The sequence below is a fragment of the Hemiscyllium ocellatum genome, chromosome 9 (genome assembly GCF_020745735.1).
Source record: "Hemiscyllium ocellatum isolate sHemOce1 chromosome 9, sHemOce1.pat.X.cur, whole genome shotgun sequence".
In the NCBI taxonomy this organism is placed as follows: domain Eukaryota; kingdom Metazoa; phylum Chordata; class Chondrichthyes; order Orectolobiformes; family Hemiscylliidae; genus Hemiscyllium; species Hemiscyllium ocellatum.
This window is the reverse complement of record NC_083409.1, coordinates 26,797,088-27,373,803: the sequence shown is the minus strand read 5'-3', so window position 1 is coordinate 27,373,803 and position 576,716 is coordinate 26,797,088. Positions and strand designations below refer to the sequence as shown.

Here is a 576,716-nt window from a genome sequence, read left to right as displayed (position 1 = left end):
ATTCAACATGAGCAAGTGCGAGGTCTTGCACTTTGGAAAAAAGAATACAGGCATGGACTATTTTCAAAGTACAAAGGGATCTGGGAGTGCTAGTCCAGGATTCTTTAAAGGTTAACTTGCAGATTGAGTCCATGATTAAGAAAGCAAATGTAACGTTGTCACTTATCTCAAGAGGGTTGGAATATAAAAGTAGTGATGTGCTTCTGAGACTTTATAAAGTTCTAGTTAGGCCCTATTTAGAATACTGTGTCCAACTTTGGGGCCCATACCTCAGGAAGGATATACCAGCACTGGAGCGTGTCCAGCGGAGATTCACACGGATGATCCCTGGACTGGTAGGCCTAACATACGAATACCGGCTGATTGTATTCATTAGAGTTTAGAAGGTTGAAGGCAGATCTAATAAAAAGTTACAATGCATGGCTTAGAAAAGGTGGATGCTGGGAATTTGTTTCCTTTAGATGGGGAGACTTGGACCCGTGGGCACAGCCTTAAAATTAGAGGGGGTCAATTTAGAACAGAAATGAGGAAACATTTCTTCAGCCAAAGAATGGTGGGCCTGTGGAATTCAATGAGAACATGAGGACTGCAGATGCTGGAGATCAGAGCTGAAAATGTGTTACTGGAAAAGTGCAGATCAGGCAGCATCCAAGGAACAGGGGAATCGACATTTCGGGCATGAGCCCTTCTTCAGGAGTGAGGAAAGTGTGTCCAGCAGGCTAAGATAAAAGGTAGGGAGGAGGGTATTGGGGGAGGGGCGTTGGAAATGTGATAGTTGGAAGGAGATCAAGGTGAGGGTGATAGGCCGGAGTGGGGGTGGGGGCGGAGAGGTCAGGAAGAAGATTGCAGGTTAGAAAGGCAGTGCTGAGTTTGAGGGATTTGACTGAGACCAAGTGGGGGAGGGGAAATGAAACTTGAGAAATCTGAGTTCATCCCTTGTGGTTGGAGGGTTCCTAGGCGGCAGATAAGGCGCTCTTCCTCTAGCCGTCGTGTTGCTATGGTCTGGCGATGGAGGAGCCCAAGGACCGGCATGTCCTTGGAGTGGGAGGGGGAGTTGAAGTTTGAGCCACAGCTGCCTCTATATTGGGGATACAGGCCGCCTACTTGTGGAACGTTTCAGAGAACACCTCTGGGACACCTGGACCACCCAACCCAACCACCTCGTGGCTCCTTGGATGCTGCCTGACCTGCCGCGCTTTTCCAGCAACACATTTTCAGCTGTGAAATTCAATGCCACTAAGTGCAGGGATTAAGGGCTGCGGGGAGAGTGTGGGTAAGTGGCATTGAAATGCCCATCAGCCATGATTAAATGGCAGCGTGAACTTGATGGGCCAAATGGCCTTGCTTCCACTCCTATGTCTTATGGTCAAAATCTTCAACCTGAAAATTCCACTGAACTTTGAAGACTGAGGAAAACTGTCTATGTCCAAGATATGAACTGTTAGCATCCATGGAGTTATAGGCATTTATAACCAACCTGTTCAAAGATGTTAGGGCACATCTCTGGAGTAAGTTGGGCTGGGCCAAAGGTAAGGACACTACAACCACACCACAAAACTCCTATGTCGATCACAGCAGGACCCACGGAGCTATCTCATGGCCTGAATTCCTAGTTTAATTAGTAGAAAATTAAATTGATAGTTATTATTGTTATATCTTTAATATGTTTTAATTTTTTTTGAAAGCAATAATTATCCCAATATTGTAATCAGAGTTGTTTTTGTAATATTAGCCCAGGTATTCTGGACACGCAGTTCCCTTTTGAATCTGAAGGTTGTAGATTCAAACTCCACTCAGACTTGTATATATAATCTGGGATGACACCTCAGTGTGCAGTACTGAGAGTATGCAGTCCTCCCTTTAGATAGGATTCTAAACCAAGGCTCCATCTGTCCACTCTGGTGGTTAAAAACATTTCTAGTCCTTTTTTTTCCCTCAGAGAACCAGTGGAGCTTTCCTGTCTTCCTGGCCTATATTTATCCGTAAGCAGATACCATTAAAACAGTTCAGCTGCCTATTCATTTTATTGCTGTTTGTCGGATTTTGCTCGCTGCCATGTTTTCAATGTTACAGTAGTGACAGCCCTCAAAAGTGTTCATTGCCTGTGAAGCAGTTTAGAAGTATTTTGAGGTCATTGAAGGTACTTATACAATATTTATCAACTTTGAAACCAAGAATTAGTCTACCAAGCTAGGTGAGCCCTGATTTCAATGCATCAAGCATTTGGAGGGAGGATGAGCAATATGTAGGTAACAAGAGAATTGCAAAGAATGCCTGTGGTGAAACATCCATTCGAGGAGTGTGATAGGTTGTTACACGATTCTTTCTAGATAAGGGAGCAGTATTAAAGCCATGGGTGTTGTTGGGCTTCAGAGAATGTTGAGGAGAAACACAAAGCCCGATAGAGAATTGAGTGAGACAGTTGATTAAGATTGATATTTAAATGCACACTAACAGATAAAGTTATGCTATGATATGGGTAAACCCTCCTGCTTAATTTAAACCAGCAACACAGAAAAGGTTTATCCCATGCAGTAATCTGTGAAAATTCGAGAGGCCAAAAATTATTTAAAGTAAAAATTATTTATTTCTTGAAGTATAACAGAGAATAATTAACTAAAAACTATCTTTTACTTTCTTTTCATAATACTAGTCCGATAAAACTCCCAAATAAGATTTACTGAAAAATTCAAATTTCAAAACCAGCTGGCTATGGAATCTTCACTTTATCTTCCTCTGTAGATTTGTTCTCCAGGTCAGTGTTGATGTTTTTTCTCTGTGCAAACCTCCTCCTCTAGACAGGTACCCCTCAGAGAGTTCTGACCACCAGCCGACATCTGTTGATCTTTTGGCAGTTCTCCTCTCAACTGTTCAATTTTTCCCAGTCTTATACACCCAAAACATCAGATTGTGTCATTTGCTTTTAATATTGTCAATATTTAAAGTGTTGTATACCTAAGCTATCCATAACCATCTTAAAAACCCAGCAGTAAAGTTTGACCCTTGGTCCGACTGAATCTCTCTGGGTAGCCCATACTGTGTGAAGAAAGCTACTAACTCCTGTACTACCCTTTTTGCCTTGATACTCCATGATGAAATTACCTCAGGAAATCTGGTAGACACATCCATTATGGTAAGTACTGGTTTCCAATTTTAGTTTTCAGAAGGGGACCTACACAATCAATTATAACCCACGTGAAAGGTTCTTCAAATGTGGGAATTGGTAACAAAAGTGCTGGCTTTATTATCGCCTGTGGCTTACCTACCATTTGGCATGTAAAACATGTAAGGCAAGAGTTAGCCACATCCTTGTGCATTCCAGGGCAATGAAAATGTTTTTGTACCTTATCCTGAGTTTTTCATACCCCTGGGTGACCTCCTACAGGTAATTCATGTGCTACCATATCACCTCCTGTCAGTATGCTATCGGCAACATAATCTGGTGCACTTCGGCCCATTTCTCCTCTGCACTAACCTGCCATGGTCTCCATTTCTGGCTTAGGAATTTATCTTTAAGATAATAGCCCTCCGGAATATTCTCTGCCACCTTTTCGGAGTGTGCACCCACGTGTATATCTTTTATCATCTTGTCTTGTTGCAAGCCTCTTAGCTTTTCAGGACTAAACACTTCTGTCTGACCCTCTGCCTGGTCAGGTTTTTCCTGCACCATTATGTCAAAGAGAGTACCCGCTAACTGAACCTCAACTCCATCTTTTTCTTCACTTTTCGCTTCGTGCTGTGACTTCTGATAGTGGGATCTGGTTACTATACAGTCTGGGAAAATACCAGGATATTTCTGTTTTAATTCCTCCATTTCCTGGTCTTCTTTGGGCTTCTCCACAACAAAGGGTGTCATTCCCACTTTGGACCCTGCCAAATCATTCCCAAGAACAAACTGAATTCCTGGAACTGACAGTCTGTCAATCACTCCCACTGTAACTTCCCCAGTCTTGAGTTAGCACTCCAACTAGATCTTACATAGGGGAATGCTACATTTCTGTCCATCTATCCCACAAATTACCACACTCTCGGGTAACAGATCAGAAAGAGTGCATATTCACTCATCCCTTGCTATCAGTGACTGGTTAGATCCTGTATCTCTCAAACTTATAATTTCTTGTCCTTCTCCTCCTGTTCTTTCTGAGTAAACTTTACACACAGAGTAAATTCTTTGTGGAGATCAGGTACTAACTCCATACCCAGCCCCTGCCTAAGCTGTGTATTCTCCTGCAGCACGTCGGCTCTTCTTGGGGTCACCCTTCCTACCTTCACAAATGCCACTGGCTTAGCCTCTTCCACCACATCTTTTCCCACAATGCCTTTCTTTAACGACCAGCAGTGTGACTTTACCACAGTGGAAACACCTAAGGCCTTTCGCCTCCTTTCCACACTCTTAGGCTTCTTTTTTATCCTGTGGTAAATTCTTACCAGTGTTCTCTACTCTTGGTTTCAGAGTGTAGGATCTAACCTTCTTCCAACTTCTATTCCTCACAGGACGAAATTCTGGTCAGAAGCTTGTCTAATGCACCAGCATGTACTCACCTGCTAGTTCTGCTGCCCTTCTCACTTACTGAATTTTCTGTTCCTCCACATGAATTCTTACCATCTCTGGAAGTGAGTTTTTAAACTCGTCTAGTAGAATGATCTCTCGTAGATCCTCAAAGATCCTATCTATTTTCAAAGCACCCACCCATCGATCAAAATGACTATGTTTAATTCTTTCGCATTCAATATAAGCCTGACCTGGTTACTTCTTTATGTTTCTGAACCACTGTCTATATGCTTCTGGTACTAATTCATAAGCCCTTAAATCGTATGTTTAACCTCTTCATAATCTCTTGGCCCCTCACCTGGCAGCGTGGCAAATACCTGGACTGGCTCTGCCTACCATTTAGTCTGAACTAGCATCACGCATAAATTCTCGGACCATTCCATCTGCCTAGCCAATTTTTCAAATGAAATAAAGAAGGCTTCAATAGCTTCCTCATCAAAATGTGGCAGAGTTTTGAGATTTATATATAAGACAGAGGAGTGGAAGTAAGGCCATTCGGCCCATCGAGTCCACACCGCCATTCAATCATGGCTGATGGGCATTTCAACTCCACTTACCAGCGTTCTCCCCGTAGCCCTTAATTCCTTGAGACAACAAGAATCTATCAATCTCTGCCTTGAAGACATTTAGCGTCCCGGCCTCCACTGTACTCCGCAGCAATGAATTCCACAGGCCCACCACTCTCTGGCTGAAGAAATGTCTCCGCATTTCTGTTCTGAATTGACCCCCTCTAATTCTAAGGCTGTGTCCACGGGTCCTAGTCTCCTCGCCTAATGGAAACAATTTCCTAGCGTCCACCCTTTCCAAGCCATGTATTATCTTGTACATCTCTATTAAGTCTCCCCTTAATCTTCTAAATTCCAATGAATACAATCCCAGGATCCTCAGCTGTTCCTCATATGTTAGACCTACCATTCCAGGGATCATCTGTGCGAATCTCCGCTGGACACGTTCCAGTGCCAGTATGTCCTTCCTGAGGTGTGGGGACCAAAACTGGACACAGTACTCCAAATGGGGCCTAACCAGAGCTTTATGAAGTCTCAGTAGCACATCTCTGCTTTTATATTCCAACCCTCTTGAGATAAGTGACAACATTGCATTCGCTTTCTTAATCACGGACTCAACCTGCATGTTTAACTTTAGAGAATCCTCGACTAGCACTCCCAGATCCCTTTGTACTTTGGCTTTATGAATTTTCTCACCATTTAGAAAGTAGTCTATGCTTTTATTCTTTTTGCCAAAGTGCAAGACCTCGCATATATCACTACCTTCTCTTTTAATCTCCATCCTGTTAAGTTGACGTTGCTAAGTTGCAATTTCTCAAATTCAAATTCGCTTTTTTTTTGTCTCTCCTTTTTTTTTCTCTATCTTTACTCAGGTAAGAGCCTTCTCTCTTTTTCCTCTCTCTCTTCTCTCTCCTCTTTCTCCCTCTGCTCTCTCTTTCTTTTTTAACTTCTAACTCCATTTTCCTCAAATGTAATTGAAGTTTTTTTAATCTCTACTGCACTTGTCTATATCTCTGATACACGAAGTGTCTGAGTAATTCCCTTACAACTTCAGCTTTACTTTTGTCCTTGGTTAAACCCAAATCTAATTTATTTGTTAATTCTAAAAGTATGGCCTTTTTTCTTTCCTTCTAAACTTTCTTGGCAAATTTGAGAATCATCTTCAAATCCCAGAACCTCTTTAGCAATTTTGAGAGCCATTTCTCTCAATTTAATTTAATCAATCACAAGTCACCAAAGTTAAACAAATTGTCACACCGGCATTTTATTTAAGGATCTAAGGGCGGCACGGTGGCACAGTGGTTAGCACTGCTGCCTCACAGCGCCTGTAGACCTGGGTTCAATTCCCGACTCAGGCGACTGACTGTGTGGAGTTTGCACGTTCTCCCCGTGTCTGCGTGGGTTTCCTCCGGGTGCTCCGGTTTCCTCCCACAGTCCAAAGATGTGCGGGTCAGGTGAATTGGCCAAGCTAAATTGCCCGTAGTGTTAGGTAAGGGGTAAATGTAGGGGTATGGGTGGGTTGCGCTTCGGCGGGTCGGTGTGGACTTGTTGGGCCGAAGGGCCTGTTTCCACACTGTAAGTCTAATCTAGGACACTACCCAGCAAGTGTTTAAATCTGCTGGGATTTTTTGTAACCCAAATCTGTCTAAACCAGTTCAAATCCCGAGCCCCCAAACTGTTATAACATGGGTAAACCCTTCTTCTTAATTTAAATCAGGAACATAGAAAAGATTTATCCCATGCAGTAATCTGTGAAAATTTGAGAGGCCAAGTGCTATTTAAAGTAAAAATTAGCAACTTTATTTCTTAAAGTATAACAGAGAATAATTAACTAACAACTATTTATAACTCCTTCCTCTAACCTATCTTTTACTTACCCTTCTATAGTACTAATCCAATAAAACCCCCGATTAAGATTTACTGAACAATTTAAATTTCAAAACCAGCCAGCTGTTGAATCTTCTCTTTGTATCTTCCTCTGTAGATTTTCTCTCCAGCTTGATATTGATGTTTTCCTCTGTGCAACTCCTTCTCTCGACAGTGCCTCTCAGAGAGTTCTGACTAGCAGCCTACATCTGTTGGTCTTTTGGCAGTTCTCCCTCAACTGTACAATTTTTCCTGGTCTTATATCCCCAAAGCATTGGATTGTGTTATTGGCTTTTAATATTGTCAATATACTAAATTCAAACTTGATTGAAGTTGCGTATTTTTTTGGGGTATAATTCAAACTGATTGGCCTAATTCAAATTTATTTTTGTCTCCAGGCAACCAGCTACACTAGCTGCTGGACCAAAAGGTTACATTGTATCTTGTTCAGAACACTTGGTGCTATATGAGGTAGTTGTGCTAGCTTTTAACTTTCTTAAAGGTACAGTACGCCCACATCTTCATAATACTGAGCACTTATTCTAAGCATGATAGGAAATGTAGCTAATATTGTAGGCAGGATGAGATATATGGTTAATCCTGTGGGAACCTTGCTAAGAGTGGAAGTTGTTAAAATTTAAAGATTGTCAAAGAAATGAATAAAAGCCTTAAATTAATAGGAAAGCTGACAAGTGGGAGATGAAGAGTGACAGTGATAATGCTTCATTGGGATAATGGGAACATGAAAGGGGCAATTGTATGACTGATATAGCTTTGTTTATTAGGAAGGGTATATGATATTAATGCTAACATTAGGTTGACATACTTTTACAAGGAAGGCAACGTTGTGTTCTGTAGTCACATTGGAACATAGGGCTGTTTTCTCAGAGAGAGAGAGAGAGAGAGATGGTGGTGGTTTAACCTAAGAGTCACTACACCTTAGTCAAGAGGAGTGCACTTCAGAAGTCAGTGCTGGCATCACTCTGCAAAGCAAACCAGTCATCTAGCCGAGTGAGCTAATGAATCCCAGAAAGGAAGGAGTTGGGAAGTGCAACTCCAATGGAATTCTCCAGCTCACAAAATGTGCAGCCAAACTGTTGGGTGATACACACACTGTTTCACCGAAATGGCAAGTTCTTGGAGGCATGCACAATCAGAGTTCTGACACATGATCAACTAAGTCGTCATTCGATCCCAAGACCAAAGAATGTCATCATTACCAAAATGATGGACAGTACAGACAACTGGACTAACTATGGACTGATCCACTTCTCGATGTCCATTAAAAGCCACCAGAACAGCTGAAGACAAATATACGGTTCAGAAAAAAGCTCAATGCGAGCAGCTTCAAGAGCCAGGCAGACTAGTGAACGTGAAACCTCCTAAATGGACAGTTATACTGGCTAGTGAGTTGGTGCTGACAATGATTTGTGGGGAGACCTTAGTGGACTTCCACCATATGTGAATCCAAGTGTATGCTTGTATAAAGCTTTCAATAACTGTACAACAATTCAAAAGTGGTTGTTTTAAAATCACCAGAATGTTCAAAATGTAGAACTTGGAAACAAAGAACAAAGAAAATTTACAGCCCAGGAACAGACCCTTTGGCCCTCCAAGCCTGAGCCAATCCAAATCCACTGTCTAAACCTATCGCCCAATTCCTAAGCATGTGTATCCCTCTGCTCCCCACCTACTCATGCGTCTGTCCAGACATACCTTAAATGAATCCACCGTGCCCGTCTCTACTACCTCTGCTGGCAATGCATTCCAGGCACCTATCACCCTCTGTGTAAAGTACTTGCTGCGTGTATCCCCCTGAAACTTTTCACCTCTCATCTTGAATGCTTGACATCTTGTTTTTGAATCCCTCACTCTGGGAAAAAGCTTAACTCTATCCACCCTGTCTATACCCTTCATGATTTTGTAGACCTCAATCAGCTGCCCCCTCAATCTTTTTTTCTAATGAAAACAATCCTAACCTACTCAACCTCTCTTCATAGCTAGCACCTTCCATACCAGGCAACATCCTTGTAAACCTTCTCTGCACCCTCTCCAAAGCGTCTACATCCTTTTGGTAATATGGCAACAAGAACTGTACACAGTATTCTAAATGCAGCCGAACCAATGTTTTGTACAATTTTAACATGACCTGCCAGCTCTTATATTCAATAACTCATCCGCTGAAGGCAAGCATACCATATGCCTTTTTGACCACTCTATCCACTTGTGCAGCAACTGTCAGGGTATAATGGACCTGAACTCCCAGATCTCTCTACCCATCAACTTTTCCCAAGGTTCTTCCATTTACAGTATAGTTCACTCTAGAATTAGACTTCCCAAGATGCATCACCTCACATTTACCTGGATTGAACTCCACCTACCACATCTCCACCCAACTCTCCAGTCTATCTATATTCTCCTGTATTCTTTGACAGTCCCCTATGCTTTCTGCTACTCCACCAATCTTCATGTCATCTGCAAACTTACTGATCAGACCAACAGTGCCCTCTTCCAGATCATTTATGTATATCACAAACAACAGTGGTCCCAATACTAACCTCTGTGGAACACCACTGGTCACCTTTTTCCATTTCAAGAAACTCCCTTCAACTACTACTCTCTGTCTCCTGTTGGTCAACCAGTTCTTTATCCACCTAGCTAGAACGCCCTGCACACCATGTGACTTCACTTTCTCCATTAGTTTACCATGGGGAGCCTTACTGAAGTCCATGCATATGACACCTCCAACCCTTCTTTCATCTATCAACTTGGTCACTTGCTCAAATAACTCTATTAAGTTGGTAAGGCACAATCTCCCCTACTCAAAACCATGTTCCCTATCACTGATAAGCCCATTCTTTTCCAAATAAAAAAATTTTTATCCCTCAGTACATTCTCCAGCAACTTTCCCACCTCTGAAGTCAGGCTCACTGGTGTGTAGTTACCGGGGGTATCCTACTACCCTTCTTATACAAGGGTCAACATGAGCAACCCTCCAATCCTTCGGCACTTCACTGTTTAAGGATGCTACAAAGATATATGTCAGGGCCCCAGCTATTTCCTCTCTCACCTCCCTCAGCAACCTGGGATAGATCCCATCCGGTCCTGGGGATTTGTCCATCTTAATATCCTTTAGCCTACCCAACACACCTTCCCTCCTTATGTCAACGTGATCCAGACTAATCAAACTTCTATCTCTAATCTCAACATTCATCATGTCTCTCTCCTCAGTGAACATTGATGCGAAGTAGTCATTGAGAATCTCACCCATTTTCTCAGGTTTGACACACAACTTTCCTTCCTTATCCTTTAGTAGACCAACCCTTTCTCTAGTTACCCTCTTGCTGCTTATATATGAATAAAAGGACTTGAGATTCTCCTTAATTCTGCTCACTAAAGTTATTTCATGACCCCTTTTAGTCAGCTTTATTCCTCATTTAAGGTTGGTCCTACTCTGATATTCCTGCAAGGCCTGTTCTGTTCTTAGCTGCCTGGACCTTATGTATGCTTCCCTGTTCCTCTTAGCTAGTTGCACGGTTTCTCCTGTCATCCACAGTTCACTAATCTTGCCTTTCCTATCCCTTGTTTTCAAAGGGACATGCCTATCCTGCCCTATCTTCAAACTATCTTTGAAAGCCTCCCACATATCAAATATGGACTTTCTTTCAAAAAGCTGTGTCCAATGGACCTTTCCCAGCTCCAGCCTAATTTTGATATAATTGGCCTTGGCCCAATTTAGTTCTCTTCCCTTAGGACCACTCTCATCTTTGTCTACGAGTTTTCTAAAACTTACAGAATTATGGTCACTATTTCCAAAGAAATCCCCCACTGCAAGTTCTACCACCTGGCCTGGCTCATTCCCCAGCACCAGGTCCAATATGGCTCCTTCCTTCATCGGACTATTGACCTACTGCTCTAGAAAACTTTCCTGGTCGCTCCTTACATATTCTGCCCCACTCAGACCTCTGATACTAAATGTATCCCAGTCAATGCTGGGAAAATTAAAACCTCCCATCACCACCACCCTGTTGCCTCCACATCTTTCCATACTCTGTTTACCTATTTGTTCTTCTACTTCGCGGTCATTGTTGGGAGGCCTGTAATACATCCCCAACAATGTAACTACACCCTTCTTATTTTTCAGCTCTAGCCATAATGCCACACTGCTCAAGCCCTCAATAGTGTCTTCCTTTAGCACAACCGTGATATCATCCCTGACCAGCAATGCAACTCCTCCCCCCCTTTTACATCCCTCCCTGTCCTGTCCGAAGCGTTTATATTCTGGAACATTTAGTTGCCAATCATGCCCTTCCTACAACCAAGTCTCTGTGACTGCAATAATGTCATACTCCCAGGTACCAATCCAAGCCCTACCCACTATATTCCTTGCATTAAAGTATATGCACTTCAGGCTGCCAGTTCTTTTGCGTTCATCTGCTCTTGCATACTCTTCCCCTTGGTAATGCTATCTTCATGGTCTTTACAGTCTCTAGTCTCCACCTCACTGTCTACTTGTCTTCTCTTCTGGTTCCCAGCCCCTGCCACAATAGTTTAAACCTCCCCAACAGCAGTAGTAAAAACTCCCCCAAGGACATTAGTTCCAGTCTGGTTCAAGTGTAGACCATCCAATTTGTAATAGTCCCACCTTCCCCAGAACTAGTCTCAATGTCCCACAAATCTGAGCACCTCCCTCCTACACCATCCCTCAAGCCACATGTACATCCTGCCTATTCTTTCACTTCTACCCTGGCTAGCATGTGGCACTGTAGCAATCCCGAGATCACTCTCTTTGATGTCCTCCTCTTTAACTTCTCTCCTAGCTCCCCAAATTGTGCTTTCAGGACCTCATCTCATTTTTTACTTATATCGTTGGTGCCTATATGCACCATGACAGCTGGATGTTCACCCTCCCCTTTCAGAATGCTAAACATCCGATTGGTGACATCCCTGACCCGAGCACCTGGGAGGCAACATACCATCTGGGAGTCTCATTTTCGGCCACAAAACCGCCTATCTACTCGCCTTACAATAGAATCCCCTAGGACTATTGCCTTACGAGTCTTTTTCCTGTCCTCTGAACAGCAGTGCCCACCACGGTACCATGACCTTGGCAACTGCTGCCCTCCCCTGGTGAGACATCTCCCCCAACAATGGTATGCCTGTTTTGGAGGGAGATGACCGCAGGGGACACCTGCACTGCCTTCCTACTCCTTCTCTGCCTTTTGGTCACCTATTCACTGTCTCCCTCAGCAATTTTAATCTGCAGCATCACCAATTCACTAAACGTGCTACCCACGACCTCCTCAGCATCGCGGATGCTCCATAGTGAATCCATCCGCAGTTCCAGAGCTGTCATGTGGTCAAACAAGAGCTGCAGCTGGACACGCTTCTTGCAAGTGTGAGAGGGACGTCGGCCACGTCCCTGAGCTCCTACATCAAGCAAGAGGCACATGCCATAGGTCTGAGGTCCCCTGCCATGGTAAGCCTTAGCTTTATATCAATGAACTAAACTCACACCAAAACGGGAACAGACTATTCAGATTTTACAGTCTGCTCCATTGTTCAATAAAGTCATGGTTCGATCATGGTCTCAGGTCTGCTTTACTGTCCACTCCCAATTATCCCTGATTCACTTGTCTATCAGTATCTGACTCAACCTCAAGTAAATTCAATGACCTTGACTCCATGGCTTTCTGAGGAAGTGAATCCCACAGACTAAAAACCTAGTTTCCATCTTAAAAGGGAGAACTTTTATTTATAAACTGTGTGTCTTGTTCTAGTCTCCCCACAAGAGGGCATCCTTCTGGAATCCACCCTATCTAGTCCCCTTTGGATCTTGTGCATTTCCATAAGAACACAACCTGTTCAACCTCTATAGCCCTTCATCCCAGGAATGAGTGGAGTTGACCTTCCCTGAACTGCTTTTAGCACAATACTGTTCCTTTTCAAATAAGGAGACCAAAATTATGCATAGTACTCCAGACGTGGTCTCATCGAGGTCCTCTGTAACTACAGTAAAACATTCCTACTTCCACATTCCATTCTCCCTGCATTAAATTACAGCATTACCTTTGCCTTCCAAATCACTTAAAGTGCCCAACACACTAAGCTTTTGTGATTCCTATAGTAAGACATCCAGGTCTCTCTACTTCAAATTTTGTAATTTCTGACTATTTAAGTCGTATATTATTTTTCTATTCTTCCTGTTAGAGTGTACAAATTCAGATATTTCTACGTTGTAAAAATGCTCCATCTGACAAACTTCTTCCCACTCACTCAGCCTCTCTCTTATCCTTTTTAGAGTGTTTGCCTCCATTTTTGTTCTTCATTTGATGCCATCAGCAAATTTAGCGACTGTACATTCAACCTCTTCGTCCAAATCATTTATATAGATGATAAATAAATGGTCATTCAGCTGTTGCGCTGTCAGAGTAAGACAGTATGAAGAGAATTGGCATGGAAATCACAATCCTTTTTTGCAGCAGTCGCTGTGTCCATTCTACGATTTAAATGCCCAGTTGCATAACCAACCCACATTGACATCTGCTGTGAAGAAATAGATAAGGAAGATGAATGGTTGGGGTGGGGTTTGGTTAGTGGGTTAGGTTTCCAGGTGAGTAGGGTATCAGGGTGCTAGGTAAGTGATGGAGTGCTTAGGGTAGGTGGGTGTGGGGAAGTGGGTAATGTAGGGACCTCTGACAGGGAATGTCAGGCTAACAACAGGGGTATAGGTCGAGGCTGACCAGGCCAGTGGCCAGGAGGTATCAAGCCTGGGAAGTTGAGCTGGGGGCAGATCCCGGTCTGGGAGTGTGGGGCCATCAGAGTGGTTAGGCATGGAACTGTGTCCTGTGTCCTAGTGCGTTCTGGTTGGGATGGTTGTCAGAGATTCTGGGGGATGTAGTTGGGATAAGGTGGGATGTGTGGTGAACAGTTAATCTGGCATTCAATTTAATAGTTAGGAGTGAGACGAGGTTTCTTTGATTCTCCAACATTTTCTAAATAATTAGGGACCCTTAAAAATTCTCCAATTTTAACACCTTGAACACCCTTCAGAGTGTTCCAGATGCGGGTGATTTGCCTATCAGAATTATTAATTTCCTGGGAAATTTGCAGGAATCTGTTGCATCTGGGATTCCACATGATCTCAATATGCCATTCCTTCCTATATTGCTCCAGTGATTCTCTGGCTATTGGAATATCTGGGCCATTAGTTCAGAATTGAAAGAACCATCTTAAACAAACAGCAAAATTATTGATTTATTATAAAAAAGATTCATTGCGCAGAGATTCAAAGCTAACTAAAACCATTTCAAATATGGTAATATACATATTTATTCTTTTAAACAATACAATAAAGATGCGCACACACACACACACACGCCTGTTAAAATGAAGAAAATTTCTCTGCATAGATACTTTGGAAAAGAAACAGTTTGGCTAAATATCTTTTAATTCTCAGAAAATAAAAGAATGAAGTTGAAAATATTCCAGATGGTTTTGTCCTTGCCCTTGTAGACTGGTGTCACGAGATGCATGGAATTTGCAGAAATAATACATTCACATGTCAAAAGGAAGTCTTACAGAAACCACTCGGGTAAAATAGTTGTTTTAGTTTTATTTTTAAGACCTTTTGCATGAGATCCCAGAGAGGGTTTGTCAGAAAGGTGACAAATAATAAGTTGGGGTCTTACCTTTCCACAGCTTATATCCCAACTGAACTCCAAAACAATATCAGATAATAACAGCTCCTCAGAGTCTTAACATTTAGACATGTGAATTCTGGTAATTCTAAATAGTTTCACAGTCTATCAACCTTGATGGCTCACTTATCTTAAGGCATTTTAGATTAGATTTCCTACAGTGTGAAAACAGGCCAATTCATCTAACCTGCGCGTTTTTGGACTGTGGGAGGAAACCAGAGCAAGCCCACGCAGACACAGGGAGAATGTGCAAACTCCACACGGACAGTTGCCTGAGGCTGGAATCAATCCCGGGTCCCTGGTGCTGTGAGGCAGCAGTGCTAACCACTGAGCCATCGTGCCACTGTGTGCCTTCCAAGAAAAAAAGTATCCTTTCAGTGACCATTTAAACGTCTCCAGTCCAGGTACCTCCTCAGTGCCTCAAATGAAGTAATTCTCACCATCCTTGAGACAGGGGTCCTTAAAAATATCAATAATGCAAACGTCTTTGTAACACTGTCACTGAATTAAGATCCTAGAGCTCTTTCGCTGAGAGGACTATGGGTGCATCCAACTCAGACTGGAAGTTCAAGAAGGCAACTCCCCTCCATCTTCTAAAGAACAATTAAGGATGACCCACAAAACTGAGACCATACCAGCAACATCCCTATCCCATGAGAGAATAAAGCAAAATTCTCACATAAAGCATAGAGCCTTGGGATTAGGTTTGACAAAAGTCTCTGAAACTCTACCATAGCAAAAAGCTTCGGTCTTCCAGAGTTGAGATGTAAATTAGCTGCAAAGGGAAAATAATTAATTATTCCCTTCACCCAAAGGCCTGATTCTTTGCAGGTCTTGGTCCTGTGTTACACAAACAGGCGACTAGAAATTTATTTGAAAGGACATTTGGGCAGCTCTGGTAAAGTCATGGAGTTTAGTTGAAAGGGCAAATAACTTGACAAAGGGGGAAATAAACATTTAATTTTTCTCCACATTTATGAAGGAATTTAGAGCTTCAGTGAAAGACCTCACAGCGCCAGAGACCCGGGTTCAATTCCCGCCTCAGGAGACCGACTGTGTGGAGTTTGCACATTCTCCCCGTGTCTGCGTGGGTTTCCTCCAGGTACTCCAGTTTCCTCCCACAGTCCAAAAATGTGCAGGTCAGGTGAATTGGCCATGCTAAATTGTCCGTAGTGTTAGGTGAAAGGGATAAATGTAGGGGAATGGATCTGGGTGGGTTGCGCTTCGGCGTGTTGGTGTGGACTTGTTGGGCCAAAGGGCCTGTTTCCACAATGTAAGTAATCTAATCTAATGTAATCTAATCTAATCTAAAAAAAACCTTTGTTCAAGCAGGCACACAGATTGCCATGAATATAGATCTCAATAGACAAATATCCAGTACTCATTGCTTCAGTATGAGGTAGTGAAGGGACTGCATAGAATAGGGAAAAAAATGGAGTTGGAGAGAGAGAAATTGTAGCCAAAGGAATAGTAATTTCAGTCAAAATGGTTTTACGGAAACTAAGTTATTCTGACCATCGTCAATGAGTAAGGATAATCAAGGCACAATTGAACTACATGCTAACACCATTATTTTCAGAGATCACAGCACTTTTTGGGTCAATTATAGAGTGCAGCTATTTAACGATTAAAGACATTCATGGATGTGCGAACAACATTGACTACTGAACATATCACCACCATAAGACTGTAAAGCAAAAATATTTGTAGGTCAGACTGAAGCACAAACTGTTTGGTGCTAAAGTTTGCTGATGTGATGTATGATATATTACAACTGGTTTAGGCACTGTAACCAGTCTGTTAGTAAGATCACTGTGGTCATTATTCAGACCCTTCATCATATAGCCTAACATCATAGCTCCAATGAATTTATAGCTCTGAACCTGATTTTTGGCAAAGCAAGATCTTTTTCCTTCCTTCCCATTCCTCAAATTTAAGATACCTGCTTTTTTTCTCCCATAATTATCAACAAGAATAACTTTGTGAATTAATCAGCAGAATTTGTTAAATCAAACCTGATTATTAGTTTAATGTTTCAGGTGCAGCCTAAGGCATCCACTCAACTTTACCCTCCCTGATAATGTCAACCTGTGGGTTTTTTTTCTGTTTTTAATAAAGATTTTCAGCTTTTGTATTTAACTCCACCAGATGGATTAGATTTCTGCTGCAATGTAACTCCATGATTGGCAACATCTTTTCAGAAATTTTCTCTTTACAAACTGCTCATTTTCCATGTGTGATCTCAGATGTAGCATTAACTAGAGCCAAGATATTCCCCTGATAATATTTTCACTGCCTCATATACAGTTTGACCCATACTAACTAAATTGGTCATAGTCATAGAGTCATACAGCACGGAAACAGACCTTTTAGTTCAACTTGGTCGTGCCAACCTGACGTTCCATTCTGACCTAGTACCATTTCCCAGCATTGACCCATATCCCTCTGAACCTTCCTATTCATACACCCATCAAGTTGCCTTGTAATTGTACCTGCCTCCACCACTTCCTCTGGCAACCCGTTCCATGCACTCACCACCCTCTGCGTGAAAAAGTCACCCCACAGATCCTTCTTAAATCTTTCCCCTCTCACCTTAATGCTCTCCAGTTTTGGGCTCCCCCACCCAAGGAAAATGACATTGGCCCTGTTCACCCTAACCATGCCCCCCATGATTTTACAAACCTCCAAAAGGCCACTCCTCGGCCTCCGACACTTCAGGGAGAAATGTCCCAGCCTAGTCAGCCTCTCCCTGTAACTCAAACCCTCCAGTCCTGGCAATCTCCTCTTAGATTTGAATCTCCATGATGGGTTTTCTGATATCAGCCAGGGCAGAGGCATGGGCACTATATTTGGTCTCTATGCCTCAGAGTTGGAAAGCAGGGGTGGGGAGAGTGGGATTGTAGATGTTGCAAAGGGAAAAAAGAAGAGTCAGGAATGCTGAGTGAGTATTTGACTGATGGAGACATATGTCAATTCTGTTTCCACTTTCTAAAATCTGTCTGTTGTCTTGGGTGTACATAAAGTTTTGAGAAGAACAGAGGCATTCTTAGTGTCCTGGCCAACATTCATTCCTCAACCAATAGCTGCAGACAGAATATGTAATCATGCTCTGAAGAAGAATCACCCAAAACATTGACTGTAATTTCTCCCCACCAACGCTGACAGACCAACTGCGATTTTCCAGTCATTTCCGTTTCTGGTTTCTAGTGTCCGCAGTTCTTTGGGTTTTTGGATCATGTTTTTCTTTGCTGCTGTGGGACTTTACCGCGCATGAATTGGTCACCACAACTCCCTACACAGACAAGTCCGCTACTCGTGACGATACATGTCTGGAAAACCTCAAATGGTAATTTTCAGAAATGCTGAACATAGCATTCAGTGCATATGTGCTTCATACGAAACAGATTCAATGCACACTTCCTTCTCCTGAAAGGAAGCTTTTTTTTTCAGTTTTTCTTTCATATCGTGGGATGTGATCATTTGGCCCAAATTTGGAGAAAAGGTATACTTTTAAGTTTTTGCACAAGTAGGTGAATTTACAAAGGAATAATACGTCTTGACTGCTACGACAGTAAATAATCTTAAAACATACTTTACTGCCTATAAAGTTCTTTGGGTCATGAGGAACAACATATAAATATAAGTTCTGTCTAAGTACTGCAATATATTGTTCACTAGCTGTGCTCCTGGGCCATTTCCTATCATATACTGTGGAAGAAGTGGCGGTATGATAAGAACAGTTCTAACTCCAGCTGGTGCCAGATTAGCTTTCACTTCAAAGAAACCCTCTGACACATGTTAAGTAGTACTTGACCTGCTTGTTTGTAAATCGGCTTGAATTTAATTTATTACGTTTGTGTTAAAAGGTTGGTATGGTTATGGTTAATAATATCAAAGGCCTTCTTGGGTCCAGATGAGGGTCACTGGGAGAGTCATATGTTCGAATTAGTGGCACCAGACCTATTTGTCCTGGTTCAGTTGAGAGTCTAAGTAGATGAGCCAATATGAGCTCGGAACTGAAGTCTTCTTTACAATGCTTTTTAATGAATGATTTGCTTTAGATGTTTGTTCTTAAAATTTGCTGCGTTATCTGTCTGCTGCTTTTAAAAAATAACTCACGGCTGCTATACATTGTACTCCTGGGGTGTAGCTGTTAATCGCAACAAATAATGCTTTTATCATGTGAACGTTTTGAGTTGGAAACAAAGCTTTCTTGTATCTTGTAGAAGCTTGATGTTGACGGACGGTACATTAAGACAAATGCTATAAATAGGAAGGTTTAGATGTACGCTGGGGTATCTAGGCAGGGGTGTGGTTGTTAAGAGGAGGGCTGAGAGACCTGTGAGATAGGCAGCAGTGGGACAGGGGAGTGAAGCTGTACGCTGCACAAGTTTTGAAGTAAAAAGCTCTAATCTAGATTCCCTATTATCAAGTCAGAGAGGTCTACAGTGCAGAAAAAAGCCATTCGAGTCTGCTGCAATCATAAACAAATATCTAACTTTCTAGTCCTGTTTTCTAGCATTTTTCCCACAGCCTTGTATGCTGAGGCATCACAAGTGCATATCTAAATGCTACTTAAATATTATAAGGATTTCTGTGTCTATGACCCTTACAGGCAGTGAGTTTCAGATTCCCACCAGCTTGTAGGCAAAAAGAAATTCTTCCTCACATCCACTATATTCCCTGGTGTCACAAAAATGGTACTTTTCTCTAAAAGCTGTTCCTTTTCTCAAGGATACTGTGTCTCTGTTTGTTTTCGGAGGGATAATAAAATGCTCCCGGCTCTGATTAGACTGATTTGGTCCAGAGATTAGAGGATATTGAGAGGCCTTTTTGCTTATATGTGAACAGATGGGACTTGAGGCCAAAGTGGTCATGGTTTAGAAGTAACCTGTATAATGAAAGGGGAGTGGTCAGCTCTCTAGCTGAGCAGTGCAGTCCAGAACTAGTTAGGAGTACAACAGTGGACTGTGTGAACAGGCTTTCTTTGTTTCTACCCTTCTAACTTCAACCTGTAAACATCTGTTCCATTGTTTTTACTGAGTACTAAGGAGGTTTGCTTAGTGGGACTATTGTGTATATTCAGAACAGTATAATTAAGTCTAGTTTGGGTAGACTGAGTTCTGTAGGGGTTCTTTATTCTGTTCTTTGTGTTTCATTGTGTCATTTTTTGAATAAGTTTTCGTCTGTTTTAAAATCTGGTAGTCAACCTTGCTAACTTTGTACTTTGTAATTTGCAGTGTGCACTTACCAAAACTAGTTGCAAAGTTATGGTCTGGGCTGCCTGCTTAAGAATGTTTTGAGTGATCTGGCCTAGTCCATAACCCAGGCCATCTATCCCTTCCTCTTGTCTATCCAGTTGACGCCCTTCATAATTTTACATCTCAATCACATCCCCTCTTTACCCCCCCTTTGACCACACAATGAAACAAACTCGCTACTACAGCCACATAACGTTCCTCAGCTGCTGTCTTCATAACCATCTTATTGCTCAAGTCCTACAGGTCCACTATGCTAAACCAACACCCCCCCACCCCCAATGCAATAAAGACAGTCCCCCTGGTCTTCACCTACTACTCCACCAGCCTTCGCATCCAACGTATCATTCTTAAACACTTCCGCCAACTCCAACTGGATCCCACCACCTAGAATATCTTCCCCCCCCACCGGCCTTCCGCAAGGACCATTTCCTTCGACAGTCCTTGTTTAGCGCCACACTCCCCACCAACAACCCTTGCCCCTCCTCCCCACCACCTCCCCACCCTGAACCCCCAGGTACCTTCCCCTGCAACCAGAAAAGATGCAAAACCTGCTGGTACACCACCACCCCCCCCCTCACTCACCTCCATCCAGGACCCCGAACAGCCCTTCCAGGTGAGACAGAGGTTCACCTGCCTCTCTTCCAAGTAGTTTACTGTATCTGGTACTCCCAATGTGGTATTCTCTCCACTAGGAGACCAAATGTAAACTTAGGGAATAGTTTGCCTAGTATCTTAACCTGGTCCGCAGGGCCGACCGGACTTTCCAGTCACCACCCATTTTAATTTCCCTTCTCATTCCCTTTCCAACATGACCATCCTTGGTCTCCTCCATTGCCACAATGAACCAAACCACAAATTGGAGGAACGACATCTCATTTTCCGCCTGGGCAGCCTACAGCCTGGAGGACTCAACACTGAGTTGTCCAATTTCAAATAACTTCCATCCCCATCCTCTGACTCCCTTCCCAGCTCCTCCCCCTCCCTTCCACTCCATCCCTGCCACCAACTAGATTCATTTCTCCCATTGACCAACCAGGTCATGCCCTCTACCTGTCATCACCTATCCCCACTTCACCACCCTGCTCCCACCACTCCCTTTATCTGCAGCTCCCCCAACACCCACCCCCAGTCCTGGAGAAGGGTTACACCCAAAACAACGACTTCTCTACCTCCTGACACTGCCTGGCTTGTGGTGTTCTTCCAGCCTCCTGCCTGTCTACTTTAGATTCCAGCATCTGCCTTTGTTTTGTCTCTCACCAGGAAAAACAACCCAGTCTATCTAATCCTTCTTCAAAATTAAGTTCTAGCCCAGGCAGCATCTTGATAAATTTTCTCTGCACCCTCTCCAGTGCAATCACATCCCTCTAATAATGTAGATTCCAGAACCGCACATAAGACTCTAGCTGTGACTTAACAAACTGTTTTATACAGTTGGAGAATAGGTCATATCCCTGCTTTTATTCTCCTTGCCTTGGCTGATAAAGGCAAGTATCCCATCTGCATTTTTCATCACTTGTCCTGATACCTTAAAAGACCAATGTACATGCAGATCAAGTTACCAATGATCCTCAGTGCTTCCCAGTGTTCATCATGCCTTCCCTTGCCTTGTTTGTCCTGCCCAAGTATGTTACCTCACATTTATCATGATTGAATTCCATTTGCCATTGATCAGCCCATTTGACCAGCTCATCTATGTCCTCCTATAATCTCAGACATATCCTCCTCCCTATTTGTCAACTTACAAATATTTGTATCATCCACAAACTCACCGATCAGCCCTCCTACATTCAAGTCTAAACTTTTATATAAACAGCAAAGGCCCCAACGCTGATCCCCGTGCAATCTGACTGGATGCAGGCTTCCAGTCACAAAATCACCCCTCTTCCGTCATCCTCTGCTTCCTACTTACACAGGCATTTCCAATTATCCAGATTTCCTTGGATCCCATGGATCCTTACTTAGCTATCAGTTTCTTTTGTGGGACCTTATCAAAAGCCTTGCTGAAGTCCAAGAAGACTGTCAAATGCATTACCCTCACCTGCACACCTGGTCACCTCTTCAAACAACTCAATCAAATTGGTCAGATATAACCTCCCTTGCCAAAACCGTGCTGACTCTTATTGATTGATCCCTACGTCTCCAAGTGCAGATTAAATCTCAGACTTGCCTCCGATAGTTTTCCTGCCAGAGGTTAAACCGATTGGAATGTAGTTTCATGGTTTATCTGTTGCTCCCTTCTTGAATAGTGGTACCACAATGTCTGTCCTCCAGTCCTTTGGCACCTCTCCTGTGGCCAGAAAGGAAATTAAAATCATTGCTAGTGTCCCTGCTTTATCGTCTCTTGCCTCACTTGATAGCCTGGGATACATCTCATCTATCCCTGGAGATCCATCTTTTAAGCCTTCCAGGCTACTAAGAATCACCTCTCTCTATACTAATGTCTTTAATTACATCACAGTTCTTCTCCCTAACTTCTCTACTCATGTCATCCCTCTCACTAGTGAATATCAATGCTAATTATTTATTTTGAATCTTACCTACATTCACCAGCTACACGGACAAATTATCACTGTGGTGTCCACTTAAATCTGTATTACCTCAGCGTTCATATTTCCTGTGTAGCATGAGACCTCATCTAACACGAATGTCATGTTAGTAAGTTGGCTTCCACAAATGTAAACAAATCTCTCTATGAAAACAGAGAGGTCATAAGAATCATCAAATTCTTAACTCACGGCATCCAATTCCTGTATCGATCAGCCTATTGGAAAATAAGACGGTTTTGGCCTTGGAAAGAAGGGAAAATAGCTTTCAAATGGAGGTGGGCAAGGGGACATTGGTCATCTGACTCATGATTGGGTATCTTACAGCCACTGGCCAATAGGGATTAGACAAGTGATTAGACAAGGTGGCACAATGGCTCAGTGGTTAGCACTGCTGCCTCACAGTGCCAGAGACCAAGGTTCAATTCCTGCCTCTGTGTGGAGTTTGCACATTTTCCCCGTGTCTGTGTGGGTTTCCTCTGGGTTCTCCACAGTCCAAAGATGTGCAGGTTAGGTGAATTGGCCATGCTACATTGCCCGTACTGTTTGGTGGATTAGTCAGGGGTAAATGTTGGGGAATGGGTCTGGATGGGTTGCTCTTCGGAGGGTCACTGTGGACTTGTTGGGTGGAAGGGCCTGTTTCCACACTGTAGGGAATCTAATCTAATCTTAACCTGTCTTAGATGGACCGAGACACTGAAAATTACTATGGCACAAATAGCCCTGTCAGCTTTGCAAAGTCCTCCTTCCTAACATCTGGAACTAGTGCCAAAATGGGGAGAGCTGTCTCACAGACTAGTTAAGCTATAGCCTGATGCAATCGTACTCACAAAATCATACCTTACTGTGTCCCAGACATCAAGATCACCATCAAACCTGGATATGTCCTGTCCCATCAACCAGACAGACTCAGTAGAGGTGGAAACACGGTGATGTACAAGTTGGGAAAGAGTTGCCCTGGGAGTCCGGACACCATTATGTTTCATGGCACCACATTAAACATGGGAAAGGAAGCTTCCTGCTGATTACTATGTACCGAGCTCCCTCAGCTGAGGAAACAGTATTCCACTATGCTGAACAATACTTGGAGGAAGCACTGAGGGTGGCAAGGGTACAGATGGACACTGGTTGAGGGATTCCACACCTAAAGATCAAAATGATTGGACCCTTGAAGACAAAGCTGCTAAACTGGGGCTGGTGGTGAGGGAACCAATAAAGGGCAAAACATGCTTGATATTATTCTCACCAATCTGTCTGAAGCAGAAATGTCTGTCCATGATTATATTGGTAAGAGTAAGCACTGCATAGTCCTAGTGGAGACAAAGTCCCATTTTCACATTAAGAATGCACTCCATAATGTTGTATGGCACTATCGCTGTGCTAAATGGGACTAACTCCAAACAGATCTAGCAACTCAAGACTGGGCACCCATGAGATACTGTGAGCCATCAACAGCACCAGGCCCATACTCTAATTCAATCTTCATGGCCCAGCATATCCTGATGAACAGCGTATGCTTGAAATGTTGACACATTCCTGATGAAGGGCTCATACTCAAAACATCGATTCTCCTGCTTCCCGGATGCTGCCTGACTGGCTGTGCTTTTCCAGCGCCGCACATTTTGACTCTGATCTCCAACATCTGCAGTCCTCACTTTCTCCCAGCATATCCCCCACTCAATCATGATCATCAAGTTAGGGGATCAAGCCTGGTTTGATTGTGCAGGAGGGCAAACCTAAAACTGAGGGGGTCAGCCCGGTGAAGTGACCAAACAGTACGACTCCTGTGTTAATCAGCTCAAGCAGAAAATGGTCAAGAAAACTCAGTAATCCCGCAGCCATAAGGTCAGATCCTGCCACATCAGTCATGAATGGTGGTGGAGGACAATGACACAACTCACTCATGGAGGGGGCACCACAAATATCCCCATCCACAATGAGCCTGGCTTATCAGCGCAAAAACATAAGGCTGAAGCATTTGCAACAAACTTCAGCCAGAAGCGTCAAGGGAAAGACCCATCTTAGCCTCCTCTAGAGGTGCCAGCATCACAGATGACAGTCTTTAGCCAATTCAAAGCACCCTATATGATTTCAAGAAACGGTTAGAAGCAATGGATACTACCTAGGCTATGGGCTCTGACAATATTCCAGCAATAACATTGAGGACTTGTGTTCCAGAACTTGCCGTTCCCTTAGCCAAGCTGCTCCAGTACAGGCCCAACACCGGTGTCTACCTGAAAATTGCTAAGGTATGCCCCATACACAAAAAAAATTAGGGTAAAGCCAACTTAGTAAATTACCTCCCCATTAGTTGACTCTGAATCATCAGTGAAGTGGCAAAAGGTGTCAGCAACAGTACCATCAAGCAGTACCTGCTTAGCAGTAACCTACTAAGTGATGCCCAATTTGGGTTCCACCAGGGCCACTCTGCTCCTGACCTCATTACAGCCTTCATCAAACATGGACAAAAGAGCTGAATGCCACAGGTGAGGTGAGAGTGACAACTTTTGACATCAAGGCCACATCTTACTGAGTATGGCATGAAGGAGCCCTAGCAAAACTGGAATCAATGGGTATTGGAAGGAACCTCTCAACTGCTTGGAGTCATACTAGCACATTGGAAGGTGGACGTGGCTGTTGGAGGTCAGTCATCCCAACTCACGGGCATCTCTGCGTGAGTTCCTCGGGATTGTGTCCTAGGCTTACACATCTTCAGCTGCTTCATCATTGACCTTCCCTCCTAACTGATCAGAAGTGATGATGTTCACTGATGATTACACAGTGCTCAGCAGCATTTGTGACGCCTCAGGTACTGAAGCAGTCCATGTTCAAATGCAATATCCAGACTTGAGCTGACAAGTGGCAGATGTAATTTGTGCCATATGAATGCCAGGCAATGACCAACTCCAATAATAGACAATCTAACCACCACCCTTTGATTTTCAATGGCATTACCATCACTGAATCAAAGATCCTGGGGATAAGCATTGATCAGAAATTTAACTGGGCATAAATACAGTGGCTACAGAACAGGTCAGAGACTAGGAATACCATGGTGACTAACTCACCTTTTGACTCTCCATGGTCCATCTACCATCTACAAGCCACAGGTCAGGAGTGTAATGGAATACTCCCACTCCCCTGGATGAGTGCAGCTCCAACAACACTCAAAAACAATCCAGGTCAAAGCAGCCCACTTGATTGATACCACATCCACAAGGATCCACTCCCTCCACCACTGACACTGAAAGTACACCAGTGTGTACTATCTACACGATGTGCTGCAGAAATTCACCAAAGATGTTTAGACAGCACCTACCAAACCCACAAACACTTCCATCTAGAAGAATAAGGGTAGCAGATGCATGGGAGCACTACCACCTGCAAGTTCCCCTCCAAGCCACTCACCATCCTAACTTGGAAATATATCATCATTCCTTCACTGTCGCTGGGTCAAAATCTTGGAATTCCCTCCTTAGTGGCATTGTGGGTCTACCTACTTGGAGGTATCTCATCACTTTCTGGAGGGCAACAAGGGAAGGGCAAGAAAACTGAAGACCACCTGGTGACGCTTGCATCCCACAAGCGTATTTTTAAAAAATTATGGCCAGCAATTAAAATGAGGTATTAACAGCAACAAGAAAATCCAGGAAGACAAACCACACCATCTCCCTGCAGGATGACCAGGAGTTCCCAAAGACTGTTGCTTCGGAGACCACCAAAGGCATCCAGAGACAATCACAAAAGGGCGTATTACCACTGGGACATGGGAGTGCACTTGTCCCTTTCTCTACAGAATGACTCTGGGATTGGTACAGTGTTCCTATCTCGCACGGGTTGTATATTTCCTTCCATTGCCGAATTAACTAATGCACCATTTCTAAACTGTTGCTTCTCAATAAACTACTGAGAATATTGCAATAAAACATTGGCTTCCTACATTAGGTAACTGTGATTATGAATTCCCTAAAATCAATAATTGTCAAGAATGAGATAATTCACAGAAGTTGGGGCTTAATTGGCTTTAAGTTTGAGAAGCTTGTAAGTAACAATTTTAGATTGTAATAAACATGTGTTGAGTAACTCAAAGTAAACCAATAGCTTTTGCACATATTAAACAGCAGTTGCTCAAAAGATAATGAAAACTGGGCAGCTGAGACAAAAGATGTATAAGGGAATAAGGAAGATTGCAAAGGGATGAATGTGATTCTATTTTTGATAGATTTTTGAGGAAAGTGCTGAAAGATAAGATAAAGATAAAAATGTTTGGAATAAACTGGCCTATAGCGTCTAGTTGTGCATCTGAAAAGAAAATATAAAGTGTCTAGGGAACATTAGAAAGGGAAAGTAACAGATTATGCATTCAATTAAGGTGGGAGATGGTGCAAAATGAGGCATGCCTCAAAAATATTAGAATAACACAGTGAGTTACAAGTAGAGAATGCAAGATGGGACATCCCGGGAGATTTAATTTGACAAAAAGAGTATTGCCACCCTGAAGCAGACTACACCCTTTGAATTGATTAAATTAAAAAAAATCCGGACAGTACTTCACCAAAAGAATGTAATGAAAGCTGTGTTTTCTGCTAAAGGGATGGAGTGACCTTGATACAAGCCGGGGAAGAAACACCCTTCTGCCCTGCCTCCCCTTTTGCAGTGAGGTGAAGCCCGTCTGTGTAGTCAGGCAACACCTGAGCAACAAGGAGATGAGGAGGGAACGACCTGTCACCAACTGAGGCGAGGGCTTGAAGGCAAATTGGATATTACAATAAGCATGAGTTCTGATATCCCCATACTGAAATGTATACTGTTTAGAATCTCTCTCCTTGAATTAGAGAGTGATGAATTTAAACAAATCCTCCTAGCTGCCAGCTCCCTAGGTTTAAAAAGAGAACTGAACGGGAATATTATTGCAAAGGGTTGCCTTGGGAATTACAGGAGGACATTGGAAAGGTGCTGAGGGAAGCAGGTTTTGATTCCACTAAGTATTAGTTAGTGTTAAACAGTCCCCCACTGGAAGTCTCAATTGTTTGCAGAGAGTCCTCTTGGCTGCTACTGAAAGACCCGGTTAGAGGAGGGAGTGGACTCAAACTTGAGCGACTTCCTTTGCAACAGTACAACAGTGCTCTGGCTTGAAATGATCCACTATGCCAATACAGCCTTTATAGGTGTTTGGGAAATACTAATAGGAGCTGTGAAGGGATGCTTCACAGCAGAGGTAGGAGCCACTTTTAACCCTTCGCAAGGAACAAGGATCTGCATTTGCTATTTCCACTGCAGTAGGCTGTGTCACCATACCCATGAATACTGAGGCAAATGTAATGGGGAAGGGCCTGGCAAAGATGCAAGTTCTGTGTCTCTTGCCCAATGTCTCTTTACAGAAAGGCCCTGACCCAATCGAACAGTGTCTACAGAGAATTCAGGCAGTGGTAATGATCGGCTATATCCACTAGAATCTGGTTCAGTGATCACCTCAGGAGAGGGAGGAAGAGAAATGGATGAGGCAGGTGCACAACAACATTTTGGTCAGATTGCCCATGAACACCTATTTCACCTTACGATCTTACAATCCCACACTGCACCCTCTGTCAAATTCCTGAAATAAAAGATATCACAAAATGTACATTTAATACCAAATCTACCAAGCAGACCTTCCCATATCCCATAGAAAACTGAACTAATCATCCTTGTGTATTCCCTTAGTACCTACCTTCCGTATGCCTTTGTCTGGAGCAATGCCACCTGTTGGGCTACCCCAGTAACTGCTGGTGCACTGTATCTTTCTCTCGAGAAGACTGCAAATGGTCTTGCAGGATGCCTTGGAGCTCTGGATTGTGAAGGCTTGACTTCAGACCGTGCCATCTTGACATGAGAAACAGCAGCTTGGACTGATATGCTGACAGGCAGCAACGAGTTCATTGTTGGGATCGCAGACGCTGTCTTCCTGGGGTACAGCATCAGGTTAATTTCCCAAACAGTCACTGTCAGTTCCTTGGTTATTGATTTAATAATCCCAGTAATATCCTGTGAGAGCTTGTAGAACTCTTTGGACACACCCAGTGTCCAACAGCCATGATGGCAGTACACTGATACCATGCTGAAGCGTAGTGAACTTAGGCTGAGCTGAACTCAGATATGGGGTTAAGGTATGCCTGTGTTATAGTTGAGAGTAAGACTAGATGCCTTTTGATGCTCCATCCTGGTTGGGTCTGCAAGTTTTCCCATGAGGTTGGTCACCATTTCCGTGATATAACTGACATGATCAAGCTCTGTTGCTCCATGAGATTGCCAACAATGTCGCGAGCATGGCAGCGAATGGCACCAGGCATCCTGTGTACATGCTCATCCGCCTTCTCATGTACATACTCATCTGCCTTCTCACGTGAACGCTCAGCAGCATTCTCATGTACATACACATCAGCCTTCTCATGTACATGTTCATCAGCCTTCTCATGTACATACTCATCAGCCTTCTCATGTACATACTCATCAGTCTTCTCATGTACATACTCATCTGACTTCTCATGTGCATGTTCATCAGTCTTCTCATGTACAAACTCATCAGCCTTCTCATGTACATACTCATCAGACTTCTCATGTACAAACTCATCAGCCTTCTCATGTACATACTCATCAGACTTCTCATGTACAAACTCATCAGCCTTCTCATGTACATACACATCAGGTTTCCCACGTACGTGCTCATCAGCCTCCTCATGTACATGCAGATCAGCCATCTCATGTACATGCTCATCAGCCTTCTCATGTACGTGCTCATACGCCTTCTCATGTACATGCTCATCAGCCTTCTCATGTACACACTCATAAGCCTTCTCACGTGCACGCTCATCAGCCTTCTCATGTACATGCTCATCAGCCTTCTCATGTACACACTCATAAGCCTTCTCACGTGCACGCTCATCAGCCTTCTCATGTACAAGCTCATCAGCCTTCTCATGTACATGTTCATCAGCCTTCTCATGTACACACTCATAAGCCTTCTCACATGCATGCTCATCAGCCTTCTCATGTACATACACATCAGCCTTCTCATGTACATGTTCATCAGCCTTCTCATGTACATACACATCAGCCTTCTCACGTGTATGTTCATCAGCCTTCTTGTGTACTTGCTCAGCAGCCTTCTCACGTACATGGTCATCAGACTTCTCACGTGCACGCTCATCAGCCTTCTCATGTACATACTCATCTGTCTTCTCACGTGCACGCTCATCAGTCTTCTCATGTACGTACTCATCAGCCTTCTCACATACATGCTCATCTACCTTCTCACGTGCACGTTCAGCAGCCATCTCATGTACATACTCATCAGCCTTCTTGTGTACATGCTCAGCAGCCTTCTCACGTACATGGTCATCAGACTTCTCACGTGCACGCTCATCTGCCTTCTCACGTGCACGCGCATCAACCTTCTCATGTACATGTAGATCAGCCATCTCATGTACATGCTCATCTGCTTTCTCACGTGCACGCTCATCAGCCTTCTCATGTACATACTCATCAGCCTTCTCATGTACATGCTCATCAGCCTTCTCACGTGCATGCTCATCAGCCTTCTCATGTCCATGCTCATCAGCCTTCTCATGTACATACTCATCAGCCTTCTCATGTACGTACACATCGGGTTTCTCATGTACATACACATCTGCCTTCTCATGTACATGTTCATCAGCCTTCTCATGTACATACTCATCAGCCTTCTCATGTACATACTCATCAGCCTTCTCACGTGCATGCTCATCAGCCTTCTCATGTCCATGCTCATCAGCCTTCTCATGTACATACTCATCAGCCTTCTCATGTACGTACACATTGGGTTTCTCATGTACATACACATCAGCCTTCTCATGTAAAAGCTCATCAGCGTTCTCATGTACATGCTCATCAGCCTTCTCATGTACATACACATCAGCCTTCTCATGTACATGTTCATCAGCCTTCTCATGTACATGCTCATCAGCCTTCTCATGTACATACTCATCAGCCTTCTCATGTACATACACATCAGCCTTCTCATGTACATACTCATCAGCCTTCTCATGTACATGCTCATCAGCCTTCTCACGTGCATGCTCATCAGCCTTCTCATGTCCATGCTCATCAGCCTTCTCATGTACATACTCATCAGCCTTCTCATGTACGTACACATCGGGTTTCTCATGTACATACACATCTGCCTTCTCATGTACATGTTCATCAGCCTTCTCATGTACATACTCATCAGCCTTCTCATGTACATACTCATCAGCCTTCTCACGTGCATGCTCATCAGCCTTCTCATGTCCATGCTCATCAGCCTTCTCATGTACATACTCATCAGCCTTCTCATGTACGTACACATTGGGTTTCTCATGTACATACACATCAGCCTTCTCATGTAAAAGCTCATCAGCGTTCTCATGTACATGCTCATCAGCCTTCTCATGTACATACACATCAGCCTTCTCATGTACATGTTCATCAGCCTTCTCATGTACATGGTCATCAGCCTTCTCATGTACATGGGCATCAGCCTTCTCATGTACATTACTCATCAGCCTTCTCATGTACATGTTCATCAGCCTTCTCATGTACACACTCTTCAGCCCTCTTATGTACATGTTCATCAGCCTTCTCATGTACATACTCATCAGCCTTCTCATGTACATTCTCATCAGCCTTCTCATGTGCATACTCATCAGCGTTCTCATGTACATACTCATCAGCCTTCTCATGTACATACACATCAGCCTTCTCATGTACATGCTCATCAGCCTTCTCATGTACATACTCATCAGCCTTTTCATGTACATACACATCAGGTTTCTCATGTACATACTCATCAACCTTCTCACGTGTACAGTCATCAGCCTTCTCATGTACGTGCTCATCAGCCTTCTCATGTACATGTTCATCAGTCTTCTCATGTACATGCTCATCTGCCTTCTCATGTACAAGTTAATCAGCCTTCTCATGTACATGCTAATCAGCCTTCTCACATGCATGCTCATCAGCCTTCTCATGTACATACACATCAGCCTTCTCGTGTACATGTTCATCAGCCTTCTCATGTACATACACATCAGCCTTCTCATGTACATGTTCATCAGCCTTCTCATGTACATACACATCAGCCTTCTCGTGTACATGTTCATCAGCCTTCTCATGTACATACACATCAGCCTTCTCATGTACATGTTCATCAGCATTCTCATGTACATACACATCAGCCTTCTCACGTGTATGTTCATCAGCCTTCTTGTGTACTTGCTCAGCAGCCTTCTCACGTACATGGTCATCAGACTTCTCACGTGCACGCTCATCTGTCTTCTCACATGCACGCTCATCAGCCTTCTCATGTACATACTCATCTGCCTTCTCACGTGCACGCTCATCAGTCTTCTCATGTACGTACTCATCAGCCTTCTCACATACATGCTCATCTGCCTTCTCACGTGCACGCTCAGCAGCATTCTCATGTACATACTCATCAGCCTTCTCATGTACATGCTTATTAGCCTTCTCATGTACATGCTCATCCGCCTTCTCATGTACATGTTCATCAGTCTTCTCATGTACATGCTCATCAGCCTTCTCATGTACATGTTCATCAGCCTTCTCATGTACATACTCATCAGCCTTCTCATGTACATACTCATCAGCCTTCTCACGTGTATGTTAATCAGCCTTCTTGTGTACATGCTCAGCAGCCTTCTCACGTACATGGTCATCAGACTTCTCACGTGCACGCTCATCTGCCTTCTCACGTGCACGCTCATCAGCCTTCTCATGTACATACTCATCTGCCTTCTCACGTGCACGCTCATCAGCCTTCTCATGTACATACTCATCAGCCTTCTCATGTACGTACACATCGGGTTTCTCATGTACATACACATCAGCCTTCTCATGTACATACTCATCAGTCTTCTCATGTACATACGCATCTGACTTCTCATGTACATGCTCATCAGCCATCTCATGTACATACTCATCAGCCTTCTCATGTACGTACACATCGGGTTTCTCATGTACATACACATCAGCCTTCTCATGTACATACTCATCAGTCTTCTCATGTACATACGCATCTGACTTCTCATGTACATGCTCATCTGCCTTCTCATGTACGTACACATCGGGTTTCTCATGTACATACACATCAGCCTTCTCATGTACATACTCATCAGTCTTCTCATGTACATACGCATCTGACTTCTCATGTACATGCTCATCTGCCTTCTCATGTACAAGTTAATCAGCCATCTCATGTACATACACATCAGCCTTCTCATGTACATGTTCATCAGCCTTCTCATGTACATACACATCAGCCTTCTCATGTACATGTTCATCAGCCATCTCATGTACATACACATCAGCCTTCTCATGTACATGTTCATCAGCCTTCTCATGTACATACACATCAGCCTTCTCATGTACATACACATCAGCCTTCTCATGTACATGTTCATCAGCCTTCTCATGTACATACACATCAGCCTTCTCACGTGTATGTTCATCAGCCTTCTTGTGTACATGCTCAGCAGCCTTCTCACGTACATGGTCATCAGACTTCTCATGTGCACGCTCATCTGCCTTCTCACGTGCACGCTCATCAGCCTTCTCATGTACATACTCATCTGCCTTCTCACGTGCACGCTCATCAGTCTTCTCATGTACGTACTCATCAGCCTTCTCACATACATGCTCATCAGCCTTCTCATGTACATGCTTATTAGCCTTCTCATGTACATGCTCATCTGCCTTCTCACGTGCACGCTCAGCAGCATTCTCATGTACATACACATCAGCCTTCTCATGTACATGCTCATCAGCCTTCTCATGAACTTGATCATCAGCCTTCTCATGTACGTGCTCATCCACCTTCACATGTACATGCAGATCAGCCATCTCATGTACAAGCTCATCAGCCTTCTCATGTACATACTCATCTGACTTCTCATGTGCACGCTAATCAGCGTTCTCATGTACGTGCAGATCAGCCATCTCATGTACAAGTTTATCAGCCTTCTCATGTACGTGCTTATTAGCCTTCTCATGTGCATGCAGATCAGCCATCTCATGTACATGTTCATCAGCCTTCTCATGTACAAGCTCATCAGCCTTCTCATGTACATGCTAATCGGCCTTCTCACATGCATGCTCATCAGCCTTCTCATGTACATACACATCAGCCTTCTCATGTACATGTTCATCAGCATTCTCATGTACATACACATCAGCCTTCTCACGTGTATGTTCATCAGCCTTCTTGTGTACATGCTCAGCAGCCTTCTCACGTGCACGCTCATCAGCCTTCTCATGTACATACTCATCTGCCTTCTCACGTGCACGCTCATCAGCCTTCTCATGTACATACTCATCAGCCTTCTCATGTACGTACACATCGGGTTTCTCATGTACATACACATCAGCCTTCTCATGTACATACTCATCAGCCTTCTCATGTACATACACATCAGTCTTCTCATGTACATACGCATCTGACTTCTCATGTACATGCTCATCTGCCTTCTCATGTACAAGTTAATCAGCCATCTCATGTACATACACATCAGCCTTCTCATGTACATGTTCATCCGCCTTCTCATGTACATACACATCAGCCTTCTCATGTACATACAAATCAGCCTTCTCATGTACATGTTCATCAGCCATCTCATGTACATACACATCAGCCTTCTCATGTATATGTTCATCAGCCTTCTCATGTACATGTTCATCAGCCTTCTCATGTACATACACATCAGCCTTCTCACGTGTTTGTTCATCAGCCTTCTTGTGTACATGCTCAGCAGCCTTCTCACATACATGGTCATCAGACTTCTCATGTGCACGCTCATCTGCCTTCTCACGTGCACGCTCATTAGCCTTCTCATGTACATACTCATCTGCCTTCTCACGTGCGCGCTCATCAGTCTTCTCATGTACGTACTCATCAGCCTTCTCACATACATGCTCATCAGCCTTCTCATGTACATGCTTATTAGCCTTCTCATGTACATGCTCATCTGCCTTCTCACGTGCACGCTCAGCAGCATTCTCATGTACATACACATTAGTCTTCTCATGTACGTACTCATCAGCCTTCTCATGTACATGCTCATCCACCTTCACATGTACATGCAGATCAGCCATCTCATGTACAAGCTCATCAGCCTTCTCATGTACATGCTCATCAGCCTTCTCATGTACATACTCAGAAGCCTTTTCATGTACATACACATCAGGTTTCTCATGTACATACACATCAGCCTTTTCACGTACATGCTCATCTGCCTTCTCATGTACACACTCATCAACCTTCTCACGTGTACAGTCATCAGCCTTCTCACATGCATGCTCATCTGCCTTCTCACGTGCACGCTCATCAGCCTTCTCATGTACATACTCAGCAACCTTCTCACGTGTACAGTCATCAGCCTTCTCACATGCATGCTCATCTGCCTTCTCACGTGCACGCTCATCAGCCTTCTCATGTACATACTCATCAGCCTTCTCATGTACATACAGATCACCCTTCTCATGTGCATACACATCAGCCTTCTCATGTATATACTCATCAGCCTTCTCATGTACATTCTCATCAGCCTTCTAACGTACATACTCATTAGCCTACTCACGTACATACTTGTCCGCATTTTTGCGTACATGTTCTTCAGCCTTCTCACTTACACACTCATTAGCCTTCTAATGTACTTGCTCATCATCCTTTTCATGTACATGCTCACCAGCCTTCTCATGTATATACTCATCAGCCTTCTCATGTACATTGTTCATCAGCCTTCTCATGTGCACGCTCATCAGCCTTCTCATGTACTTACTCATCAGCCTTCTCATGTACATACACATCAGGTTTCTCATGTACATACTCATCAGCCTTCTCATGTACATGCTCATCAGCCTTCTCATGTACATGCAAATCAGTCTTCTCATGTACATGCTTATCAGCCATCTCATGTACAAGCTCATCCGCCTTCTCATGTCCATGTTCATCAGCCTTCTCATGTACATGCTCATCCGCCTTCTCATGTACATGCTCATCAGTCTTCTCATGTACATTCTCATCAGCCTTCTCATGTGCATACTCATCAGCGTTCTCATGTACATACTCATCAGCGTTCTCATGTACATACACATCAGGTTTCTCATGTACATACACATCAGCCTTCTCACATACATACTCATCAGCCTTCTCATGTACATACTCATCAGCCTTCTCATGTACATGCAAATCAGTCTTCTCATGTACATGCTTATCAGCCATCTCATGTACAAGCTCATCCGCCTTCTCATGTCCATGTTCATCAGCCTTGTCATGTTCAAGCTCATCCGCCTTCTCATGTCCATGTTCATCAGCCTTCTCATGTGCACGCGCATCAGCCTTCTCGTGTACGTGCTCATCAGCGTTCTCATGTACATGCAGATCAGCCATCTCATGTACAAGCTCGTCCGCCTTCTCATGTACATGTTCATCAGTCTTCTCATGTACATGCTCATCAGCGTTCTCATGTACATGCTCATCAGCGTTCTCATGTCCATGTTCATCAGCCTTCTCATATACATTCTCATCAGCCTTCTCACGTGTATGTTCATCAGCCTTCTTGTGTACATGCTCAGCAGCCTTCTCACGTACATGGTCATCAGACTTCTCATGTACATACTCATCTGCCTTCTCACGTGCACGCTCATCAGCCTTCTCACATACATTCTCATCAGCCTTCTCATGTACCTACTCATCTGCCTTCTCACGTGCACGCTCAGCAGCATTCTCATCTAATATACACATTAGCCTTCTCATGTACATACTCATCAGCCTTCCCATGTGCATGCTCATCAGCCTTCTCATGTACGTGCTCATCCGCCTTCACATGTACATGCAGATCAGCCATCTCATGTACATGCTTATTAGCCTTCTCATGCACATGCTCATCCGCCTTCTCATGTACATGTTCATCAGTCTTCTCATGTACATACTCATCGGCCTTCTCATGTGCACGCTCATCAGCCTTCTCATGTACATGCAGATCAGCCATCTCATGTACAAGCTTATCAGCCTTCTCATGTACGTGCTTATTAGCCTTCTCATGTGCATGCAGATCAGCCTTCTCATGTACATGCTCATCGGCCTTCTCACGTGCACGCTCATCAGTCTTCTCATGTACATACTCACCAGCCTTCTCACGTGCACGCTCATCTGCCTTCTCACGTGCACGCGCATCAGCCTTCTCACATACATTCTCATCAGCCTTCTCATGTACATGCAGATCAGCCTTCTCATGTACATTCTCATCAGCCGTCTCATGTACATACGCATCAGGTTTGTCATGTACATACACATCAGCCTTCTCACATACGTACTCACCAGCCTTCTCATGTACATGCTCATCAGCCTTCTCATGTACATACTCAGAAGCCTTTTCATGTACATACACATCAGGTTTCTCATGTACATACTCATCAGCCTTTTCACGTACATGCTCATCTGCCTTCTCATGTACATACTCATCAACCTTCTCACGTGTACAGTCATCAGCCTTCTCACATGCATGCTCATCTGCCTTCTCACGTGCACGCTCATCAGCCTTCTCATGTACATACTCATCAGCCTTCTCATGTACATACTCATCAGCCTTCTCATGTACGTGCTCATCAGCCTTCTCATGTACAAGATCATCAGCCTTCTCATGTACGTGCTTATCGGCCTTCTCATTTACATACTCATCCGCCATGTCATGTATATGCTCATCGGCCTTCTCACGTACATACACATCAGCCTTTTCCTGTACATACTCATCACCCTTCTCATGTACATACAGATCACCCTTCTCATGTGCATACACATCATCCTTCTCATGCACATACTCATCAGACTTCTCATGTACATACTCATCTGACGTCTCATGCACATGCTCATCAGCGTTCTCATGTACATACTCATCTGCCTTCTCAGGTACATACTCATCAACCTTCTCACGTGTACAGTCATCAGCCTTCTCACATGCATGCTCATCTGCCTTCTCACGTGCATGCTTATCAGCCTTCTCATGTACGTGCTCATCAGCCTTCTCATGTACATGCAGATCAGCCATCTCATGTACAAGGTCATCCGCCTTCTCATGTACATGTTCATCAGTCTTCTCATGTACATGTTCATCAGTCTTCTCATGTACATGCTCATCAGCGTTCTCATGTACATGCTCATCAGCGTTCTCATGTCCATGTTCATCAGCCTTCTCATGTACATACTCATCAGTCTTCTCATGTACATACACATCAGGTTTCTCATGTACATACACATCAGCCTTCTCACGTACCTACACATCAGCCTTCTCACATACATACTCATCAGCCCTCTCATGTACATGCTCATCAGCCTTCTCATGTACATGCAAATCAGTCTTCTCATGTACATGCTTATCAGCCATCTCATGTACAAGCTCATCCGCCTTCTCATGTCCATGTTCATCAGCCTTCTCATGTACAAGCTCATCCGCCTTCTCATGTCCATGTTCATCAGCCTTCTCATGTGCACGCGCATCAGCCTTCTCGTGTACGTGCTCATCAGCCTTCTCATGTACATGCAGATCAGCCATCTCATGTACAAGCTCGTCCGCCTTCTCATGTACATGTTCATCAGTCTTCTCATATACATGCTCATCAGCGTTCTCATGTACATGCTCATCAGCGTTCTCATGTCCATGTTCATCAGCCTTCTCATATACATTCTCATCAGCCTTCTCACGTGTATGTTCATCAGCCTTCTTGTGTACATGCTCAGCAGCCTTCTCACGTACATGGTCATCAGACTTCTCATGTACATACTCATCTGCCTTCTCACGTGCACGCTCATCAGCCTTCTCACATACATTCTCATCAGCCTTCTCATGTACCTACTCATCTGCCTTCTCACGTGCACGCTCAGCAGCATTCTCATCTAATATACACATTAGCCTTCTCATGTACATACTCATCAGCCTTCCCATGTACATGCTCATCAGCCTTCTCATGTACGTGCTCATCCGCCTTCACATGTATATGCAGATCAGCCATCTCATGTACATGCTTATTAGCCTTCTCATGCACATGCTCATCCGCCTTCTCATGTACATGTTCATCAGTCTTCTCATGTACATACTCATCGGCCTTCTCATGTGCACGCTCATCAGCCTTCTCATGTACATGCAGATCAGCCATCTCATGTACAAGCTTATCAGCCTTCTCATGTACGTGCTTATTAGCCTTCTCATGTGCATGCAGATCAGCCTTCTCATGTACATGCTCATCGGCCTTCTCATGTGCACGCTCATCAGCCTTCTCATGTACATGCAGATCAGCCATCTCATGTACAAGCTTATCAGCCTTCTCATGTACATGCTCATCTGCCTTCTCATGTACAAGCTCATCAGCCTTCTCATGTACATGCTAATCGGCCTTCTCACATGCATGCTCATCAGCCCTCTCATGTACATACACATCAGCCGTCTCATGTACATACACATCAGGTTTCTCTTGTACATACACATCAGCCTTCTCATGTGTATGTTCATCAGCCTTCTTGTGTACATGCTCAACAGCCTTCTCACGTACATGGTCATCAGGCTTCTCATGTGCACGCTCATCTGCCTTCTCACGTGCACGCTCATCAGCCTTCTCATGTACATGTTCATCAGCCTTCTCATGTACATGTTCATCAGTCTTCTCATGTACATACTCATCGGCCTTCTCATGTGCACGCTCATCAGCCTTCTCATGTACATGCAGATCAGCCATCTCATGTACAAGCTTATCAGCCTTCTCATGTACGTGCTTATTAGCCTTCTCATGTGCATGCAGATCAGCCTTCTCATGTACATGCTCATCGGCCTTCTCATGTGCACGCTCATCAGCCTTCTCATGTACATGCAGATCAGCCATCTCATGTACAAGCTTATCAGCCTTCTCATGTACGTGCTTATTAGCCTTCTCATGTGCATGCAGATCAGCCTTCTCATGTACATGCTCATCGGCCTTCTCATGTGCACGCTCATCAGCCTTCTCATGTACATGCAGATCAGCCATCTCATGTACAAGCTTTTCAGCCTTCTCATGTACATGCTCATCTGCCTTCTCATGTACAAGCTCATCAGCCTTCTCATGTACATGCTAATCGGCCTTCTCACATGCATGCTCATCAGCCCTCTCATGTACATACACATCAGCCGTCTCATGTACATACACATCAGGTTTCTCTTGTACATACACATCAGCCTTCTCACGTGTATGTTCATCAGCCTTCTTGTGTACATGCTCAACAGCCTTCTCACGTACATGGTCATCAGGCTTCTCACGTGCACGCTCATCTGCCTTCTCACGTGCACGCTCATCAGCCTTCTCATGTACATGTTCATCAGCCTTCTCATGTATATACTCATCAGCCGTCTCATGTACATACACATCAGGTTTCTCTTGTACATACACATCAGCCTTCTCATGTACATATTCATCAGCCTTCTCATGTGCATACACATCAGGTTTCTCTTGTACATACACATCAGCCTTCTCATGAACATGTTCATCAGCCTTCTCATGTACATGTTCATCAGCCTTCTCATGTATATACTCATCAGCCGTCTCATGTACATACACATCAGGTTTCTCTTGTACATACACATCAGCCTTCTCATGTACATATTCATCAGCCTTCTCATGTGCATACACATCAGGTTTCTCTTGTACATACACATCAGCCTTCTCATGAACATGTTCATCAGCCTTCTCATGTGCATACACATCAGGTTTCTCTTGTACATACACATCAGCCTTCTCATGTACATACTCATCAGCCTTCTCATGTACATGCTCATCAGCCTTTCCATGTACATACACATCTGCCTTCTCATGTACATACTCATCAACCTTCTCACGTGTACAGTCATCAGCCTTCTCACATGCATGCTCATCTGCCTTCTCACGTGCACGCTCATCAGCCTTCTCATGTACATACTCATCAGCCTTCTCATGTACGTGCTCATCAGCCTTCTGATGTACAAGATCATCAGCCTTCTCATGTACGTGCTTATCGGCCTTCTCATTTACATACTCATCCGCGTGTCATGTATATGCTCATCGGCCTTCTCACGTACTTACACATCAGCCTTTTCCTGTACATACTCATCACCCTTTTCATGTACATACACATCATCCTACTCATGTACAAGCTCATCAGCGTTCTCATGTACATACTCATTAGCCTACTCACGTACATACTCGTCAGCATTTTTGCGTACATGTTCTTCAGCCTTCTCACTTACACACTCATTAGCCTTCTAATGTGTACAGTCATCAGCCTTCTCACATGCATGCTCATCTGCCTTCTCACGTGCACGCTCATCAGCCTTCTCATGTACATACTCATCAGCCTTCTCATGTACGTTCTCATCAGCCTTCTCATGTACAAGATCATCAGCCTTCTCATGTACGTGCTTATCCGCCTTCTCATTTACATACTCATCCGCGTGTCATGTATATGCTCATCGGCCTTCTCACGTACTTACACATCAGCCTTTTCCTGTACATACTCATCACCCTTTTCATGTACATACACATCATCCTACTCATGTACAAGCTCATCAGCGTTCTCATGTACATACAGATCACCCTTCTCATGTGCATACACATCATCCATCTCATGCACATACTCATCAGACATCTCATGTACTTGTTCATCAGCCTTCTCATGTACATGCTCATCAGCCTTCTCATGTACATGTTCATCAGCCTTCTCATGTACACACTCTTCAGCCTTTTCATTTACATACTCATGATCCTTCTCATGTACATGCTCATCTGCCTTCTCCTTTGCATAGTCATCGGCCTTTTCATGTACATGTTCGTCAGCCTTCTCATTTATATACTCATCAGCCTTCTCATGTACATACTCATCAGCATTTTTGCGTACATGTTCATCAGCCTTCTCACACACTCATTAGCCTTCTAATGTACATGCTCATCATCCTTTTCATGTACATACACATCAGGTTTCTCATGTACATTCTCATCAGCCTTCTCATGTACATACACATCAGGTTTCTCATATACATGCTCATCAGCCTTCTCATGTACATGCAGATCAGCCATCTCATGTACAAGCTCATCAGCCTTCTCATGTACATGCACTTCAGCGTTCTCATGTACATACTCATCAGCCTTCTCATCTACATACTCATCATCCTTCGCATGTACATACTCATCTGCCTTCTCATGTACATGTTCATCTGCCTTCTCATGTACATGTTCATCAGCCTTCTCATGTACAAGCTCATCAGCCTTCTCATGTACATGCTAATCGGCCTTCTCACATGCATGCTCATCAGCCCTCTCATGTACATACACATCAGCCTTCTCATGTACGTGCTCATCAGCCTTCTCATGTACATGCAGATCAGCCATCTTATGTACAAGGTCATCCGCCTTCTCATGTACATGTTCATCAGTCTTCTCATGTACATGTTCATCAGTCTTCTCATGTACATGCTCATCAGCGTTCTCATGTCCATGTTCATCAGCCTTCTCATGTACATACTCATCAGTCTTCTCATGTACATACACATCAGGTTTCTCATGTACATACACATCAGCCTTCTCACGTACCTACACATCAGCCTTCTCACATACATACTCATCAGCCCTCTCATGTACATGCTCATCAGCCTTCTCATGTACATGCAAATCAGTCTTCTCATGTACATGCTTATCAGCCATCTCATGTACAAGCTCATCCGCCTTCTCATGTCCATGTTCATCAGCCTTCTCATGTACAAGCTCATCCGCCTTCTCATGTCCATGTTCATCAGCCTTCTCATGTGCACGCGCATCAGCCTTCTCGTGTACGTGCTCATCAGCCTTCTCATGTACATGCAGATCAGCCATCTCATGTACAAGCTCGTCCGCCTTCTCATGTACATGTTCATCAGTCTTCTCATATACATGCTCATCAGCGTTCTCATGTACATGCTCATCAGTGTTCTCATGTCCATGTTCATCAGCCTTCTCATATACATTCTCATCAGCCTTCTCACGTGTATGTTCATCAGCCTTCTTGTGTACATGCTCAGCAGCCTTCTCACGTACATGGTCATCAGACTTCTCATGTACATACTCATCTGCCTTCTCACGTGCACGCTCATCAGCCTTCTCACATACATTCTCATCAGCCTTCTCATGTACCTACTCATCTGCCTTCTCACGTGCACGCTCAGCAGCATTCTCATCTAATATACACATTAGCCTTCTCATGTACATACTCATCAGCCTTCCCATGTACATGCTCATCAGCCTTCTCATGTACGTGCTCATCCGCCTTCACATGTATATGCAGATCAGCCATCTCATGTACATGCTTATTAGCCTTCTCATGCACATGCTCATCCGCCTTCTCATGTACATGTTCATCAGTCTTCTCATGTACATACTCATCGGCCTTCTCATGTGCATGCTCATCAGCCTTCTCATGTACATGCAGATCAGCCATCTCATGTACAAGCTTATCAGCCTTCTCATGTACGTGCTTATTAGCCTTCTCATGTGCATGCAGATCAGCCTTCTCATGTACATGCTCATCGGCCTTCTCATGTGCACGCTCATCAGCCTTCTCATGTACATGCAGATCAGCCATCTCATGTACAAGCTTATCAGCCTTCTCATGTACATGCTCATCTGCCTTCTCATGTACAAGCTCATCAGCCTTCTCATGTACATGCTAATCGGCCTTCTCACATGCATGCTCATCAGCCCTCTCATGTACATACACATCAGCCGTCTCATGTACATACACATCAGGTTTCTCTTGTACATACACATCAGCCTTCTCACGTGTATGTTCATCAGCCTTCTTGTGTACATGCTCAACAGCCTTCTCACGTACATGGTCATCAGGCTTCTCACGTGCACGCTCATCTGCCTTCTCACGTGCACGCTCATCAGCCTTCTCATGTACATGTTCATCAGCCTTCTCATGTATATACTCATCAGCCGTCTCATGTACATACACATCAGGTTTCTCTTGTACATACACATCAGCCTTCTCATGTACATATTCATCAGCCTTCTCATGTGCATACACATCAGGTTTCTCTTGTACATACACATCAGCCTTCTCATGAACATGTTCATCAGCCTTCTCATGTGCATACACATCAGGTTTCTCTTGTACATACACATCAGCCTTCTCATGTACATACTCATCAGCCTTCTCATGTACATGCTCATCAGCCTTTCCATGTACATACACATCTGCCTTCTCATGTACATACTCATCAACCTTCTCACGTGTACAGTCATCAGCCTTCTCACATGCATGCTCATCTGCCTTCTCACGTGCACGCTCATCAGCCTTCTCATGTACATACTCATCAGCCTTCTCATGTACGTGCTCATCAGCCTTCTGATGTACAAGATCATCAGCCTTCTCATGTACGTGCTTATCGGCCTTCTCATTTACATACTCATCCGCGTGTCATGTATATGCTCATCGGCCTTCTCACGTACTTACACATCAGCCTTTTCCTGTACATACTCATCACCCTTTTCATGTACATACACATCATCCTACTCATGTACAAGCTCATCAGCGTTCTCATGTACATACTCATTAGCCTACTCACGTACATACTCGTCAGCATTTTTGCGTACATGTTCTTCAGCCTTCTCACTTACACACTCATTAGCCTTCTAATGTGTACAGTCATCAGCCTTCTCACATGCATGCTCATCTGCCTTCTCACGTGCACGCTCATCAGCCTTCTCATGTACATACTCATCAGCCTTCTCATGTACGTTCTCATCAGCCTTCTCATGTACAAGATCATCAGCCTTCTCATGTACGTGCTTATCCGCCTTCTCATTTACATACTCATCCGCGTGTCATGTATATGCTCATCGGCCTTCTCACGTACTTACACATCAGCCTTTTCCTGTACATACTCATCACCCTTTTCATGTACATACACATCATCCTACTCATGTACAAGCTCATCAGCCTTCTCATGTACATACAGATCACCCTTCTCATGTGCATACACATCATCCTTCTCATGCACATACTCATCAGACTTCTCATGTACTTGTTCATCAGCCTTCTCATGTACATGCTCATCAGCCTTCTCATGTACATGTTCATCAGCCTTCTCATGTACACACTCTTCAGCCTTTTCATTTACATACTCATGATCCTTCTCATGTACATGCTCATCTGCCTTCTCCTTTGCATAGTCATCGGCCTTTTCATGTACATGTTCGTCAGCCTTCTCATTTATATACTCATCAGCCTTCTCATGTACATACTCATCAGCATTTTTGCGTACATGTTCATCAGCCTTCTCACACACTCATTAGCCTTCTAATGTACATGCTCATCATCCTTTTCATGTACATACACATCAGGTTTCTCATGTACATTCTCATCAGCCTTCTCATGTACATACACATCAGGTTTCTCATATACATGCTCATCAGCCTTCTCATGTACATGCAGATCAGCCATCTCATGTACAAGCTCATCAGCCTTCTCATGTACATGCACTTCAGCGTTCTCATGTACATACTCATCAGCCTTCTCATCTACATACTCATCATCCTTCGCATGTACATACTCATTTGCCTTCTCATGTACATGCTCATCTGCCTTCTCATGTACATGTTCATCTGCCTTCTCATGTACATGTTCATCAGCCTTCTCATGTACAAGCTCATCAGCCTTCTCATGTACATGCTAATCGGCCTTCTCACATGCATGCTCATCAGCCCTCTCATGTACATACACATCAGCCTTCTCATGTACGTGCTCATCAGCCTTCTCATGTACATGCAGATCAGCCATCTCATGTACAAGGTCATCCGCCTTCTCATGTACATGTTCATCAGTCTTCTCATGTACATGTTCATCAGTCTTCTCATGTACATGCTCATCAGCGTTCTCATGTACATGCTCATCAGCGTTCTCATGTCCATGTTCATCAGCCTTCTCATGTACATACTCATCAGTCTTCTCATGTACATACACATCAGGTTTCTCATGTACATACACATCAGCCTTCTCACGTACCTACACATCAGCCTTCTCACATACATACTCATCAGCCCTCTCATGTACATGCTCATCAGCCTTCTCATGTACATGCAAATCAGTCTTCTCATGTACATGCTTATCAGCCATCTCATGTACAAGCTCATCCGCCTTCTCATGTCCATGTTCATCAGCCTTCTCATGTACAAGCTCATCCGCCTTCTCATGTCCATGTTCATCAGCCTTCTCATGTGCACGCGCATCAGCCTTCTCGTGTACGTGCTCATCAGCCTTCTCATGTACATGCAGATCAGCCATCTCATGTACAAGCTCGTCCGCCTTCTCATGTACATGTTCATCAGTCTTCTCATTTACATGCTCATCAGCGTTCTCATGTACATGCTCATCAGCATTCTCATGTCCATGTTCATCAGCCTTCTCATATACATTCTCATCAGCCTTCTCACGTGTATGTTCATCAGCCTTCTTGTGTACATGCTCAGCAGCCTTCTCACGTACATGGTCATCAGACTTCTCATGTACATACTCATCTGCCTTCTCACGTGCACGCTCATCAGCCTTCTCACATACATTCTCATCAGCCTTCTCATGTACCTACTCATCTGCCTTCTCACGTGCACGCTCAGCAGCATTCTCATCTAATATACACATTAGCCTTCTCATGTACATACTCATCAGCCTTCCCATGTACATGCTCATCAGCCTTCTCATGTACGTGCTCATCCGCCTTCACATGTATATGCAGATCAGCCATCTCATGTACATGCTTATTAGCCTTCTCATGCACATGCTCATCCGCCTTCTCATGTACATGTTCATCAGTCTTCTCATGTACATACTCATCGGCCTTCTCATGTGCACGCTCATCAGCCTTCTCATGTACATGCAGATCAGCCATCTCATGTACAAGCTTATCAGCCTTCTCATGTACGTGCTTATTAGCCTTCTCATGTGCATGCAGATCAGCCTTCTCATGTACATGCTCATCGGCCTTCTCATGTGCACGCTCATCAGCCTTCTCATGTACATGCAGATCAGCCATCTCATGTACAAGCTTATCAGCCTTCTCATGTACATGCTCATCTGCCTTCTCATGTACAAGCTCATCAGCCTTCTCATGTACATGCTAATCGGCCTTCTCACATGCATGCTCATCAGCCCTCTCATGTACATACACATCAGCCGTCTCATGTACATACACATCAGGTTTCTCTTGTACATACACATCAGCCTTCTCATGTGTATGTTCATCAGCCTTCTTGTGTACATGCTCAACAGCCTTCTCACGTACATGGTCATCAGGCTTCTCACGTGCACGCTCATCTGCCTTCTCACGTGCACGCTCATCAGCCTTCTCATGTACATGTTCATCAGCCTTCTCATGTACATGTTCATCAGTCTTCTCATGTACATACTCATCGGCCTTCTCATGTGCACGCTCATCAGCCTTCTCATGTACAAGCTTATCAGCCTTCTCATGTACGTGCTTATTAGCCTTCTCATGTGCATGCAGATCAGCCTTCTCATGTACATGCTCATCGGCCTTCTCATGTGCACGCTCATCAGCCTTCTCATGTACGTGCAGATCAGCCATCTCATGTACAAGCTTATCAGCCTTCTCATGTACATGCTCATCTGCCTTCTCATGTACAAGCTCATCAGCCTTCTCATGTACATGCTAATCGGCCTTCTCACATGCATGCTCATCAGCCCTCTAATGTACATACACATCAGCCGTCTCATGTACATACACATCAGGTTTCTCTTGTACATACACATCAGCCTTCTCACGTGTATGTTCATCAGCCTTCTTGTGTACATGCTCAACAGCCTTCTCACGTACATGGTCATCAGGCTTCTCACGTGCACGCTCATCTGCCTTCTCACGTGCACGCTCATCAGCCTTCTCATGTACATGTTCATCAGCCTTCTCATGTATATACTCATCAGCCGTCTCATGTACATACACATCAGGTTTCTCTTGTACATACACATCAGCCTTCTCATGTACATATTCATCAGCCTTCTCATGTGCATACACATCAGGTTTCTCTTGTACATACACATCAGCCTTCTCATGAACATGTTCATCAGCCTTCTCATGTACATGTTCATCAGCCTTCTCATGTATATACTCATCAGCCGTCTCATGTACATACACATCAGGTTTCTCTTGTACATACACATCAGCCTTCTCATGTACATATTCATCAGCCTTCTCATGTGCATACACATCAGGTTTCTCTTGTACATACACATCAGCCTTCTCATGTACATATTCATCAGCCTTCTCATGTACATGCTCATCAGCCTTCTCATGTACATACTCATCAGCCTTTCCATGTACATACACATCTGCCTTCTCATGTACATACTCATCAACCTTCTCACGTGTACAGTCATCAGCCTTCTCACATGCATGCTCATCTGCCTTCTCACGTGCACGCTCATCAGCCTTCTCATGTACATACTCATCAGCCTTCTCATGTACGTGCTCATCAGCCTTCTGATGTACAAGATCATCAGCCTTCTCATGTACGTGCTTATCGGCCTTCTCATTTACATACTCATCCGCGTGTCATGTATATGCTCATCGGCCTTCTCACGTACTTACACATCAGCCTTTTCCTGTACATACTCATCACCCTTTTCATGTACATACACATCATCCTACTCATGTACAAGCTCATCAGCGTTCTCATGTACATACTCATTAGCCTACTCACGTACATACTCGTCAGCATTTTTGCGTACATGTTCTTCAGCCTTCTCACTTACACACTCATTAGCCTTCTAATGTGTACAGTCATCAGCCTTCTCACATGCATGCTCATCTGCCTTCTCACGTGCACGCTCATCAGCCTTCTCATGTACATACTCATCAGCCTTCTCATGTACGTTCTCATCAGCCTTCTCATGTACAAGATCATCAGCCTTCTCATGTACGTGCTTATCCGCCTTCTCATTTACATACTCATCCGCGTGTCATGTATATGCTCATCGGCCTTCTCACGTACTTACACATCAGCCTTTTCCTGTACATACTCATCACCCTTTTCATGTACATACACATCATCCTACTCATGTACAAGCTCATCAGCCTTCTCATGTACATACAGATCACCCTTCTCATGTGCATACACATCATCCTTCTCATGCACATACTCATCAGACTTCTCATGTACTTGTTCATCAGCCTTCTCATGTACATGCTCATCAGCCTTCTCATGTACATGTTCATCAGCCTTCTCATGTACACACTCTTCAGCCTTTTCATTTACATACTCATGATCCTTCTCATGTACATGCTCATCTGCCTTCTCCTTTGCATAGTCATCGGCCTTTTCATGTACATGTTCGTCAGCCTTCTCATTTATATACTCATCAGCCTTCTCATGTACATACTCATCAGCATTTTTGCGTACATGTTCATCAGCCTTCTCACACACTCATTAGCCTTCTAATGTACATGCTCATCATCCTTTTCATGTACATACACATCAGGTTTCTCATGTACATTCTCATCAGCCTTCTCATGTACATACACATCAGGTTTCTCATATACATGCTCATCAGCCTTCTCATGTACATGCAGATCAGCCATCTCATGTACAAGCTCATCAGCCTTCTCATGTACATGCACTTCAGCGTTCTCATGTACATACTCATCAGCCTTCTCATCTACATACTCATCATCCTTCGCATGTACATACTCATTTGCCTTCTCATGTACATGCTCATCTGCCTTCTCATGTACATGTTCATCTGCCTTCTCATGTACATGTTCATCTGCCTTCTCATGTACATGTTCATCAGCCTTCTCATGTACAAGCTCATCAGCCTTCTCATGTACATGCTAATCGGCCTTCTCACATGCATGCTCATCAGCCCTCTCATGTACATACACATCAGCCTTCTCATGTACATGTTCATCAGCCTTCTCATGTACATACTCATCAGCCTTCTCACGTGTATGTTCATCAGCCTTCTTGTGTACATGTTCATCAGCCTTCTCATGTACATACTCATCAGCCGTCTCATGTACATACACATCAGGTTTCTCTTGTACATACACATCAGCCTTCTCATGAACGTGTTCATCAGCCTTCTCATGTACATATTCATCAGCCTTCTCATGTGCATACACATCAGGTTTCTCTTGTACATACACATTAGCCTTCTCACATACATACTCATCAGCCCTCTCATGTACATGCTCATCAGCCTTCTCATGTACACACTCATCAGCCTTTCCATGTACATACACATCTGCCTTCTCATGTACATACTCATCAATCTTCTCACGTGTACAGTCATCAGCCTTCTCACATGCATGCTCATCTGCCTTCTCACGTGCACGCTCATCAGCCTTCTCATGTACATACTCATCAGCCTTCTCATGTACGTGCTCATCAGCCTTCTCATGTACGTGCTCATCAGCCTTCTCATGTACAAGATCATCAGCCTTCTCATGTACGTGCTTATCGGCCTTCTCATTTACATACTCATCCGCGTGTCATGTATATGCTCATCGGCCTTCTCACGTACATACACATCAGCCTTTTCCTGTACATACTCATCACCCTTTTCGTGTACATACACATCATCCTACTCATGTACATACTCATCAGACTTCTCATGTGCATGCTCATCAGCCTTCTCATGTACATACTCATCAGACTTCTCATGTACATACTCATCAGCCTTCTAATGTACATGTTCATCAGCCTTCTCATGTACATGCTCATCAGCCTTCTCATGTACATGCAGATCAGCCATCTCATGTACATGCTCATCAGCCTTCTCATGTACATGTTCATCAGCCTTCTCATGTACACACTCTTCAGCCTTTTCATTTACATACTCATGATCCTTCTCATGTACATGCTCATCTGCCTTCTCCTTTGCATAGTCATCAGCCTTTTCATGTACATGTTCGTCAGCCTTCTCATTTATATACTCATCAGCCTTCTCATGTACATACTCATCAGCATTTTTGCGTACATGTTCATCAGCCTTCTCACAAACTCATTAGCCTTCTAATGTACATGCTCATCATCCTTTTCATGTACATACACATCAGGTTTCTCATGTACATTCTCATCAGCCTTCTCATGTACATGCAGATCAGCCATCTCATGTACAAGCTCATCAGCCTTCTCATGTACATACTCATCAGCCTTCTCATGTACATGCAGATCAGCCATCTCATGTACAAGCTCATCAGCCTTCTCATCTACATACTCATCATCCTTCGCATGTACATACTCATTTGCCTTCTCATGTACATGCTCATCAGCCTTCTCATGTACATACTATTTAGCCTACTCATATCCATACACATCAGGTTTCTCATGTACGTGCTCATCAGCCTTCTCATGTACATGCAGATCAGCCATCTCATGTACAAGCTCATCAGCCTTCTCATCTACATACTCATCATCCTTCGCATGTACATACTCATCTGCCTTCTCACGTGCACGCTCAGCAGCATTCTCATGTACATACACATCAGCCTTCTCATGTACGTACTCATCAGCCTTCTCATGTACATGCTCATCAGCCTTCTCATGTACATACTCATCAGCCTTCTCATGTACATGCTCATCAGCCTTCTCATGTACATACTCATCAGCCTTCTCATGTACATACTCATCAGCCTTCTCAAGTACATACTCATCAGCCTTCTCATGTACATACTCATCATCCTTCTCATGTACATACTCATCAGTCTTCTCACGTCCATGTTCATCAGCCTTCTCATGTACATACTCATCAGCCTTCTCAAGTACATACTCATCAGCCTTCTCATGCACATACTCATCAGCCTTCTCATGTACACTGTTCATCAGCCTGCTCACGTGCACGCTCATCAGCCTTCTCATGTCCATGTTCATCAGCCTTCTCATGTACATGCTCATCAGCCTTCTCATGTACACACTCTTCAGCCCTCTTATGTACATGCTCACCAGCCTTCTCATGTACATACTCATCAGCCTTCTCAAGTACATACTCATCAGCCTTCTCATGTACATGCTCTTCAGCCTTCTCACGTACATGGTCATCAGCCTTCTCATGTACATACTCATCAGCCTTCTCATATACATGTTCATCAGCCTTCTCAAGAAAATACTCCTCTGTCTTCTCACGTACATTGTTCATCAGCCTTCTCACGTGCACGCTCATCAGCCTTCTCATGTACACACTCTTCAGCCCTCTTATGTACATACTCATCAGCCTTCTCATGTACATGCTCATCAGCCTTCTCATGTACATACTCATCAGCCTTCTCATGTACATACTCATCAGCCTTCTCATGTCCATGCTCATCAGCCTTCTCATGTACATACTCATCAGCCTTCTCAAGTACATACTCATCAGCCTTTTCATGTACATGCTCATCAGCCTTCTCATGTACATACTCATCAGCCTTCTCATGTACATGCTCATCAGCCTTCTCATGTACATACTCATCAGCCTTCTCATGTGCATTCGCATCAGCCTTCTCATGTACATGGTCATCAGCCTTCTCATGTACATGGGCATCAGCCTTCTCATGTACATTACTCATCAGCCTTCTCATGTACATGTTCATCAGCCTTCTCATGTACACACTCTTCAGCCCTCTTATGTACATGTTCATCAGCCTTCTCATGTACATACTCATCAGCCTTCTCATGTACATTCTCATCAGCCTTCTCATGTACATGCTCATCAGCCTTCTCAAGTACATACTCATCAGCCTTCTCATGTACATACTCATCAGCCTTCTCATGTACATGCACATCAACCTTCTCATGTACATGCTCATCAGCCTTCTCATGTACACACTCTTCAGCGTTCTCATGTACATACTCATCAGCCTTTTGACGTACATACTCATCAGCCTTCTCATGTAAATACTCATCAACCTTCTCACATCCATGCTCATCAGCCTTCTCATGTACATACTCATCAGCCTTCTGATGAGTATGTAAGAGAGCAAGCTACCATTTCGAGTCTAGATGACTCTTCGTCTGAGCTCCTTCTTATATTTACTGTTTCTACTTCTGTTAGCATTTTATACATTTCTGTGAGATCCCACTCTTTCTTCTAAAAGTGTGAAGATATTCTCCTCATATCTCACCGCCTCTCGCAACATTCCACTTTCCCCTGCCCCACACACTCTCTCCTGCTTTACAAGCTGCAGTGACTTACTCACGCATTCTTACATCGATCTCCCATTAACCGCAATGTGTTCAGGCAGTGGTGGAAGAGCAGTAAACAGCATCGAAGAAGAAGTGCCATCATACACGTTCCCACTTGCAGTCATCAATCATTGACATTGTGACCTCTTTAGGTCGGTGATGATCACTGACTGCCCAGGAAACGGGGCACGGGTCATAGGTGCAAGCTCGCCACAGGGTGAAGTTATCCATGAGCTCTGTGCAGAACATTTGGATGAGGACTTGATCGAGGGCAGCTTAAAGAAGAAGACTGGTGAGTTCATGCAATGTCGTGTTTGGTGCATAGACGTGAAGCGTACTGTTACTTGTCAGCGTGTTACCAACTTGACAAAAGATGATGTACACGTCTTGGAACCTATCCCTTAGGAATGGAGGTGGTGGCCAACTCTGTTCCCGGACCCAGTCTTGATGCACCATTCAGCGGCTGATGTCTCAACACAAGCATCATGCACCAAATGTGTGAACTCAGACTGAGAAACCACAGCTTGCCACCTCAGCCTTCTGTTCTTATGGATTCCAGTGCTCAAAAGGGCTTGCGGGATCCCACAGCAGTCCAGCAGTTGTCCCCCCATATATCACCAGGACTGCACAGGGCCAACCCCAGGTTATTGACGGTGATCAAAACTGCTGCTCCACCAGAATCCTGATAGTTGCCCCTTAGTCATTCAGCCAGTCCAGATTACTCCTGCCCTCCGCAGCCTGAAGCTGGGAATTCAAGAATCCAGAGCTCCGAAGTCATCTGCAGTCTCCCCAGCTGAAAGTCAACAGCTTTCCACCAGTCATGTTGCAGCCGCAGAAAAGGACTCACCCAAATAAGGCCCAAGTGTGCCCTCACCAAAATGGCATCAGTCATGTATGCACTTGAAGTGCAGACACAAACCTTTGCAGATGAAGCAGCACTCCTTGACTTAAAAAATCGGGTGCTCTGAACCTGAATCTCATTGTGTCTGTAAATCACATTCATGACGGAGAGTTTATAAGTTCTCATGCACCAGATGGCACATACTTGAGAAATGTAGTAAGGTCATTCATCTTCATTTTTAAACAATCCAGTTAGCATTAGGGCCAAGAAGTAAAGGAAATGAGCAGGAGTGATTACTTATTCAAATGCAATGGTTTGATTAATAACTTTTGGAATATTTATTTTATAGTAGCATTTATTTCATGACTGTAGCTGAACAGATGCTGGGATGGTCAGTAACAGAGGAAGCATAAAGTGTGGTACTCTCAAAGAATGAGATTTTGGGGTTGCAGCTAGACCAGGTACAAAAATGGAGATGTTCTCTCATCCCTTCCCCTTCTTTTCCTTTTACTCTTCTTTCACCTCCCCAGCTGGTTGCCTTTAACTAGTAGCAGGGTCAGCCTTCTCTGGTTGGTGAAACTGTGCAACATACAGTGAGCTACAATAAAACTTGACACAGATACAACTCGGTGACACTAGAGCTGAGGGCTGCTTCCCAGTGGTTCAGGCAGCAGAAACATTGTTAAGGCAACTAACTGATGAGCATTATATGGGGCCGCTTTTTTTAAATATATGCTTGCTGTCATGGGTTAGTCACCAGAGTCATGAGGATTGTCTGCAGCACCAAAGGATAGACTTGGTCATCTGTTGTCATTCTTTGTTGTACTGTGGTGGCTCGCATACAGAAAGCACAACAGACTGCGACAGTCACTGACATCCTGACTCTTGCCATGATATCAGGTATTCACCCACGTTCTAACCTACTGGGTGCTGAGGGAGTGGAATCCCTTCCAGTTGCAACAGTGTGGTGCCTGCAAGGTGTTATCTACATAGTCAGTGACACACACTGCACAATGGGGAAGCCACAATCCTTGCAATCTGACATGTGCCTCCATCTGCTTCTAACTGGCAAGACCGCAAAAGAATGTACAGTATGTGTTTGTTTGCAGTGCAGAGCCTTATGCGACAATGAGTGGTGAACTCGGAGATGTTGCAAACACCACATGGTCCAGCAGAGAGGGAGACAGGTTCATAAAGGTTCATGGTCATCTTCACTGCCACTGGCAGTGCTCGGAGGCTGCAGTAGGTGGTATATTTCAGGGGCATGTTCTTAGTAAAGTAGAGTATGTGACATACTGTTCTCAGTGAGGCTCAGCTGGGAGAATTACTTCCTGAGCACCCTGGGCAGATACATTATTACCTCCGTCTGAGAACCCTACTCCCTCTGCTTCTCCTCCCTCATCCAGCAGCCTGTCCTCTCTCCCCTCCCCCCCCCAGCTCATTCTCGCTGTCTGCCAAGAGGAATGCAAATTACTCCACCATCTTTGGGTGCAAATGTTTTGTGAAGGAATCTTGAAATCAGGAGAGGGTTCGACAGCATGGGAGCTGGGGAGGCTGGGCATGGGACCCAGAAGCAGACTGACTGACAGCCGAGTTGCTGCAGTGGTGTTAAAAGGAGCAGCAACAGCGAAGAGGTTTGAGCAGCAGACAGACAAGTGGGGAACCTGCGTGGGACTCAGAGCGGGGACAGTAAGTGGAAAGACAGAATTAGACTGGGAAGGGGAATTCTCTGTGGAACTTGGGAGCGGGGTTTGTGAGATGAAGAGGACAATGAGAGTGGAGAGATCCCGGAGGCAGACAAAATCAATGTCAGAAAAGAACAGGTAGATAATTCATGGGAGGCTTATAAAGTGTACTGAAGAAGTGTCACTGAACTCGAGACATCAATTCTGTTTTCTTGCCTCACATCTTGCGAGATCTACTGAGTTTCTCCAGCAATTCCTTGGGGGGTGGGTAAGTTGTGGACATTTCTTATGACTGGATATTGGTTTCAGTTACAACTGTAAGTACAGCCTAAAGTCTTCACATAGATTGTTAATATTTTAGAACTTCAAAACTAAATTTTATCACTTGATAAAGTTAGGCCACTCATTGTTTGTCAGGATTAACAAAAATAAGATATTTCTAGTTTACACTTAATTAAGGAGTAAGGATAAAATAAAACCAAGGGTCCATATTCCATTGAGTTAAGAGACGTCTAAGGAGCTCAGGGCCATGATTTACACACCCTGCCCGATGTGAGGAATCCATCTGTTCCTGTTGGCTGGATGACCATGTCAAGGAGGTGACACTGGCTGGAGCAGCTTGCGCTCAGGAGTTTGGAGCTTGAGCAGCTGCTGGGGGCACAACAGTGCATTCACAAAGTTGTCAATTCCACTTTTCAGGAAGTGCAGACAGAGAGTGAATGGGTGACCACTGGACAGAAAAAGGGGACTGGACAGATAATCAGGCAAACCCCTGAGTGCATCTCAGTCACAAACTGCTTATTGACCTCGGAAACCGGTGAGACCAATGATCATCTGTGGAGGCTGGTACTCTGCGTATTCCAGCTGCTCAGGAAGTGGCGAAGAAGTGTGGAAGTGGGAGGGGATTCATTGGTGAGGGGATTAGACAGGTACGTCTGTGGCCATGGATGTGACTTTGGATGCTATATTGCCTCTTGGGTGTCAGAGTCAAGGACATCATGGAACAGCTACAGGACATTCTGAAGTGGGTGGGTGAACAAGTAGAGGTTGTGGTCCACGTTGGGTCCAGTGAGAGAGGAAGAAAGAGAATTGAGAGCTTATCAGCAGGCCTTAGGGAGTCAGGTGAGAATTTGATAAGCAGGAAATCAAAGGTAGTATTCTCTGAAGTATGCCTAGTGCCACACAGCAATGAGTGTAGGAATAAATGGATTTGTGGGAAGTTTGGCTGAGGAGATGGTGCAAGAGGGAGGACTTTAGATTCCTCAGGCATTAGGTCTATTTCTGGGGGAAGGTGGGAACTGTTCAACTGTTCACATTTGAACAGGAATGGAATCTACACGCTCCAGGGAACATGCGCGAATGCTGCTGGGGTGAATTTAAATTTGATTGACTGGGGCTGGCAGAGGGGAGAGGAACTGAGATGGATTGAGGAGGTTAAATGCTGTTAAGTGAGTTTTGAAGGCAAAGGAAATTTGGACTGGATAAGAAAGAAGTGAGTTCAGCAAGAGAAATACAAAATATTTTAATACAAGGTGGGCTTGTGGACGTATGACATCATACAACTATGACCACAACTTGTTTGAAAGACAGACAGAATTGGCAGAATTCCTGGTTAGAGGGTATTCAGGTGAGAGATAGAGAGGGGTTTGGTTGGAGCTTTGCAACTTTGATTAAGAAATCAATTATAGCAGTGAAGAGGATTGGTAACTGGGAAGGGTTATTCAATTAGGCTACGTGGGTAGAAGTTTTAAAATAAAAGCTAAACCCTCTGCTGGATGTGTACTATCGGCACCCAAACATTGTGGAGTCCCCAGAGGTGTATAATAAGTGCAGTGGGGAACTTCAAAATGAAATTGGGTGAAACTGAGAAAACGTTGGCTTGTCCTTGCATGCGAAAATTTTGTTTTGTCAAATAATAGAAATCCAAAGGGATTTGTAAAGCATATGGGGCAAGACAGTAACGAGAGAAACAATCGGCACGACAGAGGTGTGTGCACCTGGAGGTTGTGGACACAGTCCTGAATGAACACTTTCTGTCAGTCTTCACAACAGCATGCAGATACAGGCATCAAGGGGTAGGACTGAAAACATAGAAGAAATTAACATCAATAGAGGGAAGATTATTGACTTCACAAACTGTAAACAATTCTCAAGCAACCAAACACTCCTGTATTGCTTGTAGCAGGTAACAGAACCCATGACCTACCCTGCACGTTGGTGCTGATCCATCCTGTAGCTGATTCTTTTAAATAGAACTTCCTGCAGTTGAACCTATGTTCAGCCATGCAAGGTTAACGGAGGGTGTTAGCTGGAGTGTTGAGTACAGTGCTTGAACCAAACCATCAGCCTTCCCGTTCCATAGATTTCCAGTGAACTTTGCTGTGTGCAGTCTTTGAAATTACTTCTGATCTGTACACTGTTTTTCAGGCAATTCAGCATTAATAGCATTGAAAGATAGGGTCATCTTGAGCTGAATTTCGACGTATCAGGAAATCCCATACGTGACACAAACATAACAAGTGCAAAGGAACCATACTATATGTAATATGGAAATATTGCAAGGTGATTTTCAAATAGTCAATCAGCATGACATCGAAAGGTAAAGATCTAAACTTCTCCAATCTTTTGTGCCTTGTAAAACAACATAATGCAGACACTGTGATGTGTAAAACCCTGGTCGCAGTAGACAAACTTTTTAACTCTAGATGGAGCCAGAACCACAATAACAAAAACCAGCAGCTTATTATTTGAAAACACAGCTGTTGCTGGTCATCTCCCCCACTCAACACGCCAGCTAACACCCTCCCTTAACCTTGCATAGGTTCAACTGTAGGAAATTCTATTTAATCCTCCATACAGCCACGCAAACACACAAATCCCACCTATACAATACAGATTGAATATTGGCTTTCAGTGCATGTGATGTCTTATGTATGGTCAATAAGAATTTGTCAGTCAGATAGTCTGTATCAGTCTTTATTCATTTGGAATCGAGAACCAATTTTCTTGATGAGCTTCCTGAAAGACCCTGCTGTAACCACAGTGCCAATCACCCACTCTCCCCATCGGCATACCCTTGGTTGCTTTGTAGCATCATGCACAGTGTTCATAAATATTTGAGTTTTATCCTTACTTTCCTTTGGAGGTTGTGGAAACTGATGTCCAAGGGGCCTCAATATCACATTATCATTCTCTCGAGAATGATGTATTTTCTTCACAACCTGAGTTTTGGTTTTGCATAGCTTGAGACTGGGTGTCGAAGATTTGAAATTCTTGGACCTTGCGATGTTAATGTTTCATGTGGCTTTCTTGACCTGAATTTTAAGCAGTGATCAGGTAGGAACATGTCAACTTTGCCAAGGTGTGGTTTTGGATTTCTGGTGTCAATAATGGAGCAAGGATGAGCCTTTGGACTACAATGATCCATGGATGTCAATGTTACGAAAGATTTGATTTTGTGTGATTTGAACTCCTTTGGACTTTTTGAAGCAATACCTTAATATTTCAGGCCTGTTTTGATGAAGCAAGGTGAACGTACATTTGAAATTCAAATCTAATGAAACCTCCACGAGCTCATTAACTATAAGGCCACTCAAGTGTTCATTATTATTTGATTATCAGAGGTCTAAAGATTATCACTGGATGCAGTGCAGGAGGGCATTTGCAGAAATGTCAGCTATTAGCTTCAGACTTTGTGACCCATATTCATGTCCGCCAAAGATAGAACATCACACTATCCAGCTTCTAATATACCTTGAGGCTGGTTAGCCAGTTTGACATGGTATGTTCTGCTCTGTTTGGGTTTAAGATACCCCTTCTATTTTATAATCAAGTCCCAGTCACATAGCGTAGCACGCAAACCCAGCTGCCTGACAGGTCTACGACCAATATTTCTGCCATATCCTTTGTTAAAGTCAGCTCCCTTAACCCAACCACTCAATTGTAGACCCCACTTACAATTCCAGAAATTCCTCAAACATTGCAGCGTTTATATTAAACCGTTCAGTTGACATCGAGGTAACTACATAAACTCAACTTGACATTTCATTGACACTAGTTCACCCCATGATGATGGTGTTTTGTTTTGTTGCCCTCAGCTGCCACTGTCATCTCAAGATGCTGTCCATAATGCACACACAGACCTGCCCTCCCCCCACATTGAAAGTCATCTTGATGAGGCCATTAGAGTGGGAGTTAAAAGTGTGCACTGAACTAATGGACAAGGTAAATTATGTCAGTCTCAGTAGTCAGCGTGTAACACTGCTTGACATTTTCTTCAAACCTCACTTCTCGAGTCAGCAGCCTCTTGTAGACCCATACACCTGATCATATATTCAACAACATGAAGGAATACACCCTGCCTTCCCTATCTCCCCAATACCGCACCGTTTAAAGGCATCATTAACAACTTACAGGTTTGCATTGAAAAATCTCTACCGAGTCTGCTTTGGTTTCTGGGAGTGTTGCATGACTGTGAAGTTGGTTACAGTTGGTGAAGCCTGCAGGGAGTGTGCTGCATGTTGGGAAGGCCATTTGTTGTGACTGTAGGCGTTCTGATCAGACTGTCTGCTTTCAGTCAGAGGTGGTGTACCTGCTATTCCCCTTAGGCTGCAGCATGAGAGAGCAGTTGTGCATTGGTAGAAAATGAAACGATAAAAGGATGCTTACAGAAAGCAGAGGAAAGGAAGAAAAGCTCTCAGCATCTACGAAATTGTATCCACCCAGGATCTCCCCCACCTAAGTAAGGACCTGTCTGTGCTTCATGAAAGCAAATTAGGAACCTCAAAAGATGGTGAGGGTGGCACTGCCACATTTAAATCTCAAATCCATACTCCTGCCTTCCCTGATAACCTTTCTACCCCCTTGCTTAACAAGATTAGATTACTTACAGTGTGGAAACAGGCCCTTCGGCCCAACAAGTCCACACTGACCCTCCAAAGAACAGCCCACCCAGACCCATTCCCCTACACCTAACACTACAGGCAATTTAGCACGGCCAATTCACCTAACCTGCACATCTTTGGACTGTGGGAGGAAACTGGAGCACCTGGAGGGAACCCACACAGAAACAGGGAGAATGTGCAAACTCCACACAGACAGTTACCTGAGGTGGGAATTGAACCTGGGTCCCTGGTGCTGTGAGGCAGCAGTGCTAACCACCGTGCCGCCCTATCTATGTCTTTGTTCAAGAATTCTGCTTCCACCACATTTTCAGGAAGGAAGAAGACCCAGCCTCACGACCCTCTGAGACAAAAACAAAATCACCTGATCATTGCCCCTGATTTTTAAACAGTCACTCCTGTTCTTGATCCGAGAGGAAATATCCTTCCCGCATCTAGCCTGTCAAGACCCCTCAGAATTTCATCAAATTGCCTTTTACTCTTCCAAACTTCAGCAGGTACAAACCTAGCCTGTTTGACCTCTGCTCTTAAGGCAATCTACCCACTCCAGTTATTAATTGAGCAAACCATCTCTGAACTGCCTCAAACACATTGCATCCCATCTTAAATAAGGAAAACAATACTGAGCACACTACTCTAGATTAGGCCTCACCAATGCCCTGTATAGCTGAAACATAAACTTCCTACTTTTGTATTCAATTCTTCGAATGATAAATGAGAACATACTGTTAGCTCTCCTGGTTACTTGCCGTAGCTGCATACTAACGTTTGTGATTCATGAATGAGGACATTCAACTCCCTCAGCATCTCAGAGCTCAGCAATCTCTAATGCATTTATATAATAAGCTTCTTTTTTCTATTATACCTGCCAAACTGGATAATTTCATACTTTCCCACATCATATTCTCTTTGCCACATCTTTGCTCAATCACTTAGCCAGTCAGTATCCTGTTGTAATCTCCTAGTGCTCTCTTCACAACATACTTTCCTACTTATCATTGTGCCATCAACACATTTGGCCACCATACCTTCTATTCCTTCATTGACATCATTGATATAAAATCCATGCGGTTGAGATCCCAGCGCCCAACCCTGTGACACACCATATGTTGCCAACCTAAGAAAAGAGAATTTTATGCCTACTCTATGCTTCATGTTTGCCTGTCTCTCTCCCTTTCATTTTCTGATTGATTGCTGCTTCTGGAATGTTACTTACATCCTCTATAGGGATCATGGAATACTAATACAAAATGCCTGTTCAATTCATCTGCCATTTCAGTTTTAGTTCTCCAGCTTGAGTCTCTATAGGATCAGTACTCACTTTCTTAATTATTTTCTTCTTTAAATATTTGTAGAAACTCTTACTCTCTGTTTTATATTTCTGACTAGCTTTCTCTTGTACTCCCCACCATATGAGTTTTTTGTTCATTCTTCACTGTTACTTATACTTCATCCAATCTTCTGACCTGCCACTTGTCTTTACACAATTACATGTTTTTTTTCCTTCAATTTGATTTTGCCTTGCATATATTTCTAGTTAACCACGATGGTGGGTCTCTCCCTTGGAATTTTTCTTACTCTTTGAAATGTATCCATTCCATGTATCTTTATTGATATATTCTTTAACCTAATTTGCCAGTTCACTTTAATCGGCTCTACTCTCATTCGCTCAAAATTGCCCTTATTTAAATATAGTCGTTGGCCTATTCTTCTTCCACCCAAACTGATGACTCTATGAATGTAGAATTCAATTGTCTTATTATCACTGTTTTGATGAAGGTGTCACTGGCTAGGCCAACCTTTGTTGCCCATCGCTAATTGCCCAGAGGGCAGTTAAGAGTCAACCACATTGCACAGGGTCTGGAGTCACATGTAGGCCACTCTGAGTAAGGACAGCAGTTTCCTTTCCTAAAAGGCATTATTGAGCCAGGTAGGTTTTCTCCTGACAATGGATTCATGGTTGGCATGAGACTCTTAATTCCAGATGTTCGTTGAATTCAAATTCCACCATCTGCCAGGACAGAATTCGAGCCCCTGACCCACAATCTTACCTGGGACTCTCTAGATTAACAGATAATATCACCAGGCCCTCGCCTTCCTTCCCTGCTCCTCAGGATGCCTTCGCTGTGAGATCAATAATTAATCCTACCTCATTGCTCAATGCTGGGCTTGATATAGACTTTTCTCTGGTAAGCTGCAGAACATGATGTTCTCAGAAACACTCAATCATCAATTAAACATCACATTTTCAATACAGGCAACATGTCTAATAACATCCAGTTTGTTGTCCAATGCAAATTTAGAGAAGTGGTATTACCTTTTATGCCTGGCCTGGGGAGTTGGTTGTAATTCTCACTTAACTGAAAGAAGCAGGTTGAGCTCACATGGGACTTCTCAGAAGCCATTGACTGCACACACTTGATCTTGCAGGTGTATTGTCTCAGCGCTAAGGTGGACCACTTTTACAAAGGTTATGACTCACTCAACCTGCAGTTGCAGTGAATCAAAGTTTGATACCCCATGCCTAAATCCTGACAGCATTCACGTTTCATTTGTCCTGCGCCAGTCCACTGCACTCTCAACCTTTCTGCAATCATGTTAATCCAGAGGTTTGCCAACTGGACAATGGGCACTTTTTCACCTGCACCATGACTTCCTCTCTGTAACCCAACCACATTAGGACAGAATGCATTATAACGTGAGCTATCTTTTCACTTGGACTGTCATGGAGCAGATGATTGGGCTGCTATGTGTCCACTCCAGTACTCTCCAGAATGGATGTCCGAATTGGTGACAGTTCCCGTATCCTCTACTGTCTGACCAATGTGAAGGCTTGGCTTATGATGGTATGGAGACACAGAGAGTACTTGAAAAGGAGTAAAGGATGTGGCTCATACATTCCACCTGGCCTGTCCCTCTCCTGACTCCAGTTCTTGTGGACTCAACCTCAAACTCCAATTAACAGCAAAGTTCTGAGGATGCAGGAAATCTGAAATAAAACAGAATTGCTGGAGAAACAGGGATGGCAACTTCTCTGGTAAGAAAAACAAAGTCCAATACGACTCTTCTTTGTATCTGCCCAAAACCCATCTCTCTGTTATGGTGCATGACCAGCATTCACTTATTGAAATAAAAGTCATTGCATAACAATAATTCCATTCCAACTTTATCTATCGAAAGGTCTAACATTACTGCATGACTGACAGCCTATCTTTGCTGTGCATTCCCTTAATAGCTGGCCTAGAGCTTATAGGCAGCATGATCCCAGTGGCTGCACTGTGTGGTGCCAGGTTGCTGCCTTTCACTGGGAGGGATTTTAGATGGGGGCCTTGCAGGGTACTCTGGGACATTTCTGAACCAATAAAGGCTGCTTTCTGCTTTGCTGGGGATGGTGACAGTCTGGGCTGGCTGAAAGACAAGATAATGTTGGGAGATTGCATCCTGAACAGGGTCAGCCGGTTTGGGCTCCATGAGGACAATGCTAACCTGGTGATTGTGCCTCAAAAATTCCAGTAAAGTGTTAGAGGGGGGACGGATTACTTGGCTGCTGTTGCAATGGAAGCTGGGACATTGACCCCGCACGCTGCATCATGGCTGGGTCCACCTGTGTTTATATTGAATTGGCCACCATTTTCACACTGGGAAGAATAAGCTTTCCACTAAGCTATATGCAAAGTCCTGTGCCAGGTTGGAGCCTGACTTTTCCATGTTTCTTGATAGTGATAGGAAGCTTTCCATCAGGCCTGTTAAAGGCACCAAACATTTCAGTGTGCGTGCTCGTTGGCTTTCTTTTGTGATCTGCCACCCCATCAAAGTCCTCTACAATTTTACGTCACCACCCTGGGCATTGCAGCTGCCTTATCCTTTTCCCACTTGGGCCTGGGTTTGAGTTGGCCCAGTGCCTGATCACATATAGATCCCCACTTCTGTGCTCCTCCCTTAAGTACTTACAATTGCAATACCTGAGCTGGTGGTTGTGTGTGACATCAAATGATGGTATCTGTTCATCAATAGCACCCTGTTTCTGTTGGCATCCCTGTCTTTGCAACACTGCCTGATCACATTTCACATTGTTTTTTTACAAAATTTCTTCCAGGGGATGTGGAGAATCCCTGACAAAGCCAACATATGTTTCCCATCACTAACTGCATCCTGAAAAGTGATGGTGAGGCTGCCTTCTTGAGCCACTATAGTTCGACTGCTGCTGGTACACCCACAGAGCTGTTAGAAAAGGCCTACCAGGATTTTGACCCAGCAACAGTGGAGGAACGGCGACCTGGTTCCCAGGCTGCATGGTGTGCCGTTTTCCCATGTATCTGCTGTCCTTGTTTTTCTAGTTTTTGGAAATAGTGAAAGGTGCTATTAAAGGAGGTTTGGCAAGTTGCTGCAGTACATCTTGTGTAAGGCACAGCATCTTGCATAAGGCACACTTTGCTGCTCTATGCATTAGTGGTGAGGGAGTGAATATTTAAGATGGTGGATGGAGTGCCAATACGGTGGGGGGTAGTGGGGGGGGGGGGAAGGGTGGGGGAGGGAGGCTTCAAAGTGTTTTGATTTATAGAGTTGGTTTGTAATGTTTCCTTTGTGTTGATGTTTGAGATGATCAGTGGCAGAGGGAAGGTGAACTGTGGAACTGTTGGGAAATGGGGTTGCAGTTACTATCAAATTTCTATCACTGTTGAATTAGCTGTATGTGCACAGCTCAGGCAGAAAGGAGCCGTCCAGGTTATCACCTCCCCCTCTGCATTCTCCTCACCTTCACATCTGCCTGCTGTGAAGCTGGTGGTAAGAGCTGTCAATCACCTCAGAGTCCCTCCAGAATGTTCTGGAAAACGGAAGTATCGTTTCAGCATCCCGGTGGCTTGCTCCATTGTATTTTATGTGGTAGCAAAATTGTTCATATTCTGTCCCAATGTACAAGGATTACCCACTAGCCTTTGGTTCAGGATTGTTCAAGTGCAACCTGCATAGTGACTAATGCAGAAATAATCAGGGAAGCTTTCCTCCACTGTGAGTTACACCCTACCGACTCCCATGAAAATTCGGTGATGGCACAAAACAGGTGCACACAACCACTTTGTCGTGTTGGCTTATCTTGAACAGGACTGATTGCTGTCTCTGAATACTGACGCGGGAGAGATTCTGAAAGGGTTCTGAAAAGTTTGAAAGAAGCATTTTGTATGTTCCATCACTATAATCAACAGCATTAATGCTGAGATCAGCTTGGCCACCAGGGAATCCGTGAGTGGAAATAAGACCAAGAGGAAGTGATTCTTAATTGTCTGGAACCAATTGCTTTAACAAATGCTTTTGGCAAGACTTGCCATTAATGTACTCTTTATTTCAATAATACTTTTGTGAAATGAGAAATCCTGATTGTTGACTAATTTTGATTGTCAGGGGGAATTTCCAGATTTTTGTTATTACCCTTATTGGCCTTTCCTCCATCTTTGGCCTCTCCCAGGAGATTACATCACTGTAGTATGGGTTGGGGTTAGTAAGGGGTAGTGAAATGAGAGGGAATGGGCAAGTGTTTAGCTGTGATGCTCCGTACATTATAGTATGTCGGGAAAGCTGCATGGAACAGCAGTCACTTTCATTTTGTGCTATTGATGTATTCCAATAAATGAGGTTGCAAGAAAAAGAATTTTGATGTAGATGAAAAAGTGGAAAGTTCGCTTCATGCAGAGCCCATATCCTTCACTGAAATAAATGGAAGTACATCTGTCTTGCCATTTGCAAATCCTTACCTGGAAAAAGGTACCCAAATTGTTTGAACAAAATGGGGAGTTTCGGGAAGGCGATTAAGAATTGTTCCATACATTTCAGAATGAATTAGAACATTGTAAATGGTTACAGCAGAGAAGGAGGTAATTCAGTCAGTATGCCTGTGCTACTCTCTGTTAGATAAATTCAGCTAGTCTGGTTGCTTTTCCCTCCCCCTACAATCCTGCAATTTTTTTCTCAACAGATAGAATCATAGAGATGTACAGCATGGAAACAGACCCTTCGATCCAATTTGTCCATGCCGACCAGATATCCCAACCCAATGTAGTCCCACCTGCCAGCACCCGGCCCATATCCCTCCAAATCCTTCCTATTCATATACCCATCCAGATGCCTTTTAAATATTGCAATTGTACCAGCCTCCACCACTACCTCTGGCAGCTCATTCCATACAAGTACCACCCTCTGAGTGAAAAAGGTGCCCCTTGGATCTGTTTTATATCTTTCCCCTCTCACCCTAAACCTATGCCCTCTAGTTCTGGACTCTCCCATCCTAGGGAAGAGACTTTGTCTATTTATCCTATCCATGTCCCTCATGATTTTATAAACCTCTATAAGGTCACCCCTCAGCCTCCGACACTCTAGGGAAAACTGTCCCAGCCTGTTCAGCCTCTCCCTATAGCTCAAATCCTCCAACCCTGGCAACATCCTTATAAATCTTTTCTGAAGCCTTTCAAGTTTCACAACATCCTTCTGATGGGAAGGAGACCAGAATTACACACTGTATTCCAAAACTGGCCTAACCAACGTCCTGTACAGCTGCTACATGACCTCCCAACCCCTGTACTCAATACTCTGACCAATATAGGAATGCATACCAAATGCGTTCTTCACTATCCTATCTTCCTGCAACTCCACTTTCAAGGAGTTATGGACCAGCACTACAAGGTCCACTTGTTCAGCAACTACCTTATCATTAATTGTATAAGTCCTGCTCTGATTTGCTTTCCCAAAATACAGCACCTCACATTCATCCAAATTAAACTCCATCTGCCACTTCTCAGCCCATTGGCCCATCTGATTAAGATCCTGTTGTAATCTGAGCTAACTTTCTTTGCTATCCACTACACCTCCAAGTTTGGTGTCATCTGCAAACTTACTAACTATATCTCTTATGCTCACATCCAATTCATTTATATAAGTGATGCTACTTATCAAATCCTCGTTTCAAAGACAGAATTAAATCCACCAAAGTGTCAGGTCGTGTATTATAGATTTTAATCACATGTCATCGTTGATTTTCTTTTGCCAGCCACCATAAATCAGTGTCATTTGATTCTTGACCCTTTCACCAATGGAAACCATTTCTCTCCACCTACTGTATCTAGACCCTTCACGAGTTTGATCACCTCATCAAATTTCGTCTCAACATCTTCTCTGAGATTTGCTCCACCAATTGCCGCTATACCAGGAACTGCAACCCTGCAACTTTGCCATTCGAAAAGGAAAGTGCAGACGCCAAGTCCTCTGCCATTGCCGTCCCAGCCCCTGCTTTCCGCTCCCTGGGAGATGTGATCTTGTGTGATGTGACAACTGGGGAGGAGGGCTGCAGCTGCTAAATAAGCTTCAAGAACCTGTGCATATCTGCACACTGCTAAGGGCATTATTTAACTTAAATAGTGTATTGGGAGGTGGGGGGAAGGATGTTGGCTGCAGATCCGGAAGAAATGAAAAGAATATCTTCATGAGTGGACCGATACTAGTACTCCTTAGCAAGGTTAGCCATGGTCAGCCCACAAGTGGAAACATTGCATAGCTTATCTGTGCTTCAGGGTCTTTACTGTGTGTCATTGTGAACATTCAGCAGTAATTAACCAGATATAATTTAGTGTGCTACATCAAAGGCACATGAGATGCTTCTTTCAAAAGCAGGAGCTACTGCCTGTGGGAAAGTTCTTTCTTTGACTCAAAGTTCCTTGAAAGCTATGAACAATAGTTATTACACAAGTGTCAAAATATAGAAGATATTTCCATTTAATGACTATCTGTCAGTGCGCTAAACAATATTGGATAAGATAAATGGTGCAAGTCGGATTTGGTTTTAATAAGTAGGGTTGCTAACTGCACGGTTAATGTTTCAATGGCTCTCACCAAATCCAATTTCTGCAAATTTGAATCAGATCAAAACCTAGACCAGGCCATAGAATTAATGCTTTTCAAATTATTTAATTGGACAACCATTGTGATGGTTGCTCTTGCTGATCCAGGAGGAAGCTGGAATGATTCCCCTAGCAGTAATTCTCTGGTGGTTTTCACACTGGAGATATCTCAGGTGCACTTCATGGATGGTAACACTGCATGTATTTCACTCAGTGTCTGTTTCAGTTATATAATGGTAATAAAACAGCATGCTTTAATTTGGCAGAATTATTCCACATTCACACTGGAGTAGCTGCGTGTTTTTTAATTGTTCTACACTTCATAGGTTAGGCAGTTCGTAGGTACATAGGGAAGCTACAGCAGAGATAGATGATCTGCTATATTTTATTGGCCTTCACTGGCCTACACCTGGTCCTGTCTGCTCATTTCTTAGGGTCATTATGGAGCTCTCTATTGATAGTGTTAACTGTGCTGTTCTTCATTGGAATAACTGTGTGGTTTTTCAATGGGATATCTTGGCTCTCCTTACAAGAGTACAAAATATTAGACAGAATTTACAATGCAAAGGCCATTTGGTCCAATGGATCTATGCCAGATTTATGCTTCCCGTGAGCATTCTCCCACCTCTTTTGACCAAACCACATCAATATATCCTTCTATTTCTTTATTTAGTGTTTATCTAGCTGACCCTTAAATACCCCCTTGCTATTTAGGACTTGCTGTGATAGGAAATGTGATTCATTTAGCAATTCTCTTGCTAAAATAGTTATTCCTGAGTCTTGTACTGGATTTATTAATTACTTCTTAAATCCTGCATCAGATCATCCCTCAGTTTTCTTTCTTTCAGAGAAGAGAAATATGGATATAACCTCTCAGTTCTCTTAAAATTTTAATAAGTCTTTTTTTTTGCAACTATGCCAATGTCCTTTTTACAATATAGAAACCAGAACTGTTTGCAGCTCTCCATGTTTAGTTTAGCTAATGATATCTCTGCTTTCTCAATCTATCCTTCTAAAAATGTAACCCACTGCTTTGTTTGCCTTTTAATAGCCTTATCAATCTTGCAAACTACTTCCTCTTGCATTTGTGTCCATACATTCGAGTAAAAAATGAGGTCTGCAGATGCTGGAGATCACAGCTGAAAATGTGTTGCTGGTTAAAGCACAGCAGGCCAGGCAGCATCTCAGGAATAGGGAATTCGACTTTTCGAGCATAAGCCCTTCCTGATGAAGGGCTTATGCTCGAAACGTCGAATTCCCTATTCCTGAGATGCTGCCTGGCCTGCTGTGCTTTAACCAGCAACACATTTTCAGCTGTGTCCATACATTCCACTGTTTCGTCAACCCTTGTGGTGTTGGTGATATATTACAGTCAATGCAGGGGGTCCAAGTTGCTGTGCTAACACACAATCTTATGAAGCAGTCGTAGTGATTGTAACAAGGTCAGCCAGATGCACCATGTGGGATATGAGTTCACTGATTGCAGCTGTTACTCTGGGCCAGTCAGGGAGCCCTGGCTAACAGTAAACAGCAGGAATGTCAGAGATCCTGTCACTTTGAAAGTGGGTTCTGCTGGAGCTGGATCAATGTCCAGGACTCTCCACATGTAAATAAAGGGTGACTTGGTGACAGAATATCAGCTTATGTGGAGCTGTTTCCTATGTCAGAATCTGGACATCTGGATAGGGATGATAGAAGTTTGAACTTTCTTTTCATCCCTTAGCTAATCAGAAATCTCTTGCTGATACTTTCTGCTGTTGGTATGCGTTGGAAAGCTTTGCATATTACAATACATCTTATTTGGCTGTGCTATGAACAGATCTTACTTGGCAAACAAGCCCTGGCATGGGATTTGAACTTGGAACTTCTGGCTTAGAAGCAGGGACACACAAGAGCTGCATTTTAACTACGCAAGTACTCATTTTCCAAGAAATCAATATCTTTGAACCAAACTGCACTATGTCACACTGATCTATACAGAAGTTAATTTGCCAGTTATGTGTGCAATCTACAAGTTTAATAAGGTCTTCCATATTTCTTTTTGTCACAGTCTTGGCCTGTCTTATGATTCTCAAACACACATCTTTTATTTAAATGGTGAACAATGTGATCCTTGTGGAATATCACTTGCTGCCTTTATCCAGTCTGGGTAAATGTTAACTTCGACACTGTGCCCTCTGTTTTGTTGTCAGCGTGCTGTCAGTTCTGCTAATTGTCTAATGATTCCCACATGTTCTAACTTTAGTTATGAATCTAATATACTTCTTTAAAATGCCTACTATATTATGTCCATTTCATTTCTCTTGTCTAACTTCAACTGTTGCTACATCAATGAATTTAATAAAGTTGGTCAAAATTAACATTTTTTAGAATCTATGCTCACCGCTTCTTATTATATTGTCAGATTATAGATGTTTTTCTATAGCATCATTGAGTAAGTATTCCATTTCTTTTCTATTACTGACCTTAAGTTAATTGGTCTATGGTTTCATTGATTTGTACAATCTCCCTTTTTATATGTAGAAATTGCATTAGCTTTCTGATTCTTCACCAGGTGCTGCCTCTGTTCCTTCGCCAGGTGCTATTTGTTCTCTCACCACGTGCTACCTCTTGTCCCAAACAGATGCTGTCGCTGTTTCCCCTCAGCATACACCATCTCCGCAGTCCCCTCACCAGCTGCTATTTCTGCTCCCTCACCAAGTGGTGTCCCTGTATGGCACTTTTGAAAATGTGTGTGCTGTACCTACTACAGGTTAGTTTCCATTTGATCGCCCCTGGGTTTTTCAAACCAGCAATTTCTCATCTGTAATAAGAATCGGCTTAAGCAAAATACCAAATGAAGCTCTGCCATTAGCTGATTTCCTTATAATATGCTGTATTAGTGTGAATGGAAGAATAACTAATATCAATGTCTAATTGCTCCCTTGATACAGATTGTGAATATTTAAGATTCAAAAGAGCAGAAAATGCAACAGTTAAACTCGATATTGAATTATAGACAAACACGTGACAGTATTGTGCCCAATATTGAACTGGAGTAAATAATCATCTTGGTTCCTTCCTGAGGGACAAACTGGGGGAATTTCGTCCGTGATAGCATTCCATCCTGAATACTTCATGCAAAGGAATGATGACTGGTGGGGGGGCATTCTCTGAGAGCTGAAAGGGTTAATGTCACTTATTAAACTTTTACTCAGTGTTTGTCCCTAAACAATTCTGCCAAACTACTAAATTAACATTGTTGTTTGCTAATCTGTAACCAGGATAGAGACCTTTTGCTTAAATATGTTTTTAAAAATTACGAAGATTATGCATACTGCAAATGTTACTCAGCATTGAACAGCTTGATATAATGTGGAAATCATGGACATTATACAGCTGTGCCAATGATCTGCATCAGATGTTCTACTGGTTAATGGTACCAGTGTTTCTGCCAAAACACTGCAGTGTTTGATTTTCTTTAATTAAAAAATTTATTGATTCATGAATACTTCATTGGATTTAAAATACATTTAAGCGTAATGGTTATGAGTGATGAACAGCTGAAGTGAATTGTCCAGAAGGGAGATTGAGGCTACGTCATTGAGTCATTTAAGGAACTGAGCAATGCTGAAACAGCAAGCAGGGAGGTTTCATGTTCAGGAATGATGAGATCTCAATTAGGATAAGTACATATTTCATCTAAATTTAATCTCATGTTGATGGTATAAGTTGTTTGCGTAGATGTCAGGATTCATAAAACACAATTACAATCAAGTTGTTAATGCCTTAGCTGAGGATGTCATAGCCTTGAAGAAGATGTGGAGGAGATTCACAGGCGCTGTATTGGGGCTGATGGATTTTGGTTTGGCAAAGTTGGGATTGCTCTCCTTCCAGCAGTGGATTAAAATAGAGGCTTTCAAAATGTTTCTTTGTTCATGTTGGTGCATTATCTGGTTGGTTGGTTGGTGCTTCTCCCTGAGCCATTTTCTTGGCTTCCTTCAGTGGAGCCGTGCCATTGTCGCCCATACTTAGGAAGCATAGCACAGACACGGGGCCTGTGCTTACCGCAGTTGGGATGGAAGTCAAACCTGTGCTATTGGCATTAGTCTGCACTGTACATTATTAGCCATCTAAGCAACTGAACTAACCTGTCCCCTTTCATAATCTGTGGGATTTTAATAAACCTGGTGCAGAGAAACCATTTCTGCTGGGAGAAGGTCATCAACCAGAGGATATAAGATGTAAAATAATTGACCAAACAAATGGAGGACAGATGACAATTCTTTTAAACTGTGAGTTGGAATGCAATGCCTAAAAAGATGGTAGAAGCAAATTCCAAAGTAACTTCCAAAAACAAATTGAATATTGTATGTACTTGAATACTGTAATAGTCAGAGCTGAAAATGTGTTGCTGGAAAAGCACAGCAGGTCAGGCAGCATCCAAGGAACAGGAAATTCGACGTTTCGGGCATAAGCCCTTCATTCCTGATGAACGGCTTATGCCCGAAACGTCAAATTTCCTGTTCCTTGGATGCTGCCTGACCTGCTGTGCTTTTCCAGCAACACATTTTCAGCTCTGATCTCCAGCATCAGCAGACCTCACTTTCTCCTACTATAAGAGTCAATCTTGTTTTTATGTTGACTTCCTTACCTTTAGCTGAAAGGTCCTCTTTCTACTTATCACCTACTAGTTGCCTCTTCAATAGGCCAACAACCTCCCTCTCACTGACTCTTCTAATTGATGCTTCTCCTGCAGGCCAACTATCTCCCTCTCGCCAGTTCTCCCGGTCAATGTCTTTCCCTTAGGCTGATACCATCTCTCTCTCTTCCATGTGTCCCACTCACCTCTATCTCTCCCGGACATTCATTGTAAGTGAAGGCTCAGGAGAGCGGCAGTGAGAGCGAGTGGATGAGTGAAAGAACCTGCAGGCAAGTGGAGTCAGGCAAGGAAGGATGATCCAGCGAGGGAGGTGGGGAGTGGAAGAGAATCTTGGGCAGAGGAACAGGCTTCTCCCCTTTGTTGGCCTTGATGTGAAACAACGGGAATGAAGAAGACCTGAGGTGCAATGTTGTTCCCAAGTTTGCAACCCGTTACAAAACTTGCTTTTACCCAAAGACTCATGTTGATAAGAGTTGACTTTTACACACGCAGATGTGTTAAACACTTAAGAAGGAGCACTTTGTGGGGAAAGAGTAAGGGAGTAGGACTAAATGGAAAGCTCAAATTAACTGTGGTGCCAGCCCGGATGTTGCTAGATCCATTAGCCTAAGTGCTTCAGTGACCTGCTGCACGACAATGAGGTGAGTAGAATGTCTTTATTACATGTGCAGTCTGACCTTAAGTGAATGGGGCTGGCCTCAGGCCAAGCCAGAGTGTATGATGCTTAGCAGTGTTGCTGCAAATGCAGGTGTCCATGGCTGAGGTGGAGCATGTAATAAGCCTATGAATGAAGGCCGAGATATTTGAAATACCTTGGGGGCTTCTCTAAGTGCCATTAAAATGGAAAGAACTGCGCTTGCTGTAAATCAGAAGGAGAAACAGAAGTTGCTGGAAAAGGTCTGGCAGCTGAGAAATCAGAGTTAACGTTTTGGGTTCTGAGCAAGGGTCACCTGACCCGAAACGTTAACTCAGATTTCGGTACACAGATGCTGCCACAAATGCTGAGCTTCTCCAGCAATGTCTATTTTTGTCTCTAAGGGCTACGCCTTGATGAGCCTACACATGAGCCATCCCTTTCCAGTAGCTGGAGTCTAGCCAAGGAGGATGAGATTCCGACTTTGAGAGGGGTCAGAGAGGCAATGGCCAGAGGACATATTCCACCATCAGTATGTGTGGGTGACGATGGGTCCCCACTCCCCGGTCCACGTGGTTATCTGATTGGATGGAACTGAGCCAGCAGCAGCTGGTTGGGGGCCTTTGCAGAGTTGCAGTTATTGCAGTCACTGAGTGGCCAGGAACCACAATCCTCATGGCTGTAAATCCTGGAACGTGAGCAGCCTGCCTCCGCTTCCCCTGAGGCAACCAAGCAAAACACGATGTCGGAGTGTCTGACAGCAGAGGACACTGCACCAGGTAGGACACTGTGATATTTAGCAAAGTAAGATATTAGACATAAATAAGTTGAAGACTGTACCTTTAACTGTCCAAAATGATAACTACAAGTATCTGTACAAGTATCAATGTGGTCAAAAGGCTTTAATAGCTCATCCAACTTTTAAGCACAGTGTTCACACAGGTTTCCTCAATCTTTGTTTCCAAAGTGCCTCCACTCCGTGAATCCATGCTCCTCCTCTGCCTTCCAGATCAGCCTTTGAATGCAACGTATGGTGCCATCAGCTGAAGTTTTACAGCATCAGAAATTCTCTGGTTACCATGGTGTCCTGCATAGGCTCCTCATTGCAGCTATGGTAATGTCACCTCCCGCACCTCTACAGTACCTCCTGCTGGTTTTCACCCTCACTCCCCTCGTCTGTGTAGAATTTCTCCTCTTGCTCCTTTACTTCTCATCCTTCTGGGGAGGGGCTCACTTCCTGAGCCTCCTCTAGGCCCAGTACCAAATCCCTTCTCAGTGCAAAGTTGTGGACAGACTACAGAGTTTCTCAGTTCTCTGTGAGGGGCAAACCGTTGTGCCCCCTTTTTCACCTGCTATAACCTCTGAGTAGTGAAGGCATCTGAACCTCAGCCTCTTTAAAAAGCCAACAGGTTGTTCACATTCACATGAATGTCCAAAGGGATAGACTGGGCCAAAAGGACCTAATGGTCATACCTATTTATTACTGACTGAGAGATCCTATAGGGGCTGGCTGAGGAGAAAGAACAAATTGGAAGCAAGAATATCGAGGGTTATTGGAACTAGAAGGGTCAATGCTGCCGATCATCTTGTCTATGGTTTCAATGCTCAGATCAGACATAGTCTCTTTTCCTTTCAGTCGTGTACCCTCCTGAGTGGCTACTGCCTCACCATTCTGGCACTTGGCATTGTGGATCCCCCATCCCTTGGTATTTTGTGCAAGGTGACAAGAGTATTTCAAATTTCTGCTGACCTACCTAATTGTATTGTAGGTGGCCTGGAGCTGCTGCACATTGAATGAAAGGGTTGCTTTACTGCTAAAGAGACCCTCAATGCAGGAATGCTGCTTGCTGGTCTGCAGTTCTGCTCAATGTGGCCAATAGAAATGCTGCCTTCAATCCTCTTTTCCCTGGCAGACAGTCCCAAGCCTCCAGTCAGACTTTGCTGAGAAAAGCAATAGTTCCACTCCTAACACAAACCCTTGCCCACCTTACAGAAATAGTCACATCTCCAATATGTTGGCATGGTTTATTATGGGAGAAAGTGAGGACTGCAGATGCTGAAGAGCAGAGTTGAAAAATGTGGCGCTGGAAAAACACAGCAGACCAGGCAGCATCCGAGGAGCAGGAGAATCGATGTTTTGGGCATAAGCCCTTCTTTTAGTTTATTACGGTTTGTATAATGTGCAGTTCCAGATGAAAATGTTGATGATTAGGAAAAACACTGTTTTTCTCACCCTACAGAATAGTGAATCTGATGTTAGCAGAGGTGCAAGTGCTTTCTGTTCTCAAACTTCGAGAAAGACCACATGAAAATATTTCCTGACTGAAACAATTCAAAGTTCAATGTCTTGCATTTTCAATGACAAGGCAAAAATCCAGCCCGTGTGGATGGTTACCACATCACAATGGGCCCCAATTTTCAGGCTCTCTGCCTGTATTCCTGATGAAGGGCTTTTGCCCGAAACATCGTTTTTACTGCTCCTCGGATGCTGCCTGAACTGCTGTGCTTTTCCAGCACCACTGATCCAGAATCCTTAAGAGAGAGGAACCAATCAGCTGGTGTTCCCACCCTCAATTGTTACTCAAATGATTTATACTGGAAAGTGAATATGATCTGATGATCAGGACCAATGACCCTGAGACATCAACTTTATTTCTGTCTCTACAGATCCTGCCATATCTCCTGGGTTTTTTTTTACCTCAGCCAGATCATTGGTCCATAGTTGGAATCTGCCCAACATCACTGCTTTCGTCAATGTATTCAAAAAAACTCTGAGGAGAGGTACTGGAGAGAATGCACCAGTGAAACTGTGAACTGGGCAAATGAAAGGGAGACGCGGAATGGTTGCCACACTGAGGAGAAGAGTCTGGAAGTACTGGGTTGTCAACAGAACTTGCTGGATGAAGATTTACTTGCCATGTCTGTTTTGAAATATTGAAGATATGTTTCCAGCCATTGTGGAAATTTTGTATTTGAGAGTGACATATATCAGGCAGAATTAGATACCTCCCCCTGCTGAAAATGTACACCAAGATTGCAAACAGACTGGTCCAGCCTCAGATCAGGGAGAGGGATACAGTCGATAGCTTGGGAACAGAGGTTGTGGCAAAATTTCAGTCTTAACAACGTTTGATTGGAAGAAACACTTGCTCATCCATGGCTGAATCTAGTCACCATGTTATAAGAAGAATGTAGAGGCTTTGGAAAGGGTGCGGAAGAGGTATCAGAATGCTGCCTGGATTAGCGGGTATGGGCAATAAGGAGAGTCTAGAAAAGCTCAGATTGTTTTTTTTTCTGCTGAGGGGAGACTTGATAGAAATCTATAAAATTATAAGATGCGTAGATAGAATTGATGGTCAGAATCCCTTTTTTCCCTTAAAAGTCTAATACTAGGGGGCATGCATTTAAGGTGAGGGGGGACAGTTCAATGGAGATGTGAGGGGCAAACTTTTTACATGGAGCATGGTTGGGGTCTGGATTGAGCTGCCTGGGGTAGTTGTGAAGACAGATACAATAGAGGCATTTAAGAGACTTTTAGATAGGCACATTAATATGCAAGGAATGGAAGGATATGGACCAAGGGCATGCAGAAGGGATTGGTTTAACTTGGCATCATGTTCGGCATAACATTATGTACCATTGCATGTTCTACGAATGTCAGATAAGCAGTCTGATCATTTAGAAAGACTGAAGGATTCAAAACAGAGGTGATTGTCAGGTGTCATCTGTATATGACTGAAAGCTGATGCTATTTGTTATGATGATGTCTGTCACCAAGAGACAGCATCCAGATGAGATGTAGATGAGAGACTAGGATAAATCCAACCAAACATGTTTCATTAATCTTACTGATGCATTTTCTTCTACTTTATAGGACAAGTGGTAGCATTAGACAGCTTACCAACACAGGATGCTAACCAGCTGACCAGATACAGGGAAAGATATCTTTATCCATGTGAAGGAGTCAATACTGTGCAAACTGAAGAGATTGTGACTGAAGAAAGTGGTCAGCGATGGAACTGAGACCCATTGAAGGTGACAGTATCCTCATACTGCTAACATCCCACTTCCCTCTTATTCCATCCTTTCATCGACATGGTGGCACAGTGGTTAGCACTGCTGCCTCACAGCGCTAGAGACCCGGGTTCAATTCCCGCCTCAGGTGACTCTCTGTGTGGAGTTTGCACATTCTCCCCGTGTCTGCGTGGGTTTCCTCCGGGTGCTCCGGTTTCCTCCCACAGTCACAAAGATGTGCAGGTTAGGTGAATTGGCCATGCTAAATTGCCCGTAGTGTTAGGTGAAGGGGTAAATGTAGGAGTATGGGTCTGGGTGGTATGTGGGTCGGTGTGGACTTGTTGGGCCGAAGGGCTTGTTTCCACACTGTAAGTAATCTAATCTAATCTGAGTTGCGGGCTGCATATGGTATAAGCACATACTTCTTAACTTCCACCAACTCCCCTCAACACTAACCTTGCACCCTACTCATGTCAGACATTTGTGACAGTGATGGGAGGGGAACCATTAGAAGACCATTGATGACAGTGATGATCTCATTTTTGCAGTCCCAGTTCAGATAATAATTCAGAGGATAGCATAGGGGTGAGGTCTGAATATAGTGGGATGAAGTCCTGAGGAATCTTAGATCAAGAAAGAAATGAAGGAGAGTGAAGCCACACCCAGCTTCTACTGCAGATGACTCGGGTGAGGGCTTTGATGGTGCTAACGTACAGAAATGACCTGATTTGAATGCACACTGAAATGCTTCATAGATTTATCGTCATGGGAATACTATGGTCCCAAACATTGTGCAGCATAGTATGCTGACCTCATGACAACTGATGTCTCAGCTTCCATTAAGATAGAGGGCGTAGAAGCAGAAATATATCATTCAACCCATAGAGTTTGCTCCACCATTCAACAAGATCAAGGTTGATCTGATAATCCTCAACTCCACATTCCTGCCTTTTCCTCACAACTGTCAATTCCCTTTCTGATGAAAAGTGTGTCTATTTCAGCCTTGAATGTATCGAGTGACCCAGCCTCGACAGTGCTCTGAGGTAAATACTTTCACATTTTCATGACCGTCTACAAGAAAAATTGCTCCTGACCTCTGTCTGAAAAGTTATTCCGAGGTTATGCTCTGTGGTTTTAGACTTTATTACAAGTCGAAACAACATTTCTGCATCGACCTGTCAAGTTGATTTAAGAACCTTGTATGTTATAATAAAGTTACCTTTCATTCTTCTAAACTCCATTGGGTAGAGGTCCAAGCTACTCAACTTGCTGCTGAGCCAGGACACAGCTCCATGGAAGAGGCTGTTCCATGCTGCCTTCTCTCTCTCTCTCCTGTAAGACCCTGTGTTTGATTTTACCTTTTGCGCCAAGGGGTGTTTATGGGGATTGTTGCAAGTATTGGGAACAGCATTAATCTGTTGGGTTTTCGGATAGATCAAGTCTGTATTCTGTTCTCTTTTGTTTGTGTTTCATTACCTTGTAAATTAATAAAATTTATGTTTAAAACTAAATGGTTTGACCAGCTGCATCCCTCCTGGAATATCCGCTTTACACCTGCTTAAACAACTAATTAGATTCCTTAGTGTGGAAACAGGCCCTTTGGCCCAACCAGTCCACACTGACCCTCCCAAGAGTAACCCCCCCAGACCCATTTCCTTCTGACTAATGCACCTAACACTATCGGCAATTTAGCATGGCCAATTCATCTGATCTGCACATCTTTGGACTGTGGGAGGAAACTGGAGCACCTGGAGGAAACCCACGCAGACACGTGGAGAATGTGCAAACTCCACACAGACAGTCCCCGAGGCTGGAATCGAACTTAGGGAATGAGCTCCTTTCTTGAAATGATTTGAAGGGGTCAGGCCTGGTCCATAACAGATTAAGGGATTTTTCCGAGATTTTGTTCTACAGTTCTGATTTGGGGTGAGGGTTGTTGGATTCGAAGGCAGCAAGCGGTAGGCGTTAATGTCTTTTGGTCGGGGTTTTGAATTTGGTTGGTTGGGATAGCAATGGCTCTTTCAGACACCATGGGTTTTCTGGGGGTGGAAGGAGTGACTTTGTGGGTTTGCAAAAGGTGATTAAGGCCAAGCTTCTGGCATTAGCAGATGGGCTGGGGTTGGAGCTGTCTCCTTCTGTGGGGAAAGGAGAGAGAGAGAGAATTACACCAATAGCTCGGCATTTAAATTTGCTGGAAACACCATCAGAATCTTTAGAAATTGTTAAAATCCAATTGAAAATGAAGCCGCTTAAGTGAGAGGCAAAAGACAAGCAAAGGGCAACAGAAATGAAACAGTTTGAATTAAAAGCACAGGAAAGAGAAAAAGAATGAATTGCTTTAGCAGAACAAAAAGGAAAAAAGAGAGAGAGAGTTTGAATTTCAAAAATTGGCATTTAGACAGGAAAGCTGAAAATGTGTTGCTGGAAAAGCGCAGCAGGTCAGGCAGCATCCAAGGAACAGGAGAATCAACGTTTCGGGCATAAGCCCTTCTTCAGGAAAGGGCTGATGAAGGGCTTATGCCCGAAACGTCGAATTTCCTGTTCCTTGGATGCTGCCTGACCTGCTGCGCTTTTCCAGCAACACATTTTTCAGCTCTGATCTCCAGCATCTGCAGACCTCACTTTCTCCATGTAGACAGGAAAGTCAGCTTAAAAGGCTGGAGATAAAGGCTGAAGGGTCAGTTTAGTTAGGAAGAGCAAGCCCATGGTGACCAAAGGCCTAATGAGAAGCTGTTCAAATATATTCAAGCATTGCCTACATTTGACGAGAAGGATGTGGAAGCCTTTTTCATCTCATTTGAAAAGGTGGCTAAACAAATGCAGTGGCCAGTGACCATGTGGGTTTTGTTGATCCAAACAAAACCGATAGCTAGAGCAAGTGAGGTATCTTGGGCGTATGAGGAGGTGAAGAAGGCATCTTAAGTGCATATGAGCTTGTGCCAGATGCCTACAGACAACGTTTCAGAACCTACATTGAGTTTGAAAGGATCATGCAAAGTAATTTTGACAGGTGGATAAAGGCATTAAAAATAGAGCAAACGTATGATGCTCTGAGATAGAGAATTATCTGGGAAGATTTCAAAACTTCACTTCCTGAAGTAGTGAGAACTCATGGAAGAGCAGAGAGATAAAACAGCAAGATTAGTAGTTGAAATGGCTGATGATTATGAGTTGGTCCCTAAGTCAAAATTTGGCTTCCAAAATCAATTTCACTCAGTGAGGGATAGAAATAGGGGAAAAAGAGAAATCCTCACGTGGCAAGAGAAAGATCATAAGGATAATTTACCAGCAGGGTGGAAAGAAAACCCTAGAAAAGGACAGTGAAGTTAAAAAGCTCCAGTGTTTTCACCTCAATAAAGTAGTCAATATGAAATCACAGTGTTGGTGTGTTAGGAAAAGCACTGGGAAGCCAGGAAAACAGGATAAGTCAGTGAATTTTGTTGGAGTGGTGACAGAAAGCGCAGTGGAGGTTAAAACGCAGCACCAGAATGTATAAGCTGGTCGGACGGTGGTCAAGGAGGAAGTGCCAGATCTTAAAGCAGATACCTGCAAAGGTAAAGTTTACTTGCATACCAGGAGCAGCAGGTTAAAAAAAAAGGTTACAGTGTTAAGAGATAGAGGATCCTCTCGATCTGTGATGTCGAAAGATGAGGAGATATATACCTCTGAAGGACTGTTGCCAGGAAAGGTACTAGTAAAGGGAATTCACAGTGAGACAGGAAGCACTCAGTTATGTGAAGTGAGGTTAGAGTCTAGTGAAGAGTAGAGTAGTCGGGGTAGAAGTACTGGACAAACTCTCAGCTCCAGTAATACAATTTGTCCTTGCTAATGATAGAGCCTGACCACAGGTAGGAGTGCTGCCTACTGTAGTTGAAAAGCCAGTGGAAACTCAGGCAACTGAACTATTGCAGGATACATATCCTGGACGTTTTCCTGACTGTTTGGTGATGAGGTCGCAATGTTACCAGTTGAAACAGAAGAGATCAAAGAGTACAGATAAGGATATTGAAGTGGAATTAGCAGACAACTTGTTTGATCAGAATGGTGGAGACAAACCAGGAGCAGATGGATGACAAAGTACACATCTTTAGCTCAGATAAATTAACTGAGTTGCAGCAGAAAAATGAAAATTAAAAGTAATTTTATCAAAAGGCATAAACAGGAAAGAATCGGAATGTATCCCTGAATGTTATTATCTTAAAAGTGATGTCTTAATGAGGAAATGGAGACCACACATTCAGGCAGATGAGAAATGGGCAGAAGTTCATCAAGTTGTATTGCCAGTGGGTTACAGAAGGGGGAGGTGTTGCAAATGGTGTTTGAGCTACCATTAACGGGTCATTTAGGAGTGAGAAAAATTCAAGCTAAAATACAAAATATTTTTACTGGCCTAGACTGCACAAGGATGTAGTTGAGTTTTGCCAGACATGTCATATGTGTCAGGTAATTGGAAAACCACAGGCAGTAATAAAATCCACACCTTTAATACCTATTCCTGCATTTGGGGAACCTTTCACGAGAGTTTTAATTGATTGTGTAGGACCCCGACCTAAAACAAAAAGTGGGAATCAGTATTTGTTAACAATAATGGATGTGTCCACTAGATTTCCAGAGGCTGTTCCATTACAAAATACCACAGGTTGTGGAGGATTTACTCAAAATTTTCACTAAATACGGACTACCACAGAGATACAAAGGTCAAACTTCACATCAAAGTTATTCAAGGAGGTTATGGACAGCATAGAAATAAAACAATTCAAATATACAGCGTACCATCCAGGATTGTGGGGACCGCTAGAAGGATGGCATCAGACATTAAAGGCCATCTTGAGGGCCTTTACTCAAGACTGTCCAGATGATTTGGATAAAGGAATTCCATTTGTACTTTTTGTGATCAGAAATGAATCGACCAAAGTCAGTCCATTTGAAACGCTGTTCAGCCTGAAGTGAGAGGACCACTAAAATTAAGGACAAATTGATAAGTCATAATTCAGACACTACATGTTTGGATTATGTATCATTTTTGGAACGATTAAATAGAGTGGGGCAGTTGGCTTGACGGCATTTATAAGTATCTCAGCCTACAATGAAACAGGAAGCAGGCAAGAAATCAAAAACTCAAAGTTTTGCTTTCAGAGATAAGGTGTTAATTTTACTTCCAGTGATGGGTGAACCTTTAAAAGCAAGGTTTAGCGGACCTTATCAAGTCAAAAGGAAATTAAGTGAGGTGAACTATTTGATAAGGACTCCAGACAGGAAGAAATCTCACAGACTGTGTCATGTGAATATGCTCAAAAGTTATTTTGACAGGGAAGGAAAGCCAAAGGAGACCATGTTAATGGTCACAACACAAAGGGAAGAACCACGTTCAGAGGATTCTGAATTGGACATTCTCAGATTAAATTGGATTATGAGGAAGTTGTTAAAAATTGAGATAAATTATTGAGTTACCTTCCAGAGGAAAATTGAAATGTCCTGAAAGAGTTATTACTATCACATGGGGAGATATGTAGAAATAAGCTGGGTAGTACTAACCTAATTGTGCATGATGTAGATATAGGAGATGCTGTACCAATTGAGCAACATCCTTATAGGCATAACCCTCTAAAGTTGGCACAGCTTCAAAAGGAGGTTGAACACATGCTCCAAGATGACATAATTGAAGTGAGTTACAGTGACTGAAGCTCACCCGAGTAATGGTGCCAAAATCAGATGGTACCCAACACTTATTGCAAATTCAATACAGTTACAAAGATTGATGCATATCTGATTCTGCATTTGGAAGACTGTGTTGAGAACGCAGAGACAATTTATGTTTCTAAATTGGACTTGTTCAGTGAATACTGGCAGGTACCTTAGTCAGAGAGAGTTAAGGCAGTTTCGGCTTTCATAAAGTCATGCCATTTGGAATGAAAAATGTGTCAGCCACATTTCAGAGACTAACCAATAAGGTCATTGCTGGATTACCCAACTGTGTTGTATACATTGATGACCTGGTGATTTTTAGTCACACCTGGAAGGAACATTTGGAACATTTATCAGACCTGTTTGATGACTTTGGAAGGCAGACTTGGTGATAAACCTGGCTAAAAGTGAATTTGCTAAAGCCCAACTCACCTTCCTGGGCCGTGTTATTGGACATGGACAAATGGCCCCACAGAATGCAAAAACATAGGTCGTTGGAGAGTTGCCCATACCGTTGACAAAACTAGCAGTACTATGATTGCTGGGATGGAGTGGATTTTATTGAAAATTCATCCCAAATTTTAGGAATGTGGCTGCTCCACTCACAGAATTGCTCAAGAAAAACAAGAGATTTCAGTGGACAGCAGACTGTCTTTCGACAGCCTAAAAGCAGCTTAACCACTCCCCTAGTATTAGCCACATCTAATTATGCAAAGCTTACTGATGTAAGTGATGTGAGTGTCAGTGCTGTGATCTTGCAAGAAGACGAGGAGAAGATAGAAAGACCTATTGGATATTTCTCCAGGATATTGAACATTCATCAGCAGAAATATTCGACCATTGAGAAGGAGAATTTGAGCTTGATGTTGAGTTTCAACATTTCAATGCTTATGTTGCCAGTAACATATCTAAGACAATCATAAACAATGATCATAATCCATTGAAATTTGTGGAGAAATTTAAGGACAACAAAGCCAGAGTCTTTATATGGAACTTGTTGTTACAGCCATTCAGTTTGAAAGTTGTGCATGTGACAGGATGAAAAAAAGTGATTGCTGATGCATTGTCGAGACTTGAATGAGAAACAGAGGCATTCAGTAGCAGCAGTATAACAGACTGAAACAAAATGTAGTTGTGCATGTTTGCATGTTTATAGTCAATGTCATGTATGTGTGTGTTATAGCATTCTAACAGTTTAAAATTAAGCCATCTTTGGATATTGATGGTTCATATTTTTTCAGGGGGGAGGGGAGGTGTGATGATGCTGCTCCTTTAACAAGGTTGTGCTGTCCTTGGCTTTTTTTCAGAGAGATCGTAAAAGACACAGACTTGGAAAAGTCTAAGATGAAGGGTTTTTGGGCCTGTTTGATTGTAGCAACAGATACTGCCTCATGCAACAGGCTTTCCAGTTATTAAAAAAAACTTGTACAATGAAAGGGGAGTGGCCAGTTCTCCCAGCTCAGCTTGTCTCTGGTTTGGTTTGGTTTGGTTTTGGAGTCTAGCTCTTCACTGAAAGCAGTCAGGCAGTTTGAGGCTCCTGAGGCAGGAAACAACTACATGGAAGAAGGTGTTCCATGCTGCCTTCTCTCTCCCTCTCCCTCTCTCTCTCTCTCTATACTGTAATACCCTGTGTTTGATTTTACCTTTTGTGCCAATGGTGTTTATGGGGATTGTTGCCAGTATTGAGAACAGCATCATTAAGTTGGTATAATCTATTGGGTTTTCAGATAGGTTAAGTTAATCTGTAGTAAAAAATGAGGTCTGCAGATGCTGGAGATCACAGCTGCAAATGTGTTGCTGGTCAAAGCACAGCAGGCCAGGCAGCATCTCAGGAACAGAGAATTCGACGTTTCGAGCATGAGCCCTTCATCCTGATGAAGGGCTCATGCTCGAAACGTCGAATTCTCTGTTCCTGAGATGCTGCCTGGCCTGCTGTGCTTTGACCAGCAACACATTTGCAGCCGTAAGTTAATCTGTACTCTGTTCTCATTTGTTTGTGCTCATTCAGTAATCTTGTAAACAAATTCTGTTATGTTTAAAACTAAGCGGTTTGACCAGCTGCATCCCTCCTGGAATATGCTTGAAGCAACAGGCAAAGTTAGGGTCTGGGCTACTTTCTTGAAATGTTTGAGGGCGTCTGGCCTGGGCAATAACGGGTGCAATATGTAACATATCTCGCTCCATCATGGTGCTCTGGTAGGTACAGTAGAGCTCCTTCAGCACATTCCAGACAGTGGTATCATTATGTAGTCCATGATTCAAACGCTAGTCTTTTATTTCAGCAGCACCAAACACATTAGGGTTAATAATAAAACTTTGCAAAGACTGGTTTGACATCTGACACATGGAAGAAAACCATTGGCAGCTCAAGCCCTGCTCATGAGCACCATCTTTCAGAGTTGAGAAGTGGTTGCAGAGCAGTGGGAACGTGGAATGCCTTGCTTCCAACAAAAGCAGTGGCTCGTGATCACAGCCAAGGAACTAAGTGGGAGCCAGTGCTTGTGACACTCCTACTGCTCATTACCCTTGACTGTCTGAGCCAGATTACTTTGTCATTCAGATCTCACTGGGTATCCTCATCACCTTGGGGCTTCTCAGACACTAGAGGCTGCTGTGCTGCCCCCGACACCCTCTTTGATCACTCGCTGTATGCCCACTCCAACTTCCTTCACTGATTCTCCAGACACTGACAGAGGGTTCAGTGTTCTCCCTTTGTTGCTCTTGCTGCTACTGGATTGCAGCTCACTTTTCAAGGGCACCAGCTTCATCAGCTCACTGCTGTTGACCTCTTACTCCCTCTTCCTGCCTTCTCACTTCAACACCCCTCAAAGCTCTGGATTGCCCACAAAATACACCAACTCTGCTGTTGTGGTGGCAACTTGATCAATCACCAAGTGACTAAGGCACAGGTTACAATTGTCTAATAAAGTGTCCGCAGGAAGAGCCAGCCTTGGTCAGTCTAAAACTATACTCTTAAAAAGCCACAAATGATCATTTGTTCGTATAGTCACATATACATACCTGTTACTCAACTCTGCAACTTACAGTCAACTGCTAAACTGATGTCCTGGCTTCAATGTCTTGTTCCTGTGTGTCCATACATCAAGCATTGTTCTCATCCATTCAAAGCTGCCCACACCTTGCTGATTGTGGATTAGATTAGATTACTAATGTGGAAACAGGCCCTTCGGCCCAACAAGTCCACACCGAACAGCCGAAGTGCAACCCACCCATACCCCTACATTTACCTCTTACCTAACACTACGGGCAATTTAGCATGGCCAATTCACCTGACCCACACATCTTTGGACTGTGGGAGGAAACCGGAGCACCCGGAGGAAACCCACGCAGACATGGGGAGAACGTGCAAACTCCACACAGTCAATCGACTGAGGCGGGAATTGAACCCGGGTCTCTGGCGCAGTGAGGCAGCAGTGCTAACCACTGTGCCACTGTGCCACCCATTGTGCAGTGTAGGCTGTCTCCTTGTCTCCATCACTCACTCCCTGCACCCCTTGGCCTTCTACTTGCTTTAGTAGCTTGATTGTTTCATTCCATATCCTGAAATTGAATCATGAATATTGAAAAGAGGCCGATGATTAAATAAGGAGCTGTGATGGCATTAGCATTATTTTAGAGCCAACCGATGTTTCCTATGAAGTATAGCTCCCAATTTCCTCCATTGTTTCTGAGCCCACTAAAATATCAAGATCCACATGTTTGTGGAATGTCTCAGATTTTATTTCTGGTAATGCATTAATCAAGGTAGACAAACCACTTGGAAGCTCTTGATTAGATTCCAGACCTTAACCAACACCTGGTTAACTCATATTCTGTACATACATAATCCGAGCCACTTGATTAGATTCTTGTATGTAATTCCCTCTGGGGTAACTGTTCTTTTTTATGCAAACACCTGAATCATTCAATTAGATTCCATAAGACCATAAAACATAGTAGCCCTTCAGCCCCTGGAGTCTGCTCCACCTTTCAACAAAATCATGGCTGATCTGATAATCCTCAACTCGACCTTCCTGCCTTTTTCCCATAACCTTTGATTCTCTTCCTGGTCAAACAACTGTCTTTCTCAGTCTTGAATAATATACTTAATGAGTCGGCCTTGACAGCCCTTTTCAGTAAAAAAAAATCCTCAGATTCACTGCCCTCTGAGAGAAGAATTCCTCCTCCTCTTTTATTCTGAGATTATGATCTCACGTCCTAACTCTCCCATGAGGGACGATAACCTGTCTGCATCCACCCTGTCAAGTCCCTTCAGAATCTTGTATTCTTCAATAAAGTTGCCTGTCATTTTCTGAAATTCCAATGAGCCCAACTTACTCAACCTCTCCTCATAAGTCAGTCCATCCATACACCCCATAAGAGGACCAAGACTGTTCATAGTATCCTAATTGTGCTTTGACTTGTGCATTATGTAGTTATAGTAAAACCTCTCTGTTTTATATTTCATTCCCTTGGAATTACAGGTAGATATTTGATTTGCCATCTGTAGTATCCACTGAAGTTAGATGCTTGATTTTTCATGCATAAAGGCTCCCAATTTACTCTGTCACTTTCTGCAGTCTCCTTCCATTTAAATAATATTTAGCTTCTTTATTCCTCCTGCCTTGTATTTTCTTACTTACATTTCATCTTCCAAATTTTTGCCCACTGCTTAAATTGTCTACAGTATATCCCTCTGCAGACTCTTTGTGTCATCCTCACCTCTTGTCTTCCCACCTATTTCTATGTTGTCGACAAGCTTGGCTGTAGTACTATCCTCATCCAAGTCATTCACTTTCCTCATCCAAGTCATTAATAGATATCGTAAATAATTGCAGCCTCAGCACTGATTCCTGTGATACTTCATTAGTTACAAGTTACCATCCTGAAAATCTTTCACTTGTCCCAACTCTATGTCTTCTATCAGTTGGCCAATCCTCAATCTATGCTAATTTTCTGCTTCCAACATCATAAGTTCTTGCCTTAATAAATAGTCTAATGTCTGGAATCTTCTCAAATGCCTTCTGAAAATCCAAATATACCACATCCTTTATCTATCCTGTCTATTACCACATAGAGTCACAGAGTCATGGGGATGTACAGCACAGAAACAGACCATTCGGGCCAACTCGTATCCAACCCAATCTAGTCCCACTTGCCAGCACCTGGCCCATATCCCTCCAGACCCTTCCTATTCATATACCCATCCAAATGTCTCTAAATGTTGCAATCGTACCAGCCTCCACCACTTCCTCTGGTAGCTTGTTCCATACATATACCACCCTCTGTGTGAAAAAGTTACCTCCTCAAAAAAGTTGAGTAAATTGGTCAGGCATGATTTCCTCTTCATGAAGCCATGCTGACTCTGCTTGACCTTGTGTATTTCTCTATGCTGTGCTGCTGCATCTATTATAGTGGATTGCAGTTGAAAATGTGTTGCTGGTTAAAGCACAGCAGGTCAGGCAGCATCCAAGGAATAGAAAATTCGACGTTTCGGGCATAAGCAGTGGAGTCTAATATTTCCCATTCACAAAGTTAAGATATTGGCCTTCACCTATCTGTTTTTATTCTCCTTCCCATTTTAACTAAAGGTGTTCCATTGTCAGTTTTCCAACCCTCTGGTACTTTTCCAGAATCCAAGGATTGTTGAAAGATTACTACCACTAGATTCACTACTTCTGTAACTACTTCCTTTAATATCCTGGGATGCATCCCATCAGGTCCAATCTGTAACTCACTCCCATGTATCTGTTTCATATAAACGGTCTGTCCACCCAATTATACTCTCTTCTGGAACCTGCTTACAGGTATCAGTTGTTTGACATATAAACCATCTGAACCCATCAATTAGATTCCAGTCTGTCACCCACTCCTAGATATTTATTATCCCAAATGTAACCCCTCTGAATCCCCCAATTAGATTCTAGCCTCTAACCCATTCCTGATATCTGGTATTCTCTGTATAAATGTGCCAAAACCTTGAGATTAGATCCCAGCTTGTAACTTACTTCTGACTATCTGCTGTGGGGATTTAAACCATCCTAATCCCTTGATTACATTGTAGGCTCTCTCTCCCTGGGAACTGTTAGTTTATGTATAAACTCCATTAGCCCTTCGATTAGATCCCAGGTTGTAACTCGCTCCCAGGAATCTGTTATTCTAAATATAACCTCTCCCCACCCCCAACCCCTCGTTTAGATCCTAGGCTGTAGTTCTGTTATTCTATTGCAATCAAAAGATAATTATTGCAGAAGTATATCAACTTGTTTGTTAGAATTGGTTCAATCGCCAGATCTTTTTTGTTACCACATGGGGGCAGGCTGTGCCAAAGGACTGTGATCTTGTTCTGAACCTATATATCCACCCAGCTTTAGCGTTACAGTAATTCAAAAAATTGTAACCGTTGTGTTTGTGGGTGGGGGAGGTGGCGGCTAAGTGCACTTTTTACCTTCTGTTGTCCTCCATTGTAATGGCCACTTGCTTGCCATGAACAAACTTCACTTTGCAATTGTTTCATTTTAACACTAAACTTTAGAAATTGCAGGGAAGTGAGACAGGTTCCAAAATATTAAGGTAATAATTACTTTAAATGTAAAATTGGTGAACTTAATTTCGAAGTACAGTAGAGAGGGTGACGGAATCTGGTGTTTATTTCTTGTTATGACTTGGAGGTGCCTGTGTTGGACTGGAGTGGACAAAGTTAAAAATCACACAACACCGGGAACAGGTTTAGTCGGAAGCACTAGCTTGCGGAACGCCGCTCCTTCATCAGTTGGCTGTGGAGAATAAGATCATCTCACAGAATTTATAGTCAAAGGAGTCCAATTTGTTGTGTGATTTTTAACTTATTTCTTGCTCTGTGCCCCATGAGTGACACAGGGCAACATTGTAGGCTGTCTCTCCCGGGCAACTGTTAGTCTACATATGAACCGTATTCAGTCCTCATATGTTCTCACCTGGGACTGGGTGTGATTAAAATTATCCTACAATGTTGTTTATGTTTTTATATCAGAAGTATTTATTGCATTTACTAATGATGTGGGAGAGTGTTGTTTTTTGCTTATGGCGAATACAGATGTTCATATAATTCGAGTGTGAATTAGCAAGAGGCGTGAGACTTGATCAAAATTATTCTGTGCAAGATGTCCTCTGAATCACTGATTTTTCAGTTCCAACTGATGATCACCAGCTCTGTGTGTTGACGGGATTTTTTTTCCCACTAACCGCGTTTATAAAGCTTTGTTTTATGATCTCGCCCAAATGACATGCGTTCGATGGCAACTTGAACGCTCTACAGACTCAGCAAGTGCTTTAAACATAGAACAGGGAGATTGAATTCAGTGGAACCAGAGTTAGTGAAACAAAGGATGTGTTGGAGAGATAGGTTGCCCTCCAGGCGGTTCGATGAGATGATCGTGAGTGAGCTGTAACTGAACCCCATTTACCCGCCCCAGCTCCAGATCCTGCTATTCCGTTTGCGAACGTAATCCTACTGGTGTTTGGAGCAGAGGGGTGTTTGTATGGACAGGAGCCAATAAATGGAAGGACTTTTAGATTTAAAAAAAGCCTTTGGCGTAACTTTTGCCAAATTGCGAAGTTCAAGAAAAGAAAAACTATGTTAGCAATGTATAATTTGCGATGCAAAATGATGTTCAGATAGTACAAGGTCATTTTATTTTACTCTACTCCAGACGCTATTAAGCATGACACGTCATCGTTGACTGTGGCTGTCAGGCAGAGATGTCAATTATTATTAAAAGTGGAAGAACTCATTAAAACTTTCAAGGACAGCCACAGCTCAGTGAAAAGGAGAAAGGGAGTACAGTATGAACACAGCACTGACATCAGATCTGAAAGGTGAAGCCTAATTTAAATCACTAGGGTATTTTTTTTTCAAAATTCTCTCTCTTTCTGTTTTTCAAATCGCCACAATCCTCAGGAAATACTTGTTGGTGCCTTGTATCATTGATATTCGTTGCAATCTATGCCCGGGCTACGGAATGTATACCGAATATATTGTTATTTTAGAAATTATATTGCAGGTGTATAATAAGAAAACATATCTGTATTCGCTCCTGCTCCCATGATCAGAATGCATCCTTTACTAACTCTATGTCAGCCTATTCATCCAAAATAAATTTGCATTTCGACAAAATAAAGAACAACAACACCCCCGCCCGCCCCCCAAAAATAATTTAATCATAAACCTAACTTGGGGAGATTTCAAACAGTCTGGGCTGTATTTTGCAATCACCAGTGGTTTGGGGGGGAGGGAGAGATGGGTTTTTGCACGCGGGCCACGTGCACACCTAAACCTGTCCATTCCTATAAGAATGGTCCCAAGGATGAAACACATCAAGTGCATGGAATGGTTGGGGAACCATGTGGCTGTTTTCTTATAGAGAAGAAAAAGAGATTTGATAGAGACAGGGAACTGAGCCCAATGTTGGGAGGAGCGAGAGTCAGAGGGCATTGATTTAAGGCGAGCATTGCTAAAGCGTTTTGTCTTGTCCTCATCGGAACAACGTGAAAGAAATACTGCACCAAAATAAAGAGATAACAACGTTCATTCTTCATGGGAGCACAGTGCTGGTTGAGAGCGGAGAATGCACCAACTAAACATGACTGATAGTTCAACATTATATGTAATTACATAATTATAGACAGAAGCTTCTCAATGATCCTGCGTGTTCAAAGGATTACATTGACCAGGAATTTAGGGTTGTCAGCCAGACTGGTACAAATGTATATACTGGAAACTACTTATATGAATACACATGCTCTGCCTTTCACAGAAAGAGAAAAAAATATACACACACTGCTTTTGTTTCAACTCAACAAAACGGGCGATAGCCATTGTCTGGGTCATTCCTCAAGGTGATGCCTTGACCAATAACAGTCAACCTGCCTAGTTCAAGATGTAAGTAGTGATTGGCAGTTAACTATTTTTCATCATTAACTGGTACATTCAACACTCTTCTTTCTCAGCAAAATCGTTGTTTTCTCTTTTGTTTTGATATTTCTTGTCCGTTGACCTGATGAATGCAAGGTGAAAAGCTTCAAGAAAATGTACCATTTTTCACCAACACTCAAGTTTTATTTCACCAGACAATAATTTAACATGATTGACAAAAGGAGGAGAGGCAACAGCAGGATAAATGTTTTGCTTTGCACAGCAATGATTGGGAATCTGGAATGCACTGTCTGAGAGTGGTGGAGGCAAATTCAATTGAGACTTTCAAAAGAAAATTAATAAGTATCTAAAGAGAAAACAAATTGCCAAGCTGATGAGAAAAGGTGGGGGGAGTGTAAGTAAGAGAATTATGTTTGCAGTGTTGGCATGGCATGGACAGTCACCTCCTATGCGGTAACATGCTAGGACTGAATGATCCTGCGGATCTACCCAGATATGGGGAAAGATTCAGGATCAAAGCATCAGCTTTAGAAGGAATGTTTATTTGTAGCAAAACGACGTGCAGGCGGGATAGCCAGGATGTTGCTGAATGCAAACACTTACAAAAGAGGCATGATTCCTTGTGATTTAACAACTGGTAGAAGCAGATTTTTCTGTTATTCATTACTGCCACTGCAACTTGCTTTCCTTCAAATCACCTACATAGGGACAGTTTAATTTTCGGATAAAACCTTCTCACTCCATTTGGCTTGTACTTATGCTAACAGTGTTTGTTTTCTTAATGTTGTGAACGTCTTTTAAATATACTTGTTTTTCCCCCCCATAGTTGTGAAACAAAGGAGATTTCAGTGAAACCTATTGGAATGATCACTTTTATACTTTTACCCTTTGTACATTGTGTCATGTAAAATATATATTTTGGAACAATTTCTGAGGTCAAACCATCTCAAATATGCTGTTAATCTGTCTACAGATTACTTTGTAGAACTTTCAGGTACATCCTCGACAGTGGCTGATTCGGTTAGGATGAGAGTGTTGCTGGAAAAGCACAGCAGGTCAGGCAGCATCCAAGGAGCTGGAGAATCGACTTTCCGAGCGAAAGCCCTCCGGGTGAGTATACATAATCAGTTTTCCTGTTGAACCTGCATTATGAATGTTGCAGTGATTTTGTGTCACAGTTTTCAGTGCATAGACTATGACCTGCGTTCTGATCGTTATATTTGGCATAAAGCGAATCGGAATTATATCACACCGTAAGATTAATATAACGAGCACATACATTTGGCTTAGTGGCAGCAATTTTGCCTGAGCCAGAAAGCTGTGACTTGAAGTCCTTCTCCAGCGATTTCAACAATAAACCTAACCCAACATTTCAGTGCAGTATGCAGAGAGTAATGCAGAGTGAGGTGTGCCGCCTTCCAGCAGAGACTTTTGTCTTTTCAGTTGAGTGTAAATTAGACGATTAGAGGATTCTACCCCAATCCCTTTCCAACATTATTTCCTCACCCAAAACAGATTATCTGGTTGTTTACATCATTGTAAATAGGGGGACTATGATGAGCACAAAACAGCAGTAACTATTGTACACAAAGCAGGGAGGGGGTGAACCTTTTAAAAATGTAATTGGCTGTGAAGGTGTGAAAGGAATTACACTGGGGCAAATTCTTTTTTCCCCTTATGGCGGGTGTCTAGTAGTAAACAGTTCACTCCGGAGACACCATAAGGCAGTAAATTTATGTTGGGGACCACTTGGCCGCTGTGTGTAAATAACCTCGAATTGCAGCCTCCTCCCTCAGTCGTTATGGGGGGAAAAAAGAGAAACTAACGACGGATGTCATTTTTTGAGGGGGCCGTCCTATTGTCAAATGGTGTTATCCAAACCGCCAATCTCATGAACCGTGGTTTAATTGATTGAAGGTTCGGGTTTAATGTGTTCAGGGTGCCCCCTCAATGGCTGTAAGTTGCATTTTAAAACAAGTCCAGGTATGGAACATTCTGTAGTTGTTAGAGCCCCCCCTCTGCGTCCATTCCGAAAGCGAATATGACCGATGTTGGGGATGAGGCTGCTTTCTGCTCACTGAAGCCGCCCAGCATCAATGTGCGCGGGGACATTGCTGTCCCTCGCCGTTCACAATGCCATTGTCGGTTAACACCAGTTCTCAGACCCAGGAGTACAACATGTGCCGGCGATTGGTCATTCCACGTGGTTGTGATAGCCTGACAACGTACCTATGATTGGATTGGCCTGATGGGGGATGTCCCACTGAAGAAATGGGAACGTGAACTCGGATCCTCCCTCCCCTGAGGCTGCCAATCCTACTGAGTTTCTCCATCCAGCACTTTCTGTCCTCCCCCACACCCCCCCCCCCCACTAAATTTCAGGTTTCAACCACCCTCAGAATTTTGCGGGCCTAGGCGCAGCGTGAGAACATAGCTCTGGGTCTCAGGTTCTAACCTACCACCAAATCCGCTGCCCATCGGTCAGATCTTTCGCTATTAACTCTCTGACACCCTACCCTTCTCTCTGACACTTGCGTCTGCAAATCATTTTGGGTGTCGGTGCTGCATTATGACCCTTCAGTGGATTCCAGTCTGTAACTCTCCCGCCGGTCCACAGAGAGACCACTCACTTGTCCCCAGCAAGGCGACTCGTGCTCTAGGACGGCAATGTGATTCATATTCAAAAAGTCAAGTTTCCACCCCCCCCCCCCCCCCCGGTTTCCAGCCCCTTACAACTGTGAGTCAGCCTCACCTCCTTCCATCCAGCTGTCTACTGTGTACAAATCCGGTTCTCGGAGTTGGTCAGACGGGGACAGGCGACGCGCGTTTGCAAAACAGAAAATACCGTTTTGCGCCTGGCACAGACATGAGGGAACGGTGGGATTTGCTAAGGGAAGGTAGGAGAGGTGGTGAGAGGGAAATAAACGTTGGAAAGGGACCGGTTTCCTGAGCCGGCGCAGTTATAAACACTGTGCAGTGGACAGAGCTACAGATCCTGCGGAGTTGTGTGTCTGGGGAGCTGGAGCGGGGAGACAAGACCACGTTGACCTTGAAATCTGCAAAACAGCCTGCCTTTCTATTTCCCCACCCCAGTTCCCAAATACTGTGACCACCGCTTATAGTCCAAAGACTGGCGAGTTCCCATTGCACTGTGCCCCTTTCTAATTCTCTTGTAGAAGTTGTTTCTAGTCTGTCTGAGTGAGTAGGCTGTCTCTTGACAGTTCCCGCTCGGTGAAAGGGTTGAAGTCTGTTTTACTAAGCGGGGAGTGTGTGTTTGTTTTAACTGAACGACAGCTAGGCCACTCGCCTTTTGAGCTGAACCTAAATGTGAATGAACCCGACCTCTCAGTTTGTAAACGGGTCCCGGTTCGAAGGAGCTGCAGACTTCCCTCTCCCGGTACAGTGGAAAGAGAATTCAGCAGCTCCAGCCCGAATCCTCCATCATACCGGGTCCGCACTGAACTCCCAGTCACTCCTATAACCAGACTCAGACTAACTACCTACATCTCTCCCCTCTGCCTTTCTTTCTCCTTTTGCATTCAACTATTCTTCATTTTCACAAGCCTACATGCTGGTGTTCAGTAGCAGAATTAGTGGCATGCCTTATATATAGCTGGTATCAGTTTATAATAGTCATTTTAGTGGTATATTGCTACTACCAGTTGTATATCGTTGTATATTTTTCATATCAGTTGTACTATTTCAGGTATTAGTTATTATTAGTTGTACTCATTAACTCGAATCCCTGACCCAGGGCACCTTAAGTGACACTATTTGTAAAGACATATTTCAATTGACGACCATATTCATCAAGCCAGAAATGTTATCTCAACGTGTTTGCATTTCTGTGTTCGGGAGAGATGACATGCATTTTGAGTTCGAGAGACACTGGCGTGTTTTGGTGTGAGGGTTCTTTGTCTGCATCCGTGTGTCAGAGCCTGTGAGAGTCCTGTCCCTCTCATCTCGGACTCCCGGCTGGACAACGGAAGAAATTAGAGATGATCATCTTCTCTCCACCACCCTCCCCACACCCCCCCCCCCCCCCTCCACTCCCCGAACCATCACTCCCCCATCTCTGAGGCCAGTTAACAGAAGGGACTAAATACAGATTCACTTCTCCGCCCAGACTCGAGAAAGGAGAGCCCGCTGCCCTCTGTGAACACCCCGCGTTTCTTGAAGCAAGCAAACCATTTCTCAGGCTGTTTTAACAAAACATGAATAGTCCATCCACTTTGAAACGACCCGGCAACGAAGCAAGAGGCGAAACGCGATGTGACTGGACATCCCCTGAATGATGCTGTTAGTCCGCTCTCGCCTAAATATAATTGTAAATGCAGACTTGTGTGTGTGTGTGTGTGTACATCTCTTAAATTCTGAAAACTTAACACGCGTTTGAGATTTAAAGGAACTCCGCTAAGTTAATAGCAATAGGGCTTTGTATTTAACCAGTTTTCCAGTTAAATTTAAAACAACAACAGTAAAATAAAAACGAATTTTAATTCTTCCTTCTCTCTCCCCTTCTCAAAATCCAGGTGATTTATGTTGGAAAAGTAAACCCCATTGCACTTTTAAATTTGAGAGCAAGGCTCCCGATTCCTTTTGTAAATCTCTTTTGGTGAATTCGTTTCATAAGCAGATCCCTCGTTGAGTGAGAGTTGTAATAAAGGGTGCCCCCGAGCGAAGTCAGCGCTAATGAGCTCTTATCAAATTATTGTCGAAAAGGGGGCCCGCTGATTCCTTCAAGATAACAAGAAAGATAATTATATTCAGAAGGAAAAATCGATAAGGAGATATTAATCCTCTTCGAAGAGCTCTTAAAGAGATGACGGTAATAACGCGCTGGGATGTAGACTGGGGAACATTAAACAAACGCAGGTTATTTCAGCTTTCCCGGATTCTCGGTTTTAACCCTTGTGTGTTTTCCTTACCCCCCCAAATAAAAATTGCACATTATTAAAATTCCAAACGGAATTAAAAGCAAAACATTCCACTCAGCCAGACCGACCGGGGGAGGTTTCAATTTAACTCAGTAACAAAATCCAACAGCTTTCAATATTTTTCGAATCGGTCTGGAGTAAACTGGAGGTGTCCAACTTTGTGTTTAAAATATTGGTGTTCCCGTGCATTCAATGCGTGTAAAGATGCCATTTAAAAATCAACATCATAATTATATTTGTGACAGACAATGGTGGTCCAATAATGCGTGTAGAAAATGTCACTTTCTCCGAATATAGGTGTCATAACAGTGTTCCCTCCTCACGAGCTATTGTAGCCTTGGATATGTTAATATACCACCTGAGAAGCTCTGTATTTACATATTAAATACCCATATGCTCTCCAGTTGACAGCGACATTACAGCCCTACCATTCCATGTTCGCCTCAGAGTGCTGCTCATGAATCACACACGCAGCTTTGAACAATTCCAGAGTCCTTTGGCCCTGAAATCGGTCTGAAGTGAGCCAGATCGTGAGGCCCAGAGAGCGGTCTGTGAAACACGTGTACCTAACACTGGAGGCCAGGCGGTGAACGGAGCCTCCCTGGCCGTGTCCGCTGGCTATAATGGGGGAGAGTTACACTAACCGGGCCCCGAACTCAGTGTCGCTTTAGACGCCGGGTTAGAATCATTCCGGCAATCTCCGCGCCCACCCAGCAATCACAGGTACTCAGACTGACTACAGAAACACAGTGGTGTCGTGTGATTTATATTTCCTTTCTGGGGTCAAAGACTTGGCAATTGCTGTGAATTGCACACTTATTTTCCCCCCCAATATCCGGCGCTATGTGAAGTCCCTAACATTTGAATAAGCAGTCCCGAGTTGGAGAGGCAGGCCGGGGGTGGGGGAGAATGGCTCTCTGTCTCTCACATTTATACAGCTAACAGCCCACAGGAGAGAAGGAACGCGCAAAGTGCGGGCTCTGGCCTGGAAGTTGGGAAGGGGCAAGCCGAAGGACACTGGAAATACTGTTCAGGCCGCCTGTGGTGTGACAGAAAATTGGGCCAAGGTGTCGCATTCAACTCTTCCGAGGTTTTGTGAGCTTGCAGACTTTCTTGCAGGGTTTTAAGGACTTATTAAACTCCACTTGCCATCGCCTGCCTTCGCTTTCTGACCCGGTTTGAAACACAATTAATCAGGGCCGCGTGGTGGTTTGGAGCCTGTCTGTATTTCTGTAAGTATCTGTGTGTCTGTGGATTGGGGCTTATTTGTCTGTGTCTCTGCGTTGTCTCTGTGTCTATCAATGTGTGTGATTTTATTTATCCGTGTGTGTGTGCGTATGTGTGTGTTTAACAATGTGTGTTTTTTTTATTTATCTGAGTGTCTCTGCGTGTTTAACAATGTGTGGGTGTCAATGTGTGTTTTTACCTTTGCGTATTTACACCTGTCTCTGTGTGTGTTTAACTGTGCTTGTCTTATGTATCTGTGTGTCTATGTGTATTTTTATTTATCTGTGTGTGTATTTACATCTGTCTGTGTGTCCGTGTGTGTGTTTAACAATGTGTGTGTGTACTTGTCTTGTGTATCCGTGTCTATTTATGTGTATTTTTATTTATCTGTGTGTGTATTTACACCTGTCTGTGAGTGTCCGTGTGTGTTTAACAATGTGTGTGTACTTGTCTTATGTATCTGTGTGTCTATGTGTATTTTTATTTATCTGTGTGTGTATTTACATCTGTCTGTGTGTCCGTGTGTGTGTTTAACAATGTGTGTGCGTGCTTGACTTGTGTATCCGTGTGTCTATTTGTGTGTGTTTTTATTTATCTGTGTGTGTAGTTACACCTGTCTGTGTGAATGTCCGTCTGTATGTTTAACACTGTGTGTGTACTTGTCTTGTGTATCCGTGTGTCTATTTGTGTGTGTTTTTATTTATCTGTGTGTGTAGTTACACCTGTCTGTGTGTGTCTGTGTGTTTAACAACGTGTGTGTGTGTGCTTGCTTGTGTATTTGTATGACAGGGCTGGTCGCTACAGAGAGGGAGACCATAGTTTCTGTGACCCAGGATCTCGTTCACAACTGAAGTGGGGCTGATATCTCACTGTCGAAAGAGGCTCTCCTTATGTCACATTGAGATTGTACTCCCGGACAAAAAAAAGAGTAAAGCTGAGGGGGCGGGCCAGGTATAAAATTAGGAAGAGTCCGAATCTTAAGAAGTGAACACGGAGCGGGTCAGCAGCCCAGTCCTTGCACTGAACTACATTCAAAACTCCCTGAGTTCACTCAGTTCTGAAACTGCCCAGTTTCTCTCTCCGACCTGCCATTCAGTGTTAAGGCTGGCACCGGTGAACTGAACGCACAAAAATCAACCGACAGGGACTCAGTGAGTGTCGTTCCCGGGGAAGGTGTGACACGGCTCGGTCAGTGCAGAAATGTAGACTCCGCCGGTTAATGAGCATGGAGAAACCCGCGGGCAAGAGGCAGGGCGGTATAACCCAGGCAGCACTCAGCACTCCCAGTGTAAACGGAAAATAGAAAGGCGGCAGAGAATTTTTATTAAATCCTGTAAGAGAGCGAAGGGAGCGGAGTATGAAACTAATGAAACGACAAATGGAGTTGTTTAAATGTGCAATCCAGACAGACAGGAAGGGACCTGTCCCTGAACCAGAGACTGTTGTTCACGGGGAACCTTGAGATTAATCTGCTTTCAATGAAAAAGGGGGAATGGAAAGTTCCAGGAAGATAGAAAAGACAACGAACAGGCAAATTGTCCTCTTCTGCCGGCCAAAGGCTGGTGAGAATTTAATATATCCCCTCAGCCCGTCTCAGTGACCCTGCCCGCCCCCGATGAGTACACATTTATTTGTACTTATTTGCAGATAAATTTCCATCAATGAACCGTGTCTTACACGCTGCGTCTCTTCAAGAAAGCCTTGAATGACAGTGCTTAATATTTTTGGATGTACTCTTGGAGGGGGAAAGACATCGACTGTAGGAAAATAATCGCATCCTGAAATATCTTCGGGGGGGGGTGGGAAATGTGTTCAGACACACACGAGGCAACACATAGAGAGATGTGTGTACGATGTACGCTAGAAAGTCCATGTTGTGTGCCCGTATAATGTGGGGGCACAGGATATCACATAGTCTGTGTGTGTCGGTAGTTGATAGTGAGGGCGGATTTATTTTTGACTTCCCTTCACTGTCGTTTCTTGTTGTGATTTGAGGTCTCCTTTGCCGAGACCAACGGGTCCTTTTGTAGACAGCGCCTGCTGCCTCCGCCCAGTGTCCTGTGAGTGGCGCGGAGTAGTCGCAGGGGTTGGCTCCCAGGGGTCGAGGTGTTCGTGACAAACAAGGGAGAGAGAGTGTGTCTGTGTGTCTGTGTCAGTGTGACTGCCTGGGAAGAAAGTTTGGGATTAGGAAACTCGTAGAGAGAGAGAGAGAGACAGACACACAGAAAGGGGAGCAACAGCCTGGACTGTGTGAGTTGGGACTTCGGGCGTTGGACGGGAAAAAAGGAATTCTGTGGGACGGACTGTCGATGAGCTTTTGGGACGCAGGTACTTGCGCAGAGACTCTGACTGGGCACAGACAGGGGTTGGGGGGAATGCTGTCAGCATCCTCTGCCCGTTCGTTAGGAGTAGCTCTCCTGAATCATAAATTAAATCCGTTCCCCGGAAAGAGAATCTGGGTACCCTGAAATTGCGGTGAGTCGCATGCCTAATAAGCAGAACCAGCCAGCACTGTCGAAGTGATGTGTGTGCGTGCATTTTCTGATCGAAATTGCAAAGTAAAATCAGAACAGCATATTCAGTGCAACTTTTAATGTATATTTAAAATATTTCAGTTAGAACTGAAGTGCACGGTTTTTTTTCCTTTGCATTATTGGTGCTGGAAGAGCACAGCAGTTCAGGTAGCATCCAAGGAGCAGTAAAATCGACGTTTAGGGCAAAAGCCCTTCATCAGGAATAAAGGCAGAGAGCCTGAAGCATGGGTTTTTTTTCTCTATAAACCGAGTATCTGCGCGGTTATAATCATTGCAAATCCTTTCTCTGTGCTTTCCATCCATACAAAAGAGACAGTAACAATTTTCTCCCCCCAAAACAAACCAATTTACTAGTTATACTTTCAGTGATCATTTTTTTTTGCTCGAGTATATTTGATTCCTGAATAATATTCCTCGTCTCGTCGAGCGTGAAATACTTACAAACCCGTTTTAGACTCAATTCACTTTTCAACCTTTTATTTTGCTCGGTGTAATGTATAACCCCGCTCTCCATCTGATCACGTTTTGTTCATTTACTGTTCCATCATATTTTTTTAAAAAAAACTGACTTCAAATTTCCAAATCTCGATTTTAAAAAAATACATTATTTCTTATCCGTGAATATTCGGAGTTTGTGTTGAGGGCCGACGCTGCTTTTGTAACAAACTGCAGTTTTGAAATGTCTGAATCCGCATAAATACATAGGTATAACTTAATAACCTCGCATGTATATGTTTAAATGCAAATATTAAATTCATCCGTAAACACCCCCCTCAAAAAAACCCCCCTTAAAGCATTAAGCTTTACAATGTGGCGCATGTCTGTCTGAACGTCGAATGCAATTAATGGCGTGAAATGTTATATCCTTGAAAATAAGATTAAAATAAATGACGAGTCTTTTTAAAATAGTGTAGTTAATGTTTGGGAGAAGATTTGTAGTTCTGTTTCCCGCAGCCACCCCAACACACACAAAAGAGGCGAACAGACCCACCACAGTTGTAATTAATTTATTTTTTCTTTTATAATATCTATTTATAGTATATAATGTATAGTATCTTTCGCAATTTATCTTTCGTAATATATATTATGAAAGGAAACAAAACCGAATTGGGTTACACACGGAGGTGCCGGGGATTTTGGGGGAGATTCCCCGGCAGAAGGTGGAAATTGTATCGGGCGCCTCTGAGTTGTGTGTATAAGGCGAAATGTTAAACTTGATGGGGTTAGACGGCTCCTTCACTCTCACTTTCCCTGCCCCGTCCCACACTCATCAGCTTTCATAATTCCCCGCTCGGGAGATTAATCCTCTGATGGGCCCGAGCTTCAGAAAGTCATTAGCTGCTTCTGCCTCCTTGACCGTCCTGGGTCCCATCAATGAGATGCAGAGGATTGACAGGGAGAATTATTCAATTCATTCCAGTACGAGGGAGGTGGACTTTGCCATTAGCTGGGGCGAGAAAAAAAAAGTCCAAGTCAATTAAAATAAAAACAATCACAGCATTTTACTATGTCAAACCTGGGCGTATGATTTTCGTTGTTATTTTGTTTTAAAGTACGGTTTGACTCTGTAATTCCGAGCAGAAACTGCGGGGGAAAACGTTGAGATTTTGGATCAAGTCCCGGCGGACAATTTGCGATCGGATTCCCGCCCAGTCCACGGCTCTCCCTGTTTGTAGAGCGTGTGGATGTCGAAGGGGTCGTGGGTCCCCCTCCTTCACTTTCCGCTGCCCGCTGGCGGGGGTCGGCGAGCTGACGGAAGGGGGGGTGGGAGACGAGGAGAGTAGGAGGTCCCCAGGCGCTTCCTAAGTCTCCCCACCCCACCCCCCCCTCCCCACGCCCGAACACGCCGAGTGTGCGCTTGCGATGGGACCGGGCGTCGCTTTCGGGATCCCGAGTTCTCCCTGAGTCTGTGTCTGTGTGTGTCTGTGTGCAAGAGCTGATCCGAACTGACGAGGTCCGCTCTCTTCGCTTTTTAGGTTGACGCTTTGCAGCAGCAATCGCACCCACTTCACCTCCTCAACCTCCCCTCCAACCCCCTGACCCCTCTCTCACCTCCACCCCCACACATCTCCCCCCCCAAAAAAAATCCCGACACCATGCTGGACGGATTGAAAATGGAAGCAAGTTTGCAGCATCCGCCGGAGAACACGGCGTCGCTTCTCGGTGAGTTCGGAGTTCTCTCTGTTCCCATTCCAGAGAGATAGACTGCCCAGTGTTAATTTACCTCGTCCCCTTTATTTCTTCTTAAGCTGGTATTTTTTTTAAAATGAGAAATGTGAACAGATCGCTTGCATGTCAACTCAGTTACTCACAACTGACGTGTCGACGCTTGTGCAGCTCTGGGCAACGTCTTGGGGAATAAGTTGCAACAGTGTATAGAGTCAGAATGTGCAGACTACAACACTGGGGAGTGTAACGCCATACTATCTGAAAAGACATATCCTGAAGAAACCCGGGTGTGTGTCAAGTGTAATTCTAACACATAATGTGCACACCGAACAGACGTGTAGGTATCCAGAAAATAATAAGCACATGCACCTCTCCTCTGTCATTCATTCACACACTTCGATAGTTATAAATCTATCACACTTCCCCAGGTTATAAATACATTAATACAGAAGTTCTAACAATTAAACAAAAACATGTATCTATATTTTAGATAAGCTGCCTGTGCACATACTACATTTCAATGCAGAGCCGACATATGCATTCATTCCTGTCGGTCTGTGAGTTCGATCAACACTTCTAAAGAAAACGGCTTCACTTCCGAAGTTTTCGCTGCATCCATTGCCGGTAAATCGGCGGTTTGCAAACCCAGTCTGACCCTTCGCCGGCCCCTCCAACCGATGGGCGATTTTCTCCCCCAGCTTCTGAAAAGTGTCAGCTCCCCCTTTTGAGTTCCCAGAGCAAAATGAGAGTGTCCGCACTCTCTGACACACACACACACACATTCCGCGGGGCCGTAATAGCGATATGGAAATCTAACTCTACCCCGTGCGTGAGAATTCACCGACGGTGACCGATTTGCCCCGAGATTCGGAATTTTCCATCGAATTCCGAACTCAGGGCGTTGAGTTTTTTTTTCTTAAAAACTACCCTTTCTCCTTTTTAATTAAAAAGAAACTTTCCTCACAGATGGACATCTTTGCACGGTCCCTCTGAGATTAATAAGGACATGTCGGTTACCTCTCGCCTTTGTCCCATCGCCCCTCGAGCTAATTGCAAAATGAAGCCAGTAGCCGGTGGCGTGCCGGAGTTTGGGCCCGCTCTCTGGGAACCACATTAATTAAAAAAGTTGGCCCACTTTGGAAGGTGTGGGGGAAGGACGTTATAATCATCTACGGAAGGAGCTCAGGCCGGCAACCCAACTATTTCTGACAGGCAGGGAACTCTCAGTCAGAGAGGCTAACATCCGCGCTTCTAGGGTTTACCCTTAACTCGGAGAGTGGACAACTTTTAAACCGGCTGAAGCAAAACCAGGCAGCTTTAAACTCACCGCATATGGGGGTTTCCGATCAGCCTGCACTGCTGATGGCTTTTTTTTGTTAGCTGGTTATGCATCTTGATGCTCTGGCAGTGTTTTCCAAGCGATTTAACGCGTGTCCCTGTGTGTGTCTCTATGTGTGGGGCTTGTCAGTAACAGGAGCCGGTCAGACCTGCACTGGAGTGGGCCTTATTGACTGGCTACAGTTTAGCTAATGGAGAATGCGTTCCTCATGGAAAGAGAGAGTTCGAGCCTGTGTGGACCCAGGTAGCAAGTGTTGGAGACATTGGGTGCAGTGATCGAGGCAGAGAACCCAGCTTGTGCGTGTGCTTTGCTGAGACTGTTAGATGGCGGGTAAGACAGACTTTTCCCAATCCTTTCCTTTGAGTCGACTTGCACCTTCAAAAAGAAACAGGGGATATCAAGATTGGTTATATTGTGCAGCCTCCGAATGTAACACCATTCCTTCAGTGAGACCGGGAATAGTGGCCCCGAATATTCCAGTGCCCGGCCACCGCTGTAGACGGGGACCAGAAAGAGTTCAAGAGGATTGTTGTAATGTAGATGGTATAACGATAAAAAAAATGCAATTATTATTAATTGTGAGGCCTGGTAATGTAAGCAGCGTAATTATTTACACACTTTCAGGAAAGTTAGGCTCTCCGGTCAGCTAAAAGGTGGGTTTTGAGTTCGGGGTGTGATCTGCATGAGTGTGCATTACAGACATGGACTCAGCCATACTCATATACAGATATGGACACGGCCATACACATATACAGACATGGACACGGCCATACACACATACAGACATGGACTCAGCCATACACATATACAGACATGGACTCAGCCATACAGACATACAGACATGGACACGGCCATACACATATACAGACATGGACTCAGCCATACACACATACAGACATGGACACGGCCATACACACATACAGACTTGGACACAGCCATACACACGTACAGACATGGACACGGCCATACACACATAGAGACATGGACAGGGCCATACAGACATACAGACATAGACTCGGCCATACACACAGACATGGCCATACACACATTCAGACATGGACATAGCCATACACACATGCAGACATGGACAGGGCCATACAGACATACAGACATGGACAGGGCCATACACACATACAGACAGACACGGCCATACACACATACAGACAGACACGGCCATACACACATACAGACATGGACAGGACCATACACACATACAGACATGGACACGGCCACACACACATACAGACAGACACGGCCATACACACATACAGACATGGACACGGCCATACAGACATACAGACATGGACAGGGCCATACACACATACAGACATGGACACAGCCATACAGACATACAGACATGGACAAGGCAATACAGACATGGACACGGCCATACACGCATACAGACATGGACACGGCCATACAGACATACAGACATGGACACGGCCATACACACATACAGACATGGACATACAGACAGACACGAACATACACACATACAGACACGGGCATACAGACATACAGATAGACACGGTCTCACACACACACACATGGTCATACACACACAGACGGACACGGCCAAACACACACACAGACACTGACACACACACATACAGACATTTACGGATATACAGACAGCCACAGTCATACACACACATTCATACAGGCAGGATAATACAGACATGGTCAAACATACGGACACGGGATGCATACGTATAGGCAATGGATTGTACAGACATGGACATACTGGTACATGCAAACACACAGGATACATACAAACGTACAGGAACAGACATACACACAGGAAAGGACACTGGGCACAAGCCCACACACAAGGGCACTTAAAGACATGGGCAAACCTACAGTCACACACACATATGTACAGGCAAAGACACAGACCCGGGACACCTACATACAGACGAGGAACAGACGGACATGGAGAAACATACAGACAACGGACACATCGATACAGGCAAGAACACAGACACACAGACACGGGACCCACTGACACACATATGCAAATATATGACATACTAACTTTGATTTCCGCCTTTTAACTCACATTTAATTGAGACGGGCCAACTGAGAGCGCGGCTGAAGTTACATGAGCGGCTGTTTATCGATATTCTCCAAACACCATTCCCGACCCTTCCTGTTCCTATTTAATCAGCAGCTTAACCCCCACCCCATCCCTCCCCCTCCATAACAGACAGGGCGGGCATGGTCACAGATTATTTGAACTGTTGAAAATGAACCTTCAAAATTATTTCCAAGCAAATTGCAAATTCCTCCCACTCCCCTCCCACCCCAGACAACAAATACACACGAACAGGTTTGGTTAGATGGGGTTGTTGGGAACTGTTGTGAAGACAATGCTGATTGTCACGGTGTTTGATACTTAATGACTACGCCTTTTTCAATGTCTGTGGATTTTGCATTTACCGTTGGGGGTGGGGGAGTGGGGTGGGGGTGGGGGGCTCTCAGTGTGGTGGGAAATGTGAACGTGGCCCTTTCCCTAACGCAAGGCGCAGACAGAAAACATCATTCTGGGGCAGGCAACGATTTTTTTCCCGAGGGTTGCAATCCACATACGGCTCGGCAGTTCACCAGAGACCGTTCAGAACCGAAGCGAGCGATTTTCAAATTGTGCCACAGATTCTTCCACACCCTGGGTGTTGACACATCGCGCCGAGCTGTCCCTGGCCAGTTTGTGGGTTCACGTTCGTATTTTCAGTGGGAAGGGATGGGTGAGGAAGCAGTCAGCATGAACGCACAGGAGGCCCAGCACCATCTCCGTGTACAGAGAGGATCTGGTTTGTAGTCACATGTACCCAATTACAGTGAGAAGCGTTGTTTTGGGAGCAGTACAGGCAGATCATTGCAAACAATGACACAGGGTGTTCAGACAGACCGAGGCATACAGGGTTATGGCTGTTCGACTGGGGAGTGCACACCAACTTTAGCAAGATCAACATCATTTGAAGTTTAGAGAGGCGCATTCATCAGGCAGAAGTGAGGACTGCAGATGCTGGAGATTAGAGTCAAGATTAGAGTGGTGCTGGAAAAGCACAGCAGGTCAGGCAGCATCCGGGGAGCAGGGGAAAAAAAAATCGACATTGCCCTTCATTGGGAATCCAGTCTGATAATGGCAGGGAAGGAGCTGTTCCTGAACTTGTTGGGGCGTCTGTTCGAGCTTCTGCATCTTCTCCCTGCCCGGAGGTTGGAAGAGCGTGTCACCGGAGTGAGAATGGGGTTTTTCCTCCAAGGAGGAGTCCATGGGTGGGAGGTTGGCTTCCGTGATAGTCCCATAGGCGATGACCCACGGCTCTCAGTTAATCTACAAACACCTCAGCTCAGATGCCCCAGGTATATATACACACACACACACACACACTGTGTTAGATAGGGACACACACACTGGTTTCTGACCGAACATGCCTCCAACTAAATTACACATACACAGACTTGGGGAACATTGCCCCCAAATATTTGCAGCAGCAGTTTCTTGCCAGAGACTCAGTGTGACAGCTGATTTTCTATATTCGTTTGGAGCTTTATCTGTTTACATCCCGAAACACGCACGCAGATTTACACATGGACGCTGCTCGCTCCCAACATGTACTCCTTGACTACCTGTTTCACTCTGGGCAGAGTGCAGTCCATCCTCCTGGACACAGATGGATCTTCACATGCCCCTTGTGATCCTTGATCTTCAACAAACACCTTTCCTCCCCCGACTCCTCACTAGGAGCGAAACGCCACATTCTCAGCCCATCCTCAGCTCTCTCTGAGAAAGTCCCAGCACACGATTCTTTGTACCGTTCACTGGGTTTTACGGTTCTGTGGAAGGGTGAACTCTTACCTTTCTCTGCAGATTCGGCCAGACCTGCCGAGTTTTTCCCAGCAATTTCTGCTTTTGTTTGGGTTTGACGGTAGTTTTGGGCGACAGTGTTTACTATATTATCCATGTCAGTGAGTTAGCCATGGGAAATGTAAGCCAAGGGAAATGGCGCAGGGGGTGGGTGGAATGCTGCTTAGAGGGTCGGTGTGGGATCGATGGGCCGAATGGCCTCGCTTCCACATTGTCTACGATTCCTGGGCGAGATGGAGACCTGTCCTGAACTGGGATCCGGATACGGGGGAAAGGGAAATCGTCCGAGTTCACTTCAAGGGAGGGTTGTTGTAGAGTGTGGGCTTTTGCGAGGGGCTCCTGATCGGCGGGTCTGCTGTGAGCAGACGTGTCTGTGTCGGCAGAGATGGAAGGAAGTTAACTTTTGACTCAACTGGGCGGGCAGGGGTCTGGTAGTGAAAGGTGGAGTCGGTGAGAGATCACTCACTCTGCGTTAACTCTGTCTCACCGAGCTCCTGATTTAGCCATTGGGGTCTGCCTAAGATGCACAGCAGCGTGTGTTTAAAGATAACCGCAAAACAACCAGACGGTGGGATTGGAGAGTGTCACAGACTTGAATTGACGTGCACAGGGACGGTCAGAAGAATCCGGAACAAAAGCAGACATTGCTGGTAAAACTCAGTATCTGTAAGAAGAAAGCAGCGTTAACAAGTCTGGCGGCCCTTCCTCACAAGATTCCGGTTTTGTTTCAGATTCCCAGCACCCGCAGGTCTGTGCTTTATTATATAAGAATGAGGAGTCCGCCCCCTCCAGCCAGATACACCATTGCACAAGTTCACGGTGGTCTGACTGTGGTCTTAGCGCCACTTTCCCGACTCTCTCCATAATCCCGAGCTCCCCTGTCAATCACAACTCTGTGCATAAAGCACTCTTGAATACACACTCATCAACCAGTCTGCACTGTGCACTTGAGGGAGACATTACTCAGCTAATGACGGGAGAATTCCTCCTCATACCCATCTTAAAGTCAGCGTCGTGGAGTCCTAGAGCACGGAAATAGGCCCTTTAGTCACCCCGAACATAATCTCAATTTAAACTAGTCCCACCTGCCTGCTTCTAGCCCATATCCCTCCAAATCTTTCCTATTCATGTATCTATCCAAATGTCTTTTAAACGTTTTAAAGCAGAGATCCCATATTTTGAAATGGTGACTCCCAATTCTCATCCCTAACTCCACCCCCCCTCACCCCCTTCCATACAGACAGAGGGAAACAGCATTTACTCGATCCTCAGGATCTTATACTTTTTTAAAAAATCCACTGAGTGTTGGTTCAATTTGCTCAATCCGCCCATCATTCCAGAAATCAGCTGCTCTAAACTGCTTCCATTAGACGTGTATCCCTCCTTCAATAAGACCACATTTGTATCCAGTGATCTACATGCAGTGCACTATCCTGCAGCAGCAAGAACTCCCCACATTTACACTCAATTCCTTTCTCATCATGGTAAGCTTTCCAATCATCTTCCTGTTTGTTTGCTCTACATGTCTGCCAACATGTTGTGATTTATCTACATAGCATTGTTTAGTCTCTTTTCACCTAAATAGTATTCTATTTTTCTAATCCTCTTGCTAAAATGGACTGACTCCCACTTTCCTCCAATATACCATCTATAATTTTATTGCGCACCCAACTGAGGAGGGTTACATCAATTCTTTTCTAGCCCCACTCATCCACTAGTCATAAAAAGTATTGAGTAAAAGGCTTAGCCTGTGTGAGGGTAGATATGATTATATTCTAACATTCCAAGCATAACATGAAACAAATATGGGTAACAGACATCGTTGAACACTCTAACAGAACACATCAGATAACAAATGCAGCCAAGAAAGTTTCCATGGATTTCTCAGCAAAAGAAATAGGGAATCTCTGGGTCACTCCTCAAGACCTGACAAGGGAGAAGGACCCTTCACTTTTGACGATCTGGTCTTGAACCTCCCTCAAAAGCCTCTCTACTATGAACTTCCTCAATGACTGCACATATTCTGGCAGTTCGCCTTCCTGTCCTCAGACTATGTCTCCCTAGATTCTTGGAAACTGTGGCAGAGTACTTAGTCACAGGTACAACACCATAGGTACAACATTACAGGTACAACACCACGTGGACAACTACCTGACGAAGAGATAGTGCCTCAAAAGCTATCGCTTCTAGATAAACCTGTTGGGCTATAACCTGTGTGATTGTGGGCTATAATTGTGTGATTTTTAACTTTTTCCACACCAGTCCAACACTGGCACCTCCACATCATGACTACAAATGTCTAGATTTTATTCCCCTCAATTCTAAAGAACAGAGTAATCCAACTACACTTGACTCTTCACTGAGTCACAAACTACACAAGCTCAGTTAAATCTACTTGCTTTTTCAACATTATAACTTAACAGTTTTTTTTCCACATGGTGTTTGCTTCTACTCCTGTCTTACTCCATCTTCACCTCCAACTAACTGTCACTCTGGAACTAATCTTCAATGACCCCAGACTGTTTTGAGTGACCTTCCTGAGAACATTGCTACAAGCCTGGTTCTTGATCCTGGGCAGCATTGATTGTAACTATAATTTGAGAATGGTTAAATGTAAAAATTAATCAGGGGCAGGACCTGAATATAATAACCTCTTGAAACTGTCTATCCACTGAATGTAACAATGTTCATTTGGCAGCACAAAATTGCTTACAAGAATTTATTTTTAAAAAATCATACCCATCCCTTGGATAAAAGGAAACTTTACCACAGTGACAGTTCTTTACAACAGCTTTGAAAATGCAGCCAGTTTCTATCATCATAAACATTGAACAGCTTATTAAAAATATACCGGTTACTCTTTCATTTACATACTTGCATATATCACATTTACAGAACCGTGAAAACTTAACTCAAACACATGTAACAAGAACAATTAACAGGGTTTGAACTTCCTTGTATAAGCAAAACTCAATGCGTTTTTTTTGTGCTTTGCTTTTAACTGCAAAGAATGCCTAGTTAAGTCTACAGCCTAATTGTAACTCTTCTTGTCAGCTGTCAATGTGACCCTGTCTTTAAGTTCAGTTTCTGAATTCAAATGCAGGCAAGTTTTTTTTCCAGTCAGTAATATCAAAACAGCTTCTTCGTGTGCCAACAGTTCATCTCTGTTCTGATCAAAATTCCTTCTTGTTATTTGAGTTGTTCAAATAAAAGTAATTTGTGTTCCTGTTGGCTTTAATCATCTACCCACTTTAACTTCTTCATCTTCTCCAGATCCCTTTTCAATTACACCTTATTCAGTTCTTTCCTAGTGATGTCAATAGCTTTCTCATTCTGAGTCTTCATTATTCTTTCTGATATTTATAGACTTCCATATAATTCACATCCAAACCTCTTGCTTTTTCTCTTCTTATTTATCCGTTAATAGGAAAATGTTTCCAAATGGTCCTTTAAATTGGCGAAGGAAATCATAATTTTTTCTGATTGACAATCCAGTTCAAAAGGCATCTTCTTTAAGAACTTTCCCCATCACAGTGTTGTTGTTTCATTATTTTGATTCATACCAAATAAGGAAAAAGCTTACACAAAAAGTGTATTGCTCTCTTTAGTTGCTTTTAAAATCTCTATCTTTTTCTGGGTTTGAAACTTAAATTGATTTTCTCAAAATGAGGCTGCACAGTTAATCCGGCTTGATTTTCGATTCTACACTCAACCAACTGTTCTAATCCATCACTGATTGTTGAGGTTCATCAAGTGTGAACCAAACTCTCAAAGATAGTGGAATCAAGGGTTATGGAGATAAGGCAGGGAGCGGATACTGATTAGGAATGATCAGCCATGATCATATTGAATGGCGGTGCAGGCTCGAAGGGCTGAATGGCCTACTCCTGCACCTATTGTCTATTGTCAAACAAGATCTCTCCTCATTGAATTTGCCTACAGGAGTTTATAATTTAGATGGTTCAATAGTCCATTCAAGTATTTTACTCCCCGAGACAAGTGTTCAAGTTGTTCTCATCAGTTCATATCTCTCATTAGCAAACTTTTCTTTTTTTTCTTCTTTTTTTTAATCCCCCACACTACAGCCTAATTGCGATAGTGCTTATTTTTTCCCCAGCACCCATGGTGTGTGTGTGTGTGCAGGTGTGAGACACAGTGAGAGACACAAGGTGCACGAATCTTTATTCAATTTCCACCACCAGGAAGATAGGAAAACACCCGAGTGGCCAGTGACCAGCAGTGCCCTTCACCTCAAAGGGCAATGCTGTGTGATCAAACAGTGAAGGGGAGGGCAGGGACTAAATCAAAATAGAGTTGGAGGGGGAAAGCAAACTTTTCTTATCTGCATGCAAATTGATTCCTCACATTGAGTCCTTTAATTGCTCATTATAAGCAGTAAGCTTTTTGTCTTTGCTCTTAGTACAATCATAGAATCCCTACAGTGTGGAAACAGGCCATTTGGCCCAACAAGTTCACACCAACCCTCTGAAGAGTAACCCATTCCCCAACCCTATTATTTTACATTTACCCATGACTAATGCCCCTAACCTACATATCCATGAACACTATGGACAATTTAGCATGACCAATTCATCTAACCTGCACATCTTTGGGTTGTGGGAGAAAATCGGAGCACCCAGCGGAAACCCACACAGACACAGGGAGAATGTGCAAACTCCACACAGACGGGCACCCGAAGTTGGAATTGAAGCTGGTTCTGCTGAGTCAGCAGTGCTAACCACTGAGCCACCATGCCACTCTGAATTCTGGAGAACTTGACAAGATCAAGCATTTGCTCCAACTCAGTTACTATGACATTGCTAGCTGTGTTGACCAAGTTATTCCCTGATATAAGACAGACCTGTAAATGAGGAGCTATTCTCAGGATAACAACACAATTTGGTAGGTCACTTTCTGACTTAACTTTGTACAAAGGAACAAGTGAGTGAGTCTGAAATGATGCATTATATTCATAAATCCTTAAATACTTTTTTCTTTTATCAAACCATTTGGAACACAGCCACTATCATTGACTGCACTGCCCCACTGTCTCTCAAAATATTAATTGGTTTACTGGTCTGATGGAGGAGTCAGTGAATATTTCTCCTTTATGCCTTTCAGTGATTTAACAAGATGAGAATGTAATTGAGCAATTTTCGGTACTACAGCCTGAATTCTTCAAATCCAATTAGAGTTATATAGTAAAACTTCAAATAAGACACAAATTATGGCATTGGCGAAGGTCACTAGGTTGAACAAGAGGATATAATCAGAGACAGAGAGGAGGCAGAATTTCTCCACTCAGAGGGCAGTGAATCTGTGGAAGTCGTTACTGCCGATGACTGTTGAGGCTGTATTATGAAGTATATTTATGGCTGAGATAAGCAGATCTTTAATCAGTAAGGGAATCGAGGGTTATGTGCGACAATGGAGTTGAGGATTATCAGCCATGATCTAATTGAATGGAGGAACAGACTCGATGGGCCGAACGGCCTAATTTTCTACCTATGGTCTTACTTACTCACTTTAGCAGCAATCCAAAACAAAATTAATCACACTGTGTATCTCCCTTTGTAGAGACATAGCAACCTCCTCACAACAATAAGAATGGTCTGCCCTCAAATTACACATTCAACCGATATTTAGGCCTTCAATGATTTATTTGCATTTTGACAGCCTGATCATTTGAAGACCTCAAGGGTTGTTTCATTGTTTTGATTCAAGCCAAAGAAAAAAATAAGTATAAAAGCTCATTCAATGACATTCTCATTTTGTCAAATGAAGCACCTATTATTTCTTACTCAAATAATTCGGAAAACGTCTTTTTTGAAAATTGCAGGGATATCTTTGATGCTGTTCTGGGGTTTGGGTCACAATCCCTTTAACATCGTCGAATATTGAAAAGTACCCGGTTCCTCATAGAATAGAACCCCTTCAGTGTGGGAACAGGCCATTCCCTCCGAAGAGAATCCCGCCCAGAGCCATTTCCCCCATACCTTATCACTCTACATTTCCCCCTGACTAATGCACTTAACCTACACATCCCTGAACACTATGGGCAATTTAGCATGGGCCAATTCACTTAACCTCAATTCCTCTCAATTATGATCCTGTAAGTTATGTGTAGAATACTAAGTTATATAATTCACTTTAAAAATCAGTACGAAATATCAAGTAGCGAAACGAGACGTGCAGGGATTATTATATCGCGGTGTTAATATTGCATGTTACCATCAGTTTATACTTGGAAAGCTAGTTTGGACAAAACGGGCGCCTTTGACTTTCAATAAGACCCCACAAACAATGGGATAACTGATTGGATAATCTTATTTTGGAGTGATTATTGAGAATTGGCAATTCAAACTGTCACGGCTCCTGAAAAAAGACAAACTGGACCCGCTTCCCCAGAAGGAGTTTTCTTATTATTGGTGCGCCCCCTTCGCATTGCACTGGATTGCCAGGTTACAGGGTAAACCTCAATCACTGCGGGGCGCAAGGCACAGATACTGGAATTCCTCGCTGACCGGCAAAACCTGACACTCGGTGATTTGTGGCTGAGTTGCTGGTGGCTGAAGTAAAATAAATCGTCCCTCATTGCCGACCACCTTCACCAGAAAGGCAGGCAGTAGCCAAGTTATAATTCGCGGATAGATTAAAAGATAAGGCCCGTGCTTGATCATCTCAGATGCTCGAAGTGCAGTGAAACTAAAGGATCAGCCACTCAGGATGTAACAAGTATTACATCAGTTATATGTCCTGCTTAGAATACTTGAAGATAAATAATAATGTATAATGTGCAGAAAGCATTTCGAAAACAGGTTTCCCCTGTCCTGAACTAATATCTGAAATATCTCTTTATAGCTTATTCATATAATCGTACAAATCTCCCGTCTCCACAACATTATGTTCTTTATGTTTATACACACTTGTGTGTGTCAGTTGTTTCCGAGCTCGCCATTTACAGTAGGAATGATCCTGTAATTACACAGTATAGCCACTGGATGGGTTAGTATCAAAAAAAAATCCCAACGTGCTCGCCAAATATTTTCCAGCAGATTTTGATCTTCTTTCCTCATAGTAAAATGTGTAACCTCCAAACAGGTCAGAACTAAAGCATTTCAAAACAAAGAAGGCTAACACCTTTCATATTTTAAATACTTCCGGCGCCTTCTGAAACTTCCATTCATTTCATCTGGTTGTGTGTTACAAGTCCCCTGTACAGAGTATCCAAGGAGCAGGAGATGCTGCCTGACCTGCTGCGCTTTTCCAGCAACACATTTCCAGCTCTGATCTCCAGCATCTGCAGTCCTCACTTTCTCCTCTGTATAGAGTATACTTGTTGCAAGGGCTCCATGTACTTCCTGTGATGCTTTGCTCAGTCGCTGCCTGAGTATTGTCACCTGTTAAGCAACGTGAGGTCAGATTTTTTCCCAGTGGATCCAATACAATTCTGTAGTCCTTGCCTCAGTTTGACAAAGTTCAAAGATTTCAAACACGTCCAAGTGTTTTAGGGTTGGATTCTGAGTTTCTTGTGGTGGTGGTGTCGATCAAGTTTGCACTGGGCAGTGACAGGAATTATGGGCCAGGCACAGCATTTATTCTGCCGTCTTGGTGGAATGTTTCTCTTCAGGTGAATGCAGTTGATATTCAGTTTTATTTTCAAACTAATTTGGAAAAAAGGCTTCATAGCTAAAACTTATCCACGGGCGTTTCGTTCAGCAGAAAGGCTAATCAAGTGTATGCATATTTCAGTCAAAATATGCAAATTGCTGCATATTTTGCTTCATTCTTTGTCTATAAAGGAAAGCATACTAAACGAAAGGAGAGAGCAGGAGAGGCAAAGGTTGAGAGAGTGCCTTGGTTTTAAAAGATCGCCAGATGACTTTGAAGTAATTTATTTCAGTTCTGCCTTGACTGTAGAAGATGTACTTTGAGAAAGTACTTTAATAGCTACGAGTGCGCGGGAGGGCATGGATCGTCATTTTAATTTGATTTTTCTTTTAAAAAAGGTAAGATACATTTTCATTTCGTACAAATGCATTTTAGAGAAACAGATGACTAATCTCGACACTGGTCTTGGTATGAAAAAGTATGCATCGACGGGAGGATTAAAAATTCTCTGAGTGATAGTGGAGGAGAGGTCATTGAGGATAAATGGCAGTTCTGAGAAGGAGAGGATAGTAAGAAATTAAAGTGGTGGGTCCACCAAGACAGGGGTAAGCAGGGTTGGTAGAAGAGGGGACTGGAACGGATGTTCGTGGGAACCAAACCTCGGCAATTTAAAGGCAGCCAGTAGTCTGACAGTACATCAAAACACTGCGCCACTCAAAAGGAAAAGAAAGAGACATTTTGCAGATGACAAAGGCAGAATCAAAACATAGAGACTGAAACAGATGATTAAAGGTGGACGATAAATAAACATCACAAAGACAGTTAATTCTGGTAAAGGAGACCATCGTCTGCAACATGGGAATGGACATAGTAATATTTTAAACGTCATATATAGCACATATTTCCTCATAGCCATCTTTGCTCCCTACCATCATCGTCATTTTGTTTATAAAGTTAAAAATCACACAACACCAGGTTATAGACCAATAAGTTTATTTGGAAACTCAAGCTTTCGGAGCGCGTTTCGTATATAGCGTACAGTTTTGAAGCAGTGACTCACAGTGACCAATACCACGCTATAACTCTGGTTGTGTGTTCTGTATAGAGTGTCCAAGAAGCAGGAAAATCGACGTTTCGGGCATAAGCCCTTCTTCAGGCTTATGCCCGAAACATCGAATTTCCTGTTCCTTGGATGCTGCCTGACCTGCTGCGCTTTAACCAGCAACACATTTCCAGCTCTGATCTCCAGTATCTGCAGTCCTCACTTTTTCCTCTGTATAGAGTATACTTGTTGCAAGGGCTCCATGTACTTCCTGTGATGCTTTGCTCAGTCGCTGCCTGAGTATTGTCACCTGTTAAGCAACGTGAGGTCAGATTTTTTTTCCAATAGATCCAATACAATTCTGTAGTCCTTGCCTCAGTTTGACAAAGTTCTTAACATTGAAAGACTCTAAATATAAATGTGTGTAAATCATAAACTATCTAGATGAATGCACTCGACTGTCTGGCTAAGAACATAAGTTTAAAAAAAAATCCAACCATTTCTGTATAAGGACAGGGAAACATTAAATTGCAGGCACAAAATACAAATTAATGATCAAATATTTGAAAGGAAGCAGAATGAATTTGAACACACAATACAAATTAAAGTTCGCTTTCACAAACTTTTGCTCCCTGGATCAAGGAACAATTAAATCTTTAAAGAAGCTAGCTAGCCTCGAAGTAGATCACCACTGAACAGTAACAGATTTTGGAAGAGGATTTTGGAACGGATGTTGGTGGGAACCAAACCTCGGCAATGTAAAGGCAGCCAGTAGTTTGACAGTACATCAAAACACTGCGCCGCTCAAAAGGAAAAGAGACATTTTGCAGATGACAAAGGCAGAATCAAAACATAGAGACTGAAACAGATGATTAAAGGTGGACGATAAATAAACATCACAAAGACAGTTAATTCTGGTAAAGGAGACCATCATCTGTAACATGGGAATGAAAATAGTGGTATTTTAAATGTCATATATAGCACATATTTCCTCATAGCCATCTTTGCTCCCTACCATCATCGTCATTTTGTTTATAAAGTTAAAAATCACACTAAATAGAGAGGTCATAATTATCAGCAGTAAATACATGGAGTGAAAAGCAAGATACTTCATGCTCATTTTGTCACTGTTGATCAACAACAAGTGAAAGTTGCCATTTTATTTTTATTAATGTTATCCATTGCAGTCTTTTAGTGTGTTTTAGAATGTAGCCCTTTTACTGGAATGACTTAATATGTCATCAGTGATCCTCCAGGAATGAAGTAAGGGTTGAAACATTGTGAGGTATTTGCAGCAGGTATGGTTTAGCCTGTCTCTGTTAGATTTAATGGAACATGTTGAACTAACTAAAGGTCAGAGAGCAGCCAAGTGGGTCAGATTTTTGTCACATTAACTCAACATAAATTAAGATGATTTTGTTCAAATGAGTTTTTTTTTCTATTAGCATGAGACAGTAATATGACATTGTATAAATATACAAAAACAACATCTTAATAACAGCAAGTATAGATTCATGGCTAACAATGACGTTAGTTGGAAGGTATTTGTGAGTACAGACAAAATGAAATCCGACAAATGAATTAAACTGTAATGTTCAAACTAATACATTCAAGTCAAGCCTTAGTTGGCAATTTGGATTAGAGTGGTGCTGGAAAAGCACAGCAGTTCAGGCAGTATCCGAGGAGCAGGAAAATCGACGTTTCGGGCAAAAGCCCTTCATCAGAAATACATTTGCATAATCATCCAGGAATCTTGCATACCCAGAAGTAGGAAGTAGAAGTAGACCACTCTACCCTTCAAGGTTTCTCCACCATACCATAATGATTTGAGGGATATGGGCCAAGTGCAGGCAGGTGGTGCTAGTACACAGTACTTTGGGAACAATGATTGGTATGGACTGGTTGGACTGAAGAGCCTGTTTCCGTGCTGTATGACTCTATGACTGATCTGACCTCAACTCCACTTTCCTGCCTGTCCCCCATAACCCTTCATTCCTTTGTTGGTTAAAAATCTATTTAACAGCCTTGGATAAATTCAAAAACCCAGCTCGATCTTGGGAAATCAATTTCACAGATTAACTAACCTCTGAGAGAGAGAGAGAAAAAAATCTTCTCTCAACCTTTTGTGAAAACCCCTTAATTTTATACTGAGTTCCCCCTCCTGTACAAGTGGAAACATCCTTTCAGAAACCACATCTGTCAAGTCCCTTCTCGATCTTGTGTCTTTCCATAAAACAACTTCATTCTTCTAAACTAAAATGGACTTGGGTCCAATCTGCTCAGCCTTTCCTCATACGATAAATCTTCACACCAGGAATCAATTGAGTGAACCTAGTTATATCATTTTTTGAGTAAGGTGACGACAAATTGTAAGCAGGATTTCAGGTGCAGACTCACCAAGTTCCTGTGTAGCTACAACAATGCTTCCCTCCTTTACAACTCAATCTCACTGCCATTAAATGCCAACATTAATTTAATGAATGCCTTCCTAACCTCTCATTCCACCTCCATTCACACCATTATTTTGTGATGAATGCACCGGGACACTCAGGTTCCTCTGCAATTTTTAAATATCGTGTTGCTTTTCTATTCTTCCTGCCAAAGTGGACGACTTCACATTTTCCCATATTTTACTTAATTTTAAAAATTTTGCTCAGCCATATCAGCTTTCTAAATCCTCTGCAATCTCCTTGTGTCTTCTTTGATAACTTATATTTCTACCCATCCTTCATGTCATTAGCAAAGATTACTACCATGCAGTCAATCCCTTCATTCAAAACATTGATAAGGATTGTAACTAGTTTTTCTTAGTACTCTGATGAAGGCCTTATGCCTGAAATGTCAACTCTTCTGCTTCTCAGATGCTACCTGATCTGCTGTCCTTTTTCCAGCACCACACTTTTTGACATTAATAATAATTTACCAATCCAAAACAAAAAGCTCACATGTCCCTATTTGCTACATCCTGTGAGTTAACCAATCTTCTGTTCATGCTAATATGTTACCCCTAACACCATGACTTCTTATATTCTGAAGTAACCTTTGATGTAGCATCTTGACAATACCTTTTGCAAATCCAAGTGCATTACATCTACAAGTTCCCCTTTATTCATCTTGCTTTTTATTTCTTCAAAGAAACCTAATAAATTAGGCAAACACAATTTCTCTTTCAGAAAAGCTTGTTGATCAGCCTGATTTTCTAAAGGTCCTACCATAACTTCTTTGATAATGGATTCTGGCATTTTCTTAATAGCAGACATTACGTTAATTGGCCTATAATTTCCAACTTTCTATGCTCCTTCTTTCTCAAATATAGCTTATTACATTAACAATTTTCCAATCTGCTAGGACCTTGCCAGAACCTAGGGAATTTTGGAAGAGCACTCCAAAGCATGTACTATCTCTGTTATGACCCCAGGATGAAAACTATCAAGTCCTAAGAATTTACCACCATTTCATCTAATAATTTTTTTCAATATCACTTTTCTCAAGATTTTGATTACATTTTTCACTCCTGTTTACCTCTTGGTTTTCAAATATTGTCATGATTTTTTTCTGTCTTCCACAGTGAAGATAAGCTCAAAATACCTGTCCAATGCTTTGGTAATTTCCGTGTTTTCCATTACGAATTCACCACATTCACCTTCTAAGAGATCTAATGCTTATTTTAGCTATATTTACTTCTTTCAAAATCTTGTAAAAACTCTTACTATTAATTTTTATATATCTAGCTAGCTTTCTCTCATACCCTCCATTTCTTTAATCCTTCTTTACTGGTTTCAAAAAGTTGTTCAATTTTTGTCCTTAAATTAACCTTTGTGATATTGCATCCTTTTTCTTTCAACTGAATTTCTGTCAATCCTTGATTTTTTGTTTAGTTAGCCACGGACATGTATGCTTCTTACAGCATCTTTTCCTCTCTGTGGAATATGCGTAATGAGATTTCTGAATTATTTCTTTAAATGACTGACACGGTTTCTCTACAGCCCTACCTTTATACCTATTACCCTATTAATTTAAGTCAACTTGGTCCTCAACTTTTATAATTGCCTTTACTTAAATTTAATACACTAACCATACACCCACATCTTTTACCCTCAAACTGAATATGAAATTCAAATTATGACCAACATCACCGAGAAGCTCCTTCACTATGAGTCATTACATACTCCTGTTTAATTGCACATTAACAAGTCTAAAATAGCTTGCTAACCTAAAACAAAGAACTGCAAGTGCTGGATATCTGAACAAAAACAGTAAGTGCTGAGAAACTCAGCAGATCTGGCAGCAACTGCACAGAGAAAAACAAAATTGCCTGCAATGATTATAGCCTTTTTGTAGAAGTGTCCATATTCTTCTTCTATATTCAGTCCTTCAATGTTGCAACTGGTAAGGGACTTTCAAATTGCTCCCCGAAGTGAACATAGAACATTACATTACAGTGCAGTACAGGCCCTTCGGCCCTCGATGTTGCGCCAAAGACTTCTTACAGTTGCTGCTGCTAATCTCTATGAAACTGATCCCTCATCTTGATATTTAGAAGTATGCCATCCGTCACTTCTTTACTAATATAGGCTTTAATTATAGAGCTCCTTAACATATTTTCCTGGTTTCCTCTATTTCATAAATGTGAAAGACAATCAAATATTTAAGTCTCAATCTTGATCACCTCATTACCACAACTCTGAAATGACTCATAGTCATACCTAAGCGAAAGATTAGAGTCTGGTTGTGGAATTGGAAAAGCACAGCAGGTCAGGCAGCATCTGAGGAGCAGGAAACTCAAAGTTTCAGGCAAAAGCCCTTCATCAGAGTTATCTTTGCAACTGGAATTCTGCTTAAAACCATTTACAAATTCTGCAACAGAGCGTTGGATGAAATAAACGGATGAAAACTGTTACAACAACAGATAGTAATCATTGAGGCAAAATAATTGAGGTAAAACATCAAAATCAGTTTGCGATGCATGGTAAAAGTGTTGTAATATTGTGGGCAGGAAGCACAAGGTTCAGGTGATGATAACATTTCCTCAGGTCAGGCTCAACTGATCACTCATAACAATATAAGAAATGAGAGTACAACTCTGCCAGTCTGTAGGACCATGCCTCATCTATCTCAGGTGCATCTTCCTGTGCCAACCCTGTACTGTCAATTCCCTCAGCATACAGCAATCCATCAACCTTTTTTTTAGGCACTTAACAACCAAATATCTGTGACATTCTGAGATAGGGAATTCCAAAGATTTACAATATCCGCCCCCACCCCCACTCCGGCCTATCACCCTCACCTTAACCTCCTTCCACCTTTCGCATTTCCAACGCCCCTCCCCCAAGTCCCTCCTCCCTACCTTTTATCTTAGCCTGCTTGGCACACTTTCCTCATTCCTGAAGAAGGGCCTATGTCCGAAACGTCGATTCTCCTGCTCCTTGGATGCTCGCTGACCTGCTGCACTTTTCCAGCAACACATTTTCAGCTCTGATCTCCAGCATCTGCAGTCCTCACTTTCTCCACCAATTCCAAAGATTTACAATATTTTCAGTCAGGAAGGGAATCAAGGGTTATCAGAAAAGACAGGAGAGTAGAGTTGAGGATTATCAGAACGACAACAATCTCATTGAATAGTGAAGCAGACTTGATGGGTTGATTGGTCTGTGTCCTATGATCTTATGATTTTTCTTTTCCTCACCTGACCCCCTCAATGATGAACCCCTTACTTTGAGACCGTAAGCCTGTATTTGCCATTCCCTTGGCAAAGAAATTATATTTTTTTCAGCTGAAACTTCTTCCATATTTTATATTTTTCAATATAATCACCTGTCATTCTTCTAATTTCTAAGAAATACAGGCATAGTCTACTCAATCTCTGATAGGTCAATTCTAGGAATAAATTTAGTGAACCATTGTTGCAGTGATTCTTGGACCAGTATATCCTTTCCTATGTAAGGAAACTAAAACTACACACAGTACTGCCTGTGCCCTCTCGTTCTGGACTCCCCCACACTAGGGAAAAGACCTTGTCTATTACATAGATAAGCTGCAGAGCGGGGCTGAGAGGTGGCAAATGGAGTTTAATTCGGACAAGTGTGAGGTGATTCACTTTGGTCGGAGTAACCGGAATGCAAAGTACTGGACTAATGTAGTGTAGATGAGCAGAGAGATCTCAAGTGTCCAGGTACACAGATCCTTGAAAGTTGCCACCCAGGTTGACAGGGTTGTTCAGAAGGCATTCAGTGTTTTAGCTTTTATTAATAGAGGGATCGAGTTCTGGAACCATAAGGTTATGCTACAGCTGTACAAAACATCCTGTGCGGCCGCACTTGGAGTATTGTGTACAGTTCTGGTCATTACATTATAAGAAGGATGCGGAAACTTTGGAAAGGGTGCAGAGGAGATTTATTAGGATGTTGCCTGGTATGGAGGGAAGGTCTTACGAGGAAAAGCTGAGGGACTTGAGGTTGTTTTCGTTAGAGAGAAGGTGGAAAGGTGACTTAATAGAGACATATAAGATAATCAGAGGGTTAGATAGGGTGGACAGGGAGAGCCATTTTCCAAGTATGGTGACAGCGAGCACGAGGGGGCATAGCTTTAAATTGAGAGCTGATAGTTATAGGACAGATGTCAGAGGTAGTTTCTTTACTCAGAGAGTAATAAGGGTATGGAATGCTTTGCCTGCAACGGTAGTAGATTCGCCAACTTTAAGTATATTTAAGTCATCATTGGACAAGCATATGACATACATGGAATAGTGTAGGTTAGATGGGCTTCAGATTGGTATGACAGGTCGGCGCAACATCGAGGGCCGAAGGGCCTGTACTGCACTGTAATGTTCTATGTTCTATGTTCTACTCCAGGTGTGGCCCCATCAATGTCCTGTAACTTTAATAAGACATATTTACTCTGATATTCCAACTCTTTGTAACAAATGCTAACATATCATTTGCCTTTTTAATTGCTCGCTGTAGCTGCTTATTAGCGTTCTGTCATTCATGTATACAGACACTCAAATCTCTCTGAATGTAAATATTTCCCAGTGTCTCAATGTTCTGCTTTTTAAATTTTTTTTCCTACCAAAGTGGATAACTACACACTTCACTCCATAATATTCTACCACTGGACTGGTAATCCAGAGATCTAGGCACTGTCAACATCTGTTTAAATTCTACCATGGCACCTGGTGGAATTTAAAATCAATTAATATATCTAGAATAGATAGCTATTCTCAGTAGTGGTTATCATAAACATGTGACTCCAGACGCACAGTAATTAAATTAGATTAGATATCGAATGTTAAAAATCAGGCCCTTCAGGAAAGGAAATCTGTCATCCTGACCAGGTCTGGCCTACACAGCAGTGTGGTTAGATCTTAACTGCCCAGGAAGTGGTAACTCACTCAGTTAAAGTGGCTCTAGGGACGGAAAACAAAAGTTGAAGTGGAGGATTATCAAATGAGTTGTGATCTCGCAGAACGGCAGAACTGATGGGCTGAGTGGTCTACTCCTGCTGCTTTTCTGGACTTGTTCATGCTCATTTGTGGACTTGTTGAGCCGAAGGGCCTGTTTCCACACTGTAGGTAATCTAATCTAGTCTAATCTAATCTAATCATTGGTTGTGAATGCTGGTGAAACCGTATCCCTTGAAAGATTTTTTTAAAATGCCTTGTTCTTGCTCACTAATCCAGAATGTCTGGCCTTAATTTGCATTCTTCTCACAGCTTAAATTACCACCTAACTTAATATTATCACAAATGTTGATACATTATTCTTAGCCCCCTCATCAAAGTCATTATATGGATTGCAAGTAGCTGAAACACAAATACTTATCCTTATGGCACCCTGCTAGCTATAACACACCAACCCAATGTTCCTATTTATTCCTACTCTCTGATTCCTGTCCATTAGCCAATTTCCATTCTATGCTAATTTATTACCCTGAATCCCATAAGTCCTAATTTTGTGTGTAACAATCTTATTCATGATATACTATGAAATGATTTTTGAAAGTCCAAATCAAATTCATCCACTGGTTCCTCCTCAACCATCTTTCTAGTTACATGCTCCATCAACTTTAACAGTTTGCCAAATGCAATCTCCCTTTTATCAATGGATGTCCAATCTGCCTAATCATATGATGATTTTTCTCAGCTTATTATCATATCTTAAAAGTAAGAATCAAATCTCACAAATAGATTCTAGCTTTTTTGCCTATTACTGATGTTAGGCTATCCGACCCTTCATTCCTCGTTTCCTTTCTTCTTCCTGAAATAGCATTGTTAGGTTCATTACATTCCAATCCCTGGGAACTGTTCCAGAAACGAAGGAATTCGAGAAGATCAAAACCAATACATCCACTATTTCAGCAGCTCCTTAATTTGAAACCCTAAGGTGCAGCTTGTCTAGTCTATTATTTTTGTCACTACATTGTCCATTAATTTCTCCAGAACCATTCCTTCACTTGTACTGTTTGTTAAAAGTCCTCTGTTCTCAGTCTGCACTCGGTTCCTCATTATTTGGTTTTTGTGTCTACTGCCATGATGATAGGTACAAAGTCTCTGCCATTTCCTTATTCCCCATTGTGATTTTTCGATCTTATTTGATTTGATTTATTATTGTCATGTGTACCGAGGTTCAGTGAAAAGCTTTGTTTTGCATGCAGTACTGGCAGATCATTCCATATGAAGTACATTAAGGTAATAGATCAGAGCAAAGAATACAAATGGTATGCCTGCAGAGAAGGTGTACAGAGAGCAAGATCAACATTAAATTTAAATTTTGAGAGGTCCATTCAGAAGTCTAATAACAGCAAGGAAGAAACTGTTCTTGAATCTATTTGTACATGAATACAAACCTTTATATTTTCTGCCCAACAGAAGATTATGACTTCACCTGCTGTTTGTTGCTAATGGGCCAATATTTACTTTCACTAATTTATGCACCTTTAGCAACAACACAATCTATTTTCATCTCTTGCTAGTTTACTCTCGCGTTCTCTTTTCTCTTTCTGTATCCTTTTCTGAATCTCCTTTGCTGAATTCTAAAATTTGCTTTAACGTTATGTATTAATTCTTTAAATATTAGAGGAGAAAGTGAGGACTGCAGATGCTGGAGATCAGAGCTGAAAATGTGTTGCTGGAAAAGCGCAGCAGGTCAGGCAGCATCCAAGGAGCAGGAGAGTCGACGTTTTGGGCATTAGCCCTTCTTCAGGCTGATGCCTGAAACATCGAGTCTCCTGTTCCTTGGATGCTGCCTGACCTGCTGCGCTTTTCCAGCAACACATTTTCAGCTTCTTTAAATATTAGACAATTTTTGTCTACTATTATATTTTTTAAATAAAATACCCCCAACTACTTTGGCTGACTCATCACTGATACCCATATAGTTGGTTTAATTTAGATTTAAGATGCTAGTTTTGGCTCGGACTCTCTCCCCAAAGAACTAGTTTCAAAACTGAGATGGATTTTTTGAAGCAAGGTATGGACAGAATTAAAATGCAAAACATCCACATTCTGATTGAATGGTGGAACAGACTTGAGGGGTCAAATGAATTACTTCTGTTCTACTCACTGTTCCAATGAATTCGCAAAGAATTTGTAAATGAAGCATGTAAAAGGCCACTGTAAAAGTACAGAGAAATGACATTTTAAGAGCATGTTGGGATGAATGTGTTCTCCTGTGCTGCAGTTTCTGTGATTTTTGGTATATGAGTCTTTTCTGCCCATACTTCTCTCTGGATTCTTTGGTGTTGAGAATCTCTTAGAGGTGGGAACATGATGGCTTGCCAATCCAATCTAACCTGCATTTGTGCTTCCAGTCTCCCCTTCAAGCTGCCTCCACTGGATTGGAAAGCTTCTGCCCACTGTGAGCAGTAGCCATGTCAAATGCATTCAAATGTATCTGCATTTCTACATTCGTGTGGGCTACTACCTGCGATAAAGGGGAGGTGATGGCCTAGTGGTATTATCACTGGACTGTTAATCCAGAAATCCATGTAATGTTCTGGGGACCTGGGCTTGAATCCTGCTTTGGCAGATGGTGGAATTTGAATTCAACAAAAAGCTGGAATTAAGAGTCTAATGATGACCATGCATTGATTTTTGGAAAAACTCATCTGGGTCATTAATATCCTTTGGGGGAAGGAAAGTGCCATCCTTACCTGGTCTGGCCCACATGTGACTCCAGACTCACAGTAATTAAATTAGATTAGATTAGATTTCCTACAGTATGGAAACAGGCCCTTCGGCCCAACTTGTCCACACACCGGCCTTCCAAAGAGTAACACACCCAGATCCATTTCCCTCTGACTAATGCACCTAGCACCATGAGCAATTTAATGTGGTTGACTCTTAATTGCCCTCTGGGCTATCCAGTGATGTCCTCATCCAATGAATAAAGAAACACCTTATCTACGTTTACTTATTGAGCTATTCAATTGTTTGTAATGCAGAACAAATATGATGGAATTTTCAGCTCTGAAACCTGACATGCCAATTGAGAGAAATCGCCCCTTTGCTTGATTCATCTAAAAATGGAACTAAAGCAGAAGAACCTGGAGAAACTTGGCAGCACCTGTGGAGAGATGGTGTTAATGTTGTGATTCCAATATGATCCCTCTTTGGAACTAAACATGGTTGGAAATGTGATGGGTTTTATGCTTTTGGAAAAGAGTAAAGTGCTGAAGTGGAAATCAAAGTCCTCCTTCTTCCAAGTTTGCCTCCTTAGGCAATTTAAGACTTTCAGAATGCAACATTGAGTTTAACAATTTCAGGCCATGAACTCTCTTGTCCATTTTTACTATAACCCTCTCTAACAGTGTCTTGTTTACATAGATTTGCTGTCAGCAGAACTGATCTATTTTCTGCTATTAACACCTAACATTAACACCTACTATTCATCTGTACCTATTTTCTACAACCTTTAGCACTCCATTTGCCATTTTGTTTGGGCATCTTGCTCACCAATTCCACTTTTCCTTCTCCCCTGCTTTCTGATCGCATAATGACCATGACATTTCAATCCTGTTCAATTCCAGGCAAGAGTCATAAAAGACTTGAAACATCAATTCTGTTTCTCTCCTCACAGGTGCTGCCAGATTTGCTGAGTTTCCTCCAGGACTTCCAGCTTTATTTCAGATTTTCAGGATCTGCATTGTTTTGATTTTGCTTTGATCACTGAAGCTGGATATTCACCTCATAGTGGAATCTTGCTGTTTGCAATTTTGCTGTTGTTACAACAATGATTACACTTCCACAGGTGTTTCTTTAGGTGTGAAGCTCTTTAGAATTTTCTGAGTGGTTTTCGTGCTTTATAAATACGATTCTGATGCCTCTTAGTCATTTAGTAGTCATTTGGTATTGCTGAAAATAAAAAAAGAGACATTTTATGTTGTAGCAACATGTTGTTTTCCCTTTTGTTTGGTATTTCTCGTGAATTATCCTGAGCAGTACAAGAATGAAAGGCTTTGACAAAATGTGTTGTTTTTAAAGCAAGACTCACATTTATTTCTTTAGTTGACAAGCTCATTTAAATCATCAATGTGTTCGGCTGCTGCAGGGCATTACATTTGCAGTGGAAGGTCATTTTCTAATGGAAAGAATTAAGAAGGATTTTCATTTCTTTGTATCAAACTGTGCTTTTGTCTGTAGTACATTTCAATGCATATCAGATACAATCAGTTTTTATAATGATGCAAATAGTAAATCTTTGCAATATGAGGTCCAATTAATACAGTGTTTAGTTGATAATGCATATTTAATATGTCATATATTCATCCTCTTCAACAATGAAATATGCACTCACCACTTTATTCAGAACTTCTTCCATTCATTCCTTCATGTCCATATGTATCTATCACTTCACTATTTCTTATTGCCTATTCATGTCTTTAACTCTCTACTTTCATTTATACATTCATTGCAATCTCTACTCCTGTGTTCTTCTAGCTCTCTTTCTCCTTAACCTTTCACATATCTATCCATCCACCCAAATATTTACCTGTCTGTCTATTTGACTCTCTCTGTTCATATCCAAGCCTTTATCCAGCCCACACTTTCCATCTCTCCAACTCATGCTTTTTCATTACTGTATTTGACACTATCTGCGTATAGACCGGCTTCTTCCAAGTTCTGATACCAGTGGAAATGGTCTCGCGGAGGTGTCACCTGGCAGATGGCTGAGCTTGTGGCATTAACAACTTCACGGATTCCTCCTGTCTTTTGTCTCCAGGGCCCAGTGGAAAGGAGAGGGCGGTATGTGAAGGCTGTGACAGGGTGATCGTAGACCGCTTTCTGTTGAGGGTGAATGACAGCTTTTGGCACGAGCAGTGTGTGCAATGTGCTGGGTGCAGGGAGCCCCTCACCACCACTTGCTACTACAGAGACAAGAAGCTTTACTGCAAACATGACTATGAGAAGTAAGTGAGGAACAAACATCTCATTAACTAATGTTAAGATGTACGATCCCACCTCCCCCTCCCCATTAAAGTTGGTTTCTGGTCCAATGATTCTCTGCACCCCATCTCCACATACTGTTCACCAGATCAAGAAGAACAGGCAGACCATCTGTTGCTTGGTCTCTGTCAGTGCCTCACTTGAACCACGGCTGACAGAAGCCTCAAAGGGAGTGACTTTGCCTCTATTGTCCCTCTCTCTGGGAGGGAAGTGGATGACACTTCAGCATATACTGTATCCTACCTACTTCTCCCTGTGGTTCCACACTAAGCACTTCACACGGTCAATATCCCAGTCAATCCTGTAAAATATAATAGAAGTAATTACCGTGATGGATACTGTACAGTGTTAAAGCTGACCATGTGAAGGAATTGGTAACCTTGAGTATAGGTTTAAAAATTAAGAGAGTGGGAGTCTTAACAGGAGTCGTAACTTCTTCATGTTTGATGCTGTGTTATTTATGCAGTTTGAGAAATGTTATGGTTAACCTGATTCTGAAGTATCCAATTTAAAAGAAATGTGTGGAGTCTGCAACTGTGGGTATGATGGTCAAACACCAACATAGCTACACATTGGTGAATTAGAAAGTTGTTGTCAAATAATCATATGTCTTGTTCATTGGCAGTGCTGAGCACAGCTACAAAGCTGAAACAGTGCTAATGTTGGTAAATTTTATTTGCTAATGATATCTTGATCAGAATCATATGAATTGCAATTGATGCATAATTCACTCTTGGAATATGTGTACCGTTTAGATATTTGTTAGAATGATGCATTTAGTTGGTAATGACAGTAGAACAACTATGCAGCACGTGAAATTTTAACACATGAACATGAATAATAAGGGGAATGTGAAACAAAGCTATAATTCACAGGGGTTATACAAAATGTTGTGGAAACATATTCAATGAATGTGTCATGAAATGGCACAGTTAACACAGAGAACTCCTATGGAGTAGAGATAATGTACCTACCTCTAAGCTAGAGGATCTGAGTCAACTCTTGTCTGCTCCAGAGGTGTGTTACCACATCTCGGAACATGCTGATTTAAAAAAAAACTTGAGTAAGTTTCGGTACTCCTTTTGTGTAATTGTAATGTCCATACCTCTGAGCCAGAAATCCCAGGTTCAAGTCCCACCAGTTCCAGTTTTGTTTTAATGGCTACCTGTAAATTCCTAACATTATGTCACAATAAAACAGTGGCTTTTTTTCCTCTTCCATTTGTACTGCTTAAAAACACCACTTGGTGGATTCCCTGTTGTGATTTGTTACTTCTTTAAGAATATGATATTTGGAACCAATGGTGGTGGAAGGGTACTTTTCGGACTGGAGGTCTGTGACTAGTGGTGTACCACAAGGATCAGTGCTGGGTCCACTGCTTTTCATCATTTATATAAAAGATTTGGATGCGATCATTGCAGGTATAGTTAGTCAGTTTGTAGATGACACCAAAATTGGAGGTGTAGTGGACGGTGAAGAGTGTTACCTCAGAGTACAACAGGATCCTGAGCAGATAGGCCAATGGGCTGAGAGGTGGCAGATGGAGTTTAATTCAGATAAATGTGAGGTGCTGCATTTTGGAATGGCAAATCAGATCAGGACTTATACATTTAATGGTAGGGATCAACGAGGCGAAAGTGAGGACAGCAGATTCTGGAGGTTAGAGTCAAGAGTGTGGTGCTGGAAAAGCACAGCAGGTCAGGCAGTATCCGAGTAGCAGGATAATCGACATTTTGGGCAAATTCCTGAGGAAGGGCTTTTGCCTGAAACATCAATTCTCCTGCTCCTCGGATGCTGCCTGACCTGTTGTGTTTTTCCAGCACAACGCTCTTGACTTAATGGTAAGGTATTGGGGAGTGTTGCTGAATAAAGAGACCTCAGAGCACAGGTCCATATTTCCTTGAAGGAGTTGCAGGTAGATATGATAGTGAAGAAGGTGTTTGGTATGCGTTCCTTTACTGGACATAGCATTGAGTATAGGAGTTGGGAGGTCATGTTGTGGTTGTACAGGACATTGGTTCGGCCACTTTTGGAATATTGTGTGGAATTCTGGTCTCCCTCCTATCAGAATGATATTGCAAAACTTTAAAAGGTTCAAAAAGATATATAAGGATGTTGCTTTGGATATGAGTGACAGGGAGAGGCTGAATAGGCTGAGCTGTTTTCCCTGGAGCGTCGGATGCTGAGGGGTGACCTTATAGAGGTTTATAAAATCATGTGGGCATCGATAGGGTAAATAGACAAGGTCTTTTCCTTGGGGTGGGGGAGATCATAACTAGAGGGCTTAGGTTTATGGCGAGAGGGGAAAAATTTAACAAGGACCTAAGGGACAACTTCGTCACGCAAAAGGTGATGTGTGTATGGAATGAGCTGCCAGAAGAAATGGTGGAAGCTGGTACAATTACAACATTTAAAAGGCATCTGGATGGGTATATGAATAGGAAGGGCTTTGAGGGATATGGGCCAAGTGCTGGCAAATGGGACGAGGTGAGATTGGGATGTCTGGTCAGTGTGGTCGAGTTGGACCTCAGAGTCTGTTTCTGTTCTGTGCATCTCTATGACTCAAAATTACCACTGTTTGAAATGTGAGAGTTTGTGTTGGAGTGAAACTGATCTGGGAATTTGGGACATTATTAACACCTCCACTTCCCTAAACCTTCATTTCCATTAACTTCGGTGGTGTTTCATTTTCATTTTACACTGATGACTGGGGTTAATTTCATCCTCAAAAGTTTTACATGAAATGTAGATAACTGGTTCCGGTATTAAATTGGAAATGTTTACTCACCCTTCTGCCTCAGTAATATATCACCTCACAGTTGGAATGTCATAGAATAGTGTGGGTCAATCCATTCCCACATAAAGGATGCTGCCAATTCCATCTGATTTATTTTCTTCAGCCAATCTTTCTCTAATGGGGATCTCAGCTCAATAAGAAATCAAAATGAATTGGTAATTTTATAGAATTTACTGCATTAAAGTGACCATTCAGTTCTATTTCTTTATGCTGGTCTCCCAGATGCTTTATCCAATCTCATGAGCATGTCCTTTCTCTCTCAACCACTTCTCTATGCACACATCTAAAGAACCATCATCATTTCTCTTTCTGAGAGAGAGACAAGATTATGTCTAGATTGAGGATAACCACTTCTGAAACATGAAGAGGTAGGCTTTCATGAAATACCCCACAGTCAGGATGGGGATTGAACCTGTGACACTAGTTATAACCCAGCACCACAGCCTAACCAATTGAGCTAACCAACCCCTTGTACTTGTCTAGGTGGACATTAGTTTCATCAATGAACTCTTGGACCTGTTGCCTGAAATTAAAGAGCATTTCAATTAGGTTCTTATTGTGCATGGTTTTGGAAAGTAAGTTAGTCTAAAAAACAATAGGAATAGGAGGATCCAAGAGCTGCAGTTAAAAATATTAATTGCTTGATTTACTTTGTAGAATTACTCCATTCACCTCAGATTGGGAATGTGATACAAAAAGAGCATTAGCAAATCTTCACTGGTGTGGTGATGGGATACTGACCTAGGGAGCAGAAGACGATCAGACTGAAGCATAGTCACCCTGGTGAAAACTTGACAAAAAACAGCGTTGAACATGAAAAGCTGCTCTACAACAAGATGGACTATGCAAACCAATCTGCAAGAGTTTATATACAACTCAATGTAAATTTCAGTAACAATGGGATCAGTTATTGCTGGTTATGGTGTGTGCAATAGTAAACACTTGAAGTTGTTATGATCACAGACCAGACCACTGAATTTGATTTACAATCTGACTAGCAACTAGTAATGTTCCTTTTTAATTCAGCAAAGTGTGAGATTCAGGTGCTTACTAAGACAATAAAGCCTCAAAGCTTCTTGGTTTTGAACTGATGACAATTAACTTCACTATGCAAATAGAATTTACAATATGTATATAACTTATATCTTAACACCCAGAATTAACATGACGTAAATATTGGTAGTTGAATCCTCTACAGAGCAGATCGAATGGTAGATGTGGTCAAGTGAGGTCTCATGGATTTCTCAGCAACTCTCAGGCAGTGGTGATGCAATGCATGGTCACGACTCATCAAAACTTTATAGGGATTCCAGTTCTTATCTTTCACAAGCCTAGCTTTGGAGCTCCCTCAAATGTCACTCTGCCAAGGACTATCTCAATGACTCCTCAAGTGCTGGGTAGTTCACTCTCCCAATTGGGTCTGCATTCCCTGTATCCTGGAAGTTACATTTCAGCACCTATTCAATGGCACAATTTCAGCTTGTCTGCAGACAGGTATCTTCACCAAGTTAGTACTGCCCGTTCATTTCTCTAATCTTTCTCAGTTGCATCAAGAAAATCTTAGAATTGGTGAATTAGATGATTTTCCTTTTCCCAATTCTTTGCATAACTGAATTATTAATGGAACAACTTTCTCCCAAGGCCTTAGACCCCCCCAAAAGCTTTTCTGAACCACGTTTCCATACTGGTTGGACCTATTGGCTCCCAGCTCTTCTCCTGAGTCCTAATTGCTTGGCCTGCTCCAACAGCATCATTTTTTGGGATGCAGCCTGCTCTCCCTGCTCCTGATAACACCCAGGGTAGGAGCTTCGTACTCTGACTGCTTCCAGCTAATTGATTGTTCAAGGATTGCTGAACAATCTCAAGTGACCTACTGAGACACTCACAATAAGCCCAGTTCTCTATTGCTAGGTAGAATTGGATGTAGTAATTAGGAATAGAACTCAAATGTAACTAATATTGGTTTGTCAAGTTTCTAAAATGTTACAACATTGACAGATTGTTGGCTTACACAATACAAATGTATAGGATCAAAATAGGATATCATCATACGGTAAAGTAAGGGAAGAATTTAAAGGCCACATGAAAAGGTTGGATTTGAATATGACGAAATGAAGTTTGTGGCAGAACCCGCAGGAATAGGATGAGCTCAAAGGCCTCCTCTAATACAGTAAGTTTTGTAATTCCAGGTAAGACATTTTCTTGCCTGCAGGATATTTTCAAAACATACCTTCACTTTTTAAATCAAAGTTGGGGCAATAGAATTGGAACAGAACACAGTGAGCATTTCAAAGAATACTGCGTGTCAAACACATACTCCTCTGTTTATCTCTTGCTGTACACTTCTGTATATCTATACTTCAGTAGACCATTGTCTGAGGTTAATATACATATGTTGAACTATATTAAGACCCTTAGGCATTTGTATGGCAGAATAATCATGATTGATTTTTGTTTGAAAGCAGCTACCCCATTTTTGTCCCTTGGTTTTAGTTGGTGTTTTCAAAAGTATGCTGCTGATTCTCAGGTAGTGTGTGCATTGTGTGGGTTTCAATTAATACCCAAATGTAGAAGGTTTTGCATTTATCAGGAGAGAAAGGTATTAGTTCTTCTTGACAGAGCTGTACTGGGAGGAAGCCAGGTGTGACTCTGTGAAACCAAGAATATAATGATTTTTAGATGTCAGCACTTGGAACTGGCATGGGCTCCTTCCACTGTACCTTTGACAGCTTACACCCATTCGCTGGCATTTCGGCCAAAGTTATCAGGAAGACCTTTACCCCATCATGTGTTCTGACAAAAACATTAGCTATAAATTTCTCTTGCACCTTTCAACCATTTCTGCAACAGTTTGGTGATGTTATCTACTCCAGAGTTGCATTTTCAGTGCCTAGTATTTCTGCTTAGTTTCCACCCAGTTAGCAGCATCATCTGAACAGACTTGAATCAAATAATGTTAAAGATTGCAGAATTTAGTATGTTGTACAACATAGTATGTTGTGGCCATAAGCATGTTAGGTCTAGGTATCTACCATCTGCAAAACCGATATTCCTAGAGCAGATAAAATTATACAGCACTGAAACAGACCCTTTTGTCCAACTCCTCCATGCTGAACAGATATCTTAGATTAATCTGGTCCCATTTGCAAACATTCGGCCCATATCCCTCTAAATCTTTCCTATTCATTAGATTAGATTACTTACAGTGTGGAAACAGGCCCTTCGGCCCAACAAGTCCACACCGACCCGCCGAAGCGCAACCCACCCATACCCCTACATTTACCCCTTACCTAACACTACGGGCAATTTAGCATGGCCAATTCACCTGACCCGCACATCTTTGGACTGTGGGAGGAAACCGGAGCACCCGGAGGAAACCCACGCAGACACAGGGAGAACGTGCAAACTCCACACAGTCAGTCGCCTGAGTCGGGAATTGAACCCAGGTCCCTGGCGCTGTGACCCACCCTAATGCCCACCCTAATGCCCACCCTAATGCCTTTTAAATGTTGTAATTCTACCCATCTTCACCACTTCCTCTGGCAGCTCATTCCATACATGTACTACCCTCTGCATGAAAAAGTTGCCCATGAGGTCCCTTCTAAATCCTTCCCCTCTCACCTTAAACCTGTGCCATATAACTTTGGACTCCCCCTACCTTGGGGAAAAGACCTTGGGCTAGTCACCCCGCTTATGCCCCTTAAGATCACTCTATAAGATCACCCTTCTGCCTCCAATGCTCCAGGGAAAATAGCTGCAGCCTTTCCCTGCAGTTCAACCTCTGCGCCCCCCCCCCCCACCAACTTGGCAACATCCTTGTAAATCTTTTCTGAACTCTTTGAAGTTTCACGACATCTTCCCTACAGCAGATCCATTCATAAAACCAGACAGCCTTCCAAATTGAAATGGTGTAATTTGCCCTGCCCTATACAGCTGTGGGTGGGGTATTCACCCAGATACTTCAGAGCACAAACCCCTTAGTCACAGCACTTCGAATTTAACTCCCCCAAACTTGCAGTGACCAGAGGCCAGTGGAAGACTGGTCTTGTTTCGGTTTCTCTTGTTCTTGTTGCAATGGCTTTAAATTATCTAAAATTAAGTCCAAATGAGTTTGAATTCAGTCAATTATGGCAGCACAGGACGCACCTTCATGGCTTCAATTGACTGCTGTTCACAGGTCTTCTATACCTAGGGCAGATTGAGGCAGTCAATTGAATCCAATTATAAAAGCCAGACCAAGAGCTTAAATCCATCAACTGAAGATTGGCTCATTTCTTTGCAACCCCACTCTTCCATGTAATGCTGCAGGAAAACCTGTTCCAGTTACAAGTTGAGTACAATTCTTAATTGCACTGGATCATGGCAAATAACACATTGAGGATCATGTTAGTGAGTTTGCACAGAAGCCTGAAGTCACTCAGCCAAATAGGCCTGGCACAGTTCAGGCCTGGTTTATTGGTTGTACCCCAAGCTAAAAATGCACGGTGGTTTTATAGAAGCGTGCAATGGGCTGAAAAATGTGGCAGATTGTGCAGTTTTCATTTGCTTTTGGAGGAATAACATGTAATGAGGAGATAAGAAATGCCAGCAATAATTTCCTGATCTGTGCAGGGGAGAAGATGGGGCATCAATGTGGTAGTTTGGATACCAGGCTAGAGGTTTTAAAACCTCGCTAATAGTTGGGGGAAGGGAAGGTGAAGGAGGGAGCAGCCCCTTGTTCTGAGGTACTGGGCAAAGTGTGTGTCAGTGTTGATGACATTGCAATGAGGGCTAGTACCAACACAATAAGAAAGAAGAGCACATGATGAGTCTGAACGAAAGGCCAGCTTACTGAATAGATCCAAACTTCATTACTGTCAGCGTGAGTAAAGTTGGAAATGGAGTCAAAAAGAGGAAGAGGACTTGTCTTGCACTCACACCATGCCTCAGATTTCTTTACAGCTAATTCTGAAGGATAGTATCTACTGTAATGTCGAAAATGCCACATCTGATTTGCATACAGCAAGATCCCATTGGCAACAATGTGATGATAACGATCCATTAGAGGTGAAGGTTGAGGGACAATATTAACACCCAGACGTGTGTATGCGCTCTTACAACCACCCGAGAGAGCCTGGGTGTACTGTTAAATTAAAAGGTGGCCCTCGGGAAGTGTAGCAATACCTCAAGTGCTGCAAATTTGGAATCTAGGAAGGAATGTGAGCAAGCAGATCCAATTGTTTTAAAGCAGTGAGAGAGAGAGGGACTGAAGGCGAGAGAATAATCTTGTGAAATGCCACAATGCTCTGGTCAGGTAGCAGTGTAAAATTGGAGGACAATGTGTAAAATACAACAAATCACTGTAAATTTTCTCCAGCCAGTCACCACTTCCTAATGACAAATCTTTTAAAAACAAATCTCAAAACGCACATTGTACTGTTTTTAAATAAAAAGTATTGTTCATTCTCTTTTTTTTGATGGTCTTTGGATATTAGAATTATCTTGGTAGCTGTGTTTGTTTTAATGGAAATGCATTGAAAAGAAAAGAACAAAACTTTTATCCATGTAACACTTTTCTAAATGTTGGAGCTGTCCTCAAACACCTTAGAGTCAAGGGAGTCGTTGCTAACTCTCAATGGGCAGTATTAAGGCTGGGTTACTAAGCTATATTTATAGGCCATTGAGTACGTTTAATGTGAAGAGCTCAGATTCCTGCCACGTGTCGGCTGTGCAGACCTTTTTCAGCTGTTCACAACCTGTGCAGAGAATGAGTTGGAAAAGTTGCTTACAGAAGTCCAGCAGCTCCTGTCTGTCGGTTGTTAACGATGGTATCAGCTTGAGTGTGAGAATTTATAGACCCTCCCTCAAGAGCAATAAACTCCGCATTAATGCTGCAATTAAGCAACCCATTGAAGCAAGCCTGGAGAAGCTAGAGGTTTTGTAATCAGAACGTGAGCTCCTCTGAAAGTGAGGTGATTTAAAACCGAATTATGGCTGGTTTTCTTTTTTTTGTTATTTAATGCTGCATTATTAAAAATCTTCGCTCAAACTTTGGCCCTGCTGAAATAGAAACCAAATATGGATGGGGAACAATCATTGTAAATGAAGGAAGGTATAAAGCCACATACAGCAAACTTAAAAAAAAAAGCAAAATTGGAATTTTGCAAAGGTAGATGGAATGGTTTGTTTTTCAATCAAATGGGAAAGCAAATAAAAAAGCAGCTGTTCTCTGTATGTTATTGGCAGAGAAGCATTAAATATTTATTGTAATTTCACCTTCAATGAAGGGAAGGACCTGGTGCTGGATGTAATAATAAGTTGGAGATACACCACAAATCTAAACAGAAGCCCCACTTCTTTGATCAAGAAAACAGAAGCGACCCACCGATTCTCCGAGGAGTGTCAATCACAAAGATTGCTACACTGCTCCTTTTTGTTCTAAACCAAGCGAGAAAGCTCTGCACTTCTGACAGGAGATTCCAGTCAGAGCTCCTTCAGGAATGTGGAGCCACACTTCCATTCTGATGGGGTCCCGTGTAGAATCACTGGGAATAGGCAAGCACGGTCCTTTCGCTGTTGCATTCTGAAAAACTAAGGTCCACACTCGCAACCACTACCCAACTGTAACAGTGTTAGGATGTTGGGAGGGTGGGGCGCCTGGTGGGGTACAGGGGCAGCTTCAAGTCAGACAGCCGGGTGTCCAGAGCACTGGGCAGGGGTTTGGGTCTTAGGTGAAGCTTCAGTCCACATTCGGGGTGGGAAAAGAGACGGGGTTCAGGGGAACATCCTGCCACGTGCCGGGGTGGTCAGGAGAAGGGAAAGCTAGGGTTTGATGGCAGAGAGGGGTCCATTTAGTGGGAACGTGTTAGTGGGTGTTGGGTCATGCTACAGGGGAAGTGTAATTGGGAATCGGTTCAATTGTTACTCAGGATCAAACTAGATATTCGATTGTTCAGCCTTTCCTCAGTTACCATTTACTTCAGTGGAATCCTCCAAATTCTCCCATTTGAAGGAATGCTTTTGGACTGTTGGGGAATTGCCCTGCAGAATCTCCCGTTTCTGGAGCTTTTCCCTCAAAGTCTGTTTTGTCGGGAATTCCATGTGGTCCCCTTGCACAATATCCAGCTGCACTGGGAAAATTATTATTTGGCCATGGGAAAATTCAGAACCACTGCCAACGTTGATGTTTAGGAGAATTTGGGTGCACACAAAGTTGACGCACAGGTTAAGGCAGCATTCAGGGAGAAAAAAATGGTTAACTGGTCTGTATTGGAGGTAATCTTAAATGCGCCTGTTCAGAAATGTCATGACACAAGCTTGCGGAAGGATCTTCTGAGTCAGAGCTAGAAATATTACCACTGCGCCACACACCCTGAATGTTCTGTATTATATACTTGCATTGGAGGTGGGGTAAGGAAGACTAACTAGATTAATCACTGGGTGAGTGAGGGGATTGTCCTGTGATGAGTGTTTTGAGCCTGTACTTGCTCTGAAGTTTTAAGGAATGAGATATGATCTTATTGAGACTTCTAAATGGACCTGATGAGGTCTATACTGAGTGATTGTTTCCCCTGGGTGGGGAATCTCAGATATAGTCTCAGTCATACAGAACAGAGATGAGGAAAATTAACTTCACTCAAGGGGATGTAACTGTTTGGAAATCTCTTCTACAGAGGGTAATGGGTGTCTTTAAGGCTGAGGAAGCTGATTTTTGGTCTCAGACAATCAAGGAATTTGGTCGCTCCGTAAAGGACTCAGGGTCTGAAAGGGAATCAGAAAATGCTGAGGTGTGCCTTAAGCCCACCCACTTTGATGTCATCTCTGGTAAGAGAACAGCTTTGGGTTATAAAGAAGCAAGTTCTACCAGCTGGTTCTTCCTCATAGACCCCATAACAATGTCTGTCGCATGAGTGCAACTTGTGCATAGCTGCTTTCACAGGATAAACTACATCTTATGTAAAGCGAGAGTCTCTTTTCATTAGGCTACCAAGTAGTTTTCTTCTGCCATACTAGACAAAGCAGTCCCGGTAGATTCTTAGCAGTGGTACAGGGAGCTTGTACACTTGACACAAGAAGTGACACAGACTGCTCACAGAATAAGACCATAAGACATAGAAATGGAAGTAAGGCCATTTGGCCCAACAAGTCCACTCTGCCATTCAATCATAGCTGTTAGACATTTCAACACCACTTATCTGCACTCTCCCTGTATCCCTTAAATCCTTGCAAGATTAAGAACTTATTAATCTCTGCCTTGAAGATATTTAATGTCCCATCCTCCAATGCGCTCCATGGCAGTGAATTCCACAGGTCCCACCACTCTCTGGCTAAGAAATGTCTCCTCATTTCCATTCTAAATTGACCCCCCCCCCCCCAATTCTAAGGCTGTGCCCATGAGTCCTAGCCTCCTTGCCTGACAGAAACAATTTCCCAGCGTCCACCCTTTTTAAGCCATGCATTATCTTGTAAGTTTCTATTAGATCTCCCCTCAACCTTCTGAACTCTAACGAATACAATCCCAGGATCCTCAGCCATTCATTGTATGTTAGGCCTATCATTCCGGGGATCATCCGTGTGAATCTCCACTGGACACGCTCCAGTGCCAATATGCCCTTCCTGAGGTATGGGGCCCAAAACTGGACACGGTATTCTAAATGGGGCCTCACCAGAGCTTTATGAAGTCTTAGTAGCACCTCACTGCTTTTACATTCCAACCCTCTTGAAATAAATGACAACATTACATTTGCTTTCTTAACCACAGACTCAACCTGCAAGTCAACCTTTAGAGAATCCAATACTAGCACTCCCAAATCCCTTTGTACTTTGGCTTTGTGAATTTTCTCCCCATTTATACAATAGTCCTTGCCTGCGTTCTTTTTTGATGAGGACTTTGCAGGAAAATTATGTGGAAGTCCGAGGTCAGTCATGATGATGATGAATGGTGGAACAGGTTTGATGGGCCGAACAGTTCCTCCTTGTGTTCTATGGGAGATGGACAAACCTCTTGCCAGGTTACGTATGTTGTCCTGCAGGGAGGGAAGGCGGGCGGCTGTGAGTGTTTGCAAACGCTTGTGTAGAGAGGAGGCTGGGATGACAAACTGGGAGGGTGAACTGTGAGGGCACTGGGGCAGAGGGAGATAGACTGTGTGTATGTTGGTGGTTCAGGTGTCTGCAGAGAAAGCGATGAACACAGCTGCAAGGTGTGTTATTTTGTGGAGCACTCAGCAGGAGAATGCTGGGCACCGGAAAATGTTATATGCCATTTGCCCACCTCAGGCTCTCAACTCTCTTGGTGCACTGTCTCCAGATTGTTAGAATGCTTTTTCAACACCATTAAACCCCATAACATCCTAATCCCACCTCTCTCACTCATTCTGAAAGGGAATCACTTTGAAACTTTAACCAGATTTTTTATCTCTGTATGTGCTGACACGTGTTGAGTTTCTCCAGGACTTTGTGTTTTTATTTTCAGAACTCTAATATTTTGCTTTTATTTTGATTGAATCACAGACCTGGTGCTGACATGTACGGCCACCTCCATTCCTGGCTGCTTGGATTGAGAGATTGTGTCCCCTGGTCTAGATTCCCCAATCAGGGAAATGCCTTACCCACATCACTCCAGTATGTGCCTTTTAGTATCTTGTAGGTTTCAATGCAATAACCTTCTATTTGTTTAAACTCTAGTTAGTACTGGCTCGGTTTGTCTAAACAAATCTTCTCAAAACTCGCTGAACTCTCATCATAGGACAGTCCTCCACCCTGGGAACAAGTCTGATTTGTTGCACTTCCTCATTGACAATAATATCTTTCCTGAGATAAGGAGGCCAAAACTGCACACAATATGGTCTAACTAATCTTCTTTAGAATTGAAGCAAGACTTCACTACTCCTATATTCAAATCCTCTTGTGATGAAGGTTAACATTCCATCAGCCTTCCAATTATCTTCATTGACCTGAATGTTAACCTTCAGTGACTTATTGACAAGAACATCCAAGTCCCTTTGCACATTTGCCCTTCCCAACCTCTTCCCTTTGAGAAATACTCTGCATCTGTTTCTCCCACCAAAGTAGAAAACCTCACCTTTTTCAATATATTCCATTTGCCTGTTCTTGCTCAATCGCTAAGTCTGTCCAAATCCTCCTGAAGTGACTTTACATCTCCCTTACAATACACTTAGCTTCGTATCGTCTGCAAATTCGGAAATAATACATTTGATAGCACCTCCAAATCATTGATATTAAACTGTAAATGCTGGGTCCCAAGCATCTTGAGGTACCCCACTAGTCACAGCCTGTTGACGTCAGAATGACCCAGTTATTCCTACTTCCTATTTTGTCTGTTAGCCAATCATTAATCCATGCCAGGCCAGTACCTCCTGTCGCATGCGCTTTAATCTTGCTAACTAACCTTCAACTTCAGTTAATTATATTTGTTATTAAAAAGACTTTTAGTGGTGCATGATTATGCTGAGGTGATGACAAAAGTAAATTTTGCCAAGTGAGACTCCCAGGCATAGAGAAAAAAAGAACTTGCATTTGTATAGCATCAGTAACAGCCTCAGGATGTCCCAAAGTCTTTTACAGCCAATCAGTACTTTTGAAGTATTGTCACTATTGTGCGATAAGAGTAATTGGTTGTGACTTCCTGTTGGTGTACAAATCTACTGCCTCACAGAGTATTACGTAGATGGCTTGTGACTGTTATCCATCCATAATTTCCTGATCTACATCTTATTCCCAAGGACAAAATGCACTAGCCTCCCAACTGAAAGAGAAGAAGCGAATGACTGCAGGTGGATTATCCCTGGGCCTCTCATGCACCTTTTCAAAGCTAATAAAAAGAAAGGGTTTCGATGTGAGATTGTGGATCAGGGCGGATAACACAAATAGTGGGAAAGAGTCAGCAAGGAAGCTATACATTCATGACCCACGATAAAAGAGGGAACAAAGAGTAAGGAAGGAGGTTTTATGTTCAAGACCCATGATAAAAGAGGGAGCAAACTAGAAGAACATCTGTAGATTAGATTAGATTATTTACGGTGTGGAAACAGGCCCTTCGGCCCAACAAGTCCACACCGACCCGCCGAAGCACACCCACCCAGACCCATTCCCCTACATCTAACACAGCTGGCAATTTAGCATGGCCAATTCAACTAACCTGCATATTTTTGGAGGAAACCAGAGCACCCGGAGGAAACCCACACAGACACGGCGAGAATGTGCAAACTCCACACAGTCTCCCTGAGGCAGGAACTGAACCCGGGTCTCTGGCGCTGTGAGGCAGCAGTGCTAACCACTGTGCCACCGTGCCACCCATAATCTAATCTAATCTAATCTAATCTAATCTAATCTAATCTAATCTGTGATTTCATCTCAATCAGACAGAAAGTCTACGTGAAACTAGCATCTTATTTTTATTCTTTCATTGGATGTCGGCATAATTGGCAGGGCCAGTATTTGTTGCTCACATCCTTAATTGCCCTTGACCTGAATGGCTTGCTAGGTCATTTCAGAGGGCAGTTAAAGGTCATTGCTGTTGGTCTGGAGTCCCTTGTAGGCCGGACCAGGTAAGGGTGGCAGAGTTTCTTCTCTAAAGGACTTTACTGAAGCAGATGGGTTTTTGGAGTTTAATGGTCGTTGTCAATAATCCCAGCTTTATTTATTGACTTTAGATTTCACACAGTGCCACAGAGAGATTCAAACCCATGCCCCAGAACACTTGCCTGAGCCTCTCGATTTCTGAGCTTGCCACTTTCCAGGTCTATTGAAAAAACATCTTAATGCAAAGCTTACGATTACTCCAAATGGTCTGTTAATGAATTCAAGAAAAGACACAAGAGTATCAGTGACCAAGGTCCTACACACAGAACTTGTTTGTACGAACAACCCAACCTTCATCCCTCCCTCCCTTCCTCAGGTCTATGAAACAGGTGACAGAGGAGACCAGCTATGACCAGACAATGCACTCGGTACATAAGAGCGACAACTCTGCTGAGCAGCGGCATTAAAAAGTAACAAGCGACAGCGTCATTTGAGCCGGGCAGGTTTGTTTAAGCAGGGTCTGTATTGTCTTTCTGAAGTCTGTGGCATACAGCTGAGCTTCAGTGAGCATGTTCAGCCTCAAGTTTCACTCTCCACAATGCACCTATTGTCCAGTTTCCCCAAAGAAATACCCCAGCACAATTCCACTTGAGAATCTGTAAACAAGCAAATATTGTTCTGATCAAACCTAATTCACAATTTCTTTGGGGAAACAATGTTGTTTTTTTGTTGTTGGGGTGGTGGTGGTGGTGTGTTGCAGGAAAGGTAGGTGTTGGTAAGCATGCTTTGAAAATATATTTGCCTTTTTCTTATACAACACCTACTCTGCGCTGAAGCACGTCAAGAGAGGTGAGGTTTTGAAGAATTTATTTGAAACATACCCAACTACTCTGGGACCTTTGGCATGAATCCAGGCTCAACGTTCGACCCAGAGGGAATGAATAACTTTAAGCACATAGCAGTTTTACCTGCCCATCTAAGGTTTCACAAAAGATATATTTAACACATGCTTCTCAAGAGCTAAAAGTGCCTGACAAAGAAACATACAATCCAATATACGTTTTCTGGAAATTCTGAGGGTACCATTGTGAACCTCCGAGAACTCCTTTCTCTTTAGTGCAGACTATTAGCAGCTACACTGCAGCTGATTTATAAAGCTACAAACTGAAGAAGCGATGCCTCTTAAAATAAGAAGCATGGAGGAGCAGGTTAGGGTTGTCAAATTTCTCAGCTTGGCTTGGATTCTGCCGGAGCCGAAGATTAATCTTCGGTACGCTGCTGTGAGCAAGCCTGGAGAAAACGAATTAGAGATCTTAAAAAAGAAACTGTGTTCTTTTTATCGTGTTTCAAGTCAGCTCACTTCCACTTTCTCAAGGGCAATTAGAGATGGACAACCAATGCCAGCCTTGCCAACACTGACCATAAGCCAATGAATGAAAAAGCCTTCTGTTCATTAGAGAAAAATATTGGTGAGAGGCGGCAGGAGGGAGAGGCTGTTTGACTGGAAGTCAAGAATCAATTACTTGATTAATCATGATTTGGAAATGCCGGTGTTGGACTGGGGTATACAATGTTAAAAATCACACAGTACCAGGTTATAGTCCAACAGGTTTAATTGGAAGCTCTAGCTTTCCCATCATCACTTTTGCTAATTCACACTCGAATTATATGAACGCCTGTATTCGCCATAAGCAAACGAAAAACTCTCTCCCACACCACTAGTAAATACTGTGGATGCTTCTGATATAAAAAGAAACAAAATTGGAGGATAATTTTAATCCTACTCAGTCCCAGGTGGGAAACTGTGAGGATTGAACACAATGTTGCCCTGCAGCTTGCCCACTGTCACTCAAGGGACGCAGAACAAGAAATAAGGTAAAGATCACACAACAAACAGGACTCCTTTGGCTATAAATTCTGTGAGCATAACCTTAACCTGCAGAACCTGAAGGAGCGTCGCTCCGAAAGCTAGTGTGCTTCCAAATAAACCTGTTGGACTATAACCTGGCGTTGTGTGATTTTTAACTTACTCAGGTAATGATGGGATTTTGTAGACGTTGGGACAGTGTGGAAATATGGCTATTAACAACGGATGTGCGGGGCGTCCAGCAATGTGAGTATGAGGGAGAGCAGATCAGAGACCTTCAAGGGACACAACCACTAGGAGTCGGCACCCCTATAGAATGTGCAATGTTAATTATGTTCATTCAGTGGTTACTCTGTGTTCCAGTTTAAAAGAACCCGCAATGTCACACTCGCTTCCCAAAAGAAATGTCAGGTTTCCTTTTACTTGCCGCATGTTGAGACCCAGGGCGTCTAGTGAAGCAAAGGCCCTATCACGCACTATACTGGGGAAAGTAAAGGATAATGTTGTCTCGGTCTACTTGGGTTTAACCTGGGTTGAAACACAAAAGGTCTCATTCTTCCTGCCAAACTGTCAACAGAATGCAAATGGATTCAAACGGGAACTGTATGGAGACGGGGGGGGGGGGGGGGGGGGGAGCGGATAAGGGACATCATGGAATATGTGACGGTGGTCTGTTTTTCAAGAAAATGTCAAAGGCTGGCTTCTTTTGATCCTAACAATAAACGTGTGTGTCCTGGGTCTTGGAGCATCGAACATTGATCACAGTGGGAGGCACAGGAAATAATAAAGGACTGAACTTGTGTTTATAGGTGATTTGATTTAAATTGTCTATACTTACATAGAACATAGAACAGTACAGGTCCGTCAGCCCTTGATGTTGTGCTGACTTACTCTAAGATCAAATTAACCTACATATCCTTCATTTTACTGTCATCCAAGAGTCACTTAAACGTTCCTAATGTATTTGACTCTAACACCACCGCTGGCAGTGCATTCTGTGCACCTACCACTCTCTGTGTAAAGAACCAACCTCTGCTATCTCCCCTAAATCTTCCTTCAATCACCTTATAATTATGCCCCCTTGTGATAGCCATTTCAGCCCTGGGGAAAAAGTCTCTGAATATTCACTCTATCTATGCCTCTCATCATCTTGTACACCTCTATCAAGTCACCAATGAGAAAAGCCTCAGCTCCCTCAACCTTTCTTCATAAGATATGCCCTTCAGTCCAGGCAGCATCCTGGTAAATCTCCTCAGTTTAATGGTCATTCTCTCATTTTGCCTCACCTCAAGGTAAAGTGTTGACAGGGGTAGAGCTCTCGGATCTGGGTGAAGTGGAGGGAAGGGATAGGTAGGTGATGGGGGAAAATAACCAGCCTTTACTGCAATCCTTCACATGTGAACTGAGACAGGAGCAACGTCCTGCATTTACAAAGAGCCTTTAGTGCTGGAATGCCCTAGTGGTGGCAGGGGAGGGTTTGTTGTGCAATATCGAATGGAAATTTCATACCGAGCCTCATAAGGAAATGTTGAGGAAGATGGATGAAAGATTTTACAGTGCAATTTTTAGAGATGAGAGGGTAAGAGAGGACGGGGTGGTGATTTAGAGAAAGGATGACTCACAACTGATGGCTAACACTAGAAGAATTAACAAAATTGCGAAAGCACAATTTGGCAGAATCAAAGGGCTGCCTGAATTTTGGAGGATTTAAAACACTGGAGAAATTTTGACCAGGGAAAGGATGGTGGAGACATGGAGGAAATGGGTGAAACAATATTGAGCCTGTTTTTTTTTGGCTCAGCTGGTGTCCATGCATCTGTAGCCCCAGATTAAGTAGCCTTAGAGTAAGTCAGCACAATATCAAGGGCTGAAGGACCTGTACTGTTCTATGTAAGTATAGACAACTTAAATCAAATCACCCAATAAACACAAGTTCAGTCCATTTATTATTTCCTCAGCTGGTGTCCATGCATCTGTCAGCAGTTGGAGCCTGAACTGACCATTCTCCTTACTTGCATGTGGAAAGTGAGGCCGGGTGAGTGCCTCAAATGTTGTCCACTTTGAGATTATACAGCTCCAACAGGAAAAGCGATTAAACCAGGCATCTTCTCCGGTCAATGGGTTAACATTATACTTGTGTTGCATTTACCCAAGGAGACATTGGTGGAATTCATTCCATGTGTAATGATCATTGACTGTAAATACAGACAACTTAAGTCCCCTGGTTCCTGGCTGTCAGCTTACCAGGGTAGTGTGCTAGAAATCAAGACCCACTATTCCTGTAGTTGTCAAAACCTCGATTAAAACACTTAAATATCCCAATAGAACCTGACTGTCTAATTCAGATTAAGAGTACGTGCACACTAGGTATTTTTTTCATCAAAAAGAAAATAATTATATTTTGCAATCAGACTGTTTCTAACCAATGGCAAAAAAATCGACAAGGTGATTTGCTAATCTATAACCGTTTGACTTAAACTTTATCCTTTTGAAAAATTCCCGTTCCCACATACAGGCAAATACAGAGACAGATAAAATATTTATGTTGTTGGTGGACAGTGAAAATTGGGAAGCACAGTTCAATGGCACCAGTTCAGACCACATTTGTCGATGAGTTATTTTCTTTTGATTCCTTCCAACACTTTGCTGAAGACATGAGATTGTGGGTACACCGGCTTTTATCTGCAGGTCCGAGACTTTGCATTTTCAGTGTCACTGAAGTTTGTTTTCCCCTCTGTCCTTTCAATAGGATTCGCAGTGAGAGGAAAGGTGAGGGAGAATAGCTGGCAGCTAGGAATTTTCTTTTATTTATTTTATACGCAGGAGGAAGAAAAGAGAAATGGGTGCTTCCCCTCAGCAGGTTCAAAGTTTCTGCTGTATTGTCTACACACAAGGCTATAGTCACCTGCCCATGAATAAATCAGGGGGTTGTTATTATTAGCAAGTTTTGAGAAGATTTGTAGCTTAGGCTGAGATTCTGGATATAAGTTTCCTCACTGAGCAGGAAGGTTTGTTTACAGGTGTTTCATCACCATACCAGGTAACACCATCAGTGAGCATCCAGTGAAGCACTGGAGGTGCTGGTGGTATGGCCCACTTTTTATTTATGTGTTTAGGTTTCCTTGGGCTGGTGATGTCATTTCCTGTGGTGATTCATTTCCTGTTCTTTTTCTCAGGGGAAAATTACATTACCACAGGAAATGACATCACCAGCCCAAGGAAACCTAAAAACATAAATAAAAAGCAGGCCATACCACTAGTGCTTCACTGGAGGCTCACTGATAATGTCACCTAGTGTGGTGATGAAACATCTGAAGACGAAACTTCCAGCTCAGCGAACAAACTTACATCCAGGTTGTTATTATACTGAACTGTCCTGATTCCACAATTAGTATTGATTTGTCTAGAATTTACCCTCTCTGCTGAGATAAGGCAACATAGGGTATATAACTCAGTTTTTAAAACTGCAAGCATCTTCTTACACAGACTCCTTTGTTTAAAGCAGTATCTGTTTCCCATTTTTACTCCAAAGTTCAAAAGCAAGTAAGTGTTTGTAACTTGTCTGGAATATTTAAAATCCATTGTGGCACGTCACAGGAGTGTAACTGAGTAAAATACTAACTGAGGCATATAAGGAAATAACAGGTCAGATGGTTTTTGAGAAATCTGTTAACTGAAGAAAGCCAATTAGAAAGAGTAGGCTTGTAGGGAGGGGGTTTCAGGCCTAAAGGCCTATACAGTTTAAATGTCACAACCACCTATGGTGTGGTGATTAAAATTGGTAATGTTCAAGAAACTGGAATTAGAAGAAGATAGATATCCTGTAATATGACAGGATATTATAGAGATTATAGAGAAGATCCAGAGGGGGTTGAAAACAATGATCAGAATTTTAACATCGAGGAGCTGCGTACCTGGGATCCAGTGAAGGTCACTGAACACAGGGGTGGTAAATGAGCAGGATTTGACTTTGATTAGTGTTTAGGCTAATCTCAAGTCTATGAAGGATAGAATATAGGAGTTGGGTTGCGAGTGTGTTGCAATAGTCAAGTCTGCCATGAATGAGGGTTTCAGGCATGGATGAGACAAGGCAGAGCTGAAATTGTGGAAAGAGGCAGTATTAATGAGGGTGCAGATGTGTGGTTTAAATTTCATCTTGGCATCAGATATAACACTGAGGTTGGGTAGAGACTGACTAAGTCTCAGAGAAGGCATAGATGGTGAAGCTCTCGACTAATGCCTGACTTAGGCGCTTCTCTTTGGAACACTGGAATTCACTGAATGGTGAGGCGATAGGTCCTAGCTCCATGCACACTTTCTTTGATAAGTGGTCACACCACAACAGACAGTTTAACCGTGAGAGTGAGAGATGTACCCACTGGAAGGTGCAGCCATTGGGTTATCTATATCCTATCCATTTTATTCAGGAATCTGACTTCTACTCACATTCTTTTGTCACTCTTGTTAACTAAGAAGAAATGGCAAAGGAATAGCAAAGACTACCAGGATCACAGCTCAGCTAACGTACCTTAGCTGGGCAAGTTGTGAATAGACAGTGCCAGAGGAACAGGGGAAGTGTCCGTGGAGGGTGACAAATGAAGGGTTCGAGCTGTGCTTTAAATGGCTGTGTCTTAACTGTAAACGTTAATCAGCCTCACAGTCAGGCCTCTCAGGGTGAAAGCATTTCATTTAAGTACATGATCCTGCTGTCCATTTACTCCGAAGCACCAAGCCATTCTTTCTTTCAATGCTGTTTGTTTAGTACAGGAATAGCATTCTTTTTAAGGAAAGGTGAACAGGGTCAAAAGGCCACTCTGTAAACTCTGAGCTCATAAAGATACGAATGTTAAGGTTGTTAACTTGCCTATAGAATCTCCACAGATGCATTGTCGCTTTGTCAGGTTTTCTGAACCACTCAGAGGACCATTATCCTGTGGCATTTCTATCATAATTCTGACAAACACTGCACAGGTGCATGCAGCACAAAGAGACGTTTGTGTAGGATAATGGTGCGTGCTTGTATATTGTATCCACCTCCCCCCAGCACCATCACTGTGCCTCTTGAATTAGTTAAGGCATCTATTACTGATGTGTTTTAACTGATGTGGAAATACTTATATTATCTACTGCTACATAAGGAACTGGATACGGCTACTGTGGTATTGAAAAATCCAACAGATGTTTTCTACAACTAACAACTACGTATTAACATTATATTCCTTAGGCACATCAGTGTCTGGGATAATATTAAGTTATTAATTTACAACAGAGGAACATACTTCCAGTTGAGAACAATGTTTCAAATGATCTGAGATAAAATGGATTAAGATTGCTTTTCATCCGCAAGTCACATGATATCATGGGTAGCACGGTGGCTCAGTGGTTAGCACTGCTGTCTTACCATACCAGGGTCCCAGGTTCAATTCCAGCCTCACATGACTGACTGTGTGGAGTTTGCACATTCTCCCTGTGTCTGCGTGGGTTTCCTCCGGGTGCTCCGGTTTCCTCCCACAGTCCAAAGATGTGCAGGTCAGGTGAATTGCCCATGCTAAATTGCTCATAGTGTTAGGTGCATTAGTCAGAGGGAAATGGATCTGAGTGGGTTACTCTTCGGAGGGTCGGTATGGACTTGTTGGGCTGAAGGGCCTGTTTCCACACTGTAGCGGAATCTATTCATGAGCATGTCACATGAAGGTACGCTGACTGTGAGACACAAATTGATGTCTCTTCAATCCAAATGTTAAAGCTTATCCCCAATAGATAAATCTGGCTCTGTATAAGCCTATGTTGTCAATTTGGTAATGATATAACCATGTAAAACATTGGTCATTAGATTAACATTTCCAAGTTTAGTAGAATGATTTTGAGGTTTGGTGATCATATACCCATCTGGGGAGATGGGTGTTGCTCCCCGTTGCAGTTGCTGGATGACCTAGTTATCTTGTAGGCTGCTGCCATTCAACATCACCGAACATTCAACATCACCAGGGTTCTTCCTCCCTCCCTTTTTGCATGAGTATTGGGCCATACATAGGCCTGAGCTGGGATTTGTTAACTCATGATCAGTAATGGCTTGGTATGATCGGCCCCTCGCATGTTCTGACCCTGACCCCTGACTAGATCCTATGTGGTGCAGCTGTCTCTGGGTACACAGAATCTCAGGAACAGGAGAATTGACGTTTCAGGCATGAGCCCTTCTTCAGGAATCTTCATTCCTGAAGAAGGGCTCATGCCCGAAACGTCAATTCTCCTGCTCCTTGAATGCTGCCTGACCTGCTGCGCTTTTCCAGCAACACATTTTCAGCTCTGATCTCAAGCATCTGCAGTCCTCACTTTCTCCCACATAGGACCTTCAATCCAAGTTAGTGGATTGTGGGTGGCACGGTGGCACAGTGGTTAGCACTGCTGCCTCACAGCGCCCGAGACCTGGGTTCAATTCCCGACTCAGGCGACTAACTGTGTGGAGTTTGCACATTCCCCCCGTGTCTGCGTGGGTTTCCTCCAGGTGCTCCGGTTTCCTCCCACAGTCCAAAGATGTGCAGGTCAGGTGAATTGGCATGCTAAATTGCCCGTAGTGTTAGGTAAGGGGTAAATGTAGAGGTATGGGTGGGTTGCGCTTTGGCGGGTCGTTGTGGACTTGTTGGGCTGAAGGGCCTGTTTCCACACTGTAAGTAATCTAATCTAATCTAATCTAATCTAAAGAACCTCAGTAGCTTTCCCCATTCTTGGAACACCATAGCACCTGGAGTTTAGCTTCCAGCTTACAAACTGAGAGCCGAGCTGCTCAAATGTCAAACATTTACTGCAGGCATGTTTGCCCTTGGTCACAGCAGTATCCCAGAGTTCTCATTTGCTGAAACATTGACACATCACTCAAATGGCTATTCTTAATGAGTTTTAATGGTTTAATTATATTATTCACTTACATTTTATTAACTTTGCTACCAATTATATACACTGTTGAAATATAAAAATAGAAAAGATCATAACCACTTATCAAAGACTTATCAAACAGTGAAGTAAAGTGAGATCCGATTCAAAGAGCACCAAAGAATCAAGCTCTATCTCTGTCTACCAGAGTCCTCTCCTTAGTTGCTCATCTCAGTGATGCCTATCTTGAGGTCCTTACCTTGCTCTCTCCTCTAGGTGATGCTGACTGCCTATTTCAGGGTCCTATTAATTTTACTATGGTTAGCTTCTGTCCGTCTGTCCTTCCACTGGGGCAAGGAACACTGCTGGTGATATATTGAGATGTAGCCAAAGACCCCTGAAGACAGAAAAACAAAAGTTAGACAATACTTTAGTCATGCCGAGAATTCTTTTTATTGGATGTGGGTGTTGCCGGATGGGCCAACACTTACAGTCATTTACAATTGCCCCTAGAGAAGCTGTGTCCTTGCAGCAGTCCATGTGGTGCAGATCATAGAGTCATAGAAATGTACAGCATGGAAACAGAACCTTTGATCCAACTCAGATACCCCAAATTAATCCAGTCCAATTTGCCAGCACTTGGCCCATATCCCTCCAAACCCTTCCTATTCATATACCCATCCAGATGCCTTTTAAATGCTGTAATTGTACCAGCCTCCACCACTTCCTCTGGTAGCTCATTCCATACATGTACCACCCTCTGTGTGAAAAAGTTGCTCCTTAGGTCCCTTTTAAATCTTTCCCCTCTCACCCTAAACTTACACCATCTAGTTTGCACACCATCTAGTTTGCTGTGGAAAAGACCTCAGCTATTCATCCTATCCATGCCCCTCATGATCTTCCAAACCTCTCCAAGGTCACCCCTCAGCCTCTGACGTTCTGGAAAAAAATAGCCCCAGCCTATTCAGTCTCTCCCTATTCACCCCTCAACCTCCAACTTTGGCAATCTTGTAAATCTTTTCTGAATCCTCTCAAGTTTCACAACATCCTTCCTATAGCAGGGAGATCAGAACTGAACACAATATTCCAAACGTGGCCTAACCAATGTCATGTTCAGCTGCAACATGACCTCCCAACTCCTGTACTCAATGCACTGACCAATAAAGGAAAGCATACCAAACGCCATCTTCACTATCCTGTCTACCTGCAACTCTACTTTCAAGGAGCTATGAACCTGCACTCCAAGGTCTCTTTGTTCAGCAACACTCCCCAAAATCTTACTATTAGACATGTAAGTCCTGCCCTGATTTGTCTTTCCAAATACAGCATCTCACATTTATCTAACTTAAACTCCTTGGCCCATTTGCCCATCAGATCAAGGTCCTGTTGTACTGTGAGGTAACCTTCTTCGCTGTTCACTACACCTCCAATTTTGGTGTTATCTGCAAATTTACTAACCATATCTCCAATGTTCACATCCAAATCATTTATATAAATGACAAAAAAACAGTGGACCCAACACTGATCCTTGTGGCACACTGCTGGTCACTGGCATCTAGTCTGAAAAACAAACCTCTACTACCAGGTCTTCTACCTTCGAGCTAGTCCTGTATTTAACCAGTTAGTTCACTGTATTCCATGAGACCTAACCTTGCTAACAAGTCTGCCATGAGGAACCTTGTCGAATACCTTACTAAAGCCCGTATAGATCACGTCCACCACTCTGCCATCATTATCCTTTTCGTTACTTCTTCAAAACACTGAAGCAGGTTGGTGAGACATGATTTGCCATGCATAAAGCAGATACAGCCACAGTACTGTTGGGGAGGGAATTCCTGGACTTTGACTCAATGATAATGAAGGAATGGTACTGTATTCCCAGCTCGGAATGTTGTATGACTTGGTAGGGAAGTTGTAGCATTTCCTTGAGGGATGGGGACATAGATCAGGACGCTGCATCATTGAGCTGTTTGGATAGACATAGGGGCTGCACTAGAGTTGGCAGCATTTGAACACAACACACCAGTGGCCTTTATACATGACAATCCTATTTCCTCAGTGAGGCTGTTGCTGGTGCAACACTGTGACCTCCACTCGTGATGCTACTGGCCATAGGTTTTTTTAGATTAGATTACCTACAGTATAGAAACAGGCCCTTCGGCCCAACCAGTCCACACCGACCCTCCGAAGAGTAACCCACCCAGACCCATTTCCCTCTGACTAATGCACGTAATACTATAGACAATTTAGCACGGCCAATTCACCTGACCTGCACATCTTTGTGACTGTGGCAGGAAACCGGAGCACCCGGAGGAAACCCACACAGACACGGGGGAATGTGCAAACTCCACGCAGACAGTCACCCGAGGCAGGAATCGAACCTGGGACACTGGTGCTGTGAGGCAGCAGTGCGAACCACTGAGCCACCGTGCCACCCTAGTTCTTCTTGATGTCAGAAATAGATTGGATATGGAGACGCAAACCAAATTGCAGTGAAGGATTTTCTTTTCACATAGGCCACATTTTAATTGTACCAATCTTGTCAAATCATTTATTTGGTTAGACACGGTACTCAGTTCTGAGCCTGAATATCATTAGAGCAGAGATTAAGCTCAGCTCTGTAAAAGCTGACATTAGGGAAATTCTATGCTGTGACTGTGGTGTTCATCCTGCAGGATAAGGAGATGTCTACCTGCAATTAAATTAAAAAATGAACTTGTGTCTATAAACTGTATTGTCTTTCACAACATCTGAATGTCCAGAAGAGCTGAACAAATGATGGTTCCTTTAAAGTGTAGTCACTATTCGTAGTGTGGGAAATCTATGATGTGCTGTACAATGTTCACTACCGCAAACATTGCCCTTTGCCCAATTATTGCCGTAACTCTGCCATATTCAGATGTTTTGACTGCACTCTATGAACAACCAGACACCAATGAGGGCAGAGACATCAGAAAGCTCACTCCTGGTCTGACTGTTGACAATTGGCTGTTTCTCTGTGGCAGTTCAGCATTCACTGGAGGACATTAAGGTCCTGTCCCACCAGGGCCCCAGGCCTGCTGTGGGCTAGCAATGATGATGGGAAGGAGGCTAAGCTTCCAAGCCTCTACCAATGACTTAACTATCCAGCCTTGTGATAGCATCTGTTAAGTGTCCCCCCCCACCCTCCTCCAGCTTAGCTTGCCCCAGATTGGGAACTGAGCGAAATGGAAGGGAGGGTCAATCATGTGACCCATACTCCATGGGCCCACTCGTTATTTATGCCAATGCCAGGCCTGAGAATCAGCTTTACAAAGTCAAAGAAGTAAAAACTTAATATTACTCAGTGCCTCAGGATGAATGGAGAAACATCTGGGACCCAGACGGCTACACTTATTTAGTGCTCAATCCTTGTTCAAGAGACTTCAGAACAAATAGTAAGAGGCAGCTCACATGAGACACCAGGGAACACTAAAGCAGCATGCACCCTCTTATTAAAACTTAGAACATAGATTTGCTTTGGTTATTTTATTTGAAAGACCACTAACCCTGCTTCTGTTGTCTAAACAGAGCACACAACAGGAAGCAATAAGCCTCATGTGATTGAGAAGCAGGAAACACTTGCCTCTGATCCAGTCTTTCCCCATCATCAAGCTGTTCCCACGTACTTTTCCCTGAGTTTACAAATCCCAAGTTTTCTACCATCAGGTGAAAACACTGACTCTTGCGTGGATACAATTTCACCTTCTGATTGCAGGGACATTAGTAGTAAGTTACAGCAAGACGTTTTACACATGCCGCACTCTACCTTCCCCCAACATCCATTCAGGAAGGACCGTAAGATTACAAAACAGAGCAAGATCCCTAATGATTTATATTTCCTTCCTAATGTGGACCATCCCTTACCATATATCACCAATTACTAAACCAGCCAGGACTTGGAATTAATGCACTAAGCACCATTGTGAAAAATGACTTCACCCATTTGGCCTTTCATTATCGATTTGCTTTATCTGTAAGTTTCTTGTACATGTGCAGATCTAAATTGTGGGACAATTATTACCATTTTTACAAAGATACTGCAGAGAGAAGAGATCATTCAAACCCAGCCAGCTAAACGCCAATGTTTATACTTTGTCTAACTAGCTCAGTGAATAATTCCAGAGGTTTTCCCTGTCTTAACCTTGCACATTTTAGGAACCGGTATGCATGAAAAGAAATGAGTCTGAATACCACTCCTGAACTTCTCTTTTTCCAGTTTGTATCTGTGCCCTGATAGCCTGTGGTTGTGGTTCATGGTTAAATTGTACTCTGGGTTAAACCTGCCTATACATCACAATCAATTTGTCTACCAGTTGCCTCTCTAATGTACCACTCTTGATGGCTGAGGAAGCCAAGTTTTTACAGCCTTGTATCTTTTAAACATTAATTGCACAATATTCAGGCTATTTCACTCGTTCTTTTGTGTCAGTGGTGGGTGGAAGTTGAGAACATGAGAAAAGTTTGATTGTATCCGCTCACCTTAAAAGAGATTAGTGATTTTCTAACACTTGAATCTCTGTTTTCTCCTGAGCTGGTGTTTTTGGGCTTAAATGATAAGGATATTGTTTTATTGATATTGTTTGCATACATGCACAGACAGTATATCCAAGGGTGTACATCCAGTTGGATCTGAACACATGTTCTTGAACTCCAATAGTAACTATACTGGATATTCCCATTGCCCTTCCTCTAAATATGAGAACGCAACCTGTGACTGTCCCTTTATTTCAGAATTGGCTAATCAGATTGACAATTCACAAAGTGAACACTGTACTACATCTCCTTTTACCTCATGGTTACTCTCTCTGTCATCCTCCATTATTCCCACCACCTGGGTACTAACTCACTCTCATCTTTCTCTGTCTGATTATTTTTAAACATGTTCATGTGGCAAAATTGATTCTTCTTGCTCACTCTCATCTTTCTCTGTACGTTTTTTTAAAATATGTTCATGTGGCAAAACTGATTTTTTTTTACTGCAATCTGAGATATATAAAATCATTCTCTTTATTAACCCTCTTTAATTACTTCATTTGGTTCACTCTGCAAAAAGACAGCAACTCTAACACTTCATCTCATGTTTGAAATGTTCAGGTTTCAGCGTGTTGGCCTGCTTCTTCTTTCATCCTGCCCAATGAAGGTTTCAATGTCCCTACTATATTTTGCATGATCCTGTGAGACTCTAGAAACATGGATGCAACCCAGCATGGAGGATTCATTTTTCAGTCTTAGACTTTTTCCTCGATGAAGTTTGATGGAGCTTCTTCCTCCTGACCATAGATTAAATCAAATGGACTAAAACCAGTAGATTATTCTGGGGGATCTCTGGTCGGAAATTATTAAAAATTGAAACCTTTGTCGCAATGATGAGGATATTCATGACGATCTGTTTTCATTGTTCTCTTGAAGGTCTGACGGTATCTTTCAAAACCTTCCCTGTTTGTGGATGATATGCATGAACCTCACCTGTTTCATACCCTGGCCTGCTTCCACACTATATGTATCCCATGATTCAATGATTACGTATGATATCCTGAGAAGTTCTAGATATAAAGTTGGAACCTTGGTCTTAATTTGATTCTGTTGGTGGTCCATAATGAGTAAAAACTTAAGTTAAATTTTCCATCACTACTTCAGCTGTACTTGTCCTCAAAGAGCAAGATTCTGAAAATTAAATTGTTATTATTCATAATTGTAAGAATTCGGTACTATCACGTTTTCAGTTTCGGTGATGGTCTTACACAGAACACTTGACTGAATTGTTAGCTGGAAATGAGAAGCTGGAGTCGGTATTAATGGTGCAACTTTGATTTAGTGCTGAGATTTTTCCGATAACCTGACACGTATGGCATATTTGACAGAATTGCGCTCTGCCCTTTAGAAGTCCTGTTCAGGGAAGTGCCTGTTTATCAATGCCTCACGTTTTCTATAGTCTGGTTCTACCATGGCAATTTGACGTGCTACGCACAATATCTCATCGCAATATCTGGGCAATATCACAAACTGATGAACAGGTCCGTGGGAATGCCTTCATTTCCTCATCTACATTTCCTTTAAAGCATAATAGCACTCAGAACACCTTCATCCTCAGCTTGTGTGTGGGCTCATTGTGTTAACTTGTTTAACAGTTTGCTGATGCTCAATTAACGAAGGCTTACTGATTGTGTCTTTTGAATTATCTCCATCCTTCTTTGAAAAAACTCAGCTACTCTGCTTGCAGTATCACTTTGACCTCAGGTGATAGATTTTGTTTAGCCATTGTTTAGATCAGAGTGGTGCTGGAAAAGCACAGCAGGTCAGGCAGCATCCGAGGAGCAGGAACATCGACGTTTCGGGCAAAAGCCCTACATCAGGAATACAGGCAGGTAGCCTTCAGACTGGAGAGATAATTGGTGGGGGGGTGGGGTGAGGGGCTGGGATAGAAGATTGTAAAGAGTACAATAGGTGAATGGGGGGTTGGGGATGGAGGTGATAGGTCAGAGGGGAGGGTGGGAGAAGGTAGCAAAGAGTATAATAGGTGAAAGGGGGTGGGGATGGAGGTGATAGGCCAGAGATGAGGGTGGAGGAAGGTAGCAAAGAACACAATAGGTGTTGTGGTTCTGTTTGCCGAGCTGGAAGTTTTTGTTGCAAACGTTTCGTCCCCTGGCTAGGCGACATCATCATCGCCTAGCCAGGGGACGAAACGTTTGCAACAAAAACTTCCAGCTCGGCGAACAGAACCACAACAACGAGCACCCGAACTACAAATCTTCGCACAAACCTTGAATACAATAGGTGAATGGAGGTGATAGGTCAGAGAGGAGGGTGGGGGAAGGTAGCAAAGAGTACAATAGGTGATGGGGGTGGGGATGGAGCACCACTCTGATCTAAACTCTGGTTTCCAGCATCTGCAGTCCTCACTTTTTCTTATACTTGTAACTGTTCAGCCTTTTTAACCTCACCCAGGCTCTACTGTCCACTTATTCCATTTGTTAAAACTTTGGCTTTCAATGCATTCTCTGGGGAAAAAAAAATATGTCTTTCTCCAGTAAAAAGAGTTTGACTAGCTCCTGTATCCCTTAACATAGTTGTTGGCTTCACCTTCTCATTTGAAGAGACAGGAACTAACTTTTGATGAAAACCCTTATGTACAGTCATAAAGTCATACAGCACAGAAATAGACCCTTCGGTCCAACCAGTCTATGCCGAATGTAATCCCAAACTAAATTAGTCCCACCTGCCTGTTCCTGACCCATGTCCCTGAAAGCCTTTCCCATTCCTACTTAAATGCTGTAGCTCTACCCAAATCCATCACTTCCTCAGAAAGTTCATTCCATGAGAAGCATTCCCTGTGGAAAGAAAATTGCCCACACGTCTTTTTAAAAAATCTCTCTCCTCTCACTTAAAAATGTGTCCCCTAGTCTTGAAATCTCCCATTCTAGAAAGAAAGACAACTACCATTAACTCTATCTATACTCCTCAATATTTTATAAACTTCTGGAAGGTCGCCTCTGATCCTCCTATGTTCCAGTGAAAAAAAGTCCCAGCCTTTCCAGCCTTTATTTACAACTCAAAACTGTCCGCTCCCAGCAACATCCTGGTAAATCTCTTCTGAACCCTCTCAGGTTAATGATATCCTTCCTATAACTGGGTGACCAGAACTGGACACAATATTCCAGAAGTGGCCTCACCAATGTCCTGTACAACCCAACATGACGTCCCATTTTGTATCCCCAAAAGACTGAGCAATGAAGGCAAGTGTGCCAAACACCTTTTCAACCACCTTGTATCTTTCATCTAATCAAGCAGAGTCAGCATGATGTCACAAAAGGGAAATTGGGTCTAAATAATTTATTCAAGTTTTTCAAGGAAGTCTAAATTTGACTGGATAGAGGAGATGCCGTAGATTTGATGTATTTGGTGTTCAGAAAGCATTCGGCAATCTCATAGAGTCATAGAATCATAGAGATGTACAGCACGGAAACAGACCCTTTGGTCCAACCTGTCCATGCTGACCAGATATCCCAACCCAATCTAGTCCCACCTGCCAGCACCCAGCCCATATCCCTCCAATCCCTTCCTATTCATATACCCATCCAGATGCCTCTTAAATGTTGCAATTGTACCAGCCTCCACCACTTCCTTTGGCAGCTCATTCCATACACGTACCACCCTCTGCATGAAAACGTTGCCCCTTAGGTTCTTTTATATCTTTCCCCCTTACCCTAAACCTATGCTTTCTACTTCAGGACTCCCCCACCCCAGGGAAAAGACCTTGTCTATTTATCCTAACCATGCCCCTCATGATTTTGTAAACGTCTATAAGGCCACCTCCTCAGCCTCTGATGCTCCAGGGAAAACAGCCCCGCCTGTTCAGCCTCTCCCTATAGTTCAAATCCTCCAACCCTGGCAACATCCTTGTAAATCTTTTCTGAACCCTTTCAAGTTTCATAACATCTTAGTCATAAGGTAAGAACCCATAGTGTTGGAGGTAGCATATTGACATGGATAGAGAATTGACTAATTGGCAGGAAATAGGGAGTGAGGATAAGGGGTTCTTTTTCATGTTGGTAACCTGCAACCAATGGTGTTCCACAGGCAGTCAGACTGTTCCCAATATATAATAAAGACTTGGAGATTAGATTCCCTAAAGTGTGGAAATAGGCCCTTTGGCCCAACAAGTCCACACTGACCTTCCAAAGACTAACCCATCCAGATCAATTTCCCTCTTACTAATGCACCTAACACTATGGGCAACTTAGCATGGCCGATTCACCTGACCTGCACATCTTTGGGCTGTGGGAGGAAACCCCCCAGACACGGGGAAACTCCACACAAACAGTCATCCAAGGCTGGAATCGAACCTGGAGACCCTGGTGCTGTGAGGCTGCAGTGTTAAACACTGAGCCACCCTGCCACCCCTATTTTGTTTCCCTTTTTTTTCTTCTTAAGCAGCAGCTTAAGAGGAAAGAAGTGAATGCACTGTACCTAAATTTCTGATGACAAAAATAGGTGGAAAGGCAGGTTGCCAGAGGGATGCAAATAGTTTACAGAGAGGAATTGATAGGTTAAGTAAGTGGACAAAACACTAATAAATGGAGTATAATGTGGGAAAACAGGAAGTTGTTCATTTCTGAATGGAGAACATTAAAAAGGAACATTATTTAAATGGAGAAAAGTAGCAGAAAGCTGCAACACAAAGGGACCTGGGGATACTTGTGCATGAAATGTAAATAGCTAGTACATCAGTGTAGCAGGTAATCAGCAAGGCTAATGGATGTTGGCTCTTTGTTCAAGGTGGTTAGTGTCTAAGAGTAGGGAAGTCTTACTGCCACTGTACAAGGTGTTGCTCAGACCACATCTGGAGTACTGTGAGCAGTTTTGATCCCATTTATTTGAGGATTGATATTATTTCATTGGAAGCAGTTCAGAGAAGGTTCACTAGGATGATTCCTGCAATGTAGCAGGTTGAAACTACTCATTGGAGTTTAGAAGCACGAGAGATGATCTCATTGAAACCTATCTGATCCTTAAGGATCAGAGTAAATACTGAGAGGATATTTCCTCTCATGGTAGAGTCTAGGACCAGAGGGCATGGTGTCAGAATACAGAACTACCAATATGAGTCAGACATGAGGAGAATTTATTCTCTCAGAGGGTTAAGAGTCTTTGGAACTCCTTGCCATAGAGAGCTGTCGGAGCAGAGAGCTTGTGTATGTTTTAAGACTGAGATTATTGATCAGGGGAAAATCGATGTTTATGAGGAAGGTAGATATGAGGAATGTTGGATCAGCTGTGATCCTGTTGAATGGCGGAGCAGGCTTGAGGGCCAAATGGCCTACTCCTCTTCCTGTTCCTTTTGCTCGAATCCATGCCTCCCTCCTGCACCCTCACCAATGATTAACTTCAATTTTATAATTGTGGTTAAAGCTGAAATTTGATCTGTTGTACTTTCCTTTTGAGCTGCTTTTTCAGACTCAGTCTTATGAACCACGAGACGTCGTATGGGCTTCCCATGTTATTTCCTGCATTCTGAACAAAGCCTTGTTACAATGGAAATGCTCAGATCTTTGAATCATATTCCCACTCTCAGTTACCTTCCTTTCCAGTTTGAGGAAGAATTCCCAGTATTGCCACCCAGCCCTTACTAACACTGGCTATTAGCCTTCCTCTCACTCTTCCACCTTTTATTCTTCATGGCTTGATGAGGGTGATGGGAACAATGCTCAATCTTACGTATCAGCTCATAATCATAGAATCCTTACAGTGTGGAAAGCAAGCTATTCAGCCGACTGAGGCTGAACCGGCTTTCTGAAGGGCATCTCACCCAGACCCATCCCCTCATCCTATCCCTGTAACCCCACAATTCCCGTGCCTAATCTACCTGCACATCACTGTGACACTATAATCATTTAGCATGGCCAATCCACCGAACATGTACATCTTTGGACTGTGGGAGGAAACTGGACTACTCAGAGGAAACCCAGACAAACATGAGAAGAGCATGTGCAAACTCCACACATGCAGTTGCCCGCGGCTGCAATTGAACCTGTGACCCTGGTGCTGTGAGGCAGCAGTGCTAACCACTGAGCCACTGTGCCATCCCAAATCATCAGTGGGCAGTGATGCCTTTTGAGCTGTTTCAATCTCCTAGTTTTCAACATGGGTTCGAACTATTGGTCATAGTAAATTTTTAAGTTGTTTTACTTTGCCTTTGCTTCACCTTATCAGGTTCAACGTCAGTCTTCCCAGGCTGTTTCCTTAAGATTTCAATGCTTTTGCCTGTGTCCTTTAAGAGCTAACTCATTTACAGCCAGAAAAGCCTTTTTTCATAGCCACAGCCCCTGCAAGTTCCTACCCAAGCAACTGGCACCATCCTGACTTGGAAATATATCATTGTTCCTTGGCTCCCTCCACAACAACATTGCACATTCACCTGCAGCACATAGACTGCAGCAGTTCAAGAAGGCAGCTCACCACCACTTTCTCAAGGGCAACTAGGGATGGACAGTAAATCTTGGCCCAGCCAGCAATGTTCATGTCTCATTAATTAACAAAAACATAAACCTTTTCTGACAGTGATGTATAAGTTTAATGTGCTATATATTTCAACTGCTCTGGATGACACTGTCCAGCTTTCCTTTGGCCACTTCACTTATTTTGCAATTTGTTCAAATGACATGAAGAATGCCTCCATGTCTTTTTCCTGAAAGTTTGGTAGGGTCTTTGCAAATTTAAACATTTCCTTCCTGGGCGTCAGGTTATGGCTAGGTTTCTTGTCATCAGAACCTTCCTCTTTTTCAAATGTCAGTCCTCTCTGCCAGTATTCTTGTTACAATTCCCTCTTTTTATCCTTTTCTCTCTCCTGATACTTGAATTCATGCCTCTTAAGTGTTCTCTCTTTACCTCTGTCCTCTCTCTGAAGTTCTAACTCATTTTCCCATTCCTTACGTACAAATTCACACATATATTCCCTTTCCAGATTTCCCAATTCTGGAGTCCTTGGCCTTTCCCTCTGCTTTTTTGGAATGCCATTTCTGATGATCGACTTAATTTCATTTCAACATTCAAGCTACTTTAACTATGACTCATTCATAACTCATTCAGTCCTGGTCGCTGTGCTAAAGGAATTATATTATTAAATTGGAGAGGGTGCATAAAAGATTTACAAGGACGTTACCCGGGGCGGGAGAGTTTGAGCTATAAGGAGAAGCTGCATAGGCTGGGACGTTTTTCACTGGAACATAGGAGGTGACTTGATAGAGCTAGAAGTTTATGAAATCATGAGGCGCATAGATAAGGTGAATAGCAAAGGTCTTTTTCTGAGGGTGGGAGAGTTCGAAACTAGGAGGAGTTTTTTTTCAGGTGATAGAGGAAAGGTTTAAAGGGACCTGAATGGTTTGTGTGTGGAATGAGCTGCCAGAGGAAGTGGTAGATGCAGGTACAGTTACAACACTTAAAAGACATAAGGACAGGTATATGAACAGGAAAGGTTTAGAGGAATATGGACCAATTGTAGGCAAATGGGACTAGTTAAGTTTGGGAAGCCTAGTGGCATGAACTGCAGAGTCTGTTTCCATGCTGTATGACTCTATGACTAAGAGCTGAAAATGTGTTGCTGGAAAAGCGCAGCAGGTCAGGCAGCATCCAAGGAGCAGGAGAGTCGACGTTTCTGCTCCTTGGATGCTGCCTGACCTGCTGCGCTTTTCCAGCAACACATTTTCAGCTCTGATCTCCAGCATCTGCAGTCCTCACTTTCTCCTGACTCCATGACTAACTCTGAGAACTGACTACTTGGAATATCTGACCTCTTTTGTATTTCCATCAATACCAGATGCAGTGCTGGAATGTTAATTTATCTCTGCTTTCTTAGCTTCTGCAGGAAATTCCAATCATAACTCCATTGGCAATTCTATTTGCTTAGCCTTAGTTAAACCTTGTAACCCAGTCAAGAATTTGTCTGCCATCTTTAAAAAGGGTTCTGGCTGCTTCCAATGCCATTCTATTTTTATAATGCGCAAAACCTGGTATTTTTCCTTTAATTCTTTGCTGATTATTATCACTCCACAACCCATCTCATTATCTACATCCAAAATTCCACTCCAAGTCCCCAAACTTTGTTATCTCCTCAGAGAGGAGAACGATGGAACTCAAGCCTCACTACTCCAAGAACAGTACCCAATGTGTGAATGTTTTATTCAGTCAACAAAAACTGATCATTTTGTCTCTCTTTATTCCTGTTTATAAGAGCAAAAATGACTTTGGCTAGGTTTTTCAATAACCTCAAAATAACGTTTCTTACAAGAAAACATATTCTTCAAACAAATGGCAAACTAGTCATCAACTACAATACTCTATAAATCAAACTATATCCCCCTTAATCCCAAACACATACGCATCTAGTTGAAAGGATGTATCTCACAGGCACTTGAGCGTGTGCGTGCACACACGCTTATACACACACACGTATACACACAAACACACACAGAGTTCTGTACAGCAATTATGAATGAAAAAAGAGGAGTCTCAACTAAATGTAGGATAAGATTATTTTCTCTCATTCCTTTTGGTTTATTGTCAATGAACTCACATTGCTGTCAGTAACAGAATGATAGTAAACTTCAGAACAGATTTCAGCTTTAGAAGAAAAACCGTAGGGAGTCCTATTATTGGAAACTTTATCAGGTTTGTTCAATCTACTTTGTTGAGAGTAAGATGGAGAATGCTGCTCTTGGCCCCAAGCTTTAACTTGGACAGACTGGGAGAGACAGCACTGAACTCTTACAAAACCACTCCATCAACTGCCCACAACTTCCAGGTGTATACCTATAAAGCACCTAGTACCTCAGTCCAGAGGCTGTTGCTAGGTGACAGCAACATCGATCCATTAGGGATTTTCATGTCTGTTTGCTCAACAGTTAAGGCAGTAAAAAGCCACAATTCTCTCTTTCCAGAATTTTGTTGGACACTACTTTATTTGAGAGCAAAGAATTGATCATAATCTCTTTTAACCTTTTGATATTCCATTTTCAAATAATATGATAATTTTTTTGAACTCAGTAAGATACAGATATCCATTTTAGAATAGATTACTTACAGTGTGGAAACAGGCCCTTCAGCCCAACCCGACTCTCCAAAGAGCAATCCACCCAGACCCATTTCCCTAACACAACGGGCAATTTAGCATGGCCAATTCACCTAACCTGCACATTTTTGTGCGTGTGGGAGGAAACCAGACCACCCGGAGGAAACCCACGTTGACAATGTGCAGACACCACACAGACAGTTGCCTGAGGCAGGAATTGAACCCAGGTCTCTGGCGCTGTGAGGCAGCAGTGCTAACCACTGTGCCACCGTGCCGAATTTTCGAATTCTTACAATCCATAAATATATGTACTCTTAACAAAGTACCTTTTTGGAAACCCGTGTACACAAATCCAGCAAATCTCTCTATTCCTCTTTAAAAAACGCCAACAAATTAGTTAACTATAAACATATACTGAACATATCCAAATTGTCTTTCTTTAATTATATTTACCCAAGTGAGTATTAACATTGTTCCAAATTATAGTTTCTATTAGCTTCCCCACCACTGTCTAGTCTGCAGTTGCTGGGCTTATTGTTACACCCTGTATGAACAAACGTATAAAATCTGCAACTCTAGTCCTCTGGTGTTATCCCTGAGTCTAAGGAAAGCAGGGAAATTGTGGCCATGTCTCTGAAATTTCCAGTCCCGTCTCTGTGTCCTTGTTTGAATTTCATCTGGTTCTGGTGTCGTATCATATTTAAGCGCGGACAGCCAATCTAATATCAGCTGCTTGTTAATCTTTTTCAAGGGTCTGAATTACCACCTTTATCACCATGACTTGGGCACTGTCTTTTTTCTTGGAAAATACAGATGCAAATCATTCACTTAATACCTTAGCCATTCACCCTGATTATATTTAACTCAGTTTATGGACCATTATTGGCCCCACTCTTCCTTTTGCCCACCTATTACTGCTTATATGCCCATTAAGAATCTTTAGCATTCTCTTGTGTTTGCTGCCAGTTTTGTTCATGTCACTCTTAATGTCCCTTATTTGCTTTTGCATTTTCCCTCTGAGCTTTCTATGTTCAGCCAAATTCTTGGTTATATGACCCATCTGACATCTATCATAGGTATAGTCTCTCTGCTTTATCTACATTTTGCTCTTTTGTCATTCAGGAAATCCTGGCTTTCTTTGTTCTACCTTTCCCCTTTGTGGGCATGTACCTTGATTGTGTCTAAACTATACATTTAAAAATAGCCCATTGTTAGTTACCATTTTTCTGCCAAGCTAAACCTTACAATACAATAGCCCTCAATGTTCGCCTACTGACACTTGATCTACTGGTCACCTCATTCCCAAGAGCCAGACTAGGAGGTGTCTCCTTTCCTGTTGAACTGGAAACATGTCACTGCAGAAAGATTCTCCTGAGCACACTCAGAATTCTTTTGGCCTTTACAATATTACTGTACCAGTCTATATTTGGATAAGTAAAGGACCCCGTTATAATTACTCTATAATACTTGCAACTCTCCAGAACTGCAAAAAGAGGAAGAAGAACACCTCTACAATGTATTCGCCAAAAACAGATACCCCCACAATTTCATCAACAGACGCCTAAGGGAAAGACAATGGAATGAGGACATGCCATAACCCAAAGGACTGGCCACACTCCCATACATCAAGAACATTTCTGAACTGACAGCCAGACTGCTGCGACCACTAGGACCCATAACGCACACAAACCAACAGCCACTCTCAGACACAACTCACCAGAACGAAGGACCCGATACCCAGCATGAGCAAAACCAACGTAGTGTAAAAAAATCCCACGCAAGGACTGCACAAAACACTACATAGGACAAACAGGAAGACAGCTAACGATCCGCATCCATGAACACTAACTAGGCATGAAACGACACGACCAGCTATCCTTAGTAGCCACACACGCAGATGACAGGCAACATGAGTTTGACTAGGACAACACTACTATTATAGGGCAAGCCAAACAGAGAACAGCCAGGGAATTCCTAGAGGCATGGCACTCATCCACAACTTCTATCAACAAACACATCGACCTGGACCCAATATACCGGCCACTGCAGCGGACAGCAACTGACAATCGGAAGCGGCAGAGACAAACCACTATAAATGCCGGAGGAAACACCACAGTAGCGCTTCACAGGAGGCTCTCAATCACTGAGGATGTCACCTAGACAGGGGATGAAACGTCTGCAATACAAATTCCCAGCTCAGCGAACAGAACCACAACAACGAGCACCTGAGCTACAAATCTTCTCCCAAACTTTGAACTTGCAACTCTGTAATTTCCTGTTCCTTTACATCTTTCCCAATACGTAGTGGCATATGGAAAACCCCGGTCAACGAAATTGTACCTTCTCTTTTGTTCTGTAGCCCAAAGCAAATTAATTGAGCCCTTGACCCTTCTGAGACATTACCTCTCAACGCTCTCCTTAATCTTCTCAACATCTTCCCTTTTTACTTCCTTTTCTATCCTTCCTCACCACCTCATAGCCAGGAATATTAACCATGTAGTCCTGCTTCCTCTTGATCCAAGTCTCTGTTATAGCCACAACATCATATTTCCATATGATAACTTGTACCTGTAACACACTAGTCCTTTTTACTACACTCAGAACATCCATACACTTGCACAGTAATACTGATTTAGACTCTCTCCCTTATTCTGAATGCACCTTATAACTTACTATTCTGATCATAGTCAAGTCTATCTTTCACGTGATTCTGTGCATCTCTAGTTTTACCTCTTAGTTTCCACAACACTGTCAAGATAATTTAAATTCTTGCCAATAACATAAACAAACCTCTTGACAGGCACTTTAGCAATCCTCAACCCTAGACCATCCCAGAAATTAAAAGCTCTCTTTCTTGCACCACAAAATCATCTGCTTATTCTTTTATTTCTGTTGCATTGAGAGTAAACTGGAGATACTTACTTTTGAGACCTTGGTTACCAATTTCCCAGCTAGCTCCCTAAATACTGGCTGCAGGGTCACATTCCTTTTGCTGACTATCATTTGTATAAGTATGGGGCAGGACTGCTGGCTGTTCCCCCTGCCCCCTCAGGGTGCTCTGCAGCCTCTGAGTAACATCTTTGACCCTGGCACCAGGGAGATAACACACCATCTTGGATTCCCATCTGTAGCTTCAGCAATGTCTATCTGTTCTTCCATTATTAAGTTGTGTCATTATTGCAAATGTTGCCTCTGATTCTGTGCTGTACAGTTTTAGACACTGTGCATAGGATATGACTGTGTGGTCCCTGATTCTCAGATTGTTTGTGAATACAGTGTTTTCCCTGAATCTTGTGGAACTATGTCACAGTGCTGTCACTAATTCTCATGATGCTGTATAATAGTGTTATAATAGGGGTGGCACGGTGGCTTAGTGGTTAGCACTGCTGCCTCACAGCACTAGGGACCTCAGTTCAATTCCCACCTCGGGCAACTGTCTGTGTGGAGTTTGCTTGTTCTCCCTGTGTCTGCGTGGGTTTCCTCTGGGTGCTCTGCTTTCCTCCCACTGTCCAAAGATGTGCAGGTTAGGTGAATTGGCCATGTTAAATTGCCTGTAGTGTTAGGTGCATTAGTCAGGGGTAAATGTAGGGGAATGGGTCTGGGTGGGTTGCTCGTTCATGTGGACTTGTTGGGCCGAAGAGCCTGTTTCCACACTGTAGGGGATCTAATCAAACTAACTTTATAGTTGTGGAATTGTTCACAAAGTGCAGTATGACCTTGTGTACCACTGATTATCATGGTGCTCTACAGCAATAACTCTGATTCTCATTGTACTACCTGACATTATTGTTCCTAAATCTCATGGGGCTGTAAGACTGTTGTGTCCCTAATTCCAATGTGCTCTATGTCAATATTGTCTCTGATTCTTATAGTGATGTGTCACAATATTGATCATGTTCTCATGGTGCTGTAGCACAATGTTGCTTCTGAATCTTGCTGCAGGACAGTGTTGAGTCCTTGAGAGGTAGCGGTAACAGTACAATGACATTCAAGGACAACACTCATATAACACCATTAGAAACTCAGAAAAAAAACATCGCACCTTGAACATCAGAGATAACACTCCTTCAACACCATGAGAATCAGGGCCACCAGTGTCAGAAAGCACAAAGATGAACAGGGACAGCAGTATTGCATAGCAAAATCAGAACGTCAGACAAAATTGTAGTACAGCTCAATCAGAATCTGAGGCTACACTGTCAAACAACACCCTGAGAATCAGAGACAACAGTGCGCTGCAACATCATCAGATTCAGAGATAATACTGTCACACAACATCATGGAAATCCGGGACAACACTGTCATTATGGTTTTTGTTTGAAACTGTTGCTTCTGATTCCCATTTTGCTACATGATAGTCATAGTCATAGAGATGTACAGCACGGAAACAGACCCTTCGGTCCACCTCGTGTCCATGCCGACCAGATATCCCAACCTAACCTAGTTCCACTTGCCAGCACCCGGCCCAAATCCCTCCAAATCCTTCCTATTCATATCTGCAAATGTGTTGCTGGTCAAAGCACAGCAGGCCAGGCAGCATCTCAGGAATAGAGAATTCGACGTTTCGAGCATAAGCCCTTCATCAGGAATAAGAGAGAGAGCCAAGCAGGCTAAGATAAAAGGTAGGGAGGAGGGACTAGGGGGAGGGGCGATGGAGGTGGGATAGGTGGAAGGAGGTCAAGGTGAGGGTGATAGGCCGGAGTGGGGTGGGGGCGGAGAGGTCAGGAAGAGGATTGCAGGTTAGGAGGGCGGTGCTGAGTTGAGGGAACCGACTGAGACAAGGTGGGGGGAGGGGAAATGAGGAAACTGGAGAAATCTGAATTCATACCTTGTGGTTGGAGGGTTCCCAGGCGGAAGATGAGGCGCTCCTCCTCCAGCCGTCGTGTTGTTGTGTTCTGCCGGTGGAGGAGTCCAAGGACCTGCATGTCCTCGGTGGAGTGGGAGGGAGAGTTAAAGTGTTGAGCCACGGGGTGATTGGGTTGGTTGGTTCGGGCGGCCCGGAGGTGTTCTCTGAAGCGTTCTGCAAGTAAGCGGCCTGTCTCACCAATATAGAGGAGGCCACATCGGGTGCAGCGGATGCAATAGATGATGTGTGTGGAGGTACAGGTGAACTTGTGGCGGATATGGAAGGATCCCTTGGGGCCTTGGAGGGAAGTGAGTGTGGAGGTGTGGGCGCAAGTTTTACATTTCCTGCGGTTGCAGGGGAAGGTGCCGGGGGTGGAGGTTGGGTTGGTGGGGGGTGTGGATCTGACGAGGGAGTCACGAAGGGAGTGGTCCTTGCGGAATGCTGATAGGGGAGGGGAGGGAAATATATCCTTGGTGGTGGGGTCCTGATTGTAATGGTGCTGTGTGACAGTGTTGTCCCTGATTGTAATAGTGCCTTGTGACAGTGTTGTTCCTGTTTGTAATGGTGTTTTATGACAGTGTTGTCCATGATTGTAATGGTGCTGTATGATAGTGTTGTCCCTGATTGTAATGGTGATGGGCGACAGTGTTGTCTCTGTTTGTAATGGTGTTATGTGACAGTGTTGTCCCTGATTGTAATGGTGCTGTGTGACAGTGTTGTTCCTGTTTGTAATGGTGCTGTGTGACAGTGTTGTCCCTGTTTGTAATGGTGCTTTATGACAGTGTTATCCCTGATGGTAATGGTGCTGTATGACAGTGTTATCCTTGATTGTAATGGTGCTGTGTGACAGCATTATCCCTGTTTGTAATGGTGTTGTGTGACAGTGTTGTCCCTGACTGTAATGATACTGTGTGACAGTGTTGTTCCGATTTGTAATGGTGCTGTGTGATAATGTTGTCACTGTTTGTAATGGTGTTTTATGACAGTGTTATCTCTGATTGTAATGGTGCTGTGTGACAGTGTTGTCCCTGATTGTAATAGTGCCTTGTGACAGTGTTGTTCCTGTTTGTAATGGTGTTGTATGACAGTGTTGTCCATGATTGTAATGGTGCTGTATGATAGTGTTGTCCCTGTTTGTAATGGTGCTTTATGACAGTGTTATCCCTGATGGTAATGGTGCTGTATGACAGTGTTGTCCCTGATTGTAATGGTGCTGTGTGACAGTGTTGTCCCTGATTGTGATGGTGATGGGCGACAGTGTTGTCTCTGTCTGTAATGGTGTTGTGTGACAGTGTTGTCCCTGATTGTAATGGTGCTGTGTGACAGTGTTTTTCCTGATTGTAATGGTGCTGTGTCACAGTGTTGTCCCTGATTGTAATGGTGTTGTGTGACAGTGTTGTCCCTGATTGTAATGGTGCTGTGTGACAGTGTTGTTCCTGATTGTAATGGTGTTGTATGACAGTGTTGTCCATGATTGTAATGGCGCTGTATGATAGTGTTGTCCCTGATTGTAATGGTGCTGTGTGACAGTGTTGTCCCTGTTTGTAATGGTGCTTTATGACAGTGTTATCCCTGATGGTAATGGTGCTGTATGACAGTGTTGTCCCTGATTGTAATGGTGCTGTATGATAGTGTTGTCCCTGATTGTAATGGTGATGGGCGACAGTGTTGTCTCTGTTTGTAATGGTGTTATGTGACAGTGATGTCCCTGATTGTAATGGTGCTGTGTGACAGTGTTGTCCCTGATTGTAATGGTGCTGTGTGACAGTGTTGTTCCTGTTTGTAATGGTGCTGTGTGACAGTGTTGTCCCTGTTTGTAATGGTGCTTTATGACAGTGTTATCCCTGATGGTAATGGTGCTGTATGACAGTGTTATCCTTGATTGTAATGGTGCTGTGTGACAGCATTATCCCTGTTTGTAATGGTGTTGTGTGACAGTGTTGTCCCTGACTGTAATGATACTGTGTGACAGTGTTGTTCCGATTTGTAATGGTGCTGTGTGATAATGTTGTCACTGTTTGTAATGGTGTTGTATGACAGTGTTATCTCTGATTGTAATGGTGCTGTGTGACAGTGTTGTCCCTGTTTGTAATGGTGTTTTATGACAGTGTTATCCCTGATGGTAATGGTGCTGTATGACAGTGTTGTCCCTGATTGTAATGGTGCTGTGTGACAGTGTTGTCCCTGTTTGTAATGGTGATGGGCGACAGTGTTGTCTCTGTTTGTAATGGTGTTATGTGACAGTGTTGTCCCTGATTGTAATGGTGCTGTGTGACAGTGTTGTTCCTGATTGTAATGGTGTTGTATGACAGTGTTGTCCATGATTGTAATGGCGCTGTATGATAGTGTTGTCCCTGATTGTAATGGTGCTGTGTGACAGTGTTGTCCCTGTTTGTAATGGTGCTTTATGACAGTGTTATCCCTGATGGTAATGGTGCTGTATGACAGTGTTGTCCCTGATTGTAATGGTGCTGTGTGACAGTGTTGTCCCTGATTGTGATGGTGATGGGCGACAGTGTTGTCTCTGTCTGTAATGGTGTTGTGTGACAGTGTTGTCCCTGATTGTAATGGTGCTGTGTGACAGTGTTTTTCCTGATTGTAATGGTGCTGTGTGACAGTGTTGTCCCTGTATGTAATAGTGCTTTGTGACAATGTGGCCTATGATACTCATAGTGCAGTTTGACAAGGCTCTTACTGATTCTCATGGTGCTCTACAATAATGTTGATGCTGACACTCAGGTGATTTTTGACTATGTTGTCCCTGATTCCCCTGGTGCCTTATAACAGTGTTGCTTCATATTCTCATAGCATCATAGAACCATTGAACAGGACAGTGCAGAAAGGGCCTTTCCATCCAACTTGACCTGACCTACCCAAAGACACCCATTGCTTATTCTAATCCCACGTTCCTGCACATGGCCCTTAGCCCTGCAGCTTACAATATGCAGTTCAGCCTACCTTTTAAAAGAATTTCATGCCTCTCCCTCCACCACCAACTCAGGCAGTGAATTCCAGACACCCACCACCCTCTGTGTAAAACATTTCTTGTCACATTCCCCTAATCCTTCTGACACTTAGTTTGAATTGGTGACCCCTGGATTTTGAACTCTGTCAAGGAAACAGGTTTCTTCTGTTTGCTCTATCTCTCCCCCTCACAATTTTGTATATCTCAATTATGTCACCCCTCAGCCATCTCTGTTTCAAAGGTAAACAACCCCAACCTCTCCAATCTCTCCTCGTAGCTCCAATTCCCCAGCCCTGGAAATACTACAGTAAATCCTCTCTGCAATGTCTGCAGAACAATTACATCCTTCCTATAATGTGGTGACCAGAATTACACACAATACACACAATACTCCAGTTGTGGCCTCACTAGTGTCTTATGCAGTTTCATCATTATATCCTTACTTTTATTTTCTATACCTCTGTCAATGAAGGAGAGCATTCCATAGGCTTTTCTTTTAGAACCTTATCTACTTGCACTGCTACCTTTTTAGGGATGTGTGCACTTGCATGCCAAGATCTCACACTCCACCAACCGCTCTCAGTATATTTCCATTACTGTGTATTCCCATTTAATGTTTGACCTAGCTAAATGCATTACCTCACACCTATCAGAATTGAACTTCATCTGCCACTTTCCTGCCCACTCCACCGACCCATTTTTGTCGTTTTGGAGCTCTCAGCTGTCCTGTACACAGCCAGGTTTTGAATTGTTGACATGCTTCCCCAATGTAGCCCCCCCACATTCAAGTCCAAATTGTTAAGTGTGACACCAAACAGCTGGGGTACCAGCACCAAGCCCTGCAGAATCCCACTTGAAACAGCTATCCATTTGCAAGGTAAGGCGTCAACTATTACCCTTCAGTTCCTGTTACTTAGTTAACTTTGGATCCAATTCAACACATTATTCTGTATACCCTGAGCTTTTACCTTTTTGACCAGTCTGCCATGTGGGACCGTGTCAAATGCTTTGCTGAATCCTTTACACTACCACCATCGATTCTCCTAATCACTTCTTCAAAGAATTCAATAAATTTGTAAGTCATGACCTTCCCTAAACAAAACCAAGCTCACTATCCCTAACTAGTCCATGCCTTTCTAAGTGACCATTTATCCAATATCTCAAGATTGATTCTAACAATTTGCCCACCATCAAAGTAAGACTAACTGCCTATAATTGTTTGCCAATTTCTTTGTACCTTTTTCAAACAATGGAACCACATCTCCAATCCTCCAATATTTCGGCACTTCACCTGTATCTAGTGAATATTGAGAAAAAAATCCTCAGAGGATCTGCTATTTTCTCCCTGATTTCCTTTAACATCTTAAGGAACAATCTAGCTCGCCCTTGTGACTTATCCACTTCAAGGATTTCAACTCCTCCAACACCTCCCCTCTCGTTATGATTATTTTGGCCAATGTTTCACACTGCTCTTGGATTACTATATCCACATCGTCCATTTCCATTGTGAATACAATGACAAAAAGTTCATTTAAAATTCTTCCCAAATCCTCTGCATCTTCACACAAGTTACTTTCTTCATCTCTGATAGGTCCCACTTTTTCTGTAACAATCCTTTTGTTCTTTATATACTGGTAAAACATCTTCAGGATGGCCTTTGTCTTGCTTGTTAATATTTTCTCCTGATATCTCTTTGATTCTCATTGTTTTTGAAACTTGATCGTTGGACTTTCTAAACTCCTCGAGGCTATCTGCGATGTTGAGTTTTTTTGTGGCCATCACAAGCTGTCTTTTTCTGTTTAATTTTCCCCTGTATTTTTCTAGACAACCATGGGGATCTAGATTTGGCAGTACCATTCTAAGATTTAGAGGGGACATGTCTGCTTTGTGACCTTTTATTGTTTGTTTATTTATTGTATCACTTTTTTAGTGCTTGCCACTGGTTCACCACTGATTTATCCTTCAGGAGACTACCTCAGCCAAATCACTTCTCAGTTTTGTAAATTTTTCCCTCCCCCAGTTAGAAACTTTTATTCCTCATTGATCTTTGTCCTTTTCCATAACAATACTAAATTTAACCAAATTGTAATAAATATGCCTGATATGGCCTGTCCTTTCACCCACTTGCTCGCCTTCATTTCCCAACACTAAATCCAATATTGCATCTCCTGTTGTTTGACTTGTCACGAATCATTTGAAATTTTTTTTTCCTGTGCACTAAAAATGAAATTGTCACCTCCACGCTCCTGATACTGTTTGAAACTCAATTGATATTGGGACAGCTAAAGTCTCCTACTATTATTGCCCTTTTATTACTACAGGCAGAGGTTTGTCTCATAGGTTTATTTGGAAGTGCAAGCTTTCAGAGCGCTGCTCCTTCATCAAGACATAGGAACAGAAGTAGGCCATTCAGTCCATTGTGTCTACTGTGCCATTTAATGAGCTCCTGTCATTTCAGTATTCCCCATTATTGTTTTTCCAGTCTCATTCTCGAAGGGGTCTATGTTCATTTTGGGTTCTCTCTTCCTTTTTATATATCTCAAGATGCTCTTCCTGTCCTTCTTAATACTACTTGTAAGCTTCCTCTCAATGTTTATTTTCTCCCCTTTATAGAGGCTTATAAAATCATGATGGGCATGGATAGGGTAATTAGACAAGGTCTCTTCCCTGGGGTGGGGGAGTCCAGAACTAGAGGTTTAGGGTGAGAGGGGAAAGATATAGAAGAGACCTAAGGGATAACTTTTTCATGCAGAGGGTGGTGCGTGTATGGAATGAGCTGCCAGAGGAAGTGGTGGAGGCTGGTACAATTGCAACATTTAAGAGGCATCTGGATGGGTATATGATTAGGAATTGGAGGGATATGGGCCGGGTGCTGGCAGGTGGGACTAGATTGGGTTGGGATATCTGGTCAGCATGGACGGATTGGACCGAAGGGTCTGTTTCTGTGCTGTCAACATCTCTATGACTCTATGACTCTATGTATTCTTCTATCCCCCTCTCAACAATTGGCAGTCTGTAGTTTACTCATAGTAGTGTGCCTCCCTTTTTTATTTCTAAGCTCTACCCATAAAGCCTCATTTGTTAATCTGTTTAGTATATCATTCCTTCTCACAACTGTAGGTGATTTCTTCAAATAATTCTACTACCTCACCCCCACTCTATCTTTTTTCATCTATTTTATCATAGAGTCATAGAGTCCCACAGCAGGGAGACAGGTGCTTTTGGCCTAAGCTGGTCCATGTCGATCAAAAGGTCCATCCACGCTAACCCCATTTTCCTGCACTTGGCCCATATCCTTCAAAACCTTTCCAAGTAATTGTCCAAATACCTTTTACATGTTGTTAATGTACCCACCTCAACCACTTCCACTGGCGGTTCATTCCAAATGCATACCATCCTCTGTGTAAAAAAGTTGCCCCTCAGGTTCCCTTTTATTCTTTGCTCTCTGACCTTAAACTGATGCCCTGTCGTCCTCAATTCCCTAACCCTGGGAAAAAGTCTATCCTACCTGAAATCTCTATGTACGGGGATATTGAGTTGCCAACTAGGCAACTCTTCTTCAACTAGGTTGTGCTGCCATGTGTCTATCTGTGCCCTTAGTTCACCTATCTTGTTTGTAATGCACCTTGCATTGATATATAAACCGTGCAACTCATCAATTTCCTTTACTGGACACTTTTTAATCCTCATTTCATTTGTCTTTCCAAGTAACTGACTACATCACTAACTAATGTCCTACCTCGCATTTCCTGATCTGAATCTGACCTACCTAAGCCTCCATTTGGTCCACATCCTCATGCCAGACTAGTTTAAAACCTCACCCACTGAACTAGCAATAGCCCCCATGAGGATATTTGTCCCAACTCTGCCCGGATATGACCCCTGAGGCTTGTACACATCCCGCCTTCCCCAGAAACAGTCCCTATGCCTCAAGAAACCTGGCACATCATTTCTCCAACCACATATTCATCTGATCTCTCCTCTTATTCCCACTCTCGTGATCACTGGGAGTAACCCTGTGATTACTACATTTTGTGGTCCCGAATTTGAATCTAACTTTGAACTTCCTGTGTTCAGCTTTCAGGTCCTCATTCTTTTGTTTGCTTACGTTTTTGTTACTTATATGCACCTGGACCACACGCTGCTCCCCCTCCCCCTCCAGAATGTCTTGCAGTCACTCTGTGACATCCCTGATGCTGGCAACGGGGAGGCAACATATGATCCTGGATTCACGTCAGTAGCCGCAGAAGCACCTGCCCGAACCCCTTACTATTGAATCCCCTATCAGTATAGTCCTGCCAATCATTTTCCTCCCCTTCTGTGCAGCAAAGCCACCCATGGTACCATGGAATTGGCTGTTGCTGCTTTCCCCTGAGAGTCCACAACCCCCAGCACCATTCAAAACAGTGAATCTGTTTGGAAGGGGGATGACCATAACAGACTCCTGCATTGACTTTGTGAATCTTTTATCTTGTCCGATGGCTTCCCATTCCCTTTCTACCTGTGTCGACCTCATCTCGCTAAACTTGCTATCCACAACATTCTCAGTGTTGCAGATGCTCCACAGTAGTGCCCCCCCCCCCCCCGCACTGCTGAAAGGCAGTGAGCTAATAACTGCGGCTGGATACATTTCTTGCACTTATCGTTGTCCCTTATTTTGCACATTGCACAAGAGGAGGTGTGAGGTCTCCTGTCATAACTACTTAAGCAAATTATCCCTTAAATAAAATTAATTAAGCTAGGGACCTTCCTTTGTTTCAAACACTTATAATTGTAAATCCCTATCTTTATTTATGCTAATATATTATATACTTTAAAAAACTTTAACAAAAGAAATTACTGTGCAGTTATCACTTATGGTCCCCAGTGGAAACAGCCAATTGGTGTCACTCTCTGAACTCCCAGACTGAGACTGAGTGCCGCACTCAGTCTTTCAACTTGACCTCTCCCTGTCTCACCTCTCTCCCTGTTTTCACCCAACTCTCCTTTAGCCAAGCAGCACTGAGGATATAGCCTTTTTAAGGCTCCTCAAAACAATGCTTCAGAACCGGATCAAACCAGTTATTCAGATAACCAGCTTCACCTGAGAGTGACTGGGAGCCCAGGCACTAAGAGTGAGTATCTGGCTGCCCTTCAGCCTCTCCCACTGCTGCTGGCAATGTCCAGGTCACTCACTCAGACTGGATACTTCAACTGCATCATCAGTGCCTCAAATGTAAACACATGTAAAGAGTGTTCTGCGTAAGTAAGAAGTGCCTCTGGCTTTTGCAACCAGAGGGAATATCAGATCCAAGGTTTGTTTTTCTTCATATGCAAAGACTGTACAGAACTGTTCTCGCACCTGTGTATGTGCATAAAGATATTTTTATGAATAAAGTATGTTTTGCAACGCAAAATTCTAAAGCTACACTGAATCAAAGAAAGCAGCTTTTAGTGACAAGGTTAAAGAACTAATTTAGCTTGAACATTAGCTCTGAAAGTAAGTTTAATTACCACTTTACTCCTTGCAATTTACCTCTGCTTTCACCTGATTCCAAAGCAATTGAGTTTAACCAAAAGCACTTAATGTCTTTGATTCTTAAGATGCCGTCTCTGATACCCATAGTACTGTCCGACAGTGTTATCCCTGGTTCTGTTGCTGGTGTATGACAGTGCTGTCCCTGATTCTCTTAGTGGTGTTATACATTATTCTGATGGTGTTCTATGACAGTGTTGTCCCTGGGAATCGTTGTGCTGAACCACAACACAATGCCATCCCTGATTCTGATGATGCTATAAAGCACTGTTGTCTTTCATTGTCATATATGACAGTGCTGCCTCTGATTCTCATAGTGCTGTTTGACAGTGTTTCCTGTGTGTCTCATAGTGCCTTACAAGTGTGGCGTCCCTGATTCTCTGGATAACATCGCTGTCCCTGATTGCAGTGGTGCTGTACAACAGTGTTGCCTGCTGTAATCCCTGAACCTCATGGAGCTGTAGTATAGCATTGTCCCTGATTATCATGATCCTGTTTGACAGTGTTGCCTCTGATCTTTATTGAGGTGGACAATAACTTTGACTAAGATTCTGATGGCGCTATTTGACAGTCCTTAACAGATTCTTGGATCTGATTCGGAGGAAAGGTCACTTGACCTGAAACATGAACTCTACTTTTCCCCACAGATGTTGCCAGACCTGCTCAGCTGTTCTGTTTCTGTTCCGTGGTGCTGTATGTCAGTGCTCTCCTTGATCCTCATCATGCTATCTGACCGTGTGGCCTATGACTCTGATGGTGTTGTATGAGAGTGTTGTCTCTGATTCTAATGGCTGTTTGACATTGTCTCCTCTGAGATTCAGAGTGCTTTACGGCTGTATTATCTCTGATTGTAATGATGTTGTTTGACTATGTTAAACCTGATTCTCACGGAGCTGTCCAATGGTATTGTCTGTGATTCTGATGATGCTGTGTGGTGGTGTTGTGCCTGAGGCCTACTGGTATTATCTTTGGACTATTAATTCAGAGTCTCAGGTAATGCCCTTAGGACCTGGGTTTAAATCCTGCATGGCAGATGTATAATTTGAATTTTAAAAATCTGGAGTTGAGACTGTATCAATGACCATGAATTCTGGTTCACCAATGTCCAATTGGGAAGGAAACTACCATCTCTATCATCCGTCTGGCCTACACGTGACTTTTAACTGTTCTCTGGGCAATCAGGATGGGTAATAAATGCTGGCATAGTCAGTGACACCCTCATCCTGTGAATGAATATTAGAAAAAGGTTATCTTTGTGTTGCCTCTGACACTCATGGTGTTGTACAATAGTGTTATCCCTTTGTAACGAAGCTGTATGTCAGTGTTGTCCTTGATCCTCATGGTACTGTTTCACAATGTTGCCTTTTGGTTCTTATTGAGGTATACAACAACTTTGTCTACGATTCTGATGGTATTTGAGAGTGTTGTCCCTGATTCTCATGGTGCTATACAACAGTGTTGCCCCGATTGTATTGGTGTTGTCCATCTGTGTTGCTCCTGATTGTATTGGTGTTGTCTGTCTGTGTTGTCCTGATTGTATTGGTGTTCTCTGTCTGTGTTGCCCCTGATTGTACTGGTGTTATCTGTCTGTGTTGCCCCTGATTGTATTGGTGTTGTCTGTCTGTGTTGCCCCTGATTGTATTGGTGTTGTCTGTCTGTGTTGCTTCTGATTGTATTGGTGTTGTCCGTCTGTGTTGCTTCTGATTGTATTGGTGTTGTCTGTCTGTGTTGCTTCTGACTGTATTGGTGTTGTCTGTCTATGTTGCTTCTGATTGTATTGGTGTTGTCCGTCTGTGTTGCTTCTGATTGTATTGGTGTTGTCTCTGTCTGTGTTGCTCCTGATTGTATTGGTGTTGTCTCTGTCTGTGTTGCCCCGATTGTATTGGTGTTGTCTCTGTCTGTGTTGCCCCTGATTGTATTGGTGTTGTCTGTCTGTGTTGCTTCTGATTGTATTGGTGTTGTCCGTCTGTGTTGCTTCTGATTGTATTGGTGTTGTCTGTCTGTGTTGCTTCTGACTGTATTGGTGTTGTCTGTCTATGTTGCTTCTGATTGTATTGGTGTTGTCCGTCTGTGTTGCTTCTGATTGTATTGGTGTTGTCTCTGTCTGTGTTGCTCCTGATTGTATTGGTGTTGTCTCTGTCTGTGTTGCCCCGATTGTATTGGTGTTGACTCTGTCTGTGTTGCCCCGATTGTATTGGTGTTGTCTGTCTGTATTGCCCCGATTGTATTGGTGTTGTCTTTGTCTGTGTTGTCCCGATTGTATTGGTGTTGTCTTTGTCTGTGTTGTCCCGATTGTATTGGCGTTGTCTCTGTCTGTGTTGCCCCGATTGTATTGGTGTTGTCTCTGTCTGTGTTGTCCCGATTGTATTGGTGTTGTCTGTCTGTGTTCCCTGTGATTGTATTGGAGTCGGCTTTGTCTGTGTTGCTCCTGATTGTATTGGTGTCGGCTTTGTCTGTGTTGCTCCTGATTGTATTGGTGTTGTCCGTCTGTGTTGCACTGATTGTATTGGTGCTGGCTCTGTCTGTGTTGCTCCTGATTGTATTGGTGTTGTCTGTGTTGCTCCTGATTGCATTGGTGTTGTCTGTCTGTGTTGCACCGATTGTATTGGTGTTGTCCGTCTGTGTTGCTTCTGATTGTGTTGGATGTTGTCTGTCTGTGTTGCTCATGATTGTATTGGTGTTGGCTCTGTCTGTGTTGCTCCTGACTGTATTGGTGTTGTCCGTCTGTGTTGCCCCTGACTGTATTGGTGTTGGCTGTCTGTGTTGCTCCTGATTGTAAAGTGTTGTCTCTGTCTGTGTTGCTCCTGATTATATTGGTGTTGTCTGTCTGTGTTGCCCCGTTTATATTGGTGTTGTGTCTGTCTGTGTTGTCCCGATTGTATTGGTGTTGTCTCTGTCTGTGTTGTCCTGATTGTATTGGTGTTGTCTGTCTGTGTTGCTCCTGACTGTATTGGTGTTGTCTGTCTGTGTTGCTTCTGATTGTGTTGGTGTTGTCTGTCTGTGTTGCTCCTGACTGTATTGGTGTTGTCTCTGTCTGTGTTGCTCATGATTGTATTGGTGTTGGCTCTGTCTGTGTTGCTCCTGACTGTATTGGTGTTGTCTGTCTGTGTTGCCCCGATTGTATTGGTGTGGTGTCTATCTGTGTTGTCTCGATTGTATTGGTGTTGTCTGTCTGTGTTGCTCCTGACTGTATTGGTGTTGTCCGCCTGTGTTGCACCGATTGTATTGGTGTTGGCTCTGTCTGTGTTACTTCTGATTGTATTGGTGTTGTCTGTTTGTGTTGCTCCTGATTGTATTGGTGTTGTCCGTCTGTGTTGCTTCTGATTGTATTGGTGTTGTCTGTCTGTGTTGCTCGTGATTGTATTGGTGTTGGCTCTGTCTGTGTTGCTCCTGACTGTATTGGTGTTGTCTGTCTGTGTTGCTCCTGATTGTAAAGTGTTGTCTCTGTCTGTGTTGCTCCTGATTGTATTGCTGTTGTCTGTCTGTGTTGCCCCGTTTGTATTGGTGTTGTGTCTGTCTGTGTTGTCCCAATTGTATTGGTGTTGTCTCTGTCTGTGTTGTCCTGATTGTATTGGTGTTGTCCGTCTGTGTTGCTCCTGATTGTATTGGTGTTGTCTCTGTCTGTGTTGTCCCGATTGTATTGGTGTTGTCTGTCTGTGTTGCTCCTGACTGTATTGGTGTTGTCTGTCTGTGTTGCTTCTGATTGTGTTGGTGTTGTCTGTCTGTGTTGCTCATGATTGTATTGGTGTTGGCTCTGTCTGTGTTGCTCATGATTGTATTGGTGTTGGCTCTGTCTGTGTTGCTCCTGACTGTATTGGTGTTGTCTGTCTGTGTTGCCCTGATTGTATTGGTGTTGTGTCTGTCTGTGTTGTCCCGATTGTATTGGTGTTGTGTCTGTCTGTGTTGTCCCGATTGTATTGGTGTTGTCTGTCTGTGTTGCCCCGATTGTATTGGTGTGGTTTCTGTCTGTGTTGTCTCAATTGTATTGGTGTTGTCTATCTGTGTTGCTCCTGACTGTATTGGTGTTGTCCGTCTGTGTTGCACCGATTGTATTGGTGTTGGCTCTGTCTGTGTTACTTCTGATTGTATTGGTGTTGTCTGTTTGTGTTGCTCCTGATTGTATTGGTGTTGTCTGTCTGTGTTGCTTCTGATTATATTGGTGTTGTCTGTCTGTGTTGCTCCTGACTGTATTGGTATTGTCTGTCTGTGTTGCACCGATTGTATTGGTGTTGGCTCTGTCTGTGTTGCTCCTGATTGTATTGGTGTTGTCCGTCTGTGTTGCTTCTGATTGTATTGGTGTTGGCTCTGTCTGTGTTGCCCTGACTGTATTGGTGTTGTCCGTCTGTGTTGCTTCTGATTATATTGGTGTTGTCTGTCTGTGTTGCTCCTGACTGTATTGGTATTGTCTGTCTGTGTTGCACCGATTGTATTGGTGTTGGCTCTGTCTGTGTTGCTCCTGATTGTATTGGTGTTGTCCGTCTGTGTTGCTTCTGATTGTATTGGTGTTGGCTCTGTCTGTGTTGCCCTGACTGTATTGGTGTTGTCTGTCTGTATTGCTCCTGATTGTATTGGTGTTGTCCATCTGTGTTGCTCCTAATTGTATTGGTGTTGTCTGTATTGCATTGCCCTGACTGTATTAGTGTTGTCCGTTTGTGTTGCTCCTGATTGTATTGGTGTTGTCCGTCTGTGTTGCTTCTGATTATATTGGTGTTGTCTGTCTGTGTTGCTCCTGACTGTATTGGTATTGTCTGTCTGTGTTGCACCGATTGTATTGGTGTTGGCTTAGACTTAGACTTAGACTTACAGTGTGGAAACAGGCCCTTCGGCCCAACAAGTCCACACCGACCCGCCGAAGCGCAACCCACCCATACCCCTACATTTACCCCTTACCTATCACTACGGGCAATTTAGCTTGGCCAATTCACCTGACCCGCACATCTTTGGACTGTGGGAGGAAACCGGAGCACCCGGAGGAAACCCACGCAGACACGGGGAGAACGTGCAAACTCCACACAGTCAGTCGCCTGAGTCGGGAATTGAACCCAGGTCTACAGGCGCTGTGAGGCAGCAGTGCTAACCACTGTGCCACCGTGCCGCCCTTGTGTCTGTGTCTGTCTGTGTTGCTCCTGATTGTATTGGTGTTGTCCGTCTGTGTTGCTTCTGATTGTATTGGTGTTGGCTCTGTCTGTGTTGCCCTGATTGTATTGGTGTTGGCTCTGTCTGTGTTGCCCTGACTGTATTGGTGTTGTCTGTCTGTATTGCTCCTGATTGTATTGGTGTTGTCCATCTGTGTTGCTCCTAATTGTATTGGTGTTGTCTGTATTGCATTGCCCTGACTGTATTAGTGTTGTCCGTTTGTGTTGCCCCTGATTGTATTGGTGTTGGCTCTGTCTGTGTTGCCCCGATTGTATTGGTGTTGTCTGTCTGTGTTGCTTCTGATTGTATTGGTGTTGGCTCTGTCTGTGTTGCTCCTGACTGTATTGGTGTTGTCTGTCTGTGTTGCCCCGATTGTATTGGTGTGGTGTCTATCTGTGTTGTCTCGATTGTATTGGTGTTGTCTGTCTGTGTTGCTCCTGACTGTATTGGTGTTGTCCGCCTGTGTTGCACCGATTGTATTGGTGTTGGCTCTGTCTGTGTTACTTCTGATTGTATTGGTGTTGTCCGTTTGTGTTGCCCCTGATTGTATTGGTGTTGGCTCTGTCTGTGTTGCCCTGACTGTATTGGTGTTGTCTGTCTGTGTTGCCCCTGATTGTATTGGTGTTGTCCGTCTGTGTTGCCCCTGATTGTATTGGTGTTGTCTGTCTGTGTTGCCCCGATTGCATTGGCGTTGTCCATCTGTGTTGCCCTGACTGTATTGGTGTTGGCCGTCTGTGTTCCCCCGATTATATTGGTGTTGGCTCTGTCTGTGTTGCTCCTGATTGTATTGGTGTTGTCCATCTGTGTTGCCCCTGATTGTATTGGTGTTGTCCGTCTGTGTTGCCCTTGACTGTGCTGGTGTTGTCTCTGTCTGTGTTGGGCCCAGATTATCATGGTGCTGTTTGACAGTGATGTCTCTGATCCTCGTGGTATGTTTGACAATGTTAATCCCGATACTTGCAATGCTTTGTGATACAGATGTCCATGCTTTTGTTGAAAATGTTAAACAATGTTGTCCATGATTCTAATAGCACTATACAACTGTGGTCCCTGATTCTCATGTTGCTGCATAAGAGTACTCTCACCGATATTCATCATGCTGTCTGACATTGTTGCCTGTCATTCTCATAGGGCTCCATGACATTGTTTCCCTTGATCATCATTGTGTTGCAAGACAGTGTTCCCATAGATTCTCATGGTATTGCATAATAGTGTTGTCATAGCGCTGTCTGACACTTGTGTCTCTGACTATGATTGAGCTGCATAATAGCTTCATTTGAGATTCTGGTGCTATTAGATAGTGTTGTCCCTCATTGTGGTGGTGCTGTTTGACTGTGTGTCTATGATTTTAATGATGCTGTTTGACAGGGTTAAATCTGACTATCATTGAGTTGTACAGTAGTCCTTTCTGTGATTCTGATGGTGATATATGACAGCATCATTCCTGATTGTAATGGTGCTGCATGACACTGTTGTCCCTGATTGTAATGGTGCTATATGACAGTATTGTTCCTGATTGTCACACAGCACCACTACAATGTTGACTCTGATTGCAATGGTGCTCTGCGACAGTATTGTCCCTGATTGTAATGGAGCTATATGACATTGTTATCCCTGATTGTAATGGTGCCATGCGACAGTATTGTCCCTGATTGTAACGGTGCTCTGTGACAGTGTTGTCCCTGATTGTAACGGTGCTCTGTGACAGTGTTGTTCCTGACTGTTATGGTGCTGTGTGAATGTGTTGTCCCTGACTGTAAAGGTGCTATTTGACAGTATTGTCCTTGATTCTTGTATTACTCTATGATAACATGGTGTTCTCCGGTAGCGTTCTTTTTGATTTTAATGCTGTTGTTTGACAGTGTTCTCTCTGATTTTCATTGTGCTTCAGACAGTCTTGTCCGAGAATCTGATGGTGCTACGTCACCGTATTCTCCCTGATTGTCATCCTGTTGTATGATAGTATTGCCTTTGCTACTGATGGTGCTGTATGACAGTTCTGTCCCAGACTCTTATGATCCTAATGACTATTGCAAATGATTCTCGTGGTGCTTTATGTCAGTGATACCCTCTTATTCTGAGGTTGCTGCTCGCCAGTGGTGCATTTGATTCATTTGGTACTGTACAAGTGTTTTCTCTTTGTCTCCTGGTGCTAGACGAGTGTTGTGTCTGATTTTCATGACAGTGTTTGACAGTGTTGCCTCTAATTCTCATGATTCTGAAGGGGAGCACCATGCTTCATTCTCATAGTGTTGTACAACAGCGTGGCATCTCAATGAGGTGTACAACTGTTTGTATAAGATTCTTGTCGTGCTACGTGACAGTATTATCCCTGATCCTCATGGCGCCGTACAACTGCTTTGTTTCTCATTCTCATGTTACTGATTCTCGTGGTGCTATACCTTGGTGTTGCCTCTGGTTTTCATGGTGCTTTATGTTCATGTTGCCTCTTGTGGTGCGACACGCCAGTGGGGGATTCGCTTCCCATGGTGCTGCTATCTCTGATTCTCATAGTGATGCATGACAGTGTTGTCCTGGATGGCCATGATGCTTTTTGGCATTGTTACCTCTCATTCCCAGGTTGCCTTAGATCAGTGTTTCTTGATTCTCAGGGGCAACAGTGTAGAGTTTGACTCTCATTGGGCTGTACCTCAGTTTTGTCTGTGATTCTGCTGATGATGTGTGTCAATGCTGTCTGTGATTGTCACGATGTTGTATTACAGTGAAGTCTCTGATTCTCATAGAGCTTTGTTGTGGTGCTGACTGTGATTGTCTTATTGCTGGACGAACTGTTTTCACTGATTTTTGTACCACAGTGCAGTCTCTGATTCACATCGTGTTTTCTCTGAATAACCTGGTGCTGCATTTAAAAAGTTACCCTTGATGCTTATGTTTGTGCATGACTTTTTCATGGATATTGGTGGTGCTGTCTTACAGTCTTGTCCCTTTCTCATTCGTTCTTTATGGCAGTATTGTCCCTGATTCTAATGCTTTTCTTAAGGCATTGTTATTTTCTGATGTTGATGGTTTTATATGTTGGTCTTTGCTTTCTGATTCACGTGGCAGTTTTCTCTTTGATCCTCCTGGTGATGTGATAGCTAATGCAATGTAAACATGTTTTCTACTGCACCGTCATTTTCATCCTCTCCCCCTGGGAAAAGATGAATATATTCTGAACTGTAAACAGCCTGTGTTTAACCAGCTTCATTTACACCTTTCTAACAAGCAGAATAGAAATGAGGACACCGTATCTGAGTGTTCATCTCTTACGATTTATTTTTGCAGTATCCCATTAGAAAGCACAGAGTGGGCAGCAGGAGATTCAGTTCTTACAGGGAATTATCCTCCAGAAGGGGACTCCTGAAGCTGGGAGATATCACATCAGGGAAACTGTCCCAAAAGTTCTGGGCACTCTGAAGGTGTTAGCAATTGAAGGGAAATGTCACACAGTAGTCGAGGAATGTAAGAGAATGGATTCCACCTTGAACCACATTCCATGGCAGAGATTAAACAAGCACAATTTTAAATGGGTTGAAGTGGTACTCATGGGATCCAGATCGAGGGCATTATTCCTTCTCCATGGAACTTCGTCAAAGGGTCCCCTATATATCTGTGAGTTCCAAACCCTCACCGAAAAGTACATGATGGAAGAAATCATGGGAAAGTTCCCAAAGTAGATTATGGTCAGGTTTCACTTGGATATTCCAGCTATATTGACAAAGCGGTAACAAACTCCAAGCCACAGTGCGGAACATTGGAGACCAGGTGATGGCAGCAAGCAATGTGACAGCCAATGTGATTGAACTACTGCAAGCAGTAGTAGGTAGGGTAGCTCCTGCGATAAATAGAATTTGATCTCTGAAAACAGTCAGTCAGATTCATTTTTTACCAAATGAGGCCTGAGCCAACTGGAGGTGAAGCTGCCTAGTAGCTTTGGTTAGGTTTGTGCTGTGGATCTTGGAGGACCAGGCACAAAGTACAGCAGGTATTCTTATATCAAGAGGGTGTCAGGGTAGCAGGTCACTGCTGTCCATCCCTCTAATCTGGATTCAATAGTGCAGAATGTCCTGATGCCTCAGGAAACAAAAGAGGCAAGTCCCACCTATAGCTGAGCTTCCTTTCTAGTAAAGTGCAGCCAGGTGCAAAGGTGTAAACTAGGTGGGAACGCCATTTCACCTCTGACCACGGTTCTTCTTGTGTTTTGCAGGCGCAATGAAGAAGTGCTGGTCGTTGATAGTGGTGGTTGAGCTATTCACCAATAGCAGGTGAAGGATTCACTGGTCCCATTTCAATAACCCGAAGGGACGGAACAGAGGATCCTTTTGTGAGAATTCACACAGTCACAAAGTGGAGGATGGAAGGCAAATCAGCATGATTTTGGGAGTAATCAGACTTCAAGGCGTTTAGCGAAGAGTCCATTTGCTTATCGTAACGGGTGTGAAAGAAGGTAAAGGATTCACTGTTGAATATGTCTCAAACAATAAAACAACCCTAATGAAGGATTTCAGCAATAAAACACAAATTAATTTAAATATAATTCCGGGTGGCCACTTGCACAAGAGAAGTGAACCAAATTTTCCACCAAATGTTTGGTAAAAGGCTGTGAGAACTTGATAGGCCGAATGGCCTGCTTCCATACTATAGGGGTTTGATGATTCTAGGAAGGATTGAAGGTAGAGATTAAAACCAAAGAAAGTATCCCTGAATGTCTGTATTCTCCAGATAGTCCCTGCCCTGCACGTCAACCAACTCATAATACCATCTACCACAGGGTAGTGCCCATAATCAATCTGTGTTGCATCTTCGTGAGATCTCACCTGGAGGACTGAGTACAGCTTTCATCTCCTTACTGAAGGAAGGGCATGTTTGTCATAGAGGGAGTGCAGCGGAGTTTGACCAGAGTAGTGAGATTGAGGAGATTGGGCCTGTGTTCCCCAGTTTAGAAGAATGAAAGGTGATCACATTGAAAGTTGCAAAATTCTTTAAGGACAAAACAGGTTTAGCTGCAGGAAGGATGTTCTTCCTGCCTAGATGTTGGGGGCTTAGAACCAGGGGATGCAGTCTCAGACCAAGAGGTGAGCCATTTAGAACAGAAAATAACAGGAATTTCTTCACACATGCAGGAGTGAATGTTTGGAATTCTGTAACAGGGAGCTGTGACAGCTCAGTTACCATGTGTGTTCGAGACAGATTACTCGATTTCTGATTACTAATGACATAGGGATAAAGTGGGAAAATAATGTTACTGTAGATGAACAGCCATGATCTGAAATGGCAGAACAGGCTTAATATCCTGAAAGACCTCTTCCTGACCTGATGTTCCTATGTTGGCAAATATGCAAGACTGGAATTTTGTAAATCAAAGTTCATCCTCTTGTTTGGAAACCTGTTGTACTGGAGTGATGGTGATTTCTGGGCTACAGTTAGATCCATCATGAGGAATATATACATGGGAACCTGACAGGTATAAAACCCTATGGCAGAGGGAGGTGATACTTAGTCAATAATATAACAACCATCTTTCATATACAGAGCATCACTTGTAAGTAGCTTAGATTTAGCTGTTTGCAATAAACAAAGCGAAGGTACAACCCAGAGCTCAAGAATATTTCTCAAAACGTGAACGGGATTGAGACCTTGGTGAAGATCACATGATGAGATCGTGCGGTCACACAGTTGGAATTTCTCACCACAACACGACATGCAATAATCAGACAGGATAGAAATACTCTACTGAAGTAACATGTGTTCATTAAGTGAAATTGCAGATTGGTATGAGAGATTTGAAGATAGGTTAAAAAAGGTCAAAGCCCCCCTGCACTGAGGACCGATGTTTAAACACTCTGGTAAAATATCATATTAAAAACACAGTGTAAAAAGCAGTCAACACGCTTAATCTAATGCTTTGCTCTAGTTCCAAGGAAATCCCATCCCAGTTTATTGTTCTGAAAAGATCAGAATGATACAACAGCATATGACCTTGTTTAATACTTGAATGGAGTGGGAATAGAACTGTCAAGGCTGGTATTTGTTGTCTGTCCCTAGTTCCCCTTGAGAAGTTGCAGGTGAGCCACCTCCTTGGACCACTCCAGTCCAGAGTTATAAATTTAAACATGTCTGACCTTATAAATGCTATAGCTACAAGAGCAGGCCGGAGGCTGGAAATTCTGAGGTAAGTCATTCATCAGGGGTGCAATGGAATACTCCCCACTTGACTGGATGGGTGCAGCTGTAACAATACTCAAGAAGCTTAACATTATCCAATATCCATTACCACCTGCATGTTACCCTCTAAGCCACTCACCATCCTGACTGGAACTAACAGTGTTTCACTGTCTCTGTGCTGAAATTCCCTCCCAAAGGACATCGCAGGTCTACGTGGACTACTATAATTTGCAGATGTCGGTGTTGGACTGGGATGGACAAAGTTAAAAATCACACAACACCAGGTGATAGTCCAACAGGTTTATTTGGAAGCACTAGCTTTCGAAGTGCTGCTCCTTCATCAGATAGGTAGTGGGGCACAATTATAAGAGACTGGCTAAGTTTATGTTTAATGTGATGGTTGGGTCACTAAACAAGCAGATTGCTCTGTCCCTGGATAATGTTAAGCTTCTTGAGTATTGTTGGAGCTGTCAATGGGGGAGTATTCCGTTACACTCCTGACTTGTGCCTTGTAATGGTGGGCAGGCTTTGGGGACTCAGGAGATGAATGACTTACCTCAGAATTTCCAGCCTCTGATCTGCTCTTATAGCTATGGTATTTATATGGCTGGACCTGTTCAGCTTCTGGTCAATAGAATGCTAACTGTAAAGGATTCTGTGATGGTAATGCTATTGAACATCAAAGGAGGACTGTTAGATTCACCACTTCTGGATTTTGTCTTTGTCTGACACTTGTGTGACACAATTGTTAGTTAGGTGTATTATAGAATATTACCAATACCTTGTTTATCTTGTGAATATCAGTGTGATTTTAGTAGAAATGCAACTACAGGTCTTGAAGAAGCATGGGCAGACCATTGTGTGACCTTGTGATACAGGAGCATGATGAATTGTTATGCAGATTCAGTCTGACATCAACAAACAATTACTTGTATCATGGAAGTGCTTGAGGTAGAAACTTTCACCAACTTAATTTAATCGAGACAGATAGGAATGTTGTGCATCTGGTTGTAAGTTTGCTCACTGAGCTGGTAGGTTTGTTCTCAGACGTTTCGTCATCATGCTAGGTAACATCATCAGTGAGTCTCTGGTGAAGCGCTGGTGTTCTGTCCTACTTGTTATTTATCTATCTCGGTTTGTTGTGGTGGGTGATATCATTTCTGATTCTGTTTCTGAGAAGTTGGTAAATGGGGTTCAACTCGATGTGTTTGTTGATGGAGTTCTGAGATGAATGCCAGGCCTGTAGGAATTCCCATGTGTGTCTTTGTTTAGCCTGTTCCAGGATGGATGTGTTGTCCCAGTCAAAGTGGTGACCCTCTTCGTCTGTGTGTGTGGATACCAGTGAAAGTTGATCATGTCCTTTGGTGGCTAGTTGGTGCTCAGTTATCTTGGTAGCTAGTGTCCTGCCCGTCTGTCCACTGTAATGTTTGTTGCAGTCCTTGCAGGGTATTTTGTATATGATGTTTGTTCTGCTGGTTGTTAGTACAGGTTCCTTTAAATTCATCAGGAACTGTTTCAGTGTGGTGGTAAGTTTGTGGGCTACCATGATGCTGTGGGGCTGGAGTAGCCTGATCATCATCAAGATGTCTTTCATGTATGGCAAGGTGGCTAGAGTCTCTGAGCATGTTGTGTCTTCTTGTTTAGGTCTGTGGTCCAGGAATCGGCACTTATCAGGTATCCGTTGTTCCTGAATATGTTGCCTAGGTGTTTTTCCTCAGCTTCTCGTAGTTCCTGGGTGCTGCAGGGTGTTGTGGCACATTATAATAATGTCCTGATGCAGCTCTGTTTGTGGATGTTGGGATGACTGCTCTTAGTTGAGTATCTGGTCAGTGTATGTGGCTTTCCTGTAGATGCTGGTCTACAGCTCTCCATTGGCTTTTCGTTCGACTGTGACGTCTAGGAAGCTGAGTCTGTTATTGTTCTCTTCCTTGTTGGTGAACTTTATACCAGTAAGGATGTTGCTTATGTGTCTGTGGGTTTCTACTAATTTGTTGCATTTCGTGATGACAAAGACGTCATCCACATAGTGGACCCAAAGCTTGGGCCAGATCGCAGGGAGGGCTGTTCGTTCTATCCTCTGCACAACTGCTTCTGCTAAGAGTTCTGATATCGGTGATCCCATGGGTGTCCCAATGATTTGTTTGTAGGTCTTATTGTTCAAGGTGAAGTGGGTTGTGAGACACGGGTCTACCAGTTTGAGGATGCTGTCTTTGCTGGAGTTGGTACTGTCAGGCGTTTGTGCATCTACAGTGGAACCTCAACGCAAGTATGGGACTAATGCAACTTGTCAAACTGAACGTTACAACTTTGTTTCTGTTCTAAAACAGTTAGCGATGCAGAAGGTCATGAACATGATCAGTATATGCATATCTTAAAGTTAGTTTGTGCAAATATATTACTGAGTTTGGCTATACCATCCCAGCCATTTCCGCACATTTAACAAAGCTTAAATGAACATTGTCTGGTTTGAAACACAAACACTTATAGAATAGAAGCAGGTGTAGGTTACTCAGCCCTTCAAACCTGCTCTGACATTCAATGTGATCATGGCTGATCACCCAAATCCACACGCTGTTCCTGCTTTCTCCCCATAACTTTCGATCCATAAGGAATATATCCAACTCCTTCTTATAAACATTCAGTATTTTGGTCTCCAATTCATTCTGGGGCAGACAGTTCCATAGGTTCACCACTGTTTGGGGGAAAACATTTCTCCTCACTTCAGTCCCAAATGGCCTACCCCATATTCTTAGACTGTGACCCCTCATTATGGAAGTATTATCAGTCACAGAGACACACTTGTGCAACAAGGACAAGACTCAATAATATAAAAATACCACATTGCAGTGTGACATTGAACGTGATGGTCCGGCCCAGAGAAGCAAGAGGAAACATATGAAAAGTGTGCTTATGCAATGAGTATGAGGTAGAGACAGGTGAAACATGACCAGACCATGAGATAATTAATTTAAGAAACTGGGGAGTTTGCACATTCTCCAAGTGTCTACGAGCGTGTCTTCCGGGTTCTCCGATTTTTCTCCCACACTCCAAAGATGCGCAGGTTAGGTGGATTAGCCATGGGAAATGCAAGGTTAGAGGGACAGGGTAGGGGGATGTGGGTCTGGGTGGGATGCTGTTTGGAGGAATGGTATGACACAATGAGCTGAATGGGCTACTTCCACACTGTAGGGATTCTGTAATGAAGGAAGTAGCTGAGAAGAATGTTGAAAACAGAACAGCTGAATAGACCGCAGTACTAAAGCAATATGGTGTTCTTATTTAATATTGTGGCTGGGGCATTGATCATAAAAGCTGGATATTGGGGATAGGGAGTGTAGCTTGGTTGTGTTGGATGGGGTAGATGGATTCAGTAGTGGTGTACTTTGGTCAAGCCGGGAGAGACTGGGTGTTGCAGTGGGATGTAGTTGCATTGGACCATGACATGTCTGAAGAGGTTGGTTGGGTTAATGGGGAAGGGGGGTTAGTTGGAGTAGGATCAGGACGTGGTCAGGCAGGGTAGTCCAGGTGGGGATGTGGTCAGGTCTGCAAAGGGTTGGGGCTAGTGGATGGGGGAAGCAGTAAATAGATGTGAGTGGCTGGGGTAGTCTGGTCTGGTTGGGTGGCAAGGTCTGGTCTGTGCAGTCAGGTTCTCTCCAAGTCGAGCAGCTTTGGCCATGATGTAGTTAAAGGAGACTCAGTGTCAACAAAGAGGAATTACACTTTGATGGGATTACACTGAACCCCTGAAGCCTCTTCGTCAAACAATCCCTAGCAGCAGGTTCCCCAGTTAGACAGTCACCCCAGCAGTGGTCACAGTGGTCTACTCAGAATGGGACGTTACTGTTGAAGTGAAACAGACAGTGTCTTACAGGCTTTCGATTTCAGTTAAAAATGCAACACATACTGAATGTCATGATCGATCATCCAATGACCATTGAGGCTTTTGCCATGTCAAATCCAATTCATTATTGAAAATAAAACATGTTAACAAAGGCGTTCAGGTAACCTTGTTCGTGTAGTCTGCAGTGTAACAGAGAGCTGCAGTACAGGAACCTTGCTGAAGCAGTAAGCTACCACAGAGGACAGTATGGAATATGGCCATTAAACTGTGAGCGCATTTAGATTAGATTACTTACAGTGTGGAAACAGGCCCTTCGGCCCAACAAGTCCACTCCGACATGCCAAAGCGCAACCCACCTAGACCCATTCCCATTCCCCCACGTTTATCCCTTCACCTAAAACTACGGGCAGTTTAGCATGGCCAATTCACCTAACCTGCACATTTTTGGACTGTGGGAGGAAACCAGAGCACCTGGAGGTTACCCACACAGACACAGGGAGAACGTGCAAACTCCACACAGACAGTTGCCTGAGGCGGGAATTGAACCCCGGTCTCTGGCGCTGTGAGGCAGCAGTGCTAATCACTGTGCCACCATACCACCCACTTTTCTTTTAGATTCATTCTTGTAAACCTCCTTTGGATCCCCTCCAACACCAGCACATACTTCCTTTCGTTTGATTAGATTACTTACAGTGTGGAAACAGGCCCTTCAGCCCAACAGGTCCACACTGACCCTCTGAAGAGCAACCCACCCAGACCCATTCCCCTACATTTACCCCTTCACCTAACACTACGGGCAATTTAGCATGGCCAGTTCACCTAACCTGCACATTTTTGGACTGTGGGAGGAAACCGGAGCACCCGGAGGAGACCCACGCAGACACAGGGAGAATGTGCAAACACCACACAGACAGTTACCCGATCATTTATACATTGCATTGCCGGAGCATTTTTATTGTTAAAAGTATACTGATAAGGACGTTAATTGCCATTTTAAACTATAAATGGTTCAATTTTCTAAATGATCTATTTTGACTTGATTCCCTATGAGTATATCTGCTCATGCTGTAGGGCATCGATAATTCCGATTCACAACGTGTGTCTGACAGGGCTGTTGCTGATTCAGAGTACTTTGTGACAATATTACATAAACAAAATATGGCAGATGTTGGAAATCTGAAATGTAAAAATATCACATTTGGGAACCCATTTCTGTGGAGAAAAACAGTTTACATGTCTGGTTAATGATGCCCCTTCATGTCTGAGACAGTCCTGCTCCTGAATCTGAGGGTTGTGTCTGAGAGTGTAGTCTTTGTGTCTCATGGTGATATATGACTGCCCTGTCCCTGTACTGATGGCTGTGTCTTAGAGTTTTGTATCTGTTTCTCATGATGATGTAGGACTGTTCTGCCCCTGATTCTGATGGCAATCTCCAGACTAATGACACTATGTAGCTATATTGACAAAATATATTTTTTTCCCTGAAGCCTGAATTTTGCAAAGGGAGAGACTGGAGTTTGGAGATCAACACTGTGGCCTAAACATTGTTAGGAAGTATCATTGCACTAGTTCAAGAGAGTTTCATAAACATTTGTGGTGGCATGGTGGCTCATCAGTTAGCACTGCTGTCTCACAGCGCCAGGGATCCGGGTTCGATTCCAGCCTCTGGTGGTTGGTTGTTTGTATGGAGTTTGTGAGTTCTCCTTGTGTTTGCGTGGGTTTCCTCCCACAATCCAAAGATGTGCAGGTCAGGTGAATTGGTTATGCTAAATAGCATTTGGTGCATTAGTCAGAGGAGGGTGGGTTACTCTTCAGGGGGTCGGTTTGGGCTGAAGGGCCTGTTTCAACACTCTAGGGCATCTAATCTAATGTGGAGGCGATTGGGAATAAATTGCATTATTAATTACTTTAACCACACTAAATGACTATATTTCTATGCAATAAATTCAACTTGTGTTAAACCTTTACCTTGCCTGATATTCAGTCCACCTTGGGTGATTTATAGGCCAACGTGTAAATGGGAGTTGTGTTGTTCGGTTGGCTGAGTCAGCAAAACTGGTTTGTGCCTGCACATGATTTGTCGGGAGCTAGCTGTTCTAATTTGGAGCTGGATCTCAGTCTGGAGGGAGTGGTCTTGAAATTATACCAAAATATGACATATTGTGAATTATTGACGATGGAAGCTGCAGTTGGATGTTGCTACTGCAGAGAAAGGGAATGATTAAAAACTAGCAGGTAAACTTTGATATTAATATAGAATCATAGAATGATTACAGCTCTAAAAGCTGCCACTCAGCCCGACATATCTGTGGCAGTTGTCTGCAAGAACAATGCATCTAGTCCCACAGCCTGATCACTACCACATAGGCACTGCACATTTTCCATTTTAGATCGTAAATCCCGTTCCCTTTTGAAAGGCATTATTGAATCTGCTTTCACCACATTCTCAAAACGGTGCACATTCTAATCACTCACTGGCTACAGAGGTTTCTCCTTGCATTGGCATTGCTTCTTTCGGCAGCCATTTGACACCAATATCCTGTTGTTGGCGATTCTTCCATCAATAGGAAAAGAGTTGCATTCCTTCTCAGTCTCCTTCTCCCAAGGGGGAGGATTTCTCGAATCTGTCATGTAACCGATGTTCTTCATCCCTGGAACCTTTCCTGTGAATCTTTTCTGCCCTCGCTCCAGGGCTTTCGGTGCCTTCATCAACTGTGGAGCCCAGAACAAAAGTCAATCCTCCATTTGAGGCTGAATCAGTGAATTGCAGGTTTCCGATAACTGCTTGTTCCTCTTTATAAAGCCCAGGACCCCTTTTGTTCAGCTGCACTTGTCCTGCCACCTTCAGTAATTTATGCGCATGTCCCTCTGTTCCTACGCTCCCTCTGGAATTGTGACCTTTTTTGTCTGTGTCCTTCCTGCCAAAATTAATCATTCACACTTCTCTGCGTTAGATTTCATGTGCCTGTTGTCCACTCATTCTACCAACCTCCTGATGCCATATTAAAGTTTAATCCTCACAATTCATAATCCTTCCAACTTCTGCAAATTTTGAAATTCTATCTGAAAATCCTGAACTTGTCGCCTGTTCACTTGAGCCTGTCTTTAATGCAGAGCCAGAAAAGCAACGATCCTAATACTAATGCTGAGGTATCCTTGCTCCAGTCTGACAACCACCATTTTCTGTTTTTCTCACTCAACTGATTTTATTTCCTCTTCACTTTATTCTACGAGTTCCAACATTGCGCACAAATCTGTTGTAAGATACCTATTTAAGCACTTTTTGGAAGTCTGCATATACCATACCAACTGCATTGCTGTCATCAACCTTCTCTCTTACTCTCTGTTCTTAAAAGCTCAAGCAAGTCATGTTTAAAAAAAACAATTTTCCCTTTAAAATATCTTTGTTGGCTTCCTTTAATTAGCCTCCATATGCCAAGTGACTATTAATTTTGATCTAACATATCATTGCTGAAAGGTTCCTCTGTTATTGAGATTAAATTGACTGGGCTGTAATTGCAGGATTTATCCTGGCATCCTTCCTTAAACAATCTCAATTGCAATTCTCCATTCCTCTCCCATTCCAATTGGAATGTACATGCATGAGGGAAATGGGAAAGGATAGGGTCAGGTGTGAATATGATGCTCTCTTGTGCAGAACAAGTGACGCCTGAGTTCATGGAAAAAAAGATTTAGAAGGTACTGAATCACTGCTGCTGTCTTTGAAACTGTTGCCAAGCATAGAATGGGCTGCAAAAAATAGCCACAAAAATAGTCAGTGAGGGACAGTCTTCTAGAAAACTTCAGTAACACCACTGTATTTGCACTATATCAACAATATAGTGATGGGAATGCTCCCCAGTCCATCAGTCATTTTTCCATGTCTCTGTGTGAGGTACTGGCATGCTAATATAATAACATGCTGTACAGGATGGGACAAGTTGTAGAAATCGTTTTCTTTTCTTCAATATTTATCTAATTCTGATCTTAAGGTGGCCTCTTCTCTCAATTGTTCCTGTGTGTTTGCATTGTTCTATTGCCCTGCTCATTGCTGTCACTGTGCAGTTAACACAAGCAGTAATCCACTTTGAGTCACATCTTTCTCTTTTCATGAGCCAAGCTGGGAAACTCTCCTCTTCCCCCCCTCCTTCCTCATTGGAACCTCTGCTATTAAGTGACTGAAGTCCAAACCTTGGTTTTGAAGACGGCTGATAATTGAAGGAAAAGGTCTGTTGGCTTTGTGAAAATTCGTAATTTCTTCTCTGTGCATCAAAGCCTTGCAGCTGTGAGATTGGGCTAAGGTATGTACCAGCCTCGTCACATGACGGAGGAGGGGTTTTAGACATCCTGGAGGCCCTGACAATAACAACAATGAATGGGTTGTAGAGTGCAGAGCAAAACAAAATTTGATATATTCAGCAGAAATACAATATTCAGCAATTAGAGTTCCTCTTCCAAACACAGTTGAGTTCAGCATCTATAGGAGTTGGGACATCTTGTTGCAGCTGTAGAAGATGGTAAAGCCACATTTGTAGTACTGTGTGCAGTTCTGATCATCCTATTATAGAACTAATAGTGTTAAACTAGAAAGAGTTGCAGAAAAGATTTATTAGGATGCTGCCTGGAATGGAAAGCTTGAGTTATAAGGAGAGGTTGGATAGAGTCATAGAGATGTACAGCATGGAAATAGAAACTTCGGTCTAACCTGTCCATTCCGACCAGATATCCCAACCCAATCTATTCCCACCTGCCAGCACCCAGCCCATATCCCTCCAAACCCTTCCTATTCATATACCCACCCAGATGCCTTTTAAATGTTGCAATTGTATCAGCCTCCACCACTTCCTCTGGCAGCTCATTCCATACACGCATCACCCTTGGCTGGGACCTCTCTCCCTGGAGCATAAGAGACTGTGCTGACCTTATTACATTAGATTAGATTGCTTACAATGTGGAAACAGGCCCTTCAGCCCAACAAGTCCACACCGACCCTCCGAAGAGCAACCCACCCAGACCCATACCCCTTCACCTAACACTATGGGCAATTTAGCATGGCCAATTCACCTAACTTGCACATCTTTGGACTGTGGGAAGAAACCGGAGCACCTGGAGGAAACCCACGCAGACACAGGGAGAATGTGCGAACTCCACACAGACAGTTGCCCGAGACGGGAATTGAACCCAGGTCTCTGGTGCTGTGAGGCAGCAGTGTTAACCATGAGAGACATAGATAAGATAGATAGCCAACAGCTTTTCCCCACCGTAGGGGAGTCTAAAACTAGAGGGCATAAGGTTTAAAGTGAGAAGGAAGAGATAGAAAAGAGTCCAGAGGGGCAATTTTGTTTCACACCAAGGGTGGTGACAGCCTGGAATAGGCTGCAATTGATAGTGATGGAGGTGAGTACAATTTTTTCATTTAAGCAGCATTTAGGCAGATACATGGAGGGATATGGACCAACCCAGGCAAATGGAAGTAGTTTAATTGTGAAAACTGGGCTGCATGGACAGGTTGGGCTGAAGGGCCTGATTCCATGCTGTAAACCTCTATGAGGCTATGACCTCACTTAAACATAGTGCTTGCTACCCCTGAAAACATTGATAAAATCCCATCTGGATTCCAGTGAAAATGATGAGTGAGACAACCTATACTGTATCGCCACCTGTACTCACATAAACTCCCAGTAATTCTTCTCTCAAACTCCTTGGCTTCCTTCAAGATAATTAATCGTGCGTCGGTGGTCCCCAATGCCTGAAGCTGACGTTGGTTCAGTGGGAACTTGCTTTCACTTGGCCCCGACCAGGGTCAGTGGTTTCCCGGGGAGAGCTTAAAAACTCGGGCCTGGTTTGCAAGACCTCGGGCTTTATTTTGTGAGACAGGCCTGACAAGGTTCCTTCTCAGCTGCTGCCCTGTCTTTGACTCCAGAGCCCTCCTTTGGTGGTGTATTTACTTGTCCAGCTGTTTGAGGTCTCTGTTCTTTCATGAGTAACTAGTGGAACAAATCCCTTTACTACGGCACAGCAGCTTAATGCTCACTCAATGGCTCTTGGATTACCAGGCATCTTAGGAAAATTTCAATTATTTAATGTCTGCGGCTACTTTCCGTCCAACCAGATCTTTTGAATGATTAGAGAATAGTCAACCAAGAGTTTAACAGGGAAAAAGAATCGCACCAGAAAATTAAACTTGTGTCATATGCCTGATGTTCTATCCTGCTATGCACTTGACATCACGATAAATCTTGTGATTATTACAACAGCATTGAAAGCTCAACATATAAAAAAGCCACCAGTATCCACGTAAGTGCTGCTTTCCTTGTGTGACTCTCTCTTTGCTTTTCTTAGTCATCGATGGATTCCAGGAGCAAATGCTAATGTTTTCTTCTGTGCTTCTTCAACATATTTTTGAACATCAAGGCCTTGTAGAAAATGCAGAGGAGATTTACTAGAATGTGACCAGGCGCAAGGGAATTATGTGGCGAGGCTGTCGAAGCAGGATTGTTCTCCCGAGAGCAGACGAGGTCAAGGGAGACTTTAATGGATGTTCTAACTGATGGGAGTCTTGATAGAGTTAATGAGGAGAAGCTGTTTTTGGTGACAGAAGGGTCAGTAACTGGAGCACATGGAGTAATGCGGTAATTTGCAAAAGAACCAGACAGAACTGAGAATTTTTATTCTGCACTGGACTGTGATCTGCAATGGGCTGCCAGAAGGAATGGGGAAAGCAGATTTAGGAATAACTTTCCAAAGGGAATTGGAGCTGTACCTGAAAAGGAGAGTATTTTGCAGGCCTAAGTGCAAAAGTGAATGGGATCAATTGCATCATTTTTTCCACGAGCTGGTTTTGGCATAGTGGCTGCCTCTGGCTCTATATAAATCCAGCTGAGGCTTCCATATTGAAGCACATTTTACTTAGGTTTCTGACTTTGGTTTCTCCCCCAAACTGTACCTGTCCTGGGAGTGTAGGCAAGTATTACTCTGTATCTAACCCCATGTAACCCCATGCTGTCTCTGTCCTGGGGTTTTTTTAGTGGGAACAGTGTCGAGAGACCTTTACACTGCATGTAAACCCCCACCCCCCCCAGCTGTCTCTGTCCTGGAGATATTTGATGGGAACAGTGTAGAGAGATCTTTACTCAGTATCTAACCACATGCTGTCTCTGTCCTGGGGGTCTTTGGTAGGAGCAGTGTAGAGAGACATTTACGCTGAATCTAAGCCCATGCAGTCTCTGTCGTGGGAATGTTTGATGGGGACAGTATAGAATAAGCTTTACTCAATATCTAGGCTCGTGTGGTTCCTGTCCTAGGAGTATTTGGGTATGGTGTGGAGGACACTTTACTTCAGAATAAATCCTCTCTTGTACCTGGTCCTTTTTTTAATGATGGTCCAACACAGAGGAAACTTTTCTTTCTATCTAACCTGTGCTGTTGCAAGGTTTGAAGTACTTAATGTTTACACTGGCTGCCTTTAATTTGAGGAGGAAAGAGTAATAAAAAAGGTTTTAAATCTGTTCAGCTGTCGAGGACAGCATCAAATAGAAAGAATGTGAAACCAAAGCCTCTCCTGATTCAGTGTAATGTCAGATCATCCAGGATTACATTGATTTTATTTCGAGCTCCTACAGTGTGGAAACAGGCCCTTTAGCCCAACCTTCAAAGAGTAACCCACCCAGACCTATTGCCCTACTATCTTATATTCACCCCTGGCTAATCCAGTAATCTAGGCATCCCCGAACGCTATGGGCAATTCACCTAACCCGCACATCTTTGGACTGTGGGAGGAAACTCACGCAGACACGGGGAGAATGTGCAAACTCCACACAGCCAGTCACCTGAGGCTGGAATCAAACCCAGGTCCCCCAACATTGTGAGGCAACATGCCACCCTTGCAAAGACTAACTGATTATATGGTGTAACAGGTTACCTCAGGAATTTAGAGTAAGCTAGATTCATCAATAAACATCTCCTGTCTGTCAGTGGTAAAGATGCTTTATCAACATTAATTGGCATTAAGTCACCATATTATGTTCAATGCTTCAGAGACCAGGTCGTAATCATTGCATCTTATTGCGAAGGTGGGAGACCATTTGGCCCATTGTGCCTATGCAAGCTCGTTGAAGTGCTTAATTTTTAAATCTCAAAAAGCTGAATTAATAAAATTCAATGTTTGTCAGGAAACACCAGCCTCCCTTAGTCTAGAATATTTTTCATCCATACTCCAGAAAGGGAAGCAATGGGGTTCATTTCCATTTGGTTTAAATCTTGAGCTGGTCTACCAGACGACAAGGCATATGTCATGCAGGTTAGGTGACACCTCATGCCTCCTGGTGGACATCCACAGAGAATATTTCTAGAGATCTGTTCATCCTCCACTCAATTTTGCACTGTTGTGACCCCGGAGGGAAATTAAGCCTCATTATTCAATGAGTTTTCAATTGTGTGAAAAATGGCCAATTTAATCTGGAGGATGGTTACTGCCTGCCTGTGACCACTATCTAAATTCAAAAAAACTCGCGCCAGATTTCATCAATGAGCACGAAATTCAAAGATAACATAAATCTTAGAGCAAACTTATCCTCTGACATGTGGCAAAAAAAAACAGTTGATTTATTATTAATAAGAAAACTTAACCAATGCCCCCTTTAAAGCCAACACTCAGACATTCATTCATAAATAGGATGGTTGAGCCAAACAAAACAAAGTCTTTTAAAAAATATTGTGAGCAGAAAATATAAACGCAAAAGAGAAACAAAGTCTGCCAATCGATGTCCAACCAAAAGGCAAAATGAAGCAACTTTCTCACAATAATTTTTTAATGATATCACATTATTGTTGGCTATGGTCATCTTTAATTTGGTAGCTGGTCAGTTGGACCTAGGGCTTGGCTTGAGTTTGAAGCTTTATTGATGTACAGTCTTTGAATGTTACTATTTCTCCACTTAAAGGGAGAAAGAGAGAGTGATTTTGCTTTTTGCCAGTCTTGAAGAACGTAGTTCTGATTCTCTTCTCAGTTTGGTGACAAACTGCCAATGACAACCAATCCAAATCCTGTTGCCGGACTGTTTTTTCTTGTTCAATAACCCAACGCCACATCATGCCCCACAAAATAGCATTAAAATGCAAGTTCCTGCAAAGCTGTATGGTCTTATGTAACCATTTGCTGACCACTTTTTATTTTTAGATTAGATTAGATTCCCTACAGTGTAGAAACAGGCCCTTCGGCCCAACCAGTTCACACGGGCCCGCCGAAGAATAACCCAGCCACACCCATTTCTCTCTGACTAATGCACCTAACACTCTGGGCAATTTAGCACAGCCAATTCACCTGACTTGCACATCTTTGGACTGTGGGACGAAACCGGAGTACCCGGAGGAAACCCACGCAGATACAGGGAGCTTGTGCAAACTCCATACAGACAGTCACCCGAGGCTGGAATCAAACCTGGGACCCTGGTGCTGTGAGGCAGCATTGCTAACCACTGAGCCACCGTGCTGCTCAAATGAAGTATGTTGGTTCTTCCAACACCCTTTGGCAGAATGAATCTGCAGTGCTCAGACCTACGGACACTCACTAATCCAATCATATTCCCTCCAGCAGCCTTGTTAGCTTCTCCTATTCCTTAAGTAATGATACTTGAGTCTAAGTTCCTCTACACGCTTTGCACTTCAGTGTGGATCTTCTTCGGGCATTACTTTCTTTATGCTTGATTGATGATATTCCGAGCTGAAAATGTGTTGATGGAAAAGCACAGCAGGTCAGGCAACATCCGAGGAACAGGAGAATCGACGTTTCGCGCATAAACCCTTCTTCAGGATGCTGCCTGACCTGCTGCACTTTTCCAGCAACACATTTTCAGCTCTGATCTCCGGCATCTGCAGTCCTCACTTTCTCCTCCTTGATGATATTCCAAGCTGACTAAAAAAAAGTACATGAAATAAGAAAAGATCTTTCGGCTCATCAAGGCTTGCTGTCACCTTTCCAAGGTATGTAACCTGCTCAATGGACGTAACTGAATGGGCAATCTAATATTTGACAATCTGTTTGTGGTGTTACGAGGGAGTCCCAAGAGATCACCTGCCTCTCTTCTTCACTTCTCTTTGTCCCATTAAAGGCTTTTAAGGGAAGTCTTAGAGTGCATAAACCCTTCTGTGCTTAGCTTCCGCCCCCCCCCCCCCCACCACCACCCCCACACCCCACATCCCTTCACCACCATTCCTCGTTCACCTGGCTGATGCCTGCATAAGCACAGCTGATGAATTATTTAGAATCCGAGCATCAAAATTAATTTTCGAGCTTGCAGTAAATTAAGCTCATACTGCTTGAAGTTACAGAGATGGTCTCTGCAGAACAAAGAACAAAGACCATTACAGCACAGGAACAGGCCCTTCGGCCCTTCAAGCCTGTGCCAATCCAGATCCTCTATCTAAACCTGTCTCCTCTTTCCTAAGGATTTGTATCCCTCTGCTCCCTGCCCAGTCATGTATCTGTCTAGAATCAGCTTAAAAAGGTGTTGCTGGAAAAGCGCAGCAGGTCAGGCAGCATCCAAGGAGCAGGAGAATTGACATTTCGGGCATGAGCCCTTCTTCAGGAATGAGGAAGGTGTGTCAAGCAGGCTAAGATAAAAGGTAGGGAGGAGGGACTTGGGGGAGGGGCATTGGAAATGCGATAGGTGGAAGGAGGTTAAGGTGAGGGTGATAGGCCGGAGAGGGGGTGGGGACGGAGAGGTCGGGAAGAAGATTGCAGGTCAAGAAGACGGTGCTGAATCCGAGGGTTGGGACTGAGATAAGGTGGGGGGGAGAGGAAATGAGGAAGCTGGAGAAATCTGCATTCATCCCTTGTGGTTGGATCCCTACGCGTTTCCAGCAACACATTTTTCAGCTCTGATCTCCAGCATCTGCAGTCCTCACTTTCTCCTAGATGCAGCTTAAGTCATGCTATCATGCCTGCCTCTACCTACTCCACTGGCAACAATTTCCAGGCACCCACCACCCTCTGTGTAAAGAACTTTCCACAGATATTTCCCTAAAACTTTGCCCCTTTCACCTTGAACTCGTGACTCCTAGTAATTGAATCCCTCACCCCGGGAAAAAGCTTCTTGCTATCCACCCTGTCTATACCTCTCATGACTTTGAAGACCTCAATCAGGTCCCTCCTCAGTCTCCATCTTTCTCATGAAAATATTCCTATTCTACTCAATCTCTCTTCATAGCTGGCGCCCTCCATACCAGGCAACCCTAGTGAACCTCCTCTGCATCCTCTCCAAAGCATTCACATCCTTTTGGTAATGTGGCGACCAGACCTGTATGCAGTATTCCAAATGTGACCAAACTGAAGTCTTACACAACTATAACATGATCTGCCAACTCAATATCCCGTTCAATGAAGGAAAGCATGCCATATACCTTTTTAATTACTCTATTGACCTGCATTACCACCTTCATGGTACAATGGACCTGAACACCCAGATCTGGGTGTACGTCAATTTTCCTCAGAACTTTTCCATTTATCATATTGTTTGCTCTAGAATTGGATCTTCCAAAATGCATCATCTCACATTTATCTGCACTGAACTCCATCTGCCATTTCTTTGCCCAACTCTCCAATCTATCTATATTCTGGTGCATTCTCTGACAGTCCCCTTCATTATCTGCCCCACCAATCTTAGTGTCATCTGCAAACTTGCTAATGAGACTACTTATATCTTCTTCCAGATCATTTAAGTATATCACAAACACAGTGGCCCCAGCATGGATCCCTGTGGAACACCACTGGTCACTGTTCCCCATTTTGAATAACTCCTTTCCATTACTCCTGTTTGTCTCCTGCTGCCCAGCCAGTTCTCTATCTATCTGGCTAGTACACCCTGGACCTCATGCGACTTTGCTTTCTCCATCAGCCTACCATGGGGAACCTTATCAAATACCTTATTGAAGTTCATGTATTATGACATCTATAGTCCTTCCTTCATCAATCAACTTTGTCACTGCCTCAAAGAATTGTATTAAGTTGGCAAGACATGACCTTCCCTGCACATAACCATGTTGCCCATCATTAATAAGCCCATTTTCTTCCAAATTGAATAGATCCTATCCCTCAGTATCTACTCCAGCAGCTTCCCTACCACTGACGTCTACAATTACCTGGAGTATCTCTGCTACCCTTCTTAAACAAGCGGACAACATTAGCAATTCTCCAGTCCTCCAGAACCTCACCCATCTTCAAGGATGCTCCAAAGATACCTGTTAAGGCCCCAGCTATTTTCTCTCTTATCGTTGGCATTTACTGGCAGATACATCACTCAAGATGGGAGAACACATTCAACCAAATGCACCCTGAATCTTGCTTTCACTTTTTATCTTTCTAATGCAGAGTTGGAAATTAGAGGGTATAAATGTAAGGTGAGAGGGGAAAGGTGTAAAAGGGACATAAAGGGCATTTTTTTTCCTGCAGAGGGTGCAGCATGTATGGAACGAGGCTACCAGAGGAATTACAGAGGTGGGTATGATTACAACATTGAGAAAGCACTTGGTTGAGTATCTGCGTAGGAAGGGTTGAGCAGGAGATGGGTCAAATGCTGGAAAATGAGGCTCTATCAATCAGGGAACTCATATGCCATGAGGTCTTCTTGGCCGACCTCATTACAATCACTATGGGTTTGTTTTTGTTTCCCTCGTTTACAGTGCTTCTGCATGGGAGCAGGAGGGGTATCGGAAACTTGGAAGACGGTTAGGGTGAGTCACGATGTTCCTTTGTGCCATCCCTAGTTTGCCATCTGCCCTTGCACTGCCAGAGCTCAGGCAGATTGTGGTTTAATGTGAACCTGCAGTTGGGGAAGCTCCTGTCCTGGGCACCGAGATTGCAAACGGACAGGTTTTGTCTTCAGCTGACACCAGGGAGAGAGGGAGAGAGATGGAGTCAGTGACTGGGGTACAGTGCTTGGAGCAGGAATTGAAGCTAATGATGCCAGTCTTTCAAATACATATACGGAGGAGATTTATGCTCCTCCCAGACTGGATGTTAGATGAGCTGTCTGATCATTTAGCAAAAGTGGAGGATTTGGGAGAGGCAGTGGTGAGGTTGAGTTGGGTGCATTCAACAAACATGTGAAACAGGGAACCTTTGGACGATATCATTGAAGGTCAACATGTAGGTGAGAAATGGGAGGGGCCAAGGAGAGAAATGGGAGGGACCTAGGATAGACCCTTGAAGGACATCAAAGGGAACAGTGCAGGAGCAGGAGAAAATAGTAAGATTGTGCATTTATAATGCACTTTCATACCCATGGTCTATCTCACATGTTTTGTAGCCAACTTAGCCCTATAGCTGTTAGACAAGTGTTTGATGTCTGGCGTGGCTAAAATCACAAACACTTTTATAAACCAGGTTATATTGTTAGTTCAGACAACCACCTGAGGAAGGAGCAGTGCTCTGAAAGTCAGCACTTCCAAATAAACCTGTTGGACTGTAACCTGGTATTGTTTTATTTTTAACTTTGTACACCCCAGTCCAACACCGGCACCTCCAAATCATGACATTTATAAACAGGGAGCTGTGGTTACTTTTCCCATTAACAGCAATGAAAGTCTTTTACCTTCTCGCATGGGACAAATTAGAGATAAATTTGCATATTACTGAACAGCCAATGAAATGGCGATATCACTGTGTCAGGAAAGGCAGCAGCCATTTTGTGCATCACAAATGCCCTAAAACAGCCACAAGCAAATAATAAGCAGATTCCCTGCAGCTTTGAGCGGTGTTGGTTGATAATTGAAATATTGGCTTTGACACAAGGGAGAATTTCTGTCACTCTTTTCCAAAGGTTGTCATAGGACCTCTTCCATCCTCTGAGCTGGTGGACAGAATCTGATTTAAATTTTTGCCAGGGAGCTGCTGTGTTTCCTTCCCAACAGTCCAGCGTTCCTTTCTGTACTGTCAGCCGAAGCAATGTGTTGAACTACTCTGAATGGGATTTGGGTCTCTTGGACAAACACTAGGGTAGATGGCTGCCAACTGATGCTCGAATGTGCAATCCTATTTCAGAGGGTTGAGGTTGGTTCAGCCTGGTCTTTGAAGCGGTTCTGCAATCTGATTTTCGCCCTGACACACATTGCTCATCTCTCTTTGGTCTCACAGGAAAGCACGTGCCGAGCTAGATGTGACTGTAGGGATTAAAGCTAGATGAAAATCGACTGAAGCAAGGGTGTAGAGGGAGTTGAGCTGCTGTAAACAGATGTGTGACAGGTAACCATTTTCTAGCACCAATGGTTTCTGAACTGATTGTGATGCATTCACCCTCACTATCACAAATAGGTTGCTAGCTTTAAAACAAAATTCTCTCTCTGTTTTCACTATTGAGCAATACGCAGATTGTGATTTTGATTTCTTTTTCCCTTTTTTAAATATTGGGAATGTATTTTCCCCTGCTCTTTGTTTTTGTCTCTAACTTTGCAAAGTCCACGACAACACTGTGGTAAAGATAAAAACCAGAACTAGGGATTGTTTCATGCACTCTTTGATGCAGATTATTGTCTGTTTTACAGGCCAGAGACTTTTCCTTTGCAGGTTGGAATTATGGATTTCGATATTCAGTAGATGTTAAATGGAGCGGTGCTGACCTTTAAACTGTCTGCTCTTTCAAAATCCTATCTTCACAAAGCAGCTGAGTTCGATACTTTCAGGTTGTAAGATGCAGCAGAAGAGTAGATCTTGCAGGTTCAATCTTGTTCATTCCCATGGGAGTCATGTAACCAAGCCTTTTCCTTATGCAATTGTGGGACGTGGGCACCACTGGCTGTTCCTTCCCTATTTGTCCTTCAGAAGGTGGTGATGAGCTGAACCACTGCGGTCCAAGCACTGTAGGTTGACCCACAATGACCTTGGGGAGGGAATTCCGTGGTTTTGACCCAGCGATACTGAAAGAACAGCAAGGGTTAATGCACCACAATCTGTTCAGGGACCATTAGTTCTGGTCTGTTAATGGGTACCTGTCACATATCTGTTACCAGTGGTATAAGTCAGGATGGTGAGTGGCTTGGTGGGTGTACTTGCAGGTGGTAGTGTTCTCATGTATCTGCTGCCCCTGTCCTTCCAGATGGAAGTGATCATGGGTTTCAAAGGTGCTGTATAAGGATCTTTTAGATGGAGACACTGCTGCTACTGGGCATCGATGGTGCAGGGAATGGATGAGTCATAGAGTCATAGAAATGTACAGCACGGATACAGACTCTTCAGTCCAACCCATCCGCACTGACCATATACCATAACCTAATCTAATTCCTTTTGCCAGCACTTGGCTCAGATCCCTCTAAACCCTTCCTATTCATATACCCAGCCAGATGCCTTTTAAATGCTGTAATTGTACCAGCCTCCACCACTTCCTCTGGCAGCTTCTTCTACACATGCACCACCCTCTGCATGAAAAAGTTGCCCCTTAGGTCCCTTTTAAATCTTCTCCTCTCACCCTATACCTATGCCCTCTAGTTCTGGACTCCCCCCACCCCGGAAAAGACCTTGTCTATTTACCCTATCTATGCCCCTCATGATTTTATAAATCTCTATAAGGTCACCCCTCAGCCTCTGAGACTCCAGGGAAAACAGCCCCAGCCTATGCAGCCTCTCCATATAGCTTAAATCCTCCAACCCTGGCAACATCCTTGTCAATCTTTTCTGAACCTTTTCAAGTTTGACAACATCCTTCCAATAGGAAGGAGACCAGAATTCCACACAATATTCCAAAGTGTTAAATCAATGTCCTGTACAGCCGCAACATGACCTCCCAACTCCAACACTCAATGCTCTGTCTGATTGGATGCTTGTGGATGTAATGCTAATTTGTCCTGGATAGTGTCAAGCTCTTGAATGTTGCTGGAGCTGCATTTATTCAGGCAGGTGGGAGTATTCCATCTCATTCATGGCTTGCACCTTATGGATAATGGACAGGCTTTGGGGAGTCAGGAGGTAAGATACTCCCCACTGTATTCCTAGTCTCTGATCTGCTCTTGTAAGCCCCAGTGTTTATGTGACAAGTCCAGTTGAGTTCCTGGTCAATGGTTAGCCCAAGGATATTGATACTGGAGAATTCAGTGATGGTAACCACAGAATGTTGAGGGGAGCTGGTTAGATTGACACTTATTGGAGATGGCCATTGCCTAGAATTTGTGTGATGTTAATGGTAGTTAACACTTGTCAGCCGCAGTCTAGATGTCATCCAGAATTTGTTGCATTTGAACGTGGAATGCTTCAGTATCTGAGGAGTCATGAATGGTGCTGAATGTTGTGCAATTATTGGCAAACAGTCCCACTCTGACTGTATGATGGAGAGAACGTCACCTTGAGGCAGGTGGGGGGAGTTGGGGAGGCAGAGGCGGTTACCTTTAAAGCAAGGCTTGCATTGCAGATAGGTCTACAAAGAATATCATTAACCGATTTTGTTGTAGGATGGATGTAACTTGTCTAAGGTTTTCTCTTGGAGATTATCACTCTTCTGGCAGATTATACCACAATAGTGAATGTTATGGACCCATCAAGAGGTACCTGGTGTCAGTTGTTCACTGATATTGATGATGGGAAGGATTCTGGAAGTCCACTCGCATGATTATAGCAGACACCTTTGTGGAGAGTTCATTATGTTTTACGATTTTTGGTGTGTGTGTGTGTGTGTGTGTGTGTGTTTGGGCGTGTGTGTGTGTTTGGGCGTGTGTGTGTGTTTGGTGTGTGTGTGTGTTTGGTGTGTGTGTGTGTTTGGTGTGTGTGTGTGTGTGTTTGGTGTGTGTGTGTTTGGTGTGTGTGTGTGTTTGGGCGTGTGTGTGTGTTTGGGCGTGTGTGTGTGTTTGGTGTGTGTGTGTGTTTGGTGTGTGTGTGTTTGGTGTGTGTGTGTGTGTGTTTGGTGTGTGTGTGTGTGTGTGTGTGTTTGGTGTGTGTGTGTGTGTGTGTGTGTGTGTGTGTTTGGTGTGTGTGTGTGTGTGTTTGGTGTGTGTGTGTGTGTGTGTGTTTGGTGTGTGTGTGTGTGTGTGTGTGTTGTGTGTGTGTGTGTGTGTGTTGTGTGTGTGTGTGTGTGTGTTTGGTGTGTGTGTGTGTGTGTTTGGTGTGTGTGTGTGTGTTTGGTGTGTGTGTGTGTTTGGTGTGTGTGTGTGTTTGGTGTGTGTGTGTGTATGCGTGTGTGTGTGTGTTTGGTGTGTGTGTGTGTTTGGTGTGTGTGTATGTGTGTTTGGTGTGTGTGTGTGTGTTTGGTGTGTGTGTTTGGTGTGTGTGTGTTTGGTGTGTGTGTGTGTGTGTGTATGCGTGTGTGTGTGTGTTTGGTGTGTGTGTGTGTGTGTTTGGTGTGTGTGTGTGTTTGGTGTGTGTGTGTGTGTGTGTGTTTGGTGTGTGTGTGTGTTTGGTGTGTGTGTGTGTGTGTGTGTTTGGTGTGTGTGTGTGTTTGGTGTGTGTGTGTGTGTGTGTGTGTGTGTTTGGTGTGTGTGTGTTTGGTGTGTGTGTGTTTGGTGTGTGTGTGTGTGTGTTTGGTGTGTGTGTGTGCGCGCATGTGTGTGTGTGTTTAGTGTGTTTGGTGTGTGTGTGTTTGCGTGTGTGTGTGTGTGTGTGTTTGTTTGGTGTGTGTGTGTGTTTGGTGTGTGTGTGTGTTTGGTGTGCGTGTGTGTGTGTTTGGTGTGTGTGTGTGTGTGTGTTTGGTGTGTGTGTGTTTGGTGTGTGTGTGTGTGCGCATGTGTGTGTGTGTTTGGTGTTTGTGTGTGTGCGCATGTGTGTGTGTGTTTGGTGTGTGTGTGTGTGTTTGGTGTGTGTGTGTGTTTGGTGTGTGTGTGTGTGTTTGGTGTGTTTGGTGTGTGTTTGGTGTGTTTGGTGTGTGTGTGTGTGTTTGGTGTGTGTGTGTGTGTTTGGTGTGTGTGTGTGTTTGGTGTGTGTGTGTGTGTGTTTGGTGTGTGTGTGTGTGTGTTTGGTGTGTGTGTGTGTGTGTGTTTGGTGTGTGTGTGTGTGTGTGTTTGGTGTGTGTGTGTGTGTTTGGTGTGTGTGTGTGTGTGCATGTGTGTGTGTGTGTTTGGTGTGTATGTGTTTGGTGTGTATGTGTTTGGTGTGTGTGTGTGTGTGTTTGGTGTGTGTGTGTGTGTGTTTGGTGTGTGTGTGTGTGTGTGTTTGGTGTGTGTGTGTGTTTGGTGTGTGTGTGGTGTGTGTGTGTGTGTTTGGTGTGTGTGTGCGCGTGCATGTGTGTGTGTGTTTGGTGTGTATGTGTTTGGTGTGTGTGTGTGTGTGTGCGCATGTGTGTGTGTGTTTGGTGTGTGTGTGTTTGGTGTGTGTGTGTTTGGTGTGTGTGTGTGTGTGTGTTTGGTGTGTGTGTGTGTGTGTGTTTGGTGTGTGTGTGTTTGGTGTGTGTGTGTATGCGTGTGTGTGTGTGTGTTTGTTTGGTGTGTGTGTGTGTATGCGTGTGTGTGTGTTTGGTGTGTGTGTGTGCGCGCATGTGTGTGTGTGTTTAGTGTGTTTGGTGTGTGTGTGTTTGCGTGTGTGTGTGTGTGTTTGTTTGTTTGGTGTGTGTGTGTTTGGTGTGCGTGTGTGTGTGTTTGGTGTGTGTGTGTATGCGTGTGTGTGTGTGTGTGTGTGTGTGTTTGGTGTGTGTGTGTGTGTGCGCATGTGTGTGTGTGTTTGGTGTTTGTGTGTGTGCGCATGTGTGTGTGTGTGTGTTTGGTGTGTGTGTGTGTGTGTGTGTCGTGGGCACATGTGCACCAGTCATGTTTGACATTAGGTATCTTGGTCTGTGAAGATGCTGGGATTATAGAAGGAGCGCTGATGGAGGCTCTTTGTCCATCTGGTCTTTGCCGGCTCTCTGAAAGAGCGACTCACTCTCTAGGATGGACTCACTTTCTGCAAGAAGCTTTAAGCAACAGCACTTTCCTTCCTGGAAGCCTTGCCCTATAATGTGGCTTGCAGTTTTCATCAAAGCTAAGCAAAAGAACTTGAGCCATGAGATTCCTGCTGGGTTCACCCAGCAGGGAAACGCATAGCTAACAATCCCTTGTGGAATTCTGCAGTGACAGGATGGCTAGTGTTGGGTAGAATATTAAGCACTAAAGCACAGTGACATGCAACCAAATGCAGGAGACCCATACTGCCCAGCCAATCTGTGCCCATCCCAGAGGTAATGGTTGCAGAATGCAGTATCTCTCTCTGAGCATAAATGGGAGAGAATGTTGAGCTGACTGAGTTTGATCCATTATTAGTTAGATCCAATCTCTACTTGCCCATCTCCCACTGCAACTCCCAGGTCATTTCCTCTGCCCTGAAGCTCTTCAACCATGTCCTGAAACAGAGTCGCTACTACAGCCACATTTGCTTCCTCAGTGCCTGCCTCCGTAACCAACTCATCCCACACGGACTCCGGACCACTTGGTAGGGGGCAAGTGTCCTGTGTGACCTGTCCCTACCAGTTAGCTCCACGATTCATTGTAAATCTGGGATCAAGCTGTGTGCCCACTTTATCTTCATCCCCATGTACTGTTTCTCAAAAGAAAATAAGTACACTAGCTTTAACAATGTTGTAGGGGGTGGATTGAAACAATCAATTTCCTCTGGCAGTGGGAACCCATAACCAGGAGATTAAATTTTAACATTCAACTTGGGATGTTCAGGGTGACGTCAGAGAGCACCAGGAGATTGGTTGGTTGTTTTTAAGTGAAGTTATTAAGGGTAATTAAGTTACAGCTTACATAAGGTCTAATCAGATTTTGGACTGACCTTTTCCTGATCTAAAGCTCCTATGTGAGGACAGAACTTGTACAAATGGAATTTTGGAACAAGAATTGAAGTGTTTCGCTCATCGACTTTTACAAGTGCGATGCCTTTATCAATAGCGACTTTCCCAACAAGCATCTGTGTCATGGAATGGGTTGGACAAGGTTCCTGTGTATTGCCCGGAGATCTCCTTTAAAGGGAGGAGATGGCTCACCTTTATATTTGTTTGATCAGTGGCAGCTTTTGGAATCTCTCAGTCAATGTGGGTCTACCACTGGCTCTAGGAGGAAGTGCATGTAAACAAGTTTAAAAAAAAAAGTCTTGCCCTGGCCTGTGTCCTGTTGAGGGGGTCTTGCCATTTAGCGGTTTATCTCCTGCCCCCTGGGATTTTGCCAGCATGTGTAACACGAGATGATGTGTTTCTAAAGTGGCTTTAATCATCTGCCCTGGAGTTCTTAAAGCCGCAGGGGGTTAATAATCCAGCACAAGCTTCTGGACAGTAATTCATTCAGTCTGTCAGCCCAGGATCATCCATGTAGTCCTGAAAGAAACTGGAGTGTAACATCTCTGACAGAATCTACAGACACTATTCCTAATATGGATGGATTTTATTTAGAGATTTCTAAATAGAGACAATTGATGCAACTTCCTGTTATTTGTCTGGATGATTATAAATATGTTTGCCTAAAGCATATTTCTCGATCTATCCAGGTGTATAGAATGCTCATCCAGTTGAATGTTTTGGATATTTGTATGAAACCCCGCATAACATACAGGATAAAAATGGCTTAATACTCAGAGGAGCTTTCTTGATGTCTCTCCATCTTCCAATTCTCTAAATCCCATCTTTCTTTTCTTCATTTTGTCTCAATGTAGTTGTCTGTAAATCTGTGAAGCTTAGGCTGCCTAATTTGACTGTTTGGTTTTTCTTCTCCTCTATATTTATGCCTGGCTGCCTTTTAGCCTGTTATTTTTGAAGTCTGTGACTAGTCATGCTAGCTTTGCACTTGTAAAACTGCAGAACCAGCAGCATGCACATCTCTATGTGTGCACGTGTTTCTCTCTCAGGATATGTGCATATCTCCCTGTTTGTGAGTCTGTCTCTGTGGGTGCTTTGTATGTCTATGAGCCTGTATATGTATGCATCTCTATTGCTGTTATGTATTCACATCTCTCCATGCATATGTATCAGTCTTTTTGGATTAATGAGTATCCCTATGTATGATTCTGGGTGCGTGCATGTCTGTCTCTGGGTCCGCGTGTTAGTGTATCTCTCTGAGTCCTGTATGTGTGCATCTCACTGAATGCACATGTGGTTTGTACGTGTTCACGTGTAATGTGTACAGTGTGTGTTTGCAATTGTGGTATATATGTGTGCGTGTGTGTACATCTCCCTAGGTATTTCAATATCTTTTCTTCCACTCTCTCTTTTTCTCTCTCACTCAGTGAGGTATGTTTCAATCTGGATGGATGGACGTGCGTGCCTCTCGCTGGCTGTGTACATATCTGTCGGCAAATCTGTTTCTTCCTTACCAATTTGTTCTGCTGATTTTTTTTTCTCACTTTCCCACTATTCTGAACTCTATAATGCTCTGTCCCGTCCACCCCACCGCTTGACGGTGCATAGTTCCGGTGGGGCACTGTGTTACCTCACCAAGGAACCATTACTCACTTATAAGTTTTGACAGTGAATGTAGGGCATTTGACCACAGGTGGTATGACAGGTGGTCCCCATCCTCCCTTCACTAGATATTGACACAACAAACACCTCTAGTAGGGGTCATCGAATAAGTATTAGCAGCAGGAATCCGAGCTGATGATCCCCTCCCATCAAAGTCTAGCACCCCAGCTATGAACAGACTGGGCAGCAAACCTGTTTATTTCCTTGTCTATGTGACTCAGCTATTGATTGGATAAATTTACTGAGCCTGAACCGGAGAACCTAATGAGTATTCTCTCCAATTATCTCAACGTTGGCTTATCAGAATCCCTGAGTGTGTCTGTCTGTTTTGATTACCGATTCGTGCATTTGACCGTGTCAGTGTCTGTTCTTGCATCTGCCTGACTACCTACATGTTGTTCTGTGTAGCTATTTATCTAGCCGAACACATGTGATGGTGCCCCAGCCTCGAAATCAAAAACTAGTGGGTTCAAATCTGCAACTCGAACACAGATCCAGGCTGATACCTTGGCGCCGCAGAGGCAGAGTGAGGCACTGTTGGAAGTGCTTACTTTCAGATGAGCTGCTAAAATGGGATCTTGTTTACCTGTTCAGCTGGACGCCAGAGATCTCCTGGCATGGTTATGGGGAAGAGCAGGGGATGCCCGATTTAGTGTTTAGTACATCCTGCCATCACCAATTGCAAGGCGGTTCGGTCATTTGCCCGGTTGGCATTTGTGGGATCATGCTGTACTCCAATTGGCTGCTTGTTCTCTGCATTGTAACTGAAGCAATTCTTCAAAAGTATTCTTTCTGGTTGGCCATAAAGCCCCTGGGACATGCAAAGGTTATGAAAGTTTCTGTATAAACGCACATTCCTTCTGTCCATTTTAAACTTTCATGCCACCTTTGGCTGCAATTTGGCACTGGCCTTGTTCCGGTCTATCTCCTGAAACTGTCGTCCACACCGTTTTGCCACTTTGTCTCATGCATTGCTCCCATTTTTGGCTTTCTTTCCTGCCGGGTGTGTGCAGTATTTGCGTCAGTGGCAAGGAGCATGTGCAACCAAGGATTTTGAGTACCTTGACCTCTGGATGTCTGATGACCTTTCACCCTGAGCAAAATGAGTCACAATGCTCTGAACTTACCACTTGAGGTTATTTGAGGAAAGAATTCGCTGCAATTTCTGAATATGCCTTTAAATAAGAAAAGATTGAATCTAGGCCATTGGGCCATATGACATGGTGTTGAATACAATGGTGCTGATAATGATCAGCTTCAGGGCAGTCACATCTCCAGGATGGAAACTTGATGGACAATGAATAGTATCCTTGGTTGTACTCAACAGTTTCCCACTGCATGTATTTTTCTGTTTATTCCTTCATGGAATGAGGGTGCCATTGATGAAGTGGACTTTAGTTGCCCATCCTGAACTGCCTTGGATCTGAACAGTTTGTTAGGATGTTCCAGAGGTGGTTAAGCATCAACCACATTACTTTGGGTCTGGAGTCACATTAGGTAAAGATGGCAGATTTCCTTCCCTAAAGGAGTGGTATGCATAGATAGTTCAGAATTGCCACAATTACTCAGGGCCAGATTTGTATTCCAGATGTATTAACTGAATTTAAATTTTACCAGTTGCCGTGGTGAACCTATGTTAACAGAACATTAGCCAGAGCCTCTGAATTGCTTGACATTGTGTTTGGCAGCACAATGGCTCAATGGTTAGCACTGCTGCCTCACAGTGCCAGGGACCTGGGTTCAATTCCCGCCTCGGACAACTGTCTGTGTAGAGTTTGCACATTCTCCCCGTGTCTGCATGGGTTTCCTCCCACAGTCCAAAGATGTTCAGGTTAGGTGAATTGGCTGTGTTAAATTGCCTGTAGTGTTCAGGGATGTGTATGCTAGGTGTATTAGTCTGGGAAAATGTAGAGTAATAGGGGAATGGGTCTGGGTGGGATATTCTTCGGAGGGTCAGTGGGGTCTTGTTGGGCCAAATGGCCTGTTTCCACACTGTCGGGTTTCTATGATTGTCACTAATGCTACAGTCCCCAATATGATATACAAAAAGCTTGATTAATCAGTTACCTAGTTTAATTTCAGTAGACACTGCATTGGGATTCCATCGGGGGGGGGGGGGAGAGTTTTAATTGAATAAGGAAAAGTTTAGATAGACAAAACACGTTCTCATCCTCAATGGTTTTTGAGCAGAAGATAGATTTCCAACTATTCAGATATTTAGCAAATACTCTTAGCATATTTGCATTATTAATGCAATGTTATAACATGGTGGTCATGCCTTTACAAATTAGCTGAGAAAGTATTTGACTGGGGCTTTTTCACCTGCCAAATGAGAGGTCTGTTGCCTAAATGAAAGCATACTCCTGTTTTCTATCAATCTACAGGGGCGGCACGGTGGCTCAGTGGTTACAGCACCCAGGTTCGATTCCAGCCTCGGGCGACTATGCGGAGTTTACCCATTCTCCCCGTGTCTGCGTGGCTTTCCTCCGGTTTCCTCCCATAATCCAAAGATGTGCAGGTTAGGTGAATTGGCCATGCTAAATTGCCCGCAGTGTTAGGTGTGTTAGTCAGAGGGGAAATGGGTCTGGGTGGGTTACTCTCCGGAGGGTCGGGGTGGACTGGTTGGGCCGAAGGGCCTGTTTCCACACTGTAGGGGAATCTAATCTACAGAAATTGGATCGCAGCGTCCTGTCATTCTGAATCACCTCCTTTCTCTTTACTGCCATTTGTAATTTGCATTCATTTCGATCCCAAATCCGAATTCAAGACATCAATGAAGTTCATGTTCCTTTGCTTAAAAATCTAGGAGAGCCGCTTCAGCAAGACAACATTTAGATAAATATAACCTGCTGAACCTTTGACCTTGGAAATGCAACAACTTCAGAAGTCTATCAGAAGTGTGCAATCCTGACAGCTGTTTAACCTGAGTAGGATTTTCATACCGTGAGTTTATTTTCACATGTGAACGTCAAATCAAGAGCCCTGTGCCTTGTCATTGATAGATTTAAAGCTTTTCTCTTGACTCTAAATGGTGCTCATGCAAAATTAAAGTCGATTTTGAGACACGCTGCTCTTCAACGGGATTAAGTTGCTTCATCCCATTGTTGTGTTTCCCCTTGGGATAGACATGAGGTTGGTTTCAGAGTCCAAGCACCGACACGTAACAGGATTCCAATGTAGATCCAAGCAGGGGAATTCAAAGGCAGTTGTGTGTTTCTGAATGTGTTGCAATCTGATCTAATTTGATTCATGGCCGCTGTTTGTATTGTAGCTTTGATGCCTGTGGCAGCGCTAATTTTACTGGTGGAGCAGGAGAGGTGGCTCTCATAGAATCAATGTTAGAACAGATCAAATGCAACTTTCCCTTACCTCCTCTTTCAGCATTCAGGGATGGGGTCACTTCCTCAGAGACTCCCAACAAACCATCCTCATGGCATGGAACCTTTCCATGCAAACACATGATATATTATATCTGCTTCTGTCTAGCTCAAGACCCCAGTGGAGAAAGATGTGTTACCAGTGTTGTCTAACTGGCCAATATAACTTGTACCTATTGCTATTATGCAATAAACGACTTGTTAAGATGGACGCCTCTTTCCATTAATGCTCATTTAGTGATTTATTCTCTATCACTCTAAACAAAATAGACCTTGTACAAAAAGGGGGATTGGTGGCAGCACTCCACCCCAATCACTACCTGAGGGGGTGTTGGTTCACAGCATGTTCACCCTCCTCAATGCTCAAGGCCCAACCACTCCTCCCTCTCATCTGCTGTACTTGCTGCTGCTTGCAATGTGGTCTCCCCAAATGCATTTTGGGTGCTCGCTTTGCAGCTACGTATCCGTTGAATTAGCAGAGCATGACCCTGAGCCTCTGGTGGCCTCCAGTTCTAACGCCTCACGCTACCGTCGCACACGTGCTCAATGCGCCGACTGTTCAGCAGATGTTTCTCCCTGGACTTTCCCCGACCACTGGGGCTTTTTTCTGTCAGCCGTAAAGAGAAATTGCTAATTACAGCTTTCAAATTCTTGGGCAGGTGTGGGCTTGCACAGAAATGGTTATTTGCTTGTGACTGTGGGATCTGTGTTGGAACGAATTCCGCTTCCTGGGATAACATGGAGTCTCGTTCTAGTCTGTGCCTGGCCCTGCCGGATCCACTGTGTCTATCCCAAGGGGGCGACTGTTTTGGAGCATGAATATCTCCAGCTGGCTCAGGATCCTGACATGGCCTTGTAATGTTAAAGAAATGTTACAGCACGCCACATGTGTGTTTCTTCAGTGTGGTGGTGACAAATTGCGAAAACATAACATATTCCAATTATGTATCAGTGCTGAATCCTGTTATTTTCAGCATCCAGAATGATCTCCCTGTTGTAGGAAAGATGTTGTGAAACTTGAAAGGGTTCAGAAAAAGATTTGCAAGGATGTTGTTGGAGTTGGAAGGTTTGGGCTATAGGGAGAGGCTGAACAGGCTGGCCTGGACTGGGGCTGGGTCTGTTTTCTATGGAATATCGGAGGCTGAGGCTTGACCTTATAGAAGTTTATATAAGTATGAGGGGCATAGATAGGGTAAATAGACAAGATCTTTTCTCCAGGGTGGGAGAGTCCAAAACTAGAGGGCATAGGTTTAAGGTGAGAGGGAAAAGATTTAAAAGGAACCTAAGGGGCAACCTTTGCATGCAGACAGTGGTGCATGTATGAAATGAACTGCCAGAGGAAGTGGTGGAGGCTAGTACAATGACTCCATTTAAAAGGCATCTGGATGGGTACACGAATAGGCAGGGTTTATAGGGATATTGGCCTAATGCTGACAAATTGGACTAGGTTAATTTGGGATATCTAGTTGGCATGGATGAGTTGGATCGAAGGGTTTGTTTCTTGCCCTCCAACTCTATGCATCTATGAGGTGTACCTTTTCATTGAAGTTATGCAATCAATGTGTCGACATTAAGTGTGTGGTTTTCTTGTCTATAGGTCTGAAGGTTGTGGGTTCAAGTCCCTGTCCATAAATCTCCACATAAAGACTATTGTAGACTGTCTTACTGCCTGTGATCAGTTTTTCTTTATAATGAGAGAAGTGTATTTTTTTTCATATCCTAAGAATGTGTAACACAATTACATTTTCCAGCAGCATTATTTTGAGAGTTCAAAAGTAAAGGAGCTTATCTCACCCCTTTACCCCCAAAATAATGCAGCCTTTCATTCTTTGGTCCCATCCACACAAAGATTAGATTCAGATGAAATTATGATATTGTTACAGATTGTAATGACCTTTAATCCATTTTGCTAAAAGCCAGTATTTTCTTGGATGATTTCGATGCTTTGAGATTGAAGACAGGATTATCTAAAGTGAAGGATTCTCAGGAGGCTCAGAATGCTTGTATTCAAATGATTGGGACGTGGGTTTTTCAGATGATCTTGCAGTTGTAATAGGTTGTGGGAGCACTTCATTACATGACGATCTGCTTTTCTCAGGATGTTACAATTATTGTGTAGGTGACTTGCAACTAGTGTGGCTGCCTTCTGGTAAATCCCTCTTTGCAAACTAGCCTTTTCTGTTTTTAAAAGCGTGGCTGCATCGTCATGTGACCTTTTCCAAGTCCAAAACAAATAAAAGTGATTCCAGAATCCAATGCTGTTGTTCAACGCTGTAGGAATTTGAAACAGCCAACACTTTTGTTTTTGAATAACCCAAATTGCTTTTGTAATTCACATCTATCTGGAATGTTCCTTTCCGTACTCTCTTGAGACAGGGGAGTGATTTCAATCCACCAAATAAGTCAGATGACCTTTGGGCAGCCATCATTGTCAGATGTTTGAGTTCAGTTTTACATTATAAATATTGACTGAAAGTTCATTATATGCGGGACATGACTTGATCTAAGTTAATGCTCCAGTACAGTGCTAAAGTGCTGTGGCAATGTCTGAAATACCATTGTTTTCAGCCAAAGTCTTAAATGTCAGCTCTCTTTTTTTTGCAAAAGGAGCTATAGCAGTATTTCAAAAAAAAGTGTTGGTGGATCCTTTTGGTGTGTTGGGCAATTTTTATCTCTTAATCAGAACTACTAAAAAAAAACCTGGTACTGGCAGGTGGGACTGGATTGGGTTGGGATATCTGGTCGGCATGGACGAGTTGGACCGAAGGGTCTGTTTCCATGCTGTACATCTCTATGACTCTATGACTCTAAAAGGCATCTGAATTGGTACATGAATAGGAAGGGTTTAGAGGGATATGGGTCAAGGGCTGGCAAATGGGACGAGATTAATTTAGGATATCTGGTTGGCATGGACGAGTTGGAACAAAGGGTCTGTTTCCGTGCTGTACATCTCTATGACTCTGTGGTCATTATCACGTTGCTACTTATGTAAAACAAAAACAGTGTGGAGAAACTCAGCATGTCTGGCAGCATCCATGGAGAGAGAAACAGAGTTAACACATGGGAGATTGCTGTGTACACAATTGGCTGCTGCGTTTCCAATGTCGCTCATGACTGTTACAGATTTGATTCTCAAGTGCTTGGGCGGCGTTTTCGGGGTTGTGGAAGTTGCCGAATAGGTGCAAAAAAACATTCCTCTTACTTTTTTGTGGGATCAGTCAGTCACTGAAAGTCAAAGGGAGGGTGGGAGTGTTGGAGAGATGGGGACAGGGTTACTTCTAACTTCCCACTTCACTCGGGCTAAGCTGTCCCATTGCAGTCGCTGGCTGCTAACCTTGTCTCTTATCAGCTGCGATATACCCGGGGGAGTTAGGGTGGAGGAGGTGGTGAAAGTGGCGGGGGCTGACGGTTGCTGTCAGAAACTTGCCCTTTGAGCCGGCACTGACAGCTTACTCCTGACAGTAATTGCTCCATTCTCTCATTTCTTAATCATTGATTTTCCTTTGCCAAGAGTCCTGGGGGAGAGGCTCCTCTCTCTCGCAGCTACAACACCATGTAATGAAACAAAAAAAAAGGACAGCCAGTGGCCTGAAGCTGGGCTGGCCATAGGGCATCCTCTTTATTGCTTTGTTCTTCAGGGCAGGCACTGGGTACCTCCACAGGGAGCAGCAATAGGAATATTACAGTGATTTGGAGGAGGGGGGGACGGTGGGAGTGTTGGAACATCTCCACATGCAGGCAGCAATAATACCATTTCCCTGCTTTTATTAAGTTAAGCGAGTCTTTGTTCATCTCCCTGATGCCTCGGGGCTATTGGTTTGTCTGAGTAAACTCCCTGGCCCTCCACTTTGATAAATAAAAGTGTTGTGATTTCAAGCAATTAGGGAGATTATTAAACACACTGAATTCAAAATGAGCTGCTTTGAATTGTTAATCAGGCCGGCAGTGTAATATATTTTAATGTTTTTTTTTAAAAAGAAAAAATATAAAAGGCGATTCACAATTCAAGGCTGCAGAGCAATGTCTAATGTGGTTTAAAAGTATTTGAATGTGGCAACGTGTTTTATACTGTATGTAATGTCTACTTGCACAGTGACAGGTAAACCACATGCATGCGATCCTATATGTAATTGCTCACAGACTTCATTGATTCATTTACCTCTGGGGTTTTATCTTGTCTGCCCATTCACTTTACCTCCACAGGTTTTTGTATCAGTGAAAGTCCAAACCTCCTATGTTTATAACTAGTCCGCCTCTGCATTCATTTGTCGACCTACCTTCCACTCAGCCATTCACATACTTGTTGCTGACAAGTTGCTGGCACCTCCCTCGAATATTTTCACTCTTCAGTTTTAAGTTAAGGGAGACCTGTGGTGTTGGAACAACTTTGGGTAGAAGGAGGAAGATATGTTTCCTAGCCTGGAATTTACACCCTTTTTGTTTTACGAGAGAGCTGTTAACAGGAAATTGAGGCTTTGAAATTTCAAAGTGCAAATTCAGAGGCAGGATTCCTGACTTGCACCCCTGCTCTGTTCATTGCAAGATGGCACCCCAACTCCACAGTAGCAGTACAGTGGGTGCCATCTTGCAGTGTCTTTGGGTAAGTGCGAGAGAAAAGCAAACAAGCCTGATCATTGTTTAATACCTGGGTATCAGGGAGTAAGAGGTTCGGGCCGGACTGTGACAGCCCACATTGTTGAATAGCCCACTGGAATTCATTGTTGTTGCAAGTCACAAAATAGCAAGTAGTGCCCATGGATTCATGTCCACAGGCCTTGAGGTGAAATGAGAGGGAAGTTGACCAAAAATGTTTTCATTTGAAATAAGTAAGTTGGAGATATGAGTTCAAAGTATGTGACGTAGAATTGAATTACTTCATTTGACCTAGAAATTCTTCAGAACTTTTGTCCCTTGTTTATCACCCATCATATTGTGCATTTGCCAAGAGGGTCAGTCCCAAGCATATATTGCCAGCGTCCCATGGGAAGTTCAAATGGGCTGGCTAGAAACTTACACTATGCAGTCTTCCCCTTCTCCGTCCAATAGACTGAAGGGAAGAGAGAAAAAATATGTACATTTCTGTAGTGCCTTGCACAGCCTTTCCAGCCAATGAAATACTTCTGAAGTTGAATGATGGTAGAGATGTAGGGAAAGGTGGCAATGAACTTGTGCACAGGAAGCCCCCACAAACTGCAGTGTGGAAATGATCAGATAGCCTGCTGTCGTGAAGCTAGTTGAAGGAGTAGTTTGACAAGCATTGCGAAGTGCTAGTTCCGGGTGTTAAACTGCAGCAGTGGGCCTCCAGAGTGTTTGTGGTCTTTGAGCCTTGGCTTTTGTCATTCTGCACCCAATGTTGAGCTATTTAAGCAACAGGAAGAGGGCACCCTGGTCTTGTAGTTGACCAACCTGATGAAGGGCTTATGCCCGAACAGTCCTCTCTCCTGCTCCTTGGATGCTGCCTGACCTGCTGTGCTTTTCCAGCAACACACGTTTCGACCGAAACTCTATCCATATCGGAATTTCCAGTCTGATTTAGCTGCAGGCAAGCATAGACTGCCGGGTATCCATGCACATTGGACACTCAGATAACCAGCTAACACATCTCTTTCACACAGTTGCTGACTCTCTGTCTCTCTCCCTTTCTCTCCAAGGTGCTTTCTTCCCACTGTAAGTTCTTAACCATGCTGTGCAGTTGGAAGGACTTTGGAGGCAGAGCATGATGCCTCTTGAATTGCAATGACTTTTGATGTTGCTGATGTTCCATAGCGTAGCCCTCTTTTTTTTAACAACAGTGAAAAAGGGTTAAAGCGAAGCAATCTCACCTTTTACTTGAGAATGAATTCCAACGAATGGAATAGCAATCTTCTCTGTTTGCCTGCGAGTAAAATGGCTCATATTTCACCCTTTTTCCAATTACCTGGAACAGCATAGTTTGTGACAGGGCTATTAGGGCTGCCTTAATAAGTGCTCCTAGGTTACTTTATTAATGTTTATCCCTCTCTTTCGTATTGTGGGGCAAATGGGCACCTCATGGTGCTGGAGCTACCCCAGCCTTAAAACTCAATTGAAAGGACTCGACTAATTCCTGAAAGAGATGTCTCCACAGATTGTCAGGTGAAAAATAAACCGAAGGAAACACACAGGAAGTAGAGACTAAATACAAAAACAAGCGAGGGAGGAGATGAATCAGAAATATTGATTATGGACTTTATATTGCATCTTCCCTGATCTCAGGATGTCACTTAACACCTCAGAGTTAGTGTTGGATTTTAGAAACATTACAGCCCCATCCCACAAACAGCAATGTGATATAATGACTAGATAATCTTATTTTGTGATGTTAATTGAGGGATAAATATTAGCAAAGATATTCAAGGAATGAAGTGGACCAACCACTTAGCTGTGGCCACAACAGTAGGTCAAAGGCAAGACTACTGTCGTGAGTAACTCACCTCCTGACTCATCCAAGGTTGTTCATCATTGACGAGGTGTGATAGAACACACCCGCTTGCTTGGATAGATGCAGCTTCAACAAAACTCAAGATTGACACCATCCAAGACAGTGCGCTTAATTGGCACCACATCCATACCTTCCATCATTGATGCTCAGGAGCAGCACTGTGTACCATCTACAGGATGAATGTTTCATCCCATTAAGGCTACTTTGATAGCATCTTTCAAACCCTTCCAATAGTGACTTCTACCATCTAAGTAGGACAAGTGCAACAGTTGCATTGGAAAGCCACCAACTGCAAGTTCCCCTCCAATCATCAACAATTGTCAATTGAAAACATATTGCCGTTCCTTCACTGTCCCTGAGGCAGTAATCTGGAACTCCCTTCCCAAAGGCTCTGTCGGTGTCCCTCTGCCCCAAGAGCTGAAACAGTTCAAGAACACAGCTCTCCAACACCTTGTCATGGGCAATTAAGGATGCCAATAGATGTTGGCTGATCCAATATTGCCCACTTCAAAGAAATATAGAAAAAGGAGAATTTCCTTACTATTGAACTGGAGACCAAACTTTGAGAGAGAGGAATAAGGAGTGCAGTGATTTTTGGTGATGATATAGTGAGGGGGAGTGGAGTTGACATTTTTTTGGCAGCAAAGCGCATGTGCAATCTGCTGTATTGTCTGCGGGTCCTGAGGTTCAGAGATTTCTCCCTGTGCTAGAGAATAATTCGCAGTGGGAAGAAGAGTATGTTTATGGTTCATACCCCATACCGACTGCACAACAGTAGAAAAGAGGTTCATCTGAGACAGTAGGACAAGTTCTGAATTTTAAAAGCAATGAAGTGCTAATGTGGTTAGATAGTGGTAGGAAGGGACAGAGAGAACAAACCTAAGAATTTACAAGAGACCAAGACTAGATGCCGAGACGATAACAAATAAAACAAAAGGCTCTGTATCTGAATTTGTGCAACATTCATAACAGAGTAAATAGCTTGACAGCACACACTGAAGTGAATAAATATAATGTGATCATTATTATGGAGTCTTGGGTGCAGAAAGACTGGGATTGCATTCTGAATATCGAGGGATATATGATACCAAAGAAGAATGGGAAGCCAAGGTAAAAGTGGAGGGGCAGCGGTGTTCATCAACGATGGCACTTATGATGACTTATACTTATAGATGACCTTAGTTCAGAATGTCGAATCAGATTTGGTGGAGATGAGGATTGAACAGTTCAACGAATTAACTAACGGGAGTGATTTACAGATCACTGAATAACAACCACAATGAAAGACAAAAGATTAGGTGCTTGTGATAATGCAATGGCAATAGTCATAGGTGATTTTAGTCATTTACAAACTGGAAAAATCAGATTGGTAATGGTAGCCTTGATGAAGAATTCATAGAATACATAGAACATAGAACATAGAACAGTACAGCACAGAACAGGCCCTTCAGCCCACGATGTTATGCCGACCACTGATCCTCATGTATGCACCCTCAAATCTCTGTGACCATATGCATGTCCAGGAGTCTCTTAAATGTCCCCAATGACCTTGCTTCCACAACTGCTGCTGGCAACGCATTCCATGCTCTCACAACTCTCTGTGTAAAGAATCTGCCTCTGACATCCCCTCTATACTTTCCTCCAACCAGCTTAAAACTATGACCCCTCGTGTTAGTCATTTCTGCCCTGGGAAATAGTCTCTAGCTATCGACTCTATCTATACCTCTCATATTTTCGAGCTAGCTCTGGAACTAACCAGAGAACAGGCTATATTAGATTTCTTATTGTGTAATGTGACAGGGTTAACTAATGGCCTTAGAGTAAAGGCAGTCTGAGGTAACAGTGACTTAAATTGTACATCCCGTTTGAAAAAGAGAAGATTGGGTCAGAGACTAATGGGCGGCACAGTGGCACAGTGGTTAGCACTGCTGCCTCACAGCGCCTGAGACCCGGGTTCAATTCCTGACTCAGGCGACTGACTGTGTGGAGTTTGCACGTTCTCCCCGCGTCTGTGTGGGTTTCCTCCGGGTGCTCAGGTTTCCTCCCACAGTCCAAAGATGTGTGGGTCAGGTGAATTGGCCATGCTAAATTGCCCGTAGTGTTAGGTAAGGGGTATGGGTGGGTTGCGCTTTGGCGGGTCGGTGTGGACTTGTTGGGCTGAAGGGCCTGTTTCCACACTGTGAGTCTAATCTAATCTAATATTTTATGGTTAAAAATGGCAACTGTGTTGGCATGAAAGCTGAACCTTACTGAAGTGAATAAGGAGATTAGGCTAGGAGATAGATAGAACATAGAACATAGAGCATAGAACAATACAGGACAGTGCAGGTCCTTCAGCCCATGATGTTGTGCCAAGCATTTACCTTAATCTAATATCAACCTGATCTACACCTCCCTCAATTTACTGCTGTCCATGTGCTTGTCCAGCAGTCGCTTAAATGTCCCTAACGTCTCTGACTCTACTACCACCGCGGGCAGTGCATTCCACGCACCCACCACTCTCTGCATGAATAACCCACCTCTGCCAGCTTCCCTATACCTCGCTCCAATCACCTTGAAATTATGACCCCTTCTGATGGCCATTTCTGCCTTGGGGAAAAGTCTCTGGCTATCTACTCTATCCATGCCTCTCATTACTTTGTACACCCCTATCAAGTCACCTCTCTTCCTTCTTCTCTCCAGTGTGAAAAGACCGAGCTCACTCAACCTCTCTTCATAAGACAAGCACTCCAAGCCAGGCAACATCCTGGTAAATCTCCTCTGCACCCTTTCTAAAGCATCTACACCCTTCCTATAATGAGGCGACCAGAACTGGACACAATAATTCAAGTGTGGTCTAACCAGGGTTTTATAGAGCTGCAGCATAACCTCATGGTTCTTAAACTCAAACTTTCCAGAAGAAGGGCTCATGCCCGAAACATCGATTCTCCTGCCCCTTGGATGCTGCCTGACCTGCTGCGCTTTTTCAGCAACACATTTTCAGCTCTTAAACTCAGTCCCCCTGTTAGTGAAGGCCAAAGCACCATATGCCTTCTTAACAACCCTACCAACTTGGATGGCAACTTTGAGGGATATATGGACATGGACACCAAGATCCCACTATTCCTCCACACTGCCAAGAATCCTGTCATTAACCCTGTATTCAGCATTCAAATTCAACCTTCCAAAATCAATCACTTCACATTTATCCAGGTTGAACTCCATCTGCCACTTCTGAGCCCCAGCTCTGCAGCCAGCAACAATAGACATTTCAGGGAATATTTTTGAATACTCCAAGTAAGTACCTAATATGAAGAAAAGTTCTAAGGTTAACTGTCGATGTTAAGGAAAGCATCAAGCTTAAGCAAAAGCATACTTGTCCAAACATGAGTGGCAGGTCAGAGGACTAGTCAGAACATATCAAAACAAGCAGAGAATAACTAAAAGGCTTATCAGGACAAATAAGTTAGAGTACAAGAGAAAGCTAGCTAGAAATATAAGCACGGATAACAAGAGTTTCTATCGGTATCTAAAATGGAAAAGAATAAGTAAAGTGATTGCTGTTTGGCCAGAGAGTGACTTAGAGAATTAGTTGTAGATAATAAAGAAATTACAGATATAATGAGTTAATAATTTCCTTCTGTCTTCACTGTAGAGGATATAAAAAATGTTTCAGTAATATCTCTAATTCAAGAGGTTGAAGGAAGAGAGGAACTAAATCCAATTGCAATCTCTATAGAAGCAGTATTGAGCACAATGATAGAACTGCTGGTTCAAACATCTTGGGATCCTGGTAGATTTCATCTCATGGTCTTCAAGGAGGTGACTAATGATGCGATGGAGTTAATTTTCCAAAATTCTCTAGACTTGGATTTCCAGAAGATATTTGGCAAGCTTCCACATAAAAGGTTATCGCACAAAGTAGGAATTCAGACTGTAGGGCAGTTATTCCCAAAACATTTCGCTCTTGTGAAACCATTTTGAGGCTGGAAAATTATTGGCTGTCCTTTGTTGAGAACTGAGAGTGTATTTGGTGTCAGTGAGAGTAGGGGCCCATTAGAGCGGGAGTGTAGCTCTTTTAGTTCACTTAGAGTTCCATAGCGCTATTGTTGCCTGAGAGCATACAACACTGAAATTCCAGCTTGTGACTTCAATTGGGGTCGTGACCCCAACTTTGGGAAGCACTGGTGTAGTGTATAATATATCAACATGATCAAGGTTTGTGCGAAGATTTGTAGCTCGGGTGCTCGTTGTTGTGGTTCTGTTCGCCGAGCTGGAAGTTTTTGTTGCAAACGTTTCGTCCCCTGGCTAGGCGACATCATCAGTGCTCTGGAGCCTCCAGCGAAGCGCTTCTTTGATGTTTCTTCCGGTATTTATAGTGGTCTGTCCTTGCCGCTTCCGGGTGTCAGTTTCAGCTGTCCGCTGTAGTGGTTGGTATATTGGGTCCAGGTCGATGTGTTTGTTGATGGAGTTTGTGGATGAATGCCATGCCTCTAGGAATTCCCTGGCTGTTCTCTGTCTGGCTTGCCCTATGATAGTAGTGTTTTCCCAGTCGAATTCATGTTGCTTGTTGTCTGAGTGTGTGGCTACTAGGGATAGCTGGTCGTGTCGTTTTGTGGCTAGTTGATGTTCATGTATGCGGATTGTTAGCTGTCTTCCTGTTTGTCCTATATAGTGTTTTGTGCAGTCCTTGCATGGTATTTTGTAAACTACATTAGTTTTGCTCACGTTGGGTATCAGGTCCTTTGTTCTAGTAAGTTGTTGTCTGAGCGTGGCTGTTGGACTATATCAACATGAATAGAAGACTGGCTGGCTGAACAGAAAACAAACAAAATGAATAATTTGTTTTTCAGGTTGTCAGGGTACGATGAGTGGCATCTGCAAGGATTTGTACTGGGCCCTCAACATTTTACAATATATATCAGTGACTTGGATGGGGGTTCGAAGGCATGATAGCAAATAGAGATAAGTGGGAAAGCATGTTGTAAAGATAACGTAACAGGGACACAGACTGACAGATAGGTCAAGTTAATGGGGGGAGAAAATCTGCCAGATGGAGAACATTGTGGAAGACTTTGGAAGTTATTTACTTTGGTAGGAAGAATAGCAAAGGTGTAATGTTTTGGAATTACAGGGCATTGGTGAAACCACATCTTGAATACTGTGTGAAGTTCTCAGTTCCTTATTTCAGGAAAGATATGAATGTATTGGAGGTGGTTCAGAGGAGGTTGATACTTGGGGAGTAAGCAGGTTGTCTTATGAAGAAGGATTGGGCTTATTTTCACTGGAATTTAGAGTGAGGAGCGATGTGATCTTAAATGGTCTTGACAAGGTAGATGTGGAAAGAAGGTTTCCTCTTGCGAGTGAGTCCAGAACTGGGGGGTGGGGCACTGTTTTAAAATTAAAGGTCACCCTTTTAGGACAGAAATGAGGAGACATTTATTGTTTGTGGGTTATGTGATTCTGGCACGCTCTGCATCAAGAACTGGTGGATGTGGCTGATTGAGTATTTTTAAAGTGGAGGTAGGTATATTTAATTAGAGAAGTCTGGGGGTGGGGTGGGTAAGATGGGAAATCCAAACACAAAGAGATCAGCCATGATTTTACTGAATGTTGGAGCAGGCCGAATGGCCTACTGCTGCTTCAGTTCATTGGTTTGCATGTAGTCTTCTTTGAAAAAAAAATACCATGGATCACATTATGGTTAGGTTAGAAGGTGGAAGGGAATCTTATCTGAAAAGCAGCATCACTCAAAGTGCTGGATTTCCTCAGTACCTCACTGGAGTGTCACCCTTGGTTACACACTCTCCCTCTTCATCAGCATTACCTTCAAAGATTGGTGGTTTATTCATGATTATCAGATCTGTCAGTAGAGTCGAACCCGTTTCAGTTACGCCATAGCCAGATTCCACATAACACTGGAACAGAAAGGAAGAAGGATGGTGCCCATTCTCTGGCTGTAAACCCTTGGTGAAGACTAGGGAGGCTGGACATTGTTGGATTTTGTGGGCAGGTCATGCTGAGTGGTCAGCTTGCTCCACATCCAGGAAAAATAATGATGCTGTTTGGTGGTGGGGAGGGGGATGCAGTTGGAATAACAATTGAGTCTCTGCAGCTTTCAGAGATGTATAAACTACAGGACCTTACATCGTTTGATCCAACTGAATGATTTGCTAACCCATTTCAGAGGGCATATTAGAGTCACCCATGTTGCTGTGGATCTGGAGTCACATACGAATAAGGAACAAGAATAGGCCATTCAGCCCTTCAAGCCTGCTGCACTGTTCAATAAGATCGTGGCAGATCTGATTTTAACCTCAAATGTACATCTTCACATCATTAATAATCACACAACACCCAGGTTATAATCCAACAGGTTTATTTGGCAGTACTAGTTTTCAGAGCATTGCTCCTTCGTCAGGTAGCTATGGAGCAGGATAATAATACACAGAATTTATAGCAAAAGATCACAAGCAATTACAACAATATATTGAACAAACCTAGATTGCTGATAATTCTTTCATCTTTCAGAATGGGTTGCAAGTTTCGATTCACTAATTTGTAAATCCCAGATCTTCTTTTAAGTCACATTCTCAAAATAACTTAAGGTTTTATAAAAAAAAGTGACATCTCAGCTCAGACAATACTTTGAAGGTGTGAGGTTAGAGTTTGTCTGTATCCCAGTCTTGAGTCAGACTGGTTCTGTTTCCAAAGTAGGAATTTATAAAATGCTATATGGATTGTGTGCCTGCATTGACTGCCTGCAGGCTGTGTGCTTTTTTGAGCAAAATAGAATATATCTGCAAATTCAACTCTGCAAGTGCAAATTCACCCCATAGACTTATGTGTGAGAGAGAATGAGTGTGTGCATGTGAGTGCACGTGAGAGTGTGTGTTTGCGTGTGTGTGTACTTGGTAGACTGTGTGCGTGAGTGTGACGGAGTATAAGCCTGTGAGGGGGTGTGTGCATGGGTGTGAGTGTGGGGAGTGTATGTGTGTGTGTGTGTGTATGAGAGAAGGTCTGTGTGAGTATTTAAGAGTGTGTGTGTGTGTATGTGTGCTTGTACGTGTGTGAGTGCATAGTTTAGTGGGGTCACCTGCAGTGTGACATGAACCCAAGGTCCCAGTTGAGGCCAGCCTCATGGGTACCAAACCTGGCTATCATGCTGTGCTCAGCCACTCTGAGCTGTTGCGTATCCTGAAGTCTGCCTTGGAGGGTGGTCTCCCAAAGATCCAAGGCCAAATGACCCTGTCCGCAGAGGTGTTCCCCGACAAGGGTAGCCACCTCACAGCGACCATCGACACCACTAACTGCCATCTTCACATATCCCTTCATTCTCCTGGTCTCAGAATCTATCTCCTGTACCTCTGTCTTAAAAATATTTTGCATCCACTGTCTTTAAGGAAGAGAATTTCAAAGGCTCTCCACCCTCAGAGAAAAAAAAAGTTTCCTAATCTCTGTCTTAAATGAATGATCCCCTTTTTTAAAATGATGACCTCTTATTTTTAACCTATGTAGATAAGGCCAGCTGATTTCCCCCGATGGGTTTTTACAGTAATGGCTTCATTGTCAGCCTACAACTAGCTTTTATTTCCAGGCATTTACTGAATTCAAACATCGCTGGTTGGTCTGGTGGGATTCAAACTCTCCAGAGCAGTAGGCCGACCCAGTAGGTTTACTAGCCTAGTGTCATAACCACAGTGCTACTGCTACTGCTGCTACCATTGGCAGGCTCCCGCAGTTGGAATGTGCAGGAGTGTGTTTGATCCTGCCAACCTTCTGCACTTTGAGCGTTGCGTCATACTGTGTGAGGTCTGAACATCTCTCTGATAGGCCTTTTAGACAGGCAGTCTGGTGCTAGCATTGACTGGGACACCTTTAGTGCTCTTCTCCCTTAAATCACCCAGGGGAAACAGGAGCTGATTGACAAGGAGAGCTCCTCACGTTGACCATTCGCACGAAACCCTGACCGACTCAGGAGGTAAACAATTTCTCAGCGGCTCGGTTTATGCAGTCACTGGGTCAAACTCCCGCCCTAACGGCATTGTGGGTCAACCCACAGCAAATGGACGGCAGCAGTTCAAGAAGGCAACTCACCACCACCTTCTCAAGGGGCAACTAGGGTTGGGTTGGGCGATCAATGCTGGCCCAGCCAGCGACACCCACATACAGTGAATTAATAATTTCAAAAACACCTCAGCGTTATTGGAGCTGACTGATGTGTTCTGCGGTGAATTCCAGGAAGTGGCTTTGCTGACTTAGGCAGGTGAAACATGACCTGCCTCAGATGTGAGGGGCTGATGCTGTTGGAGTTCAAGGCGGTGTTAATAATTTATGGACTGTTATGACTTAAACAGTGGCTTTAATATTGAGTAAAGACCGAGAGGAATGCATCCGACACTTGGTAATGCAAAATCTTCATGGCAGGAGCATGCCGTTAAATTGCGGTGAGACCACCATTCTCCAGGAGTGTCAGTCTAATCTCGATGCTTGTTACAATAATGCAACTTTGGCATTCATTAACTGGTGAGCTCTCAGGTGGATAAGTGGACTGTATATTTGTAATCCTGAACCATGGGGATTGAGCGGAAATAGTTTTACATTAAATTCCTGGTCCCTTCTGAGTTTCAAAGGAGTATGGGTGAAGTAAGAATCCCACATGTAGGAAGGAAGCAAAGCAGAGAGAAAAATAATACCCTTGTCCAAAATGAGAAATTACATTTTCCCTTTTGTGTTCTTCTCTTACCCTTCACCTTCTTCCATTCCACCTCAGGGTACCATTCCACACTTACAGAGTCATAGAGTTGTACAGCACTGAAACAGACCCTTCAGCCCAACTTGTCCATGCCGACCAGATATCCTAAATTATTTGAGTCCCATTTGGCCCATATCCTTCGAAACCCGTTCCCATTCATATATCTATCCAGATGCTTTTTAAATATTATAATTGTACCAGCCTCCACCATCTCCTATGGCAGCTTGTTCCATACACGCACCACCTTTTGTGTGAAAAGGTTACCCCTTAGGCACCTTTTATCTTTCCCTTCCACCTTAAACCTATGCCCTCAAGTTTTGGACTCCCATATCCTGGGGAAAAGACCTTGGCTGTTCACCCTGTGAATGTCCCTCATGATTTTATAAACTTCTATAAGGTCACCCTTCAGCCTCTGACACTCCGGGGAAGTTGCCCCAGCCTATTTAGCCTCTCCCTATGGCAGAAACCCCCCAACCCTGGCTAAATCCTTGTAAATCTTCTCTGAACCATGCTAGTATCTTGTTCAAATTCCCATTTTTCTGATTGGATTAGTTCAATGGATAATCTGGTTGAATGGGGCCTTTTGTCGTATTCACTCTCATTATCCCAGAATTTCCCATTGCAGCAACTACATTGTCCTGTCCTTAACCATTCTTCCTGATAGGCACCCCTGAGATTCGCCATCCTCTGTGTCAAAGAAATTTTCCTGATATCTGTAATATCTTTACTGTCCACCCCCCCATCTATCTAGGTTGATGTCCTTTCGAATTACTGCCCTGCATTATCAAAGCAAAATCTTGGATTTAATTTTTCAATTCCTTTAAATATCTTCCACAGTTCCTCTGAGATCCCCACCTGTCAAAGGGAGAAGAGTCATCATCATTATCCAGACATTGCTCAGAGCTCTTAGCACTGGGGTATCAGGCTGCCTGTCCTCTGATCTGTCTCTCAGGTGTGAGTGACTGTGTTATGCCAGGGAATGATTTGCAGCAACGGTGATATAGCCTGAAAACCTTGGCACTATTCTTGAAGTGGTGAACATAACTGTTTCAGCAACATATCCTTTTGACCCTTCAACTCCCCTTCTCACTCCGTCAAGGGCATGCAGGTCCTGGGTCTTCTCCATCGCCAAACCCTAACCACCTGATACCTGAAGGAAGACTGACTCATATTCTGCCTTGGGACCCTACAAACACATGGGATCAATGTGGATTTCAACAGCTTCCTCATTTCCCCTCCCCCTCACATTACCCCAGTCCCAAGCCTTCAACTCGGCACTGCCCTCCTGACCTGTCCATCACTTTTCCCACTTACCCGCTCTCCTCTCCTCTCCGACCTATCACCTTATCCCTCACCTTCATCTACCTATCTCACTCTCAGCTACCTTTCCCCCCAACTCATCCCTCTCCCATTTACCTTTCAGCACCCCCCCCACCGCCCCCCCCAGCCCACAAGCCTCATTCCTGATGAAAGGCTTATGCCTGAGACGTCCATTCTCCTGCTCCTTGGATGCTGCCTAACCTGGTGTGCTTTCCCAGCACCACACACTCGACTCTGATCTCCTAACTTTCTTTCTTTTGACCCATCAGCCCTACACCCGCTAACCTATGTCAGGTTTGGCTATCATCCCTGTCTCAGGTTTACTGCAGTGCTGCAGTGAGCGTCGTGTAAGCACGCTCTCTGAGTATTGATTATATTAAAGATTGCATACATATTCACATGCACAGTATACATACACAACACACACCTCTTTGTCTCTCTCTCTCTCTCTCTCCTTACAGGGTGACATGATGGCTCAGTGGTTAGCACTGCTGCCTCACAGGCACCCAGGTTTGATTCCAGCCTCAGGTGAGAGTATGGAGTTTGCACACTCTCCTCGTGTCTGTGTGAGTTTCCTCTGGTGCTCTGGTTTCCTCCCACAATCCAAAAATGTGTAGGTTAGGTGAATTGGCCATGTTAGATTGCCCGTAGTGTTCAGGGATGTGTAGGCTAAGTGGACAGGGCAGGGAGGAGAAAGTGAGGACTGCAGATACTGGAGCTCAGAGCTTAAAAATGTGTTGCTGGAAAAGCGCAGCAGGTCAGGCAGCATCAAAGGAGCAGGAGAATCGACATTTTGGGCATAAGCCCTTCTTCAGGAATAGGGCAGGGGGCTGGTTGGGATGCTCTCCGGAGAGTTGGCGTGGACTCAATGGACTGAATGGCCTGTTTCCACACTGTAGGAATTCTATGATGCAGAATGAGGGATTTTAGTTTTGTGGAGAGATTAGGGAACAACATAGGAAAATAGGAAATAGAAGCAGGATTAGGAATTCAGCCTATTATGCTATTCACTTTGATCATGACTGATTATCGACCTCAATACCACTTTCCTGTGCTGTCCCCTCATCCCTTGATGTCATCCTCATTAATAAGATCAAGGACAGAGGGTGGTGTTAAAATTGTGAAGGTCTTTGATCAATTAAATAGGGCAAAAGATGTTTCCACTGTCAGAAGGCTCAGTAACCCTTAGGAACCAGATTGAAGCTAATTGGCAAAAGAATGAGAGTAGAGATGAAGACTTTTCATTTTGGTTTGAAATGCACTGCATAAATGGAATGGCAGAAGCAGATTCAATGCTAATCTTCAAACTTTCAATTAAATAGGATAAAAACTTAAAAGGGACCTGAGGGGCAACTTTTTCATGCAGAGGGTGGTGCTTGTATGGAATGAGCTGCCAGAGGAAGTAGTGGAGATTGATATAATTACAACATTTAAAAGACATCTGGATGGGTATATGAATAGTTTAGAGGGGTATGGGCCAAGTGCTGGCAAGTGGGACTAGATTAGATTAGGATATCTGATCGGCATGGATGAGTTGGACTGAAGGGTTTGTTTCCTTGTTGTACATCTCTATGACTAAACTTTTGGGGTGGCATGGCGGCTCAGTGGTTAGCACTGCTGCCTCACAGCACCAGGTTCGATTCCAGCCTTTGACGACTCTCTGTGTGGAGTTTGCACATTCTCCCCATGTCTGTGTGGGTTTCCTCCGGGTGCTCTGGTTTCCTCCCACAGTCCAAAGGTGTGCAGGTCAGGTGGATTGGCCATGCTAAATTACCTACAGTGTTAGGTGCATTAGTCAGAGGGAAATGGATTTGGGTGGGATGCTCTTCGGAAGGTCGGTGTGGACTAGTTGGGCCGAAGGGCCTGCTTCCACACTGTAGGGAATCTAATCTAAATGCTTGAAAATGAAATATAAATAATTGTTTGGTAGTACAGAGCCTTCATAAAGCTGAAAAAAGACATGTAATTTGTCAATTTGGACTCATCAGGATAGTTTACAAGAAGATGAATGTAAAGAGAAAATAACTTGTATACTTTATGGGAGGAGAGTGCTGATTGGTTGGCAAGACATGGTATAGATTTTTAAGGAATGCCTTAAACAGGAAAAAGAGATGGAAAATGCCTGTTTTCTGTAATTAAAAAGGAAATATTTGCAGAGCGATGGAGAGAGAGCACGTGAGTTGCGCAAATTGAAAGGTTCTTTTGAAGAGTTGGCACAGGTCTTATGGGCTGAATGGCCTCTCTTTGTGCTATCTGATTCCATACATAAGTCTCAGTCACTATGAGTAAGGAGAGGGAATCTTAACCGTGGTCTTTTTCTCTTCGCCCCTGTGGCTCAGGATTGCTGAGGCCCCGTCTGTTCTTCGTCCAGACCCAGCTGAGATGAGTGAACTGAGCGTGGGGAATCGTGGGGACTTCAGCTGGGAATTACACCGGAGAACCGAGCGGATCCGAATGTGTACTTCCATACTCTGTGCACCCATAGCAACTGCATCATCGCTGAGTTGAGCCTAATTGTTTGAGCAAACTATTCCAGTTAAGTCAGTGTTTATCTCTGGCTTAAAACGGAATAAATCGAGTTTACAGCCTGTGCTCATTGTTTCACGCTTAGATACTCCGCATCAGCTTGTAATTTGATTGATAAATAAAGATAATTGCCTTTGTCATCAAGGCAGAAAGTTTGGAAAGGCAGCACGCTCCATGGTGAACGAAAGGGAAATGGCTCCCATGTGCATTCATCCTATAAACAGAATAGCCATGCAGTCTTGTTTCCATATGTCAGCCCACTCAGTTGTTCATTTTGCAGCCAGACTGGGAGTCGTTCTGCTGCAAGTTATTATTCTGCTGTCTGAGCTGTGTTTCCTCTTCTATAATATGTTGTGATGTGACTTTGGAATTAACCCTTTGAATGCTGCACTTGTGACCTGCAAGCAGTGAGCCACTGAAATTTGAGATTGGACAGAAGTGGATAATTGTGAAAGGCCAGGACATTTTACAATTCTTTCCTGAGATATTGGTGTTGCTGCCTGGACCAGTAATTATTACCTGTCCCTAGTTGCCCTTGAGAAGGTGGCAGTGAGATACCTTCTTGAAATACCCAAACATGCCCTCTCTGAGAATGAGTGCCGCTACTCTGAGTGCTTGGATAATCTGTTGTAATGACAGGTAGGGTGATAATTGCTCTTTTTTTGTATAACTTCACCCCAGGTTATCGTTGGAAAGAAAACAAAGTTAATGTTTTGGCTCCAGTGACCCTTCTTCAGAACTGGACTGGAAAGGTTAAATCTGCTTTCTCTCCTCAGATCCTGCCAGGCCTGCTGACGCTTCACAGCAATTTCTGTTTGCATTTCTTATTTCCAGTTTCTACAGTCTCTTCCTTTTCTTTTTGAATGTTACTATCGAAACTGCTACCACAATCCTTTCAGACAGTTACTTTCCAGATTTTAGCAGCTTGCTATAGTTGAAAATAATCCCCTTAACTTTCCTCAGAAGCGTAACCAATTTACCAATCTCTGTCCAAACGTTACACAGCCTCTGTAAAAGGAACAGGTCACCCCAGCGTAAAACCCTTCCTGTTTGTCAACACTTTGCTAAAGTCGATAGTGTGAGCTGTGACTCTCTTGATAGTGATCTTGCCTAAGTCAAATGGTTGTGGAATCAAATCCCATTCTAGGGCTTGCATTAACAATTAAGGGCAACATTCAACTGCAATGATGAGGGAGTGCTGCACCGTTGGAGGTATTGTTTCTCAGATGAATTGTCTACTTTCTCACATACGCATAAGGATCCCCTGACGTCTTCCAAGTGCAAGATGGAAATGGTCTCCAATGTCCTGGGCAAAATTTGTTCATTTATGTTTAGCAATCCAATGCTATTTGTGAGATCTGCTGTGTGGGGACTGCACGCACTGCAGCCAGAGACTGCACTTCACACAGACTTCATTGGCTGTTTGGGATGTCTTGGGATTGGGAAAGGTATTTTCAAAACTTAAGTCATTCTTCAGCTTATTAATTCAATTTCTTCTTAATTTCTTTCTTTACCCTTTATTGTATTATTGTGGAAGGACTTTTGTTCTTTTTATTTATCTATTATTATGATTTTATACTTTTGAAGATCTGTAATGCTGAACTTTCTATTTCTCTGTTTTCTATCGTTTTTTTCTTAAGGATTGGCATATAAGAATCTGTACCTACGTGCTGAAGATGGCGCCTTACATGGTGGCTTGTAAAGATTAGATTACTTATATTAGATTAGATTACTTACAGTAGTGGAAACAGGCCCTTCGGCCCAACAAGTCCACACCGACCTGCCGAAGCCCAACCCACACTCCTATATTTACCCTTTTACCTAACACAACGGGCAATTTAGCATGGCCAATTCACCTGACTTTCACATCTTTGGACTGTGGGAGGAAACCGGAGCACCCGGAGGAAACCCACGCAGACACAGGGAGAACGTGCAAACTCCACACAGTCAGTCACCTGAGGCGGGAATTGAACCCAGGTCTCAGGTGCTGTGAGGCAGCAGTGCTAACCACTGTGCCACCGTGCCGCCCACAACTTTTCACTGTACTCACATGAGTACATGTGACAATAAAGCTAATTCTAATTCAGTTCTCTAGTCTCTCAAGAAACCTTACATTTATATAGCACTTAAATGAAACATCCAAAGTACAAAGCATAATATTGAATCACTGAGCAAAGGCATTGAACCACATGAGATATTAAGTCAAATGATCAATAGATTTGTGCAAGAGGTGTTTTAATCAGAAACAGTGTAGAGCACAGATTTGATTGGGGAGTTAGGACTGTAGGGACTATTATTCAGGTAATACCTTGCCATTCAGTACAATCATTGCCAATCAAACACTTCAATGCCTTTTGCTCACTTCATTCCCATAACCCAGTATGTCACTTGTAATCAGAAATCTTTTAATCTCGAACTTGAACATACTCAAAGGTGACTTCGGAATTGCAGAAGGTTTTCTCTGCACAGATGCTGCCAGCTCTGCTGAGTTCTGTCAGCAATTCCTGTTTTTAATTACAGAAGGTAGAATGTGAGAGGTCAGCCCAGGAATGTGCTGGAAGCATTGATAATGGAAGCACGGGTGAGGATTTCAGCACCAGCTGAGCTAAGATGTGAGAAAGACAGAGCGATTAGATTACTTTACAGTGTGGAAACAGGCCCTTCGGCCCAACAAGTCCACACCGACCCGCCGAAGCGTAACCCACCCATATCCCTACATTTACCCCTTACCTAACACTACTGACAATTTAGCATGGCCAATTGACCTGACCTGCACATCTTTGGATTGTGGGAGGAAACCGGAGCACCCGGAGGAAACCCACGCAGACACGGGGAGAACGTGCAAACTCCACACAGTCAGTCGCCTGAGTCGGGAAATGAACCCGGGTCTCAGGCGCTGTGAGGCAGCAGTGCTGGAGGTGGAAAGATACAGTCTCAGGAATGACGTGAAAGTCAGTGACGTAGGATCAAAAGCAAGGTCAAGGCTCTTCCACTTAACTGAAGTCTTCATCCTAACATTTTAGGGGGTTCTGTTTGAAACATTGGAGCAATATTCATGCCTGGAAGTCAGTTTGAAGATGTGGGTTCAATCGATGACATCCAAATCAGCAGTCCTGGGATTAGCACAGCAGTTCAGGCAGCATCCAGAGTGCAGTGACATCGATGTTTCGGGCAAAAGCTGCTTTATTCCTGATGAAGGGCTTTTGCCCGAATCGTCGATTTCGCTGCACTTTGGATGCTGCCTGAACTGCTGTGCTCTTCCAGCACCACTGATCCAGAATCTGGTTTCCAGCATCTGCAGTCATTGTTTTTAACCCAGTCCTGGGATTAGCAGATGCCAGCAGTGTGTCTCTGAGACAAAATTACTACTTCCAACCCAAAACCAAACGTTTGGTCTTCATTATAAAACATCATCTATAATTTAAGACAACAGTCATTATGTGAGCGAGATGGTGCTGAATACGATACTGGCTGAACAAGGTAATTGAATGGGTAATGACGCTGGCACTGATATCTGAAACTGCTATCAGCCATCAGTTGGCACATCATGATATAGTTTCACAGGTCTTCTCTTGCCAACTGATTATATGGATGCATACCGAATATTATTCAGTGTAACGCCCAATGTATGTTAAATCGTCACTCACATTATGTGTTAACATTGCAGACTCAACAGTTCCAATGCGTTTCTGACTGGTCTCCCATCCTTGGTAAACTAAAGCACATCCAAATCTTTGAATCCAACAGTGTGGAGACAGGTGATTTGGCCCAACAAGTCCACACCGACTCTCTGAAGAGTGTCCCACCCAGACCCTTTACTCTACATTTCCCTGACTAATGCACCTAGCTTACACATCCCTGAATACTATCAGCAACACAGCGTGGCCAATCCACTTAACCTGCACATCTTTGGACTGTGGGAGGAAGGCTATGCAGTCTCAGGGAGGATGTGCAAACTCCACCCAGGCAGTCGAGGCTGGAATCGAACCCGGATCCTTGGTGCTGTGAGGCAGCAGTGCTAACCACTGAGCCACCGTGCTGCCCATGTTTAAACTTGCACCACGTCCTATTCATCTGTTACTTCTTCATTTGCTGAAATGGACTGACTCCTGGTCTCTCACCACCCCTGACTTTAAAATTCTCATCCTTGTTGTTGATGTTGCCCCTTGACATTGCTATAATCACCGTCAGATAACCACCTCCCCATCCTCTGCACTGCTCCAATTATGGCCACTGGTGGAATTCTTCTTATTTCAAAAATATACGTTTTCATAAAAATCTTTGTATGAATACATTGACACAAAAGCAGTTCGGTTCTGTACAGTTATACATAAAGGAAACAATCAAAACTTTGACTATCTCAAATAAAACCAAAGACCTCTCCTACACAACACTAATTTTTACATATATTTGAGGCACTAGGAAGGTCTAATAACTGAACAGACCTCCATATACCTTCAGCAGCAAGGCCTCAGATAGTGGTCTTTCCCCATTGTGCTTTAGTGCGTTCTCTCAGCACTTAGTCCTGGACCTTGGAATGTCCCAGTCTGCAACACTCTGTCGGCTTTCACTCCTTGCTCTGGAAGACCAACAAGGTTCGGGCAGACCAAAGAGCGCCTTTCACGGAGTTGATGGACCTCCAGGCGCAGTTGATGTTTGCCTTGGTGTATGTCCTGGTGAAGAGACCTTGGAGTCCTGCGTCACAGAGCTGCTCAGGACAAATTTCAACAAAAACCACTGCATCTTTCTCCAGACTTCCTTTGCAAAGGCCCACGCCAGAAGGAGATGTGTGACAGTCTCAAATCCCCACCCATTCTGCAGCCATTTCAAGGGCAGCGTGTGGTGACACAGGCTGAATGGACATACATAAATGGTCTCATGTGCATCTCCACCCTTTTGTGGCTATCCTTTGGGATTCAAACCCTGGATCCTTCTACCTCTTGCTTGTCTCTTTTACTTAAACTGACCTCTTCGATTCAGTTCTTGGCCATTTGCCTAGGTGATCTCGGTGCTACGAGTTAGTGAGAGTAGGAATAGGAGGATAGAGCAGATGAATGCATGGCTGAAGAGCTGGTGCAGGGGAGAAGGGTTCACATTTTTGGAACATTGGAATCTCTTCTGGGGTGTAAGTGACTTGTGTAAGAAGGATTTGCCGGAGCTGCTTGGGAGGATTTAAACTAGCAAGGTGGGAAGGTGGGGGTAGTGGAATCCAGGTAGATAGTGAGGAAAGAGATCAATCTGAGACTGGTACAGTTGGGAAAAGGAGCAAGTCAAACAGTCAGGACAGGCAGGGACTAAGCAGAGAACGAGGTAGGACTGATTAATTAAATGGTATTTATTTCAATGCAAGGAGCCTAATAGGGAAGGCAGATGAACTCAGGGCATGGTTAGGAACATGGGACTGGGATATCATGAGCAATTACAGAGATGTGGCTGAGGAATGGACAGGACTGGCAGCATAATGCTCTAGGATAAAAAATGCTATAGCAAGGATAGAAAGGGGGCAAGAGAGCAGGGGAAGTGGTGTATTTAAAGAACAAAGAAAATTTACAGCCCTGGAAGAGGCCCTTCGGCCCTCCAAGCCTGAGCCGATCCAAATCTACTGTCTAAACCTGTCAGTCAATTCCTAAGCATCTGTATCCATCTGCTCCCACCTACTCATGCATCTGTCCAGACACATCTTAAATGAATCTACCGTGCCTGCCTCTCCTCCCTCTGCTGGCAACGCGCTCCAGGCACCTCCCACCCTCTGTGTAAAGTACTTGCCGCATGTATCTCCCTTAAACTTTTCACCTCTCACCTTGAAACAGTGACCTGTCATTACTGAAGCCTTCACCCTGGGGGAAAGCTTATCTCTATCCACCCTCTCTATACCCTTCATGGTTTTGTAGACCTCAATCAGGTCCCTCCTCCAATCTTCTTTTTTCTAATGAAAACAAATCTAACCTACACAACCTCTCTTCATAGCTAGCACCTTCCATACCAGGCAACATCCTTGTAAACCTTCTCTGCACCCTCTCCAAAGCATCCACATCCTTTTGGTAAAGTGGTGACCAGAACAGTACACAGTATTCTAAATGCGGCCGAACCAAGTGGTGTACAATTTTAAAATGACCTACCAGCTCTTATACTTAATACCCCATCTGGTGAAGGCAAGCATACCACATGTCTTCTTGACCACTCTATCCTTCAGGATACAATGGACCTGAACTCCCAGATCTCTCTGCTCATCAACTTTTCCCAAGGCTATTCTGTTTACTGTATAATCCACTCTAGAATTAGACTTCCCAAAATGCATCACCTCACATTTGCCTGGATTGAACTCCATCTGTCACTTCTGCCCAACTCTCCAGTCTATCTATATTCTCCTGTATTCTTTAACAGTCCCCTATGCTTTCTGCTGCTCCACCAATCTTCTGCAAAATTGCTGATCATATCGACAGTGCCCTATTCCAGATCATTTATGTGTATCACAAACAACAGTGGCCCCAGCACTGATCCCTGTGGAACAGCGATCTAGAAAGCTCTCCTGGACGCTTCTTACAATTTCTGCCCCATCCGAATCTCTGACACTAAGTGTATCCCAGTCAATGTTGGGAAAATTAAAATCTCCTATCACCACCACCTCTTGCCTCTATATCTTTCCATAATCTGTTTACCTATTTGATCTTCTACCTCACGCTCACTGTTGGGAGGCCTGTAATACAGCCCCAACAATGTAACTGCACCCTTCTTATTTCTCAGCTCTACCCACAACGCCTCACTGCTCAAGCCCTCCATAGTGTCCTCCTTTAGCACAGCCGTGATATCATCGCTGACCAGCAATGCAACTCCTCCCTCCCCTTTTTACTTCCCTCCTTGTCCTGTCTGAAGCATCTATATTCTGGAACATTTAGTTGCCAATCATGCCCTTCCTATAACCAAGTCTCTGTGACCGCAATAATGTCACACTCCCAGGTACCAATCCAAGCCCTAAGTTCATCTACCTTACCCACTATACTCCTTGCATTAAAGTATAGGCCACCAGTTCTTTTGTGTTCATCTGCTCTTGCATACTCTTCCCCTTGGTAATGCTAACTTCATGGTCCTTACAGTCTCTAGTTTCCACCTCACTGCCTACTTGTCTTCTCTTCTGGTTCCCAGCCCCCTGCCACATTAGTTTAAACCTCCCCAATAGCAGTAGCAAAAACTCCCCCAAGGACATTAGTTCCAGTCTGGTTCAGATGTAGACCGTCCAATTTGTAATAGTCCCACCTTCCCCAGAACCGGTCCTAATGTCCAACAAATCTGAACCCCTCCCTCCTACACGATCCCTCAAGCCACGTGTTCATCCTGCCTATTCTTTCACTTCTACCCTGGCTAACACGTGGCACTGTAGCAATCCTGAGATCACTACCTTTGAGGTCCTTCTTTTTAACATCTCTTCTAGCTCCCTAAATTCTGTTTTCAGGACCTCATCTTGTTTTCTACTTATATCGTTGGTGCCTATATACACCACGACAACTGACTGTTCGCCCTACCCTTTCAGAATGCTCTGCAGCCGATTAATGACATCCCTGAACCGAGCACCAGGAAGGCAACATACCATCTGGGAGTCTCATTTTTGGCCACAGAACCACCTATCTACTCCCCTCACCATATAATCCCCAATGACTATGGCCCTACAAGTCCTTTTCCCGCCCTTCCGAACAGCAGTGCCCACCACGGTGCCATGACCTTGGCAACTGTTGCCCTCCCCTGGTGAGACATCTCCCTCAACAGTATCCAAAATGGTATACCTGTTTTGGAGGGAGATGACCTTGTCAGAGATTTTTGAACAAGTAACAAAGAGAATTGATGAGGGCAGTGGTGGACATGATCCATATGGACTTCAGTAAGGCGTTTGACAAGATTCCTCATGGTAGACTGTCTTCCTACGTTTTTTCTGCCTTTTGGTCACTCATTTACTGTCTCCCTCAGCAATTCTAACCTGCGGTGTGACCAATTCTCTAAACATGCTATCCACGACCTTCTCAGCATCACGGATGCTTCACAGTGAGTCCATCCACAACTCTAGAGCCATCACGCAGTCAAACAAGAGCTGTAACTGGACACACTTCTTGCAAGTGTAAGAGTCAGGAATGCCAGCCACGTTCCTGAGCTCCCACATCAAGTAAGAGACACATGCCATGGGTCTGAAGTCCCATGCCATTGTAAGCCTTTATTTGATTGTGCGAACAGTACAGCTGTACTTAGGGAGGATATTCCTGGGAATACATCCAGGGAAGTTAGCTGGGTAGAACTGAGAAACAAGAAAGGGATGATCACCTTATTGGGATTGTATTGTTGATCCCCTAATAGCGGGAAATTGAGAAACAAATTTATGAGGGGATCTTAATTATCTGTAAGATTAATAGGGTAATAATAGTGGGGAATTTTAACTTTCCAAACATAGACAGGAACTGTCATAGTGTTAAGGGTTTAAATGGAGAGGAATTTGTTAAGTGTGTACAAGAAAATGTTCTGATTCTGTTCCTACTAGGGAAGATGCAAAACTTGACCTACTCTTGGGAAATAAGTCAGGGCAGGTGACTGAAGTATCAGTGGGGGAGCACTTTGCGGGGGTCAGCGACTATAATTCCATTAGTTTTAAAATAGTGATGGGAAAGGCTAGACCAGATCTAAAAGTTGAAATTTTAAATTGGAGGAAGGCTAATTTTGATGGACTTGGAGGAAGTTTTTAGGAGAAAATTTTAAATTGGAGGAAGTACTTGGCAAGAACTTTCAAAAGCTGATTGGGGGCAGATGTTCACAGGTAAAAGGATGGATGGAAAATGGGAAGCCTTCAAAAATGAGATAATAAGAGTATATTCTTGTTAGGGTGGCAGGAAAGGCTGGTAGGTATAAGGAATGCTGGATGACTAGAGAAATTGAAATTTTGGTTAAGAAAAAGAAGGAAGCATATGTCAGGTATATATCTGCAGAGTTCAAATAAATCCTTAGAAGAGTATAAAGACAGTCAGAGTATATTTAAGAGGGATATCAGGAGGAAAAAAATGGAACATGAGAAAGCTTTGGCAAATAGGGTGAAGGAGAATCCAAAGGAATTTTATAAATACTTTAAGAACAAAAGGGTAATTATGGAGAGAATAGGGCCCCTCAAAGATCAGCAAGGCGGCCTTTGTATGGAGCCAAAGAAAGTGGGGGAGATACTAAATGAATATTTTGCATCAGTGTTTACTGTGGAGAAGGACATGGAAGATACAGAGTGGGGGGAAGTAGATGGTGCCATCTTGAAAAATGTCCAGATTACAGAGGAGGAGGTGCTGAATGTGTTAAAACGCATAAAGGAGAACGCCCCTGTACCTGAGAACTCTGTGGGAAGCTAGAGAAGTGATTGCTGGGCCTCTTGCTGAGATATTTGTACCATCGATAGTCACAGGTGAGGTGCCGGAAGACTGGAGGTTGGCTAATGTGGTGCCACTGTTTAAGAAGGTGGTAAGGACAAGCCAGGGAACTATAGACCAGTGAGCCTGAAATTGGTGGTGGAGAAGTTGTTGGAGGGAATCCTGAGGGATAGTGTGTACATGTATTTGGAAAGGCAAGGACTGATTAGGGATAGTCAACATGGCTTTGTGTGTGGGAAATCATGCCTCGCGAAGTTGTTAGAGTTTTTTGAACAAGTAACAAAGAGAATTGATGAAGGCAATGGTGGACATGATCCATATGGACTTCAATAAGGCGTTCGACAAGGTTCCTCACAGGGGAACTGATTAGCAAGGTTAGATCTCATGGAATACAGGGAGAACTAGCCATTTGGATATGGAACTGGCTTGAATATATTAGACAGAGAGTGGTTGTGGAGGGTTGCTTTTCAGACTGGAGGCCTCTGACCAGTGGTGTGTCATAACGATCGGTGCTGGGTCCACTGCTTTTTGTCATTTATATAAATGATTTGGATGTGAACATAGGGGGTAATACTTAGTAAGTTTGCAGATGACACCAAAATAGGAGGTGTAGTGTACAGAAAAGAAGGTTACCTCAGAGTACAACGGGATCTTGATCAGATGGGCCAATGGACTGAGAAGTGGCAGATGGAGTTTAATTTAGATAAATGTGAGGTGCTGCATTTTGGCAAATTGGGGCAGGACTTATATACTTAATAGGCGAAAGTGAGGACTGCAGATGCTGGAGATCAGAGTCGAGGTTAGAGTGGTGCTGGAAAAGCACAGCCGGTCAGGCAGCATCCGAGGAGCAGGAAAATCGACGTTTCGGGCAAAAGCTCTTCATCAGGAATGATGAAGGGCTTTTGCCCAAAACGTCAATTTTCCTGCCCTTATATATATAATAGTAAGGTCTTGAGGAACGTTGCTGAATAACAAGGCCTTGGAGTGTACATTCATAGCTCATTGAAAGTAGATTTGCAGATAGATAGGATAGTGAAGCATTTGGTATGCTTTTCTTTATTAGTCAGAGCATTGAGTATCAGAGTTGGGAAGTCCTGTTGCAGCTGTACAGGACATTGGTTAGGCCACCTTTGGAATATTGTGTGCAATTCTGCTCTCCGTCCCATAGGAAGGATGTTGTGAAACTTGAATAGATTCAGAAAAGATTTACAAGGATGTTGCTAGGGTTGGAGGGTTTGAGCTAAAGGGAGGGGCTGTATAGGCTGGGGCTGTTTTCCCTGGAGCGTTGGAAGCTGAGGGGTGGCCTTACAGAGGTCTATCAAATCATGAAGGGCAGGGATAGGGTAAATAGACAAGGTCTTTTCCCTAGGTTGGGATAGTCCAGAACTAGAGGATGAGAGGGGAAACATTTAAAAGGGACCTAAGAGGGGTGTGTGTGTGTGTGTAAGTGTAATAAGCTGTCGGAGGAAGTAGTGGAGGCTAGTACAATTACAACATTTAAAAGGCATCTGGATAGGTATATGAATAGGAAGGGTTTAGAGGGATATGGACCAAGTGCTGGCAAATGGGACTAGATTAGGTTAGAATATATAAAACATAGAACAGCCAGCTTTTGATGTTGCACCAACCTTTTATCCTACTCTAAGATCAAACTTACCTACATACACCTTTTAGATTAGATTACTTACAGTGTGGGAACAGGCCCCTTCAGCCCAACAAGTCAACACTGACCTTCCGAAGAGCAACCCACCCAGACCATTTACCCAACACTGTGGGGAATTTAGCATGGCCATTTCACCTAACCTGCACATTTTTGGACTGTGGAAGGAAACCAGAGCACCCGGAGGATGCTCACACAGACACGGGGAGAATGTGCAAACTCCACACAGACAGTTGCCTGACGCTGGAATTGAACCTGGGTCTCCGGCGCTGTGAGGTAGCAATGCTAACCACCGTGCTACCCACTACATTGTACTATCCTCTATGTGCATATCCAAGAGTCATTATATGTTCCTAATGTATCTAACTCTATTACCACTCTATTACATGCACCCACCAATGTTCAAAGTTTGTGCGAAGATTTGTAGCTCGGGTGCTTGTTGTAGTGGTTCTGTTCGCCGAGCTGGAAGTTTTTGTTGCAAACGTTTCGTCCCCTGGCTAACAATCCGCATACATGAACACCAACTAGCCACGAAACGACACGACCAGCTATCCCTAGTAGCCACACACTCAGACAACAAGCAACATGAATTCGACTGTGAAAACACTACTATCATAGGGCAAGCCAGACAGAGAACAGCCATGGAATTCCTAGAGGCATGGCATTCATCCACAAACTCCATCAACAAACACATTGACCTGGACCCCATATACCAACCACTACAGCGGACAGCTGAAACTGACACCCGGAAGCGGCAAGGACAGACCACTATAAATACCGGAAGAAACATCAAAGAAGCGCTTCGCAGGAGGCTCCAGAGCACTGATGATGTCTCCTAGCCAGGGGACGAAACGTTTGCAACAAAAACTTCCAGCTCACCAATCTCTGTGTAAAGAACCTCCCTCTGACATCTCCCCTAAACCTTCCTCCAATCACCTTGAAATTATGTCCCCTTGAGATAGACATTTCCACCCTGGAAAAAGGTCCCTGGCTATCCACTCTATCTGTGCCTCTCAATATCTTGTACACCTCTATCAGGTCACCCCTCATCCTTCTTTGTTCTAATGAGAAAAGCCCTAGCTCCCTCAACCTTTCTTCATAAGACATACCCTCCATCAAGGCAGCATCCTGGTAAATCTCCTCTGCACCCTCTTGAAGCTTCCACATCCTTCCTATAATGAGGTGACCAGAACTGATCACAATATTCTAAGTGAGGTCTAACCAGGGCTTCACAGCTCTTAAACTCAATCTCCCGTAAATAAAAACCAACACACCATACGCCTTCTTAACAACTCTATCAACCTGGGTGCCAACTTTGAGGGATCTATGAATATGGACCCCAATATCCCTGTGTTCCTCCATGAATCCAGCCTTTAATTCTGTATTTTGCATTCAAATTCAACTTTCCAAAGTGAATGACTTCACACGTTTCCAGGTTGAACTCCATCTGCCACTTATCAGCCCAGTTCTGCATCCTGTCAATATCTCGTTGCAACCTACAATAGCCCTCCACACTACACCAACCTTTGTGTCACTGGTAAACTTACTAACCCACCCTCCCACTTCCTCATCCAAGTCATTTATAAAAATCACAAAGAGCAGAGGTCCCAGAACTGATCCCTGCAGAGCATCACTGGTCACCGAGGTCCAGGCTGAATACTTTCTGCATATCACCACCCTCACTTCCATGGGCCAGCCAATTCTGTATTCAGACAGATTTTCCTGTAGCTCATGCCTCCTTACTTTCATGGGGAATCTTATCAAATGCTTGCTAAAATCCATGTACATCACATTCACTGCTCTACCTTCATCAATCTGTTCTGTCACATAGAATCATGGAGTCATAGAGGTGACAGCACGGATACAGACCATTCGGTCCAACTTGTCCAACTCAATCTAGTCCCACCTGCCAGCACCCGGCCCATATCCCTCCAAATGCTTCCTATTCATATACCCATCCAGATGCCTTTTAAATGTTGCAATTGTACCAGCCTTCACCACTTCCTCTGGCAGCTCATTCCATACATGGTGAAAGTGACTATTGCAGATGCTGGAGATGAGAGTCAAGATTAGAGTGGTGCTGGAAAAGGACAGTAGGTCAGGTAGCATCCGAGGAGCAGGAAAACCGATGTTTTGCGCAAACGCCCTTCATCAGGAATACACATTCCATACACGTACCACCTTCTGTGTGAAAAAGTTGCCCTTTAGGTCTTTTTTACGTCTTTCCCCTTTCACCCTAAACCTATGCCCTCTAGTTCTGGACTCCCCCACCCCAAGGAAAAGACTTTGTCTATTTACCCTATCCATGCCCCTCATGATTTTATAAACCTCTATAAGATCACCCGTCAGATTCCGATGTTCCAGGCAAAAGAGCCCCAGCCTATTCAACCTCTCTCTGTCAATCCTCCAACCCTGGCAACGTCCTTGTAAATCTTTTCTGAATCCTTTCAAGTTTCACAACATCTTTCCGATAGGAATTCAATAAAATTTGTGAGGCATGACCTGCCCCTCATAAAACCATGCTGACTATCTCTAATCAAACTATGGTTTTCCAAATAATCAAAAATCCTGTCTCTCAGAATCCTCTCCAAAACTTTCCCACCACTAATGTAAGACTGACTGGTCTGTAATTCCCAGGATTATCCCTATTCCCTTTCTTGAACAAGGGAATAACATTTGCCATCCTCCAATCATCTGGCACTATCCAGTGGACAGTGAGGACTCAAAGATCATTGTCAAAGGTGCAGCAATCTCTTCCCTCCCTTCCTGCAGTAACCAAGGGTATATCCCGTCTGTTCCAAGGAATTGAACTACCCTTATGTTTTTCAAAACTTTCAGCACATCCTCCTTCCTGACATCAACCTGTTTGAGCATATCAGCCTGTTTCATGCTGTCCTCACAAATGACAAGGTCCCTCTCAGTGGTGAATACTGAAGCAAAGTATTCATTAAGGATCTACCCTCCCTTCTTTGACTCCAGGCACAAGTTCCCCCCACTATCACTGATCGGCCCTTCTCCTTGCTCTAAGTTAGATCTCCTTTGGGTTTTCCTTAATCCTACCTTCTAGCATTATTTCATGCCCCCTTCGAGCTCTCCTAAGTGCATTCTTCAGTTCCTTCCTGGCTACCTTGTAACCCTCTAGAACCCTGTCTGATCCTTGCCTCCTCCAGCTTAAGTTAGCTTCCTTCTTCCTCTTGACCAGATGTTCCACATCCCTTGTCACCCAAATTTCCTTCACCCCACCATCCCTTCCTTGCCTCAGTGGGACAAACCTGTCCAGCGCTATCAGCAGGTGCTTCCTAAACAATCTCCACATTTCTACTGTGCATTTCCCTGAGGACATCTGTTCTCAACTTAGACGACCTAGTCCCTGCCTATTAACATTGTAATTTCCCCTCCCTCAATTAAATAATTTCCCATACCATCTGTTCCTATTCCTCTCTATTATGATAGTAAAGCTCAGGAAGTAGTGATCACTATCACCGAAATGCTCTCCCACTGAGAAATCTGACACCTGGCATGGTTCGTTGCCAAGCACCAAATCCAATATGGCCTCCCCTCTCGTCGGCCTATCTACATAGTGCGTCAGAAATCCTTCCTGGCACACCTGACAAAAACTGCTCCATCCAAACTATTTGAACTAAGGAGGTTCCAATCAATATTAGGGATATTAAAGTCACCCATGACAACAACCCTGTTACTTCTACACATTTCCAAAAATCTGCATCTCAATCTGCTCCCTCTTGTTTCTGTGGTTATTGGGGACCCTGTAGACAACGCCCAATGAAGTAACTGTTCCATTCCTGTTTCTGACTTCCACCCATACTGACTCTGTAGACAAACCCTCCTCGATGATGAAGATTTCTACAGCTTTCTGCAGCTGTGGTACTATCCCTGATTAGCAATGCCACTCCCCCACCTCTTTTCCCTTTCCCCCCTGTTCTTTTTGAAGTATCTAAACCCTGGAATATCCAGCAACTATTCCTGCCCCTGTGATCTTCAAGTATCTTTAATGACCACAACATCATAGTTCCAAGTACTAATCCATGCTCTGAGTTCATCACCCTTATTTCTGATAATTCTTGCATTAAAATAGACACACTTCATCCCATCACACTGACTGCACTTTTGCCCTATCAAGTGCCTATCCTTCCTCACAGACTCTCTGCACGCTATATCTGGCTGTTCACGACCTACTCCATCCTCTGATCCGTAGCTCAGATTCCCACCCTCCTGCCAATCTAGTTTAAACCCGACTGGTTGGGGCTTGAAGAGTTGGACTGAAGGGTCTGTTTCTATGCTGTACATCTCCATGAGTCTTACTCTTAACAACACGATTCCAGCGCCGCAATCGTTGTGCACACTTCATTCTGCACATGTGCCAAGGTCAGTGCTGAAGTCTCAGCATCGTTCTGTGCATACACTGATGTCAGTTGCCGTCAGAGTATGTGAGAGGTACAGTGCTACACATTGAGCTGCATCAGCTCAAAAATTAAACTGATGAATGTTCATTGCTCTCCTGTCGAGACAAGAATATTCTTGTACAATTCCTGTATAAGCCCAGTCTCATTCCTGCAGGACTGTATTACTCTTATACGTACCATTTGCCTTTCTAATTTGGTCTTGTACCTGCATATCACACAATCTACTGCTAAGTTATCCTGTTTTTGGCAAAAATGGGGGAGGGGCATAGTGTCAAGAATGTTTGCAAGAAATGGAGGGAAATTGAGAGGCAGTTGCAACTCTTAGAGGGCAATGTTTACAACGCAGAACGCAACAGGGTTACAGATTGTTCAGTAAGGTGTCATCTGCATCCTTTAGCTTCTACCAGACAGGAGAAAAAGGGCAAAGCAGCAAAAACTCAATGTCTCTTTTTAAACCACAGGAATGGAGGATTTGAGCAAAAGGGAGAGGTTGATTAGGCTGGGGCTTTTTTCTCTGGAGCATCGGAGGCTGAGGGGTGACTTTACATAGGTTTAAAAATCATGAGGGGCATGGATACGATAAATAGACAAAATCTTTTCCCTGGGGTGGGGGAGTCCAGAACTAGAGGGCATAGGTTTAGGGTGAGAGGGAAACATATAAAAGAGACCTTCAGGGCAATCTTTTCATGCAGAGGGTGGTACGTGTCTGGAATGTGCTGCCAGAGGAAGTGGTGGAGGCTGGTACAATTGCAACATTTAAAAGGCATTTGGATGGGTATATGAATAGGAAGGGTTTGGAGGGATATGGGCTGGATGCTGGCAGGTGGGACTAGATTGGGTTGGGATATCTGGTCAGCATGGACGGGTTGGACCAAAGGGTCTGTTTCTGCGCCGTACATCTCTGTAACTAAGACTATTGACCGTAGCCATCCACTTCTACAACCACAACCACACCTGAAGGTGGTGATGATGATGATGATGATGACCCTACATTAACAATGTTTTTTTTCAATGTAACGTGTTAAATTTCTTTGTGTTAATAAATATGATTTCAACCTTCATTCAGTTATACTTTGTGTTAGGCTTTTGGGTGATTTTTAAGCAATCATGAAGTGGTCCTTTTGCCAGTCTGCCCTAACCCTACTTTTCCCACAGGCCCCATTATTTCTATTAAGTGATATTCTATTAAGCAATGGCATTATAGGAGAACTACCTGTATAGACACCTACAGGAATGTACCATGAAATTGCACCGTGATTCAAGTGAACATTGGATTCCAGCCCTGTGTTCCCACTGTAGAACAACCGAAGGACACCACACCTGGTGTACAATTTTGGTCTTCTTGCTTATAGAAGGGAGTTCAGGGAAGGGTGCACTTAGCCATTCCCTGATGAATTAGATTAGATTACCTACGGTGTGGAAACCGGCCCTTTGGCCCAACAAATCTACACCGACCTTCCAATGTGTAACCCACCCAGACCAATTTCCCTCTGACTAATGCACCTAACACTATGGGGAATTTAGCATGGCCAATTCACCTGGCCTGCACATCTTTGGAGTGGGGGAGGAAACGGGAGGAAACCCATGCAGACACGGGGTAGAATGTGCAAACTCCACACAGACAGTCACCCCAGGGTGGAACCGAACCTGGGACCCTGGTGCTGTGAGGCAGCAGTGCTAACCACTGAGCTACTGTGCCACCCAATTGTCTTATAAGGAAAGGTTGACCAGGTTGGACCTGTACTCAGTGGAAGCTAGAAGAATGAGAGATGATCTTATTAAAAAATAAAAGATCTTAAGGGACTTGACAGGGTAGATCATGAGAAGACTTTAGATCTAGGTGGATAAAAGATGAGAGGTATCCCATTTAATACAGCGATGAGGGGGAATTTCTTCTCTGAGTTTTTCAATTCCCCAGGGAGCTGTATATTGATTAGATCATTAAATGTATTCAAAGCTGAATGAGTGACACTTTTGGACTCAAAGGGAGTTTTGGATTTTTTACAGCAGACAGGGTATGTGGAATTTAGGTCCTGGTCAAGAAAGCCATGAATCTATTGAACAGCAGAACAAACTCAAAGGGCTGAATGGCTTTCTTGTGGTCTTAATGACATTCATCAGCACTTCCAGCTGAATCGCACAGCCGTTTACAAAATATTTGATTGTTATACCGGAATTTACACTGGGATATTTGTGATGTTTTTGACAGCCTTTGTGGGGAGTTACACTGTGAGATTAGTCAGTACTTTTAAGTGGCACTGACCTGAAATTTACAGCGGAAATGTTGATGTTTTTGCAAGGACAGCCCTGCACAATGCAACGATATGATTTCTGAATGACTGCAGATAATCTTCTCCCTGAGCAGTGGCAGACCCAAGAAGATATTGTGTCTAGTGGTAGCCTTGAGACATGTGATGTATAATTCTGTGGCCTGTTACGGATTGAACTTTGTTGAAAAGGGCAGAGTGACGACGGTGAAATTGCTTTGTCCTACACCGGGTTACAGTGGTCCCCCTGCTGGCGATCCCTGCTGCAGGAGGATGCGTGTGGATGTCAGCCGGGACTCCTGGATAAACGCTCACTAACGGCATAGGTCAAACATCCCGTCCGGTCTCACTCTAGGCTCGTTTTAAAGAACTCGGCCAGGGCTTCAAAGCTACAGGGCTGTGGAGTCATATCCCAGTAAGAGCCAGTAGCTTCAGAGAAGCGCTGTCAAAAAAAAATCAATTTCATAGTGAGAAACTAGGAGAAAATTGCGGAAGATTCGTAGGTGGCTGTAATGAGGTTGTGACGGTACGCACGGACTGGATTTACTGCCGTTTCCTCTGATCTTTTGCCCTCCGCATGTTCTTTTGCCCTCTCACCTTCTCATTCCATCAATCCTTTGACTCCCTGATTGCATTCACCGCATCGACCCCCCCCCCCCCCCCCCCCCCCCACACCCCACCTACAATCTGACCCAATTCCCTCTCAAGCCCTCTCAGCCTTATCTCGCTGCATTTTAGAATTGGAATCAATCCTCCTGACCTACCAGGATGGAATGAGGAGTTAGTGCTGTTCTTTACCCAAGCCTCCCATTGTCCTCTCAGGGGGGAAACCATTGCCCCAATATTCATGCCTGATATTGTCTGAGGGATTTTCCCACCTCTGTGAAGCTTTCTGTGATTCATTCTGGGGATGTGGGTATTGCTGGCTATGCCAAGATTTATTGCCCATCCCAGGTTGCCCCGGAGAAGGTGTTGGTGAGATGCCTTATTGAATCATTGCAGAGTGTAGCGATACTTAAAGCGCTGTTAAGAACGGAGTTCCAGAATCTTTTCCACAAATGGGGAATAGTATCAGGTAAGCATAGAGTCAAAGAGTCATACATGATGGAAACAGACCTTTCGGTCCAACATAGTTTCCTAAACTAAACTAGTTCCATTTGCCCGCAAATGGCCCATATCGCTTTAAACGTTCCCTATTCATGTACCTATCCAAATGTCTTTTAAATGTTGTAATTGTACTCGCCTCTACCACTTCCTCTGGCAGCTTGTTCCATATACCCCATCACCCTCTGAGAAAATATTGCCACTCAGGTCCCATTTATACCTTTCCCCTCTTAGAGTCATAGAGGTGTACAGTATGGAAACAGACCCTTCGGTCCAACCCGTCCATACCGATCAGACATCCCAACCTAATCTAGTCCCATCTGCCAGTTCCTGGCCCATATCCCTCCAAACCCTTCCTATTCATATACCCATCCAAATGCCTGTTAAATGTTGCAATTGTACCAGCCTCCACCACTTCCTCTGGCAGCTCATTCCATACACGTACCACCCTCTGTGTGAAAAAGTTGCGCCTTAGGTCCCTTTTATATTTTTCCCCTCTCACCCTAAACCTATGCCCTCTAGTTCTGGGCACCCCTACTCTGGGGAAAAGACCTTTGCTATTCGCCCTATCCATGCCCCACATGATTTTATAAACCTCTATAAAGTCACCTCTCAGTTTCTTTTGCTCTAGAGGGATACGACCCAGTTTAGCCAAACTCTCTGCATAGCTCAAACCCTTCAGTCCCGGTAACATCCTTGTAAATCTTTGAATCCTTTCCAGTTTAATAGCATCTTTCCAACAGCAGTATAAAATCATCGCTCCACCCAGTCCTGTGAATTCTCTGTCTGGTATGTTTAAGTTAAAATAGAATTGATCGAACATCCTGATGACTATTGTATCTTCTGCAAGCCCTCTCCCATTTCACTTTCAACCCTGTGCCAAATTTGTCAGGCGTCTTCAAGTAAAATATAGTTTTCATCAGCCAGAACAGAAGAATATTCAGGGGTCGCCAGTTTTCAGATGCTGACTGTGAGGAGTAAGGGAACATATGATAAGAAGGGTCTGGATGTAGCTTTGCTCTCTGAGCTGGAAGGTTCACTTCCAGATGTTTCATCACCCTACTAGGTAACATCTTCAGTGGGCCTCAGGCGAAGCACTGTACATGATTCCTGCTTTCTACTTATATGTTTGGGTTTCTTTGGGTCAGTGATGTCATTTCCTGTGGTTATGTCATTTCCTGTGGTGATGCCATTTCCTGTGGTGATGCTATTTCCGATGGCGATGTCATTTCCTGTTCTTTTTTCTCAGGGGTGGTAAATGGGGTCTAACACGATGTGTTTCTTCTCAAAACTTGACATGGTAAGAAGAATACATTGTCAAGAGTGTTGGCCCATTATTCAAGTCTTGGCGATTTGTTGGGATCTCGTTCTGCACAGACTTTTCTTTGACTGTCAACTGCAGATGGTGTTAAGCAAGGGGCATTATTGTCAGGCTCCCAGTCCACCTTCGGCTGTTAGTAAATTCACCCAGTTTTGGACAGGATGCGCAAACATTGAGCTAAATGATAACAAAGAACGGTGGGTGCTGGAGAAACTCAGCAGGTGGCGAGAGAAGTAGAGATGGGGGTTGATGGTCCCTCAGGACTTTGAGACCAATGGCAGCAAGACTCACTCCATGGTTCTCTTTGAGGGCACTGGCCTGAACTCCATCAATGCCAAGAGAGTGACCATCGTGCCCCAAGTAATCCAACTGCTGTGCTGCCTAAGATCAGCCAAGTCAGGCGGGTCTATTTCCTTTGTCGAAAGGAACTTCCTGCATGTGGGAAGAATCAAAGAGCATTCCAACACTCCCCTAGCCTGATAATAGTGAGAGTGAGTCAGCAAGTTCATGGCTGCATTCTCATTGTGGAGGAGACCACATTATGGGTCAAAAGCCTTTTTGTAAATTCATTTACCGGGATGCGGGCATCACTGGCTCGGCCAGCGTTTTTGTTGCCCATTCCAGATGGCAATTAGGAGTCAACCACGTTGCTCTGTAAGCCAGACCAGGTAAGGAAAAGCAGTTTGATTCCCTAAAGGACATCAGTTTACCAGATGGGTTTTCCCAACAACATACATACACTCTCCCCTATCACACACTCCACCCACCCATGTGTACCGCCGAGGGAGCTGAAACTGTGGGGGTATGTTTCAGGGCAGTGCAATGTCAGGACATATTTGAGGGAGCTGTAATGGTGAGGATGTGATCGAGGGAGCTGCAAAGGATGTGTTTGTGGGAGCTTTAAAGGTGGGGTATATTTGAAGGGCCTGTAGCAGTACTGAAAGAGCTGTAATGGCAAGGTGTATTTGAGGGAGCGGTATGGCTGGATGGTTGTAACAGTGGGAAGTTTTTTGAGGGTGCTGTAACAGTGGGGATGTATTTAAGGGAGCTGTAATGGCGGGGATGTACTGCTCAGAAGGTACTAATAAAGTTCATCATTACCAGTTGTAAGATCACTGTGGAGTTGTTGATTCAACATGACAGTGCCTGTGCTGAGGCCGAAGGCTACACTCCTACCAGAAAATGATCAAGAGACAAACCATCTTGCATTATTAAGAAATAAGAAGAGGCTTGTTCTTTGTCAGGGAATGTTTTGGGAGACGGTTTGTTGAATGAAGTTTCCCAAGGTGGAATGATACAATAACAGACAGCTGTCTGGTTTGTGTCTCGAAGAGCAAATTAATTAAAGAACAGCAGTGCAGGTGGAAGCCTTCTCTAAGCTGCTATTCCTCTATTCCCTTGCACAGTATTGCTCAGACTATGATTATAAGTTCATCAGTTTGAAGAATTTGTTGCTTATTGACCTGTTGCCTGTGACTGTGACGAGTCTTTGGTGTGGAGGACAGCTGCTTGGGAAGGACTGAGGTTTAATGCATAATCCACATATTGTTTTCACAAAGTCTGGGTGGGTTAAATCTCAAAAATATATGTTGTCTCCCCCTCTCTCTCCCTCTCACACAGACTTCTCTTCTCAATTTTCTTTCATTTTCTCTGAACCACTTCCAATTCCTCTCCCTCGACCCTCTCTTCCTGGACCCTTTCCTAAGCCGCTCCCACTTTACACTCTCCCTCACCCTCAGTCACATCTCCTACCTGTCTGTACGTTTTTATAAGGTCTGACTAAAACAGCTGCAGCACCAGCCCTCCTCCCATCGAGAATATTAGGGTGAGAGATTTCCCAGGCTCTCACACACTGCCACTTATGACTTTAGATGAAGGGAAGATTATTTCACTGAAATTTGGCAAAATTTTAAATATTGGGGAGGTGAATGCACAGTCACTGATGCTTCTTGATTTTCTCATGCTCCCATGTTTTATTTATTTAGACTGTGGGTCAGAAGCGGCTGTGCTGTGCGGATGTTCTGCTTTGGACTGGTGTATCTGTGTGGCTTTATTTGCATTGGAAAGTGAAGAACAATTGCCAAATAAAGTGGCTGCTGCTGGACTCTCGAGAGGCTATACTGTCAGTTCTCTGTCTGTGATTTTCATAGAATGAGAAAGAGATCGTTTGGCCCATCATGCCCATGCTAGCTGTTTTCGAATTAGCCCCTGTTTTTATCCCATTGCCCTGGGAAGGTTCTCCATCCCATTTCTGTACAATTTCCTTTTGAATGTTCCTCTTGTACTAATCTACCGAGCAGTGCATTCCAACTCACAATGGTGTCTGTAGCACAAATTCTTCTCATCCTCCCTCTGGGTCCGCTGTCAATCATCTTCAGTCGAAATCCTTTGCTTACTGACCCACCTGTCAGGGGAAACAATTTCTCACCTATGTGCTGCTTCAAAGCCCTCATTATTCTGACACCTCTAAGCCTAATTTTGCCTTTTCTGCTCTGAAGAGAACAGTCCTGGCTTTTCCAGTCTGTCCATATAGTTGAAGTCCCTCCTCTTTAGTTCCATTCTGGTAAAACTCCTGTGCTCCCTCTTCAAGCCGTTAGCATCTTTACCAGCGTTTGCTCCCCTGAATTTTACAAAATGAGTTTAAACTGTGGTTTATCACGATGTAGCATTATCTCCCTTGTTTTTACATTTGACTCACCTGTTGTGAGTTTGTTTTTTTTAAAGTTTAAAGGCATTGACAGCCCATGTGATTGGTGATGGGCAGTTGGAGGGATGTTCCATGCTGCTTAGTTATTGCTGGTATTCAGCGGTTATCAATTCATCAGGCCTGCATATCGCCGATCTCCTCAATGTTAAATCCCCAGATTTAACCAACATTTCACCAACCTATCAGTCTTTTCACAAAATCTCCCGGAGTCTGTATTCTGCAGCTTTAATCCTGCTGGTCACTAATTGATTGCAATTGCCATTCAAATACTGAACAATCTGTACTTTGGTATCTCAGCACATGACTGGGTCCAGAACTCAAAGATTTGTCATGGGGATTTCCTAGAATAGAATCACTGAATATTATTTTAATGGAGAGATACTGTGATACAGAGGGTGTCCACATATATGGATCATTAAAGATTAGTGTGTAGGTTCAGCAAGTAATTCAGAAGGTAGTTGGAAAGTTGGCCTTTTTTACAAGAACGTTGAAGAATAAATGTAAGCAAATCTTGCTACAACTGTATAGGGTCTTGGTGACTTGGTTTACTTTCTCAATGGGGTATATGCTGGTATTGGACACAGCTTACTTGGCTGGTGAAAGGTTGTCTTAGGAGAAAGGATTGACTAGTTTGGAGCTATTCCCAATGGACTTTCAAAGAATGAGATTCTGGGGGGACTTGACAGGGTAGGTGCTAATAAGATTCTAGATTAGGAGGCATGGTTGAAACATATGGGATCTCCCATTTAAGACAGCGACAAAGGGAGTTTGTTTTATTCTAAGGTCAGTTGGACATTCCCAACCCCAGAGATCAATGCAGACTAGCTCATTAAAGGTATTCAAAGTTGACTCAGACAGATTTTTGAATTATATGGAAGTTATGAATTATTGGCAGCAGAGAGAAATGTGGAATTAAGGCTGCAGTCAAATTGGCCCTGATCCCATTGAGCAGTAGAACAAACCTGAAGGGATGCGTCTTACTACTACTTTTTATGATACTGTATTGGAAGCATTTCTGAGAAGGCACGCTTGCCTGATGAAAAGCTGAAAAATGACTCTCATAAATCTTGGCAGGGTGGATGCTGTAGTAGATGGAACATAATGCCCACAGTCATGGTGGATTTAGGGGGTGGGAAGGTTGGGGTTGATGGGACTGGCAAAAGTCAGCAGTAGCTAGGCCCATGGACAAATGCATTCAAGGTTATTAACCCATTGGCAAGAGAGGAAGCTTATTGTGAGGGGAACATGTCAAGCGAAGCAACATAGGGTTGCTTGCAGGTAGCTAGGGTATGGCTTGTTCAAAGGCACTCAATACCTTATTGAATGACCTAAAATTGGGAAGGGTGAGTTGCTGAGAACTTCCCGTTGCCTTTCAACATCTCTCCCCAGGATCTTCACCGCAGACCCATCACTCACCTATGGGCTGGGATCCAATGATTTAGCGTAAGCCTTGGGTGGGTGTAGTATGGGCAGTGGTCATTGCCTACCCGATGGCATTATGACTCAGTAGAAACAGTGGACAAATCCCATTCTGTGATTCTTAATCCTGGAGAAGGATTGCCATTTCTGATTTCATAAAAGAGCCAGTATGGGACTACCACCAGCTCTTGACATGGCGGGCAAAATCACTGTTGGCTGCATTAAATACAGCTGGAGGATCTTGAGATCTGGAGGCATAGTTTCCAAACAAGGGGCCTCATATTTAAGGTGGACACAAGCAGGAACCTCATTTCTGATGGTTATTCCCTTTTCGAAATTGATCAGAGCTTGTTTGGAACCCTCTTCCTCAGAGAGCAGCGGAGGCTGAGTCATTGATATTATGAAGCAAGGGTTTGGCAGATCTTTGATCAGTAAGGTGGGGCAGGGAAGCAAGAGGGTGGAATTGTGACAGATCAATGATGCTTGGAGTGGGGGCTGAGGGCAGAATGGTCATCTGCTGCTCCTTCTAAAAATGTTTTTATGCTATCTTCTTATGTCGCTAGACTCAAACCTTTGGATTTAGTGGGAGTCTTGCCTGACTGAACGCAAACTTTGAACCAACAGACATAGGGCATCGAGACAAATTTTCTCACAAGAGGCAAGCTCAGGCAGGCTGTGGAGAGCAGGGAATACAGGACGAGAGGGAGAAACTAACACCATCAGTTCTGAGGGAGCGTGGGTAGACGGGAGGAGCTGGGCTTATTCCTCTTAGAGCAGAGAAGGTGAAGCAAAGATTTGACAGAGGTGTCGAAAATGGCGAAGGGGTCAGCAAAGAGAGGCTCCTTCTAGCAGCAGCAAGATCGATAACCAGATGACATGAGTTTAAGGTGATTGACAAAAGAGGAAAGCAAGGGGAGAAACATTTTTGTATGGCAAGAGCTTAAGATGTGAAATGCACTTCCTGTAGAGGAATAGATTCCATTATAACCTTGAAAAGGAAATTAGATAAATGATTGAAAGTTAAAATAAATGCAGGGATTGATGGAAGAATGGAAAATAGAACAAACTGGATTGCTTTAACAACTAATGGCCCAAAAGACCTCCAATGAGCTACTTTCTAATTTTACACTGTTTCCCGGTTATAACACAGCAGGTGACAGCTGTAACTTCCAGCTTTTAAATGGTGTTTGGTTTTGAATGTCAGTTGTTTGTTTGATCTTAAAAGTTCTATGTCTCCCATTGTGTGTGTGCGCGTGTACACACACACACATACACCCACCCTTTAGGGTTCTGGGTGAACAGTCTAGAGATTGTGAATCACTAATCAATAAATCTCATCACTTATGGGTAAACACCAGAAAATAACCATTACGAGGCTGATTCACCCATGCCACTCCTTGGTGGTAAATAGCTGATATTCCACATTATGAAATAAGTCACAGAGTTGTTCAAACAATTGCTTCTTGGAACAATTAGGGATGTGCGATAAACATAATCCTGTCAGGATTGCTTACATCCTGAACTCTCAATATCAGAGTGCAAATGCTTTACATTCAACAAGTGAGCATGGGAGCAGTGTTAACTCTTCTTTTATTACAACAAATAGTGCAGACCATCATTGGCACAAGCTCATAGTCTGTGGCTGCACTACTCCCACCTTGATACCAAAGTAACCCTGAATGGGGTAGGCTTCTGTCAGTAAGTGTGGTTTTCTTGTCCTTGGCTATTTCTCCTCCCTCATTGTCCCTCCAGACTCTCATCTCTTTCGTTCTCTGCAATCAAACCCCCGTCCTCTCTATTTCTGTGTCCAGTCCTGTAGAAGTCCCACTGATGTATATTTACAAAATTACACACAGAGGAACATGATTGAAGCCTCCATTTTGATTATGACTCTCTGACTGATCATGCAACAGGTTGTGTGGATTTTGAGTCTGTGTTGAATTGCAGGGTAACTATGTGGTAATCTTAGCCGAATAGAGTCATACAAGTTCAGATTCACGTTTGGTCAAATTTATTAGTGTCAATTTGTAGGGGCCTGCGCAGTGTTCTCCAGAGATCTGGAGAAATAGGTTCATAGCTCCTTGAAAGTGGAGTCACAGGAAGATAGGGTGGCGAAGAAGGCTTTCGGCATGTTTGCTTTGCTCGGTCACAACATTGAGCTCAATCACCACTCAGTCTCCTACCCTCCAGCATCTGCAGTCCTCCCTTTCTCCATATTAACCTGCTATTCACCCATTTACTGAAGTAGGAGGCAGCAGCCAGTCTGCCTTCCTCAAATACTCATTTTTTCATGCATTTCACACCTCAGTAGAGACTCCAGTCTGCTTTCTCTTTCCCACAGAAACAAAACACTGTGGGTGCTGAAACATGCACAGAAAGTTGTCCAGGAACCTTGCTGCAGAACGCTAACTAACTAACAAATAGAGATATTCTCTTAACAGTGTGATAATAGGTAATACAATACCAGTCATACGTTCTGGTCTGGAAAGGGAATAAATTAAACTGTTCAAGTCTTATTTCTGCAGCAAGAAAATAGTTCCTGGAGTTCCCTTTTTTTGGTCAGCTATTTCATTTCTTTTCTTTCCCTTTTGATTCAATCTTTCTTTTCTCCACTTTGTTTCTCACTCTGTAGCTGATGATTCCAGTTGCACAATTTTATTCATTATCCCTCTGTTTCCTTCTAAAGTGGTAAAATTCGGGAAATCATGTCTCACAAACTTGAGTTTTTTGAAGAAGTAACAAAGAAGATTGATGAGGGCAGAGCAGTCGATGAGATCTATATGGACTTCAATAAGGCATTCGACAAGGTTCCCCATGGGAGACTGATTAGCAAGGTTAGATCTCATGGAATACAGGGAGAACTAGCCATTTGGATACAGAACTGGCTCAAAGGTAGAAGACAGAGGGTGGTGATGCAGGGTTGTTTTTCAGACTGGAGGCCTGTGACCAGTGGAGGGCCACAAGGATTGGTGCTGGGCCCTCTAATTTTTGTCATTGACATAAATGATTTGGATGGAGCATAAGAGGTACAGTTAGTAAGTTTGCAGATGACACCAAAATTGGAGGTGGAGTGGACAGCGAAGAGGGTTACCTCAGATTACAACAGGATCTGACCAAATGGGCCAATGGGCTGAGAAGTGGCAGATGGAGTTTAATTCAGGTAAATGTGAGGTGCTGCATTTTGGGAAAGCAAATCTTAGCAGGACTTATACACTTAATGGTAAGGTCCTAGGGAGTGTTGCTGAACAAACAGATCTTGGAGTGCAGGTTCATAGCTCCTTAAAAGTGGAGTCGTAGGTAGATAGGATAGTGAAGAAGGCGTTTAATATGCTTTCGTTTATTGGTCAGAGTATTGAGTACAGGGGTTGGGAGGTCATGTTGCGGCTGTACAGAACATTGGTTAGGCCACTGTTGGAATATTGCATGCAATTCTGGCCTCCTTCCTTTTGGAAAGATGTTGTGAAACTTGAAAGGGTTCAGAAAAGATTTATAAGGATGTTGCCAGGGTTGGAGGATTTGAGCTATAGGGAGAGGCTGAACAGGCTGGGGCTGTTTTCCCAGGACCGTCGGAGGCTGAAGGGTGACCTTGTAGAGGTTTACAAAATTATGAGGAGCATGGATAGGATAAATACACAAAATCTTTCCCCTGGGGTTGGGGAGTCCAGAACTAGAGGGCATAGGTTTAGGGTGAGAGGGGTAAGATATAAAAGGGACCTAAGGGGCAACGTTTTCATGCAGAGGGTGGTACGTGTATGGAATGAGCGACCAGAGGATGTGGTGGAGACTAGTACAATTGCAACATTTAAGAGGCATTTGGATGGGTATATTAATAAGAAGGGTTTGGAGGGATATGAGCTGGGTGCTGGCAGGTGGGACTAGCTTGGGTTGGGATATCTGGTCGGCATGGACGGTTGGACCGAAGGGTCTGTTTCCGTGCTGTACATCTCTATGACTCTTGTAAATTAGATTAGAGCAGAGAGAGCCGAGGGAGGTCTGATTGAGGTGGATAAAGTTGTTGAGGGGCGTAGATAGGGGGTAACCTACCCCCTGTAGTAGAAGCCTCAATGATCAGAAGGCACCGTTTTGTAATAAAGGGCAGGAGGTTGAGTGGGGATATGAGGAAAATCTTTTCACTCTGTTCTGGTGGGATTGTGGAATGCGCTGCCTGAAAGAGTGGTTGAGGCAAGCACCTTCAGGACGTACAAGCAGATGGCTCAGTGGTTAGCAGTAATGGCTCACAGTGTCGGGGACCTGGTTTCGATTCCACTCTTGATCTGTGTGGAGTTTACATGTTCTCCCTTGGGTTTCTGCGGGTGTTCTGATTTCCTCCCCCGTCCAAAGATGTGCAGGTTAGGTGGATTAGCCCTGGGAAAGATGGGGTGGGGGTGGTCTGGGTGGGCTGCTCTTTAGTCAAATGGCCTGCTTCCACACTGTAGGGAGTCTATGATACTAAAAACTGAACGCTTGAAATCCAAAGTATTCAAGATGGCAGGCTAAATGCTGGAAACTGGGATTAGAATAGATGGATGTTTGATTACTGGTGTGGATGTAATGGGCTGAAGGGCCTCTTTCCATGCTGGAAAATAAACACTCTGTGTGAGAAACTGTTGGTCCGATCATGAACTGATGTTGCAGATACCAGGTTACAGATTGTTTTCAATGTGCATTTTCAGTGGAGCAAGATCTTTCCAGTTGTAGGCACAGGAAAAGGTGGACTTAATGGAACATGACGCGAGATATTCCATTCAAGCAAAATCCCACCCTTCATTCTTGGAAATCACAGAGAATGTATCGAGCTGCCAGCACTTGAACGGTTAAAATGTATGCAAGCAATTTACTGGGTCTGGAGGTGCTTGACTGATCTTTTAAAATAAAGTCCTCTATTGTCTCCCTTGCAGACTCACCCCTTGCCTCCTTCCATTCTGATCACTTCTCCTTGGCCTCAGACAGCAACCTCCCCGACACCCCCCCAAATTTCCACACTGAGCAACTCACCCCTCCATCAGCTTGAAGGCTGCCTTGTTGTGGAGAAAGGCAGTCACTTTATATTGTTTAAATAATTGCCTGACCTTTTGTTTCCAGTCTTCTGGCATTTTGTACATTGATTATTGATAGTTATTCGTCCCTTATTTGTGTAAGGTTGGGGGGAGGGGGGTTCAGAAATGATTCACTACGCTGATCAGTACGAAGAGGGATATGTCCAATGAGGAAAGGTTGAGCAGATCGGCATCAGGTTGGAGTTGAGAAGCATGTGAGATGAATTTATTGAAATATGTAAGATTCTGAGGAGCTTCAGGAAACTGGATGCTGAGCGTCTGGTCCCCCTCTTAGGGCAAACTAGAAATAAGGGGCACATCTAAAGAAGAGGCTTCCCATTTAAGATGGGGAAGGGTCTTTTCTCTCAGAAGAACATTAGTGTTTGGGATTCTCTTTGCCAGAGACTGGGCCATTGATTACAATCACGGCCAAGTTAGACAGATGACAAAAGGAGTTGAGGATTTTTGGGGACGGGTAAGAAAGTGGAGTTCAGCTCTGACCTTATCGAATGGCCTACTCTTGCTCTTAACTTGTAAGTCATTCTACTAATGAAGGCGTTTAACAGAGGGAAAATGTTTCCACTTGTAACAAAACTAATACCAATAGTGAGGTGGGCCTGAAACGGACACATGTTTGGGGTGGTGTGTTAACTGATATCGGTGGCATATGCATTGGTGAGGTACAGTGAAGGCTCATAGTGGCGAGGGCGTCAGAGGAGGTGAGATGGCATCCAAAAATGGCGACATTCATTCCGATGGCGGTATCGTGGCGAAGGGGACGTGTGCCTGGCCACCAGGCCCATGCCTCACAGCAGAACATTTAACAAGAAGGACTGCAACGTTGGACACTTTATCTTTATTTCCATATTCTTCTATATTCTACATTTTGGTTTGCTTTTTGTGTGTTTTAAGACACTGCTGGAGAGTGGCGATACAATGCAGCACTTTTCACTGTATTTTGTGTCAAAAGACACGCGACAATAAATAAATCCAACCAATTAAGTGGACATTCATCATTAATAAACACAGCTGGAATTCAGGAGGAACTGTTTTTAACGTAGAACATGTGTAGAATACAGAAGTCACAAAAATACGGTGTGGTTGGGATTGATCAGAGTCATTTCACTGTTTGTGGGAGCGTGCTGACTGTAAATTGACGGCTGTGTTTTTTTAGGTTACAACAGCAAACACAGTTCTGAAGTAGTTCATTGACTCTAAAAGGGGAACATGTCCTGGATTGTGTAAGGTGCTATCTAAATGCATTCTATGCCTGCATTATGTACAAACTAGGTTTGATGGCCTGCCCTGTGCCCAGTTCGTCAAAGCACTTTGAAGAAGCTGGAAGACAAGAACTAATATTACGTGTCAGGCTAACAGAGCAGCTGCTTAGCATGAGATAATATCAGCATCAGAGGGTAAATAATCAATGATCCTCCAACAATGCCCCACAGTTTGAAAGTTTCTCAAAGCAAGCTCTATTTGAACACTGGATAAATCGAACTGTCCAATACTTTTAACAGGTCTATTCATGATAATGGGTTGTCAATTGTTGATCAAGTTGTGTCATCCCAAAATAACCACTTTCTATTTCCACTGAACGCTCACCTCGTCTCTCCTCATTGTGCCTCTTTAGCCTTCGGCATGCCTGGCCAGACCTGAAGCAGCATTCCTCCATGTTATAATTATGATCCAACTTTTGTTGCTGGGATTCCATTGCCCATAATTAAGTGAAGGGTCTGTTAACCTGGTCACACCTAGCTTGCAGTCAGGGTCTGCACCCAGGGCTCGGGGGTCAAAGGGTTACATAGTTGGAATGACTCAGTGAACAATCAGAAGACCACCTGAGATGGGGCTATGGTGTTGAACCTCCCCGAGCGCTGTGTGGCCTTTCTAGTCTCGCTGGCTCAGGGGCCTCTGAGTTTGCTTAGGTTTGGGCAGTTTCCACCTGAGTGATTAAAGGCAGTGTTTCCCTCCGAGAGCTGTGTGGATTTGAAACTGCAAAGCCCTGAGGATCGGCTGATCGGGGTTGTGCAGGTCATGGATGTGAGTGTGTTCTCTGGCCATTTGATAGGTGGGTTATTCATTGAGGCTAGTGAATAGAGAGTGGGAGGAACCAAGCCAAATTAATTGTAATTTTGCCATTTGCTGTCCTGTGCTGCAGGAATGAAAGTGACATCTTCCAGTCTCCTGGATAATATTTCCCTGGGAACTAACCATAGAAAACGCAGGGTAAAAACAATGACTGCAGATGCTGGAAACCAGATTCTGGATTAGTGGTGCTGGAAGAGCACAGCAGTTCAGGCAGCATCCGAGGAGCAGAAAAATCGATGTTTCAGGCAAAAGCCTTTCATCAGGAGGGCTTTTGCCTGAAACGTCGATTTTGCTGCTCCTCGGATGCTGCCTGAACTGCCGTGCTCTTCCAGCACCACTAATAGAAAATGCAGACTTAACTTGGCTATCCCAATGATGCTGGTGAATAAGTGATGCCACACTGGCTGACATAACAACAATTACTGCATGTTCCATCATAAATCCAGAGGGAGCTTTATCAGCCCATCCCTTTGCGAACTAACTCTTCCAAAGAGCTATCGAATTGGTCCAACTGCCCTGTTCTCTCCCCCAGTTTACCTTTCAGATCATAACAACTTGCTGAGTGAAAAAACTTCTCATTCTCCTCGATAATCTCAAAACGTCAAAACCCTATTGCCCGTGGAAACAATCTCTCCTTTTTTATATGCATCCAATCCTGTCATAATTTAGGAATGTTTTGCTCAAATCTCCTTTTAATCTTTCCTGCAACTTTCCCTCTAAGCTACATGGTCATATACCTGCTGGGAAGTTCCATGCTGGTTGATCACCGTGCCATTGAATGACTTGTGTGCTTTTGGGGACGACTGAGCAGTGGCAGAGTAAATTATACAGTAGCTTCTCTGCTCCAAGGTAAGCTGTCATATCTCCTGTAGTCTGCCGACAGAACTGAAGCTCCTTGTCCTCTGGTGAGTCTGGCTGGCAGCATTTCTGAAGCCTTGACATCTTTCTGAAAACGTGACACCCACATTTGCCAGAACTCTCCCATCGGATCTAACCGATGTCTGCTTCCATTTTCGCAAAGTGATTCTCTGTGTAACCTGCTGTCAGATTGCTTTTGGCGTGACGATGTGCAAGGTGAATGGAGAGGCCGGTGTTGGACTTGGGTGGACAACGTCAGAAGTCACCTGACACCAGGTTGTAGTCCAGCCATTTTATTTAAAATCACAAGCTTCTGGAGCGCTGATCCTTCATCAGGTGAGGATATCACCTAACAAAGGCACAGCACTCCAAAAGCTGTGAACCGATTGGACTATAACCTGGTGTTGTGTGACTTCTGAGATAAATAGAAATGCCAAATGGAGTACCTCCGTTCAGCAGTATGAAGTGGATTTCTACATCATTGGTAGGGAATGAGTTCAGTTGTCTCTCTATGTCTGTGCAAAGCTGCACTCTCGAGGAGCAGCCTCCCGTTGCTAGTGGAGCCAGACCACGTCCGGACACAGCACATCCTGCACCTATCTGAACTCAACAATATGCAGAAGCTCGCTAGACTGTAATCCCGCAACTAGAGTTGGTCTCCCAATCCCCCTGGCAGCCCCCCATCCCTGCTTGTGCTGACTGTGAGGTGTTTACACTGCAGTTTGGAGTCACCAGGGTCATTGCCACTGTGACTGTCTGGATCTGAGGGAGGAGCTACATTTGTGCTCTCAGTATGGAGGAGTGGTGGTGCTGGTCAGGCACCTGGTGTTCAGTGTTACTAGCGGCAGCCAGGCAGGCACACTGCTGCAAGATAAGAGGAGGCTTTATCACTCCTTCTTGCATCTGAAGGTCCTACAACATATTAATAACACAGTTTGAAGAGCAAGAGCTGATAGAGAAGGGAGGAAAGCTTTTCTTTTAGTCTTGACGGAAGTTTGCAATTATCACAAGATTGGAGGAACAGAACATCCTCGGCACTGGCCAGCTGGCAATGGCAGCTGAACAACACTAAGAATTATGTCGGATCCACTGCACAGAAACAGGCCATTTGGCCCAACTGGTTCATACTGGCATTTTCTCACCCTATCAGCATATCCTTTTGGTATTTTCTACCTCCTTTTCCTGCCTGGGAATGTGGCAGAGGCTGGTACAAATGAGGCATCCGAGACGGCATTGGATGATTACCTGGATAGAAATGATGTGCAGGGAATTGGCTCCAGGTAATAGAACAGGCGCAGAGACAATGGGCCAGATAGCTTCCCTCTGCACCATCTTGATTCTGTGCTTCACTACTGATGGATTTTCCCCTTCAATGAACCGGGGCTGTTCACCACCATTACACATTGCAGACATACACTGTCCCTAATGCTCAGACCAGGGTCATTCCACAGTCAGCAACAAGCTGATCAACAACAATGGCTTCGCTGCTGACAGTGAGCCATTTGTCTGCACATCCTTACTCCAGGGCAAGAGACAGCAACACCCAGCTTCCACTTTTCACTGAGTCCCTTGGTCAGTGCTAACCCCTGGCACAGCGCAAGTGCCTGCTACCCATTCTTACTCATGAGCAATGATTACTCGGGTGAAGTAGTGGTGCCAGTTGGCCCAGAGGAGTTAAATCTCCTGCACTGTATTGGGGATGACGGACTAACATTGCCGAAGTGCCAGAATTTACAGATTATTCTCATGGATTGCCCTTAATCTCAGGCATTAAACAAGTGGCCCAGATTAACTCAGTTGCCTTTGGAGTGTGATTGTGAGTTAACAATAAAAATAACAGGGTTTAGGCTGACTTGCAGAAGTCTGGTCAAGTGAGAATCTTTTCTTATTCACTCAGGGGTGTGGGCATCACTGGCTGAGCCATTATTTATAACCCATCCGAGCTATCCTTGAGAAGTTAAAGGTGAGCTGCCTTCTTGAACCATTGCAGTCCATACACTCTAGGTAGACCCACAATGCCATTAGGATTTGACCCAGCGACAGTGAAGGATATATTTCCAAGTCAGGGTGGTGAGTGGCTTGGAGGGGAACTTGAAGGTGGTGTTGTTCCCGTAGAACTGCTGCCCTTATCCTTCCAGGTGGATGTATTTGGGGCTTTGGAAGATGCTGTGTAAGGAACTTTGGTAAATTTCTGTAGTCCATCTTGTAGAAAGTGCACATTGCTGCTGCTGAGCATCAGTGGTGGAGGGAGTGGATGTTTGTGGATGTGGGGCCAATCAAGTGGCTGCTTTGTCCTGGATGGTGTCAAGCTTCTTGAGTGATGTTGGAGCTGCCCCCATCCAGGCAGGTGGGGAGTATTCCATCATCTCCTGACTTGTGCCTTGTAGATTGGAGAGTCAGCATATGAGTTACTTGTCACAGTATTCCTAGCATCTGACTTGCTCTTGTAGCCACTGTCTATATTTCACTTGGAATTCGATAGTTCCACCAAAGGTTCTGGCATTTGCTTGTCTGGCTTGAGTTTTGCAAGACTTGAGTTTTAGGGTTTTTACGGTAAATGGCCACATGTCTCTGACTCATGCTGTTCCTTCACAGCTTGGTGAAAATGAGAAATTGATGCAGTGGTCAGGCTTGTAACAAAAATAAACCACACACACACACAGAAGGCGCAGGGAGGTGGCTGGAGAGTAGGTGTTGCCCTGGTGACCATGTCATGCGGCAATGGGGTCCCGAGTTCTCAGCAAAGGCTGAAAGTTTGCAGTGGGTTGCCAACCCTGGTCAAATAGCAACACGTGTTCCAGACCAGCTGTGAAGTGGTTCCTCTCGCTGGATTGGTAGGCATTGGATGTCAAGTTTCGCAGCCTGACAGAATGAGGTGGCACCAAGGTGTGAGGCTTTACACTGAGGCGAGAGATAGAGAGAGAGAGAGAGAGAGAGAGAGAGAGAGAGGGATGAATCTTTCAGGTCTGTGAAGTGTTTTCCATCTTACCATGTTGGCGTCTCCCATAGAGAGTCTTCGAGAGCTGGATTCACTGACAGATCCACAGTGTTGTCTCTCCATGCTCAGGTTCTAAACTAGTCTTTTGTCTCTCACTGCAGTAACTGGGCTGGCAGGGAGATTCCACATAGCCAGATCCTAGGAGCTCTTCCTATGCGTCTTCCACCACATATGAGGATAGAAGGGCCAGATCAAGCCACTTCCTTCACTTGGCACCATAGCTAAAGAAAGGAAGGCATTCCCACTTATCCAGCTCCTCAAGATGTTCCAAAGGTGTTTTGCTGCTACTTCTGCAGTGCAGGAAACAAGGCACTTACAGTCATAGAAGCCTGGCTGCTTGATTGACACCCCTTTGACATCCCTCTCTTTCTCCGCTGACACTCAGTAGCCACAATATATACAAGATACACTGCAGACATTCATCAAGGCTCCTTAGAAAGTACCAATTTTGGAAGGACAAGGGCAGCATAAACACCACACCACGTGCATGTTTGCCTCCAAGCCACTGACTTAGGAAACATATAAATAAGTGAAGATTGCAACTTTATTGTATTGTATCGCTGGGCTATTTGACCAAACATGTCCTGGAGATCCACTGGAATTTTCAGGGCAGGCCAGGAGTTGGCAACCCCTCTTGGTCAGTGGAATTGATTCACCTAGAGATTCCCAGCCCTGTCGAATTCCCCTGAAGTCTCTGAGTCTCCGGAACATCGCTTTGGGAGGAACTCCTGAAGAAAAGTCATTTTAACATTTTAAAGACATCTTTGCTCAGTTTTCATCCTTAGAGGAAATGTGCGAAAATCATTGAAGGTGGTAGGGCAGATTGAGAGTGGTAAATTAAGTATATGGAAGCCTGGGCTTTATAAGCAAGTGTAGAGAGTACAAAAACCAGGAAGCTATGATGAAGCTGAATAAACTTCTTTTTGAGTATTGCATCCAGGTCTGGACAGTGCAGGATGTGAAGACATCGCAGAGAGTTCAGACAAGAGTTTGGAGAAGCTAGACCCATGCGAGCGGTCAGTCATGGCTTTCAGAAGAAAATTGCTTGAAGAGATAAAAGGTTGAAACATTATGGCGAAAAGACAGGAAATGACACGAGTTGAGTTGCTCCTTCAGAGAGCCAGGACAGCCATGAGAGGTTGGATAGTCTCCAATGGTTCTATTATCCTTCTCTGTAATTAGTGAAATCTAGGAGTTGCTGGGGAAATGGCTGCCTGAGAGTCAACAGTTATCAATTTGAGTCACAAGAAATCTGTCCTTTGTCAAACGAGGCAGGAAGGTGGAGCGCTGTGAGTATGTGTGTGTGTTGGTCCTGAAAGGGGGCAGGGCAGTTGGAGGCCAGAAGGGAAAAGTAGTGAGGGTATGGTTAACCTGTCTGGAACCTTGGTTAGACCATGCTTGGATACTGTGTGCAGTTCTGGTGCCACATTATAAACAGAAGACAGAGGCACGGGAGACAGGGCAGAGGAGGTTCCCAGCAATGAGTGGGTTTACACATTCGCAAAGGGTCTGACAGGCTGGGCTTCTTCCTTCTTGAGGTAATGCTGAGCAGTGACCTCACTGAGGTCTTTACAAATGTTGAGAGGTTTTGATTAAATGGAGAGAGAGAGAGAGAGAGAGAGCGAGAATGTTTCCTCTTGTGGTAAGCGTATAACCAGACACCGTCAATATCAGATACATAGTCCCCAGGAAATCCAATAGGGAATTCAGGAGAAGACTCTTCACCCAGAGAGCAGAGAGAATGTGGAACTCACTCCCACAGGGAGTGGATGAAGTGAATAGTATCGATGTGGTTAGGGGGAAACTGGACAAATAAGTGAGGGAGAAGGGAATTAGTTAGGATGGGGAATCTAAATGGGGAAAGATGGGCAGAGGCTGGAGTGGAGAGCAAACACCAACATGTTCTGCTTGGGCTGGATAGTCTGTCTCTCTGCTATATCTTTCATTTGAGGAAACCTCCAGGAATAAAAGAGGCCAGTGTTAAAACTCTTAATGCCAGGGCGACCTAGAAAGGACAGCAATGGCTGCACTTCCCTCTGTTAACTCAGCCCAGACTGAACTACACTAATACAGAACTAGCCCAAGTGAGCCAGAGAGCTGAGTCACTCCTGGTTACAACCTCAATCTCCCGAGTTCACACCAAACAGACATGGGTCCTTTGGCCCTTGCATGTCACCTTCTGTCTGTTGATTTGAGAAAAGGCTGCGATTTCTGACACGGACGGCATACATTTAGCGACCCGCAGTCATTTCTCTGCACACGCGAAGGCCTCACTTACGGCCGGAAACACACGTATGCAAAAGTGAGCTGGCCCGTGGAGAGGGGATGGGGGCTGCAGCGCGGCAGTGGGAAGCAAGAAGGTCAACACCCATTCCCCAAGGAGCCTGAAACCCCCTTTAACCAGCAGGCTTGTCAATACTGGCCAAACGGTGCCAACATGGCCTTAAGTTTGGGTTGAGACATGGTGCTCGCAAAAGAGCAATCCCTGCACACTTTCAGTGCTGATTTGTACAGTTAAGTTAATGCAAACAGTTTTACAGAAGGCTAGTGTTTCTCCAAAAGCTCTATGGAGGCTGAACCTATGTGTGTTAAGTGCCTTCGACCTACAGTTCAATGGCAGCTACGTTTGGGCCAGTGACTGAAACCACCATCACAAAGGGGGCATTGAAAATCAGGGCTCAGGCAGAAGGAATTCCAGAATTTCAGGCCTGGTGGACTGATTGGGTTGATAAGTGGGCAGAATCAACGAAGTGTAGATAATTTGAAGTTTGTGGGGTCCTGTTGTAGTTTAGATTACTTACAGTGTGGAAACAGGCCCTTCAGCCCAACAAGTCCACACCGCCCCGCCAAAGCACAACCCACCCATACCCCTACATTTACCCCTTACCTAACACTACGGGCAATTTAGTGTGGTCAATTTACCTGACCTGCACATCTTTGGACTGTGGGAGGAAACCGGAGCACCTGGAGGAAACCCACGCAGACACGGGGAGAATGTGCAAACTCCACACAGTCAGTTGCTTGAGGTGGGAATTGAACCCGGATCTCTGGCGCTGTGAGGCAGCTGTGCTAACCACTGTGCCATCGTCCTGCCCTCAGAGTGTCCCTACCTCTGAACCAGGAGGCTCCAGCAGTGTGTAATGACATCTCTGAACAGGCTGATTGGAAAAATACGTACCTCGAAGGTAATGGGAGACATGGTGATAGGGAAGTATAAGGTCATTTGAAAATAAGGATGAAAATTTTAAAAAATTGAGGCATTGCTGTTCTGGGATATGTTGTATGTTGGTTTTTCTGAAGTGTCAGACATGGGGTTGTAAGCATCGAAAGTCTCCTACAAGAGCTGGAGGCTGTTTGGCCCATTATTCCTGTGCTAGACCCTGTGTATCAGTGAGTGGCACCCTTGCCTTTGGGTCTGAAGGATATATCTATGTTCAAGAACAGCTCTAAGCGCTGGTGCATGACTGTTTCTCCAGGAGGTACAATCCAGGCACTGTAGGGCTGAGGCTCTGTCAGCCCTCTCAGCGAGATGTAAAAGATACCACGACACTTGTCATAGAAATGCGGGGCCACTCTCCTCAGGTATCCTGGCTGACACTGAACCCACAGCCAAAGATTCCAGAAACTGGTTCACATTGACACTTGTGGGATCTTGCTGGGTACAAACATCGCTGCCTGGGATAGAAAAAAGAGTGACTGCTGTTCGAAACGACCTCATTAGCTGCAAATGTGGTGATGAAAGGTGCAACCTTCAAGGCAAGTTGTGTCTTTGATAGTGTAAAACAAAATTAGTCCCATTAAAATTTATCTTTAGTTAACTACAGCCCGTAATTCTCACAACAGAACTCTTTTTATTGTATCCGTGGACTTCAATCTCTGTACCTTTGACAGCAATTAGCAATATTGACTGTGTAAACCATCACATCTCAGCGATACCACTCTAATCTGGAAGGGTGGCATAGATAAAGTAAATATATATGAATGTACACTTTTTAAATTACTGAAATAATTAAATTTACAATGACATCCGCAGCTCAGTGATTAAACACTGATAGAAAGTTCTAGAAACCCTGGTATCTGGGGTGGGGGGTGGGGGGGAGCTGAAGAAAAAGGAAGAAGATTTAATTAATTTTGAAATTCTTCTACGCCGGCTTATCAGTGCGAGGCCTACCACTGGAGGCCCTCTGCAGAAAATTCTCCGAAACAAAATATTGCAGGTATCAGCTCCAATAATATTCATCAAAAGAGAGAGGAAATGAAATGGACGCAAGGAGAGATGCCCAAAGCCTGAGGCAAACCGGCTGCTTGAGTCGGTGCTTCCCCTCAGAAGTCAGAACGACCGATGTTATCAGGAGCATCCCTTGAGTCTGCGTGGCACAGGTTTTAGCTGGTGGCTATTGTCCCAGGTGCATCTTGGGCTGTTGAGCAGGGACGCGCGAGGTCTGTTCCAGTCACAGGTTGGAGCTAATCAATCAGCGGGAGGCCGCAGACCCCCATAATCATTGTTTAATTGTCGCCACTCGATCCTGTGTGGCCTCCGCTGTTGACTTAAACCCATTGAGAATCAATTGGCAATAAAGGAGCAGGCTATAAAGAGAGGTGTGAAATTCCCCAGCTAATTAAACTAATGACTGTTTAGCCTTCCTTTGAGGGGTGGGATGGGGGTGGGGGGTGGTCCAGGGAGAATGAAGAATGTGAAGCCAGCAGCTGCGAGTCGATAGCAGTGTTTAGATGTTAAAGGGCTCTCACCATCTTGGGGAAGCACCACACAAATAGACAATTCGGAAAATCCCATCATCCTCTGTTCGGGGAGAACATGCACCGTTATAGCACAGAATCGACTGATGTTCTTCAAGTGAGTGCAAGTAGAGTCGTTTGTCAAATGTATTTTTTTTTTAAAATGCTGAGAAAAGTTGTCCAGTGGCAGCTATTGTTCCTGATTTTGGTTGTGAGACTGACTGCGGAGTGCCAGTGGCAGTGTAACATAGAATTACAGAGAATATATTGATCTGCCATCTTTTGCCTCCAGCAGGGTAATTGTATCTGATCAGGCAGTACTTATGTTAGCTCCTGTAACATAAGAATGAGACATGGGTACTGTAGTATAGGAAGATTTGATAAATGTTTATTACAGGCCCAGATATGTACACATATATACATAAAATGATGACTTGTTAAAGTCTGCCCTCTGGTTCCTGAGCTAACGCTGAGTTAAATGGTCACAGTCAGTACCTCACTTCCAATGTGTCCTGTTTCAACTGTACCTCTCCCCAGTTGAAATGGGTATGATCTAGTGATGATACCACAATGCAGAAGGCACAGGACCCCCTGGTCCTCACCTTCCACCCCACCAACCTCCGCATAAATCGCATCATCCGCCAACATTTCCGCCACCTACAAACAGACCCCTCCTCCACCAAAGGTATATTTCCCACCCCACTCCTACCACTTTCCGTAAAGACCGTTCCCTCCGCGATTACCTGGTCAGGTCGACAGTCCCCCCCTCCCCCACAACAACCCACCCTCCTGTCCTGGCACCTTCCCCTGCCACCGCAGGAATTGCAAAACCTGTGCCCACACCTCCTCCCTCACCTCTGTCCAAGGCCCTAAAGGAGCCTTCCACATCCATCAAAGTTTCACTTGCACATCCACACGCCATTTATTGTATCTGTTGCTCTCGATGCGGTCTCCTCCACATTGGGGAGACTGGATGCCTCCTTGCAGAGCGCTTCAGGGAACATCTCCGGGACACCCGCACCAATCCCCTGGCTGAACATTTCAATTCCCCCTCCCAGTCTGCTGAGGACATGCACCTCCTCCACCGCCTCTCCCTCACCACCCGACGCCTGGAGGAAGAAAGCCTCATCTTATGCCTCGGGACCCTTAAACCCCAGGGCATCAATGTGGACTTCACCAGGTTCCTCATTCCCCCCACTTTATCTCAGTTCCAACCTTCCAGCTCAGCACCATCCTCATGACTTGTCCCACTTGTCAATCTTCCTGTCCCACCTATCTACTCCACCCTCCTCTCTGACCTAATCACCTTCACCCCCACCTCTATCCACCTATTGCACTCTCAGCTACCTTCGCCCCAGCCCCACCCCCTCCCATTTATCTCTTCACCCTGAGGCTCCCAGCCTCATTCCTAATGAAGGGCTTTTGCACGAAACGTCGATTTTCCTGCTTCTCGGATGCTGCCTGACCTGCTGTACTTTTCCAGCACCACTCTAATCTTGACTCTGATGATAACACAAGCACATTCCTCAAAAGTACATTACATACTAGCCATAAGACATAACACAACATCCCCCTTTTGTTTCAGTGATAAAATAAATCCAAAACTGGTATGCATGGTTGCATATGGGCATGTGTTGTCAATTTGAAAATGATACAAACAGGTAAAAACAGAGTTAGCAAAGGCAACAATTCAAACTACAATGGCACATTTTGAAGATGTGAGACCTCACCCTGATCTGGTTATCATTAGCACTGCTGTCTCACAGCACCAGTGACCTGGGTTCGATTCCACCCTTGGGTGACTGTCTGGGTGAAGTTGTCCCCGTGTCCATGTGGATTTCATCCAGTTTCCTCCCACAATCCAAAGATGTGCAGGTTAGGTCGATTGGCCATGCTAAATTGCCCGTGGTGTTCAGGGATGTGCAGGCTAGGTGGATTAGCCATGGGAAATGCAGGGTTACAGGGATAGGATAGGGGGGCTCTGGGTGGGCTGCTGTTTGAAGGGTTGGTGCAGACTCAATGGGCCGAACAGTCTCTTTCCGCACATTAGGGATTCGATGATTCTATATATCCATCTAGAGAGGTTCGTGCTGTTCTCAATTACACTTAAAGTTTGGCAACTTGGTTGCAACATTCCCTTGAGTTTTTTTCCCAGTATTATGGGTGACTGATGTCCGTGCGCAGCAGTAATCTGAACGCGACAGTTGGCATGGGGATGCTGATCATGGAATATTGGAGTGGTTGCGCATGCATGTCCATGTGGTGTAGAGAGAAGATTATTTGATTGTCTTGCTGCTGGTTGCTGTCACTTAACACTATCACACAGTCACTGGGGCTTTTTTCCTTATTCCCTTTGTGCAATGTCGCATCATGATCACGAATGGTTTTGGTTTCATGTTTGAGAAACCATCGCTGGTTTCCAAGGTATTTAGGATTGGGATTTCTGACTCGTCCTTTCTGACCGGTGTATAGTTGTGATAGTTTTCTGTCTGGTTGCTTGGTTATGAAAGTTTTTTGTTCTTCTCTATCTTTCAAGAAGAATGCCCTGGTTAGACAATGGGAAACTAGGCGAGGTCATTTGCACTTGCCTTCCAAACATACGTTGTGCTGGGGATACTCGTCCCTTCTCCATTGGTGTTGCATGAAAATGTAGCAAATCAATTTTAAAATTTGATTATTGTACATTTGATGGTATAACTTCAACATGCCGACCAGATATCCTCAATTAACCTAGTCCCAGCATTTCACCATCTCCATCCAAACCCTTCCTATTCATACACCCACCCAGATGCCTTTTAAATGTTGCAATTGTACCAGCCTCCACCACTTCCTCTGGCAGCTCATTCCATACACATACCACTCTCTGTGTGAAAAAGTTGCCCCTTAGGTCCCTTTTAAATCTTTTCTCTCTCACCTTAACCTTATGCCCTCTAGTTTTGGACTGCCCTTCCCTGGGAAAAGACCTTGGCTATTCACCCTATCCAGGCCCCTCATGATTTTATAAACTTTGATAAGGTCATCCCTTAGCCTCCGGGGCTTAGGGAAAATAACCTCAGCCTATTCAGCCTCTCCCTGTAGCTCAAACCCTCCACTACCGGCAACATCATTGTGAATCCTTTTTGAACCCTTTCAAGTTTCACAATATCCTTCCTGCAGCAGGGAGACCAGAATTGAACACAGTATTCCAAAAGTGGCCCAATCAATGTCCTGTACAGCGGCAACATGACATCATTCAATAGACGTTTCTTGCAACTCCTGACAAATTATAGTCACAGACATTTTGGTGTCTGGGCAAATAAATAAGCTACTCAGTTATAAGCAGTAGTGCACTTCTTGCCAGCATGTGACACATCAAGGGGCCCAGGTAAGATGGAGATGGAGACCTTTTATACCTCAGGTAATATGCTGTGATACAGATGATAATATCATGAGCATGTCTCTTCAAGATTTACTAGCTGTGAACCAATATATATGTAATACTGAAATAGGCCATTCGGTCTTATAATTCTGGTATTTAAACACTCCAGACAAACCTCACTTCTCTGAAGTACATCTACCCTATAAGCACATCCTTCTGTCCATTTCTTCTTCAGCTACTCATCTAGCTTACCCTTCAATAATCTCCTACCTCAACTCTCCATGCGGCAGTGAGTGAGTACTGTAATCTAACCGCAGTCTAGGATAGGACTGTATAGACCTGTTTCATGTAGCAATTAAACAGAAAAAATATAAAAGAATATCGTGTTAATCAAACTTCACTCTTCTTGGTCTCATTTAAGCATTCACTTTTATTAAAGCCATATTAATTATTCTTGTCCAACCTAAGGCCATGTTTATGCAATATGGAGTGGTTCCGGAGGCGTGACATTCACTCGGGGTACTCTGTTCTTGTCTCCTGTCTTTTGCCAAAGGAAAGCATATGTATCATCTCTCAAAACCTCAGAACACCTGAAGTACTTTACAATCAATGGAGAGTGGGTTTGAAATGTAATCATTTGTGTTACTTCTTTAAGGGTGGCATGGTGGCACAGTGGTTAGCACTGCTGCCTCACAGCGCCAGGGACCTGGGTTCAATTCCCACCTCAGGCGACTGACTGTGTGGAGTTTGCATGTTCTCTGCGTGGGTTTCCTCCGGGTGCTCCGGTTTCCTCCCACAGTCCAAAGATGTGCGGGCCAGGTAAATTGGCCATGCTAAATTGCCTGTAGTGTTAGGTTAGGGGTATGGGTGGGTTGCACTTTGGCCGGTTGGTGTGGACTTGTTGGGCCGAAGGGCCTGTTTCCACACTGTAAGTAATCTAATCTATTTGTTCATGAGTGACAAGGCCAGAATTTATTGGCTGTTCCTCATTGCCCTGAGGAAGGTGGTGGTGAGCTGCTTTCCTGAACCACTGCAGTCCTTTGAGTGTAGGATGCCCACAGAGCTGTTAGGGAGAGAGTTCCAAGATCTTGACCCAGTGGCAGTAAAGAAACGGTGATACCTTTCCAGTTCAGGATGGTGAGTGGCTCGGTGGGGAACTTGCAGGGGGTGGTGTTACCATGTATCTCCTGCCCTTGCTCTTCTAGATGGTAGTCATTCAGGATTTGGAAGTTGCTATCTAAGGAGCATTGCAGTATATCTTGTAGATTGTACACACTGCTGCGACTGAGCAATGGTGGCGGACGGAGTGAATGTGGGCGGATGTGGTGCCAATCAAATGGGCTGCTTTATCCTGAATGGTGTCGAACTTCTTGAGCATAGTTGGTACTGTAGGCTACATCATGATATTCCATTACACTCCTGACTTGCATGTTGTAGACAAAGGACAAGATTTGCAGAAAGTGGAGTATTTCTAGCCTCTGACCTTATATTATGATTACAACATTTGTACGGCCAGTTGAGTTTCTGGGCGATGATGCTGATAGTGATGGATTTAGCCATTATAAATTAGCAATGTTCATATTCTGGTATTTGTGTGGCATGAATGTCACTTATCACTTATCAGCCCAAGCTTGGATATTGTCCAGCTCTTGATGCATAGGGAATTCAGTGACTGAGGAACCATAAATGGTGCTAAACGTTGTGCAATCATGGGCGAACATCCCCACTTCTAATCTTATGCTGGAGGAAAGGTTATCGATGAGGCTGCTGAAGATGGGTGGTGCTGGGAAACTCCCTCAGTGCTGCAACTCCAGAAACAGGGCTGTTATTTTGCACACGGCATGTTCCTGTAGATGTGACATGACCAGGCAGCCTGGTGAAGGCACCACAAAAATTCAAGACCTTCCTGTCTTCCTCATTAATGTTGTTGACTGCTCTCCTTGCCCTGCCCCGCCCTCCCCCCCTGCATTACATAAAGGGAGTGTTTATTCAATATCCTGAGCTTTTTGAAAAGCGTAAACCTTCAGCAGAATGCGGCAATCAATGTTGATCAGGAAATTAAACTTCCTTTTCACTGGAGTGAGTGTCTCTGCTTTACAGCTGTATGTAAATATTGACAATAGTGCACCTAGCAGAATTCGTTCGCTTTGGGAAGCTTCATACTGCTTATCTCTCTCTCTTTTGTTTATCAGCAAGCAGGGTGGTTAAATTACAAAACTTCACCCTCACTCAAGATGGCTCAATGGCTAAATGCCCCTTTCTATGTGACAAAAAGCACAGCTTTGATCATGACTGGGCTGATGCTTACACTGTAGCACATCTGATAATTCCTATTATGAGGATGCCAGGTCATGTCAGTGTAAGACTGGACCTTCTAACACTCGGGGCAAGAGACTGAAGCACTTCCAATGTGGAGGATTTATTCATAATGTGTCCAAGTGTATTACCCATGACCTAACTCACACTCTCAATATCCCTGGACCCACTGACCTCCCTGCTCCAGTAAAGACTCAGTTTTAAAATGTTTCTGCTTATGTTAAAATCCTTCCCTTTCTGGGCTGCACCAGTTCTGAATTTTTATGTACCCGACCACTGGTTGGACCGTACCTTCACTTCCCTCGGTCCAAAGCTCCCAAATTTTGAAATGGGTTTCCTACTCCATTAGAATTTACGGGAAGAGGGTTACTAAAGACCAGGAAAAATGAGCTCACTTCCCATCCTGGCAGTTGGGGAATGTGAAGTTAGCTAATGATAGGCAATAGCAGCCTTCGAACAATCAGCCTACCGTCAAAGCACCACGTGATGTGCTGATGCCCTTTAGTGTAGGAAATCTGCTGTCCTTACCTGGTTTGAGCTACATGTAACTCCAGATTCATAGCAAGATGGCTGCCTCTTAACTGGCCCAGCAAGCCCTTCCGTTGTGTAGGGTTGGACAATAAACTTTGGTCTTGCTGTCGTTATCCTCGTATTGTGAAGGAACAAGTAAGCCCCTCTCCATTTCTTTCTCCTTCTTGAACTCACTCCTTTCAATCTACATCTTTGACCAGGTGTTTGGTTATCTGATATCTCCTTATATAGATTTTTTTTAAGATTACATTCCCTACAGTGAGGAAATAGGCCCTTTGGCCCAACCAGTCCACACCAACTCTCCAAAGAGTAACCCACCCAGACCCATTCCCCTCTGACTAATGCACCTAATGCTAAGGGTAATTTAGCATTGGCCAATTCACTTGACCTGCACATCTTTGGACAGCTGGAGGAAACCGGAGCACCCAGAGGATACCCACGCAGACACGGGGAGAACTCCACACAGACAGTCGCCCAAGGCTGGAATCAAACCTGGGACCCTGGCGTTGTGAGGCAGCAATGCTAACCACTGAGCCACCGAGCCGCATTGGACGTTGCTCCTGTGATGTGCCTTGAGGAATTTCTCTACATTAATTGTGCTACAGAAACACAAGTTGGGACAGGCATTGCCATTCTCTGTGGCTGTTTGGTAGGTACCAGAAGCCTATCGATAAAATGGGTACGTTTGGCTTTGAAAGGAGTGTGGCAGCATTGTCAGGGAGTTGGTTAAAGGACGGAAAGCAGAGATTAGTGATTAATGGATGTTTTTCAGACAAGAAGGATGCAAACAATGGTGTCCCCATGAGACCTATAAAGTGAAAAGGGCTTGAGTAAACGGAGCACAATACTGAAGATTACAAAAAGTAGAAAGCATTGTTAACACTGAAGGAAGCTCTAAGTGTCTTCAGAAAGAGATAGTTGGTTATTGGAATGTGCAGCTAAGTGTTTGCTTAAACACAAGGTGGAGAAATTTGAGTTAACTCAGGGAAGCCAAATAAGAGTGAATAGCTGAACTTAGAAAGCACAGAGAGATTTGAAGCGTTCAGATACACACATCTTTCACATTAGATTAGCAAATTGATGGCGTATCAGAAGTAAAATTTAATTCTGTAAATAAGGCCATTGCGTTCATAAGCAAAAAAAGACTAATACAAACCAATTGTTGGACTTCTGTTATAGAATTGTGGCCAGTATTGGGCGCCTTGCCTCCACATTGCATTGCCTGATAGAAGTTGCTGACCAGCTATAGGTATATTAGCCACAAGCATGATTTTGCTAGAGACAGCCTTTTACACAATCCAGGTAAATAGGGGTACCTTATTTGCAAATTTACTAATACTTACTGATATATTTTGTACCATACTGTGAAATGTAGTCTTGCTCTGTTATCACAGTTTGTAATTCTGGTCTGGATTTATTCACCACAGTGGCTCAGTGGTTAGCACTGCTGCCTCACAGTGCCAGGGACCCAGGTTCAATTCCCGCCTCAGGTGACTGTCTGTGTGGAGTTTGCACATTCTCCCTTTCTCTGCATGGGTTTCCTCCGGGTGCTCCAGTTTCCTCCCATACTCCAAAGATGTGCAAGTCAGGTGAATTGACTGTGCTAAATTGTCTATAGTGCTCAGGGTAAATTTAGGGGAATGGATCTGAGTGGGTTACTCTTCGGAGGATCGGTGTGGACTTGTTGGGCCGAAGGACCAGGTCCCACACTGTAGGTAATCTAATACAACGCTGCTGCAAGAAATTACAAGGGTTTGCTACTTAGAGGGAACTCTGGTAGTTCTTAGAGGTAGATCCATGGACCTCTCGTATTGAGGGATCCTCAAACTCAATTTCTTGTCCTGATCTTCCATACATTAGGCATGTTAGCTGCCTAATGCACTTGGGTTCACCATTTATCATTTGTCATTAAGGAAAATAATAGGCTGTAACTTAAGAGTGGTGCAACTTGATTATCTCTCAACAAAGCAGAGAACATAAATGTGAATCTCACCAAGGCAGCCTGAACATTTGAATTCCTGTTATTGCAATCGCTGAGACCACGGAAGCTTTCAACGCTTGAGATTTTTGCTGGGTAAAGATGTTGACAGGATCAGAAAATGGCATTGTGTGGCAGATCAGGAATGATCTAACTTAATGGCGGAGAAGGCTGTGCGACCTCCTCCTGTTCCAGTTCTCCAAAGACCCTTCACTGCTTGCCAAGAGCTGGCCGCATATGGGTTTAGTGGAGGATTGAAGTTCCTGGTGGCGACGAGCTAAGTTAAGCCTCCTGGAGGATTCTGAATCACCCACCAGCTCTTCCAAATACCAGTCTCCGAGAACCTGAGTCTGAAACCCAAAGTAGGGCTCATCCATTACTTGTCAAAGGGACTATTGCCTTCTGTGTAAGCCTCAACGCCATCTCCCATCACGATGTTGGCAGTGATCGGAAATTAAAATCCATTTTTCACATTAATCTCAAGGCTAATCCATTCTTTTCTTTGCCCCAAGAAATAGTCTTAAACAGCCTAAATCTGTACATCTTGTTGCCGTGGTGACTTCTATGGCTACTGGCCCCTGACAGGAAATGACAGCCGAATCCAACAGGATATTGCATGCGTTTCTGCTCCCGACCTGGATGCAAAATTGTCCAAAAATTCTGATAAGGAGGCAGCAGCCGCATGGATCCAATAATGAAGTGTCATTTTCAGAAGACTTTCAAAGCGATGATAGCAGGGAATGTTATCCTGCTGCTTATTTATCAGATCAGGAGAGCAATCGTGCACAGCCAACATAATATATTGCAGAGCTTTCAAAAGGACTTCATCGCCTCACTGTGTGCTGTGGCTGTGACTGATGAGATCAGATTATGAATGGGCACCAGGCAGTTATCACTGCAGTTATAGCAATCCGCTAATCGCAGAGAATGTAATGAGAGCTTTGCCGGGTTACCCTTCCTTCCCAAGCAGTCAAGAGCCTGGGCTTTAAAGTGAGAGCATCTTGTGACATATTGAGTTAGTGGGGCCTGCATGAAACTAAACCCGGGGGAGAATAGTATAAAGACCACCATTTATACAACACTTCTCACAACTGTCAGTCATCTCGGTGCTTTACTGTCAATTGAGTCTGTTTGGTAGTGGTGCCGTTGTTGTCATGTGAGAAACGTGGCAGCTAATTTTCACACAGCACATTCCTAGCCAAAACAAAGTGACAATGACCAGGTCAGCTCTTTTTGTGATGTTGATTGAGGGGTGGATGGTGGCCGGGACGCCAGGGGGAGCTCCTCCGCACTTCTTCAGACAGTCCCATAGGGTCTCTTACATCCAGTTGAGCAAGCAAATGGAGTTACAGTTTAACCTTTCATCCAAAAGACAACATCTCTGACAGTGCGGCATTCCTTCAGTACTGCACTGAAGTGACCATTTTGATGTTTGGGCTCGGTTTCCTGGAGTTGGAATTGAACCTGGAATCTGGAAGCGAGTGTGCCCGCAACCCATGGCTGCTTTCAAAGAGTTCATGTCAGGTCGGACAGGGGCACGAACTTGCATTTGCGCTGTGCTTATAATATGGTAAGATACCCCATGATACTCAGCGAAAGTGTTGACAAAATCTGGAGTCAAGAGATCGAACACATGACTGAAAGGTTAAAGAGATCAGCTTTTGGTAACACAGAAATGGAGGAAGAGCAAGGTGAAGACATCAATTCCAAACTCTGGGCCGTGACAGCCAAATGCCTGGTTGCCAACGACTGGACAATGAAAATCAGGATGAGCAAGAGGCCAGAATTGAGGGTATAGAGCTTGCAGAGGACTGTAGGCTAGATGACGTTACAGAGATCAGGAGGGGGTGAGACCACAGCGGGATTTGACTGCAAGGATGGGAATTTGAACGATATTGCTAAACTGGGTGACAGCGTTAGGACAGTGGGCTCAGCTCAGGTAGCTCCCCACAGCAGGCTATTACCCAGATGTGGTCATTAAGCATGACATTCAATTTGCGCTTGAATCGATTGCCATGACTGCAAATCAACTAATAATCTCTGTGGGAAGGGAAAGACAGCCCCTAACCATCTGAGTGAAATCTTGAATCGCGTCATTGGCCATCTCTCAATTTGAGGACATCATCATCCAGATGTTCACAGGCCTCCAGACAGAAAAACAACCCTCCACCACTTCCTTACCTCTCCTACCTTCGAGCGTGGCTAGCTCTCCCTGGATTCCATGTGATCTAACCTTGCTCACTAGTTCTACTCTGCAAACGCTTTGCTGAAGTCCATATCGACAACGTCTACTGCTCCTCCTTCATCAATCTTCGTTGACAGGATTGTGACTTTCTGCAAAAGTGGCTGAACAGACCAATTCTTGACCCGCAGACCTTTGGGTATTTGGGGCAGGTGGTCCCACAAGGTAGTGGGGCCCAGAGTGCAGTAATTCCTTCCTTTTCCTTGCCAACGCTCTGCCTAATTGTTAAGGTGTTTGAACTTGAAGCGTGACGCAGCTTGATGGCCAAGTTGCCACCATTTTTAACGACCTGTAGCAAACTCTTATGGTTCATTAACATCAGTCTTGTCATTACCTCAAGGGGAGCCACAGGACATTTCTGTCGCACTCTCTTGACCTCACTGGAGCATTGGAGAGCTTTGAAAACCAGGACTGAGAGGGGAAGGTGCTTTCTGACTTCTTGGATGATGTGTCTGTTTGTAATTTGGAGGTGCCGGTGTTGGACTGGGTGGACAAAGTTAAAACTTGCACAACACCAGGTTATAGTTGAACAGGTTTATTTGGAAGCACTAGCTTTTGAGGCACTACCTTGAAAACTAATGCTTCCAAATAAACATGTTGGACTGGTGTTGTGTGATTTTTAAACTGCGTCCGTTATTTTTAGATTAGATTACTTACAGTGTGGAAACAGGCCCTTCAGCCCAACAAGTCCACACCAACCCGCCGAAGCGCAACCCACCCATACCCCTACATTTACCCCTTACCTAACACTACGGGCAATTTAGCATGGCCAATTCACCTGACCCGCACATCTTTGGACTGTGGGAGGAAACCGGAGCACCCGGAGGAAACCCACGCAGACACGGGGAGAACGTGCAAACTCCACACAGTCAGTCGCCTGAGGCGGAAATTGAACCCGGGTCTCTGGCGCTGTGAGGCAGCAGTGCTAACCACTGTGCCACCGTACCGCCCACTATACTGTAGTTAGTTTTGCTGGTATTCTGCCTGAATGCTTGCGGAGCCAATGTTTAATTGAGAGTCAAATACTCAAATCAATATTCTCACAGCCAGCACAGTACAATATCTTTAAGTGGGAGGAGAAGAAATAATGGAATAACTGACTGCAACACTACTAATGATCATCCAGCTCCCCCACACTCTTACTGAGTAATCAATTCCTCCAGCCCAGAGCCCTGTGTTATTGAATAGAGGCTAGAAATAACACAAGGTGACATCAGTGAGTGAACACTTAAAGCATTGATGCGACATTTTTCTGTCTGGTGGTCTCATTGAAACAGTAACAAGTGGTTAACATCTTTGTTAAAATGGTAAAGAGAGGAATCTCAAGCGCATGTGTTACAAATGTTCTGCATTATTTTCACTGACAGTAATCACATATATCTGTACGTCTAAATTAGCGGGTCTGTAGCACTTAGTTCGTGGTTGATTTTTAAACAGGTGCCCAAACCACAAGTAGGGGGAGGAAATGGAGACAGAGGCTTAGAGAATATAAGCTCCCACAGAAGATAATGGTGGGAATTCCTCACTTGAGTTCCCTTCAGTTTGCCTCCCACTCTCCCTGTCTGCCCAATTTTCCTCAACTCCTATTATTTTTGAATTGAGGGTGAAGGTCAACTAATCCCACCCCAACATGCTTTTCCCTCCCCCCCCCTACAACTACACCCATCCACCCTTTACAGTCACATGGTCATGCTGTCTTTCAGCTCCTTAATGTTGAACTCTTCGAATTGTCTCTCCCTTCGACGAGAGGGGAATTGTTGTTAAAAGGGTACTGTTGCAACGCATTAACCACCACACTTGCGATGTTTATCATCACTTCCTGTTGAGCATTTGAACCTGGGGTTGTCTCTATATCTGGAGATTTCTTCACAAGCCCCAGCCTTTCTGCATATTCCTGCCTCAGCCATACATATTCATGCACCACCCCTCCAGCAACTAAGACTGCTTATTATCCTTTCACTTGACTTGTGACTGAGAGTCATACAGTGTCCCCATTATTTCTTGCCTCTAGTATTCTTTCTATCTCAAAGACAAATGTTCAAAGAGAGAGAAATCTCATATAATCTATTCTTCTAAAAGCCCCAGTTGTTTGAGTCGTAGAGATGTACAGCACAGAAACAGACCCTTCGGTCCAACCTGTCCATGCCGACCAGATATCCCAACCCAATCTAGTCCCACCAGCCAGCACCCAGCTCATATCCCTCCAAACCCTTCCTATTCATATACCCATCCAGATGCCTTTTAAATGTTGCATTTGTACCAGCCTCCACCACTTCCTCTGGCAGCTCATTCCATACACGTACCACCCTCTGCGTGAACAAGTTGCCCCTTAGGTCTCTTTTATATCTTTCCTCTCTCACCCTAACCCTATGCCCTCTAGTGCTGGACTCTCCCACCCTAGAGAAAAGACTTTGTCTATTTATCCTATCCACGCCCCTCATGATTTTATAAGCCTCTGATGCTCCAGGGAAAACAGCCCCAACCTGTGCAGCCTCTCCATAGAGCTCAAATCCTCCAACCCTGGCAACAGCCTTGTAAATCTTTTCTGAACCCTTTCAAGTTTCACAACATCTTTCCGATAGGAAGGAGACCAGAATTGCACGTAACCAATAGTGGCCTAACCAATGTCCTGTATTCACTTAGTTTAATTTTTCCTAGAGCAGCAAAAGACAGCGTTTAAAAGCCATTTGGATAACTGGAAATGGGAAATGTGCCAAATGTAGCCAGGTGCAATGAGTTGAGTTTGGCAGCATGGTCAGATTGGACTTGTTGGACCGAAGGGTCTATTTCCATTTTGTGTGACTCCATGGCTCCATCTAAATGATCAATCTTTGACTCTTGGTGACTCCAGAACTTGTCACCAGTATTGGTGGTCTCCCTGTGTAAAGTAGACATCTTTGAGGTGGACCTGGTTGGTGGGGGTTGGAGGGGGGAAGGTAGGGGTGGTGGAGGTGGGGGGGAAAGGGGGTGCCTGTGGGAGGCAAGGTGGATACATTGCTGCAGTTTCCTCCCACAGTCTAAAGATGTGCAGGTTAGGTGGATTAGCCCTGGGAAATGCGGGGTTACAGGGACAGGATGGGGGCCGGGGGGGGGATGGGTCTGGGTGGGATGCTCTTCGGACGCCCAGTGTGGACTTGATGGGCCGCTCCCATATTGCAGGGATTGTGTGATTGCATAGTAACTGAAATCAGAGCTCCGTCCAAATTGGTGTGAGTGTTCAGTGTGGCAGGAAGCCAGCCAGTCTAGCCCACTGCAGCTTCACTGTCTGCTGATCTCAAAAGGCCATTCAGCCAACAAGTCCCTTGCCTGGATTTACAATTAACAGCTCTCCTCGTGAATTTCTTCCTTTGAAGATGTTTCTCTCCTGCACCTTGTCCAGACAAATTTCACATATGTTTGATCTTGAATGTATGCCTCAGGATTTAGAGCCCTCACCTACTGGAAGCACTGTGATTCTATCCACCCTGCCATCATTTTAAACACATCTTATACTTTCCAGTAATCTATCATTCCCAAGGTTTCCCTAGGGCTGTTGTGGTGGCTTAGTGCTTAGCACTGCTGCCTCAGCACACTAAGGAGACCCTACTTCACTTCACTTGTAGGACTGACCAAGCAAGGATAGGAAAACATGAATGAGAATTTTAAGATAGAATCCATACATTGGGGAATGTGGCCATTTTGCCAATTGAATTTGCCCTGGCCCTCGGAAGAGCATCTCACCCAAACCCAAAATATCCCCAAATCCTTTGCTTTTTCCAAGACCAATCCACCTAGCCTGCCAACCCCCCAGACACCACCCAGGCAATTTAATGTTGCCAGTCCACCTAACCTGGGAGAAAACTGGAGCACCTGGAGGACATCCGCGCAGACGTGGGGAGAATGTGCGAAATCATCCGTGGCTGGGTTCGAGCCCAGGTCCCTGTGAAGTAGCAGGACTGAACACAGTGCCACCAAGATGAGCCAAGGTAAGTAGGTGAGGGAGCACATGGCCAAGGGCTTCAATATGAGTGGTTGGGCCAGACTTCCTGCTCTGTCCACACTGGGACCCCTACTGGCGGGTGCATATACAGCATGAGATCAAAGGTCAGGTGTCATCCTCTGCCAACCTGGTCTCAGTACCACCAGAGGAATGTTCATGAGGGTGAAGTGACAGAGGGCACCTCTTACTCCCAGGAGCCCCATCTTGAGTCAAAGAGGGAAAGAATTAAAATGAGAACAATGTAAATGGGATGAAAAGGTAACTTTGCAATCGCCAAGGAGGAGTGATCTCAGTAACACATGGCAGGCTGCTCAATGACAAAAAAAATGCCACCCTGTTAGCTCTGGCTGGGATTAAAGGGGTCATTCTGCTAATGTGAATTCTTTAGGATATATGTGGTGTGTAATTTTAGAAACAGAAAGAGATTAAACAAACATGTATTTAAATACAGAGTGAAACCTGAACTGGATTTAGGCAATAGCGGAGTTTGCCTTTGTTTATGCATCAAGGCCAGTGTGCTGTCTCTTCAAGCTCACCCATTGTGTCAGTGTAAGGTAATATGCTGGCAGGTTCCACCAAGACAGACCAGTGTAACAGTGTCAGCAACAGAGTGGGAGAGAGACAGAGAGAGAAAGATAAAAGGCATGGAGTGGAGAGAGAGAGAGAGAGAGAGAGAGAGGGTGTTTGTTGAAAGAGGGACAGAGAGAGAGAGAGAGAGAAGTGGGAATGGAGATGGGGAGACAGTAAGAGAGGGGAATAAAGAGTAAGTGGGAGGGAGAAAGAGACAATGTGTTGAAAGAGGGAGAGACAGTAAGGTTGGGAGGGAGAGAGAGAGACCACCAGCAAAAGAATGAGAGAAGACAGGTCATGTTAAAATTGTACAAAACTTTGGTTCAGCCCCATTTGGAATACTGTGTACAATTCTGGTTGCCACTTTACAAAAGGATGTGGATGCTTTGGAGAGGGTGCAGAGAAGGTTTACGAGGGTGTTGCCTGGTATGGAAGGTGCTGGCTATGAAGAGAGGTTGAGTAGGTTAGGTTTGTTTTCATTAGAAAAAAGGAGATTGAGGGGGGACCTGTTGAGGTCTACAAAACCATGAAGGGTATGGACAGGGTGGATAGAGACAAGCTTTTTCCCAAGGTGAAGGATTCAATAATGAGAGGTCACACTTTCAAGATGAGAGGTGGAAAGTTTAAGGGGGATACACGCAGCAAATACTTCACACAGAGGGTGGTGGGCGTCTGGAATGTGTTGCCAGCAGAGGTGGTAGAGGCAGGCACGGTAGATTCATTTAAGATGCGTCTGGACAGATGCATGAGTAGGTGGGGAGCAGAGGGATACAGATGCTTAGGAAGTGGGCTATAGGTTTAAACAGTAGATTTGGATCGGCTTAGGCTTGAAGGGCCTGTTTCTGGGCTGTAAATTTTCTTTGTTCTTTGCTCTAAGTAGGCACAGACAGCAGGAGAAAATGCAGAAGTGAAGCAGTTGAGGCTCCCTCGATGAGTGTTTTTAAGGCAATGTTCGATAGATTTTTGAACAGTAAAGGGGCTAAGGTTTACGGTGAGCGGGTGAGTAAATGGAGCTGAATTCTTGAAAAGGTCAGCCATGATCTTATTGAGAGATGGAGACAGGTTTGATGGACCAGATGGCCTACTCTTGCTCCTAGTCATGATATTCTTACTTGGAAAACCTGAGAGAGAAGGAGAGGAAGAAATATGAAGAAAGGGATAGAGAATGAAAGCTGTTGAGGAAGACAGGCAAAGAAAATGTTTTATAAGCGGGTAAGTTTCTGAAAGAGTTTGAAGGAAAAGGAGGTCTGTGTTGAACACTGTTAGCTTTGATTGCAAACTTGACAGTGTGTGAGGTGTAAACTCCTTTGATGTCTTGACCTTCTGCAGCTGAGGACATCTTTCCAAGTGAAACAGGCAATTTTAACAAAAGCAAAATCTGCTAAATCCTCTGCTGGCTGCTTTTAACTGACTGTCCCTCGACAAGTTGTTCCTTGATGATAATTAGTTTGACTCGTCTGGAAATTTGAAAAAGTTTGAGGTCCAGACATGCCTTTCTCAAGAGCGAGAATTCGTGAGTGTGAGGGATGTAGAGTCTACTGTTCAGGAGGTCGGTGGGGACTTGTTGGGCCAAAGGGCCTGTTTCCATACTGTAGGGAATCAAATCCTGTCTGGTTTCTCTTATGTTGAAGAGTTGCTTGAGGCACATCCTAAATGCTATACCTTCCTGACCATGTAGTTGCAATATTGTGGGGCAGTAGACAATATAATGTTCAACCATGGCTCACTATCTGATAAGGTAGTGGCACTTGACCTGGAGTATACCTTGGTATTTGTGAGCAGGAAGGGAGTGTCTCAAGGGAACATGCGTGTGGTCTGATTTTTAAACAAAAAAGTTATCTCCAGTTTTAAACGGATGGATTCTCACATAATGGATCAGTGCTGAGAATCCTGCCTGATACCTAAGTTATACTGGATAGCTTGGGAGAATCCCAGAGGAATGCCCTAGCTAAAGTCTGGGGGTAAATTTCCGTTGAATTCTTACCTTCCAGTGTGCTCTCTCGAAGAGAGAAGGGGGGAGGGGAGAGAGGACAGTTTGGATTGGGTGGAGGAGGAAGCTAGAGATTTTTCAGAAGTAGCTAACCCCCCAAAAAATGTGTTTTATTCATTCATGGGATGGGGACATCATTGTCTAGGCCAGCAATTATTGCCCATCCCTAATTCCCCAGAGGGCAGTTGAGAGTCTGAGCTGTGAGTCTGGAGTCACATGTAGGCCAGACCAGGTAAGGATGGCAGATTTCCTTCCCGAAAAGACCATTAGTGAACCAGATTTTTTTTCCCAACAATTGGCAATGATTTCTTGGTCATCACTGGATGCCTCATCCCAGATGTTTTTCATTGAATTCATGATTGGCTGGTGAAAGGAGCAGCTGAGAGGTGAGGGAAGGGAGTTTTACTTTAACATGGTGAGTTGATACAGATCTGTATTGAACTTGTCAGAAAAGGCAGTAGAAACAGTCCGATGATCACTTTCCAAAAGGAATTGGATAAACACTTTCAGGGCCTTGAGAAAGTAACGGGGTGGAATTAATGGTGTAAATATTTTAGAGCCAGCACAGGCATTGAAGGTGTGAATGGCACCTGCTGTGCTTTAAGATTGTATGGTTCTATCTGTCCATGACAATGCCTGGAGAGGTGAAAGACAAAAAAGGATGTGGCAACTACAGGGAAATAGGATTGTACCAAATATTGAAACGTAGAAAATAGGAGCAGGACTAGGCCATTCAGCCCTTCCAGCTGCCTCATCCATTCAACAGGATCATGGATGATCATCTAATCCTACACCCTATTCCCATTTTCTCTCTAAACCTTTTGATCCCTTTAGCCCTCAGAACTATATAAATTGCCTTCTTGAAAATGTTCAATGTTTTGGCCTCATCTGCTTTCTGGGGCAGAGAATTCCACAGGCTCCCCATTCTCTGGGTGAAGACATTTCTCCCGAAATGGCCTACCCCATGTCCTTAGTTCTTGACTCTGGGCTCTGGATTCCCTGATCATCGGGAACATCCTTCTTGCGTGTCCCCTGTCTTGTCTTCTTAGAGTTTTATAGGCTTCTATCAGATAACCCCCTTATTCTTCTAACCTCCAGTGAATATAGTCCTAACCAATCCAATCCCTCCCCATATGAGTCCCTGCCATCTCAGGAAACAATAACTCCGTTGGGACTTTATTATATGACAGCAAGGCTTGCACTTATTTTGCTAATCCATCTGTTCAGTGATGTTATTATACATCTCTGGAGCAGGTGGGGCTTGAATCTGGGCGTCCTGGTCCAGAGGTAGGGACTCTACCACCGCAAGAGGGCAAGACTTTGAATGGAAACAATAATTGCAAGCATTGGTGTCCCCTTGTAAGAGGAGGCAATTTGCAAAGATTCAGCCCACATTTCTTTAATCTCAACAACGGAGTAAATGCCCTGCCAGCGTGCCAATTGTGAGCAGCCTCAGCCATTCCATCGCTTCCCTTGCCTGCCTCTCTAGCTCTGCAAACATGTCAATCAGTGAGGCCTGTTCCAGGTCCCCACCCCTCACTTCCTGACCCCCTTTGCTGAGAGAGCTAATTCCTCTCCTCTCTGGAGCCACAGCTCCCGCCGTCGCATTTTCCTTGCACGACCTTTTGTGGTGGGGGAGCCGGGTCCCACCAAGGCCTAGCCAACGACAAAAGCCCCACTGGCATTCCGTGCGAGCGAGCCCTCGCTGCCGGTTGCTAGGCTCCCGGAGATGGGCATGCAGGCTGACACAGCGGGCGGGTGGGTAGGAGCAGGAGGAAGCCTCGTCGAGCCCCTGCCAGCCTGAGGCCAGCACTCTCAGCGACATTCCTGATGACTCTTGTCTCTCTATCCCTTTTCATTTTGTTTTTTCTACCTGGGGACTGACGAGTCCCGCGGCCGTCTGCAGCTTTGCCCTGGGACAAAAAAATAAAAGCCAGAAGCCGTTTCTTTCAAACCGACGGCCTCAGAGAGAGAGAGAGAGAGAGATTCGCGGTCTCGGAATGATTCTCACCGATCACAAATTTAATCTTAACGCTGAAACTTGGCCAGTAGTTTTGCTGTCCTTAATCATGTTTGTGTCATGGAAGTTAGTCCCTGGGATAACTGAGACACCGGGTTCAGACCTTCAGCTCATAACTGGCAATAGATGAGGCAGCCCCCGATCTCAGCGTAATGTTTTCCCCACTTTGGATACTTCAATTTCATCTTTTATTTTATTGCCTTAATCTCCATCTTCTATTCTTCCTTTACATTTTTTGTTTGTTTTTCTTTTACTCTCTCTTTCAATTCCTTCCTCTTTCCTGTCTTCTATCACCATTATTTTCATGTTTTCCTTCTTTCTCTCATCCTGTAATTCACTTTCATTCTATCTCAATCTCTTTCTTTTTGTTCTTTCTGCAATGTCTGTTTCCTTCACTCTCTTAATTCATTTCTCTCTTTCTCCTGTGTTTTCCTCTCCTCCTTCCTATCCTTTATCCTTCTTTCTCTGACACTGTTCCAATCTTTGTCTAGGTTAGACTCCGCTGGAAAAGCAGGAAAATCGGCATTTAGGGCAAAAGCCCTCAGCTCGCAGCTGAATTCCTCACCTTTCCTCACCTTTTCCTGCCTTCCTGCTCTGAAGATGCTGGATTTTGTTCAGGCAAAGCCATGGTTCACAGCACGGAGGAGACCATTCGGCCCAACGTGTCTGTGCTAGCCCTTTGACGGAGCCATCAAAATACCCTTACTTCCCTGCTATTCCTGTGTGGTCCTGCAAAACGTTATCCCCATTTCCCACAAGTGTGCAGTTCCCTTTTTGAAAATGTATCTCGAACCTGCACTACTCTCCGCCACCTTTTCAGGTTAAATTTGCTCCTTCAATACTATTCTTCTCATCACTAACACCTCCCACACATACCCAGTACAAAGCTTCTGAAGGGTTAATACTAAGGAATGCCATGGCAACATCCACTATGGCGATGCCACATGAAATCTCCCAGGCAAGCCTGGTAGGAGTGAGACCTAACATTCAATTCACCTCAAAGGCTCTCCAACAATACTCATCATATCAATGTATCCCACTACAAGCCAATAGCTTGTAGTAAATTACGTCTTGTTAACTACAAGAGACTGTTCTTGATAAACGTAAAAAGTGAGGTCTGCAGATGCTGGAGATCAGAGCTGAAAATTTGTTGCTGGTTAAAGCACAGCAGGTCAGGCAGCATCCAAGGAACAGGAAATTCGACGTTTCGGGCCAGAGCCCTTGGATGCTGCCTGACCTGCTGTGCTTCAACCAGCAACAAATTTTCAGCACTGTTCGTGATAAACCTGGAAAGGCTTGATCTCTGCCACTCTAGACCAAGCAGGCTCTGGGCGTCTCCAGACTTAGAACATGAGGGAAGCAAACCTCATCATAACAGTGACGGACCCATTCACAAATGATCAAAATGACTCTCAGTATCATCCCTCTTGCTGGTGATAATACCTCACTGTATAGATTCTGTCAAAACCTCTCATGATTTTGAATGCCCCTATCTCCCCTTAATATTCTCTACCCTAAGGAGGACAAATCCTTATCTGTATGACTCCGTATCTATCCACACATGTCCCTCACCCCTGGTGCCTTTCTGTTAAGTCACCCTTTGCACCCTCTTCAAAGCCTTGTCGCATCTTTTCAAAACCTGTGGTGCCCTGAAGTCAACAGAATGTTTTGAATAAGGCCTAACTAGGGATTCGTAAATTGGGCAAATCATCCTTGCTTATGTACCCCAGACCACACAAGGTATGTGTCAAGAAAACAAAACCCAACTTACAGGTTTTCTTTGAACATTTATTTATGTCGCAAGTTACTCCATGATTTTACTCAGCACCTTACTGGAATCATATAGTCCTGAAACCTGGCATTTAGCAGCACCTCTCCCCCCCCCACCCCCCCAACCTTTGTTGGGTCTGGACCATATAAGTGGTGTGTAGGTGCAATTCATAAAAAGACTGAGACTGCAAGGGCAGAGATTTACAGTAATCAGTAAAATAAGCAAAAATGGTAGTGTAAAAACCACTTTCTAAAAATAAGTAAAAGATACTGCTTTAAACCAAGGAGATTGTGAAAGAAGATCTTGCAGTGCACATTACTGGAACTGAATGTGAATTGTATCTACAACTTGCCTCATTTAAGCAGTGGCGGAGATGTTAAATATAGGCGCTCTGTGTTTGTGTGTTCAGGACTGTTTTTACCCAGATAGTCATTTGGTTGTTTCTTTCAATTGTATGGGTCAGGAGTGCTCAGCACACTAACAACTTTATGATTGGTTCTTGGGAGAGTTTCTATAGCTTTGTGTTTGGACATTATAGGAGGTACATTCTCTGATTACAAAGGAAAAGCACCCAGTCTCTCTTTCTCCCTCTATGTGGAGAAATGACAGAACATTTCCTGATCGCTGTTTTGCCTCCCTGGTACTTTGTAATCTGCTTTCTGTGAATTCCCTCATTGACTGGAAAAGGAGATAAACTAGTGTCAGTGATAAAGGGCGAATGCTCAACCAGTGAATGAAAGATTGAAAATCAGTGTGGCCACAATCTCTTGTGCTATCAAAGAGTCGAAAGGAATTAAAAAGGACTGAAACTGAAAACTGATGTCAACAAGAAAGAACTGATCAACATTAGTGATCCAATTGGTGTTAAAATTATGCTTCTCTGACTTGTATTTTCCCTTCGCCATCCATAATACTTGCGCATTTTCTTTCTTCTCTGTATGCCTCTTTTTTGTGTGTGTACGGGAATTTTAAAAAGGGGTAGAGCACCAGAACATAGCAACAGGAGTTGACCCTCAAAGCTATCCTGCCATTCAGTATCCCATCCCCATAACCCTGTACGCCACTATCAATGTCTATCCTAAATACTCTCAAAGACTGAGGTCCTCTGGGATAGAGAGTTCCAAAGGTTCACGATCCTCTAATTTAAAAAAAAATCTCCTCATCGCAGCCTTAAATGACAGCACCCCTGTTTTTTAAGTTGTGCCCCCTGACTCCCCAAGCAGGGGGAAGCATCTTAGCTGTATCTACCCTGTCTATCCCTTTCGGTATTTTGTAAATTTCAATGCGATCACCTCTCTTTCTTTGAACCTCTGAAGAACATCCGATTTCCCAGTTTCCCTTCCCAGGACATTCCCATCATTCCTGGAAACAGCGCTACAAGTTAACAATTCACCTTTCGGTCTTACCATTCCGATTATAATCAACGGTTATTTTCTTGTTGGTGGAAAATCATTCTCTTAACCAGAATTAGATGGGTTTGAGGCATTTGTGTCAAGTTTGCCGTAGCTGTGGGAATAGCAGGACTCGATTGTTAGTGCAATACGCGACAGAGTGGGCGACAGAGTGGGCGAAGGGTTTTCATGCAGCAAGTGGTGAGGATGTGGAAGGAATGCAAACATTGTTGGAGAAACTCAGCAGATCTCGCTGCATCTGTGGAGAGAGAGGAGCAGCGTTAACCTTTTGAGTCCAGTGTGACTCTTCTGAAATGCACTGTCTGAGAGTTCGGTGGAGGCAATTCCTATTGAGACTTTCAAAGGGGAGTTGGACAGTTATTCGAAAAGGGTGGATGTGCCGGGAGATTCTGGGAGAATGGCATTAAATGAAAGGCTTATTCAGAGAGATGGTGCAGACGTGACAACCTCCAATCTGTGGTTTGTCAAACTAGCTGATCCGAGCTAACATGCTTACCCACTGCTGCCATCTGTGCCCCGACTGACTGGTGAGTGGGAGGACCAAAGTGATCAAGGTCTCCGATTCCTCACTGGTATTGGACCTCCCAGCCTACAAATCCTAGAAAGTATATTTGGACATCACAGGAAGGCTGGCTACGAGGAACCCCAAAGTCTAATAGTCCACTGCTACTCACATGAGGAACAGTGTGCACCCCAACAGGACATTCAGGGAGAGTGGGATTTGAGAAGGAGGGGTGGCATAAAAGCAAACAATGTTTAAAAGCTATACTGTGCATGGTGAGGAGATGATGCTGACTGATGTGTTGTTCAGACAGGCAGAGGAAGATTGAACTAGGTTCCAACATTCACAAAGCAGAGCAACTAGAAGCCACCTGGTCTTGTAGTCCCAGTGCGGCTTGGCCAGTGAGTCCCAGTCTTTTTTTTCAGAGATTTTCAGGCCTTGCACCTAGTTGCCTGTTTCTACGCTACGTTTCCAGTTCACTGAATACTGCCTAGCAGCTCGTGTCTGAGAGGGAGTCAGGGGTCAGTTGTAGTTGTCGCAGGAGGCGGGAGCTACACACTGCTACTAATCGGGATGGCATGTAAACCAGAACTGACATTGAACAGCCGTTCTAGCACCGGGGACACTCTGTTAACCCTGAACAGCCCAAAGGGAAGAATCAGCACCATCCCAGGGACTGGAAACCAGAGAGCTCCAACTCGGTTTGTATGCAGAGCAATCTAATTGAATCGCATTGAAGATAATTAACAGACACGCTTAGATAGAGAGGAACTATTTCCTTGAAAGTTAACTCATCCTACTCCTTCATGGGGAGGCAATCCCTGCATACCCAGGGTTGTTAAAATCTAGAACTCTTTTCCCCTAAAATGATGGGGATACCAGCGATCAATTGATAATTTCAAACCTGAGTGAGCCAGGCTTCTGTTGGGCAAATGGGGTAAAGGTTACAGAACCTATGGAGTCAGCCAAATCTAATTGAATGGTGGAACAGTCTCAGAGGGCTGAAGGCCTCCTTCTGCTCCTGTTAAAAGGTTTCATCATGTAACCTCTCACCTTCAAAGGCCCCATCCCAACATTGGTTTAGTAACACACGCATCCTCTCATGACCCGCCTTTTGAAATTGGAAAATGCGTCAGCTTGATTGGTTGAACCAGAGGTGGGTTAAATTCTAGTGCCAAAACAGAAATTACTGGACAAGCAAGGGTCTGAGGAAGGGTCACTGGACATTAACTCTGATTCATCTCCCCAGGTGCTGCCAGAACTGCTCAGCCTCTACAGCTATTTCTGCTTTTCTGTCTGATTTATAGCATCCACAGTCCTTGAGATGGCCTGTGCAATGTTTCACTGTATCTATGGATCCTGAAGGGCTCTATGGATAAAAGCAACAGCTCGTGTGGGAGAAAGGATGTGGAGGTCTGGATTGCACAGTCCATATCTTAGACGATGAGGATAACATGTTACCCTCAGTGCTGTTGGATGAGTGAGGTGAACATTAACCAGGAATCCCAGGTGCATCCACTGATATCTGCTGGCAAGTGTATAAATCATCACTGGCAGTCCCTCGCAGATGAGGATGATTCTCTCCCACTCTCAGGGTGAGTCTGTGGGTGACTGTACAGTCTAATATAGCTTCTGCAGGCTGTGTTATACTTCGGGCAGTCATGCTCATGAAAAGGCGGGGAAAAGGGGCATTGGTGGGACAGCACACCCCCTGTGCTGTTTCCATCTGGCTTCCATTTGTTCCTGATGGCAAGGCACTGGACGCCTTCCCTGATGGTCCTTTTGGAAGGTCTTGGGCCAGTGATTCCCAGGTGTCTGCAGGAATGCCGCACTTCACCATGAGGCCTTGAGGGTATCCCTGAACCACTTCTTCCGTCCACCTGGGGCTTGCCTGCCATTTTGAGAATGGGAGTAGGGCACCTGTTTGGGGAGTCTTGCGTTGGTCATGGGGACGACGTGCCCAGCCCATCGCAGCTGATCAAGGGGGTGGTCACTGCCTCGATACTGGGGATGTTGGTCAGGCCTAGGACGCTGGTGTCGGTGCATCTATCTTCCCAGCGGATTCGCAGGATCTTGCCCAAGCAGGATTGGTGGTACTGCTCCAGTGCTTTGAGGTATCTGTTGTATACAGCCCATGTCTCAGACCCATGTACGAGGGTGGGAACCACCACATCTCCATAAGCCAAGCGTTTGTTGTGTCTACCCCTTTGGTTGTTAACTCCCCAATTGGCGAATCGACTCAAACATTCCTTGACCAGCCTCCTACATAACCTGCTACGTGATGCTGCATTGGTATTGTCCCTAACATTGGGACAGAAGCCTCACGCTGGGATTTGTTGCCCAGAGGAAAGTGGATTCATAATACAGTCCAACAGATTGATTAGATCTTTCGGTTGATAATCAGTGTGCCAGACAGCATGTAGTGAGAGTTGCCTGGTCAGCCAGTCTGCAGGAGGCAGTGACAAATCCCTGCAGCATGTCATCAATAATCACAGATCAATGCACTGGATGGCTATGGCCCAAACCATGAGGTACTAGGGATAGGTTCTCCTACAGTGTGGAAACAGCCCTTCGGCCAAACAAGTCTACACCGACCTTCTGAAGAGTAACCCACCCAGACCTATTTTCCCTCTAGATTAGAGTGGTGCTGGAAAGGCACAGCAGGTCAGGCAGCATCCGGGGAGCAGGAAAATCGATGTTTTGGGCAAAAGCCCCTCATCAGGAATAGAGGAAGGGTGCCTGCAGAGTGGAGAGATAAATCAGAGGGGGGGTGGGGGTGGTGAGAAAGTAGCAAAGTGTACAATAGGTGAATGGGGGTGGAGATGGAGGTGATAGGTCAGAGGGGAGGGTGGGGGAAGGTAGCAAAGAGTACAATGGGTGAATGGAGGTGGGGATGGAGGTGATAGGTCAGAGGGGAGGGTGGGGGAAGGTGGCAAAGAGTACAATAGGTGAATGGGGGTGGGGATGGAGGTGATAGGTCAGAGGGGAGGGTGGGGGAAGGTGGCAAAGAGTACAATGGGTGAACGCAGCCCTTGTTTTTACTTAATTTTCCTCTGACTAATGCACCTAACACTATGGGCAATCTTTCTCCCATGCTACTACCTAAAGCTTTGGGTCATCTTTGGACTGTGGGAGGAAACCAGAGCACCCAGAGGAAATCCACACAGACACAGGGGGAATGTGCGTACTCCGCACAGACGGTCGCCCGGGTCCCTGGCGCTGTGAGGCAGCAGTGCGAACCACTGAGCCACCGTGCCACTTCATGCAGAGAGGCCCTGATACGTAATCATTTACCTGAGGAATGCCAGTACGAAAGGAACTGTTTTCTCACCACACCCTTGGGGCAAAGGAGGGCTCATTCATTGGGTAAATTGTTCAGATTATGTCTGCTCGGTGTCACAGTTACTGGCTCCCGTTTCAAATGGTGATCCAATTGACATCTGTCAGCATTAATCCTGAGCATATAATCTCCATTTATTTTAATGGGTTTGTAGCCTGCATTGATGCTGGTAATTTTAATTGTCGATCCGAACTTTACTCGCTTCGCCTTAACGCTCCGCTGCAAAGCACTGACTGCCCCTGAGAGGCTGTGTTTTGGCTTTGGGAGCCATGATGGGGATTTGTGTGTGGGGGTGCCCGTTTCCCCTTTCTCCAAAACTGGCACCTGATGTGCTATTGTCCCAGTGTTTCATACGAGGCTTCCCACTGCTGTAACCTGAGCCCACATTCTGGAAAACTATCTCTGTGGCCTCACGCCAAATTGAAACTCACCAGAAAAATCATCGCCAGGGCGGAGGGGCACAGAGAACAGCAATCTGAGGCCATGTCACAGCCTGCATGGGGATATTGAAGTGTGCTGAAGAGGCTGAGACTAGTTTACACTTGTCTCAGACTTCAGGTTATTGCTGAGGCCTTACAGTTATTTGACCGAGCTGTGGCTGCACCGATTTTTTGAAAAAAAAGTGCCCTGTGTACTTAGATAGGCTTCAGTCGGTACGTAGCTGGCCTGACTGAATAAGGTCTGTGTATTTAACACTAAATTGTCAAGTTTAACTGTCAGAGTCTTGAATATGAATCCCAATTCTCAAACTCTTTGATATTCGAACAGTTTATTTACACTTCAACCTCCCAAAAATTTAACTAGTTGACTTTTTCCTTCCCTTTTTTTTACAAAATGAGTGTTGGGCATGAAGGTTTAATCTTCCTTTAATTGCAAGTATTTCTATTGTAGAGATTCAGGGTATTATACTCTGAAGCATTTGTGCAAAGGATGGAATTGCTTCTAATTACGATGGTTTGAGTTATAGCTGGGCAACGTTTGGTATTGCAGCTGGAATCGCATCTCTTCCTTACAGCCTGAGATTTTAGAATGACAGCTGGGATTACTGTTCATTCTGTGGTTTGGGAACAGGAATAAGGCTGCTGTACATTTCCTGCATATCTTGCAATCCTGGATATTAAAAATCGCATAGCACAGGGAACTGTTGTACTGGCAGAGGGTCAGGGGAATGAGAGGACATGGTCCCTTTAAATAGCTGCAAAAACGTGAAGGTCCAGCCTTCATTTGATGGTAATGAATGGGTAAGTAGGTGGGTGGGTGGATGGGGGTATATCACACTCTATTTCTGGTTATATTACACCCCTCATCTATACATCACATCCAATACTTATCCAGCGCTACTGCCCTGTTTATATTACACCTTTCCCTTGATATATATTAGCTCTGCCTTCTCAATATAACTCCCAGAAGACCATAGAGCTGCTTTTTTGTGAGAGAGACACAAATCGTAGAATCCCTACACAATGCAAGCAGGTCATTTGGCCCATTGAGTCCACACTGATCCACTGAAGAACAGCCCACCCAGAGGCACTCACCCACCCTATCCCTGAAACCCAGCATTTACCATGGCTAATTCACCATGCCTACACATCCCTGGACACTATGGGTCAGTTTACCCTGGCCAATCCACCCAACCTGCACATCTTTGGACAGTGGGAGGAAACTGGAGCAGCCGGAGGAAACCCTCACAGACACGGGGAGAATGTGCAAACTACACACAGTCAGTCGCCCAAGGACGGAATGAAACTTGGGTCTCTACGCTGTGAGGCAACACTGTGCCATGGTGGTCTAATCTGAGGATCACCATGCCTCAGGCGAGGAGAGTTGTTGAGCAGGAGCATCTTTCGTGATAACTTTAGCCAGTGTGGGAATTGAACGCGTGCTGTTGGTGTCACTCTGCACTGTAAGCCAGCTGTCCAGCCAACCAAGCTAGCTGACCTGTATTAAATCAACTCACTCCCATTAGCATCACAATTCCTCATCTTCACATCACACCCATCCCTGCCTATATCATATCACCTCTTTGCTTATAGCACTTTCCCTCCCTATATTTAATATCCCCCTTATATCACATTCCTCTCTGTATTTATATAACATTCCCTTTCTTATTATATTCCTCCTTCCTGTTTATGTCACACTCTCTCCTTTGTATGCATCTATTGGGAGAACCAACTTACAGTTATGAGATACTCCAACATGTGATAATGAATGCATATGAAATTGTCCCTGAAGTGTATTGATTACCATTCTGGACTTTAATGAAAAAAATTCCAAAATCCTTTTCAAGTCTGCAAGGGACACAAGTCTATTGTTTGACCCGATGGTTTCCATCAATGAAAATGGAAAAGCACTTTTGAGAATGGAGTGTTTTGAGACTGTGTTCCACTAGCTTTGTCTATTTGTCTTGGAGGCCGTAAATTGTCTAAAATGAGGGAAGCTGTGATTTTATCTATTGTGTACAATATAACAGACAGACAGCTAGGTGTCAGTCGATCTCCATTTGTAAGCCAACACAGAACATGTAATGGTAGTCCAGAGCCAGTGAGAAGGAATCTGTTAATTGAAAACAGTGTGTAGATAAGCAAGGTGGATATCGGAATCCAGCAGTGGAGGCTATGACAAGCTTTCTGGATTTGTTTCTTTCCTAAACAGCACGGCAAGACAGTAGTAACATGAGGCTGCAGCCTGTGGCTGAGGGGGGAAAAGTGCAAAAAAGCAATGCAAGGCAGGGATGCTGTGAGCATCCAGGTAGCCTCTGAGTGAATGAGTGTTAGGCGAGCAAGTGAACAACCCAGAGATACAGCCTGGTCCAATCCATGAGCTGGGCCTGTGAACCTGAGCACACAATGACCTTGCTGTAGCATTACAAGGAAAGTTACTGGGACAGCATAGAAGTGCAAAAGTATAAGTCTAAGTGGATTGGAGACATGCCGTGACAGTTCCTGTCAGATGTGACTTTCTAGCAATTAATACAACTGAGTGGCTTGCGAGGCATTTCAGAGGGTGGCTGAGAGTCAACCACATTGCTGTGGGTCTGGAATCACATGTAGGCCAGACCAGGTAAGGATGGCAGACTTCCTTCCCTAAAGGACATTAGTGAGCCAGATGGGTTTTTCCGACAATTGTTTCTTGGTCATCAGTCGACTCTTGTTCCAGATTTTTTTTTAATTGAAATTAAATTCCACCATTTGCCACAGCAGGATTCGAACCCAGATCTGCAGAATGTTATTCTGGGTTAACAGTTGAACGATAATACCCCTAGGCCTTCGCCTCCTCAGCTGTTAGATGTCTCTGGATGCCCCTGTGGTGAGACATTGGTGCCTGGTGTCCAGCGTGGAAAGTGGACAGCTGATTCCACCAAGTGTTCCCTCCAGTTTCCTTGTCGTGTTTTCCTGATGTTGAGCTTGTTATATGTTTGGTAAAGTGGGCACATGAATATTTGATGCTGGAGATGAGTTGTAGTGTTAATAAGACACTTGACGAACGCTAATCCCTGTTCTTAATCAAGAAAGATGCAGGTTCAGCTCAAGGCTTAATGTCATAAAAGGCTTCAAAAAAGATTTACAAGTGTGTTGCCAGGGTTAGAGGGTTTGAGCTGTAGGGAGAGGTTGAATAGGCTGGTGTTATTTTCCCTGCAGCGTCAGAGGTTGAGGGGCATAGGTAAGATGAATAGTCAAGGTCTTTCTCCCAGGGTGCAAAACTAGAGGGCATAGATTTAAGGTGAGAGGGGAAAGATTTAAAAGGTATCAAAGGGGCAATGTTTTCACGTAGAGGGTGGTACGTGTATGGAATGAGCTGCCAGAGGATGTGGTGGAGGCTGGTACAATTGCAACATTTAAAAGGCATTTGGATGGGTACATGAATAGGAAGGGTTTGGAGGGATATGGGCCAAATGCAGGCAAATGGGAATAGATTTATATCGGATATCTGGTCAGCATGGACGAATTGGACCAAAGGGTCTGTTTCCATGTTGTACAGCACAAGGTCTCTATGACTCTAAATGATCTGGACCTTTCTTCAGAACCTTTTCTGAATAAAACCATATTGGTAAAGTGTATGAATGAAATGTGTGTGTCAATTCTATTGTGCAGAATTGATGTAAATTGTGCTCTGGTATAGGAATCTGTTATTGATGGTGTTAGTTGTAAGCTAGCCATGGATCATTGCAATTTTTTTATTGTGTTATGAGCAGCATAGGTTTCCCACAGTTTGGGACAGTATGCCACAGTTCTGGAATGGTTCCTGTGAGAAAGTACTGATAAATCCAATTGAAAAGAAACTGATTCAGATGAAAGCATCGATGTATCTAAGGCAATGATGGACAGTATTTCTGAGAAGCACATGTGCCTGTAAAATTTCCAAACTAAAGGTCTTCACAGAAAACTCATTAAAGTAACCCTGAAGAGTTATTGATATCTGAGTTATCAGTGCTTTGTCAGTGCTTCCGTACAGAATACAGCTGCAGAAATCCAGCTAACTGGACAGAGTTCAAAAGCCCACTTAAACACACACACTGACTGAAATAAGGTGGTTCCAGAGGCTGACTGGGCAGAAATCCTGCCTACGCATTCCAGCACTGCCTGAAAAACCTAAAAGTAAAGGTTTAAACAGAAAGTGCCCCTCCTGTTCTCAGCCTCTGACTGTCTGTGCCACATCCATGCCAACTTATGTTACTGCAGCCACTGCATCCCCGCTCATAACCCAATGTCACAGACTGCCCATCTACCCTCTTCCTCCTGGCCCTTCATACCTTTTATGCCATTTCATGACTATTTACATTTTTACATCATATTCCCTTATTGTTTCCATCTCTTTTTATAATCACACCATTCTCTGTTTAATTAATAGTCCCCTCTCCTTTCATAACACACTCTTGAACACCCTATAACACCCATCCTCTTTATATATGACACACACCATATAGCACAGCCCTGCTATTAACACAGAACAACCCATCCCTGCATAGGCATCACTCCTTCCTGTTGGTACACAACAGTTATGTTCTCATCTCTATGTAAGTCACACCACTTCTGTTCTTTCTCACTCCCGGTTTATCTAACAATCCTTCCCTGATGAAATCTCACACCCTCCCTGTTTATATCACACTCCCTCCCTGTTTATATCACACTCCCTCCCTGTTTATATCATGCTCCCTCCCTGTTTATATCACATGCTCTCCCTGTTTATATCACGCGCTCTCCCTGTTTATATCACACTCTCTCCCTGTTAATATCATGCGCTTTCCCTGTTTAAAATCTCACGCTCTCCCTGTTTATATCATGCTCTCTCCCTGTTTATAACATGCTCCCTCCCTGTTTATATTATGCTCTCTCCCTGTTTATATCTCACTCTCTCCATGTTTATATCACGCTCTCTCCCTGTTTTTAACATGCTCCTTCCCTGTTTATATCAGGCTCTCTCCCTGTTTATATCATGCTCTCTTCCTGTTTATATCACGCTCTCTCTGTTTACATCACACTCTCTCCCTGTTTATCTCACACACTCTCCTTGTTTATACTGTGTTCCCTGTTTATATCACGCTCCCTCCCTGTTTATATCACGCTCCCTCCCTGTTTATATCGTGCTCTTGCCCTGTTTAGACGACACACCCTCCATGTCTATGTCATAATCCCTCCCTGTTTGATTCGCCCTCCCTTCCTGTTTATATCACGCTCCCTTCCTGTTTATATTGTGCTCCCTCCCTGTTTATATCATGCTCCCATCCTGTTTATATCACACTCCCACTCTGTTTATATCACACCCCCACCCTGTTTATATCACACCCCACCCTGTTTATATCCCACCCCCTCCCTGTTTATATCACACACCCTCCCTGTTTATATCACACTCCCTCTCTGTTTATATCCCATCCCCTCCATGTTTATATCACACTCCTTCCTAGTTTATATCACACATCCTCCCTGTTTATATCACACTCCCTCTCTGTTTATATCCCACCCCTCTCTGTTTATATCACGCTCACTCCCTGTTTATGTCACACACACTCCCTGTTTATATCACACTCTCTCCCTGTTTATATCACGCTCCCTCCCTGTTTATCACACACCCTCCCTGTCTATGTCATAATCACTCACTGTTTATATCACACAACCTCCCTGTTTATATCACACTCCCTCTCTGTTTATATCCCAACACTCCATGTTTATATCACACTCCTTCCCTGTTTATATCACACCCCTCCCTTTTTATATCACACTCACTCTCTGTTTATATCCCACCCCTCCCTGTTTATATCACACTCACTCCCAGTTTATATCACACACAATCCCTGTTTACATCACGCACTCTCACTGTTTATATCATGCTCTCTCCCTGTTTATATCACACTCTCTCCCTGTTTACATCATGCTGTCTCCCTGTTAATATCACAAACACTCCCTGTTTATATCACACACACTCCCTGTTTACTTCATGCTCTCTCCCTGTGTATATCACACTCTCTCCCTGTTTATATCACGTGCTCTCCCTGTTTATATCACACTCTCTCCCTGCTTACATCACACACACTCCCTGTTTATATCACGCTCACTCCCTGTTTATATCACCCACACTCCCTGTTTATTTCACACTCTCTCCCTGTTTATGTCACACTCTCTCCCTGTTAATATCACGCCCTCTCCCATGTATATATCACACTCACTCCCTGTTTATACCACAGGCTCTCCCTGTTTATATCACACTCTCTCCCTGTTTATATCATGCTCCCTCCATGTTTATATCTCACACACTCCATGTTTATATCACACTCTCTCCCTGTTTACATCAAGCTCTATCCCTGTTAATATCACACTCTCTCCCTGTTTATATCAAACTCTCTCCCTGTTTACATCATGCTCTCTCCCAGTTTATATCATGCCCGCTCCCTGTTTATATCACTCTCCCTCTGTTTACATCACACTCTCTCCCTGTTTATCTCACACGTTCTCTCTGTTTATATTGTGTTCCCTGTTTTTATCACGCTCTCTCCCTGTTTATATCACACTCTCTTCCTGTTTATATCGTGCTCCCTTCATGTTTATATCATGCTCCCTTCCTGTTTATATCGTGCCCCCTCCCTGTGTATATCATGCTCCCTCCCCATTTATATCACACTCCCACTCTGCTTATATCCCATCCCCTCCTTGTTTATATCACACCAGTCCCTGTTTATATCACGCACCCTCCCTGTTTATATCACACACCCTCCCTGTTTATATCACACTCCCTCTCTGTTTATATCCCACCCCCTCCATGTTTATATCACACTCCATCACTGTTTATATCATACTCCCTCCCTGTTTATATCATATTCCCTCTTTGTTTATATCCCACCCTTCCCTGTTTATACCATGCTCCCTCCATGTTTATATCGCACACCTTCCCTGTTTATATCGTGCTCCCTCCCTGTTTATATGATGCTCTTTCCCTGTTTATATCGTGCTCCCTCCCTGTTTATATCGAAGGGCCTGTTTCCACACTGTAAGTAATCTAATCTAATCTAATCTAATCATGCTCTCATCCTGTTTATATCACACTCCCACTCTGTTTATATCCCAACCCCTCCTTCTTTATATTCCACCCCCTCCCTGTTTATATCACACACACTCCCTGTTTACATCACACTCTCTCCCTGTTTATATCACACTCTCTCCCTGTTTACATCACGCCCTCTCACTGTTTATATCACGCTCTCTCCCTGTTTATATCACACTACCTCTCTGTTTATATCCCATCCCCTCCATGTTTATATCACACTCTCTCCCTGTTCATATCGCGCTCCCTCCCTGTTTATATCACACACCCTCCCTGTCTATGTCACAATGCCTCCCTGTTTAAATCGCCCTCCCTCTCTGTTTATATCACGCTCCCTCCCTGTTTATCACACAACCTCCCTGTCTATGTCACAATCCCTCCCTGTTCACATCACGCTCTCTCCCTGTTTATATCACACTCCCTCTCTGTTTATATCCCACCCCCTCCATGCTTATATCCCACTCCATCCCTGTTTATATGACACACCCTCCTTGTCTATGTCACAATCCCTCCCTGTTTAATTCACCCTCCCTCCCTGTTTATATCATGGTCCCTTCCTGTTTATATCGAGCTCCCTCCCTGTTTATATCATGCTCCCATCCTGTTTATATCACACTCCCACTCTGTTTATATCCCACACCTTCTGTTTATATCACACCCCATCCCTGTTTATATCACACACCCTGCCTGTTTATATCACACTCCCTCTCCATTTATATCCCATCCCCTCCATGTTTATATCACACTCCTTCCTTGTTTATAACACACTCCTTCCCTGTTTATATCACACATCCTCCCTGTTTATATCACACTCCCTCTCTGTTTATATCTCACCCCTCCCTGTTTATATCACGCTCACACTCTGTTTATATCACACACACTCCCTATTTATATCACACTCTCTCCCTGTTCATATCGTGCACCCTCCCTGTTTATATCGTGCTCCCTCCCTGTTTATATCATGCTCCCATCCTGTTAATATCACACTCCCACTCTGTTTATATCCCACCCCCACCCTGTATATATCACACCCTCCCTGTTTATGTCAAACACCCTCCCTGTTTATATCACACATCCACCCTGTTTATATCACACTCCCTCTCTGTTTATATCCCATCCCCTCCATGTTTGTATCACACTCCGTCCCTGTTTATATCACACACACTCCCTGTTCACTTCATGCTCTCTCCCTGTTTATATCATACTCACTCCCTGTTTATATCACACACACGCCCTGTTTATATCACGCTCTCTCCCTGTTTATATCACACACACTCCATGTTTATATCACACACCCTCTCTGTTCATATCCCATCCCCTCCATGTTTGTATCACACTCTGTCCCTGTTTATATCTCACACACTCCCTGTTTATATCACACTCTCTCCCTGTTTATGTCACGCTCCCTCCCTGTTTATATCACACTCCCTCTCTATTTATATCCCAGCGCCTCCATGTTTTCATCACATTCCTTCCCTGTTTATGTCACATCCCTCCCTGTTTATATCACACTCACTCTCTGTTTATATCACGCACTCTCCTTGTTTATACCATGCTCTCTCCCTGTTTATATCACGCTCTCTCCCTGTTTAAATCATACTCTCTCCGTTTTTATATCATGCTCCCTCCTTGCTTATATCACACTCTCAATGTTTATATCACGCGCTCTCCCTGTTTATATCACGCTTCCTACCCTGTTTATATCACCCACCCTACCTGTTTATATCACGCTCGCTCTCAGTTTATATCACACTCTCTCTCTGTTTATATCATGCTCTCTTCTTGTTTATATCACACTCATGCCCTGTTTATATCACGCTCTCTTCCTGTTTATATCATGCTCTCTTCCTGTTCATATCACACATTCCTTATTTATATCACACTCTCTCCCTCTATATATCATGCTCTCTTCCTGTTTATATCACACCCTCCCTGTTTATATCACACTCCCTCTCTGTTTATATCCCACCGCCTCCATGTTTACATCACACTCCTTCCCTGTTTATGTCACACCCCTCCCTGTTTATATCACACTCACTCTCTGTTTATATCCCACCCCTCCCTGTTTATATCACACACAGTCCCTGTTTACATCACACTCTCTCCCTGTTTACATCACGCTCTCTCACTGTTTATATCACACACCCTACCTGTTTATATCACACTCCCTCTCTGTTTATATCCCATCCCCTCCATGTTTATATCACACTCCTTCCCTGTTTATATCACACATCCTCCCTGTTTATATCACACTCTCTCCCTGTTCATATCGCGCTCCCTCCCTGTTTATATCACACCCCTCCCTGTTTATATCACACTCCCTCTCTGTTTATATCCCATCCCCTCCATGTTTATATCCCACCCCTCCCTGTTTATATCACGGTCACTCCCTGTTTGTATCAAGCTCTCTCCCTGTTTACATCACGCTGTCTCCTTGTTAATATCACAAACACTCCCTGTTTATATCAAACACACACTCTCTCTTTACTTCATGCTCTCTCCCTGTGTATATCACACTCTCTCCCTGTTTATATCACACTCTCTCCCTGTTTACATCACGCTCTCTCTCTGTTTACATCACACTCTCTCCCTGTTTATCTCACACGCTCTCTCTGTTTATATTGTGTTCCCTGTTTTTATCATGCTCTCTCCCTTCCTGTTTATATCATGCTCCCTCTCTGTGTATATCACATTCCCTCCCCGTTTATATCACACTCCCACTCTGTTTATATCCCATCCCCTCCTTGTTTATGTCACACCAGTCCCTGTTTATATCACGCACCCTCCCTGTTTATATCACACTCCCTCTCTGTTTATATTCCACCCCCTCCATGTTTATATCACACTCCATCCCTGTTTATATCACACACCCTCCCTGTTTATATCACACTCCCTCTCTGTTTATATCCCAGCGCCTCCATGTTTTCATCACATTCCTTCCCTGTTTATGTCACATCCCTCCCTGTTTATATCACACTCACTCTCTGTTTATATCACGCACTCTCCTTGTTTATACCATGCTCTCTCCCTGTTTATATCACGCTCTCTCCCTGTTTAAATCATGCTCTCTCCGTTTTTATATCATGCTCCCTCCTTGCTTATATCACACTCTCAATGTTTATATCACGCGCTCTCCCTGTTTATATCACGCTTCCTACCCTGTTTATATCACCCACCCTACCTGTTTATATCACGCTCGCTCTCAGTTTATATCACACTCTCTCTCTGTTTATATCATGCTCTCTTCTTGTTTATATCACACTCATGCCCTGTTTATATCACGCTCTCTTCCTGTTTATATCATGCTCTCTTCCTGTTTATATCACACATTCCTTATTTATATCACACTCTCTCCCTCTATATATCATGCTCTCTTCCTGTTTATATCACACCCTCCCTGTTTATATCACACTCCCTCTCTGTTTATATCCCACTGCCTCCATGTTTACATCACACTCCTTCCCTGTTTATGTCACACCCCTCCCTGTTTATATCACACTCACTCTCTGTTTATATCCCACCCCTCCCTGTTTATATCACACACAGTCCCTGTTTACATCACACTCTCTCCCTGTTTACATCACGCTCTCTCACTGTTTATATCACACACCCTACCTGTTTATATCACACTCCCTCTCTGTTTATATCCCATCCCCTCCATGTTTATATCACACTCCTTCCCTGTTTATATCACACATCCTCCCTGTTTATATCACACTCTCTCCCTGTTCATATCGCGCTCCCTCCCTGTTTATATCACACCCCTCCCTGTTTATATCACACTCCCTCTCTGTTTATATCCCATCCCCTCCATGTTTATATCCCACCCCTCCCTGTTTATATCACGGTCACTCCCTGTTTGTATCAAGCTCTCTCCCTGTTTACATCATGCTGTCTCCTTGTTAATATCACAAACACTCCCTGTTTATATCAAACACACACTCTCTCTTTACTTCATGCTCTCTCCCTGTGTATATCACACTCTCTCCCTGTTTATATCACACTCTCTCCCTGTTTATATCACACTCGCTCCCTGTTTACATCACGCTCTCTCTCTGTTTACATCACACTCTCTCCCTGTTTATCTCACACGCTCTCTCTGTTTATATTGTGTTCCCTGTTTTTATCATGCTCTCTCCCTTCCTGTTTATATCATGCTCCCTCTCTGTGTATATCACACTCCCTCCCCGTTTATATCACACTCCCACTCTGTTTATATCCCATCCCCTCCTTGTTTATGTCACACCAGTCCCTGTTTATATCACGCACCCTCCCTGTTTATATCACACTCCCTCTCTGTTTATATTCCACCCCCTCCATGTTTATATCACACTCCATCCCTGTTTATATCACACACCCTCCCTGTTTATATCACATTCCCTCTTTGTTTATATCCCACCCCTCCCTGTTTATACCATGCTCCCTTCATGTTTATATCGCACACCTTCCCTGTTTATATCAAACTCACTCCCTGCTTATATGATGCTCTCTCCCTGTTTATATCGTGCTCCCTCCCTGTTTATATCATGCTCTCTTCCTGCTTATATCACACTCCCACTCTGTTTATATCCCATCCCCTCCTTGTTTATATTTGTCCCCGTCCCTGTTTATATCACACACACTCCCTGTTTACATCACACTCCTCCCTGTTTATATCACACTCTCTCCCTGTTTATATCACACTCTCTCCCTGTTTACATCATGCTCTCTCAGTGTTTATATCACGCTCTCTCCCTGTTTATATCCCACTCCATCCCTGCTTATATCACACACACTCCCTGTTTACATCACACTCCTCCCTGTTTATATCACACTCTCTCCCTGTTTATATCACACTCTCTCCCTGTTTACATCATGCTCTCTCAGTGTTTATATCACGCTCTCTCCCTGTTTATATCCCACTCCATCCCTGCTTATATCACACACCCTCCCTGTTTATATCGTGCTCTTGCCCTGTTTATATGACACACCCTCCTTGTCTATGTCACAATCCCTCCCTGTTTAATTCACCCTCCCTCCCTGTTTATATCATGCTCCCATCCTGTTTATATCACCCTCCCACTCTGTTTATATCCCACCCCCTCTGTGTTTATATCGCACCCCCTTGCTGTTTATATCACACCCCCTCCCTGTTTATATCCCATCCCCTCCATGTTTATATCACACTCCTTCCCTGTTTATATCACACGTCCTCCCTGTTTATATCACACTCCCTCTCTGTTTATATCTCACCCCTCCCTGTTTATATCAGGCTCACACCCTGTTTATATCACACACACTCCCTATTTATATCACACTCTCTCCCTGTTCATATCGTGCTCCCTCTCTGTTTATATCACACACCTTCCCTGTCTATGTCACAATGCCTCCCTGTTTAAATCGCCCTACCTCCCAGTTTATATCACGCTCCCTTCCTGTTTATATCGTGCTCCTTCCCTGTTTATATCATGGTGCCATCCAGTTTATATCACACTCCTACTCTGTTTATATACCACCCCCTCCCTGTTTATATCACACCCCCTCCCTATTTATGTCACACAACCTCACTGTTTATACCATGCTCCCTCCATGTTTATATCACACACCTTCCCTGTTTATATCAAACTCACTCCCTGCTAATGTGACGTTATCTCCCAATTTATATCACACACTCCCAGCTTATATCACACTCTCTCCCTGTTTATAACATGCTCCCTCCCTGTTTATATCCCACCCTCTCCCTGTTTATATCACGCACATTCCCTGTTTATATCACAAACACTCCCTTTTTACATCACGCTCTCTCCCTGTTTATATCACACCCCCTCCCTGTTTTTATCACACCCCCTCCCTGTTTATGTCACACAACCTCACTGTTTATACCATGCTCCCTCCATGTTTATATCACACACCTTCCCTGTTTATATCAAACTCACTCCCTGCTAATGTGACGTTATCTCCCTATTTATATCACACACTCCCAGCTTATATCACACTCTCTCCCTGTTTATAACATGCTCCCACTCTGTTTATATCCCACCCCCTCCCTGTATATATCACACCCTCCCTGTTTATATCACACACCCACCCTGTTTATATCACAGTCCCTCTCTGTTTATATCCCATCCCCTCCCTGTTTATATCACACACACTCCCTGTTCACTTCATGCTCTCTCACTGTTTATATCACACTCACTCCCTGTTTATCTCACACACACGCCCTGTTTATATCACGTCCTCTCCCTGTTTATATCATGCTCTCTCCCTGTTTATATCACGCACACTGCCTGTTTATATCATGCTTCCTCCCTGTCTATATCACACGCACTCCCTGTTTATATCACACACACTCCCTGTTTACATCACACTCACACCCTGTTTATATCACCCACTCTCCCTGTTTACATCACGCTGTCTCCCTGTTTATATCATGCTCCCTCCATGTTTATATCACACACACTCCATGTTTATATCACATACTCTCCCTGTTTACATGATGCTCTCTCCCTGTTTATATCACACACTCCCTGTTAATATCACACACACACCCTGTTAATATCACACTCTCTCCCTGTTTCTTTCATGCTCCCTCTCTGTTTATGTTACACACACTCCCTGTTTATATCACAGTCTCTCTCTGCATATATCACACTCTCTCCCCGTTTAGATCACACTCTCTCCATATTTATATCACACTCTCTCCCTGTTTATATCATGCTCCCTCCATGTTTACATCACGCTCTCTCCCTGTTTATATCATGCTCTCTCCCTGTTTATATCACTCTCTCTCTCTGTTTACATCACACTCTCTCCCTGTTTATCTCACACGCTCTCCCTGTTTATATTGTGTTCCCTGTTTATATCATGCTCCCTCCCTGTTTATATCGTGCTCTCGCCCTGTTTATATGATACACCCTCCCTGTCTATGTCACAATCCCTCCCTGTTTAACTCATCCTCCCTTCCTGTTTATATAGTGCTCCCTCCCTGTTTATATCATGCTCCCATTCTGTTTATATCACACTCCCACTCTGTTTATATCCCACCCCCAGCCTGCTTAATTCCCACCCCCTGCCTGTTTATATCACACACCCTCCCTGTTTATATCACACACCCTCCCTGTTTATATCACAGCCCTCTCTATTTATATCACACTCACTCTCTGTTTATATCCCACCCCTCCCTGTTTATATCACGCTCACTCCCTGTTTATATCACTCACCCTCCCTGTTTATATCTCACACACTCCCTGTTTCTCTCACGCTCTCTCCCTGTTTATATCACACTCCCTCCCTGTTTATATCACACACACACCATGTTTATATCACACACACTTCCTGTTTATTTCATGCTCCCTCCCTGTTTATAGCACACACACTCCCTGTTTATAACACGCTCCCTCCCTGCTTATATCACACACACTCTCTATTTATATTACACACTCTTCCTGTTTATATTTCGCTCTCACCCTGTTTATATCACACACTCCCTGTTTATATCATGCTCCCTCCCAGTTTATATCACACACACTCACTGATTATATCACATACTCTCCCTATTATATCACGCTTCCTCCCTGTTTATATCACACATACACCCTGTTTATATCACTCTCACTCCCTGTTTATATCACACACACTCCCTGTATATATCATGCACTCTCCCTGTTTATATCACGCTGTCTCCCTGTTAATATCACAAACACTCCCTGTTTATATCACACACACTCCCTGTTTACTTCATGCTCTCTCCTAGTGTATATCACACTCTCTCCCTGTTTGTATCACACTCTCTCCTTGTTTATATCATGCTCTCTCCCTGTTTATATCACCCACACTCCCTGTTTATATCACACTCTCTCCCTGTTTATATCACACTCTCTCCCTGTTTATATCACACACACTCCCTGTTTATATTACACTCTTTACCTGTTTATATCACACTCTCTCCCTGTTAATATCACACTCTTTCCCTGTTTATATCACACTCACTTCCTGTTTATATCGCAGTCTCTCCCTGTTTATATCATGCTCCCTCCATGTTTATATCACACACACTCCATGTTTATATCACATACTCTCCCTATTTTCATGATGCCCTCTCCCTGTTTATATCACACACTCCCTGTTAATATCACACACACTCCCTGTTTATATCACACTCTCTCCCTGTTTCTTTCATGCTCACTCTCTGTTTATGTTATACACACTCCCTGTTTATATTACAGTCTCTCTCTGCTTATATCACACTCTCTCCCAGTTTAGATCACGCTCTCTCCTTATTTATATCACACTCTCCCTGTTTATATCATGCTCCCTCCGTGTTTATATCACCCACACTCCCTGATTATATCACACTCTCTCCCTGTTTATATCACATTCTCCCCCCGTTTATATCACACACACTCCCTGTTTATATCATGCTCCCTCCATGTTTACATCACGCTCTCTCCCTGTTTATATCACGCTCTCTCTCTGTTTACATCACACTGTCTCCCTGTTTATCTCACACGCTCTCCCTGTTTATATTGTGTTCCCTGTTTATATTATGCTCCCTCCCTGCTTATATTGTGCTCTCGCCCTGTTTATATGACACACCTTCCCTGTCTATGTCACAATCCCTCCCTGTTTAAATCGCCCTCCCTCCCTGTTTATATCATGCCCCCTTCCTGTTTATATCATGCTCCCTCCCAGTTGATATCATGCTCCCATCCTGTTTATATCATACTCCCACTCTGTTAATATCCCACCTCCTCCCTGTTTGTATCAAGAAGGGCTTATGCCCGAAACGTCAAAAAACCTGTTCCTTGGATGCTGCCTGACCTGCTGCGCTTTTCCAGCAACACATTTTCAGCTCTGAGCTCCAGCATTTGGCAGACCTCACTTTCTCCTCTCCCCGTTTATATCAATCTCTCTCTCTGTGTATATCACGCTCACTCCCTGTTTATATCTCACACACTCCCTGTTTAAATCACACACCCTCCCTGTTTATATCTCACTCTCTTCCAGTTTATATCTCACTCTCTACCTGTTTATATCACATTCCCTCCCTGTTTATATCTCGGTCTCTCCCTGTTTATATCACACTCCCTCCCTGTTTATATCACACACACTCCATGTGTATATCACATACTCTCCCTGTTTACATGATGCTCTCTCCCTGTTTATATCACACACACTCTCTGTTTATATCAGGCTCACACCCTGTTTATATCACGTTCTCTCCCTGTTTATATCACGCTCCCTCCCTGTTAATATCATGCTCTCTCCTTGTTTATATCATGCTCTCTCCCTGTTTATATCACATTCTCCCTGTTTATATCATGCTCCATCCCTGTTTATATCACACACAGTCCCTGATTATATAACACACTCTCCCTATTTATGTCACACTTTCTCCCTGTTTATTTCACACACACTCCCTGTTTATATCACACACTCTCACCCTTTATTTCATGCTCCCTCTCTGTTTATATCACGCTCTCTCTCCATGTTTATATCACACACACTCCCTGTTTATATCTCGCTCCCTTCCTGTTTGTATCACACACGCTCCCTGCTTACATCACGCTCTCTCCCTGTTTATGTCACACACACTCCTTATTTATATCACACTCTCTCTCTGTTTATATCACACACCCTCCCTGTCTATATCATAATCCCTCCCTGTTTATATCACGCTCCCTCCCTGTTTACATCATGCTCCCTCTCTGTTTATAACACACTCCCTCTCTGTTTATATCACACCCCCTCCCTGTTTATATCCTACGACCTATCTGTTTACATCACACATCCTCCCTGTTTATATCACACGCTTTCCCTGTTTATATCATACACCTTCCCTTTTTATTCACACTCCCGCTCTGTTTATATCCCACCACTCTCTGTTTATATCCCATCCCCTCCTTGTTTATATCACACACCCTCCCTGTTTATATCACACTCGCTCCCTGTTTATATCACACACACTCCCTGTTTATATCACACACACTTCCTGTTTATATCACACACACTCCCTGTTTATATCACACACTCTCCCTGTTTATATCACTTTCTCTTCCTGTGTATATCACGCTCACTCCCTGTTTATATCACACACACTTCCTGTTTATAACAGACTCTCTCCCTGTTTATATCACACTCTCTCCCTGTTTACATCACACCCTCTCCCTGTTAATATCAAGCTCCCTCTCTGTTTATATCACACACTCCCTGTTTACATCACATCTCTCCCTGTTTATATTACGCTCTCTCCCTGTTTATATCACACACCTTCCTTATTTATATCGCACTCTCTCCCTCTTTATATCACGCTCTCTTCCTGTTATATCACACACTCCCTGTTTATATCATGCTCCCTCCCAGTTTATATCACACACACTCCCTGATTATATCACATGCTCTCCATATTTATATCACGCTTCCTCCATGTTTATATCACACACACTCCCTGTTTCTATCATGCTTCCTCCCTGTTTAAATCACAAACACTCCCTTTTGTATCATGCTCTCTCCCTGTTTATATCACACTCCCTCTCTGTTTATATCCCGCCCCTCTCTGTTAATATCCCACCGCCTCCCTGTTTATATCACACTCCGTCTCTGTTTATATCCCATCCCCTCCCAGTTTATATCACACACCTCCCTGTTGATATCACACTCCCTCACTGTTTATATCACACTCCCTCCCTGTCTATATCACACACCCTCCCTGTTGATATCACACTCCCTCACTATTTATATCATACCCCTCCCTGTTTATCACACACACTCCCTGTTTACATCACACTCTCTCCATGTTTATAGCACGCCATCTCCCGGTTTATATCACACTCCCTCCCTGTTTATATCACACACACGCCCTGTTTACATCACGCTCTCCCCCTGTTTATAACACACACTCCCTGTTTATATCACACCCCATCCCTGTTTATATCACACATACTCCCTGTTTATATCATGCTCTCTCCCTGTTTATGTGTTGCTGGAAAAGCACAGCAGGTCAGGCAGCATCCAAGGAACAGGTTTTTCGATGTTTAGGGATTAAGACGTTCTTCAGGAAGGGATTATGCCCGAAATGTCGAAACTCCTGTTCCTTGGATGCTGCCTGACCTGCTGCGCTTTTCCAGCAACACATTTTCAGCTCTGATCTCCAGCATCTGCAGACCTCACTTTTTCCTCTCCCTGTTTATCTCAATCTCCCTCTCTGTGTATATCACGCTCACTCCCTGTTTATATCACACACACTCACTGGTTAACTCACACACCCTCCCTGTTTATATCTCGGTCTCTCCCTGTTTATATCACATTCCCTCCCTGTTTATATCACACACACTCCATGTTTATATCACACACACTCCCTGTTTACATCACACACGCTCCCTGTTTATATCACACTCCCTCCCTGATTATATCACACTCCCTCCCTGTTTATATCTCACTCTCTTCCTGTTTATATCTCACTCTCTCCCTGTTTATATCACATTCCCTCCCTGTTCATATCACACACTCTCCCTGTTTATATCACCCACCCTCCCTGTTTCTCTCATGCTCTCTCCCTGTTTATATCACACTCGATCCCTGTTTATATCACACACACGTCCTGTTTATATCATGCTCCCTCCCTGTTTATATCACTCACTATCCCTATTTATATTACACACTCTCCCTGTTTATATCTCGCTCTCACCCTGTTTATATCACACACTCCCTGTTTATATCACACACACTCCCTGTTTATATCTCGCTCGCTCCCTGTTTATATCACACACACTCCCTGTTTATTTCACACACCCTCCCTGTTTATATCACACACTCTCCCTGCTTATATCACACTCCCTCCCTGTTTATATCTTGGTCTCTCCCTGTTTATATCACACTCCCTTCCTGTTTATATCACACACACTCCATGTTTATATCATGCTCACTCCCTGTTTATATCACACACACTCCCTGTTTATATCTCGGTCTCTCCCTGTTTATATCTCAGTTTCTTTCTGTTTATATCTCACTCTCTCCCTGTTTATATCACATTCCCTCCCTGTTTATATCACACACACTCCCTGTTTATATCTCACTCTCTCCCTGTTTATATCACACACTCCCTGTTTATATCACGCACACTCCCTGTTTATATCTCGCTCTCTCCCTGTTTATATCACACACACTCCCTATATATATTACACACTCTCCCTGTTTATATTTCGCTCTCACCCTGTTTACCTCACACACTCCCTGTTTATATCACACACACTCCCTGTTTATATCTCTCTCTCTCCCTGTTTATATCACACACACTCCCTGTTTATATCACACTCCCTCCCTGTTTATATCACACACACTCCCTGTTTCTATCATGCTCCCTCCCAGTTTATATCACACACACTCCTTGATTATATCACACACTCTCCCTATTTATATCACGCTTTCTCCCTGTTTATATCACACACACTCCCTGTTTATATCACACACACTCCCTGTTTATATCACACACTCCCTGTTTATATCATGCTTCCTCCCTGTTTATATCACACACACTCCCTGTTTATATCACACTCTCCCCCTGTTTATATCACACTCTCTCCCTGTTTATATCATACACTCTCCCTGTTTATATCACACACTCTCCCTGTTTATATCATGCTCTCTCTGTTTATATCACGCTCTGTCCCTATTTATATCATGACCCCTCCTTGCTTATATCACCCTCTCCCCCTGTTTATATCACGCTTCCTCCCTGTTTATATCACCCACCCTACCTGTTTATATCACGCTCCCTCTCAGTTTATATCACACTCTCTCCCTGTTTATATCACACTCTCTCCATGTTTATACCACACTCTCCCCCTGTTTATATCATGCAAGTGCCCTGTTTATATCATGCTCCCTCCCTGTTTATATCACACACACTCACTGTTTATATAACGCTCCCTCCCTGTTTATATCATGCTCCCTCCTTGTTTATATCATGTTCTCTCCCTGTTTATATCATGTTCCCTCCCTAGTTATATCACACACATTCCCTGTTTATATCTCACTCTCTCCCTGGTTATATCATACACACTCCCTGTTTATTCACGCTCCCTCCCTGTTTATATCACCCACCCTACCTGATTATATTGTGCTCCCTGTTTATATTGCACTTCCTCCTTGTCTATATCGCCCTCCCTGTCACACATACTCCCTGTTTATATCACACTCCCTCTCTGTTTATATCACACATCCTCCCTGTCTATATCACACACTCTCCCTGTTTATATCGCCCTCCCTCCCTGTTTATATCACACTCCATCCCTGTTTATATTGTGCTCCCTCCCTGTTTATATCACACTCCCTCTCTGTTTATATCGTACATCCACCCTGTTTAAATCCTAACACCTCCCTGTTTACATCACACACCCTCCCTGTTTATACCACGCTCCCTCCCTGTTTATATCATACACCCTCCCATTTTATTCACTCCCTCTCTGTTTATATCACACTCCGACTCTGTTTATATCCCATCCACTCCCTGTTTATATCACACACACACCCTGTTTATATCACAAACCCTCCCTGTTTATGTCACACACCCTCCCTGTTTATATCCCACCCCTCCCTGTTTATATCACACTCCCACCCTGTTTATATCACACACCCTCCCTGTTTTAATCACACTCTCTCCCTGTTTACATCACACCCTCTCCCTGATAATATCACGCTCCCATTCTGTTTATATCACACACACTCCCGGTTTACATCACGCTAGCTCCCTGTTTATATTACACTCTCTCCCTGTTTATATCACGCTCTCTCCCAGTTTATATCACACTCTCTTCCTGTTTATATCACACACACTCCCTGTTTATATCACGCTCTCTCAGTTTATCATGCTCAGTCCCTGCTTATATCACACACACTCCCTGTTTATGTCACGCTCTCTCCCTGTTTATATCTTCCTTTCTCCCTGTTTGTACCACTCACACTCCCTGTTTATATCATGTTCTTTCCCTGTTTATATCACACACACACCCTGTTTATATCATGCTTCCTCCATGTTTATATCATACGCACTCCCTGTTTATATCACACATTCCCTGTTAATATCACGTTCTCTTCCTGTTTATATCACACACTCCCTATTTATATCATGCTCCCACCCTGTTTATATCATACACACTCCCTGTATATATCATGCTCCCTCCCTGCTCATATCACACACACTCCATGTTTATATAATTTTCCCTCCCTGTTTATATCACACTCTCTCCCTGTTTATATCGCACACACTCTCTGTTTATATCACACACTCTCCCTGTTTATATCAATCTCTCTCTGTGTGTATTTCACGCTAACTCCCTGTTTATATCACATGCACTCCCTGTTTATATCACACTGTCTCGTTGTTTATATCATGCTCTCTCCCTGTTAATATCACACACACTCCCTGTTTACATCACACCCTCACCCTGTTAATATCGTACTCACTCCCTGTTTCTATCACAGACACTCCCTGTTTATATCACCCTCTCTTACTGTTTATATCACACACTCCCTGTTTATAACACACTCTCTCCCTGTTTTTATCATACACTCTCCCTGTTAATATCACACTCCCTCCCTGTTTATATCAAACGCACACCCTGTTTATATGACACACTCTCCCTCTTTATATCATGCTACCTCCCTGTTTATATCACCCTCTCTCCCTGTTTATATCACGCTTCCTCCCTGTTTATATCACCCACCCACCCTGTTTATATCACACACCCTCTCAGTTTATATCACACTCTCTCCCTGTTTATACCACACACTCCCCCTGTTTATATCATGCACCCGCGCTGCTTATATCACGGTCCCTCCCTGTTTATATCACACACACTCACTGTTTATATCACGCTCTCTCCCTGTTTATATCACACTCGCTCCCTGTTTATATCATGCTCCCTCCCTGTTTATATCATGCTCCCTCCCTGTTTATATCATGCTCCCTCCATGTTTATATCATTCTCTCTCCCTATTTATATCATGCTTCCTCCCTGTTTGTATCACACTCTCTCCCTGTTTATATCACGCTCTCTCCCTGCTTATATCACACTCTCTCCGTGTTTATATCACGCTCCCTCTCCATTTATATCACACTCTCTTGCTGTTTATATCACACTCTTCCCTGTTTATTCCACACACTCTCCCCCTGGTAATATCATGCACACGTCCTGTTTATATCACGCTCCCTGCCTGTTTATATCACACACACTCACTTTTTAGATAACACTCGCTGCCTGTTTATATCACACAAACTCCCAGTTTATATCACACTCTCTCCCTGTTTATATCATGTTCCTACCCTGTTTATATCACACACAGTCCCTGTTTATATCTCGTTCCCTCCCTGTTTACATCTCACACACTCCCTGCTTATATCACGCTCTCTCCCTGTTTATATCACACACACTCCCTGTTTATATCATGCTTCCTCCCTGTTTATATCACGCTCCCTCCCTGTTTATATCACCCACCCTCCTTGATTATATCATGCTCCCTGTATATATTGCACTTTCTCCCTGTCTATATCGCCCTCCCTGTTTATATCACACACACTCCCTCTTTATATCACAATCCCTCCCTGTTTATATCGCTCTCCCTCCCTGTTTATATCGCCCTACCTCCCTGTTTACATCATGCTCACTCCCTGTTTACATCACGCTCCCTCCCTGTTTATATCACATGCCCTCTCTGTTTATATCACACTCTCTCCCTGTTTATATCACACTCTCTCGCTGTTTACATCACACCTTCTCCCTGTTAATATCGCTTTCCCTTTCTGTTTATGTCACACACACTCCCTGTTTACATCATGCTCTCTCCCTGTTTATATTACGCTCACTCCCTGTATATATCATGCTCACTCCCAGTTTATATCACGCTCTCTCGATGTTTACATTACGCTCTCTCCCAGTTTATATCGCACTCACTCCTTGTTTATATCACGCTCTCTCCCAGTTTATATCACACACACTCCCTGTTTATATCATGCTTCCTCCCTGTTTATATCACACACACTCCCTGTTTATATCACGTTCTCTTCCTATTTATATCACACACTCTCCCTGTTTACATCACACCCTCTCCCTGTTAATATTGTGCTCCCTTTCTGTTTATATCACACACACTCCCTGTTTACATCACGCTCTCTCCCTCTTTACATTACGCTCTCTCCCTGTTTATATCACGATCTCTCCCACTTTATATCACGCTCTCTCGCTGTTTATATCACACACACTTCCTGTTTATATCACGCTCTCAACCTGTTTATATCATGTTCTCTCCCTGTTGATATCACACAAACTCCGTTTGTATTACACACTCTCCCTGTTTATATTAATCTCTCTCTCTCTGTGTATATCACGCTCACACCCTGTTTATATCACACACACTCCCTGTTTATATCACACTCTCTCCTTGTTTATATCACGCTCTCTTCCTGTTAATATCATACACACTCCCTTTTTATATCACACATTCTCCCTGTTTACATCACACCCTCTCACTGTTAATATCGTGCTCCCTCTCTGTTTATATCACACACACTCCCTTTTTACATCATGCTCTCTCCCAGTTTACATTACGACCTCGCCCTGTTTATATCATGCTCTCTCCCAATTTATATCATGCTCTCTCCCTGTTTATATCACACACACTTCCTGTTTATATCATGCTCACTCCCTGTTTATATCACACACACACACCCTGTTTATATCATGCTCTCTCCCTATTTATGTCACACACACTCCCTGTTTATATCACACACACTCCTTGGTTATATCACGCTCTCTTCCTGTTTATATCACACACTCCCTGTTTATATCACACTCTCTCCCTGTTTATATCATACACTCTCCATGTTTATATCACGCTCCCTCCCTGTTTATATCACACGCACTCCCTGTTTATATCACACATTCTCCCTCTTTATATCATGCTCCCTTCCTGTTTATATGACACTCTCTCTCTGTTTATATCACCCTCTCTCCCTGTTTATATCACGCTTCTCCCTGTTTATATCACCCACCCACCCTTTATATATCACGCTCCCTCTCAGTTTATATCACGCTCTCTCCCTGTTTATATCATGCTCCCTCCCTGCTTATATCAAACACGCTCCATGCTTATATCAAACTCTCTCCCCGTTTATATCACGCTTCCTCCCTGTTTATATCTGCAACCCTCCCTGTTTATATCACGCACCCTCTCCATTTAGATCACACTCTCTCGCTGTTTATATCACACTCTCTCCCTATTTATACCACACACTCTCCCTGTTTCTATCATGCTCTCTCTCAGTTTATATCACATTCTCTCCCTGTTTATACCACCCTCTCCCCCTGTTTATATCATGCACATGCCCTGTTTATATCATGCTCCCTCCCTGTTTATATCACAATCCCTCCCTGCTTAAATCACACTCTCTCCCTGTTTATATCATGCTCCCTCCCTGTTTATATCACAATCCCTCCCTGCTTATATCACACTCTCTCTCTGTTTATATCACGCTTCCACCCTGTTTATTTCACCCACCCTCCCTGTTTATATCACACTCCCTCTCCGTTTATATCACGCTCTCTCCCTGTTTATATCACGCTTCCTCCCTGTTTATTTCACCCACCCTCCCTGTTTATATCACACTCTCTCCCTGTTTATATCACACTCTCTCCCTGTTTATACCACACACTATCTCCCCCTGGTAATATCATGTACACGCCCTGTTTATATCATGCTCACTCGCTGTTTATATCACACTCTCTCCCTGTTTATGTCACTCACACTCCCTATTTATATCACGTTCTCTCCCTGTTTATATCACACCGTCTCCCTGTTTATATCACACGCGCTCCCTGTTTATATCACACACACTCCCTGTTTATATCACACGCACTCACTGTTTATATAACGCTCCTTCCCTGTTTATATCACACAAACTCCCTGTTTATATCGTGCTCTCTCGCTGTTTATATCACACACACTCCCTGTTTATATCACCCACATTCCCTGTTTATCTCTCACTCTCTCCCTGTTTATATCACACACAGTCCCTGTTTATATCACCCACTCTATCTGATTATGTCGTGCTCCCTGTTTATATTGCACTTCCTCACTGTCTATATCACCCTCCCTGTTTATATCACACACCCTCCCTGTTTATATCACACTCTCTCCCTGTTTATATCACGCACACTCCCTGTTTATATCATGCTCTCTCCCTGTTTATATCACCCACCCACCCTGTTTATATCACGCTCCCTCTCAGTTTATATCACACTCTCTCCCTGTTTATACCACACTCTCCCCTGTTTATATCATGCACATGCCCTGTTTAAATCATGCTCCCTCCCTGCTTATATCACACACCCTCCCTGTTTATATCACGCTCTCTCCCTGCTTATATCATGCTCTCTCCCTGTTTATATCATGCTCCCTCCTTGCTTATATCACACTGTCTCCCTGTTTATATCATGCTCCCTCCCTGTTTATATCACACTCCCTCCCTGTTTATATCACGCTCTCTCCCTGCTTTAATCACACTCTCTCCCTGTTTATATCATGCTCCCTCCCTGCTTATATCACACTCTCTCCCTGTTTATATCACGCTTCCTCCCTGTTTATTTCACCCACCATCCCTGTTTATATCACACTCACTCTCCGTTTATATCACACTCTCTCCCTATTTATATCACGTTCTCTCCCTGTTTATATCACACTGTCTCCGTGTTTATATCACATGCACTCCATGTTTATATCACACACACTCACTGTTTATATAACGCTCCCTCCCTGTTTATATCACACAAACTCCCTGTTTATATTGTGCTCTCTCGCTGTTTATATCACACACACTCCCTGTTTATATCACCCACATTCCCTGTTTATATCTCACTCTCTCCCTGTTTATATCACACAAACTCCCTGTTTATATCACCCACCCTATCTGTTTATATCACGCTCCCTCTCAGTTTATATCACACTCTCTCCCTGTTTATACCACACTCTCCCCCTGTTTATATCATGCACATGCCCTGATTATATCATGCTCCCTCCCTGTTTATATCACACACACTCACTGTTTATATAATGCTCCCTCCCTGTTTATATCACGCTCCATCCCTGTTTATATTATGCTCTCTCCCTGTTTATATCATGTTCCCTCCCTGTTTATATCACACACATTCCCTGTTTATGTCTCACTCTCTCCCTGTTTGTACCACACTCTCCCCCTGTTCATATCATACACCGTCCCATTTTATTCACTCTCCCTCTCTGTTTATATCCCACTCTCACTCTGTTTATATCCCATCCCCTCCCTGTTTATATCACCCACCCACCTTGTTTATATCACACACTCTCCCTGTTTTTATCCCACTCCTCCCTGTTTATATCTCACTCCTGCCCTGTTTATATCACACACCTTCCCTGTTCATATCACACTCTCTCCCTGTTTATATCACACACACTCCCTGTTTATATCATGCTTCCTCCCTGTTTATATCACACACACTCCCTGTTTATATCACGCTCTCTTCCTGTTTATATCACACACTCCCTGTTTATATCACACTCTCTCCCTGTTTATATCACACGCACTCCCTGTTTATATGACACACTCTCCCTGTTTATATCATGCTCCCTCTCTGTTTATATCACACTCTCTCTCTGTTTATATGATGATCTCTCCCTGTTTATATAAAACTCTCTCCCTGTTTATATCACGTTTCCTCCCTGTTTATATCACGCTTCCTCCCTGTTTATATCACTACCCTCCCTGTTTATATCATGCTCCCTCTCAGTTTATATCACACTCTCTCCCTGTTTATATCACACTCTCTGCCTGTTTATACCACACTCTCCCCCTGTTTATATCATGCACATGCCCTGTTTATATCATGCTCCCTCCCTGTTTATATCATGCTCCCTCCATGTTTATATCACACACACTCCCTGTTTATATCACAGCCCATCCCTGTTTATATCACGCTCCATCCCTGTTAATACCACACTCTCTCCCTATTTATATCATGCGCCCTCCTGTTTATATCACGCTCTCTCCCTGTTTATATCACACTTACGCCCTGTTTATATCACACACCCTCCCTGTTTATATCACACTCTCTCCCTGTTTATATCATGCACACTCCCTGTTTATATCATGCTCTCTCCCTGTTTATATCACACATACTCCCTGTTTATAACATGCTTCCTCACTGTTTCTATCACACACACTCCCTGTTTATATCACCCTCTCTTCCTGTTTATATCACACTTTCTCCCTGTTTATATCACACTCTTTCCCTGTTTATATCATACACTCTCCCTGTTAATATCACGCTCCCTCCCTGTTTATATCACATGCACTCCCTGTTTATATGACCCTCTCTCCCTCTTTATATCATGCTCCCACCCTGTTCTTATCACAATCTCTCTCTGTTTATATCACGCTTCCTCCCTGTTTATATCACACCTCCTCCCTGTTTATATCATCCACCCTCCCTGTTTATATCATGCTCCCTCTCTGTTTATATCACACCCTCTCCCTGTTTATATCACACTCTCTCCCTGTTTATATCACACACACTCCCTGTTTATATCATGGTCCATCCCTGTTTATATCACACTCTCTCCCTATTTATATCACGCTTCCGCCCTGTTTATATCACACTCCCTCCCTGTTTTAATCACACTCTCTCCCTGTTTACATCACACCCTCTCCCTGTTAATATCACGCTCCCTCTCTGTTTATATCGCACACACTCCCTGTTTACATCACACTCGCTTCCTGTTTATATCACACTCTCTCCTTGTTTATATCACGCTCTCTCCCAGTTTATATCACGCTCTCTCCCTGTTTATATCACACACACTCGCTGTTTATATCACATACACTCCCTGTTTATATCACGCTCTCTCAGTTTGTATATCACGCTCACTCCCTGCTTATATCACTCACACTCCCTGTTTATATTACGCTCACTCCCTGTTTATATCTCCCTGTCTCCCTGTTTATACCACTCACACTCCCTGTTTATATCATGTTCTCTCCCTGTTTATATCACACACACTCCCTGTTTATATCACACACTCCCTGTTTATATCACACACACTCACTGTTTATATAACGCTCCCTCCCTGTTTATATCACACAAACTCTCTGTTTATATCATGCTCTCTCTGTTTATATCATGTTCCCTCCCTGTTTATATCACCCACCCTCCCTGTTTATACCACGCTCCCTACCTGTTTATACCATACCCCCTCCCATTTCATTCACACTCCCTCTCTGTTTATATCCCACTCTCGCCCTGTTTATATCACACTCCCTCCCTGTTTATATCTCGGTCCCTCCCTGTTTATATCACACTCCCTCCCTGTTTATATCACACTCCCTCCCTGTTTATATCACACACACTTCATGTTTATATCATGCTCTCTCCGTGTTTATATCACACACACTCACTGTTTATATCATGCTCTCTCCCTGTTTATATCACGCTCTCTCCCTGCTTATATCATGCTCTCTCCTGTTTATACACACGCCCTCCCTGTTTATATCATGCTCCCTCCCTGTTTATATCATGCTCTCTCCCTGTTTAAATCACTCTCCCTCCCTGTTTGTATCACACTCTCTCCCTGTTTATATCATGCTCTCTCCCTGTTTATATCATGCTCCCTCCCTGCATATATCAATCTCCCTCCATGCTTATATCACACTCTCTCTGTTTATATAACGCTCCCTCCCTGTTTATATCACACAAACTCCCTGTTTATATCGTGCTCTCTCGCTGTTTATATCACACACACTCCCTGTTTATATCACCCACATTCCCTGTTTATCTCTCACTCTCTCCCTGTTTATATCACACACAGTCCCTGTTTATATCACCCACTCTATCTGATTATGTCGTGCTCCCTGTTTATATTGCACTTCCTCACTGTCTATATCACCCTCCCTGTTTATATCACACACCCTCCCTGTTTATATCACACTCTCTCCCTGTTTATATCACGCACACTCCCTGTTTATATCATGCTCTCTCCCTGTTTATATCACCCACCCACCCTGTTTATATCACGCTCCCTCTCAGTTTATATCACACTCTCTCCCTGTTTATACCACACTCTCCCCTGTTTATATCATGCACATGCCCTGTTTAAATCATGCTCCCTCCCTGCTTATATCACACACTCTCCCTGTTTATATCACGCTCTCTCCCTGCTTATATCACGCTCTCTCCCTGTTTATATCATGCTCCCTCCTTGCTTATATCACACTGTCTCCCTGTTTATATCATGCTCCCTCCCTGTTTATATCACACTCCCTCCCTGTTTATATCACGCTCTCTCCCTGCTTTAATCACACTCTCTCCCTGTTTATATCATGCTCCCTCCCTGCTTATATCACACTCTCTCCCTGTTTATATCACGCTTCCTCCCTGTTTATTTCACCCACCATCCCTGTTTATATCACACTCACTCTCCGTTTATATCACACTCTCTCCCTATTTATATCACGTTCTCTCCCTGTTTATATCACACTGTCTCCGTGTTTATATCACATGCACTCCATGTTTATATCACACACACTCACTGTTTATATAACGCTCCCTCCCTGTTTATATCACACAAACTCCCTGTTTATATTGTGCTCTCTCGCTGTTTATATCACACACACTCCCTGTTTATATCACCCACATTCCCTGTTTATATCTCACTCTCTCCCTGTTTATATCACACAAACTCCCTGTTTATATCACCCACCCTATCTGTTTATATCACGCTCCCTCTCAGTTTATATCACACTCTCTCCCTGTTTATACCACACTCTCCCCCTGTTTATATCATGCACATGCCCTGATTATATCATGCTCCCTCCCTGTTTATATCACACACACTCACTGTTTATATAATGCTCCCTCCCTGTTTATATCACGCTCCATCCCTGTTTATATTATGCTCTCTCCCTGTTTATATCATGTTCCCTCCCTGTTTATATCACACACATTCCCTGTTTATGTCTCACTCTCTCCCTGTTTGTACCACACTCTCCCCCTGTTCATATCATACACCGTCCCATTTTATTCACTCTCCCTCTCTGTTTATATCCCACTCTCACTCTGTTTATATCCCATCCCCTCCCTGTTTATATCACCCACCCACCTTGTTTATATCACACACTCTCCCTGTTTTTATCCCACTCCTCCCTGTTTATATCTCACTCCTGCCCTGTTTATATCACACACCTTCCCTGTTCATATCACACTCTCTCCCTGTTTATATCACACACACTCCCTGTTTATATCATGCTTCCTCCCTGTTTATATCACACACACTCCCTGTTTATATCACGCTCTCTTCCTGTTTATATCACACACTCCCTGTTTATATCACACTCTCTCCCTGTTTATATCACACGCACTCCCTGTTTATATGACACACTCTCCCTGTTTATATCATGCTCCCTCTCTGTTTATATCACACTCTCTCTCTGTTTATATGATGATCTCTCCCTGTTTATATAAAACTCTCTCCCTGTTTATATCACGTTTCCTCCCTGTTTATATCACGCTTCCTCCCTGTTTATATCACTACCCTCCCTGTTTATATCATGCTCCCTCTCAGTTTATATCACACTCTCTCCCTGTTTATATCACACTCTCTGCCTGTTTATACCACACTCTCCCCCTGTTTATATCATGCACATGCCCTGTTTATATCATGCTCCCTCCCTGTTTATATCATGCTCCCTCCCTGTTTATATCACACACACTCCCTGTTTATATCACAGCCCATCCCTGTTTATATCACGCTCCATCCCTGTTAATACCACACTCTCTCCCTATTTATATCATGCGCCCTCCTGTTTATATCACGCTCTCTCCCTGTTTATATCACACTTACGCCCTGTTTATATCACACACCCTCCCTGTTTATATCACACTCTCTCCCTGTTTATATCATGCACACTCCCTGTTTATATCATGCTCTCTCCCTGTTTATATCACACATACTCCCTGTTTATAACATGCTTCCTCACTGTTTCTATCACACACACTCCCTGTTTATATCACCCTCTCTTCCTGTTTATATCACACTTTCTCCCTGTTTATATCACACTCTTTCCCTGTTTATATCATACACTCTCCCTGTTAATATCACGCTCCCTCCCTGTTTATATCACATGCACTCCCTGTTTATATGACCCTCTCTCCCTCTTTATATCATGCTCCCACCCTGTTCTTATCACAATCTCTCTCTGTTTATATCACGCTTCCTCCCTGTTTATATCACACCTCCTCCCTGTTTATATCATCCACCCTCCCTGTTTATATCATGCTCCCTCTCTGTTTATATCACACCCTCTCCCTGTTTATATCACACTCTCTCCCTGTTTATATCACACACACTCCCTGTTTATATCATGGTCCATCCCTGTTTATATCACACTCTCTCCCTATTTATATCACGCTTCCGCCCTGTTTATATCACACTCCCTCCCTGTTTTAATCACACTCTCTCCCTGTTTACATCACACCCTCTCCCTGTTAATATCACGCTCCCTCACTGTTTATATCGCACACACTCCCTGTTTACATCACACTCGCTTCCTGTTTATATCACACTCTCTCCTTGTTTATATCACGCTCTCTCCCAGTTTATATCACGCTCTCTCCCTGTTTATATCACACACACTCGCTGTTTATATCACATACACTCCCTGTTTATATCACGCTCTCTCAGTTTGTATATCACGCTCACTCCCTGCTTATATCACTCACACTCCCTGTTTATATTACGCTCACTCCCTGTTTATATCTCCCTGTCTCCCTGTTTATACCACTCACACTCCCTGTTTATATCATGTTCTCTCCCTGTTTATATCACACACACTCCCTGTTTATATCACACACTCCCTGTTTATATCACACACACTCACTGTTTATATAACGCTCCCTCCCTGTTTATATCACACAAACTCTCTGTTTATATCATGCTCTCTCTGTTTATATCATGTTCCCTCCCTGTTTATATCACCCACCCTCCCTGTTTATACCACGCTCCCTACCTGTTTATACCATACCCCCTCCCATTTCATTCACACTCCCTCTCTGTTTATATCCCACTCTCGCCCTGTTTATATCACACTCCCTCCCTGTTTATATCTCGGTCCCTCCCTGTTTATATCACACTCCCTCCCTGTTTATATCACACTCCCTCCCTGTTTATATCACACACACTTCATGTTTATATCATGCTCTCTCCGTGTTTATATCACACACACTCACTGTTTATATCATGCTCTCTCCCTGTTTATATCACGCTCTCTCCCTGCTTATATCATGCTCTCTCCTGTTTATACACACGCCCTCCCTGTTTATATCATGCTCCCTCCCTGTTTATATCATGCTCTCTCCCTGTTTAAATCACTCTCCCTCCCTGTTTGTATCACACTCTCTCCCTGTTTATATCATGCTCTCTCCCTGTTTATATCATGCTCCCTCCCTGCATATATCAATCTCCCTCCATGCTTATATCACACTCTCTCTGTTTATATCACGCTTCCTCCCTGTTTATATCACCCACCCTCCCTGTTTATATCACGCACCCTCTCTGTTTATATCACACTCTCTACCTGTTTACATTACACTCTCTCCCTATTTAAACCACACACTCTCCTTGTTTATATCATACTCCCTCTCAGTTTATATCACACTCTCTCCCTGTTATATCACACTCTCTCCCTGTTTATACCACACTCTCCCCCTGTATATATCATGCACATGCCCTGTTTATATCATGCTCCCTCCCTGTTTATATCACCCACCCTCCCTGTTTATATCAGGCTCTCTCTCCGTTTATATGACACTCTCTTCTTGTTTATATCACACTCTCTCCCTGTTTATACCACACACTTTCCCCCTGGTAATATAATGGACAGGCACAGTTTATATCACGCTCCGTCCCTGTTTGTATCACACACACTCACTGTTTATATAACGCTCCCTGCCTGTTCATATCACACAAACTCCCAGTTTATATCACACTCTCTCCCTGTTTATATCACACACATTCCCTGTTTATATCACGCTCCCTCCCTGTTTATATCACGCTCCCTCCCTGTTTATATCACCCACCCTCCCTGATTATATCGTTCTCCCTGTTTATATTGCACTTTCTCCCTGTCTATATCGCCCTCCCTGCTTATATAACACTCACTCCCTCTTTATATCACACTTCCTCTCTGTTTATATCACACTTCCTCCCTGTCGATATCACAATCCCTCCCTGTTTATTTCGCCCTACATCCCTCTTTACATCGCCCTCCCTCGCTGTATCATGCACCCTCTCCGTTTATATTACACACTCTACCTTTTTATATCACACTCTCTCCCTATTTATACCACATACTCTCCTTGTTTATATCATGCACATTCCCGTTTATATCATGCTCCCTCACTGTTTATATCACACACCCTCCTTGCTTCTATCACACTCTCTCCCTGTTTATATCATGCTCCCTCCCTGCTTATATCACACTCCCTCCCTGCTTATATCACCCACCCTCCCTGTTTATATCAGGCTCCCTCTCCGTTTATATCACACTCTCTTCCTGTTTATACCACACACTTTCCCCCTGGTAATATCATGGACAGGCACTGTTTATATCACGCTCCGTCCCTGTTTGTATCACACACACTCTGTTTATATAACACTCCCTGCCTGTTCATATCACACAAACTCCCAGTTTATATCACGCTCTCTCCCTGTTTATATCATGCTCTCTCTCTGTTTATATCATAATCTCTCCATTTATATCACGCTCCCTCCTGTTTATATCACGCTCCCTCCCTGTTTATATCATGCTCTCTCCCTGTTTATATCACACTCCCTCCCTGTTTGTATTTCACTCTCTCCCAGTTTATATCACGCTCTCTCCCTGTTTATATCATGCTCTCTCTCTGTTTATATCATAATCTCTCCATTTATATCACGCTCCCTCCTGTTTATATCACGCTCCCTCCCTGTTTATATCATGCTCGCTCCCTGTTTATATCACACTCCCTCCCTGTTTGTATCTCACTCTCTCCCTGTTTATATCACGCTTCCTCCCTGTTTATATCATGCACCCTCTCCGTTTATATTACACTCTCTACCTGTTTATATCACACTCTCTCCCTATTTATACCACACACTCTCCTTGTTTATATCATACTCCCTCTCAGTTTATATCACACTCTCTCCCTGTTATATCTCACTCTCTCCCTGTTTATACCACACTCTCCCCCTGCTTATATCATGCACATGCCCGTTTATATCATGCTCCCTCCCTGCTTCTATCACACTCTCTCCCTGTTTAGATCACACTCCCTCCCTGTTTAGATCACACTCCCTCTCTGTTTATATCACACTCTCTCCCTGTTTATATCACACTCTCTCGCTGTTTACACCACACCCTTTTCCTGTTCATATCACACACTCCCTATTTATACCACACATTCACCCTGTTTATATCATGCTCCCTCTCAGTTTATATCACACTCTCTCCCTGTTTATATCACACTCTCTCCCTGTTTATACCACACTCTACCCCTGTTTATATCATGCATATGCCCTGTTTATATCATGCTCCCTCCCTGTTTATATCACACTCCCTCCCTGCTTATAGCACACACTCTCCATGTTTACACCACACTCTACCCCTGTTTATATCATGCATATGCCCTGTTTATATCATGCTCCCTCCCTGTTTATATCACACTCCCTCCCTGCTTATAGCACACACACTCCCTGTTTATATCACGCTCCCTTCCTGTTTATATCACACACACTCCCTGTTTATATCATGCACCCTCCCTGTTTATGTCACCCACCCTCCGTGATTATATTGTGGTCACTGTTTATATTGCACTTTCTACCTGTCTATATCGCCCTCCCTGTTTATATCACACACACTCCCTCTTTATGTCACATTCCCTCTCTCTTTATACCACACTTTCTCCCTGTCTACATCACAATCCCTCCCTGTTTATATCACCCTCCCTCGCTGTTTACATCACGCTCCCTCCTTGTTTACATCACGCTCCCTCACTGTTTATATCACACTCCCTCTCTGTTTATATCACACTCTCTCCCTGTTTATATCACACACACTTCCTGTTTATATCACACACACTCACTGTTTATATCATGCTCTCTCCCTGTTTATATCACGCTCTCTCTCTGTTTATATCACACTCCCTCCATTTATATCACGCTCCCTCCTGTTTATACACGCTCCCTCCCTGATTATATCACGCTCCCTCCTTGTTTATATCATGCTCTCTCCCTGTTTATATCGCACTGCCTCCCTGTTTGTATCACACTCTCTCCCTGTTTATATCACATTCTCTCGCTGTTTACATCACACCCTTTCCCTGTTCATATCACACACTCCCTATTTATACCACACACTCTCCCTGTGTATATCATGCTCCCTCTCAGTTTATATCACACTCTCTCCCTGTTTATTCCACACTCTACCCCTGTTTATATCATGCATATGCCAAGTTTATATCATGCTCCCTCCCTGTTTATATCACACTCCCTTCCTGGTTATAGCACACACTCTCCCTGTATATATCACACTCTCTCCCTGTTTATATCATGTTCCCACCCTGTTTATATCACACACATTCCCTGTTTATATCTCGCTCCCTCCCTGTTTATATCACACACACTCCATGCTTATATCACGCTCTATCCCTGTTTATATCACACACACTCCCTGTTTATATCACACACCCTCCCTGTTTATATCACGCTCCCTCCCTGTTTATATCATCCACCCTCCCTGATTATATCGTGGTCCCTGTTTATATTGCACTTTCTACCTGTCTATATCGCCCTCCCTGTTTATATCACACACACTCCCTCTTTATGTCACACTCCCTCTCTCTTTATTCCACACTTCCTCCCTGTCGACATCACAATCCCTCCCTGTTTATATCACCCTCCCTCGCTGTTTACATCACACTCCCTCCTTGTTTACATCATGCTGTCTCCCTGTTTATATCACACTCCCTCTCTGTTTATATCACACTCTCTCCCTGATTATATCACACACACTTCCTGTTTATGTCACGCTCAATCACTGTTTATATCACACACACTCCCTGTTTATATCATGCTCCCTCCATGCATATATCAAACTCCCTCCATGCTTATATCGCACTCTCTACCTGTTTATATCACGCTTCCTCCCTGTTTATATCACACACTCTCCTTGTTTATATCATGCACCCTCTCCGTTTATATCGCACTCTCTACCTGTTTATATCACACTCTCTCCCTATTTATACCACACACTCTCCTTGTTTATATCATACTCCCGCTCTGTTTATATCACTCTTCCTCCATGTCTATATCATAATCCCTCCCTGTTAATTTCGCACTTCATCCCTCTTTACATCGCCCTCCCTCGCTGTTTACATCACGCTCCCTCCCTGTTTACATCACGCTCCCTCCCTGTTTACATCACGCTCCCTCCTTGTTTATATCACACTCCCTCTCTGTTTATATCACACTCTCTCCCTGTTTATATCACACTCTCTCGCTGTTTACATCACACCCTCTCGCTGTTCATATCACACACTCCCTATTAATACCACACCCTCTCCCAGTTTATATCATGTTCCCTCTCAGTATATATCACACCCTCTCCCTGTTTATATCACACTCTCTCCCTGTTTATACCACACTCTCCCCCTGTTTATATCATGCACATGCCCTGTTTATGTCATGCTCCTCCCTGTTTATATCACACTCCCTCCTTGCTTATAGCACACACTCTCCCTGTTTATATCACACTCTCTCCCTGTTTATATCATGTTCCCAACCTGTTTATATCACCCACCCTCCCTGATTATATCGTGCTCCCTGTTTATTTTGCACTTTCTCCCTGTCTATATCGTCCTCCCTGCTTATATCACACTCACTCCCTCTTTATATCACACTCCCTATCTGTTTATATCACACTTCCTCCCTGTCTATATCACAATCCCTCCCTATTTATATCGCCCTACATCCTTATTTACATCGCCCTCCCTTGCTGTTTACATCACGCTCCCTCCCTGTTTATATCACGCTCCCTCCCTGTTTAGATCACACTGCCTATCTGTTTATATCATACTTCCTCCCTGTCTATATCACAATGCCTCCCTGTTTATATTGCCCTACATCCTTCTTTACATCGCCCTCCCTCCCTGTTTACATCACACTCCCTCCCTGTTTATATCACGCTCCCTCCCTGTTTAGATCACACTCCCTCTCTGTTTATATCACACTCTCTCCATGTTTATATCACACTCTCTCGCTGTTTACATCACACCCTTTCCCTGTTCATATCACACACTCCCTATTTATACCACACTCTCCCTGTAAATATCATGCTCCCTTTCAGTTTATATCACACTCTCTCCCTGTTTATATCACACTCTCTCCCTGTTTATACCACACTCTACCCCTGTTTATATCATGCATATGCCCTGTTTATATCATGCTCCCTCCCTGTTTATATCACACTCCCTCCCTGCTTATAGCACACACTCTCCCTGTATATATCACACTCTCTCCCTGTTTATATCATGTTCCCACCCTGTTTATATCACACACATTCCCTGTTTATATCTCGCTCCCTCCCTGTTTATATCACACACACTCCCTGCTTATATCACGCTCCCTCCCTGTTTATATCATGCTCCCTCCCTGTTTATATCACACACACTCCCTGTTTATATCACACTCCCTCACTGTTTATATCATGCTCCCTCCGTGTTTATGTCATCCACCCTCCGTGATTATATCGTGGTCACTGTTTATATTGCACTTTCTACCTGTCTATATCACTCTCCCTGTTTATATCACACACACTCCCTCTCTATGTCACACTCCCTCTCTCTTTATACCACATTTCCTCCCTGTCTACATCACAATCCCTCCCTGTTTATATCACCCTCCCTTGCTGTTTACATCACGCTCCCTCCTTGTTTACATCACGCTGTCTCCCTGTTTATATCACACTCTCTCCCTGTTTATATCACACCCTCTCTCTGTTAATAACAAGCTCCCTCTCTGTTTATATCACACTCTCTCCCTGTTTATATCACACACACTTCCTGTTTATGTCACGCTCAATCACTGTTTGTATCACACACACTCCCTGTTTATATCACATACACTCATTGTTTATATCATGCTCTCTCCCTGTTTATATCACGTTCTCTCTCTGTTTATATCACACTCTCTCCATTTATATCACGCTCCCTCCTGTTTATACACGCTCCCTCCCTGTTTATATCACACTCTCTCCCTGTTTATATCACACTCTCACGCTGTTTACATCACATCCTCTCCCTATCAATATCGTACTCCCGCTCTGTTTATATCACACACACTCCCGGTTTATATTACGCTCTCTCCCTGTTTATATCACGCTCTCTCCCAGTTTACATCACGCTCTCTCACTGTTTATATCACACGCACTTCCTGTTTATGTCACGCTCAATCACTGTTTATATCACACTCTCTCCCAGTTAATATCGCAAATACTCCCTGTTTATCTCACGCTCACTCCCTGTTTATATCACACACACTCCCTGTTTATATCATGCTTCCACCCTGTTCATATCGCACACACTCCCTGTTTATATCATGCTTCCACCCTGTTTATATCACACACACTCCCTGTTTATATCACACTCTCTTCCTATTTATATCACACACTCCCTGTATATATCACACTCTTTCCCTGTTTATATCACACTCTCTCCCTGTTTATATCATGCACTCTCCCTGTTTATATCATACTCCCTCCCTGTTTATATCACTCTCCCTCTGTTTATATCATGCTCCCTCCCTGTTTATATCACGCTCCCTCCCTGTTTATATCACACACACTCCCTGTTTATCTCACGGTCCATCCCTGTTTATCTCACACTCTCTCCCTATTTATGTCACGCTCCCTCCCTGTCACGCTCCCTCCCTGTTTATATCATCCCCCTCCCTGATTATATCATGCTCCCTGTTTATATTGCACTTTCTCCCTGTCTGTATCGCCCTCCCTGTTCATAACATGCACACTCCCTGTTTATATCACACTCTCTCCCAGTTAATATCGCAAATACTCCCTGTTTATATCACGCTCACTCCCTGTTTATATCGCCCTCCCTCCCTGTTTATATCATGCTTCCTCCCTGTTTATATCACACACACTCCCTGTTTAAATCACTCTCCCTCCCTGTTTGTATCACACTCTCTCCCTGTTTATATCACGCTCTCTCCCTGTTTATATCATGCTCCCTCCCTGCATATATCAATCTCCCTCCATGCTTATATCACACTCTCCCTGTTTATGTCATGCTCTCTCCCTGTTTATATCACACACACTCCCTGTTTATATCACACACCCTCCCTGTTTATATCACGCTCCCTCCCTGTTTATATCATCCACCCTCCCTGATTATATCGTGGTCCCTGTTTATATTGCACTTTCTACCTGTCTATATCGCCCTCCCTGTTTATATCACACACACTCCCTCTTTATGTCACACTCCCTCTCTCTTTATTCCACACTTCCTCCCTGTCGACATCACAATCCCTCCCTGTTTATATCACCCTCCCTCGCTGTTTACATCACGCTCCCTCCTTTTTAACATCACGCTGTCTCCCTGTTTATATCACACTCCCTCTCTGTTTATATCACACTCTCTCCCTGTTTATATCACACACACTTCCTGTTTATGTCACGCTCAATCACTGTTTATATCACACACACTCCCTGTTTATATCATGCTCCCTCCATGCATATATCAAACTCCCTCCATGCTTATATCACACTCTCTCCCTGTTTATATCACGCTTCCTCCCCGTTTATATCACCCACCCTCCCTGTTTATATCATGCACCCTCTCCGTTTATATTGCACTCTCTACCTGTTTATATCACACTCTCTCCCTATTTATACCACACACTCTCCTTGTTTATATCATACTCCCGCTCTGTTTATATCACACTTCCTCCATGTCTATATCACAATCCCTCCCTGTTAATTTCGCACTTCATCCCACTTTACATTGCCCTCCCTCGCTGTTTACATCACGCTCCCTCCCTGTTTACATCACGCTCCCTCCTTGTTTATATCACACTCTCTCCCTGTTTATATCACACTCTCTCGCTGTTTACATCACACCCTCTCGCTGTTCATATCACACACTCCCTATTAATACCACACCCTCTCCCAGTTTATATCATGCTCCCTCTCAGTATATATCACACCCTCTCCCTGTTTATATCACACTCTCTCCCTGTTTATACCACACTCTCCCCCTGTTTATATCATGCACATGCCCTGTTTATGTCATGCTCCTCCCTGTTTATATCACACTCCCTCCTTGCTTATAGCACACACTCTCCCTGTTTATATCACACTCTCTCCCTGTTTATATCATGTTCCCAACCTGTTTATATCACACACACTCCCTGTTTATATCACGCTCCCTCCCTGTTTATATCACCCACCCTCCCTGATTATATCGTGCTCCCTGTTTATTTTGCACTTTCTCCCTGTCTATATCGCCCTCCCTGCTTATATCACACTCACTCCCTCTTTATATCACACTCCCTATCTGTTTATATCACACTTCCTCCCTGTCTATATCACAATCCCTCCCTATTTATATCGCCCTACATCCTTATTTACATCGCCCTCCCTCGCTGTTTACATCACGCTCCCTCCCTGTTTATATCACGCTCCCTCCCTGTTTAGATCACACTGCCTATCTGTTTATATCACACTTCCTCCCTGTCTATATCACAATGCCTCCCTGTTTATATCGCCCTACATCCTTCTTTACATCGCCCTCCCTCCCTGTTTACATCACGTTCCCTCCCTGTTTATATCACGCTCCCTCCCTGTTTAGATCACACTGCCTATCTGTTTATATCACACTTCCTCCCTGTCTATATCACAATGCCTCCCTGTTTATATCGCCCTACATCCTTCTTTACATCGCCCTCCCTCCCTGTTTACATCACGTTCCCTCCCTGTTTATATCACGCTCCCTCCCTGTTTAGATCACACTCCCTCTCTGTTTATATCACACTCTCTCCCTGTTTATATCACACTCTCTCGCTGTTTACATCACACCCTTTCCCTGTTCATATCACACACTCCCTATTTATACCACACACTCTCCCTGTTTATATCATGCTCCCTTTCAGTTTATATCACACTCTCTCCCTGTTTATATCACACTCTCTCCCTGTTTATACCACACTCTACCCCTGTTTATATCATGCATATGCCCTGTTTATATCACACTCCCTCCCTGCTTATAGCATACACTCTCCCTGTATATATCACACTCTCTCCCTGTTTATATCATGTTCCCACCCTGTTTATATCACACACATTCCCTGTTTATATCTCGCTCCCTCCCTGTTTATATCACACACACTCCCTGCTTATATCACGCTCCCTCCCTGTTTATATCATGCTCCCTCCCTGTTTATATCACACACACTCCCTGTTTATATCACACTCCCTCACTGTTTATATCATGCTCCCTCCCTGTTTATGTCATCCACCTTCCGTGATTATATCGTGGTCACTGTTTATATTGCACTTTCTACCTGTCTATATCACTCTCCCTGTTTATATCACACACACTCCCTCTCTATGTCACACTCCCTCTCTCTTTATACCACATTTCCTCCCTGTCTACATCACAATCCCTCCCTGTTTATATCACCCTCCCTTGCTGTTTACATCACACTCCCTCCTTGTTTACATCACGCTGTCTCCCTGTTTATATCACACTCTCTCCCTGTTTATATCACACCCTCTCTCTGTTAATAACAAGCTCCCTCTCTGTTTATATCACACTCTCTCCCTGTTTATATCACACACACTTCCTGTTTATGTCACGCTCAATCACTGTTTATATCACACACACTCCCTGTTTATATCACATACACTCATTGTTTATATCATGCTCTCTCCCTGTTTATATCACGCTCCCTCTCTGTTTATATCACATACACTCCCTGTTTATCTCATGGTCCATCCCTGTTTATATCACACTCTCTCCCTATTTATGTCACGCTCCCTCCTGTTTATATCACGCTTCCTCACTGTTTATATCACGCTCCCTCACTGTTTAAATCAACCCCCTCCCTGATTATATCGTGCTCCCTGTTTATATTGCACTTTCCCCCTGTCTGTATTGCCCTCCCTGTTCATATCACGCACACTCCCTGTTTATATCACACATCCTCCCGGTCTATATCACAATCCCTCCCTATTTATATCGACTTCCCTCCCTGTTTATATCGCCCTCCCTCCCTGTTTATATCATGCTCCCTCCCTGTTTATATCACCCACACTACCTGTTTATATCACGGTCCATCCCTGTTTATAGCAGGCTCCATCCCTGTTTATATCACACTCTCTCCCTGTTTATATCACGCTCCCTCCTGTTTATATCACGCTGCCGCTCCGTTTATATCACCCTCCCTCTCCATTTATATCACCCTCCCTCCCTGTTTGTATCACGCTCCCTCCGTGTTTATATCACCCAGCCTCCCTGATTATATCGTTCTCCCTATTTATATTGCACTTTCTCTCTGTCTATATCGCTGTCCCTGTTCATATCACACACACTCCCTGTTTATATCACGCTCCCTCTCTGTTTATATCACACAACCTCCCTGCCTATATCACAATTCCTCCCTGTTTATATCGCTCTCCCTCCCTGTTTATATCGCCCTCCCTCCCAGTTTATATTGCCCTACCTCCCTGTTTATATCACACCCCCTCCCTGTTTATATCCTACCTCCTCCCTGTTTACATCACACACCCTCCCTGGTTATATCATGCTCCCTCCTGCTTATACACACTCCCACTCTGTTTATATCCTACCCCCTCCCTGTTTATATCCTACCACCTCCCTGTTTACATCACACACCCTCCATGTTTATATCACGCTCCCTCCCTGTTTATATCATACACCCTCCCTGTTTATATCATGCTTCCTCCCTGTTTATATCACACACCCTCCCTGTTTATATCATACACCCTCCCATTTAATTCACACTCCCTCTCTGTTTATATCACAAACACTCCCTGTTTATATCACACTCTCTCACTGGTAACATCACACCCTCTCCCTGTTAATATCCCGCTCCCTCTCTGTTTATATCACACACACTCCCTGTTTATATCACTCTCCCCCTGTTTATATCATGCACATGCACTGTTTATATCATGCTCCCTCCCTATTTATATCACACACACTCCCTGTTTATAGCACGCTCTCTCCCTGTTTATATCACGCTCCCTCCCTGTTTATATTATGCTCCCTCCCTCTTTATATCACCCCGCCTCCCTGATTATATCTTGCTCCCTGTTTATATTGCACTTTCTCCCTGTATGTATCGCCCTCCCTGTTCATATCACACACACTCCCTGTTTATCTGACAATCCCTCACTGTTTATATCACCCTCCCACCCTGTTTATATCGCCCTCCCTCCCTGTTTATATCATGCATCCTCCCTCTTTATAACAAACACACTCCCTGTTTATATCACGGTCCATCCCTGTTTATATCAGGCTCCATCCCTGTTTATACCACACTCTTGCCCTGTTTATATCACCCACCCTCCCTGATTATATCATGCTCCCTATTTATATTGCACTTTCTCCCCGTCTATATCGCCCTCCCTTTTGATATCACACACACTCCCTGTTTATATCACACTCCCTCTATGTTTATATCACACATCCTCCCTGTCTATGTCACAATCCCCTCCCTGTTTATATCGCTCTCCCTCCCTGTTTATATCACACTCTCTCGCTGTTTACATCACTCCCTCTCCCTGTTAATATCGCGCACCCTCTCTGTCTGTATCACACACACTCCCTGTTTACATCACGCTCACTCACTCTTTATATCACACACACTCCCTGTTTATATTATGCTCTCTCCCTGTTCATATCAGGCTCTCTCCCAGATTATATCGTGCTCTCTCGCTGTTTATATCACACACACTTCCTGTTTATATTGCGCTCCCTCCCTGTTTATATCACACACAATCCCTGTTTATATCATACTCTCCCAGTTTATATCGCACACACTCCCTGTTTATATCACACTCTCTCCCTGTTTATATCACACTCTCTCCGTGTTTATATCATGCACTCTCCCTGTTTATATCATGCTCCCTCCCTGTTCATATCACACTCTCTCCTGTTTATACCACGCTCTCTCCCTGTTTGTATCACCCTCCCTCCCTATTTATATCACGCTCCCTCCCTGTATATATCATCCACCCTCCCTGATTATATCGTGCTCCCTGTTTATATTGCACTTTCTCCCTGTCTATATTGCCCTCCCTGTTCATATCGCACACACTCCCTGTTTATATCATGTTTCCTCCCTGTTTATATCACACACACTCCCTGTTTATCTCACACTCTCTCCCTGTTTATATCACACTCTCTCCTTGTTTATATCATGCACTCTCCCTGTTTATATCACCCTCCCTCCCTGTTTTCTCACTCTCCCCCTGTTTAGATCATGCACATGCCCTGTTTATATCATGGTCCATCCCTGTTTATATCAAGCTCCATCCCTGTTTATATCACACTCCCTCTCTTTTTATATCACACCCCCTCCCTGTTTATATCCTACCACCTCCCTGTTTACATCACACACCCTCCATGTTTATATCACGCTCCCGCCCTGTTTATATCATACACCCTCCCTGTTTATATCACACTCTCTTCCTGTTTGTATCACACTCTATCCCTGTTTATATCATGCACTCTCCCTGTTTATATCACACGCACTCCCTGTTTACATCACACTCTCTTCCTGTTTATATCACACACTCCCTGTTTATATCACACTCTCTCCCTGTTTATATCACACTCTCTCCCTGTTTTTATCATGCACTCTCCCTGTTTATATCACGCTCCCTCCCTGTTTATATCACTCTCCCCTTGTTTATATCATGCACATGCACTGTTTATATCATGCTCCCTCCCTATTTATATCAGACACACTCCCTGTTTATATCACGCTCTCTCCCTGCTTATATCACACTCCCTCCCTGTTTATGTCACGCTCCCTCCCTCTTTATATCATCCCCCCTCCCTGATTATATCGTGCTCCCTGTTTGTATTGCACTTTCTTCCTGTCTGTATCGCTCTCACTGTTCATATCACACACACTCCCTGTTTATACCACAATCCCTCCCTGTTTATATCACTCTTCCCCTGTTTAGATCATGCACATGCCCTGTTTATATCATGCTCCATCCCTGTTTATATCATACACACTCCCTGTTTATATCATGGTCCATCCCTGTTTATATCACACTCTCTCCCGTTTACATCACACACCCTCCCTGTTTATATCACGCTCCCTCCCTGTATATATCATCCACCCTCCCTGATTATATCGTGCTCCCTGTTCATATCACACACACTCCCTGTTTATATCACACTCCCTTTCTGTTTATATCACACATCCTCCCTGTCGATATCACAATCCCTCTCTGTTTATATCGCCCTCCCTCCCTGTTTATATCGCCCTCCCTCCCTGTTTATATCATGTGCCCTCCCTGTTTACATCATGCGCCCTTCATGTTTATATCACACTCCCTCTCTGTTTATATCACACTCTCTCCCTGTTTATATCATGCACTCTCCCTGTTTATATCACGCTCCCTCCCTGTTTATATCACTCTCTCCCTGTTTATATCGCACACACTCCCTGTTTATACCACACTCTCTCCCTGTTTATATCACGCACACTCCCTGTTTATATCATGCTTCCTCCCTGTTTATATCGCACACACTCGCTGTTTATATCACGCTTTCTTCCTGTGTATATCACACACTCCCTGTTTATATCACATTCTCTTCATGTTTGTATCACACTCTCTCCCTGTTAATATCATGCTCCCTCCCTGTTTATATCTCACACACTCCCTGTTTACATCACACTCTCTCCCAGTTAATATCTCACACACTCCCTGTTTATATCACACTCTCTTCCTGTTTATATCACACACACTCCCTGTTTACATCACGCTCTCTTCCTGTTTATATCACACACTCCCTGTTTATATCACACTCTCTCCCTGTTTATATCACACTCTCTGCCTGTTTATATCATGCACTCTCCCTGTTTATATCACGCTCCCTCCCTGTTTATATCACTCTCCCCCTGTTTATATCATGCACATGCCCTGTTTATATCACCCTCCCTCCCTATTTATATCACACACACTCCCTGTTTATATCACGCTCTCTCCCTGTTTATATCACGCTCCCTCCCTGTTTATATCACGCTCCCTCCCTCTTTATATCACCACCCCTCCCTGATTACATTGTGCTCCCTGTTTATATTGCACTTTCTCCCTGTCTGTATCGCCCTCCCTGTTCATATCACACACACTCCCTGTTTATATGACAATCCCCCCCTGTTTGTTTGGCCCTCCCGCCCTGTTTATATCGCCCTCCCTCCCTGTTTATATCATGCATCCTCCCTGTTTATATCAAACACACTCCCTGTTTATATCACAGTCCATCCCTGTTTATATCACTCTCCATCCCTGTTTATATCACACTCTCGCTCTGTTTATATCACCCACCCTCCCTGATTATATCGTGCTCCCTATTTATATTGCACTTTCTCCCTGTCTATATCACCCTCCCTGTTCATATCACACACACTCCCTGTTTATATCACACTCCCCCTATGTTTATATCACACATCCTCCCTGTCTATATACCACAATCCCTCCCTGTTTATATCGCTCTCCCTCCCTGTTTATATCGCCCACCCTCCCTGTTTATATCGCCCACCCTCCCTGTTTATCCTACCTCCCTGTTTATATCACACACACTCCCTGTTTATATTATGCTCTCTCCCTGTTTATATCAAGCTCTCTCTCAGATTATATCCCGCTCTCTCGCTGTTTATATCACACACACTACCTGTTTATATCGCGCTCACTCAATGTTTATATCACACACTCTCCCTGTTTATATCATAATCTCTCCCAGTTTATATCGCACACACTCCCTGTTTATATCATGTTTCCTCCCTGTTTATATCACACACACTCCCTGTTTATCTCACACTCTCTCCCTGTTTATATCATGCACTCTCCCTGTTTATATCACACTCTCTCCCAGTTTATATCACACTCCCTCCCTTTTTATATCACACCCCCTCCCTGTTTATATCCTACCACCTCCCTGTTTACATCACACACCCTCCATGTTTATATCACACTCCCTCCCTGTTTATATCATACACCCTTCCTGTTTATATCATGCCTCCTCCCTGTTTATATCACACACACTCCCTGTTTATATCACACTCTCTTCCTGTTTGTATCACACTCTCTCCCCGTTTATATCATGCACTCTCCCTGTTTATATCTCACACACTCCCTGTTTATATCATGCTCCCTCCCTATTTATATCACACACACTCCCTGTTTATATCATGCTTCCTCCCTGTTTATATCACACACACTCCCTGTTTATATCACACTCTCTTCCTGTTTATATCACACACTCCCTGTTTATATCACACTCTCTCCCTGTTTATATCACACTCTCTCCCTGTTTTATCATGCACTCTCCCTGTTTATATCACGCTCCCTCCCTGTTTATATCACTCTCCCCCTGTTTATATCATGCACATGCACTGTTTATATCATGCTCCCTCCCTATTTATATCACACACACTCCCTGTTTATATCACGCTCTCTCCCTGCTTATATCACACTCCCTCCCTGTTTATGTCACGCTCCCTCCCTCTTTATATCATCCACCCTCCCTGATTATATCGTGCTCCCTGTTTATATTGCACTTTCTCCCTGTCTGTGTCGCTCTCCCGGTTCATATCACACACACTCCCTGTTTATACCACAATCCCTCCCTGTTTATATCACTCTTCCCCTGTTTAGATCATACACATGCCCTGTTTATATCATGCATCCTCCCTGTTTATATCAAACACACTCCCTGTTTATATCATGGTCCATCCTTGTTTATATCAGGATCCATCCCTGTTTATATCACACTCTCTCCTGTTTATACCACAGTCCCTCCCTGTTTATATCACGCTCTCTCCCTGTATATATCATCCACCCTCCCTGATTATATCGTGCTCCCTGTTTATATTGCACTTTCTCCCTGTCTATATCGCCCTCCCTGTTCATATCACACACACCCCCTGTTTATATCACGCACCCTCCCTGTTTATATCACACACCCTCCCTGTTTATATCACGCACCCTCCCTGTTTATATCATACACCCTCCCTGTTTGTATCATGCCTTCTCCCTGTTTATATCACACACACTCCCTGTTTATATCACACTCTCTTCCTGTTTGTATCACACTCTCTCCCTGTCTATATCATGCACTCTCCCTGTTTATATCACACGCACTCCCTGTTTACATCACACTCTCTCCCAGTTAATATCTCACACACTCCCTGTTTATATCACGCTCTCTCCCTGTTTATATCACACACACTCCCTGTTTATATCTTGCTTCCTCCCTGTTTATATCACACACACTCCCTGTTTATATCACACTCTCTTCCTGTTTATATCACACACTCCCTGTTTATATCACACTCTCTCCCTGTTTATATCACACACTCTCCCTGTTTTTATCATGCACTCTCACAGTTTGTATCACGCTCCCTCCCTGTTTATATCACTCTCCCCTTGTTTATATCATGCACATGCACTGTTTATATCATGCTCCCTCCCTATTTATATCACACACACTCCCTGTTTATATCACGCTCTCTCCCTGCTTATATCACACTCCCTCCCTGTTTATGTCACGCTCCCTCCCTCTTTATATCATCCCCCCTCCCTGATTATATCGTGCTCCCTGTTTATATTGCACTTTCTCCCTGTCTGTATCGCTCTCCCTGTTCATATCACACACACTCCCTGTTTATACCACAATCCCTCCCTGTTTATATCACTCTTCCCCTGTTTAGATCACTCACATGCCCTGTTTATATCATGCTCCCTCCCTGTTTATATCATACACACTCCCTGTTTATATCACACTCTCTCCCTGTTTATATCACACTCTCTCCCTGTTTTATCATGCACTCTCCCTGTTTATATCACGCTCCCTCCCTGTTTATATCACTCTCCCCCTGTTTATATCATGCACATGCACTGTTTATATCATGCTCCCTCCCTATTTATATCACACACACTCCCTGTTTATATCACGCTCTCTCCCTGCTTATATCACACTCCCTCCCTGTTTATGTCACGCTCCCTCCCTCTTTATATCATCCCCCCTCCCTGATTATATCGTGCTCCCTGTTTATATTGCACTTTCTCCCTGTCTGTATCGCTCTCCCTGTTCATATCACACACACTCCCTGTTTATACCACAATCCCTCCCTGTTTATATCACTCTTCCCCTGTTTAGATCACTCACATGCCCTGTTTATATCATGCTCCCTCCCTGTTTATATCATACACACTCCCTGTTTATATCATGGTCCATCCCTGTTTATATCACACTCTCTCCTGTTTATATCACACTCCCTCCCTGTTTATATCAGGCTCTCTCCCTGTATATATCATCCACCCTCCCTGATTATATCGTGCTCCCTGTTTATAGTGCACTTTCTCCCTGTCTAAATCGCTCTCCCTGTTCATATCACACACACTCCCTGTTTATAACGGACTCCCTCTCTGTTTATATCACACATCCTCCCTGTCTATATCACAATCCCTCCCTGTTTATATCACTCTCCCTCCCTGTTTATATCACACTCCCTCTCTGTTTATATCACACTCTCTCCCTGTTTATATCACACTCTCTCCCTATTTATGTCACGCTCCCTCCTGTTTATATCACGCTTCCTCACTGTTTATATCACGCTCCCTCACTGTTTAAATCAACCCCCTCCCTGATTATATCGTGCTCCCTGTTTATATTGCACTTTCCCCCTGTCTGTATTGCCCTCCCTGTTCATATCACGCACACTCCCTGTTTATATCACACATCCTCCCGGTCTATATCACAATCCCTCCCTATTTATATCGACTTCCCTCCCTGTTTATATCATATGATCTCCCTGTTTATATCATGCTCCCTCCCTGTTTATATCACCCACACTCCCTGTTTATATCACGGTCCATCCCTGTTTATAGCAGGCTCCATCCCTGTTTATATCACACTCTCTCCCTGTTTATATCACGCTCCCTCCTGTTTATATCACGCTGCCGCTCCGTTTATATCACCCTCCCTCTCCATTTATATCACCCTCCCTCCCTGTTTGTATCACGCTCCCTCCGTGTTTATATCACCCAGCCTCCCTGATTATATCGTTCTCCCTATTTATATTGCACTTTCTCTCTGTCTATATCGCTGTCCCTGTTCATATCACACACACTCCCTGTTTATATCACGCTCCCTCCTGTTTATATCACGCTGCCGCTCCGTTTATATCACCCTCCCTCTCCATTTATATCACCCTCCCTCCCTGTTTGTATCACGCTCCCTCCGTGTTTATATCACCCAGCCTCCCTGATTATATCGTTCTCCCTATTTATATTGCACTTTCTCTCTGTCTATATCGCTGTCCCTGTTCATATCACACACACTCCCTGTTTATATCACGCTCCCTCTCTGTTTATATCACACAACCTCCCTGCCTATATCACAATTCCTCCCTGTTTATATCGCTCTCCCTCCCTGTTTATATCGCCCTCCCTCCCGGTTTATATTGCCCTACCTCCCTGTTTATATCACACCCCCTCCCTGTTTATATCCTACCTCCTCCCTGTTTACATCACACACCCTCCCTGGTTATATCATGCTCCCTCCTGCTTATACACACTCCCACTCTGTTTATATCACACCCCCTCCCTGTTTATATCCTACCACCTCCCTGTTTACATCACACACCCTCCATGTTTATATCATGCTCCCTCCCTGTTTATATCATACACCCTCCCTGTTAATATCATGCTTCCTCCCTGTTTATATCACACACACTCCCTGTTTATATCACACTCTCTTCCTGTTTATATCACACTCTCTCCCTGTTTATATCACACACCCTCCCTGTTTATATCATACACCCTCCCATTTAATTCACACTCCCTCTCTAATTATATCACAAACACTCCCTGTTTATATCACACTCTCTCACTGGTAACATCACACCCTCTCCCTGTTAATATCCCGCTCCCTCTCTGTTTATATCACACACACTCCCTGTTTATATCACTCTCCCCCTGTTTATATCATGCACATGCACTGTTTATATCATGCTCCCTCCCTATTTATATCACACACACTCCCTGTTTATAGCACGCTCTCTCCCTGTTTATATCACGCTCCCTCCCTGTTTATATTATGCTCCCTCCCTCTTTATATCACCCCGCCTCCCTGATTATATCTTGCTCCCTGTTTATATTGCACTTTCTCCCTGTATGTATCGCCCTCCCTGTTCATATCACACACACTCCCTGTTTATCTGACAATCCCTCACTGTTTATATCACCCTCCCACCCTGTTTATATCGCCCTCCCTCCCTGTTTATATCATGCATCCTCCCTGTTTATAACAAACACACTCCCTGTTTATATCACGGTCCATCCCTGTTTATATCAGGCTCCATCCCTGTTTATACCACACTCTTGCCCTGTTTATATCACCCACCCTCCCTGATTATATCATGCTCCCTATTTATATTGCACTTTCTCCCTGTCTATATCGCCCTCCCTTTTGATATCACACACACTCCCTGTTTATATCACACTCCCTCTATGTTTATATCACACATCCTCCCTGTCTATGTCACAATCCCCTCCCTGTTTATATCGCTCTCCCTCCCTGTTTATATCACACTCTCTCGCTGTTTACATCACTCCCTCTCCCTGTTAATATCGCGCACCCTCTCTGTCTGTATCACACACACTCCCTGTTTACATCACGCTCACTCACTCTTTATATCACACACACTCCCTGTTTATATTATGCTCTCTCCCTGTTCATATCAGGCTCTCTCCCAGATTATATCGTGCTCTCTCGCTGTTTATATCACACACACTTCCTGTTTATATTGCGCTCCCTCCCTGTTTATATCACACACAATCCCTGTTTATATCATACTCTCCCAGTTTATATCGCACACACTCCCTGTTTATATCACACTCTCTCCCTGTTTATATCACACTCTCTCCCTGTTTATATCATTTACTCTCCCTGTTTATATCACACTCTCTCCCTGTTTATATCACACTCTCTCCCTGTTTATATCATGCTCCCTCCCTGTTTATATCACACTCTCTCCTGTTTATACCACGCTCTCTCCCTGTTTGTATCACCCTCCCTCCCTATTTATATCACGCTCCCTCCCTGTATATATCATCCACCCTCACTGATTATATCGTGCTCCCTGTTTATATTGCACTTTCTCCCTGTCTATATTGCCCTCCCTGTTCATATCGCACACACTCCCTGTTTATATCATGTTTCCTCCCTGTTTATATCACACACACTCCCTGTTTATCTCACACTCTCTCTCTGTTTATATCACACTCTCTCCCTGTTTATGTCATGCACTCTCCCTGTTTATATCATGCTCCCTCCCTGTTTATATCACACTCTCTCCCTATTTATATCACACTCTCTCCTTGTTTATATCATGCACTCTCCCTGTTTATATCACCCTCCCTCCCTGTTTTCTCACTCTCCCCCTGTTTAGATTATGCACATGCCCTGTTTATATCATGGTCCATCCCTGTTTATATCAAGCTCCATCCCTGTTTATATCACACTCCCTCTCTTTTTATATCACACCCCCTCCCTGTTTATATCCTACCACCTCCCTGTTTACATCACACACCCTCCATGTTTATATCACGCTCCCTCCCTGTTTATATCATACACCCTCCCTGTTTATATCAAGCCTCCTCCCTGTTTATATCACACACACTCCCTGTTTATATCACACTCTCTTCCTGTTTGTATCACACTCTATCCCTGTTTATATCATGCACTCTCCCTGTTTATATCACACGCACTCCCTGTTTATATCATGCTTCCTCCCTGTTTATATCACACACTCTCCCAGTTAATATCTCACACACTCCCTGTTTATATCACGCTCTCTCCCTGTTTATATCACACACACTCCCTGTTTATATCATGCTTCCTCCCTGTTTATATCACACACACTCCCTGTTTATATCACACTCCCTCCCTGTTTATATCACACTCTCTCCTTGTTTATATCATGCACTCTCCCTGTTTATATCGCGCACCCTCCCTGTTTTCTCTCTCTCCCCCTGTTTAGATCATGCACATGCCCTGTTTATATCATGCTCCCTCCCTGTTTATATCATGGTCCACCCCTGTTTATATCAAGCTCCATCCCTGTTTATATCAGACTCTCTCCCTGTTTATATCACACTCCCTCTCTTTTTATATCACACCCCCTCCCTGTTTATATCCTACCACCTCCCTGTTTACATCACACACCCTCCATGTTTATATCACACTCCCTCCCTGTTTATATCATACACCCTTCCTGTTTATATCATGCCTCCTCCCTGTTTATATCACACACATTCCCTGTTTATATCACACTCTCTTCCTGTTTGTATCACACTCCCTCCCTGTTTATATCATACACCCTTCCTGTTTATATCTCACACACTCCCTGTTTATATCATGCTCCCTCCCTATTTATATCACACACACTCCCTGTTTATATCATGCTTCCTCCCTGTTTATATCACACACACTCCCTGTTTATATCACACTCTCTTCCTGTTTATATCACACACTCCCTGTTTATATCACACTCTCTCCCTGTTTATATCACACTCTCTCCCTGTTTATGTCATGCAATCTCCCTGTTTATATCATGCTCCCTCCCTGTTTATATCACACTCTCTCCCTATTTATATCACACTCTCTCCTTGTTTATATCATGCACTCTCCCTGTTTATATCACCCTCCCTCCCTGTTTTCTCACTCTTCCCCTGTTTAGATCATGCACATGCCCTGTTTATATCATGCTCCCTCCCTGTTTATATCATGGTCCATCCCTGTTTATATCACACTCTCTCCTGTTTATATCACACACCCTCCCTGTTTATATCACGCTCCCTCCCTGTATATATCATCCACCCTCCCTGATTATATCGTGCTCCCTGTTTATTTTGCACTTTCTCCCTGTCTATATCGCCCTCCCTGTTCATATCACACACACTCCCTGTTTATATCACTCTCCCTCTCTGTTTATATCACACATCCTCCCTGTCAATATCACAATCCCTCTCTGTTTATATTGCTCTCCCTCCCTGTTTATATCGCCCTCCCTCCCTGTTTATATCATGCGCCCTCCCTGTTTACATCATGCTACCTTCATGTTTATATCATACTCCCTCTCTGTTTATATCACACTCTCTCCCTGTTTATATCACACTCTCTCCCTGTTTATATCATGCACTCTCCCTGTTTATATCATGCTCCCTCCCTGTTTATATCACTCTCTCCCTGTTTATATCGCACACACTCCCTGTTTATATCACACTCTCTCCCTGTTTATATCACGCACACTCCCTGTTTCTATCATGCTTCCTCCCTGTTTATATCGCACACACTCGCTGTTTATATCACGCTCTCTTCCTGTGTATATCACACACTCCCTGTTTATATCACATTCTCTTCATGTTTGTATAACACTCTCTTCCTGTTTATATCACACACACTCCCTGTTTATATCATGCTTCCTCCCTGTTTATATCACACACACTCCCTGTTGTATCACACTCTCTCCCTGTTTATATCACACTCTCTGCCTGTTTATATCACACTCTCTCCCTGTTTATATCATGCACTCTCCCTGTTTATATCATGCTCCCTCCCTGTTTATATCACTCTCCCCCTGTTTATATCATGCACATGCCCTGTTTATATCATGCTCCCTCCCTATTTATATCACACACACTCCCCGTTTATATCACGCTCTCTCCCTGTTTATATCATGTTCCCTCCCTGTTTATATAACGCTCCCTCTTTCTTTATATCACACCCCCTCCCTGTTTATATCCTACCACCTCCCTGCTTACATCACACACCCTCCATGTTTATATCATGCCTCCTCCCTGTTTATATCACACACACTCCCTGTTTATATCACACTCTCTTCCTGTTTGTATCACACTCTCTCCCTGTTTATATCATGCACTCTCCCTGTTTATATCTCACACACACACTGTTTATATCATGCTCCCTCCCTATTTATATCACACACACTCCCTGTTTATATCATGCTTCCTCCCTGTTTATATCACACACACTCCCTGTTTATATCACACTCTCTTCCTGTTTATATCACACACTCCCTGTTTATATCACACTCTCTCCCTGTTTATATCACACTCTCTCCCTGTTTTATCATGCACTCTCCCTGTTTATATCACGCTCCCTCCCTGTTTATATCACTCTCCCCCTGTTTATATCATGCACATGCACTGTTTATATCATGCTCCCTCCCTATTTATATCACACACACTCCCTGTTTATATCACGCTCTCTCCCTGCTTATATCACACTCCCTCCCTGTTTATGTCACGCTCCCTCCCTCATTATATCATCCACCCTCCCTGATTATATCGTGCTCCCTGTTTATATTGCACTTTCTCCCTGTCTGTGTCGCTCTCCCGGTTCATATCACACACACTCCCTGTTTATACCACAATCCCTCCCTGTTTATATCACTCTTCCCCTGTTTAGATCATACACATGCCCTGTTTATATCATGCATCCTCCCTGTTTATATCCAACACACTCCCTGTTTATATCAGGATCCATCCCTGTTTATATCACACTCTCTCCTGTTGATATCACAGTCCCTCCCTGTTTATATCACGCTCTCTCCCTATATATATCATCCACCCTCCCTGATTATATCGTGCTCCCTGTTTATATTGCACTTTCTCCCTGTCTATATCGCCCTCCCTGTTCATATCACACACACCCCCTGTTTATATCACACACCCTCCCTGTTTATATCACGCACCCTCCCTGTTTATATCATACACCCTCCATGTTTATATCATGCCTTCTCCCTGTTTATATCACACACACTCCCTGTTTATATCACACTCTCTTCCTGTTTGTATCACACTCTCCCTGTTTATATCACACGCACTCCCTGTTTACATCACACTCTCTCCCAGTTAATATCTCACACACTTCCTGTTTATATCACGCTCTCTCCCTGTTTATATCACACACACTCCCTGTTTATATCTTGCTTCCTCCCTGTTTATATCACACACACTCCCTGTTTATATCACACTCTCTTCCTGTTTATATCACACACTCCCTGTTTATATCACACTCTCTCTCTGTTTATATCACACTCTCTCCCTGTTTTTATCATGCACTCTCCCAGTTTGTATCACGATCCCTCCCTGTTTATATCACTCTCCCCTTGTTTATATCATGCACATGCACTGTTTATATCATGCTCCCTCCCTAATTATATCACACACACTCCCTGTTTATATCACGCTCTCTCCCTGTTTATATCACACTCCCTCCCTGTTTATGTCACGCTCCCTCCCTCTTTATATCATCCCCCCTCCCTGATTATATCGTGCTCCCTGTTTATATTGCACTTTCTCCATGTCTGTATCACTCTCCCTGTTCATATCACACACACTCCCTGTTTATACCACAATCCCTCCCTGTTTATATCACTCTTCCCCTGTTTAGATCACTCACATGCCCTGTTTATATCATGCTCCCTCCCTGTTTATATCATACACACTCCCTGTTTATATCATGGTCCATCCCTGTTTATATCACACTCTCTCCTGTTTATATCACACACCCTCCCTGTTTATATCAGGCTCTCTCCCTGTATATATCATCCACCCTCCCTGATTATATCGTGCTCCCTGTTTATAGTGCACTTTCTCCCTGTCTAAATCGCCCTCCCTGTTCATATCACACACACTCCCTGTTTATAACACACTCCCTCTCTGTTTATATCACACATCCTCCCTGTCTATATCACAATCCCTCCCTGTTTATATCGCCTCCCCTCCCTGTTTATATCACCCTCCCTCCCTGTTTATATCACGCTCCCTCCCTGTTTACATCATGCGCCCTTCATGTTTATATCACACTCCCTCTCTGTTTATATCACACTCTCTCCCTGTTTATATCACACTCTCTCCCTGTTTATATCATGCACTCTCCCTGTTTCTATCATGCTCCCTCCCTGTTTATATCACTCTCTCCCTGTTTATATCATGCTCTCTCCCTGTTTATCTCATGCACTCTCCCTGTTTATATCACGCTCCCTCCCTGTTTATATCACTCTCCCCCTGTTTATATCATGCACATGCCCTGTTTATATCATGTTCCCTCCCTATTTATATCACACACAGTCCCTGTTTATATCACGCTCTCTCCCTGTTTATATCACGCTCTCTCCCTGTTTATATCGCGCTCCCTCCCTGTTTATATCATGCTCCCTCCCTGTTTATATCATGCACATGCACTGTTTATATCATGCTCCCTCCCTATTTATATCACACACACTCCCTGCTTATATCACGCTCTCTCCCTGTTTATATCATGCTCCCTCCCTCTTTATATCACCCCCCTCCCTGATTATATCGTGCTCCGTGTTTACATTGCACTTTCTCCCTGTCTGTATCGCTCTCCCTGTTCATATCACACACATTCCCTTTTTATACCACAATCCCTCCCTGTTTATATCGGCCTCCCGCCCTGTTTATATCGACCTCCCTCCCTGTTTATATCATGCATCCTCCCTGTTTATATCAAACACACTCCCTGTTTATATCACGGTTCATCCCTATTTTTATCAGGCTTCATCCCTGTTTACATCACACTCTCGCCCTGTTTATAACACCCACTCTCCCTGATTATATCGCGCTCCCTATTTATATTGCACTTTCTCCCTGTCTATATCGCCATCCCTGTTCATATCACACACTCCCTGTTTATATCACACTCCCTCTATCTTTATATTACACATCCTCGCTGTCTATATCACAATCCCTCCCTGTTTATATCGCTCTCCCTCCCTGTTTATATCACACTATCTTGCTGTTTACATCACACCCTCCCCAGTTAATATCGCGCACACTCTCTGTCTATATCACACACACTCCCTGTTTACATCACGCTCACTCACTCTTTATATCACACACACTCCCTGTTTATATTATGCTCTCTCCCTGTTTATATCACGCTCGCTCCCAGATTATATCGCGCTCTCTCACTGTTTATATCATACACACTTCTTGTTTATATCGCGCTCACTCACTGTTTATATCACACACAATCCCTGTTTATATCATACTCTCCCAGTTTATATCGCACACACTCCCTCCCTGTTTATATCATGCTTCGTCCCTGTTTATATCACACACACTCCCTGTTTATATCACACTCTCTCCCTGTTTATATCACACTCTCTCCCTGTTTATATCATGCCCTCTCCCTGTTTATATCACACTCCCTCCCTGTTTATATCACACTCTCTCCCTGTTTATATCACACTCGCTCCCTGTTTATATCATGCACTCTCCCTGTTTATATCACGCTCCCTCCCTATTTATATCACTCTTCCCCTGTTTAGATCATGCACATGCCCTGTTTATATCATGCTCCCTCCCTGTTTATATCACACACACTCCCTGTTTATATTACACTCCCTCTATGTTTATAGCACACATCCTCCCTGTCTATATCACAATCCCTCTCTGTATATATCGCCTTCCCTCCCTGTTTATATCACGCTCCCTCCCTGTTTACATCATGCTCCCTTCATGTTTATATCACGCTCCCTCTCTGTTTATACCACACTCTCTCCCTGTTTATATCACACTTTCTCCCTGTTTATATCATGCTCCCTCCCTGTTTATATCACTCTTTCCCTGTTTATATCGCACACACTCCCTGTTTATATCACGCACACTCCCTGTTTATATCATGCTTCCTCCCTGTTTATATCGCACACACTCCCTGTTTATATCACATTCTCTTCCTGTTTATATCACACTCTCTCCCTGTTTATATCATGCACTCTCCCTGTTTATATCACGCTCCCTCCCTGTTTATATCCTACCACCTCCCTGTTTACATCACACACCCTCTCTGTTTATATCATGCTCCCTCCCATTTTATTCACACTCCCTCTCTGTTTATATCACGCTCCCTCCCTGTTTATATCATACACCCTCCCTTTTTATTCACACTCCCTCTCTGTTTATATCCCACCCCTCTCTGTTTATATCCCACCCCCTCCCTCTTTATATCATACTCCCACTCTGTTTATATCCCATGCCCTCTCTGTTTATATCACACACCCTCCCTGTTTATATCACACACCCTCCCTGTTTTTATCCCATCCCTCCCTGTTTATATCACATTCCCTCCCTGTTTATATCACGCACCCTCCCTGTTTATATCACACTCCCACTCTGTTTATATCACACCCCTCCCTGTTTATCAAACACACTCCCTGTTTACATCATGCTCTCGCCTTGTTTATATCAAATTCTCTCCCTGTTTTGTCACACTACCTCCCTGTTTACATCACACCCTCTCCCTGTTTATATGACTCTCCCTCACTACTTATATCACACACAATCCCTGTTTATATCACGCTCCATCCCTGTTTATATCACGCTCCCTCCCTGTTTGTATCACACACACTCCCAGTTTATATCACACTCTCTCCCTGTTTATATCATGTTCCCACCCTGTTTATATCACACACATTCCCTTTTTATATCATGCTCCCTCCCTGTTTATATCACCCGCCCTCCCTGATTATATCGTGCTCCTTGTTTGTATTGCACTTTCTCCCTGTCTGTATCGCCCTCCCTGTTTATATCACACACACTCCCTCTTTATATCACACTCCCTCTCTGTTTATATCACACTTCCTCCCTGTCTATATCACAATCCCTCCCTGTTTATATCGCCCTACATCCCTGTTTACATCACCCTCCCTTGCTGATTACATCACGCTCCCTCCCTGTTTATATCACACTCCCTCTCTGTTTATATCCTACCACCTCCCTCTTTATTTCACACACCCTCCCTATGTATATCATGCTCCCACCCTGTTTATATCACACATACTCCCTGTTTACATCACATTCTCTTCCTGTTTATATCACACTCTCTCCCTGTTTATATCATGCACTCTCCCTGTTAATATCATGCTACCTCCCTGTTTATATCACACACACTCCCTGTTTACATCACTCTCTCTCCCAGTTAATATCTCACACACTCCCTGTTTATATCATGCTCTCTTTCTGTTTATAACACACACACTCCCTGTTTATATCATGCTTCCTCCCTGTTTATATCACACATCCACCCTGTCTATATCACAATCCCTCCCTGTTTATATTGCTCTCCCTCCTTGTTTATATCACCCTCCCTCCCTGTTTATATCGCCCTACCTCCCTGTTTATATCACACACACTCCCTGTTTATATTATGCTCCCTCTGTTTATATCAAGCTCTCTCCCAGATTATATCACGCTGTCTCGCTGTTTATATCACACACACTTCCTGTTTATATCGCGCTCACTCAATGTTTATATCACACACACTCCCTGTTTATATCATACTCTCTCTCAGTTTATATCGCACACACTCCCTGTTTATATCATGTTTCCTACCTGTTTATATCATGCTCCCTCCCTATTTATATCACACTCTCTCCCTGTTTATATCACACTCTCTCCCTGTTTATATCATGCACTCTCCCTGTTTATATCACATTCCCTCCCTATTTATCTCACACTCTCTCCCTATTTATATCACACTCTCTCCTTGTTTATATCATGGACTCTCCCTGTTTATATCACGCACCCTCCCTGTTTTCTCACTCCCCCCCTGTTTAGATCATGCACATGCCCTGTTTATATCATGCTCCCTCCCTGTTTATATCATACTCTCTCCCTGTTTATATCACACTCCCTCTCTTTTTATATCACACCCCACCCCCTCCCTGTTTATATCCTACCACCTTCCTGTTTACATCACACACCCTCCATGTTTATATCACACTCCCTCCCTGTTTATATCACACTCTCTCCCTGTTTATATCACGCTCCCTCCCTGTTTATATCACTCTCCCCCTGTTTACATCATGCACATGCACTGTTTATATCATGCTCCCTCCCTGTTTATATCACACGCACTCCCTGTTTACATCACACTCTCTCCCAGTTAATATCTCACACACTCCCTGTTTATATAACGCTCTCTCCCTGTTTATATCACACACAATCCCTGTTTATATCATGCTTCCTCCCTGTTTATATCACACACACTCCCTGTTTATATCACACTCACTTCCTGTTTATATCGCACTCTTTCCCTGTTTTTATCATGCACTCTCCCTGTTTATATCACACTCTCTCCCTGTTTATATCACACTCTCTCCCTGTTTATATCACGCTCCTTCCCTGTTTATATCACCCTCCCCCTGTTTACATCATGCACATGCACTGTTTATATCATGCTCCCTCCCTATTTATATCACACACACTCCCTGTTCATATCACGCTCTCTCCCTGTTTATATCACGCTCCCTCCATGTTTATATCACGCTCCCTCCCTCTTTATATCATCCCCCCTCACTGATTATATCATGCTCCCTGTTTATACCACAATCCCTCCCTGTTTATATCGCCCTCCCTCCCTGTTTATATCATGCATCCTCCCTGTTTATATCAAACACACTCCCTGTTTATATCACGGTCCATCCCTGTTTATATCAGGCTTCATCCCTGTTTACATCACACTCTCGCCCTGTTTATATCACCCATCCTCCCTGATTATATTGTGCTCCCTATTTATATTGCACTTTCTCCCTGTCTATATCGCCCTCCCTGTTCATATCACACACTCCCTGTTTATATCATCCTCCCTCTATCTTTATATCACACATCCACCCTGTCTATATCACAATCCCTCCCTGTTTATATCACGCTCTCTCGCTGTTTATATCATACACACTTCCTGTTTATATCGCGCTCACTCACTGTTTATATCATACTCTCTCCCAGTTTACATTGCACACACTCCCAGTTTATATCATGCTTCCTCCCTGTTTATATCACACACAGTCCCTGTTTATCTCAAACTCTCTCCCTGTTTATATCACACTCTCTCCCTGTTTATATCATGCGCTCTCCCTGTTTATATCACACTCTCTCCCGGTTTATATCATGCAATCTCCCTGTTTATATCACGTTCCCTCGCCTTTTATATCACACTCTCTTCCTGTTTGTATCACACTCTCTCCCTGTTTATATCACACACGCTCCCTGTTTACATCACACTCTCTCCCAGTTAATATCACACACACTCCCTGTTTATATCATGGTTCCTCCCTGTTTATATCACACACACTCCCTGTTTATATCACACTCTCTTCCTGTTTATATCACACACTTCCTGTTTATATCACACTCTCTCCCTGTTTATATCATGCACTCTCCCTGTTTATATCACGCTCCCTCCCTGTTTATATCACACTCCCCCTGTTTATATCATGCACAAGCACTGTTTATATCATGCACCCTCCCTATTTATATCACACACACTCCCTGCTTATATCACGCTCACTCCCTGTTTATATCACGCTCCCTCCCTCTTTATATCACCCCCCTCCCTGATTATATTGTGCTCCCTGTTTATATTGCACTTTCTCCCTGTCTGTATCGCTCTCCCTGTTCATATCACACACACTCCCTGTTTATACCACAATCACTCCTTGTTTATATCGCCCTCCCACCCTGTTTATATCGCCCTCCCTCCCTGTTTCTATCATGCATCCTCCCTGTTTATATCAAACACACTCCCTGTTTATATCACGGTCCATCCCTGTTTATATCAGGCTTCATCCCTGTTTACATCACACTCTTGCCCTGTTTATAGCACCCACCCTCCCTGATTATATCGTGCTCCCTATTTATATTGCACTTTCTCCCTGTCTATATCGCCATCCCTGTTCATATCACACACTCCCTGTTTATATCATACTCCCTCTATCTTTATATTACACATCCTCCCTGTCTTTTTCACAATCCCTCCCTGTTTATATCGCTCTCCCTCCCTGTTTATATCACACTCTCTCGCTGTTTACATCACACCCTCCCCCTGTTAATATCGCGCACACTCTCTGTCTATATCACACACACTCCCTGTTTACATCACGCTCACTCACTCTTTATATCACACACACTCCCTGTTTATATTATGCTCTCTCCCTGTTTATATCACGCTCTCTCCCAGATTATATCGCGCTCTCTCACTGTTTATATCACACACAATCCCTGTTTATATCATACTCTCCCAGTTTATATCGCACACACTCCCTGTTTATATCATCCTTCCTCCCTGTTTATATCACACTCTCTCCCTGTTAATATCATGCACTCTCCCTGTTAATATCATGCTCCCTCCCTGTTTATATCGCCCTCCCTCCCGGTTTATATCGCCCTCCCTCCCTGTTTATATCACACTCCCTCTCTCTTTATATCACACCCCCTCCCTGCTTATATCCTACCACCTCCCTGTTTACATCACACACCCTCTCTGTTTATATCATGCTCCCTCCCATTTTATTCACACTCCCTCTCTGTTTATATCACACACACTCCCTGTTTATATCACGCTCCCTCCCTGTTTATATCATACACCCTCCCTTTTTATTCACACTCCCTCTCTGTTTATATCCCAACCCTCTCTGTTTATATCCCACCCCCTCCCTCTTTATATCATCCTCCCACTCTGTTTATATCCCATGCCCTCTCTGTTTATATCACACACCCTCCCTGTTTATATCACACACCCTCCCTGTTTTTATCCCATCCCTCCCTGTTTATATCACACTCCCTCCCTGTTTATATCACGCACCCTCTCTGTTTATATCACACCCCTCCCTGTTTATCAAACACACTCCTTGTTTACATCATGCTCTCGCCTTGTTTATATCAAATTCTCTCCCTGTTTTTGTCACACTACCTCCCTGTTTACATCACACCCTCTCCCTGTTTATATGACTCTCCCTCACTACTTATATCACACACAATCCCTGTTTATATCACGCTCCATCCCTGTTTATATCACGCTCCCTCCCTGTTTGTATCACACAAACTCCCAGTTTATATCACACACCCTCCCTGTTTTTATCCCATCCCTCCCTGTTTATATCACACTCCCTCCCTGTTTATATCACGCACCCTCTCTGTTTATATCACACCCCTCCCTGTTTATCAAACACACTCCTTGTTTACATCATGCTCTCGCCTTGTTTATATCAAATTCTCTCCCTGTTTTTGTCACACTACCTCCCTGTTTACATCACACCCTCTCCCTGTTTATATGACTCTCCCTCACTACTTATATCACACACAATCCCTGTTTATATCACGCTCCATCCCTGTTTATATCACGCTCCCTCCCTGTTTGTATCACACAAACTCCCAGTTTATATCACACACCCTCCCTGTTTTTATCCCATCCCTCCCTGTTTATATCACACTCTCTCCCTGTTTATATCATGTTCCCACCCTGTTTATATCACACACATTCCCTTTTTATATCATGCTCCCTCCATGTTTATATCACGCTCCCTCCCTGTTTATATCGCCTGCCCTCCCTGATTATATCGTGCTCCCTGTTTGTATTGCACTTTCTCCCTGTCTGTATCGCCCTCCCTCTTTATATCACACACACTCCCTCTTTATATCACACACCCTCTCTGTTTATATCACACTTCCTCCCTGTCTATATCACAATCCCTCCCTGTTTATATCGCCCTACATCCCTGTTTACATCGCCCTCCCTTGCTGTTTACATCACGCTCCCTCCCTGTTTACATCACGCTCCCTCCCTGTTTATATCACACTCCCTCTCTGTTTATATCCTACCACCTCCCTCTTTATTTCACACACCCTCCCTATTTATATCATGCTCCCACCCTGTTTATATCACACATACTCCCTGTTTACATCACATTCTCTTCCTGTTTATATCACACTCTCTCCCTGTTTATATCATGCACTCTCCTTGTTAATATCATGCTGCCTCCCTGTTTATATCACACACACTCCCTGTTTACATCACTCTCTCTCCCAGTTAATATCTCACACACTCCCTGTTTATATCATGCTCTCTTCCTGTTTATATCACACACACTCCCTGTTTATATCATGCTTCCTCCCTGTTTATATCACACACACTCCCTGTTGTATCACACTCTCTCCCTGTTTATATCACACTCTCTGCCTGTTTATATCACACTCTCTCCCTGTTTATATCATGCACTCTCCCTGTTTATATCACGCTCCCTCCCTGTTTATATCACTTTCCCCCTCTTTATATCATGCACATGCCCTGTTTATATCATGCTCCCTCCCTATTTGTATCACACACTCCATGTTTATATCACGCTCCCTCCCTCTTTATATCATCCCCCCTCACTGATTATATCATGCTCCCTGTTTATATTGCACTTTCTCCCTGTCTGTTTCACACTCCCTGTTCATATCACACACACTCCCTGTTTATACCACAATCCCTCCCTGTTTATATCGCCCTCCCTCCCTGTTTATATCATGCATCCTCCCTGTTTATATCAAACACACTCCCTGTTTATATCACGGTCCATCCCTGTTTATATCAGGCTTCATCCCTGTTTACATCACACTCTCGCCCTGTTTATATCACCCATCCTCCCTGATTATATTGTGCTCCCTATTTATATTGCACTTTCTCCCTGTCTATATCGCCCTCCCTGTTCATATCACACACTCCCTGTTTATATCATCCTCCCTCTATCTTTATATCACACATCCACCCTGTCTATATCACAATCCCTCCCTGTTTATATCACGCTCTCTCGCTGTTTATATCATACACACTTCCTGTTTATATCGCGCTCACTCACTGTTTATATCATACTCTCTCCCAGTTTACATTGCACACACTCCCAGTTTATATCATGCTTCCTCCCTGTTTATATCACACACAGTCCCTGTTTATCTCAAACTCTCTCCCTGTTTATATCACACTCTCTCCCTGTTTATATCATGCGCTCTCCCTGTTTATATCACACTCTCTCCCTGTTTATATCATGCAATCTCCCTGTTTATATCACGCTCCCTCGCCTTTTATATCACACTCTCTTCCTGTTTGTATCACACTCTCTCCCTGTTTATATCACACACGCTCCCTGTTTACATCACACTCTCTCCCAGTTAATATCACACACACTCCCTGTTTATATCATGGTTCCTCCCTGTTTATATCACACACACTCCCTGTTTATATCACACTCTCTTCCTGTTTATATCACACACTTCCTGTTTATATCACACTCTCTCCCTGTTTATATCATGCACTCTCCCTGTTTATATCACGCTCCCTCCCTGTTTATATCACACTCCCCCTGTCTATATCACACACATTCCCTGTTTACATCACGCTCACTCACTGTTTATATCACACACACTCCCTGTTTATATCATACTCTTTCCCAGTTTACATTGCACACACTCCCAGTTTATATCATGCTTCCTCTCTGTTTATATCACACACAGTCCCTGTTTATCTCAAACTTTATCCCTGTTTATATCACACTCTCTCCCTGTTTATATCATGCTCTCTCCCTGTTTATATCACGCTCCCTCGCCATTTATATCACACTCCCTCTCTGTTTATATCACACTCTCTCCCTGTTTATATCATGCACTCTCCCTGTTTATATCACGCTCCCTCCCTGTTTATATCACGCTCCCCATGTTTAGATCATGCACATGTCCTGTTTATATCATGCTCTCTCCCTGTTTATATCACACTCTCTCCCTGTTTATATCATGCAATCTCCCTGTTTATATCACGCTCCCTCGCCTTTTATATCACACTCTCTTCCTGTTTGTATCACACTCTCTCCCTGTTTATATCACACACGCTCCCTGTTTACATCACACTCTCTCCCAGTTAATATCACACACACTCCCTGTTTATATCATGGTTCCTCCCTGTTTATATCACACACACTCCCTGTTTATATCACACTCTCTTCCTGTTTATATCACACACTCCCTGTTTATATCACACTCTCTCCCTGTTTATATCACACTCTCTCCCTGTTTATATCATGCACTCTCCCTGTTTATATCACGCTCCCTCCCTGTTTATATCACTCTCCCCCTGTTTATATCATGCACATGCACTGTTTATATCATGCACCCTCCCTATTTATATCACACACACTCCCTGCTTATATCACGCTCACTCCCTGTTTATATCACGCTCCCTCCCTCTTTATATCACCCCCCTCCCTGATTATATTGTGCTCCCTGTTTATATTGCACTTTCTCCCTGTCTGTATCGCTCTCCCTGTTCATATCACACACACTCCCTGTTTATACCACAATCACTCCCTGTTTATATCGCCCTCCCACCCTGTTTATATCGCCCTCCCTCCCTGTTTCTATCATGCATCCTCCCTGTTTATATCAAACACACTCCCTGTTTATATCACGGTGCATCCCTGTTTATATCAGGCTTCATCCCTGTTTACATCACACTCTCGCCCTGTTTATAGCACCCACCCTCCCTGATTATATCGTGCTCCCTATTTATATTGCACTTTCTCCCTGTCTATATCGCCATCCCTGTTCATATCACACACTCCCTGTTTATATCATACTCCCTCTATCTTTATATTACACATCCTCCCTGTCTTTTTCACAATCCCTCCCTGTTTATATCGCTCTCCCTCCCTGTTTATATCACACTCTCTCGCTGTTTACATCACACCCTCCCCCTGTTAATATCGCGCACACTCTCTGTCTATATCACACACACTCCCTGTTTACATCACGCTCACTCACTCTTTATATCACACACACTCCCTGTTTATATTATGCTCTCTCCCTGTTTATATCACGCTCTCTCCCAGATTATATCGCGCTCTCTCACTGTTTATATCATACACACTTCTTTTTTATATCGCGCTCACTCACTGTTTATATCACACACAATCCCTGTTTATATCATACTCTCCCAGTTTATATCGCACACACTCCCTGTTTATATCATCCTTCCTCCCTGTTTATATCACACTCTCTCCCTGTTAATATCATGCACTCTCCCTGTTAATATCATGCTCCCTCCCTGTTTATATCGCCCTCCCTCCCGGTTTATATCGCCCTCCCTCCCTGTTTATATCACACTCCCTCTCTCTTTATATCACACCCCCTCCCTGCTTATATCCTACCACCTCCCTGTTTACATCACACACCCTCTCTGTTTATATCATGCTCCCTCCCATTTTATTCACACTCCCTCTCTGTTTATATCACACACACTCCCTGTTTATATCACGCTCCCTCCCTGTTTATATCATACACCCTCCCTTTTTATTCACACTCCCTCTCTGTTTATATCCCAACCCTCTCTGTTTATATCCCACCCCCTCCCTCTTTATATCATACTCCCACTCTGTTTATATCCCATGCCCTCTCTGTTTATATCACACACCCTCCCTGTTTATATCACACACCCTCCCTGTTTTTATCCCATCCCTCCCTGTTTATATCACACTCCCTCCCTGTTTATATCACGCACCCTCTCTGTTTATATCACACCCCTCCCTGTTTATCAAACACACTCCTTGTTTACATCATGCTCTCGCCTTGTTTATATCAAATTCTCTCCCTGTTTTTGTCACACTACCTCCCTGTTTACATCACACCCTCTCCCTGTTTATATGACTCTCCCTCACTACTTATATCACACACAATCCCTGTTTATATCACGCTCCATCCCTGTTTATATCACGCTCCCTCCCTGTTTGTATCACACAAACTCCCAGTTTATATCACACACCCTCCCTGTTTTTATCCCATCCCTCCCTGTTTATATCACACTCCCTCCCTGTTTATATCACGCACCCTCTCTGTTTATATCACACCCCTCCCTGTTTATCAAACACACTCCTTGTTTACATCATGCTCTCGTCTTGTTTATATCAAATTCTCTCCCTGTTTTTGACACACTACCTCCCTGTTTACATCACACCCTCTCCCTGTTTATATGACTCTCCCTCACTACTTATATCACACACAATCCCTGTTTATATCACGCTCCATCCCTGTTTATATCACGCTCCCTCCCTGTTTGTATCACACAAACTCCCAGTTTATATCACACTCTCTCCCTGTTTATATCATGTTCCCACCCTGTTTATATCACACACATTCCCTTTTTATATCATGCTCCCTCCATGTTTATATCACGCTCCCTCCCTGTTTATATCGCCTGCCCTCCCTGATTATATCGTGCTCCCTGTTTGTATTGCACTTTCTCCCTGTCTGTATCGCCCTCCCTCTTTATATCACACACACTCCCTCTTTATATCACACACCCTCTCTGTTTATATCACACTTCCTCCCTGTCTATATCACAATCCCTCCCAGTTTATATCGCTCTCCCTCCTTGTTTATATCACCCTCCCTGTTTATATCGCCCTACCTCCCTGTTTAGATCAGACACACTCCCTGTTTATATTATGCTCCCTCTGTTTATATCAAGCTCTCTCCCAGATTATATCATGCTGTCTCGCTGTTTATATCACACACACTTCCTGTTTATATCGCGCTCACTCAGTGTTTATATCACACACAGTCCCTGTTTATATCATACTCTCAGTTTATATCGCACACACTCCCTGTTTATATCATGTTTCCTCCCTGTTTATATCATGCTCCCTCCCTATTTATATCACACTCTCTCCCTGTTTATATCACACTCTCTCCCTGTTTATATCATGCACTCTCCCTGTTTATATCACACTCCCTCCCTATTTATATCACACTCTCTCCCTATTTATATCACACTCTCTCCCTGTTTATATCATGCACTCTCCCTGTTTATATCATGCTCCCTCCCTGTTTATATCACACGCACTCCCTGTTTACATCACACTCTCTCCCAGTTAATATCACACACACTCCCTGTTTATATCACGCTCTCTCCCTGTTTATATCACACACACTCCCTGTTTATATCATGCTTCCTCCCTGTTTATATCACACGCACTCCCTGTTTATATCGCACTCTCTCCCTGTTTTTATCATGCACTCTCCCTGTTTATATCACTCTCCCCCTGTTTATATCATGCACATGCACTGTTTATATCATGCTCCCTCCCTATTTATATCACACACACTCCCTGTTTATATCACACTCCCTCCCTGTTTATATCACGCTCCCTCCCTCTTTATATCATCCCCCTCACTGATTATATCATGCTCCCTGTTTATATTGCACTTTCTCCCTGTCTGCTTCACACTCCGTGTTCATGTCACACACACTCCCCGTTTATACCACAATCCCTCCCTGTTTATATCGCCCTCCCTCCCTGTTTATATCATGCACCCTCCCTGTTTATATCACAGTCCATCCCTGTTTATATCAGGCTTCATCCCTGTTTACATCACACTCTCGCCCTGTTTATATCACCCACCCTCCCTGATTATATCGTGCTCCCTATTTATATTGCACTTTCTCCCTGTCTATATCGCCCTCCCTGTTCATATCACACACTCCCTGTTTATATCATCCTCCCTCTATCTTTATATCACACATCCACCCTGTCTATATCACAATCCCTCCCAGTTTATATCGCTCTCCCTCCTTGTTTATATCACCCTCCCTGTTTATATCGCCCTACCTCCCTGTTTAGATCAGACACACTCCCTGTTTATATTATGCTCCCTCTGTTTATATCAAGCTCTCTCCCAGATTATATCATGCTGTCTCGCTGTTTATATCACACACACTTCCTGTTTATATCGCGCTCACTCAATGTTTATATCACACACAGTCCCTGTTTATATCATACTCTCAGTTTATATCGCACACACTCCCTGTTTATATCATGTTTCCTCCCTGTTTATATCATGCTCCCTCCCTATTTATATCACACTCTCTCCCTGTTTATATCACACTCTCTCCCTGTTTATATCATGCACTCTCCCTGTTTATATCACACTCCCTCCCTATTTATATCACACTCTCTCCCTATTTATATCACACTCTCTCCTTGTTTATATCATGCACTCTCCCTGTTTATATCACGCTCTCTCCCTGTTTATATCACACGCACTCCCTGTTTATATCATGCTTCCTCCCTGTTTATATCACACGCACTCCCTGTTTATATCACACTCTCTTCCTGTTTATATCGCACTCTCTTCCTGTTTTTATCATGCACTCTCCCTGTTTATATCACTCTCCCCCTGTTTATATCATGCACATGCACTGTTTATATCATGCTCCCTCCCTATTTATATCACACACACTCCCTGTTTATATCACACTCCCTCCCTGTTTATATCACGCTCCCTCCCTCTTTATATCATCCCCCTCACTGATTATATCATGCTCCCTGTTTATATTGCACTTTCTCCCTGTCTGCTTCACACTCCGTGTTCATGTCACACACACTCCCCGTTTATACCACAATCCCTCCCTGTTTATATCGCCCTCCCTCCCTGTTTATATCATGCATCCTCCCTGTTTATATCACAGTCCATCCCTGTTTATATCAGGCTTCATCCCTGTTTACATCACACTCTCGCCCTGTTTATATCACCCACCCTCCCTGATTATATCGTGCTCCCTATTTATATTGCACTTTCTCCCTGTCTATATCGCCCTCCCTGTTCATATCACACACTCCCTGTTTATATCATACTCCCTCTATCTTTATATCACACATCCACCCTGTCTATATCACAATCCCTCCCTGTTTATATCACACTCTCTCGCTGTTTACATCACACCCTCTCCCTGTTAATATCGCGCACCCTCTCTGTCTATATCACACACATTCCCTGTTTACATCACGCTCACTCACTGTTTATATCACACACACTCCCTGTTTATATCATACTCTTTCCCAGTTTACATTGCACACACTCCCAGTTTATATCATGCTTCCTCTCTGTTTATATCACACACAGTCCCTGTTTATCTCAAACTTTATCCCTGTTTATATCACACTCTCTCCCTGTTTATATCATGCTCTCTCCCTGTTTATATCACGCTCCCTCGCCATTTATATCACACTCTCTCTCTGTTTATATCACACTCTCTCCCTGTTTATATCATGCACTCTCCCTGTTTATATCACGCTCCCTCCCTGTTTATATCACGCTCCCCATGTTTAGATCATGCACATGTCCTGTTTATATCATGCTCTCTCCCTGTTTATATCACACTCTCTCCCTGTTTATATCATGCAATCTCCCTGTTTATATCACGCTCCCTCGCCTTTTATATCACACTCTCTTCCTGTTTGTATCACACTCTCTCCCTGTTTATATCACACACGCTCCCTGTTTACATCACACTCTCTCCCAGTTAATATCACACACACTCCCTGTTTATATCATGGTTCCTCCCTGTTTATATCACACACACTCCCTGTTTATATCACACTCTCTTCCTGTTTATATCACACACTTCCTGTTTATATCACACTCTCTCCCTGTTTATATCACGCACTCTCCCTGTTTATATCACGCTCCCTCCCTGTTTATATCACACTCCCCCTGTCTATATCACACACATTCCCTGTTTACATCACGCTCACTCACTGTTTATATCACACACACTCCCTGTTTATATCATACTCTTTCCCAGTTTACATTGCACACACTCCCAGTTTATATCATGCTTCCTCTCTGTTTATATCACACACAGTCCCTGTTTATCTCAAACTTTATCCCTGTTTATATCACACTCTCTCCCTGTTTATATCATGCTCTCTCCCTGTTTATATCACGCTCCCTCGCCATTTATATCACACTCTCTCTCTGTTTATATCACACTCTCTCCCTGTTTATATCATGCACTCTCCCTGTTTATATCACGCTCCCTCCCTGTTTATATCACGCTCCCCATGTTTAGATCATGCACATGTCCTGTTTATATCATGCTCTCTCCCTGTTTATATCACACTCTCTCCCTGTTTATATCATGCAATCTCCCTGTTTATATCACGCTCCCTCGCCTTTTATATCACACTCTCTTCCTGTTTGTATCACACTCTCTCCCTGTTTATATCACACACGCTCCCTGTTTACATCACACTCTCTCCCAGTTAATATCACACACACTCCCTGTTTATATCATGGTTCCTCCCTGTTTATATCACACACACTCCCTGTTTATATCACACTCTCTTCCTGTTTATATCACACACTCCCTGTTTATATCACACTCTCTCCCTGTTTATATCACACTCTCTCCCTGTTTATATCATGCACTCTCCCTGTTTATATCACGCTCCCTCCCTGTTTATATCACTCTCCCCCTGTTTATATCATGCACATGCACTGTTTATATCATGCACCCTCCCTATTTATATCACACACACTCCCTGCTTATATCACGCTCACTCCCTGTTTATATCACGCTCCCTCCCTCTTTATATCACCCCCCTCCCTGATTATATTGTGCTCCCTGTTTATATTGCACTTTCTCCCTGTCTGTATCGCTCTCCCTGTTCATATCACACACACTCCCTGTTTATACCACAATCACTCCCTGTTTATATCGCCCTCCCACCCTGTTTATATCGCCCTCCCTCCCTGTTTCTATCATGCATCCTCCCTGTTTATATCAAACACACTCCCTGTTTATATCACGGTGCATCCCTGTTTATATCAGGCTTCATCCCTGTTTACATCACACTCTCGCCCTGTTTATAGCACCCACCCTCCCTGATTATATCGTGCTCCCTATTTATATTGCACTTTCTCCCTGTCTATATCGCCATCCCTGTTCATATCACACACTCCCTGTTTATATCATACTCCCTCTATCTTTATATTACACATCCTCCCTGTCTTTTTCACAATCCCTCCCTGTTTATATCGCTCTCCCTCCCTGTTTATATCACACTCTCTCGCTGTTTACATCACACCCTCCCCCTGTTAATATCGCGCACACTCTCTGTCTATATCACACACACTCCCTGTTTACATCACGCTCACTCACTCTTTATATCACACACACTCCCTGTTTATATTATGCTCTCTCCCTGTTTATATCACGCTCTCTCCCAGATTATATCGCGCTCTCTCACTGTTTATATCATACACACTTCTTTTTTATATCGCGCTCACTCACTGTTTATATCACACACAATCCCTGTTTATATCATACTCTCCCAGTTTATATCGCACACACTCCCTGTTTATATCATCCTTCCTCCCTGTTTATATCACACTCTCTCCCTGTTAATATCATGCACTCTCCCTGTTAATATCATGCTCCCTCCCTGTTTATATCGCCCTCCCTCCCGGTTTATATCGCCCTCCCTCCCTGTTTATATCACACTCCCTCTCTCTTTATATCACACCCCCTCCCTGCTTATATCCTACCACCTCCCTGTTTACATCACACACCCTCTCTGTTTATATCATGCTCCCTCCCATTTTATTCACACTCCCTCTCTGTTTATATCACACACACTCCCTGTTTATATCACGCTCCCTCCCTGTTTATATCATACACCCTCCCTTTTTATTCACACTCCCTCTCTGTTTATATCCCAACCCTCTCTGTTTATATCCCACCCCCTCCCTCTTTATATCATACTCCCACTCTGTTTATATCCCATGCCCTCTCTGTTTATATCACACACCCTCCCTGTTTATATCACACACCCTCCCTGTTTTTATCCCATCCCTCCCTGTTTATATCACACTCCCTCCCTGTTTATATCACGCACCCTCTCTGTTTATATCACACCCCTCCCTGTTTATCAAACACACTCCTTGTTTACATCATGCTCTCGCCTTGTTTATATCAAATTCTCTCCCTGTTTTTGTCACACTACCTCCCTGTTTACATCACACCCTCTCCCTGTTTATATGACTCTCCCTCACTACTTATATCACACACAATCCCTGTTTATATCACGCTCCATCCCTGTTTATATCACGCTCCCTCCCTGTTTGTATCACACAAACTCCCAGTTTATATCACACTCTCTCCCTGTTTATATCATGTTCCCACCCTGTTTATATCACACACATTCCCTTTTTATATCATGCTCCCTCCATGTTTATATCACGCTCCCTCCCTGTTTATATCGCCTGCCCTCCCTGATTATATCGTGCTCCCTGTTTGTATTGCACTTTCTCCCTGTCTGTATCGCCCTCCCTCTTTATATCACACACACTCCCTCTTTATATCACACACCCTCTCTGTTTATATCACACTTCCTCCCTGTCTATATCACAATCCCTCCCTGTTTATATCGCCCTACATCCCTGTTTACATCGCCCTCCCTTGCTGTTTACATCACGCTCCCTCCCTGTTTACATCACGCTCCCTCCCTGTTTATATCACACTCCCTCTCTGTTTATATCCTACCACCTCCCTCTTTATTTCACACACCCTCCCTATTTATATCATGCTCCCACCCTGTTTATATCACACATACTCCCTGTTTACATCACATTCTCTTCCTGTTTATATCACACTCTCTCCCTGTTTATATCATGCACTCTCCTTGTTAATATCATGCTGCCTCCCTGTTTATATCACACACACTCCCTGTTTACATCACTCTCTCTCCCAGTTAATATCTCACACACTCCCTGTTTATATCATGCTCTCTTCCTGTTTATATCACACACACTCCCTGTTTATATCATGCTTCCTCCCTGTTTATATCACACACACTCCCTGTTGTATCACACTCTCTCCCTGTTTATATCACACTCTCTGCCTGTTTATATCACACTCTCTCCCTGTTTATATCATGCACTCTCCCTGTTTATATCACGCTCCCTCCCTGTTTATATCACTTTCCCCCTCTTTATATCATGCACATGCCCTGTTTATATCATGCTCCCTCCCTATTTATATCACACACTCCCTGTTTATATCACGCTCTCTCCCTGTTTATATCACGCTCCCTCCCTGTTTATATCACGCTCCCTCCCTCTTTATATCACCCCCCTTCCTGATTACATCATGCTCCCTGTTTATATAGCACTTTCTCCCTGTCTGTATCGCCCTCCCTGTTCATATCACACACACTCCCTGTTTATATGACAATCCCTCCCTGTTTATATGGCCCTCCCGCCCTGTTTATATCGCCCTCCCTCCCTGTTTATATCAAACACACTCCCTGTTTATATCACGGTGCATCCCTGTTTATATCAGGCTTCATCCCTGTTTACATCACACTCTCGCCCTGTTTATAGCACCCACCCTCCCTGATTATATCGTGCTCCCTGTTTATATTGCACTTTCTCCCTGTCTGCTTCACACTCCGTGTTCATGTCACACACACTCCCCGTTTATACCACAATCCCTCCCTGTTTATATCGCCCTCCCTCCCTGTTTATATCATGCACCCTCCCTGTTTATATCACAGTCCATCCCTGTTTATATCAGGCTTCATCCCTGTTTATATCACACTCTCGCTCTGTTTATATCATCCACCCTCCCTGATTATATCGTGCTCCCTATTTATATTGCACTTTCTCCCTGTCTATATCGCCCTCCCTGTTCATATCACACACTCCCTGTTTATATCATCCTCCCTCTATCTTTATATCACACATCCACCCTGTCTATATCACAATCCCTCCCAGTTTATATCGCTCTCCCTCCTTGTTTATATCACCCTCCCTGTTTATATCGCCCTACCTCCCTGTTTAGATCAGACACACTCCCTGTTTATATTATGCTCCCTCTGTTTATATCAAGCTCTCTCCCAGATTATATCATGCTGTCTCGCTGTTTATATCACACACACTTCCTGTTTATATCGCGCTCACTCAATGTTTATATCACACACAGTCCCTGTTTATATCATGTTTCCTCCCTGTTTATATCATGCTCCCTCCCTATTTATATCACACTCTCTCCCTGTTTATATCACACTCTCTCCCTGTTTATATCATGCACTCTCCCTGTTTATATCACACTCCCTCCCTATTTATATCACACTCTCTCCCTATTTATATCACACTCTCTCCTTGTTTATATCATGCACTCTCCCTGTTAATATCATGCTCCCTCCCTGTTTATATCACACGCACTCCCTGTTTACATCACACTCTCTCCCAGTTAATATCACACACACTCCCTGTTTATATCACGCTCTCTCCCTGTTTATATCACACACACTCCCTGTTTATATCATGCTTCCTCCCTGTTTATATCACACGCACTCCCTGTTTATATCACACTCTCTTCCTGTTTATATCGCACTCTCTCCCTGTTTTTATTATGCACTCTCCCTGTTTATATCACTCTCCCCCTGTTTATATCATGCACATGCACTGTTTATATCATGCTCCCTCCCTATTTATATCACACACACTCCCTGTTTATATCACACTCTCTCCCTGTTTATATCATGCACTCTCCCTGTTTATATCACACTCCCTCCCTATTTATATCACACTCTCTCCCTATTTATATCACACTCTCTCCTTGTTTATATCATGCACTCTCCCTGTTAATATCATGCTCCCTCCCTGTTTATATCACACGCACTCCCTGTTTACATCACACTCTCTCCCAGTTAATATCACACACACTCCCTGTTTATATCACGCTCTCTCCCTGTTTATATCACACACACTCCCTGTTTATATCATGCTTCCTCCCTGTTTATATCACACGCACTCCCTGTTTATATCACACTCTCTTCCTGTTTATATCGCACTCTCTCCCTGTTTTTATTATGCACTCTCCCTGTTTATATCACTCTCCCCCTGTTTATATCATGCACATGCACTGTTTATATCATGCTCCCTCCCTATTTATATCACACACACTCCCTGTTTATATCACACTCCCTCCCTGTTTATATCACGCTCCCTCCCTCTTTATATCATCCCCCTCACTGATTATATCATGCTCCCTGTTTATATTGCACTTTCTCCCTGTCTGCTTCACACTCCGTGTTCATGTCACACACACTCCCCGTTTATACCACAATCCCTCCCTGTTTATATCGCCCTCCCTCCCTGTTTATATCATGCATCCTCCCTGTTTATATCACAGTCCATCCCTGTTTATATCAGGCTTCATCCCTGTTTACATCACACTCTCGCCCTGTTTATATCACCCACCCTCCCTGATTATATCGTGCTCCCTATTTATATTGTACTTTCTCCCTGTCTATATCGCCCTCCCTGTTCATATCACACACTCCCTGTTTATATCATCCTCCCTCTATCTTTATATCACACATCCACCCTGTCTATATCACAATCCCTCCCAGTTTATATCGCTCTCCCTCCTTGTTTATATCACCCTCCCTGTTTATATCGCCCTACCTCCCTGTTTAGATCAGACACACTCCCTGTTTATATTATGCTCCCTCTGTTTATATCAAGCTCTCTCCCAGATTATATCATGCTGTCTCGCTGTTTATATCACACACACTTCCTGTTTATATCGCGCTCACTCAATGTTTATATCACACACAGTCCCTGTTTATATCATACTCTCAGTTTATATCGCACACACTCCCTGTTTATATCATGTTTCCTCCCTGTTTATATCATGCTCCCTCCCTATTTATATCACACTCTCTCCCTGTTTATATCACACTCTCTCCCTGTTTATACCATGCACTCTCCCTGTTTATATCACACTCCCTCCCTATTTATATCACACTCTCTCCCTATTTATATCACACTCTCTCCTTGTTTATATCATGCACTCTCCCTGTTTATATCACGCTCTCTCCCTGTTTATATCACACGCACTCCCTGTTTATATCATGCTTCCTCCCTATTTATATCACACGCACTCCCTGTTTATATCACACTCTCTTCCTGTTTATATCGCACTCTCTCCCTGTTTTTATCATGCACTCTCCCTGTTTATATCACTCTCCCCCTGTTTATATCATGCACATGCACTGTTTATATCATGCTCCCTCCCTATTTATATCACACTCCCTCCCTGTTTATATCACACTCCCTCCCTGTTTATATCACGCTCCCTCCCTCTTTATATCATCCCCCTCACTGATTATATCATGCTCCCTGTTTATATTGCACTTTCTCCCTGTCTGCTTCACACTCCGTGTTCATGTCACACACACTCCCCGTTTATACCACAATCCCTCCCTGTTTATATCGCCCTCCCTCCCTGTTTATATCATGCACCCTCCCTGTTTATATCACAGTCCATCCCTGTTTATATCAGGCTTCATCCCTGTTTACATCACACTCTCGCCCTGTTTATATCACCCACCCTCCCTGATTATATCGTGCTCCCTATTTATATTGCACTTTCTCCCTGTCTATATCGCCCTCCCTGTTCATATCACACACTCCCTGTTTATATCATACTCCCTCTATCTTTATATCACACATCCACCCTGTCTATATCACAATCCCTCCCTGTTTATATCACACTCTCTCGCTGTTTACATCACACCCTCCCCCTGTTAATATCGCGCACACTCTCTGTCTATATCACACACACTCCCTGTTTACATCACGCTCACTCACTCTTTATATCACACACACTCCCTGTTTATATTATGCTCTCTCCCTGTTTATATCACGCTCTCTCCCAGATTATATCGCGCTCTCTCACTGTTTATATCATACACACTTCTTTTTTATATCGCGCTCACTCACTGTTTATATCACACACAATCCCTGTTTATATCATACTCTCCCAGTTTATATCGCACACACTCCCTGTTTATATCATCCTTCCTCCCTGTTTATATCACACTCTCTCCCTGTTAATATCATGCACTCTCCCTGTTAATATCATGCTCCCTCCCTGTTTATATCGCCCTCCCTCCCGGTTTATATCGCCCTCCCTCCCTGTTTATATCACACTCCCTCTCTCTTTATATCACACCCCCTCCCTGCTTATATCCTACCACCTCCCTGTTTACATCACACACCCTCTCTGTTTATATCATGCTCCCTCCCATTTTATTCACACTCCCTCTCTGTTTATATCACACACACTCCCTGTTTATATCACGCTCCCTCCCTGTTTATATCATACACCCTCCCTTTTTATTCACACTCCCTCTCTGTTTATATCCCAACCCTCTCTGTTTATATCCCACCCCCTCCCTCTTTATATCATACTCCCACTCTGTTTATATCCCATGCCCTCTCTGTTTATATCACACACCCTCCCTGTTTATATCACACACCCTCCCTGTTTTTATCCCATCCCTCCCTGTTTATATCACACTCCCTCCCTGTTTATATCACGCACCCTCTCTGTTTATATCACACCCCTCCCTGTTTATCAAACACACTCCTTGTTTACATCATGCTCTCGCCTTGTTTATATCAAATTCTCTCCCTGTTTTTGTCACACTACCTCCCTGTTTACATCACACCCTCTCCCTGTTTATATGACTCTCCCTCACTACTTATATCACACACACTCCCTGTTTATATCACGCTCCATCCCTGTTTATATCACGCTCCCTCCCTGTTTGTATCACACAAACTCCCAGTTTATATCACACTCTCTCCCTGTTTATATCATGTTCCCACCCTGTTTATATCACACACATTCCCTTTTTATATCATGCTCCCTCCATGTTTATATCACGCTCCCTCCCTGTTTATATCGCCTGCCCTCCCTGATTATATCGTGCTCCCTGTTTGTATTGCACTTTCTCCCTGTCTGTATCGCCCTCCCTCTTTATATCACACACACTCCCTCTTTATATCACACACCCTCTCTGTTTATATCACACTTCCTCCCTGTCTATATCACAATCCCTCCCTGTTTATATCGCCCTACATCCCTGTTTACATCGCCCTCCCTTGCTGTTTACATCACGCTCCCTCCCTGTTTACATCACGCTCCCTCCCTGTTTATATCACACTCCCTCTCTGTTTATATCCTACCACCTCCCTCTTTATTTCACACACCCTCCCTATTTATATCATGCTCCCACCCTGTTTATATCACACATACTCCCTGTTTACATCACATTCTCTTCCTGTTTATATCACACTCTCTCCCTGTTTATATCATGCACTCTCCTTGTTAATATCATGCTGCCTCCCTGTTTATATCACACACACTCCCTGTTTACATCACTCTCTCTCCCAGTTAATATCTCACACACTCCCTGTTTATATCATGCTCTCTTCCTGTTTATATCACACACACTCCCTGTTTATATCATGCTTCCTCCCTGTTTATATCACACACACTCCCTGTTGTATCACACTCTCTCCCTGTTTATATCACACTCTCTGCCTGTTTATATCACACTCTCTCCCTGTTTATATCATGCACTCTCCCTGTTTATATCACGCTCCCTCCCTGTTTATATCACTTTCCCCCTCTTTATATCATGCACATGCCCTGTTTATATCATGCTCCCTCCCTATTTATATCACACACTCCCTGTTTATATCACGCTCTCTCCCTGTTTATATCACGCTCCCTCCCTGTTTATATCACGCTCCCTCCCTCTTTATATCACCCCCCTTCCTGATTACATCATGCTCCCTGTTTATATAGCACTTTCTCCCTGTCTGTATCGCCCTCCCTGTTCATATCACACACACTCCCTGTTTATATGACAATCCCTCCCTGTTTATATGGCCCTCCCGCCCTGTTTATATCGCCCTCCCTCCCTGTTTATATCAAACACACTCCCTGTTTATATCACGGTGCATCCCTGTTTATATCAGGCTTCATCCCTGTTTACATCACACTCTCGCCCTGTTTATAGCACCCACCCTCCCTGATTATATCGTGCTCCCTGTTTATATTGCACTTTCTCCCTGTCTGCTTCACACTCCGTGTTCATGTCACACACACTCCCCGTTTATACCACAATCCCTCCCTGTTTATATCGCCCTCCCTCCCTGTTTATATCATGCATCCTCCCTGTTTATATCACAGTCCATCCCTGTTTATATCAGGCTTCATCCCTGTTTATATCACACTCTCGCTCTGTTTATATCATCCACCCTCCCTGATTATATCGTGCTCCCTATTTATATTGCACTTTCTCCCTGTCTATATCGCCCTCCCTGTTCATATCACACACTCCCTGTTTATATCATCCTCCCTCTATCTTTATATCACACATCCACCCTGTCTATATCACAATCCCTCCCAGTTTATATCGCTCTCCCTCCTTGTTTATATCACCCTCCCTGTTTATATCGCCCTACCTCCCTGTTTAGATCAGACACACTCCCTGTTTATATTATGCTCCCTCTGTTTATATCAAGCTCTCTCCCAGATTATATCATGCTGTCTCGCTGTTTATATCACACACACTTCCTGTTTATATCGCGCTCACTCAATGTTTATATCACACACAGTCCCTGTTTATATCACACTCTCTCCCTGTTTATATCATGCACTCTCCCTGTTTATATCACACTCCCTCCCTATTTATATCACACTCTCTCCCTATTTATATCACACTCTCTCCCTGTTTATATCACACTCTCTCCCTGTTTATATCATGCACTCTCCCTGTTTATATCACACTCCCTCCCTATTTATATCACACTCTCTCCCTATTTATATCACACTCTCTCCTTGTTTATATCATGCACTCTCCCTGTTAATATCATGCTCCCTCCCTGTTTATATCACACGCACTCCCTGTTTACATCACACTCTCTCCCAGTTAATATCACACACACTCCCTGTTTATATCACGCTCTCTCCCTGTTTATATCACACACACTCCCTGTTTATATCATGCTTCCTCCCTGTTTATATCACACGCACTCCCTGTTTATATCACACTCTCTTCCTGTTTATATCGCACTCTCTCCCTGTTTTTATTATGCACTCTCCCTGTTTATATCACTCTCCCCCTGTTTATATCATGCACATGCACTGTTTATATCATGCTCCCTCCCTATTTATATCACACACACTCCCTGTTTATATCACACTCTCTCCCTGTTTATATCATGCACTCTCCCTGTTTATATCACACTCCCTCCCTATTTATATCACACTCTCTCCCTATTTATATCACACTCTCTCCTTGTTTATATCATGCACTCTCCCTGTTAATATCATGCTCCCTCCCTGTTTATATCACACGCACTCCCTGTTTACATCACACTCTCTCCCAGTTAATATCACACACACTCCCTGTTTATATCACGCTCTCTCCCTGTTTATATCACACACACTCCCTGTTTATATCATGCTTCCTCCCTGTTTATATCACACGCACTCCCTGTTTATATCACACTCTCTTCCTGTTTATATCGCACTCTCTCCCTGTTTTTATTATGCACTCTCCCTGTTTATATCACTCTCCCCCTGTTTATATCATGCACATGCACTGTTTATATCATGCTCCCTCCCTATTTATATCACACACACTCCCTGTTTATATCACACTCCCTCCCTGTTTATATCACGCTCCCTCCCTCTTTATATCATCCCCCTCACTGATTATATCATGCTCCCTGTTTATATTGCACTTTCTCCCTGTCTGCTTCACACTCCGTGTTCATGTCACACACACTCCCCGTTTATACCACAATCCCTCCCTGTTTATATCGCCCTCCCTCCCTGTTTATATCATGCATCCTCCCTGTTTATATCACAGTCCATCCCTGTTTATATCAGGCTTCATCCCTGTTTACATCACACTCTCGCCCTGTTTATATCACCCACCCTCCCTGATTATATCGTGCTCCCTATTTATATTGTACTTTCTCCCTGTCTATATCGCCCTCCCTGTTCATATCACACACTCCCTGTTTATATCATCCTCCCTCTATCTTTATATCACACATCCACCCTGTCTATATCACAATCCCTCCCAGTTTATATCGCTCTCCCTCCTTGTTTATATCACCCTCCCTGTTTATATCGCCCTACCTCCCTGTTTAGATCAGACACACTCCCTGTTTATATTATGCTCCCTCTGTTTATATCAAGCTCTCTCCCAGATTATATCATGCTGTCTCGCTGTTTATATCACACACACTTCCTGTTTATATCGCGCTCACTCAATGTTTATATCACACACAGTCCCTGTTTATATCATACTCTCAGTTTATATCGCACACACTCCCTGTTTATATCATGTTTCCTCCCTGTTTATATCATGCTCCCTCCCTATTTATATCACACTCTCTCCCTGTTTATATCACACTCTCTCCCTGTTTATACCATGCACTCTCCCTGTTTATATCACACTCCCTCCCTATTTATATCACACTCTCTCCCTATTTATATCACACTCTCTCCTTGTTTATATCATGCACTCTCCCTGTTTATATCACGCTCTCTCCCTGTTTATATCACACGCACTCCCTGTTTATATCATGCTTCCTCCCTGTTTATATCACACGCACTCCCTGTTTATATCACACTCTCTTCCTGTTTATATCGCACTCTCTCCCTGTTTTTATCATGCACTCTCCCTGTTTATATCACTCTCCCCCTGTTTATATCATGCACATGCACTGTTTATATCATGCTCCCTCCCTATTTATATCACACTCCCTCCCTGTTTATATCACACTCCCTCCCTGTTTATATCACGCTCCCTCCCTCTTTATATCATCCCCCTCACTGATTATATCATGCTCCCTGTTTATATTGCACTTTCTCCCTGTCTGCTTCACACTCCGTGTTCATGTCACACACACTCCCCGTTTATACCACAATCCCTCCCTGTTTATATCGCCCTCCCTCCCTGTTTATATCATGCACCCTCCCTGTTTATATCACAGTCCATCCCTGTTTATATCAGGCTTCATCCCTGTTTACATCACACTCTCGCCCTGTTTATATCACCCACCCTCCCTGATTATATCGTGCTCCCTATTTATATTGCACTTTCTCCCTGTCTATATCGCCCTCCCTGTTCATATCACACACTCCCTGTTTATATCATACTCCCTCTATCTTTATATCACACATCCACCCTGTCTATATCACAATCCCTCCCTGTTTATATCACACTCTCTCGCTGTTTACATCACACCCTCTCCCTGTTAATATCGCGCACCCTCTCTGTCTATATCACACACATTCCCTGTTTACATCACGCTCACTCACTGTTTATATCACACACACTCCCTGTTTATATCATACTCTTTCCCAGTTTACATTGCACACACTCCCAGTTTATATCATGCTTCCTCTCTGTTTATATCACACACAGTCCCTGTTTATCTCAAACTTTATCCCTGTTTATATCACACTCTCTCCCTGTTTATATCGCACTCTCTCCCTGTTTTTATCATGCACTCTCCCTGTTTATATCACTCTCCCCCTGTTTATATCATGCACATGCACTGTTTATATCATGCTCCCTCCCTATTTATATCACACTCCCTCCCTGTTTATATCACACTCCCTCCCTGTTTATATCACGCTCCCTCCCTCTTTATATCATCCCCCTCACTGATTATATCATGCTCCCTGTTTATATTGCACTTTCTCCCTGTCTGCTTCACACTCCGTGTTCATGTCACACACACTCCCCGTTTATACCACAATCCCTCCCTGTTTATATCGCCCTCCCTCCCTGTTTATATCATGCACCCTCCCTGTTTATATCACAGTCCATCCCTGTTTATATCAGGCTTCATCCCTGTTTACATCACACTCTCGCCCTGTTTATATCACCCACCCTCCCTGATTATATCGTGCTCCCTATTTATATTGCACTTTCTCCCTGTCTATATCGCCCTCCCTGTTCATATCACACACTCCCTGTTTATATCATACTCCCTCTATCTTTATATCACACATCCACCCTGTCTATATCACAATCCCTCCCTGTTTATATCACACTCTCTCGCTGTTTACATCACACCCTCTCCCTGTTAATATCGCGCACCCTCTCTGTCTATATCACACACATTCCCTGTTTACATCACGCTCACTCACTGTTTATATCACACACACTCCCTGTTTATATCATACTCTTTCCCAGTTTACATTGCACACACTCCCAGTTTATATCATGCTTCCTCTCTGTTTATATCACACACAGTCCCTGTTTATCTCAAACTTTATCCCTGTTTATATCACACTCTCTCCCTGTTTATATCATGCACTCTCCCTGTTTATATCACGCTCCCTCGCCATTTATATCACACTCTCTCTCTGTTTATATCACACTCTCTCCCTGTTTATATCATGCACTCTCTCCCTGTTTATATCATGCACTCTCCCTGTTTATATCACGCTCCCTCCCTGTTTATATCACGCTCCCCATGTTTAGATCATGCACATGTCCTGTTTATATCATGCTCTCTCCCTGTTTATATCACACTCTCTCCCTGTTTATATCATGCAATCTCCCTGTTTATATCACGCTCCCTCGCCTTTTATATCACACTCTCTTCCTGTTTGTATCACACTCTCTCCCTGTTTATATCACACACGCTCCCTGTTTACATCACACTCTCTCCCAGTTAATATCACACACACTCCCTGTTTATATCATGGTTCCTCCCTGTTTATATCACACACACTCCCTGTTTATATCACACTCTCTTCCTGTTTATATCACACACTCCCTGTTTATATCACACTCTCTCCCTGTTTATATCACACTCTCTCCCTGTTTATATCATGCACTCTCCCTGTTTATATCACGCTCCCTCCCTGTTTATATCACTCTCCCCCTGTTTATATCATGCACATGCACTGTTTATATCATGCACCCTCCCTATTTATATCACACACACTCCCTGTTTATATCACGCTCACTCCCTGTTTATATCACGCTCCCTCCCTCTTTATATCACCCCCCTCCCTGATTATATTGTGCTCCCTGTTTATATTGCACTTTCTCCCTGTCTGTATCGCTCTCCCTGTTCATATCACACACACTCCCTGTTTATACCACAATCACTCCCTGTTTATATCGCCCTCCCACCCTGTTTATATCGCCCTCCCTCCCTGTTTATATCATGCATCCTCCCTGTTTATATCAAACACACTCCCTGTTTATATCACGGTGCATCCCTGTTTATATCAGGCTTCATCCCTGTTTACATCACACTCTCGCCCTGTTTATAGCACCCACCCTCCCTGATTATATCGTGCTCCCTATTTATATTGCACTTTCTCCCTGTCTATATCGCCATCCCTGTTCATATCACACACTCCCTGTTTATATCATACTCCCTCTATCTTTATATTACACATCCTCCCTGTCTTTTTCACAATCCCTCCCTGTTTATATCGCTCTCCCTCCCTGTTTATATCACACTCTCTCGCTGTTTACATCACACCCTCCCCCTGTTAATATCGCGCACACTCTCTGTCTATATCACACACACTCCCTGTTTACATCACGCTCACTCACTCTTTATATCACACACACTCCCTGTTTATATTATGCTCTCTCCCTGTTTATATCACGCTCTCTCCCAGATTATATCGCGCTCTCTCACTGTTTATATCATACACACTTCTTTTTTATATCGCGCTCACTCACTGTTTATATCACACACAATCCCTGTTTATATCATACTCTCCCAGTTTATATCGCACACACTCCCTGTTTATATCATCCTTCCTCCCTGTTTATATCACACTCTCTCCCTGTTAATATCATGCACTCTCCCTGTTAATATCATGCTCCCTCCCTGTTTATATCGCCCTCCCTCCCGGTTTATATCGCCCTCCCTCCCTGTTTATATCACACTCCCTCTCTCTTTATATCACACCCCCTCCCTGCTTATATCCTACCACCTCCCTGTTTACATCACACAACCTCTCTGTTTATATCATGCTCCCTCCCATTTTATTCACACTCCCTCTCTGTTTATATCACACACACTCCCTGTTTATATCACGCTCCCTCCCTGTTTATATCATACACCCTCCCTTTTTATTCACACTCCCTCTCTGTTTATATCCCAACCCTCTCTGTTTATATCCCACCCCCTCCCTCTTTATATCATACTCCCACTCTGTTTATATCCCATGCCCTCTCTGTTTGTATCACACACCCTCCCTGTTTATATCACACACCCTCCCTGTTTTTATCCCATCCCTCCCTGTTTATATCACACTCCCTCCCTGTTTATATCACGCACCCTCTCTGTTTATATCACACCCCTCCCTGTTTATCAAACACACTCCTTGTTTACATCATGCTCTCGCCTTGTTTATATCAAATTCTCTCCCTGTTTTTGTCACACTACCTCCCTGTTTACATCACACCCTCTCCCTGTTTATATGACTCTCCCTCACTACTTATATCACACACAATCCCTGTTTATATCACGCTCCATCCCTGTTTATATCACGCTCCCTCCCTGTTTGTATCACACAAACTCCCAGTTTATATCACACACCCTCCCTGTTTTTATCCCATCCCTCCCTGTTTATATCACACTCCCTCCCTGTTTATATCACGCACCCTCTCTGTTTATATCACACCCCTCCCTGTTTATCAAACACACTCCTTGTTTACATCATGCTCTCGTCTTGTTTATATCAAATTCTCTCCCTGTTTTTGTCACACTACCTCCCTGTTTACATCACACCCTCTCCCTGTTTATATGACTCTCCCTCACTACTTATATCACACACAATCCCTGTTTATATCACGCTCCATCCCTGTTTATATCACGCTCCCTCCCTGTTTGTATCACACAAACTCCCAGTTTATATCACACTCTCTCCCTGTTTATATCATGTTCCCACCCTGTTTATATCACACACATTCCCTTTTTATATCATGCTCCCTCCATGTTTATATCACGCTCCCTCCCTGTTTATATCGCCTGCCCTCCCTGATTATATCGTGCTCCCTGTTTGTATTGCACTTTCTCCCTGTCTGTATCGCCCTCCCTCTTTATATCACACACACTCCCTCTTTATATCACACACCCTCTCTGTTTATATCACACTTCCTCCCTGTCTATATCACAATCCCTCCCTGTTTATATCGCCCTACATCCCTGTTTACATCGCCCTCCCTTGCTGTTTACATCACGCTCCCTCCCTGTTTACATCACGCTCCCTCCCTGTTTATATCACGCTCCCTCTCTGTTTATATCCTACCACCTCCCTCTTTATTTCACACACCCTCCCTATTTATATCATGCTCCCACCCTGTTTATATCACACATACTCCCTGTTTACATCACATTCTCTTCCTGTTTATATCACACTCTCTCCCTGTTTATATCATGCACTCTCCTTGTTAATATCATGCTGCCTCCCTGTTTATATCACACACACTCCCTGTTTACATCACTCTCTCTCCCAGTTAATATCTCACACACTCCCTGTTTATATCATGCTTCCTCCCTGTTTATATCACACACACTCCCTGTTGTATCACACTCTCTCCCTGTTTATATCACACTCTCTGCCTGTTTATATCACACTCTCTCCCTGTTTATATCATGCACTCTCCCTGTTTATATCACGCTCCCTCCCTGTTTATATCACTTTCCCCCTCTTTATATCATGCACATGCCCTGTTTATATCATGCTCCCTCCCTATTTATATCACACACTCCCTGTTTATATCACGCTCCCTCCCTCTTTATATCACCCCACTTCCTGATTACATCATGCTCCCTGTTTATATTGCACTTTCTCCCTGTCTGTATCGCCCTCCCTGTTCATATCACACACACTCCCTGTTTATATGACAATCCCTCCCTGTTTATATGGCCCTCCCGCCCTGTTTATATCGCCCTCCCTCCCTGTTTATATCATGCATCCTCCCTGTTTATATCAAACACACTCCCTGTTTATATCACGGTCCACCCCTGTTTATATCAGTCTCCATCCATGTTTATATCACACTCTCGCTCTGTTTATATCATCCACCCTCCCTGATTATATTGTGCTCCCTATTTATATTGCACTTTCTCCCTGTCTATATCGCCCTCCCTGTTCATATCACACACTCCCTGTTTATATCATCCTCCCTCTATCTTTATATCACACATCCACCCTGTCTATATCACAATCCCTCCCAGTTTATATCGCTCTCCCTCCTTGTTTATATCACCCTCCCTGTTTATATCGCCCTACCTCCCTGTTTAGATCAGACACACTCCCTGTTTATATTATGCTCCCTCTGTTTATATCAAGCTCTCTCCCAGATTATATCATGCTGTCTCGCTGTTTATATCACACACACTTCCTGTTTATATCGCGCTCACTCAATGTTTATATCACACACAGTCCCTGTTTATATCATACTCTCAGTTTATATCGCACACACTCCCTGTTTATATCATGTTTCCTCCCTGTTTATATCATGCTCCCTCCCTATTTATATCACACTCTCTCCCTGTTTATATCACACTCTCTCCCTGTTTATATCATGCACTCTCCCTGTTTATATCACACTCCCTCCCTATTTATATCACACTCTCTCCCTATTTATATCACACTCTCTCCTTGTTTATATCATGCACTCTCCCTGTTTATATCATGCTCCCTCCCTGTTTATATCACATGCACTCCCTGTTTACATCACACTCTCTCCCAGTTAATATCACACACACTCCCTGTTTATATCACGCTCTCTCCCTGTTTATATCACACACACTCCCTGTTTATATCATGCTTCCTCCCTGTTTATATCACACGCACTCCCTGTTTATATCACACTCTCTTCCTGTTTATATCGCACTCTCTCCCTGTTTTTGTCATGCACTCTCCCTGTTTATATCACTCTCCCCCTGTTTATATCATGCACATGCACTGTTTATATCATGCTCCCTCCCTATTTATATCACACACACTCCCTGTTTATATCACACTCCCTCCCTGTTTATATCACGCTCCCTCCCTCTTTATATCATCCCCCTCACTGATTATATCATGCTCCCTGTTTATATTGCACTTTCTCCCTGTCTGCTTCACACTCCGTGTTCATGTCACACACACTCCCCGTTTATACCACAATCCCTCCCTGTTTATATCGCCCTCCCTCCCTGTTTATATCATGCACCCTCCCTGTTTATATCACAGTCCATCCCTGTTTATATCAGGCTTCATCCCTGTTTACATCACACTCTCGCCCTGTTTATATCACCCACCCTCCCTGATTATATCGTGCTCCCTATTTATATTGTACTTTCTCCCTGTCTATATCGCCCTCCCTGTTCATATCACACACTCCCTGTTTATATCATACTCCCTCTATCGTTATATCACACATCCACCCTGTCTATATCACAATCCCTCCCAGTTTATATCGCTCTCCCTCCTTGTTTATATCACCCTCCCTGTTTATATCGCCCTACCTCCCTGTTTAGATCAGACACACTCCCTGTTTATATTATGCTCCCTCTGTTTATATCAAGCTCTCTCCCAGATTATATCATGCTGTCTCGCTGTTTATATCACACACACTTCCTGTTTATATCGCGCTCACTCAATGTTTATATCACACACAGTCCCTGTTTATATCATACTCTCAGTTTATATCGCACACACTCCCTGTTTATATCATGTTTCCTCCCTGTTTATATCATGCTCCCTCCCTATTTATATCACACTCTCTCCCTGTTTATATCACACTCTCTCCCTGTTTATATCATGCACTCTCCCTGTTTATATCACACTCCCTCCCTATTTATATCACACTCTCTCCCTATTTATATCACACTCTCTCCTTGTTTATATCATGCACTCTCCCTGTTTATATCACGCTCTCTCCCTGTTTATATCACACGCACTCCCTGTTTATATCATGCTTCCTCCCTGTTTATATCACACGCACTCCCTGTTTATATCACACTCTCTTCCTGTTTATATCGCACTCTCTCCCTGTTTTTATCATGCACTCTCCCTGTTTATATCACTCTCCCCCTGTTTATATCATGCACATGCACTGTTTATATCATGCTCCCTCCCTATTTATATCACACACACTCCCTGTTTATATCACACTCCCTCCCTGTTTATATCACGCTCCCTCCCTCTTTATATCATCCCCCTCACTGATTATATCATGCTCCCTGTTTATATTGCACTTTCTCCCTGTCTGCTTCACACTCCGTGTTCATGTCACACACACTCCCCGTTTATACCACAATCCCTCCCTGTTTATATCGCCCTCCCTCCCTGTTTATATCATGCATCCTCCCTGTTTATATCACAGTCCATCCCTGTTTATATCAGGCTTCATCCCTGTTTACATCACACTCTCGCCCTGTTTATATCACCCACCCTCCCTGATTATATCGTGCTCCCTATTTATATTGCACTTTCTCCCTGTCTATATCGCCCTCCCTGTTCATATCACACACTCCCTGTTTATATCATCCTCCCTCTATCTTTATATCACACATCCACCCTGTCTATATCACAATCCCTCCCAGTTTATATCGCTCTCCCTCCTTGTTTATATCACCCTCCCTGTTTATATCGCCCTACCTCCCTGTTTAGATCAGACACACTCCCTGTTTATATTATGCTCCCTCTGTTTATATCAAGCTCTCTCCCAGATTATATCATGCTGTCTCGCTGTTTATATCACACACACTTCCTGTTTATATCGCGCTCACTCAATGTTTATATCACACACAGTCCCTGTTTATATCATACTCTCAGTTTATATCGCACACACTCCCTGTTTATATCATGTTTCCTCCCTGTTTATATCATGCTCCCTCCCTATTTATATCACACTCTCTCCCTGTTTATATCACACTCTCTCCCTGTTTATATCATGCACTCTCCCTGTTTATATCACACTCCCTCCCTATTTATATCACACTCTCTCCCTATTTATATCACACTCTCTCCTTGTTTATATCATGCACTCTCCCTGTTTATATCACGCTCTCTCCCTGTTTATATCACACGCACTCCCTGTTTATATCATGCTTCCTCCCTGTTTATATCACACGCACTCCCTGTTTATATCACACTCTCTCCCTGTTTATATCACACACGCTCCCTGTTTACATCACACTCTCTCCCAGTTAATATCACACACACTCCCTGTTTATATCATGGTTCCTCCCTGTTTATATCACATGCACTCCCTGTTTACATCACACTCTCTCCCAGTTAATATCACACACACTCCCTGTTTATATCACGCTCTCTCCCTGTTTATATCACACACACTCCCTGTTTATACCATGCTTCCTCCCTGTTTATATCACACGCACTCCCTGTTTATATCACACTCTCTTCCTGTTTATATCGCACTCTCTCCCTGTTTTTATCATGCACTCTCCCTGTTTATATCACTCTCCCCCTGTTTATATCATGCACATGCACTGTTTATATCATGCTCCCTCCCTATTTATATCACACACACTCCCTGTTTATATCACACTCCCTCCCTGTTTATATCACGCTCCCTCCCTCTTTATATCATCCCCCTCACTGATTATATCATGCTCCCTGTTTATATTGCACTTTCTCCCTGTCTGCTTCACACTCCGTGTTCATGTCACACACACTCCCCGTTTATACCACAATCCCTCCCTTTTTATATCGCCCTCCCTCCCTGTTTATATCATGCACCCTCCCTGTTTATATCACAGTCCATCCCTGTTTATATCAGGCTTCATCCCTGTTTACATCACACTCTCGCCCTGTTTATATCACCCACCCTCCCTGATTATATCGTGCTCCCTATTTATATTGTACTTTCTCCCTGTCTATATCGCCCTCCCTGTTCATATCACACACTCCCTGTTTATATCATCCTCCCTCTATCTTTATATCACACATCCACCCTGTCTATATCACAATCCCTCCCTGTTTATATCACACTCTCTCGCTGTTTACATCACACCCTCTCCCTGTTAATATCGCGCACCCTCTCTGTCTATATCACACACATTCCCTGTTTACATCACGCTCACTCACTGTTTATATCACACACACTCCCTTTTTATATCATACTCTTTCCCAGTTTACATTGCACACACTCCCAGTTTATATCATGCTTCCTCTCTGTTTATATCACACACAGTCCCTGTTTATCTCAAACTTTATCCCTGTTTATATCACACTCTCTCCCTGTTTATATCATGCACTCTCCCTGTTTATATCACGCTCCCTCGCCATTTATATCACACTCTCTCTCTGTTTATATCACACTCTCTCCCTGTTTATATCATGCACTCTCCCTGTTTATATCACGCTCCCTCCCTGTTTATATCACGCTCCCCATGTTTAGATCATGCACATGTCCTGTTTATATCATGCTCTCTCCCTGTTTATATCACACTCTCTCCCTGTTTATATCATGCAATCTCCCTGTTTATATCACGCTCCCTCGCCTTTTATATCACACTCTCTTCCTGTTTGTATCACACTCTCTCCCTGTTTATATCACACACGCTCCCTGTTTACATCACACTCTCTCCCAGTTAATATCACACACACTCCCTGTTTATATCATGGTTCCTCCCTGTTTATATCACACACACTCCCTGTTTATATCACACTCTCTTCCTGTTTATATCACACACTCCCTGTTTATATCACACTCTCTCCCTGTTTATATCACACTCTCTCCCTGTTTATATCATGCACTCTCCCTGTTTATATCACGCTCCCTCCCTGTTTATATCACTCTCCCCCTGTTTATATCATGCACATGCACTGTTTATATCATGCACCCTCCCTATTTATATCACACACACTCCCTGCTTATATCACGCTCACTCCCTGTTTATATCACGCTCCCTCCCTCTTTATATCACCCCCCTCCCTGATTATATTGTGCTCCCTGTTTATATTGCACTTTCTCCCTGTCTGTATCGCTCTCCCTGTTCATATCACACACACTCCCTGTTTATACCACAATCACTCCCTGTTTATATCGCCCTCCCACCCTGTTTATATCGCCCTCCCTCCCTGTTTCTATCATGCATCCTCCCTGTTTATATCAAACACACTCCCTGTTTATATCACGGTCCATCCCTGTTTATATCAGGCTTCATCCCTGTTTACATCACACTCTCGCCCTGTTTATAGCACCCACCCTCCCTGATTATATCGTGCTCCCTATTTATATTGCACTTTCTCCCTGTCTATATCGCCATCCCTGTTCATATCACACACTCCCTGTTTATATCATACTCCCTCTATCTTTATATTACACATCCTCCCTGTCTTTTTCACAATCCCTCCCTGTTTATATCGCTCTCCCTCCCTGTTTATATCACACTCTCTCGCTGTTTACATCACACCCTCCCCCTGTTAATATCGCGCACACTCTCTGTCTATATCACACACACTCCCTGTTTACATCACGCTCACTCACTCTTTATATCACACACACTCCCTGTTTATATTATGCTCTCTCCCTGTTTATATCACGCTCTCTCCCAGATTATATCGCGCTCTCTCACTGTATATATCATACACACTTCTTTTTTATATCGCGCTCACTCACTGTTTATATCACACACAATCCCTGTTTATATCATACTCTCCCAGTTTATATCGCACACACTCCCTGTTTATATCATCCTTCCTCCCTGTTTATATCACACTCTCTCCCTGTTAATATCATGCACTCTCCCTGTTAATATCATGCTCCCTCCCTGTTTATATCGCCCTCCCTCCCGGTTTATATCGCCCTCCCTCCCTGTTTATATCACACTCCCTCTCTCTTTATATCACACCCCCTCCCTGCTTATATCCTACCACCTCCCTGTTTACATCACACACCCTCTCTGTTTATATCATGCTCCCTCCCATTTTATTCACACTCCCTCTCTGTTTATATCACACACACTCCCTGTTTATATCACGCTCCCTCCCTGTTTATATCATACACCCTCCCTTTTTATTCACACTCCCTCTCTGTTTATATCCCAACCCTCTCTGTTTATATCCCACCCCCTCCCTCTTTATATCATACTCCCACTCTGTTTATATCCCATGCCCTCTCTGTTTATATCACACACCCTCCCTGTTTATATCACACACCCTCCCTGTTTTTATCCCATCCCTCCCTGTTTATATCACACTCCCTCCCTGTTTATATCACACACCCTCCCTGTTTTTATCCCATCCCTCCCTGTTTATATCACACTCCCTCCCTGTTTATATCACGCACCCTCCCTGTTTATATCACGCACCCTCTCTGTTTATATCACACCCCTCCCTGTTTATCAAACACACTCCTTGTTTACATCATGCTCTCGCCTTGTTTATATCAAATTCTCTCCCTGTTTTTGTCACACTACCTCCCTGTTTACATCACACCCTCTCCCTGTTTATATGACTCTCCCTCACTACTTATATCACACACAATCCCTGTTTATATCACGCTCCATCCCTGTTTATATCACGCTCCCTCCCTGTTTGTATCACACAAACTCCCAGTTTATATCACACTCTCTCCCTGTTTATATCATGTTCCCACCCTGTTTATATCACACACATTCCCTTTTTATATCATGCTCCCTCCATGTTTATATCACGCTCCCTCCCTGTTTATATCGCCTGCCCTCCCTGATTATATCGTGCTCCCTGTTTGTATTGCACTTTCTCCCTGTCTGTATCGCCCTCCCTCTTTATATCACACACACTCCCTCTTTATATCACACACCCTCTCTGTTTATATCACACTTCCTCCCTGTCTATATCACAATCCCTCCCTGTTTATATCGCCCTACATCCCTGTTTACATCGCCCTCCCTTGCTGTTTACATCACGCTCCCTCCCTGTTTACATCACGCTCCCTCCCTGTTTATATCACACTCCCTCTCTGTTTATATCCTACCACCTCCCTCTTTATTTCACACACCCTCCCTATTTATATCATGCTCCCACCCTGTTTATATCACACATACTCCCTGTTTACATCACATTCTCTTCCTGTTTATATCACACTCTCTCCCTGTTTATATCATGCACTCTCCTTGTTAATATCATGCTGCCTCCCTGTTTATATCACACACACTCCCTGTTTACATCACTCTCTCTCCCAGTTAATATCTCACACACTCCCTGTTTATATCATGCTCTCTTCCTGTTTATATCACACACACTCCCTGTTTATATCATGCTTCCTCCCTGTTTATATCACACACACTCCCTGTTGTATCACACTCTCTCCCTGTTTATATCACACTCTCTGCCTGTTTATATCACACTCTCTCCCTGTTTATATCATGCACTCTCCCTGCTTATATCACGCTCCCTCCCTGTTTATATCACTTTCCCCCTCTTTATATCATGCACATGCCCTGTTTATATCATGCTCCCTCCCTATTTATATCACACACTCCCTGTTTATATCACGCTCCCTCCCTCTTTATATCACGCTCCCTCCCTCTTTATATCACCCCACTTCCTGATTACATCATGCTCCCTGTTTATATTGCACTTTCTCCCTGTCTGTATCGCCCTCCCTGTTCATATCACACACACTCCCTGTTTATATGACAATCCCTCCCTGTTTATATGGCCCTCCCGCCCTGTTTATATCGCCCTCCCTCCCTGTTTATATCATGCATCCTCCCTGTTTATATCAAACACACTCCCTGTTTATATCACGGTCCACCCCTGTTTATATCAGTCTCCATCCCTGTTTATATCACACTCTCGCTCTGTTTATATCATCCACCCTCCCTGATTATATTGTGCTCCCTATTTATATTGCACTTTCTCCCTGTCTATATCGCCCTCCCTGTTCATATCACACACTCCCTGTTTATATCATCCTCCCTCTATCTTTATATCACACATCCACCCTGTCTATATCACAATCCCTCCCAGTTTATATCGCTCTCCCTCCTTGTTTATATCACCCTCCCTGTTTATATCGCCCTACCTCCCTGTTTAGATCAGACACACTCCCTGTTTATATTATGCTCCCTCTGTTTATATCAAGCTCTCTCCCAGATTATATCATGCTGTCTCGCTGTTTATATCACACACACTTCCTGTTTATATCGCGCTCACTCAATGTTTATATCACACACAGTCCCTGTTTATATCATACTCTCAGTTTATATCGCACACACTCCCTGTTTATATCATGTTTCCTCCCTGTTTATATCATGCTCCCTCCCTATTTATATCACACTCTCTCCCTGTTTATATCACACTCTCTCCCTGTTTATATCATGCACTCTCCCTGTTTATATCACACTCCCTCCCTATTTATATCACACTCTCTCCCTATTTATATCACACTCTCTCCTTGTTTATATCATGCACTCTCCCTGTTTATATCATGCTCCCTCCCTGTTTATATCACATGCACTCCCTGTTTACATCACACTCTCTCCCAGTTAATATCACACACACTCCCTGTTTATATCACGCTCTCTCCCTGTTTATATCACACACACTCCCTGTTTATATCATGCTTCCTCCCTGTTTATATCACACGCACTCCCTGTTTATATCACACTCTCTTCCTGTTTATATCGCACTCTCTCCCTGTTTTTATCATGCACTCTCCCTGTTTATATCACTCTCCCCCTGTTTATATCATGCACATGCACTGTTTATATCATGCTCCCTCCCTATTTATATCACACACACTCCCTGTTTATATCACACTCCCTCCCTGTTTATATCACGCTCCCTCCCTCTTTATATCATCCCCCTCACTGATTATATCATGCTCCCTGTTTATATTGCACTTTCTCCCTGTCTGCTTCACACTCCGTGTTCATGTCACACACACTCCCCGTTTATACCACAATCCCTCCCTGTTTATATCGCCCTCCCTCCCTGTTTATATCATGCACCCTCCCTGTTTATATCACAGTCCATCCCTGTTTATATCAGGCTTCATCCCTGTTTACATCACACTCTCGCCCTGTTTATATCACCCACCCTCCCTGATTATATCGTGCTCCCTATTTATATTGTACTTTCTCCCTGTCTATATCGCCCTCCCTGTTCATATCACACACTCCCTGTTTATATCATACTCCCTCTATCTTTATATCACACATCCACCCTGTCTATATCACAATCCCTCCCTGTTTATATCACACTCTCTCGCTGTTTACATCACACCCTCTCCCTGTTAATATCGCGCACCCTCTCTGTCTATATCACACACATTCCCTGTTTACATCACGCTCACTCACTGTTTATATCACACACACTCCCTGTTTATATCATACTCTTTCCCAGTTTACATTGCACACACTCCCAGTTTATATCATGCTTCCTCTCTGTTTATATCACACACAGTCCCTGTTTATCTCAAACTTTATCCCTGTTTATATCACACTCTCTCCCTGTTTATATCATGCACTCTCCCTGTTTATATCACGCTCCCTCGCCATTTATATCACACTCTCTCTCTGTTTATATCACACTCTCTCCCTGTTTATATCATGCACTCTCCCTGTTTATATCACGCTCCCTCCCTGTTTATATCACGCTCCCCATGTTTAGATCATGCACATGTCCTGTTTATATCATGCTCTCTCCCTGTTTATATCACACTCTCTCCCTGTTTATATCATGCAATCTCCCTGTTTATATCACGCTCCCTCGCCTTTTATATCACACTCTCTTCCTGTTTGTATCACACTCTCTCCCTGTTTATATCACACACGCTCCCTGTTTACATCACACTCTCTCCCAGTTAATATCACACACACTCCCTGTTTATATCATGGTTCCTCCCTGTTTATATCACACACACTCCCTGTTTATATCACACTCTCTTCCTGTTTATATCACACACTCCCTGTTTATATCACACTCTCTCCCTGTTTATATCACACTCTCTCCCTGTTTATATCATGCACTCTCCCTGTTTATATCACGCTCCCTCCCTGTTTATATCACTCTCCCCCTGTTTATATCATGCACATGCACTGTTTATATCATGCACCCTCCCTATTTATATCACACACACTCCCTGCTTATATCACGCTCACTCCCTGTTTATATCACGCTCCCTCCCTCTTTATATCACCCCCCTCCCTGATTATATTGTGCTCCCTGTTTATATTGCACTTTCTCCCTGTCTGTATCGCTCTCCCTGTTCATATCACACACACTCCCTGTTTATACCACAATCCCTCCCTGTTTATATCGCCCTCCCGCCCTGTTTATATCGCCCTCCCTCCCTGTTTCTATCATGCATCCTCCCTGTTTATATCAAACACACTTCTTGTTTATATCACGGTCCATCCCTGTTTATATCAGGCTTCATCCCTGTTTACATCACACTCTCGCCCTGTTTATAGCACCCACCATCCCTGATTATATCGCGCTCCCTATTTATATTGCACTTTCTCCCTGTCTATATCGCCATCCCTGTTCATATCACACACTCCCTGTTTATATCACACTCCCTCTATCTTTATATTACACATCCTCCCTGTCTATATAACAATCCATCCCTGTTTATATCGCTCTCCCTCCCTGTTTATATCACACTCTCTCGCTGTTTACATCACACCCTCCCCCTGTTAATATCGCGTACACTCTCTGTCTATATCACACACACTCCCTGTTTACATCACGCTCACTCACTCTTTATATCACACACACTCCCTGTTTATATTATGCTCGCTCCCTGTTTATATCACGCTCTCTCACTGTTTATATCATACACGCTCCCTGTTTACATCACACTCTCTCCCAGTTAATATCACACACACTCCCTGTTTATATCATGGTTCCTCCCTGTTTATATCACACACACTCCCTGTTTATATCACACTCTCTTCCTGTTTATATCACACACTTCCTGTTTATATCACACTCTCTCCCTGTTTATATCATGCACTCTCCCTGTTTATATCACGCTCCCTCCCTGTTTATATCACACTCCCCCTGTTTATATCATGCACAATCACTGTTTATATCATGCTCCCTCCCTATTTATATCACACACACTCCCTGCTTATATCACGCTCACTCCCTGTTTATATCACGCTCCCTCCCTCTTTATATCACCCCCCTCCCTGATTATATTGTGCTCCCTGTTTATATTGCACTTTCTCCCTGTCTGTATCACCCTCCCTGTTCATATCACACACACTCCCTGTTTATACCACAATCCCTCCCTGTTTATATCGCCCTCCCGCCCTGTTTATATCGCCCTCCCTCCCTGTTTCTATCATGCATCCTCCCTGTTTATATCAAACACACTTCTTGTTTATATCACGGTCCATCCCTGTTTATATCAGGCTTCATCCCTGTTTACATCACACTCTCGCCCTGTTTATAGCACCCACCATCCCTGATTATATCGCGCTCCCTATTTATATTGCACTTTCTCCCTGTCTATATCGCCATCCCTGTTCATATCACACACTCCCTGTTTATATCACACTCCCTCTATCTTTATATTACACATCCTCCCTGTCTATATAACAATCCATCCCTGTTTATATCGCTCTCCCTCCCTGTTTATATCACACTCTCTCGCTGTTTACATCACACCCTCCCCCTGTTAATATCGTGCACACTCTCTGTCTATATCACACACACTCCCTGTTTACATCACGCTCACTCACTCTTTATATCACACACACTCCCTGTTTATATTATGCTCGCTCCCTGTTTATATCACGCTCTCTCACTGTTTATATCATACACACTTCTTTTTTATATCGCGCTCACTCACTGTTTATATCGCACACACTCCCTCTTTATATCATACTCCCTCTATCTTTATATCGCCCTACATCCCTGATTACATCGCCCTTCCTTGCTGTTTACATCACGCTCCCTCCCTGTTTACATCACGCTCCCTCCCTGTTTTTTTCACACTCCCTCTCTGTTTATATCCTACCACCTCCCTCTTTATTTCACACCCCCTCCCTATTTATATCATGCTCCCACCCTGTTTATATCACACTCTCTCCCTGTTTATATCATGCACTCTCCCTGTTAATATCATGCTGCCTCCCTGTTTATATCACACACACTCCCTGTTTACCTCACTCTCTCTCCCAGTTAATATCTCACACACTCCCTGTTTATATCATGCTCTCTTCCTGTTTATATCACCCCCCCTCCCTGATTACATCATTCTCCCTGTTTATATTGCACTTTCTCCCTGTCTGTATCGCCCTCCCTGTTCATATCACACACACTCCCTGTTTATACCACAATCCCTCCCTGTTTATATCGCCCTCCCACCCTGTTTATATCATGCATCCTCCCTGTTTACATCAAACACACTCCCTGTTTATATCACGGTCCATCCCTGTTTATATCAGTCTCCATCCCTGTTTATATCACACTCTCGCTCTGTTTATATCACCCACCCTCCCTGATTATATCGTGCTCCCTATTTATATTGCACTTTCTCCCTGTCTACATCGCCCTCCCTGTTCATATCACACACACTCCCTGTTTATATCACACTCCCTCTATGTTTATATCACACATCCTCCCTGTCTATATACCACAATCCCTCCCTGTTTATATCGCTCTCCCTCCTTGTTTATATCACCCTCCCTCCCTGTTTATATCGCCCTACCTCCCTGTTTATATCACACACACTCCCTGTTTATATTATGCTCCCTCTGTTTATATCAAGCTCTCTCCCAGATTATATCACGCTCTCTCATTGTTTATATCACACACACTTCCTGTTTATATCGCGCTCACTCAATGTTTATATCACACACACTCCGTGTTTATATCATACTCTCTCAGTTTATATCGCACACACTCCCTGTTTATATCATGTTTCCTCCCTGTTTATATCACACACACTCCCTGTTTATATCACACTCTCTCCCTGTTTATATCATGCACTCTCCCTGTTTATATCATGCTCCCTCCCTGTTTATATCACACTCTCTCCCTATTTATATCACACTCTCTCCTTGTTTATATCATGCACTCTCCCTGTTTATATCACGCACCCTCCCTGTTTTCTCACTCTCCCCCTGTTTAGATCATGCACATGCCCTGTTTATATCAAGCTCCATCCCTGTTTATATCACACTCTCTCCCTGTTTATATCACACTCCCTCTCTTTTTATATCACACCCCACCCCCTCCCTGTTTATATCCTACCACCTTCCTGTTTACATCACACACCCTCCATGTTTATATCACACTCCCTCCCTGTTTATATCATGCCTCCTCCCTGTTTATATCACACACACTCCCTGTTTATATCACACTCTCTTCCTGTTTGTATCACACTCTCACCCTGTTTATATCATGCACTCTCCCTGTTTATATCATGCTCCCTCCCTGTTTATATCACACGCACTCCCTGTTTACATCACTCTCTCTCCCAGTTAATATCTCACACACTCCCTGTTTATATCACGCTCTCTCCCTGTTAATATCACACACACTCCCTGTTTATATCATGCTTCCTCCCTGTTTATATCACACACTCCCTGTTTATATCATACTCTCTCCCTGTTTATATCACACTCTCTCCCTGTTTTTATCATGCACTCTCCCTGTTTATATCACGCTCCCTCCCTGTTTATATCACCCTCCCCCTGTTTATTTCATGCACATGCACTGTTTATATCATGCTCCCTCCCTATTTATATCACACACACTCCCTGTTCATATCACACTCCCTCCCTGTTTATGTCACGCTCCCTCCCTCTTTATATCATCCCCCCTCACTGATTATATCATGCTCCCTGTTTATATTGCACTTTCTCCCTGTCTGTATCACCCTCCCTGTTCATATCACACACACTCCCTGTTTATACCACAATCCCTCCCTATTTATATCGCCCTCCCTCCCTGTTTATATCGCCCTCCCTCCCTGTTTATATCACAGTCCATCCCTGTTTATATCAGGCTTCATCCCTGTTTACATCACACTCTCGCCCTGTTTATATCATCCACCCTCCCTGATTATATCGTGCTCCCTATTTATATTGCACTTTCTCCCTGTCTATATCGCCCTCCCTGCTCATATCACACACTCCCTGTTTATATCATACTCCCTCTATCTTTATATCACAATCCCTCCCTGTTTATATCACACTCTCTCGCTGTTTACATCACACCCTCTCCCTGTTAATATCGCGCACACTCTCTGTCTATATCACACACACTCCCTGTTTACATCATGCTCACTCACTCTTTATATCACACACACTCCCTGTTTATATTATGCTCACTCCCTGTTTATATCAGGCTCTCTCCCAGATTATATCACGCTCTCTCGCTGTTTATATCATACACACTTCCTGTTTATATCGCGCTCACTCACTGTTTATATCACACACACTCCCTGTTTATATCATACTCTCTCCCAGTTTACATTGCACACACTCCCAGTTTATATCATGCTTCCTCCCTGTTTATATCACACACAGTCCCTGTTTATCTCACACTCTCTCCCTGTTTATATCACACTCTCTCCCTGTTTATATCATGCACTCTCCCTGTTTATATCACGCTCCCTCCCTGTTTATATCACTCTCCCCATGTTTAGATCATGCACATGTCCTGTTTATATCATGCTCTCTCCCTGTTTATATCACACTCTTTCCCTGTTTATATCATGCAATCTCCCTGTTTATATCACGCTCCCTCGCCTTTTATATCACACTCTCTTCCTGTTTGTATCACACTCTCTCCCTGTTTATATCACACACGCTCCCTGTTTACATCACAGTCTCTCCCAGTTAATATCACACACACTCCCTGTTTATATCATGGTTCCTCCCTGTTTATATCACACACACTCCCTGTTTATATCACACTCTCTTCCTGTTTATATCACACTCTCTTCCTGTTTATATCACACACTCCCTGTTTATATCACACTCTCTCCCTGTTTATATCACACTCTCTCCCTGTTTATATCATGCACTCTCCCTGTTTATATCACGCTCCCTCCCTGTTTATATCACTCTCCCCCTGTTTATATCATGCACATGCACTATTTATATCATGCACCCTCCCTATTTATATCACACACACTCCCTGCTTATATCACGCTCTCTCCCTGTTTATATCACGCTCCCTCCCTCTTTATATCACCCCCTCCCTGATTATATTGTACTCCCTATTTATATTGCACTTTCTCCCTGTCTATATCGCCCTCCCTGTTCATATCACACACTCCCTGTTTATATCACACTCCCTCTATCTTTGTATTACACATCCTCCCTGTCTATATCAGAATCCCTCCCTGTTTATATCGCTCTCCCTCCCTGTTTATATCACACTCTCTCGCTGTTTACACCACACCCTCCCCCTGTTAATATCGCGCACACTCTCTGTCTATATCACACACACTCCCTGTTTACATCACGCTCACTCACTCTTTATATCACACACACTCCCTGTTTATATTATGCTCTCTCCCTGTTTATATCACGCTCTCTCCCAGATTATATCGCGCTCTCTCACTGTTTATATCATACACACTTCTTGTTTATATCGCGCTCACTCACTGTTTATATCACACACAATCCCTGTTTATATCATACTCTCCCAGTTTATATCGCACACACTCCCTGTTTATATCATGCTTCCTCCCTGTTTATATCACACACACTCCCTGTTTATATCACACTCTCTCCCTGTTTATATCACACTTGCTCCCTGTTTATATCATGCACTCTCCCTGTTTATATCACGCTCCCTCCCTATTTATATCACCCTTCCCCTGTTTAGATCATGCACATGCCCTGTTTATATCATGCTCCCTCCCTGTTTATACCACACACACTCCCTGTTTATATTACACTCCCACTATGTTCATATCACACATCCTCCCTGTCTATATCACAATCCCTCCCTGTTTATATCGCTCTCCCTCCCTGTTTATATCGCCCTCCCTCCTTGTTTATATCACGGTCCCTCCCTGTTTACATCATGCTCTCTTCATGTTTATATCACACTCTCTCCCTGTTTATATCACTCTCTCCCTGTTTATATTGCACACACTCCCTGTTTATATCACGCTCTCTCCCTGTTTATATCACGCACACTCCCTTTTTATATCATGCTTCCTCCCTGTTTATATCGCACACACTCGCTGTTTATATCACGCTCTCTTCCTGCGTATATCACACACTCCCTGTTTATATCACATTCTCTCCCTGTTTATATCACACTCTCTCCCTGTTTATATCATGCACTCTCCCTGTTAATATCATGCTCCCTCCCTGTTTATATCGCCCTCCCTCCCGGTTTATATCGCCCTCCCTCCCTGTTTATAGCACACTCCCTCTCTCTTTATATCACACCCCCTCCCTGTTTATATCCTACCACCTCCCTGTTTACATCACACACCCTCTCTGTTTATATCATGCTCCCTCCCTTTTTATTCACACTCCCTCTCTGTTTATATCCCACCCCTCTCTGTTTATATCCCACCCCCTCCCTCTTTATATCATACTCCCACTCTGTTTATATCCCATGCCCTCTCTGTTTATATCACACACCCTCCCTGTTTATATCACACACCCTCCCTGTTTATATCACACACCCTCCCTGTTTTTATCCCATTCCTCCCTGTTTATATCACACTCCCTCCCTGTTTATATCACGCTCCCTCCCTGTTTATATCACGCACCCTCTCTGTTTATATCACACCCCTCCCTGTTTATCAAACACACTCCTTGTTTACATCATGCTCTCACCTTGTTTATATCAAATTCTCTCCCTGTTTTTGTCACACTACCTCACTGTTTACATCACACCCTCTCCCTGTTTATATGACTCTCCCTCACTACTTATATCACACACAATCCCTGTTTATATCACGCTCCATCCCTGTTTATATCACGCTCCCTCCCTGTTTGTATCACACAAACTCCCAGTTTATATCACATTCTCTCCCTGTTTATATCATGTTCCCACCCTTTTTATATCACACACATTCCCTTTTTATATTATGCTCCCTCCGTATTTATATCACGCTCCCTCCCTGTTTATATCACCCGCCCTCCCTGATTATATCGTGCTCCCTGTTTGTATTGCACTTTCTCTCTGTCTGTATCACCCTCCCTGTTTATATCACACTCCCTCTCTGTTTATATCACACTTCCTCCCTGTCTATATCACAATCCCTCCCTGTTTATATCGCCCTACATCCCTGTTTACATCGCCCTCCCTCGCTGTTTACATCACGCTCCCTCCCTGTTTATATTACACTCCCTCCCTGTTTATATCCTACCACCTCCCTGTTTATTTCACACACCCTCCCTGTTTATATCATGCTCCCTCCCTGTTTATATTACACACACTCCCTGTTTACATCATGCTCACTCACTGTTTATATCACACACACTCCCTGTTTACATTACGCTCTCTCGCTGTTCATATCACGCTCTCCCTGTTTATATCATGCTCCCTCCCTGTTTATATCAGGCTCACTCACTGTTTATATCACCCATACTCCCTGTTTACATCACAATCTCTCCCAGTTTATCTCGCACACACTCCCTGTTTATATCACGCTCTCTCCCTGTTTCTATCACACACACTCCCTGTTTATATCATGCTTCCTCCCTGTTTATATCACACACACTCCCTGTTTATATCACACTCTCTTCCTGTTTATATCACACACTCCCTGTTTATATCACACTCTCTCCCTGTTTATATCACACTCTCTCCCTGTTTATATCATGCACTCTCCCTGTTTATATCACGCTCCCTCCCTGTTTATATCACTCTCCCCCTGTTTATATCATGCACATGCACTGTTTATATCATGCTTCCTCCCTATTTATATCACACACACTCCCGGTTTATAGCAGGCTCCATCCCTGTTTATATCACGCTCTCTCCCTGTTTATATCACCCTCCCTCCCTGTTTATATCCTACCACCTCCCTGTTTATTTCACAAACCACTCCTGTTTATACCATGATACCTCCCTGTTTATATCACACTCTCTCACTGGTAACATCACACCATCACCTTGTTAATATCGTGCTCCCTCTCTGTTTATATCACACACACTCCCTGTTCACTTCACGCTCACTCACTGTTTATATCACACACATTCCCTGTTTACATTACGCTCCCTCGCTGTTTATATCACGCTCTCTCCCTGTTTATTTCACGCTCTCTCGCTGTTTATATCACACAAACTTCCTGTTTATATCAAGCTCACTCACTGTTTATATCACACACACTCCCTGTTTATATCACGCTCTCTCCCTGTTTATATCGCATACACTCCCTGTTTATATCACGCTATCTCCCTGTTTATATCACACACACTCCCTGTTTATATCACACTCTCTCCCTGTTTATATCACACTCTCTTCCTGTTAATATCATGCACTCTCCCTGTTTATATCACGCTCCCTCCATGTTTATATCACTCTCCCCCTGTTTATATCACACACACTCCCTGTTTATATCATGGTCCATCCCTGTTTATATCATGCTCCCTCCCTGTTTATATCACACTCTCTCCCTGTTAAGTCACGCTCCCTCCCTGTTTATATCACGCTCCCTCCCTGTTTATATCACGCTCCCTCCCTGTTTATATCACCCCCATCCCTGATTATACCGTGCTCCCTGTTTATATTGCACTTTCCCCCTGTCTCTCTCTCAGTTTATATCGCACACACTCCCTGTTTATATCATGTTTCCTCCCTGTTTATATCATGCTCCCTCCCTATTTATATCACACTCTCTCCCTGTTTATATCACACTCTCTCCCTGTTTATATCATGCACTCTCCCTGTTTATATCACATTCCCTCCCTATTTATCTCACACTCTCTCCCTATTTATATCACACTCTCTCCTTGTTTATATCATGCACTCTCCCTGTTTATATCACGCACCCTCCCTGTGTTCTCACTCTCCCCCTGTTTATATCATGCACATGCTCTGTTTATATCATGTTCCCTCCCTGTTTATATCACACACACTCCCTGTTTATATCACGTTCCATCCCTGTTTATATCACGCTCCCTCCTGTTTATATGATGCTCTCTCCCTGTTTATATCACCCTCCCTCCCTGTTTATATCAAGCTCCCTCCCTGTTTATATCACCCACACGCCCTGATTATATCGTGCTCTCTATTTATATTGCACTTTCTCCCTGTCTATATCGCCCTCCCTGTTCATATCACACACACTCCCTGTTTATATCACGCTCCCTCCCTGTTTACAACGTGCTCACTCCTTGTTTATATCAAGCTCCATCCCTGTTTATATCACACTCTTTCCCAGTTTATATCGTGCACTCTCCCTGTTTGTATCACACTCTCTCCCTGTTTATATCACACTCTCTCCCTTTTTATATCCTACACCCTCCCTGTTTATACCACACTTTCTCTATGTTTATATCACACACTTTCCCTGTTTATGTCACGCTCCCTCCTGTTTATATCACGCTCTCTCCCTGTTTATATCACTCTCCCCCTGTTTATATCATGCACATGCCCTGTTTATATCATGCTCCCTCCCTGTTTATATCACACACTCCCTGTTTATATCATGGTCCATCCCTGTTTATATCAGGCTCCATCTCTGTTTATATCACACTCTCTCCCAGTTTATATCATGCACTCTCCATGTTTATACCATGCTCCCTCCCTGTTTATATCACTCTCCCCCTGTTTATATCATGCACATGCCCTGTTTCTATCATGCTCCCTCCCTGTTTATATCACACACCCTCCCTGTTTATATCTAACTCTCTCCCTGTTTTTGTCACACTACCTCCCTGTTTACATCACACACTCTCCGTGTTTATATCACTCTCCCTTACTGTTTATATCACACACACTCCCTGTTTATATCACGCTCTCTCCTGTTTATACACGTTCCCTCCCTGTTTATATCACGCTCCCTCCCTGTTTATATCACACACACTCACTGTTTATATCACACTCCCTCCCTGTTTGTATCACGCTCCCTCCCTGTATATATCGCCCACCCTCTCTGATTATATCGTGCTCCCTGTTTATATTGCACAATCTCCCTGTCTATATCGCCCTCCCTGTTTATATCACACAAACCCCCTCTTTATATCACACTCCGTCTCTGTTTATATCACACTTCCTCCCTGTCTATATCACAATCCCTCCCTGTTTATATCGCACTACCTCCCCGTTTACATCACGCTCTCTCCCTGTTTATATTACGCTCTCTCCCTGTTTATTAGTGGGCGGCACGGTGGCACAGTGGTTAGCACTGCTGCCTCACAGCGCCTGAAGACCCGGGTTCAATTCCCGACTCAGGCGACGGACTGTGTGGAGTTTGCACGTTCTCCCCGCGTCTGTGTGGGTTTCCTCCGGGTGCTCCGGTTTCCTCCCACAGTCCAAAGATGTGCGGGTCAGGTGAATTGGCCATGCTGGATTGTCCGTAGTGTTAGGTGAGGGGTAATGTGGGGGTATGGGTGGGTTTCGCTTCGGCGGGTCGGTGTGGACTTGTTGGGCCGAAGGGCCTGTTTCCACACTGTAAGTCTAATCTAATCTAATATCACACTTTCTCCCAGTTTATATCATGCTCCTTTGCTGTTTCTATCACACACACTTCCTGTTTATATCACGTTCACTCCCTGTTTATATCACACACACTCCCTGTTTATATCACACTCTCTCCCAGTTTATATCGCACACACTTCCTGTTTATATCACGCTCTCACCCTGTTTATCTCACACAGACTCCCTGTTTATATCACACACTCCCTGTTTGTATCACACTCTCTCCCTGTTGATATCACGCTCCCTCCCTGTTTTTATCACACACAGTCCCTGTTTATATCACACAATCTCCCTCTTTATATCATGCTCCCTCCCTGCTTATATCACACTCTTTCTCTGTTTATATGACGCTCTCTCCCTGTTTATATCACACTCTCTCCCTGTTTATATCATGCTTCCTCCCTGTTTATATCACCCACCCTCCCTGTTTATATCATGCTCCCTGTCAGTTTATATCACACTCTCTCCTTGTTTATATCACACTTTCTCCCTGTTTACACCACAGTCTCCCCCTGTTTATATCATGCACATGCCCTGTTTATATCATGTTCCCTCCCTGTTTATATCAAACACACTCACTGTTTATATAACGCTCCCTGCCTGTTTATATCACACAAACTCCCTGTTTATATCACGCTCCCTCCCTGTTTATATCACTCTCCCTCCCTGTTTGTATCACACTCCCTCCCTGCTGATATCACACTCTCTCCCGGTTTATATCATGCTCCCTCCCTGCTTATATCACACTCCCTCCCTGCTTATATCACACTCTCTCCCTGTTTATATCATCCTCTCTCCCTGTTTATATCACGCTCCCTCCCTGCTTGTATCACACTTACTCCCTGCTTAAATCACGCTCTCTCCCTGTTTATATCATGCTCCCTCCCTGCTTATATCACACTCCCTTCCTGCTTATGTCACACTCTCTCCATGTTTATATCATGCGCTGCAGTTTATATCACGCTCTTTCGCCGTTTATATCACACACACTTCCTTTTTATATCACGCTCACTCCCTGTTTATATCACACACACTCCCTGTTTATATCATGCTCCCTCTCCATTTATATCACACTCTCTCCCTGTTTATATCACACTCTCTCCCTGTTTATACCACATACTCTCCCCCGGTAATATCACGCACACGCCCTGTTTATATCACGCTGCCTCCCCGTTTTTATCAAACACACTCACTGTTTATTTGCCGCTCCCTGCCTGTTTATATCACACAAGCTCCCAGTTTATATCACACACAATCCCTGTTTATATCACGCTCTCTCCTGTTTATATACGCTCCCTCCCTGTTTATATCACGCTCCCTCCCTGTTACACCATGCTCTCTCTCTGTTTATATCACACTCCCTCCCTGTTTGTATCACACTCTCTCCCGGTTAATATCATGCTCCCTCCCTGCTTATATCACACTCCCTCCCTGCTTATATCACACTCTCTCCCTGTTTATATCACGCTGTCTCCCTGCTTATATCACACTCTTTCCCTCTTTATACCACGCTCACTCCCTGTTTATATCACTCACACTCCCTGTTTATATCACGCTTTCTCCCTGTTTGTATCACACTCTCTCTCTGTTTATATCACGCTCTCCCTGTTTATATCACGATCTCTCCCTGTTTATATCATGATCTCTCCCTGTTTATATCATGCTCGCTCCATGCTTATATCACACTCCCTCCCTGCTTATATCACGCTCTCTCCCAGTTTATATCATGCTCTTTCGTAGTTTATATCACACACACTTCCTTTTTATATCACGCTCACTCCCTGTTTATATAACACACACTCCCTGTTTGTATCACACTCTCTCCCAGTTTATATCATGCTCTTTCGCTGTTTATATCACACACACTTCCTTTTTATATCACGCTCACTCTCTGTTTATATCACTCACACTCCCTGTTTGTATCACGCTCCCTCCCTGTTTGTATCACACTCTCTCCCTGTTTATATCACGATCTCTCCCTGTTTATATCTTGCTCGCTCCATGCTTATATCACGCTCTCTCCCAGTTTATATCATGCTCTTTCGCTGTTTATATCACACACACTTCCTTTTTATATCACGCTCACTCCCTGTTTATATCACACACACTCCCTGTATATATCACACACTCTCCCAGTTTATATCGCACTCACTCCCTGTTTATATCATGCTTCCTCCCTGTTTATATCACATACACTCCCTGTTTATATCAAGCTTACTCCCTGTTTATAACACACATACTCCCTGTTTATATCACACTATCTTCCTGTTTATAACACACACTCCCTGTTTATATCACACTCCCTCTCTGTTTATATCACACATCATCCCGGTCTATATCACACTCCCTCTCTGTTTATATCACACATCATCCCGGTCTATATCACAATCCCTCCCTGTTTATATCGCCCTCCTTCACTGTTTATATCGTCCTCCCTCCCTGTTTATATCGCTCTCCCTCCCTACTTATATCATGCTCCATCCCTGTCTATATCACACCCCCTCCCTGATTATATCATGCCCCCTGTTTATATTGCACTTTCTCCCTGTCTATATCGCCCTCCCTGTTTATATCACGCTCCCTCCCTGTTTATATCACGCTCCCTCCCTGTTTATATCACGCTCCCTCCTGTTTATATCACGCTCCCTCCTGTTTATATCACGCTCACTCCCTGTTTATATCACACACACTCCCTGTATATATCACACACTCTCCCAGTTTATATCGCACTCACTCCCTGTTTATATCATGCTTCCTCCCTGTTTATATCACATACACTCCCTGTTTATATCAAGCTTACTCCCTGTTTATAACACACATACTCCCTGTTTATATCACACTATCTTCCTGTTTATAACACACACTCCCTGTTTATATCACACTCCCTCTCTGTTTATATCACACATCATCCCGGTCTATATCACACTCCCTCTCTGTTTATATCACACATCATCCCGGTCTATATCACAATCCCTCCCTGTTTATATCGCCCTCCTTCACTGTTTATATCGTCCTCCCTCCCTGTTTATATCGCTCTCCCTCCCTACTTATATCATGCTCCATCCCTGTCTATATCACACCCCCTCCCTGATTATATCATGCTCCCTGTTTATATTGCACTTTCTCCCTGTCTATATCGCCCTCCCTGTTTATATCACGCTCCCTCCCTGTTTATATCATGCTCCCTCCCTGTTTATATCGCGCTCCCTCCTGTTTATATCACGCTCTCTCCATTTATATCACCCACCCTCCCTGATTATATCGTGCTCCCTATTTATATTGCACTTTCTCCCTGTCTATAGCGCCCTCCCTGTTCATATCACAGACACTCCTTGTTTATATGACACTGCCTCTCTGTTTATATCACACATCCTCCCGGTCTATATCAAAATCCCTCCTTGTTTATATCGCCCTCCCTCACTGTTTATATTGCCCTCCCTCCCTGTTTATATCGCTCTCCCTCCCTACTTATATCATGCTCCCTCTCTGTTTATATCCTAGCACCTCTCTGTTTACATCACACACCCTACCTGTTTATATCATGTTCCCACCCTGTTGATATCATACACCCTCCCATTTTATTCACACTCCCTCTCTGTTTATATCCCACCCCTCTCTGTTTATATCCCATCCGCTCACTGTTTATATCACACACCCTCCATGTTTATATCACACACCCTCCATGTTTATGTCACACACCCTCCATGTTTTTATCCCACCCCTCCCTGTTTATATCACGCTCTCTCCCTGTTTATATCACGCTCTCTCCCTGTTTATATCATACGATCTCCCTGTTTATATCATGCTTCCTCCCTGTTTATATCACCCACCCTCCCTGTTTATATCATGCTCCCTCTCAGTTTATTTCACACTCTCTCCCAGTTTATCTCACACTGTCTCCCTGTTTATACTACACTCTCCCCTGTTTATATCATGCACACGCCCTGTTTATATCCTGCTCCCTCCCTGTTTATATCACACACACTCACTGTTTATATAACGCTGCCTCCCTGTTTATATCAAACAAGATCCCTGTTTATATCGCACTCTCTCCCTGTTTATATCAAACTCTCTTCCTGCTTATATCACACTCTCTACCTGTTTATGTCACACTCCATCCCTGTTTATATCACACTCTCTACCTGTTTACATCACGCTCTCTCCCTGTTTATATCAGGCTCGATCCCTGTTTATATAACACTCTCTCCCTGTTTATATCACGCTCCCTCCCTGCTTATATCACATTCTCTCTATGTTTATATCACGCTCTCTCCCTGTTTACATCATGCTCCATCTCTGTTTATATCGCGCTCTCTCCCTGTTTATATCAAGCTCCCTTCCTGTTTATATTACGCTCCCTCCCTGTTTATATCACCCACCCTCCCTGTTTATATCACGCTCCCTCTCAGTTTATATCACACTCTCTCCCTGTTTATATTACGCTCCCTCCCTGTTTATCTCACACTCTCTCCCTGTTTATATGACACTATCCCCCTGTCTAGATCATGCACACGCCCCGTTTATATCCCGTTCCCTCCCTGTTTACATCACACACACTCACTTTTTATATCATGCTGCCTCCCTGTTTATATCACACTCTCTACCTGTATATATCATGCTCCCTCCTGTTTATATCACACTCTCTCCCTGTTTATATCATGCTCTCTCCCTGCTTATATCACACTCTCTCCCTGTATATATCACGCTCCCTCCCTGTTTATATCACGCTTCCTCCATGTTTATATCACCCACCCTACCTGTTTATATCATTCTCCCTCTCAGATTATATCACACTCTTTCCCTGTTTATATCACACTCTCTCCCTGTTTATACCACACTCTCCCCCTGTTTATATCATGCACACGCCCTGTTTATATCACGCTCCCTCCCTGTTTATATCACACGCACTCACTGTTTATATAACGCTGCCTCCCTGTTTATATCAAACATGATCCTTGTTTATATCGCACTCTCTCCATGTTTCTATCATACACTCTCCCTGTTTATATCACGCTCTCTCCCTGTTTATATCATATGATCTCCCTGTTTGTATCATGCTTCCTCCCTGTTTATATCACCCACCCTCCCTGTTTATATCACGCTCCCTCACAGATTATATCACACTCTCTCCTAGTTTATCTCACACTCTCTCCCTGTTTATACCACACTCTCCCCCTGTTTATATCATGCACACACCCTGTTTATATCACGCTCTCTCCCTGTTTATATCACACACACTCACTGTTTATATAACGCTGCATCCCTGTTTACATCAAACAAGACCCCTGTTTATATTGCACTCTCTCCCTATTTATATCACACACTCTCCCTGATTATATCACTCACTCTACCTCTTTATATCATGTCCTCTCACTGTTTATATCACACTCTCTCTCTGTTTATATCACACTATCTCCCTGTTTATATCATGCTCTCTCCCTGCTTATATCACACTCTCTCCCTGTATATATCACGCTCCCTCCCGGTTTATAACATGCTCCCTCCCTGTTTATATCACGCTCCCTCCCTGTTTATATCATGCTCTCTCCCTGTTTATATTAGACTCCCTCCCTGTTTATATCATGCTCCCTCCTTGCTTATATCACACTCTCTCCTTGTTTATATCACTCTCTCTCCCTGTTTATATCATGCTTCCTCTGTGTTTATATCACCCACCCTACCTGTTTATATCGTTCTCCCTCTCAGTTTATATCACACTCTCTTCCTGTTTATACCACACTCTCCCCCTGTTTAAATCATGCTCACGCCCTGTTTATAACACGCTCCCTCCCTGTTTATATCACACACACTCACTGTTTATATAACGCTGCCTCCCTGTTTATATCAAACAAGATCCCTGTTTATATCGCACTCTCTCCCTGTTTATATCAAACTCTCTTCCTGCTTATATCACACACTCACCCTCTTTATATCACACACTCTCCCTCTTTATATCATGCTCCCTCCCTGTTTATATCACACTCTCTACCTGTTTATATCACGCTCCATCCCTGTTTGTATCACACTGTCTACCTGTTTATATCATGCTCCATCCTGTATATATCATGCTCCCTCCTGTTTATATCATGCTCTCTCCCTGTTTATATCACACTCCCTTCCTCTTTATATATTACACTCTCCCTGTTTATATCACGCTCCCTCCCTTTTTATATCACACACACTCTTTGTTTACATCACACTCTCTCCCAGTTAATATCATGCTCCCTCCCTGTTTATATCACACTCTCTCCCTCTTTATATCACACTCCCTCCCTTTTTATATCACACACACTCCCTGTTTATATCACACTCTCTCCCTCTTTATATCATGTTCCCTGACTGTTTATATCACACTCTCTCTATGTTTACATCACGCTCTCTCCCTGTTTATATCACGCTCCATCCCTGTTTATATAACACTCTCTCCCAGTTTATATCACGCTGCCTCCTTGTTTATATCACACACTCTCCCTCTTTGTATCATGCTCCCTCCCTGCTTATATCACATTCTCTCTATGTTTATATCACGCTCTCTCCCTGTTTACATCATGCTCCATCTCTGTTTATATCGCGCTCTCTCCCTGTTTATATCAAGCTCCCTTCCTGTTTATATTACGCTCCCTCCCTGTTTATATCACGCTCCCTCCCTGTTTATATCACGCTCCCTCCCTGTTTATATCACACACCCTCCCTGTTTATATCACACACACTCTCCCTCTTTATATCATGCTCCCTCCCTGCTTATATCACACTCTCTCTATGTTTATATCACGCTCTCTCCCTGTTTACATCATGCTCCATCTCTGTTTATATCGCGCTCTCTACCTGTTTATATCAAGCTCCCTTCCTGTTTATATTACGCTCCCTCCCTGTTTATATCACGCGCTCTCCCTGTTTATATCATGCTCTCTCCCTGTTTATATCATACAATCTCCCTGTTTAGATCATGCTTCCTCCCTGTTTATATCACCCACCCTCCCTGTTTATATCACGCTCCCTCTCAGTTTATATCACACTCTCTCCCTGTTTATATCATGCTCCCTCCTTGATTATATCACACTCTCTCCTTGTTTATATCACTCTCTCTCCTTGTTTATATCACGCTTCCTCTGTGTTTATATCACCCAACCTACCTGTTTATATCGTTCTCCCTCTCAGTTTATATCACACTCTCTCCCTGTTTATATTACGCTCCCTCCCTGTTTATCTCACACACTCTCCCTGTTTATATGACACTCTCCCCCTGTCTAGATCATGCACACACCCCATTTATATCCCGCTCCCTCCCTGTTTACATCACACACACTTACTGTTTATATCACGCTGCCTCCCTGTTTATATCACACTCTCTACCTGTATATATCACGCTCCCTCCTGTTTATATCACACTCTCTACCTGTATATATCATGCTCTCTCCCTGCTTATATCACACTCTCTCCCTGTTTATATCATGCTCTCTCCCTGTTTATATCACACTCTCTCCCTGTATATATCACGCTCCCTCCCTGTTTATATCATGCTCTCTCCCTGTTTATATCACACTCCCTTCCTCTTTATATATTACACTCTCCCTGTTTATATCACGCTCCCTCCCTTTTTATATCACACACACTCTTTGTTTACATCACACTCTCTCCCAGTTAATATCATGCTCCCTCCCTGTTTATATCACACTCTCTCCCTCTTTATATCACACTCCCTCCCTTTTTATATCACACACACTCCCTGTTTATATCACACTCTCTCCCTCTTTATATCATGTTCCCTGACTGTTTATATCACACTCTCTCTATGTTTACATCACGCTCTCTCCCTGTTTATATCACGCTCCATCCCTGTTTATATAACACTCTCTCCCAGTTTATATCACGCTGCCTCCTTGTTTATATCACACACTCTCCCTCTTTATATCATGCTCCCTCCCTGCTTATATCACATTCTCTCTATGTTTATATCACGCTCTCTCCCTGTTTACATCATGCTCCATCTCTGTTTATATCGCGCTCTCTCCCTGTTTATATCAAGCTCCCTTCCTGTTTATATTACGCTCCCTCCCTGTTTATATCACGCTCCCTCCCTGTTTATATCACGCTCCCTCCCTGTTTATATCACACACCCTCCCTGTTTATATCACACACACTCTCCCTCTTTATATCATGCTCCCTCCCTGCTTATATCACACTCTCTCTATGTTTATATCACGCTCTCTCCCTGTTTACATCATGCTCCATCTCTGTTTATATCGCGCTCTCTACCTGTTTATATCAAGCTCCCTTCCTGTTTATATTACGCTCCCTCCCTGTTTATATCACGCGCTCTCCCTGTTTATATCATGCTCTCTCCCTGTTTATATCATACAATCTCCCTGTTTAGATCATGCTTCCTCCCTGTTTATATCACCCACCCTCCCTGTTTATATCACGCTCCCTCTCAGTTTATATCACACTCTCTCCCTGTTTATATCATGCTCCCTCCTTGATTATATCACACTCTCTCCTTGTTTATATCACACTCTCTCCTTGTTTATATCACGCTTCCTCTGTGTTTATATCACCCAACCTACCTGTTTATATCGTTCTCCCTCTCAGTTTATATCACACTCTCTCCCTGTTTATATTACGCTCCCTCCCTGTTTATCTCACACACTCTCCCTGTTTATATGACACTCTCCCCCTGTCTAGATCATGCACACACCCCATTTATATCCCGCTCCCTCCCTGTTTACATCACACACACTTACTGTTTATATCACGCTGCCTCCCTGTTTATATCACACTCTCTACCTGTATATATCACGCTCCCTCCTGTTTATATCACACTCTCTACCTGTATATATCATGCTCTCTCCCTGCTTATATCACACTCTCTCCCTGTTTATATCATGCTCTCTCCCTGTTTATATCACACACTCCCTGTTTATATCACGCTCCATCCCTGTTTATATCACTCTCTCTACCTGTTTATATCACGCTCCATCCCTGTTTATATCACACTCCATCCCACTTTATATCACACTCTCTACCTGTTTATATCACCCTCTCTCCCTATTTAAATCATGCTCCCTCACTGTTTATATCACACTCTCTCCCTGTTTATATCACACACTCTCCCTCTTTATATCATGCTCCCTCCCTGTTTATATCATGCTGTCTCCATGTTTATATCACACACTCTCCCTATTTGTATCATGCTCCCTCCCATTTATATCACACACACTCCCTGTTTATATCACACACTCTCACCCTTTATATCATGCTCCCTCCCTGTTTATATCATGCTGTCTCCATGTTTATATCACAGACACGCCCTGTTTATATCAAATTCTCTCCCTGTTTATATCACCCTCTGTCCCTGTTTATATCACGCTCTCTCCCTGGTTACATCACACACACTCCCTGTTTATATCGCGCTCTTTTCCTGTTTATATCACACACTCCCTGTTTATATCACACTCTCTCCCTTTTTATATCATGCTCTCTCCCTGTTTATATCACACTCCATCCCTGTTTTTAACACACTTTCTCACTGTTTATATCACGCTCCCTCCTGTTTATATCACGCTCTCTCCCTGTTTATATCATGCTCTCTCCCAGTTTATATCATGCGCTCTCTCTGTTTATATCATGCTTACTCCATGTTTATATCACCCACCCTCCCTGTTTCTATCACGCTCCCTCTCAGTTTATATCACACTCTCTCTCTGTTTATCTTACACGCTCTCCCTGGTTAAACCACACTCTCCCCCTGTTTATATCATGCACATGCCCTGTTTATATCCCGCTCCCTCCCTGTTTATATCACACACACTCACTGTTTATATCATACTCCCTCCATGTTAATATCATGATCTCTCCCTGCTTATATCATGTTCCCTCCCTGTTTATATCACACACATTGCCTGTTTGTATAATGTTCCCTCCCTGTTTACATCACACACACTGCTTGTTTATATCACGCTCCCTCCCTGTTTATATCACGCTCCCTCCCTGTTTATATCTCACACACTCCCTGTTTATATCACACTCCCTCCCTCTTAATATCATGCTCTCACCCTGTTTATATCATGCTTACTCCATGTTTATATCACCCGTCCTCCTTGTTCATATCACGCTCCCTCTCAGTTTATATCACACTCTCTCTCTGTTTATATCACGCTCCCTCTCAGTTTATATCACACTCTCTCCCTGTTTATCTCATACTCTCTCCCTGTTTATACCACACTCTCCCCCGCTTATATCATGCACATGCCCTGTTTATATCCCGCTCCCTCCCTGTTTATATCACACACACTCACTGTTTACATAACACTGCCTCCCTGTTTATATCACACAAACTCCCTGTTTATATAATGTTGCCTCCCTGTTTATATCATACACACTCCCTGCTTATATCACACTCCCTCCCTGTTAATATCATCCTCTCTCCCTGCTTATATCATGCTCCCTCCCTGTTTATATCACCCACCCTCGCTGATTATATCATGCTCCCTGTTTTTCTTGCACTTCCTTCCTGTCTATATCGCCCTTCCTGTTTATATCACACACACTCCCTGTTTATATCACACCCCCTCCCTGTTTATATCACACTCCCTCCCTGTATATATCCCACCCACTCCCTGTTTATATCACACTCCCTCCCTGTATATATCCCACCCACTCCCTGTTTATATCACACTCCCTCCCTGTTTATATCACACTCCCACTCTGTTTATATCTCACCCCTCTCTGTTTATCACACACACTCCCTGTTTATATCACACTCTCTCCTTGTTTATATCACACACACTCCCTGATTAAATCACGCCCTCTCAGTCTGTATTTCACTCACACTCCCTGTTTATACCAAGTTCTCTCCCTGTTTATATCACAGTCGCTCCCTGTTTATATCATGCTTCTTCCCTGTAAATATCATACACACTCCCTGTACATATCACACACTCCCTGTTTATATCACGTTCTCTTCCTGTTTATATCACATACTCCCTCTTTATATCACACACTCCCTGTTTATATCACGCTCCATCCCTGTTTATATCACACTCTCTACCTGTTTATATCATGCTCCCTCACTGTTTATATCATGCTGTCTCCATGTTTATATCACACACTCTCCCTATTTGTATCATGCTCCCTCCCATTTATATCACACACACTCCCTGTTTATATCACACACTCTCCCCCTTTATATCATGCTCCCTCCCTGTTTATATCATGCTGTTTCCATGTTTATATCACAGACACGCCCTGTTTATATCAAATTCTCTCCCTGTTTATATCACCCTCTGTCCCTGTTTATATCACGCTCTCTCCGTTTATATCACACTCGCTCCCTGTTTATATCACACAAATTCCTTGTTTATATCACACTCTCTCCCTTTTTATATCATGCTCCCTCCCTGTTTATATCACACACACTCACTGTTTATATAACACTGCCTCCCTGTTTATATCACACAAACTCCCTGTTTATATCACGCTCTCTCCCTGTTTATATAATGTTGCCTCTCTGTTTATATCACACACACTCCCTGTTTATATCACACATATCCCCTGTCTATATCATGCTCTCTCCTTGTTTATATCACACACTCTCCCTGTTTATATCGCACTGTCTCCCTGTTTATATCACGCTCCCTCCCTGTTTATATCACCCTCGCCTCCTGTTTATATCACGCACACGCCCTGTTTATATCACGCTCTGTCCCTGTTTATATAATGCTCTCTCCCTGTTTATATCACACAAATTCCTTGTTTATATCACACTCTCTCCCACTTTATATCACACTCTCTACCTGTTTATATCACACACTCCCTGTTTATATCATGCTCCCTCCCATTTATATCACACACACTCCCTGTTTATGTCACACACTCTCACCCTTTATATCATGCTCCCTCCCTGTTTATATCATGCTGTCTCCATGTTTATATCACCCGCTGTCCCTGTTTATATCACACTCTCTCCCAGTTTACATCACACACACTCCCTGTTTATATCGCGCTCTCTTCCTGTTTATATCACACACTCCCTGTTTATCTCACACACTCTCCATGTTTATATCTTACAATCTCCCTGTTTAAATCACACTCTCTCCATGTTTATATCTTACAATCTCCCTGTTTAAATCACACTCTCCCTGTTTATATCATGCTCCCTCCCTGCTTATATCACACTCTCTCCCTTTTTATATCACGCTCTCTCCCTGTTTATATCACGCTCCATCCCTGTTTTTAACACACTTTCCTGCTGTTTATATCATGCTCACCTCCTGTTTATATCACGCTCCCACCTGTTTATATCACGCTCTCTCCCTGTTTATATCATGCTCTCTCCCTGTTTATATCATGCTTACTCCATGTTTATATCACCCACCCTCCCTGTTTCTATCACACTCCCTCTCAGTTTATATCACACTCTCTCTCTGTTTATCTCACACTCTCTCCCTGTTTATACCACACTCTCCCCCTGTTTATAGCATGCACATGCCCTGTTTATATCCCGCTCCCTCCCTGTTTATATCACACACACTCACTGTTTATATCACACTCCCTCCCTGGTAATATCATGCTCTCTCCCTGCTTATATCATGTTCCCTCCCTGTTTATATCACACACATTGCCCGTTTGTATAATGTTCCCTCCCTGTTTACATCACACACACTCCTTTTTTATATCACGCTCCCTCCCTGTTTATATCATGCTCCCTCCCTGTTTTTAACACACTTTCTCGCTGTTTATTTCATGCTCACCTCCTGTTTATATCATGCTCTCTTCCTGTTTATATCATGCTCTCTCCCTGTTTATATCATGCTTACTCCATGTTTATATCACCCACCCTCCCTGTTTCTATGATGCTCCCTCTCAGTTTATATCACACTCTCTCCCTGTTTATACCACACTCTCCCCCTGTTTATATCATGCACATGCCCTGTTTATACCCCGCTCCCTCCCTGTTTATATCACACACACTCCCTGTTTATATCACGCTCTCTCAGTCTGTATTTCACACACACTCCCTGTTTATATCACGCTCTCTCAGTCTGTATATCACACACACTCCCTGCTTATATCACGCTCCCTCGCTGTTTATATCTTCCTCTCTCCCTGGTTATATCACTCACACTTCCTGTTTATATCACGTTCTCTCCCTGTTTATATCACAGTCGCTCCCTGTTTATATCATGCTTCTTCCCTGTAAATATCATACACACTCCCTGTTTATATCACGTTCCCTCCCAGTTTATATCACATACTCCCTGTTTATATCATGCTCCATCCCTGTTTATATCACTCTCTCTACCTGTTTATATCACGATCCATCCCTGTTTATATCACGCTCCATCCCAGTTTATATCACACTCTCTACCTGTTTATATCACGCTCCCTCACTGTTTATATCACACTCTCTCCCTGTTTATATCTTACACTCTCCCTGTTTATATCACGCTCCCTCCATGTTTATATCACACACACTCCCTGTTTATATCACACACTCTCCCTCTTTATATCATGCTCCCTCCTTGTTTATATCACACTCGCTCCCTCTTTATATCACGCTCTCTCCCTGTTTATATCACGCTCCATCCCTGTTTATATCACACTCCCTACCTGTTTACATAACACTTTCTCCCTGTTTATTTCTTACACTCTCCCTGTTTATATCACTCTCCCTCCCTGTTTATATCACACACACTCCCTGTTTCGATCACGCTCTCTTCCTGTTTATATCATGCTCCCTCCCTGTTTATATCACACTCTCTCTCTGTTTATATCACACTCCCTCCCTGTTTATATCACACTCTCTCTCTGTTTATATCACACTCCCTCCCTGTTTATATCACACTCTCTCTCTGTTTATATCACACTCTGTTTATATCACACCCCACTCTGTTTATCTCACCCACTCCCTGTTTACATCACACACACTCCATGTTTATATCTCAAACTTTCCCTGTTTATATCACACTCTCTCCTTGTTTATATCACACACACTCCCTTATTAAATCACGCTCTCTCAGTCTGTATATCACACACACTCCCTGCTTATACCACGCTCCCTCCCTGTTTATATCTTCCTCTCTCCCTGGTTATATCACTCACACTCCCTGTTTATATCACGTTCACTCCCTGTTTATATCACAGTCGCTCCCTGTTTATATCGTGCTTCTTCCCTGTAAATATCATACACACTCCCTGTACATATCACACACTCCCTGTTTATATCACGTTCTCTTCCTGTTTATATCATATACTCCCTGTTTATATCACACACTCCCTGTTTATATCACGCTCCATCCCTGTTTATATCACACACACTCCCTCTTTATATCATGCTCCCTCCTTGTTTATATCACACTCTCTCCCTGTTTTTATCACACTCCCTACTTGTTTATATCCCACCCCCTCCCTGTTTATATCACACTCCCTCCCTGTCTATATCACACTCCCACTCTGTTTATATCATTCCCCTCTCTGTTTATCAGACACACTCCCTGTTTACATCACACACACTCCATGTTTATATCTCACACTCTCCCTGTTTATATCACACTCCCTCCCTGTTTATAGCACACACATACCCTGTTTATATCACATTCTCTCCTTGTTTATATCACACACACTCCCTGTTTATATCACGCTCTCTCAGTCTGTATATCACACACACTCCCTGTTTATATCACGCTCCCTCCCTGTTTATATCTTCCTCTCTCCCTGGTTATATCACTCACACTCCCTGTTTATATCACGTTCTCTTCCTGTTTATATCATATACTCCCTGTTTATATCACACACTCCCTGTTTATATCACGCTCCATCCCTGTTTATATCACTCTCTCTACCTGTTTATATCACGCTCCATCCCTGTTTATATCACGCTCCATCCCAGTTTGTATCACACTCTCTACCTGTTTATATCAAGCTCCCTCACTGTTTATATCACACTCTCTCCCTGTTTATATCTTACCCTCTCCCTGTTTATATCACGCTCCCTCCCTGTTTATATCACACACTCTCCCTCTTTATGTCATGCTCCCTCCCTGTTTATATCATGCTGTCTCCATGTTTATATCACACACTCTCCCTATTTGTATCATGCTCCCTCCCACTTATATCACACACACTCCCTGTTTATATCACACACTCTCACCCTTTATATCATGCTCCCTCCCTGTTTATATCATGCTGTCTCCATGTTTATATCACAGACACGCCCTGTTTATATCAAATTCTCTCCCTGTTTATATCACCCTCTGTCCCTGTTTATATCACGCTCTCTCCCTGTTTACATCACACACACTCCCTGTTTGTATCACACTCTCTTCCTGTTTATATCACACTCTCTCCATGTTTATATCTTACACCCTCCCTGTTTAAATCACACACTCCCTGTTTATATCAAACACTCTCCCTCTTTATATCATGCTCCCTCCCTGTTTATATCACACTCTCTCTGTTTATATCACACTCGCTCCCTGTTTACATCACAAAAATTCCTTGTTTATATCACACTCTCTCCCTTTTTATATCACGCTCTCTCCCTGTTTATATCACACACTCCCTGTTTATATCATGCTCCCTCCCATTTATATCATGCACATGCCCTGTTTATATCCCGCTCCCTCCCTGTTTATATCACACACACTCACTGTTTACATAACACTGCCTCCCTGTTTATATCATGCTCTCTCCCTGTTTATATAATGTTGCCTCCCTGTTTATATCACACACACTCCCTGCTTATATCACACTCCCTCCCTGTTAATATCATGCTCTCTCCCTGCTTATATCATGCTCCTTCCCTGCTTATATCACCCACCCTCCCTGATTATATCGTGCTCCCTGTTTTTCTTGCACTTCCTTCCTATCTATATCGCCCTCCCTGTTTATATCACACACACTCCCTGTTTATATCACACCCCTCCCTGTTTATATCATGCTCCCTCCCTATTAATATCATACACCCTCCCATTTTATTCACACTCCTGTCTGTTTATATCCCACCCCCTCCCTGTTTATATCACACTCCCATTCTGTTAATATCCCATCCCCTCCCTGTTTATTTCACACACCCTCCCGGTTTATATCACACACCCTCCCTGTTTTTATCACACTCCCTCCCTGTTTATATCACACTCCCACTCTGTTTATATCATACCCCTCTCTGTTTATCAGACACACTCCCTGTTTACATCACACACACTCCATGTGTATATCACGCTCTCTCAGTCTGTATATCACACACACTCCCTGCTTATATCACGCTCCCTCCCTGTTTATATCTTCCTCTCTCCCTGGTTATATCACTCACACTCCCTGTTTATATCACGTTCACTCCCTGTTTATATCACAGTCGCTCCCTGTTTATATCGTGCTTCTTCCCTGTAAATATCATACACACTCCCTGTACATATCACACACTCCCTGTTTATATCACGTTCTCTTCCTGTTTATATCATATACTCCCTGTTTATATCACACACTCCCTGTTTATATCACGCTCCATCCCTGTTTATATCACACACACTCCCTGTTTATATCACGTTCTCTCCCTGTTTATATCACAGTCGCTCCCTGTTTCTCTCCTGCTTCTTCCCTGTAAATATCATACACACTCCCTGTACATATCACACACTCCCTGTTTATATCACGTTCTCTTCCTGTTTGTATCACATACTCCCTGTTTATATCACACACTCCCTGTTTATATCACGCTCCATCCCTGTTTATATCACTCTCTCTACCTGTTTATATCACGCTCCATCCCTGTTTATATCACGTTCCATCCCTGTTTTAAATTACTTTCTCGCTGTTTATATCACGCTCCCTCCTGTTTATATCACGCTCTCTCCCTGTTTATATCATGCTCTCTCTCTGTTTATATCATGCTTACTCCATGTTTATATAACCCACCCTCCCTGTTTCTATCACGCTCCCTCTCAGTTTATATCACACTCTCTCTCTGTTTTCCTCACACTCTCTCCCTGTTTATACCACACTCACCCCCTGTTTATATCATGCACATGCCCTGTTTATATACCGCTCCCTCCCTGTTTATATCACACACAATCACTGTTTATATCACACTCGCTCCCTGTTAATATCATGCTCTCTCTCTGCTTATATCATGTTCCCTCCCTGTTTATATCACACAAACTGCCTGTTTGTATAATGTTCCCTCCCTGTTTACATCACACACACTCCTTGTTTACATCACGCTCCCTCCCTGTTTATATCACGCTCCATCCCTGTTTATATCACACTCTGTCTGTTTATATCACGCTCGCTCCCTGTTTATATCATGCTCCCTCCCTGCTTATATCACACTCTCTCCCTTTTTATATCACATACTCTCCCTGTTTATATCACACTCCATCCCTGTTTTTAACACACTTTCTCGCTGTTTATATCACACTCCCTCTCAGTTTATATCACACTCCCTCCCTGTTTATATCACACATATCCCCTGTTTATATCACGCTCTCTCCTTGTTTATATCACACACTCTCCCTGTTTATATCGCACTGTCTCCCTGTTTATATCACGCTCCCTCCCTGTTTATATCAACCTCGCCTCCTGTTTATATCACACACATGCCCTGTTTATATCACGCTCTGTCCCAGTTTATATAATGCTCTCTCCCTGTTTATATCACACAAATTCCTTGTTTATATCACACTCTCTCCCACTTTATATCACACTCTCTTCCTGTTTATATCACACACTCCCTGTTTATATCATGCTCCCTCCCATTTATATCACACACACTCCCTGTTTATATCACACACTCTCACCCTTTATATCATGCTCCCTCACTGTTTATATCATGCTGCCTCCAGGTTTATATCACTGACACGCCCTTTTTATATCAAATACTCTCCCTGTTTCTATCACCCGCTGTCCCTGTTTATATCACGCTCTCTTCCTGTTTATATCACATACTCCCTGTTTATATCACACACTCTCTCCCTGTTTGTATCACACTCTCTCCCTGTTTATATCACACTCTCTCCATGTTTATATCTTACACTCTCCCTGTTTAAATCACACACTCCCTGTTTATATCAAACACTCTCCCTCTTTATATCATGCTCCCTCCCTTTTTATATCATACTCTCTCTGTTTATATCACACTCGCTCCCTGTTTATATCATGCTCCCTCCCTGCTTATATCACACTCTTTCCCTTTTTATATCACGCTCTCTCCCTGTTTATATCACGCTCCATCCCTGTTTTTAACACACTTTCTCGCTGTTTATATCATGCTCAACTCCTGTTTATATCACGCTCCCACCTGTTTATATCACGCTCTCTCCCTGTTTATATCATGGTCTCTCCCTGTTTATATCATGCTTACTCCATGTTTATATCACCCACCCTCCCTGTTTCTATCACACTCCCTCTCAGTTTATATCACACTCTCTCTCTGTTTATCTCACACTCTCTCCCTGTTTATACCATACTCTCCCCCTGTTTATATCATGCACATGCCCTGTTTATATCCCGCTCCCTCCCTGTTTATATCACACACACTCACTGTTTATATCACACTCCCTCCCTGTTAATATCATGCTCTCTCCCAGGTTATATCATGTTCCCTCCCTGTTTATATCACACACATTGCCTGTTTGTATAATGTTCCCTCCCTGTTTACATCACACACACTCCTTGTTTATATCATGCTCCCTCCATGTTTATATCACACTCTCTCCCTTTTTATATCACGCTCACTCCCTGTTTATATCACGCTCCATCCCTGTTTTTAACACACTTTCTCGCTGTTTATATCACGCTCACCTCCTGTTTATATCACGCTCTCTTCCTGTTTATATCATGCTCTCTCCCTGTTTATATCATGCTTACTCCATGTTTATATCACCCACCCTCCCTGTTTATATCATGCTCCCTCTCAATTTATATCACACTCTCTCCCTGTTTATCTCACACTCTCTCCCTGTTTATACCACACTCTCCCCCTGTTTATATCATGCACATGCCCTGTTTATATCCCGCTCCCTCCCTGTTTATATCACACACACTCCCTGTTTATATCACGCTCTCTCAGTCTGTATATCAGACACACTCCCTGCTTATATCACGCTCCCTCCCTGTTTATATCTTCCTCTCTCCCTGGTTATATCACTCACACTCCCTGTTTATATCACGTTCTCTCCCTGTTTATATCACAGTCGCTCCCTGTTTATATCATGCTTCTTCCCTGTAAATATCATACACACTCCCTGTACATATCACACGCTCCCTGTTTATATCACGTTCTCTCCCAGTTTATATCACATACTCCCTGTTTATATCACTCTCTCTACCTGTTTATATCACGATCCATCCCTGTTTATATCATGCTCCCTCCTGTTTATATCACACTCTCTCCCTGTTTATATCACACTCTCTCCCTGTTTATATCTTACACTCTCCCTGTTTAGATCACGCTCCCTCCCTGTTTATATCATGCTCCCTACCTGTTTATATAACACTCTCTCCCTGTTTATTTCTTACACTCTCCCTGTTTATATCACTCTCCCTCCCTGTTTATATCACACACACTCCCTGTTTAGATCACGCTCTCTTCCTGTTTATATCATGCTCCCTCCCTGTTTATATCACACTCTCTCTCTGTTTATCTCACACTCACTCCCTGTTTAGATCACGCTCTCTTCCTGTTTATATCATGCTCCCTCCCTGTTTATATCACACTCTCTCTGTTTATATCACACTCCGTCCCTGTTTATATCACACTCCCACTGTTTATATCACACCCCTCACTGTTTATCTCACACACTCCCTGTTTACATCACACACACTCCATGTTTATATCTCACACTCTCCCTGTTTATATCACACTCTCTCCTTGTTTATATCACACACACTCCCTGATTAAATCACGCTCTCTCAGTCTGTATATCACACACACTCCCTGCTTATATCACGCTCCCTCCCTGTTTATACCTTCCTCTCTCCCTGGTTATATCACTCACACTCCCTGTTTATATCACGTTCGCTCCCTGTTTATATCACAGTCGCTCCCTGTTTATATCATGCTTTTTCCCTGTAAATATCATACACACTCCCTGTACATATCACACACTCCCTGTTTATATCACTCTCTCTACCTGTTTATATCATATACTCCCTGTTTATATCACACACTCCCTGTTTATATCACGCTCCATCCCTGTTTATATCACTCTCTCTACCTGTTTATGTCACGCTCCATCCCTGTTTATATGACGCTCCATCCCAGTTTATATCACACTCTCTACCTGTTTATATCACACTCCCTCCTGTTTATATCACCCTCTCTCCCTGTTTAAATCATGCTCCCTCACTGTTTATATCACACTCTCTCCCTGTTTATATCACGCTCCCTCCCTGTTTATATCACACACTCTCCCTCTTTATGTCATGCTCCCTCCCTGTTTATATCATGCTGTCTCCATGTTTATATCACACACTCTCCCTATTTGTATCATGCTCCCTCCCATTTATATCACACACACTCCCTGTTTATATCACACACTCTCACCCTTTATATCATGCACCCTCCCTGTTTATATCATGCTGTCTCCATGTTTATATCACAGACACGCCCTGTTTATATCAAATTCTCTCCCTGTTTATATCACCCTCTGTCCCTGTTTATATCACGCTCTCTGCCTGTTTACATCACACACACTCCCTGTTTGTATCACACTCTCTTCCTGTTTATATCACACTCTCTCCATGTTTATATCTTACACCCTCCCTGTTTAAATCACACACTCACTGTTTATATCAAACATTCTCCCTCTTTATATCATGCTCCCTCCCATTTATATCATGCACATGCCCTGTTTATATCCCGCTCCCTCCCTGTTTATATCACACACACTCACTGTTTACATAACACTGCCTCCCTGTTTATATCATGCTCTCTCCCTGTTTATATAATGTTGCCTCCCTGTTTATATCACACACACTCCCTGCTTATATCACACTGTCTCCCTCTTTATATCTTGCTCCCTCCCTCTTTATATCACACACACTCACTGTTGATATTACGCTCCCTCCCTGTTTATATCACACAAACTCCCTGTTTATATCACGCTTTCTCCCTGTTTATATCATGTTGCCTCCCTTTTTATATCACACACATTGCCTGTTTATATCAAGCTCTCTCCCTGTTTGTATCATGCTCCCTCCCTGTTTATATCACCCTCTCTCCCTGTTTATATCACGCTCTCTTCCTGTATATACCACACGCATGCCCTGCTTATATCACGCTCTCTCCCTCTTTATATCATGCTCTCTACCAGTTTATATCACACACATTCCCTGTTTATATCACACTCTCTCCCTCTTTATATCCCGCTCCCGCCGTGTTTATATCACACACACTCCCTGTTTATATCACGCTTTCTCCCTGTTTATATCATGTTCCCTCCCTTTTCATATCACCTACATTGCCTGTTTATATCACATACATCTCTGCTTATATCATACACCCTCCCATTTTATTCACACTCCCTCTCTGTTTATATCCCACCCCCTCCCTTTTTATATCACACACCCTCCCTGTTTATATCACGCTCCCACTCTGTTTATATCACACCCATCTCTGTTTATCACACACACTCCCTGTTTACATCACGCACATTCCCTGTTTGTATCACACACTCTCCGTTTATATCACACTCCCTCCCTATTTATATCGCGCACATACCCTGTTTATATCACGCTCTCTCCTTGTTTATATCACACACACTCCCTATTTATATCACACTCTCTCACTGTTTATATCACACTCTCTCCCAATTTATATCACACACCCTCCATGTTTATGCTCCCTCCCTGTTTATATCACACACACTTCCTGTTTATATCGTGCTCTCTCAGTTTGTATATCACGCTCACTGCCTGCTTATATCACACACACTCCCTGTCTTTATCACTCTCACTCCCAGTTTATATCTTCCTCTCTCCCTGTTTATATCACACGCCATCTATGTTTATAACACACACACTCCCTGCTTATATCACACTCCCTCCTTGTTTATATCTTCCTCTCTCCCTGGTTATATCAATCACATTCCCTGTTTATATCACATTTCCTCCCTGTTCATATCACACTCTCTCCCTATTTATATCATGCTTCCTCCCTGTTTATATCACACACACTCCCTGTTTATATCACTCTCCCTTCCTGCTTATATCACACACACTCCCTGTTTATATCACACTCCCTACCTGTTATATCATGCCCCCTCCCTGTTTATATCACCCACCCTCCCTGATTATATCATGCTCCCTGTTTTTATTGCACTTCCTCCCTGTCTATTTTGCCCTCCCTGTTTATATCACACACAGTCCCTGTCTATATCACACTCCCTCTCTGTTTATATCACACTCCCTCCCTGTTTATATTACACTCGCACTCTGTTTACATCGCATCCCTCTCTGTTTATCACACACCCTCCCATTTTATTCACACTCCCTCTCTGTTTATATCCCACCCCCTCCCTTTGTATATCACATTCCCACTCTGTTTATATCTCATCCCCTCCCTGTTTATATCACGCTCTCTTCCTATGTATATCACATGCACACCCTGTTTATATCACACTCTCTCCGTCTTTATATCCTGCACCCTCCCTGTTTATATCACACACACTCCCTGTTTATATCACGCTTTCTCCCTGTTTATATCATGTTCCCTCCCTTTTCATATCACACACATTGCCTGTTTATATCTTGCTCCCTGCCTGTTTATATCACACTCCCACTCTGTTTATATCACACTCCCTCCCTGTTTATATCACACACACTCCCTTTTTATATCACGGTCCCTCCCTGTTTATATCACACTCCCACTCTGTTTATATCACACCTCTCTCTGTGCATCATATACACTCCCTGTTAACATCACACACACTCCCTGTTTATATCACACACTCTCCCTGTTTATATCACACTCCCTCCCTGTTTATATCACACACACTCCCTTTTTATATCACGGTCCTTCCCTGTTTATATCACACTCTCTCCCTGTTAACATCACACACACTCCCTGTTTATATCACGTTCTCTCCCAGTTTATATCACATTCCCTCCCTATTTATATCATGCTTCATCCCTTTATATATCATACACACTCCCTCTTTATATCACACACCCTGTTTATATCTCGTTCTCTTCCTGTTTATATCACCCTCTCTCCCTGTTTATATCATGCTCTCTGCCGGTTTATATCATACACATTCCATGTTTATATCATACTCTCCCCCTCTTTATATCCCGCTCCCTCCATGTTTATATTACACACACTCACTGTTGACATAACACTCCCTCCCTGTTTATATCAGACAAACTCCCTCTTTATATCACGCTTTCTCCCTGTTTATATCATGTTCCCTTCCTCACTTCTATATTGCCCTCCCTGTTTATATCACACACAGTCCCTGTCTATATCACACCCCTCTCTGTTTATCACACACACTCCCTGTTTATGTCACACACTCTCCCTGTTTATATCACACTCCCTCCCTGTTTATATCACACACATACACTGTTTATATCATGCTCTCTCCTTGTTTTTATCACACACACTCCCTGTTTATATCACGCCAACTCCCTGTTTATATCACACACACACCCTGTTTATATAATGCTCTCTCAGTTTGTATATCACGCTCACTCCCAGTTTATATCTTCGTCTCTCCCTGTTTATATCACTCACACTGCCTGTTTATATCACGTTCTCTCCCTGTTTATATCATACACACCCCCTGTTTATATCACACAGTCCCTGTTTATATCACGTTCTCTTCCTGTTAATACCACGCACACCCTGTTTATATCACACACTTCCTGTTTATATCATGCTCCCTCCCTGTTTATGTCACACACACTCACTGTTTATATCACACACTCTCCTACTTTATATCACACACACTCCCTGTTTATATCACGCTCTCTCCCTGTTTATATCATGCTCCCTCCCTCCTTATATCACACTCGCTCCCAGTTTATATCATGCTCTCTCCCTGTTTATCTCATGCACACGCCCTGCTTATATCACGCTCCATCCCTGTTTATATCACGTTCCCTCCCGTTTATATCACCCACCCTCCCTGTTTATATCATGCTTCCACCCTGTTTATATCACACAAACTCCCTGTTTATAACATGCTCTCTCCCTCTGTATATCATGCTCTCCTCCTGTTTATATCACCCAGACTCCCTGTTTATACCACACTCCCTCTCAGTTTATATCACACTCTCTCCCTGTTTATACCACACTCTCCCCCTGTTTATATCACGCACACGCCCTCTTTATATAACGCTCCCTCCCTGTTTATATCACACACTCTCACTGTTTATATAATTCTCCCTCCCTGTTTATAGCACACAAACTCCCTGTTAATATCACGCTCTCTCCCGGTTTATATCATGCTTTCTCCCAATTTATATCACACACTCACCCTGTTTATATCACTCTCACTCCCTGTTTATATCACGTCCTCTCCCTGTTTGTATCACCCTCTTTTCCTGTTTATATCACACACACGCACTCTTTATGTCATGCTCTCTCCCTGTTTATATAATGCTCCCTCCCTGTTTATATCACGCACATTCCTTATTTATATCACACTCTCTCCCTCTTTATATCAAGCCCTCTTCCTGTTTATATCACATTCCCTGTTTATAAAATGCTCCCTCCCTGTTTATATCACCCACACTCCCTGTTTATACCACGCTCCCTCTCAGTTTATATCACACTCTCTCCCTGTTTATATCACACTCTTCCCCTGTTTATATCATGCACACACCCTGTTTATATCACGTTCCCACCCTGTTTATATCACACACACTCACTGTTTATATAATGCTCCCTCCCTGTTTATATCACACAAACTCCCTGTTAATATCACACTCTCTCCCTGTTTATATCATGCTTTCTCCCAATTTATATCACACACACGCCCTGTTTACATCACGCTCTCTCCCAGTTTATATCACACACACTCCCTGATTATATCACACACTCACCCTGTTTATATCACGCTCACTCCCTGTTTATATCACACACATACCCTGTTTATATCACGCCCTCTCCCTGTTTATATCACCCTCTTTCCCTGTTTGTATCACCCTCTTTTCCTGTTTATATCACACACACACCCTCTTTATATAATGCTCTCTCCCTGTTTATATCATGCACATTCCTTATTTATATAAGGTGGAGTTGTGGATAGTGAGGAAGGAAGTGGTAGGTTACAGCGGGATATAGATAAGTTGCAGAGCTGGGCGGAAATGTGGCAAATGGAATTCAATGTAGCTAAGTGCGAAGTCGTTCACTTTGGTAGGAATAACAAGATGATGGATTACTGGGCTAATGGTAGGCTACTTGGTAGTGTGGATGAGCAGAGGGATCTTGGTGTCCATGTACACAGATCTCTGAAAGTTGCCACCCAGGTAAATAGTGCTGTGAGGAAGGCATATGGTGTACTGGGCTTTATTGGCAGAGGAATTGAGTTCCGGAGTCCTGAGGTCATGTTGCAGTTGTATAAGACTCTGGTGAGGCCTCATCTGGAGTATTGTGTGCAGTTTTGGTCGCCTTACTATAGGAAGGATGTGGAAGCTTTAGAACGAGTGCAGAGGAGGTTTACCAGGATGTTGCCTGGAATGGTAGGAAAATCTTATGAGGAAAGGCTGAGGCACTTGGGGCTGTTCTCATTGGAGAAGAGAAGGTTTAGGGGAGATCTGATAGAAGTGTATAAGATGATTAGGGGTTTAGATAGGGTAGATACTAAGAACCTTTTACCGCTAATGGAGTCAGGTGTTACTAGGGGACATAGCTTTAAATTAAGGGGTGGTAGGTATAGGACAGATGTTAGGGGTAGATTCTTCACACAGCGGGTTGTGAGTTCATGGAATGCCCTGCCCGTATCAGTGGTGAACTCTTCTTCTTTATGGTCATTTAAGCGGGCATTGGATAGGCATTTGGAAGTTATTGGGCTAGTATAGGTTAGGTAGGATTCGGTCGGCGCAACATCGAGGGCCGAAGGGCCTGTACTGCGCTGTATCCTTCTATGTTCTATGTTCTATATCACACTCTCTCCCTCTTTATATCAAGCCCTCTTCCTGGTTATATCACATTCCCTGTTTATGAAATGCTCCCTCCCAGTTTATATCACACACACTCCCTGTGTATATCATACACACTCCCTGTGTATATCACACACACTCCCTGATTATATCACACACTCTCACCCTTTATATCATGCTCCCTCCCTGTTTATATCACGTTCCATCCCTGTTTATATCACGCTCTCTCCCTGTTTATATCATGCTCCCTCCTTGTTTATATCACGCCTCCTCCCTATTTATACCATGCTCTCTCCCTGTTTATATCACACAAATGTCCTGTTTATATCATACTCTATCCCTCTGTATATTATGCTCTCCTCCTGTTTATATCACCCAGCCTCCCTGTTTATATCACGCACCCTCCCTTTTTATATCACACCAACTCCCTGTTTATATCATGCTCTCTCCCTCTGTATATTATGCTCTCCTCCTGTTTATATCACCCACACTCCCTGTTTAAAGCACGCTCCCTCTCAGTTTATATCACACTCTCTCCCTGTTTATATCACACTCTCCCCCTGTTTATATCATGCACACGCCCTGCTTTTCTCACACTCCTTCCCTGTTTATATCACACACACTCACTGTTTATATAATGCTCCCTCCCTGTTTATATCACACAATCTCCCTGTTAATATCACGCTCTCTCCCTGTTTATATCATGCTCTCTCCCAGTTTATATAACACACATTCCGTGTTTATATCACACTCTGTCCTTCTTTATAGCACGCACTGTTCCTGTTTATATCACACACACGCCCTGTTTATATCACACTCTCTACCAGTTTATATCACATACACTCCCTGATTATATCACACACTCACCCTGTTTATATCACGCTCACTCCCTGTTTATATCACACACACTCCCTGTTTATATCACGCCCTCTCCCTGTTTATATCACCCTCTCTCCCTGTTTGTATCACCCTCTCTTCCTGTTTATATCACACACATGCCCTGTTTATATCACGCTCTCTCCCTGTTTATATAATGCTCTCTCCCTGTTTATATCATGCACATTCCTTCTTTATATCACACTCTCTCCCTCTTTATATCAAGCCCTCTTCCTGTTTAGGTCACATTCCCTATTTATATCATGCTCCCTCCCAGTTTATATCACACACACTCCCTGATTATATCACACACTCCCGATTTATATCATGCATCCTCCCTGTTTATATCTCACACACTCCCTGATTATATCACACACTCTCATCCTTTTTATCATTTTCCCTCCCTGTTTTTGTCATGCTCTCTCCCTGTTTATATCACACAAACTCCCTGTTTATATCATGCTTCCTCCCTGTTTATATCACACAACCTCCCTGTTTATATCAGGTTCTCTTCCTGTTTATATCACACACTCCCTGTTTATATCACACTCTCACCCTGTTTATATCATGTTCCCTCCCTGTTTATATCACATACACACGTCCTGTTTGTATCACACACTCTTCTGCTTTATATCATGCTCCCTCCCTGTTTATATCATGCTCTCTCACTGTTTATATCATGCTTCCTCCCTGCTTATATCACACTCTCTCCCTGTTCATTTCACGCTCTCTCCCTGTTTATGTCACGCTCCTTCCCTGTTTATATCACGCTCTCACCCTGTTTATATCATGCTCTCTCTCTCTGTATATCATGCTCTCCTCTTCTTTATATCACCCACACTCCCTGTTTATATCAAGCTCCCTCTCAGTTTATATCACACTCTCTCCCTGTTTATACCACACTCTCCCCCGTTTACATCATGCACACGCCCTGTTTATATCATGCTCCCTCCCTGTTTATATCACACACACTCACTGTTTATATAACGCTCCCTCCCTGTTTATATCACACAAACTCCCTGTTTATATCACACTCTCTCCCTGTTTATATCACACTCTCTCCCTGTTTATACCACACTCTCCCCCTGTTTATATCATGCACACGCCCTGTTTATATCATGCTCCCTCCCTGTTTATATCACACATACTCCCTGCTTATGTCACGCTCTCTCCCTGTTTATATCACACACAATGTCTGTTTATATCACACTCTCTCCCTGTTTATATCATGCTCCCTCCTTGTTTATATCACACAAACTCCCTGTTTACATCATGCTCTATCCCTCTGTATATCATGCTCTCCTCCTGTTTATATCACCCACCTTCCCTGTTTATATCATACTCCCTCCCCGTTTATATCACTCACACTCCCTGTTTATACCACGCTCCCTCTCAGTTTATATCACACTCTCTCCCTGTTTATATCACACTCTCCCCCGTTTACATCATGCACACGCCCTGTTTATATCATGCTCTCTCCCTCTGTATGTCATGCTCTCCTCCTGTTTATATCACCCACCCTCCCTGTTTATATCATACTCCCTCCCCGTTTATATCACTCACACTCCCTGTTTATACCACGCTCCCTCTCAGTTTATATCACACTCTCTCCCTGTTTATACCACACTCTCCCCCGTTTACATCATGCACACGCCCTGTTTATATCATGCTCCCTCCCTGTTTATATCACACACACTCACTGTTTATATAACGCTCCCTCCCTGTTTATATCACACAAACTCCCTGTTTATATCACACTCTCTCCCTGTTTATACCACACTCTCCCCCTGTTTATATCATGCACATACCCTGTTTATATCACGTTTCCACTCTGTTTATATCCCACACACTCACTGTTTATATAATGCTCCCTCCATGTTTATATCACACAAATTCTCTGTTAATATCACGCTCTCTCCCCGTTTATATCATGCTTTCTCCCAATTTATATCACACACACGCCCTGTTTACATCACGCTCTCTCCCAGTTTATATCACACACACTCCCTGATTATATCACACACTCACCCTGTTTATATCACGCTCACTCCCTGTTTATATCACACACATACCCTGTTTATATCACGCCCTCTCCCTGTTTATATCACCCTCTCTCCCTGTTTGTATCACCCTCTTTTCCTGTTTATATCACACACACACCCTCTTTTTATCATGCGCTCTCCCTGTTTATATCACGCACATTCCTTATTTATATCACACTCTCTCCCTCTTTATATCAAGCCCTCTTCCTGTTTATATCACATTCCCTGTTTATAAAATGCTCCCTCCCAGTTTATATCACGCATCCTCCCTGTTTATATCACACTCTCTCCCTCTTTATATCACGCACTGTTCCTGTTTATATCACACACACCCTGTTTATATCATGCTCTCTCCCAGTTTATATCACACATACTCCCTGTTTATATCACACACACGCCCTGTTAATATCACACTTTCTCCCTGTGTATATCACGCTCACTCCCTGTTTATATCACACACACGCCCTGCTAAGATCACGCTTTCTCCCTGTTTATATCACTGTCTCTCCCTGTTTATATCACGCTCGCTTCCTGTTTATATCACACACACGCTCTGTTTATATCACGCTCTCTCCCTGTTTATATCACACACTTTCCCTATTTATACCACACTTCCTCCCTGTTTATATCACAAATGCCCAGTTTATATAACACACACTCCCTGATTATATCACACTCTCTCACCCTTTATATCATACTCACTCCATTTTATGTCACGCTCTCTCCCTGTTTATAGCACACACACACTCCCTGTTTATATCAAGCTCCCTCCCTGTTTATATCACACTCTCTCCCTGTTTATATCAAACACTCTCACCCTTTATATCATGCTCCCTCCCTGTTTATATCACGCTCCATCCCTGTTTATATCACGCTCCCTCCTGTTTATATCACGCTCTCTCCCTGTTTATATCATGCTCCCTCCCTGTTTATATCATGCTCTCTCCATCTGTATATCATGCACTCCTCCTGTTTATATTACCCACACTCCCTGTTTACACCAGGCTCCCTCTCAGTTTATATCACACTCTCTCCCTGTTTATATCACACTCTCTCCCTGTTTCTACCACACTCTCCCCCTGTTTATATCACGCACACGCCTTGTTTATAACACGCTCCCTCCCTGTTTATATCACACACACTCACTGTTTATATAACACTCCCTCCCTGTTTATATCACACAAATTCCCTGTTTATATCATGCTCTCTCCCTGTTTATATCATGTTCCCTCCCTCTTTCTATCAGACACATTCCCTGTTCATATCTCGCTCCCTCCCTGTTTATAGCACACACACTTCCTGCTTACATCACGCTCTCTCCCTGTTTATATCACACACCCTCCTTGTTTATATCACCCTCTCTCCCTGTTTATATCACGTTCTCTTTCTGTTTATATCACACACATGCCCTGTTTATATCACACTCTCTCCCTCTTTATATCATGCTCCCTCCCTGTTTATATCACACTCTCTCCCTATTTATATCTCGCTCCCTCCCTTTTTATATCACACACATTGCCTGTTTATATCTCGCTCCCTCCCTGTTTATATCACGCTCTCTCCCTGTTTATATCATGCTCTCTCCCTGTTTATATCACATACATTCCCTGTTTATATCACGATCTCTCCCTCTTTAGATCACGCACTGTTCCTGTTTATATCACACACACACCCTGTTTATATCACACTCCCTGTTTATATCACACTCCCTCCCTGTTGATATCATGCTCCAACTCTGTTTATGTCACACCCCTCTCTGTTTATCACACACCCTCCCTGTTTATATCACATACCCTCCCTGTTTATATCACACACACTCCCTGTTTATATCACACTCCCTCTCTGTTTTTATCACAAATCCTCACTGTCTATATCACAATCCCTCCCTGTTTATATCACACTCGCTCTCTGTTTATATCACACACCCTCCCTGTTTACATCACACTCCCTCCCTGTTGATATCACATTCCCACTCGGTTTATATCACACACACTCCCTGTTTATATCAAGCTCTCTTCCTGTTTATATCACACACTCCCTGTTTATATCACACTCACTCCCTTTTTATATCAAGCTCCCTCCCTGTTTTTATCACACACTCTCCCTCTTTATATCACACTCCCTCCCTGTTTATATCACGCTCTCTCCCTGTTTATATCACGCTCCCTCCTTGTTTATATCACGTTCTCTTCCTGTTTATATCACACACACTCCCTGTTTATATCACGTTCTCTTCCTGTTTATATCACACACTCTCCCTCATTATATCATGCTCCCTCCCTGTTTATATCACACTCTCTCCCTGTTTATATCACGCTCTGTCCCTGTTTATATCACCCTCTCTCCCTGTTTATATCATGCTCTCTTCCATTATATATCACACGCACGCCCTGTTTATGTCACGCTCTCTCCCTCTTTATATCATGCTCTCTACCAGTTTATATCACAAACATTCCCTGTTTATATCACACTCTCTCCCTCTTTATATCCCACTCCCACCCTGTTTATATCACACACACTCCCTGTTTATATCACGCTTTCTCCCTGTTTATATCATGTTCCTTCCCATTTCATATCACACACATTGCCTGTTTACATCTCGCTCCCTCCCTGTTTATATCACACACACACACTCCCTTTTTATATCATGCTCTCTCCCTGTTTATATCACACACAGACTCCCTGTTTATATCAGACACACTCCCTGTTTATATCACACTCCCTCTCTGTTAATATCATGCTCTCTCCCTGCTTATATCATTCTCCCTCCCTGTTTATATCACACACCGTCCCTGATTATATTGTGCTCCCTATTTGTATTGCACTTCCTGCCTGTCTATATCGCCCGCCCTATATATATCACACACACTCCCTGTCTATATCACAATCCCTCCCTGTTTATATCACCCTCACGCCCTATTTATATCACGCTCTCTCCCTGTTTATATCACACACATGCCCTGTTTATATCACGCACTCTCCCTGTTTATATCACACACATGCCCTGTTTATATCACGCACTCTCCCTGTTTATATCATGTTCTCTTCCTGTTTATATCACACACATACCCTGTTTATATCATTCTCTCTCCCTGTTTTTATCGTGCTCTCTCCCAGTTTATATCACACACATTCCCTGTTTATATCACACTCTCTCCCTCTTTATATCATGCTCTCTTCCTGTTTATATCACACACATGCCCTGTTTATATCATGCTCTCCCCCCGTTTATATCGCACACACTCCCTGATTATATCGCACACTGTCCCTATTTATATCACGCTTCCTCCCTGTTATATCACACACTCTCACCCTTTATATCATGCTCCCTCCCTGTTAATGTCACACTGTCTCCCTGTTTATTTCACATACACGCCCTGTTTATATCACGTTCTCTCCCTGTTTATATCACCCTTTCTCCCTCTTTATATCATGCTCTCTCCCTATTTATATCACACACACTTCCTGTTTATATCATGCTTCCTCCCTGTTTATATCACACACCATTCCTGTTTTTATCAAGCTCTCTTCTTGTTTATATCACACACTCCCTGTTTATATTACACATTCTCTCTCTTTATATCATTCTCCCTCCCCGTTTATATCATGCTCCCTCCCTGCATATATCACACTGTCTCTCTGTTTATATAATGCTCCCTCCCTGTTTATATCACACTCTCTACCTGTTTATACCACACTCTCCCCGTTCATATCATGCACACGCGCTGTTTAAATCATGCTCCCTCCCTGTTTATATCACACACTTTCCCTGTTTATATCACACACTTTCCCTGTTTATATCACACACTCTCACCCTTTATAATCATGCTCCCTTCCTGTTAATGTCACGCTGTCTCCCTGTTTATTTCACATACACGCCCTGTTTATATCACGTTCTCTCCCTGTTTATGTCACACTCTCTCCCTGTTTATTTCACATACATGCCCTGTTTATATCACGTTTTGTCCCTGTTTATGTCACGTTCTATCTCTGTTTATATCACCCTCTCTACCTGTTTATATCACGCTCTCTCCCTGTTTATATCACACATCCCTGTTTTTATCACACTCTCTCCCTGTTTATATCACGCTCCCTCCCTGTTATTATCACACCCTCTCACTGTTTATATAACGTTCCCTCCCTGTTTATATCATGCTCTCTCCCTCTTTATATCACCCACCCTCCCTGTTTATATCACACTTCCTCCCTGTTTATATCATGCACTCTCCCTCTGTATATCATGCTGTCCTCCTGTTTATATCACCCACCCTCCTTGTTTATATCACGCTCCCTCTCAGTTTACATCACACTCTTTCCCAGTTTATATCATGCTCTCTCCCTGTTTATATCACACTCCATCCCTGTTTATATCATGCTCTCCTCCTGTTTATATCACGCTCCCTCACTGTTTATATCATGCTCTCTCCCTCTGTATATCATGCTTTCCTCCTGTTTATATCACCCACCCTCCCTGTTTATATCACGCTCCCTCACATTTTACATCACACTCTCTCCAAGTTTATATCATACTCTCTCCCTGTTTATACCACACTCTCCCCCTGTTTATATCATGCACACGTCCTGTTTATATCACGCTCCCTCCCTGTTTATATCATGCTTTCTCCCTCTGTATATCCCACCCCTGCATGTTTATATCACACTCTCACTCTATTTATATCACACCCCTCCCTGTTTATCACACACACTCCTTGTTTATATCACGCTCTCGCCCTGTTTATATCAAACTTTCTCCCTGTTTTTATCACACTCCCTCCCTGTTTATATCACACTCTCTCCTTGTTTATATTACACACTCTCCCTGTTTATATCACACTCCCTCCCTGTTTATATCAGGCTCCCTCCCTGTTTATATCACACACACACCTTGTTTATATCACCCTCTCTCCCTGTTTATATCACGCTCTCTTCCTGTTTATATCACACACACTCCCTGTTTATATCACACACATTACTTATTTATATCACACTTTCTCCCTCTTTATATCAAGCCATCTTCCTGTTTATATCACACTCCCTGTTTATATCATGCTCCCTCCCAGTTTATAGCACACACACTACCTGATTATATCACACACTTTCCCGATTTATGTCACGCCTCCTCCCTGTTTATATCACACACACTCCCTGTTTATATCGCACACGCTCCCTGATTATATCACACACTCTCACCCTTTATATCATGCTCCCTCCCTGTTTATATCACACACATTCCTGTTTACATCAAGCTCTCTTCCTGTTTATATCACACTCTCTCTCTGTTTATATCATGCTCCCTCCCTGTTTATATCACACACACTCCTTGTTTATATCACACACTCTCCCTCTTTATATCATGCTCTCTCGCTGTTTATATCATGCTCCATCCCTGTTTATATCACGCTCTCTCCCTGTTTATATCATGCTCCATCCCTGTTTATATCACGCTCCCTCCCTGTTTATGTCACGCTCCCTCCCTGCTTATATCATGCTCTCTCCCTCTGTATATCATGCTCTCCTCCTGTTTATATCAACCCCCCTCCCTGTTTAAATCAAGGTCCCTCTCAGTTTATATCACACTCTCTCCCTGTTTGTATCACCCACACTCCCTGTTTATACCACACTCTCCCCCTGTTTATATCATGCACACGCCCTGTTAATATCATGCTCCCTCCCTGTTTATATCACACACTCTCACTGTTTATATAACGCTCCCTCCCTGTTTATATCACACAAATTCTCTGTTAATATCACGCTCTCTCCCCGTTTATATCATGCTTTCTCCCAATTTATATCACACACACGCCCTGTTTACATCACGCTCTCTCCCAGTTTATATCACACACACTCCCTGATTATATCACACACTCACCCTGTTTATATCACGCTCACTCCCTGTTTATATCACACACATACCCTGTTTATATCACGCCCTCTCCCTGTTTATATCACCCTCTCTCCCTGTTTGTATCACCCTCTTTTCCTGTTTATATCACACACACACCCTCTTTTTATCATGCGCTCTCCCTGTTTATATCACGCACATTCCTTATTTATATCACACTCTCTCCCTCTTTATATCAAGCCCTCTTCCTGTTTATATCACATTCCCTGTTTATAAAATGCTCCCTCCCAGTTTATATCACGCATCCTCCCTGTTTATATCACACTCTCTCCCTCTTTATATCACGCACTGTTCCTGTTTATATCACACACACCCTGTTTATATCATGCTCTCTCCCAGTTTATATCACACATACTCCCTGTTTATATCACACACACGCCCTGTTAATATCACACTTTCTCCCTGTGTATATCACGCTCACTCCCTGTTTATATCACACACACGCCCTGTTAAGATCACGCTTTCTCCCTGTTTATATCACTGTCTCTCCCTGTTTATATCACGCTCGCTTCCTGTTTATATCACACACACGCTCTGTTTATATCACGCTCTCTCCCTGTTTATATCACACACTTTCCCTATTTATACCACACTTCCTCCCTGTTTATATCACAAACGCCCAGTTTATATAACACACACTCCCTGATTATATCACACTCTCTCACCCTTTATATCATACTCACTCCATTTTATGTCACGCTCTCTCCCTGTTTATAGCACACACACACTCCCTGTTTATATCAAGCTCCCTCCCTGTTTATATCACACTCTCTCCCTGTTTATATCAAACACTCTCACCCTTTATATCATGCTCCCTCCCTGTTTATATCACGCTCCATCCCTGTTTATATCACGCTCCCTCCTGTTTATATCACGCTCTCTCCCTGTTTATATCATGCTCCCTCCCTGTTTATATCATGCTCTCTCCATCTGTATATCATGCACTCCTCCTGTTTATATTACCCACACTCCCTGTTTACACCAGGCTCCCTCTCAGTTTATATCACACTCTCTCCCTGTTTATATCACACTCTCTCCCTGTTTCTACCACACTCTCCCCCTGTTTATATCACGCACACGCCTTGTTTATAACACGCTCCCTCCCTGTTTATATCACACACACTCACTGTTTATATAACACTCCCTCCCTGTTTATATCACACAAATTCCCTGTTTATATCATGCTCTCTCCCTGTTTATATCATGTTCCCTCCCTCTTTCTATCAGACACATTCCCTGTTCATATCTCGCTCCCTCCCTGTTTATAGCACACACACTTCCTGCTTACATCACGCTCTCTCCCTGTTTATATCACACACCCTCCTTGTTTATATCACCCTCTCTCCCTGTTTATATCACGTTCTCTTTCTGTTTATATCACACACATGCCCTGTTTATATCACACTCTCTCCCTCTTTATATCATGCTCCCTCCCTGTTTATATCACACTCTCTCCCTATTTATATCTCGCTCCCTCCCTTTTTATATCACACACATTGCCTGTTTATATCTCGCTCCCTCCCTGTTTATATCACGCTCTCTCCCTGTTTATATCATGCTCTCTCCCTGTTTATATCACATACATTCCCTGTTTATATCACGATCTCTCCCTCTTTAGATCACGCACTGTTCCTGTTTATATCACACACACACCCTGTTTATATCACACTCCCTGTTTATATCACACTCCCTCCCTGTTGATATCATGCTCCAACTCTGTTTATGTCACACCCCTCTCTGTTTATCACACACCCTCCCTGTTTATATCACATACCCTCCCTGTTTATATCACACACACTCCCTGTTTATATCACACTCCCTCTCTGTTTTTATCACAAATCCTCACTGTCTATATCACAATCCCTCCCTGTTTATATCACACTCGCTCTCTGTTTATATCACACACCCTCCCTGTTTACATCACACTCCCTCCCTGTTGATATCACATTCCCACTCGGTTTATATCACACACACTCCCTGTTTATATCAAGCTCTCTTCCTGTTTATATCACACACTCCCTGTTTATATCACACTCACTCCCTTTTTATATCAAGCTCCCTCCCTGTTTTTATCACACACTCTCCCTCTTTATATCACACTCCCTCCCTGTTTATATCACGCTCTCTCCCTGTTTATATCACGCTCCCTCCTTGTTTATATCACGTTCTCTTCCTGTTTATATCACACACACTCCCTGTTTATATCACGTTCTCTTCCTGTTTATATCACACACTCTCCCTCATTATATCATGCTCCCTCCCTGTTTATATCACACTCTCTCCCTGTTTATATCACGCTCTGTCCCTGTTTATATCACCCTCTCTCCCTGTTTATATCATGCTCTCTTCCATTATATATCACACGCACGCCCTGTTTATGTCACGCTCTCTCCCTCTTTATATCATGCTCTCTACCAGTTTATATCACAAACATTCCCTGTTTATATCACACTCTCTCCCTCTTTATATCCCACTCCCACCCTGTTTATATCACACACACTCCCTGTTTATATCACGCTTTCTCCCTGTTTATATCATGTTCCTTCCCATTTCATATCACACACATTGCCTGTTTACATCTCGCTCCCTCCCTGTTTATATCACACACACACACTCCCTTTTTATATCATGCTCTCTCCCTGTTTATATCACACACAGACTCCCTGTTTATATCAGACACACTCCCTGTTTATATCACACTCCCTCTCTGTTAATATCATGCTCTCTCCCTGCTTATATCATTCTCCCTCCCTGTTTATATCACACACCGTCCCTGATTATATTGTGCTCCCTATTTGTATTGCACTTCCTGCCTGTCTATATCGCCCGCCCTATATATATCACACACACTCCCTGTCTATATCACAATCCCTCCCTGTTTATATCACCCTCACGCCCTATTTATATCACGCTCTCTCCCTGTTTATATCACACACATGCCCTGTTTATATCACGCACTCTCCCTGTTTATATCACACACATGCCCTGTTTATATCACGCACTCTCCCTGTTTATATCATGTTCTCTTCCTGTTTATATCACACACATACCCTGTTTATATCATTCTCTCTCCCTGTTTTTATCGTGCTCTCTCCCAGTTTATATCACACACATTCCCTGTTTATATCACACTCTCTCCCTCTTTATATCATGCTCTCTTCCTGTTTATATCACACACATGCCCTGTTTATATCATGCTCTCCCCCCGTTTATATCGCACACACTCCCTGATTATATCGCACACTGTCCCTATTTATATCACGCTTCCTCCCTGTTATATCACACACTCTCACCCTTTATATCATGCTCCCTCCCTGTTAATGTCACACTGTCTCCCTGTTTATTTCACATACACGCCCTGTTTATATCACGTTCTCTCCCTGTTTATATCACCCTTTCTCCCTCTTTATATCATGCTCTCTCCCTATTTATATCACACACACTTCCTGTTTATATCATGCTTCCTCCCTGTTTATATCACACACCATTCCTGTTTTTATCAAGCTCTCTTCTTGTTTATATCACACACTCTCTGTTTATATCACACATTCTCTCTCTTTATATCATTTCCCTCCCCGTTTATATCATGCTCCCTCCCTGCATATATCACACTGTCTCTCTGTTTATATAATGCTCCCTCCCTGTTTATATCACACTCTCTACCTGTTTATACCACACTCTCCCCGTTCATATCATGCACACGCGCTGTTTAAATCATGCTCCCTCCCTGTTTATATCACACACTTTCCCTGTTTATATCACACACTCTCACCCTTTATAATCATGCTCCCTTCCTGTTAATGTCACGCTGTCTCCCTGTTTATTTCACATACACGCCCTGTTTATATCACGTTTTGTCCCTGTTTATGTCACGTTCTATCTCTGTTTATATCACCCTCTCTACCTGTTTATATCACGCTCTCTCCCTGTTTATATCACACCCACTCTCTGTTTATATCATGCTTCCTCCCTGTTTATATCACACACCCTCCCTGTTTATATCAAGCTCTCTCCCTGTTTATATCACACATCCCTGTTTTTATCACACTCTCTCCCTGTTTATATCACGCTCCCTCCCTGTTATTATCACACCCTCTCACTGTTTATATAATGTTCCCTCCCTGTTTATATCACACTCTCTCCCTGTTTATATCATGCTCTCTCCCTCTTTATATCACCCACCCTCCCTGTTTATATCACACTTCCTCCCTGTTTATATCATGCACTCTCCCTCTGTATATCATGCTGTCCTCCTGTTTATATCACCCACCCTCCTTGTTTATATCACGCTCCCTCTCAGTTTACATCACACTCTTTCCCAGTTTATATCATGCTCTCTCCCTGTTTATATCACACTCCATCCCTGTTTATATCATGCTCTCCTCCTGTTTATATCACGCTCCCTCACTGTTTATATCATGCTCTCTCCCTCTGTATATCATGCTTTCCTCCTGTTTATATCACCCACCCTCCCTGTTTATATCACGCTCCCTCACATTTTACATCACACTCTCTCCAAGTTTATATCATACTCTCTCCCTGTTTATACCACACTCTCCCCCTGTTTATATCATGCACACGTCCTGTTTATATCACGCTCCCTCCCTGTTTATATCATGCTTTCTCCCTCTGTATATCCCACCCCTGCATGTTTATATCACACTCTCACTCTATTTATATCACACCCCTCCCTGTTTATCACACACACTCCTTGTTTATATCACGCTCTCGCCCTGTTTATATCAAACTTTCTCCCTGTTTTTATCACACTCCCTCCCTGTTTATATCACACTCTCTCCTTGTTTATATTACACACTCTCCCTGTTTATATCACACTCCCTCCCTGTTTATATCAGGCTCCCTCCCTGTTTATATCACACACTCCCTGTTTATATCACACACACACCTTGTTTATATCACCCTCTCTCCCTGTTTATATCACGCTCTCTTCCTGTTTATATCACACACACTCCCTGTTTATATCACACACATTACTTATTTATATCACACTTTCTCCCTCTTTATATCAAGCCATCTTCCTGTTTATATCACACTCCCTGTTTATATCATGCTCCCTCCCAGTTTATAGCACACACACTACCTGATTATATCACACACTTTCCCGATTTATGTCACGCCTCCTCCCTGTTTATATCACACACACTCCCTGTTTATATCACACACTCTCACCCTTTATATCATGCTCCCTCCCTGTTTATATCACACACATTCCTGTTTACATCAAGCTCTCTTCCTGTTTATATCACACTCTCTCTGTTTATATCATGCTCCCTCCCTGTTTATATCACACACACTCCTTGTTTATATCACACACTCTCCCTCTTTATATCATGCTCTCTCGCTGTTTATATCATGCTCCATCCCTGTTTATATCACGCTCTCTCCCTGTTTATATCATGCTCCATCCCTGTTTATATCACGCTCCCTCCCTGTTTATGTCACGCTCCCTCCCTGCTTATATCATGCTCTCTCCCTCTGTATATCATGCTCTCCTCCTGTTTATATCAACCCCCCTCCCTGTTTAAATCAAGGTCCCTCTCAGTTTATATCACACTCTCTCCCTGTTTGTATCACCCACACTCCCTGTTTATACCACACTCTCCCCCTGTTTATATCATGCACACGCCCTGTTAATATCATGCTCCCTCCCTGTTTATATCACACACTCTCACTGTTTATATAACGCTCCCTCCCTGTTTATATCACACAAACTCCCTGTTTATATCACACTCTATCCCTGTTTATATCATGTTCCCTCCCTGTTTATATCACACGCACTCCCTGTTTACAACCCGCTCTCGTCCTGTTTATATTACACTCCCTCCGTGTTTATATTACACACATGCCCTGTTTTTATCACACTCTCTCCTTGCTTATATCACACACTCTCCCTGTTTATATCATGCTCCCTCCCTGTTTATATCACGCTCCCTCCCTGTTTATATCACCCACGTCCCTGATTGTATCGAGCTCCCTGTCTATATTGCACTTCCTCCCTGTCTATATTGCCCTCCCTGTTTATATCACACACACTCCCTTTTTATACCACACTCCCTCCCTGTTTATATCACACATACCCCTGTCTATATCACAATCCCTCCCTGTTTATATCGCCCACCCTCCCTGTTTATATCACGCTCCCTCCCTGTTTACATCGTGCTCCCTCCCTGTTTATATCACACTCCCTCTATGTTTATATCACACCTCCTCTCTGTTTATATCCTACCTCCTCCCAGTTTACATCACACACCTTCCCTGTTTATATCACGCTCCCTCCCTGTTTATATCATACTCCCTCCCATTTTATTCACACTCCCTCTCTGTTTATATCCCAATCCTGTTTATATCCCACCCTCTCCCTGTTTATGTCACACTCCCACTCTGTTTATATCCAATCCCCTCCCTGTTTTTATCACACTCCCTCCCTGTTTATATCACACTCTCACTCTATTTATATCACACACCTCCCTGTTTACATCACACTCTCGCCCTGTATATATCAAACTCTCTCCCTGTTTTTATCACACTCCCTCCCTGTTTATATCACACAAATATCCTGTTTGTATCACGCTCTCTCCTCGTTTATATCACACACACTCCCTGTTTATATCATGCCATCTCCCTGTTTATATCACACACACTCCATGTTTATATCATGCTCCCTCCCTGTTTATATCACGCTCTCTCCCTGTTTATATCACACACACTTCCTGTTTATTTCACACTCACTCCCTGTTTTTATATTCCTCTCTCCCTGTTTATAACACACACACTCCATGTTTATATCATGCTCCCTCCCTGTTTATACCACACACACTCCCTGTTGATATCTCGCTCTCTCAGTTTGTATATCACGCTCACTCCCTGTTTATATAACATACACTCCCTGTTTATATCATGCTCACTCCCTGTTTATATCGTCCTCTCTCCCTGTTTATATCAAATGGCATCTATGTTTACATCACACACACTCCCTGCTTATATCACGCTCCCTCCCTGTTTATATCTTCCTCTCTCCCTGTTTATATCACTCACACTCCCTGTTTATATCACACTCTCTCCCTGTTTGTATCACGCTCCCTCCCTGTTTATATCACCCACGTCCCTGATTATATCTAGCTCCCTGTCTATATTGCACTTCCTCCCTGTCTATATTGCCCTCCCTGTTCATATCACACACACTCCCTTTTTATACCACACTCCCTCCCTGTTTATATCACACATACCCCCTGTCTATATCACAATCCCTCCCTGTTTATATCACTCTCCCTCCCTGTTTATATCACGCTCCCTCCCTGTTTACATCATGCTCCCTCCCTGTTTCTATCACACTCCCTCTATATCACTCACACTCCCTGTTTATATCACGTTCTCTCCCTGTTTATATCACACTCTCTCCCTGTTTATATCATACACATGCCCTGTTTATATCACACACACTCCCTGTTTATATCATGCTCCTTCCCTGCTTATATCACACACACTCCATGTTTATTTCACATTCTCTCCCTGTTTGTATCACGCTCCCTCCCTGTTTATATCACACTCTCTCCTGGTTTATATCATGCCCTCTCCCTGTTTATTTCACACACTCTTCCTGTTTATATCACACACACTCCCTGTTTATATCACACGCACACCATGTTTTTATCACGGTCTCTCCCAGTTTTTATCACGCTCTCTTCCTGTTTATATCACACACATTCCCTGTTTATATCACACTCTCTCCCTCTTTATATCACGCACTGTTCCTGTTTATATCACACACACACCCTGTTTATATCACGCTCTCTCCCAGTTTATATCACACATACTCCCTGTTTATATCACACACGCCCTGTTAATAACACACTTTCTCCCTGTGTATATCACGCTCACTCCCTGTTTATATCACACACATGCCCTGTTAATATCACGCTTTCTCCCTGTTTATATCACTGTCTCTGCCTGTATATATCACGCTCGCTTCCTGTTTATATCACACACATTCCTTATATATATCACACTCTCTCCTCTTTATATCAAGCCTTCTTCCTGTTTATATCACACTCCCTGTTTATATCATGCTCCCTCCCAGTTTATATCACACACATTCCCTGATTATATCACACACTTTCACTATTTATATCACACTTCCTCCCTGTTTATATCACACACACTCCCAGTTTATATAACACACACTCCCTGTTTATATCACACTCTCTCACCCTTTATATCATACTCAATCCCTTTTATGTCACGCTCTCTCCCTGTTTATAGCACACACACACTCCCTGTTTATATCACACTCACTCCCTGTTTATATCAAACACTCTCTCCCTGTTTATATCAAACACTCTCCCTGTTTATATCACGCTCCCTCCCTGTTTTTATCACACACCCTTCCTGTTTATATCATGCTCCCTCCCTGTTTATATCACCCTCCCTCCCTCTTTATATCTCACTCTCTCCCTGTTTATATCTCGCTCCCTCGCTGTTTATATCACACACACTCCCTGTTCACATCACGCTCTCTCCCTGTTTATATCACACACACTCCCTGTTTATATCACGCCCTCTCCCTGTTTATATCATGCTCTCTCCCTGTTTATGTCACATACACTCACTATTTATATCCCATTCCCTCCCTGTTTATATCACGCCCTCTCCCTGTTTATATCACGCCCTCTCCCTGTTTATATCATGCTCTCTCCCTGTTTATATCTCACACACTCCATGTTTATATCATGCTCCCTCCCTGTTTATATCACGCTCTCTCCCTGTTTATATCACACACACTTCCTGTTTATTTCACACTCACTCCCTGTTTTTATATTCCTCTCTCCCTGTTTATAACACACACACTCCATGTTTATATCATGCTCCCTCCCTGTTTATATCACACACACTCCCTGTTTATATCTCGCTCTCTCAGTCTGTATATCATGCTCCCTCCCTGTTTATATCACACACACTCCCTGTTTATATCACACACTCGCCCTCTTTATATCATGCTCCCTCCCTGCTTATATCACACTCTCTCCCTGTTTATATCACGCTCTCTCCCTGTTTATATCATGCTCCATCCCTGTTTATATCACGCTCCCTCCCTGTTTATGTCACGCTCCCTCCCTGCTTATATCATGCTCTCTCCCTCTGTATATCAACCCCCATCCCTGTTTAAATCAAGGTCCCTCTCAGTTTATATCACACTCTCTCCCTGTTTGTATCACCCACACTCCCTGTTTATACCACACTCTCCCCTGTTTATATCATGCACACGCCCTGTTTATGTCATGCTCCCTCCCTGTTTATATCTCACTCCCTCCCTGTTTATATCACATACACTTCCTGCTTACATCGCGCGCTCTCACTGTTTATATCACACACATTCCCTGTGTATATCATGGTTCCTCCCTGTTTATATCACACACACTCCCTGTATATATCACACACTCTCCCTCTTTATATCACCCTCTCTCCCTGTTTATATCATGCTCTCTACCAGTTTATATCACACACATTCCCTCTTTATATCACACTCTCTCCCTCTTTATATCCTGCTCCCTCCCTGTTTCTATCACACGCACTCACTGTTGATATAATGCTCCCTCCCTGTTTATATCACACAAACTCCCTGTTTATATCACGCTTTCTCCCTGTTTATATCATGTTCCCTCCCTTTTCATATCACACACATTGCCTGTTTATATCTTGCTCCCTCCCTGTTTATATCACACACACACTCCCTGTTTATATCACACTCCCTCTTTTTATATCGCCCTCCCTCCCTGTTTATATCACGCTCCCTCCTGTTTATATCACGCTCTCTCCCTGTTTGTATCACGCTCTCTCCCTGTTTGTATCACGCTCTCTCCCTGTTTATATCATGCGCTCTCCCTGATTATATCATGCTTACTCCATGTTTATATCACCCACCCTCCCTGTGCATATCACGCTCCCTCTCAGTTTATATCACACTCTCTCTCTATTTACCTCACACTCTCTCCCTGTTTAAACCATACTCTGCCCCTGTTTATATTATGCACACGCCCTGTTGATATCCCACTCCCTCTCTGTTTATATCACATACAGTCACTGTTTATATCACGCTCCCTCCCTGTTTATGTCACGCTCCCTCCCTGTTTATATCACCCACCCTCCCTGATTATATCGTGCTCCCTGTTTTTATTGCACTTCCTCCCTGTCTATATCGCCCTCCCTGTTTATATCACACACACTCCCTGTTTATATCACACTCCAAGTCTGTTTATATCACACATCCTCCCTGTCTATATCACAATCCCTCCCTGTTTATATCGCCCTCCCTCCTTGTTTATATCACACTCCGTCCCTGTTTACAATGTGCTCACTCCCTGTATATATCACACTCCCTCTCTGTTTATATCACACACACCCTCGCTGTTTTTATCCCACCCCCTCCCTGTTTATATCACACTCCCTCCCTGTTGATATCATGCTCCCACTCTGTTTATGTCACACCCCTCTCTGTTTATCACACACCCTCCCTGTTTATAACCCACCCCCTCCCTGTTTATATCGCCCTCCCTCCCTGTTTACATCACGCTCCCTCCCTGTTTACAACGTGCTCACTCCCTGTTTATATCACACTCCCTCTCTGTTTATATCACACACCCTCCCTGTTTATATCACACTCCCTCCCTGTTGATATCACATTCCCACTTGGTTTATATCACACCCCTCTCTGTTTATCACACACCCTCCCTGTTTATATCAAGCTCTCTTCCTGTTTATATCACACACTCCCTGTTTATATCACACTCTCTCCCTGTTTATATCAAGCTCCCTCCCTGTTTTTATCACACACTCTCCCTCTTTATATCATGCTCCCTCCCTGTTTATATCACACTCTCTCCCTCTTTATATCATGCTCTCTTCCATTATATATCACACGCACGCCCTGTTTATGTCACGCTCTCTCCCTCTTTATATCATGCTCTCTACCAGTTTATATCACAAACATTCCCTGTTTATATCACACTCTCTCCCTCTTTATATCCCACTCCCACCCTGTTTATATCACTCTCTCTGCCTGTTTATATCACGCTTTCTCCCTGTTTATATCATGTTCCCTCCCATTTCATATCACACACATTGCCTGTTTACATCTCGCTCCCTCCCTGTTTATATCACACACACACACTCCCTTTTTATATCATGCTCTCTCCCTGTTTATATCACACACAGACTCCCTGTTTATATCAGACACACTCCCTGTTTATATCACACTCCCTCTCTGTTAATATCATGCTCTCTCCCTGCTTATATCATTCTCCCTCCCTGTTTATATCACCCACCATCCCTGATTATATTCTGCTCCCTATTTTTATTGCACTTCCTCCCTGTCTATATCACCCGCCCTATATATATCACACACACTCCATGTCTGTATCACAATCCCTCCCTGTTTATATCACCCTCACGCCCTATTTATATCACGCTCTCTCCCTGTTTATATCACACACTCGCCCTGTTTATATCACACACACACCCTGTTTATATCATTCTCTCTCCCTGTTTTTATCATGCTCTCTCCCAGTTTATATCACACACATTCCCTGTTTATATCACACTCTCTCCCTCTTTATATCATGCTCTCTTCCTGTTTATATCACACACATGCCCCTGTTTATATCACGCTCTCTCCCAGTTTATATCGCACACTCTCCCTATTTATATCACGCTTCCTCCCTGTTTATATCACACACTCTCACCCTTTATATCATGCTCCCTCCCTGTTTATGTCACGCTCTCTCCCTGTTTATATGACGCTCTCTCCCTGTTTATATCACACACACTTCCTGTTTATATCATGCTTCCTCTCTGTTTATATCACACACCATTCCTGTTTATATCAAGCTCTCTTCTTGTTTATATCACACACTCTCTGTTTATATCACACATTCTCTCTCTTTATATCATTCTCCCTCCCCGTTTATATCATGCTCCCTCCCTGCATGTATCACACTGTCTCTCTGTTTATATAATGCTCCCTCCCTGTTTATATCACACTCTCTACCTGTTTATACCACACTCTCCCCCGTTCATATCATGCACACGCGCTGTTTAAATCCTGCTCCCTCCCTGTTTATATCATACACTCTCACCCTTTATAATCATGCTCCCTTCCTGTTAATGTCACGCTGTCTCCCTGTTTATTTCACATACATGCCCTGTTTATATCACGTTCTCTCCCTGTTTATGTCACACTCTCTCCCTGTTTATTTCACATACATGCCCTGTTTATATCACGTTCTATCCCTGTTTATGTCACGTTCTATCTCTGTTTATATCACCCTCTCTACCTGTTTATATCACGCTCTCTCCCTGTTTATATCACACACAGTCCCTGTTTATATCACACACCCTCCTGTTTATATCATGCTCTCTCACTGTTTATATCACGCTCCCTCCCTGTTCATATCACACTCCCTCCCTGTTTATATCATGCACTCTCCCTCTGTATATCATGCTGTCCTCTTGTTTATATCACCCACCCTCCTTGTTTATATCACACTCCCTCTCGGTTTACATCACACTCTTTCCCAGTTTATATCATGCTCTCTCCCTGTTTATATCACACTCCCTCCCTGTTTATATCATGCTCTCCTCCTGTTTATATCACGCTCCCTCCCTGTTTATATCATGCTCTCTCCCTCTGTATATCATGCTTTCCTCCTGTTTATATCACCCACCCTCCCTGTTTATATCACACTCCCTCACATTTTACATCACACTATCTCCAAGTTTATATCATATTCTCTCCCTGTTTATACCACACTCTCCCCCTGTTTATATCATGCACACGTCCTGTTTATATCACGCTCCCTCCCTGTTTATATCACACACTCTTACTGTTTATATAACACAATCCCTCCCTGTTTATATCACGCTCCCTCCCTGTTTATATCACGCTCCCGCCCTGTTTATATCACCCACCCTCCCTGATTATATCGTGCTCCCTGTTTATATTGCACTTCCTCCCTGTCTATATTGCCCTCCCTGTTTATATCACACACCCTCCCTGTCTATATCACAATCCCTTCCCTGTTTATATCGCACTCCCTCCCTGTTTATATCATGCTCCCTCCCTGTTTACATCGTGCTCCCTCCATGTTTATATCACACTCCATCTCTGTTTATATCACACCCCCTCCCTGTTTATATCCTACCACCTCCCTGTTTACATCACACACCCTCCCTGTTTATATCATACACCCTCCTATTTTATTCACACTCCCTCTCTGTTTATATCGCACTCCCACTCTGTTTATATCCCATCCCCTCCCTGTTTATATAACACTCCCTTCCTGTTTATATCACTCACCCTCCCTGTTTTTATCTCACCCCTCCCTGTTTATATCACACTCCCTCCCTGTTTATATCACACTCTCCCCCTGTTTATATCATGCACACGTCCTGTTTATATCACGCTCCCTCCCTGTTTATATCCTACCACCTCCCTGTTTATATCATACACCCTCCTATTTTATTCACACTCCCTCTCTGTTTATATCCCACTCCCACTCTGTTTATATCCCATCCCCTCCCTGTTTATATAACACTCCCTTCCTGTTTATATCACTCACCCTCCCTGTTTTTATCCCACCCCTCCCTGTTTATATCACACTCCCTCCCTGTTTATATCACACACCCTCCCTGTTTAGATCACACTCTCACTCTATTTATATCACACTCCCTCCCTTTTTATATCACACACACACCCTGTTTATATCACGCTCTCTCCTTGTTTATATCACACACACTCCCTGTTCATATCACACACATTCCCTGTTTATATCTCACTCTCTCACTGTTTATATCACGCTCCCTCCCTGTTTATATCGCCCACCCTCCCTGATTATATCATGCTCCCTGTTTATATTGCACTTCCTCCCTGTCTATATCACCCTCCCTGTTTATATCACACACATTCCCTGTTTATATCACACTCCCTCACTGTTTATATCACCCTCCCTCTCTGTTTATATCGCCCTACCTCCCTGTTTATATCACGCTCCCTCCCTGTTTACATTGTGCTCCCTCTCTGTTTATATCACACTCCCTCTCTGTTTATATCACACCCCCTCCCTGTTTATATCCTACCACCTCCCTATTTACATCAGACTCCCTCCCTGTTTGTATCACGCTCCCTCCCTGTTTATATCGCCCACCCTCCCTGATTATATCGTGCTCCCTGTTTATATTGCACTTCCTCCCTGTCTATATCGCCCTCCCTGTTTATATCACACACACTCCCTGTTCATATCATGCTCACTCCCTGTTTATATCACCCCCTCTCCCTGTTTATATCACGCTCACTCCCTGTTTATATCACACATACTCCCTGTTTATATCGCCCTCCCTCCCTGTTTATATCCCACTCCCTCCCTGTTTACATCGTGCCGCCTCCCTGTTTACATCACACACCCTCCCTGTTTATATCACACACAATCCCTGTTTATATCACACACAGTCCCTGTTTGTATCACGCTCACTCCCTGTTTATAGCGCCCTCCCTCCCTGTTTTTATCATGCTCCCTCCCTGTTCTTATCACACACTCTCCCTGTTTATATCACACTCCCTCTCTGTTCGTATCCCACCCCACTCTGTTTATATCCCACCCCCTCCCTGTTTATATCACATTCCCACTCTGTTTATATCCCATCCCCTCCCTGTTTATATCACACACCCTCCCTGTTTATATCCCACCCCCTCACTCTTTATATCACACTCCCTCCCTGTTTATATCACAGTCCCTCTCTGTTTATATCACACACACTCCCTGTTTACATCATGCTCTCTGCCTGTTTATATCACACTCTCTCCCTGTTTATATCACACTCCCTCCCTGTTTATATCACACACACGCCCTGTTTATATCACACCCTCTCCCTGTTAATATCACACTCTCTCCTTGTTTATATCATGCTCTACCCCTGTTTATATCACACTCTCTCCCTGTTTATATCACACACACTCCCTGTTAATATCGCACTCTCTCCTTGTTTATATCATGCTCTCTCCCTGTTTATATCACACACACCCTATGTTTATATCATGCGCCCTCCCTGTTCATATCACACACTCTCTCTGTTTATACCACACTCTCTCCCTGTTTATATCACACTGTCTCCCTGTTAACATCACACCCTCTCTCTGTTAATATCACACTCCCTCTCTGTTTTTATCACACACACTCCCTGTTTACATCACGCTCTCCTTGTTTATATTACGCTCTCTCTCTGTTTATATCGCGCTCTCTCCCTGTTTATATCACGCTCTCCCTGTTTATATTACGCTCTCTCTCTGTTTATATCATGCTCTCTCCCACTTTATATCATGCTCTCTCCCTGTTTATATAACACACATTTCCTGTTTATATCATGCTCACTCCCTGTTTATATCACACACTCCCTGTTAATATCACACTCTCTCCTTGTTTTTATTACGCTCTCTCCCTATTTATATCACACACACTCCCTGTTTATATCACACACTCTCCCTGTTTATATCAATCTCTCTCTCTCTGTGTATATCACGCTCCCTCTCTGTTTATATCACACACATTCCCTGTTTACATCATGCTCTCTCCCTGTTTATATCACATTCTCTCCCTGTTTATATCACACTCTCTCCCTGTTTACATTACACCCTCTCCCTGTTAATATCACGCTCACTCTCTGTTTATATCATACACACTCCCTGTTTACATCACACGCTCTCCCTGTTTAGATCACACACTCTCCCTGTTTATATCGCACTCTCACCCTGTTTATATCACACACTCCCTGTTTATATCACACACACTCCCTGTTTATATCTCGCTCTCTCCCTGTTTCTATCACACTCCCTCTCTGTTTATATCCCACCCCTTCCTGATGAAGCGCTCTGGCCCAAAACGTCGAATTTCCTGTTCCTTGGATGCTGCCTAACCTGTGTGCTTTAACCAGCAACACATTTTCAGCTCTGATCTCCAGCATCTGCAGACCTCACTTTTTACTACTATATCACACACACTCCCTGTTTATATCACACACCTTCCCTGTTTATATCACACCCTCTCTCTGTTTATATCCCACCCCTCCCTCTTTATTCACACCTCCTCCCTGTTTATATCACCCACTCTCCCTGTTTATCCTGGCTTATATGCCTCCCCATTACTGTTTATGTCATATTCAGTCATTGTTTCTGTAATATAAACTTCCTATGTGTATATTTTTTTTTCAATCGGATCTCGCTTCCCATGTCATTTATATTGAGCCACTCCCTATTTACATCATTGCCTCTCACTATTTACTATCAAACCCCTCCATGGTTGTGTCCAACCATCCCCTCTCCTCTCTGTGGCTAACTCTTCTATTCAATTGTTCAAAATCCACCATGACAGAAAATAAAGTTACCAGTGCGTTAATCATGTCCCTAATGGAAAATAAATATGCACTCATTGATACATAACTAACATCCAATACAGTGAAATTGCTTGAACAAATGCTTTATGAAAGCAAATATTTAATATCTTATGTTAAGAAATATCTCACTCAAGAACCTAAAAACCTTATGTCAATAAACATGTATATTCAATTGGCATGTAAAACTGGCCATCAATAATAACTTGTTATGAAAATAATTACTTGTGAAATCAGTTGTGCAGCACAAATTCTATAATGGTTTCATATGACCAGGCTCTCTAAAATACCTGTCACTGTTTTCTTTAAACTGCAGATTTACTTTGGACAGTTTCTTAACTTTGCCGGTCTCGTAAATGTTAATATATTTCCTCCTGCACAAGCTTTTTGCCTGATCACAGTCCCAAAGTGTGCTTATCTCTGTCATAAAGTACTTCACCTCCACCGTAAATGTCTTCAGTTCAGATCCAAAGGGGTGTTCCCTCATAGCCTCATGCCAATTTAGTGCCAGCTCTTTTTACCTACCATACCAGCTCATTATGTATTCAGGATCAGCACAGCTTTATCAATACTTAAGCTCATTATAACTCAGGGCAAAGCCTGGCTGCCACCTTTTATAACACTTCTAACATTTGTTTTCCACCACCAATGTAGACTGGCAGCTATCTACAAGATGAGTTGTAACAACTCACCAGGGTTCACTAGGCAGCCAGCCTTCCAAACCTGCGACCTCTCCCACCTAGAAGGACAAGGGTGGTACAGGATATTACTGTGGTCTCTTCTGGAGTACAGTGTCCAGTTCTGGTCATCCTGATATAGGAACAATATTATTAAGCTAGAGAAGGTTCAGAAGAGATTTATTAGGATGTTGCTGGGAATGGAAGGTTTGAGTTATAAGGAGAAACTGCATAGGCTGAGACTTTTCTCATTGTAATGTAGGAGGTTGAGGGGTGCTCTTACAGAAGTTAATAAAATCGTAAGAGGTATAGATAAGTTGAACGGCAGGTGTCTTTTTCCTAAGGTGGGGGATTTCAAAACTAGGGTCCAACTTAAGGTGAGAGGAGAAAGATTAAAAAAAGATGAAGGACAATTTTTCTACACAGAGAGTGAATCGTGTGTAGAATGAACTTCCAGGGTGGATGTGGCTCCAGTTATAATGTTTGAAAAACATTTCGATATGTACATGAATAAGAATTGTTTGGAGGGATATGGGCCAAGTGCAGGCAGGTGGGACTAGTTCAGTCTGGGATAATGGTTGGCATGGGCTAGTTGGACTGAAGGGTCTGTTTCCACACTGGATGACTCTATAACTCCATATGGAAGAACTCCATCAGCTGCAAATTCCCCTCCAAGACAAGCAACATCCTGAGTTGGAACTGCATGGCTATTCTTCATTGTCCCAAACCTCCATTCCAATCAGCACTATGGGCACCTTGCACCCTCGGGACAGGGGTGGCTGAAGAAGGCAGATCATTATCAGCTTCTCAAGGGTAATGATGAACAATAAAAGCTGCTCTAGACACCAATGCCCAAATCCTGTAAATGAATTGAAAAAGAAAATCATGCACATCGCAGGAACCAAAAACGTAGTTCTATGGCTTGCGTTTCTACACTGCATACATACTCCATTGAGAAAAACACTCATTCGTAAATACAAATTGGAGATTCATCGACATTCTTAATGGCACTGACAAACTGGATACATTACCACAGCTTTCAGTCTTAAAGGGCACTTGAACCCCACCCACCCACAAAATGTCCTTGACTCTCAGACCCAAAGATAGACTGGATGCCCCCAAAACCCCACGCCCACCCACACCCCCTTTAAATCATCCTTAGTCCCCATGGTCCGCAGATAGCTGATCTGCTCTTATGTTTTCTCCTCAATTCTCCACATTTCATTTTTGAGAACACAAGGGGACTCCGAAACTCTCATTTCAAGGGAGTCAGGCGGTTATTTAAATAAACCGACATCCCTAGAAAATACACTTGCATGAAAAACAGCTCAGCACAAAACCCCTCCTGGTCCCATTGTGGTGGAGATGCTCTCTATCCTGGCAAAAAAATTGGGGCCTTAATATAGCACTCTGGCATTTCTAGATCATACTCTCCCTGTTTATATCAGTATCTCTGGCTGTCAATGTCATGTTAACTCCCTAGGTGATGGTCCAGTGGTATTTCGCTAGACTGACAATCCAGAGATGCGAGTGTGCTGGTTGCAAAGCACAGCAGGTCAGGCAGCATCCAAAGAGCAGGAAAATCGACAATACAGAGGCCTAGGTTATGTGCTGGGGATCCAGGGTCGAATCCTGCCCCAGCAGAAGGTGGAACTTGAATTCAGTTTTAAAACTCTGCCATTAAGAGTCTAATGATGACCATGAAACCATTGTCGATTGTTGGGGAAAAAAAAAATCTGGTTCACTCATGCCCTTGAGGGAAGGAAACTGCCATTCTTACCTGGTCTGGCCTCCATAGGGCTCCAGACCCACAGCAATGTGGTTGACTGTTAATGCTCTCTGGGGCAATTAGGGATGGGCAATAAATGCTAGTCCAGCCAGTAATGCTCTCATCTCGTGAATGAAAAAAAAACACACAGCTCCTTATTTAAATTGGTCTCTTTAGTTGTTTATGCCACATTAACTCCCTGTTTATATCAGTCTCTCAGGTGCCTTATATCATGCTGTCCAGCTATTTACTTCAGACACCTTTCCTGTTTATTTGAGGGAAATGCCTGTTTTCAGAACTTTGTTTTTTCCCTACAGATACTAACTACTGGTATACATGGTAATCGGAGGTATACCAGGCTTTAACAGTACTGTTACATGTCCAGAGAGGATTCTGTACATGTGCTTCTGTTTTCAAAACTAACTCTACCGCAATTATTATTTATGCCCAGTGACATCATCACAAGATTGCACCAGGGCCCCAAAGCCCTTACACAGCAAATATCGTATCACCTTCCTCTTTATATTGCACTCCTTTTAATTGCACCCACTTGTCAATACAACTTTCCTTCTGTTTAAATCACGCCCCTACATTTATATATACAGGTATATCAAACTTCCTGTATATCAGACTCCCTCACAATTTATACTTTCTTTTTATATCAGAGCTCCTGCCTGTTTTCTCCATACCGCCTCCCTGTAAACAATATATCGAATCCCTTTTCATGTTACATCCTTCCCTGTTTGCACCTCATCCTTTCCCGCCACCCTAGCATGCTCACAACATGCCAGCTCACTGTTTATATCTCAATGCTCCCCTCTTCATGAACACACTCATTCTGCTTAGATCAAAATGACTCTAATTGTGTCACATTCTTCCTTAGTACTGTATCAAATTCCTCCCACATGTATTGTAAGACTTCTTGTATATATATACTACCCTGTTTATATCAGAGCTTTTTGATGTTTATAACCCTTCCTGCATATACTGTTCTTTCCCTGTTTATAGCACTCTCATCAACTTCTGTCTTGGACATATTCAGTGAATGAGCTTCCACAACCTTTTTGGGTAGAGAATTTCAAAGATTCCCACGCTCTGACTGAAAAACCCTCTCCTGCCCTCAGTCTTGAATGGCCTCCTCTGTATCTGGAGATTGTTGCCCGACTTTAGAACCCATTACCCCTGTAAAAATTTTGTACGTTTCAATGAGGTCTCCCCTCATTCCTCAGAACATTTGGGAACCCAAACCCAATCTCTCCTAATGTCACAATCCGGCAAAGGGGGCAGCTGTTCATTGAGGCTATTTATTTCCCTCGGTAAGGGCAATAAAACGGCACACAATTCTCCAGGTGAGGTTTTACCAAGGTTGCATACAACTGCAGTCGTATATATTTACCATGCAATGAAGGCCCACATACCATCCACTTTCCTTATTGACGGTCTGCTAGCTTTTGGCAACACGTGAACAAGGACATAATACTTCAGAACCCTCCACCATAAATAAATATCCTGCTTTTGTTTTTTTTTCTAAAGTGGATAAATTCACATTATTTGAGTTATATTTCATTTGACATCTGCTTACCCATCCTGGTCAATCAAATCTGCTTGAAGTCCCCTTGCATCTTGCTCACAACTTACATTCCTCAGCATTATGTGTCACCCATGAAATTCGAAATATGGCAGTTGGTTGTCACATTCAAATTTTGATATAGATTGTGAACAGTTGTGGATCTAGAACTGATGCTTGCGATACCCAACTAATGAAAGTCTGCCATCCTGTGACTAATCCATTTCTCTTATCCTCTGCTTTCCATCAGTTAATAAACAAGTATATTTCCCCCAATCCCATCCACTCTCATTTTATTTACTGACTTTCTGCGTGGGACCTTATCAAAAGCCTTCTGAAAACCCTCAATGTTTCTATCATATCCCGTCCCTTTGTAAATCATTTTTTTTTCCTTTTTGGATCACAAACCTCCCTGTTATTATCACACACTGTCTCTGTCTTTTCCATTGTCTCCGACAGTTAATATCATCATCCATTCCCTGTTCACATCGCATGCCCTCTGTTTATATCACACCCTTCCTTTCCTTTTTATGTCATACTGTATCGCTGTATATTACATATTGCATTCCATTATATGTCACAAACCATCCCTCTTAATATCACACAACCTGTCGTTATATATTGCACTACAACTGCTATGTTTCATACCCAATTTTTGTGTCCATTATATTTCCTTCTGTCTATATCATTCTCCTTCCCTATTTATACCATGTCCCATTGCTTTTTATATTGTATTATCATTGTTTAAAACCGCCCAGTTTATACCATATCTATTCCCTCTCTGTATATCACACTCCCATCCTGTGTATATCAAACCTGCTACATCAGATTTGCTCCATATTTATGTTGTAGCTCCACCCTTCTACATCACTCCCTTTCCCTGTATTCTCATTCTCAGCCCATTGTACATCACAACCATCCATCTTAATAGCCCTGTTTGTAACCTCTTTCCTCCCTCTCTGTCTCACAGATCCACCTGTTTATATGAAATCTCTTCCCTGTAAGTATTACACCCTGCTATATATAAATATCCCGTTTCTAAAAATAAAATCATTCATGGGATGTAGGCATCGCTGACTGGGCTAGCATTTATTGCCAATCCCTAATTTCCCAAAGGGCAGTTGAAAGTCAACCACACAAAGATGACAGTTTCCTTCCCCAAAAGACGTTTGTGAACCAGATAGGTTTTTCCTGATAATCGACAATGCTTCATGCTCATCATGAGACTCTTAATTCTAGATTTTTATTGAATTCAAATAACACCATCTGCTGTGGCAGGATTTAAATCTGAGTCACTGGATTAACAATCCAGCGATATCACCACCAGGTCATTGCCTCTCCTCTGTTTATACCATATGCCTTCTTTATGTGTCATATGCCCTTCCCATTCACATTACAACCCTTTCCCATTTATATTACACAGCAATTCTCTACACATCATGCTCTTTCTCTATACTATCACATTCTCTCTTGCCTCTTCTCCCCCATTCTGTCTCAGCCCATCATCTAACAGTTTTCTTGCTGTAAAAACCGAACAATGGGAAAGTGAAGTGTTGGGGCTGGGTGGAGTGCGAAGTGATTTTAAAATAAGTTTTTAAGCAGAGTTTGCTTCAAGCTGTAAGAGTAAGCCCTCCGTTTTCAGCCTCTAGAACCACCTTCAGGGCTGTAGGTGGTACTGTAGTGTTGGGATAAGTGCAATCAGGCTTGTAAATACTTAATATGCAGAGTCTCCTGTCCAATGCATAGAGCTGGGAAAAAGGTTAAGATTGGGAGAATTTCTTATGCTTACAGATGGAGAGTGTGATTATTACTTCAAGCAGAAATATCTCAGACTGAAGTATATTTAAAATTCCTTTTCTCATCTGGTCCTTGTAGCTCATAGGCAACATTTTGGACATAGACAGTGGAACCTCTGCCAGCACAAACTTGTCCTCATCCCCCTCAAACAAAATGCTACTTTTGTGTTATCCTAGAGTCTCAGAGCTCCAGATCCCCTGTATCCCACTGAATAACTTTCAGAATGAAAATTCATCAGTGGGCTGTATCTAGCCCCCTCCCCAATGCTCCTGCACTCGGTCAAAACAAAAACAGAGAAGGGCCGTTCTGGAAATTACACACCAGCCAGTTTGATGTCTGTGGTGTGGAAACATTTAGAAAACTAATCCTGAAGGAAGTTAACATTTTGACATGTGGTAACGAATAAAGCAGGGCCAGTGGGGACTTGTTACTTGTGAATCCTGTTTGATGAATTCGATTGAGGCCTTTGAATAGGTAACAGAGATGGTGGATCCAATTCAGAATGCACTGATAGGGAAGTGGATACAGATTCAAATAGATATTGGATACATGCTTGAACCACAACAGAACATTGCAGGGACATGGGCTGCTCTTTGTAAAAAAACAGCCACAGACTTAATGGGTTGAAACACCTCCTTCTGAACTAAATTGTTCATTGGCTCCATTACTGTTTCTCAACTCTATCATATTCCTGTCCCTCCGCAACCCTCCTGTCAAGCTTGGTTCATCTCACCGTTCCCTTCCTGCTATCAAAAACCTGCCCAAGCTCTTCCTCTTATGCTAATCGTATTACCCTGCTTCTAAATGCTCTTCTTTTTTTCCCCATGGTCCCAACAAAAGGGACGTAAGGGGCATTTTTTTCAGGCAGAGGGTGGTGCATGTATAGTACAGGCTGCCAGAGGAGGTGGTGGAGACTGGTACAATTACAATATTTAAAAGTCTGTGGCTGTTTTATTTCCAAAGACCAGCCCATATCCCTGCAATGTTCTGTTGTGGTTCAAGCATGTATCCAATATCTATTTGACTCTGTATCCACTTCCCTGTTAGACAGTGCATTCTGAATTGGAACCACCATCTCTGTTACCTATTGAAAGACAGCAATCAAATTCATCAAATAGGTATATGAATAGAAAGAGTTTAGAGGGATATGGGACTAAATTAATTTAGGATATCTGGTCAGTATGGACGAGTTAGACTGAAGGGTCTGTTTCCGTGCTGTACATCTCTGTGACTCTATAACTATCCTCTTCAGTGTACAGTGAGTTCACACTCAACTCACACTTGAAGGTTATGACATAACTGTGAGCAGTTGTTTGCAGGATTGAACGAATGGTTTGGAATGATCTGATTACCTTTCATGATCAGTTGTTGCTAGTATAGACCTTTCCCCTCAGGCATTTCAGTTACTGGGGACAGAGTCTATTATAACCGATAGCGTACATGTGTGGGATGAAGTCTATAATAGGGTAAGAATCAAGGCCAATCTGCCTGCGTGGGTGGATTTAAATAATCCCTGGTACTTTTTCTAGGAGGAGCACGAGAACTTTCCAGCTAATATTTATTCCTCCATCAACAACACAAAAATACAGATTATCTGCTCACTGTTATATTGCTGTTTGTGAAAGTTTGCTGTGTATGAGGAGAGTGCCCACGTTATTACACTTTAAAAGGCTGTCCTTGACTAGAGTATACTTTGAGATGAAAAATACAAGGAAGTGGGAGCTTTTATGAAAAAGAGGTGCATATTGTGTGGAAAGGGATGAAATGACTGGGTGTGATAAAGGAAGAGTATACATGGGGTGGGGAAGGGAATTAAATGGGTGGGTAGAGTGTATGATAGGCGAAAGTGTACATGGGATGATTAAAGAAATTGATTGAGCCAAATAGCCCTTTCTTGCTTCATGCGGTGTTAAATCCATTGGATTAATTATCTAACCCGTCATCCTTGGGTTTAGTTACATCTAGAACTCTGGGACTGTGCTGACCTTACCTTAATTTAACTATCAGCTGCTTCATCACTCTGTGAGATGGAGGTGGGGGAGCCAGTGCAGCTCATTGGTAGAGTCACAGCTTATGCAGGTGAGGAAACTGATGTGTATGTGTCATCAAGACCAGCAACTATAGGACTCTATTGGTGATAATTAGTGGGTAAATGTGCTAAGTGTGGTTTATAATTGCAATTGCATTTGCATTCTCCCCTATTACACACTCTATCCATACACTTAGTCCTTTTCCACACATTGTGCACCTCTTTTTCATAGAAGCTCCACTTCTTAACATTTTGTTTCACCGTCGGACATCTCAAAATGCATTCTGGTCAAGGATATCCTTTTAAAATGTAATAATGTTCTACGAGAGGATTGGTTGTGAAGTATTCAGGATCAAGTCAGTGCATGGTGTTTTGTTGGTACTGAAGGATTTCCTGCTCTCCTGTAAGTTAACCACCCTGAGGAACATATGGAGGTAAGATATTCCTCCATAAAGGTGAACAGGATGGACTTTTGCAACAATGATACTTGTCATGGTCACTATTACTGAGATTAGCTACATATTTGGGGTCTCTTCAATTGGAATCAAAATTCAGCAGCTGCCATTTTTTGAACCCACCTCCCCAGGGCATTAATCTGAGACTGCGATTACTATTCTGGGGACATTACCATTATCCCACCATCTATCCCAGTGCCAATAGCATTCAGTTGGTAGTGTCCAGGATAGGCATCCCATCCACCATCTTCACCATTCACTCCCTCCACTGCCGATGCACACTGGCAGCATTCTCTCCTGCACTGATGTTCAGTAGCAGCAGTGTGTACCATCTGCAAGATGCACTGCAACAAATCACAGTTCTGTTCACAAATCTGTTCTGCTGCTCCCTGCCACTTCTGGTTTTGTTTGTTGCTGAGCCAGTCAACTCCACATTGTATGAATTGTCAGGACTGTATATAGCAGAAAGAAGAAACACTTTTACTTGGATCGGTTAAAACTGTAGCTGACTTCATATCAGGCCCAGTGGGGAATGGTGAATCCCAGTTTGTTACTGGCAGCATTCCAGTCACTGCCAGCAGTTGGAAGTGGTTATCACTGATAGCTGTTTGGTAGACATACATTACTAGGTTATACTGTATGTCCCTGCTTGGTTTTTCTGGTCGCAATATGGTTAATATGATTGTTTCCCTAGAATACAGATTTTAAGCAGATGTGCCTTTCAGCATGTGAGGCTGAGGTTGGAATATATTAACCTAAATTTCACACTGAACTTGACCTCGAGTGACCTTCTGTTCTGCTTCCTGCACCATGCAACAGGCGTGCTGTAAGGGTCCCTCAGACATCCTCAGCAAAACTTCATAAAGCAAGATTGTGTAGCTATTTGCGTCTGTCAACAGAAAATAAAGGAAATTATTAATTGTGAAGCCTTTGTAGTTATTACAGTTGGACTGATGAACATTTACTGATCCAAAATCCCTCTCTTGTCAACAGCTCTCTCCTTCGCTCTCCATGACCACTGTCTGAGACTGAACCAATGATTTTCCCCCTCGATTTTAACCCTGCATTGGGTCACCATATTCTTTCCATCAGGAAGACTGTTGACTTCCACTCATTTGGTATCTCCTCCCCCTTAGCTCATCAGCTACGAAAACCCTCACCGTTATCATTCTGTCGTGGGATGTGAGTGTCACTGGCTAGGCCAGAAATTCCCTTTTTGTTCCTCCCTAATAGCGTTTGAGAAGGTGGTGATAAGTTGCAGTCTTGAACCACTGCAGTCCATTTGGTGTAGGTACACCCATAATACTGTCAGTAAGGGAGTTCCAGGATTTTAACCCAATGCCACTGAATGAAAGATGATGTAGTCAGGAAGGTGAGTGGCTTTGAGTGGATCTTTCACTTGGTGCATCTGCTTTTCTTGCCTTTAATGATTGGGATGAAAGTGGGTTTAGAAGGTGCTATCTAAGGAGCCTTGGAGATTGGTTACAGTGCACAATTTAGATGGTACACATTGCTGCCAGTGTGTGAATGTTAAAGGTGATGGATGGGATTTTTCTGGTTTGCCCTGGACAATGAGAAGAGAGTGTTATTGGAGCTCAGTTAGAAGGTGGTGTATTGATAATGTCGCTGCACTGGTAATTGCAGTCTCTGATTAATGCTCTTGGGGTGTGGGTTCAAATCCTCACATGGCAGCTGCTGGAATCTGAATTCAATTGAAAAAAACAGGGACAAAATGAAAGTATCAGTCATGGAGACTGTAGCAATACCATTGCTGTAAAGCCAATGACCTTTAGGAAAGAAATTCTGCTGGTCTGGCCTACATGTGACCATAGACTCACCAGCAATGTGGCTGACTCTTACCTCTCCTGTGAGCAAGTTACTCAATTCAAGGGAAAATAGAGAAAGGTTGTATTGCCAATGAAACCCACATCATACAAAAGAATAAAGAAATATAAACTCTTTCAAGAAAGTAGAGAGTGTTCCTTACACTCCTGACTTGCATCTTGTAGAAGCTAAAAAGGTTTGAGTGACTCGCTGGAGAACTCTCAGTGTCTGACCTGTTCTTGTAGCCACAGTATTTATGTACCTGGTCCAGTCCCATCCTTGATCAATGGTAGTGCCCGGAATGTTGATAATGGGGCATTCAGTCATGGCAAAACCATTGACTGTCAAGGAGGGACAGATTCTGTCTTTCTGGAAATGGGGATGGCCTGGCACTTGTGTGGTACAAGTGGTACTTGGCATGTGTGCATATGGATTATAAGTGTACTGGTTGACATAAATATGTACTGGTCGACTGGGACAATACATCCATCCTTGGACAAGCCAAACAAAGACACGCACAAGAATTCCTAGAAGCATGGCATTCCAACCGGAACTCTATCACAAACACATCGAGTTAGACCCCATCTATCACCCCCTAAGAAAAGGAACAGGAAGTGACTTCACCACAGTAAATAACATCACCACAGGAAATAACATCACCAACCCAAAAAAACCCCAACATATAAGTAGAAAGCAGGAATTTTCAGCATTGCTTCGCGTGAGGCCCACTGAAGGTGTTACCTAGTAAGATAACGAAACGTCTGGAAATGAACCTTCCAGCTCAGTGAGCAAACCTACATCCAAAACCTCAACCTGAGCTACAAATCTTCTCAAAACTTGCTATGACATAAATATTGAATATTAGTTTATGTGTAGGCATTAGTGTTGTAATGAAGATGTGCCCTGAGGATGGGGGACAAACATAGAAAATAGGAACAAGAGGAGGCTATTCAGCCCTTTGATTTCCCCCCCCATTCAATATGATCATGGCTGATCATCCAATTCAGTCCCCTGTTCCCATTTTTGCCCGTACCCTTTGATCCCTTTAGTCCCAAAAACTGTATCTAACTTGTTCTTGAAAGCATTCAATGTTTTGGCTTCAACTGCTTCCTGTGACAGAGAATTCCATCACCTCACTGCTCGCTGGGTGAAGAAATTACTCAATCAAATCCTTCATTTAATTTTTACGATATATATGCATGTGCATGTCTGAAAAATCAATCTGTCTTGTTAGGTAAATGTTGCTCTCCTTTGTAATAATGGACATAATTCATATTTGATGGGAATGTGAGTGAGAGTGATGGCATGTTGATCAAAGCTATTAAACCAGACAGTAGCAGCCCAGCTTGTTGTGTCTATGGGGCTTGCCTCTTGACTGAAGCCTGTGAAAACTAATCCTGATGCCGAGGGCAGAATGGGATACCTGTCAGGTCAGGAAAAGGCGAAGGTTCCTCTTAGAACACAAAAGTATTGCGCACGTAGCTTGGCAAATGAAGAAGCAGTATTGAAGGGGGAAATCGCAACGGCATTCGACCGAGCTGAGCGACTGCACATGGGAGAATTTGCAGGAAATAGCACGTTAGTATTCCCAGCAAATAAGAAATCCTCAGAGCACTGAGCAATCTTTCTTGTTTTTCAACTCTTTAACCCTTTCGTCACCATCCACCAGATTCAGGTTCTAACATGGTAGAACCAGACATCAAAGATGTGTGCCTCCTCCACCGCCGCTCCCTCACCACCCGACGTTTGGAGGAAGAACGCCTCGCATTCTGCCTCGGGACACTTCAACCCCAGGGCATCAATGTGGACTTCAACAGTTTCCTCATTTCTCCTCCCCCTAACTCACCCCAGTTCTAACCTTCCAGCTCAGCACCGTCCCCATGACTTGTCCTACCTGCCTATCTTCCTTCCCACCTATCGGCTCCACTCTCCCCTCTGACCTATCACCTCCATCCCCACCCCCATCCACCTGTTGTACTCTTGGCTACCTTCTCCCCAACCACCCCCTCCCATTTATCTCTCCACCCTGGATGTTTTGGCTTCAAATGCCTCATTCTTGATGAAGGGCTTTTGCCCAAAACATTGATTCTCCTGCTCCCTGGATGCTGCCTGACCTGCTGTGCTTCTCCAGCACCACTCTAACCTTGACTCTGATCTCCAGCATCTGCAGTCCTCACTTTCACCATCAAAGATGCATGCCCTCATTGTGATATAATTTGTTTGTAGAACTTAATCAGCTATTCCCATTCACAAATGTGTAACTGTCCCACATGAATTTCCTACTTACAAAGTTATACTTCCACTTGTCAGTGGTATTTATTATGAACGGCCATGCCTGTATTTATAATAGAAATTCCATATGTAAACAAGTCATGGTGTAATGACAACATCCTACCACTGGTGGGGCTGTAGCTCCCTTTTTATAACCTTTTCCGTTAGTAGGTTGTGTTAAACACCTTTACCTCTCTAACTCTCAAATTGCTGATGGGTTTTGCTATTAAGCCTGAAGTTGGTACTGTACTTTAAGCGTGTTTTGAGAAGATTTGTAGCTCAGGTTGAGGTTCTGGATGTACTTTAAATACAACACCTGAGCTCACTCCCTGTCTGTATCACTCGGCTGTATTTTAGCACTTGTTTTGAGTCAACTTTCCACGTATTATATAATCATAGAAAGAATTAAATTGCACTTCTTGTGACATAACGATGCTCCGAAGCACTTCTCAGCTAATGATCTGGGGGGGGGGATGACGCGTTGTTATTTAAGAAACAGCAGCGAGAGGATTTTGTAACACATCCCAGCAACATGCGGCAGAATGGTGGTTTGATACCATCGCCGTCTCCCAAAGAACGTAAACTCAGTCACTCAGCACCAGCACACTGAGACCCCAATTCCGAAGTTGAAACCATAGCTGAGCACCAGCCTGAACCCCATTCCATTTGGCATCACTCCCTTGCTTGATGTGGTCCTACCCAAGATTTGTAACGCCTACATTCCCCAGATCCCTACTTCCTCCACCGGTTAAATAACCTTGGAGTCTGACCTGTCAATCTCCTCCTCTTCCTCCCTCGCCTCTTCACCTCCCACATCTCCTGCTCTCAACCCGCTCGGCCCAAGCTTTATACCTGACCTCCATTCAGTGTGTCGATTACCATGTGAAATCTCACCGGAGCAGGATGCCGGTGAAATGTACTTGTCCTACTATCCCAAAATCCAGAGACTGATGTTGGTGTCACGAACCTAGCCAGCAACGTGATCAGATGGTCTGTTTTCACAGCTGCTAGTTGATGGTTAGGTATTGAAAGAACGAACGATTTTATTGTCACATGTGTTTGGGAAAACACAGTGAAAAATGTTTTATCGCCACAACCCGGTACCATTAATAAGCAAAACTTTTATTTGAAATTGTACCTCAGACTCCTTCCCTTTTGCCTGAGCAGTTCCAGGGGAGGTGGGGAGCCTTGCTTTAACATCCCACCTTGCATTGAGAGTATAAAAATCTAGAGTGGGATTTGAACACCTGACCATAGCTGTTGCAGACCTAGGATTTATGTACTGGGGATTAAGCCTGGTACGTTCCTGCTCAGTCCAACACGAGATCTTGTAAATACAACTTGGGCCATTGGGAAATATGTTGTTAAATCCTGCAATATTCTCCACAGTGCTGACCTGAGTCCTTATCAATCAATCATAACGCATCTCCTTCAACGGTGAAGGGGTTTAACTCAAACAACTCTGAACCTTTGGCCAGTGAGGTGACACTCAAACCCCCTTATGATCTTGCACTCGCTTTATCCCGTCGCTCGGGTGAGCTGAGACTTGCTGGCGGCTGGTGGAAATGTCACTTAATCCCGCCGAATAAAAATGTTTAATTTGTCTGCCAAAACTCATTATCCCTGGATCAAGAAGTGCAGTCCTAGACAGCGGTGAGTAGAGGTTGCATTCCCCAGGGTGGGACATGCACTGCACCGACAACAGATTCTGCAAGGCTGCTGCCAGGCATTAGAAGGGAAAGGAGTATTTGAAGATTTAGTCACGCCCCCCGGAGAAGAGAGTTGGGATCCAGAGGCCAGGAAGAAACTGAACTTAATTGTTATCCTTAGAACAGAGAAGGTCAAGAGGAGATTTAATAGAGATATTTTTAACAAACTAAATAATAATGGAGCTATTTCCAGTGGCTGACTGAGGGCACATTTTAAGGCTGAAAAAAGATCCAGAGGGGAGATAGGAGATTTGTCTTTTGAGTGCTGTGCTGTGATTCGACCTGCCTATAAGCGTAAAGGAAGGAAATTCAATAACTTTCAAAGCAGAATTGGGTAGATATTTGAATGGGACAACACTGCAGGTCGATGGGGGAAGGAGCAGGGGAGTTGGTTTAATTGGAGGGCCCTTTTGGAGAACCAGTACAGGCAGGAGTGGACTGAACAGCCCCCTTGTACGCCACACGATTCCAGGAAATCTGTGAAGGCTTCTACATTTCAGTTTGGGGCGAAAAGAGTGTTTTCCATGAATTGGTCACTGACATTTGTGTCACTTAAATCTGTCTTGTTACTGAGATGGAACAGTTGAGGATCAGGGATTGGAAGCAGGGTTTGATAACACGACGATGGGTATTCGTCTCCCATCTGTACCGTGAAAGACCAAGGGTGGAAATACCTCATCACTTTAATGAACTTTTAACTTCAGGAGGATTCAAATTGCTCAAGGAATTTTCTTTCGTGAACGCCAACTGGACCAAATCTATTTTCCTGGAAGTTTTGACGCATAATTTGCTGCCATGTTCCCAGCCACTAATTGACCATCAGGCCCCAATCAGGGCCTCTAGTGCTGATCGGAAAGGAAAAGGTGGTGCTTGACTGTCAAGTTCAACAGTTTCCCCCCACCCCCATCATTTTTGATATTTTTATAGCTAGGATAGAGAAATATGGACAGGAAATTCCAAACAATATCTTTTTGTCTGATGGCCCTGTGATATCTTTCTTTTACACAGCTGCCCCAGAAAATTTACCTTCAATTTGTGAAGACTGTGGGCTAATTCAGGAGGGTAGGATATTACCCACGGTTGGCTGGGAGGTTTCCAGCATGTTTGCTCCTTGATGGTTGTGAATGTTGTTGTCGCCACCTGTAGGGCGAGTTGCAAAACACAGGCACTGTCGTCGGACTCTTTATCAGAGAGGGCCACCTCTGGAGAACTTGAGAACAGCAGGCATTAGTCTCCCTGGGTGCAGAAAGCACTAGCATTTCTTCAGCCTTTCGTGAACTCAGAACATCCCCACCACCACCAAAAGTACTCCATAGGCAATTAAACACTTTTGTAATACAGCCACTGGCGAAATGTAGGAAACATGGCAAACCAATTTATGCTCAGCAAGTTCCAATAAACATCAATGATATAGATCCGTGGCAGTGATCTTGATAGAGGTTGTGACGTTGGCTCACCTTTGGGTCGTGTTATGGAATCCCTCACAGAAAAAGACATGGGGAACTGAGCAGCTCGAAGAGCCCGTTGATGTGAATCTGCAGCCACCCTTTCTCCATCCTCCCCCTTAATCCCTTCAGTGAACCGAAAAGTTTTATCCAGCCCAGTCTTGAACTTTGCAAGTGGATTTCCACTGCCTTCTGGGCAGAAAGACACTTCGACTCTATCCAAATACTCCTTCATTTGAAAGATTTCAGTGAGATTCCCTTTAAAGCCTGCGGGGATACAAATTCATTCAAGCTCCCCCTTATTATTTAACCATTTGTAATGTTTTGGTATTATTCTGATGTAACTGCCAACACATAGACATTCTGAGGTACAGTGCTCAGAGCTGAGTGAAGCACTGCAGACTGGTGTTTGACCAGAGCTCTGCCTGACTCCAATACTTTCCATTCCAGCCCTTTAAGAGACACAGTGGTGAGCACTGCTGCCTCACAGCACCAGGGGACCAGGTTCGATTTCAGCCTCGGGCGACTGTCTGTGTGGAGTTTGCACATTCTCCCCGTGTCTGTGTGGGTTTCCTCCAGGTGCTCCTGTTTCCTCCCACAGTCCAAAGATGTGCAGGTTTGGTGAATTGGCCGTGCTAAATTGCCCATGGTGCATTAGTCAGAGGGAATTGGGACTGAGTGGGTTACCCTACGGAGGGTTGGTATGGATTGTTGGGCCAAAGGGCCTGTTTCCACACTATAGGGAATCTAATCATCCAAGTCACCTTTTTGTTCCTGTCCACCACTTTTCATGATTTAGCCACATCAACAGCCTTTGCATTTGCACAGCTCCTAGACTCTTGTCATTAGGAAAACATTCCCAATGATTTTCTTGAATGACAGTTCCCCACTTTGAACTCCATCTGTCATGATTTTGCTCCTTTGTTTTGTCTGTAACTCTTTGTAACATCTTTCCTTGTCCCCACCTACACAACCTACTGTCCCTGCTGTTGTGGTGCCACCTAGAGGGCAGACAAGTCCTCGGATTCATATCTCTTTTGGAAGGTGGCACCACTGGCAGAGCAGCACTCTCTCAGTCCTACATTGAAGGGTCAGCTTGTATTACGTGCTGAACTGAGACTTGAGTTTGCAATTTCTGGAAGTGATGATTGACAATAGAAACCTGCATCACCATTCCAGGTGATTACAGATTTAACAGCCATTTAGGTTTGTCTAATACATTGCATCAGTTGTTTGGACAGTTTAATCTTTACCTTATAAATTCTGTGCCCTATGTATTCTGCCCCACTAGCTACCCAACGAAGGAGCAGCACTCTGAAAGCTTGTATTTTCAAGTAAACCTGTTGGACTATAACCTAGTGTCGCGTGGCATCTGACTTTGTCCACCCCAGTCCAACACTGCGTCTCCAATTCCTTTAAATGTAGATGAGATGTTTCTTTAAATTGTTGGCCGATGTGAGATAGGGCACGGTAATGGTTGGGTTGTGCAGGAGGTAATGCTCATCTTTCTAACCATTTGTTCACAGGATGTGGGTGTCACTGGCTAGGCCAGCATTTATTGCACATCCCTAATGACCCTTGAAACGGCCCTTACGGGACCTGCCCAGGCATCACCCCATAAAATAAAGGTGAAAATGTCCCAGAATGTCACAAAAATGGATATTCTGTGATGCCCGAGAGCAGCAGCTTATTGCACAGGATATACTGATTTATCGAACTTCTGAAGTTTATTGAGTGCCTACATTGAAGCATGACAGTGAGAGGGAATGGTGCTGATATTGTGGTTTTTGGTCTATGAGGCAGGATTGTCCTTGAGTGGAGAGGTGGTGTGTGGCTGGGTGTGTGGCACATCCTGAGAAACTAGCAATTAATAGTCTTTAGTAATGTGCTAAACCAGGCTTTGAGGGGGCAGAACGCAAAGGAGCTAATCCTGTTAAACCAGCCAACAGCTCTTAAACAGCACAACAGGACCATTCAAGGAATTACCAAGTGGACAAACACATTGCTTTTGTGTGAGAGTTAGCGCAGGAACACCTTAAGGCCATAGCAGCTCAGTAGTGGGAGGTACAGCATCTATGTGTTGTGCTGACAGCATAGACAGGAAGAGAGAGCAGGCCAAACATCTCCTCTCTCATGCAACTTCTATCGGTTTGGAATAGCGAGTGGGCTGTCAAAGTTCAACACTGGCACATGGCAGTGAGATGGTGGGCCTACAGTTCTTACAGTGGGGTGGCACTGGTCGAGTGGGAGGTGCCAACAATGTTCGTTATCTGCCATCCCAGTACCCGGTGACTGAAGCCCTCCCTTTTCTCAGTGAAGAGTGAAGAGAAGCATTGTTTCATCTGTGAGGGATGGCGAGTGCCCAGTATCAATTAAATATGTGGATGTTATGTTTGATCTTGACACACGCACAGACATTCATCGACTCTATGGTCTCCCAACTTTTCAAGTGAACAATGGACAGCTCCCGAGACAAAGCTTAACTCGGGGCAAGATATCCAGAGATGTTCGCAGGAAGAGTACAGCCAAGGGCTCCAGTCTTGTTACAGCAGTATAGTGGCAAGACCTGTGCATTATTGAAGAATCTGTGTGTGTTTGGAGGTTATAATATGCAGGTTGCACATTACCAACTGCATCAACTCACATTTAGACAGTGTGTCTAATGAAAGAGACAGTTTCAAATCACTTCAAAGGCACATCATCAAACAAAAGTTGACCCAGAGCCAATAAGATGATATCAGGGCAGGTGACTGAAATCTTCACTCAAAATTAAGAAGGCTAGAAAGGGTAGGAGCTCAGTTTAGGGAACTGAGGTCAGAATTGGTTCCTTCTACACTCTGCCACAGTCTGCAAGCTCAGGTGCTCCGACAGAGCCATACATATTCTATGTATGTGAATCCAGAGTGCAGGCAATAGCAGGTATTGACTGGTTTGGTTCTGAGCTACATGTGTGAGGCTAGGGTTAGGGTGAAAGGGCAGGTAAGGGAATGGTCCTTGTATTACAATCAGGGCGAGAGGAATTCCCTTTCATTTTACTCACAGAAGCGAGGATCAGCTCTTTTTTTCCCATTTATTGCTTTTCTCTCAGGGGCACAACAGGGGGGTTTAACCCAGAGTCTCCCAGCGTGTACTGTTTGGTACTGTACGGAAGAGTTAGTCCTTGGCCTTTCTTGCTTATTACTCTGTGGGTTTTATAGTGCGTCTGCATCTTTCAGAATGCTTAGCAGTGCCGAGCAGGAGACAGTTGCTATGGTTACACCTAATGCATTCTGCAGGTGAAAGTAAGAACCCATCACTTTTGGATTTTCTCCTCAATGCCAATGGTTAAGGGTGAGAAGAACCTTTTAAAGGTAAATTTCTCAGGTTGATGGACTGAATTCATCTGGAACATTATTATTGGTGGCATCACTTTATTCAAGGCATTGTGCAAGTGAGTTTCAATCAGCGCTTTTTACATTTCGAGCGCCTTGTGTCGACAGTAAAGACATTGAGGTAAGAAATATAAATCAGTCTCTACCCTTGCACTGTCCCCATGAAACACTTCCAGGACAGGGACAGCATGGAGTTAGGTACAGAGTAAACCTCCCTCTACATTGTCCCCATCAAACATTCCCAGGACAGGGACAGCACGGGGTTAGATACAGAGTAAACCTCCCTCTACACTGTCCCCATCAAACACTCCCAGGGCAGGGACAGCATGGAGTTAGATACAGAGTAAAGCTCCCTCTACACTGTCCCCATCAAACACTCCAGGACAGGGACAGCATGGAGTTAGGTACAGAGTAAACCTCCCTCTACACTGTCCCCATCAAACACTCCCAGGGCAGGGACAGCATGGAGTTAGATACAGAGTAAAGCTCCCTCTACACTGTCCCCATCAAACACTCCAGGACACATATGACATGGAGTTAGATACAGAGTAAGGCTCACTTCTCATTAGCCCATCATTATGAGATTGTGGTGATGGCCTCTGCAAATTGTTTATGTTTGGCTGTGATCGGGATTGCACTGAATGGCATAGGTCCCCTAGTTAAAGTGCCTCTTTGAGCTCTCTGTCTTGATGTACATGTGAAAGATAGCTGCTTCCGTGGTAGTTGGTGCCCAGGGAGGCAGGAGAAAGTGGGGATAACATGGTGCCCAAAGCCTGCCTCTGCCTAACATTTATAATGCAGGAGACCGTAGGGGATTGATGAACATCCACCTTTGAAGATCAGATGAGCTCAGTTGATTGTAAGAATGCAATCATCTTGAAGTACTCTCTCTGTTTAGCTAGATGTCATTGCAAGGTTGGAGTGCTTCAGTATAGTTTACCCTTAAGATTAAGGGCCATTCAAGTAGATTACACCAACATTCAGTGGTTTAAATTTGTTAGAGAATGAAAGGTACAAAGAATCAACCAGGGTCCAGCAGCCTGTGCTCTCTCTCAATCGTGAGACACTCATGAAGGCTTTAGAGCCCTGGTCCCAGGAGGTCTGTCCCTTAACAACAATCACTTCCATTTCATCATCTCAAGGGGGGAAAAAAACCCCACTGATGTTGCACATAGTGACGGAGTAGAAAGTTTAGATTATTCAAGAGCAAGGGGCCTCTCAGTGCAACTTGTTGTCAAGTGAGATCAAGTTGCAAAATAGACAAAATGTGTCAGAGTCTGCCATTCTGGTGTGGTGTACAACACAATACTCTGTCTCTAATCCCATGCTATCCCTGTCCTGGGATCGTTTGATGGGGACAGTGGAACCTTACTCTGCATCTAACCCCATGTTGAAGTAGTTGATTGGGACTGTGTAGCGAGAACTTTATTTTGTATCGAACCATCCGCTGTCTCTATCCCTGTCCTGGGGGTGCTTGATACTAATATTGGATAACAATGAGCACAGCTATTCCTTCTACCCATCAAGAAATTTCACAAATTTTATATCCTTGATCACAATTCATTCAATTACAATCCAGACAGGAGTTTAAAATGGAAGTACAAGGAAGTGTGAATGGGAGGCTCAGCAACAGATGAGCTGAGATGGGGTGAAGTTAAGTGATGTGTGAACGAGGAAATAACTGATCTTGGGGCTGGCTATGAATATCAGGTTGGGAAGCTCATTTCAGGATCAAATGTGCCACAGTCTGGATGTGGCGGCTGGAATCAACATTAGGAAATGGAGTTTGGAGCCAATGGCTTCAGTTTTTCCAAATGTCTGCTCATCTAGTCCCGGACATCAAATAGTTTAGCAAAAATAGAGGAGCTAGCAGAGGTGGTAATGAGGATAAAGTTAAGGAGATCTACTTGTATTACAGTCACGTCATATACTTGCAATTGAATATAGTGGAGAGTGGGGTGCTGGGAAAGTACAGCAGGTCAGGCAGCATCCGAGGAGCAGGAGAGTCAGGCCAGAGCCCTTGCTCATTCCTAATGAATACCTCTGACCCAAAACGTCGATTCTACTGCTCCTCGGATGCTGCCTGACCTGCTGCACTTTTCCAGCAATGCACCCTCGACTCTGATCTCCAGCATCTGCAGTCCTCACTTTCTCTTGCAATTGAATATATTCTACTTTTAAAGTAAAAGAGGAACATAGCAATTTACTTTGATACAAGATGGGGACCAAGGGTCAGGTGACATTCTGAGAATTCTGCACAAAAAAGACTTACTCATGAGACAGTGAGTTAATAGAGTGTGAAGCTGGAAAGGCACAGCGGGTCAGACAGCAACCGAGGAGCAGAAAAGTCAGTGTTTCGGGCCAAAACCCTTCGTCAGGATTAAGTCATGTCTGAACATGCTTATGGAAATTTCCTAAAACATAAGTGACCGTGGGTGGGCCACCGTGCTTGAAAGGAACTGCCATACATAAATCTGTAGAATTTACACCTTTGAAACAAACTACCTAGCTTAAAGTTTAGACTTGATGACTCTGAGTGTGAAACTAAAGATAGAGAACTGCAAAGAAAAAGCCAAGGTGTGAGAGTCTATCATCAATTCTTCAATGTGTAACAAAGGTGTCTAATCTCAAAGCACTCAGGGTTTCAATTAAAATATTGATCAAATGACCAAAACGTATTGCAGTTTATGTATCTTATTACCCTGCAAACCAATAGACAATAGGTGCAGGAGTAGGCCATTCGGCCCCTCCAGTCAGCACCACCATTCATTATGATCATGGCTGATCATCCTCAATCAGTATCCTGTCCCTGCCTTATCCCCATAACCCTTGATTCCACTATCTTTAACAGCTCGAACCATCTCTTTCTTGAAAGTATCCAAAGACTTGGCCTCCACTGCCTTCTGGGCCAGTGCATTCCATACACCACCACCACTCTCTGGATGAAACGGAGCTAGGTTGTCTCTAGTGCAATAAGATAAGAGGGATAAAATCCACCAGCCAAAAGAACCACAGAACCCTTCCTCAATAAGCAGTCAACTCAGCCCTCAGCCCTCAGCCCTCCCATTGCTTAACCCACTTTTACCTGAAAAGCTTCATTTCATGGAAACCTGGCCATAACTTCACTTGGAAATCCTGACACTTCCTACATTTGTACTTTTCCAAAGATCCACCATGTGCACCTTAAATGATGCAATCTGAATGTGAAATGAAATAAAAAATTGCTGGGAAAAACTCAGCAGGTCTGGCAGCATCTGGAGAGAGAAAGCAGAGTTAGCATTTCAGGTCCAGAGACCCTTCTTCCAAACCATAATCACTGATTTCGAGCATCTGCAGGACTTTGGGGGGTTTTTTTGTACAATCTTAATGTGATTTGTTTGTTGCATTTGGTCAATAGTTTGGCTATGAGCTTTGCTCTCCGGAATCTATCTTTACGTGTGTGTGTGTGTGTGTGTGTGTGTGTGCGTGTGTGTGTCTGTGTGTGTGTGTGTGTGTGTGTGTGTGTGTGTGTGTGTATACGTGTGTGTGAGTGTACGTGTGTGCATGTATGTGCTTGTGTGTGAATGTATGTGTGCGTGTGTGTATGTGTGTGTGAGAGAGTGATGTGTGTGTGTGCGTCTGTGTGAGTGTGTGTGTATGTGTGCATGTGTGTGTGTGAGAGTGTGTGTATGTGTGCATGAGTCTGAGTGTATGTGTGTGTGTATGGGCGTGTGAGAGTGTATGTGTGCGTGTGTGTGAGTGTATGTGTGTATGTGTGCGCGTGTGTGTATGTGCATGTGTGTGTGTATGTGTGTGTGAGAGTGTGTGTATGTATGTGTGTGTGTATGTGAGTACATGTGTGTGTGTACGTGTGTGATTGTGAGAGTGTGTGTGTGAGTGTGTGAGTGTGTGTGTGTGCTTGTGTGTGTAAGAGAGTATGTGTGTGCATATATGTGTGTGTGTGTGCGTTTGAGAGAGTGTGTGTGTATGTGTGTGTACATGTGCGTGTGTGATTATGTGTGTATATGAGAGTATGTGTGTGTGTATGTGAATATGTGTATGTGTGCATGTGCGTGCGTGTGTGTGTGTCTGTACACGTGCATGTGTGATTATGTGTGTGTATGAGAGTATGTGTGTGTGTATACGTGTTTGTGTATACGTGTGTGTGCGTATGCGAGTATGTGTGTGTGTGTATGTGTGCGTGTGCATGTGCGTGTGTGTGTGTGTGAGACAGTGTATGTGTGTGTGTACATGTGCATGTGTGTATGAGAGTATGTGTATGTGCGTGTGTGTGTATGTGTGCATGTGTGATTGTGTGTGTATGAGAGTATCTGTGTGCGTGTGTTTGTGTGTGTGTGAGAGAGAGTGTGTGTGTGTACGTGTATGTATGCGTGCGATTATGTATATGTATGTGAGTGTGTGTGTGTGTGTGTGAGTGTGTGTGTGTGTGTGTGTGTGTGTGTGTGTGTGTGTGTGTGAAGGACGGAGAAGATGTTGTGTTTACATTCCAGGGTGTTGTTTGTTTGACTTTTCTTCTGATTTAAACACTCATCTGAAAGTCTATTCTGATTTAATTACTGAAAATCACAACACCAGAGAGATAATAGGTTTCTCTAAATACAAACTACATTGCAGGTACCCACAAAAAAGGGATAGGATGTCTCAAGGCCTTCCTTTTCCCATCCTTAACATTTGACACATGGCATTGTCTACTGGTCTACAGCTATTGCCATCGGTTGGCAAACATGGTGCCACTGTTTAAGAAGGTCGGTAAAGACAAGCCAGGGAACTATAGACTGGTGAGCCTGACCTTGGTGGTGGGCAAGCTGTTGGAGGGAATCCTGAGGGCCAGGATGCACATGTATTTGGAAAGGCAAGGACTGATTCGGGATAGTCGACATGGCTTTGTGCATGGGAAATCATGTCTCACAAACTTGATTAGTTTTTTGAAGAAGTAACAAAGAAGATTGATGAGGGCACAGCAGTGGATGTGATCTATATGGACTTCAGTAAGGCATTCGACAAGGTTCCCCATGGGAGACTGATTAGCAAGGTTAGATCTCGTGGAATACAGGGAGAACTAGCCATTTGGATACAGAACTGGCTCAAAGGTAGAAGACAGAGGGTGGTGGTGGAGGGTTGTTTATCAGACTGGAGGCCTGTGACCAGTGGAGTGCCACAAGGATCACTGCTGGGTCCACTACTTTTTGTCATTTACATAAATGATTTGGATGCGAGCATAAGAGGTACAGTTAGTAAGTTTGCAGATGACACCAAAATTGGAGATGTAGTGGACAGCGAAGAGGGTTACCTCAGATTACAACAGGATCTGGACCAGATGGGCCAATGGGCTGAGAAGTGGCAGATGGAGTTTAATTCAGATAAATGTGAGGTGCTGCATTTTGGGAAAGCAAATCTTAGCAGGACTTATACACTTAATGGTAAGGTCCTAGGGAGTGTTGCTGAAAAAGAGATCATGGAGTGCAGGTTCATAGCTCCTTGAAAATGGAGTCGCAGGTAGATAGGATCGTGAAGAGGTGTTTGGTATGCTTTCCTTTATTGGTCAGAGTACTGAGTACATGAGTTGGGAAGTCATGTTGCGGCTGTACAGGACATTGGTTAGGCCACTGTTGGAATATTGTGTGCAATTCTGTTCTCCTTCCTATCGGAAAGAAGTTGTGAAACTTGATAGGGTTCAGAAAAGATTTACAAGGATATTGCCAGGGTTAGAAGATTTGAGCTATAGGGAGAGGCTGAACAGGCTGGGGCTGTTTTCCCTGGAGTGTCAGAGGCTGAGGGGTGACCTTATAGAGGTTTACAAAATTATCAGGGGCATGGATAGGATAAATAGAAAGTCTTTTCCCAAGGATTGGGGAGTCCAGAACTAGAGGGCATAGGTTTAGGGTGAGAGGGGAAAGATATAAAAGAGACCAAGGGGCAACTTTTTCATGCAGAGGGTAGTACGTGTATGGAATGAGCTGCCAGAGGAAGTGGTGGACGCTGATACAATTGCAACATTTAAGAGGCATTTGGATGGGTACATGAATAAGAAGGGTTTGGAGGGATATGGGCCGGGTGCTGGCAGGTGGGACTAGATTGGATTGGGATATCTGGTTGGCATGGACAGGTTGGACCGAAGGGTCAGTTTCCGTGCTGTACATCTCTATGACTATGACTATGCTTTCAGGACTTCACTTATAGGCAATGTGACAATACTACAGCTTTAAAAGGGGAATTTTGTCTGTTTTTTTTGAAGAGGAGCTTTAAAGCCGAGCTCCCTAGCTATTGATCGCAAGCCCATCAAGTACATAGCTTATGAGGCCTTAGTGGGTGGCACAGTGGCACAGTGGTTAGCACTGCTGCCTCACAGCGCCAGGAACCTGGGTTCAAATCCCGCCTCAGGCGACTGACTGTGTGGAGTTTGCACGTTCTCCCCGTGTCTGCATGGGTTTCCTCCGGGTGCTCCGGTTTCCTCCCACAGTCCAAAGATGTGCGGGTCAGGTGAATTGGCCATGCTAAATTGCCCATAGTGTTAGGTAAGGGGTATATGTAGGGGTATGGGTGGGTTGCGCTTCGGCGGGTCGGTGTGGACTTGTTGGGCCGAAGGGCCTGTTTCCACACTGTAAGTAATCTAATCTAATCTAATCGAGTAAGTAATCTAGTGTTACTTTACTGAAGCGGAACACATTCTTTATTCATACACTATAGTTAAAATACACCAAACGTAAAGAAGAAATTGGAATAACTTGATTGGAAACATTCAACAGAATAATAGATTATCTTACTACTAAACTGTACCTGTTCCAATATAATAACATCCCATAAATACCCCATTGGCAAAGAGCAAGTTCAGTAAAATAGATTGTCTCACAGGGAGAAAGTGAAGACTGCAGATCAGGGTTGAGAATATGTTGCTGGAAAAGCACAACAGATCTGGCAACATCTGAGGAACAGGAGAAACGACGTTTCGCGCGGGAGCCCTTCATCAGGAATGATTAACTGTGATCATAATGAATAGCGGAACAGGATTGAAGGGCTGAATGGTCTTTTTCTTCTCCTAATGTCTATGTTCTATGGTAGGCATTGTTACAGAGACTACGAAAGGGGAGCTGGATGCTAAGCCTCGCTCCTGATGAAGGGCTCCGGTCCGAAACGTCGATTCTCCTGCTCCTCGGATACTGCCTGACCTGCTGTGCTTTTCCAGCACCACACTCTCGACATAGATTGTCTCACAGGCAGTCCTCCAGTCCAGGGGGAAAAGCATCGAGAGAAAAGAGTAGCAGGTAGAGATATCCTGCAGCTTCAAATCCCAGCAGCTATCACTGAAAAATTAAAACCAAAAATCCCGGTTCTGTGGGAACTCGACCACACCCTTTCAGGTTTCCTTCTATTGTTCTAACTTTAAGAAAAAAATCCCCAAGGCATCACAAGCTGTTTATTCTTTGGGCTTTCCAGCCCAGTACCTCTGACTTCAAACCTCTCTTCAAACAAAAAGGACAAAATATATCTCTTATAGCCATAGTATCATCACCATTGTGATCATAGATCTGGGTCAAAGTCTTGGTGTTCCCTCCCTAAAAGCATTGTAGGTCAACCTACAGCATGTAGACTGCAACGGTTTGGAACAGCAGCTCAGCCCCACCTTCTCAAGGGCAGATGGGGCAGGCAATAAATGTTAGCCCAGCCAGCGATGCCCATGCACTATGAGTGAATAAAAAAAGTCAAATACTCAACTATTGGGAAGCACACTCCAAATGATGTGTTTTCTTTGCTCAGTCTCTGGGAATATTAAACTGTGCCTCAATTCCTTTACATTTATATTGAATATTGCAACTTAAAAAATTATGTTTATTTACATAGAATTGAAAGGATTGACGCTGTGTATCCATCATGTAAACAGTGGGTCTTATCCCATGTTCCCACCATTCCCATCTCCCTTTATCATCATCTCTTCCCTCCAACTACCTATCTAGCCCATTGAGTCAGGCTGTAGAGCTTTATCACCAAGGTCAAGGCTGTGCAGTACTGAAGGAGTTGTTATACACTTAGAGGTGTTGTTTTTCGAGTTAGACATCAAGCCTTACCCAATCGTCTGCCCAGCTGGATGTAAAACATGCCAAGGCACTTTCACGGAATAGCAGGGACCAATATTTATACCTCGTTTATCTCCACACAAATTATCTCATCATTATGTTGCCGTTTGTGGAAATATTTTCTGTGCATTTTGGTTTTTGCATTTCTTGCATTGGGACTATGTCTATACTTCAAATGCATTTTAATTGGTTACTAAGCATCTTGAAGCATCACTAAATTGCCTGGGCATGTCTTGTCCACAGAAAGCAAGACAAATCCAACCTGGTCAGTTACTGCCCCATCTACTGTTAATCATCAGCGAAGTGAAAGTAGATATTGTTGATGTGGACTTGCTCCCACTTCTGTTCAGTTTGGGTACTACAGCTACTGACCTCATACCAGCCTTGATTCAAACATGGATGAAAGAGTTAAACTCTAGAGGTGGGAGTGAGAGAGACTGCCCTTGACATCAAGGTCAAACTTGACCACGTGTGGCATCAAGGAGCCCTAGCACAAGTGGTATCATTGAGAATCAGGAGACAAACTCTCCACCGGTTGGAGTCAAATCTGTGAAAATGGTTGTAGTTGTTGAAGGTCAGTCATCTCAGCTCCAGGACATCCTTGGAGTTCCTTGGGAGATATTTTCTAATCAGTCTGCTCAGTGATGTTATGACACACCTCTGAAGCAGGACGGACTTGAACTTGAGTTTCCTGACTGAAAGGTATGAACTCTATCCTGTGCCACAAAAGCTCTCCCACATTCCCCAGTTCTTCAGGGTAGTGTCAGGCCCAAAAATCTTCAACTGCTTCATCAACGACCTCAATCATAAGATCAGAAGTGGGATGTTCACTGATGATTGCATGATGTTTGGCACCATTTTCGACTCCACAGACATTAAAGCAGTCTAAGTCCAAATGCAGCAAGACCTGGACAATGTCCAACGCTGGGCTGATAAATGGCAAACAACACTTTTGCCACAGATGCCAGGCAATGACCATCTCCAATAAGACAGAATCCTTGGAATTCAATTACATTACCATCACTTAATCCCCACAATTAATGGTATTGCCTTTGACCAGAAACTGAACTGGACCAGCCATACAAATACAGTGACTACAGGAGCAGATTAGAAGCTAGGAATTCTGTAGTGCCATCTACACGGCACAAGTCAGGTGTGTAATGGATAACTCCCCAAAGACTCTCAAGAAGCTGAACATAGCAGTGGATGAAGGGCCTATGCCTGAAATATCGATTCTCCTGCTGCTCGGATGCTGCCTGACCTGCTTTGCTTTTCCAGTGCCACACTTTTTGACAACCTTCTTGATTGACGTCCCATCCACCACCTTTAGCATTCATTTTGTCGATCACTAACACGCAGTGGTACACACAGTGTGCACCATCTATAAGATGCACGAAAGAAACTCGCCAAAACGCCTTATACATCACCTTCCAAATCCACAACCTCTTCCACTTCAAAGCACTAGACCACACGGATATGTTCACCTTCAAACCAGGGATGGGCGATAAGTACTGCCCTCGCCCACAACACCCTCGTCCTGCAAATGAGTTAAAGAGTGGCTTCACCACTCTCCAAGTAAGAGTGTCTTCTGCATTTTGACCTCAATCCCTTAAACCTATACCCTTCTGCTCTTGATCCTGAACCGCTGAGAAACCTGGTTTCCAGCTTCTCTTCCCAACACTTCATCTGATGAGAACCAGCTCAATTGCATCAGCTCTCAATCCCTCCAGTTCTTAATGAAGCATCAGGGTGAAAACACAATGTGTGCACAGACATACTGCAGTGGTGCAAACTGTAGGCTTTTGAGTGCATGGTTTGGAAGGGAGCCTAATTTTTATGTGTCGTGAACGATTGGTACGAGATTAGATTAGATTCCCTACAGTATGGAAACAGGCCCATCAGCCCAACCAGTCCACACCAACCCTCCGAACAGCAGCCTACCCAGACCCATTTCCCTCTGACTAATGCACCTAACACTACGGACAATTTAGCTTGGCCAATTCGCCTGACCTGCACATCTTTGGACTGTGGGAGGAAATGGAGCACCCGGAGGAAACCCACGCAGACGCAGGGAGAACGTGCAAACTCCCCACAGTCACCTGAGACTGGAATCGAACCCGGGTCCCTGGCGCTGTGAGGTAGCAGTGCTAACCACTGAGCCACCGTGCCCCCCCACCCAATGAAGTGAATGCAGCACTCGCTCCATCCCTGGGTTGTCTTGAACCACTAACCTTCTAATTAACAGCTGACCGATTACGCCACAGAGACTGGCTGACCAATTGTGCCAGAGGTACTGTGGTTGAGTTCTGTGTTGTTGACCAGATCTGTGTCACTAATTGATAACTCAGTGCTCGACATGAAAATCAGATGAGAGGGAATAAGGACAGAGACGTTGCTGAGTCAAAATCCTGGAATTCCTCTCCTAACTACACCTAAACCACCCAAACTGCTGCGAAATAGATGGCAACTCACCACCATCATCTTGAGGGCAATTAGGGATGGGCAATAAGTGCTGGCTTTCTTAAGCAAATCATCTGTAAATCAAACAAAGGAAGCCTATAAGCAGTTTAAAACCAGTGAAAGTGTAGCTAGTCCTGGAGAGTTTGATGGAGATTGTCATTACCTGGACTTTTGACATTGGCTGAACTCTGTAGTATTTATCGTTAGAGGGGTCAGGGGAGACTTCTGAATGTCCCATTTCTACCTTTCAAAGCATCAGATTTTAAAGTGTCAACAAGATTCAGCTAAATAGATCTCTCCATCTCTATAGCTCTCCTTGAGTCTTACAAAATTCCTTGACTCTTTCTGTTGTATATGGGCTGAATGGGGTAATATCGAGGGTTGCCAGAAACACTTGCCCCTTTCCCCCCACCCGAATTACTTCACATAACTTTGTGGGCAGCATGGCTTAGTAGGTTATAGGAGCAAGGCTTAGCATCTATCGTAGTCTCTGTAACAATGCCTACCACAGAAACATAGAAATTAGGAGAAGAAATAGACCATTCAGCCCTTCAATCCTGTTCCGCCATTCATTATGATCACGGTTAATCATCCAACACTTCCAGCTTTTCCCCCATCTCCTTTAAAAATCAGTGCAATGAGCCATCTTTGTTCAATAGTTAGTTGAAGTGAGACTGCAAGTGCTTTTTTATTTACATTTCAGAAGGACATTGGGAGCTAACCCAGCACCCACTGAGATGCTGTCTTGTTTTCATGTAAAACACTGGTCTCTTGCCTGTCATCTGGTGGACAGCCGTGTTTGTCAGCCAGCTAGGCTGCATTGGACTTTCTCCTGGAACCTCTCCGACACTGTGTTCTCGCCTCGCACTGCCGACGCGTACATGTTCTCCAGCAGCACCACAGGATGTCGAGTGGGACTCGGACCTCTGCTTCCCCCATTCCCATTACTCAGCCTCGCTGATCAGCTGCAGTATTAATCTGGCTAGGATAAGGCACAGCCCGAAACAATGGTCAAGATGACTTCAGTTGTAACCTCCCGTAGGGAAATGGATGAATACACACAACAGGAAAATTTCAAAAGGCTGCAGAGGAAGAGAGTGGCAAAAGGAAGAGCACTTTCGAAGAGCTAGAACAAGCAGTCCGGACCAAATGGCACTTTGCATCATGCCCTCTCTCACTTGGTGCTCACTGAAACCCTTGGGGCTGGGGTAGAGGTCTCATTTATGATAAGTACCATAGAATTCATACAGTGTGAAAGCAGGCTATTCGACCCATTGAGTCCACACTGACCTTCAGAAGAGCATCCCACCCAGACCCAGATCCCCTATCCCATCCTTGTAACTCTGCATGAACGTCGTGGGCAATTTAGCACGGCCAATTCACCCTAACCTACACGTCTTTGGACTGTGGGAGGAAACCAGAGCACCCGGAGGAAACCCACGCAGACACAGAGAGAACATGCAAACTCCAAACAGACAGTCGCCCAAGGCTGGAATCGAACCTGGGTCCTGGGTGCTGTGGGGCAGTGCTGCTAACTCCTGAGCTACCCATGCCACTTGGGGTGGCAATTGTGACTGGTCCCTGGCTTGTCTCTTGGCACTGTTGCTGATGGGTGCTCTTGGCTGATCCAGGCTAAGAGTAAAAAGTGAGGTCTGCAGATGCTGGAGATCAGAGCTGAAAATGTGTTGCTGGTTAAAGCACAGCAGGTTAGGCAGCATCCAAGGAACAGGAAATTCGACGTTTCGGGCCAGAGCCCTTCATCAGGAATGAATTCATCAGGACTCCTGATGAAGGGCTCTGGCCCGAAACGTCGAATTTCCTGTTCCTTGGATGCTGCCTAACCTGCTGATCCAGGCTAAGGGTCAGATGAACAGCCACTGACATCTAAAGGTTTGGGGATGGAGGGGAGGGAGAGATGTGGTGAAGTCTGACCTGAGCTATCTCACCTCACATATCTGCCTCCGGTACCACTGACTAACTTGGCGATGTGTATCCGTGCCTCACCTAATGCCCTACCCAGCCTGTCTCTCTCTCTCTCTCTCTCACTCTGTACCACCTTTCCATCTTCACTAATGAAATCCGAAACCGACTCAGTGTAATCCCGCACTAGTGATTAGAGATGATTGATTGCGAGGCATGTAACATTAATCAGATGTTTAAATATTGTCACTCTCCCTCCCCTCCCCCGCGCTGTTGCTAAGCTTCGAGCTGTGGAAGAAATTCCACACTTGCTTATTTAACAATGCAGCAGATTATGCAGCAGCTTCTTAAACAGATTAGCGAGGGTCGATTAAACAGATTAAAGGGGGGGAGTGGGGGTGGGGTGGGTGGGGTATAGGTCCAAAGAAGCATATTTTCTTTTTATTAAACTGGGTTTGCCGTCTCCATGGTGATGCAGCTAATAACACATGTTGGGCGAGCAGGGACTCTGTAAGGCTGCATTTTCTCCTGTCTATCTCCTGTAATTTAAATTAGACTGACATTCAGCACGGCGGGGGAGGGGCCAGTTTTCAGGAGCTGGAAACCTGGACCACAACTGCATGTTACACACTCCATACAGATGGGTATGGAAACATGTACTGTCAGAGCTACACGTTGTGCTGCTGTTTAACATTGTAGAATTGATACTAAATATGGGTGGATTGCTCCCTTTTACTCAGTGTACTGACACTGAGACACACACGTACATGGACAGGAGCTAACACTGACACACACACACAGAGTCCCAGACAGGAGTGAATCATTCCCTTTTACCCAGTGTGTACTGTACATGGACAGGAGCTGACACTGAAATAAACATGAACTAGATGAATGCCACTTTCTTTGCAATCTGTTGATGTTGGAGAATATATCTGATGTGAAATATCTGATATGTTTGATTTTAAAAAGTACTCATAATATGAATATTACAAACTGTAGTTGAGACAGTAGAAAAACTTTATACTATATATGCAATCATTAGCAAAATAATAATTACATCTTATAAAATATTGATTTAGCTGTAATAATTTAACATCAATCACTTTGGTATTGAAAGAAGCTTCTTTTAACTTTGAATCAAAAGCTGATGTCTGTCTCTTTAATTAGAAAGGGAGTATGGAAGCACTTGTAGACTTGCAGGAAAGATGATTAAAAATAAACAGGCTTGTATTTTTGTTTCTGAATTCTCAACTCTTTTCTTTGTGTTCTTGACTCTATTTGCAAACAGTGAAGCCATAATTCTCTGGAGTGGGAACCCAGGGGTGGAAGGAGACCTCGTCCATCAGGGTGATTTGATAATAGGATTGGTTTGGGGACAGGGTTAGTGTGGTTAAAAACAACTTATTCCTCACTGACAGCTTTCAATCCTGTCTTAGTTCCCGATTGATTCGCCTTCCTTGTCCCAATTTTTTTTCTCGTTCTTTTTCCCGGAGACACTGATTCTTCCTGGGACTTTTGCTTCCTTGGCTTCTCTGTCATCTCACTCAGTTTACCACTCGACATCCAGGAACCATATTCATGACCAGGAGTACCACCACGGCTGTATCCCTAGAGCGGTCACCACGGAAGGTCCTGATTCTTGTTCCCATTCACACACTCACCATTCCACTCATTTCCACTGCTCCCTCATTTTCCAAGTGGCTTTCAAAGTAACCTGGAATAGGACGGCTTCCCTCCTCTGATCCTCACCAAATCCCCTCATTGAGATGACGCTATGCAGTGTGTAACTCTGAGAATCAGACCAGGGTGGTTTAGAGCTTTGATTGCTAATATGGAGCCTTTGTAAAAATACTTTGTTAAGCAATTTATTTTCTTGGCCGTGTGTCTGCAGGCAATAAATGTAAGAGTTAACTGCTGTCAGCGGAAGGCTATCTCACATAGTGGCACTAATCTCGAGTCTTAACTTGCGGCTTAGCTATTGTATACTCACAGCCTATAATCCGGGGATCACACAGAACATCTGCTTTCCAAATGAGACCAGCCTTTTCGCTGGTTTGGAGGAGGATAGCCAATGAAAAGGACAAAGCTTCTCTGGGTTAGCAGCAACGCAAAGTTCTGAATGGGATGGATGCTTCAGTATAATGAGGGATTGACGGGAGGATAACAGAACGCCTTGTGATAATTACAGACCAGACCAAATTTTTGGATCTGCAAATTTGATAAGTGACCGGTAGGCTTCGATCAAAAATTTGAAATCCCAGTTACTCACTAAAGCCACAAAATTCCAACGAAAAATGTTACTGCACCCCAGTTAACAAATAAAACTGTCAATTAACTGACATCCCTCCTGATTTACCACAAAGTCAACGTGGATTCACCAGGAAACTTTGGTGTTTCTGCATTTAACAACGGGCACAACCAAGGCAGATCCCAGGAATCTCTCAGCAACCAACCCAGACGTCAGTCTTTACTGAGAAGTTCAAACATTTGTTCCAATCCTGCTTTCCTCATGAGGAATTCTAGTGCCTCTCCTGCAAAGATCCAATCTGATCCTTAGCCGACTACAGATCAGCTCTGTGCATATTCCCACAGGCACAATCTTAGCCCAAAAGGTACACTATTCCATATTTCTATCAAATTTACACACAAACCCATCCCTATCAATTTTCTGTTTAGAGCTGAACTGACCTCCACCTGAGATTTCATTCCACCATCTCACCCACCATGTTGGTCAAAGTCCCAGTTTCTAAACAGATGCAAGGTCCCAATGTCTCAAGGACTCTGTTTCCGAGAGCTATTCCTGGGCCTCCCTGATTTTTCTCTCTCTCTGTCTTAGGAGCACTCAGTGAACAATGCCTTCTAGGACTTCTCTGCAATGTCATCATGACCCTTGAAACTGACCTGTCCCATTAATGTCTCCCAGCTGGGGTTCCACCCCATTGATCTGAAAGATGGTCAGACACATCAATCCTTTTGTCATTCAGTGCAGTACTTTGAACATTACCACCTCCAATCAACTAAGGATGACTTCCCCTTCCCCACCAACAAAGTGTATAATTACTGTGGCTCAATACCCACCACACACACACACTCGCAGATAATGCAAAAAGTATAGATTTCATTGCAGTCTGGAGAACGTCACCCATTACAATCCAAGGTCATATGGGTGGAGTAAGAGAGCTGGAAACACTTGCTCAAGAAAATACTTTACCTTGTCACCATTGAATGGTGCTGTAAATGTGAAGTCACATGTAAACACTGGACCAAACACAGAGAATACTGGAGAAACTCAGCAGGTCTGGCAAAACCTGTGGAGAAAGAAACACGGTTAATGTTTCGAGCCCAGTATGACTCTTCTTCAATATCAGAAGCAGTTGGAAAACGGTGGGTTTTATACTTCTGAACAAGCTGAAAGATTAAAATTCTGGAGTAGAGTGGTGCTGGAAAAGCACAGCAGTTCAGGCAGCATCTGAGGAGGAGGAAACCGTTCAGGCTCTCTGCCTGTATTCCTGATGAAGGGCTTTTGCCCGAAACATCGATTTTCCTGCTCCTTAGATGCTGTCTGAACTGCTGTGCTTTTCCAGCACCACTCTACTCCAGAATCTGGTTTCCAGCATCTGCAGTCATTGTTTTTACCTACCTGAAAGATTAAAATGGAGACCCTGTCAGAGAGAAGAGAGCAGATCTTCAAGGTGGGTATACCCCTGCAAGAAAAGCACCAACAAATTAAATGCTTGAATAAAAGCAAAATACTGCGGATGCTGGAGGTCTGAAACAAGCACAGAGAACGCTGGAGAGGTTCAGAAGGTCTGAACGAGCACCTTTCAGCTTGTTTAAAAAATATAAAAACTTGCCATTTTCTGACTTTTTCGGTTCTGAGGAAGAGTCAGACAGGACTCGAAACATTAACTCTTGGTTCATTCACCACACATGTTGAGTTTCTCCAGCAAGTTCTATGTTTGTGCAGTATTTTAGGTTTCTTTGAGCGTGCCCACTGGAGTTTTGCAGCGCTGACTTTTGCAGATGGAGGGGAATTAGTGCCCAGCCCTGTTGAAGCTCTGTGGCTGTCTTCCTGAGGAAAGAAAGTAGCTGTTTAAAAGGAAAAACTGACCAAACGAGGGTGAGGACACAACTTTGTATTCAATCATGAATACAAATCTCTGCCTCAGTCACACTGAGTGCAATGTTATCGCTATTACAAAATCCCAGCCATTGCTGCCAATTCTCACTGTTGGACTGTAGATATGTCTTCGTAACTTGGGAGTGTTCACTTCCACACCCAGTGAGAGCGGAATGGTTGCCAATTATATGGCCCTGTGTGATTTTTCTGTCTGCTAACTGCTGCCCCCAAGCACAGCCCTATAGACACAGCTCTGAACTGCTGCCTGTCTATGTTAACTGTGGGATTTCGTTAGCACGTTTGCCAGTAATGTCAGGTCTTTAATGTCAAGTTGCCCACCCCCTCCCGCTGAAGGGCTGAGAGAGAATCAGAGTCTGGGAGCAAAGGTAGAGGTGGAGACAAGAGACGAGAGAGAGAGAGAGGAGTTAAAGCGAACTGCAGTAGCGACATTAGAGGAGCATTGGCTGTGTGAAGGGCTTGGTCGGCGGCTGGTGCGAAATGGCCTCAGCATTCAATGGGATCTTTCTCTTTGTGTCTGTGCAGGCTGTTTGTAGCCAAGTGCAGCGGCTGCATGGAGACGATCGCTCCCACCGAGTTCGTCATGCGGGCGCAGAAGAGCGTCTACCACCTGCCCTGCTTCTGCTGCTGCGTGTGCGAGCGGCAGCTCCAGAAAGGCGATGAGTTTGTGCTGAAGGAGGGCCAGCTGCTCTGCAAGGGCGACTACGAGAAGGAGAGGGAGCTACTGAGTCTGGTCAGCCCAGCCGCCTCGGATTCAGGTAAACCCAAACCCAGCGCCAGGCGGGGCCTAAAAGGCTGGTACACACACATGATGGAGCCAAATGACCCGCAGTTTAGGATTTGCAGCAGGCAGGTGAATGTGCAATTCCAGACTCAACATTACTAACTGGGGGAAGGTCATATTTCTGTCTTTCTCCCTCACCTAGTGTTGTCTCAAGCATTTGACCCTAATCAGACTAGTTTCATGGCATTAAGTGACTGTTATTTAAGTCAGTGATTCTCAACTGGTTTTTGTTTTGCCACGTCCCACCCCAGGAACTCTTCTCAGGTTCCAGGGCCCACCCCTTTCAGACAGGGATACAACACGAACAGATAGACACGCTGATTTTCGGATAATGAAGTATGGCGGTAATGGATGTGAGAACCCTTGATTGAAGGTGTTTTGACCGGGTGCAGTCCAGTTCGTGACTGACCCTGAAGTGAGGCTGTGTGGGAGGAGCTTAAGCAACTAATTTACCGGGTGCGCCGAATTCAAACTGTGTGTTGGAAAGGTGTTATAAATAGGAGGGAAACCATTGACTCCAATGGCTATTTTAGATTAGATTAGATTACTTACAGTGTGGAAACAGGCCCTTCGGCCCAACAAGTCCACACCGACCCGCTGAAGCGGAACCCACCCATACCCCTACATTTACCCCTTACCTAACACTACTGACAATTTAGCATGGCCAATTCACCTGACCCGCACATCTTTGGACTGTGGGAGGAAACCGGAGCACCCGGAGGAAACCCACGCAGACACGGGGAGAATGTGCAAACTCCACACAGCCAGTCGCCTGAGTCGGGAATTGAACCCGGGTCTCAGGCGCTGTGAGGCAGCAGTGCTAACCACTGTGCCACCGTGCCGCCCACGGCTATTTCATTGGTTCAGTGACCAGGGACCCTCATAAACACTTGGGGTTCCCCATCTCACAGTTTTCAGCCTGATGTCCCCTTCAAATGTGTAGGGCCCCTAAGGGACCAATGGCCCCTGTTGGGAATGGCTGATTTAAATGGTGGAAGATTGCAGCACGCGGCTGTGCAGAGGACCTGGGTATCCTTGTACATGAATCACAGAAGTAGATAATTATGAAGACAAATGGAATGTTGTCCTTCATTGTGAGAGGGATGGAGTTTAAAAGCAGGGAGGTTATGTTGCAGTTGTATAGGGTGCTGGTGAGGCCACACCTGGAGTACTCTGTGCAGTTTTGGTCTCCTTCCTTGAGGAAGGATATATTGGCACTGGAGGGTGTGCAGAGCAGGTTCACTGGATTGATTGAGGAGAGATTGAGTCAACTGAGATTATACACATTTGAATTCAGAAGCATGAGGGGAGATATTTTAGAAACATATAAAATTACGAAGGGAATAGAAGCAGGGAGGTTGTTCCCACTGGCGGGTGAAACTAGAACTAGGGGCTCATAATCAGAGGGAGCAGATTTAGGACTGAGCTGAGGAGGAACATCTTCATCCGAAGGCTTGTGTATCTGTGGAATTCCCTGCCGAGTGAAGCAGTTGTAGCTACCTTGTTGAATGCTTTTAATGGAAAGATAGATAGAACTTTGGACAGTAAAGGAATTAAGAGTTATGGTGACAAGGTGGATAAGTGGAGCTGAGGCCATGAAAAGATCAGCCATGATCTTATTGAATGGTGGAGCAGGCTCAAGAGACCAGACGGCCTACTCCTGCTCCTGATGTTCCTATTATTTGCTATCGCAGAGGTCCCAATCCTATGGAGAACTATAGTCTCCTTTGAGTTACTCTGCTGAAATAAGAGTCTTGGCCTGTACCTCACTGAGGTCTATTGAAGAAATGCTGTCCATAATTTAGACAAAGACGTTGGAGATGGCCAGGAGGGAAAACTGTCTTTTGAATGTGAGAGGATATTATACATGGTAGGGCATGTTCCTCTTCTACTGTGCATGCATTCAGTGAATGGGTTTCTCAATGGGTTGTCTCAGTAGATATTACCCACCCTCCCCTTCTGATCTCAGAGTCATAATATTTTGGGTCAGGGTCCACTCCAAAGACTTGAGCACATCACCCAGGCTGGCACTACAGAGCAGCACTGAGAGATGGCGACTGTGCTAATGATTGCAATGTCACACCTCTCAGGTGGCCAGTCTATCCAAAAGAACGAGAGAGCTCCAGCATAATTTACCCAATATTTACTCAACAACAACAAATTACCTGGCCATCATATTGATGGGCATAAATTAGCTGCTGCATTTCCTGCACTACAACAGTACCGTTAAAGTCAATAATTGGTTGTAAGACATGTTGGGACACACTGAGATAGTGGAAGGTTCCATGTAAATACAAGTCATTGGTTCTGGTATCTGTGGAGGTATTTGAGAGCAGGCATGGTTCCAACTGTGTCTGATATTTGAAAGTAACACAGACTGGAGGCTGGTGCCTTGCAGTGCTGGCCGTGCAGACTGGCTGTTTGGAACTTCCCCTCAACTTTTACTTTCCTGGCGTACACCTCAGTTCGACAGAGTATAAACCTCATCTCTTTCAAGAAACAAAAACCACCGGTAGTACTGAATGGATCAAATGGAAGAGAGAAGAGTTGTTGGCAGGAATATGACAGGAAGCATTTCCCCCGGCACTAGTTGAAAAGAATTGGTATTTTTAATTTTGTGGTGCCTTTGAAGAAATCATTCCTTGAAGTCCCGGTCTACAAGGAGTTGGGACATTTCCCACAGTGAAAGAAGAGTCCACATACTAATTGGTACAGCCCTGTTTCATGTATCTTGATTTCAATTCACACCTGCCCAGCCTCCCCCCAATTTGCACCTATTGTAAACTCAATGCACCTTAGGACGAGTGCCGTATAAAGGTAATTTATTGTTATAAGGAGATTTCAAGAATTTAAACCCGAACCCCTGGTGTGAAATAAGAGAGAACATTCTTTTGATAGCTTCTTGATATAAGCATCAAATCACCACCTTACTAAGACGTGCACCTTGATATCTCTGGATTCACATCCTCTTCTTGGGATGTGGAGGTGCCAAAATGACCAAGTTAACATGCCCAGAGCAGTCATGCCTTTGGGTTGGTACTGCTCCAGGATTATCCTGGCATATCCAAGGATTGGGAATTAATGGCAAGGACAGTGCTGGAAGCAATAACCCCAGGGATTCTGTTTTCCTATTTTGGGATACAAAGTAAGCCAGCATTTATGACCCATCCCTAAATGCCCTGGAAGGAATGGTGGTGAGCCACCTTCTTGAATTGCTGGAGTCTACTTGGACTGACTTTGGATCCAAAAGCAGTGAAGGAATGTGATAGAACTCCACGTGTGTGGGCTGGAGGGGAGGGGAAGGCATTCCCATGTGTCTGCTGCCTTCGTCCTTCTGGACAATAGTGGTCCTGGGTTTGGAAGGTGATGTAAGAGGAGCCTTGGTGAATTTCTGTAGTGTATTTTGTTGATAGTACCCATTGCTGCTACCTGTGGTATGTTTAAGGTACTGGATCATGTAGCAATCAATGGTTGCTTCGTCATGGAAAGTGTTGAGCTTTTTGAGTGTTGTTGGAGTGTCTCGTAGGATATTCCACCACACTTCTGATTCATGCCTTGTAGCTAGTCTACAATGGACAGAGTTTTGGACGACGAGAAGTGAGTTACTTGTCACTGAACTCTCGGCCTCTAACCTGCTCTTGTAGCCATAGTCCAGTTCAGTTATAGGGTTATAGAGGTTTACCGCATAGAGGAGAAAGTGAGGACTGCAGATGCTGGAGATCAGAGCTGAAAATGTGTTGCTGGAAAAGCGCAGCAGGTCAGGCAGCATCCAAGGAGCAGGAGAATCGACGTTTTGGGCATAAGCCCTTCTTCAGGAATCAGGAATCAGGATTCCTGAAGAAGGGTTCATGCCCTAAATGTCGGTTCTCCTGCTCCTTGATGCTCCCTGACCTGCTGCGCTTTTCCAGCAACACGTTTACAGCATAGAAACAGGTCCTTTGGCCCGACTTGTCAATGCTGCCCAGTTTTTACAATTAGCCTAGTTACATTTGGCTTGTTCCTCTATACCTATCCCATACACGTATCTGTCCAAATGTTTCTGAAGAGGCAAAATTGTACTCACCTCCACTTCTACCTCTAGGAGAAAGTGAGGACTGCAGATGCTGGAGATCAGAGCTGAGAAAGTGTTGCTGGAAAAGCGCAGCAGGTCAGGCAGCATGCGAGGAGCAGGAGAGTTGACGTTTCGGGCATGAGCCCGAGAGTCGATGTTTCGGGCATTCCTGAAGAAGGGCTCATGCCCGAAACGTCGACTCTCCTGCTCCTTGGAGCAGGAGAGCCTGACCTGCTGTGCTTTTCCAGCAACACATTCTCAGCTCCACAACTACCTCTGTCCACCTGTTCCAACACCCTGTGTGTGAAAGCAAACTGCCCCTCTGGACTCTTTTGTATCTCTCCCTTCTCACCTTAACCCTATGCCCTCTAGTTTTAGACTCCCCTAGCACGGGGGAAAAGCTGTTGGCTTATCTATGCCTATCATGATTTTACAAACCTCTATAAGGTCACCCGTCAGTCTCCTACGCTCCAGGGAAAAATGTCTCGGCCTGTCCCACCTCTTCTTATAAATAAAACCATCCAGTCCAGGGAGCATCTTTCTCTGGTCGGTGCGTCCAGGATATTGACAGTGGAGGGGTTTAGCAAGGGTAATGCCTGGTGGTATTAGATTCTCTGTCTAGGTCACTCGGGTCCTCAGGCCTGTACTGACATTGAGTAGGTTTCATGGCTGATCTGTCTGAGTTTTAAATTCCTCGTTCCCATCCACTCCTTTTGCCTAACAATAATCAATTTAGCCATGCCTTAAAACTGTCTGGTGATCCTGCCCCCACCACCTTCTAAGGCAGAGTGTTTCTAAGTTGCGAAACCTTCTCAGAGCAACAAAATTCTTGTCTCTGTTTGGAAAGGGCAACCCCCTCCAAATTTTAAAACTCTGTCCCTTCTGGACTCACCCGTAAGAGGAAACATCCTTCTCACATCCACATTTCATAGCCTCGTACACTTCAATCAAGGCACTCAGCCCTTTTCTAAATTCCAATGGAAACAAGCCCAGTCTGTCCAACCTCTCCTCATAACTCAACCCGCTCTTTCCAGCTCTCTATCTGGTAAACCTTCTCCAATGCGTTTCCAGCCTTCCTTAAATAAAGGGACCAAAAGTGCACACAGTATTCAGGATGCAGTCTCACCAACGGCCTGGGTAACTGAAGAATAACATCCTTACCTTTCTGTTCAATTTCTCTTGTAATGCAGGACAGCATTCCATTTGCTTCTTAATCACCCGTTGCAGTTAAACTCACATTTTGACACTCATGCACAGCGACTCCTAAATCCCTCTGCACCATGGAATTCTGCAGTTCACCTCCGTTTAGGGAATGCTTTATTCTTTCTGCTGAGGTGAGTAATTTCACACATTCCCACATTGTACTCTTTTGGCCAGACCATACACTCAAACTGTCAATATTAGTCACCTTTCCCACCTGTCTCGATGTTATCTGAACGTAGAGACACCATGCATTATTCCCATCATCTCTGTCATTGATGTAAATTATAAAATGTTGAGGCCGTGGCATGGACCCTTGCAGGATTCGAGTCATCGCATTCTGTCAGTTAGAAAAAGACCTATTTATTGCATACCCTGTTTTCTACCAGCCATCCAGTCTTCTCTCCATTCCAACATGTCATACCCTATACCACCTGCTTCTACTTTTCTTTTTATATGGCACCTTTTCAAATGTCTTGTGGAAATCCAAGTACAGTATATCAACGAGCTCCCCTTATCTACAACATGTATCAGTCCTTCACAGACCTCCAATGAATTGGTTTAACAAGATTTCCCTTTCATAAAGCCCATGCTGACTCTTTAGATTAGATTACATTAGATTCCCTACAGTATGAAAACAGGCCCTTCGGCCCAACAAGTCCACACTGACCCTCCGAAGAGTAACCCACTTAGACGCATTTCCCCTGACTAATGCACCCAACACTTCGGGCAATTTAGCATGGCCAATTCACCTGACCTGCACATCTTGGATTGTGGGAGGAAACCGGAGCACCCGGAGGAAACTCACGCAGACGCAAGGAGAAAATGTGCAAACTCCACGCAGCCAGTTGCCAGAGGTGGGAATCGAATCCAGGCCCCTACTGCTGTGAGCCCCATGCCGCCCATCATTCCTACCTCAGGTTTTCCACATGTACAGGGCTATCATGTCTAAACAATTCTCACACCTTGCCTATTACAGACATTCAGGCAGTGGACAGTGAAGAAAGTTATCTCAGAGTACAATGGGATCTTGATCAGAGGGGCCAATGGGCCGAGAAGTGGCAGATGGAGTTTTAGATAAATGTGAGGAGCTGCATTTTGGCAAAGCAAATCAGGGCTGGACTTACATAATAAGTGGCAAGGTCCTGGGAGTGTTGCTGAACAAAGCGACCATGGAATGCAGGTTCATGATTCCTTGAAAGTGGAGTCGCAGGTAGATAGGATAGTGAAGGAAGCATTTGGTATGCTTTCCTTTCTTGGTTAGTGCATTGAGTATAGGAGGTTAGCTCACGAGTATATGTCCTGTGGCTGTACAGGACATTGGTTAGGCCACTTTCGGATTACAGTGTTCAATTTGGGTCTTCCTACTCTAGGAAGGATGTTGTGAAACTAGGAAGGGTTCAGAAAAGATTCACAAGGATGTTGCCAGGGCTGTAGGTTTTGTGCTATGGAAAGAGGTTGAATAGGCTGGGACTTCGTACCCTGGAGCTTCGGAGACTGAGGTTCATATAATTATGAGGGGTATGGTTCGGGTGAATAGACAAGGTCTTTTCCCTGGGCGGTGGAGTGTCCAAAACTAGAGGGCATAAGTTTTAGGTGAGAGGGGAAAGATTTAAAAGGGACCGAAGGGGCAACTTTTTCACGCAGAGGGTGGTGGGCGTATGGAGTGAGGAAATAGTGGAGGCTGGTACAATTGCAGCATTTAAAAGGCATCTGGATGGGTATATGAATAGGAAATATTTAGAGAGATATGGGCCAAATGCTGGCAAATCGGACTAGATTAAGTTGGGATATCTGGTTGGCATGAATGAGTTGGACCGAAGGGTCTATTTCTGTGCTGTGCAACTTTATGACTCTATGACTCTACAACAGGCCTATAATTTCCTAACTATGTTTGGCGCCCTCACAAATTGAATAAATAGAATGTATTCACTGCTTTCTAACCTGATAACACCTTCTCAAAATCCTTGAACCAGGATTGTATTATTGAGTTGCTAAGATGCACCTTTACTACCTTGGCGTCCCCCTTTAAGATTGCCAGATCTAATCACTGTACCTTCATGAAGCCAACAATTGTCAAAGGTAACTAGGACTTGCTTCCACTAACCCTCCTGCAACTACAATCCTCTTCCTCAGTGTTATTTCACTGCCCATAAATCACTCTGCCATCCATTTTGTCAGTGAGGAAATTTCTTTGTTCATTTCATCTTTGTTTTTTTGTTGTTGAAAATTATTGGAGGAATGTGCTGCCTGAAAGAAATCCTCCTGTAGTCACATGTGGCACAGGAAGTACAAGGTGTTGGACAGGAAGTGTTCCCATAGGTTTTCACCATGCATGCCACATGATAGGGTTGTGTTTTTAAACTTTCAACAACTAATTGCTCTGTTTTGCTTTTGTTCAAGCCCTCGCAGTAAAACTTCCGTTCTTTTTTAGGTCTTGTTTATTTTGTCTCGTTGAAGGCAAAAATTACACCTTTCCCGACCTCAGACTTTCCAAAGTGCAACCCCAAAGCTAGCATTGTAATCATCAGGATAGCACAAAAGAATGCCATTGGGGCTGTATTATCAGTGTTGATCTCTCAAAGACCAACTCACCAGCTCCCACTGCCTTGCCCTATCCGTGTTGCACTAAATTTTTGTCTTCTCTTCGGATAATAAGCTAATTCTCTTTCCAGTGCCTCGGACTGCATCTACCTTTTCCACGCCATCAGACAGTGCAATCCAGATCCGAGCCACTTGCTTTGCATTGAGAGTCTCCCTCAAGTTGTCTTTGCTTCTTTTGCAATCACCTTAATTCTGAACCTCCCGAGTCTTCACCACCAATGGGACCAGCCTCTTCCCTTTTCTAATCTGTCGAGACCCCTCGTCATTTTGAAACCCTTTGATCAAATCTCTCCACCTTTCACAAGGAGAACAGCTCCATGTTCTGCAATCCGACCACGTAACTGAACGTGCTCATCCCTGGAAGTGTTCTCATGCATCTTTTATCTCTAATGGAGGGAAAAGCAGAGGCCAAAGTCTGCACAGGAAGCTCCCACAAACAGGAATGAGATGATGAGTGGGTTCTCAGTGCTGGTTGACGGATGTGTGTCAGCCCCAGTGGTTGGGGGTTCTCACACCCCTTGCTTGATGTCACTGAGGGCCAGGGGACTTTCTATGTCAATGGAAGGACCGACAGGGCTTTAGCTCCCTCAAGCTGATGAAGAGCTTTTGTCGATTTTCCTGCTCTTTGGATGCTGCCTGAACCTGCTGTGCTTTTCCAGCACCACTCAAAACTTGACACCTCAAATCTTGTCTTGGAGCGGGGCATGAACTCACAAACATCTATCCACCGAGGCACAACTGACCCTTAGCATGTGACTGGCGTTTGAATGAAGAGCCTGACTGATGTCAGCAAAGTGCGGCCTTTATTACATCAGGCAGCCGTGTTCCAAAAGGGCAATCTGAACATGAAAGGCTACGACACACAGTGGCTCCTTGACGCCATGTGCTTCAGAGGCGAGCAGAGAGCCTTTAACACCCCTCTGCTAAAAGCCAAATTAAGACCCGCGTGTTTTTGTCTGATTCCTCTCCCTCCCGCCCTGCTCTCTTTCTCTCACTGAAGCTAAGCAGAATATCAAAGCGGGTTTAAAAGTACAAGAGAGTCCACCTCAAAGCCACTTTTTATGAGAATGTTAGTGTTGAGGGGTGCCTCTTTGGAGGTCCATATGCTGCCTCTAATCCTGGCAGTCTCAGATTTAATCATTGCTTTCACCCAGCATGAAGAGACAATCCTGGGTAAACAAAGACCTACCAGGAGGAGTACAATTTCCAATTAAAGATCACTAATGCCCCTCTCTCCTTCTTAGTGCTGTCTGTGAACCAAGGTCTTTATTAATTTTGGTGGATAAGAATGGGGGCTGGGGGAAGAGGGTGAGTCAATGGCTTCTTGTATTGGTCTCAGCCCTTTCTCTTCTTAGGCCTAAGTAGGTAAGCATATCAATGGCCTCTTTCCCCTCATCACCGCAGGGTGGGTGAGTGGGGGGGTGCTCCCAAAGACAACTTAATTAATGTTTGCGTTCTCGTCCGCCGATAGAATAAATGTTATCCGCACAGCTGGTCTCCTGTTTAGCTAAATGCAAGGCCTGTCACACAGGAGGAGTAATCCAAACAGTGTTTACCTGCCGTTGGGAACGAAACTTCTAAACCCACTCCCTTCCTGTCATCACCAACCCCCACCCCACCTCCCTCCCTCCCTCCCAAGCCCCAGCAACCGACTGCAGCAGTCGGTTCGGTGAAGTTTGCTGAGCTGACCTTGCCCTGTCAAGCTCGCACTCAGCGTGGATTCATTTAGCGGCTGCAAACGGAAAGTAAATCGGCCCCTGCGCTGAGGAGGTTCATTGGTGTTTTTGGGACTGAGAAGGACGACACGTCGAATTTTGCTCAAACTCAAATTGGTGCTAAGTCGGCACATGAAGTGTTCATTTTATTTCCATGTTAGCCGTGCCTTCTAATAATCTCTCGGTGACTTCTCACGTGGGCGTGTTTGCGGAGGTACCTTCCCGTCCTGAGTCTCTGTTATTCATGCCTCAGGGTGTATGCAGAATAAAGTAGAAACTTGCATTGATAGAGCCATAGAGTCATACAGCACGGAAACAAACTCTTCGCTCCAACCAGTCCATGCTGATCATGGTCCCATACTAAACTCGTCCCACCTGCCTGCACTTGGCCCATATCCCTCCAAACCTTTATCATTCATGTACTGATCCAAATATCATTTAAATGGTGGAACTGTACCTGCATCCATCACTTCCTCTGGAAGTTCATTTCACACATGAAGCACTCCCTGTGGAAAAAAGTTTCCCCTCAGGCCCTTTTTGCGTCTCCTCTCACCTTAAGAATATGCTCTCTAGTTTTGATCTCCCCCACCCTAGGGAAAAGACACCGGCTATTCATCTTATCTATGCCCCTCGTGATTTTATAAACTTCTAGAAGATCAAACCTCAACATCCTACACTCCATTGAAGAAAGTCCTAACCTACCCAGCCTCTCCTCATAACTCAAATCCTCCATTTCTGGCAACATCCCGGTAAAACATTTCTGAACCATCTCCAGCTTAATAATGTCCTTCCTGTAACAGGGCGACCAGAACTGCACACAGTACTCCAAAAGAGGCCTGACCAATGTCTTGTAGAAACTCAATATGACTGCCTATACTCAAAGGTCTGAGCAATGAAGGCAAGCGTGCTAAACGCCTTCTTAACCACCCTATGAGGCAAACTTCAAAGAATTATACAGCAACTTTCACAGCTGCTGGATGTCTCTAAGTGTTTCACAGGAATTGATATACTTTTGAAGGAACTTGAGAAACATAATGGGCTGATTGTGAGCAACAAACTCACAAAGTCAGCAAGGTGACAGTGAGCAGTTAACCTGTTTTTGATGTCTATTGAGAGATAGCTATTGGCCAAGACATGAGGGATATCACCACCTGCCAGCCCCCCCACCCCTCCATTCTCTTCTTTGGAATTGTGTCACAGAATAATTTGAGGAGACAGATCATGGCCTTGGGTTATCACAGCATCCAAGAGATGGCTCCTTTCCAAGAGTGCAGCACTCCCTCAGCACTGAAGTGTCAACCTTGACTGTTAAGCTCAAGTCCTGGAAGGGGCCAGAACTGGGAAGTTCAAGGCAGGAGTGCTACGCACTGAACCACTGTGTAGCCAGTGCAAGTCAGTCAATCAATACTCCAGGGAGGGCTTTCCTCTTCCACAACTGAGCACCACAGATGAAATCTTCACCCCTCCCCACACCCACTAACTCAGCAGCCTGACCATAAACAGGACATGATATTGTGTCTCAAACAGATGCAGGGAATTGCTAGAGAAAGTCAGCGTTGTCTGACGTCATCTGGGAGAGAAAGTGAGAGAAACAGAGTGAACCTTTCTAGTCCAATGTGACTCTTCTTCAGAATTCTTCACAATTCTTCTCCTTCTGGTTTTGTTTCAGATTTCCAGCATATTTTGCTTTCATTTTATGTCATACTGTATCTGCTATTACAGTCTCCTTCCCTCATGCTTGAAGCACTGTCCCTTTAAGATATTGTGTTATCTGCTTACAGCAGAAGAATTAGAATTAGAATCAGACTCCCTACAGTGTGGAAACAGACCCTTCGGCCCAACAAGTCCACACTGACCATCCGAAGAGTAACCCACCCAGACCCATTCCCCTGCCCTATATTTACCCCTGACTAATGCACCCAACCTACACATCTCTGAACACTATGGGCAATTTAGCACTGCTAATTCACCTAACATGCACATCTTTGATTTGTGGGAGGAAACTGAAACACCCAGAGGAAAGAAAATGCAAACTCCACACAGACAGTCGCCCGAGGCTGGAATTGAACCCAAATCCCTGGTGCTGTGAGGCAGCAATGCTAACCACTGAGCCACCATTCTGAAGGAGATTATTATAATTTTCTCACTTATTGGTGAGGCCACATAATGCCATGCTTCATTTTAATCACATCTCAATAGAAAGTTATTAGTGTAACCCCTCAATCCCCTGTCATAATTTTAGCCCAATTCCCTGATAAGTTGTATAAACAGCTGGGAGGTGGGGGTGGGAAATAGGGTTGGCCCACTCTTGCTGAAAAATGTGTTGCTGGAAAAGCGCAGCAGGTCAGGCAGCATCCAAGGAGCAGGAGAATCGACGTTTCGGGCATAAGCCCTTCTTCAGGAATGAGGAAGGTATGCCAAGCAGGCTAAGATAAAAGGTAGGGAGGAGGGATGTGTGTGGAGGTGCAGGTGAATTTGTGACGGATATGGAAAGATCCCTTGGGGCCTTGGAGGGAAGTGAGGGGGGAGGTGTAGGCGCAGGTTTTGCATTTCTTGCGGTTGCAGGGAAAGGTGCCGGGAGTGGAGGATGGATTGGTGAGGGGTGTGGACCTGACGAGGGAGTGGTCTTTCTGGAACACTGATAGGGGAGAGCTTGCCACTCCTGCCACTAAATGTATGGGATGAGTGTGGTGATCAGAAATCTCCAAGAATCTCAAACACCGAGATATTCATAATAGCAAAGAGGTGGTGCTTGAAGGTTGATAAATCCCCAGGACCAGATGAGTTTCAGCAGTGGGTTGAAGGATATTGGATGCATTAGTGACGATCTTACAATGTCGGATGGATTTTGGAAAGGTTCCCATGGACTAAAAAGTGATAAATGTAACTTTACTGTTCAAGAAGATGGAAGGATGGAGAATGGAGAACTGTAGACCTGTTAGTTTGATGTCAGTAGTAAGGAAAATGCTTGAATCTATTGTAGAGGCTGAGATAACTGGATATTTTAGAAAATAATGATAAAATTGGATCGGCTCAACATGGATTTACGAAAGGGAAATCATGTTTGACAAACTTCTTGAAAGATGTTTGGAAGGTGTTATTTGCAGCATAGATACAGGAGAGTCAGTGGACATAGTGTATTTGGATTTTCAGAAGGCTCTTGATAAGGTCACACACCAAAGGTCAGCAAATAAAATTAAACTGCATAGATTGGAGGAATATACTTGTATGAATCGAGAATTACTTAGTAGACAGAAAACAGAGAGTTGAGTAACGGATTAGTCTCAGGACAGGAGGCTTTTATTACTGCGTGTGCACAGGTTTTATGGACATTAATTGGATGTGGGGATTGATTGTAATGTTTCTAAGTTTGCTGATGACACAAAACAGGGTGGGAATGTAATTGTGACGAGTACTTAAGGATACTTCAGGAGGATTAAGGCATCTCAAAATGAATATGTCACATGGAATATAATATGAATGAGAGTGAAGCTATTAATCAAAACTAAACAGAAAGGCAGAGTATTTTGCAAGTGGCAAGAGGAACCGTGGGTGTCATAAGGGCCATGGGTCTCCTTGTCCATGAGCAATTAATACCCAACAGACAGGTGTATCAATCAATTAGGAAGGCAAATAATATGTGGGTCTTCATCATAAAAGAGTTTGACCACAGAAGTACAGAGCTTTAATGAGATTGAACCTGATTTATTGTGTACAAGTTTTGGTCCCCTTGTCTAAGTAGGGATGTACTTGTCTTGGAAAGTGCGGCGGAGATTCACTAGACCAATCCCTGGGATGGAGGGATTGTTTTCGGTAGAGGGATTGTGGAAACTGCCTCTACCTTCCCTGACATTTTGAATAATGAGAAGAGAAGTGACTTTATTGAAACTTACTAAATTTTTACAAAGTTAAAAATCACACAACACCAGGTTATAGTCCAACAGGTTTAATTGGAAGCACGCTAACTTTCGGAGCGACGCTCCTTCATCAGGTGATAGTGGAGGGCTCGATCGTAACACAGAATTTATAGCAAAAATTTACAGTGTGGTGTAACTGAAATTATACATTGAAAAATTGATTGTCTGTTAAGCCTTTCATCTGTTAGAATACAGTGATAATTTCACTTCTTTCATGTGTAAATCACAAAACCCTTCTTTTTGAAGTTGCATTCTCGGGTTAGCAGCTAATCAATTTAACAGACAATCAGTTTTTCAATGTATAATTTCAGTTACATCACACTGTAAATTTTTGCTATAAATTCTATGTTAGGATTGAGCCCTCCACAATCACCTGATGAAGGAGCGTCGCTCTGAAAGCTAGTGTGCTTCCAATTAAACCTGTTGGACTATAACCTGGTGTTGTGTGATTTTTAACTTTGTATACCCCAGTCCAACACCGGCATCTCCAAATCATAAATTTTTACAGGGTATGATGAGGTGGATACAGCCAAGACATTTTTCCTAGCTGGTGAGCCTGGAAGCAGATAAGAGGCAGACCATTTAAGACAGAGATGAAGTGGGATCTCTTCACTGTGAGGGTAGATTTCCTTGAACTTCTTCATTCCCCAGGACTGCGGAAGCTCAATCCCTGAAAATGTTTAAGAGAGAAATTGATAGATCACTGGGGTCGAATGACATCAAGAAAATGGAGATAATTCAAGAAAGTGTCATTGAGGCAGCCAATCAGCAATGATCTTTTTGAATGGTGAAGTAAGCTTGATGGGTTGAATGGACTACTCCTGTTCCTGTAAGAAAACAAATATCATATTATAAATGAAGAGACGAATGGTAAATCTAACTCCTTAAACTTAAACTGTCAAGTTTAAATCTAAATGAAAGCTGTCTTGTGAAGTTTCAATTGTGGCCGCACATTTATATCGCTAGAAGACAGCTTCGAGTCCAGTTCAGTGACTTGATGTCTGGGCAGATGTTCCAGTGCGGCACTGAGAGAGGTTGCACAGCTATCGTTCAGAGAGAGGCTGCAAGTTTGAGATCCATCCCACCCTCTTAGGTGGGCATAAAAGATTTTGTAGTCATACTTGAGGAAGAACATAGGAGTTGTCCCTAGTCTCCTATTCTAAATCACTAATGCAAGTCAAAACTGGTTTCAGGGTGCTTGAAGAAGTCATAATTTATCCAAACCTTTTATTTTGTGTTCAGAGAAGGATGTGAGGTTGGAAGAATGTCAGCGAATGTTACTAGAATGATTCCTGCTATGATCAGATGAGGAAAGGCTGGACAGGCTAGACCTGTATCCACTGGAGTTTATTAGAGTCAGAGGTGATTTGCTTAAAACAGTCAAGGTCCAAAGGGGATTTGACTGGGTGGATGTTGAGAGGATGTTTTCCTGTTGTGGCAAAATCTGCAACCAGGGGTCATAGTTTTAAAATCCATTCGAAACAGAGCTGAGGAAACCGTTATTGCACTCCGAGGCTGGCCATTCTTTGGAATTCCTTTTTCAAAAGAAAGCAAATGCAGAATCCTTCAATATTTTTAAGGTAGAGGTAGATAGATTCTTGACGACCAAAATGGGGGTAAAAGATTGTTAGGGATATTCAGGAATGGAGAGTTGGGGTTAGAATCAAACCAGCCACGATCTTAATGGGGCAAGCTTAAAGGATCGAGTGGCCTACCCTCGTTCCTTCTTCATATGTTTGTATGTTCATCAGGACAATTCACAAGAATACCAATCTGAGAGGAAAACTAACATTCGTATTGATTAAGTAGAGAGTGCTGGTTGGTTGGCAAATGGATTAAGTTTGTTGAAGGCGTTACCATGGAGAATGCACCCACTCATGATAACTGACAATTAACCACCAGGTTTTTGCTGGAGTTTTAAACTAGGCAGGTTGACTTTGGTCAGGGCTTGTCCCTCACTGACGAAGAATGGGCACTGGAAAAGCACAGCCGGTCAGTCAGCATCTGAGGAGCAGGAGAGTCGACGTTTTGAGCATAAGCTTGTGCTCAAAACATTGACTCTCCTGCTCCTGGGATGCTGCCTGACCGACTGTGCTTTCCCAGCGCCACACTCTCAACTCTTAACTCCAGCCTCTGCAGACCTCACTTTCTCCTTGTCCCTCAGTGAACCAGTTCAAAAAAAGAATCACACCACACTCAAAACATTAATGCTGTTTCTCTCCTCAACAGAAGCTGCCAGACCTGCTGAGTTTCTTCAGTGCTTTCTGATTTATTTGCAGTTTTCTAGCAATCATTGTATTTTGCTTTTCAATAGCTGTTAACCTATTTTTAGTCAAAGCAGACGTATCATGTTTCCATGTTCTTATTTTTGTCTGTAACAAGTAAAGGCTGACGTGTTGCTTCCAGTACACACAACTGCATCACATTGAGAGCACTCCGGATTGTTGCTTGAGTTCACTACTCCTGCCAGATCATAACTCCCCATCTGACTTTATTCCCTGTCCATAGCCCAGTACATGTTTTCCCCTCGGACGCTGGTCTCATTCTGCTTTAGGTGTGATATGTGGCATTGGTACAGCTCCTTTGGATCTTGGCACAACTGGCACGGTTCCTTGAAAAGGCGTAACATATTAATGCAAGTCTATTCTTTCTTTGCACAGTTTTTGAAAGCACCTACAAATTCCTCAGCTGTTCCTCCCCAGGTAGCTATCCCATGGGGCACTCTCTGAAGTGTACCACACCTCAACTGATCTGTTGGCAATCAAAGCAGCTCTTGAACTTTCCTGAGTTCTGAACAAACATTACCTTTTTACAATGCTGGCATGGTTGCTGTGTTGTGAAATGCTATTGACCCTTTCTACTCATTTGCCATTTTCTTGCTCGTTTAATGAAGATGGTGGCAGGGATCGGAGGAACCAGAGGGGTTGATTCCCTTTGATAAGGGTTAAGCAAGTTCTTAAGGGGTAAATGTTGTTGCAATATGCCTCTTGTACTAGGCCTGGTCCTCAGATTCCTCTGGTACCTGCCACTGTGATCTCCTACAGTTCATAATCCATGGGTAAGGAGAGGTACCTGACTGTGAGCTGGGAGGTCTAAAGCATTGAGGAACAAAGTCCTTCACTGGCTCTTAACCTACTGGGTGTCCCCTGTAGACTGGTCACTCTTCACCCACTGCAGGTCACTTATCTGAAATGGACTTTCTGGGGCTAAATGCGCAACAATAAAATTGGAAAAGACAGAGTGTGGAGTAAAATTTGCCCAAGTCCCAAGAGTAGGAGAAGTGGATGTTGGTCCGAAACCAGATTGTGATTCTCCTGGTGTCCCAGCATCCCTTCTTTGACTGTGTTCGATCACCAAACTGCAGTGCTGCTTGTGGGATCTTGGTGTGCACAAATCCTTTGGCCTGAAAGCTATGATTCTGCTTCAGAAAGATCCCCTGCATCTGGGTGGCGCTGTATGAATTGGGCTTCATTCAAAAGCAATGCCTCCTGCAGATCAGGGATTAATTTCTGGGATGAGCAACTGCTTGGTGAATGGGGGAGACATGACAGTTGAAGGGAAGCATCCATTTTGGCAGATGGTTCAACAAGACAGACCGAAAAGCATCCTGCCTTCTGCATTTACCTTTGCAATTGGCTCTGGTTTCACCAGGCGTGTGGGAATGGGATGTTAGGAGATCCAGAGGGGATGGCCTTCCATTCTGAACCAACAGAATCCACAAGCAGCTTCTCTTTACATCACTAGTATTAGATGGAGATGTCAGTTCATATGGAATGGCACTGGGGGACACAGTGAAAGCACCAAGCAGACTTGAGTCAGTTACCATTCTGTACAACCTCTACTCTCAACCTGAAGGGGTACGTTCTCCAATGACTCGATGAGACAGCTTAATGATTAGATTAGATTCCCTACGGTATGGAAACAGGCCCTTTGGCCCAACAAGTCCACACCATCCCTCCAAAGATCCATTCCCCTGCCCTATATTTACCCCTGACTAACATACCTAGCACAATGGGCATTTTAGCATGGTCAATTCACCTGACCTGCACACTTTTGGATTGTGGGAGGAAACTGGAGCACCCGGAGGGAACCCACGCAGACATGGGGAGAATGTGCAAACTCCACACAGACAGCCACCTGAGGCAGGAATTGAGCTTGGGCCCCTGGTGCTGTGAGGCAGCAGTGCTAACCACTGAGCCACCGTGCCGCATTGTGATTCCCTCACATGTTTATGTAGCATCTTTGAAAATGTCAGGAACTGCTTAAGGGCTGGTAGAATTATTCTCACTATAATAGCATAAGAAAAGCAGCAATCAATTTGCACACAGTAGTCTCCCATTAACAGACGTGCACTAAAGGCTAAATAATTCATTTTTATTTCTGTTATTGATCTAAGGATAAATATTGGCCAATGTACCGGGAAGAACTCCTTTCGCTTTTTGAGAACCGTACCATGAAAATTTTAACATTCAGCCATGCATCTCAGTTTAATGACTTAACCATAAGGCAGCACCTTCGACAGTGTTTCATTCTGCAATGACTACATATACTTTTCAAAATATTAACTGGGAAAACTGGATGTTTGGACTTTGTTATGTTGAAGAGAATGTGCCAGGTGCTTTGATTTCCCAGCTTTAAGATCAAAAGTGGAATTTGTAGTGTTCACCTATTCATTTCACATGTTTATGTAACCTTTGGAGAAGTCTGGTTTGATACTTCTGAGAGCTAAGGTGCCTTTGGGTTGAAAAATTCCCTTAGCAACAGTCTTTGAATGTTGAAGTCATGGTTTGTCACAGACTGAAGAGGGGGCCGTTGAACACGGACCTCCCGAAATCCTACAAGGAAAGACAGGTGTCTCTCATCTTTCCCTTCTGAGAGTGAGAAACCAACACTCAATTACACTGAAAAGAAGAAGTTCTAACTAAAGCAAAGACCTAGGTCTGACTGACAAGCTAACAAATTAAGGATCTTCTATTACTCTGTGGTCAAGAATAATGCAATATTGTTGCCAAATACCAAAAGAACTGAGAGAAAGTCACATCATTCCACCTTGTGATTTGGATTTTTGATCTCTGAGATTTGTTCATTTTTCTCACTGTTTTCTACCCGTGATGTTTGTCCAGAGCTGTCATTTTTGTGTGTCCTATTTGTGAACAAGTGTGTTAATATTTAGGCTTAGAGGGGATATGGCTTAAGTTTGCCTCTTAGCAATTAAAAATCCATTACTCCAATTTCTAATCGATAAGTTTGATGGTAATACATACATTGTTCTGTTGGTTATGAAAGCCAGTGAGAGTTTCTTTTTGCTAAGATAGCAAGCAATCACAGGCAAATTAACCATCTTGGTGATTCAATTAATCACTTTTGGCAGGTTTTCATTACTCTTCTCATTCAGGATATGATAGCTCACATATTAATACATTGGACTGTTGATTTGGCTGTGTTTTTATTGATTAACGGAATGTGGATATCACTGTCTAGGCCAGAATTCATTATATATTCTGACCTGAAGTTGGGAAGGTAATGGAAGTCTGCCTTCCTGAACGATCATGGGAGTGCTCACAGTGCTGTTAAGGTGGGAGTCCTAGACTCAGCAATGGTAACGGAACAGGGATATGGTTCCAGCTCAGGATGGTGAGTTGCTCGGAGACGACCTTGCCAGTTGCGATGTTGCTGAGCATCTGCTGCCCTTGTCCTTCTCAGTAGCAGTGGTCGTAGGTTTGAAAGGTGCTGTTGAAGGATCCAGTATGAGTCAGTGCCACCGTACATCAGTGATGGTGGAAGTGGATGTTGAAGACGCTGGATGTGGTGCCAACCAGGTTGACTGCTTTCTCCTGGATTAAATTGCCCCAGTCTCTGGAGCCGTGACCTTTCATCGCCAAGATGAGAGTGCCACCCACTGACCCACATCCCAATGGAACAGCTGCGATCCTGTGTCGGGATTCGTCTGGGTGAGTGCAGAACACTTCCCACTTCCATAACTTTATATCTTAAATCGGGATGGAATGGATGGATCGCAGAGTTGAAATGTCACGCCTTGTGTGGCAATTCCTTTTCCTTTGCTCTTCAGTAGGCATCACTCCACCAGGACCAAAAGCCATCTTTAGAAAAGGAGTGAAAATTAATTTGACTTAAAGATGGATGAGGGGGTGTGACTGTGTATATGTTGTGGCACTGTGGGCTAGATGTATAGGAGGGTGTGGTAGCACAGGGACACTTGCTCATGACAAGAACCTACTTGTGGAGTCCTTTAACATTAATGCAGCTATCACGGGGTGATCAGGAGACCGTCACACTCTTACTGCTGACCACTGGTGCATTGCAAGGACTTAGAAATTCAGCATGCCCATAAGGACTCTCACCAACTTTTATAGATGAGGTATAGAAAGCATTCTGTCTGGGTGTATCACGGTTTGGTAGGACAACTGCTCTGCCCAGAACCATAAGAAATTCCAGAGAGCCCAGACCATCACACAAGCCGACCTTTCGTCCATTTACTCCACCTACACTTCCCGCTGCCTCAGAAAGGCAGCCAACATCATCAAGGACCCCTCCCGCCCCGGTTATAATCTCTTCCAACCTCTTCCATCAGGCAGACACCAAATACAAAATCTTAAACACCCGTACCTCAGGTTCAAGTGCAGCTTCTTCCCTGCTGTTATTAAACTTTTGAAAGGAGACCTCCCAAATTTCAAACCCTGTATTGATCTTACTCCTTTGTGCACCTTCTTTACAACTGTAACTTTGTATTCCTCACTCTGTTCAATCACCCTACGACCTTTGTATGGTAAGAGCTGTCTGTAATGCACGCAAAACAAAACTTTTCACTGTACCCAGGTACATGTGACAAGAATAAATCAAATCACATTAAATAGAGACTGATAATCTATTTGGCTAAATTATGAGACACTTTCAGTGACCTCCAGCTCCCTGAGAAGGATTTGAACCTGGAATCTCGGAACCAGAAGTAGGAATGGTGTGCTGATGGTCCTCCGTCGACCATGCCTGCTTGCAGTTGTGAATCCATAGCATCCATAGCTAGGAAAACTTGAGGGAGAGTAAGGCGCCAACTGTTAGCCCACTCTCAGTCTTCAGCAATGGTGCCAAGAATATGATACGTACAGAGTTTGACTTGCTTTCAGCTCCACTTTGTTAACTGTTTCCCATTGGTTTCCTTTTATCTGTGCTGTCTGCCATCAAGGTGAAAGGAGATTAACAACGGGGGTGGAAATGAGATGATAAAACTCCATGCCGAGTTTTCACTTTGATGTTGCTGACCTTTCACCCACTCGCTCAGGCCTCCAAAGCTTATGCATCACACAAGTGAACCGAACGTGAAGCTTTGTAATGTTTACATGCCAGTGCAATTCTGTCCTCCCTCCCTCCCTCTGTCCCTCTCCCCAGAGTCTGGTAGCTGAGCAGCTCTCCATGTGAACGACAATGACTGTCTTCAGAGCAATGCTTTCTGACATTTAGCCTCCTTCCTTTCCTGAAGGCATTGACTTTGGCTCAGACGCTGTTCCACGCCCAGTTGTAAGATGATCAAAGCGATGCTAGTGTTTTATTTTAATGTTACAAATTGCCCCGAGGTGCTGCTCGGATACACAACCAGGTCACAGCGTCAAAGTGGAAGGTAATAAAGAGCAAGAGGAATTTGGGATCCTCGCCCAAATATCCAGGCTGGCTTCTGTGAGTTCAATTTAAAACCTTCATTTCCCGCATCAGCCCTTCTCAGGGCTTCATGTGAAGGCCTCATCTTTCTTATAGCGCTGCATTTCGGATTGTGGACCAAAATAGGCAAAGAACTGTTTTAGAAGCCAAAAATTGCTGCCCTCTTTCAAAAGAAAGTTATCCGACACTCACTGTAAGTGCTGTTTGAACAGCTGTTGGTTCAAGCAGCGGAGAAAGCCGGGTTACAGACAAAGTGGAGCCAGGAGTGTGTATAAGAGGGGGGAATTTGGGCACCAGCAATGAGGTGGTGACCAGTTATCAATGACGAGGACCTCTTGCACGCCAACAACTTTGCGATTGCCTCGCACAGGGGAGGGAATGTTTGGCCCAGGAGCTGTCAGAGCTGTTTTTCGCTCCGCAATTCTGGCTGGGGATTTTTTTTTTATTTCAAAAATATACTTTATTCATAAAATAATTTGATGGTCTGTACGGTTGGTCATGCCATACATATGTAAACATTTACATACAGAAATCAGAATTTATCATTTTTATATACAGGTCTGTACATTTTTCAATCATATGCCCATATATTTAGCTGAGGCATCAGCAGAGCCCAAACAACTGCATGGACCCCCTTGTTCTTCTTTAGGCAGGCAGATGTTACACGGTGGTCTTTCCCCACCGCGCCTTGGCGACAGTTGCCCCAAGCTTCAGCGCGTCCCTCAACACGTAGACCTGGACCTTGGGGTCAACTCCTTCAGCTGGAAGATCAACAGGTTTCGGACCGCCCAGAGAGCGTCCAGCAATTCTGGCTGGAGATGGCCAGTTTATTTCCCCTTCTCAGTTACAAGCTGTGCTTTTTAATTAGGAAGGTGAGCGTGAGCCAGTCACTGCGCCTCCTGCATTCAAGTGCAAGTGTCTGGAAAAGGAAGACCAAGAAGATGTGTTTGGATCAGCAAAAGGATCACCTCAGCAAACCATGTTTGCCTGAATTGCCTTCCCAGCCATTCTGTCTGCCTGTAACACCTATGTTTTGTCCACGTGTGTGCAGAGGGAGAGTTTTATAAGTGAATTAGAGCTTTAACCAGTCAAGCTATATATGTTGATGATTCAAAATTGTTCACTTGTATTTCGAATCAACAGTAATTTCCATTGAGTACAGGAACCCGGTGTGTGCTTTCTGTCAACCTGAGTCTAAAAAATAGAGAAACTGGGGAGCTCTGCATATTTTTAAATATCCATACCTTTTGTGACAATTCCAGGAGTGGTCAGCCTTGATTTCCAGCACGTCATAGAGACCTAATATTCAGGACACTACAATAAACTTCACAGACAATTTTCAAAGGTAGCGTTAGAGAGGGAGGCAGCACAATATGGCTAATATCGCCGGTTTAATAATCCAAAGGCCCCAGGCTAATGCTGAACTTCTAACTTGATACCTTCGTTTTTCTAGCTTATATTAACAAGGACTTTAATGTTGAATATGATCTCTTTTCTTTATTTTTCTACTTATTTGAAGAAGGTAATACTTAACATTTTAAACTTTGTTTCTTTTATTATATTCTACCTAAGTGTTTTTTTTATACCTATGTACCTTTGTCCCAAAGTGTGATGACATTATACACTTGCTACTATACCTTTGTACTTGAGTACACATGACAATAAAATCTAAATCTAATGCTATAGGGACACAAGTTCAAATGCCACCACAGCAATTAATGGAAGTTAGGTTCAAGTATTGGAGTATTGTTCACTTTAGGGAGGAACTCTGACGTCCTTACCTACATGTGACTCCAAATCGACAGCCATGTTCTTAACCACCCTCTGAAATGGCACAGGCAGTCACTCAGTTTGAGAGGGATTAGGAATGGGCAACAAATGTTGGCCTTACCAATGATACCTATACTTCATGATAGAGTAAATAGAACCAAAACGCAATAGGAAATTTTCACACGGCAAACCCCCTCAAATTATAATGTGCTATCGATCAGATCATTGTTCCACTTGGGAGGATAAGTATTGGCAAAGTCACAAGGGAGTAGTCTCCTACTCTGCTTTGAAATGGGACCAAGGGATGAGTTACATCTGTCTGAGAGAGCAGACCTTGGCCTTGGGTTAGAATCCCATCTGAAAGACAGCATGTCATCAGCACTTCACTGGGAGCGTCCACCTGGATTATGTATTTAAGACTCTGGAGTGGAGGTTGAGCCCACCGTTCTCTGACTCATAGCGTGGTTACCCACAGAGACACCAGAGGCAAGCCTGGTGTTGTTATCATCCCAGCATTCACTGCTGCTTCCCTATAGGAGACAACTGATAGTCATCCATTTTTTGGATTAGTGGTGCTGGAAGAGCACAGCAGTTCAGGCAGCATCCGAGGAGCAGCAAAATCAACGTTTCGGGCAAAAGCCCTTCATCAGGAATGAAGGCAGAGAGCCTGAGGGGTGGAGAAATAAGCTAGAGGAGGGTGGGGTTGGGGAGAAAGTAGCATAGAGTACAATGGGTGAGTGGGGGGAGGGGATGAAGGTGATAGGTCAGGGAGGAGGTTGGAGTGGATAGGTGGAAAAGAAGATAGGCAGGTAGGACAAGTCATGGGGACAGTGCTGAGCTGGAAGTTCGGAAGTAGGGTGAGGTGGGGGAAGGGGAAATGAGGAAACTGTTGAAGTCCACATTGATGCCATGGGTTGAAGTGTTCTGAGGCGTTCTTCCTCCAGGCGCCTGGTGGTGAGGGAGCGGCGGTGAAGGAGGCCCAGGACCTCCATGTCCTCGGCATGGAGAGGGAGTTGAAATGTTGGGCCACAGGGTGGTGTGGTTGATTGGTGCGGGTGTCCCGGAGATGTTCCCTAAAGCGCTCTGCTAGGAGGCGTCTCCCCAATGTAGAGGAGACCGCATCGGGGCCAACAGATACAATAAATGATATTAGTGGATGTGTGGGTAAAACTTTGATGGATGTGGAAGGCTTCTTTAGGGCCTTGGATGGAGGTGAGGGAGGAGGCGTGGGCACAGGTTTTACAGTTCCTGCGGTGGCAGGGGAAAGTGCCAGGATGGGAAGGTGGGTTGTAGAGGGGGTGTGGACCTGACCAGACAGTCACAGAGGGAACGGATTTTGCGGAAGGCGGAAAGGGGTGGGGAAGGAAATATATCCCTGGTGGTTCAGTCATTCCTAACTTGACCCATATTACACCCCGCCCCTGACTATTGCTGGAACGTTCTGAGGCTAATTGTACCAACTCCTCCCACCTTCCCAATCCGCTCTGTCTTGACCCGCTAACTTATCTGAGGGCAGTTAACTCAGGACTGGTTTGGGAAATCCAACACTGTCTTTCTGGTGTGCGTTACTGAGGTGAGAGCTCTCTGTGCACAATAATTGGATGTAGGAACAGCCGCACGCTCTGGGGGTGTTGTTATTTCTCTCTCCGACACAACAGCCTTTCTGGTCCGGGCCTGTGAGGCAGCTGGAATAATAAATTATATCATTATCAGGGAGGCTGCCGTCTTTGCAATTTGCAAGATCTCTGGCTCATGTACTTTCTCTTTCAAAATCTTCACTTGGCTTTTGCAGCTGCCGTGATAAAGGGAAAGTGTTATGGGTCCCGCAAATGCTTAGAGCTAAGGGAATTCGCTGCCAGTTTTATGAGCTAGGGCTCAGTACTTCAAAGAGATGCCGTGTGGAAAACCAGTGCCACAGTCCTGCTTGACGGCCGCCAATTCTGATTGGATGCATCCCCGGAGCTACTGTCACATGACTAACAGCCTCTCTCTCACGCCTTGGGTTACCCAGCATGCCCATGCTGGCAGTGTCCTGCCTTGCCCATGGCTGATCTGAAAGTCGATTGGATGGTTCTTGACTGTCAGTTTTGGACAACCTTTCTCATGAGCTGTTTTCAACACTTTCAAAGTTATTTGTGGAAAGTGTTGAAAGAACACTTTAGGGCGGCACGGTGGCACAGTGGTCAGCACTGCTGCCTCACAGCGCCTGTAGACCCGGGTTCAATTCCCGACTCCGGCGACTGACTGTGTGGAGTTTGCACGTTCTCCCCGTGTCAGTGTGGGTTTCCTCCGGGTGCTCCGGTTTCCTCCCACAGTCACAAAGATGTGCGGGTCAGGTGAATTGGCCAAGCTAAATTGCCCGTAGTGTTAGGTAAGGGGTAAATGTAGGGGTATGGGTGGGTTGCGGGTCGGTGTGGACTTGTTGGGCCGAAGGGCCTGTTTCCACACTGTAAGTCTAATCTAAGTCTAAAAAAAAACATCTGCTTAATATACAACATAGAACAGTACAGCACAGGACAGCTTTTGCAGCTGCCCTGATCAAGGGAAAGTGTTGTTGGTCCTGCAAATGCTGATGTTGTGCTGACCGTTTATCCTACTCTAAGGTCAGACTAACCTACATACCTTACATTTTACTATCATCCATGTGCCTATCCAAGAGTCACTTAAATGTCCCTAATGTCTCTGACTCTACTACCACTGCTGGCAGTGCACTCCACACACCCCCCACTCTCTGTGTAAAGAACCAATCTCTGACATCTCCCCTTGACCTTTCTCCAATCACCACCTCATTTTCACCCGGGGAAAAGGTCTTGGCCACTCCACAGCACAGAAGGAGGTCACTGAGCCCACGTGGGCCAGCACGGAGGCTCAGTGCTGCCTTACATCACCAGGGTCCCAGGTTCAATGCCAGCCTCGGGCGACTGTCTGTGTGGAGTTTGCACATTCTCCCCGTGTCTGCGTGGGTTTCCTCCCACAGTCACAAAGCTGTGTCGTGAATCGGCCACGCTAAATTGTCCATAGCATTCAAGGATGTGTAGGTTAGGTGCATTACTCAGGGGTAAATGTAGAGTAGTAGGGTAGGGGAATGGGTCTGTGGGTTACTCTTCGCAGGGTCGGTGTGGATTTGTTGGGCATAGAACATAGAACATAGAAGGATACAGCGCAGTACAGGCCCTTCGGCCCTCGATGTTGCGCCGACCGAATCCTACCTAACCTATACTAGCCCAATAACTTCCAAATGCCTATCCAATGCCCGCTTAAATGACCATAAAGAAGGAGAGTTCACCACTGATACGGGCAGGGCATTCCATGAACTCACAACCCGCTGTGTGAAGAATCTACCCCTAACATCTGTCCTATACCTACCTCCTCTTAATTTAAAGCTATGTGCCCTAGTAACACCTGACTCCAGGTGTTTCCACACTGTAGGGATTCTATTCTATAAAGTGTGCCTGTGCCATTTCTACGATATGGTGCCAGTCCCTTCCCCAGCTTTGGCTATGTAATGGCTGGATCCAGAGAGAGAGAGAGAGAGAAGTTGATAATATTACAGGAATATTTTGCTATTGAACCTTTTGTAGAGAAGCATAGAATGATGGAATCTTGCCCACCAAGTCCAGGCTGACCCTCCAAGCAGAGCACCTGGAAGAGACCCACATGGACACAGGGAGAATGTGCATATAGACATTCACCCAGGGGTGGGATTGAACTTGGGTCCCTGCTGCTGTGAGGAATCAGTGCGAACCACTGAGCCACCGTGCCACCCATGGTAAATAGCGAGTAAGCACAGTTCGAGAAATCACCTCGACCGTGAAGCTGTGAGAGGCTGTGAGATAGACATAGAACATAGAACATAGAACAGTAGAGCACAGAACAGGCCCTTCAGCCCATGATGTTGTGCTGATCACTGATCCTCATGTATGCACCCTCAAATTTCTGTGACCATATGCATGTCCAGGAGTCTTTTGAATGTCCCCAGTGACCCTGCCTCCACAACTGCTGCTGGCAACGCATTCCATGCTCTCACAACTCTCTGTGATGGGGAGGAACCTCTTCACTTCGAGGCTGGAGAACCTTTGGATCTTATATTCCAGAGGACATTGGAAGTTCAATCCCCGAACAGGCTAACGACAGAGTTCTGGAGACTAATGTCATGAAGGCATTTTAAGGGATATTATTCCTTCCATTGACTCTGTCTACACTTCCCACTGCCTTGGGAAAGCAGCCAACATAATCAGAGAACCCTCCCACCCCAGTTACACTCTTTTCCACCCTCTTCCATCAATTGGAAGATGTAAACATTTGAAAACAGGTCCCAACAGATTCAAGGACAGCTTGTTCCCTGCTGTTATCAGACTTATGAAGGGACCTCTCATAAATTTGTGTTGATCTTCCTCGGCCCCTTCTCTGTAGCTGTAACGCTATGGTCTGCATTCTGTTCTATTACCCTGATGTACTTACGTAAGGTATGACTCGTCTGGATAGCATGCAGAACAATACTTTTCAGTGTATCTCGGTACACATGGCAACAACAAATCAAATAATTCAAAGATAATGGGGAAAATAGCACTGAGGAGATGATTAGCCATGACCTAGAATGGCAGGGCAGGTTCAATGGGCTGAATGGCCTACTCCAGTTCCTCTGTGATTTTTCCCATCATTCTCCAGTGTTCCGCATGCCACGTTCACATTAATCCTTTGCACTACCTTAACTAGAAAAGAAAGTCAGGATTTACCCCAGTCTTTAATACCCTGTAGTATGTGCAAGGTGTAAAGAGAAGGATGACTTACATTGTTCGAAGGGTTAGGCTGAATCCAAGTATGTGCTGCCACACAGAGACACAACTGAGTAATTTTTATTATGGATGGATTGGAGTCAAAGTGAACAGCACAGATGTGTGTGCACACTGTCAGACTGGACTGGGGGCTGCTGTTGTCTCTCTGTGAATAAACCTGAGACTATTGTGGGGCCAGGGAAGAACGTTAATGTATCTATGTAGTGCAGCTTTCGTGATCACTCACTTGGTGTGTCTGCCTTCTCCCTCTTGCTTTCTGCACCGCCCCCCCCCCCCCCCCCCCCCCCCCCCCCCCACCCCACTGTCGCACAGCCAAAAGCGATGACGAAGACTGCATCGGCAAACTAGAGCAGCTGCAGTGCAAAGGAGGGGACGATTCCAAAGATCCCAAGCGACCAAAAAGGCCTCGAACTATTCTGACCACGCAACAGAGGCGAGCCTTCAAGGCGTCCTTCGAGGTGTCCTCCAAGCCCTGCAGGAAGGTGAGAGGCAGCGGGATGGAGGCCGCGAGGGGTGGAGGGGGAAGGGGTGGTGGGTGGGGAAGGGGTTGGAGATATGTAATCCGGCTGCTCTGTCACCTGTCCAGATGCCGCTGTCTTCTGGCCCATCTTGAGGTCAGAGGGCAACCTAGGTGTGAGGTAGCCACCTCCCGCCTGGCAGTGCCCTGGGTGAATGTCCGTCGGTGCACCTCCCCTCACCCATCACCCCGCTTTAAAGTCAGAGGGTGATTTCAAGTGCCTCAGAACTTGTGGGTGATGCGTGTTGGTCTGACCTGATCCTGACCTCAGCACCCTTTACCTCTTGTGTCATAAGCGCACCAGCCCACCCCCCCAACCCCCCCCCCCGACCTTGGCCAGCGCTCTCCATCGTCCCACGGTGAGCCAGATGAGGTCAGGAGATTGAGCTCGGTGCAGAGTCGATGTGCTGCCGGCCTCCTTCCGCATCCTAATGACACTCTGAAGCAGAGAAGGGAGAGGCAGAATAAATAAAGACCACCCGGCGCTTCCTTCAGTCACACGTGTTCTGACATGGAATTGCGAATGCTAAGTCTTTATCGGGGAGAGGGGGTGGGTGAGGGGGGGTCCATATTGATGACTGTGTGGCAGAATGAGAAGCCCCAGACAGCCTGGGCATATATCTACTGGAGTTCAGAACATTGAGACGTGACCTATTTGAAACCATAGGGGACTTGTCAGAACAGATTTATCCCTTGTGGGACAGACTAGGGCAGACAAATTAAAAATGAGGGACCTCTTGTTTAAGGCTGAGATGAGGAGGATTTCATTTCCCTCCGAGGATCTTGAGTCTTTGGAGCGCAGTTCCCCAGAGACTGAGGGAGGCAGGGTCATAGGATGGATTTGAGTCGGAGGCAGATCTTTTTAACTATCATGGGGGGGTGGAGGTGGGGGTTCAAAGGTTATCAAGGCGGGGCAGAAACATGGAGTCGCGGCCACAAACAGATCGGCCCTGAATGGGGGAGCAGGTTCAAGGGGCCGAATGGCCATCGACAGCCCTGCAATCGTAAGTTTGTGTCTTCACATGACTCTTCCTTTTCCTTCGCAGGTCAGGGAAACCCTCGCAGCAGAAACAGGTCTGAGTGTCCGAGTTGTGCAAGTCTGGTTTCAGAATCAGAGAGCAAAGGTAAGTCAGGGGCAGGCAGGACTGAACTGGGGCAGGAGAAAGATGCTGGAGATTAGAGTCTAGATTAGAGTGGTGCTGGAAAAGCACAGCAGGTCAGGCAGCATCCGGGGATGCAGGCAAAAGTCCTTCCTCAGGAATGAGGCCTGGAGCATCCAGGGTGGAGAGATTAATGGGAGGGGGAGGGATTGGTGTGAAGGTAGCTGAGAGTACAATAGGTGGATGGGGGTGGGATGAAGGTGATGGATCAGAGAGGAGAGTGGAGCCGATAAGTGGGAAGGAAGATAGGCAGGTGGGGCAGGTCATGAGGACGGTGCTGAGCTGGGAGGTTGGAACTGAGGTGAGGTGGGGGGAAGGGAAATGAGGAAACTGGTGTTATCCACATTGATGCACTGGGGTTGAAGTGTTCCAAGGCGGAAGATGAGGCGTTCTTTCTCCAGGTGTCGGTTGGTGAGGGAGCGGCAATGGAGGAGGTCCAGAATCTGCATGTCCTCGTCAGAGTGGGCGGGGTAGTTGAAAGGTTGGGCCATGGGGCGTTGGAGTTGATTGGCTGTGCGGGTGTCCTGGAGATGTTCCCTAAAGCGCTCTGCGAGAAGGCATCCAGTCTCCCCAATGTAGAGGAGACCGCATCGGGAGCAACGGATACAATAAATGACATTGGTGGACGTGCAGGTGAAACTTTGATGGATGTGGAAGGTTTCTTTGGGACCTTGAATGGAGGTGAGGGAGGAGGTGTGGGCCCAGGTTTTGCAATTCCTGTAGTGGCAGGAGTGAACCGGAGCAGGGTCTCGCCCCAGAGGCTCTCACAATGAGAGATGCGTCTCCAGGATGCTGTGGCAAAGGTGTTGCTTGATGGGGGGGGTGGGGGGGGGGTCAAGTGATTGGAGGGTCCTGTGATAAAACCTCTTCAAACAAATTGGCTTCCATTATTCCTGAGGCCCTTCGGAGAGTGGGCGCTGTGACATTGCCTCGCCCACAGAGGCTGGTGTGCCAGGGTCTGTCCAGCGCTGCTAGGTGGCCAATATTTTCTTGATTCCTTCATTTGATGGCAAGATGATTCATTGCCAGTTCCTTAGGGAACTTGCTGGGCCTTTTCAGAAGGCAGTGAGAGTTCAGTCCCCATTGCTGTGGGTCTGTCTGGAGTCACGTGGAGAATAAAAATGGCAGATATCCTTCCCCGAAGGGCATTAGTGAACCTGACGGCTTTTCACAATTGCCATCATTGAGATGAGTTTATCGTTGGCCAGCACAATCCAGAGTCGGTCGCTATGGATACCTAACTGGCTCAAAGCTGAGTACCTGCAGGCTCAGTTGTACCTGGCAGAGCTCCTACATAGAGCACAGCTGGGAGGAGGGTAGCCAGGGGCATGTTATATTTATGGGTATGGGGTACCCTCCTGGTCAACAGATGCCATTGCCCTCAACTAGGGTCAGCAGAGTCAAAAGTGGAGTCAGTTCCAAGTGTTAGGAGTTTAAGTTCTGAGGAAAGTTATAGGACATTGGATTTGCTTCTCTCTGGTCTCTGAGGTTACAAAAGGACATCACCAGTGTTTGATGAGGGTAACTTGTAGTGAAAGTGTCAAGGTCCAGCAGAATGAAGATTCTTGACCAGGAGTGTGGAAGAAGAGAGGATGGAGAAAGCCTTTCTAACAAGGCTGGGGGTGAGGTGGGGATCAGGGAAACAGGATTTCCAGGTTGGGACAGATGTTGGTCAGGTCTAAGATTCGAGGTTTCAACAGCAGAGTGTTGTAACTGTGAGCGAACAGTTAGAACTAAGAAAGAGTCAAGACGTGATTTAGACAGAACCCATCCTGTGTTCTTAATATGGAGCTCCACAGAGTCATAGAGATGTACAGCATGGAAACAGACCCTTCGGTCCAACCCGTCCATGCTGACCAGATATCCCAACCCAATCTAGTCCCACCTGCCAGCACCCGGCCCCAAACCCTTCCTATTCATATGCCAATCCAAATGTCTCTCAAATATTGCAATTGTACCAGCCTCCACCGCATCCTCTGGCAGCTCATTCCATACACGTACCACCCTCTGCGTGAAAACGTTGCCCCTTAGGTCCCTTTTATATCTTTCCCCTCTCACCCTAAACCTATGCCCTCTAGTTCTGGACTCCCCAACCCTAGGGAAAAGACTGCATATTTATCCTATCTATGCCCCTCATAATTTTGTAAACCTCTATAAGGTGACCCCTCAGCCTCCGATGCTCCAGGGAAAATAGCTGCAGCCTGTTCAGCCTCTCCCTGTAGCTGAAATCCTCCAACCCTGGCAACATCCTTGTAAATCTTTTCAGAACCCTTTCAAGTCTCCGATAGGAAAGAGACCAGAATTGCATGCAATATTCCAATAGTGGCCTAACCAATGTCCTGTACAGCCTCAACGTGACCTCCCAACTCCTGTACTCAATACTCTGACCAATAAAGGAAAGCATACCAAATGCCATTTTCACTATCCTATCTATCTGCGACTCCACTTTCAAGAAGCTATGAATCTGCACTCCAAGGTCTCTTTGTTCAGCAACACTCCCTAGGATCTTACCATTAAGTGTATAAGTCCTGCTAAGATTTGCTTTCCCAAAATGCGCACCTCACATTTATTTGAATTAAACTCCATCTGCCACTTCTCAGCCCATTGGCCCATCTGGTCAAGATCCTGTTGTAATCTGAGGTAACCCTCTTCGCTGTCCACTCCACCTCCAATTTTGGTATCATTTGCAAACTTACTAACTGTACCTCTTATGCTTGCATCCAAATCATTTATGTAAATGACAAAAAGTAGAGGGCCCAGCACCAATCCTTGTGGCACTCCAGTGGTCACAGGCCTCCAGTTCAAAATGACACTATCATTTCTTGGTTTAACTGGTTTTTATTGGTTTAACTGCTTTTTATTGGCTCTCTGTTCAATAGTGACCTCTTGCTGTGGGGGACAGAGTGAGCCCTCGCTCTGAGGGACAGAGGAACCTCTTGCTCTAAGGGACAGAATGATTCCTTACTCTGAGGGACAGTGTAAGTTTGTTTGCCCTCTCTCTGAACAGTAATGCCCTCTCTCTCTCTCTCTCTTTCACCAGATGAAGAAACTCGCTCGCAGGCAGCAGCAACAACAACAAGACCAGCAGAACACCCAGCGCCTGAATACAGGTTAGAACAGGAACGGTCTCAAACAGTGAGCCTGTCAGAGTGCGAGAGAGAACCTCAGTTCATCCTACAGGGTGGATGACCTTTCACCTTGGCATCACTGTGCCAACTGAGTACCCATCCTGAGGAGGCAGTCTGTCTGATACTGAACCTGAAGGGCCAATGGCCCAGACAGCTAGGGAACAACATGGACCAAGGTTGCAGAGCCAGGGCAGACTAGGACTCACGGGTGTAAATCAAATGCAGCTCTTTCCATCAAAGTGGGGGTGAGGAAAGACAGAGGTGAGAGGGTGAAATGTTAGTAAATCTGAGACAACACCAAGATACGACTGAGGAGGAGGGATTTAGGAAATCCACCTCTGTATTTGTGACTTCACTATGAGGTCCTTTAGCTCTCATCTTCACTTCCAACGTGCCAACATGTGCCTCCCCAAACTCTCCCCATTGCTCATCTTAGCTGCTTCCTCCATGTCAACTCAAGTCCAGTCATAACCTCCATTACCCTTGATACTTCCACACCAGCTCATTACCCCATGACCCTTGGTACTTCCACGCCAGCTCATTACTCCATGACCTCAGTAGCCACTCACACACCATGCATTTCCGACAGATCTGAAGAAGTCATGTGGAAATGAAAACAAAGTCTCCTGACAATACAGTAGAACTTGCCCACATGCACGCTTGAAAGTAAAAATAGAAACTACCCATTAAACCCACTTGAACATTTTAAATCCCATTCGGTACTTAATCTGTTATGAAAGATTTCTGTTCAGGAACTGTAAAGTCACCATAGTCCCAGAGGACTATAGGGCTGCTCTCTCTTTAGAGATGGTGGTGATTTAACCTCAGAGTCACCATGCCTCAAAAGAGGGGTAAGGCTGAGAAGGTAGACTTCAGTCAGAGCAGGGATTAAACCTGTGCAGTTGGCACAATCTGCATTGTAAGCCAGTTGTCTGGTCAACAGAACTAACCTATTAAACGTGTCTTTAAACTCTAAGTCAAAACATGGTGTAAACCCTCCCTTCCACTGATGTGTGTTTTGTGCGTTTTGTATTCACGATGCCTTCTGTTCTAATAGCAGCCCTTGAAAAATGTCTACAATTAACTTCAACTGAAACTGTAGAAATAGAGGGCAATTTTCTTTCCCTACTTATACCAGAAAGCTTATCAATTGAAAACAGTTTATTAAAAGACTTTAAAAGCAAATCTCTAACCCATTGCTTCAACTTTTCCATGTTTAAAGGGCTGGAGATACTTTTAAAAGCTTCCAATCATGAGACTCAGACAGACCTTTGAACCATGTTTATCATAGAATCACTACAGTGTGGAAACAGGCCATTTAGCTCAACAACTCCACACTGACCCCTCAAGAGTAACCCACCCAGACCCTATTATTCTACATTCACTCTGACTAATGCACCTAACCAACACATCCCTGAACACAATAGGCAATTTAGCACGGCCAATTCACCTAACCTACACATCATTGGACTGTGGGAGGAAACCCTTGCAGACACAGGGAGAATGTGCAAACTCCACACATACAGTCACCTGAGGCTAGAATCGAACCCAGATCCATGACATTGTGAGGCAGCAGTGCTAACCACTGAGCTACCGTGCTGACTCTGTCAATTCATGACTCCTTTATTGTGGTTAAGTCTCTGGAAACAGCAAAATTGAGGTCTGTTTGAAGTCAGCACTAATCTTAAACAACCCCACAAAATTTCCCTCCTGTATGATTCATGTCCTGCCTTTTCCTCCTTCAGGGCAAAATTGGTATCTGCCAGAAATTAGGACCCATTTGGGCCCCATCCACCATTTTTAATGTTCTCTTGAGTTCAGCCTGAATCTGCAGAACTCTGGCCCTGCAGGTGGAGAGTGGGCAGCTTGGATGAGGTCTGGCTCTGAGTGGAGTTTCAGTGCTGGGGACAGTCTCCATGTCATGCGGGGAATAGTGAGTCTGGGGCTTTCTGGGTCTCGGATCATTCTGAGTAGGAGGCGGGGTCTGGGAGTCTGGGAAAGGGTCTGGGTGCAGAGGGGCATGGTGTGGTCTGTCAGTGGGTGGGAGGAATGTCTGGGTCAGTGGGGAAGCTGAGGGTGTCAAGGTGGTGGGAGAATCTGGGTGTGGGGGGGCTGAGTCTGAGAGTCAAGGCTTAGCAGTGTCTGGGTGTGGAGTATCTGGATGTGGGGCTGCCTGGAGTGGGGAGTGGGTTGGATTAGGAGCTGTGGATGTTCTTGTTCTGGGAGTGGAGGGTAGTCTGGGAGGGAATGAGGTATGGGGATTTTCTGTGCGCAGGAGAATCTTGACTGGGGGGGTTTGTTTGTAGGGGGCTGTGGATGGATATGAGGTTTGGGCTATTTTGTATGTCAGGGTCTCCATCCATTGGGTCAGCTTCAGCTCTTTGATGTCGCAATTTCAACTGAGCCGCTATCTCTGCTGTTTGCCCACGATCCTGCAACCTTTCCCATTCAGATACGTCTCTAGTTCCTTTCGCCAAGTTATCACTGAAGACGTTCCTATCAGCCCTCTTTGATAGTTTTCTCCAATTCCATTTAGGAGTAAAGGAATAGAAAGTAGAGAAATTAGATTGTCTAAAAAAAGCGAAAGAGAATGAACTTTTAAGTATTAACAGGTTACAAGAATTACAAGAGTAGATCAGAGGCTAGGAATACTGCGGTGAGTCACTCACCTTCTGACTCCCCAGACCCTGTCCACCATCTACAAGGCACCAATTAGGAGGGTGATGGAATACTCCCCACCTGCCTGGATGGGGGCAGCCCCCAACAACACTCAAGAAGCTCAACACCATCCATGACAAAGCAGCCCGCTTGCTTGGCACCACATCCACAAGCATCCACTCCCTCCACCATCGGCCCTCAGGAGCAGCCGTGTGTGCTATCTACAAGATGCACAGCAGAAATGCAGCAAAGCTACTTCGACAGCACCTTCCAAACCCACAGCCACTTACATCTGGAAGGACAAGGGCAGCACATACATGGAAACATCACCCCCGACTTGGAAATGCATCACCGTTGCATCACTGTCACTGGGTCAGGATCCTGGAATTCCCTCTTTTAAAAACATTGTGGGTCTACCTACGGCATTTCAAGAAGGCAGATAACCATCCACCTTCTCAAGGGCAACTATGGATGGGCAATAAATGGCGGCACAGCTAGAGATGCCCAAGTCCCATGAGTGAGTGAAAGAAAGATCCAAGTATTAAGAAGATCCATGCTCCAGATGGGATGGAGCCCAGGGACATCGAATGGAAAATGCAAAGGCACTGACCACAATCTCCTAATCCTCATTTGACATGGGGGTGGTGCCAGAGGACTGGAGAATTAGAAATATTACAACCATGTTTAAAAATGAGCAGAGAATCAAACACAGCAACTGCAAGTCAGTCCATCATCTTCATGACAATGATGGGGAGACCTTGAGAGATTACCATAACCCAAAACTAATTTATTGGTATTTGGAGCCAAATAGATTAATAACTGAAATCAAGAGAAATTTGACCAACCTGAGCACATTCTTTGATGAGGGATAATGAGATTCCCTACAGTGTGGAAACAGGCCCTTCGGACCAACTCGTCCACACTGACCCTCCGAAGAGTAACCCACCCAGACCCATTTCCTTCTAACTAATGCGCCTAACATTATGGGCAATTTAGCATGGCCAATTCACTTGAATTGCACATCTTTGGCCTGTGGGAGGAAACTAGAGCGCACTCCCGCAGACACAGGGAGAATGTGCAAACTCCACACAGACAGTCACCCAAGGCTGGAATCAAACCTGGGACCCTGGTGCTATGAGGCAGCAGTGCTAACCACTGAGCCACCATGCCATCCCAGTAGTGTAGTTGATGTTGCGTATGTGGACTTTTGAAAGACATTTCACAAAGTAACACATGAAGGCTTGTTAGCGTTCGCATAGCCCCATTCTTAAGGCAGAGGATATAAGGCTCAGTAACAATATCCAGGAAGAGATGCAAAACAGGGAGTTGTTTTTGGAGATGGAGGGTGACATACAGAGCTGTAGACCACTGCACTTTTCCTCCATGTACAAATGACGCGGACATTTGGGGCATCATTTCAAAGTCTGTAGGTGCCTCAAAGCTGAAAATATAGTAAACGGCGATGAGATGCAGTAGACACCATGCCAATATGGGGTAGGGAATGGGCAGTAGGCATAGGGCAGGTTAGTTTACTGGAGGGGATATTACTGGAGGGGAGTATGAAGTGAGATGGTTTGAGGTTAGAGGGAGTGGTGTGATCAACAACATGGTGCAATTTTGAAAGGAGTGCTGCAAGGAATGCACTCACTGTAAGAGAGAGCCACTAAATCTGGAGTGAAAGAGCTGGTGATAGACTGGGACTGGTGGTGGAGTCTTGCTATCCCTTGTATGGGTTTGGAGGAAACTAGTCTCAGTAAGGACGGGACAGCGAGTCCTGAGGTATGTGACAGGCTCAGCTAAAAGGCTTTGAAAAATCAAACTCCTGCGTTTTTATGACTCCGTTGCTCTCCCACCAATCCGCTGCCTTCATTTACTTGCTTGATTGCCTCTTGAAAGTTATGTTGCACATGTTTCCAAGCCCCTGCATTCTCGATCGCACCAGCTCACGGCAAGAATGATCTCTTTCCCCATGTTACAGAGAGAGAGAGAGAGAAAGAGAGTGTGTCAAGAAAGGGGCTAGGGCTTCAGCCTTAGAGAGAATCCACTCTCCACTGAACTGAGAAGGTTAAGAGGAAGTTGGGTGGAGGTGTTAAACCATGTGTAAGTTTTTGATCATGTAAATCATGCCAAACTTGTTCCTAACAGCAGAGGTTGCCCTTTGAAAGGTGCGGATAATTAGCAAAAAAAGCAGAAGGAAGAAAAGAATAAAGTGTGCAGAGAGCTGTTATCATCTTACGTGGCGGGGAAGCAGATTAATTAAACAGGAAATCAATTGGCTGTGAGAAGAGTACATTCAGGGGTACAGGACAAAACAGGGAGCAATTGGATAGCTTTATCAGAGTACAGTCACAGTGGGCTGAAGGGTCTCCCTATTTGCCCTATCATTATAATTCAATGACTACTCATTACCATAAATCTGTGTCTCCTAGTAATCAGCCAGAGGAAAGAGTTGCTGTTCGCTTGTTTTTGTCAAAACCCCTCCATTAAATCTCCCTTCAGCTTTCATCGCTCAGAGGATAACAGCCCCCAATACTCAAAACCTCACCTTGTAACGGAAGTCCCTGGTCCCACTCCTGCGCAACCCTCCTTGACATCCTGCCCATGACTGGACACCGACCTTCAGATGAGGCCTGAGCTAGTGATTCTAAAAACAAAGGGGTTTTACAAGACTTCCTCAAAAAAGTATGGAGCTGGGTAGAATGTGCTGCTGTGTGACATTCATTTCAATTTATTTCTTTTTTTTGTGCAGTCCCAGCGAACAGTTCCAATAACCCTGGAATGGAAACGATGATGAACCCTTATACAAGCCTGCCTTCACAGCAGCTCCTGGCTATTGAACAGAATGGATATAGCACCGATCCTTTCCGACAAGGCCTCACTCCTCCTCAGATGCCGGGAGACCATATGCACCCTTATGGTGACTGCTTCTTTCTCCTATGAGATTTCAGCCAATTTTATTTTTTTTAAGGAGAGACTCATATTGAATCCCAGATTAAGAGAATGACCGCTCCCAGTCATGGCAGCACTTTCAATGGGATCGTCATTCCCACTTTTCCAGCCCTGACTCCGAAAAGAAGAAGTGTTCCTATCTATTTTGCCCTGACCCCTCGTAATTTTGAACGTCTCTGTCAAAACCTCCTTTTCTGTAAGAGTGACAGCCTCTCTGCTGCCGACCTATCTGGACAACTGAAGTTCCTCTTCTCTGGAACTAACCTCTTCCATTTTTTCCACACCCTCTCCAACAGCTTCATGTCCTTCCTCAGTGCAGTGCCGGAACTGGAGGCAAAATTCTAATCGAGGCCTATGTTTTTACACAGGTTATTAGAACACCCTTGCTTTTGTACTGTCCACCCTGATTTCTAAAGCCCACGTGCTTCAATGGTTTCTCAAACTTGCCCCCTGCCACCTTAACCCAAACTATATAATGTCAGGTCCCACTGCTCCTGTACCCACTTTAGAACTGAACCCTTCATTTTTGTATTGCCTTTCATTGTCTTTCCCATCAAAAGGAATCATTTTACGTTTAATTTTCATCTGCCACATGTCTACCCCATTCTGCCAGCCTATCTATGTTCTCTCAGAGCCTTTCATTACCCATCTCACAGCTCCAGTCCTTGTGAAGGTGTGGTGCCCGGAATTGGACTGATCGCTAGGTTCGAACTAATGCTTGCTCAACTTGCAACTTGGCTTCTTGAAAGAGTAGTTGGACAGACTGTCGCCTGAGGATGGAGCTGACGATTAGAGGGATAGGTGTAGCTTGAGATGACCAAGTAGTAATGAGTCTTGTGTTACCAGGCCTGGGTCAGGAAGGGGAGTCTATCCCAAATGACAAAGGTTGGATTTTGGAGCGATGAAGCCAGTTGAATGCTCTGAAGTATTGATTTGCAATCTTTGGAGATCTCGGTATGTCTGAAGATAACTTCCCTCCAAGGGATCAAATGGGGGTGCTGGTAGATTCGAAGTACAACTGAGAGGAATTTTGACTCTCGACAAAAGAGGGTGTAAAACCTTCAGGGGGAAGCAATGGCCTAGTGATATTATCGATGGACTGTTAATTTGGAGACCCAGGTAATGACCTGAGCACCTGGGTTTGAATCCCACCATGGCAGATAGTGGAATTTGATTTCAATAAATGTCTAAAATTAAGAGTCTAATGATGACCATGAATTCATTGTTGATTGTTGGGATAACAACCCATTTCACTAATGTCCCTCAGGTAGGAAACTGCCATCCTTACCTGGTCTGGCCTATACGTGACTCCAATCGCACAGAAATGTGATGAACTCTTTTAGGGCAACTAGGGATTGACAATTAATGCTGGCCTAGCCAGTGATACCCTTACCCTGTGAATGAATTTAAAAAAAACAGGTGGGATGTAATGTTTAAAAGTCTACAAACCCGAACTGCTAAGTTGGAGTCGACCAATTTTGGATTTAATGGAAAAGAGTTGGTTGGGTGATGGGGTGGCATTTAAAATCCAACCCCTGCATATGGATTGCCCATTTGAATACTATAATTAGGACTGTGCACCTCACATTTTAGCTCCATCTTAAACTTAATGCTGGATCCTGTGTTTCCCTGGAAACCTGAGGTGACGGAGAGGGTAGCTAAAGAGTTAAATGCCTTTGCTGCACTCCTCGTGAGCCAGGAGGAAGGATTATGCCTCTTACCAGCCTCCAGGCTAGCTGGCCCTCCCTTCACCGTAATCAGACCCCTGACTCTCAAAAGGACCACTCCTAACTACTGCTATCTGACCCTGCCCCCATCACCTCCCCGAGACCACCAACCCCTCCCACTGATTACCAAATTCCAGTGAGTGACCATTGAACCCCTGTGGCTCAGATCTGTGGCAATCATTCCCTTTGCAACCCCTCCCCCTACCCCCTCAACACTCCATTCCCCCACACCCAGCATAAATGCTGCCCCCTCTAGACTTCGCTCTGGTGAAGAGTCATCTAGACTCAAGGCGTTAGCTTGTCCCCTCTCCATAGATGCTGCCTGATCTGCTGTGATCATTTGTTGTTTTCAGTACAGATTCCAGCATCTGCAGTGACTTGCTCCTGCATTGAGAATGTACTGCAGCAGCTCCTTGCTCCTGGTCTTAATGATGAGGTGGGATAAGCCCTATCTAACCTATGGAAACCTATATCCTATAGAAACATATAAAATTGCGACAGGAGGAGACAGGGCTGGATGTTCCCGAGGACTGGGGAGTCCAGAATCAGAGGGGCACAGGATATGAGGTAGGCCGCTTCCGAATGAGATGAGGAGGAGTGTCTTCAGCTAGAGATCGTGAGCCTATGGAGTTCTCTGGCACAGGAACTTGTTGAGGCCAACGCATTGAATATTTTGAAGATGAAGTTAGATATAATGTTTAGGGCTAAAATGGGTCAGAGAGTATGGGGGAGAAAGTGGGAACAGGGAATGGAGTTGGGTGATCAGTCACGATCATATAGAATAGTGAAGCAGACTCAAAAGGGCCGAATGGCCGACTCCTCCCCCTATTTTCTGTGTCAGGCCTGGTTCTATGGCTCATGCTTTCTCCTCTGAGTTAGACAGGGATGTGAGTTTTATCTACACTCCAGGACTGAGCATGCAATGCAGGATGATGGTCCAGTGCATTGCAGAGGGTGTACTACGTTAGTGGAGTCACTGCTTTTCAGGCAAGACATTAAGCCAAGGCCCCCCCCGCCCTGTCAGGTGGACACGGCACTAACCGAAGGAAAGCGCAGGAGTTTTCCTTGGACTCCTGGCAAGTAATTCTCCCTCAAACCACTTCCTTTACAAAGAGAGGGGGCTAATGTGGTTTGATTCCCACCATGGCAGATGGTGAAATCTAAACTCAATAAAAACCTGGCTAAACCATATAACCACTGACGATTGTTGTAAACACCTATCTGGTCATCTAGAACATGAAATTTCCCATCCTTACCTGCTCCGGCCTAGGTTTGACTCCAGAGCCACAGCAATATGGCTGACTCTTAGCCAGCCCTGCTGGACAATGAGGCATGGGCAATAAATGCTGAACAAGCTGGTGATACCCTCCTCCCTTGGATGAACAAAAGAAAAGACAGATTAACCGGGCCATCATGAGATTGCCACTTGTGGGATCTTACTTTGTGTAGGTTTGCTGCTGCATTGCCACATGACTACACTTCAGGAAGTTTCTCATTGGCTGTAAAACCCGTTTGACCTGTCCTGAGGTCAAGGAAGGCGTTCAATGAATGCAAGTCTTTCCTTTCTGTTGTGGAAGGTGGGTGTGGACGGAGATTGGCGATGGGCTGAATGGCCCCCATTTCAGGGGGTGTTGTTTTTCCTGTGCTTTCCACTCCTTGTAGCTCACAGTTTAAACATTGCCCTCTCTTCTCTCCTCAGGCAACGAGACCCTTTTCCATGACATGGACAGCGACACATCACTCAACAGTCTAGGCGACTGCCTCCTGGCAACCAATGAAGCGAGCTCCATGCAAGCTCGGATAGGAAACCCCATAGATCGGCTCTACTCCATGCAGAACTCCTACTTTACCTCATGAGGTAGAGCACGCCACCAGTACTGGAAAGAGCAGAGCTACCCAGGTCCAAGGTCAACAGTTGTTCGAACCAATATCATTTCACAGCTCTACTCAACATCACTGAAAGCAACAGACGAAACCTGGGATCCTACAAGTGCTTGGATTGCGAAACACATTGATAAACCCCCCTTCCTACTCCCACCACCCGCTATCAGTTAGTCGTGCTGAATGTTTTAGACTCCTGTGGTTAGCCACTTGATGTGCTCCGAATGGTCCATCGCTATCAATGCGAGTAAAATAATGCTCTTTCATTTTAAAAATCTGATGGCTCATTGAGATGACTCGCACTTAAGCACCCGCCCCACCCCACCCCCACCTCACCATCCCCACTCTTTGGAAACACTGAGCCCGTCTAGTGATTCATAGATGTCAAAAGAACTAAGGCCCAGACAGGATTGGAGCGCCACGTACCCCTCACAAAACTGATCTCACCAGAAGACACCCCCGACAGTTCACTCCTTACCACCCCGATGAAACCAGAGTCAAACCTCTCACACGCTAAAGGGTGATTTTTGGACAGACGCTGGTGCAAACTTTCGACTCGGGCCAGGGGTTGGGGTGTGCGCGGGGAGGGTAAGGGGTGGCGGGTGGAGTGCAGATGTCCTGCGCCAGCTAGAAACCGGGTTCCGTGCCCCAGGAAACCCAACGCCAGAACTTTACCGACTCAATTGAAACGACTTTATTAAAGGTGGCTTCCAATGTCCGGCTTTCACTATTTAATGAAGCACTCAGTGCACTTAAGTTATGAACCTTCTTGTTCATTAGCCTTCCTTGTTTGTATCTTGTGTGAGGACGAGTCCTAATGTTGAGCTCTTATCGCGACTTGCAGTTAATAGCAATTAGCCGAAACCACGTGAACTGTCATGAAGTCTTGAAAGCCCAACCCAAGAAAAGGCTTATGTTGTAAATAACTGCTGTTATAAGAACTTGTGTTTTTCAAAGTGCTGGTTATTTAACTGTGAAAGAGAAAACAAAAAGCTGTGATAATGTATTGACTGAAGATCACCTTCCACATTGGCATTGTCACTGCGACCAAACAGGCCTCAGCTGGAGGCACATAGAAAAATTCACAGGCTATAGGTCAAAGGTCTCTTCATTGTATGCTGTTAGTAGACACTGAATGTGTATTGTGCACCCGTTTATTCAAGTGACGTTATTCGTGTTCGAGAGACCCTTCTCACCTGTGGTCGGTTCAAGGCCCAAAACAAGGTTAGACTAGAATCTCACAGACACACCTCTCCCCTTGTAGCTCAACCCAGCTTCTGAAGTAGAATAAACTGCTGGATGTATGATAAACCGCTGTTGTCAATCTTGTCGTGAGGCTCGTTTGGGCGGATCAGTCACAAACTGCACTGGGAGAAGTAGCTCTCCTTTTATACTTGGTCATACTGGGGCCTTGCTTCAAGTTCAAGAGCTCAGCCTCTTGGCTGATCTTTGCTGGATTGGTAGTTAGGCAGCAACAGCGCCCCCCGGGCCTACAGCTGAAGTGAGCTGAGCTCCACCAGCTGCTAGGCAACTGCCTCCGGAAACTACAGGACTGAGACAGCCTGAAACATCCTCCACTGAAGAAAAAACCACTTTGTATGTGATACAAAAATCCATCTCTAGGATTGCGAGAGCCCAGGCCTTCAGGAGAACGCTGCCCCTGGACTGGGTGCTGATGGGAGGATAATTACTTGCAGGACTCTGCAGCCATGTCTGTCCCCAGTGTCTGCAATGCAGGCACCAGAAGGGAGACCTCAGGAGTCTTTCGGCAGGTTTGTGTTGTGCTGGTGGCCATTTTGTTATGAGCGAGCCCTGGTAGATACCTTGAGGTAGCAATGTGTGCAAGGCAGGCTGGTGGCATAGGGTCATAGCTGCCCAAAATCCTTCCAGTGCCCATGTCCAGAGCTTCCAACACTGACTTCCTCCCTCAGCGCCACACCAACTCATTGCTTATCATAGTTCAATGGCAAATTCAGAATTGCGAATCACCTCCCCCCAGTTCCATGCTGAAAACAAGGCTCGATCTTCTCTTTCTTAAGAAGGGGTCTAGGGGAGAGAAAGAAACCAAGGTTGTTGGGGTGAGTGCGTCACTTTGGGACTTTGTCCAGACTCAGATAGGGGGCTGGCCAACTGCCCAGAATGTTAACAAGTGCAAAGCAACTGTGGATCAAGTGCCCATGACATTGAAGATGACTTATTGACTGAAGAATGATAGCTAGAGTGTTGCTAGGAGTGGGGAAAATGACTAGTTGAAAGGTATAGGGCTCACGGCTCCATGAAGCCAGGAGCAATATCAGACACGGTGGCTCACTCACCTCCAGCTGGAAGCTTTGGTGTGTAAACTGTCTCGTTTAGATGGCACTCGGTCTCTCCCAGCTGTCCATTTCATCCCGTGGGCCATAGTTATGACCATAAGACGTGGGGAGCAGCAGTAGGCCAATCAGCCCATCGAGGCTGCTCCACCATTCAATGGCTCAACCCAATTCTATTTTCCTGCTTTTTCCACATAACCTTTACTGATCAAAAATCTCTCTATCTCAGCCTTGAACTTACTTAATAACCCAGCCTTGACAGCACTCTGTGGCCAGGAATTCCACATGTTGACTATCCCTGAGAGAAGGTATTTGTCCTCATCTTTGTCCCAGATGCTCTCACCCCCTTATTCTGAGATGGTATCCTCTGGTCCCCGCCTCTCCCACAGTGAGAAATAGCCTCTCCACAGCTTCCCTGCCAAGTCCCCCAAAAATCTTAATAAAACCAAAAATAGGCCATGTGTGTGTGTATTTGTCTGTGCGTGTGTGTGTATGCATGTGTCAGTGTGTGTGTGCATGTGTGTGTGTATGTGTGCGCGTGTGTCTGTGTCTGTGCATGTCTGTGTGTGTGGCTGTGTGTGTGTTTTTCTGTGTGCATGTTTGTGTGTGCATTTGTGTGTGTCTGTGTGTGTGGGCATGTGTGTGGGCATGTGTCTGTGTGTGCATGTGTGTCTGTCTATGTGTGTGTCTGTGTGTGCGTGTTTCTGAATGTGTGTCTGTGTGTGCGTTTGTGTGTCTGTGTGCATGTATGTGTGTGTGTCTGTGTGCGTGTCAGTGTGTGTGTGCATGTGTGTGTGCGCGCGTGTATGTGTGTCTTTGTGTGTGTGACTGTGTGTCTGTGTGTGTGTCTGTGCGTGTGCACGTTTGTGTGTCTGTGCCTGTGTGCGCGCGTGTGTCTGTGTGTGTGCACATGTGTGTGTCTGTGTGTGTGCATGTGTGTGTGTGTGTGTGTGTGTGTGCACATGCGCGAGATGGACATCAGGAGCAGTTTCTCCTTGTCAGCTTCAAAACCTAAACAGTGGGATGCCACAGTTTGGAGGGGACATTAAACGCAAGCAAACACTTGGACGTTAATGTCAATGCACCCTCTATAGATCAAAGGCAGGGAGCCCTGGTCATTCCTCATTCCCACAGTGTTACAGCTCTGGAGGAAGTGGCTGCTCACAAGGAGGCTTGTGTGTCACTCTACTTTTAAAGAGAAAACAGCGTGTGTGTATTACTTCAATGGATGAGGGACTGGAGTAGGTGTGGCTATGTTGCTGACCTAATGTCGTCTCAAGACTTGGCAATCCAGAATTCAGATCCAGATAGGGGAGAGATCTGCTCCCATAATCTAGAGTTCCGATCCAATCGAGGTGTTTTGACTGTTTTGGGCACAGCCCATGTCATCTTGGAAAATCGATCCGGATTTCACTGGAAAATTCCGACCCCGCTCACTGAGGTCCCTGAATGTGCTGTCCTGCCCCAGTCAGATGTATATGTACTCCAGTCCATTATGTCTACATGGCTAACCCATCATTGACCTCAGAAAGGACCGAGTGAACTGCTTTTGTCTAGAGGATTGGCTTTCCAGGCTATTATTGCCAGCAATGCCTGCACCTTGAGAGGGATTTCTCTTGTAAAGTTAGATACCATTCACTGTGTCTATAGTGGTCGTGGGAAACTACCCACTGACTGTTCTCTGCTCCCTCCCTGGCCTCAATCCATTGCTGGATGCACCACTTATCCCCGCACTGCAAGAGAGCTCCCCATCCTCACTGGTCTGTGGTGAGACCTTCTTCAATTGGTCCAAATGGAGCCAGTGCTGAGATTCCTTACTCCAGATCTCTGTCATGTGACCCACATCTCCCTCATCCTTTTCAACACCACCTTCTACTCCTTCCTCCCTGCTTTCCTACTTTCCTGCTCTCCTCCCCCCCCCCTCTTCCCACTCTTCCACTCCCTTCCCCCACCATCCAGTCCTCCACCATCCTCACTTCCATATCCACCCATTGGCTCCCTGCTTCATCGCCCTTTCCCTTCCCCTTCTCTCCCTCTGACCTCTTCTGTGAGGTGCTAAACTCTGTTTAGCATCAAACAGAGTTGAGCTGAAGGGGCCAGTTCCCATGGTGTATGACTCCATGATCATGATCTAACAATGGGAAGCACTTTAAGGGGAACTGGTGAGTGGAGAGTGTATGGCTACCAATCAGGGAGCAGGGCAAGGAGAGTGTTCATTGGCAGCATGTCCCTTGGGAAAAAAAAGAGGTTTCAACTGGAAAAAGAATTAATACTATCTGAAAGCAAATATTAACATGGTTAGAATGATTGTGCAGTGGGTTAGAGAACGGTGTAACTTCATAGAATGTAGTCCACTTTCTCCCTGTGATTCCCTGTATCACTGTAAATATCCCACCGTTTTAGTCATTGTCATGTTTATGTAATGCTGTGTTAATAAAATTTTCCAATGTGAGAATAAACTCCATAATGTATACTGACATCTCTCAGTGTTTCACACAACGGGGAATCCTTTGGCTCATGGAACATTCCAGAAACTAAGGGATGTTTTCTCAGCAACATATTTAATGTAAGGGACTGTCATGTGGCTTGTAGAAAAAATATCTTCTGTACACCATAAAGAAATACCAATGAATGCTGTTGGATCTCTGTTTCTTTTCATTAAACAAGGCCCTCATTTCTCTCGGGCAGGAAGTAGGGGGGACTAACTGTGTGATTGAGTGAGATCTGGAGCAAGTGTGCTCAGGAATCAAATCTCTAGTCTGTCAGTTAGCTAGTGAGATCTCAACTGAGTCAGAGGAGGTTAGAGTCTGGTTAGACAAGGGAACCCAAGGTTATCAGGGTAAATGGGAAACACAAACAAACCAGCCATGATCTTATTGAATGATGTCGCAGGCTTGAAGGGGAGAATGGTCTACTTTTGTTCCTCTTATGTGTGTTTGTGTGCCCATACTATATGGAGGGAGTTTGTCACTGAAGTGATGAGGGAGTCTGTCTGTAAGTGAGTAAGATCTTCAGGACGTTTATGAGTTGAATGTCATCTTGAGTGAATCCATCGGTGAGTGAGTGAAATCTTGTGTGAGTCTGTCAGTGAGTGAGTGTAATCTCGAGTGAGTCATTGAGTGTGTAATCACGAGTGAATCTGTCAGTGAGTGAATGAAATCTTGTGTGAGTCTGTCAGCAAGTGACTGTAATCTCGAGTGAGTCTGCCAGTGAGTGAATCTGTCAGTGAGTGAGTGAAATCTTGAGTGACTCTGTCAGTGAGTGACTGTAATCTCGAGTGAGTCTGTCAGTGAGTGAATCTGTCAGTGAGTGAGTGAAATCTTGAGTGACTCTGTCAGTGATTGAGTGTAATCTTGAATGTGTTTATCAGTGACTGAGTGAAATCTTATGTGAATCAATGAGATTGTATCACAAGTGAGTCTGTCAGTGAGTGAGTGAAAACCTGAGTCTGTCAGAGTGTAATCTTGAGTGAGTCTCAGTGAGTGAGTGTAATCTCGAGTGAGTCTGTTAATGAGTGAATGTAATCTCGTGTGAGTTAGTGAGTGAAACCTTGAGTGAATCTGTCAATGAGTGAAATCTCGAGTGAGCCTGTCAGTGAGCAAGTGTAATCTCGAAGATGTCAGTGAAATCTTGAGTGAGTCTGTCAGCGAGTGAGTTAAATCTTAATGACGTCTATCTTTGAGTCCTTGAGGTTTTGAGTCTGAATGAATTTCACCAAATCGACCTCATGTCCAATCCCTACAGTAGAGTTTGTCTCTTGTTTCTCCTCACTGACATCGGCTTGTCCATGACACTCACCTCTCACTCCCTCACTCTTACTCCTTCTGAATTGTTAACCAGGCAAATTTCCTTCCTTGCCCCTTGTTAACCTGCTCCTATTCCTCAAGCAGCTCACTCCCCTTCTGTTTCTGCCACCCTTTCAAATGGGCCGTCCTCACTCCTCTTCACAACCAACAATTCCCACGACCTGGCATCTGTCTTCAGCTCGGCTCTGTGGGCCTCATGCATGTCTCTCTAACCTGTAGTCGAGAGTGTGGTGCTAGAAAAGCACAGCCGGTCAGGCAGCATCCGAGGAGCAGGAGAATTGACGTTCTTGGCATAAGCCCTTCATCAGGAATCGTAGATTTGACTATTCCAGTGATCTTCCAACCCACTTCCTGTTTCACTTTCCTTCAACCTACGTTTATGCAAAACTCTACTGCCTACATCTTAATGCCCAATAATTTCAATTCGCCCATAACTCACCATTAGCCCCTTGGCTCTCCATTCAGCAATCCTTTGATTTTACAATTCTTCTTCTTGTTTTCAAATCTCAAATGGTCTTGTTTCATTCATCTTTCTCCTCTCTCCAACTCTGCGGTCCTTCATGTTTGGTCTTTTAAACCTCCTTGACTTTTATTGTTCTCTCAGCTGTCTTGGCCTTATTTCTGAAATTGTCTTCCTAAATTGTTCGACCTCAGTTTCCTCCTTTAAGTCTTCCCTTAAAATTTATTTCTTTGTCTCAACGTTTGGTCATCCGCCCTAACATCAGCTTTTGGGGCTCAGTGTTAACATTTTGCCTGATAATCCCACCGGAAGGTGCATTGACGATGCTATATCAATGCAAGCTGAATTGTTACTGTAACAGTCAGTGAGTGAGGCCACAATCATATTGGTCAATGAATGAGATCATGGCGTCTGGAATGAGTCAGTGACTGAGTGTGAGAGTTCAGGGAAGAATCTATCAGTAGGTGATTGTGATTTCAAGAGAGTGAGTGTGTGAGTGAACAATTGAGTGAGTGAATGTGTGAGAGTATGTAAATGTGTGAAAATGTGTGTGAGCAATTCAGAGAGTGTGTGTGTGTGAATAAGCGAGTGTATGTGAGAGAGTGACTGTGTGAGTTAGCGAGTGTGTGAGTGTGAATTAGCAAGTGTGTGAGTGAGCATGAATTAGTGAGAGTGTGAGCGTGAATTAGCAAGTGTGTGTGAATTAGCAAGTGTGTGAGTGAGTGTGAATTAGTGAATGTGTGTGAGAGGGAGTTGTGACTGAGTATGAATTAGTAAGCGTGTCAGTGTGAATTAGTGAGTGAGTATGGATTAGTGAGCTTGTGTGAACAACTGACTGTGAGTGAGTGTGAATTAGCGAGAGTGTGTGTGTATGAGATAAAATTAATGAATATGAGTGTGCGAGTGTGTGTGTGAGTGCGAATACGTGGGTCTGTGTGAGTGAATTTGAATTACCAAGTGTGAGAGGGTAACTGTGTGAGTGAGTGTGAATTTGCAAGTGTATACGAGAGTAACTGCGTGAGTGAGGATGAATAAGTGAATGATATAAATGAGTATGTGTGACATGGGTGACTGTGAGTGTGTGTGAATAAGCAAGTGTGTTAGAGTGAGTGTGAATAAGTGAGTGTGTGTGTGTATGAGTGACTGAGTGCACATGAATGAGTGAACATATGTGAAGGAGTATGTGTGAGAGAGTGACTGAGTGAGTAAATAAGTGTGTGTTAATAAGCGAACAACTGAGTGTGAATAAGTGAGTGTGCTTGAATAAGTAAGTCAGAGTGATTGAGGTTGTCGGTGAGAAGGGAGGTTTTGAGGTTTCTAATAAATCAATAGCGTAACATTTTCTGGGCCCTTTGGGACAGATTAGACATTATGATTGGGCAGGATATCAGAGCACAGGGCATGGGAATGGAAGCTTGCTGTCTTCAGATTGCAATCAGATACCAGCAGGTTTGGTGGGATGGTACTGTGTTTGAATGTGGCGGAAACTGAATTAAACCAATCCATTTGTCAGGCGTTCGACAAAGTTCCCCATGGGAGACAGATTAGCAAGGTTAGATCACATGGAATACAGGGACAATTACTCATTTGGATACAGAACTGGCTCAAAGGTAGAAGACAGAGGGTGGTGGTGCAGGGTTGTTTTTCAGACGGGAGGTCTGTGACCAGTGGAGTGCCACAAGGATCGGTGCTGGGCCCTCTACTTTTTGTCATTTACATAAATGATTTGGATGCGAGCATAAGAGGTAGAGTTAGTAAGTTTGCAAATGATACCAAAATTGGAGATGGAGTGGACAGCGAAGAAGGTTACCTCGGATTATAACAGGATCTGGACCAGATGGGCCAATGGGCTGAGAAGTGGCAGATGGAGTTTAATTCAGATAAATGTGAGGTGCTGCATTTTGGGAAAACAAATCTTAGCAGGACTTATACACTTAATGGTAAGGTCCTAGGGAGTGTTGCTGAACAAAGAGACCTTGGAGTGCAGGTTCCTAGCTCCTTGAAAGTGGAGTCGCTGATAGATAGGATAGTGAAGCAGGCGTTTGGTATGCTTTTCTTTATTGGTCAGTGTATTGAATACAGGAGTTGAGAGGTCATGTTGCGGCTGTACAGGACATTGGTTAGGCCACTGTTGGAATACTGTATATAATTATGGTCTCCTTCCTATTGGAAAGATGTTGTGAAACATTGAAAGGATTCAGAAAAGATTTACAAGCATGTTGCCAGGGTTGGAGGATTTGAGCTATAGGGAGAGGCTGAACAGGCTGGGGCTGTTTTCCCTGGAGTGTCAGAGGCTGAGGGGTGACCTTATAGAGGTTTATAAAATAATGAGGGGCATGGATAGGATAAATAGACAAAGTCTTTTCCTTGGGGTGGGGTGAGTTCAGAACTAGAAGGTGTAGGTTTAGGGTGAGAGGGGAAAGATAAAAAAAATGGGACCTAAGGGGCAACCTTTTCACACAGAGGGTGGTAGGTGTGTGAAATGAGCTGCCAGAGAGTGTGGTGGAGGCTGATACAATTACAGCATTTAAAACATTCAGATGGGTATATGAATAGGAAGGGTTTAGAAGGCAATGGGCCAAGTGCGGGCAAAAGCGACAAGATGGGGTTGGGATATCTGGTCAGCACGGATGAGCTGGACTGAAGGGTCTGTTTCTGTGCTGTACCTCTCTATGACTCTCTGACTCTAATTGGCAGCCATTTTTCGGGGACCATTGAATAGTCCAGTACTTTGCATATATTATAGCTGAGATCACTACAGAGATGACAAGAATTGGCAAGTGTGAGAACGATTTTATGCACACCACTTTTAAAATGGTCGCTCCATGCTGTAGTGCCAATTTCCAGCTTTTTGTTTGTTTGGTTCTCTTGGAGTTCACACACAGGCTTAACCAATCAAGCACAGTGAGTATCAATAGTAAACAGACCCACGTAATGAAAAACAGAACTACTGGAACGAATCATAACTATTGGTCTCAGAGTTTTACTCAGAAAGACAAGGCCGCAAGCCCCTGCCGGTTCAGGGTTAGCTTTGCCTGACGGCCAAGGCAAGTGCCAATGGGGCATGCCATTGCATGGGGCAACCCAGGCCCTGGCACTGAAGCTGGGAAAGGGGCCAGCTCTCCAGGATGTGCTGCCAGACTCTCATCTACAAGATCACGGAGACACCAAGAGTTCAACTGCCCTGGCTCTCATTCACGCAACACTCCTGCGTGAGGGAGCAGGAGGGGGCTGAGGCAGTGGGTCAAGGATGCAGGAGAAGGTCTCGAGAGCAGAGTCCCCGCCGTAGGGGCTGGATGATCAGAGACACGGCTACTGTCAGCGTCCCAGGAGACCGTATCTCCGCTGCAGACTGAGCTGTGCCCCATGGACAGTGATGTGTCTGTGATCCAGGAGGCCACTGAGATGCTGAACCCCTGGGATCCATTGCACGTGCGTGTGGAATTTATTGCCAAATGTTGCATCAAAGTAGAGTCCCTGATGACATTTATGAGAGCAGGTGGGTGTCTTCACAGATTCAGACTGTGTCAGAGCCACAGGATTGAGAGTCCTCTCCACATATACACAACAGAAAGCACAGAACACAAAGAAAAAGTTGGAACACAATTGTGCTTATATCTGTACACATAGAGTTGTTAACAAACTTCAAGTCATTTGTCATAACAAAAATCCAGTTTTTGTGGCATATGTTAAACGTCTACAGGGTTGCACTTGGACCATTTAGGGGAAATCGCCAACAGGCACACACCAGCCACTTTCTATTCATTCACCAAAAGCACTCCCACTCATTCCCATTCATTCACCAACAGCGCTCCCACACAATCTCATTCATTCACCAACAACAGCGCTCCCACTCAATCCCATTCATTCACGAACAGCGTTCCTACTCACTCCCAATCATTCACCAACAACAACATTCCCACTCAATCTCATTCATTCACCAACAACAGCGCTCCCACTCAATCCCATTCATTCACCAACAACAGCATTCCCACTCAATCTCATTCATTCACCAACAACAGCGCTCCCACTCAATCCCATTCATTCACCAACAACGGCATTCCCACTCAATCCCATTCATTCACTAACAACAGCGCTCCCACTCAATCCCATTCACTCACCAACAACAGCACTCCCACTCAATCCCATTCATTCACCAACAACCACGCTCCCACTCAATCCCATTCATTCACCAACAACAGCACTCCCACTCAATCCCATTCATTCACCAACAACCACGCTCCCACTCAATCCCATTCATTCACCAACAACAGCACTCCCACTCAATCCCATTCATTCACCAACAACCACGCTCCCACTCAATCCTATTCATTCACCAACAACAGCGCTCCCACTCAATCCCATTCATTCACCAACAACAATGCTCCCATTCAATCCCACTCATTCACAAAGAACAGCGCTCCCATTCAATCCCATTCATTTACCCACAACACCGCTCCCACTCATTTCCATTCATTCACCTACAACAATGCTCCCACTGAATCCCATTTATTCATCAATATAACTCCCACTCAATCTCATTCATTCACCAACAACAGCATTCCCACTCAATCCCATTCATTCACCAACAACAGTGCTCCCACTCAGTCCCATTCATTCACCAACAACAGCGCTCCCACTCCACCCCATTCATTCACCAACAGCAGTGCCCCCACTCAATCCCATTCATTCACCAACAACAGCACTCCCACTCAATCCCATTCATTCACCAACAACAGCGCCACCACTCAATCCCATTCATTCACCAGCAACAACGAACTCACTCAATCCCATTCATTCACCAACAACAGCAATCCCACTCAATCCCATTCATTCACGAGCAACAACGCTCCCACTCAATCCCATTCTTTCACCAACAACAGCACTCCCACTCAAACCCATTCATTCACCAACAACGGCGCTCCCACTCAATCCCATTCATTCACTAACAACAGCGCTCATATTCAATCCCATTCATTCAGCAACAACAGCATTCCACTCAATCCCATTCATTCACGAGCACCAACACTCCCACTCATTCCCATTCATTCACCAACAACGGCGCTCCCACTCAATCCCATTCATTCACGAACAGCGCTCCCACTCAATCCCATTCATTCACCAACAACGGCGCTCCCACTCAATCCCATTCATTCACTAACAACAACGCTCCCACTCAATCCCATTCATTCACCAACAACAGCACTCCCACTCAATCCCATTCATTCACGAACAGCGTTCCCACTCATTCCCATTCATTCACCAACAACATTAACACACATTCCCATTCACTCATCAACAACAGCGCGCCCACTCAATCCCATTCATTCACCAACAACAGCACTCCCACTCATTCCCATTCATTCAAAAACAGCGCTCCCACTCAATCCCATTCATTCACCAACAACAATGCTCCCACTCAATCCCACCCATTCACAAAGAACAGTGCTCCCATTCAATCCCATTCAATGCCATTCATTTACCTACAACACCGCTCCCACTCATTTCCATTCATTCACCAACAACAGCGTTCCCACTCATTCCCATTCATTCACCAACAACAACATTAACACTCATTCCCATTCACTCACCAACAACAGCGCTCCCACTCAATCCCATTCATTTACCAACAACAGCACTCCCACTCAATCCCACTCATTTACAAAGAACAGTGCTCCCATTCAATCCCATTCAATCCCATTCAATGCCATTCATTTACCTACAACACCGCTCCCACTCATTTCCATTCATTCACCAACAACAGCGTTCCCACTCATTCCCATTCATTCACCAACAACAACATTAACACTCATTCCCATTCACTCACCAACAACAGCACTCCCAGTCAATCCCATTCATTCACCAACAACAGCGCTCCCACTCAATCCCATTCATTCACCAACAACAGCGCTCCCACTCAATCCCACTCATTCACCAACAACAGCACTCCCACTCAATCCCATTCATTCACCAACAACAGCGTTCCCACTCATTACCATTCATTCACCAACAACATTAACACTCATTCCCATTCACTCACCAACAACAGCACTCCCAGTCAATCCCATTCATTCACCAACAACAGCGCTCCCACTCAATCCCATTCATTCACCAACAACAGCGCTCCCACTCAATCCCATTCATTCACCAACAACAGCGCTCCCACTCAATACCACTCATTCACCAACAACAGCGTTCCCACTCATTCCCATTCATTCACCAACAACATTAACACTCATTCCCATTCACTCACCAACAACAGCGCTCCCAGTCAATCCCATTCATTCACCAACAACAGCGCTCCCACTCAATCCCATTCATTCACCAACATCAATGCTCCCATTCAATCCCACTCATTCACAAAGAACAGCGCTCCCATTCAATCCCATTCAATGCCATTCATTTACCTACAACAGCGCTCCCACTCATTTCCATTCATTCACCTACAACAGCGTTCCCACTCAATCCCATTCATTCACCAACAACAGTGCTCCCACTCAGTCCCATTCATTCACCAACAACAGCATTCCTACTACATCGCATTCATTCACCAACAACAATGCTCCCACTCAATCCCATTCATTCACCAACAGCAGCGCTCCCACTCCACCCCATTCATTCACCAACAGCCGTGCTCCCACTCAATCCCATTCATTCACCAACAACAGCGTTCCCACACAATCCCATTCATTCACCAACAACAGCGCCACCACTCAATCCCATTCATTCACCAACAGCAGCGCTCCCACTCCACCCCATTCATTCACCAACAGCAGTGATCCCACTCAATCCCATTCATTCACCAACAACAGCGTTCCCACTCAATCCCATTCATTCACCAACAACAGCGCCACCACTCAATCCCATTCATTCACCAACAACAGCACTCCCACTCAATCCCATTCATTCACCAGCAACAATGAACTCACTCAATCCCATTCATTCACCAACAACAGCATTCCCACTCAATCCCATTCATTCACCAGCAACAACACTCCCACTCAATCCCATTCATTCACCAACAACAGCATTACCATCAATACCATTCATTCACCAACAACAGCGCTCCCACTCAATCCCATTCATTCACCAACAACAGCACTACCACTCAATACCATTCATTCACCAACAACAGCGCTCCCACTCAATCCCATTCATTCACCAACAACGGCGCTCCCACTCAAACACATTCATTCACTAACAACAACGCTACACTCAATCCCATTCATTCACCAACTATAGCATTCCCACTCAATCCCATTCATTCACCAACAACAGCACTCCCACTCAATCCCATTCATTCACCAAAAAAGTCGCTCCCACTCAAACCCATTCATTCACCAACAGCACTCCCACTCAATCCCATTCATTCACCAACATCAATTCTCCCATTCAATCCCACTCTTTCACAAAGAACAGCGCTTCCATTCAATCCCATTCATTGCCATTCATTTACCTACAACACCGCTCCCACTCAATCCCATTCATTCACCTACAACAATGCTCCTACTGAATCCCATTTATTCATCAATATAACTCCCACTCAATCCCGTTCATTCACCAACAACATAACTCCCACTCAATCCCATTTATTCACCAACAACAGCGCTCCCACTCAATCCCATTCATTCACCAACAACAGCACTCCCACTCAATCCCATTCATTCACCAACAGCAGTGCTCCCACTCAATCCCATTCATTCACCAACAACATAACTCCCACTCAATCCCATTCATTCACCAACAGCACTGCTCCCACTCAATCCCATTCATTCACCAACAACAGCACTACCACTCAATCCCATTCATTCACCAACAACATAACTCCCACTCATTCACCAACAACAGCGCTCCCACACAATCCCATTCATTCACCAACAACAGCGCTACCATTCAATCCCATTCAATCCCTTAATTTACCTACAACACCGCTCCCACTCATTTCCATTCATTCACCTACAACAGTGCCACCACTGAATCCCATTTATTCATCAACTGCTGTGCTCCCTCTCAATTGCATTCATTGACCAACAGGAGCACTCCCACTCATTCCCATTCATTTATCCATTGGAACGCTCCCACTTGTTTACCTAAGTATAGTGAAAAGTTTTGTTTTGTGTGGAGTATAGGCAGATCATAGCAAACAAGGACATACCGATCATTGGGTGTTTGGACAATGAAGCATATAAGATTATGACTGCACAAGAGGTGCACAGAAGCAAGGTCAACATGAGGTTTGGATTTGGGGAGGCCCACTCAGCAGTCTAATGACTGCAGGGAATAAGCTGTTCTTGAACCTGTCTGGCATGTTTTCAAGCATTCCGAATCTACTTCCCGACAGAAGAAGTTTGAAGAGGTGGTGGGAGAGGGTCTACGATGATATTGGCAGCCTTTCCACACCAATGAAGGGTGTCGATGATGGAGTCCATGGCTGGGAGGTTGGCCTCTGTGATGGTCAAGGCTGTGCACACAACTCTCTGTAGTTCCTTATAGTCCTGGGCAGGGCCATTGCTGTACCAAGCCATGATGCACCCAGATAGAAAGGTGCATCTCATTCACCAACAACAATGCTCCTATTCATTCCCACTCATTCACAAAGAACAGCGCACCCATTCAATCCCATTCAATGCCATTCATTTACCTACAACACCACTCCCACTCATTTCCATTTATTCACCAACAACAGCGTTCGCACTCATTCCCATTCATTCACCAACAACAACATTAACACTCATTCCCATTCACTCTCCAACAACAGCACATCCCACTCAATCCCATTCATTCACCAACAACAGTGCTCCCACGCAATCCCACTCATTCACCAACAACAGCACTCCCACTCAATCCCATTCATTCACCAACAACAGCGTTCCCACTCATTCCCATTCATTCACCAACAACAACATTAACACTCATTCCCATTCACTCACCAACAACAGCGCTCCCACTCAATCCCATTCATCCACCAACAACAGCATTCCCACTCAATCCCATTCATCCACCAACAACAGTGCTCCCATTCAATCCCACTCATTCACAAAGAACAGCGCTCCCATTCAATCCCATTCAATCCCATTCATTTATCTACAACACCGCTCCCACTCATTTCCATTCATTCACCTACAACAGTGCTCCCACTGGATCCCATTTATTCATCAATATAACTCCCACTCAATCCCGTTCATTCACCAACATTACTTCCACTCAATCCCATTCATTCACCAACAACAGCACTCCCACTCAATCCCATTCATTCACCAACAACAATGTTCCCACTCACTCCCATTCATTCATCAACAACAGCGCTCCCCCTCAATCCCATTCATTCACCAACATCAATTCTCCCATTCAATCCCACTCTTTCACAAAGAACAGCGCTCCCATTCAATCCCATTCATTGCCATTCATTTACCTACAACACCGCTCCCACTCAATCCCATTCATTCACCAACAACAGCACTACCACTCAATACCATTCATTCACCAACAACAGCGCTCCCACTCAATCCCATTCATTCACCAACAACGGCGCTCCCACTCAATCCCATTCATTCACTAACAACAACGCTACACTCAATCCCATTCATTCACCAACTATAGCATTCCCACTCAATCCCATTCATTCACCAACAACAGCACTCCCACTCAATCCCATTCATTCACCAACAACAGCGCTCCCACTCAATCCCATTCATTCACCAAAAAAGTCGCTCCCACTCAATCCCATTCATTCACCAACAGCACTCCCACTCAATCCCATTCATTCACCAACATCAATTCTCCCATTCAATCCCACTCTTTCACAAAGAACAGCGCTTCCATTCAATCCCATTCATTGCCATTCATTTACCTACAACACCACTCCCACTCAATCCCATTCATTCACCTACAACAATGCTCCTACTGAATCCCATTTATTCATCAATATAACTCCCACTCAATCCCGTTCATTCACCAACAACATAACTCCCACTCAATCCCATTCATTCACCAACAACAGCGCTCCCACTCAATCCCATTCATTCACCAACAACAGCACTCCCACTCAATCCCATTCATTCACCAACAGCAGTGCTCCCACTCAATCCCATTCATTCACCAACAACATAACTCCCACTCAATCCCATTCATTCACCAACAGCACTGCTCCCACTCAATCCCATTCATTCACCAACAACAGCACTACCACTCAATCCCATTCATTCACCAACAACATAACTCCCACTCATTCCCATTCATTCACCAACAACAGCGCTCCCACACAATCCCATTCATTCACCAACAACAGCGCACCCATTCAATCCCATTCAATCCCTTAATTTACCTACAACACCGCTCCCACTCATTTCCATTCATTCACCTACAACAGTGCCTCCACTGAATCCCATTTATTCATCAACTGCTGTGCTCCCTCTCAATTGCATTCATTGACCAACAGGAGCACTCCCACTCATTCCCATTCATTTATCCATTGGAACGCTCCCACTTGTTTACCTAAGTATAGTGAAAAGTTTTGTTTTGTGTGGAGTATAGGCAGATCATAGCAAACAAGGACATACCGATCATTGGGTGTTTGGACAATGAAGCATATAAGATTATGACTGCACAAGAGGTGCACAGAAGCAAGGTCAACATGAGGTTTGGATTTGGGGAGGCCCACTCAGCAGTCTAATGACTGCAGGGAATAAGCTGTTCTTGAACCTGTCTGGCATGTTTTCAAGCATTCCGAATCTACTTCCCGACAGAAGAAGTTTGAAGAAGTGGTGGGAGAGGGTCTACGATGATATTGGCAGCCTTTCCACACCAATGAAGGGTGTCGATGATGGAGTCCATGGCTGGGAGGTTGGCCTCTGTGATGGTCAAGGCTGTGCACACAACTCTCTGTAGTTCCTTATAGTCCTGGGCAGGGCCATTGCTGTACCAAGCCATGATGCAGCCAGATAGAAAGGTGCATCTGTAAACGTTGGTGAGGGTCCTCATGGACATGCTGAATTTCCTAAGCCACCTGAGGACGTTGTTGTGGTGAGGTCCCACGTGTCCTGGTAGTCTGTTGAGCTTGCCCTGGGAGACTGGAGTGGGGAGGTGTTGTCGTACACTGAGGACATCCCAAATTCTCCCTCAATGAGGGTATGGGGCTGACCGACTAGGTGTTGCAGCACTGCAGGCAGTGAGTCAGACTTGGGACCCAGGAATAAATAAGTGTTGGCCCCATGCCAGTAAAGGTGCAACTTTCTCTTGGTCTACTGTCACCTCCTAAACCTACCACCCCCATTGCCCTGCGTATGACATCAAAAGTGAAGCATTGAACCCACCCAGTGTGGATCCTGACGAGGGAGCTAGTCACATTGGGTTCCCAAAGGGGTTGGGGGCACACAGTCATGCTCTGACACGATGCTCCATTGTTGATGTGGCTACTGAAGGCATTGGTGTCCCCTGGCAGAGGAGCTGCAGTCTACGGCAGGCAGGTGAGGATTCAGGAAATTTGCCCAGAATTCCCTGCGCATCCGCAGATAGGCCAGCGCTGTGGCAGAATCTGTCCGGAGGGGGTCTGCAGGGCAGAGTTTACCCTCGGAGCGCTCTCTCCATCTCAGAGTGAGCCCCTCAGTCATCTTCACCCACGCCCCTTCAAACAACGCCTTTGTTGAGCAGATAGAGCGGTCAGTGATCTATGGATTCAGGATCAGTGGTGCTGGAAGAGCACAGCAGTTAAGGCAGCATCCAAGGAGCAGCAAAATCGACGTTTCGGGCAAAAGCCCTTCATCAGGAATAAAGGCAGAGACCCTGAAGCGTGGTGAGATAAGCTAGAGGAGGGTGGGGGTGGGGAGGGAGTAGCATAGAGTACAATGGGTGAGTGGGGGAGGGGATGAAGGTGATAGGTTAGGGAGGAGAGGGGGAGTGGATAGGTGGAAAAGGAGCTAGGCAGGTCGGACAAGTCCGGACAAGTCATGGGGACAGTGCTGAGCTGGAAGTTTGAAACGAGGATGAGGTGGGGGGAGGGGAAATGAGGAAGCTGTTGAAGTCCACATTGATGCCCTGGGGTTGAAGTGTTCCGAGGCGGAAGATGAGGCGTTCTTCCTCCAGGCGTTTGGTGGTGAGGGAGCAGCGGTGCAGGAGGCCCAAGACCTCCATGTCCTCGGCAGAGTGGGAGGGGGAGTTGAAATGTTGGGCCACGGGGCGGTGTGGTTGATTGGTGCGGGTGTCAGTGATTTATGCATGTGCTGATCAGAAAGTGTTAGCTGAGGGATACATATTGGCCCAAACATCAGGGAGAACTGCCTTATTCCTCTTCAAAATATTGCCAAAAGATCTTTGGTGAAGTTTTGTGGCTATGCACTTGCTGACGGCTTCCTGACAATCAACTGAAGCTGCCTGGATGGGTGTGATCAAGCTCTCGTAGAACCTGGATTTTAGCTTTCAGCAGTTGCTGGGCTCTTGAAGCTCTTGAAGGCTGGGGGCTCACTTCCTGCTGCTGGGGTTGTACATGAGACAATTTGTTTTCTGAATTTGCCTTTTGCCAAGGGTGCATTATGGGATATTGGAAGAGTTAATTAGTAATAGCTAGTGTATCGATTATTCTATTGAGTTTTCCAACAGAGTTAACTTATTCCAATTCCTTCTTTCGTTTGTTGCATTTTAGCTATAGTGAATGAATAAAGTGTGTTTTGCCTTAAAGCTGATACTTTGACCAATCGGATTGCATCTGGAACCCAACACCTTACATTTACCTTTAAAATAAGAAAAAGAAGTTCGTGGCTAGATTATCTTCTGACTATTTTGAGGTGGTTTGGTCTGCTCTACAAGAGATGGAAGGGAGCTGGAAGGGATAGTATTCATCTGATTCAATCTGGGGACCAATGTCCCGGTGAATCAAATAGCTCAGATGGATTTAAATTAGAGGCAGAGAGTTGAATGACGGTGTACCCCTTTGGGAACCCAATGTGACTAGCTCCCTCGTCAGGATCCACACTGGGTGGGTTCAATGCTTCACTTTTGATGTCATACGCAGGGCGATGGGGGTGGTAAGTTTAGGAGGTGACAGTAGACCAAGAGAAAGCTGCACCTTTACTGGCATGGGGCCCACACTTACTTATTCCTGGGTCCCAAGTCTGACTCACTGCCTGCAGTGCTGCAACACCTAGTTGGTCAGCCCCATACCCTCATTGAGGGAGAATTTGGGATGTCCTCATTGTACGACAGCACCTCCCCACTCCAGTCTCCCAGTGCAAGCACAACAGACTACCAGGACACGTGAGACCTCACCAGAACAGCGTCCTCAGGTGGCTTAGGAAATTCAGCATGTCCATGAGGACCCTCACCAACGTTTACCTTTCTATCTGGCTGCATCATGGCTTGGTACAGCAATGGCCCTGCCCAGGACCGTAAGAAACTACAGAAAGTTGTGTGCACAGCCTTGACCATTACAGAGGCCAACCTCCCAGCCATGGACTCCATCATCGACACCCTTCATTGGTGTGGAAAGGCTGCCAATATCATCATAGACCCTCTCCCACCACCTCTTCCAATACAAAACAAGCAGACATGGTGGAAACACATTAGGGCAGCTAATTATCTAGTCAAGTACCACGAACAGTTTCAAACCCCTTATCTAAGGAAAGACATACTGACTTTCAGGACAGTCCAGAGAAGGTTCACCAGACTGTATCTTATGAGGAGAGGTTTTGTAAATTGGGTTTGTACTCGATGGAGTTTCGAGGCAGCTTTTTTTTAGATTAGATTAGGTTACTTACAGTGCGAAAAACAGGCCCTTTGGCCCAACAAGTCCACACTGACCCGCCGAAGCGAAACCCACCCATACCCCTACATTTATCCCTTACCTAACACTACGGGCAATTTAGCATGGCCAATTCACCTGACCCGCACATCTTTGTGACTGTGGGAGGAAACTGGAGCACCCGGAGGAAACCCACGCAGACACGGGGAGACCGTGCAAACTCCACACGGGGAGTTGAACCTGGGTCTCTGGTGCTGTGAGGCAGCAGTGCTAACCACTGTGCCACCTTGCCGCCCACTTTATTGAGACATCCAAGAGTTTTAGGTGACTTGACAGGGACAGGTTGTTTCCCATTGTCGGAGACTCTAGGATGCGGAGGGCTACAAAAGTTGAGTAATTGAGTACAGTCAAGACTGAGATAGAAAGACCTTTTTTTTAATTAGGAAGGGAGCCAAGGGATGTGAGGAAAAAGTAGGAAGGTGGAGTTGAGGATTATCAGATCAGCTGTGAATGGTGGAGTGGATTCGATGGGCTGAATGGCCTACTGCTGCTCCTACATCTCCTAGAAACAGGAAATATTGTTTCCTGGTGTTTAAAGGTGCTGGAGAAATGTTAATAAAGCTTCACTGGTCGAGTTGGAAAATGAATGCTCTCCCCTGAGACGTTAGAAGCAGAGTGAATTAAGACGCTGAAGGGTTCAAGCAGCTGTGACTGAGACATGACGAAATGCAGAGCAATCCTGGGAAAAGGTTTCAGCACAGGAGCAGTCAGATTGTGGGATCAGTCACTCTTGTAGCTCATGAAAGCTGGCAGCATCAAAGGGGCTTCAGACAACTCTGCAGATCAAGGGAAACAGTGAGGCCTCAGGAGAGGGCTTCAATCAGACTCCAGTTCTGAAATCCTCAACTTGATGGAAGCGATGGTCTATTCACAGTGCTCACTCCCTTCCCAGACCCAATAGGTTATGGGGGAGAAAATACCAAGAGAAGGCAAAAACTTAGACAGAATGGGTGTAAAACTTCAACTCGAGCTGGAACTCAGCAAAAACCTGGCTGTAGTACAACAGCATAAGCAAACAGAAACTGCAGTCCGTGAAATAAAACCATGATAACACAATACCAGAAACAACAGACGATATCACTAACGACTGTGGAGATCAGTGATACCTCTTGGAAAAGTCTCTTTCATGAGATTGGGATATTTCAACAAGTTACCTACACAATATTGAAACTCATATAGGCTCATTTCCTATTGGAGATGATTAAATGTTCTTTTCGGAAAGGAGGGGAAGGTTCTGTGTGTACTTTACCTCTATGCAAGCTCCCCTGCCAGGACTCTGTCTGATCTGTGTATACAATGTTGACAGGACACACATTTTGTTTTCTGTACTATCTGCTTCATAGCTTATGAAGTGCTTTAATGTGTTAAAGAACTAATCCAGGGAGTTAACTAATCTCTGACAAGCCATTGATCATTAGACCATTATCATTGTTAAAGAATCTGACATAACACCTACAAATCTGTGTCGTCAAAATGTGCAGTTGTGAATTGAGCTTGCAAAGTAATAAAAATGCTGTATTGGTTAAGGATTTTTCAAAACAATGTTGCTTATGAGTGTTTGGGATCTAACTTTGTAGTCTCGCAAGCACTACACTTGGCTCCAAGGTAGTGTTTCTGTGAGTACTCTTCATTTACAGCAACATAGATGTAGACAATCTCCTTCATTCTCATAAAGCTTCTACTTGCTTCCAGTTGTCTCGAGATGTGACAATGTTATTGTCATTATACACCCTCAGTGCTCTCATTCTGCTGGTTTACATTACTCTATAAACATCACTATTACAGACAGATATAGATAGCTTCAGTGAGTGAGCAAGGGTCTGACAGAAGGAGTACAATATTGATCAATGAGAGGCCTTCCATTTTGGTAGAAATAGCACCAAAATGGACAGTTATTTTAAAAGGTGAAACATTGAGGCATGCTACTGTGCAGAGGGATCTGAGTGACCTTGTGCATGAATCACAACGAATTGGTTTGCAGGTGCAGCAAGTAATTAAGAAATCAAGTGGAATATTGTCCTTCATTGCTAGAGGGATGGAGTTTAAGAGCAGGGAGGTTATGCTACAGCTGTATAGGATGCCGGTAAGGCCACACATGGACTACTGTGTACAGTTTGATCTCCTTACTTGAGAAAGGATGTACTGGCACTGGAAGGGGGTGCAGAAGAGGTTCACTAGATTGATTCTGGAGTTGAGATGATTGGCTTATGAGGAGAGATTGAGTAGACTGGGATTATACTCAGGTAAAAACAATGACTGCAGATGCTGGAAACAAATGAGAGTGTCGGTGGAAGGGTACTGTTGGGGATGTCGAGAAAGGAAGAAATGGAGGGCTTGGAGGCCCTGGTCATGGCAGATGGAGGTGTAGAGGGATTGGATATCCATGGTGAAGATGAGACATTGGGGGCTGGGGAAACGGAAGTCTTGGAGGAGGTGAAGGGGGTGGGTGGTGTCTCGAACGTATGTGGGGAGTTCCTGGACTAGGAGGGTTAGGACAGTGTTGAGGCAGGTAGAGATGAGTTCAGTGGGGCAGGAGTATGCTGAGACAATGAGTCGGCCAGGGTGGTCAGGCTTCTGGATCTTGGGAAGGAGGTAGAACCGGGCAGTGCGGGGTTCCCAGACTATGAGGTTGGAAGCTGTGGGTGGGAGATCTCCTGAGGTGATGAGGTTCTGTATGGTTTGGAGATGATGGTTTGGTGATGGGGGGGTGGGGTCATGGTCGAGGGGGCGGTAGGAAGAGGTGTCCTCGAGTTGGCGTTTGGCTTCAGCGGTGCAGAGGTCAGTGCGCCAGACTACCACTGCGCCCCCTTTATCTGCTGGCTTGATGGTGAGGTTGGAATTGGAGCAGAGGGAGTGGAGGGCTGCGCATTGTGAGGGTGAGACGTTGGAGTGGGGGAGGGTGGTAGACAGGTTGAGGCGGTTAATGTCCCGGCGGCAGTTGGAAATGAAGGGGTTGAAGGTGGGTAATAGGCCGACACGGGGTGTCCAGGTGGATGCAATGTGTTGGAGGCGGGTGAAGGGGTCCTCGGAAGGTGAGCGGGAGTCCTGATTGTTAAAGTAAGCTCGGAGGTGGAGGCGACGGAAGAATTGTTCGACGCCACGGCGTGTATCAACTTCAGGTGGAGGGGGATGAAGGTGAGTCCTTTGCTGAGGACTGATCATTCGTCCTCAGTGAGGGGAGGTCTGGAAGGATGGTGAAAACTCGGCAAGGCTGGGAGCTGGGATCTGGTGTGGGTGTGGAGCTGGGAGTGGGGGCGGAACCGGTAACTGGAATGGGTGTGATGGTGGGGGAAATGGGGCTGGAGTCATGAGCAGGGGTAGTGTTCCCTCAGGATTCTGAGGGGTGGGGATAGTGACTGTGGGATCGGTGGGGGCCCTCCAAGCCCTCTGTTTCTACCTCTCTCGATGTCCCCAACAGTACCCTTCCACCGACACTCTCATTCGTTTGGCCGAACTGGTTCTCATCCTGAACTTTTGAATCCTCCCACTTCCTCCAGACCAAAGGGGTAGCCATAGGCACACGTATGGGCCCCAGCTATGCCCGTCTCTTTGTTAGCTACGTAGAACAGTCGATCTTCCATAATTACACCGGCACCACTCCCCATCTCTTCCTCTGCTACATTGATGACTGCATTGGCGCCACCTCATGCTCTCGTGAGGAGGTTGAGCAATTCATCAACTTCACCAACTTCCTGACCTTAAATTTACCTGGACCATCTCTGACACCTCCCACCCCTTCCTAGACCTCTCCATCTTCATTAATGACGACCGACTTGATCCCAACATTTTTTACAAACCCACTGACTCCCACAGCTACCTGGATTACACCTCTTCCCACCCCACATTATGCAAAAATGCCATCCCGTATTCCCAATTCCTCCGCCTCTGCCGTATCTGTTCCCAGGAGGACCAGTTACACCACAGAACACACCAGATGGCCTCCTTCTTTAGAGACCGCAATTTCCCTTCCCACGTGGTTCAAGATGCCCTCCAATGCATCTCGTCCACATCCCGCACCTCCGCCCTCAGACTCCACCCCTCCAACCGTAACAAGAACAGAAGGCCCCTGGTGCTCACCTTCCACCCTACAAACCTTCGCATAAACCAAATCATCCGCCAACATTTCCGCCACCTCCAAACAGACCCCACCACCAGGATATATTTCCCTCCCCACCCCTTTCCACCTTCCACAAAGACCATTTCCTCTGTGACTACCTGGTCAGGTCCACGCCCCCCTTCAACCCACCCTCCCATCCTGGCACCTTCCCCTGCCACCGCAGGAACTGTAAAACCTGTGCCCACACCTCCTCCCTCACCTCCATCCAAGGCCTTAAAGGAGCCTTCCACATCCATCAAAGTTTTACCTACACATCCACTAATATCATATATTGAATCCGTTGCTCCCGATGCGGTATCCTCTACACTGGGGAGACTGGATGCCTCCTAGCTGAGCGCTTTAGGAAACATCTCCGGGACACCCGCACCAATCAACCACACCACCCCGTGGCCCAACATTTCAACTCCCACTCCCACTCTGCCGAGGACATGGAGGTCCTGGGCCTCCTTCACCATTGCTCCCTCACCACCAGACGCCTGGAGGAAGAACGCCTCGGAACACTTCAACCCCAGGGCATCAATGTGGACTTCAACAGTTGCCTCATTTCCCCTTCCCCCACCTCATCCTAGTTTCAACCTTCCAGCCCAGCACTGTCCCCATGACTTGTCCTACCTGTCTATCTTCTTTTCCACCTATCCACTCCACCCTCTCCTCCCTGACCTATCACCTTCATCCCTCCTCCACTCACCCATTGTACTCTATGCTACTCTCTCCCCACCCCCACCCTCCTCTAGCTTATCTCTCCACGCTTCAGACTCTCTGCCTTTATTCCTGATGAAGGGCTTTTGCCCGAAATGTCGATTTTGCTGCTCCTCGGATGCTGCCTGAACTGCTGTGCTCTTCCAGCACCACTGATCCAGAATGGGATTATACTCATTTGAATTTAGAAGCATGAGGGGAGATATTTTAGAAACATATAAAAATGCGAAGGGAATAGAAGCAGGGAGGTGGTTCCCACTGGCGGGTGAAACTAGAACTAGGGGCATTGCCTCATAATCAGAGGGAGCAGATTTAGGACTGAGCTGAGGAGGAACATCTTCATCCAAAGGCTTGTGTATCTGTGGAATTCCCTGCCCAGTGAAGCAGTTGAGGCTTCCTCGTTGAATGTTTTTAAGGCACAAATAGAGAGCTTTTTGAATAGTAAAGGAATTAAGGGTTAAGGTGCGAGGGTGGAGCTGAGTCCACAAAAGGATCAGCCATGATCTTATTGCATGGTGGAACAGGCTTGAGGGTCCAGATGGCCTACTCCTGCTCCTAGTTCTTATGTCCTTATTGCTTGCTGAAGGAAATGGAGATAATCTTTGGGTTTCAGTATTACTCTGAATGGTCAGTAGGGAATCACCATTTCCGCTCAATTTTCCTTGGAATAGAATAGGATGCCTATTCCTGTTTCCACCCCCACCCTCCCAAAAAAAATCTCACCCTCAATATTGTTGTCTTTTTGCCATTGTCTCTACCCCCTTAGCAACCAGGACAGCCCTGAGGTGAGCTGCAGCCCATCATCTAGACCCGATTAATCGATGACGCTGTGAGCCTCCATCTTTCCCTCTGGACTGCTGCTACAGAAATGCTCTGTTTGCTATGGGGTTGTGTTTCTGAACTTCTGCTTGTTGGTGCTCAGGTTACCAACCGCAATTGTACAGAGCTGCATTCACCCATCACCCTGCCCTCACTGTGTCACAAAAGGCTGCCTGTTTCTCATTACATTGTTATTTGACATCATTCCTCTCAACTCCATGGCAACATCCCACTCCACCTGCTGATTGGACCTTGCTAACCTTCTGTGGCCTCTTCCCGTCTGCACAAATCCGCACTTGTTCCTGTGATCTGACAGACACGCCACAAAACGACACATCCCAGCTCTTAAACACTTGAGGATTCGCTATTGTCCTGTGTCAAGTACTTTCCTGCTTTAGACATGCTGTCGGAGTGTAGTTTGTTCTAAGGATTTAGTGGCTGCTGAGTGAAACCATGGTTATATTCACCTCAGGCATGCAATGTAATGAACGTGGAATGGAATTAAAGAAAAGAAAAACTTGTTGTTATCTTGCCTTCCACGATTTCAGCACCCCGCAACCCAGCAAGAACTTTTTTTTTTGAAGTGTGTCTTGTAGGACAGCAAATTGGCGCAAAGCAAGATCCAATAAAGTGCTGAGATATTGACCATAAAATCAGACTTATTGTTACTAATTGCACCAGAACGATTGACCAGAATTCCAGAGAGAATTCGCCTCCATTCCTTGGAAGTTGTGGCACGGGCACTTTTCCGGGCAGCTAAACGGGCAGGTAGTTTAATGCCTCATCCAATGCCTCTGTCAGTGCAGCCCTGGGAGTACCAGCCTTGTGCCCACGCTTTGTGGAGTGGGTGCTGTTCCAGAGTGCTTGCCACTGGACTTTGGCTGCCTTAGCTAAACATGGAAAGGTCAATATAAGAGGAGGAGGAGGCCATCTTGTGGGCACTTGGACTGGGATGGCAAGGGTCAGAGGGTTTGTTAGCACAAAGAAAGCAATTGGAGAGGATGCCAGGCAGCCGTGAGCACATCTTTAATGGAAGACCAGATGCTAGGAATGGATGGTAGGGCAGCACTGGCTCAGTGGTTAGCATGACTGCTTCACAGTGCCAGGGACCTGGGTTCAATTCTCAGCCTCAGGCAACTGTCTGTGTGGAGTTTGCATGTTCTCCCCGTGCCTGCGTGGGTTTCCTCCCACAATCCAAAGATGTGCGGGTTAGTTGAATTGGCCATGCTAAATTGCCCATTGTGTCAAGGATGCGTTGGTTTAGGGGTAAATGTAGCGTAATGGGGAATGGGTTTGGGTGGGATACTCTTCGGAGGGTCGGTGTGGACTTGTTGGGCCGAAGGGCCTGTTTCCACGCTATAGGGATTTCATTCTACTCCTTAAGTTGGTCCGAAGGCCTGTGGGGGTGTGGTAATGTTTCTACCTCTGAACCTGGGGGGGGTGCAGGTTCAAGTTCCAGCTGCTGCAGACATTGGTGATAATGTTTCAGAATAGGTTGATCTAGAAAATATCCAGAAGGGGGATTGCTGCCACAAGGTAGTTGGTCCCACAGCACATTCAGTGACTCAGTAATATTTTTACCTCATCATTCTGTATTTGCATGACATCAAGTGTGGACTGGCAAATCAACGATTTAGCTAGGATTTCTTTTTAATTCTCAGAATGTGGGCAAGACTGGCATTAATTGCCTCTGGGATAATGTTAAAATCACACAACACCAGGTTATAGTCCAACAAGTTTATTAGGAAGCACTAGTTTTCAAAGCATTCCTTCACCTGATGAAGGAGCAGTGGTCCGAAAGCTAGGGTTTCCAAATGAACTTGTTGGACTATAACCTGGTGTTGTGTGATTTTTAACTCTGTCCACCCCAGTCCAACACCGGCACCTCCAAACCCTGGGATAATGGTGGTGAGCTTCCCATTGGAGCTGTTGGTATTTGGTTTTGCATAATCAATCCACTGAAGGTTAACCACTCTCGTGTGGGACCAAGTCACATAGTGACGTTCCTCTGAAAATGTCACGGATCAAGTCAGATGAAAGCATTTTGAATGTGGATTGGGTACGAGCAACAAAAAAAAACAAAACCAATCATTGTTTAAAGGGATTGCCTTGAGAGTCAGGATTGAGTTGGATGGTGTCACAGTTGAACAAGCTTGACTATTCAGGTCTAAATGATAATTGATGATGGCTGCGGGGGGGGGAAGAGACTGTTACACACCTCCTTCTGGAATGTGCCTATGCAGAGGAAGTCTGGAGAGGAATGCAGTGGTATTTGTCGAGGTTCGTCCCGAGCAGCACCGTGATGCGGGACTCCGTGCTATATGGCCTGTTCTGCGGGAAGCACACCGAGACGAACATCAACTGCACCTGGAGGATCATCAACTCGGTGAAGGATGCTCTCTGGGTGGTCCGAAACCTGTTGATCTTCCAGCTGAAGGAGTTGACCCTGACTGAGTGTTGCAGACTGGCACATTCCAAGGTCCAGGACTACGTGTTGAGGGACGCGCTGAAGCTTGGGGCAGCTGCCGCCAAGGCGCGGTGGGGAAAGACCACCGTGTAACATCTGCCTGTCTAAAGAAGAACAAGGGGCCCATGCAGTCATTTGGGCTCTGCTGATGCCTCAGCTCAATATATGGGCATAGGAGTGAGGAATGCACAGACCTGTATATAATAATGATAATTCTCAGCTGTGTATGTTAATGTGGACATATGTATGGCATTACCTAATGTACAGTGTATCAAATTATTTTATGAATATTATATGAATAAAGTATATTTTTGAAATAAAAAAATAGCAGATGTGACACAGAAATTGGAAGAGGGACAGAGATAGCGAGGAGTAATAGGTTGACAGCGAAAGATGTGCTAATAACAAGAAGCAAGTTTGTAACTGGGGTGGGGGGGGGGGCAGAAAAAATATCAAGATGTTACACTCGATTCAGTTCCATGTACACCTCAGAAAGCCGAACGACGAGTGAAGATCTTTTGATTAGGTATAGATTAGACTTACAGTGTGGAAACAGGCCCTTCGGCCCAACAAGTCCACACCGACCCGCCGAAGCGAAACCCACCCATACCCCTTACCTAACACTACGGGCAATTTAGCATGGCCAATTCACCTGACCCGCACATTTTTGGAGTGTGGGAGGAAACCGGAGCACCCGGAGGAAACCCACGCAGACACGGGGAGAACGTGCAAACTCCACACAGTCAGTCGCCTGAGGCGGGAATTGAACCCGGGTCTCAGGCGCTGTGAGGCAGCAGTGCTAACCACTGTGCCACCGTGCCACCCAAATCTGTGGAAGAAAATGGAGATGTTTGAAATGTGGATCGAAGGTGTATCTGAACATTCCACATTCCCGACATCGGAAAAATGGAAAGGAGCTTGAAAAGAACTCTTCAGAAAAATAGCATCCAGCAAATAAAATGTCAGGAATTTCCACCAGGTGGCCAGGACTGAAAAGTGACAGAGAGAAGCGAGATCTCCTGAGTTCTATTTGAATGATGGATGTCACAGTGTGGGTGCAGGGAGGATGGCACAGGGCACTCAGTAGTGGCACAACACGCGAAGCAGATCTCCCGGCAAGAGCACAGCAACATTTTACAACAATTCATCATGATGCCAGCATTTCATTTGCAAAAATACTTCAAGGCTGTAGCCAATGAAAACACTGATAGCAGCTTCTGAACTTCAGAAAACACCGATATAATGGCAAAGAGGCTGTTGCTGGAACAGCCAAAGGATCTTATGGATGGGCAATTTTCCAATGGTAGGATCGGAGTGGGAGCAATTGGAATAATGTTGGTCGCTTTGGAGGCTTCATTGAAAGAAGTAGAGATACCCAGGTGTGCGGGTGTGTCGGTGGTTCACCGAGATGGTCAATCACCTTCACTTCAAACCCTATGCCGGATCTCACCCATAGCCAACACTATACAGTGAAGGGCAACTGGTATCACTCCAGCCTGTTTCCATTCAGAATCACAACTGGGTGTAAAATAGGAGAACATTCTACTGTGTAATCACCCTTCACCTCAACGCATGACCCTGAGACTACAGCAATCATTGCCCGTAAGGAAACCTTTCAAAGTTATTTATGCGTGTAATGCGTCTTCAAAGCCCACCTCAGATTTGACTGTGAGTGGCACCTTAATCCAACCAACGTAGGTTCTCCCAGGACGTGCGTAATTTTTAATAGGTGTGAAATAAACTAATTAAATAACTTGAGACTTTTGAATGGTGTTGTAAATCCTCGTTGAGTACTCTGCTCTTTCAAACACACCGAGCAACACCTGCCAATTCTTCATGCTTTACACCACCTGCTCCTGACATTTTTTAACCCCCTACAATTCCCTGCACCACCCTCAGTTCACAGCTTCATGGTATGGGTGGACTCTCTGTCTCATTCTCCAGTTCTGCACAGTCAATATGGCCTCAGACCTCAGGCCATCTGTATAGTGTCAGGACAAGTCCTAAGTCCGACATCAGGACTCCACCAGAATTGTGTTTTTATCCCTTATTTACCTGAGGTTCCATTGAATGTAGAATCCTTACAGTGCGGAAGCAGGCCATTTGGTCCAATGAATCCACACCACTCCTGTAACCCTGCATTTCCCATGGCTAATCCACCTAGGCTGCAGATCCCTGGACACCGTGGAGGCAACTTAGCCAGAGGAATCCAGAGCACCTGGAGGAAACCCGGGGATAACGTGCAAACTCCACAAGGACAGGCTGCCCCATACGCTGTCCTACAGTGGGATCAGCATCCATCAAGCCAGCTACATCATTTGCCATATGTGCTCGTGTGAAATCCCATTTTCTGAGAATGAATATTTTGTCAAAAAGTAAGGTTCGCACAAGGATTACTTTGGAGCAGGCGTCTGACCCAGTGAGACAGTAGCATGGCCGTTTGGGATGTCATATTTGGGTGGCTGTGGGGTTCGGACCTTGAATGTTCACTCTAGTAGAATACCCTGTGCTTGCACTGGATCTGGTCCCACAGTGGGGTTAGTGAACTGCAGCTTCTATACCAATCCAGCAACCTACACGACATCCTCAGGGCCGGGGCCTATCACTGCTTTGTTTCCATACTGCTTTGAGTTGAGCTGATTTCTTTACCCGTCAGCTGCTCCAAGGGATAGGTTCCTTCGCAACTTGAACCATCTTCTCTGTCCACCCTGCCGGGGCGTGTGTTCCTCCAGCACTTTTCAGTTCTGAGTTCAGATTCCCCACATCTTCAGTATTCTACTTCTCTTAGCCAGGGTCGAGTTGAGGGAGGAGTGGGGTACAGTCTATATCCAGCATCAGCATGAATCTCCCCAGGACTGGCTGTTACTTTCCCTGCATTGGCCCAGCGATGAGTCAATAAAAAAGGACTTGCATCTCCATAGCACCTTTTACTGCTTGACCATCGATACAATGTTTTCTCGATGAGCGGTCACTGTGTTAATGGGGGAAGTGCAGCTGCCAATCTGCAAGTTCGTGTGAATAATGGTGTGGTGTTGACAGTTTGTTTCCAGGGTATGAACATTGACCAAGATGATGCACAGATAGCATAGACACACAGAAACATGCACACGTACTCCTGGAGTTTGTGCAGATGAGGAGAACACACTGGGAGACTTTACCCTTCCCTGGGCTGAGGAACACTCCTGTCACTCAACAATAACCCAACATCGAACCGTTCTGATCAGACTGAACAATCTACTCCCCTAGCAACCACTAGCATTCACCATGGGGATAGGTTAAGCTGGACTGATGTGAAAATCCGGGCAGCTAGAATCACCTCTGAAGGGAGTGCTTTCCTATCTCTTTGCCCATTCTATGAGTGAACATTTTCTAAACAACCTGTTCGGTTATGTTATTATATACCTCTGGAATAGTTGGGACTTGAACCCAAGTTTCCTGGTTCAGAGGTAAGGACACTACCCCAGCACCACAAGTCACCCCCATATTCTATTAGAGTAAACATTCAAGGTCTGAACACCGCAGCCACCCAAATATTACATCCCAAAATGGCCATGATAAAGAATGATTTGGATGAACCAAAGTGCCAAGTCAGACTGTTATATGCTCAGAGAAAATGCTCTGACTGTGTGTGTGTGTGTGTGTGTGTGTGTGTCAGTGTCAGCTCCTGTCCATGTACAGTGCACACTGTGTAAAAGGGAATGATTCACTCCTGTCTGGGACTGTGTGTGTGTCTCAGTGTCAGCTCCTGTCCATGTACA

At 44.0% G+C, this 576,716-nt stretch overlaps 1 protein-coding gene across 1 annotated transcript; it reads left to right on the top strand.

The window, feature by feature from the left end:
• Nucleotides 1-128,021: 128,021 nt before the first annotated feature.
• Nucleotides 128,022-544,462, top strand: LOC132818917 (LIM homeobox transcription factor 1-alpha-like). Its single transcript, XM_060830049.1, has 8 exons — nt 128,022-128,043; nt 128,852-129,038; nt 502,484-502,716; nt 530,779-530,948; nt 532,030-532,107; nt 535,184-535,253; nt 540,679-540,846; nt 544,305-544,462. The coding sequence occupies exons 1-8, from the start codon at nt 128,022-128,024 to the stop codon at nt 544,460-544,462; spliced, it is 1,086 nt and encodes a 361-aa protein (XP_060686032.1).
• Nucleotides 544,463-576,716: the final 32,254 nt, after the last annotated feature.

What these genes read in the sequence shown, in the direction of transcription:
- LOC132818917 (XM_060830049.1), top strand. Translation starts at nt 128,022, where the DNA reads ATGTTGTTTTCCCTTTTGTTTG. An exon ending in GTTGTTTTCCCTTTTGTTTG is followed by an intron (nt 128,044 to 128,851) that starts GTATTTCTCGTG and finishes TTTTGTCTCCAG; the next exon opens with GGCCCAGTGGAAAGGAGAGG. An exon ending in TGCAAACATGACTATGAGAA is followed by an intron (nt 129,039 to 502,483) that starts GTAAGTGAGGAA and finishes GTGTCTGTGCAG; the next exon opens with GCTGTTTGTAGCCAAGTGCA.